Below are 562,434 nucleotides of genomic sequence, written 5' to 3'. Positions count from 1 at the left end.
TTCTGGCTGTATGATGGGGTGGGGGGGGGGGAGTACCCTTTTGTTTGGGTAGCATGGTTTATATGGGATGGTGGGTGGTGAGGGGAGGGGGGAGGGCAGAATTGATATGTGAAAGTGGGATTTTTTCATTAACATTTTCTCTTTCTCCTTACTTTTAGAACGGGTTTAGCGTGGGCGGGCGGGGCGGGCGGGTTAGGGCTTTTAAAATCCAGTAACATTTAATCGGGATAATGTAAATGTAATTCAAACCCCTAGTTTTAGTTTGACTTGTTACCCAACTTAGCAGCTTTGCTTTTCTTACTGAATTTGATGATGACAAATGTGTTAGTGATCAAGTATTTCTTCAGCGGTTACCGTGGCAGCCATACGCTGTACGAGCAAAAAAAAAGGAGAAAAAAAAGAAAGATGGCTGACCCAAAAATTTGTATGCATTTAGATCTTTTTCATGTGTGCTGGCAGTAACCAAGCAGATATGTCCCATTAGAAATTGTGTGCCTATTCCTGAGAAGCACGGGTGCAAGATATTGTCTAGTAAATGTTAAATGTAATTTCTTGCTGATTTTTAAATGTATTTATGCTGTACATTTTTTTTTTTTTTTTTTTTTGTAAAGACAACAATAATTGCGCTGTCTTCCATAGCTACAACTGGCCTTGAGTGCTGGAAATATCACTCTGCTGAATGAGTCTTTTTAAACCCCTTTTACGCCCCGATGGCCTGTTGTTTTAAGCAATCATTAAAACGTGGCAGAGTGAATGCAATGCTGTAATATCTTAAGTAATATGTTGCCATGTTGGAACGGTTGAGGCAGAAACAAGAATTTGCCTCGCATATACCTCATATCACAATAAACCAGGGACAAAAAAGGAGTGAAGGTTTGATGTATGTAGCAGAGATGCTGTTGTATGTAAAACAAACAAATGTCATGTTTTCTGTGTGACTATTTTTAAAACATTTGTGTACATGACATTTCTGTGACCCATTAAGACGTCGTTGCTTAAGGGTTTCTGTAAGTGCGTCATGCCAGCCAGTGTTGAGTTTCTCCAGTTCGACCTTCTCTCTCTCTCCCTCCCCCCCCCCTCTCTCTCTCTCTGCCATATTGTTTCAATATGCTTGTTGTTTACAAAAACATGTACAAAACACTACATCTTACTTTATTGAATTATGACCCCCCCCTCCCCTGTATACATTTTTATTTTACTGTATTTCTTTCCCCCTTTTTTTTTTTTTTTAATCACCGCCAAATTTTGTAGCTGATGATATCTTCCATTTTTATGTTCTTTCAGCTTCTTGTGACACGTTTCACAAGACTGTACTTGTCCAATGAATTAAAACTGATTAGGGAGAAAACAATAAAAAAAAAAAAAAAATGCTGTTATCAAGAACTCTTGCTGTCATCCTTTATGTGGTAAAGTGGTGTTAACGTGCTAATGCAGTTTTATATTTACACTGAAATGAAATGTATCAGTTGTTATCAGAGGGGCTGATAGGATACTGTTAATGTGATTTCCATTCATTATATACTCTGCTTATTAGTCTTTGGTAGCACATAAGAGGCTTACTGAAGATTAATGCAGCTCTGTTTATTTCCACCACTGGGTGGCGATGATGTTCTTCTAGAAGCGAGATGCCGTGTGTTTGTCTTCAGTTTAAAACGACTGCGACAACCAACGCAGTTCAAATGTGCTTTAGTGCTTGTGTAGTAGTTATGGCTTCCTTTTTAAAGGCTGTTCAGCTGTTGATGGCATGTTGGTTCTGGGAAACATGGAATTTAAACATCTTGAGTTTTTGAATGAGTTTCTGATTAAGTTCTGCTCTACAGAGAGTTGTCACCCACTTTGTTTATGACAAGGGCTTAATGGGCCCTGGTGGTTTACATTCACTCCTATAAAATCACATCCCACCTCATAAAACGGTGATCTGCGAGCCGGTGTTTAAGGATGCGGCATGAATACTAAAACTTCACCTTCAAATGAATCTTTCCCTGCTCCAGTTTAGGTAAAAAAAAATATTTTAAATTATTCTTTTTAATGAAAGAATTTGTCAGGGAGGTGAATTTTCTCCCACTTCTAGGTCAATAGCACGTACAGTGCTTCATTTTTTTCTTTCAGTTATTTCTCTAATGATTAACGGAGTAAATGTTAGTAGTTATGTAAAACTATGTGAGCAAGTTAATTAGTCTCTGTTAATTATTCCTGCAACAAGTTTTTTTTTTTCCATTGACTACTCTCAACCCAGAATCTCGAGGGCGTCAAATTTGTTTTGCAAATGTCTCTATATCATTAACCCAACTTTCTATTGTTTGTTTTTCCACCAGCATAAAGTTTATTTTTAGCATCTCGCATTATGTATATTACAGTTCCTGAATGTAAAGCTAACAAATTAAGAACAAACATGCCAAAACACAAAAGAGGGAGAAGAAAACTAATAGAAAAACAGGCATCCTAGAGTGTCCTAGATGAGGGACCCCCACAATAGATGCACATTGACTATAAACCCCTATCTGGGAGGACTGTCTTAAGGAATCCCTTCTGAGCCAATTTTTATCGCTTGCTGTGAAGATTTACTTCCAAAAAATGACATAAAAATTAAAATAATCTGTTTGCTGGGGGCCCCCTAAAACCCTCTCAAGGACCTCTGTGGGGTTACCGGACCCCAGTTTGCAAACCACTGTCCTAGATAAATAATTCAAAGAGAGCAGAGCACATTAAACCCGTCAGCGTTACAGAAAGATAAGCAAGCGATTAAATATTACAAGAAGTCACCACCACCCAACCAGAAAAGCACTTCACGAGCGCCGCCACCTCTGCGTGTCCAAATCCATTTAACCTTTAACTTTGTTACACACATCAGTGATTTTTGATATTTCCCTTCCATTATCTGTATGGGGAATACAATTACTTCCCCTAAATCAAAAAAGAGAAGTGGGTTGTCTTCCTGTCACCACAGAACAAAACCTGCATCTCATGAGTGTTTTTTCTTGCAATCATGAATCCTTCACACACACCGTGTACTTTGGTCCACGCCCAAAAGCTGTGTGATTCAGCTGCCAAACTTAGACCTCTCCGTACATCATCATGATGAGTCAGTATCGATAGCGCTTTGTGCTCACTGTTGACCAGAAAATGAGAAATCGGGCCATAAAAGTTAACGCAAGAATAGTAAGGGTGTGTTCGGGAGGAATGTGACGTGACTTTATCAAGTAATCAAGGAGTTGTGTTTCTCAGATGGAGGCAGTACTCCATATTCCCTGAGCTGAATGTCAAAGAGGTGTTTTTGGCTCAACACAGCCGAGCAGACGCTGAGGTAACCCTGCGGGAGGCCTGCCAAACTGTTAGAACTGAGCTTTCTCCGCTCCTGTTGTCTCTTTCTTCTTCCAGAGGTCGCAGGTCTGTTGACAGAGTGGATGTGAGAGTGACGTGCATGATGTTCTTATCTTCAAAGCTGAGAAGAGTCTACAGATTGGGCTGTGTACACAGAGAGATAGTGAATGGGGAGCAACAGCAATAAAAAAAAGGGAGTGAGTTTTAATGATGCTGTAATATGAGTCATTGGTTGGAGGGGTTGAATACAGAATACAAAGTTCTGTCCTCCGGTCCTCCAGACTGAAATATCTCAACAACGTTTGGATGGACTGCTACAAAATGTACAGATTAATCATAGATCACTGACTGTAGCGCCACCGTGAGGTTCACATTTGTGGGTTGGGTGAAATGTCTCAACAATAATTGGAGGGATGTCCCCTTCAAAATAAATTCTAAAAACTTTTAATAAGTCCAATTTTCCTTGCCCTCGTCAGCTCAATACTATATTTATGTTTATTACTAAATACCTGCAAAACTAATGACCTAAACTTTGCTTTCTGTTTATTGATAATTAGTAAAGGTTAGCTCACTAAGCTAAAATGTGAACATGGTAAACACTCGGCATGTTAGCATTGGCATTGTGTGCATGTTAGTCTGCTGTTACCATTTTGCGAGAAGCCCCTCTGTGCTTTAGTACAGCCTCACAGATCTGTTATCATGGCTATAGACCCTCAGTCCTGTTATTGATATTCATATAATGGGGTATAAAACATGGATAGTACCTACAGAAACAGTTAGAAATGGACTCTTATGATCCACATAGAGCATTTGACCAATATTAGAAAGTTTTTCTTGCTCTTCGGTCCATCATCTCACTGAACATATTTGCTTTAAGTAACAGCTGAGGATGAAGTACTCCATCAACAACAGTAAATAAAAGTTAATCTAAAAGATGACCTTGTACAATTCCCAGAATGCAGTCCTGAAATGAGACACACTCGTGTCTGAAAGGCCTGGCATTAACCCTGGTGGTTGCCAGGCTGAAAATCAACATGAGGTATTAAAAAATGTTGCAATGTCCCCGAGTATTTGCATGAGATAAGGGTGAGGTCAGCAAAGGTATATGTGTTTATACGCATGCTGGACATTTGTCTCTAATAAAGGAGCGTCCCACAGCAAGCCATAAAAGTAGCGCTATGGCAACATGGAGAATGAGAAACGATAGTGAGTGGATTTGCCTGCTTCATATGAATATACTGTTAATAGTTAAAGGGGGCAGTGAAAAATTATCCACCAGTGTTATTATGTTGAGATAAAGTCAGCTCCTTAGTTAAACAATAACACAATCTATCATACATACAGGCTTCAGATTAAAATATTTCATTGATAATTGGTTAAGTTCTCTAATATTAAGTTTGCCTTGTAATTTACTTTGGTTGCTTCTAAGGTTTTGCTCCACTGTACACTATATATATATATATATATATATCCAGATTTTCAAATAGAGCTGCAAAGTAATCTGTCAAAAATATCACAGATTGTTGTAATGAGCTGTATTGTTGTGATAATAAGGAAGTTATTTTTTCAAGTACTTTAAACACTTCCTGATATTATTGTCATTTTAATCTTGAATAGCCTACAGTGTGTTTGAAACACTACACACTGACTAATCAGCTCAGTGAAACAATCAATCATACGGCTGGCAGAATATAGACAAAAAACTTCCTTGATAATCAGTCAGGATTTTTTTTTTTTGATGCTGGCTGACCTACTTCAGAAACGCCCAATGGGCCCCCAGTTTGTACCATTTCAACATTCATAACGTCAGTTTCGGCGCCATTTGATCATCTGATAAACCATCTTTATGGTTCATCTCATCTGTTTGCTTTTGTTCAACATGTACATTGCCCAGTTGTGTCATTTACAATTAAACAAATGTAAAAACTGAGTCGTGTAAGGAAACAGTGACAGTGCACTCACACACATTTCCAAGAAAAGATACTTCCTTGACAAATAACTGATTATGTACTTTTGGTACTGAGGGAGTGGAGCACAGTTTAAATCAAATGTAGGTGCAAACATGGGTCATAAATAACCCGTGTATAACTGTAGCCAATTGTTACTGATGAAAAGCAGATATTAGTCCCAACTCAAGTGTTGAACCAGGATCTTTAACCTCAGCTGTTTCGGTCATTTAAGGTTTAGTGTGTAACATTTAGGAGGATCTACTGGTAGAAATGGAATATAATAGTCACCTGAAAATGAGAATTGTTGTGTTTTCGTTACCTTAGAATTGCTGGCAGCCACCATAGTTTCTCCACCACGCTTTGGAATTGGAGTGTGAGGCGAGGGTGTTGTAACCTGCAACTACACTTCTAGAAGCCACTAAATCCGACACAGTTCCTTTAAAAGCTGGCACATGTGCTTGTGACTGTGCTATTTACTGTTATTGCATTAAAAAAGCCTTTTACACAGGCCACTGCTTTTTCCTCGAACCTCACTTATTTCTGATGTAGTGATCTTATTCACTTCTAAAGATATCATTCTGAATTATTATATTTTGACATATTAGTCTTATTAGTCATATTAGTCTTAGAGCAAAGGACCAGCTACTGATGCTACCATCATTTGGAAAACTTCCACCTGAATATCGTGTCACTTTTTGTTCCTTACCAACTAATGTTATAACCTTAGTGCAGCAGATGGTTTGTTACACAGAACTATCTGGGAAGTTGTCCTTAGAAACTGTTCAGATGGCACTTTCAATAAATACTCGGCAGGTGATTGAATGAACCATCTGTCTGTCACAAGTTAACTTCAAGCAATCAACAAACCGGTGAGACTTCAGGAGAAGAGTAGAAGCATTATATATATATATATATAAAGGTAGTAAAGTAGTCGCACAGTGTAAAAATAAATATTGCACAGGACAAAAATATACAGCAGGTTATTTAAGGGAAATATAGTTTATAACTATAAGGATAGAGCATGATAATTGCACAGTACAGGTTTAATATAATAAGATAAATTATATATGTAAATTGTGATAATAAATAATGTGTATTACAAGATAAAATATTCTGATATAAGACTTTACAGACTGCTGAATGGATGATTAAGAATAAACATCGAAATATTCTAACAAACCGAATATCCTATGAGGTCAGTTTCTTCTAAAATGTCCACAAAAAAAGCACAGTGTCATCAGCATAGAATACAATTATTTCTCTTCACAAAAAAGTTTGTGATTTGGATAAATTGAACTTTTAAGCACCAAAACTCAAGTGGAACAAATAACAAGGGTCTGTCAGCAATTGCATGTTTTCTACCTAAGATTGTCTCAGAGGTTGCATAACCACTGAACATGGTTTTTAAGGAGCTGCATGTTCCTAACAAAGCCAATTTAGCCTTAAATGGTCAAACCCTTTTAGTCCACAATAACAACATGAAGAAAAAGGAATGACATTGTGGAGGGTTTATTATGTTTTTATCCTGAATGAGTTTTTTTACCCTTCTGTTCTCTTTTTTGGACACTAAGAGTCCATCAGAAAGAGAGAAGAAAAAAAGCTCTTACAAGGGATGTTGGTGGCATAGTTAAAAAGAAATTAGCCTACCATACACATGTGTATCTCTAAAGTCAAATAAATAAATTACACCACTGCCAACCACGTCATGTAACTCACTCCACATAACTCAAATTCATTTTAAAGTCAAGGTGACCCCAGTCGCTTGATGGTGTTGTCAGAAGGCCAGAGTTTGATATAAATCTTTTCTAGGGATACCGAAGAGGACAAGGTAATTCAAAGTATATTAGAATTAAATAAAATACGTAGATTAATGTCACAGTGATTGTACTATTTGGATTTTGGGTTGGTCAGGATGTGAAGTCAATTGTCAAAACTATTAATAGAGTAAATATGATAACATCTCAGATATGAGAGGAATTTCTTTGTGTGCACAGCAGAGGAATACTGATATTTTTGTTTCACTTCTGAACATTAAATACAGGTTTTAATAAGTTAATTGTTACCACATTCTTAGGGTACTTTTTTGTCATGCTGTTTCAGTCATGGGATTGCAATGTTGGTGTTACCTGAAGTATCTCAAGTACTGTTGGATGGGAGACCATAAAACCTTGTAGACATTAATGGTGCATGAATCATTGACTACATTTGCTGATCCCCTGAATATCTATCAAGTGGCACCATGAGGTCGAGATTTGAGATTTTATGACATCTATGTTTAAAAGACGTGAGATGAATAGTCACATCTTAAATTAGCTGATGTTAGCAAAATGCTAGATAACGAATTAGTAACACCTAAATAAATTGTTCTGTTTTGCTAACATTAGTGATGGTGAACATATTAAAGTTAGTATTTAACTGTGCTAAAATAGTTACAGCCCCACGTATAGCCAAATTATTATTTTAATTGGAGTGAAAACTGGGACAATTTGGTAGTTATTATGAAACTGTCATCAGATGTCTATAATTTGCTCACAGTGAATTACATAATGCCTTTCAAAGTCTTATGGAAAGATTTATTTTGCTGATACATAATCTTGGTCATGTGACACTAATGTCAGTATTGACATTTTTCCCTGAACAAGGCACATACTTCACTCATGGTGTAAAACAATCAGCTAAAAATAGACTTTTATTGTAGTTCTGTAATGTTGACGGGTAGAGGAGGAGGAGGCTCCACTACAGTAATAATGAGTGACAGGAGAACCGGCCAATCAGAGGAGGGACTTAAGCTTTTAATGCTGTCCGAGGTTTGCTGCTCCCATTCTGAGCCACCTGTAGCAGGCAGCAGCGACTACACCCTGGAGGAGAGCAGCGTCTGCACAGCTACATTCACCGTTACACCGGCTGCACGCAACCGGCTGGTCCTCCGGAGTCTCAACCCGTTGTCCGAAAACTCACACCGAAGACTTTAAAAAACATGTTTGTCAGTTTTCTGTCTGTCGTGTTTCTGCTGGGCGCTGCAGTCAGAGGTGGGTAAAGTTTACTTGTTACACTTGTTAGTTAATTAATTATCAAACTGATCAATAAGTGATGTTTCTACTGATTGATTTTGATTGGAATATGGTTTAAATCCTGGAAATACGTTTAAATGTTACTTTTATTTATTTTTATTTTTTTTACTAGTTTAACTGTACTCTAAACAGATTTAATCCCCATGTAAAGCCTTAAATATGCGCTGACCTGCAGCCAAAACTGTTAAAAGTACAATGGTATTAACAGCAAAATGTACAAAAAGTCTTTTATGAAGAGAAATGGACACTGTGAGTTTTATATTATCATATGTTTATGAAATATTAATACTGATTATGTGTAAGCAGCATTTCTGTTGTAGTTGGTCGAGGCAGAGCAAACTAACATCAATCATTCAGTTCAGAATATGTATTTTATGTCAAATCTGGCACTTAAATATCTTTTATACGAGTACAAAAATAACTGTTTGGCCACTTTAGTAAGTTTTAAGGTACATCTTGAATCATGACTCATGATTATTATAACCTACATCTCAGAGGGGCAACTTGCAAATAATATACCCATAATATAGAAATTAAAAGCCTATCTCAGAATATATATATTTGACTTCACTGGTAAAAAAATCTCCTTGTGCCATATATTATGTGTGTGTACGTATGTGCTCAAAGCATGTTTATTCTATTATAATGAAGTTATTTATAGAAAATGTAATATATGGTATGGTAATATACACAAATGCAGTGATATTTGTGACATTTTGTTTGGTTTATTGCAACATTATAATATATATATATATTATAATATAACATGTCAGGCTTTGTCAGGAATAGAACAATAAAGTACATATACTAGAAAATAAGAACTAAAGACGTATAAAAATGATTCATATGAACAAATAATTACATTTTTTCAGAAGGGAGACAAAGTAAAACCCAAAAAAGACACAATTTTTAGTGTAGTGAGGGAATACTATCTAGCAGCCGTTCTTTTGCCTTATTTAAAGCAGAAAGCGTCTCCTGTTTATTCAAGTTTTTGAAGAAAAAGACTTATTCCTCCTCATTCATGGGGGGGTTCCCCAAATAGTCTTAAACCCTGACTCACTGCTCCTTCGGCGTGACTCAAAGCTCTCCGTGGGTGGACAGATGCCAGCGGAGGAGGCTTCGTTCAAACAACAGCCGGCCCCCTGAAGCGCAGCACACTCCACACACAAAGTTTACCCTGTGTGCGCACAGGCAGACACCCCCCCCCTCGACAGCGTGGTGAAGCTGCCCTGAGGAATGTGGATGAGCTCTCCACTGTACAGACTGGCTAAAGCTTAGCTGTGGTCAAATCCATTTGTCACCCTTTTTTAAAAAAAAAAAAAAAAAAATTATTATTTTTGGCCGTTCTGAAGGGCATCTCTGTGATTCGAGGTCCCCATATGAATGCCTGACAGTCGCTCACTGTCATGTGCCGGAGCCTCGCTGCAAGCCTGTAGGCTGCTTGTGTGATTCCCCTCCTGTCATGTGTGTACTTGTATAGAAAACACTATACACGGAGTTGGAGGGGAGCTTGATGGAGGCTCCAGTTTGGGGGCCATGACTGAGTGTTTCTGAAGTAGCAGTAAAGATGTCCAGATGAAAAGACCTCCTGAAGGGTCGTGATCCTCCTCCTCTGAGTCTGGCGCCACTTTTTTTTATTTATTTTTTTGGTTGTAAGAAACCTTCCAGAGAGAGAGAGAGGAGAGGAGGGGCATTTAATGTGCTCCACTCTCTCTCTCTCTCTCTCTCTCTCTCTCTCTCTCTCTCTCTCTCTCTCTCTCTCAGGCCACATTAAGTTTTATCACGTCTCCTCCACCTGGTCATGTTTTGCGTGCTAGTCATCGATAGGTCATTACCAGAGCATGCGAGGGCCGCTCAGGAGTTAACGGACAGTTGTGGGAAAGTGACTCATGTAAAGCTGCAACAAAGCAGTATTCTCATTACGACTGTATTCTGTGTTAATCAGTTAATCATCTCTGTCCTCCATTTGCTTTATTTGGTCTGACTAAAACCTTGAGATATTAAAATTCACTGCTGTGTATGAAAAATAATAGTAAAGTGATTAATCGACTAATCCTCACACACATTTTCAACCCTTATTTTTAGAGATTATTCTATGTTATCAATGGTAAAAAGTACATAAACAGCTCAGGTTAGCCGTTGTTGTTCGTCCTCTCCTGCCCTCTGTTTAATATTGATCTCCTCTTCCTCATTCGACGCACATGCTCACTGACACGTATTGTTTTTACATGCACACTTGTTGCTGTTTTCTCTGCTGTGTCTTTTCTCCCTCTGTCGCCACGTCCCTGCTGCATCCTGCCGGATTAGACCTGCTTCAGGCCAGTAAATCTCACTTGGTAATTGGAAAGCATGTGCTGGCGGAGCTTTAATTGGATATGATATGTGCAGAGGCCCTGCGAGTTAGCCCCGGTTCCAAGGAGCCATCTGTTACCTCCGAGTTACAGTATGAGAGCTCTGTTTGCTCAGATACAGAGAGCTCGTTTCTGCTTCCTCTCGTTGAGGACGGCGCTTAAATTGGAGTCTGTTTGATGAAGAGGGAGGACCTACAGTATAACACAATCAGCAAGAACAAACACAGATTGAGATTAGATATCTGATCAGTTTCTTGTGTGCTGCTGTGCAACTACTTGTGCAATAGTGGCCTGACTGTGTGTGTGTGTGTGTGTGTGTGTGTCGGCGCCTTGCACATGTGTGTGTCACGTCTGTCTCTTCAGCAGCAGGAAGAGCCTCAGTCCCAGCCAAGATGAAGTGTGTGTGACAGTCCAGATGGAAGTCTTAGCAGGACAAAGAGTTTAAGTTTGCTGCCTTTATTACTCGTCTGTTAATGATACACACCTTTGTTCCTGTTGTGTTAATCGATCAGGTCACATCGCTGACTTCTGCAGGAAATCTATTAAAGGATGATAATGATCTATTAAAGGCGTTACACTCAACGCTTTAATAATCCCGTAAAGCATCCTGATAATTCTCCAGACGATACTAAATGAATAATGAAGGAATATTTACTAGGGTTTAAATGGAGCAGTTGTATCTTTTCGGGAAACACTGCTCAACAACTGCTTATAAACTCAACACAACTAACTACTGTAAACTCATAAAAACAACAGAACTTTATGTTCATTTTCTCTGTAAATGGTACCAAATTGCATAGTTATTTCCAAGGAACATGCTAGAAGAGTATTAAGAAATTACAGACCCATAAAGAATAATGTTACCAGAACACAATAATACTCATTAAAACACACAAATGAGTCAGAGAATCCCACAGAACTCAGTAAATCAACTATGAAGATAACAGCTGGTTTTGATTATTGGTTATAAGACTTCCCTTTATTTCTTTTCTGTTGTAGTCCTCAGACTTAACTGCAACTTTTTACTTGTACTCAACAGGAAAATATTGTACTTCTACTACTTTCATTACACGGATATAGTTAGTAGATAGCTGGTATCTTTGCAGATTAAGATTTAACATACAAAACACTGGATGATTAGTTCATAAAATATGTTTTTCTACACAATAGATTATATAAAGTAGTATGTACCACACATCAATAATGATAATAATACTTTAATCTGATCATATAATAATATAATTGTACTTTTGACACTTAAAGTTCACTGATTACAGTACATTGATAATACTTTATTAACATTTTGAAAGTAGGTTTTTGTTTTTTCTACTCCATTAAATAATCTGAATACAATTATATCAGAAGATTGACATGATTACCTTTGTAGGACTGTTGCATCAGACTGCAGTGAGGTGTACCTGATAAAGTGGCGAGTATAGGGCTTTTATTATTAATTAATCGGACGATTTTTGGGGGGGATTAATTGATGACTTGTACAGTCCTTAAAATGTCAGAAAATGGTGTCGTCCAATTTCTTGTTATGTTGGACCAACAGTCCAAAACCACAAGATTTTTATTATCACATAAGACAAAGAAACACTGAAACTAGTTTTGCTTAAAAAAAAGACTTTCTAACTTTTCATTTAATGATCAACAAGTTGGGAATTTATTGAGTAGTTGTCTATATACATATTGAGTAGCATATCGACACATTGCCCAGCCCTTCGCCTCCTCCCTATGAGGCCTCAGTGTATCCTCCGATCAGGACTGTTGACACGAGACTCTCAGCAGGATGACAGACTGTCAGTTAGTGAAAATAAAGGCTTCCTCTCAGTCCTGCAAGGTCACTCTTGGTGACCCGGAGTCAGCTGTGTGGCTTTGATGTGTGCACCCCCCCGAACGCTGAAGGGAACCCGTGTGTATCTGCTGGTGCACTGTGATGTTTTGTACACAGGGATGGCCACATTTAAATACCAGGAGGTCATAAAGCAGTATGTGAGAAATGTTCACTCTCATTAGCTGGGCCAAAGGGACCCAAAGTGTGACCAGCCATTTGCCGGGGACCTGAAGTGCAGTGTGCCTCCGGCATTTCTGTCTCTAATCAGCTTGTTTCAGATGTTATACTGCATTTCTAAAACACTACACACACACACACACACACACACACACACACACACACACACACACACACACATACCACTATATGTCAGCTCTCCACATGACTCCTCTGCCTCCTGATGAGATGCTGCCTTTTGGCCTCAGGCTCTTCCTGACTGTTGGGTCACAACCTGTCAGTTCGTCTCCTGCTCCACGTGCATTCTTTAATCAGGTCCGTCCTTCTCGCAGTGCCGCTGGACTTGATGAAGAACTATTTCAGGAACGCACTTTCCCCCCCCTAGCCGCAACAATAAACTGGAGCTATTTCATGGCAGCATTGAGAGTCTGCAGCTCTCTTGGCTGCTCTGGATTCTTTCAGTTGTGTCATTAATACAGACAAGGATTTATTCTCCAGGAGTGGCAGCGCAGACAGGAAATTGAGGATGTGAGCTGGGGGAACTGGATCTGACAGCCGGTCCATGAGCAGGTACTTAACAGGAGTGCTATTGTGTCGCATGAATAAAAATCCCCTGAAGTGCAGCGCAGCGCTGGAACACAAGCATCGACGCTAAAGTCTGGCTCCTCTCTCTGTTTCTGCTACTGTTAGTGATTTGAAGTGAGGCGAAGCTTTGACAGCTGGAAGCAGACGTCTCCTTGGCAACAGATGCACTCCCACACTGCACTCGTTTGATTTGTGTGTCGAGGAAAAGAAAGGGCAGAGAGGCGTTGGTGGCGTCAGTGCAGTGATAGTCGGTCAAACCAAGTAGCAGCCGTGCTTCCTGGTGCTGCTGGTAAAGGACTCAGTGGGTAAAGCCGGACCTTCTTATCCACATCCTCCTGAGCGTGTGCTCGCGGGCCGACCTTAGACCCACTTGTCACCCTGCCTGACCCAGTCATCCCTTTTGTGTCTGCAGGGGATTATCCGGCTGTAGGTTAAATCCTCAGAGACAAGGCTCCCTGTTAGCCGTGCGAGGCAGAGTGTGCTCTTAATTACCCCACTGTTTTCAAGTGTATTACACTAACTGCTGTCTGTTTACATTGTCTCATATGGGTTTCATAAACCTTTCCCAGTAAGGGTAACTTCACCAGCCTCCTCACGGAAAGCAGAAGGCGTCAGGCGTCTAACATGCTATGGTCTGTGGTGAAATGGGAGAAGTTTAAAAATACATTGTTGCTGCTTTTGTTATATCAGTATTTTCATTAGGGCGTCATAACTCACCCGTGGAACTTTTTGGCATTTGCGGCTGACATTGCAATGAACTGTAAATGGAAACAGAGAAGCAGCAATGGAGTATGACGGTGGAAGCAACCAACTCTGTGAAAATTAGTGAAAGGAGAACCCCTCTTTGTTTGTGTTAAACCATGCACACTCGCCATCTTCTCTGTGAATTTCCCTTTTGTCCATCACTTCCACAAATAGACAGCGTTCTCACGACGAGAGCGAGAGCACAACCTTCTCTCTTTATCTGAGTTATTTATGAGAGATATTAGAAACACCTCAGCATGCCAGGAACCTCTGTTTAAGGTCTCTCGTAGTAAGTGTTTAAAAACTGAGCCTTTACAAGGTCAGTTCAGTAATGTCGACTTACTGTAAGTTACCTCAATGCTAATCTCATATCAAAGTTTCTTATCACAACCGTCTTGGAAACTTGAGAAATGTCATCACACCCAAAAAAAACCTTCTTGTGTATGTTTTCCATTGGTGATACTGACAGGTGATTGTGTAATTCCTCCAAAGAAAAGCCTTTCGTCATCTCTTTGTGCTCTACTTGTAATGTTCTTAGCTTTAGTAGCAGTAGTAGGTGATAAGGATGACAGTAGTTTACCTTAGGTGTTATAAATTACACAATTGGGATTCATAACTCATTACTGCTGCCACATTTATCTATCGTTCACTGGAAAAATGCTTTGATGTCAAGGTTATCAGATCTGGCATTAATTTAGTTTCGCCACATTAATGACCAACTTTTTCAGTTTCAGTTGGAGTGAAATTCAGATTTTTGTTTTTGTTGTGTGTGTGTGTGTGTGTGTGTGTGTGGTGCTACTGGATTTTATTGAAAAATAGTAATTGGATGAACTGACCCTTAAAGTTCACCTCCATGAACGATGAAGCCCCACAACACAACAGTACCCCGAATAATGAATACAGGGTATCTCACCAAAACAAAATTATTTTATCAGTTGGATTTATGATTTTCTAGGTTCTGTACATTCACAGTGATAAGCTTATCTAGCTAAAGTACCAATAAATGATCCTGACCCTGAACAATGCTGAGATAATGATTTAATAATGAAGGTACAACTGCGTACACACACAAGCAACAGACAAAATGTCAGTGGGCCCAGGTTACATCCAGTGGCACGAGGAGACATTATTGATCGCTCTCTGTAATGATTGTGGACCAATACTTAATGCTGAAATGTGGAAAAAAAATGTATGTTTAGATGTTTTTAATATTCATCATTAAGTAGTGGCTTTGTGGCTTTCTCTTCTTTGGCATTTTGGCAGCATGAGAGCATTAAATTTTTTTTTTAAAAAAAATTTTTTTTTTTTTTTTTTTTTTTTCTTTTTTTTTTATTAAAAAAAAAAAATTAAAAAAAAATTTTTTTTTTTTTTTTTTATATATTTTTAATATTTTTTTTTTTTTTAAAACTATTTTTAAATTTTTTTTTTTTTTTTTTTTTTCCCTAAAATTTTCTTTTCCCTTCCTTTTTTTTTTTTTTTTTTTTTTTTTTTTTTTTTTTTTCTTTTTTTTTTTTTTTTTTTTCCTTTCTTCTTTCTTTCCCCCTTTTTTCCTCCCCCCCCCCCCCCCCCTTCTAAAAAAAAAGGGAGAAAGGGGGGGGGATGAGAAGGGAAATTTGTTTTTTTATATAAAATCTTGTGAGAAAAATTTTTGGAGGGGGGGGGTTTTTTTTTTAAATTGGAAGATATGTTTCCTGGGTTGGGTGGGGTTTTTTTTTGATCTTTTTTTTTTTTCCCCTTTCCCTTCCCCCCTGGGGGTGATGGTTGTTTTCCTTTGTTTTCTTCTTTGGAGGAAAAAGGGGGGCCGCCCTCTGAATCCTCCTCATCGAGCAACCTACAATGATCACCATCTTAGTGTGCTTTTTTTTATTTTTTTTTTTTTTTTTTTTTTTTTTTTTTTTTTTTTTTTTTTTATTTTTTTTTTTTTTTTTATTCTTTTTTTTTTTTTTTTTTTTTTTTTTTTTTTTTTTTTTTTTTTTAAAAAAAAAAAAAAAAAAAAAAAAAAAAAAGTGTGGATTTTCCTTTTTTACACCCCTCTTTTTTTGTTTCAAGAGAATTAAAATAAAAAAATTTTTTTTTTTTTTTTTTATTAAGTAAAAATTTATTAAAAAAAATTTTTTTTTTTGGTTTTTAAATTTTTCCCCCCCTTAAACCTGGGTCAAAATGACCGTGCACATCATCTGTATATTTCATTAACGCTTGCCCCACCTCTCCCTAATAAGCACTAAACACAAGTTTTAGCAGCTGAGGATGATTGTTAGGCTACGCCATTAGTTTAGCAGGTATTTGGTCTTTAAATATCTATCAAATTATTTCATAAATTCAAATTTTGATCAGATGATGGGGGACATCAATATCTGTACCAAATGTCAGTGCAAACCATCCAATAGTTCAACATATTAGCGTGTTAGCATGCTATTATTTGCTAATTAGGACTGAACACAAAGTACAAGTTTTTTTTAATATTGAGCACTGATAACTGAAGATGAAGATGAAGATGTCTCCTCACTTTATGGCAATAGTTCTGGCAGAACAGATTGTATTCAGTCATATAATCCTCCCCCAGCTACAACTCTATCTGATGCCCTCTTTTAAACACTGACCCTGTCCGGTTTTTATGATTTCTTAAGTGTTAAGTCATTGATCGGTATGTCCATCCTGATTAGTTTTAGTGTATTATTAGTCAAGACACAGAGAGCGGCTGTAACACTGTAAACTTTCCAACCTGACAATTATGTGGAGATAAAAGGTGATAAGAAAGTGGTTTCTCCACACTCTCTTCATGACCAGTCCACACCTTCAGAGTTAATGTTACTCTTTTACTTCTTGACAGCTGGTTGTGTGTTGATCATTAGTTTGTGTTAAAAGCTGTATTTTATATACATTTAGGACCTCCACTGCCTTCAGCACACAGATCTACCTGCTGGCTCTGAGCACAGCACCGAGCAAATGTAGTGGAGCACGCACCCGACTAATCTACAGGATGGGAACTGAAACTGGCGTCCTGGTTCTATAAAGCAATAGGAGTCTGAAAAACAGCTCAAATGTGATGATTTTTGATGCAAAGAGATAAAACTGAGATTTTATTAGAATTTAAGGTATGCAGCAATGAGGTGCAAAGGGAAATGTTTAACCTTCAACTCAAAAATACTAAAATGTAAACGCACAGAGAATGTAACAGGGCTAATCAAGACCATGGTCGACTAGATCTCTCCTCTGATTTAAGAGGTTTTTCATTAATCTTGATCTCTGGTCATCCAGCGAGATTAGTCCATTGGCCTTAAATCTTAATCTGGACGAGCCAGTCACAAATTGATATATGTGTTTTACAGCAATGATCTCACGCTACGCTGCTTCACATATAGATCCGGCCCTCCTTAACTCTGCCACTCCTTTACTTTATTTCCATTAAAAACATCATTTTAAACTATATCTATGTCTTTCCCACCTCTCGTCACTTCCTCATCCATCATCGTTGATTGCTTAATGTCTTCTTCCACTCCTGTAATACATTATTTTTGAAGGTGGGAATGGGTGCGTCTGTGTGTGTACATCAAGTGTATCGTACCCATAAAAGTCTGCTGTCACAGGGTGTGTGGAGCCTGTGATTTTTCATCTCTAAATGAGTCTTGGTTACCAAGCGATAAAGACATTAGGTCACACAGGGCCTTGTACACAGAGAAAATAATCAAATCACCCTCAGGATCTGATATTAGTCCTGGTTTTCTCACCACTTCCTTGTGCTTTTGAGATGACTTACTGGAGAAAACTGTTTGTAAAAGGCGTCCACCCGTCTGGCTCTCAGTAGCATGTTCACTTTCTGGCTTCTGGAAAGGAACTCTGAATGTAATCATTCAATGCATACAGATGAGGAACTGAGGTAAACAGGCTAAGCCATTATCAAAGACCTCCTACTGTTTGTACCGCTCCTCAAGCTGCCCTCTGGCTTCCTCTGTTCCCCCATAAACACAAAGCGAAGACTGGGGGCACGCTAAATGGGAACAGGCGTCACGACAGCACAAAGAACAAATAAGAGGCAGAGCTCTTTCCTTTAAGACGGTCAAATGGAGTTGGCGGCAGTTGTGCCTGACACATCTCAGTGTTGTAAACAGCCGTCACCTACGGTAACTCTTATCTGCTGAGTCACTGCTTGTGTCCCTCTTAATCTTTAAATGGTTATTTAAGGCACAACCTTGTTGCCCTCTGTGTTTACAGTTTAAACTACTGTGAGTTTTGTAATATCACAGGACTGAAGAGAAATCAAATAACCGATACAAGGTTTACAATGTGTTCTCTGTCTGCTTGTATTAGTGCAGTCTTATGAGGGGGTCTCAAATCAAAACATGTGCTTTATGATTCTAATGAGACTGATGAAACTGTTAAAATCCCTGCTGTTCAGTCCCATATGTATGGGCTGGTGGTAAGGATTCCTGCTTTTCACCCAGATGGCCCGGGTTTGACTCCCGGTATGTGAATCATTCTTTACTGCATTTTGTTGTCTTGTCACCTGTACTCTGTGCAATGACAGTAAGGCTGAAAATGAACGACTAAAGGTGGCAATATCTTAGTAATACAGTACATAAAAGTACATTATGAGGAATAAATACCCTCTTATGTAATCATTTCCTGTCATAGTTGGGGACAGTGTGCAGGACTTTATGTTTTATGTCGGCATCTGTCTGTCTGTAGACACGTGTTTGTTAAAATTACAGAAATGTCACACTTACAGCAAGCTTCCTGTAGACTGTAGATGATTTAATTAGATTTTGAGTTATTCGTTGCTCTGTGAATATAAACGTGAATACAAGTGCATTAACATGGAAATATTTGCTAATTAATGCATTATTTTCCTTTAGTAATTAGCATGCATAATTAAGCTGGTAAGCTGTGATGTGGCAGTTACACATCTTAAAGCTGCTTTAATCAATATTTGTATATTAACAATGGATCAAATGACTACTTGTATGTTGCTTGTATTGACAAACCCACAGAGAATTATCACCTGTTTCCTCAGCTCTGTGGAGTATTTTAGCATCTTTTAGCGGATTGGTCCTCAGCTTTATGGTTTTGGTTCTCTCTCACTGCTCTTATCAGCATGGTTTCCAGCTGCAGGAAGCGGATGTTTTCAGTGAAAAAGCTGTGATAAACCACCTGTATGCCACCTGCCAAGAACCAAGTGGTTGGACAGACAAAGTTAGCAAATAGCTGGGGAACAGAGTGGAGCATTTAGCAGCTAAAGAGCCCCAAACAGAGAGTGACATTCATCTATTGGACACAAACACGACTTCAAATGAATGCTAATGTTGCTATGTCTGCTTGATGTGTAAATAGGCTCACTACTTTTTTTTTTTTTTTTTTTTTTTTTGTATTTTATTTTATTTTTATTGCCTTTATTTGGCGGGACAGCTGGGGGCGGGTGGGGGAGGGGGGTAGAGGGATGGCACGCAGCGGGGGGCTGCAGGTCGGATTCGAGCCCTGGGCCGCTGCAGCGAGGACTGAGCCTTGGTACATGGGTCGCCAGCTCTACCCACTAAGCTAACCGGGCGCCCCACTATATATCTTTATATCTTATGCTGCCCCCCCAGTGACAAAAAAATCAATTAATGCAGGTTTTATCTAGCATTTTTCTTTATTTATCCAGATTTTTTTGTTTCGTGAGCACATTTATCTGGACAATTGTCCAATGTTTATTTTTCTCACTGCCACAGTATGTGTTCTGATACTACCACTGGGGGGCGCCAAAGTCAGAACATTTCAAATCCTACACATAGCTACTGTAAATTCTTCTTTTACTGGCGGCTTAAATCTCACATTTGGATTGCCTAACATTTTATTGAGATGTGCCCAAGAGAGAGAAGGCGATGAGCTGATTACTTTATGTGCTTTTGTTTTGGCTGTAGGAACGACAACAACAGATCTTACCACGCATAATGTCACCGATGGGGGAATGATCAACGAGACATCCACCACTCCTGAGATTTCTCACAACCACACGACCAGCAGTTTTACAACTTCACTACCCTCTACCACAGAGCACTTCACAGCTTCAGTAGCCACTACAACTGTAGAAAAAGCCACAGCAGAATCTACAACTTCACTACCCTCTACCACAGAGCACTTCACAGCTTCAGTAGCCACTACAACTGTAGAAAATGCCACAGCAGAATCTACAACTTCACTACCATCTACCACAGAGCACTTCACAGCTTCAGTAGCTACTACCACTGTAGAAAATGCCACAATAGAATCTACAGCTTCACTACCATCTACCACAGAGCACTTTACAACTTCAGTAGCCACTACAACTGTAGAAAGTGCCACAGAATCTGCAACTAAGAAACCAACCACCACCCCTGCAGAGACGACCTTCTCTGAGCCGAGCACCGAGCCCACCACCACTACAGTCAACAGCACCGTGGAGAACAGTATATTCACCAGCAGCAGTCCAGCCAGTGGTACAACGCTGTCCACTACAAGCCCAGAGCCAAGCCAACCCACCAACACTAGTGAGACTCCAAAAACAACCACCACACCTGCTCCAGATCACACAATGACCAGCGACAACACAACTACAAGCGCACCGATCACCCAAAGCAATGACACGACTACAAGTACACCAGTCACACATAGCAACGAAACGACTACAAGTACACCAGTAACACATAGCAACGAAACGACTACAAGTACACCGGTCACACAAAGCAACGTCACGACTACAAGTACACCGGTCACACAAAACAATGAAACAACTACAAGTACACCGGTCACACAAAACAACGAAACAACTACAAGTACACCGGTCACACAAAACAACGAAACAACTACAAGTACACCGGTCACACAAAACAACGAAACAACTACAAGTACACCGATCACACAAAGCAATGAAACAACTGCAAGTACACCGGTCACACAAAGCAACGAAACAACTGCAAGTACACCGATCACACAAAGCAACGAAACAACTACAAGTACACCGGTCACACAAAACAACGAAACAACTGCAAGTACACCGATCACACAAAGCAACGAAACAACTACAAGTACACCAGTCACACAAAGCAACGAAACAACTACAAGTACACCAGTCACACAAAACAACGAAACAACTACAAGTACACCGATCACACAAAGCAACGAAACAACTACAAGTACACCAGTCACACAAAGCAACGAAACAACTACAAGTACACCGATCACACAAAGCAACGAAACAACTACAAGTACACCGATCACACAAAGCAACGAAACAACAACAAGTACACCGATCACACAAAGCAACGAAACAACTACAAGTACACCGATCACACAAAGCAACGAAACAACTACAAGTACACCGATCACACAAAGCAACGAAACAACTACAAGTACACCGATCACACAAAGCAACGAAACAACTACAAGTACACCGATCACACAAAGCAATGAAACAACTACAATCACGCCGATCACACAAAGCAACGTCACGACTCCAAGTACACCAGTCACACAAAGCAATGAAACAACTACAATCACACCGACTGCACAGACCAACAACACAACCTTGGTTACAGCCATAACACAGCCGAGCAACATCACAACAACTCCAGCAGCCACACAAACCAACAACGGCACAGCAAATCCAAGTCCAGTAACTCCAGAAACCTCTACAGCTGTACTAACTACAACTACACTAACAAACTCTACTAACACCTCACCTGTGATTCCCGCATCCACCACCACATCCTCGTCCTCCACTATCACCACAAACACAACCCTCACAGCCGGACCCCTACCCTCCTCACCTACCTCCATCTCCACCTCCAGCTCTCTCCCTCCAAACACCTCCCCAGGCAGTAGCACCGTAACCCCCACTGGAAATACCACCACCCTTAGTCCCTCAACAGCAACCTCAGGAGGTAGGACTAACCGCATGATGTGTGCTGATATGTGTTTTTACAAAATAATATGTTGTAACGTGCAGGTGAGAAGGCATTCAGTAAGTACAGTTTTACATTTTATATTGGGATGCTACTTGCAGAACTGTTTTAAGGTCTTTAGAAGCAACTAAAGTCACAATATAAAATATCCTGTGAACCTTTTTCTTTAGACAACTCTACAAGTCTACAGCCATGCACTGTGAGCATGTACTTAGGCACAGCGGTTTCTTTGAGCTCTTATTACTGAAAGTTCCCCACCTTCTAGACAGCCATGGTTTTAGGCTAATACTTTATGGGAACCTTGCAGGCACTTAAAGGTCCAGTGTGTAACATTTAGGAGGATTTATTGGTAGAAATGGACTGTAATATAAGTAAGTATTTTTTCATTAGTGTATAATCACCTGGAAATAAGAATTGTTGTGTTTTTGTGACCTTCTACAGACGGACAAACCAAACACTGGCTCTAGATAGGGCAGTTCATGTTTTTAATCCTAACCCACCGTAGTTTCTCCATGAGGGGATGAGTGAAACAAGGTTCTTGCAATCTGCAACTACACCACTATTACTTATCAGAAGCAAGTTTTGAGTCACTCCAACTTGCTTTGCATACACTTAAACCCATAGTAGCCTGAAGAGCAGGAAATCAATCTAAAATGATTCGTATGCTTTGGAAAATTGTCTGAAGTAATGTTTTTGGAGTTATGGTCTGTAGCAATAACATCTACCACTGTGGTCCTTTTAAGAAATCACCTCATAGAATAATTGAATGCCAGCAAACTGCAGACAATACAAAAGCCTAGCTAGTCTGTAATATGTTAGGACTCTACAGCTTCTCAAAGGCCTAACTTGAGATGAGGGTAAATAATAATAATTTTCCTCTAATAATTTTGCCTTGTACAGCTTTATACAGGATCATGTTCATGTTTACATACAGTAAATAGTCATAGTAACCCTATTAGATGTTGAGAACGGTTGTGTTCTCTATTTAAACATCCTTAAACATATTTTTACATATCTTTTGTTGTTACAGTGACCAGCCACACTGCAGGAACCACCACTTTGACTCATTCAACCACACCAGCTAGTGGCAATACATCAGCCTCCTCCACCGCCACTCCAACCTCCACCACCACCACCATCAGCACTGGTACCACCATCACTGTCACCACCATGCGACCAACAGACACCACCACCAACTCCACCACAGCTGCCCCGCCCATCCCAGTCAAAGGTTTGTACCTTTCTCCAAAGCGCTTGATGTAGTTCTTTGTGGTTACCCATGAGGCTATTGGGTGAGGCAAAAAAGTTGTAATGCAGGTTTTTATCCAACCAAACACTAAAGCAAAGGATTTCATCGATCCTGATCCATCGTAACTGATCAGTAAAAGGAATTTCTTAAATCCTGCACAAAGAAACAGCGCAACTACTATGGAGCTTTATTATGAGTTTCAGCTCACTGTTTTGGTTCACTCTCATAGAGTTGTTTTCAGAGAAGAAACACTGATAAAGCCACTGTACACTATCTGTTCAGACACAGTTGGCGACTGGCTGGTGAACATAATGGAGCAGTAAGAAGCTAACAAAGCCAGACACTTCCTTTAGAAATTTGTAGAGACCAGAAATAGAGCTAAAAGAGAGTGAATATTGGACTTATGTTCATCAGGTGACCAGAAACATGACTCTAAATTAAAGATAATGTTGCCCACATATGCTGAATGTGTAATTAAGCAACTGTTTGCTAACAAGTTTGCCATTATGGACATAAAAGGTGATGATATGTCAGTCTTGTTTCCACTGCCCCCAGGTGGCCAAAAATGTTGGTTATTGCAGGTTTAACAATTTTAGTTCACATTTGTCTTCCATCTCTCAACAGTGTGCCCTGCTGTCCCATGCCCACTTGATAGCATCTGTCTTAATGGCACTTGCCAGTGTCTCTCTGGCAGCTTCCTGCAAGATGACCGCTGTGTACCCGGTAAGAACATAACTTCATTTCATGTCTGGATGAAAAACAAACATCATAACAGGGTGGTGACGGTGAGACTCTCGTCTTGTTTTTCTCTTCTTCACTCAGCCCAAGTGTTCCCAGGCCAGCTTCATCTCACCTCCTTGACATTTCAAAAGGAAATGAGCAACAGGTCCTCTCCAGTATTCCAGGATACAGCGGCTGAGATCTCAGCAGCGGTGGGTTGTGAGCTAGTGAAGCATGTTGAATAGCTTTTCTAAATGCTGCTCTCTTATTAAACCGCCTAATTATTCTCTTTCATAGCTCAAAGATGCCCTCAAAAATCAGCCAGGGTATATTCGGTCTGAGGTCGTGCAACTGGCGTGAGTATTTTCCTCCTTTCTCAGTGAAATATTACGCCACATGTCACAAAAGATAGACTGTTTACCTTTTTTTTGGTGCTTTTCTATAACTCTCCAGACCAGGAAGTGTGCAAGCAACTGTAAATAACGTCTTTGTAAACACCAACGCCACTCAAGAGACTGTTGATAACTCCATTAAAGAGGCCATAGACAACTCAGCTAGCTCAAATACACTGTTGGCTAATGCTACATTTACAGGTAAGCAGTAGTAAGTCTTTGATTGATATGTATGAGCCACAGATTGCAGTGGTTAAAGAAGATATCATATCTGCTCTATCTTAGCTACAAACCTGTGTGAGCAGGACCCATTACCCTGTGATGTCTTCACTACAACTTGCACAAATACAAACGGACGGCCTGTTTGTTCCTGTAAAGAGGGCTACATCTCCATCTTGTACTCAAACACCAGCTGCATAGGTAAAAACGACCATTTAATATTCTTTATTTATCTCCCTTATCGAGAGGCAGACCAGGACATTCTGTTGTATTTACGTTGTGTCTTTCATGTTCAAAATGTGTAATCTTTACAGTGTTCTGCTGCCATGGCACCACAGATTATTAAAGCCTCATGTATAAAGTATAAGAGCTGATGACCTGCAGCGTCTGAGACAAGCTCAAGTGAAATTTTCCCAGCTGATCTGCAGTTAGGAGAACTGTAACAAACCCCTCTTATCCTCAGGGAAATACTTGTGTGAGAGAATGAGGGGAGAAACAACAGGGAGCAAGACTCAGAGACAAGGTCAAGAGCTGTAGCCTTTTCTCTGCGCCGACCCTTGGCCCTTACTTCATTTATCTCTCTAATTTATTTCTTTTTAACGGGGTTGTTTCCCTGGAAACACGTGGAAGAATCACAGCTTTCTCTCTCTGGAGGGTTGTGACCAAGGAGATCAGCTATAGGAAGAGCTAATAAAGAATAAGACTTTCATACAAATGCCGCATACAGTTCGTTTCCCAGGGGGAAAAAAAACATAATGTACAATTATGTGCTTGTAATGGTCACTATGCAGCCTCCATATGAAGAGGCTCTCATTGTGCTCATGTTTTCATTGCATGTGCAACCAGGCGTGCTGTCCTTCTCCATATACTGCGACTCAGGCTGAAACTCTAGCTTGTTATGTTCTCGTTTCCGTCTCTTTGTGTAAAACATTGTGTTTCTCTTTGTAGCGTGTCCGAGCGGGCAGAGGGCAGTGGGAGACACGTGCCATCCGTGAGTACACACATTTTACGTTTTGTTTAGTGTGTTTTTAATGTCAGGTGTGGGGTGTCTGTGTGTTATTAATGTGAAGTTGGCTCCCCCATGTGGATTCAGTGCTGAACTCCATTAATATGCTGCAGGACAGCCCTGAAATACAAATATCCTTGTGTCTGACTGCTTTGTTTTTTTCTCTCAGATGTGCATTTGGATATGCTGGCTTCAACTGCAATGATTGTGAGTAACAACACTATTTCAAAGGCTAAAATGATGAAGCCGTATTGACAGTTATGTGCTGACCCATACAAATCTAAACATGTCTGTATGTGTGTGTGTTTACAGCGGCTCTGTTGGCAGTGGTGGTCATCTCCTGTGTACTAGGGGGAGTTCTTCTCCTCCTGATCCTGGCTTTGCTCATTTACTGCTGCTGGTGAGATCCTCTACCTTACCAGAATCAATACAGGCTTATTTTTTACTCTTTAGCTCTCTGGAAATAAATACATATTTACATTTGACCCGCATTAGTCTGTAAATATGGCTTTGGTTTTAATTTTTGATGAAAAATGATTTTTTTAAAGTTGTTTCAGCATCATTTTAATGCTTTAATTGGAACCTAAATGCCTAACCTAAATCGCAGTTTTCAATCAGATTTAACCCATTTTTAATACTAAGGCTGGCCATGTTCAGTATTTTTCTTATAGTCAGCAAATTCCATGAAAAGACCAAAAAAAATGTGTTAGTACATCTTTTAATACTTTCCAACTGCCCCTGCCCTGACTGTGGCCCCAAGCCCACTGGTTCCTACTAACCTCATCTTTAAAACAGTGTATAATATGTATAATATGTATAATATGTATAATAATATGTATAATATGTATTTGACAATAAAGCTGACTTTGACTTTGACTTTGATATAATATATTATTTCATTTTTAAATGGAATTTCCTAAAACAACTGGGCACTGTAGCTTTTAGCAATCAGGAGTAAATAAGATGTGTTGGGGACAGTTTTCAGCTGCAAATTAATACACATTTGGTGTGTTTGTGAGGTTTTAAGGCAGCAGGATGGTGAATGATGGACTAAAAATAAAGTGCAGTTACTGTGTTCACTGTAATGAAGAAAAATTTGATAATTTATGTGTTTTAATAGTTAAATGGAGCTCTATTGGAGGATTAAGATAGATCAGGTTTTTATATGTTATATTCATGCACACTTTCCATTCCGCATTGTCTGTCCATCAGGATGAGATGCTCAAAGAGCAAGCCAGACTACAGCAGCAGTCCATACTCATCAGGCGATGTAAACCAACCCTGGCCCACTGGCGTCACCCCCATCCCCCGTGCCACCACTAACTGGGATGCAACTCCTTCCATAGAGATGACAGAAGGGGGCAGCACTCGAGGCCTGGTGGACAAAAAGAATTCAACCAACGGACTGGTGAGTTATCACATGATCCTCTGTCGTCGGAACTCCTTACCACTAACCCTCAGACTGAAAATCTTGCGTAGTGTCGATCATCCACTAAATAAGCCTTTAGTTTGTTCACTGTTAACCCTCCATCTTGCATCCAGTTTGCATCTGCTAATTAACCATTAACTCACAGAGTAAGCATGGATTTGGTACTTTGCAGGCGAAGTACAAATTTCGTTTGTTTGGGAAAATTTAGCAGACCAACCAACCAACACAGCGAGCTACAGAACAGACACAGCTAATAAAAATGCATCTCAGTCTAGGTTCAAATCTGACTAAATGAGGTTGTAAATTAGGTAAAAATTCACTGACTAGTTTCATTTTGTATTTGGGTTGTGCTATACACTGAAACACAATGATTTTCTACGAAGTGTAGCTTATTTTTAACCGTAGACATGTTAGTGACATTATTTGACCTGCAAATCAACAAATCCATGCTCACTGGGCAAATGACCGTCTTGTGTCACTTCAGATACAGATTAGATGCTTTAATGATGTTCTTAATTCAGTTCACACCAGTATATTTTAACCCAATCATCCAGAATGTATATATAGTGCTAGCAAGTAGCTCCCTCCCATGCTCCCTGCTTGGCCTGACTCCCAGTGTGTTGCTTTAGGGGTTTCATCCGAAGGAGAAAGGATGGAAAAAGGTAAGGCATGGGTTTGCTTTCAGATTCTGATTTTCCTTGATGCCCCCTGCTGATTATTTAGACAGACCACAGTGAGAATGACGTTTGCTTGGTGTTGCGGGTGATGGGGAGCTTCGTAAGAGATCTCACTGATTATTGTTGGAAAGCTGTGTGCTTTCATCTTCACGCTAAATCTAATCTAGTGAGTGACGGTTCAAAGAAGCTCATTTGATGCTAGTTTGGGACTTGTAATGTTTTAGTTTTCTCACTGCACATTGGTGACTGTGGTTGCTGGTTGGTTGGTTGGTGGGTGTTTGTGTGTGAATGTATCCCTACATCTGAAAGACACTAACACACTGTTTCCACTGACATTTCAGTCGGGATCGTACGATCTCGACCCAGAAGGAATGAAGACCTTCAAGGGTAAAAATCCATCCCGTTACTCCTATCTGGTTCAAGGCCACGAGAACCCCTACTTCCTACCAGGAGACGACAAGAAAAACTGACAATCACCAGGCCAGCTGAAATCCATGCAGGAACCAGGAACATGGGATCAAAAATGAGTCGCTGATTTAAACTCCGGGTCTACTGAGCAGGACCAGGTTATTTATACATGTTTGAACTTACTGGGATTAATGACAAAAGGAAAACAGCCACCAAAGAGATTCCTTCATATGAACAATCTGTTGAAAGTGAGGTTGTGTGCATCATGTCTGTTCTTTGCAAAGAGCTAAATGGTGCTGATTATAACCAGTAGATGTCGCCGTTGCTCACTATAATTCTCTCTTTTTAAAGGTACATTTGACTTTTTTTTAAAAATCATTCTGTAGTCTTTTAAAATGAAGCTTCTTACATTTGCTAATTGCACTAAAGTGTGTGTTAAGTTTACCACCAGTTTTCCTCTCAAATCAAAGCTAAATTGAATGTGGGCTTTTCTAGATATTTTTCTTATGGGTGTGATTATTTTTTAGAAAAAGAAATCTATGACTAAAGGGGCTGGATCCCTGGTTCGGGATATTTTTAAAGGGATTTATATTGTAGCTGAGCGCTCTCAATCTGTTGCAAAATGTGCCTGTTTGTCAAATAGGAAACATGCAAAGCTGGTGATAAAGCCTGTCTCCTGGATGTGCCAATTATCACGTGTATACAATTCTTTTGAAAACTCTTATATATATATATATATTTATCCTCATGTGTCTGAGACAGTGCACTGTTTTTTAAGTGTGTGAAGATCTGTTGGCAGAGAATGTATGTGTGTGTGTTTGTGTGAGTGTGTGCAATGGAAATAAATTAATTTAAACACAACAGTCTTGTTTTTCATCATTGGTGGATGTAGTCAGTATAACAGCCCCGCACAAGCACTTAAAGAGCTTTATTGCCCCATAATTCAGCACAACCTTTTTTACACCTTCTTTGTGCCACTAATCATCATCTGGGTAGAGGAGGAAGGTTTCTCATTGATATCTGAAGAGTTAAAAGTGGCCATAGATCCTTCACAGACTTATTTCAGACTGTATGACTTAGTTCTGCCGGACTAATATGTCTGCCCAGCAGCTGCAGAAACTAAAGGACCCAGGGGAGTTCCTCTACCATTATGTCTAGCTTCATGTCCTTGTTTGTAACAGCTCAAAAACATAATGAACATTGTTTTATTAGCTCGATACATACGACTTTTCCAATGAAAATATATGCTGTTAACGTGATTTTTGAATGTTTGAGAAGTCAATAACAACTGGTTAAATACAATGCCTTTCTGTCATTAGAGTGTTTTAATAGTTTGTTCGTAGGGTCTGACCTCGTTGGTGACCTCAGACTTTGAAATTACTATAATTTATGTATTTTTTCCCCTTCAAAATGGCAGATTTAGCAATTATTATTAATTTAGATCTTTCATATACAACAGTTGAGTCTTTGGGACCTTAAACAATGAGGAAATAAAGTCAGTGCCCAGGATTAAAGGTTTCCTGTGGAATTTTTGACCTCTAGTGCTATTAAGCAGTTTTAATTGTGTTTTATTTATCCGTTAAACACTTAATTAGTCCCACAATTGGTATCATACTATTACACTGATCAACAGGTGGTGATAACACGTCAAAATACACCAGAAAAGTCAGGGAAGAAGAAGACTTCAAGCTGAGCATGGTCTTAATTTTTACATCAATCTTTCATTTCAATGCATTTATTAAAAGGATTACACCGTTTAGGTGAGTAACACTTAATATAAACATAACAGGCCTGTGTCCTTTTATTCACCTCTTTCAGATTGAGGACATCCTTCATAATTGCACGTCTGGATACATGATTTCTTCATCTGTTTATATATCTACCAAAATGTAATAAAACAGTGGCTGTTATTGAATTCAGTATGTTTGAAAATCTGCATATGCAGAGTTCCACATTTCATTTGCTGAATTGCTTTTGCAAACACCACCACTCTCATTTAAACTGAATAATGGTGTTGGCGCAGTTCATTATGCAGATCACAGCAGCACGAGGCTTTTTAAATGAATGACCACATGAATCACAGAGTTAATAAGATTATTCTTACTACTCCATCTCCCTGCCTGCTGTGCAGCACTTTGTCACCCTGAGTGACGAGGTGTTTGAAGGCCTCAGAAATTTTATGTTGGTGTTTGTGTAAAACTTGGCTGGCAGTGTGTTGCTGTGGCATTACACTCCAGGAGGCTGCTCCTCGCAGGTTCTTAAAAGCTGGGATTTGGTTTGCTCAGAGGCTAAATCTGGCTTTGCCAGGCCTTAATCTTGGGCACTGGGTCACTGGAACACACTGTGACTGGCATACAGGATGAATCAGACAAATCAGATGCACATGTGGTGTGTTCATTTGTATTTGCATATAGTAAACTTGTGTGTGTGTGTGTGTGTGTGTGTGTGTGTGTTTTTACTGTGTAGCATCCTGATCTGTAGCTTAATATCACTGCCAGTTGCCAGGCTGGATTTTCACACTCATCTGTGAGTGAAATAACACAAATTAAACAGTCACAGAAAGACAGAATGTGGTGTTTGAGTGCATTCAGAAAGTCTGGCTCAAGCTGCAACGTGTGAGCTATTTAACACCTCTGTGTGAATTAAACTGGTAAAGTTTCAGCATTCTCTAATGCAGGGGTCTCAGACTTAAATTAGCCTGTGGCCATTGCTGGTATTGCCACTTCAACATGTAAGTATTACAAGTATCAAGTATCCTAAAATATTTCCATCACTAACATATACTTAACAAAAAAATGAAAACAGCAGTTTCTGTACATATTTATATAATCATTTTCTATCATCTTTGTTGTTCGCCGGTAGGAGAGGGATGGAGGGCCTTAAATGGCCCCTGGTTCAGCAGGAAGAGACTCCAGCTATACTGTTTTTCTGGTTACTGTGTTCAAATAAATCCCTTTGTGCCTGCAAAGATTTATTGTTGTCTCAGTTTGGTCAGTGTTTAATGCATTTGTGATATAATAATAAATGTAATTTTCCTAATGTCACAGTAATAGTCTTCTGTTGTGACTTGCTAGATATTGATGCATTTTGTCAAAACTATATGACAACTAGACTAAAGCTCACTTATTTTCACACACAGAGCAGCTGCACATTTTAATGATATCATAAATTAGGTAATTGGACGTATCATTTAATGCTGTAAGGGGACAGAAGTTAATTAGATCTGTGGTTTTGGTACAAAGTTGCTGACAGATGTTCTCAAAGTGCAAGAGAAATAAATTATAAAAACATTTTTTCTTTTGTTAAATTTCCTGTCCTACCTTTAGTGGACCTCACAGGCAAATTTAATTCATAAAACCTTTAGATCATGAGCGGTATTTCCAAATTTCGGAGACCATTTGAAGATATCTGAGCAGTAAATTCATACGTATAAACTGTGTGCAGAATTCCCCATTAACTTGAATTATACTGTACATTTGGTTTTCTACTTTGTCTGTAATGAACTGTGTCTGTCAGCCAAGGCAGCGGTTCTAATCTGTGCAGGAATGCATTTTGTACCCATTACCAGCCTGCCAACTCCTGGCTCTGTCTGCTGCAGCACATCCCATCAGCCCACAGGCTCAGCTGACTGATCAATAGACCACTTAGCGGCCGTGAGCTACACACATCCCAGTCATTTGACCCGCTGGAGCTGTGGGAATGGGCACGCAATCCAATAAGCATCGAGCCACTGAGACAAGCGAGCTGGACCGCCAGCTCGAGGAACTTCCTCTCCTCTCTGAGAGGCTGTTCTCGGGATGGGAGGAGCTGCAGATCCAGGACTCCGTAGATCAGGCCTGCTTTACTCCTGCTGAGACTCAATGAGATATTGATTCTGTCTCCCATCTTAATAAAGAAACTGTCCACTAAAGACAATCTGCAATAGTTCCACAACACAATTCTTCATAACAAGTGCAGGGAAAAGTATGTCACAGTTTAAACTTCTGCACACTGCAGTATTTTGAAAAGTAAAATATGTACAGTACAGAACTTTTGGTCAGCTATACTCCTAATTCAGTTGGCCTGCTTTTCGTCATTTAAGACTCTGTTCTTTCAAAATGTTACCAAGTAAACCCGAGCTGTCAATAATCAACTAGTTAATTGCAGTTTGATAATCATTTCAGTCCCTTTTCAAGCAAAAATGCCAAACGTTTGCTCGTACCATCTCCTTAAATGTGTGTATTCTTTCTGCTTTTCTCTGTTTTGTATCATTATAAAATGATACACTGGACCTTGAATACAACCTTAAACCTTCAGATAAAACTTACTGATTACAATAAGTTATCCTTTTTGCTTTGATAAAACAAAACTGATTAGATTCTTAAAAATACATTGTCACAAAGCTTTATATTAAGGCAGTTTTTCTTCCATCCATCCATTTTCTGACGCTGATGCTGGGCTCTCGCTGATTGACTGATTCATTTCAGCTGCTTCCTTCTGGACGGTGGTTCATAGTCCCAAGAGCTTTGTTCCAGCAGTGATCATTCAGATTACTACGCTGTAGTAACATGGCACAGAGTTGTTTTTTTTTTACCTACATTTTGAGCTTATTTATTCTAGTGGGTTTTTTAATTTATTGATCTCTCTTTGTAAGACCTGATTTTTAGAGCCTGGAGCACTTTTATCTTTTATCTTTATCATTTATCATGTTTGGATTATGTTTGTTATTTGTAGTTTTTATGTTTTTGTCAGGATGCCTTGTCTTTTACGGCAAATCGAATCTACCTGTGGGTACAAATAAGCTTCTCCTGGGGGATCCTGGTTGTCCCCAAACCAGAGGAGATATAATCAATCCAACGTGTTCGGGGTCTACCCTGCGGTCTCCTAAACCTACACAGGAATGCATCCAGGAGGTATCCTAAAAAGAGGTCTGAGCAGTACTTAACAAAAAGTTGACATTTTGGAGGTACATATATGAGGACATTTCTCTCAAAGAAAAATTAGCTTCATTCATCAGTAAATCTGTCTAATCCTCCCTGGAAGCACCTGAGTTCAACAACTACTCTTAACACTGAATTTAATAATGAGAGTTTATTTCTAAGTTCATTAGAATAACAAAAATCCTGTCTGAGGATATTACACGGGCGTGATGTTTAGTCCTGGGACATCACGGACAAACAGCAGACAGACTGCAGCATATGAAGCAGTCTGACTCAAAGATTAGAGACTTTTAACTGCAGCAGATGGAGATGATAGTTTGCAAACACTTAAGTTTACAATCCACGATTGCCAACAAAACAATCTAATAAATTCCTGCCAAAAGGGCCAGAAAGGAAGCTGAAGCCACCTGCTCTACTACTCCACTGCTGTGAATGAGAGGAAATACGCCTCTGTTATCCTCTCTGCCATTCTCCTCCTCAGCTTTCTCTCCCTCCCTTCTTCTGCCTCTATTAAGTCACACAGAAGGCTGTAATTCACTTTCGCTAATGCCGCTTTGCAGCAGCCCGTGAAGTACATGAAATTATGAAACATTTCCCAGCAACCTTCTAGATCTCAAGTAACACCTGCCAAAAAAAAAATCCCTCCACAGTCCTCGTAGGTCTTCCACCTCCTTGATGGAGTTATAACCAGAGATAATGGAGGGTAAAACCATTTAAACTCGTTTATTCAACTATTAGACTTAAAATTAGTCATTTTTAAGCATTGCCTGGACATTTAAGCATGACTTTCTATAAGAGGGAAAGAGCATAAATGTCTTGTCAGTTATAATAAACTGTATATTCTCAATAGTTGATGTATAAAAAGTGTTAATTTAGTGTAATAGATGAATGCCAAATATTAACTTAATTATTTTAATATGAAATAATATCAATAAATAGCTGCTATTTGAAACTCCAAATAGCTTACAGCCATGGACAGAGTTTTGTGTCTCTGTGGTGGTTTTGCATCTCTTCATAGTGACTCACTTCATATAAAAGTTCTGCTACTAACAAGCCAACCGCTTATCACCTTGTAAGGCAGGGGTCAGCAAACTTTAGGTCTGTTATCAACGGAGTCATTTTTGGCCCAAAAAACATGTCTGGTGCCTTACAATGCTAATTTCTTGATGCAGATTAAGCATACTGGTAAACCAGGAGCGTTGGTGGTGGAAGCAAACAAATCTGTCCATTTCTTTTTTTGGATCCATAGCTAGCCTATAGGGAGACTTAAGGCTAGTAGCCACTGCTATTGAGGTACAGCAAAATTTAGAGGAAAATGTTAAAAAATGTCTATATATGTGATGTGTAATGGCTACACATTTATACAATTGGCAAAACTCCATGCAAAAATGTGAATTTGGCACATATGATCGCACCATTACGCTGGTAGGGGGAACCGAGGCTGGCTAATCAGATTCGGGGGGGGTTGTTGTTCCTGCTTTGTGAGCCTAACCTCTATTAAGAGAATATCATAATTTAAATGAAGTATGAAACAAGCTAAATGTTTCTAGAAATATGGACCCGAACTTGTTTTTCATCCCTTACCGCTCTCTCTGTAACCTGATTGGCTGCAACCTGATTTGTTATCCTCCCATCTCCCCCACTATTATCTCAGGCGATGGAGAGGAGAGAGCAGTCGGAGGCCTTGGAGGAGTCTGAGTGCCAGCAGATAATGCAGTGAAGGCCAGACAGACAATCATATTGATGACTCTTGGAGGCTGAGAGAATGGTGAGAAAGTCGTGGCGCCAAGTGGACATTAGTCTGAGAGGACATTAAGTCTCTTACTTCCAGACAAACAGCAATGATCTGATATGATTGCAGTTAATATCATACATAGAGGTGATACCTTCTTCTTCTCTCTATTAGGCCGCCCCTACGTGCAGGACGACCTGACCCCTAAAAATCCACAAATACAGTGTGGACAAAATAGCAGGAACACCCTAAGTTTGAAATTGAACTTTTTTTATGGAAAAAAAACACATCAGACAGTAATTATTATTCCAAGCAGAGTATTTTTATGTGTGTTAAAACATGTCTGGAGGGGGATTGGTCACAACAGGTTCCTCAGTTGTTTTTATTTCTGTCCCCGCCTCAAGCCACTTCTCCAGACTCCTGTATTTCTACATTATGGAGCTCTGTGATCACTGCCGCCTGTCCGCCAGACGGATTCACACTTTCCCCACTCAGTCCCACACCCACCTGCTCACCTGTGTCTCATTCTCTAATCGTGATCCATAATCCCAGGAGGCACTTTGCACTTACAGAGATATGATTTGGGTCTTTTCTTCTGACTATACATTTTGTATAAGATGGTACATGTAGTGGAAAGATTCATAGAGAAAAATATTCCTTTGCTATTGTATTATTGCTTCTGGTAATTCCGGTGCACAGTTGAATGCAAAATAAATGTTTTTGTTTGACTAGACAGCAGCACTTTAACTACAGTTATCTTTTAAATTATTTATTCTACATATATATTATTAAGTTTTATCTGGTCTTCCTCTTCTTTGCATTTTTAAATCTTCTAATACATTGCTTTTTCTTATGCAAAGGACTTTAATGGTGCTACATAAATAAACTTGCCCTGCCGCATTTAACACAACGGCTATAAAAAAGATCTTTGTGAAGCTTTTAATCCCCCCTTTTTGCTCAGACTGTGAACACTGGTAATGTTTAGGTCCTGGCGTTTTATTTAACCGCATTTAAATGAAGATTTAATGAAACTTGAATGATCTCTTGGCATTTCTCTTTCTATCTCTTCAATCTCTCCTCAGCTCCTGCATTTTCCAGGACCTTTCCACACCTGTCCACCATTTGCCCTCAAAGAGTTTTCCAACCTCACGCCTATCCCTCATTACACTGATAATAGCCCCACATATGCTTGTTTACTCCAGTCGCTTGTAACACTGTCAATAGAGTCAATTTTCATTTTCATGAAATCCACCGGGCCTGAATGAAAACAGAGAGAAAGATATAAAGATGCTTTGTGTTGGAAGCTTGAAGGTAGTTGATTGTTGAGTCTAATTCCCAGAGTCCCAAAACATCTGTATTTGACGCCCTGGGAAAGAGATTCAATAATCAACTCAGTAATCGGCTCTGATTGTTGAGGCCTGTTTGATTTTTGCAAGTACCATTAGGAACGCTAGAGCGAGTCAGAGAAACCTGATTTTTTTTCACAGATTATCTGTCTCGTGTACTACTGTCAGGATATCTGCAGGGAGCGTATATCTGACTGCAGCACTTAATCTTAACCTTACTTAATATTTATAACTAACAAATGTACACTAAAACGCTGTAGACGGATACATCCATTGAGGCAATTTTAATTATTAAGCTTAAGCTGACATATACTTCCCGACACTTATTGTACACATCATGAGAGAGCAGGTGGAGACTTCTTGCTTGTGGAGAATTCTCTTCCTGTAAGACGGCTGCTGATGCACTAATTAGCCGTCATTGTTAATAAATGTATAGTAATAAAACAGCTTCTCCAACAAGGATGATAAATTACCATCCAAGGTCAGAAAAAAAAATTTCTTTACAGTGTTCATTACATCCTCTAAAAGCCTATTATCTTATCAGTCCTATAGACAATGATGTCTAATAGCAACTGTAGTTTTGTTTTTGTTTTGGCGTTTTGCTCACCATGAGGAAACGTTTGGGCTCATTTTGCCTGTTGCACTTTCTATAGAGAACAAAATGCTTCATGCTCTGTTAAAAAAATAAAAAGGATTTTATACACAGGGGCTGGTACATGACATCCCGACAGCATTGCAGAGAGATGATTCATTGCAGTTTCCCAGTAAAGTATGCGTTCTTTGCTCTGTCCTCATTTTTTTTCCTTTACAAAATGAATGTCCAGAGACTGTGATATAAGCACAATACAGAGTGTGCAGGAAAAAATATTATTGGAATTCTTTTTGTAGCACAAAGTAATTAGATTTCAGTCATTTCTGCTTTGTCGTTGTGCTTACAGGATGAATAAAAGAAGAGATGCCATAGGGACTGAGATGAAACAAAATTAATGAGGCAAACTTATTTCACTGAAGGCCATGTCTGGCTGCTGCTGCACTTTTAATAGTAAGTAAATACTTGGCTTCATCATTCTGTGATGCAGTGTCATTCTGTGGTACAACACATCTGCACTCAGTACACAATAATGGCTCACAGAATCCCCAGCATGTGCCCTATTATCTGACTTCAGCTCCGTCCATGTGGTCCCACTGGAGCTGACCGAACACACACAGACCCAGTTTATGACCTATTTGTGGGGTCAGACGCCAGCTCGGGCCTTCTGCTCCACTCTCACTGTGGACATCAGGCCGGCCTCCCCTGCTCCCCAGAGGAGGAGGTTAGCAGATGCCTCTGAATCAATTTGGCCAGAGACCCGTAACGACCTCTGCTGTAATTAATGGCGATGTTTGGATCGTAGATGCTCGCTCTGTCCGGCTGACATCCAGAGAGCGCCGCTGTCACTGCACTGGCTGTAACGGGTCAGGACTCAGGGGTTTTTTTGTTTAAAAAGTTTCTCTTACAGGGATGTGGATAATAATCTCTAAAAGCTCCAGTAAAGCTTTCTTAGTTTATTTGCTTAAAGGTCCAGTGTGTGACATTTAGTAAGATATATGGGCAGAAATAGAATATAATATTTAGAGGTATGTTTTCATTATTGTTATTGTGTTTTTGTAACCTTATAATGAGCCGTTTCTATCTACAGACACCGCTGGTTGCCTTCCATGGAGTCCTCCACGTCTCTACAGTAGCCCAGAACAGATGTCCTTTTGCATTTCGTGGCCACCATAGTTTCTCCTACACACTTCACACAGTTATCATTCAGAGGTCGTCAATTACAGACACCAACAGTGTTAGTTACAATCTGCAGCTTAAGGAGCGGTGAAGTTGCAGATTGTGATACACTGAACACAGTTCTCCCTTCCAAGTGTGTCAGAGAAACTACAGTGGCCACAAAACATGTGAAAAATTCTCCACAGGAGCGCACCCCCGCCCTCTGTAGATAAAAATAGTTCTTATTCTCATACTAATGAAAACATACATATGAATATTTTATTCAATTTCTGCCAGTAGATCCTCCTTAATGTTACACACTGGACCTTTAAGGTTTGTTTTCATTTTAGCTTCAGGAAACAGGATGCAATTGATGCTTTCATGTAAAAATATATATTTTTAAGCAATAAGAGAATATGGTTAATTTTTCCCAAGGCACTTTTTTACTATTAACTTAACTTTTATCATTCAAATATTTTCTTACACACTTTAAACAATAAGCATCATAACACATGTTCATGTTATATTTATTTACTTTCCTATTTCACCTTTGACTTGACTCTATGTGCACACATATCAGTATGAAGAACAACACATGGATCACCTTGAGTTCACCTTAACTGAATGAAATCTCATGTGTTCACTTCTTTGTATCCTGAAGTCCTTGGCGGTCCTGACACGAAGACAAGGGGGAGCACCCAGGCATGAAGACAGACTGGAAACACCCACAATTACCATGTGAATGAAGGGGTGAGGTCGAGGGGTGTGTGTGCGTGTGTGTGTGTGTGTGTGTGTGTAGAGGGGGGTTAACCCATCATTAAGATGCTGTGTGTCCGCTGTGTGAGCTACATGCAGGCAGACAAAGAGAGCGATCAGCCGCTCCAGAGCTGAGGTGGGCTGCCACAACCTCAGCTTCAGTCCTGCCAGGCTCAGGGAGGAGGGGGAGGGGAACTCTCTCAGAGGCAGCCTATCAGATCCAATTAGCCACCACAACATGCTAGAGTAGAATCAGGCCAAAATAAAAGGGGAAAAGAGAAGATACAGCAGTAACAATATCTACAGCATCTTTTAGTCCCAGGTTGTGCCCCAGCTATCATCACATTTGAGTTACAGAGCTAACAATCTGTTTTTCTGAAAGGTAAAACCCCCTCCAGATCTTTGGAAAACCGGAAAGATCGTTCCAACATTTAACCATTTAGATAAAAAAACCAGTTTTTCAAGCTTCCAACACTTTTCCCTAATCCAAACAAAGACCTTAACCAGAAGAGTATCTGCTTCATCGATCTGCACAAACAAAATTTTAAAGCTGTATACAGAATTTTCTTTCATAATAAATAAAAGCTGTATTGATTGCAAAAGTCAGTATTAATTTTTAGTCCAATATTCACTCTCTTTGTAGCTGTGTTTTGGCCTCCATCAACTCCTGAGATTTATTATCTATCACTTTACCAGCAAGAGCCACGAGCACTTTCACTTTCTAACTATCAGCTAACTTTGTGTGTCTGTTCTTTGGTGCTGGGTAGGCAGTGTACAATGGGTTTATGAGAGCTTGAAAAGATTCAGAGAAAAATAGATTCATGCTGCAGCTGAAAAATGAATAACACAACAGTGCTACAAGGTGGAAAACAGCTAAAAGATGCTAAAACGCCCATAAGGGATGAAGGAATCGGGCGACTTATCCCTACGAGTGAACCCCTGCATATTACACACAGTCATTTGATCCACTGTTAATATAAGAATAATGATTAGTGCACCTTTAATGTTATTTTTATTGTTGTTTACTCTAAGTTGCCAGTTTATTAGGCTTAACTCCTCATTAAAACCAACGCAGTATAATACAGCAGTCCTGCGATAAGTCCTATTCATAAAGGTTATAATGTGAGAGGTGTTGAACTGTGGGGTCGGTTTGGAGGATGTAGTCTGTGCTGCTGTTGGACTAGGGTTAGGGTTAGGGTTTCTGTAATCATCCCAATGATCATAAAGTTGAATCAACACTAGGGATGACGATTAATGATCGGTACATAATAATTAATAGTTTATTTTGAATTCTTGTGCTAAATGTTTAGTAGTTGATACAAAACCTGTTTGTGAAGTTTTTTGATTTTCTTTACTGGCAAAATAAATGTGTTAAACATTTGAAGAGTCAGAACTGTTAACAACAATAGTTTGGTTAGATTTGGTTAAAACTGAGCTATAAATATTAAATCGTCCATCTTTGATCACTACATCTCAGCTTTTTCTTACCCTCAGGTGTGCATAAAATACAGGTTATGACCTTATTTTTAAAATACAAAAATGTATAATTAATGGTCTTATTGGCTGAAATTATATTATAACTATAACTATAACTTCATATGAGTAGGATTGTTGTATTAGACTGCATTACTTAGCTAACTAGGTATACACAATTAGTATATTTTCCTTCATAACACTGTGTTCATATTTTTCTTAGCAAGGAGAGATGTCAGATCAGGCTACATTCTTTGTTGGAAAATTACAACTTGGGAAACAAGTAAGAACATTTATTTATTATTATTTATTTAATTATTGTGCATGTGTTCATTTTTTTCATGCAGTCTTTGTAGCATGGGCACTGGAAGTAGGGGTGCTGAGGGGGGTTCAAGACTTTCCCTTTTCTTGCTGGGATTTATGTGTACACTGGTATTTATCTGCTAAAAGTTCTAATATTTGTGTAAAATGTTGTTGGTAACTCTTTGATAGGCTATAAATTATCTTGGCGGGTCAAATGAATGCATAGATGCATTTAGTATGACGTCATTATATAGACAGACTTTCTCTCAGCACCCCAACTCTGCTTTGTGGATTCTGGAAATATCTTCAGACCTGACTCTCTAGATTTCCAAAAGATAGTCACAGATTTATTTTTCAGAAAATCACCTGCGACTTGATTTTAATAATAACAACACATAAAGCCTCTCATAGGCAAAAAACAAAACAAAAAATCTCAAGCTTTCTGTAGCATTCTTCATCCACTGCTGCTGTGGAAAAGAGAGAGTATCAGGGCTGTAAAGGGAGGAGGGTGGTTAGGGGAGGGGCTGAGGGAGGCAGAGAAAGAGAGGGGAAGAGGCGGACACTCAGCGGCAGCAGGTTTGTGAGAGCAGCAGCCAGAGGAGGAGGAGGAAGAAGGAAGGAGGAGGAGGAGGAATCAGAGCGAGAGAAACAGTGTGGCTGCAGTCAGGAGGGACACAGACACTGTGTGTGTGTGAGAGAGAGGGAGAGAGAGAGAGAGAGAGAGAGGAGATACAGAGAGAAGAGAAGGTGAGAAGATCCTGCTCATTTCTGTCCACATTTGTGTGTCTAACGCCTTTCTGCTTCCAGTGTGAATACGAGGCATCGTGGATGCTCTGCTATCCGGTGTGTGCTTTCCTTTTCTTCCTCCGTCTGCCAGCTGACGACAGGCTGTATGTGGGGAGAGCAGAGCAGCGTAGCACTGCAGAGTGATGCAGAGAGATGGAGGAGAGTGAAAGCGGGAGGAGGGAGGGAGGGAGGGACGGATGGAGGGCCGGTATTATGCTCTACAGATATGAGGAAGTAAGAACAGAGAGACAGAGGAGAGAAATAAACATCTGCCTGTGCTTTGCTGTGAAGCAGTGAGGGAGTGGGTATACAGGGGTTGAGGAGGGGGTGTAGTGACAGTGTGACAGTGTGCAGGAGTGTGTCAGCTGTCAACATCAGTAGTTTCCCTCCATATTGGAGATGATATAAGTTTCTGTCTGACCACACCCTCTGCTCGCTCCTGATATGTGATTATATGACGGTTGGTTTGTGGTTGCATCTGTGTGACGGTGTGAGTCTGGGAAATGTGTGTGTTTGTGTGTGTGTGAAAGGCATGTTGGACGCTGGCCAAACATGCTTAAGTGTTGCCTCCCATTACTGTCAGGACAGTGGATTAGCTGTGTGTGAGCGGCATTCATTCTCTCAGAGTCGAGCCAAGACGCTCGATCGTGTACTGACCAAGATGTTGTCACTCCCAGCTGTGTGAGGACACTTGCATTGATGTATACCACCCAGCAGTGTGTGTTTGTGTGTGTTTGTTGGCCTGTGTTGTGTCAGTACATGCAGAACACATGTGAAAATTGCAGTACAGTACACAAGGCTGCAGCGCTAAATACTCATCCAGCCTTCTGCTCCTGGCATTGCTTAAATTCTTTACTTTCATTGCTTGGTGACTGATACAGACATAAAATCTTCCACCATATTGTAAAAAGCACGTAGCTCAGAATGAGAGTATATGGTCCTGAAGGAGGGACACGAGCAGGGTTGACTCCAGTCATCTGGAAGCCTGTTTAGAACAGCTTGACTGAGCATTTGTTGTTTTAGCATCTCGATGCCAAGGCATTTTTGCAGTAATGTGGACAATACATTTTCATTAAGAGCTCTTATGTTCGAGAGGGTGTTTCTAATGATCCCTATACCCTCACAGGCATCACGATAACCACTCCAGATGGCACATTTTGTGTTGAATCATCTTTTAAACATACACAGAGAGCATATTCTAGCACCACATAAACAATGGAGTCTGCAAGTGGCCAAAGATGACATATGTTTACGTTCAGGTGAAAAAGCCCACTGGCAGCCAGGAAAAGGAAAGAAGGAAGTCATGTAATGGTGTTACTGCTGTTCCGTTCTGGTTTCAAACCAACAGACTACAATCATTCCCCAACCTTAACCACATTTATGATTCTAACCGATGGTCTCCTAACCTTAGCAAGAAGTAATTTAAACCCAAATCACTGTCTTTAGGTGCCTAAACCTAAATAAGCCTTAAAGCTGCAGTAGTCATTTTTGTAAAAAAAATATGTTTTATTATTATTTGCTGAAACGTTCACTAATCCTGACAGTCGTACATGAGACAGATAATCTGTGAAAAAATCTGGTTCGTCTGGCTCCTCCTAACGCTCCTAATGACATAAAGAATCCACCGGGCCTGAACGAAAACAACCAATCAGAGTAAAGATAGGTAGTTGATTGCTGAGTCTCATTCCCAGGTCATCTCTGTGGGACTCCTGGAATGATACTCAACAATCAACTACCTTCAATCTTCCAGCCCAAAGCGTCTTTATATCTCTATCGGCTCTGATTGGTTGTTTTCGTTAAGGCCCGGCAGATTCTTGCAGTAACATTAGGAGAACTAGAACGAACCTCAGAAACCAACTGATTATCTGTCTCATGTACTACTGCCAGAATACAGTGAACATTTGAGCAATAATGACAAAAAGTTATTATATATGTTACCAACTGCAGCTTTAACCAGGGTTTTTATATCATACAATGAATTTACTTGATTTACAGTGATAAGCAACAAAGCAGCTGACAGATGATGTCCTGCTGATAGGTATGTCGAATCAGAAAACGCCTCTAAACGTGTCGTTCTAAAGGCCGTGGACAAACAGAAACAATGGTAAGCAACCAATGATACCAATGTTCATGCTGGAAACTGTGTGAGAGGAATCATTGAGAATAATATTGACTTTGGTCTCCAGATGATTGAACAAAACGATGTATTTCAAAGAGACAAATTTACTGTTTTTCCACCTCTGGGTGTGCATGTGAATGTCCCTTTTTTCTTCAAAAAGTTCTCAGACCCAAGTGACAAAATTAATTGTCAGCCCCCTTCAAATCGTCATATGAGTGTTTTTTGATGTGCCATATCTGGGGTAAAGGTCTGGTTATGGTTAGGCCACTAAAATGGCTTTGTTAAGGTTAGTTAAGGCCTCTTTAACGCTTTAACACTACAGTACTTCTGTCTTAGTTCCTACACATAAACATCTGTCATCTCAGTAAATTAACAATTTCTCTGAGTCATTATTTGCACGTCTGCAAGAGGTCTATAGACAATGTAAATTAAGATCAGTTCTGTTTGTGGTGAGGGCAGTCTCAAGACCTTTTTGATGTCTGTGCATTTAAAAAACTTGTCCTGTCATGTATTTTCACACAAGATTAAAAGTAAAATGGCAGCAGAACCAGGTAGGGATGAAATGATTGGTCAATTAATCCATTACTCCAGGTTGTTGCAATAATAAATCCCTCTCTACTTGGGTGTTTGAGCTTCACTGTGCAGAATTATGTATGTGCAGAGATTAACACTAGAAGGATGTTTTCACATTCATCTTCTGAAAGTGGAAGTGAAAAGTGAAAGTGTTTGCTCACTGAAAATCAGATTTTAAGGGATAGATGCATTTTTTGTAAAAGATTCTAATATGGAAATTATATTGCTTGCATATATTGTTGCAAGCAGACTATCTCCATATATGTCTTAATACATGTCTAGATGAGATGTTTAAACTGTCAATGTTTAGGTTGGTTGAGTTAAGTTTGCATTTGTTGTAAAAAAGCATTACTTTTTTACTGTTTCACCAATTACAATAATTTTAGATCACTATTTTAATGATGTATTTATTACTTTGGTACAGTGTGGGCCTCTCTGCTCGCTTTTTAACTCGTTTTTATGCACATTCAGGTTTTATATCTGACTCAGTATGTGTATATATGTTTTAATCAAATCAAAATTCATTTTTTTATGATTTGAAATTCTTCACATAACTTACAGTTTGAATCAATCTTTTTGAGTTATGGCATCTTCTGATGAAATTATCTTCAACAAATGTACTACAGTTACATTTAGTGGAGTTAGTGGAATTAGCGTTTCGTATTTTCTTACTTAATAAGTTTTTAAATTGATGACTCGTACTTGTATGTACTTGTTCCAACTAATTTTTTAGAGTGACTGATTATAAGTTTATATTTCATTTTAAGTTCTGTATCACTTAAAAATGTCAAACATTCTCTGGCTTCAGATTCTCCAATGTGAGGATTTGCTCATATTTACAGTAGTAATAGTTTATAATCATACATGATAGTAATTTGAAAATCTTTGAAGTTGCTGGTCTGACCGAACAGGATGTTTGAAGACTTAACCTTGAGCTGACATTGTATGAAATGTAAAATAAATCGATTAATTGCAAAAACAGTAAACAGATGAATCAACACTGAAAATAATCGTTTGTTGCAGCTCTAGAACCAATATCATTATTTTAGGATTTTGAGTGTCGGGTTTTATAATCCTGCTCCGTTTCAGCAGTGGCTGCTCTGTAGCATCTTTACGGCTGAGGTCTTACTGGATGAAGCATCAGTGGGACTCAGGGAGACCTGATGAAACTCTTGGCTCTGCGTTGACCACTGTCAGGACCAACCGCTGTCCTCATGAACCTGCTGACGTCACACCACCTCCAGGGCTCGTGACTCAAAGCAGGAGAATAAAGCGCTTCTGCACGAGCTTGTAAGAGTGTGACAAAGAAAAACATGAATCAAGGACTTTGAATAGAAACAGAAGGTGGGGGAAAGAAAAGAGAGAGTAGGATGGAGTAGGAGGAGCAGGATGTCTGTTAGTTGTGTGGTCATGCGAGCTGAGCGCTGTGAGTGCATATGTGAGTCCAAACTGCTTATCTATTTATGAATGAGCGTATAAAGTGTGGATGAAAAACACTGAGAATTATATGCAGTGTTATTTCGGTTTACAAATCTCTTATTTAACACAGGATCATGCTATTAATGCAGCAGCAGCGGTAGTAACGGCTGATCCGTCTGCACTTTAGCTAAATGTGTCGAGATGAACGTTACATGACGAAGGCTGTTATCTGATCAGCTGACTTATGAGATTTTTCTGTGACCTCACAGGGGCTCCATCATGTTTGTGTGATCTGCAGCTAAGCTCTTAACTAGATTTGAACGGAAAATGATTTTTTTTTCTAAGATGAAATGCAAAAAGTGTGATGTCTGAGTCTATTTCTGGATCAGTGATGTTTTGGCGATTTGATGTTTGTAGTAGTGTTTTTGCAGTGATGTGAGATAGCGGGAATGTGGTTGCTTCCTGCCAGTTTTCTGAAAGCGGTAAAGCCAAAGTCACGAATAAGAGAATGAGCTGATACAAATATTGGCAGTACGCAAAAAGTAAACATTTCCAGCACACTCTAATTTGTATGAAAATTACTGTAATAAAAATATCAATAAGGCCTCGCGACCTCCTGTGAAGCTTTGGCGACCCTTTGTGGGGGTCCAGACCCACAGGTTGGGAACCACTGATATAGCCTGTAGTATACTGTGTTGAGTTGAGTGTGCTGAGTTCTTGTCCCCTGTGTTGAATGTAATTAAAGGGATGAAAGCAGTGAGGGCTGCTTCCAGTTTCTCATTCTGCACTGCTTGCCACAATATGTGTGTTTATCTACCAGTTGGCGACCCCTGGAAATTATCTTGACCCCTTTGTGGCTCCCGACCTGCAGGTTGAGAACCACTGGCCTAGTAAACAAAATAAGAATGTACTTGGAAATGACTGCAGATTTTTCAAATATCAAAACACAGAAATGAAATACTTCATCTTCACTTTCTTTTCCAACAAAACTACTACCTCCATCCAGCCCTCTATCAGATCCCCCACAATGCCTCTCTCTGATGACCTCGCCATGTTGATGTAAGAGCAGCTCAGCAGATGATGTCATTCTCCCAGGACAGTTACTGACTGAACTGCTGCAGAGGGAAATGTAATGAACCACACACGTTTGATTGTTTAAAGGCTTCTGAACAAACATCTCCAGTTGAATTATTCAGACACATTCAAACATAATTTGGTTGCAGTTTTGGGCTAATGTTATATTAATTAACTTATTTTTCTCTCCTTATTGGCTTTTGCTTTCTTTAAACTGATTTTGACAACATTAGTGGTGGAAAAAACCATTGGACACTAACTAAAAGTTGAAAGTGTTTTAATTTGGGAGTCAAAGCCAGAGACCGATAGGATGGTCCTCATAAGTCATCATCAGGTCAGGAACTGTCCAGTCCTCACAGTCCTCCACAAAGTCATGCATCAGTACGTCTAACCCTTTTGTTACAATTTAATTATATAGACAAATGTATTCCTAAAACTACGTGAAGCAGTTTGGTCCTTCTCAGTTGTCTCCAGGAAAAAGGGAGAAGTGGGTCCTCCTATCCCTTCACTGGTATTTGTAAAATGTCCCCATAAAGCAACAAAATCAGACTCCTCAATATCCAGCCCATGAATTGTTGACTAATTTGAAGACCTAGAAATTAGAGATGCATTGTGTGCATTCTTAAAGCATATTACTGTGTGCTGTTGTCAGGGATTTAACATTTCTGCCATCTGGCACCATTAAGAGTGTTTTCAGTTTCTGTTTGCCGTGAATGTCTCTCACTGGATTACTGTGATACTGAAGAAAACTTAAAAACAAGATCATCTGTAGGAAAGTTCTGGAGTATGTCAGCACAGTATAATGAGTGTCTTTTTGCTATGATTCTGAAGGACATGGATGAACTTCATACTGTATATTTAAGTTGCTGCAAGTTTCATTTATCATCAAAAAGCAAAACCAAACTGAAATAAAAAAAAATTCCAGCTGCAGCAAACATTCGTTCTGTAAATCAGGTGTCCTTTGTTCTCCTGAATCCAAAGAAATCAAGATAGAGATTTTTATGTTTTATACTTTTTGGTAAATGTCCATGCAGACCTTATGTCCATGCAGCCAGTCACATCTTGCATAAACGTCAGCGGTCGATCAAAGGCAGCGTAGACAGTCACACAGGGCCAATGAACAGCCTGCTACACAAGAACCACATTAGCTTTCACCATTAGTCTCCTTCTTATTCAACTTGCAAACACAAACACTTGTCCTGCACCTTAACTTGTTGAAAAAACATTCACCGAGGGAAAAGTGCATTGCTTATGTGAGTTTGCAGGCTAGAAAGATAATTAGTTGCTCAGCTAGCACATTAAACAGCATGTAAACATCTGCAAATGCCACTTTAGTCTCGTTAGATGTAGGGGCTGCACAATTAATCAAAACCTTATCAAAATCGCAATATGCAAATTGCAGAAGCTGCAGTTTTTTGATAAAGGTAAATGTGTGACAAACAGCATTATAATTAAGTTCTATAGTGCTGCAGAGATGCCCTGGTGTACACATCTCGTTCTTCAGGTGTAAGAAAACATGTTTGTTCGGTACAGGCCCTAAAAAATCATCATGATTTTAAGATTTTTTCCAGTGAAAATTCATTCCCACACTAATCAGCAATCATATCGAATATAATCAAAATAATCACAATATGATGTTTTAACTATATCGTGCAGCTCTAGTTAGATGCTGGTCTGGTTGTTTCTCTCCAGTGCCTTTAAAAACATTCCGTCTGCACAGAACACGTGAGCTAAAGCACAAGTTTGTTTACTTAATCTCTCGTTCACTGCGGTGTAACACCGATTGCGGTCAACCAAAGACTTCTTCATTCTAATAATAAAAAGCTATTAACAATACATATAAAACAAACATGGTATTGAAACTTTTCACTAGAAAAAGTGATGAAGAAATGTGGACAATGTTAAAAAAGACCAGAACTTTAATAACCGTACATTTCTGTGCAGTCCTCCATAGGGATTAAGTCCATTCACACGATGTCTTTAATATAAATCTGCTCTTTGCACATTAAAGAGACATTAAAGTTTTATGTATACACATCTACAAGTTCTGTCAGTCACAAGATGGGTGAGAGGAGATAGGAGGAAACGGCTTTCTTTGCTGAGGATGAAAGGTACACAATGAAGTACTTTATCATGTCCTGAGATGCTGTATTGATAATGATGTTTTGTTCCTCCTCTCTGAGTTAAATATAGTGAGGTTATAGGGAGAAAATCCCAGCTGACACAGTTGAGAATAAAGAGACTGTCTCTTGCGTGTTGATCCCACTGATTCTCCCATCAGAACAAAAAAGAAAAAGAAGTGCTGCCTCTCCTCATCCTTCTTTCTGGCTCTGTAATATCCTCTCTGTTCATTATTCATGAACTCATTGCTGTCTCTGTCTGCCTCTGCTAATCATGCTCTTATTACGTACCATCAAAGCGCATGGATACTTTTAGAAATGCTTTAGGAGGAGTGAGAAAAGTGCAGTCTTGCAGTATAGAAACATTAAAACAAGTAAAATTTAGGCTGACACACTGCAGATTTTCTCATGAATAATAATGATGAAAATGTAATAATATGGAACATTACATCATTTCCAAACAAAAAGGATGTCTTCATCTGCTTATTTTATATTTCTAACAATTAAGCTAAATTACATTTCCCAAATATTAAAATAGGCTCATATGGCCTGTGGTGCCCCTCTTGCCGTTATAGTTGACTCTGATCTTGGCCTAAATAACCATATAAAAGCAGTAATAACCAAACTCAGGTAAGATGTCAAATGCTGACTTGGACAAAACTCATTCACATGTTTTTTGACTACATGGACTGTATATTTAAAAAACGGATGTAGTCTCTGTGACGCCACTCAAAGGTTTCTGAAGAGCCGTTGTGAAGCTCAGAGTGTGGTCGGATCTGGCTGTCGTCGTCTTAGTAGTCGGACTCCACCGGCTCCCGGTTAATAAGAAAATTAGAAAAATATGTGGAGTGTGGGTGGAGCTGAGGCTATCTGTGACGTCACTCAAAGCAGCCATGTTCCTTAATTATGCATAACTGTAACCCCTGATAATTTAAAGGAATTCACCACTTACAGATGTCATGAACGGAGTATTTAGCTAAAGAAACTTAAAACCATTTATTGTACCAGGCTGTAAACATGTTTATTTCTGCTGTTAAGTTGGACATTTTAATATGGGGCTGTATGGTGGGTGACTCTCTAGCCCCAAGAGGCTGTTAGAGGAGCTGCAGATTGTGTTACTTCTGTGTACCTCTGTGTGACAAAAAGACCATCAAAAAGCTTCAGCTTATTCAAAATGCAGGTCATAGCCACCTCAATATGTAACAATTAATTATAAAATGTTTGAAAATGTACATATTGGATTGAGGCTGTTTATTAAAAAATGCAGCAGATTGTTACAAAATACTGGTTTTATTACATAATCTGTTGTTAGAGAACACAAATTAAAATAAAGAATAATTGTCATTTTGTTCAGATTTTATTTGGCACTGATTTTAAGTTGAAGCTTTTGACGGCTGCAGTTTGCTTCCTCTCTGTCCTCATTCAGGAACTCTTCACTTGCTGCACTACATATCGATGTTGATGTTTTTAGGGTAGAGAGTCTAAGAATACAATTCTGTAACATAGCTAACCTAAATCCCATTTTATGTCTCTATAAAACACATACGATGGTTCAGGGTTGTTTTACATTATATTGGCCACTATCATTGAGTGGGTTTAGGGGGTCACCCAGAAAAAAGGAGAAATATTAGGGAGGGAAGGGAAGACATAGGATTGGCCAGTTTGATTGCTTATAGTGATCCTAGTTTGATTATTGATTGACAAAATCCTCTCAAATTGTGAGTCTGTGGACAATGTGAATGGATGATAATATATAATGAGACTAGGAGTCTACAGCCATGCAAACCTGTCACATTCATGTTAACATGATGATGTTTAGTAGGTGTAATGTTTAGTTTTAAATTTAGCAATTGGTAGTCGCAGAGTATTGGACGAACTCTGTGAACTTAAGTGATTACCAAATTATAAAATATTATAACAAGCCTCTGCTACTGTTACTATCTTGATGAGTACAATCCTGTATAAATGTGATTTCATGTATTCATTAATCAAAGCAAACTGAGACATTGTAGCCTTTCATTTAAGAGGTTTAAAATGATATTAGCAGGGTTGGGTTATTTTAAAAATGTTATCCAACAACAAGACTCATTACCTGTTAAAACATGATCAGTAACCTAATCCAAGTATCACAGTATTCAAATATTACATTAAATTAAACTTGATTACCTCAACACCAAATATTCAAACAAAGACAAAAGAAAAGAAATATCAATAATAATGTGTATTAAGACAACAGAACAATGTGACCTTAAAAGAGAAAGATTTTTAGCATCATAAAACGTCCTCTCAGTATTTTTAAAGAAGAACTTCAGGCAGTAGCCTATAGATCATTTTCACAGCTGGAGGGTAGAGCTTGCACGGTGCTGTGATGTTCCCTTTTTTCTGCCTTGATGACAAAATAATGGCTGAACTTACAGCCGGTGAAAGCATTTCTTTCACCAGAGGCCACGATAATGAACTGACAACTGTAAGATGGTTTCACTTGAGACCAGAGTGGCGTTGTGAGACTTGTGAAGACTTATGTGCATGGCAGTGTGTCAATCTGTATTTTAAAATGTATTTTAAATTCGTAATGATTGGATTACCGTTCACTTTTTTCTTAATTATGTAACTGTTTGCCTTTTAGTTTCCATGTTTCCAGAAACTCCTGCCTTTCTCATCTTGTTTGGGATAAACTGGCACTCTATTATCGGCTCTGTCCTCCTCCTCTGACTCCTCTTCCCCTGTTTACTTCGTCTCCATTTATGATCTCAGACCTGCATTTCCTCACCTGGCCTCTAGCTGCCACTGCAGAGTCTGCTGCTCCTATAAACTACCTGCCCATCTGTCTGCACAGCTGTTTCACATTAGCTCCACGATGAACTAGATTCTGTATGAGTTGTTTCCAGCATTGTTTCTGTTCGGACCATCTGCCTGCTGTAGCCCCGTGGTCTTAACCCTGCTGACTGTAAGCCTCACGTTATCTGCTACACACCTGCTTCTCCAGCACATTTATCCATAGCTTGTAATACTGAGCACTGGTTGGCATGCTCTTCTTACAGGTCACAAGCCAGTGCAGTGTTGCATTGATGGGTTGTTTTGTCTCCTGTCTGCAGAGATTGTTTGTTTATTAGGATCCATATTGGCACCTATACGCTGCTAGAAACCAGCTACATATTCATAAATATAATCATATTTTCTTGTATTGAGCAAAACAATCTAATGGGGTAAGTAAATTTTTCTTGGCTGGAATTCCTAAAACTAGCATAAAATTTGCCTTAAATGGGCCTTAAAAAGTTTAAGCAAGTTTTGCTTATTACAAGCAATGAAAACTCAGTTATGTAAGATAGACAGTATTTTGGTCACTTTCTTGGTCACTTGCTGATTTAAGAATTTGTACCTTCAAAGACTAATAATTAGCCAGAAAATATTACAATAAGACACAATTTCAGCATAATAAAAATAAGCGACTTTGTCTTAAATGAAGGCACCAGAACATTCTTATTATTAATTAACATTTTGTATTAAAACAATGAAAACAAAACAGCTGCTTCAATTCCAACACTGGGACAAGACAACTCTGTGAAAGTGGTCTTACTCTTAAAATAAAGAAAATAATCTTGTTCCTCTGCTGTGATATCATGCAAATCATTGTTGTAACTTCTTACTGGTTCAATCTAGCTCAACATTAGCTGTAATATCTTTTTAAGACACAGACAAACAAGACTACTTTTCTAATGCAAAACATGCTTGACAAGATTTCTTTTTAAACCAAAAATAAGACTGATTTACCAGAAACAAGACTTTTTAAAAACTTTTTTTCACAGTGTAACCACATAAACTCAGCATACAGAACAGCTCATCTCGTCAAATTAACAATCAAGTGCAACTCAGTTCCTTAAGAAGTCGTAGCAAGTTTGATTTTGTCATTCGTTTAAACAAATAAGCAGTATTCTTAATAAACATAAATCATTGTCTCAATAACCTTCTGAAATCCTAATTAAGCTCCCTTCACACTGCAAACCTTAGCACTCAGATCTGATTCTTTTTGTTTTGGCTGTTCACATTGCTTTTTTTAAATGTGGCCCATATCTGATTCCAGTGTGAACAGGTCACGATCCTGAAGTGACCTCCATCACAAAAGATCTAGAGTGACATAAAAGTCACATGGTTTCTGATATGACTGTTCACACTGAGGTTGCATTGCAAACAAATAGATCTGAGTCACACATGAGCAAAAGAACATCAGATTTGGATGACTTGTGCCTGCAGTGTGAACGTAGCCTTATTGTGTTTATGAAAAGCTTGTTGATTGTCTCTTTCTGTAGCAACTTTTTGAACAATTATTCACAAACATCTCAAATCTATCATTACAAAACAAAGACAAATCTACATGTTTAACCAACCACACATGGAGTTACAACTAAACAACATGTACACTTATTGCTATAAGCTCTACAGTCTTTGTACAAGGTAATGCACAATATAAATAGATGCATCATTATGGCAGGCATCCATAGGGTGATGAACACTGTAACATAAACAGCACTATACTGACTACATCCCTTACAAATCTTATGTTTATTTTACACATGCAAAGCAGACACGCGCCTACCGACAGACAGGTTAAGCAAATGGGCCTCTGCCTCTTCTCTAAACAGTCTGAATACAATTTCTGTCAATATTTCACTAGAGTAAATGCGTCAGTGGTGTGTGATTATATAATGCAGTTTGTACTGTAGACATAGACAGACTAGGCCATGTTTACCTGCTTATTTATTCTGTATATCCTGACACAACAACATCATTATGAATCCAAACTCCTCCAGCAGAGCTTGAGTGATAAAATAACTGAAAATGTTAAAACTCTTCATTGCAGCTTTGTTTTGTATTGTTTTGGCTTTGTGGTGTTTTGTGCTGTTTCGTCATCGGACCATAGAGTGATATGATGGAGTCTGTGGTTTCTGTTATTGATTTGTGTTTCCAGTGGGAGGAAGTATGCAGAATATTGAGTGGAGTGACAGGGATATTGATCGGTAGAGGCTGCGATAATCCGGCAGTCTGTGCAGCGCTTCAGCCGACTGAATCTTTGAGGCTCTCATAGATCTCTCAGCATGTGACTATATGGAAAGTTACTGTACAGTACTGCCCTGTAATGCAAATTATTTGAACAAAATAAAACAACTGAAATGGATTATATTTAAATTTAGTAAAGTAAGACAAACTCAGTTTTGTAAATTAAAAAATAATCCTGATTAAGAACGTTTTACTAGGTATTTTGTTTTCACAGTACAAATGAAATGACAAAATTAAGTTGGTGTCACTTAAAATTACTAAAGCTACTATTATATTCAATATAATGGAGTTGGTTTTACTTGACATTTTCAGTGTAATCAGTTAAATCTGGTTTTACAGTGTGTAAGTACTACAGAAAATCTGTTAACATCTTGTTTAGTCCATCATGCAGATAATTTTTTCTTTGTTTTTTTTAAGAACATAAAGACATATAAATCACTTTCAAAGAGAGGTGGAAAGTAACCAAGTACAAAAAAAGTTAGAAAAATAGCACTTTTAACTTGTTACTAAAGTATCTGTACTTTTGCTTGAGTAAAAATGGATAATTCCCCTAAAATGCATAAAAACTAAAGTAATGAGCCTGTTTTGAAATTAGTAGAGAGTACAGGTATTTGTGTACAAATATAGAGGGTAATAATAATAAAGAGTTGTCAGAAAAATAAATACTCAAGTAAAGATAGGACAGACAAAACTCCACCTCTTATGTAAGCATTATGTCAAAGCGTCTGTTGACTCACAGAGCTGCTAGCGGCTGCAGACTGCAGATACTAGTTCACTGATCTACTTTGTCCTGTTATGTTCCAAAATACTGATAGAAAGTTCCTGAATAAAGAAAAACTTGGACTGGCATTGCAAATGTAAAGAAAAAGTTAAGAAAACAAATACTTTCTAGGCAGCTGTCGTCTTTAAGGTTTTAAGTCAAATTCAAACTCTTGACTCTCTTACCTTTCTCCTTCAGAAAAACACAAATCTATTTAAGTTTTAAAATTTAAGTTTGAATCTTTTAATCAATTTTGTGAAGACAGTTGCCTTGAAATCATTAGTATTCAGTTGCATGTGAAATGGCTTACAGTCCATCCTACAGTTTAATTAATTTCTAGAGTTGTGTGACGCAGCGTTGTAGTTATTTCTGACAGGTATATGCCAGATTATCCCACTCTCCTGCTCTCATACACACCAACACAGGGCTCAGAGGGCGCGGTGAGAGTCTGTGTGATTAATAGTATGAGCTGTGACTGTTTATCTTACTAGCGCGGCTCTATAATGCAAGCAGACATACGCATACACACCTACACATTCGCAGATGAGGTCGCTGCACTGCAAAATGGGAAATGCAGCCTGGATTTATAGCATGGAGTCTACAAGAAGATGATATATGGCTATAATAACTGTACATAGGTCTCCAGATGTCGTACATGCTCACACAAACACATTGCCCTTCTCTTTTTACCTTTTTGTGAGAAGTGGAAGTTGTTTTTAATCCACCCAGATAGTGAGAGCTCTCAGAAACTGAACCGTCAGCATCTGTATGGAGATTCTAATTTCTCTCTTTCTCCTCCTGCCAGGTTTCCCCTCCCTCACCTCACTGACCCATGAAAGAAGCCATGCCGGTCCTCACAGCAGGAGCGGGTGAGATGAGTTGGCACAGATGCTCAACACATACTGTCCATACTGCTCGACACTCGCCGTGCTCCATCTGTTCATGTTAATCTACATGATGGGTTTTCTCATTCCTCCCCTCTGTAGGGCTACATGAAACGCTGGCCCTGCTGACCTCTCAGCTGCGTCCCGATGCCAATCACAAAGAGGACATGGTCTTCCTCAAAGATGTCTTCAGTGAGAGGAGCTTGGGATACCTCATGAAGGTTGATACTCCTTCAGACTCCATGAGCAACAATCATTATTTACATGTAGATCTAAAACGCAGCTATGTACTGTTACATTCACTCAGGCGTTAGAGAGGTCCAATGGACAGTTGTTTTTGAAGACCGTCATAGGCAGCAACTGTGGGATGATCCAAAGACACTGTAAGAAGAGAAACACTCCAAGGCTTCATAGTATTCCTTCTATATTCATAGTGTTTAAAGATAAAAAAAACACACATCAATCTAGCTGATGGGTTCGTTTTGATGTATTCATTCCTTGTACCGACCATTTTGAGTGGAAATTTTGTCTATTCCTTGTCTGTACCTCCCTTGATAGTCCTCTATCAAGAAGGTACTTTTGTGGCCCCCATTTGTTAATTGCTGTTTTGTTAAGGTGTTTGTTAAGGGAGATATCTCAAAATAGATGATTTCAGTGATATTTGTAGAAAGGAAGAAAACCATTTAGTTCTCGGTGCAGATCGGGATTGTTTGATTTGATAACGTCTTCTGTATTTTTTAATGAACTACTAAAATTAACAAAAAATTACAATAATACATTTCAAGGTTTTTGCAGTCTTAATGGAGCCGTGAGTTCTGAGTGCTTCTTGTTTTTCTGCACAAATTTTTTTTTTTTTTTTTTTTTTTTTTTTTTTTTTTTTTTTTTCCCCAACAAAAAAAGGGAAAGGGAGGAAAAGAAGTAGTATAAAATGGAGGGAAAAAATTAAAAAAAAAAAAAAAAAAATTTTGTTGGGGGTTTTTTTTTTTTTTTTTTTTTTTTTTTTTTTTTTTTTCTTCTACACTTAACCTCTTTTTTCCTTTTCCATTTCTGGGGGTTTTTTTTTTGGGTATTTTCCCCCTTCCCCCTTAGGTGCCCCTGGTCCTTTAACCTGCATTCTTATGAAAGTCTCTCCTCTAATAAACTGTAAATCTTTGTTTGTATTACAGATTCATGAGAAGCTGAGACAGTACGAGAGACAGAGTCCAACACCCGTCCTCCACAGTGCCTCTTCTCTGGCAGAGGATGTAAGTTCATCACACACACACACACACACACACACCCCAAATTACTTTTCCACTTGGGCACAGCAGTCAGTCACAATGAGTTAGCTCCCACAGAGAAGCAACGCAGGTATCAAAAGTGAATTTTAATGTTCTCAAAGTGCTGAATCATCCCGCTCATCTAATGAAACTCCATATCCTGCTGCTCTCTCGCTCTCACCAGTCATCAGTGGGAGAAGCTGCTGACCTCAGCTGCTCGCTACTTATCTTCTGCTACATGCATTTATTCCACAGTAAATGGCACTGGTCATTACTGGTATACACATGCAGAGGTTCACACTGGGCCATGGCTCACGGTTCATGTATGTTTTATGATGGGCAGGTGGCAGAGGAGCTGCAGAGTGGACCGATGAGCACCGAGGAGAAGGAGCTGCTGCACCTGCTGACATCACCACATCTCAAGGTAAACGCACAGGACGAGATGTGGCGCTGGTGTACACTCATGAGGCCGTTTCTCCTATCAGATGTTTTATTTACACCAACATCAGACTGTAACTTCATCTCTGAGGCTGCTCCCTGATTCTGGCAGATGTCAGAGGCCGCTCTCTGCACGCACAACGTCAGCAGTGTAATCTCAGCACGTCTGTTTCCTGTCCCATCAGGCCGTTCTGTCGGTTCACGACACTGTAGCTCAGAAGAACTTTGACCCCGTGCTGCCGCCGCTGCCGGACGACTTCGAGGACGAGCTGGAGGAAGAGTCGGTGAAGATTGTCAGGCTGGTGAAGAACAAGGAGCCTCTGGTGGGTTGTGATGGATGAGAGGAGAGAAGAGAACATAAGAGTCTGCAGGAGAACAGAGACCTTTGCTCTTTTCTGTTAATGATCATATTCTTCTGTCTGTGCTCCAGGGAGCCACCATCAGGCGGGACGACGCCACCGGGGCGGTAATCGTGGCTCGGATAATGAGAGGAGGTGCAGCTGACCGAAGTGGTAAATTATACTTCTCTCTTTGTTCCTCTGGGCTTTCTGTACTTGTAGTTCTCAACCTTAGGGCCCCAACACAGACGAGGGAGTGGAATTAATCTAAAAGGTAATAGGTAGGAAATGAGGACAAAAATTAATTCAACACAAAATTACAGTGTTTCTTGTGAAATAGTGTATCATGTTACCTCTGAAGGGCTTTAAAAATTATTCTAATGAAATGGTCTGCAATTCCATGCAATGCACCTACACCGCTAGATGCCACTAAATCTTACACACTGGGTCATTAAAACCCCCAGAATTCCTACAAATGATAAGGAGAACATGATTTCAGTGCTCTGTAGCTGCAGCTCCACTTACACTGCACACTGTGACGAGGTGTCACAAGCAGATATTGATTTGAATTAAAGGTCCAGTGTGTGACATTTATGAGAATCTATTGTCAGAAATTGAATATAACATTCATAGGTATGTGTCCACTATGTTTCTTCTTCTTGCTTGGAAGGGGAGGGTGTAGAAAGGGATAACTACCCCGCTAGAGGCCACTAAATTCCACACACTGGTCCTTTTAAGAGGTTGCAATCAGAAAAGGTTGGCAACCACTGACCTGTACAGGTGTGCTCATCTGTTTCTTCGTTCAGACCCTTCCACATGTGCAAATCACCACGTTAAATATCAGCGGCTAATGTTAAAGATGACCTTTTGGGACATTTTTGCTATATAGATAAATCAAGAAATAGGAAAGACTGTTCCCTGCATGGACGACAGCCAGCACATTGCAGTAATGTGGCACAGCCCACAGGAAGCCGAGCTACCAGGAGGCTCCTGTTTTTTTTTTTTTGTTTGTTTTTTTTTACAGCAGTGTGACGGTTTCAATGAAACACTCTCACAAAAGAATATGCATATGTGTATGGGATAACAACTCAAAACCTGATACTCTAGTGACAGTGAGATCAAAGCCACAGTGAGAGAGAGATGCAGCAGGAGGAGAGAAATGAGAGGGATGCTTCGGTTGTTGCTGAAATCCAAAGCTCTCCTCGAGTCCCCAGAGAATCAATCGCACCATATAGACTCAGCAAAGATCCTTTCATGGGCGTTACCATGGAAATATCTGCCACATGCAGGTGTGTGTGTGTGTGTGTGTGTGTGTGTGTGTGTGTGTGTGTGTGTGTGTGTGTGTGTGTGTGTGTGTTGGCATTAGTAACATGCATGCTGGGAAAGTAAACCAATCAGTGTATCCATTAATCATTTATGTCTTCCTCCGTTTTCTTGCTGCGTCAAGTGATGGAAAGAGCTCTCGTTAGTGGAGACGGGAGCTGTAGAAGGATTTCAGAATTAGCCTGAGTCTCTTTGTACGTCTGCTGTGAATACATCATATATGTATGATTGCACATAGCGTGTCTGCTATGTGCTGCTCTGTCCTGAGGGAATAAGCGTATTGATCTGACTTCTCTTAGCCTTTTGATTTCAATGTTGTGGCAGCAGCTAAATAGATCACAGCTGAGGACGGAGGCAGCCCGTATCTGTGGATCTGACAACGATACTGATGTTGAGATACGTCTGATAAACCCCAAAGACCCAGATCAGTGAAATCACTTCGTCATTGATGCACTCGAGTCTGCGCATTCATTTACCGTCTCTCCCCCTCGCAGGTTTGGTCCATGTAGGAGATGAACTCAGGGAGGTCAACGGAGTCTCTGTGATCCACAAGAGACCTGATGAGATCAGTCAGCTGCTGGTGAGACGGACAGTTCTGCTGTAATATCTGTGTTCAAAGAAATGCTGGCATACAGTAGATCAACTCACAAAAAATGAAGACTGGTTGCAAGAATATATTTCCAGATGAATCATCATTTTCAGTTCAAGATCAATATTTTAATGTGTATAATTTGCACTTTTTAGTTTAAGGAAAACGGTGTCGCTTACTTGTGGAATCAATGGAAATAAGAGTTAGCAGGATAGATTCTGAGAAGCCCCTTATATCATACTTATGCATTCATGTACAGTATGTATAATATTAGTAATTATAAGTGGAAAAGGAATCTGATCCAACTGCATCAAAGCAGTTTAAATCAGGCCTTTTTTATGCAGGGTGCAAACTTCTGGGGAGCTTGGTTCCACTTAATAAGTCATAAGCTGCCCCGAAAACATGATTTATGAAGTTTGGGGGGCTCAAACTTACAATATTGACAAAATGCTATTTTTGCCATGCATTTATATTTTTCTGTATCATCCCATATCATGTGTTAATTTAGGCTGTTATTGCTGTATGATTCATGCATGCCATTGACTTTGATAAAGAACATTGCCATCAACATCCGAGTGTGGCGGTGCAATACCCTAAACTTCACTCAGTGTGACTCAAAGATCAGAAAAAAAAACTACCTTTCTTAGTCCAACTCAGTCTGTGTCCTGAATCGCCGTTATACCATTAAAAAAGAGAAATGTTATGCCATCACCATTAATGCCTATAAAGTGTCTAAACTCACTGATGTATCTGTCACAGTCAGAAGCTCCTGTTGTATTTTATTTATTATTTATTGCATCAGTTCCATACTATGTTTTATAAAGTAGTATTTTGAATTGCATGACAGTAAAGTCATGTGCATCCGTTCAATCTGTTGAATGCTGAATACTTCATGGTTTTTCTTTTGGATAATGACTGAAATGCTCAGCCCATGTTTTGTTTAATAATAAACAGAGTTCTCTGTATTTGCCTCAGACAGAAGCAGTGGTAAACTAAAAGAGATTTAATCCACCTCGGGGTTCTTTTTAAGTGGTGTTTGTCTTTAATTAGAGGCTACAGTCGCAATCCTCTCTCCCCTGCTTACTCTGTCTATTTGTGATCTAGTCCCAGTCCCAGGGCTCCATCACTCTAAAGATAATCCCTGCCATTAAAGAAGAGGACCGACTGAAGGAGAGCAAGGTGAGGTGAAGTGTGAGTGACTGAGCATGCTCAGTGAAAGGTTCATGCAACTCAGATAAACCGCTTTGTCCATGTTTACAATAATATTTATCTAAATATGTTTTTTTGCTTTTTGTTTGTGATTCTAGGTGTACGTGAGAGCCTTGTTCGACTACATCCCGTTGGAAGACAAAGCGACGCCTTGCCAAGAAGCGGGACTTCCTTTTAAGCGGGGAGACATCCTGCAGATCGTGACCCAGGACGACCCCACGTGGTGGCAGGCCAAGCGTGTGGGAGACAGCAACCTGCGGGCCGGACTCGTCCCCTCCAAACAGTTCCAGGAGAGGTGAGAGCACCCAGGAGGAGACGGGTAGCACATCATGCATCCGCACACTTCACATGAACAACCTGTGGTGTAAACTAATCAGCGCCAGCACTGTACGGCTCACCCACACAGTGCTGATATTTATTTTATCCAGCCATTTGTAATCTGTTAAATCCACATTCATGTGTTCCACTTTGAGGGGTCAACTATCATTAGATGGAGCATCGAAGCAGTGTGGAAAAAAATAAATGAAAACGCAGCCTTGAATAGGCAAATGCTTTTACTGTTGGTGTCATAATCCGTCAGTAAGCAATCTCAGCAGGCGGGGAGACCCCTGCCAAACACTGCGGCGTCTGCTGGATTAATAACCACAGCTTAAACACAGAAAAAGACACAGGTCAGAGGGTAGCCAAGCTCTGAAAAGCCCTAATATGGGGTTTTGCATGTTGAATAAATGTTTAGGATGAAATAACACATTTCTGCTGATGTTGTTGGTTCCTGCTGAGCTCTAACAACAATGATGAATCAGAAAGAATGTCTTTAAATGCAGCATGACACCACACAGTGTTGTGTTCCCGAACAGGCCTACCAGGCACTGAGCCTCTGTTTGAAGCGACTGTTCCTTGATAGAAAGTTAATTAAATGTGTACAAAGAGGTGCAAAATGACTGTGAATGGACACAAAACAACCAAAAGAGACGATTGCAAAGAGACCCAAATTGACCATAAATAGAAACAAAGACACATAAAATGACCATAAAGAGACATGAACCATCCACAGAAAGACTCTAAATGACTGCAAAGTGACACAAAACAATCACAAAGACACATAAACCAACCACATGGTTTGTAGCCTTTCTTTCTCTTTCAGTTTGGGGGGTCTTACTCTTACGTAGGAGAGGGTGGGGGGCCTTTCACATGTCTGTGCCCATTGGCCCGTTGTCTCATAATGTTCATAAGTGTTCTATTTAAATCTTTAGCTCCACCTCTCTGACGTTCCCTCCCCGCCTTTCGCTCGCTGTGTATTTCTGACCTGATGATTCTCTTCCTGCCTCTATCCTCTTTGACTCTTTGTCCTGCCGCACTTTCCTCCAGGCGACTGGCCTACAGGATGAAAATGGGCACGCTCCCGAATCCAAAATCCCCTAAAAAGCCTGTCTGTAAGTTTCTGCTTCCCAGGATTCCACTGCATCTTTCTGCATTGTTTCATGAATACAGTTTACTACCTGCAGCATCTCTCACCATCAGCTCTCCTCTCCACACTAATGTACTCACTGTCATTCAAGGACAATAATATGTCCACTGGATAAATACAGCAATGTTTTCATTGACATTTATTGACCTTTTTTTACTGGTAATTGGCATTCTCAGAGGCATTAGCATTCATTGTCTGTCCTCTCCATGCTGCTATGCTTTAAAGGGGGTGAGGGAGAGATGGAGGGACACAGAGACGGAGGGAGGGATCACAGATATGAATTAATCTCTTTCATGTTTGGTCCATCTGGCCAGTGAGCAGTTCAGCTTAAGCAGATCCAGACAGTGTGTACAAGCTGCGCCCAGTGAGAAACAAAGCCTCAGCAATACATTACACTTCTCACTTTCTCACATGACACTATAGAGGCGGCGTGTAAACGGCCAGGTGAGTGGGTAATGCGAGTGGTGGCTCTTCGTGGCGCGTAAGCTGCGTGCGATCCGATTAGGTCTGAGCCAACGGGGAGACAACAAGAGCTTAGCAATATGGCAGCTAGCCCTGCTACGCCACGCAGCAGCAAGCCCGCGGTGACTCTTATGTCTCGGCCTCCCTCCACGCTCCTCCAGCTCTCTGATTAATTCCCCTAAATCCCAGCAGGGGCTCTTTAAATGTGGACCCCGCCACCACACACACACAGACTCACACACCCTTGGCTCGTCTGTGACGTCATTGACGACCACGAAAAAAAAACTCTTCAAATTTAAAATCTGAAAATCCTCATTTCATAAATGTCCAAATCTCATTCTTTTATCTGCCATCTTACACCAGAACGACCTGTCCTTCTCCGCCTCCGATGCTAATGTTTTACACTCTGTTTCTCCTTGTTGCAAACTATATCAGATGACCAAGGATGTGATAAAGGTGGGTACATCAGCAACAAACAGCATTCCTCTAGAACACACTAGACATCCTCACACAAAAACACACACATTGGAAATGTATATAGAGGTGTGTGTGTGTGTGTGTGTGTGTGTGTGTGTGTGTGTGTGTGTGTGTGTGTGTGTGTGTGTGTGTGTGTGTGTGTGTGTTAGTGGGGTATGCATTTGGGATTTTTACTGCTTCCAGCTTAATTCCTCCCCTCCTGCTGTTGTGCACCAGACCAGAATAGAGATTTTTTTTTGCCTAGTTTGTGTGTACCAGGTGATGTGCAGGCAGTACAGCATCCCTGGAGACTTATGCCCAACCAAGCAGAGGTTGTTAAAGATAACAATAGCTTTTCTTTTGCGTCATCCTCACTCCGTATTATCTTTTGTTCTGTTTCCCCCTTCTCATCTTTACTCTGCTGCATTTTCAGCTGCTGTTTTTAATCTTGTTCTCTTCCGTTTCTGTGCTGTATGACAATTCTTTCTCCAGCCATCATTTCTCTATTTTCTAGTGCACAACGTCACACATTAGATTTGATGAAAGGACAGAATTTAGACGTAGCCATCAACATTTCTTTTTGTTTTCGATTGTGGGTGTGTGGCTTTCTGTATGTGAGGCAGTTTGTACCTCAGCTGTGCGTCTTTGGGGAGTTGAGGCTTGTTTACGTGTGTGTGGGTCACAGAGACTCGACTCACAGCTCGCTCCTTTCCAAATGAAGGAGAGCCACCTTTCTCTTCTCCTCTTCTCTCCTCTCTTCTCCTTTCTCATCTCGTAATGTCAAATCTCTCCATCAAGCCTTCGTTAGAGGCCGTTGCCTTCATTATCTTTCGGCCGCTCCTCCACTCTCGCCTGTCTGCCTGCCTGCTGCCTGTCGCCTGCCCTCCCTCCAGCGCCCATGGCCCGCCCCCCCTCTTTAACTCTTCCACCTGCCCCCTACTCCTTAACTCTTCCAGGTCTCTTACCCTGTGCTTACCCCCTCTTTTCCCTGCTTGCCTCCCTACAGAGGACTGTGACTGTGAGGGCTATTTCAATGGACAGTACATAGGTGAGAGCGTGCACATCTTTCTCCACCACCTTTTCCCTATTTGCTCTTTGCCTGCTGCAGCCTGGCTGTGCGCTGGTTCCCTGGGTGCTTTGGGGTAGGGGTCAAAATGCCTGCTTGTAGATCTAACCTGTCTTGAGCCGGGGGTCGAGGTATAAGGGGAAGGTTTCGAAGGGTCAAGAGATGGGGTCAAAGACAATGCCGGAGGAGGAAGACGGATGATGATGATCTATCTGAGCAAAGGGAAAGTGTGCAGGTGTAGGAAGAAAAACCCCAAACTTGTTTTGTATCAAACGTGAAAGGAAAGAAATGTAAAAAAGATGTGTAGGAAGTATCGTCTCACACTTCTGCAGGTGCTAGTAACAGATCTGCCTCTTTAGAGCCTCCACTGCATAATTAGAGTCAACAGATAGTTCAAAGTGTCGGATATCGCAGTATACAGAAGCAAAACAAACTCAGACTGTATTAGATGTAAAACGAAGCAAAGATGTTGCTGCTGGAGTCTATAATTTCCTAATTATTTCTAAGGATATTTCCTGAAATGTCCTTTTGTGCTACTTATAGGGCAAAGAGAGACAGTCTTCAGTACAATAAATTCCAAATAATTGGTAGGTATACATGGGCTTAAATTGAGTTATTCCTAAAGAGAATATTCCTAATTTGGTACCAAATTATGTTTCTTTCCAGGAAAAAGTCCCATAAATGATTAGGACAGTATAGACCTGTAAAATCTTACAATAACTGCTGTTGGGACTTATTATATATTATTATTTAAATATGTAGACGGGTATTTTATGTTGCACTAACAGGCTTTACTGAATTCAAATTGGGGTGGAGGGAATACTCTCTAGCCTTCCACTGACCTCCCCTCCCTCACCCTTCTTCAGCCCAACCTGACCCCCATTTACTTCCCCACATCCTGTGAGCAGCTGGAATGATGTTGAGTACAAGGAGCGATCTAAACACCCTCTCTCTGTAACACCAAACACATTGAAACAGTATGTGTGCTTCCTATCATGCACTCTGCTTGGAGCTGTAAAAACACCCCTCCCCTCTCCATCCCTCCGCCCGCCCCCTCCACCTTGCAGTGTTTGGATCCTCCTAAACCTCCCTCCCTCCCTCCCTCCCTGCATCTAACTAACTGCCCCTGCCCCTGCTGCTGTGCTGTGGCCAGTGCACTGCTTCCCCAAAACCCCCTCCCTGCCCCCCCCCATGAGGGCCCTGCTGCGTTGGACGCATTGCACACTCAACCAGGCACGTTTGCTGCTCGTTCACCCTGTGTGGAGGTGTGAGGCTGGGTTGTGTGATGCTCTAACGCCAGTTATAGTCTCTCCTAAGTGTAAAGCAGTGGCGCCCTCCTGTGGCCAGGTGTTTTCCTGGGAATTTTATTCAGGTACAGTGCCCGGCTCATTCCCTCAGGTACACACCACTGATGGGGGATACAGACAGTCCTGGCCATGGGAGACCCTGATTTGCAGTCACTCACTGCTATTTGACGTGGTGTTTCTCAGGGCCAGGCTGTCCTGTCTGTCCTGCCTCAGCACTGTAGCCTCGTTCAAAGCAGCATGCCTTGTTTGGACCTTAATGTTGGACAATTATGTGTATTTTAGGTAACTGGAATCTGTTTTGAACTGCTGAAAGAGTCAATTTTTTAAATAAATTCAAACATATTTTTTTTTTTTGGCTTATAATTGAGTCTGCCTCAGTCTCAGGCTTTAAGAGTTTCACCTGATGTATAAAGTGTCAGCTGCATGTAATCAGTTGAAGCATGATTGGCTCTAAGTTCAGCTAATATCTCACACAATCAAGTACTTAAACTTCAGATTAAGTGTGAGCTATTTTCATCCAATATTTACACAGGTTTTTTAATGCATGGTTATCAACGGGTTGGTCTTGAATTTATTCAATGTTTGCTCACTGCACTTGTCTAATAACTGTCTTTAAATGCAAAACTATATCTGCATCATGAAAGTGAACTCATGTTATGTAATCTTGTGTAAATAATTTTATGGTTCATGATATCTGACCCAAGACCTACTTTCTTTCTGCTCCTTTTTCCCTCCCATCTCCGGCCTCGCTGTAGCTGGTTTACGGAGGAGTTTCCGGCTCAGTCGTAAAGACAGGCAAGGATCCTCCGGAGAAGGTTCTGATCCTGGAGACCCCGACTACCTGACTTATGAAGAGGTGACCCGCTACCAGCAGAGGCCCCATGAGAGGCCCCGTCTGGTGGTCCTGATCGGTGAGACTGACCCACTGAAAGCCACAAACGTTCTCCTGTGATGCTAGTGACACCTAGTGGATAAAAGCATGTGTTGCAACATACAGATGACCCATTTCTATGTCACCACGATGATGCATGTGAAGTTTACCATTGTTTATTTCTCTCCTTTAAAAACACAATCGCAAAGGTTCTCTTGGAGCACGAATCAATGAACTCAAACAGCGGGTGATTGCTGAAAACCCACATCGTTTTGCAGTGGCTGTACCACGTGAGTTACCCATTTAAACACTCTGTATTTATCAATGCCCTGATATTACATACACAGATAAGTAAATTCCTCTTTTGTGTTCCCACAGATACCACAAGACCCAAGAAACCTCATGAGAAGGAAGGTGTGGAGTACCACTTTGTCACCAAACAGCAATTTGATGCAGACGCTTTAAACAACAAGTACGTTTATGCTGATGCTGCATTGCTTTTGTACATATATGATTCTCCAGCTGAACTTAAAGTCTTGTTGTCTCCCCCCCCAGGTTCATAGAGCACGGGGAATATAAGGAGAACCAGTATGGCACAAGTATAGAAGCTATCCGCTCTGTACAGGCCAAGAATAAGATGTGTATAGTGGACGTGCAGCCTGAGGTAAGGGGATCATAACATGTCATGAACTACAGATCCTGCAAACAGCAGCAGTTTGCTGAGTGCCTTAGTGGATGAGGGCACGCAGTCACTTCAGATCTGCTCACTGTGTGCAGTGTCTGATGCATCACTGCTGGCTTTCCCCTATCATGTCGGATTTCTGACCTCCATTTGCTCTGTTGCATGTAAAACCTCCACCACTCCAGGCTCTAAAGAGACTGCGGACAGCGGAGTTCAAGCCCTATGTAATATTTGTCAAACCTCGTGTTCCCGAGAGCAGACGTCGCCGCAGCGCTGCCACCTCACCAGGAGGGGGAGAGCATGGCCGGGTTACAGTAAGTCCTGAGTTTTCTCTTGGCAGTATAATAGCTGTGTCCCAATTCAGAGGTTTAGATGGCATCTTTAGCCCAAACTACAGTACAGACAAAGGCTAAATTCACACTGCAACTTTGTTTGGCTGTTCACGTTTTTTTTAAATGTGGCCCATATCTGATTCCAGTGTGAACAGTTCACGATGCTGTGATGCTCCAGTGTGACTGTCATGAAAAAAAATCGGATTTGGGCCACTTGTGTCTGTAATGTGAACAGCCAAAATGATGTATTTAAAAGGTGAACAGAGATTATTTTAAAGTTGTCCATTAAAACAGGTATCACAACTTATTACTCAAAGGCTGTGATTTGCAGGGCGCCTTGGCAGCTCCCCCGGTAGAGCCTGTGCCCCGTTGCAATAAGGCTGACTCCTTATTGCAGCGGCCTGGGTTTGTTTCCAACCTGCTGCCCTTTGCTGCATGTCTTCCCACCTGTCTGTGTCCCCACTTTCCTGTCTCTCTTCAGCTGCTATAAAACCCCCAAAAAGAATCTTTAAAAAAAACAGTGATTTGCTACTTCAATTTCATTGAAGATCCCTCAGAGGTTCCTGCGTCTGTATCGGTACACAGCTAGGGCTAAACCTGGTGAGTAAGGTGGTCAGTGTGATCCTGTCTCTCTCTTTCGGTATAAATTATTTCATTTTGCTTTCTGCAACAGGACGAAGACCTCCAGGAGATGCGTCAGTCTGCCATTCAGATTGATCAGCAGTATGGACACCTGGTGGACCGGGTCTTGATCAAGGAGGACTCGGCCAGTGCCTGTGCAGAACTGCGAGGCATCTTGGAGAGGCTGGAGCGGGAGTCCTTCTGGGTGCCTGTCAGCTGGGTGCGGACCTAAGCTTACCCCCACCCATCATCCTCCAGAAGAACTTTACAGCCAACCCACCCAAATCCTGCACCAGTCCTCTCCTACTGAGCTGATCCCCCTTCCCCCACAAAGGCCTGCTGGCCAGCCTGGGGGTCTGCTGAACTCCCTCTATGAGACTGCTGCAGGGCTGGTCAGACAGCCATAAACTGAGGCACCAAAGGGAGAGGATGATGTCAGAGGAATACCTCTTTATCTGGGGTGTTGCAGCAGATCGACAGCTCTCTTGGCCCGAGGCCGTTTAAATGCCCAAAAATCACAGTCTTACGGTCACTTCCTCATATTTATTCAGGTTTGGTTTTAATTTATTTATTGACTTCAAAAGACGAGAGACAGATGAAAGTTTTTAGTTTTAAGAAGCGTTTTATTCCTCACGCTGTCACTCTTTCTAGCTGCATTGTTCACTAGAGTGTGTCAGGTTTGGGATCCGACTCAGAGGATTGCTCAGTCAGTCAGCTTTATTGTGACTCTTGTTGGAGTACCTTTAGTAGCATGTTTATTTTTGTTTTGTTTTACAGTTTTATTTAACTCGATGCCAATCGCAGAATGCTTCCTGTTAATTCTTCCTGCTCATGCATCCTGTACAGTATAAGAACCAATCATACTTCAACGGGAGAAATTGATATATATAGTTAAGTGAATGCCATTTGAAACTGTTCTTTTTGCTAAACCATGAATCTAATTTCAACACATGGACAGAAACGAAACAAACCTATATCCAAATGGAATGTGAGACCTTTATTTTTTACAAAACTGTTTGTTTTTAGGAAACGCATGACAAGTGATTATTTAACCTCAGATGTGAATACTGTAAATGTAACTCCTCGTGTGCCAACGAAAGATATCGTAGCACTTCAATGCAACCTGTTTACCGTCGATCCCTGGGAACCCAGATCTGTTTGTGTGTAGAATTATGCTGTGCACAGAGTATGTGTGGATGGATGTCACAGTGTATGTTTACATACACCAACTGAGATGCTCCTTTTATGTGCAGTTATGGGTTTTGTACAGTTTCCTTGCACATATCTGTATTTTTGACTGCAAAGGAAGAGGTGTGTACTAGATGTCTGTTTTTTCTGATAATCAGGGTTTTGCTTTATTGATGTCTCGTGGGTTGGAGATATCCCAATATGCACAGATTTCACATTAGGATTGAAACAATGAGTCGATAAATTGAAACTGAATCAGCAACTATCAGCAAATATTTTTATAATTGATTTATATTTTATTCATTAAGCAGAAAAAGCTGGTTACAGCTTTTCAATTATGATGGTTTTGTTCTTTTGTTTGTCTTGTGATGGTAAACTGGAAGTTTTGGATAAAACAAGCAATTTGAAGACATGCTTATGGGTTTTAAGAAGATTGTAACAGACATTTCACACTATTTCCTGACATTTGTAGATATAAACGGGTTTCTAAGGTAACAAAGACAACTATTCTTATGATATTCCATTTCTGCCAATAGATCCTCCTAAATGTTACACACTGGGCCTTTAAAGAAAGACATCGGCCAAATCAGAGAGGTGACACGGGACTGAACACTATATGCTGGAAAATAAAGTACAAATATATTTAGAACAACGTTACTATCTAATGTTCCTACATTTTGACTCTACGATACTAACTGGCTTGTCGTTTGCAAATCACCATCAGCCAATGCCACAGCCAGCTGGCCAAACTCATTTTAGCTTAGATTACAGTTAGTTGGCCACCCCCTACATTGCTTCGCTCTTGGCTAGTATAAAACAATTATTTTACATATCAACACGGTTTGTCGTAATAAATAATGGATCAAGTGAGCTGGTGAAGTAATTTGGCAGGCTAGCCAGTTGTATTTTGCTACATAAAACATTAGCAAGCAAGCTAAAATTAAACGGCAAGCCCGCCAATCTACCACCCAGATCAATCCCAGGAGTCTGGGTAAATTTGCTAATATTCCACTCAATATTCCCCCTAATTACAATACTTTTGCATATTGGCAATACAATTAATTGGGGTAAAAACATGAATTGCTTCACATTCTTGCATAATGCAAAGGACGTGTTCACATTTTTAGAAATCTGTCTTAGAAAATACCCAGATGCCCCACATGTACAGTGAAAGAGTTCTTGGTCATCCTTTTCTCTCTAACACAGTAATAAAAGTGATGGGGGGGGACGACTAGCTAGTTTAATATAGGGTTTTAATTACATTTAAAAAGGACCAGTGTGTAGGATTTAGTGGCATCCAGCGGTTGCATCCAACTCACCTCACCCTCCCAAGTGTAGAAACAGGCTCCATTTTTATTTTCAGGTGATTATTCATTGATATAAACATACTGATGATTATTATATTCAATTTCTGCAAATAGAGCCTCGTAAATGTTACACTGGACCTTTAAGAGAAGTCATTACCCTCCATCACTTTTACTGAAATTGCTTTCGGAGAGGAGAAGTGATTACAGAGTCCAAGACTCCATCAAGGTACATATCGGCATGTGTGTATTATATGACTTGACCAATGTGAAAACAATGACACGAAACTATTGAGCTCTATGGCTTGACAACATTTCGGATAAACTATCACTCCTACACAGGTATTTTCTTGCGCGTGTGTGTGTGGTGAAACTTAAGCAGCTTCCAGATCCCTTCTGTTCTTTTTTTTTTTTTTTAAATAAACATGCAATGTTCTCTTCATGTGTTGTATGAACCAAGAAACCCTGAATGTTGAGTTTGTAACGTGACATGTACAAAGTGCCATAATAAAGCTAGCTGAATTAAGTGTTGGTGATATTTCATTAGAATAATGCTTTTAAAAAAACACTGTTAGGTTTTGCTTTAAGATGTTTATTCCTTGTATAAAAGCCTGCCGTTTGCACTGACACCGTAATGTCAAAATATTAATGCGTGTGTTTACCTCTCAGCTCCTGGCTTCAGTCCAGTTCATTTAAGTGCATCTAAAACATTGCCAGGAGGCCTCGGTTTGAGTCCACAAGAGCACTCCACACGTCACGTCTCTGTTCTATCAGGGATGTTTTCCAGGTGGTAGACACTGCGGAGAGATTGTTGTCACAGTGATAAATAATGTGAAAACAAATCGAAGTCCTGGAAAGAATTTAAATGCACTTCAGAGGAACCAGAGGGCCTCAAGTTCAAACTATTTGATTTCCTCGCTTTGGAGATGGAAGAGACTAGTTCTCAGTAGCTACTTCAGAAGTCACATAAGAAATTTTTGGCCAAATACACACAAATACAAACTTTTAGATTGTAATGGGGATGAAGGCCTACCATCAATGTCAGTTTTTGTTTTACATATTGTTGAATTAATGTTATGTAGTAATGCTTTAACATGTAAGTCGATTTTTATCAGATCACAATCAGAAACACTTTATTGATCCCTGGGAGGAAATTAGTTTGTTACAGTTGTTCTACTCACTCAAAGTTGAATAGAAATAATACTTATATTGAAATATATAGTATAGAAATGTATGTATAGGTAGATGCATATAACACAGTAAGTAAAAATAAAAATAAAACAAATAAAAATATAATAGTCTAAGAGATATAATAAGATAAGAACAGCCTATATACAAAGTACATGTTAATGTAAACATATTCCATAGTATGTGCTGACAGAAATATTAAGGAATTTTAAGATTGTGGTGATGCAGAAGTTATAGATAATCACAAAGAATAAATTATTATTAATGTTGTAGCTGATCAGGATTAAGCTAATTTAACTACTTTATATACTTTGAGGCAGTTTCATGTAAAACAATATACTACAATATACAGATATTGTGTTTTATAATTGTATGTGATATCTTTGGGTTTTGGAGCATTGGTTGGACAAAACAAGACATTTATTCAGCTCATCCTCACTGAAATGCTCAGACCTGCATTACAAAAAACATTTTGGTTTCTAACGTTAGTCCGTGTATCAAATGACCGGGATCATTGCAGATTCCAGTCGTTTGTTTTGAAATTTACTTCTGGATCACAGATTGTCTTTCAGATAAGGCTAAATATTGTTTTAGATTTAATATGAAGAAACCAATCGAATAAACATGCTCCGTGTATATAGCTGGTTTTCATGATTAAAACTGTTCCCTGTGGAGTCTGAAAACTTACTTCCTTTCTATGACTTTCCTGCTGTAAACACCTTTTTGGACTTTGCACTAATTCTTCATTACCGCCCTTATTCAGTTTCTGTAATTGAAAAAAGATAGGAAGCCCATTATTCTGCCTGGGTAGCGCAGGTTTTTTGGTAAGTTTTTGTCAGAGTTCATCATCAACTCTTTTTCTCTCTCTCATATGCAATTACCTCTGCGAGCATCCTGTGACTCCTGAGACTGCCACTGACAGAGCCAATTAAACTGGGTAACAATCATTCTAATTAGTGTAGCTGCTCCACGGAGAAAATGGAACTATGTTAGTGTGAAGGTGTGCTGAAGCTGCACACAGATCCACTGACATTAACTATGGACAAACAGAATTGGCTGTGATTCACAAGCTCGGTGATCAATATGTAGGCCACAGACTCCGTATACCTGCCAAACAGAAACCACCACACATCTGTTCTAAAGGAAATCATCTGTGAGAATGAATACAGACACTGCAAAAGGCTTGAATCCATTAAAAAAAGCAATTATTAAATGTTAATGAAAAGATTCATTCTGCCTCTTCACCAGTTTCAGCACAAATGTCGAAGAATCTGTCGTTTTAAGACACTTGAAGGCAGCGCTGGAGTCAATATATATGATTAATTACAGAGTTATATAAGCTTTTCTCTTCAGTTTCACCTGAAAGGAATAGTTCATAACATTTTTGGAAAAAGTCAATCAACACCTCTAAACGGCTTTATGGATCAGCGCTGGTTAGCTGAATGACCGACTGATGTAACCCGTCTCACCCATCCATAAAACAGAAATATAACAAGACTAAAGGTCTACAACCATGCTAACAGCTCTGTAGGGTAAGGGACCGCGACCCTTTAACCTTTAGCTCAGCATGCTAACATCCTCGCAGTAACAATGCTAGCAGGGCTGGTGCTTAGCAGATATTTTTACCATGTTTATCTAACGACGGTATCTTAGTTTTTCTAGTTTTTCGGGGGAATTATGTGCTGAAACAGTTTCTTCACTAACAGCCAGGTGCAGTGATTGTGCACAACGTCCTGAGGTCTTCACGTCCATCACATTGACATTGCCTGTACAGAGACTAAAACCTGTTGTCACCAATCACATCCAGCATCAGAAACACTGCACAGGTGACTGGTGTAGTTTATCTAGCTCGCTCCTTATCTAGCTCCACTTCAGGGTCATTATGAATCAACAGCTTAATTACTGGCCCACAGACTATAGGGTGAGACAGCTACATGGTAACTGTAGGCAGTTTGAGTGAAGTATTAGTAAAAATTGGACGACTATTTCATCTGTTCGCCATCCAAGGAAAAACATTCAGGTCTCAAAACACAACTGAAACCCCAAATACCCCAAAAAATAAGGATTTAGAGCTTTTAGTCTGTAGCCTGTTGTTACTTTTGACAGAGACGAGTTAGCTGTTTGGCTCTGCCTCTAATCTTTAAGTGGAACTAACATGACTACAGCTTTTTAGAACATAAACATGAGACATATATCAAATCTGCTCATCACACAGAGAGAAATAAAATGAACCTAAACTATTAAAATATTTCTTTAAAAACTCACTCACCTCCGCTGACCCTATGTGATTTACAGCTCAATGAAAGAAATGAAAATAAATCCTTATCTTTTCATAGGTCAAATGCATATATACAATTATATTTCCATTTGGGCTTTGGCTTAAAGAGGCTAAACTAATGCAGATCAGTTATGTGAAAAGGAAAGACTCAATCTTGATTTTAGTTTATGTATGTTTTTAGTAAACAGAAATCAGCCTTTTTGCTGTCCTTGCGCGCACTCAGAACGTCTATTAGATTTCACAAAGCAGTTCAAACGGACTTAAGATTTCCTCAAGGGCAAACCGAGACAAGAGAGGACAAATACAGAAAATATGTGAGGCAGAGAGTGGAACCATTCAGGGAATTCAAATTAGTCTTTGTTTATTTTTACTTTATGATTAATGATATTTTCTAATCGTTTCAAATAAGCCTTGGATTCTCTCTGTTTGCCTATAATGAGTTTTTTTTTTTAGAAGATTTTTTAACATTGTAAACCTAATTAACTGAGGGCAGAATGTAATTAAATGAAGGTTTGAGATGTCAAAAAACTTTATATTTAATAGACGGACTAAAGCAGTCATAGAGTGTGTTCTGAGGCATTGATAGTCGAAAAATAATAAAAAAAGGATGAACATGAACCTTGTCTGAGGCGAGCCCTTGAACTCATTTGGGCCTCGGAGGCAGCTATAATGATGATGATGTATTGCGCTATGATTGAATCAGAATTCAATTACAGGTATATGGTGCTTGGCACAGCAGCACCTCTGTATGAGCCAGACTGGATGTAATTCAGGTTTAAGGGCCCAGCTGAAGATATAGTGGAATTTAGAGAACGGCTCATCGGAGGGCTTTTTTTCCCCCCCGGAGATGGATGAGACAACCTTCAGATTAAAAGAAGGTGAATGTCTCGCTTATTTTCCTGTTTGAATTATGGGGTCGCGACACAAATCGCTCGGAAATAAGTGTTTGTTAACTAGCATCAGATTAGAGGAAACATAATATTTTAATTTCTAAGTGAATTAACAAAAGTTGACCTCTATAAATGGTTGCAGGAAAATAATCCAATGATTGTCTCCAAACAGTGTCTACTTGCTGTATCTGACATTTATTCACTGGTAGTAAAAAATAAAGTCTTCTCTTACCCATGATGTTTTCTCCGTGCGGATGTTTGACTTGTGTAAACAGAGCTCATTTGTCTTAAATTAAGACATTATCCATTTGCTTCTTTTATGTGTTTGATGTTTGTGATCAGATGCTGACAGGTGTTGCCAGTGAGTCGATTAGTCAGCTGCAGTGTGAGTCAGTCCGGGGACTGCTGTCTTTTAGAGAAACCTCAGGAGCTGCTGCAGATGTTGTCATTATATTACAAAGTTTTTAATCTATATATTTTTTAAAACTTCCTTTGGAAGTGTCACCAGTGTAACACAGTGGCTCCAAACCATTTTCCTTAAGGGACCCCCTTTTCTATCATTAAGTGAAACAGATGACTGACTACGTGACCATATTTCATATTATATTCGATGCAAAACAACATCAGCACACAACAATAAATTAACCCAAGTAGTGAACACAATAACTGCAGGAAGTTTGTGTAAAACAAGTGATTTGGATGAATCGTGAGCAGATTATTTTCTGTGGAATATCGACCAGAGACAAGTTTTCTTGATATTTTAGGGACATTTTATACAATTCTCTGTCTGTATTATGTATTTATATCATTTCTAACAATCATACATACTTAATAGGCTTCCTCTTTTTGACTAATTCAGTGTTTTTTTCCTCCCACTTGGCCATTATTCCTCCATACTTTTTCTAATGCAGGACAAGGCAAACTATAGCTTGTGTTCCGGTCTTCAAAGTTTTCTAATTTATAAATAATAAAATATGAATAATAACAGTAGGCTATAATTTGGTTTTCTTCACAGAAATGAATGAAATGCTGAGATATAGGCTTACTGTGTATATTTTTAAGGTTTTCTTTCACCCCTTGAAATCAAGAAAGCCTCGCAACCCCCTGAAAAGCTTTGGCGAACCCTACTGGGTGTCCCGACCCCCAGGTTGGGAACCACTAGTGTAACACATAAACATAGAAAATAATGAAACAACATGTGCACCTGACCAGCTCTTTAGTGCCTTTCAGTAAACAACAAAAGGTCATGTTCCAATTAGGGGATATATAACAATAATAATTTATCATATCAAGCCAAATTGGCAATTATTTTAAAAAAAAAAGATTTATAATAATTGGTTACCTCACTAAGTCATTTATCTATGTAAATTGTTTATGGTGTGTGCACCTGCATAAGGGATATGCTTCCTGTCTTGCACATAATTTTCATCTTTGGACATATGTCTCTGTGGGGTGGGAGGAAACATTTGTATCAGTTTCAGCGTAACTGCAGTGATATTTGAAGAAGACATGGACTTTTTGTCACGGCCGAACAACGAGAGAAAAGCAAACAATCATCTGTGTAAGCGAGGAGTCATTAGTTCCTGCAACTCAAAAAGCCAAACCAGCTTCAATCTGAGGAAGTATACAATGATAATGAAGGAGGGTATTTTCCTGTTTCACTGTGACAAGGTCGCTGTGCACAAAGCCAGCTCCATAAAGAAATCGATTTCCCCAGTTTGGTGTACCATAATATCACTGGCCTGCAGTCCTGGAGGCATCATTACAGAAACTTCCTAAATCTGAAATCTTCTGTCAGTTTAGGATGACATTTAGATTTTTGGGGATTACAGAAACATGTATCCTAACTGCTTTAGGAAAATCTTAATTTAGCCATTATAGAACCGTCCTAATTAAATAATTTACTAAATTAGGAATCCTAAATTAGGATGGCATAGACCCTGTCCTAAATTCAAAATAACTGCCAAAAGCACAGATACATTTTGGGTTTGATCAACATGCTACATCCTTATCCTGGGCCAATAATTGGGAGGAAAACTTCACAAAATCCACCGACACAATAAATGCCTCTAACTCATTTCTAACATTGACACTGTAACTGAACACCTGTCTTGGGTTGTCCATTATAGAAAGCTAGCTAGTGACGTGAGACAGCATGACCTACATAAACAAACAAGACCATCAGCCAGAAGATTGGCACCTTTAGAGTGAGAACACTGAAGGAATCCTAACCGGGAGAAGATGACTGCAATGACGACAGTGGTGGAGACAACAACTCCCATGATCCCACGCTGCTTCACAACGTCGTCAAACTTTGTCTTTTGTTATTGTTTTGATCTGAGAGACCCCCTAGAGGCAGCAATGACATGGCAAACGTTTCATTCTGATGTGTTAATGTTTGCTAACTGCTAAACCCAGAAAGATTCATATTGAAAATCTCGGGATAGCACAAAGCATTTGTTATTTTCTTTCACATGAATATTATTAAAAATGTACAATGAAATATCAGACAGAATCATGTTAGGATTACATTACTCATTGGAAGCATATGCATATGCAAACTGCCAGTGATTTATGAATTCTTTTGTAGACAATGAAGGTCTGAAGTTTTGGTTGTGAATTATTATTTTATTTTTTAATTATTGTATTTAATATATATGCAGCGCTGTGGTTGGCTTATATGCATTTATGGTGCCTAAGCCTCTCCAAGCTGCGTATATTTGTATGCATGACGTTCATTCATTCATGCCTCTGGTAACAACCTCAAAGACCAACTCCTGTCTTCAATGTATTGGAAGTGTGTTTGACTTGCTGCATAGCTGTGCAGCTTCAATATGAAGGTAGGTTTGGGATGGACTGCGAGAAAGGTCTTATCACTCACCAACACATCTAATAACTTAGCTCTAGCAAATCCCTGCAGCCAGGCTCCAACATCTTGTTAAGAACCTTCATATAAGAGGGGAGGATGTCTTAGCTGCCTGTGGTTTGGGTTGTGCTTTACTCACATATGGGGGAATGTTGAATGTGAAACACAGACAAGGTTTGGTGGTTGCTACATCTATTTGTCCAATAAATTAACTTTCTTTCATGATTACAAAGGTTTATGGCCTCTTCATAATTCCATCATATATGTAGAATAGACATTACTGAGGTCAATTCCAGTGAGCTTCTATATCACCACTAGATGGCACAAGCAGAACACGAGGCAGCCCAGTGTGGGAGAGATATTTTTGGCAGGAGATGGTGTTAAAGATGTTTTCAACCTAAAATTGTTTCGTGATGATAATGTTAACATCCTAATTCTAACTGCCTTCAGGCACTGAGAACCATGTCACACTCGACTTTGTTTGCTCACTTGTGCTTTGAGATATGAGATGAAATAAAAAGCTGGTAAAAACATATTTCTCAGGAGTGATGCTGATAAAGGCCACGCGTTACTGAATCAGAACTCAACATCTGGTCATGATAACGCGCGGCAGCGGTCTGCTTCCCCACTATCAAGCGATCTAATCTAATCTGTGTTGCCTCTTAGGTACTGTACAGCATGAAGGCCACACAGTAATCTCCCCAGATGACTTTTTTCATAATGTAACTTGTAGCAAGTAGATTCCTCAGTGACGGATGAGCTGGAGAACAAATGATTGCAATAGTGGAGGCTCTTCTGTTAAGGTTTCCCTCGTGTCCTTGGTTTCATTGCTCTGGCCTAGATCTCCCACCACAAGGTAATGTTATCTATCATAATAGAAGAGCAAACACACACCCAGACATGAACACACACTCATTCCCTAACCTGTTCCACCATTATGACTGTGATTGCTTTGGGATATGTGGTTTCTTTTATTATTCATTTATCAATTTTAATTTAAATCAAAACTTAAATATCACATTTTTTTTTATTTGCACTGGAAAGATTGAGATTAGATTCAGTTTCTGGAGAAAGTTTTATATATTATCTTTATATATCAGCAGATGCAAGATGTGTGAGGAGAAAAATATTTATGATTACAGTAAATATGATATTTCAGAAATTATCCTCACCACACGTTTTTTAAGTTAAATTACATCTCACAATGTTTTTCTATTAGTTATCATTTATGTAAGATAATGTAACAGACACATATTCAGTAATTTTAGTAATGCCAGCAGCGTGGCTCGAGCCAGGCATGTCAATGTCGGTCTGTCAGTTGTTTATCTATTTAGTTCTGACTGAATTACTGTATCTCAACTGTTCGTTGCAACTGTTATATGGGTTGCTATGGAAAAACAACTTGGTACAGACATTCAAGGTTTCCTTTTGGATGATTTTTATAACTTTGGTGATCATATAACTTTTAATCTAAAACCACATTCAGGTCCAAATTTTGTCTTTGCTTTATCACCAATTCCCCTCAAAACTAATTACATTACACGTTGTGTTTGATTCTAATTAGCAAATTTGACCATACTAACACATCCTGCTAAATATCAGAATGTTAGCATTGTAATCTTGTTAGAATGGTATTAGTCTTTTATTGCGGCCCATGGAGCTGCCCCCTGCTGGCCATTTCATAGAATACTGGTTTAAGACACTTTCGCGTTCACAGACTTGGGAATACTCTGTCAATTATATACATATAGTCAATGCTTTAGACAGGGTTGTCAAACTTATTTTAGTTCTTGGGCAACATACAGCCCAATATGATCTCAAGCCATTGCATAACAGCAAATAACAACACCTCCAAATGTTTCCCTTTCTTTGAGTGTAAAGAAGTACACATTGAGAATGTACAAAACAGAAGAACAGATTAAATGCAATTTCAACAACATGTCTCCACAATGTTTTTCCACATTCAGGCAGTCACAGCTTACAGATCTCGATCGGATTTATGAAGGCACCAAATGTTTGTCAGATTGAAATTAGTAATGTGGAATAGTCTTCCACAGTCACTCAGATTTGCTGAATCCGTGGACTGTTTTAAGCGGCTCCTCAAAGCCCACCTCTATAGGCAATCCTTTTTATAGATCTCCTTCTTGTTTGTTTACTTATCTCTGTTTTATTTTTTCCCTCTTGTTTTATCTTCCATATGTTTGTATTTATATGCTACCTATGTATGTATATGATTGGGTAGGGTTAGGTATGTACACATTTATATGGATATATATACCCATAGGTGTATGTATGTGTGTGTGTGTGTGTGTGTGTCTATATTTATTTGTTTTTTTGTGAAGCACTCTGTGTGTTTTTAAAAAGTGCTATATAAATGAAGCTTTAATTACTTACTTACATTTGCATTGCGTTTTATGGAAAACTGGATTTTTTGGTATTCTTACACAAAGTCATCAAGTGTGCTGAAATGGACATGTGTCATTATATTCATTCATATAGTTATTTCTGTTAGTTCAGAGAGGCTGACGGTTCATGTATGTATCTAAGATAACCTTCAACGTTCTTTTTTAGTTCCTTAGTTTTTATATTAGGTATTTTTCTCATTTCTTTGCTGAATTGCAATCGATTACAGTTGCAGCAGTAATTTGTTTGCCAGTGATAACAAAAAGAAAGCTTTTCTGAATCTCTTAAATCCTGACATTAGTTCAGAGCAGTGGTACAAATTCTTCAGTACTTCCACCTACGTACCTTATACTCCCCCCTTCAGAGGCAAATATTGTACTTTTTAACTCTACTGCTTACTATTGCTGAAACTTTTCAGATTAACATTTTAAATACAAACCGATTATAAGCTTATAAAATGAATTGACTCGTTAAAGATTAAAGGACACCTACTAAGTAGTTCCAGTGAAACTGCGCTGAAATAAATGGAATGAAAACAAAATATAGCTAATTATCTTATTGCATCAGTGGCTCATCCTCTGAACACCACAGGATGGTGACTGTAACACACAAACCCCTACACTGTCCCTCTGAGCTCACTCATACGTTGTAGAAGCGATCCTCCCACATCCCGTCTGCATTTCAACTTGCTAGTTTTTACATAGAGAGCTACTGTCTACTGTTAACCGTTTGTCGACCATACGCAGTGTTATTGACTTTGAATCTTGCTAGCATAATGTTAGCTCTCTGTCACATAGCTCAACCGAAGCGCTCTATGAGCAGAGGGAACTAGAAAGATGAACATATAAATAATGATCTTATTTTTTGTTTCTTTGGCAAGGGACCATGGTATAATGGATAATGCCCTTCAAAGTCACCCATTATCGGAAACTAATGGACTTTGCAAAGGCAACCGTCCCCACATCATCCATTATGTCCTGATAATGGACACCTTGTTGGGCATTATCCCTTACTTATTTCATTCACACTTTCTATGTAAGACTTTGAATGCATGACCTTGTTTTTACATTAATGTAATGGTACTTTTACTTCAGAAAGGATCCAAATACTTCTTCCACCACTGGTTCAGTGTACAGCCTTGAAACAAAAAAAACAACAACTATGAGGTTGAAAATGAAGTTTGGGACAAAGTCAGCTATAATACCATGACATGTTTGTCAAGTCAACCTGAGGAATCATGTAGACAAAGTTGATTTTAAATCCGTCTGTGGGTTCAACGCAAACGCCACAAGCTTGTATTTCTTAATCGGACCAACCAGATTTCATAAAACATACTTATGAGCCAAGTTTAAGTGGAAATCTGAAGGTACGCTTCTATTGTGCACATGAACACAGCCCAACACACACTTCGCTTTATGACTTCAGTTTCAAAGTCTTCCTGTAAATCTCTTTAAGGGAATTTGTACGGGGCTTTAGCTCATCAGGCTGTGACGACTTGAGGCATGTGGGATGTTGCAGCCTTGTTTCAGTAATTATCACGGCACGCATAGACTCGCTGATACGCCTGCAAAACTGTCCTGAAGGATCTCAGGAATGTTGACACACGACAGGCGGTCAGGTGGATGCCTGCGTCGTTTCATTAGCCGAATGGATTATTAGCCAAGTTAACTATTCGGAATGCCACTGATTTCCCTGGGGCTTGTTAGGAGGACATGAAAAGAGCCCACTTATGAGTCTGTGGCTTGTGATTAAATTAGTAATCAACTGGCTTAGGCAATAAACAGTCAACAGGTAATTAAATATGATTTAGCCTAAGGTAATAACCAGTGAGTGTATATGTTATATTGGCTTGTGTATATTTAAAGCACCTGTTGGGAGAATAAACATAACTGTAAACAATTTTCTAATTTAATTTAGTAAATAGACTCATTCAGTGCTCAGACAGATCATATTCAGTAAGTTAAGGTCAACAGCTCTCCACCTTTGGTGTCTGTTTTGCGTTAAATATTCAATTATGTTGCCAATTTCGCTTTTATGGCATCAAATTTGTCCTGACATTAATAATAGATGTGAAGGTTAACTGCACTGTCCTCGGTGGGGCCTGGCTGAGCTGAAGGTTTCCAGAAATCAGGTTTGAAATAGCCACTGTGAGACTATACTGGGGGATGGAGAATGAAATGGAAAATACTAGGTGGGCTCGGGGGCATGCCCCCAGAGAAGATTTATTATTATTACACAGATGGAAATTGGACTAGAATGCAACACAACATAAGTCACAAGCCAAATCTGACTTTCTCAGTTTATCGAAATCTCTTTCACTGTCAAACTAATTGGAGCACAACTGCAGCATCTTTCAGGTTTGCCATAAATTACCTTCACACTCATTACTCAAGTTCATCCAAACAATAAGCCATAATGTAAAAGTTACACATGGCATGACTGTGAAAAATTAGTCAATAAAATATATAGTAGAACAAATTAAACAAAGCTTAATAGAGACATATGACTGTTACGACCAGAACCCACAACATAAAAATGCAAGATAAATAAGATTCAATTAAATATTTCAATTAAATTTTACTTGTATAGAGCCAATTGACAACAAAGGTTATCTCAGGACACTCTTCTTCAAATAGAGCTGGTACATACTGGTATGTTTAGAAAATGTATTTAATTTTAAATTAAACTTAAAGGTTAAGAGTTCAAGGTAAGACGTCTTGCACATGTGTGACACACAACCTGTATTCAAACTGAGTGGTCCTTATCTTGCCATCATGGCACCTGTCAGTGGGCGGGATATATTAGGCAGCAAGTAAACATTTTGTCCTCAAGTTGATGTGTTAGAAGCAGGAAAAATGGGCAGTGTGAGGATCTGAGCGACTTTGACAAGGTACAAGTTGTGATGGCTAGACGACTGGGTCAAAGCATCTCCAAAACTGCAGCTCTTGTGGGGTGTTCCCAGTCTGCAGTGGTCAGTATCTATCAAAAGTGCTCCAAGGAAGGAAAAGTGGTGAACCAGTCATGGGTGGCCACAGCTCACTGATGAGAGTGAAGGCTGGCCCACGTGGTCCGATCCAACAGACGAGCTACTGTAGCTCAAACTGCTGAAACAGTTAATGCTGGTTCTGACAGAAAGGTGTCAACAGGGCACTGAAGGTTGTTGCGTATGGCCCCAGAAGAAATACTATAACAGGACGTGACCTCAGTGTCCTCAATGATAGCTTCGAGCTGGGGTGAAAGAGGTTTTATATATTTCTCTCTAATATGTTCTGTACTTCTACTACTCTTCAATCAGCTCTCCAGTGGCTTTCTGATTGTCAGTTTAGGACTGTCTCTTTGTTCAAACTCTAATTATCTCTCATTTTCTCTTTAATCTGCTCACTCTGCACAAACTGCCTTTTCTCCCTCTCTGACATGAATGAGGCGTGTGATGTCTGATTAACTGCGAACACTGAGAAGATTAAATTAAACTGGCTTTAAATCCAGCTTGATGATGTGTTCTTTTACTGAAGAAAACACTGTGTATTCATGAAATGATTTCGATATTCTAACTGTAAGACTGAGGCTGACTGAAACCTTTTTGTAGAAACTCATAATGTTAATATAATTTTTGTGATTATCATAATGAACTTAATGTAATTTAAAACTCATAATAATAATAATAACAGGCCAAAACCAGAATGCCCTCCAAGAACAAACTGTTATGTATGTTTTTCATTTGTATTTGCCTTACGGTGACTTTTAAAGAATCCAAATCCTGTCTATGTTCATTAGGATGTTGCACCCAACTGGATTCTCTAATATTTCCAGTTAGTCAGTTAGTTATTTTTAATGAATGAGTTCTGATATGGGATGGGGATCGAGACCTATAAGGACCTGGTTCCAAATTTCTCAAAACCCCCAAATCAATAAGGTTGGAACTTATAGATACTGCTATGGAGACTAGCAGGTCCTATAACGGTATGTCTCGAGTAGGGCTGAACCAATTCCTAAATTATTTCTAAAAATCATCTATGCAAATTCTGTGCCTCAAGGCTTTGTTTAATCCATGTAACTACATACAGCGCACTGTATTTCGCATAGACACACATACATGTCTGATAAAGTTTTAGAATTTAATTGAATTGCCTGCCAACTGCAAATAATTAATAATTGTACTGCTGTGAAACTTTATGCACCCAGAGCCAAGGGTTATGGAGCAACAGCAGTGGTACAGGGTACAGAGTGGGAGGGGCAGAGACACCATTAAACCCTAAAAAGTCAGCATAGCAAAATGATTTTGAAGCCGTTATTTTACAGTGTAAAAGTTACAGTGGGCCTTTAAATGCCAGATAAAATTGCTGAGGAGCAGTCTTGGAGCAGATAATGTGCAGTTGTCGTCTAGCTTTGGTTGCAGCTGCACAATCCATTGCAGAGTTATGTTAAAACAGCCACAAATCTGTTCAGGCAGGAATTAATTAATTTAGATGTGCCAGACGGTTTGTTACACAGAACCATTTGGGAGGTTGTTGTTTGACACAGTTTGGAAAAGGGCAGGCACTTCGACCTAACAAAAAGTACAACATACTCTTACCGAAGACAGCCGGGAGAAAACCAAGAACATCCTTTCAATCGAGGAAACTATTCTTTGCTCTTCTTTCAAATGAAGAAATATTCTCCTGTCCTGATATAACTGAACCTAGCAGCAGCTACGCTAACCTCTTTAACAGCTGCCGTTGTTGTTTTTGAGCAAACAGTTACTTCGCACACACATCGTACACTCACCTAAACCATGTCCGTAACTCATGCCAAATTGCCAAAATTTCACAGGTCAAGCTTCTCGAAAGGGAATCTTGGCTGGTTTTCTTGGTCTTCTATGATATTAAACCACTTTAAGACATTTCAATCATGTCAGCTGGACATTTTTCTGGCATTTTGTGAACCAAACGATTTAATTAATGAAATGAGACAATAAATGAGAAATGAATTGATACATAAATAAATGAATATCGCATGTTGACAGACTTACAGACTGATATGGATCTTCTTCTTGGTCAGGCTGGTGACTCCATGAGTATCAGTGGAGGTAGATGGTGGTCTACATCCTTCCAAGGTCACTGAGAGAAACAAGGACGTCAGGAATGACTAAGTGAGGAAGCAAACAGTCCAACAAACATAAACATCCAGGTCAGCCCACAGTAGCACCACTGCTGCCAGATAACCTCGCCTGCTCAATCAGTCTGTGTTTGCACTGCTGCTGGGACACCCAGACACTTCTCCAACACGAGTTCAGGTGTTTGCGTTTGTGTGAAATCACAATCTTTTCATTTAACTTTCTGTTTCTATGGTAAGCACTAGGGAAGGGGGGAGTAAAATGAAAAGAGGTTTTAGGCTAAGCCTTCCTGAGCGTTTAGTTTCAGTCTTTTTTATTTGTCAGACACCACCTCTTCATCTTCATCACGCAGACACTAAATGACTTGTGAGAGAGGAAAAAGGACAAGAGGAGAGATAAAACCACCCCCTCCTTTTGAGGGCAGGAGATGATGTTTTTTTTTTTTTTCCAAAAGAGCAATCAGAAGCAGAAATGTAAGTTTCAAACAAAGCTTTAACATCCAACAGAATCGATCTTTTTAGGAACAAAGTGTAGTTCTACAATTTCTCTACAAGAGATGTACAATTGCAGACAGTTATACCCTTAAAAACAGTCAACAGCAGCAACAGTATCTAAGGTCCAGTGTGTACCAGTTAGGAGGGTCTATTGGCAGAAATGGAATATAATACTCATAACGTAATGTGTTCATTAGTGTATAATCACCTGGAAATAAGAATTGGTATGTTTTTGTTCGCCTTATGTATAGTATACCATTTTTCCACAGTAGCCCAGAATGGACAAATCAAACACTGGTTATGGATTGGGTTGTTTGTGCAGTTGTTGCATGTTTCACGGCCACTGTAGTTTCTCCTACACACTAGGAAGCTCAGGGTGAAGCGAGGTAGTTGCAACTTAATAAAGTGAAAGGTTACACATGAGTAATGACAGGGTGGATAAGGCAGAGCTAAAATATCGGTGCATTTGACACTGAAAAATTTAATTAAAAGAGCAACCTGATAGATTTTTCTTACACAAACTTGCTGGGCTATGACATTAGTTACACACTCCAGCTCCCCTTTTCTCAATGTTTTTCTTTTCTTACTTTTGCACATGAAATTGATTCATGCATCACTTAAACACTCCGAAGTATTTGTTCTTATTGTTTATACAATGCTCTTTTAAGTACTTGTGCCTCTGCTGTGTGTGAGTTTCCTATCTACCAAGGCAACCTCTATGTGTACAAGGAGCTGCTGATGCACTATGGCTGACCTGCAGGCAATTTCCTCTGCCTAAATATCTGCTAAATGAACTGAGACTGAACTGAGGCTGAACCCAGCCTGCAGCAGCTTCCAGATAAGAGTCTTTGACAATGTGTAGAATATTAATATAAATAAACTAAAACCAGGAATCATGTTCTACAATAGTTAACTCGAAAACTGTAACTGCTGCTATGCTCTGAAGTTGAATTAAACTGAGAGTCCCTATGAGGACAAGCCCTCCGCCCACTGTACTGTACATTAAATAACTACTACAATCAAAAGCATTATTAGACTGAATTAAAGGAACAAATGTGTAGCCATGAGAAAGGACAGATATAGCACTCTCTGAGCTCTCAGTGCTCACTGCTACTGCTGTTGGATTTACTTAAGAGCAGCTATGGCTAATAAAACCCGACCGGCAAGCTAAATCATGTTTCAAGCGGATTTTTCTGCTGCTATGGCGTGACTCCTCCATTGTCCAACTCCTGTAATCATTTGAGGTTGAATGGGAGAACACTTCAACCAATATTAAGAGCATGTAGCACAGATGTCAGAGGAAAATTGCACCTTGCCAAGCTACTGTACATTTGATCCAGTGTGGCTTGCTACTCTTTAGTTCTTTCTGCAGGAGTGGACGGGTGCTTTGTATCAGCTCTGCATTCTTTCCAGCTCCCACTTATAAAAATTGAGGATGTCCCCTAAGTCATAGGGTTCATAGGTTATTGTCCAAACCTCCCAGGAAATGACACATGGACTGAGGACGACTATAAGGTTGCGCACTCCTCGGTGCACAAGACTTCCATTCAGTGCATTTTATTACATTCAATTTGGGGGGTACTTATTTATATCTCTTACTGCACTGTAGCTTTTTATTTTTCTGTTCAGTCTGTTTTATTCAATTTGAGCTTATTTATATCTTCCTCTTGCAATTTCTTTTCATTCTATTTAGCCACGAGCACTGCTCCAGGAAGGTCTGTCTGTCAGTACAACACTTTTTGTACGGACTGAAATATCTATTGGATGGATTGCCATGACATATGGCTTGTCCTCTAGTTCCACCAGCAGGTTGACATGAGGTCAAACTTTTTAATTTGTCCACTACTTTGGTTTATGACCAATTTCCTGCAAAACCGATGACATTCCCATCAGCCTCAGTTGCACATTGTGTTTTGTCCTAATTAGCAAATGTTGGCATGCTTATAAGATGGTGATCATGGTAAATTTGACCTGCCGCACGTCAGCATGTTAGCATGCTGACATTAGTATTTAGATCAAGGCATAGCTGTGCTAGTACAGCCCATCGACATATAATCTCCTCTTCCTCCTACAGTACCAAAATGAAGCCAAAATATCCTGAATACTTGCAGCAATCTTGCACTTGAAGCAAGAGCATGTGCAGTAGTGATTGGGTTTTGCATGATGATACTGAGATCCTGAAAGACATAAAACCCACTTTTTAAATCAAATGACTAATTATCAGGAAAAATAACCCTTGAACATACATCAGCGTGATAAGAACTACCTAAATTGACAGAAACCATATTTTGGAAAACTGTATTTCATGTGTGCTTTGATTTTTTAGTCTTGGCCCACGTCCCATACTTCAGCCAGCCACCAGGGGGTGAGCATATGTTTTGGCTTCACTTTTGGTGAGCAGCCATGTCATTCGTCTTTATGTACATCGATGGAACAGCCTCGCAGAGCAGCTAGCATGGCTGTAGATAAAATTTTAGCAAGCACGGCGTTATTATGTTATGTAAAGTTTGGCTACAAAGTTTGTCTCCGTCATGCAATTCAATCCAGAATCTGCACAAGGTATTTTATTTTGTAAACTGAGCGGATCCTCTATACCATTTCTGTGTCTGACTTCCTTGCAGTGCAATTTGCTCTGTGTTGCTTGGCACAGGTGGGTCGCGTCAACAATAGACCAGCCGTGTATTTTCTGCGGACCAGAGAGATGCTTCTAGGATACAATGCAACGCCTCGGGTACAATCACACTCATTGTCTAGACCAGGGGTCACCAGCTTTTTGAAACTGAGACGTACTTCATGGGTACTGAGTCACACGAAGGGCTACCAGTTTGATACACTCTTCTGAAATAACAAATTTGCTCAGTTTGCCTTTAGTTATATATTATTATTAATGATTATTGATACTCATCTATGTGAAGACACTGATAATTATCAACAATGACTTAACAAGGTGGGAAACAGATAATATCAATATTCAATTTTCATTTTTATAACAGGCCTACGGTCTACTCATGTGGTCGTTGGGGGCCACCTGGTGCCTGCGGGCACCGTGTTGGTGACCCCTGGTCTAAACCTTCCGGCTGCGCCCATGCCCAGAGCTGATCGTGCCCGTACCCGGTGGAATTTTGGGGTTAGTCTTGTTATATTGCCTTGTGTTTTTCTTTTCTATCATGTCTTATGTAAAGCAGTTTGCATTGCCTTCTTGTTGAAAGGTGCAATACAAACTGTGCTTGCTTAGCCTTACCACAACAGGACGCCACCATTGCAAAACAACTTTTTAATTTAATTGTTTCACATTAAAAACACACACTGTATGCTGCATCACAAAATGAGAAAACGCTGTCCTGCGATAACAATTGAAGCCAAAGTAGAGAGAAGAAACAGCCAGTGTCGTTGCCACCGACAGAAGAGAGTGAGACACAGTTGTCTCACACCCCTGCAGGTCAGCTGAGGATTGTGTTCGTCTGAAGCCACAACATGAGATAGTACACAGAGACAGCAGGTTGAGCCACAGATGGGAAATCATAATTCAAACAGTCTCACAAAGCACTTGAATTCATTCCTACCTGTAATGTACATTAGCATGATGACAGAGACCATGCTAGGATGATCACGGACTAGAATTAGAAAACACTAAATCTCCCACATGGTCTCACAAAAGCTTTTGGTGTAAAGCCACATATATGTAACTGTAACTGCTTCTGAGGACACTGAAGATTCAGCTAAACCTGTTTTGGAAAGGATGCCTACCTCATAGCAAAGTGTGTCCTTCATTTTTAGCATGACATTCAACTACCCCAAAATGCTACAGCCTGTTACAGAACACTCTCACCTGCTGAGAGCTGCAGATTGAGTAACATCATGAAAAAAAATCTGACAATATGTTGTCACTTCTGGACCTGGAGTTGATGTTTTACCAAAGGTTTTTTAAATTAGATCTGCTTCAGGCATGTCTGCGTGGTACCCGTTTTTATGAGAAAAAAAACACAGATATTTACACCATAACACAGCAGACACTGTCCCCTAAAAAAAAATGTTGGCTGAACCCCCCACATGGTGCTTTTGTAATGATTTTTTTAATCATGATTTTTTTTTTTTATTGTCAAGACTGGGGATATTTTTGGTGAAGGACAAATTGATGCCCTGATATGACCCTGAAATTCGCTTAATGAAGTAATGGTTTAACAACACCCTGGGCATATTCATTTGCTGCAGTGTTTTGTACACGGCTTGCTGTCTGGCAGGCAAATAAATTCAGATTCTACCTCACTTAGCTGGGTGCAGTGGTGAGGTGCAGCAGCCAGAAGCCGGTCATTTATTCACATAAATTAACAGTAAGAGTATGACATCCCTTTAAAGATGTCTCCAGCAAACAGCTTAGCACCCCAGGAGTCATGTGGCAAACATGCCTTTTAGTAAACTGATTAAACTGAGACTGACAGTTGGAAAAAAAATAAGAAGCAAAATGCGGGCTGCAAAATGTTGAGATTTCACTCGATTTTCTGTAAACAAAGCAAAATGTTCAGCCCCCCCCCCACCCAGTAATTCTCACACATCACCAACCCCTTCCCCTGCAAGATAATTAACAAACAAATGATAAAGAATAGAATAGATTTTCAAAGAATTGGTCATATCTGAACTATGATTTTAAACAACCATAAGTTCAATCTGTACATTCGAAGTTCGATATCTCACCTGGGCCCTTGTCACAGGCCTGTCCTGCAGATAGAGAGACAAATGGCACACATGTACAGTAAAGCAACACTGCAGTCCAGCGTATGCATCAGCAAAGAGAGCAAGATAGATCAACGCATGCAGTTTGGACAGTTCAAAACCAATTCTGTACAGTTCATTTGGCAGTGACCGACGTATGAATGTGTTTGTTACATAGATATGCTGCACAGGGATGAGCCCCCTTTGTGGGTAGTCGCCCCACCCAGTCTCTGATTTTCTGTGTGCGTGTATGTGGAGGTCTGGCTCAGCAGAGGCCACCCTCCCACCACAGTACAGTGCAGGGTGACAGAGAGGGCCGATAAGTCCAGCCGACAGCTCCTTAATCCCCATTAGTGCCTCAGACAGGGCGGTGTGACAGAGCGCAGCGCTGTCCTTTGACCAGCCCCTGTTTTTGTCCTCATCTCCTCCCCTCCCCTGTTAAGGTCCTGCAGGATGCCCTAACAGTGGATGTAGTGCCACCCAGTGGAGTCAGCCTCTGGACGGGTGTGGCTCTCAGGGGAAGGGGGGAGGGCCTCAGCAGGCAATCTCCTCCAGGGTGCCCAGCGTTGTCTGCAGGGGGACTGTCACAGTGTGGCTGATGGACTCTGAGTGGTTTGCCACTGGGTCACAGGAACTCTAGGAAAAAAGATAGGGAGAGTCGGCGAGGCTGGCAAAGCAAAATTCCTTTGGGCATCTATGTGAAATACGTGTTTCTGGTGACGTGGTGACTATATGTGAAGCCTATTGCCAGGCTACTTTGGCTGGTCCTTTAAAACTGAACTCTTTATTTTGGTCCTGGAAAATAGTGTGCAAGGGGTTAGGTTACGTCAAGGTTGACAACAGTCACAATGTATATCAAACAATGCCGGGTCCTTATCCAGCAGGGCATCGCCACCGAATTGACAGCTGCTTCATTCAAGCTTCGCCATCAGAGGCTTATTCACTGCAGCTCGACCACCAGCTGTCTAATAATGTCCAGTAATATTCTGGTGTGCACAGTGACCATTATAACCTGACACATGCACTGACTGCTCTACAGATACTTTTATGCAAATGGGGTTTGCTGCTGCAGCCCACTCCGCCACCTCAACCTTCTCAATGCACGGTGGCTTATGGTATTGTTGATTTAACTAAGATTTGATGTTCATGCACGTGTTTGTTCAGGGGGGATTAGTTGCTCCCAGCAGAGTCCTTACTGCTGATTCTTTGAGAGCTCCCTCAAAGAGCAGAGCTTTGTCTGCCAAATTGGCATCTCTACTGTCAGCCCGAACACAGTCTTAAATTTGCTAGTGTGCTCTTTCTACATGCTTGCATTGAGGAGTAGGGATTTAACAAGGTTTGATATGCATGATCAGAGTGAGGGAAATTACGCTGAATTTACACGCTCCACTTACTCCACTGCCCTGAAAGTGAAAGGTTAAAGGCCACTCTTACCACATCCTCTCCATGACTCTCCTCCTCATCCTCTCTGCTCAGTAAATCCAGTAGTCTGTCTTTCACCACCTGCAGATCGGGAAATAAAAGTCAGAGAGACTTGTAATTATTGACTGTACGGGAACATATAACTCAAAAGTAATTAGGTGGCAAATGTGGCAACAAAATACACCACTATTATTTCAGCATGAAACCTGTGAACTGCTTATGACAGCGACATCGTGGTTTTCTTTTCCCCCATTACTCCATTATGGCCATAAAAAAAAAAAAAAAGAATCTCTTGAAAATTACTTTTCCTGTGCATTTCCAAAACCCTAAGGGAGGCGAAGACTATTATGTGCTTGTCAGAACCCTGTGCATGAGAAGCTCTGAAGAAGGGCACACAGTAGAGCAAAGGTAATGGAAAAGTACCATCACACATTCAGTCGGCTCTGAAGTAAATACAGCTCTTATCTACTTTTTGTATCAGTGACATTGTTTCTGTTGTCAGCTTTTCATGGCCAATGCTCTAACTCTTCACTGAAAAACCCAAAACAAAAGCTGTTTAAGTTTACTGCACCAGCCACAACCGTGAGAGCCTGTAGAGGAGTGATGTGTGGGTGTAATTAGATGTTTTGACGGGTATATGGGAATAAAAGTGTGAAAACAGGAACTTACCTCATAAGCATAATCAAACAGCTCTAGGATGGTGAGGATGCTGGCTCCAATGAACAGACCCATCTGACCACCAATATCACCTGTACAAATCACAAAAACAGAAGTACAATGACAGAACAGCAGAAAATGTTAAATAGTAAATGGACTGTACTTATATAGTGCCTTTCTAGTCTTTCGACCACTCAATGCGCTGTACACTACATGCCACACTCACCCCATTCACACACATCCATACACTGATGGCAGGGGCTACCATGCAAGGTGCCAACTGCCCGCTAGAACGGAAACTAAGCATTCACACACAGTCATACACCGATGCACAGCATCGGGAGCAATTTGGGGTTCAGTAACTTGCTCAAGGACACTTCAACATGCAGCGAGAGGAGCCGGGGATCGAACCGCCAACCTTCCACTCTACCTCTGAGCCACAGCCACCTACAGAAAGAGGTCTGAACCCAGTCCTGACCCATGTCTTTAACACCTGAATCCAACTGCTAATCACAAATTTAAGACCCAAACATGAACCAGGTCATATTTTTTCTTTATTTATCGATTACTGATGATTAGCCTTGTTTCAGTTCACTTCACATCAAATGTGCTTTATTGGCATGAATGTCACAACACTGTTGCCAAAGCATTAAAAAGCAATGAAACAAAATAAATACCTTTTTTTAAATTAGAACAAGAAAAGAGTAGCATGTGTGTGTGTTTGCATTATATTGTTGTGTTTATGTATATGTATTTGTGTGAGTGATTTTGTATGTGTGTGTGTATATGTGTGTTTTTCTTTTCATTGGGTGTTATGTAGAAAGAGAGATATTTCTTAATAAAGTACTTTTGAAAATAGCAAAAGACCAAAGCTTTAAGCAACGAAACAGACTCTAAACATGATCATTTGTTTGCAAGGTTGAGTCATGTAATAACCACCTCATTTGTGTATTTTTTCTTACCTATCACATAAAATGTCTCAAGCATTGGATTTCAAATAGGATGAATCACATTTGGCAGTTTTAGTAACTAACATCTGCCTCACTCCCACGAGATTTCCATTTATTTAAACTGGTCAATATTAAAACAAGTGACAGCAACAAACTAAAGAAAAGTGACCTCTTTATGTTCAATTGAAGCTTTTGGTGAGACTAATTGCTGCTCTTTTCCCTCTGCTACTAAAATCACAACATTTCACAGTGCTGACATTTTGTTGATGGCTTGTCACAAACTGTAATGGCACCATCAGTAAGTCTGTTGACCATCCAGACAGGCATCTTTGAATAATCTTTTCTAAATCTGGTGCCATGAGGCACAGTGAACCATTTCCCATGAATCAAGACATAATTTCAAAAGTAGCTTGGTAAAGACTAACGTCCTTTGGATTCAGGTTTTGAAAATAATGGTAACACTGAGTAAAAACCTACCAAGCAAACCTGCCACCTCGTAAGCCTTCTTTTGCTCGATGGTTTCATAGTTCAACGCCTCAAAGAACACGTCCAACACCAAGATGTTGTCTCTGCGAAAGGAAAAACAGGGCATTTGTTCTTATGAGTCCCACATCAGGCAATCTCTTGGCAAGCAACACAATCAGCAACAGCCCATGCATCTCCTGCAGAGCCGGGCAATCAGGGAAACAAAACCACTGTGTGGGAGGGGAACACACTTGTTGCACAGCCAGACAGAGACTCTAGTTCTTTAAAACCTTATTTTAAAGTGCTATAGGAAACAATGTGGGCAGTTAAGAGGCTCAGTAGTGTAATGGCAATTTTTAAGAACCTATACAACCCTTTGACCTGGTCATTGTAAAACGATACGCAACTGTTAAAGAAGCTATTTTATGCATATAACCTTTAGCCCTGTTTCTAACTACACTCTATGTCCAAGTAAACAGCGGGATGTTGAGACTTCACTAAAAAGCCAAGGACATGATCATTTCACCACACTATCTGTCTGTTTACTGCCTCAGGAATGTGTAACTGTGTGCTCCAACAGGGATAAAACCATACTGCTTCTTCCAATCGGGGCTCTTTCGGACTTTCACATACGAGAGTGTGTGATGGTTGTGTTGAGACCATTCATGGATGACTTGAATAAAACCTTACAGAAAGACTCATACTCATACTTTGTATGCTTTATTAAACAAATTGCCACCACAGTAGTTAGAGCTGTTGTCTTGATTCTACAACAATCATCAACTCTGTGGTGAGTTTGCATGTTTTTCCCTTTTTAATGTGAGTTTCCTCTGGATGCTCCGCTTTCCTCCTCATTAGGTATATTAGAGCCTATGAATATGCGTTGGTGTAAATGTGAATGCTTAAGTGTTGCCCACCTGGTGCACTGATAATGAGTGAATATGGTAGAAATCCCTCAAAAAGTTTCCTTATTTTTTGCCTACAGCACATGACAAACCATATAAAGAATTGGTGCATATCACTTTAGAAGTGCTCCCAACTGCTCACTCCTACCTACAACCTGAACATGTACCAATGAAGATTAAATCATGCATATAAACATTTCAGGAATATGGCCCATTGATTGGTTAAACGGGCATGATTTAAGCACATGTAATTAAAGTTGTGTTTATGTTAATTCTATGCCATTAGCACGAATCTTACTTACCATTGTGACATTACTAGTAGCACCAGAACATCATGTGCTGGTTTAGAACTTTGTAATTGCGACCATTAAACAGATTAGACTCATTTGCAGTCTCTTGCATTGCCTGCTGGTGAACAGACAGCACAGAACAGCACAGACACCATGACAAGAAGCTCTGGCTACTTACGTGATGTACTTCTCTGACTTGTTGAACTTCTTCTGCAGGTAGCGGGCCGAGGTCTTGCTGGGGATTTTGACCATGGACAGCTCTTTGTTGTAGCGGGTCATGTTGCACGGTGTCCTGCACATGCAGTTACTGCTCTCCACGGCCGACAGTTTAGCTTCACGCAGGAGGGGTGATGGAGAGGGGAGGAGCATACAATCAGGGAGTAAAATGGAACGAAATGTGGGAGGATGGGTTGAGGATGATGAACACAAGGGGGAAAATTGTCTTTTAGACACAAAGTGAGATTTTTACTTTACATTTCAATCACTCTGAAGGCAGAAAATATCCCAAATAGATTCCCAGATTCACAAATATCTTGCCCCTGCTTTGGGTAGGAAGTTCCTGATGTGGTTATAAATATTCTGCTGACAGTATGCCAGTTGGTTTAACCCTTCACCCCTGCGGCAAATCATATTCAACTGGAAAACCAGAACTTCTGCCCAGAATAAGCTGTAATAATAAAATGCAATCAAAAGACCAGGAGGAGATCATCTGCAGAAAATCAACTCACTCTTGAGGCCGCAAAATGAAGCTCAGTGCAAGTTCAGGAAGACTGCCTTCTTCATTCACAATTCTCTCTCACTCTCCTTCTTCAATCAGCTGACTATGGGCTGACTATATCTGTTCTCCTCTCCGTTATAATAAGCAATTAAACATTATGATACAATAAGGTCACTGTAAAGTCACGATAAGCTGCTAAACACATTTAAGTCTTTATAAAAATGTTGAATTAGTCTCCAATGATATGAAATTGTGCAACAATTCTGATAATACATTTTTTTTTTAGAAAAAATGCCAAATGTTCCCTTCATCACAGCCTCTCAAATATGAGCATTTTTTGCTTTTCTCAATTTTTGTATTTTATTTCTATTTCAACAGACATCATCTTAGAATCTTAGAAAGAGTGCAATTTTCTTTTACTATTTTCTGACATTTTATATACAATGACCATTTAGTGTGACGAAAAAATATTATATATACATATATACAATATTTGCAGGGCTTAAAATGATAGCAGTAGCTCAAAGAGTTAAATCATTTTAAATCAGTTCTTTATAATGCTATTTTCTCACCTTCTTTTTCTTTTTCTTGTATCTCAGCAACACTATGGTGAACTAAAACCATACTAGTTTGAACCCACCACAGCCAATTACTTCTGAGTCACCACATCTTTATAGTGTCTTAGTGCCAGCTGCATGTCAGTGCCTTTTCACCGCTGATACACATTAAAGTTCATTGTGCTCAAACTAAAGTTGAAAGGCAGAGAAAAATGCATGTAGCATTCTTTATCTGAATAAAAGCGGTCACACATACAGTACATACAAACTCGGGTATATAATAACACACAGTTGCCCAAATGACTCCATTCATACTGCGTCTTCAGTTGCGTGGATCTTTACTCCATAAAAGCCTTAACAACAGAACAAGTCAATGTCATTGTCAAAGTCACAGAGGAGCGAATGTAAAGCACCAAACACAAACACGCCCTGAAGCAGCATCCGTGAAACAGCCTTTACCCTGACAGAAACAAAGTCTTCATGTAGAAACGCCAGCCTCTATTCAAGGCTCTGCCTTGGCAGTTTGACTCAGAGAAAGAAAAAAAAAAACTAAAATGCACTGGATGATTTCGTGTTAAGCCCACAGCCTCCTACATAACACCAACTCTCTCGCAGTGATGGTAATGTTAAGCGACACAAGCCTTTCAAATATAGCTCCATCAAAAGCTTCTCCGGCACCGAGGCGGCTCACTCTCTTCACAAATCACTTTCTTTAAGCTGAAGACTGAATTTTCTGAAGTTGCAAAGTTTAAATAGATCTCATTTAATTTCAGCAGAGATTACCAGATCCTTTCTCACAACCAAAAACTTCTCTCTTTGGACTTCAAAATCTGTTTTGGATTTAAAATCTCACCGCGCACTCTCTGAATGGAAAGGAAAGAAGTTATCAGGCTTATTTCTCACTTAGACAGCTCTCTGTGGCACAACCCGCAACCCACAGATCACGAGGCAGCAATCCCCCACGGTGCGCTAATAGCCAGTGAGGCCACACAGTCACGTAATTGCAAGAGGAAATTCAATATGACTTCTCAGTGGTCTCTTATTTTTATTCAAATGAGACGTTATTGGATACACAGGAGCAAGGCCTCGTGCATTCAAATGATTGATTTCTTTCTCTGAGCCTCTCACCTTTGTCCACCGTTCTCATTCCCTTTCTCTCTCTCTCACACACACACATTTAAATCTAAAAGACCAAATTACCATAATACATTTCTTCTTGATAACTTTTTCAAAATAATAACTATGTGTTTAAACCACCTGATAAAGAAAGTATAAATAAATATATTTCTGACAGGAAGACAACTGATATAACCACTTATTTTGGACACTTTTGGCAGGTTGAGTCTTAAATAAGTGTGTTTTCTGTCTGGGTGTGTAATTATAAGCCATCTCAGTTTCCTCAAAAGCAAGCGGCTAGATAAGCACATTGTTAACAGACGCACACATATGCGGCCGTTTCCTATCAAAAAAAAAAAAAATTCAGTGGCGTCCCCAAAACTTGAGTGACACAGTTATGTAGAGAGAAAAACCCAATCAAACTTTGCCGTGCGAAATCCTCTCTGGTGGGTATAGCAAATTGGCACTGAGTTTAAAACGAGAATTCATTTGCATTCAATGATCCAAGCTGAGTGAGTGTGTACGTGTGTGTGTTGGGACTGTGAAAGCCTTACTGTTCCAAAAATGAAGCCAATTACAGGAAAGAGAGAGAGCTGTCTGGAATAAGCACCAAAACCTCCGACGCTCCCGCTGCATCATGCAGTGTAACGTGTTGTTTCGAGTGCATGCTAATGACACATTGGTGAGTTACACTGAATGCTCTGATGGTGTAGGAGCCCGCGGCCTTGATGCTGATTGCCAGAAAGTTTTGTTGCCCTTGGCTTTTTTTTTTTTTTTTGCTGTGGCTTTTCAGAAATAATTCTCCTCGGGGTGGAGGCTGAGCAGAGAGACTGGTGTGGGAGGAGAGAAAGCTTTTTCTAAGTTCATACATTACTTAACATGCTTTCAAATTAACTTATTATATCTGTATGTATATGTATGTGCTTTAACAGACTGTTTGCTTTTATTTATTAAAATGGAAATCATAGAATTAATACTACTACTAGTTAATCATATCAAGTTTGCTATAATTTTTTAATTACTATGCAATCATTGTTAAATGGGATTAGCTTTAGGGTCAGTAAGCCCAAATCACACAGAAAAACAACACATTTTCTCACTTACCTCATGGAATCTGGTCATACAGACCTCCTCCCCAATACAATGGAAGTAAATGTAAGTTCTTTTAGTAGAGATCTGCTGTTTTGATTGCATAAATACATTTTAAAAAAAAACAAAAGAAGGTCCAAAAATACTTGAGGATTATTAAAGCTGGATTTGATTTATAGTTCAGGTTTCATCCGTTCATGATCGGGCTGTATCATGATCTAATTATTTTCCTCTCTGTGTTCACAGTCTTTCATTTATTTTGTGATACAGAGCAACGGAGGGATACACACAGACTCACTGAACTGGAGTCACATCCAGGTAACGTATAACATTATTTAGGCTTGTCTCATTACTGAACAGGAGACAACCGCTGTGCAATCGTTGTGTTTATGTTCAAAGATTCACAGAAAGCGGTGATCGCGGTGAACAGAAGGTCTGCAGGATAATGGCTTTGTTAGATGTGTGTTACTGAAAAAGAAGAAGACTGCTGAGAATCTGTCTTCACCTCCTTTAATGTTTTCTTCACTCTTAACCTCCACCGGCATCAAAAACTGGGAGAAAACACAAGCGTGCGAATCACAGTTCTTGCAGCACTCATGTGGCATCTCTGTAGCCCCAATGTGTGATACATCATTGTGAGGACCACAGGTTAAAGGGTTAGTTCAGATTTTTTTTAAGTGGGGTTCAGGTACTGTACTTATCCATAGTCAGTGTATTACAGCCAGTAAAAGGGAGTCGGCACAGCCCCAGTTTAGCAGAAGTGGATAAAAATACTGGAATGGAAGCTAAGAGATGTACTGCTGTGGTCGGGGGTAGCAAAAATATTAGTTCAGATCTGAACTAACGCGTTCAAACACCAAACTGACACAATAACACAAAAAAAATTAACCGATCGAGGCAGCAGAATACCAGCAACCCCTGTGTTTTGCAAGGTAAAATTACTGTTTTTGTCAAAGGAGTCTAGCGGCTTTAGAGAGAGCGATGTAAGAGCAGTTTCCCACTGGAAAGGGCCACCTGCTAAAGTGGTGAAAATATTCTAAATATAGTGTACACTTACACTTAGGTGTAAAAAAATGTGTTTTTCCGCTGCCCCCGTCCACAGCAGTACATCTCTTAGCTTCCATATTGCATTCGACCGCCATGATAAAGGTAGTACACTCCCTGTCATTTTTAAATGCCGGCTGGGATAGGTTCAGCAGGAAGAAGATGAGAAAACATCTCTTTATGAGCCTGCTGCTTTAAAAAACTTGACTTTTAAACTCTCCACAAAAGTAATTTAGATAAAATCCCTTAAAAAAGCCACTCATCTGACTTTCATGAGACTCTCTCCAGTGTACCGCTATGGCAAAAGGTAAAATATTACACTGAGACATTAAGTCTGTTTCATAAAAAGTCAAAACAAAGAAAATCAAATCAATAATTTAAAACAGCTGGACGGGCCAACAGTTAATAAAACTGACAAACTTAATATAAAATCTTGAATTTGAAGGACTGGATAACGGCTGCCAAAAACCGCTTAACTGGCGGTATAATTTAGCTCAATGCAGGAAATATGAGCCATTATCTATCTGACCATCCATCCATTAAATTGAACTCTAACACTGCAGTCTCTGTCTGCTCTGATGTTGGTTACAGACTTGATGAGCCCTTCACACACGAGAGGAAATATTGAGATGAATCCCGTTCTCTTGATAAATCAAAAAGTAGTGACACATTGACTTTCCACCATAAAGTGCTGTAGTGTAATTAGCAGACCAGTTGTGTGCCTGCAGAATTTACATTTACGGAGTTATTCCTTGACGATGCAATTTCCCTTTTAAATGAGGTCCAATGACAGAGAGAGAGGGCGTATGGTGCAACGGCGACTATCACCCGGTGCTGAAGTAGATATCTTTTCCTACTTCAGTGTTTTGGCATTCACGATGACGTACAGGAGCTGCTCTTCAGTTGAGCCGTCTGAAGCTTAAAATTCTCTCCTGTGTTGCTCATCTTTAAAGCAGGTTTAGCATTAAAGCTCTGTATCAACAGGAAAAAAAGTTAAGCCTAATCCTTGCTGAGGAAAATAATGATATGTAAACCAGAAAATACAGCATGTGTGTGTCTTCTTGACTCACGTTCGGGAGGTTGTGGGTATGTGCAGACTTACCAAGGGCGGGCTCAGCGCAGTCTTTGTACTGCTCAGGTGTGCAGTAAGAAGCATCACCTGGGAAGTTTTAATGAAACACATTAGAGGAAGAATTTAGTCAATGGAAGTGTTTTTGGAACACAGTTGGATGAGTCTAGAAACAATATGTGAGGCGCAGCACCCTTTTCCTGCCAGACATATAATCCCAGGGCTTTTTTAAATGCCAACACCTAATCCAGTATTGACTTGTCATATCAATATGAGGCCTCTCAATGCAGTTTAATCTCCCATGAAATACTGCAACCTTGCTGAAAACTTTTTTTGTTTTGTTTTAACGGTGCTTACCAGGCATGTGCACCATCCTGCAGTTGCAGTTCTCCACAATGTAGCGTGTTTCACAGTCAATCCTGCAGGCAGTTACGCTGTAGACCTGGAAAAAGCCCGACTCCAGAGCCTTTGACTCGCACTCTCCCCACGGGGGAGGCAGGTAGGTCAGCTGCAGGTGAGGAAGGAGGTGCGGGGTTAGTTGGAAGATCAAATACACACACAGTGTTCACCATACAAAATGTAATACTTTATAAGACCTTTTTAATACTACATAGACTGCAGTTTAATATCTTCTTCATGGTCATACCGAGGAAAACCAATAGGGACGACAGGGCTTAAAATTATTATCTCATCTTTTAAATGATTCCTAGTTAACAGCCTGTTGCATACACAATCCACTGTTGCACCAATCTCACATATAAATGCAGATTGTCTCCCAACAGCCCACAACTTACAAACTACTATTACTGGGTATGGAAAGCAAAAAACACTTAGAAGAGGGAACTGAATTCAATACTTTTTCAGACTTTACAAGACATAATTCCTGCAAACACACATATACAGAGAAAATCCATGTATTAAGCCCAAAATGTGGACAGATCCTGACAGCAGCTCCCCAAAACGCGTGCCTCAGTCTTTGAAACCCAGCCAGTACAGAGAAGCCGAAGAGCCTCACAACAAACCAGGCGGTGCGGAAAACAATTCAACAGATAGCCAGACTCTGTAGTAGAAATCCCACAACACCCGGCGACGGGAGCACAAAAACTCCAAATGTTCTCCTCCTGCTCCTGCAGCTCTGAGGGCTGGGACAGCAGATGAGGAACGAGGGACACCGGGCCGAGCAGTGTGGAGGCCCATCTGCTCCACAACACATGCAGTGCGCTCTAGCCGCGCTCTCGGTATCCATCACCCACCACCCTCTGTTCCCTGGTTCCCCTCATTGTCATCACAATGCATCCCAAGTGAGGCCGCTTTCTTTGCCAAGAGAGCAATTTTTTTTTGGATGAGGCAAAACACAACATCCTGCCAGGTGAAATCTGGCCACAGTTTGCTTGTTAGTACTGACAGAATTTGAAAGCCTGCCCCTCCTATCAGGCGATGTTGTCTCACTGCTTCTAGGGAGTTTGAGGCTTTGGGTCTGCAGATACAATCACTTCCCCAACTCAGTAAACTCAAACACAATCCAAACAGCTATCTAGCATGCTGAATATTTCAATGTCCAAATGCCTCTGGCCATTTATGTCTTCTTTCTATAATGTCTCCTGTGATAATTAAATATACCCTCCCTGATATACCATCAGCAAGCACAAACAATTAATACCAACATCCAGCTGCTGATAATTTTATTAGAGGACTTAAGAAAGGTGCTTTTCAGCAATCCTTAACCTTTAAAATCACCTTCATACCTCAGCTAATCTTCACTTTGGCCTAATTAGAGTCAGATGTGGCTGATTTGAGATCTGATTATTTCTCTGTAATCAGATAATCCAAGGTGCTCAATATCACTTTTCACTGTGTTGAGACCTGCTGACCTGATTATGGTATATCTAATAAGAGCCAAGGCCTGTGCACCACCCACTGTGTTATTAATCAATGTTCCATTCCCCAGTTATACCAGAGCAATGCTTTAATTAGGCTTTACAATTCTGTCAGCAGGGACATTGTTAAAAAAAGTTGGGTGTGAGAACAGGTTGGGTTTTAATAAGGTCATTGCAATAGCACTGGTTGGGTGATCTGAAGAGGAAACTGTACTGTGCTGGTTTGAGCTGGACCTCAACATCAAATCAGCATATAGAAGCAAGTCACAAATTTCCAAAAAGTGTCCTCTGCTGTGGGTTTTTTCTCTTTCTTTTGGCAGCAGAGGAGCTAAACTGAAATAAAAAGACCCTAAGCTTGCATCAAGAGACAGCAATGTTTTTTTTTTTTTTTTATCCCTTGGGAAGAATGACTTTCTTAACCAAGGGACCACCATGCCCTTTTTGCTTCAGTCAAAAGCCAACAGAAGGGTGATTTCTATGTTTGGAGAGCTTAAATTTTAAATTGCCTGCCTCCATATGAGGACTCACTCTGCGTTCTTTGTGCCTTTAGCTAACTTGACTAGGCGGCTTTGATCTAGGCCCAATTTTATTAGCCAAAATGAGTTCATTTAAACCCTTTGTCAAAGTCATTTTCACAGGCGGACTGATTGGTATCCATTATAAAGATCCACTAATCACCAGGGTTTTTTTCAACATACTCCACAAGGCCCCATCCCAAATCTTCGCCCCAGATACTCTACCCAATCATCATTACCGTGATTGTTCTTGGACATATTTGAAAGTGCCCTCTGGGTTTCTACAGAAGATGAAGCTTGACGAGACAGGTGGGAACTTCTCACAGCAGGAGGGTTTCTCCCCTTCCGATACAAAGTGCAGTTCTGCATTAATTAGCTGGAGCTAAATTTGCTGAGTTTCCCACTGTGCAGGGCTTGTGAAGAGGGGCAGTGTTTTCACAGCAGGCAGGCAGAGAAGGGCCTGTCTCCGCCCTGCCAGTCACAAGAACTGGGACGGATGAGAAGAGAGAAACCCTGGAGGCTTATTACCCAGGAGGCCTAACCATCTCTGGATAGATCTACTCCTCCCCTTCCTGCCTACCTGCTGAGGTGACTCTCTGTATGGCAACACCACACTGAGTTGTGATGTAGTGAGGCGATGTTTCAACTCAGTTCTGCTGAAGAGAAGTTCTTAAAATTCAAACTGAACTCCTTTTTTTAATCATCTTTTATTCACTCTCATAAAGTACATATGCATGCAAGTGAAAAACCAGGGAGAACATGTTTACATGCACTATAAAACTGTTTACTGTAAATCCCTCATCTGAAAACCATTGTTTTATTTGAACTATATCAGTGATGATAGACGAGCACCAAATGCAATTGAACTTTGTACGCAGTCAAGTGTTTGGTGGTTTAGACTTCAGATGGAATTATTTTAAATGCAAGGATGCATAGCTGCGAGTAATGATCCTTCTTTTCATCCTCCCGCCCTCCTGTCACAGAAAACGTTCTGACGTTCTGAAGTCTTGTCACGCACATACTTGTAAAAAGTCAATTAGCAACCCAGTGATACATTCACAAGGCCAAGAAATTCAGCTTTCTTCAAGAGAAATCTAGCTGGGGAAATCATGTTTTTCTACTCCCCTACTGTGTTTATGAAAAACTGGTTTCTCCTTTGCATGATGTTTGAGAAATCAGCTTGCTGGAATGTAACCTGATTACTTTCAGTTGCTATAATCTATACTCTACCTTGGATCAAATGTTTAGTTGTATGAAAAACTTGTAGTGATTAAATCAACAGACTCTGTAGTTCTCCTCATCCCTACGAAGCTTTTATGCAACTTCCAGCTCATTGTTTTACTGTGTGCAACTTTAGTGTTTTGGCTCAATGCTCTCATAGTTTTGTTTTTGGCTGCAGCAGGCAGTGAAAAATCTCAGAAAACCCACTGTACACTACCTACTCAGCATCAAACAGCAGACACACAAAGTTATAAACTAGCAGGTGAACACAGCAGAGCATTTAGTTGGGAATAAAGTGTTCACATTTGTCAGGTGGCCAGAAATGACTCTGCTGGATTAGTAAATAGGCTGTAACTGTTTGCTAACGAGATCCTCGTATCAATTTTAAAGTTGTTTATATGTATTAACAGCTTGTTTCCGCTGCCCCCAAGTGGACAAACAATCCGTTATTGCAGGTTTAAATGCCAAAGGAAAAGAACATTTTTAAAAGCTTAACTCTGAGGCAGAAAAAGAGAAACAGAAAGAGACAAAAACATTGACAATGAAAGACAGAACTAATAACCTTTGGTAAAATGGATTCCTAGTCGTAATATAAAGACATGCAGCTTGGCATTGTAGAAACACCCTCTCTGAGGATTGTTCAACTTAAGCCAAAAGGAGGAAAAAAGAGAAGAAGTGAAAAACAACCTTGTGGGGAACAAGCCTCTGGTGACAGAGAAATGGTTATTTACATCAAATACCTTTGGCTCTGTATATAGACCTGCAGCCTTTAATATTGGCCTTGTGTGATGGAACAAAGCTTCAGTATGATTGAGTGTGGCTGAGTTCAAGTGAGGCATCTCTCTACCAGCAAGGTCAAAGCCACTGGAAGTTATCATTTGTCAGTCAACAATTACCAAGAGAACGCAGAGGCCAATTGGGTATCCTGAGGGTATTGGGACACACAAGCAGCCACAAACCCACTCACACACATGAATGCACGCAATCCCATCATGCCTTTTATGGCAAGTAATTTATCACAGAGGTTTTTTTTTATTTTTTTATCTCTGAGCGATAAGCTGAACATGCGGATTAGACGTGAAAAACAGCACAAGGAAGATAAATGATTAAAAAAAGCTATTAACTGTGTATGAGTGGGAGTCAGGGACACCTACCCTCTGCTCCTGTGTGGCCACAAAAGTCTGGAAGCCAGGGGCCACGCCAAAGCCCAGCTCGTGAACGAAGGGGGGCTCTGCCTGGCTGTGGATCTGCACCCGCACACCTGCCTCGAAGGCTGTGTCCTCTGGAAGGGAAGACAGATGGATAGACCCAGTTAGCTGATTCATTCAGTCAATAAACAATGAAAAATATGCAGGAAAGGAAAGACACTTAAATGTCTTTGGCTTTTTTACTGGTTCAGATAAACTGCTCAGGAATAGAGGAGCAAAAAAAAGAAGCTTTTTACATTCAACAGATGTTGCTGCAGAGAGACAAAAAGCAAATTTCCTGTTTGAAACAACCTTTCAGCGAATGAATTTGGAGCTCTCGTCTCAAAGCAACAGGCTTTTAAGATTGTCTTTATTATAACACCTTCTCAGAGAAGAGCTGTCCCATTTGTCTTTACATCAAGCACAGGTAGTGAAGAAGGCTCCATAGATGAAAAGGACCTTCATCCTGTCATTCAGAGCAGTTATATGCACACACAAAAACACACACACACACACACACACACACACACACACACACACACACACACACGGACAAGGGCGAAGAGAGCCATAACATTTATGGGAAAAGAGAGCACGGTCTTTGTAGAAATCAATAAAGTTCTCTCTCCATGTCCTCACATTCAGTGGCGTGCTCCCGGACATTCAATCAAGGCTTTCCCCCTGCCAGTCGATCAGCAAGACAACCTCGAGGTGCTCTGCAACCAAGGCGTCGAAGCCTTTCAGCACAGCCAGCCTCACAAATTGACACACACATACACACACACACACACACACACACAGCACCACCCCACTATGATACACTCATCAATCAAGCATCTGCAGTGACTGATATGGCGACAGCTTGGATGCATGCACACTAAGGAATAGATGAGGGATCAAACATGTTCTGGTTTTTTTGGCTGCCTCTGTCTATGAGAGTACAGTAAGTGTGTGAGTTAAAGAGTATGAAAGAAACACTGGCTGTTGGAGGGAGATAATCAGAGTCTTGGTGCATAAATGTGAATTCTGTGTTTGAGCATTTGAATGTGCATGTGTAAGAAAATGATGAGAGATTGCTAACTGTGTTCATATATGTGTGTGTTTTCAGTGTCCTGTAAAATTAAGTTTCACGTCCTGTGTTATATATGTGTCATTGTCACTGTCCAGCTGTGTGACTTTTTAATGTGTTTGCTGTACTCAGCTCAAACTGAGTTACACACGTGCAGGGAAAGGCAGCAGCAGCAGCACAACAATCGGAACTAAAAACTAATTAAACAACTATTCTGCTGCTATAACAGACTCCACTCCTCTGGTTTCAGGCTTTCCAGCAGATCTTGCACTGTGGCTGCAGGGTCTTCCTCCCATGTAGCCACAAGAACAAAGCTCTTGTGACTGAACGTGATGTTGGGCGTTATGCCTGGCTCGCAGTCTGCGTTCTCGTTCTTCCCAAATCTGTCCACATACCTTTGTCCATATAGGGTTGTCTAGTCTACTGGTTCCCCACTTGGGCATCAGGACCCCCAAACTATATATACAGTAGGCCTATATCTCAGCATTTTATTAAGGAAAAAAAAAAAAGTTTGGTTTATTATTTAAGCTCTAAAAAAAGTAACAGGAAGACCTGAACACAAGTTATTTAACAGAACACTCTCTGCTAAACAGCCTCATCCTGTATTAGAAAAGTATGCATTGAAAATAACAAAAGAGCTAATATAACGATTGCAAAGCATCAGGGGGAGTAAAAATCTGAATTTGTCAAAAGAGAAGCCTATTAAGTATGTATGATGTTAAAGATAAAAAAAAACATAATACAAGCAGAGAATTGTATAAAAAGTTCCCTAAAAATATGAGGAAAACTCATCTGCGATGCAATATTCACAGGAAATAATCGCTCTTCCTGCAGTTATTACATTCGCTGTTTGGGTTCATTATACAGTTTATCAGTTGAACTTCTGAACTGTTATTGTTATGCTTGAATATGATATGAAATAAAATGAATAAAATATGTCACTTACTCAGGGGTAGTAGTTTACTCAATGATAGGAAAGCGGTCCCTTAAGGAAGAATGTTGGGAACCACTGGTCTAGTTCACTGGGACCAAATCAGGCTACATCTCATCGGGTGTTTTCAGGCTGAATTCAGGTCATAGAACAACATAAATTTGCCAATTTGCTCCTACTTTGGCAAAGGAGACTAAAGCAGGTCAAGTAGTCCAAACAAAAACAAAACCTGACAAAATTGGGTTCAATCACACTTGATCACACTATGATTAACTATGTCATTTCTTCATGGACCTTGCTCTTTGCATGGGGCGATCATCAACTGTTGCCACGAATCTGAAAGCACACAATAGTCTAAAATATCTTTCAGGGTTCCCACTCTTTTAAAAAAATCCTTTTCCAGGACATTTTCCAGGAGGTTGTCTTGACAATACAGGACAGCACTTACAATGGTGGTCAGTGTTAATGGGACACTTAGCTTGCTTTTTTGGCGTGCTTGGCTGTTCACCACAGCCGACACAGCTTAAATCACATGGATTTATTTTATTCTACAGAAAATTCATCGTCTCGCCTATAAGCCTATTAAAAGAAGAGATAGAAAGTATAAGGGTTTGTTGCACGTACAGCATTTCCCAAATAGATTTAACGGCAACAGTTCTCTGCAACTGGCATGAATAGCTTTACTACAATACAATAAAACATTTCCAGGACAACACTGATTATTTCCAGGATATTTGGTCATTTTAATCAATCCTGGTGTTTCCATGACTGGAAAACTAGTCTCTAATCTTTCCCAGATTTTCCAGGACGCATGGGAACCCTGATCTTTGTATCCAGCAGCATTAAATAATTCCTTGATTAGAACTAAGGGTCTAGACTGAACCATAAAAAACTGCCCTCAACCAAAAGTGCATAAAAGTATCGTTTGTCATTTGATGACTTAATTCCACTGACCATAAATTGTCACAGATTTTAGTTGCTAGTGTTAATGTGGCATATAAAAGGAAAACACATGATATTAAACTATATGTCTTTATAATAGTTGTTGGACTAATGGTCCATTAGCAGTCCTAGCACTGCTAAATCTTACATAATTAGGCACAGTTGTCTAAAAACGAGGAAAAACACATAAAAGAGCCATACTGTTACACTGGGTGACTTATTCCTATATTACAATGAGCACTTAACAGAGTAAACAAGAAACTGCCTCCCTGAGCCTGCACGGTGCATCTGCACAACATGAAAATATAGGCACTAACTACATTAGCTCTGTATTGAGATAAAGGAATATGTCTGTGTGACTCTTCAGTGTGTTTTTAATGGTATTTGTATTAAAAGTTCTATAGTAAAGAGGTATAACTTGTCAGGCAGTGACAGCATATACAGTAGCAGCACAAGGTCATTGTTGGTTTTGATATTGTGAAAGAATGTGTTGAAAGTCATGAAAAGAAACTGTGTCATTTGCTAAACCCTGTTATATCAATTTGTTCAGCTGTTGTGTGTATTCGACCAAAGTGCTTGCTGTAACATAAACATCCACATGCTGCATTGGATGAATATATATGGACTTTGCAGTGGATACTGGGTAATATAATTCAGAGAACATGACTTCAAGCAGAAACATGTCATTTCTCAGCCAATCTGGGCTGAATTTGAAAAGCTTTTTTGCTTTCATCAAAACAGCTGACATTCAAGATGAACCAAGGCGTCACAATGATGATGTGAAAATCTACTTTTAAACACATGCATTTTGAAAATGTCATGGATTGTTTTTCATATTCAGAACAACATGACATAACACAGGAAGAGGCATCTAAACCCTGCTAGGGGGGCGAAGAGTCCACCCGGCTTCTAGACTAAACAGACCCCAAGCTGGGCTGGATCAAAATTATTTTCAGCATTATCTGACTGGGTAAGATCTAGTTCTATTGCCGTGAGTCAGTGTGTCAATACCTGAGTGGATCTGTTACTGGGTTCATTCACAGGGTGCGTCAAAGTCATCAGGAAAGTGTTTTTTGCATTACTTTATATTGAGTATGCTGGAAACAAAGTACTTTGTACAGTGTGTCGTTCAAACACGTTGGAAGTGTTAATAGCTCTTCTGCTATCAACACTTCCGACAGGGCGAAAAGCCAGCTGTCATAGAGAGGGGCGAGACACGATAATCATTTAAAAATGTTCAGACAATCTTTCCAGGTTACAGTGTTGCACTCAATTGCACAAACGGAAAGTGATGGAAGTAGTCTTGTAAAGAATTAATAAAGAGAGCTTGAAGGAGACGTTTAAACGCTGCTTACTTTGTCAGCGTGTGAAGCAAATGTCGGATTGTCGGTTTTGGGAAAGTTAGAAGAAGAAGGTGATTAGAAGATTTACTTTATTAATCCCCAAAGGGAATCTTTTTTACACACACGTAGGCCCGAAATACAATCACAGGGTTTATGCACATACACATAAATGTGGAGTGATGGGCGCGATGTGCAGTTAGGGATTCAGTGCCTTGCTGAGCGGTGCCCAGAAGGTGAACTGGCATCAGCTAACACTCTGCACCTTCAGGTTCCCAAGCCAAGTCCCTTTGCTTCCCCCATTGTTGTCCCCAAATAGAGGACATATCAGATATTAAACTGATAAGAACAGATACTAGACTTCATCTTAGCCGAAATGCCAAAAGTGAGTTTCAGGAAATGTCAGGAAGCTATTACAGGTTTTAGACACTGTTCAATCATCCAACAAGCTCTTCAGTTGGGACATCCTGACCCTTTAAGATGTGTACTCGCTACTCGACCATGACTGCTCGTTATTTCATCTTGTTCATGCCAGTGTTGTTGTCGTCTGTCTGTCTGGATCTAATCCATGCATTTCAGACTGGTTGTGACAGTTCTCAGATTTATTACGGATTGGGCTTCCTCCTTTCTTCCCATTAAAGTGAATTTCTGCATGACAGTAGGTTTTTTATGGGTGTATTTTGGATTAGGTCCAATTCTTTTTACTTTGGTCACGACACAAAGGGTCACTGGGCATCTAAAATAAATAAAACAGGTGAAATTCCTACTGGGACTGTAACTACCAATTATTTTCTAGACAAATCAATTAATCTTTTGGTCCATAAAATGTCAGAAAATAGCAAAAACTACACATCACACTTTCCTGAAGCCCAATGTGACATCTTCAACTGTCTTGTTTTGTCTGACAATAAGTCAAAAACCTTACTATAATCGTTTCAGCTCTAATTTCCATCCAAATTTACTGCATTACACTCAGACTTGCAGCAGATGACCAAACAGATGCTATTGCAAACGTGTTCAGCGTACAAAGCCAACAGTGATGGCACAAACATAGAGAACACTGAATAAACTGGTCATCCTACAGTATAGATAAATCCTGTGTGGTTGTAAAATGACAATAATCTCTTACTGAGAGAGGAAATTAGACATTTGCACACTGCACTGACAGTCTGCAGACACAGAGTTAAAGTGTGTTTGTTGTTAAAGTGTGTTTTTTGTGAGAGATCAGAGCAAACAGGGCTCGCTCTGTTTATTTGTTCAGTTCAGCTGTCCGTCTCAATAAATGATGAAGAGGATCACGGCTAACAACCTTGCTTGTACCGGACCATGGTTTCAGCAGAACCAAAGATAGCTCTGTAGATTTGTAGTTACTATGTATTTCATCACCACTATCACACTCATTTAGCTTCGAGTGACTCACCAGAGTAAAAGAGAGGCCGACTAAATTACGACGCTATCTGTGGCTACAATCATAAGTTAGATCTCGCTGCTTTCTGTGACTGTGCATAAATTCAGGCGGTGGTCTGATTTCATCTCCTTTCTCCTTCAGCATATCCAGTGATTCTCACTGTGGGAAAGAGAGAGAGGGGAGAGGATCGACTGGGGTAAATGAAAAAATTGATCCGTGCATGCACGATGAGTGTTGATGTATGCATGTTTAAACAACAAATAATGATTGTTGCAAAGTGCGAGTTAATGTACGGGTTTGTTTTTGAAGACACCTCTGCATCCTCCTCTCCATCTCCACAGTCATACAACAACTAGAGGCATGTTCGTCAGCAACACCACACCTCCCTCCTTTCTTTTCATGTCACATTTCAATTTCTGTCACTTTCAGAATCAGGCATGTCAGGCTTGGTCTATAGTGTGTGTTAAATGTGAAAGTGTGAGTGTTGAACATATGGCGACTGCGAGCTGAAGCACAATTTCATGTCAAAGGGAATTTAACAAGCATGTCCTTAATATGTGTTCATGTAATTATAACATAATTAAACATCTAAGCACTGACTTACATACAATTTTACACTTACTGAATGATTTGAGGTTTGTTTTGTTCTCTCTGGTTATTTTCGGTTTCATTTTCCTATATCATTTCATGGCTCTAAGATAGAAAAATAGCTGTAAATATCAGCATTTTAGTATTGTCATGGTGAGCATGTTTGCGTGTTTAGCTCACGGGACCACTGTAGACTTCTATTCTTGTGCATTATTAGGGTTGTTACTCAAAAAAGTAATGCATAACACATTGCTCATTGCTTTTTAAAAAAGTAATGCCTTACCTTGCTTCATTTCTCTCTGTAAAAAGTAATTTGTTACGGAGCCCCTAAAGGGACATGGGGGGGAAAAAAAATTAAACGTTTCTCGTGCTCACAAGATGCTATCTCGTGCTCATAAGATACAAGCGCAGCCTTAAGCCAGACACTCATTTGTCCTCCTTTTGAGAAAATAACAAAAAAGGTCCACCTTTTGACACACTACCTTGTTAGTTTAATACTTACTAGTGCAGTGCCCGTAGGAAGTATGTATCGCTATAGAAAAGTGGGAGTTTAAGTAGCTTTTTCATGGATGGCCAAATGAGGTTGTGTTTGAAGGTACAGCAGCTAGCTACAGACGAACATCTACAGATTGCGATTCCAGTTTGTTGTCCTCGCGTATCCGGATCTCCTCAGACCGGAACAGACTCGGTCCGGACCCGTTCAGTCTCAGTAATCCACAACTGCCGGCAAAATCCGCTGCAGGTATAAAGCCGCTCGCGCTGCTGCAGGTAAAGATCAGCGTGTTTCTTAAGGTGTGTCGTGGGGGTGGGCTCTGCAGTGATTGGCTCTGCAGTGATTGGCTCTGCAGTGATTGGCTCTGGTGCGCATGTGGCTATGGTGTTATAATAATATTTCATTTTCTTTTTTGTAATGGTAAAAAGAGCAAGAGAGACAGAGAAATCCCCACAGACTCCCTGCAATGATGCTAACTGGCCTGTCATTGAACACAATGTTGCTCAGCTTCTTCACTGGGACAGGAGGGGCACAGTGATGGGGAGACAGGAGGGGTACAGTGATGGGGAGACTGGGGTGCTGCTGACTCACCTGTTGTTAAGTCTGCTAAAAGGGGCAGGGACAATGATTTAATATGAATATCTTGCTAAACGTTTCCCTGAACTGATAAAATGGTGATTAAATGTAGGCTAACACTAGTCTGTAGCTGGCTATCTTATTTCACTATGGACATTAAGCCAACAGGTTAATACCACTCACAGACTAGAGGCTCCTTTCTTGGTGAAACACTGGGTTACAGACTGACATCCTTTCCTTTGTCTTTCCACTCTCTCTTTTCTCTCTTTCCTTTTTTGAAAACCAGATTTTGATTGACTAGTTAACATTGTGATCACTGTAGTTCTGGCGCATCTACTGACTGCAATAAACACCGTCACTGATAAGTGCGCTAAAGCAGAACCAAACCATTTCATGCAGATACAGGGGGGTGGTCGGGCAATATGCATGTTTACTTTTTGATCGATGGGGATATTTAACTTTTACTGCCAAAAACAAGTAAAAACAAAGAGATCATTAATTTTATTATTATATTTGAAATATATATATACTGAATGATGATGGTTTAATAATTTTATATTAGTTTTTACCTATTTTTTGGGGCCCCTGTCAGTCATGGGCCCTTGGAATTGTCCTAACTTTTCCCCCTGGAGCCCCTGCTCATAATACACTGCCTTTCTCCACTTTTAGCTTATTGTTTGGTACATTGTTCCACTTTAAATGTAGTACTTCAAATATTGACTACAAACCTTGATTAGGCACTTTCCATATACACCAATCTCAGCTTAATTCTTAAGCCGAGGCTGCAACAGAGAAACTGTCACATCGTGCCAAGCTAAGACATTGTGTTTGCACAAAATGTTATTGTTCTAATAAATTTACTTTGTGCAACCATAGAGACAAATCACATTTTGCAGCAAGACTGAAAATGAAAGAAAATGTCCTCTCAACAGCAGCAAATGAGAGCTGCTTCCAGAGAAAGCTTTTGTCCCTCATCTGCATGCAGCTGAAGTTCACCAACATCAGCATGAATTAAAAATACATCATTTTAGGATAATACTAAATATTAAACAGCTACTGTGTGCAGTCATTTGTCCTCACCAATGAGAGAAATTGTCTGCTGCACTAAAAGAAAAACACACCGACCAAACACTACAAAGGGAAGCGACATAAGTAGAAAACATAGAAGGTTCAAGGATTTTCCTGCTCGCACCTTGCACACAACCTGTTCTTGAACAAACATCCAACCTCAGAGTGCTTTTTACCATTGTTTGATTTAATAACAGCAGTCACAAATAGCACAGACGCATGGCGAGATTTTAGCACTACACTCAAATGCTTGTCAGACTTTACTCGCCTGTTTGCCAAATAAAATGGGAGCCAAGATCTGAGATGATGGATTGACGGAAAACAGAAAAACAGAAGGAGGCTGGTGGGGAGATACAGAGCAAAGTGAGCAAAAGGGAGACTCGATGTAACATGTCTCTCATTTTCAGAGAGTTCAATAACTCAATAAGTTCTTGCATATTTCTCACAATCTGTATCACTGCATCAATGATTCTGTTAAAAATACACAGAAAGTGGGTGAGTGCAATGTAACTGGTTGCTTGGGAACTCAGATTTTCGGTCAAGTTAAGTTCCTGTACTTGGGTTCTGATTTGATCTAAAATAAAACTCTGTGACGTGTAGGATTTTTTAAAAAAGATGTTAGTGTGCATATAAGAAGAACTTCCTCACACTGTCACAGGCTGTGATGTGTTTGAAGGGCTTTTCTCCGCACTGCAAACATTTTTGTAGCTGTACTGCTGAAGAGAAATGTGGTGGGTGCAGATTACTTTGATCAAGACTGCTTGACAAATCTGAGATCAGAAAGGCCTGTCCAACGTCGAAATTCGAGATGACTTTTTAAAAAAAGGTCAAGGTGTAGCTGGAGTTTTCCCCCAAAGATGAAAGATTTGAAAGTGTGTGCAAAGATGAAAAAAAAATAATTTACATTACAAAAACTGTTTGTCAGCGTGCACGTCCTGGGAGCTACTTTTAATTAATTTCAAGTTACTACTCGAGCATTTCTGAAATAAGCAATCCCAAAAACAAAAAGCTTGTGTTTGGGATTGAAGCCCAGGGAGGGCAACATGTTTTCACAGAGATGCAGACATCCGTTAAACCTTCTTTGTCTCATCTGGCTTCCATATAATAAGAAATTGAAGGAAACACACTTGTGGGCAAACAATCCTCTGATTTAGAATCTTAATCAGCTAAATTGATTTCCTGGTGACCTTCGTGTGGATATTTAAAATTTACACACAAAAAACAGTATGGAAGTAACATCATTGGGCAGTTTGGTCAGCAGCACAGTGAGGAGAAAGATGGGTATCTAGGCAACAGGCCATCTGTTTTCTCCCACCACTCAAACTTATATCCGTCTTGATAATTTTTCACAACATGAAACATGCTGTTTCTTAATGTTTGTCAATCACAATACAGTGAAGAGGAATATCGTGGCAGCTCCCTGGACAGAGCTGTGTCCTAATAGCACCCAAGAGACTGACTGCTGGCCTCTGGATGACTGACAATAAGAAAAGAGGGGAGATGGTGTTGGGGCTGGATGGAAAAAAAGGTAATTGGTGGGAGGAGATGAGGGAAGAGTCCCTGCAGTATGTGCCCATCATGCCTACACAGTGCAGGGACCTGGCTCCGCCAAGGAGACACAGCACTCCCTACTGAGGCTGACTCAGCTCATCGGGGCTAATTAAACCACGCAGGGATAAACAAGGGCACTGGAAACTGGAGCCTGCCGGGAGACGGAGCTCCACATGCTGTCAGGGTGGTGGCTTTAGTACAGCCTGCTCAAACGGAAATAAAACCAACAGGAGTTCAGGACCGGGGGCTGGGGGACCTGCTGTGCATAGAAGAACATGAGGAGGATTGATAGGAGGCTGACTTTTTGATGATGGATCTTCCTTAAGTTGGGTCCAGAGTAAATAATGTCCATCTGCTGCACCGCTCGTAGCTTGGCTAGCTGCTATGGGAACTCCCCTGTCTGCCCTTCCACTGGTTCAGACGTGAGCCGGCCATTCAATGAGCTTCACTGTGGAACCACTCAGGCAGCAAGCCTCCCTGAAAAGACTAAATCTGCACCACTAAAGAGATCTCTCACACGCACATCAGTATTGAGGATAACATAAAGCTGCCCGACTTTAGAATGAAGATCATCAAACAGGCTCCACTTAAAAGGGTTTTGAATATGTATTATGATCACTGAGAAGTTTACAGGAAAATATGATCACAGCCAGTCAGAACTGGAGGTGCAGCGACTGACAATGTCTCACTGAGAGTGAATACTATGGCAGAATAATCCTGTTGTTCATTCAACAGCGTAACAAGAAGTGCTTCAACTGAACTGAAAAGGGTGCAAACAAATCAGCCTTTTAGTGATTGTGTGAGCAAATCCTTCAGGAGGTAGGACACTGCCAGGAGTACAGTCATAAAGAACAGTACATAACAATTGTTAACCATAGCAATAACCATATTAATTCACCTGATATACATGTATAATATCCAAAACAATGTAGTTGTTTGAGGGAAATTAGCTGAAAAAAACAAAGCTGATAAAGATCATCTGATACATCTTTAAATATAACACGTTTCTGGAGCTTTATTTGATTTAAAATGTAATAAGAGTTTCTGGGTGTGAAACTGTCCCTGAAGTGATTTCATAAGGAGGACAATTCATTTCTGTGTTAATTATGGCTAAATTAAATAAAGTGTATGAAATAATACTTGTGTCCCTGAGCCTTTGTGTGGGAAACAATTGGGGAAATACAATTTTAAATATTTTATTTGATTTTCATCATTGTCTCATATTCGGCTATATTTCATTACATGCCAGTATACTAAAGACAAAAAGAAAGATAGAGATGAGAAAGAGGAGCACACTGTGGAAGGCTATGGTTGCCAGTGACGTGTTGCAGCCTCTGTAAAATGCATTATATTTGACATTACATGATAAGCGAGAGCTTGAAGCTCATTTAGAACCAAGATGTTTGCGGGAATGACAAAAGTAGGCTCAGTGGGGTACAAACGTTATGCTAGTCTGGATGTACACAGCTGTTCAAGACAGGAAGGACTGACTGGTGGATAACTGCGCTGGCTCTGTATGGGTCCACTCAGCGTACCTGAAGCAATCCACCAACACCAAGTTTGGTGGTAAAAGTCATTAAATGTAACAAAATGTTACTGATGGAGGAATTATATAACAAAATCAAAAACACAAGTAGAGAAGAAGAAAGAGAGGAGACAGAGACGTGATATTCTTAACTTCATGAACAGAAATTTGAATCACTTTTGTTGCTCATCCTGATTTCTAGGCTGGAACTGAAATACAGAAAACAAAGAATAGGCCTAATCATCAAAACAATTTTTGAAAAGGAAACAAGAAGAATATATATACTTTATTAATCCCCTATTGGGGAAATTCTTCTTTTCGCTCTTTTTATTCTTACACACACACACACACACACACACACACACACACAGACTGAAATACACACTTCATGCACTTGTGGACATGCAAACAGCGAGAGAGATGGTGGAGTGATGGACTCGCCACGTTAGCGGCACCCATGAGCAGTTTCTTGGGGTTAGGTTGCCTTGCTCAAGGGCACCTGGGCAGTGCAGAGGAGGAGAAACTGGCACCTCTCCAGCTACCAGTGCACACTCCCACAAGGCAACGTCTATTCTATTTGTCAGTCACCTGGCAACTGATCTCATGACTTAAACCACATGTTGAAAACACAACCTCATGAGTTCCATTTGAAGGCAGCACAAGATAAGAGCAAAGAAGAGAAGGAGGCATTTATTTTAGAGTGGCTCCTTCCTGAGAGAAGGAGAAAGGTTTGGCGAAGGGTGGTGGTATTTGGGATTTGAAGAGCAACATGTCCTAACTCTGATCTGTTCAAAGTCAGACAGGACAGGTGAGCAGGTGGTCGTGCCTACCTGTGTCCCCCCACACTGGCAGGTACTCGTCCTGCTGGATGTCCAGCATGATCTCCAGGCCGTTTCCCGTCCCTCCCTTCATGGTGGTCCGGAGCGTCTTGCCCTCTTCTTCAGCGTTGAACATGTAGCACTTCCCGTACCTGGTGAACACCTGAAAGGAGACAGAGACAGAGAGGACTGATAAGTGATGACTCAGTAACCTTGATGCACAGACAGACACACTGTGAAAACACTTGCTAATTGTCCATCGATGGAGCCAATTTATTACTATGAAATGAAATGTACCTGTATGATGAGTAGTATGAATAAGTGTTGTATCACTTTCAAACAAAATAGCACTCCAACAGCCAAACACTTTACTCCATTGCACTCCTTCTGTTTACAGGCATCGTCCCTACATGCCTTCGCTATGCATTCTACATATTGTTACTTTTAGGATAACACACTCTGAAATCATCATCATTTTGCATGTAATATACATTTTATAAGACTGTTTTTCTGGAATTGAAATTCAAAATTCTTATTATTTTTATTTCCTGTATGTTCTAACAATATCACAAATGTCTGTCAGTATACACAAGGTTACAACTTGGTGACATCAAAAAGTTTACTAATAATAGAAAACTGTAGGTGACAGGTGTTACTGTGAAGTGTATCTCTATGAAAAACGGTTTGGCAATGAAGGCTGCAAGAGAGGCCCTCTCCTTCACTCTCACATTATCTACCTTTCTTTCTGCCGGAGCCTTTAGCTTTTGAATTGTGCACAGCTCTTATTAGGTAAAGCCAGGCAACTGTAAAGACTGCAGAAAGGAGCAACAGGTCAAAAATACCAGAGGCAATTGTAATGTAGTGTAATGTAATGTAATTGCTTAAAAGCAGAGAGCACCTTACCATTACCAGCCAACAAAAATCAACAGGACTTCAGCAAACATTATAGAAACTCTTTATCCTCTCCATGTAGTGTCTCTGTGTGAACAATACAACACAGTCCTATTAAAGGTACTGTGTGCAGAGAACGATTTCTTCCTCCACTAATGTCTCTTTGTACCACCACCACTTCACCGAGAGCCACCAAATAGCTTTGAGGCATTTATGAATAATAGATTGAGTAAAAATTGCAGGGCTGCTTTTTTGAGTAGTATATGTGTATGTGTATGTGTGTGTGTGTGTGTGTGTGTGTGTGTGTGTGTGTGTGTGTGTGTGTGTGTGTGTGTGTGTGTGTATGTGTGTGTGTGTGTGTTTGTGTGTGTGTTTGTGTGTGTGTTTGTGTGCAAATGAGACTGCAGATGTGAGGTCTCCATTCATGAATAGTAATCACCATAACTACCATCCACTTCGATCCCACAATGACTGATTGAAAGGAAGTGACTGATGGAAATGGTTTAATAAACCAACATCAGCAATGCCTTCTATCAGCAAAATTATAATTCAAACATCAATATGATGTTCTCAAGTGACTTACAGATTGAAATATAGCCCGACTTTACGATAAACTAACAGCATCTGTATTGGGATATTTTTTCTGAGTGAGGAAAATTGCATATTGATGCAAATGTGGAAATGGAAACGTATGCAGAATCAGCATACGAGTGGATAAGCCAGACCTGGCACACACTGTGATTGGATAACTTAAAATTCTGAAGGAAGAAATGTGCCAACAAGTGGACATGTCCCCAAGCTCTGCCTCATCCTGCTATCTCAAGCTGTACAACAAAAAGCAGGAGACGAACCCTTTTTTGCGAGTCCATACAGTAAGCTTCTCCAAACTTCTTACAGAATAAGTAACGTTAGCCAAGTTAGCAAGGATACCCAAAAGTATCCCTTGCATGTCGAAGCAACTCCTCAGAATATAAAACATTGCTTCAATATTTGTTAAAAAGCCAGCTAGCTCCACTCGCGTGATTTGCATATCAAGATCAGATCACAGTGCAGGCAGAATCAATCAAAAAGGACCCTAATTAATCTCATTTGTCATTATCCACATGACTTCCAGATGCAGTGAGTAGTTTCCTCCATCTCCCAGAATGACTTTCAACAACTTCCAAACAATCATGCAGCCTTCATGCAATGTCAGAGTTAATATAATTACTACATTTTAATACAGATTGAGTCAATATTAACTTGGTGACTTGGAAACTCAGGAAGCTTTGATTTATCCACAGAAACAATATAGCAATGTACAAAATAGAAAACAAATATCATGTCAGACAATGTCTATTATTAAAGATAATTAAATACAAATTCAGGGGATATAGTGCTATATCCACCTTTATACTCAAATAACCAACTTGTGACTTGATCAGTTCTAATTCAAAACGTTAAGTTAAAATTCCCTTCCATCCCACAGGATTTTATCACAGTTACAGACTTACACCCAGCTGTTTGTCTTGTAGATGGAAACAAAAATGCTGATTGTGGTAATTATGTGTTAATAAAGATCAAGAGGCACTCCAGTCGACAAGAAAAGGATTTGTGCCTTTTACTAAAAACTACCATCTTTAATTGCAAGCAGAAATATTATTAATCTCTGCACGAAATCTCCTCCCATGATTGTTCAGGACTGGTTAAAGATGCTGAGACTCTACAGAAAGAAATACTTTGTCCTCACTTTCGAGGAACTGAAACCTGCCTGATGTTTACCACTGATGTTATATATTGCTGAAAAAGACAACAACAAAATGGAAGGCAAAGTGCACCGCCGGTAGCTGTGTTTTCAGTGCTGGATTGGATGGATTTTTCATTTCATGCTCCTCCTCCTTTATTGACACTGGCCTTCTCATGGATGGTTTACTGACATGATTGATCGACTACCTAATACCATACTGCCACAGAGGTGGCGCAGATCGGAAGAATATGAAGTACCACATTACAGGTTCATTCACCTATGCTAAACAGAGGTGCTCCCGACAGATATGTATCTGCACAAAATAAATGACACGTTAGGAGTGCCGGAGCGTTGTGAAGAGGGCAGCAGATAAATATTCATGGCACCATCACTCCTCGTTTGCAGGTACAAGATGTGGTGGGGGTTTTTATTTTTTCATTTTTTTTTATTTATTCTGCACTCACACACACTCCTCAGCACAGAGGAGACACCGCACAGGTCTCATATGGTGTGGTGTGACCTAAAGTCTGATAACAACTTTACTGCACAGAATCCAGTTTCATTAGCAGACAACAGTGTGTTGACGTGGACCACATAACCTTGACTTAATCCTGAATGAAATCTAATGATGCCTCAGATGAACTTCATTTACGCAGCTGTCCAAACCCTCCAGAGATTGAAGTGTTCCATTTAACCCTCCCTGGCTAATTGGTTGAAGATTATAGCATTAAGCGTAATTATCCAACAATCATTTGCTGTTCCATTATATTTGCGTGCGTGTGTGATGAAAGCACTGCTTGGACTCTACCACTGATAGCTTTTTTCTTTCTTTTCTAAGCAATTGGCTCCCAAGTGTCTACTGTCAACATCTCTCTCGCCCCCAGATTTCTTATATAGGGAAGAATAGCTTTCATGGGGACACTACTAGCCCCTCTTTCACGTCTTTTGTCAAGAGTGATGATGTTTGACAGACAGGACCAGGGCCGGGTCAACATCCCATTAGACCTCAGCCAGACACAAAGGCTCCTCTTCAGTCACTGGATGACAAAGACACTAACAAGACCTTGACAGTGGGGTTGTGTTATTTTGCGAATGCTCATGGCTGACCCTGCCTCTGTCTCTCCCTCTTTCTCACTTCTCTCCTGATCTGCCGCCTCAGGTAGAGCTGTCAGATGGGAGAAGGTAATGAGTTCTCAAACCTGTCCAGAAATGTAGAATAGCGGAGGAAACACTGCCCTGACTGAAAAAAGCATAATGGTAAAAAGACTTATCAGTTCTCATTTAACGAGTAAATTGCACCAGTGAAAAGGCAAATAGATAATATCGACTATCACCGTCTGCATGAGGATGTGTGTCCCAGTTGTCATCTCAGTCGGTGAAGGAGAAGATTGTCATTAATAAACAAGGCTATGATAACCTATGCTTGGGTGGCACTTGATCAATGCCAGCGAGTCAATACAGATTTCCACCAGTTATTTGATTACTTGGTGTCCACGTAACCTCCCTAAGGTGTTCTCTCAGCTTTTATTAAAGCTACAGAGCTTTTTAGCATCTTTCAGCTCATTGTTTTGTTATTTACGGCCTGTTACTTCCCTGTTTTGGTTTACTACCACACTTACAAGGTTTCCAGCAGCAGGCAACAGTTTAATGTGAAAAAACTCAAACACAGTTAGCAACTAGCTGGTAAATTTAGCAGCTAAAGAGACAGATATTTCCCTTAGAAGCTGGTGATCAAAACCAAGACCAAAACAGAGTTAAAAGGAGAGTGAATATTGGACTTGCCTTCCTCAGGTGGCAAGAGATATGACTCCAAAGAAATGCCAATTTTGCTCTGTGTCGGTTAGATGTGTAAATAGACAACTGCTTGCTTTTACTTTAGCATTAATCTATAATGTGCTAATTTATCCATGTTTTCATTAACCTTGCAAGGCAGCTGGACTCACAAGATCATGAAATCATGTGAGAAACCATCTGGCTAGGCTTCAGTCAATGCATTTGTGGCCAATGCGCTGGGCGGCTGTGGCTCAGAGGCAGAGCGGGTCGTCCACTAATTGGAAGGCTGTTGGTTCGATCGCCGGCTCTTCCCGCCACATGTCGAAGTATCCTTGAGCAAGATACTGAACCCCAAATTGCTGCTTGTGAATGTGTATGAATGAGTTAGTTTCTGTTCGATGGGCTTTGCCATCGCTGAGTGAATGTGTGTGGAAGGGCGAATGTGGCATGTAGTGTAAAAGCGCTTTGAGTGGTCGGAAGACTAGAAAGGTGCTATACAAGTACAGGTCCATTTACCATTTACCATTTACTTGACCAATCAGTGTCCTATGAGGAAGTACCGGCTGTTACAGGGGTGGACGCTAGGTGTTACATTTTTAACACTGTATTGTATAAAATGTCAAAGAAGTTAAACTCGGTTACTCGCATTAGTTTACCCTTTTCCAAGCCAGAGGCCTGAGAGCCGACCTGCAAGCAAGAGCACGCGGAGGTCTGCTGCCAATTAAAATTACTTTTGACTGACAAAACACATCTCATTAGTATTCACAGCTGCAAGTGTAAAGCGCAGAGCTGCAAACATGGCATGACCTCGTCTGTTTGTCGTGTACCACCTCCCACTGAGTAGAAGTCAAAAACGATATGGCCATTAGCGTATATTCCTGTCATAATGAAAGGTCAGTTGTTTGCACCGACCACCCACAAATCCGATTATAAAACATGCCCCTGGTAATAAAAAACTGTAAATATATGTGTGCATGAATGGAGAAAAGTTTTAATTGCTGTTCCTCTGAATGTCTGACTTTGAAGTACTAACTAAGCTCTTCATCTTGGACTCTCACAGACCCCTACCATTCTGAATGCATCTTGCTTTCTTGCATACAATCCTATTTTGTTATCAGTGCTTTGCAAACGGCTTGCTGACGTGATGCCAAAAGACTGGCAGCTTATTGCTCCAGAAAGGGGATGCTATCTTTTCTTTATTTTGTGCTCCCATTCCCACTGGCCCCTTATTTATCTCCTTCTGTCCAATTTAGTGTCCAAGCCATCAAAATACCCTGAAGTGCACCACCATATTTATAAATCCAACTTTTAATGTTACTGACACAGCAAAGCCCTATCTAGCACAAGGAAGAGCTTTGCCATATTTGCAAATGGCTCCTGTTCAAACATCTTTTTCATTATTTGCGCTGATTCAGTGATGCAGACAGACCATCTTCTGTTTAAATCAATAAACAGAAAGACCAGATTATGAGTACATTGCATTTGTAATATTACAGCCCGTTTGAGATTGGATCTAGTTTCCTGAAGAGCTTGTTCATCAGGTACTGCATGCTGACCTTGCTATAACTTTCTGTCAGTTGTGTTGTACTTGCACTATTATAACGTAGCCATTCTTTTGCACAAAAATACAGGGAATGTTCCTGGGATCTGTATTTATTTTTTGTTGGATGATATTACACTGTCACACCTTTTATATTTTTCCATTATAGAGTAAGAAGGTAATAAGACATTTCTCTCACTCATCCCATTTGCTCTGCTGGCAGGCAGGACATGAAGTGAAAAGAACGGAAGAGTAAATTTAAATGTTAAACTTAACTGTCTGCCAACGGGTTTTATCAGTTCTTATGAAGTGGCTCCAAGTTTCAAGGTTACACCGCTTTCGTATGAGCTGTCTATTGTGATCTTGTGTTATTGTTTGACAAATCAATATCCATTAAGAGAGAATTTAGCAGACGTTTTATGATAAAACCAAAGCAGAAAGAGAGAAAGCGAACAGAGAGGGTCTTTTATCCTCAAGGCTTACTGAAAGAAGAGGAGAGGAGTAAAGTTTATGAAAAAAGTCTTTGGGTTGCAAGGTGTGCACTTTCCCCGCTGCCGAGAAGTGGTTGTACTGCTGTGGGGATAAATAATGCAGAGGGCTGCTGCGTTAGCGACAGGGTTGGCACCGAGTTTAGGAAAGGAGGGGTTTAAGCACACACACACACATACAGCTGCCTCACTCATCATTATGGCTTTATGCATGCCACTCCACTACCTGCATGCCAAGCTAGCTTCCTGTGAAACTTAAATATTCTCACATCCCAAAAATAATTAAACATATTCCGCCATTTATGTGACGTGTTGGGAGTTTTATGGAACGCATTTATCATTGCACCTTAATGTAAGTTTACCATGCCAGTCAATAATATTTTATTTTACAAGACAGCACATCCGGCGATAGGACACAAAGGATTGCAGTCACTGCTGCCAGCGCGGTATTTATGCTCTCGCAGAGGAGGGAAAAGGGAGGGTGAAAGATGAGGATAAAAACTGCGAAGAGAGCGAGAGAGGTAAAAATGAGAGGAGGGAAATAGAGAAAGTGAGAAAATAGTCGGGAATCAAAAGAAAAACACCCCTATTGAAGGAAAAAGTGAATTAAATCCCTGTGGCTCAACTCTGACCAAGGTTATTGTCTTCAGCAGATTGTGTGTTGAATAATTATTTGGTGTAATGAAGTTAACATGAGGGTGGTTGTAGAAACATATAAGCTTTCACCACTGGGAGAACCTGATCGATTACCACACTGATTTTCGATGGGCAGCTGTTGTGTTCAGGTGTGTCTTCTACTATGATTTCCAATCAAATTCACCAGCATCTGAGACTCCTCCTCATCAAACTCTTTTTATCTTTAGTCCTTTAAAGTTCACATTAAATGGAAATCATAGTGCAATTTACTTCCACATATTTACGCATTTCCTGTTAAAACAGGGAGCTCGGGAGGGACTTGTAGAGCTGTCCCCCAGTCAAGCAGCTATAGTGGACTGACCCTGATTGTCGTGCTTTTGTATAGTAAGGCCCCATAGAAAACCAGGCTTTTGCTAACTTGCCAACAGATCAATCTGCATGGCTTAAAGTTTAAGATTGATTGACGGGGAAATGTCTTAATATTACTGGTTGAAATTGGTTAGTTTATACTAATGTAAGCATATTTTTTTAACGGGAAGAAAAATTTATTGAAAATTAAGAAATTGATTTTTTTTGGCATACATTGTTAAATGTATCTGAAAGTATAATCTTAAAGGGTTAAAAAGGCATTTCATTTGGGCTTTAAATATCCTTTCTAATATAAAAAGTCTAAACCGAATATCCACCAAGCTCAAGGATCAGCTTTTGTTTCATGTCAGACCCATTACGAAGCTGCAGGTGGAGGGTCCAGTTAACAAGAGAGCATGGACCCGGCTGGATCAGGATGGACAGGATCTAACAACAGCGTTGCAGTGTAATCCATCATCATATACTGAGGCTCCTGGCTGGCCAAAAAAGGTCATACTATCAACTTCAATTTAGTTTTAAAAAGGGACTGTTCAACATTTTTGGAAATGTGATTATTTTCTTTTTTTCAAATGAGAATATTGATAAAAATCATATGTGTGTAGAGCTGGATTCAGGATGTGGTTAGTCTGGTTTAACATAAAGACTGGAGGCAGGAAGAAATGTCTAGCTTGGCTCTCTGGGTGAAAATACCTCCTAAAATGGTGTTATTGTTATGATATGTCTTCCAGTGTTATTGACCAGGGTGTGTGGAAATAACTGGTGGGTCAGCACTAAGGTCAGACATGGGGACAGGTCTGAGTTGTCATTAGCAGGAATACACCAATCCAAAATGTTCTGTCCCGATACCAATTCTGGAACCTCAATTCTGGGTACCTGCCAGATACCAAGTACCAGTGCAATGATCTGTATAAATCACCGTGTAGAGTGAATTGCGATAATTTTAACGTAAGGTCACGTGACGCCCAGGGTGTTGGTGGCGTTTGAACAACTTGGTTGGCCAAGGAAAACACATTTTATACATGACATTTACAATCACGTCACGTCATGGCCGATACACCTGATCCACTTAATAACATCAATACTGATCCTTGATGGTGGCTTATAAGTAGAGATGTACCAATTCAATATCCAGGATCAGTATTGATGTTTTTAAGTGAACACAAACCGGGGGAGATGCCAGGAGAGCAGCAGTGGGGATGCTGAGTTGTGCCTCACTGAAATGATCCCAAAATGGTAAAACTGTGATTTGTTGTTTTGGACTCTGCAACAATTTGGAACTATGCCATCCACCCTTTTCACCATCAAATAAAAACTGAACTGCCTATATAAAGAAAATAGCAGGTGGCCAGAAAAGGCCCTACCAGCCAGATAGTCCATTCCTACAGCTACGAGTGAGTCAAGCCTCTCCCCCCAGGCCAGGGAAGCAAAAAATCACTCATGAGGGACAAACAGGAACATCAAACTTGCAACACGCTTGGCTAAGCTCTCAGGCTGTGGGCAACGTAAGTGGAAGATAAGGTAAATTTCCAACAGGAGCTCATGTACATGATAGGTAGAAATGCAAAAACAACTATTTTCAGTCTAAGGGGAAGTTATGTGTTGGATTTCTTAACAAACTGTTTATCCATCTGCTAAGGACTTCTGTGCTGCAACATGCATCTATAGCTCATGTTGCCAGACAAGTGGTTGAGCACAAGTTTTGGTTTTGGTCTTGGTAACACAGTGGTACCATACCTGGCAACCTCATTGTGACAAGAAGACTTCAGGATGATGTAAAAGTCATTGCTTCTGTTGTTCACCAAGAATAGTTCCAACTCATAACTCCTACTAATTCTACTGATGTACAGATTTAACAAATGAGACAAATCATGTTTATTGGACACCTACAAATTTAGAGGCATTTTAAGGTGTATTTTGTTTACTTTGATATTAATCCTCTCATCTCACTCACAGTAAAAAAGCTAATATGCATATTTCCCAAAATGTGCTCTAAAGCCAAAAGCCATCTCTAGCCTTAAAATTGTCCCTTTGGTTTTAAAAAGAATGTGTCAATCTTCTGTCTGTTCAGTATTCTATAGCAGAAAGGTCTGCTCAATAAGCTCCATAGCTTCAAAGGTAGTATGTCTCTATTGAAGAAGAGAAAAGGTGCATTAAAATGTATTTATCTTACAACTCTGTGCCCTGTGCCACTAATTATAGAGTGTACTACTCAAGGTCCTCAGGTTCAGCCGGTAACTCAGAAAGACATCAAATAAAAGAGAAGCTACTTTGGGTCGAACATCTTGTACCCCCTGAATAATAATTGTATTACTCTCCTTCCCTTCAACCACACTTTCTTCCTGCAGGTGCAGACAAATTTTAATATTAAAATGAGCTCTCTCTCGCTCTCTGTCTCTCCCAGCATGTCAGTCATGTCAGTGTGCAGAAAGCGTCCAGATATAGCTATGAACTACCAGCTGTCACCCCGAACTCATCAATCACATCACACACCCAGTCATTATTTTTAATAAGTCACCTCTCGCTGATGGCCAGTGGGGCTCTATCTTACCTGTCACACTCTGGCTGTCTCTGCTGGGGCTGAGTAATGGGCAAATAGTGGGGGACCTGTGGCAGCTCCTAATCATAGACAGGAACCAACTCATCTGACTGGATGACATGTCTTGTCTTCCTCACAATGGCATGTGGAGAGGATGTCAGTTCTGTGAGGCTGCTAAGATGTGCTTAATGCACTGCCAAGATTATAGCCATTTTCATCCGTGGCCTTCTTGCCAATAGGCTTTCTTGAAGAGAGACCTTCTGACATTTTTAAGGAATTTCAAGAAGAACCATCCAAGAGGACTTTGATGCCCAGAGTAAAGGACTGCTCTCCTGGTTTGTGACTTTTCTTCACATCAGTTCTTATCTTCGACAAACTCTGTTGATAAGCCCTGGTAACACGGTGGAGCTTCCTCAACCCTGCTATGATCAATACCAGCAGCAAAGCCTCATTATCCCTTAAAATCCAATGATGGTTGCAGTGGAGTTTCCAAATGGAGACGAAAAGATCGAAAACAAAATACCCATTAAGTCTTTCAATTTGGTAACAGTGGCTCTGGTCCCATCTGGCTCAAGTCACATGTGCTCTACAACCAGAGACACAATGTTTTGTCCAAATGCGGATCTGTTTTTACATCCAGTGCCAATGCCAGAAGTTAAGAGTGCAAAAAGCAAAAGGGTGTAGAGGGCAGACTGTTGGACTGGTGTGAGGCAAGTCTGACTTTTTTTTTACTGAACTTTGTGTCCAGGCACAGGACTGTAATTAACACATTTTAGCCATGCTAGCAGTGGCTCCATAGATAACAATGGTCCACCTAGGACCCAGGCAGTCAACTCGAGCTGCGTTGTTATACACACATGACATGCCTCACTCCATAATCACTAACCAAGTGCACCCTCCCAATCTGGTGGTCTATCTAAATTGCACAATTTCCCAGCTCTCCCTCTTCTCTGGCAATGCCGAGTTGTCTGACTAAACTTTGGTAATTAGCGAATGTTAACAAGCTTACGTGCTAAACTAAGATGGCGGACATGGTAAAGACTATACCTGCAAAACTGTAGCATGTTAACATATATACGCTGTCATGACAGATGGAATGTGTTTTCTGTTCCCCAGCTGCACATACATCCTTGGTTGTTTGTAAAAGAGAAACCAGTACATACTTGAGTTTGCCCCCAAAACCAATAAGTGCATCCATGACAGCCATAGACCTTGCACAATGGAGGTAGCAATTTGTAAAGTTGAACTTAAATCATGCACTGATATATTTTCTTATTGCTTTTCCTGTGGAAATTCTGTCCTATCTTATCTTATTCATGGTAGAACAGAGATACAGCAGATGTGTGCAAAATTGTGTGTGTGTGTGTGTGTCCTGAAGGTGTGAAAAAGAGTCATGTAAGAAGCCTCAGCAGCCTCTCTATGAAAAAAGATCTTGACATGGTGGTGTTTTTACAGGAAAGTAAACAATTAAATAACAGTCGACCAAAGGAGGATAAAATGAGAGGCCAGGAGAGGCAGTAACTCTTCCAGTATCCATACGTTTTCATCCTTGTGTAATTCCACCTCATCAATTTGCAATTTTAGCTTAGTTTCTCTGAAGATGAGGAAGAAGAACCCTGGGATGATAACGCAATGTAATGTACTGACCTGACAGCAGCTTGCAGCCATGCTGGAGCAGGATTTCGTATCTGCTGTGCAGCAGAGCCACTGGTCCGTGAAATAACACAGACAGAAATGAAATAACCACTGATCAGTGAGATCGCTAATGATTTTGGAGCTACAATTTGGAAGATTATGTACGACAGTAATCAAGGGAAAGAAGACAAGAGACGGTGCGTGTGCATCACCAAATTTGTTTTCACTGTCAGTCAAGAAAACAAAGTACAGAAATAACAAATGGGCCAAAAAAGCTGGAAGAAAAAGCAGAATCAAATTAGGTTTCAATAACTTCTTTGGCCTTTTTGTTTCAGTCATATTAAAAAAAGCAGGAAGAGGAGGGTAAAAATTGTGAAGGGTTGGGCTGATCAGAGAGCCGGGAGTGAGAAGATTCCCAGAAGATCATGTTCAACGCCTGCTGTTTTGTGAAACTATAATTACCACAACATTAGCAAAAATAATAATCAACTGCACAGCAACACCATCTACTAGCGAGTTAGCAACCAAGCAATTGGCCTTTTCCCCACAAATAATCAACATGTGAATTAACATAAATATAAAGCTGCATGGAGCCACAAGGGATGCTTACAGTGAGGTGGTTTTCTGTCAGCCCTGTTGTCCAACACCATAAAAATCAACTGAACCACATGAGGTTCTGTTTGACTGCATTATGTACAGTATTTTACTCCAGGACAATCACATAAAGGTTGCAAGGTATTATTCCACCATCATAAGATCCAAAATGGTACCTTCTGTAACACAGAGTTAATCACATCTTTTGCTTTATTTTGAGATGTGTTGCCACAGCAGCACAGACAGAATCTCAACTATATACCCCTGGAAATGAGCTCACCAACTATACAGCAAACCCACACATTTTATACACACCATGAAAACAGTAAGAACCAGTACTGAATGCACATGACCTGACTGTGAATCTCTGAATCTCTTATGTCCTACTCCTGAAGATACCACTCAACTCAGACAACTTGGACTGTACTTCAATTCACAGCCATCCCCAGAAGCAACATATCAAAGAGCAGGACGCTGTGTTATGATCAGACTTGAAGTTGTACTTCAAGTGGAGCTTCACAGGGATGGGTCAGAAAAACTGTCCTTTAGCCATGTTTTGTCAGAAAAATATGTCTGACATATTGATTGGCAGTGAAGAAGTGGATCATGATGCAGGGATGGTTCGATAAGTTTCTATGCACTCAAGCTGACATAGCCTGATTTCTAAAAGTTTTCTGGCCTGGTTCCAGTCCGCTGAACCAGCACAACCTCCATTGACTCAAATGGGTCTGGTGTTGTGCTTATTATCAGCTCTTTCCCCCAGCTGCCAAGAAAACCACCATTACAGATTTTAAGAATATCAACACAGCTTTACAAATTGTTGTAAGTTGACCTACAAAACTGACTTATCGTTTATGCAAATGATAAATTATCAGTTTAAGGGTCAGGTTATGTCCGAGCATCAGAGCAACTGTAGTTCGTAAGAAGCGTTGCCTGCCTACGTCAGAAATCAAGTGTTTGTAGTTGTTCCACAAGTTAGTGTAGTTGTATCATAATCTGCTCCTCAGTTCTCCTTGGTCCCTGTCTCCAGCCCTTGCTCAGTTCTCCCAGGCCATGTTCTTCCCTGCCTTTCTCATCACCTGACTGCCCCACCCATCCACACACCTGTTCCCATTTCTCATCAGCCCTGCGATAACCTAAGCTTCGTGCTCATCTCCCCACCTGCACCCCATTCCCCAATCAGCCTTCATTACATACACTAGTTCACTTTGTTCTTTGCCAGTTCCTTATGTTATACTGCTGTGTGCTTCGTGTCTTTGCCTGCCTTACCTGCATTTTTATTGGACTTTGAATTCCTGCCAGTTCCATACTGGATTTGTTTGCTTATGTTGGACCCTTGCCTGCCTCACCTTCTTAGAACCACTGAATTGCATCTGCTGCGCCTGTCGTCTGCATTTGGGTCCTATTCTGTGTTCCTGTTGCCCTATGCTCACCATGACAACTGGCCAATCATGGCAAAAAGAGGGTGTTAATGTCGAACTGCCGGTAGGTTACAGAAATGGTCAGACGCAGCTCCCTAGTAATACAATGTTGGAAAGGTGGTTAGGGTTCCTGAAGCTATTCAACCAACAAGCACTTTTGATGGAGTATACTGGCCGCTTAAACCTAACTTAATTTAGCAAACGTAATCTCTGCAGAGCTATGTCTCCAGCTTTACAGTGGTTGAGTCTTTCATACTAAAACGACAGATTTTAGGTTAGAGTTTAATTTTAAGGCAAGGCTACTGTCTGCTGGGTAAGCCCTGGAATTACAAGTGATATATTACAAGTGATATCCTGCATTCACTGTCACATAGTAATGGTTGATATTTTTTGTAGAAGATCAAAGCAGAAGGGCACTCAGAAGCTGTCTGTGAGGTTGGTGCTCTTACTAATGCCTGAAAATCGTAAAAGTGGGTGTGTGCATGTGGAGCATAACCAGCCCTTGTTGTCTATTGCGGGCAGGTTTGTGCAAGAGGACCATATGATTTGCATAGTAGTGAAATCAACTAACAATACAGCAATGGGTTCCATCTGCTGTACAGATAATATTACAGCAGCAGTGAGATGACAAGTGACATGGACAGCTAAATGTAATTGGGGAGCCATCTGCAGAAATGAATGTAGCTGATCTTGCATTTCCAATATGTCAAAACTGTGCAATGTCTCCCTCTATTACGATCCATCACACGGGAGTTCTCACAATGGAAGCCTTGGCTGCCTGTGAATTCATGGACGGCGCAGACAAAAAAAAAGTCAGATAATGTCTGCATTGTCTCATTCAGCTGCATGAAATTGGATAAAGTGATGGGAAATAGATGAACAGTAACGCTGGGAATCACTAGGAACAGATATGCCAAATATATAAAAAGACATTTCCCACAGTTTGTCATAGTCATACACGGGGGACAGAGAGAGTGGGGGGGAGGGATACTGACTTGAAATCAGATTAAATTATTGTCAATTGCTCTGTGTGTGTGTGTGTGTGTGTGTGTGTGTGTGTGTGTGTTTTTTCTGTATCCGTATCCAGCCATAGAGAAGTAAGCAGAGTGTATTGGCAGTAAAAGCCTTAAATTCCCTAAAAACATCCAATGAACAGATTATCAGTCATCTTGAGAAGCATTGTTAAATTTGTCTGCAGAAGTGTGTGGGTGTGTGCGTGGGTGTGGGTGTGTACATGCGGTAGGTGTTTATTGGCAGTCTGAGAAAATGGTTTCAAAGGCATCTAATGAGTAGATTAAGATTGATCTTGTTCTGAGTTAGAATTGGGAAAAGATGCTTTAAGATCCATTTTACTGCTGAAGGGACAGAAGCCTGATCCTGAAGGGCTATTTTCTTACTAATCCATTATTCAGCCTGCCAATGCCTTCGTGTCTCAAGTCACTGTGAAACTTTTGTGTATTAAAACGGACCACAGTCTCTCCCTAAGCTTAACCAAGTACTGCCAGTGTCATAAAACATAACCATGAAAAAATTGAATAATGCTGTTAACACTAAAAGTGGACATCATAAAAAATAAACAAAATGTTGTTTCACATTTTACTTTATTTCCTCGTTATGTTAATTGAAAACATTGCCATTGTGTTTCTTCCAAACATATTTGCTGTTGCAAATTATTTGCATATAAGTGCCATTTCTAAATGACAGGGTTGCACATGTATACCTATAACAACACATATGTTTGCAAGCTATATTAGCTAACAAATTAATAGAAGTGGGTGTTGAGAATAGCTCTGAATAATAACCAAAGGTGAAGGCATTAAATAACATGTTTTTTTTACAATATGGTGAGGCAGAGCTTGTGCTTTCAGGTGTGGCTAAGCCTCACAAAAGACTTTAGTGTGCAGTAAAATGTAAGCAGTGCATTAAAAAGATTAGCTCCATCTAAAAGCATGTACTGCAGCACTCTTTAAGAATGCAGCATTTTTGATAGTTAAACCATTAATACGCGCAATGCCCCAGAACCGGTTTCTCAGGTTGATCAGTTTCATAGACATTAAAGATTTAAGCTAAATATTTGTTCTGAGGAACTCTGTCTTTAAGGAGTAACTACATCCAGGTCAAAACTCCTGCTTGCACTCCCATCTGGTTCTTCATGTTCTATCTGTCTGCACCGTATACTATAAAACACTTAATGTAATGTGGCTGTGATGTGAAGGTCTGGAACTAGGCTCAACTTCATCCATGTCAAGAAACAAATATTGAGGAAGATATCCAGAGAGATAATTAACCACTGCAATGTGAAGCAGCTACATCTGGCCTGACCTGTTCACGCCAGGATGAAATATGTTGGCTCAGTCCACTCCAGTGTGATTTATTAGACTTTGCTGCAACAATAATGGCTGCAAAACAAGTTCAAACAACAGTTAAAACCAAATAGATTATGATGGCTATGTTCTTATGCCTGCCTGTACCTTCACAGCCTCATCCTTGAACAAGGTTTGGTCTTTAGAGCTTTTGGTAACACTGATCTGTCATGTAGTTACATCAGGAATACATCAATGTATCCAAACCTCTCCCCTGACATTATCAGCTGTTGGACAGAAAAGGACAAGCTTGCGCATTCCTTCGTTTTATGAAAAAAAAAAAAACATCCTATCAGTCCCAGAAAATGTCAACAACAGGGCAAGTACTCCCCTGGCTTCCACCTCCCACACAGAGGAAACTGACAAATGTCAGGCTTTCAATCACAAGCTGCTGGCCTTTCCAAAAGCTGTGAAAGTCAGAAACACACGTTTCACCTCCAGAAATAGGATAAAAAAGGGGGAAATGGAGACAATCACGGGTACAAACCGTCTATCACCTTTAGTACATCACCTTCACTAAATTAAGGAGTCATCACGCAACATTACCTCACTCAAATAAAGGACAAACACTGAATTTGAATGAAATCTCTGTGATTACACCCCACCCTCATACACACACACACACACACAAATGTATTGATTCTGATGGTTGAACTCGAGTCAATAGCTGAGTCCACGCCGCAGCAGCAGAAAGTCATAAGGCTTCTCCCCAAAAGACACGTGAACGCTCAGAGGTGGAGAGCAAGCCCATCTGTTCATGTACACGTCCATCTGTTCCCCAGATCCATCCTTTCCGCCGACATTAACATCTACACCGGCCTGTTCCTATGACTGGTTAACTGGGTTTTATATTATACACTATAATTAAGCTCTAATTAACTAACTGAAGCCGTCTGTTGACAAATTCTGAAACAGTGGAAACCTGAAATTGTGGTTTCTCTGTGCTTTTTAGTTTGAGATAGCATGGTTATGTGGTCAAGTCATAGATCATTTTAGTCTTTTTGTGCCAAATTCTGCATTTGTTAGTTACTATGCACTAACTTGGAGCTTTCAAGACACTTTGAATAGATGCTGATGCTGTGCATTGACCTAAATTGGGAGCAAGAAACTGTAAATAACTTGCTACAGGGAAAGTGGGATGATAAATGCAAGGTCTGGCATCCGGAGATTTATTGAGCTAAGAGGTTTTTCATTCAGTATGATCCCATTAAATGTGGATGAGCTGATATTTCTACTAGAAACTATTTAAAACTGATTGCGCAAGTATATGTTGCTAAATAAGAATTTAATTACAGTTAAGACTGCAACTAATGAGTATTTTCACCATCAAATAAAGTTAATATTATTTTTTAAAACCAACTGATAAATTGGTAAGTCTATAAATTGTCAGAAAATAGTGAAACATTTCCATAATAGTTTCTTTAAATTGCTTATTTTTTGACCAGCCAAGAAGATATTCAGTTGAAAGTTAAATTAATCAGGTAAACTGAAACTTCTCCTATCCTAGATCCAGCAAATGTTCCGTCCTTTTATTTGTTTAATTACAAAAACAATTAGTTATTTATCATAACGGTTGGTGATTAATTTTATCAATTAATTAATTGACCAATCAGTCACTTCACTAACTGGCATGAAAAAAAAAATGCTAAGAGGCTCAAAATATTCTATTATTCTCTCATAATACACTATACTATAGTATGTTATAACATATTATTACATAATACAGGCCTACTTTTATATTATCATCATATTAATACAGACATAGTTACATTATTACTTCTCATATTCTATCCTTTTATGCTGTTACAGTAATTTGTATCACAATACTTTCACATATAAATACTATATTACAGCATCTACAATAGATGTAGGATAATATCTCATGTGCTCCATCATACTACACTATATGTAGTGTCTAGTATACTGTACTTTGCTGACTTGCTACTACTAATCACACCATATGCCACTTTGCTTAGAGATGGTAACACACTATTAAATAGTCTTTGTTTTTATTTCTATTCTATTTACTTCCTATTGTGATTTATCAATTTATTTTTCTCCATCTGCACTTACCTCTCTGCCATTGTACTGCCTCAACATTAATCGATCATATCTTAAAGGTAAAAGAATGTGGACAATCAAAATATTGCATGTCAGATAAGGGTCTGTGAATAACACGGTGTGGTATCAAAGAGACTTTATGAGAAAAGACATCAAATCAACGTATAAATCGCATTACAGTCACTGAAACTGCAGGCGACTCATTAGTCCTCTTGCCATCTCCAGGAGCAGCATTTTTTAAATGCTATAAAGCATGACATAACCGAGACATTTTTGATGTGGATTGTGAATCGGTGCAGCATTTGTCATCTGTATGGGGTAACACTCAACATATCTGCCCTCCGGTGAGCCTTTATCATCAGCAGCAGGTGTGCCAGTGGGATTCCTCTCACTAACATTCATTATGCCTCTGCAAAGCTCAAGCAAGGCAAGAAAAATAGTTGCCCGTAGCAAATAATAGGATGCATTCCCACAGGGGGAATAATAACAATAAATAAGTAAAAAAACCTGACAGCTACTGGCTGATATTGACATATATATTGTTGCCCCATGCATGTGGGCATGGCAACGCCTCGGTGTGATGAATAATGATCTTTATTGGAAATGAGAATGATTAATGAGCTCCCCATCACTCACACAGAGACTGTATGCAGCACGACTGTGGTTGCCTGCGTACATTAAGTGTGAAATTTAAAGAGTACATGCTGCTGTGTGGGATGGGGGCGCTCTATGAATATTTAGTATTGTGTGTCTGTGCGTGTCTAGTCTAGTCAATGTGGCAATTATCTGATATTACAAATGGAAGAACAAGCGTCCGAGCCTTCCGAGTGAGAAATGAAACACTGTAGGATACAAGATTTTGTCTCAGAGTAGTCTCTCATTTGTAATAAATACACTTAAATAAGTTGATAACGTCACTGGACAAATCGTTCTCACAAACAGTCTCAGTTCAGATTGTTCCTTTGCCACAACATGAGCCACATATATATCAGGTTTTAGAGATAATGTCAGCTCGTTATTCTTTCTTTTGTATTTGTATGCTATCTCTACTTGTTTAATTCATTGCTCTCTGTCTGTCTCACAGTCTTATCATCACTCATTAAAATGGCCCTCATTTACTGACCAAACCTGTAATGACACACACACACACACACACACACACACAAACACACACCACAGTCCATTCCATTAATCACTTTATCTCTCAGATGCTGGCTCATAACTAACACCAATTACCTGATTGTATGAGAAAGGAAACAAGGGTGGGTGTTGTAGGTGTTGTCGAATATGAGGTATTGACAGACAGCGTGTCCCTCGCTTATTAAATGATCACATTTTACTGCACAGAAGATCCATCACACATTTTCCATCAAATTTATGAGCCGTTTTTAGAAGGCATTAAATTCAGAGCAAAAATCTGCTAATACATCATTTGAACCTTTAAGAAGAGGGACAGGAGGATACTAATGAGACCAGAACCTACACAGAAAAATAATAATGAGGTCAAACTGTTGGTTAACGATAGAGGATAAAGTGGATTAAGCTATAAAAAGGTATTTAATATTAAAGTTGATATGTATGTTTTTTCAAAGTCCTCCAAATAAATTATAGGATACACTGTCTGTTCATGCCGTCTAGAACGACACACACCAGCGTTTGCTGATCATTAAAATCATTTTCCTGCACTTTTCTGTGGAAGAATAAATCTGTTTTATTATCTGACAACACTATAATTAATGATTAGGTACAAACAAAAGGAAAGATAATAGTTTGAGTTAAAATTACTACTAAGACTAAGACTTGACTATGCTAGATGGATTAATCACAATTTTTTCTTCAATGGACACGGTGGGTCTTTCTCAATCTGTGTAAAATAGTTATTGTATTTAATGTTATTTGAAACACTAAATTCAGTTCTGAGAACATTTATTTATTTATTTTTCTCATTAAGGTTACGGGACCTTTACCTTCATGGTTACAATAATAACTTAGTTAAGGTCGGTTCCTCCCTCTGGTGGCTCACTAATAACCCTATGTTCTGAACTGTTAGAATTACTACAACCACTAGAGGCCTTCGTCACTTTAACATAAGCATCATAAATGCTTAAAATAAAATCTGATTCTGATTCTGATAAAAATAATGTTATTTTGGGGGATTTGTTGAAATGATTGATGCTGTTCGTCTTGAGAGTAAAGTCGTTTTTTTATAGGATTAGACTGTGAGTGAGTTTATAGCAAACACTAAATGTTAAAGGCTAAAATATTTACAACATAAGCACGAAGGAGTACCTTCTTGACCCTAAAAATACAAAACAATCCGAAACAATTCCAACTCAAGTTCAGCTTAATATCACACCTGTCTGCCACACGTCTTCTTTAGCAGGTGGAGGTTACAAGTCCTGAAATTATAATATATTTCCGCGCAAACCGAGAAATCAAGTATATTTGTGGAAGTGCAATCCACTCGCGTGTGAACGTCGACTTGTAAAAGGGAAGAAAAAGTAAAATAATAATAATAAAAAGACTATCTATAGATGTGCAGCGTTAATTGTTATAATTTTTAACTGTCCATCATGAAACTAATATTTAATAGTATGTCAATAACATGTTCCTGGAAATTACTATAATTACATTAAGTACTGATAATGTATAAAAACACCTTGCCAGCAACACCTTCAACCTCCTGGGTGGAGCGCCATAAATAAATAAAAAAGAAGTCATTTGGCTTCTTCTGTGTCGTCATTCTCAGCTCTCAGTCGCTCTCACACTCTGCTGTAACTGCACAAAGACAGAGTGCTTGATGAGGCATTTCAGCCTGAGCAAGAGAGCCAGCGTGTCCCACGGTGCAGAGTGAGGATGGGAGGTACACTGAAAGCCTTTTCACAACCTTTTTCAAAAAGCTCTCCTCTGGTTGGTTTTATGCATAAGGAGAGCACTCCTCGTGAATGTTCATCTTTTTCTAATGCGGACCAGCGGGAAGCCGCACCGAAGTGAAATCCTGAAGTGATAAGAACCTCTGATCCACTTCTCACTTCCACTGCTTGTAACCCATTGCAGAGCGTCCTTCAATTTGTCCAGTTACCTCCGTGGGGAACCACTCTAACAGCCTGCTATCAACCTCTGAGAGTCTTAAAAGGAAACTATTAAACCACCTTGTATGTTTTATGGGAACATGGGTCTTATAAGCAGGTATAACGCTCCCTCAAATTATGGCACAAAGCAGACTTTCATGTTTTCAAATGCCATTAAAGATACACTAAATCTGATTTGCATATTTCTCATTCTTGAAAAGTGATCCTAAAGTTTTTGAGATCATCTAGGGGCTTAACTAACCCGACCTTTAACCTCATATCCTTTTTATTTAACCCTTCCTATTTAGAACTACGGGCCATGTGCATGTATGTGTATGTATTTTGTTTATTTGTGCATTTACACTGACTAATTTCTGTGTATTATCATTCTCTGTCATTACTTTTTTCTGTTTCTGAATTTTTTATCATTATTATTATTGTTAATATTGTTGTTGTTGTTGTTGTTGTTGTTGTCAGTGCCTAGAGATTCCAAGTCTCAGACCTCTACACAGACAATAAAAGACAGAAAGGTGCTGTTTGAAGTTAAAAAGTTAAAAGAGTTACATAAAAGAGCTCCTCACAGGGGCTCCAAAGTTTGGGAAACATTTTCTCTCAAATGTAACTGCACAGAGCTCATGTTTACTGATCTGTCTGTTTTCTGATGCTTTATATTAAAAGATAACAAAGAGATGAGAAGCAATAGATCAAACATCGGTGAGTCCATCTTTCACGGCTCTCCAGGAGACGGTTTAGATTTCCTTTCTAAATTTCTTTTTGTCAACTGCTGTGAGGAGAAAGGTGACTGTGTGGAGGTGATCCACATTTTCATTTATGGAAAAATGAATGTACAAGGTCTCAATTAATTGGGACAGAATGATTCTCTGGTCCGCAGCCGCACTCTGATTGATGAATCTTTACCCCGCCTCACACGGCTTTATCACTTTCATCGGGGGAAATATTTGCCTGCTATGTTGAAATGAGACTGTCACATTACACAATCTATTGGATTTACCACCTGTTGCTAGTTTCATCATGTCAAATATTCCCTGGCACAGAAGAGACACTTCCACCACATACCTCTAGAACTCTAAGTATCAGTGACACTATAGTTATGACTTTGTTTTTGTTTTGTTGTTATTATTATATTTTAATCAAGGAGAAAATAATAATTCATTCACCTTGCGTATTCAAGTCTTTTACTTTAATTTAGATTCTTGTTTATACATCAGACTTTAGTCCACACAATAGTGGTGTAAAAAAGGTAGCCTTCAATAATGAGTTTGATTGAGATAATTATTGAGATAATGCAAAACTAAATTGTGGATCACTAAGCACATAGGAAACTCAAAACAAGTTTCGTTTGTGTTTTTTTATATAAATTATTTTTTTAGCGTTTGGTTGTTACACAAGATTTGCTGAATCCGTGGACTGTTTTAAGCGGCTCCTCAAAGCGCACCTCTATAGGTAATCCTTTTTATAGATCTGCTTGTTTGTTTACTTATCTCTGTCGTCTCTCTTTTAATTTATTCTTTCCCTCTTGTTTTATCTTTCATATGTTTTTTTATTTATATGCTACCTATGTATGATGTGATTGGATATGGTTATGTATGTATATATATGTATATATGCATATATACAGTATATATACCCATGTGTGTATGTATGTGTGTGTGTGTGTGTGTTTATATTTTTAATTGTTTGTTTGTGAAGCACTGTGTTTTAAAAAGTGATGTATAAATAAACCTTTACTTACACTTGTCTTTTGTCATGGCCAAACCCTTCCTATTCCTTTTAGAATTAGTTTCTGGTTTTTATCAAATTTAATGGATTTAAATCTGGTTTCCAGGAGAGGCTCGCTCCTATACTGCCATGCTTGCGTAGGTGGAAGTGCATGAACAATCTTACAGTTTTACAATTTGGACCCAGACTTCAACTCACTGAGAGGATACATGGTCAGATTGTCGAGCTTTTGATCCTACAACAACACTTTTTGGACAATTTTCACTGCAATAGTCGATAATTACTTACACTGGAAAGTAAATTGCAGTATTAAGTAGTATTAGTGGTAGATGAGCGGGGGTGTTGATGGACTGTTCTATATTTAAATCGCAACTCCAACTCTACAACGACTAAACCTACGCAGGGGGACACTCAGTCAATCAATCCTCCATTGATTTCTTCCTCTCAGAAAGAAAGTACTTTGGGATTTTAAGGCGAGGAGAAAAACAAATGGCATGAGTGTAATTCACCAGCACAAAGAGAAGAATGAACGACAAGAGGAAAGTCAAGAGAGGCACTTTAAAAGCCCAATTTAGAGGACATCAGACTTCGGAATAACCATGTGCTGACGGTCAGTAGCTCCAGATTAGGTTCCCTCCCCATGTGTGTTTCAGCTGTGATGATGGTCAGGATGTTTAACATATAGAGTAATGAAGCAGACAGAGAGACAGATGCAGACAGGTGGACGGACAGTAGGAGCTTGCGGTAAATAGAGGGAGAAGGACAGTGTCACGGTAAATAATGAGCTCGGGGAGGTTTTCACATCCCAGATCCTTCTTGTGTTTAGAGAGGTCAGTCACCCACTGGGCTGCAGGCTAATTGACTTTTAATTAGCGTCTGATCAAATACACGTGCAGGCATGCCGATGCACACACAAACACTGCCTTGATGCTGGGAGATGGGTAATGAGAGGTTATCACAAAATGTCCTTCACCATCAAATATGTGACTTACTGTACTGTATGCCCACAGCAATTAGCCTAACTGTATCTGAAGAGGATTTTGCTCAAAAATTAGGCATCCAGATACGCTCTGAACACAGCCTGATCTTTAAACCGTTATATAAAATAAATTATCTGGTACTTTTTTTCTGTAAATGACCGTGCATTGTGTTCAGCGCTCCCTGACGGTCTCCTCGGACTGTGAACAGATTGAATGGCAAAAGCATTATCATACTTGAGAATGTAGTTTATAGAGGATATAAATGTTAAAATAGAATTGACCTCTTGAATATAATATAGTTATTCTTAGGAATTTCAAAGCCTCTGCCAGTAAAATACCATTATTTTTCTTTTAAGTTTTAATTTAAGCAATTTGTGAATCTTTGAAAGTCCTCTTAAGTGAGTGCTGACAGGTCTGCTGTGCATATTCTCTGAGAATCGTTCGAAGTACACTTTTTATTGTGTAACTCTATGTTTTTGTCATTTAGTTCAAAGTGCTGGATGCCAAACAGGCAGCTATAGTGTAATTGTTAAAGCCAAATACTGTTCCACTCATCTATAAAATCACTGTGTAGACAACCATTATTTAACCATTACCATTATTCTACCCCCTGCAATAACGGTAAACTTGCTTCCCCATAAATGTAGATGATTTGACTCGAGGAGCTCCCTAATCGAACCTGATTACATAAATCAACTTTTTTTAAGCTCTGAAGTGAAGTAATTTTAACCCAAACTACCATGTTTTCCAAACTTCCAAGAAAAAAGTACTTATTCTCGAATCCTAATCTTTCCCTACTGAAGGGAGCGTCAGACACAAATGCTTATAAATGTGTTGCTCTGGAGGGCAAGGACAAACAATGTACTTTGCTGTTGAATTTGGAGGATTTGTTTGAAGGTTCTGCACCTGTAAAATGTTAGATTATATAACTGTGCTGTGGTGAAACACATCAGTGCTGGTGTTAATATTGACATTGAGTTGTTCGTGGGTTGAAAACGGTTCATGTTCAAACTCAGGTTGAGTCTGTAGAACCGCTGTGCTCATTTGTATACTGATCAAGACACATAATTGACAGGAGTTTATGCTTGTTTTGCTAAACCTCTACTTTCTATTTTCTGTTTTGGCACAGTGGTCAGCCCTGACTACCAGCTCGGTGTTCCTGCTACGCTGCTGCTGTGAGTCTGTCACTCCAGTCAGTGTTCAGATGCATATTTTTAATTTGCAGAGAGGGAGGGAGCTAGCAGAATGGGGGGTGTAGTTACACTTTAATATAAACAATTACAGGAAAAAGGAAGTCGATAAAAATGGAGGCACCAAACTGAGCTAATTTTGTATTTTCTCCTAAGTATGGGTAGGAAACTAAAACATTAAAAACATTTTTCTTACTCCGACTTGCTGCTTCCCTCCACCATTCACTCCTCCGCCCTCAGTTTCTACTTCTTGTCACTCTGCTATCTCTTTATTCACCCTTTTATCTCTCTGTCCTCCCCTCTCATTTCTAGCACAGGTAGTGTGAACAGCGGGGGTCTGAATAATGAAAATGTGAGGACTGTCGTGACTTTCTGATCACAGTGAAAAGCCCTCCCCTCCTACATGTACGTTCACCAGCAGATCCCCATCATCTCCGGTCTGAGCTCAGTGCCCTGTCACGACTTCTGAAGCCTGCGCATGGCTTTAGTCAGACAAAAAGAAATGGAGAGACGGAGAAAGGGAGAAAAATGGAGAGGAGGTAACAAGAGAGTGAAATACAGCCGAGAGAAGATAAACATCTTTTGAAATTAGGCACACAATCCAGCCTGTAATAGACATAACATGGCTCACACTAAAATCAGCCGTCTGTGAAAATACTCCCATAACAAAACCAGACGTTAAAGGAAATAAGACGGGAGTTAAAGCTCTCGTCTGTGTCTCCCGCAGAACTAAATGAGGGCTCGGTGGGGTGGTTTACACCGGAAGATGATATTGTCTATTCTCTGTCTCTGCCAGGTTTCTGTGTGGGCGTAGATGGATCGTCTGAGTCTGATGCGGTCTGATTGTACTCTCCTATGAGGTGAATGTCAATAGGCATAGTGGTCTCCCAGCGTGAGTGGTGCACCTTGGGTTGCAGTGTCATTGACATTTAACTCTGACAGGGATAAAAACCTCTCTGTGGGGCGATTGATAATACAGGCCAAATGCAATGACTCAGCTGCGCTCTACTTCGCCGTGGCAATAAATGGGGGGAAATCACGGCGGTCTCCTCCCTTGATTGGGCTCATTGTCCAGCGAGCACATCCAGTGACAGGATATTGAGGTGGCACAGCGGCCAATGTAAGGTAACACGCAGTTCCAGATTAATATCTACTGCGCCACCAAGTCACTATGACCCTCAATGAATTAATGTGCCGTACACAGAACTGTGGTGCTCATAAAGAGTCTGAGTGAATATCTTTTAAAATGTGAAAAACACTTCCCCCGCGGGGTGGATCCTCTCCTGCTGGAAGACTCTGATAACCTAAAAGATCAAGATCAAACACTTTCCACCATAACAGAGGTCATCCTCTGGAGACGTCTCTCATCTGGATAGTCTACAACAGTTACTGTGTGCAAACAGCAACAGAGCTCAAAAGTGGGATGAGCTATTTTGGGTGTCGTCTTGTTCGTGTTCTGCATAGACAATGTTATGTGACAGCTGGAGCATGAAACTCTCCCGCTTGAATTATTTGTACAACATAAAACACGTGAACAACTGTGTTACAAAATAGCTGGCTGACTGATAAAAAGAAAAACAACTGAAAGACTATACTGTATACATAAAAACCTAAGGACAGAGGTCAGCCACATCCTGAAGTTCTTTTTGTGCCTCCGACTAGCTTCTTCTCCATGATGAAGCTAATCTGTATCACGGTATTTAGAGCCATCCTTCACACCAACATTTTATAGAAAGAATTGTTAGTGGAATCTTTTGCCCTGGGTTTTGATGTTCTCCTAAAGAGGTGCTAGAATTAAACAACAATCAAACAGCATTTGAGTAGTTGTTTGAAGTTTCAGGTCCATCAAATTCTGTAGATCATCTAAATGCTTTAATTACATCTATTTTCTTTTAAAGAATTAAATTGCTGTAGCCATCACTATAATCACCATGAATGATAATGATAAAAATGAATACCAGTACCACTTATACAACTACCTTTTCACAGTTTGGTTCCCAAATTTCTTCCAAAGAAAGTGCAAAGACTTTTGGAGAAATATTATCAAAAAAAATGCATACTCAGCAGACCTGTTCAGGTACCCTGGAGTGATTGCACATTCGGTGGAGAAATACACCTTTTGTCAATCTCCACATCCATGTGCTAAAGCGATTTTCTGGTTTCAAACTGTCTGCTATTCTACAAGGTGAGCTGGGGATTGAGATTGAGGATGAGATGAACTCAGGAGGAGGAAGTGAGACAGAAACAGCCTTTTTTTTCCTTGAAGTGTCTCAATGTGAGGTCTTCTTAAGAGGAAGTTAAAAATCATCCAGGGGAGTTGTCAAAATGACTTTGCAGTCTGGAAATGTGCAATATTCAACGTGCAACATGAATAAGCTTAACATGGGCTAATGCAGGGTAAACACAGGTACAGCCTGGTGTGTGGTGTGAAGTCGCTCTGAATCCCCGCCAGCGATAAAATGGCAGCCTCATATCTTTCAGATAGCCGCCATGGCTCCCAGTGGAATGAATCCTTTGAATGGCCCATTAAATCATTAAAACAACCTCCCATTCAGAGACCCCTGCTGCATAAGTTATTAACTACACACACTCTCACACAACACAAAACCTCTCTCACAGGAACACTCGAAACCCGTAACAAAAAAAAAGAAAAGATAAAAGGAGAAGTGCTCCAAAGTTACCAAACACACTAAAAATTTTACATGAAATTCAAAATTCACGTTAAATCATATTGCCTCTTTCTTGCAGCATTTCTTTGAACAACCGATAATGAAGCTATCTTTTGATTTCACAGACGCAGAAGTCAGACTGCAGGCAGCTGACAGAAAAGCACCGGAGTCATGAGACATCTGCATTTTGACGGCTGTTGTTTTTAAGTTATTTAACACATTATTGCTGGTGTTACAGGATGTGTCATTGCTCTTGATATGATGACATTTTTCCCTTCCACCCTGTCAAATCGAAAGAAAATGCAGAGCTATTTTTACAGGTAGCAAACAAAGCAATGTTTCTGTGTCTATACTGGATCAACCTCAGGCTTGTGCCATGCATTCCTGCATTGCAGATGGATGGTCAAAGCCAAAGCTGCTGAATTTTGTGGTCTTGCTTTGTCCTCTAGCCTCACATCTGTTCATTTTATCCCTGAGCTTACGGCATTTCGGTTAAGATTGAGTGCTAACGCTTTACAGCGGCAGTGGAGGCTGTATATACTTTTTGTTGCCACTACACTAGCCTCAATAAATGTGGTAATTCCTTGTATATAATCCAAAGAGGACTCTAAACTGCATCGTAGATTTCCAGAAGTGAAGTGCCACAACACTGCATAACTGTTTTTTAGCAGAACTTGCGGTTTTATGCAGTTTGATCATTTCCAAGTCATAAGATGCAGTTTGTATATTTTTCCAACAGACGGAAATGTAACTTAATGCCTAAATCTTATTCTCCAGGTTGCTTTTTTGTGTTTGGCACACGCTTCTCCTCCGCCACCACTTCCCTCCTCACGCTTCCTGTCACTTGTGCGCTGTACAACCACACAAAAATAAAATATAAATAAAATATGCCCCTTCTCTCCTCAAATGTCTCTGGGTGTGTGTGCCTATTTCTCCAGTGTCTGGGTGTCTGAGCCTATTCTGTATCTACAATTCAGCCTGCCTCATTGCATAGCCAAGCAGTCACAAATTGTTCTTCAAATTGTGGGTGACAGCAGAATGTTGGCTGGAGGCGACTGGCAACAGTCTGAAGCAAGCTTGAGTTTTACATGCTTCTAACATTAGGATACATGAGGGACAAAAATGAACTGGGCATGGAGAGAGAGAGAGAGAGAGAGAGAGAGAGAGAGAGAGAGAGAGAGACTAAATCATTCAATGGATTTAAATTGGGCTTTGGGATAAAAAAATGAAGCTTCCATGGAGTCCTTAACGTTAATCTCTTTCCCAAAGCGAGAGACAAGACGTGAAAAAGGGTTAAAAAAAATATTTGTTTTATGAATTTCGTGTTAAGTAAAGCGAAGCAATCCACTGCAATTAAAAGATGTGTTTTTATGTTTGTAAAAGATTAACATGTTTTCACAGTATTAATGTCGATATTGTAGAGATAATATCAGCATGTCAGCAGTGTTGACTTCCACATGCAGAATATGATCAAATCACCAATATTGCCTCTTTTAAGAGATCTGCAGCATTTATTATTCCATGTGTTTCCATGCTAAACCCAGAGGGTTCGACTGACAGTTTGAACTGCAGCACTGAGGACACAGTATCAGCTCAGTCCTTCTTGTAACGACAAAACTCTTAGTTTGATACCCCTGCTGCTCGGGGCGACTGTCAATGCTGTCATCCACTCCTCAACTGTCCTCTTCACTACCTGCTCCATCTCTCCTCTTCTCTTTGTTTTGAGAGATTTAAATAAGGCAGTTTGTTGGGTTTTGGAGCTCAGTCATATTTGACATTTGAGAAAGCAAAACATTTCGGAATCAGAAACATCAGACGATGAAAAGCTGTGAAAGCGGAGAGGAGCTCAGTGTCAGGGTTACCTCGGCAAGCATGTAAACAGCCATGTGCATCCATCCATCGGGTTATATATAGAACAACTAATTACAATAACTGAATCACAGGTTCATAATGTCAAATCTACACTGAACATGTTAGCTAACTTCTAGCTAAGCACTGACAAGTGGTCGACTCATCAGATTTTAGTGTCTTGTTATGTACATATTTATGTATTTCTTGTGTTTTGGAAAGTGAAGCGCTTTGCTTGCATTTTATCTATTTCCATGTGTTTTCTTAAAGCAGATATAATTAATGTTATATGTTAAAAAACAATGTATTAACTGAAAATGTATCAAACAATGTGACAGTTAACAGGATTGCACGTAGTAATGAACGAGAATCATCACCTGAATGTGCAGCTCCCCTCAGCTTTATGGAGCTTTATAGTAACTTTCAGCTCATTATTTAGCTGTTCAGCCAACTTTACTGTTTTAACCACAGCAGGCAGCTGTTTCCGGGGGAAGCATAGGCACAATTAGCAAATAGTTGCTAAAGAGTTTCCCTCAGGAGTTGGTAGAGACCAAAAACTGAACTAAAAGAGAGTTAATACTGGACTTATATTCACCAGCTCGCCAAAGTTAGTTGGTTTAAGGTTTAACTTGCTGAAACCAGATGTAAGTTGTACTGTATATACATAAAAGACTACCACAAGCTAGAGTCTCTCCAGGATCTTGTGAATTCAAAGATGTTTTGTAATTCATACTGCCCAAAATGACAGCTTCTTGCAGGGTTTTTTTTCACATCTTCTACTGCTGAAGAATGTATTTTGCTTAATTAAGTGCCAGTCAAAATGAATTTGGGAATCTCTTAGGATCTTAGTAAGGCCCTGTTAGAGTGTATTTCTGTCAGTAGCAACTAGCCTGTGCAATTAGGTAGCCATGACGTTGAATGCACTCCTGTAACAGTTCTTTTCCTCACTATTAACTCTGTGGTAACCATAGTGCCTACTACCATGCTGGTAACCAAATGGTGGCTTTTATCAAATAGATCAGATTGAGATTTGCATGAAATAACAACTTCTAGAGAAATAAAGTCCTTTCCAACCTCCAAGCTTGATTTTTATTTGACTTTGCCTCGTAAAAGTGGTTCAGATTTGGATGATTTTCATCAGGAAAATGGTGGTAATTGGTCAAATTGGCAAGTATTCTTTTGGTTTGACCATTTCTTTTGCAGGCACCAGAGAATACTTGCCACTCTGCAGTGAAACGTCATGTTTCTTGGACAAGGTAAAGTATGGCATAGAAATAATTGAATTCTTCCAGTCTCGACTGCAGCACTGACAAAGAATATCTTACAGCAGTCTAACCTTGCTCACTGAGATGTAGAGTTCACCTTCACTCACTTTCATGCTGATTTTGCTCTTCGTCCTTCATTTTTTATGTTCCAGTGTTCCTAGCTCCCCCCAAGACTCACTTTAGCCTTATCTTGCCCTTCCCTTCCACATCTGTCTGGGCCCGTGTTCCTCCATGTCATCTCAATATTTGTTCCAGCAACTGGAAAAACAGTCTCAGTGTGAGACATGGCATGTTGATAGAAGCTTGTCTCATTTAAATGAAGGGAAAAATGTGGATGACAAGCGAGTGATGATGTCTCAGTGGCGAGGGAGGAACGCATGAAGACTGATGGAAAAGTGATTGAAAAGACATATTAATACCTGAGTGAATTCTGAATCAGAAACCCTGGCAGAGAGATGAAAGAAAGTAGAGCTAAATATAGAGCCAAGGATGAGAGAAATCCTGTAAAAATAAGAAAGGGGGAGAAAGTTGAGAGTTGCAGTGCATAAATAAATGCTTGACTCATGCAGCATGAAACAGTGTTTAGGCCATTCAATTCAGTCCTCATTAAGTATATAATTGATTTTCTCTGAAGCACAAAGTCATGGGCTGACCTGTTCATTAACTACACAGAACCACTTTAACCTCTGCAATCTGCATGTGGATTAAACATTAAAGGTGATGGCGAGTCAATCGTCTGTGTTTTGAATACACGGTGAGGGTACAGATACAGGCTGTGGAGGGCAATGGGCTGTATTTCTCTGTTCATTCGAGCCTGAGGTGTTACCGAACAAACCGAATCCACCAATTCCCTTGTCTCTGAGTGACAGCTGATGAAAATAAACGAATATCGATGAAAGAGGAAAGAAACAAGACCTTTAATACCATTTTCACCCTGACAGCCTCTCAGTGTTCCCTATCATCAGAAAAAGACACTAAGACATTAACACTTGAAATGAGTCATAAACGTTCATTACTTCCATGCTAGTTGAAGGTCGGCTGATATTACACAGATAATTTTCAACAAAAGTAGGAGAGAAAAACATCTGTATTTTTGGGGGTATTCAATGCTGGTTATTATTTGAAGGAATCGATACAGAAACTATAATTTTTTGAAACCTTGGTTTGAGAAAGCTTTTGTCTCAAAAACATACTTTTTACATACCAATTTTTAACTGGTTTATTAGCAAGAAGATTGGCTATTTCAATGCCTGCCACCAGGTCTGATTTGGTCTGATTCACACTAATTAGATGGAAAAAGGTGGTGGAAACACTGCTGCTTCTGTCCATACAAAGCCATACAAGACTTGCCAAATAAAATCAATGGCAAGATTATGGTTTAAATCAGGAGCTGTCAGTGGATGAAAGAGTAGAGGTTGAAAATGGCTAAAACTCTTAATTGATTATAATAGTTAGCAATTCATTATTCTTCAATTGACTGATTGATTAATGCCACCCTCCTCTTCCAAGCGCAAAGGAGAAACTATGGTGGACGCAAAATGCACAACAATGTGATTGCCCCTATCAAGAGTCAACGTTTGGTTTGTCCCTTCTAGGCTAATGTAGAAACATAGCCGTTGAACAAGGCGACCTGTGGTGTCAGTAGATAAGAACAGCTCATTCTAGGGTAACTACAGTAACTAGGTTGTGTTTATTTAAATGTTACCAAATCTTAATATTGGCATAATTGTAGCAAGCCATTAAGCAGTCTTAAGAATATTTTTTTATGAGTCACTTTTAATGGTTTTGGATGACATTCAACAGCCATAATGGTAATAACAGGTGGTTTGACAAAGGACATATTGAATTTTTATTTAGTGTGGAGGATTTGTTGCTAAAAAACACTCTGTACTTAATTTTTACACTGTAATTATGAACAATTATAGCTAATACATTTTGAAATTTGAAAAAAAAAAAATTTAACTCAAAAAGGGGATTTAGTGTTTTCAACTGTGATTTGCAATAAACTGAAATATAAAGCATTTGTGCTAGGGGCTTGCTCGCTGGTACCCAAATATCCAAGTCTCTCAAATGTCCTTCTCTTACCTTTCTCATATCTCCAATATGAAAGTGCGGCTGCATTCAAACAGTCAAATCTTTTATAGCACTTATTCTCTTCACAGCCTTTCATCTTCCCTTTATCTGTCCAATTTAATTAGAAGTCTGTCGTCTCTCGTGCTCCTTTCGGCCTCGCCTCTTTCATCTCTTGTCCAACACAGATCAATTGTTCATGGCGCACATCCCCCGGTCCCTGTTGATGCTGTCAGCCTTTCTAAGAAGCACAGAGGACCAGTGAGCCACCGCAAAGTTCACACATCCCAAAACACCACAAGACCTTGTAAAAACTCAACCGATCGATCAGTCGCCCCATTTTGTCTTTTTAAAACGCTCTGCTCTCATGTTTTTTTTTTTGTTTTTTTTTTTTTTTACCTTTGGCGGCATTTTAGTTCAGGTGCACTTTAGGAGAGAAGAAACAAAAAAGCTGCACTAAAAGTCACCATGTTGCCTGTGGCTTTTTGTTTCACTGATGAATAATTTCTAAATCATATGGAGTAGCTCTCTGCAGAGGAAGTATAATGCTCTAATCCTCTGGCATAGAGGTGGAGGATCAGTCGGAGGGTGAGGGAGCCAATCAGGGTGACAATAGGCGATGGCGAAGGATGTAGGGAATGGAGAGAGAGAGAGAGAGAGACAAGAGAGAACAAAAAAAAGAGTAAGCAGGAGATTAATGGAAAGAGGAAAATTCTAATCATTAATGCACCATGTGTAAAATGTGAATGTGGCTCTCATACTGTTCCTCCCCCCGAGCTAATTGAATCCATTTGTTGAATTTGTATTGTTAAATGTGATTTGAATCTGTGTGATTCATGACCGGTCGAATCCCACAGGTGATTAACTAGTACGAGCCCTAGCAGGTCAGAGTGAGAAAATGTCGGTTTAAAGCACGAGATGGATAATTAATCAGGGTACATTCATGGTATCACAGCAGTCTGCACTACAGCACAGGGTCTAACAACGCAGCCACGGTGGTAACATAGTATAATTGCAATAATCCTTACGTCGATTCCCTGAATTACTGTAATGTGATTTTATGCAGACCGCTGCGTTTCGTCATACTGTATTTGGGAAATCAACTTGCAGATGGATTTTCGAAGTAGAGAGCTTTTGCACATGCAGAGCTCACAATTAAATGCCTCTTTCCCTGGCGAGATTACATTATAAACAGCCTACTCTTTTCCGTCCAACACCCACAGCGAGCAAAGCAAAGCGCTTCTATCTATCCATCGATTGTCTCTATCTGTGCTGGAGCCAGCCGCTGAGCCGGGGCTCCAGCTGGAGGGGACGTTGCTAAGAATTAACAGCGGGAGCAGAAAGCACAGGCAGCAGCAGCAACCAAAGGAGTAAGTGACCCTGAGAGGAGTGGAGAGAATCGGGTGCGTGTATTGTATGTGTGTGCGTGTGAGGGAGGAGAGCTGGCTGTTATTAGTCCTGCTGGATTAGCATCTGACACCCAGCACCTTCAGATCCTCCGTCAAAAAAGGAGGCCTCCAGCTGAAGCAGAAATGGCTGTGACAAAAGGTCCAGCCGTCATCGACATCAACACACAGACACACACACACACACACACACACACATACACGTGCACACAGAGCGAATGGAAAGGGATGACAGGACAACCCGGGGGCCCAGTGAGCCTTTCACTACCACTATGACAGCAGTGTGTGTCTGTGTGTGGAGTTTAGGTGTGTGCTTTTGTCAGCCGGCGAGGAGAGCTCAGCTGCCCAGAACACAGGATGAAAAACTAATGATGTCTCATTCAGACTAAGCCCTAATCCCCGATGACATTTCTGAGTGGAATTGTTTTTGTAGTCCGGCTTTAATGAAAGTGTTGAAGGGGGGAGGATTTATTTTTTCTGATGGGGTCCAATTACAACCACAAGGACACAACAAGCAAGACTAAAACAAAGGTCAGACCTCATCAGTGACATTGTGGAGGTTCATTGTAAGTGGTGACTAAAGCAGTGGGTCGGACACTGGACCTTCTCGTACATCCAACACAGCTCAGTTACTGGTAAACAGAAAATGACTCTGCCCACCATAGCCTCGTAAATTACCACAGGGCTGAATCAATACCTCCATGACACATTCTTGACACATAAAATTAACATTACAGGGGCAACATTCATTGCAGTAGTAGGCTGCAGTAGTATTCAAGCTGGGTAATGCATCAATGTCTAGATATTCTTTTACCATTGGGTAAATTTCACATCCTGATGTTGACTTTTCTTCACCAAAATACCATCATGTTGAATTAATATATCCTGTATATACTGTGCATGTATTGTTATTAAGGGATTTGTGAATTGATTTGCATGTATTATTTATTTGCACTTTATTTATATTAGTTGTTTTTCAGTTTGTTTGTTTGTTGCTACCTATATACTCTAATGTTTTCATCATATTCATAATAAGTGTCAATACTGTAGGTCTTGGCAATATCTGAATAAACTTGTCATAAAATGTGATCTGATCTTCATCTAAGTCAAGGGTATTGACAAATAAAATGTGTCTAAAATAATAACACAACATTTTTTTGATCTTTCATGTCTATATTGAGAACAACCAAAAAAAAACTCATAGTGCTTGTGGAAAAAGTATGTGAACCCTTGAGTTAATTACCTTTTTTTAATTGGAGTCAGGTTTTAGCACACCTGGAGTCTCATTAAGATAATAAGTTTGGAGGTATGGACTACAGCTACTTTGACCCCTCAAAACTTTTGGAGTTTGTGCTGCACAAGAAGAACATGCTTATGTGAGCCATGCCTTGCCAAAAAGAGCTTTCAGAGGATCTACGATCAAGAATTGTCGATTTACATAAAGCTGGCAAGGGTTACAAAGTTGTTTGAAAGACTTTAGAAATTCACCAGTCTACAGTTAGGCAAACAATCTACAAATGGAGACACTTTGGGACTGTTGCTACTCTACCAAGAAGTGGGCGCCCAGTCAAAATGAAACCAAGAGCACAACAAAGACTCATCAATGAGGTAAAGAAACAACCCCGAATGACAGCCAAAGGTTTGAAGACATCATTGGAACTTGCTAACATCTCTGTTCATGAGTCTACAATACAGTGTTTTACATATTGTAGACTCATGAACAAGCAGGGTATCCACGGCAGGACACCACGAAGGAAGTCACTGCTTACTAAAAAGAACATTGCTGCACGCCTGAAGTTTGCAAAAGAGCACATTGACACTCCACAGCAGTATTGGCGAAATGTTTTGTGGACTGATGAAACTAAGATTTAACTATTTGGAAAAAATCCGCCTTTTGGAGTGGCCAAGTCAGAGCCCAGACCTCAACCCAATAGGGATGCTATGGATTGACTATAAGAGGGCCATACACATGAGACGTCCAAAGAATATGACAGAGCTAAAGCAGTTCTGCCAGGAAGAATGGGCTAAAGTTCCTCAACGATGTGCAGGTCTGATCCACAGCTACAGGAAGCGCCAGGTTGAGGTTATTGCTGCCGAGGGGGGGTCAACCAGTTATTAATTCTAAGGGTTCACTTTTTCCATTGCGATTTTGAATGTTGAATGAGTGTTCAATAAAGACATGAAAGATCAGAATTTTTTTGTGTTATTATTTTTAGACACATTATGTTTGTCAATACCCTTGACTTAGATGAAGATCAGATCACATTTTATGACAAATTTATTCAGAAAACAATGAAATTCCAAAAGGTTCACATACTTTTTCTTGCCACTGTATATACAGTATATAAAGAAATGATTACACAAGTACAGTCAGTCTGTAAACTGTAATGAATGTTTTGAACGATCATTCATTATATTATGAATTATGGCCAAACCTACAAAAATAAGATTAAAATTGTAATGATCTGAAATTATCCTTAAGTCAGTGAATCCCAACCTTTTTCCTAAACTGACGACTCCTGACTAGTGATGGGTCGGTCACGAACGATCCAGCTCTAAGAGCCGGCTCCTGATTGGGAGCCAGATCCGGATTTTTCTTTCACCGTTTTTTTTTTCTGTTAAAGCTGTGCGATTGGTCAAGATGTGTGGCAGCGTCTGTGTATCTACACTCAGCAGGAGGTGGGAGGGAGGGGTTACAGACACACACGGCACAGTGAGCACGTGAACAGGTGGGAGGGAGATGTGAGAGAGCGAGAGAACTTGGCGCTACGGAGACTACACACTGGAAAGGTGAGGAAAACCAGTGACAGTAAACATAAAGTTTGGACGTGTGTGTGTATGTGTATGTGTATATGTATATATGTTTGTATATATATGTGTGTGTGTGTGATAGACAGTTCAAAGGCAGAGTGTAGACTGTGCAACTTAAACATTTCATATCAAGCAGCTTTTTGTCTAATTGAGATGGGTCTTTGGTTTTGTATTTTATAATTTATTTTTGTAGCACTCCATGTTGAGTATATTAATAAATCCATATAAATAATAAACATTTGATATAATGCATGTATTTACATTAACAATCATACATACAGGCGTCTTTCTTTCAGTTTTGATGTTCTTTCTTGGCCATTGTTCTCATAGGCTCTGGTAATATATTTTGTCTTCCGATCTTCAAAATTTAGATCTTACATAATAATCTGAAGTCTAAAAATAACATTTTGATTTTGTTTTCTTCACAGAAATGAACAAAATGCTGAGATATACATGGTCTATAGTGTATCATGGCCTCATGCACCCTGTGAAGCTTTGGCGACCCCTAGTCGGCAATGACTGCTTTAAGTCCTACAGCTTGTAAAAACCTTTTAAAAACCAACCCATTGTCCACCTCATCACTAACTGACTGGGGAGCACAACATGGCTTTTTGTTTTATTTGTAGCAGGCAAAAAATAAATGTTTAAAGTGAACATATGCTTTTACCACACGATACCATACACATAATATCCAGTTACTGTTATCAATCCAGAAACTACATTAAGCTCTCAATTTCACTGCTTCCATTTAAAAACACAGAGAGCGGTCTTAAAAAGGAAATCTAAAATTTTTGAAAAATAACATCTAGTTAGATCAAATGACTGTTGGCAGAATATCAAAAGTACATTTTGGGTGGCTAATGAATAATGAGTTTTCTAAAGACCTTTTCACACACAAAAACTCTGTTTTTGAGTACAGAACCATCTGTGTTTTTAAATATTGATTCCAGAAGCCAGATTTTTTCCTGTGTGGTTATGAAGAAATTTGGAAAGAGACTTCTCTCATATTAAGAGTCATTCACTCCCCGCAGCCTCAAACCAACAGAATCTTCTTTGAACCTCCGAGACTAGAGATTGTAGCTTCTGGGCTATTGCTTTTCTCTTTCCACTCCAGAGGTGTGAATGCTGAAATGAAAACGTCTATGCACTCACCAACTCCCAGCCCCCCAAATATAAAGGTTTTCAATACAAAGTTTCAAGCACACCTACACACTAACATGGGAGCCCATGTGAGTAATGATATTGATAATTTCTAACTCTTTGCTTGACTGCAAATACAAAACACTAATAACATAAACAGAAGTCGAGAAAACCAAAACCTGCTGGCAAAGCAAAAAATAAAAAAAAAGTATTCAGGAATGAGAGAGTATTAGATAGAGGCAGCATCTCTGAAAGGGCTTTGAGGACTTCTACTTAATGCACAAATGAGAAAATATGTGGCAGGGTTAATTACTCTTTTTCTTGTGCAAGAACGAGAGTAAGAATTTAGGGGGAGGAAATGACTCTGTTATTAAAAAGTTGTGAAAATAATACTCTTATGCTCTATATTCCTGCATACTCATGACTACTGCCCTCCTTAGACCAACATAAATTATTTGTGGGACTCTGTGACCACTGGTTTTACTGCCAGTGTCTTCTCAGTGGGAAAAACAGAGCCCTTTTTCATCCAGAAAACAACCGGGCACACAGCCTGAAACAGTAGGAAAAAATGCTGGCAGCAGCAAAATAAAATCATGATCTCCAGTGTTACAGTAACGGTTGCTCATTTGACAAACTTGGCTTTGGGAATGCTTTTGTCTTTTGTATTGCTATTAGCATCAAACCCTGTGTAAAGAAACACTACTCTTTGGTCTTTGCAGGCTACTGATTACCTGCTTTTAACTTACAGATTCTACAACCACAGGCTGGGCTGGGCTGCAAATTTAAAACAAATCTTTAGTCTCTTCTGGCTCTATATTGGGGGTTTTCAAACGTGATGCTAAGATACTGCATCAGGTAAAGGGGACAAGTGCAAAGTAGTTTGGCCTGCTGATTTGGTCCACCTATCAACATGGTCAGCAGTTTGAGCTGCAACAGTGGTTGTGACACACCGCTCAAGCAAGCAAGCAAATGAATGTACTTTAAAAGCTTTAGTGCTCCAGCAATTTGTGTCAAAATTGTACTCCTTCGCTGAGTCATGACTCGGACATATTTTTAGATTCATTGTGACGATCCAAGGATATCATAATCTCTGATCCATAAATCTACTTAGAAATCATACAAACAAAGAAGGTCCTTTCCAGAACTTGCTTGAGAATCGCTAAGTTGTTACGTTTTATTCAATATCAAAGTACTGCAGTGATAACTGTCTGTACGTCCCTGGCTCCACCGTAAACAGGACCTGGCAACTTCGGATGTCACAGGAACCAAGTGGATGCCAAAATTCAGTTTTTCAGCAGTTCTGTAGGTAACGAGGGTGCAATTCTTCCAGCCCTGACGGGGCAGCATACGCCAACAAGTACACTACTACTACTACACTTAATGCCACAGGAAGAACGCCAACAAGCATGGAAGAACAACTCCTTGAAGCGCTGCATCAACAGCTTTGCCTTGACTTGTCTAAAAGAACTTACTTACATATTAATTCTAAATGGTGTCCTGAGAATCAGGTCAGGACATTTTGTAAATTTGCCCCTTCACATATGTAGCACACAACAGGAGACTGTTTGTGTCAGACGTGTTCTCATATGTTGGAAATACTCTGTCTGGTTTAGGCGAGGGGACTCATCTGTAATGATGACCGTTTCTGCTTTGATATCAACACAAACCGAGTCTCAAAAAGAGCACAATCCACAACTGTGAGGGACACAGAGGACACTGCGACTGCAGTCTGCCTGGAGAGACAACTTTGAAAAACTCTACTGCTCTATATTGTATTACCAGTATGCAAACATCCATGCTAAACAGGCTTCTCATTTTTAGGTGGAGCCGACGCTGGCAGCGGATGATTTAAGTTATAACTTATGAATGTTAATGCCATAAGTTACTTGCCAAAAAGCTCCAAATGACTCACGTCTGCTCTTCGCCAAGGATTATTTGTGATCTGAGAGAGGCTGTGACTGTATCGCAAGTGGACAGTGTATTTTTGTAGTTCAACAAGGCCACTAGAGTGGTGAATCTTCTTCACTGAAACAATCTCTCCAAGTTTAAAGTTCAATTAAATCATATGAATAATTCACGCCTTAATAGTTCTGCAGTCCAGAATTTGGATCAGGTAGCTTCTGAAAAATAAAGTGTGAAAAACAAAGTAGGCTGCACCCATTACACATATTTTCTTATCTTGTGCTGCTCATTTCATTTTCAGGTTGGAAACAATTAACTGGCTGCCACTGAAAACTGTTTCAGCCTACTCAGCCAACAAAAAAATACAAATCTCTGTTGAGTCTTTAAGTTATTTATAACTTTTTTTTAGCAAATGTTGAAAGCTGAATACTGATGAGCAATAATCCTGGATTCAGATTCAATAAAATGCTATTGAACCCCAACCCTTCACAGTTTCAGTCCTCGTAATACCCAGCTTATAGAATTTCAAGCCAAGGCTGAATGTTTCACACAAAGTAATTAAAGCGCTCAAAACGCAACCCTGTGAGCAGCTGTTTGTTCTAATGTTTTAGTCGTAGTTGTGAGCCGAAGGTGATCCAGGACATCCAGCTGAATACTGATGGTGGTAGTCTACATTATCGATCTCTGGCGATACTGTACACATGAGGCACAACTTAAACCATACAAATTCTGTCCAAATCGTCTCTTTTTTTTTTTTTGCAGCAGAGGAAGTTAAAAGACTGCAAAGAAAGCTCTGCGATATACATCAGAGGAAAAAGAAAGCTACATGATTCTAGCTGGCAGGCAGCAAAAAAAAGAGAAAAAGAATGGAAACACATGAAGGCTGAGTTCCTGCCTCATTCACAGGGCACAGGAGGTGGTCTGTTCACAGGTTTCACATCTTTTTCCGCAGTAAAAAACCTTCTGAATAAATTCACATTGCACTTGCATGTGTGAGAAAATGCGTTTACTCAATCATTTTGAAACTCATTATTGATTTCAGCTGCAGCAGGTGAGGTGTAAGAAAGCAACAATCCAACCTGCCATAGAATCAATGGAACAGCAAACATGCAAAGTTCTCCTCCACTGGGTGAAATGAGGTCCTGAAAGACCCAGAAACAGTCTTATCCTGATTTGAACTGCTACATGCTGAATTTTGACAGAGCAGCCTGCAGCGACTCGGCAGCTCAACATTCGTTGCTGTTTCGTTGTGTATTTGTTTTCTTTTTTCTTTTGTGCTCCAGTTCAGTCTTTTTATTTTGAAGCTGTCAATAGTTCAGCTCTTGCCTAAATCATTTGTCAGATGCAGCTATTACTGACGCACAAAGACAAACTCTGAGATGCACTGACTGATGTCAACAGACACTCTTAGACTTAAACTTAGACTAAGACAGACTTTATTTGTCATTTGGATTTGCATCAAAATGAAATTACATTACAATGGCACATAGCACAACAGGAATAAAGGGGAGGCAGTATGTACAGTCTAAAAATAGATATGCAGATATAAAAGAGAGAGAAAAAACCTTTTATATAAAAAAAACTTATAATTATAATATTATTTCTTTTAAACATCCCCCTTGACCTATTTTTATCACTCTTTTATTTACACTCAGTTGCCAGTTCATTAGGTACATCTAGTTACACCTAATTATAACTTATAACTTCATTATTCTGTTGAGTTTGTTTCAGAGAAGTGTTGATTCAGCTTTATGGTCATTTTGGAGGCTGCACTTTGTGGTGCTGTTGGACTGTTTTGCATTCCACAGAGAGGTGGTTTTGTTATTTAGTCTGCACTCATTGATATAAATGGGGTGAACAAAATAATAGAATCATCTGTCGGTATATAATGTAGTGCAATCTCCCCAAAAACTGAACAATATAACCTTCTTGAAGGTATGATTTATTGCAGGACTGTGGCATTAGTTTCAGCCCAGAATCCCTAATAAAGCTGATTGTATTTCTACCCTCCCTCCTCCATACTTTTAATACACCTGACAAAATTTAACAGGTGAGCAGTATAAAGATACTGATAATTATGCCCATGTGTTAGAGGTCTTACCTGGTCCAAAATTGGTTGGAAATGGACCAATGTGAGAGAACCAACCTGAACAGAGCCAGTTGAAAGAGAGAGAATGTCAGTAGAGCTCAATCACTTGATTGATGTGATCGACAGAAAATTAGTCAGCTTCTACAGAATTTTTCAAGGACAAACTGTAACCCATGTCATGATTGTAGCTCCTGAAATGTGAGAATTTGCTGCTTTGTCTTAAATTCTGGTAAATTGAACATTTTTTTTTTTTATCTCTGGATCAGACAGAAAAGATAAAGACATCACCTTGGAGTCTGGGGAATTGCCCAGGTCTGGTCTGGATTACTGGGAACCAAAAGGACCCATAATCATGTGTATAGTGGGAATGTTTAGCCCTGAATGAAGTATCTCAGGCACGTCTTTATCTTCTTATAAATCCCCCCTCACCATCACATTCTCACTTAAACATTAGTTTTCTGACTGGTGGAGCCTGCTGGGGGGGGTGCACAGCCTCGGTATAATTGCTGTATGAGAAGCTAAATGTGTGGGGAGAACGGAACTTTGAACCGGCATCTGAAGGCTGCATCTCAGGCATTTGTGTATTGCGTATTTAGACCAGCTGCCATCATCTTATAAAATTCATTGTTTCAGCCCGGAGTGATCTTGATCTCGCTTTGTCTCTTGTTGTTGTTGAGCAGTCATTGTGGAAATGTGGGTCACTGCTACAGCTTTCAACCTGACCTTCTAAAGACGCTGCAGAAAACAAACTAATCTTACAGATTTATTTGTCATACAGTTCATACTGTAGCAGTTTTATTCCTACTACTTTAAATTTCTTCAATATCTTGTCTTTATATTATACAGATTATTTCCTGGACAACATCATTTCTAGATGCCAGTGTTGGAACTACAACCAGAGAGAGACCTTGATTTCCAACCTGCATTTAACATTCCTGTGCAGAGATGACATGGGTGACAGAAACTGTTGGTTTGAATAGAACCAGCCAGAAGCGTGCCATGGACATGGAAATGTCGCAGCGTGGGGGAGGATTACCCGAGGAGAATCTCCTGACACGGATGAGGCCGTGTGAAATCTGTAAAGCCTTGATTAGGAGGGATTGACTCTTCCTCTAAGTGGAGATTAAAAAGTAGACTTTTCTAAAAACGGTACAAAAAATAGGGTACTTTTAAACAAAGGGAGAGTTTCAGGGAAAAAGAAGTCAACTTTGTTAAATCAGCAGCTCCACTGCTCCGACGGGGATAAGAGAGAACGTTGGCTTGAGAAAATAAGTCCAGCAGCAGGGGATGGATTCTGACTGGAGCTGGAACAGTGGGGCACACAGAGTCTAATCTTTACTTTTACAAAATGCAGCACTACTCCTCACCAAACCCCGCTACGTTCAGGTCCAGAGGAACTGAGACAACTCAGCTCTTCTCCCATATGTTAAGAAGAGAGATGAAATACCGTTACTTCCATCAGGAGGCGAATACACCTATGACTTTTACTGTTGTTGCAATTATAAATGCATCTGGAAATGAAATTGCTGATGTGTTGACCTCAATCAAATCAATAAACAAACCAAACCAAATTCAATTAAATCAAAGAGAAACAATCTAATTGGCTGCTTATTACATTAATAAACACATCTATCAATTTTCACTAAACATAGAAATAATGTGATTTTTACTTCATATTATCACTACATGGAGACATAAGTGAGTGCACTCTAGGCACTCTATTAACAGTTTCACATGGTTTGACATATTTGTATGTGACATGTAATTATGTTGGTATGTTTTCTGTAAGATTATTAAAGTGCTGGAGAGCCATTACATTACGCCGTGGCAGCATTGCGTGGCCTGATATTTTTGTATTTGGTGACAAAGAGTGAGACTGTGCTGAGCGTTAGCTTGTAACATTTTAATGAAGCCAGTGAAGACATGCGAGCTCTGAGAGGAGTTCAGTGGCTTGTGGCTGATGTGAGCACCATGTCAATCTTTAATTCAATTATCTCATGCAGTTTTTAACACGACAGATCTTTCAGAGTGATCGCTTATTTTCTGGTGCCAACCGAGGCAGGGTGAGGGTTTGCTTTTTAAATAAAGAATGTTATATGACGTCTCAACATCAGCAAGGTTTGAGCTTGTTCTTTCTTTATTAGGTGCTTGTATACCATTAGTTTGCTTTCTGTTGTTTCACCTCATTTATGTGTGTGCACACATATACAGAGCAAATGCTTCGAAAAACCAGAAGGGCCGCAAGCAAGCGAGGAGCAAGAATAAACATTTTTAAGCTGTTTTCATAATAAAATAGAATTTAGTGCTACTACAGAGCAGACAATTATATATACGAGAATATAAAAGAGAATATGAGCATAAAAATCAGGGCTGTAGCTTTTAAGACGTACTGAGATCACAATCCAAACAGCCTCCAGCACAACCGACTCCCCCAAATAAATTACATTATATTTATTCATTTGTTATAATTTCTGTAAATCGTATTTCCCTTACATGGTGGTCTTAGCTGTCAAAAATGTATCTACACAGGAAATGGGACGTATGAAAGGTAACAACCACAAAACTAATCTTGTAACCGTAGAATTTAAACTCCACCACTGGTCGTTAAAACCCTGACATTTCCAGAAATAAATACTCAAAACATGACCTTACTGTCTTCAAAGGCAGCTACGGACCTGAGAAAAATGAATTATCTCCCACAGTTGCAAAAGGGTGAAAAGGTGAGAAGAAAGTGTCCGTAGAACTGACAGTGTTAGGATTCATGAAAATTGTAAAGCTGATACCATGTTGCTGAAAATCGAGGTATTGTGGGATCGTGGAAATTGCGGTTAACTGTCACGCTGCACACATGCCTACCTGAGATGCTCCGTGAGGAACACAGTTGTCCGTTAAAACTCCAGGCCTGTTTGATGCTTCACCTGAGTCTCTGATTTGCATAATCCCTGCCTGAGGAGTGAGGGCGATAAGCTTTTAGGTTGAGGTTGTGAGCTGGTGGCAGTCAGCAGTTCTGTCCCAGAGGAATACCGGTCGTGTTCTGTGGGCAAACATAAAAGCCCGGACAGGACCGATAATGGCTTAACAGACCTGCCGGGGCCAACCTTTGCACGCACACTCACTTAAACAAGAGAGGAGGAAAAACAGCTAGGACAATCTGAGCCAAAGTGTATAAAAAATCCACGCCTAGTTTCAGAGTGCTGATTCGTAAGTCTGGGAGAAATCAGGCTTATCGGCCCTACCGTTCACTCAGCGTTTTGCAGACACAAACAACTCCCTTCAAAAGGAAGCAAAACTTTAAAGGAGATGATAATTTCTCCATCAAATATCTGTGCCTCTGTTTCCCTCCTGCTGTTCCTTTGCCTGATAAGATGTGATGAGAGGCAGGGGATTGTAGTCTCTCTCCTTCTGGTCTAAGGATGACTTCAGCCAGCTTATCCTCCTCTGGCTCGTCCAGGAGCAGCAGCCCCTGACCTCTGCTGTCAACCGGGGGCTGTGCTGCCAACTGAGGAGGCGGGTAATAAGGTCGATAGAGTACAGAGACTCTCATACATACTGGAACACCCCAGGAATGTCCAATGAACACCAAGCAGACGCATTCTCAAGCCGTGGCAAACACCAAACAAAACCAACAAGGAATAACATTCAGATTTCATTTTTATCTTGTTGGAGTGTTTGTTCTGTCTGTCAGCGTAATGCTATTTGATGTCAAGATGTGAAGAGGTCCAATAAACAATAAATATTCATTTCTGAAAAAAAAACCACAGACGAACTAGCGAACTTTTGAGACTTTGATTTTGACACTCGATATCAAAACTTCATCTTATTACATTTAAAAGTTGTATTACAAGATTGTAAAAACTTATGTTTACACACTATGTGGCCAAAAGTATGTGGACATCCTTTTATTATCATCTCTTATTATTGGGCTCGGCTGCTTCAGTCACACCCATTGCAGGTACAATGAGGACACAAATTTGCACTGGAATCAGCCATTCTGAGGAGCTCAGTGGTGCCACTGTCATAGGATGCCATCTTTCCAATAAGTCTATTTGTCAAATTTCTGCCCTTCCAGATTTGCCCCTGTCAACTGCAAGGGCTAGCTGTTGTTGTGATGTGGAAACACCTAGGAGCAACAGCAGCTCAGCCATGAAGCCATGGAATGGGATTGCCGAGTCCTGAAGCACACAGCGTGTAAAAATAATTTGTCCTTGGTTGCAACGCTCGCTACCAAGTTCCAAACCGCCTCAAGAAGCAACATCAGCACAAAAACTGCTCCTCAGGAGCTTCATGACATGGATTTCCATGACCATGCAGCCGCCAGACAAGCTTAAGATCACCATAAGCAATGCCAACCAGTGGTCTCTGAAGCAGTGAAAACTTGTTTTCTGGAGTTATAAATCAAAATTCAGTATCAGGCTGTCTGATGGATAAATCTGGGTTTAGCAGATACCAGGAGAATATGAACTCTGGTGTAGGAGGAATAATGGTCTGAGGCTGTTTGCCATGGTTTGGACTCCAAATTAAGGACAATTTTCACATTTTAGGAAACGCCCTTTCCTGTTTCAACATGACAATGCGGAACCTAACTACAACAGATGGGTTGTTACACAGAACCATCTGGGAAGTCGTTGGAAACTGTTTGGAAAAGGGCAGCGTAATTCATGGCACCATCTGTTTATCACTGTCTACCTATGGGCCAACTTCAACCAATCAGAACAAGAACATCTTTTCCATCAAGAAAAGCCTGCAGTGCCATTCTTTGCTCTTCTTTTAATAGAAAATAATATTCTCCAGTTCTGATGTATGTGAAGCCTCTATGCTAACCTTTTTAGCAGCAGTCATTGTTGTTTTAAAGCAAACAGTCACTTCTCCCACACATTGTCACACAGACTTAAACCACACAGGTAGCTATCGGTGGTTATATATGATTTTGGATATTTGCCACACTGTGATATATATAAATATAGCAGAAACGTTTTATTATACTCAAGGCTGCCCAATCCTAACCTACAGTACGACAGGTTAGTGTACATTTCTTTAGAGGTTTCCTCTGCCTTCAGCCAATATACCGAGACCCCTGAGAGTTTTCCTTCAGAAATACAGCACGTCCAAATAAAGGAGAGAAGAATGAGTTGCTACTGACATGGAGAAAAAGAGAATTAAGAAACTCCTCAGAGAAAATGGATGGTTCAAATTACATAGACAGGCAGGTCTATTAATATGGAGAAAGAGTATTTCTTCCGACACCGTGTCCCCACCTAACATGCTCGATCTGATGCAGCAAGTCAAATTCGCACACGCTCAGGATACACAGACATCCCTGGAGGTTGGCAGTTGCCATGCTGCTATGTGGGTACATGTCGGGGCGTACTGTAAACACACAGCAAATCACTGTATGAAGCCTTTGATGTTTCTGCTGCAGTGGTGCTCAATGTGACCTCAATCCACATCCTTCATTGTAAGTGAGGGGAATACTGGAGCACTCATTATCCCCCCCCCCAGCCTCCGCCTCTTCTATCCAAAACTACTCACACAATTCAAGTGTAAAAGTGCGAGCATCGTGAATGTATGTATCGGCACCTGTGCATGCACCATCACATGCGTCTGTCTTCAAAGTAAGCCCATGGCTCAGCGTCTAGCCAGGAGTTATTTTTTCTACTATTCTGTTTTTTTCACATCAAGCGCTTTCAATCGGATGACAAGTAGTGTCAAGGCAGTTCCAACTCAGTTGACTATCAACTCTCTTAGTGAAAGGATCTCTTTCTCACTCCCCCCCCCCTTACTTTGTAATATAGACTCCACTCTGAAACTATGACAGCTGCAAAAAAGGAGAAAAATAAATAAATCACTCCCTCTCACAGATTCGTAGCTGCAGCGCTCATGATAAGGTGACCCGAACTATGATTTATTTCATATTTGCTAGCTGTCATTGCTATCATTGACATGCACATCCTTCTTTCCACATCACCTGGTTTAATACACGGAAAAGTCACACTCAAACAAATGCACGCCGCACAGGCTCCGGGTGTCTTCTCCGCCCGCTGACGGATTGACTGATCATTTTTTACAAACATCTGCTTCGATCTGCTTGAATAATAAAAGGCTAAAATGAAATCATTGTACCGCAGGGTATGAATAAATAAAACGTCAGGAAAACGAGAGGGGGGAAAATAAAGCCAGAGTGGGTGAAGGTGATGGGGGGGGCAGTGAGGGAAGAGATGATAATGATGAGCCCTGAGACTGGCGACTATTTTAAGACTTTCTAAAAGTGAAACGACAGCTTCAGCAGACCGGAATATGATTGGTTTTACATGAGCACATACAGAGTTCAAATCGCTGGTCTACTGAACACTGGACGGTGCCAGCAGCATCGAGCATTCAGTTGATTATAGACAGCGTTCAGGCTGCAAAAAATAAATATATTGTTTTCCTTATTAGTTAATACGCTGATTATTGTCTTAAGCCGTATATTGCTGTGGTTGCATCAAGTTGCTTGTCTTTCCCAACCATCAGTCCAGAACCCAAAGATATTCAGTTCCATAGCCCATAAGAAAACAGTAAAGCCATACGTCCTCCTTGAGCATATAGTTTTTTGGCATTTTAGATTGAAACAAACAACTTTACCAAATAATCCATTATCAAAATAGTTAGATAAGTTAGTTAGATAAGATGTAGTTAAATATGTGGATTATAATAAACAACTAATCACTTCTGCTCCTGAGTGTACTCGGATCAGTATATTGGTTCTTTTCTCACAGTGGAACTTAAATTCAGGCATGCTACATGGCCAAAAGTAGTGTGGACAGCCAAACATTATTATTTTTTTATTTTATTTGTTATTGTAAGGACAACACAGATTTAAAAGTAATTGCACCAGGGTGCACACAGCTAATTTGCATCTGTTGTCCCTGGGCAGGTAAACACCTGACGCATGACTGTAAATACATAAAACAGGAAAATGCATAAAAGTCCTTCAGTGTGAGATAATGAATAAAATCAATATGATAATAAATACAGTAAATACAAAAGCAATCATTGGTGGCGACCTTTTAGTGCTGACTGCAGCCAGAGCTAGTTTTACCGGCACCACCGCTGCAGAGAAAGGTCAGGCATTACAACCGTGTGATTGCTGCTACAACTGGTTTCAGGCTTTCCCACCAGATTTTGGACTCTGACTGCCCGTATTTGCTCCCATTCAGCCACTGATGTTGGGTTGATGTTCCAGTTGTTCCAAAGGGGTTGGATGAGGTTTCATCATAGTGAAACAGGAAAGGGTCTTCCTCAGATTGCTGCCATACAGTTGCACACAGCACACAGATATATGAAATATCATTGTATGCTGCAACAAAAACAACAAAGGGGTCACAATCCAAAAGTCATTGAAAATGATCGAGGTGTCCACACACTCTTGGCTGTATAGATTTGAAGGGATTGGTAGTACAGTGTATGAATACACTGATCAGCCAGGCGTGAAGATTTGAGCTATTTTGACAAGGGCCAAATTGTGATGGCTAGACGACTGGGTCAGAACATCTCCAAAACTGCAGCTCTTGTGGGGCATTCCCAGTCTGCAGTGGTCAGTACCTATCAAAAGTGGTCCAAGGAAGGAAAAGAACCGGAGACAGGGTCATGGGTGACCAAGGCTCATTGATGCACGAGGGGAGCGAAGGCTGGCCCATGTGGTCCGATCCAACAGACGAGCTACTGTACCTCAAACTGCTAAAACAGTTAATGCTGGTTCTGATAGAAAGGTGTCAGAACACACAGTGAATCACAGGTTGTTTGTTTGGGGCTGCATAACATTTTACCACCAGCATCCCCAGTTGGTCATCCTGTTATGGCTGATCGGTGTGTATATGACAGTAGCTTCTGTTGTCCCATAAAGGCATGCTCTGCACATCTAAAATATCTGGCCTCGTTTCTCCAGTGGACGTCACACTTTATGTAATGTGTTCTGACAGGAGCGTCACACCCTCTGGATTCACACACTATACACAACTGAGAGGCACACCATACTCCCCGATATATATATACACACACACACACACACACACACACACACACACACACACACACACACACAGATACAAATATTCCTACCACCAGCAGCAGATCCGACAATCAGAACATCCCAGCCCACCAGGAGGTAAAAGCTGAGTGACGACAGACTGAGAATGACAAACAAGCTATAAAACAGTAAAATAAAAAGAGAGGAGATCTGTTACAGATCCTTCACCGCCGACAGAGGCTCTTGAATTTAAAGCTGTGAACTGAGACAGAGGATTCTGCAGCAATACAAAATGTTTAAGTGGGGTTGTTTGGTCGAGCTGCCTGAGTCCATGTTGGTTAAAGCTAGAAATAAACACAATGTTACTTTGCTGTTTGCTTACTTACATCTCTCTGAGCAGAGAAGTGTGCCACTGACATAGCATGCAACAACTTTAAGTCGCTGTGGGAGTTGAAGGATTTTCCATTGGTGGGACTGCCAGCTCCTGTGTCCAGTCTCTGCCATCTGACTGCCCAGAAAATGTTATTTTTAAGTAGTGTTTTGAGGAGGCAGTCTTTGTTACTTGCTGTCAAGGTGCGGAGCAGGACTCTGCTTGACCTGCTTCTAAACCTGACGAAGGGAAACCACTCCAGTCTAGAGTAAATACTGAGCTAATCACAATAAAGGTACTGCTGAGAGACCAGACCAGAGCAACAGCCAATAACGCCACCCTCCTCGCTGGTTGAGCAGATTTGAATCTGTTGGAATTTAAATGATGTAATAAACTAGTTTTAGTGTGCGCCCGAACACATATCGCACCGACCAAATTACTAGTACCGACATTGTCATCCCCAGAAAAAACACTGATATACAGTATGGGAGGGTGTCACTGAGGAACGAGAGATCAAATTTACACATTTGCTATTTGGTACAGACACACAGTCATAACAAATATTAAGGATATACAGTATATATTAATGTCTGTTTTTCCAGTTCTACTTTAAATACAGTTGCCTACTGATACTAGAGAGGAAAGCTAAATGTCAACAACAGTGTTGGATAAGTACAAATAGATAAGATCATTTTTAGTGTTGACATCAGGTATCTGTGGAGGGTGCAGGGAGAGTTTGTGAATTAAACTTGTGAACACAAACCTCAATAGGTTAACACGAGCCATACTGAGGAAAATCCATCTGATTTTAATGCCACATAAACAAAGCAACTCTCTTCCCACTTTAACAGCCAGGTGCAGAATGAAACTCCTATAAAACCCGCCTGCGCAGCTTTTCTGGGCTGTTACGTAAAACACTGATAAATCACCAATATGGCAGCATGAGTAATAAACTCATCAGCAACTGCTTCTTATTTACTGGGGGGTCTTATTTCCATCCCATAATTAAATTTTTATGCTCTCTGTGTGTGTGTGTGCGCGGCTGTAGCACTGAGCTGCACGGTCTCAGTAAACATTTATAGCCAAGTTGAGTGCAAAGGTCTTTTCATGGCAACCGACATGGTTTTACACTCAAATCAACATTACGGCAGTCGACATGAGGTACTTTAAGTCCACATGAATCCACATTTGAACATGCTGGAGACTAATGCGAGTTTATTAGTGGCTCATCTGTGTTCTTTTTTACTCCATGACGCCCGTCTCAATCGCTTTCGTTGGTGTTGGTGTGGAGGTCAAGGCTGAGTCAGATCCTGTGCTCTTATGTGTGCGCTAATGCCAAAAACATCAGCAGGAGTTGGTTTTGTGAAGCAGTGGGCAAGTTAAGTGGAGATATCTAAGTCACAAGGGTGTTGGTGAGTTCTGGCCTGTGGCCTGAGAAGCAGCCAGACATCCAAGTCTGAAACCCCCGGAGACGAGGACTGTCTGTCCGGCCAGGCTGCCGCAGACACGGTCCACGGTCTGCTTGGCTGCCACACCAGAGCTCGGTCCCCTCGGTGGAAGTTACTGACAGCTGAGGCTTATCTGTGACTGAAAACAACTGATTAGCCTTTTTTAGAAGCTTATTGGCTTCTGTAGTTGTTGGTAAAGCTCAAAATCCTGGAACATGATAGAGTATTGAGATAAAAAGATAAACACGCATCCAAGCAGCTGAAATTAATTGTTGGCATTTAAAGGTTCAGCGATGGAACTGACTGAAAGCTGATCCAAGGGTCTGCGGGGAAAGTGGAAAGATTTCCCACCACAGGGGAAATCACATTGGGAAGGTTTCTGGAATGGACTTTGCTGGGGGCTGGGAACTATAACACACTTAAGCAATTTTTAGTTCCAACCAAAATTCAGCAGCAGTGGGTACAAGAACTATGGCACCATGAGCTCAGCCGACGAGAGCTGCATTCACAAGTCTCTCCCACATAGGCTACTCACTCTACTGATTTCCCCTCTTCCCTAGTTCACTGTGCAACTCATTTCTCACATTTTCACACTTGTGCTTTTTCTTCACTCTGCTCCCTTGTTTTCATTGCTCCTCTGACCTTTTATTGCAGTTCTGCAAACGCAGCACTTGTTTTATCATCTGTGATCTAGACGTTTCATTATTAATCCATTAGGACAAGGACAATGTAACCTTGAGCAACATGTGAGATGCTACCAGTAGCAGCTATTTTGGATAATTTAAAAAATGCAAGCAGAGGGAACAAAAGAGGGCACCCACCACCCTCTGCACAACACCTTCACAGGGCAGAGGAGTGTGTTCAGTGGAAGACTGCTGTCCCAGTCCAGTTCCACCGAAAGACTCAAAAACAATTTTGTCCCCCTGGCCATCAGACTGTACTGCAGCTCTCAGTAAAAGCAGGAAGGACAATAGATAATAGACAATGGACAATTTATACCTCCATTTGCACATCCATTTGCACTGTTTTACTTCCATTGGCACTCCACTCCATTTGCACTGTTTACTGTCTGCACTGTTTACTGTAGCTACTGTTAATTTTACATATTATATATATATATATAATACTTTATATTTTATCTTTTTTTTTTATTCTATTCTTAAGGTGAGGGTTTTTAATTTTAGTTTAATGTATATTTAATGTATGTTTTGTATTTTGTATGCTACTGGATACTGGAATTTCCCTCGGGATAAATAAAGTATCTATCTATCTATCTATCTATCTATCTATCTATCTATCTATCTATCTATCTATCTATCTATCTATCTATCTAATTGCAACATGCTTTTTAGACTTTTCAGAGGGCTGAAAATAAAAAAGTAATGGTATTGCTCAATGGCTTTTCTTCCTACTTGGCTGGAACAAAGCACTGCAAGCCCAGCTGTGACTAAGACAAAGGTCAGTGCTCTGCGGGTCAGGACTCGGTGGCTGGTCAGGGTAGAAAGGGCCACAGTGGCAGCAATAGTCACTTTATAGAGTACCTGTAGCTTGAGCTGCCGCTTTATCACACTCCAAACAGATCATCAAAAATGAAAGGCATTTGGTTTAAATGGGTTTATAATGCATACGATTCAAAATTACCGCTGTGTGAAGGTCTTGGGGGTTTCCCAGATAATCCGGGAAAATCCGGAAATAATAAACAAAACTGACAGCCAAAGCAGATATATCATGCCTGATTTGAAGCAGCTCAGTAAAAATAACAGCAGCATAAAAGTGATACAAAGGCTCTGAAGTTAAAATGAGTTTTTAGAAATATGAAAAGAAGTTCTCAGCTGCAGAGATAAAGCAGAAAACTTCTAAAGCCACTTAACTTCTTAGAGGCAGAGAAATAAATCAAACATTGCACCTTGTCCCTGAAGATCTGCACTAAAGGAGGGAGACTATGTACCATTATTAAGACCAAATGTATGACAGTTAATATGATCTGTGATAAACACCTTTATGGAATTAAAAAAGACCAAAACCAGTTTTAATGAGCATTGCTAAATCTGTATGTAATTTCCTTTTATTGATGTGTTTATTAGCGTTTCATTTGATTGTGAACAGAGCACCTTTGTAAATAAGAAGGTCTCAGTAGGTTTGCCTGTTTTAAATAAAACTTAATGAATGTATCCTCCATGAATAAATGTAGCTTGTTCCATCTAATCAATGCAATTTGTTAGAAAAGCCTCACAGGCCCCTGACAGTTCGATCATTGCAGCACATGAATGCAAGTCATGACTTTTATTGGGAAACAAGGGCAGAAGCCAATCATTATGACAGTTATAGACTTGTAGGTTGTGTTTACAAGAAAATCTGAAAAAATATCCTGAGTGGTATGAAAATGTGCTTTAGCCTAACATTCATACTGTTGTTTATTAGCTTTGCAGTGACATGATACGCACTGCAAATTACCACAGGACCCCCTGATAAATCCTAAAGATAGGATCACATCGGACACAATGCTGCATGCATAGCAATGACTGTTGCTGTTTGGGTGCAGTCTATTGACTCAACCTTGAAGCAGCTTGTGTGCTTTCTGTAAATAAGGAGGTAAATGCGTGTCCATGATATTCTGAGCATGTCCTGCTGAATGGCCCGAACAAAAACTGGTCAGCGTGATTATTCGAGGCCCCTCGGGAGTTCTTTATTTGTCTGCCTAGGTGAATTGCCAGTTATGATACACAGTGCGTGATATTATGATGCTTCAAACAGACGATGATTATAGAAGCCAGGAAGAATTGCTTGCCTGCAAATGCTGTGCAGTGTGGTTAAGGATGTATTTAATCTCTGGCAAGATTTATGCATCTTATTTATAAGCTTTTAAACATGATGTATGGTTCCCGCTGTGTGCAAGCCAATCTTAAGGTTTGGCTAATTAGAAGTGCGTTTTCGTAATGGCAGGTGGCTGAATAGGAAACCTGCTGCTGGGTGACTCGTCTCCCCTCCCAGGATGACACACTGGGAATGGATCATAAAGGGTAAGCATAATGGCTGCTATTTTCCCGGCTGAATAAAACGAGTTATCTGGGCCATTCAGTTTCATACTGCTTCCTTGTGGCTGAGAGGTTGCACGGGTCCGTTGAACAGATGAGTAAAAGCTCTGCATCTGCAACAGTGGATATAAGTTACAGCAGTAATCAACACGGAGAGGGGGGTTGTTTACCGTGATGAACGTCTCAACACATGCCACAGAGTCGGTATGACTTCCATGTGTCTTGTTAATGAGGGTGGGGAGACAAGAAGGCAGGCCTACTCTAAGAGTTATGGAGATGGATTTACTAGCTCATCTACATTAATGGCTATAAAAAAATAACACCCACCGAAAAATGATTACCTTCCTACACATGTCACTGCGGAGAATGAACACTGCAGGTACAAATACAGAGATCATTTTGAACACATTCAATATCTATTCCTGTGTCAAGCTCTTTCCCAAATTTAAATAATCTTTGGATTGTTGTCATCAAATGCAATATGTACATTTGTATGTGAGTGTATAGACTGAAATGGGTGATGCACCATATCACCCTCTTATAGTTATGTGACACTCGTCTGTTGCTAGAAGGAGTTATTGGGGGCATTACATCACATGTTTAATATCTAGAGAAGGTGAATGTGTACACACACCCATTGCTACATCCATAAGCTGGTGTGTGACAAACTACCACATGTGGGAGTGCACACACTCGCACTAAGGCGCTGCATTAATCATAGTAAAATTATGGTCTCATTTTTCAAACTAAATTCATGAAGAACACTGATTAATGTGCATTTGCGTAAAAACAACCTCTTTACTTACTTGTGACAGTGACTCATGAGATATTAAAATGCAACCATTCAACATAGAGCACATAGGCAACAAGCAGACCAGACAGTCAGCTGGTGTATTATGACACAAAGAGAACAAGAGAAGAGGCTAAAAATTAGATAATCACTACTAGGCTTAGTAGTATTTAACTTATATTATTTCAAATATTAGTATTATTAAATTATATATTTAAATATGTGTAAGTTACTGCACATAAAATCCAGAGCGGGACAGAATAACCTGACATGACACTACAAGAGTCCAATTAATGAACATGGGGACATGGGGGCTCTTCTTGTTTTTCCTTTTTTTAAACCATGTGTTGACTAATACAAAGCTAAGCTATTTTGAGAATTGTGCAGCACTAACTCATTACATGACACGCAGTGTATACTATATTCTTTCACATGTGCAAAAGTTTCTCTTTTCCATTTCCCGTAGAGTCTGATTCAAACCAAGCTGAATTATTTAGCACAGCACTCTCCCAGTCACATCACAAAGCATACCTAATAAATGGGCTAGGTCCTCAGGCATTTATGCACTGCTCAACCAGTGTAAGTATTAAGGAGGAGAGCACCTTGTCAGCTACTGACATCTGCCAAATTTATTAACAATGACTAAATGAATAAGGAAAAAAATATTTAGCAGTTCAGTACAAAATTCTCTTTGTCTAATGGCATCTAAAAGATTGGAATATGTTAGGATACGGTGCCCTTGAGTTCAAAACAGAGCAGAACCTTTGAGTTTTCACTAAAACATCTGATAGATGATATTCTGCAGTTCAAAATGAGGGCAACTGATGATGCCAAGAGAAGACAGAAATTAAAAATTCTGCAGACTCATCTGTAGACAATCAAGTACAGTGAACAGTGAAATAAAGCTACAGTGTACTAGAAACCTTATGACTGTAATACCCATTAAAAAAAATAAATTGCTGGATAGATATAATGTGGAAAACAAAATATCCTTAGAGGGGCAAACATTGTCAAGTGTTGACCGAGGATGGAATCCAAAATGTTTTTATCTGGACAAAAAAAGCCTTTATGCTCTGTACTGTAGCCACTTTAGGACTCAGCTTGTCAAACTCACCTGGTTCGACTGTTATTAGTCTAAAGACTCAGTCAGATGCATATTTGCTCTGCCTCTCCACTTCCATTGAAGCCCATTTGTCTGACGACTTCAGCTCTGTCACATGGGATTAAAATCTGATCTGCCAGTTTTAACTAAGAGAAACAACGTTGTCTTGATGAATATTGTGTTGGACGAAGGAGGACACATTGTTTCCATGCCTCCCAACACTCATCTTTGGTTGAATAATACACTACCGGACTACAAACTGCAGGATGGCTAAGTAATGTTTCATATGTTATTGTACAATGCTAATATTTAGGACTTAAGCATGCCATTTTTGTTTAAGCTGACAGGAAATTGTTTTAGATATACGTTTGCATGCACACTTGAAAAAGTAGACCTGTAGGCAGGGCAACATGAAACTCACCAATGTCATTAAGATTCATTCTTCTTCAAAATGATTATACAAGATCTGTGTAATTGAGTAACGTTTTTTAATATTATTATTTTATTAAATTAAACAATCTATCACCCAGTGTTTCCATTAATTCATCCATCCTATTTTACAGATACAAATAAGGACAGGTAGAAACACCTTGCTATATAACACCATCATCCTCCAAGATGACCATAAAGTTTAAGCAACACCTCTCTAAAACTGTTTCAACAAAAACTGAACATTAGGGTAGGATTTACTGAAATACTATTGCATTACGCCACATCAGTTTTAGCTTGGTGTGCATAATAAACTGGCAACAGTCTGGCACAACAAATAAAAACAGAAATGTCAGTTTTTGTACGGTTTAACAACAAACAAGACAACGTGTTAATTAGTGAGCTTTGCAGATGGTGGTTGGTGGATTTTCTTTACTTTAGACAGCTGTTTCTCCCAGTTGTTGTTCTAAGCTAAGCAAATCGGCTGCTGGATTCATAATTAAGTGACAGATATGAGAATAGTTTTAAAGAAGTCGTATTTCCCAAAATGTTAATCTATTCCATTAAGGTTAGGGAAAGACTGTTGCTATGGTAAATAAAAAGGTAAACTATAATTGCAGGTCTGTGTTGGGAGCTGAACTCTGATCTCCTGCATAAACAGACATGCTACCCGCCCACCAACGTGACCTCAACACCCTCACTTTCCGCCTCGCTACATGAGGGCATATTACTTACTGTATTGGCACTGCAAGTTGGCATTGGACGTACATCGTGAGGCGAAGAATCATCCAGTATGGACCTAATTCTTAGCGATAGTGGGCCGCTAAAAAGATGGACAGCATTCTACACAAATGTGAAAATGCATCAATGCATCAATGCATCCAGCCTTCCACCCACACGCACACATCTCTCTGTATCTCCCTTCTTCCCACTCCCACACGAGTTGGATCAGCTCAGCCCCAACAGGAGGCAGAGAGATCTGACAGTTCTCTCTCTGATCACTCGGCTGTGGTCCTGAGAGGCTCGGGTGAGGACAGCGGCTTAGGACACCAATACCGCCCCGTATTGCAGCTCCACAGGCCTGCTGGGTGTTTGAAGAGATGCCCTGCCCCGCAGCTCCACAGGCATGATAGAAAGGCCGGGGGGATACTGTGATGTTTGGACATGACTGACAAAATATCACCATCATACATTCACAGCTCAGAAACATGCGGACCATTTGTGATGCTAACTCAAGCTGACAGACGGAGGGAAAGAGACAGAGGTGACATATGAGACAGAAAAGCTGAGCACAGAAATGAGGGCAAAGGGTTGAGAGGTCATCCTCGACAGGGTGGGGACAGGAACCAAAAACATGCTGCTACCTGCCCGGCTATAAAGCAACAGAAATTAAGGGATTTACTTTCCTGAACGCTGCGACTTTCAGAGAAATATGACACCAGACAACCGACGACACCTTCAATTAGTGCGCCTGCTTTGATCACGTCATTAAGGATGGGAGGGGAAGTGACTAACAGTTGGCACAGCTTTCTGACATCCACTTTAATGGTACGCACATTTAAGGTATTTTTCATCTGCTTCATCACCGGCTGGATTTAAGTGTCATTTATGCTCCGCTAATTATCAGGCAGAAAATAATTTTTAATACAGCCCACGTCACTGCTGGTACAATGACACACACATTTAATCAAAATTCAATTTGTCAGTAGCTGATGAACACACATAACAGAAATAAATGAGTGGTTTGTTGTTGCCAGGCTCAATACACAAGTGGACACCAGATTCCAACAGAAACGAAGCACACTTTTTGTTCATTATTAGCATTTTCTTATTTCCCATCTCAATTTTTAAAAATAATTACTTTGCAATAAGTGCTTGTTGCCGAACCCATCACAGCAACAGCTATCTCATCTGAAATAAAAATGAAGTAGTAGGCTTTGAAAAGTGAGAAAAGATTGCCAAAATGCCTTTTTTTCCCCTTAATTCTAATGGGGGAAAACACAGGTGTTTCCAAAATATGAATAATAAAATATTCAGACCAAAACCGTGAAAGGGAAAAACTTTCCTGTACTTTTAGGTGTGAAACAAGTGAGACAAAAGACAGGATTTTAACTCCGGTACCATTATTAAAACATCATTATGCGTAGTCTTTCTTTAAATTATCTTTTGTTATATAGTCCGACAGTATCAGCTCTCACTGCACGAGTATAATCAGTGTAAAATGCAATCACGACCTCAGCAAATGATGGGATGTCAAAGCCGCTTTGAGCTGTCGTCTGCTAAAGGAGCTGTGAAATCAAGCCAATGTGTAATCATTCTGTGTTTTATTAGCTCTGCTGTAGAATTTATGCACACGATCCTTTTAATCCTTCGACCAGGAACATTTATTTCAAAGACAGAGGAAGAAAAATGTGAGGGAAGGTGTGATCTGGAATAAACAGCACAATCACTGCATCGCATATACTTAAAACCATGTCTTATCATTAACCATTAATACCCCCGCCTCTAACTTGCTTCAAGTCAAACCCTGAGACAGGAGCTGATAACCACAATCACTTCTTTGACAAATGGCAGATGGGTGACGTGCGGCAGAATATTTTGTGATAGTGAGCTCGTGAGAAAATGGCCTATCTCTCAGGAGGAGAGCACTCATACACAAACAACCTGAACCACCACGGGCAGGTGCATTACTCACCGCGACATTGTGTGTTTCCACTGGCAACATCACGGACTATAGCAAAGTGGAGGAGACAAAACATGAAGCCGGTGAGGTTCTCAAGTTGCCTGCTGGCGATGGTAAAATGGCAGAGGGGGATTTTCATTTTGCATGCTTGACTTTGAAAAGGAAAATCTTTCCTCTGGTCATCAATGATTGCAGAGAAACTTTTGATATGGCCAGGTTAAGCCAATAGAGGCTTTGGTCAGTCCCGTGTCCTCCCTCCAGGACTCATCTCGGCGCAGTTGCACATCCTGCCCGACCTCTGCTCCGACGCGTTCTCTATTCTCTGTCTCTTAGTGTGTTTGGTTAAAACGTTTAAAAAGCTGTCATCATCAGTAAGAATGGCTCCAGTGTGTCCTTTCCCTGTCCTCTGTCCAAGTGAGTCCCCTAGGGTCCAGAAGCACCTGTCTTTCAGAAGAACAGCTAGACCTGCTGTCAGGACAGCCGCTCTAACTGCAAATCACAATGCCTCGGGGGAAGTGAAGAGGTGACGAGGACGAAGGATGGAAATGATGAGTGAAGGAAGGGGATACTGGTGTACTAGGTCCTTATGCTACGGGAATCAAGGCATGCTAGTGATTACTAATGACGCCAATTGGGTTTACACTGGCTTCTGATAATGACTCACACTGTGGAGTTTTTCTTGGTTAAGTGAAGCTTTAGAAACAGCAGGTGAGCGTTTCTGACATTTTGTGCTAACTTGCTGCGTAAAACAAACCAAATACAATGTGTTTACATACCCTGACAATTATCTAATCCATTACATGTACGGTACACAGGATGCAGTACACGTGAGCAACTGACGGGGACATGTGGGTTACTTTTAATAGGTGTTGCAAAGTAAGCCACTAATCCTAAAGCCCCTAAAGTAGTGATTTCAAATCTTAGATATTTCTAGATTCATTTACCAAGTAGTAAAAAAGCTCTACCCAGCACCAAAAAGGAAAAAGATAAAGTTAGCCATTAGCTGGTGAACATAGTGGAGTCTTTAGGAACTAAAGAGCCACATATTTCCCTTGTTCAGTCGGCTGAGACCAAAAGCAGAGCTAACAGAAGATGAATACTGGATTTACACTCCAAATGGACTCCAAATGAATGCTAATGTTGCTCTGTAACTGCTGGTCAATATACAGTGGCTTAGATGCGTCAATCGACGGAGCAAATTTGATACAATTAGATTTTTCAGGAGCTTTGACCCATTCCTCACCAGGAAGTAGTACTTTTGTGTGATGTGTCGATGGGCAACCACCCACAACAATATGTGTAAAGACGCTGCTGGTGTGTGGACTTAAACAGAAAACAAAAGGCATCGGTTGCTGTTTCCCTTTAATGTACATTTAATTTGGTTAGGGATGCAGGCCTGATTGGTTCCAATTGCTCAGCTCATTTAAGTATGTATGCATGTTGCTGCAATTTAAGATTTTAGATTTTTATGCTGAAGAGGATAAATCCAGCAGCCGTGTTACCAGTTAATAACGTGGTTCTGTGTTAGGAGATAACTCAGAAGCCACTGTACGCTTTAGTTCTGCTGCTGATGAAGATTTAATGCTGTTCAAAGAAAAAAAAAAAGCCTGAATGCCATCTGTTGAGGACAGTAATTTGCTGCTCTGGCAGTAGATAGAGCTTGTGTGAAGAGTACAATGCTGAGTGCTGCTAACATATGGAATATGTAGCATGCAGGAGAGAATGATTACAGTCTGACAACACTGAGACGTTGTCATGGACATCAACAACAGCCTGCAGCTGCCTGTGAATTTGTTACACATTTGGATGCACCTCCGGATTTAACATTATTTGCACATACTTGTACACTATATGGGCTCCTATGTTATACTGTGTTCAGCCTTCAGCATGAATGTATTCCATAACTAATGGTGGGCCTGACTGTATCATGTGTATGTGTCTGGAAAAGTGAGGCAGAGAGTGAAAACTACACAAACACTTTCATCTTGCCAAGTCTGACACCAATCTCTGCCAGTCTAGCAAGCTTCCCCAGCCTTATTTCTGTGCATACAGTATCTACTTTTACCTGCTTGTTTGTTTTTCTTGCACACTGTACCCTTCTATATTTACACGTCTGCATAAATCTGTCTCAGAGATGTGTGTGGCTGGGTGGGTTGCAGTGCAGGTTTAATTTAAGTAACCTGTTACTTTCATTGTTTAATAAGAGGAAGTGCAGATTTATTTCTTCATTCTGAGAAGGAAAAACCCCCAAAACCGTGAAATACTGTCTAAAGATTGTCTAAAGTCTGTTTCTTTGTAGCAGCGTCCCACACATGTCCTGACCCACACAAACTGCATGGCACAGCAGGAGATGTGCTAATGGGTGTCCATATTTTCTTTGCTGGTGAAGGATAGACTATAGGGGTTTGAGTAATGAGCCAGTGCCACCTGTGCCCATGATGCCAGAGGGACGTGGACTATAATGCTGATGAGCTTCTGAGGGCCAATGTGCCACTGAGCGCCGTTGCTCAACCTCTTCACATCTCCATCCATCTTGGTAATGCTATTCGCAGAAGAACTTTGCATCTCCCACTTCACTCGTTTGAGTCAAACGCTTTGCCCGGACACAGAAAAGAAAACAGCATTTTTGTGGAAGAGAGTCCAGGGTCTCATTTACGAAGGAGGGGAGTGTGGGAGCACATTTACAGTACTGCAATGCTAATTTGGGCTTTCTCAAAGTCTTTTAGTCTGGGGTTGGGAACATGCATATTTGTGAGGAAGGACTGGAAAAAAGCTTTCTAATTGCTGTGCTAAGGGAGCAGCAATTAACTTTCAGAGACTGCTGCGACTGGAAATTTCAGCATTAAACAGTGAATGCACCAAATTCTAATTCATACTGATGGATGTCAATTTACAAGAATTAAGAGGTGGTAAGAGGTACTTAATGTGCATGTACACACTCTGCTACGTAAAAATAAAAAATACAGTCTCATTTTCATACTATTGATAATGATAGAACTGATGGATACCACTGACCACTTTTGATAGGTAGACCGCTACCTATGACTGCAGACCGGGAACACCCCACAAGAGCTGCAGTTTAGGAAATGCTCTGACCCAGTCGTCTAGCCATCACAATCTGGCCCTTGTCAAAGTCACTCAAATCCTCATGCTGCCCATTTTTCCTGCTTCTAACACATCAACTCTGAGGACAAAATGTTTACTTGATGCCTAATATATCCCACCCACTGACAGGAGCCATGATAACCAGATAATCATTGTTATTCACTTCACCTGTCAGTGCTCATAATGTTCTGCCTGATTGATGCAGTCCATAAGAAAAGCATTATTCTTTAAAATTTTGCTAAAGGTTTGCTAAAAGCTACAGTGTTAAACTACTGAGACTTAAAAAAAAAAAAAAAGCCTCTGTATGAGCATCAGAAAAAACTTAGAGGCAACTTAAGGAGGCTTAGAGTACCACAGACAGAGAAGGGAAGTCAGAAATGATCATACATAACAGCAATCTTTTAAACCCACTAACATCTCTTCTAAACTACAACAAACAAATTAAATAATCACTTAACCTTAGATATTACATATGGTTAGACTAATCTTGAAAGGACTGGGTTCATGTGTGCCTTTAGAACTAAAAGGCACACATGAACCCAGCTGATAAAAACTGGGGATTTGTCTGATCCTCTGAATGCTTGTGTCACTCCCATTCTAGCAATTTAGCACCATGAAGATAAAGTTTAAAAAAACCCAGATAACATGGATTTAAAAACTGCCAATGCTTGAAAAACCCAGAGATAAAGACAATTTACATGTTTTGGTTACCTCAAAAAGGATCTCTGCTCTGTTCGTTTGCATATCCATATACCAACTGCAGTATCAATATCGACAGACTGACAAAGTCCGACAAAAACTAACACGTAATATCCTAATTCTATTTTTTTGTCTTGCAAAGGTGGACAAGGAGTACAAGGTGGTTTCTAATTAAGTCTGTTTGACAATTTGTAGAGATCTACTGAACATTCTATCTGCCACCCACTCTAGATATAAACAATGGGAATTATTTGCATGTTTATATATTTATATATACGACAGCATATGGTGAGAAGGTAAAGCTGAATTAAAGAGTGCTGTCAAGTAGACAGGATGAATTGCTGCGAATTGCTTCTTGCGTTTCCATTATTCATAAAGGTATTCACGTCTGAAGGAGAGGCACAAACAACGCAGAGACATTCAGCGTGTTACATTATTGACGGAGCCTCAAGATCTCAAAGAGGTTTTTTTGATATTGTTCAGGTTAAATCTGGAAATCTGCTCTGTTCTTTGCCTCTTGATGCCCACTCCTTTTCCAGGTTGTTTACCCTTTTCCCTTTCAACTTACAAAACCACCTCCACCTCTTATGCTCTCAGTCTCCCCCCAGAATAAGACGGACTCCTCTCAGTGCAGCAAGGGATAAAATATTTAAAGTTTGCAGAAATCCCAAGACGATAAAGTGGAAAGGGAAAACGCATTCTGATTCATTGAAGTGATGATTAAATACACAAATACAGCTCTTGTGACTTCACAACACAAACTGTAATACACTTCATTTCTCAAGCTGCTACAGCTGACGGAGCCAAATGGCGAGGTGATAATCCAATACTGAACTACTGACATGTGGAAAAGCTATAAAATATAGATGAAGTCAGACATCAATAGCATCCAGTACTAGTAACAACTAACTTTCGTACAGGTCAGGAAGGGTCATCAGGAATGCACTGCAGGTCCTTGTGGAAGAACAAGACTCAAGGTGTATGTGGAACATGTATGTGCAGGGTAGTGGCGTTAATCTCTCCCATCTAAAATGATCCGAGATGTATCTAGATACATGGGCTACGATACATTTCAGGGACAACGCATTTTAATATGGAACAATTGGTGCAATTCAGTGCGAAACGACGCAATCTGATTCAGTTCCTAACATTTGTTTAATGTAGGAGATGCCAATTCTACAAAGGTGACATTGCTTCCATTTAAATACATATATACATATTTTATAAAATACCAGGGAATCCCAAGTATTTTTTTTCTTGATGGCACTGGTAAAAAATGAAAGACAAATGTATCATTTCAGGATTATATGTCATTGTGTCTATTGCGTTTCCAATACTAGACTAATAATAGACTTGCCATGACTACCTACCTACTACGACCTCTCCTAGTTTTAGCTGAGATGTGGCTGGAAAGTGTATAATATCCGAGACTTACATGTTCTTGCTTATGCTAGCTGTATTAGCTTCCATTTGTCGTGCTATCGCTGTACTTAATTGCTGTCCAACAGATCTTACAAATGGACAGACTTTTTGGTTGTTGGGCATGTTTGTTTACGTAGTGACCTCGCAAGCCACGCTGCGCTAACAATATTTTTGTCGCTTTTAGCAGCAAAGGTTCAGTGAACCGAACTTTAGAATCAGACCATTGACATGTTCATGGTACATTTAGATCGATCCAGGGGTCCATAGTTATAGTTGACTCTATCTATGAAATTGATTTAGGACCCGTATCGGTAAATCTGCCACACAGTTTTACTGCCGCTGTTACCTTTTAAAGAAATAATTCCCTAAATGTCAATGCAGTGTTTCAGATGAGACAAAACAGATGTTTAAGACTTAATTGCAATGCTTTGATTAGGGAAGCATGACTGATTTAAAAGCCGTCTCTTTTCACTTGAGTGAAATTCTGTAGGCTATGACTTTGGGCATTTTCAGTGGTGTAACTGGAAAACTGGGCATGCTTGTCATTACAGAAATAGATCTTAAGACTGACGTTTATTGCAACTTCCAAAATATCTGCTGCCTTCCCATTGGCTAAAGAGCAAAATAAACAAACCTTCATTTTTGTTGTTTTTTGCTGATCCGATCTGTGACTCAAAACCGTGATACGATCATAACTGTGAGTTTTGTGATCCATTGCACCCGTAGTGCTGTGTTTACAGAGTGTATGGGCGCGGTAGTTTGTGTTGGCTAGAGCAGTATCAGTGGAACGAGGTTTCATCAAAGATGCAGAATCTTAAAACAGACTTTGGGAGAATACGCTTGCTTATGTTGATTCCTCCTCTAGAGTCTTGAAGAGATTCAAACTAGAACAAACATTTACTTGCCATTTTAAGTTTGTTTACGTTTGCTTCTGCTGTGGTCCTTCACCTGATTTAAACAGGTTTGCTTGGAGGAGGCTGATCTACAGCAAAAGCTGTGAGCCAGCAACCTTGTGCTGCTCACCCGCAGATCAATTTGACTGAAGGAGCTGGAGATTAAGTGCTTGCTGAAAGGCACAAAGGCAGCAGTAATTGAAAGGGGAGTGTGTGTCATGGTTGCAAACTTGTTTCTCTCACCTTGAGACTCCTTCCTGATTTGGAGCTGGAAAAGAAAACTAGTGGTGCGTAAAGGAACTGTTTTCAAAAGATAGCACCAAAACCCATAAATATTTCTGCCAGCAGGCACATTTCCTAGGTGAAGTAGCAGCATTGCATGCAAGAATCTGATAAAACCAAGAAAAATAAGATGAAATGGCTGTTTCAGCACAATTATGATCCATAAGTCTTTGATCAAATCTAAAGCTGTTATAATGCATGCCATTAATGCATATTAGGGAACCGAGCATGATAAGAGGGTACAGCTAGGTGAGATTCAAACAGCATGGTTAATATCTATAACACGGCTGAATCTGCAATATTTGCCCAGGGCCTGGGAACTTGTGGTCTTCTGATGCCAAGCTGCAGTTTGACCAGAACATCCTCAGAGCCCGGCTAATGCCTGCGGACTTCAACCTACGCACCACCACGCTACATATTGCCTGACACAAAGAGGGATGCAGCCTTAGGAAGGTCGAAAAAACATGCAGACTAAATTGGTCATGTGCCATGTGAGCAATAATAACCACAGGGGAAAGCAGTATCCTGACAGTCTCATATCTAGGGTGTGAAAACAGAAGTTTAGAAAGCGAGTAGGATGTGATGAATTGGAAAGATGTTTTTGGCTTGTTGCCAACATTTTAGAAAATGGAATAAAACTTTTGCCAAATGCCAAATGAAATCCTGTGTATGCGTCTCTCAATACTTTTGCAATTAACCTTCTATAAAAGACTGTAAAAACAAAAAAAGAGAAGTGTGAAGTGTGAAGAGTAAGAGTAAGAGATCATGTGCTGCAGAAGTCAGTTATACCATTTTCTTCACACTCTAATTGCATGTGTGTGTGTCTGTGGGCTGATTGCTGCCCTGTCACATGATAAGGGACACCTATGAAGAGAGCCAGACAGAGCCAGTATCACACACTGGGAAGCCCATTTTAGTGTCAGTGCCGTGCCTGCTGATGATTGATCCGCCAAACAAGTCCTGTGGACACAGCAGGCTCTGTTCCCTGTCCCTGTGCTTTTCCTTCAAGCACATGTTTTTATGTGATGGTTCAGTGCTTCTCACACACAGCCAGTTCAAGCACATTTCGACCAGATTTAACAAAAGCTCAGGTTCATAAAGATGGCTGGAGCTCGCCAAGTTTGATTAAAATCCCCTGAGAACAGTTCAAGTATAAGCCATTGCCTACTGTTGTCCATAACTGAGGGCTGTAATAAATATGCTATATATATGTGTACTATAATCATTTTTTTTTTAATCAGGCAACAGCTGTTTAGTTAAGTTGACAGGATGTGCTATTTAGGTTTGATTTACAGTTGTGGTCTTTCAGGTTTTTCTGCACATGTATAGCAATTAAAAAGTCGAAAGTCTGATCTTGTATGCACTGAGCTGCCTAATCATTATACCTTTCGCTGAACTGGCACAAGCTTTCACACTACCATCAGTCATGATCAATTTGATACCTGTCTGAAGGGCTTTATAATGAAGGAGTATGGCAGTAAGGCTCATCTGAGACATGGATAAAATGTTTCACATTCATGTCAACTTCCAAGTGCACGTGTAAACTTTATTATGTCCGACTTTGTGCTTACAAATACAAAACTGCCTGAAAACCAAACAAATATGGATGCCTTAAATCAGCTAAAGACCGTTGTTTAATCTAAATAAATCTAACTTTAGTTTTTGTTTGCATGAAACTCACTTCCAGCTCAGATTGCTAAAGCACACAATAAAGCAAGCTTTAAAAAACAAGTGAAGTAAGACCTAATACCTGTATGCCTTTGTGCATTGTCTCTTATTTTGTAGAGGAATAACAATATATTTATTAATATGTTGTTACATTTAACTTTGTATATATATATTTAGTGCTTATGAATTTAAATTAAAATAATATATTTAAGTATATATGAAAAGAATATGTACAGTAATATGCTTGCGAGGAAAATATATCATTGGTTACATTTTAATGACAATGTCATGTTTTAGTGTTTTGTGTGGACCCCAGGAAGAGTAGCTGATGTTCTGCATCAGATAATGGGGATACTAATAAAATCAAAATGAAATCCATTCCATATCATATGAACCATGGCATTAACCCAAACACAATGCGTGCTGGGAAGTGTGCTAATAAGCTAACAATGTTTCTAAACTATTTAATTTCGTGAGCTACGTAAACGATCAGTTGGATCTTTAATGAACTCATCATTTAAATTACAATTAAACTGAATAATAAATGTGATAATTAGACAATCTAATTTCACCTGGCTTGAAGCTGACAAACACATCTAATTACACTTGATGAGTTAATTTAATTAAAATTATTGTGAAATTTCACATTGTAGGGGGTGAGCAAGTTGTCAGAAGCTGACATGTACACACAACACACGAGGAAGTAAGCAGGTCCCAGTCAATAAATACCTTTTTATGTTGAGGTGATGGTGGTGTGTGGGGAGAGCTCAAAGGAGAAAACGGCATTTTATTTTACGCTAAGAAAAACATTATCTGCACCTAGTTTAACAGGTAGACCGGTGCAATGAAATGCAATCAAACACAAAAGGACTGCAATAAATCTTACCTTTGTAAAGCTTAAAACATTTACTTTTTGTTGACTTTGTGTCAGAGAGTTGTTGATGCAACTCTAGGGTAATTTTGGGACAGTTTTATTATTGTATTGCATTATGCTAACGTTTTTTTCTTATATTGTGTCCATTCCTATGTATGTCCTTCCCCTCTCTCTCCAACACACACATAAATACAAACACACACTCAATACAGGGACAATACTGTACGTGGGTGTCTGTTGCCCAAAGGTCCTGAGAGCGAATATAGATTTGAATCGTGGGTGTAGTAGTATGCATATGTTTAGTGCTAGATGTGTTTGTGTGCGTGTGAGGGAGATGAGCTCCGAGGGATAACAGTGAATGGTGAGACATAAGGTCAAACAAACCATACATATGTGCATTTAAAATGCTGCAATCACTGCCTCTGTCATCTGTCATTAATTTTTCTTGTTACAACAGCAACTGTTAATAACAATGTTTTTTCTTAACAACATGACACACGTAGAGAGCATGTGAGAGCTCATCTGCTGTAACTTATGCATTTCCTTCGTAAGGTGCGGTGGAGATTGGATACAGCTTCAACTAATGGAATTCATGGAAGAGAACAGCATCCATTAGCTTTGTATTTCAAACACTAACCTTTAACAAGTCCTGTGGTTTATGCATCTACGTGACCTTATGAATACTAACCATGTGTAATCTTTTCATCTGCATTCAAGGCTTGCAATACACCAGGAGATTAAGGTGACTATTTGCTATAGCCTGTGGCTGGCTGTCAAACTGCTATTGGATGCTGGCTGCATCCAGTGGCTGTGGCATATCAATGACCAGTGCCATGGCCGTTCATAATAAGACACAGCCCTGTTATGGTTTTTAATATAAGCTGGAAGTTGGAGCCACTTGTTCTGAAGGGGGAAATTGGATTTTGGGTGTAGAGCATGGGAAGCACAGGGCCACCTGTGTTAATAAGATTGCTGTAGATGGAGCTGCTTCCAGCTGACTCCCACTCCTGTTTATTTCAAGCCAGATCAATAGCTTATGGTCTTGCTTTACACAATCCTACTGAAAAGGTCAATGACAAAAGAGAGGAAAAGAGACCTGCGTTATTACCTGGATGTGCTTAAAACTCAATCAGCAGCCCCTCCAGGCTCAGTGGTGATTGACCAGGCTCTGTCAGTCTCCTCATTGTGTTCATATGGTTGATGTGGAAAGTAAGAGTGGGTCAACAGGTGATTCAGATTTTTCAGTTTTACCAAAGTGCTGTCAATTAAACTGCAAATAATTAGAGCTGAGGAATGAAAATAGAAGGTGGACCTTAAGTTCGATGAGATGTGTGCGTCTGCTGATTGAACCATGCAGGGAAGATCTATGATGCGCATTCACCTTCCTTTTTTCAGCTCTGAAACAGTTGAGTTATATCGCAAAGTCACCATATCATAAAGCAGGGATTCCAGTTAAAACAACATCCATCCTCAAATAATAAGATGTGCATCTGGGTGACACAAGAGAGCAGTTAAAGCCAACATCAGTGCTCATCCCTTTGTGCTGTTAACCCACAGTGTCAATAGAAGGATGTTAAACGTGCAGAACTGGAAAAGAAAAGGGTGTGTAATTCAAGGAAAAAAAATTAAAATGGAATAAATGTGATCTGAAACTATCGCTTAAAGGATTACACGTAAACATCACACATTTTGTGACTGTGAATTCAACAGTAGAGAAAAGGGATTAGTTTCTTAATCTGCACCCTTTACTCTGAGGGTCCTTTCATTTATAACTTTTTCCATTAAATGCCAAACTATTATTAAATACTTACCTGCACAGATGACTGTAGTTAAATCAGCATTGTTTGGCCATTTGCAGGCAGCAGAAACAAGCCTTTTATATTTATATGGCACACTAAGTTGCATATTTACACATCCAGCAGACACAGAGCATCGGCGTTCATCATATCTTTGGCCTCCTGATGAATGTAAATGCACTATTCACTCCCCTTTTCACTTCACAAACGTCTGTCTCTTTAGCTGCTCTACCCTTTTCATCAGCTAGTCATTGGGGAGACTGACCAAAAACAGTAAAGTTGCGGGCCATAAAACCAAAACCATGAATTGAAAGATACTAAAACGCTTCATAGAATTGTAGGAAACAGAATTGCAGAATTGGGTAATAATTCTTTTTGGGTTCATCACTACAACCCCTATCACATTTGATCCATTAATAATATAAAACATATATAATACAGTAGCTTTAATAAAAAAGCCTAAACATTAATAACACTAAATATGACACAGTTTGTCCCCATATAAATCACAATTCAGCAAAACAAGCAAATCTGCTCATGCCAAATATGTTAAGAGTGTGGTGCAGCATTGCTGTGGCTCTGCAGTTATGAGATTTCCCAGAAGATAGAGTTGATACATTACAGTGGCCAGGCAAAGAGGTTCACCCTTTTTCACACCCTTCCTAGAGTGTGATTAGGTGGTGCTCTCCAACTTGTAGCACTGTTTAATTTGTCATTGCAGGAGCAGCTATCTAGTCCTCGATGGAGCTTGGAAAAGGTGGAGATGTGTATCTGTTCCACAGAGACAGGCTCAGCTAGCTGTGGTTTGATAAGGTATAACACATTTTATTGGGGATGATTGGAATGGTTTCTGCTTATCCCCATGCTTTGAAGTTGGGACTAGCTGTGGGGTGGCCGAGAGTTTATCAGTCTTGGAGATGTGGGAGCAAAATAGACCACCATAAACTACAGCACGAAGCTAATAGATTTATTGATTAGCCAGCCTTCTACTGGTTCCCATTCACTGTGATACAGTAGTTTCAGTACATGAAGTCCTCCTGCTGCAGGGGGTTGGGCAGAATTATAGTACCCATTTGTATTCCCAACCAGATGCTTTTCCTCTATACCATCTCTCACTCCCAACCTCTGGCTGTACCTTTCTCCTCCTTTCCCCAGTTTTCTGCTTTGTAGTTCAAAGCATCCTATGTACTCTAAAGCCTGTAATACCCAACCTCTATCAACACTGAATATCTCACTTATTCTCATGCAGGTATTAAAATGCAAACACACATGAGACAAGGACTGTTTATTTTTTAAGTCTATGTAAGGGTGTTCCCTATCGCCCCGTTTAATTTGGTTGTTGCATCCTCTTTGGTCTTGGAGTGACAGTGCTCTAAATGCAGTGATAATGAATAGGCCTCAGGGAGTCTTTGCTGACTTGCAGCAGCAGGCTAATGAGATTAGCAAAACCACTGAGGGCCGGTTAACGGCATGAGGCCCCCTATGAGGTAGAACAAGATGAGGAAGCAGGCAGAACTGGGGCATCAATGTGGCTCTGATCTGCAAAGTAAAGCTGACAATATTGAACACCCAGTCCATGTGACGGCCAAAATATACTACTACAGAAACACATTTAAAGTTTATATATATCATTACTGGTCTCAGTGAGTTTGTGATCAAAATTCAGGAGACTGTACTGTGTTATTGTGTTTTTAGTGCTGCTGCAGCAATTTTGTCCTTCATGGTCTCACCCCCTTTGGATTTACTGATATTTCAGAGTGATTGTACAGATTGGTTGTTTAAAGTTTGCACAGTAGCTGCTCTCAGAGGGCAATTTTCCCTCCATCATCAGCAGCTTGATCCATTCTAACAAAATCTTCTGATATTCCAGAAATTCCTTCAACTTGGGTGAACTGTTACTACACTCAAATCCACACACACAGCTCACAATCCTGCTCCTTGAATACATTACTGTGACATTAAAACTGACCTTTAAACATTGAGGTAACAAAGCAGGCACATAAACAAACCTGGACAATCATTCTAACACTATGAAAATGTCTTTACAAGGCATAGTTAAAATTAAGCACTTCATTTGCACGGCATTGGCCCGACGCACCTTGCACTGATTCTGACAGAGGGCAAAGAGACAAAGCACCAACAAAGCAAGAATCATCCAACTGATCAACAACTGCTGACCATGAACTCATAAAAGACTAATAAAAAACATGTTTTTTTTTATATACTCCTTTTTCCTGAAAAGAACAGACTGTTTTTATGCTTGGTTAAGTGCCATATTGGCGGCATTATCATGCTGCCTTGAAAAGGCAATCATGAGTTTGTGCTTGCAATATTGGGGAGTTCAATGCATGATAGGCTGGATATTCAAGAGGTCAAATGCATTATAAAACTTTTGGTTGACAAAAGACAGCAAATGGTAAAAAGAGTTTGTTTTGTTCAATTTAGTGCTATGAGGCAAACAAGAGAATGGGCACACAGATAATAGTATACGACACAGGAAACTGCTGTTTTCAATGCTACAACCTTTAAACTTAAATATATTTTACATTATGAAATTCAATAATTGTGGTCCATTAGAATGATCCTCCTCCACATCACCTTGTAAGAGTAATAGTATTAAATTTAGATTAAAATTCTGGTGGCGACAGCTGTGGTTACTTGTAGTAATGGCAGGAGCAATTTAATAACGCAGGATCCAGAGTTTTGTGAAAATAACGTGTGAATTGACCACTGGGGCAGAAAATAGTTCTGAGTAGCTATTCTATAAGAGCTGCAACAAAAGAAGGAAAACTCATGTATCTATTGATAGCACATCCAAACAAACTGTTTATCATGTCAAGAAAGAAAACTAAAAAAGGGAATATCTTACTCATGATCTAACGCTGTATCCTGTATTAAAAAAGTACTCCATCAGTTTAGCATAGCATTACGCAATAACACTGTCAGACTCACTATGGGCAGTTAAAATCAGGATAAAACAGAGCAAGAGATAGTTTGTTTTATTCCATACATTCTTCTTCCTTGTCAAAACCTGGCCCCTACATTACCCATAATGCAGCTTGATTTCCAACAATTTGATTGGAGATTCAGGTGTGTTATACCAGTAGCAGCATTTAGTCACCCTCAAGCAGAGAGGATTTAAAAACATTTTCTTAAATTTAGTCTTCACTCCCAACTGATGCTGACTCAAGTGACATAATTTGAGGTGATTTATCAGACTTTACGCAGCTCCCTCTGAAGCCACAACATGTTTTCCTTTTCTAACACCTGTTTCACTTTAAGTACTTGACCAGGCAATTTTTCACATCACACCCAGTATACACTATGTAAGCCTTTGTCTTGCAAGAAACGCGGACCCCGCCACTCATAATGAAGACAACAACAATGCAACTACAGTAAACTGCAATTTTCTGAAAAAAGTAGGGTTTGATGAACATTAATTAATACCTTAACTGTGGGCAAAATCTCCACATCAGTTAACAAGTGACAATCACAATGCACAACCTTTGCACACAGGTATTCATCTTCCATTTCTCTTTTCTCTCTCCATCAGTCACTGACACTGAGGCCAGAGTGCCATAGGGCAATAAGAACACAAAGAAAAAGTTTCAAAGACAGTTTGAGCACATTACTGCACAGAAAACATCTGCCATGGTTTAGGCAAGCCAGGGGAGCACACAAGGAGGAGCGGGCACGCAAATCCCCAAACCCACAACCACCCACACAGAAAAGAAGACAGATATGAGAATGATCAGACACAGCGGCAGTATACTCTTCTTGGGGGGTTGCACAGAAGTGTAAAATAAAATAGATTTTGAGGCTATGCTTAGCCACAAACCCATGGAGCCATCTCATTATTTGACCAAGGCTACTGTTCATGCCATTTTCCTCATAGTTTTTTTACTCTGCGAAAGCTTATCTTTGCTGTATAAGCATTCATTTAACAAGAGCTCTGGTGGTAATTTAATAACTGCCCTGTGCAGTAACACATATGCTAATCTGTTTGTGGGATGACCAAGAAAGCTTTAACAGGAAGTTACAACAGCTAGTATACTGTGTTTTACAGCCTTGTAACTTAGCCATTACAGCAGGTAAGTCACAAGAGAATCCCCACTAAAACATAATGAAATGAAGCAATGTGTTGTCTCAGCATGATGCAACGGATTTGCAACTCTTAAATGGTTGCAGTTTTAGATTGGGATAATTGACGGTAAAGACAACATGTAAGGAGATCAAAGTACAAGAGGAGATACTGGAGTGCTTTTCACGCAGACAGCTGGCATACAACAGAAGAGGTTTGACTTACAGAAGAGAAGTTGTGAACGCCACATGGCTCTCCTCTGTATTTGCACGAGAGGAGCATGTCATCCAGTTGGTGGCTCAGTCTATCCATAAACTCCAGGTTGGTCCCCTCAAAGTTTCTCGGCGGCAGAAAGAGCCTGAAGTCTGACAGCTTACTGAACCAAGCCTGACGGTCCTCTTGAAGCAAGTCCAGAACCATGGGCCTCACTGTCCGGTTAGCCAGCAGCAAGCCCAGCCAGTGGCCAGCAAAATACAGGTCGCTCTTGGTGAGCTTGTAGAGGCGGATAGGGTTGTTGTTGCAGATAGTGACTGCAGGGAAAGCCAGTTCTTTGGCCCACTCTGTGTGGATCCGTGTGTATGTGGGGAAGGAAAGCCAGTGGAGTAGGCGGTTGGATGACCAGGATAAAAGCAGCCCCAGGGAGGTGCAGAGGGCCAATAGCCAAAAGGCCCTACGGCCCACAGAGCCACCGGGGATGCAAACATGCCTCAGGCCATGCAGGCGTGTCCTTGACAACAGAGTGGAAGTGACCCGAGCCAGAGTTGGCTTTGTAGGACGTCGCTGACGGCCTTTTCTGATCATGGCCGGGGATCCCCGCCGGAGACAGCGCCCCTCTAGGGCCATAGCTGCCCACAGCGCTCCTACAGCCGCGGGAAAGGCTTCATTTCCCAGCCAGGCCTCAGGGGCTGGGGCCCACATGTAGCTCCAGGATAAATCCACTACTGTAATCCACACCTGGATATGTGTTTGGCCTTACAATTACAAATGACCCATGCAGTATTGATTGAGTATTAAATTACCGTATGCACACGTAGAAGTACCCTCAAGTAAATGTTTTGAAGTCGTCTGCTCCTGGCGGTGCAGGAGCTCTGATGAACTCAGCAGCAGCTACTTGTTGGTCATCTCTCCTGGTCTTTCGATCTGAGAGCGCTCTCTAATCAACCAACTCAGCATGGGGAGGAAAAAAATCAGCTAGGCAAATGTGCTCCAAGCAAGGTGGCTTCTACATGAGTGACTCCAGCATCCACCGCAGTTAGTGTGACAGTGAACAAGAGAGGATGAGACACAGAGAGCGAACGCAAGAGGAAGAGGGAGGGGAAGGGAGAGGGAGAGAGGAGGTTAGAATACAAAATACCAAGGGCTAAGCAGAGAGGACAAAAAACAAATGAAAGAAGGGAAGGTAATTAAAATAATGAGACAACAGCGCAGGGAATTGGTTGGTGTGGTGCAGTCTGTTAGCGTGGAGCTTGCCTCGTTCCAGCGCTGTGGTTTCTCTTCTTCTGAGTTACATGTGTGCGTTTTTTTGGCTTCACTGGCTTGCAGAAGCGTTCGCCAGCCAGAGGCAGCAATCAGTTCCTTGTCACTATTAAGTACAAGCTTTAATTGAATTCACAAAAGTCTCCCGTGCTCATTTGTTGTCTGTCCCACTTTGCGGTCTCACTTTTGATGCCTTGACTTCCTCGTGATGTCACTGGTCTGTTTCTTGTCTCTCCCCCCACTTGGCTTTGACCAGTGTTATTAGATCCTGCGGGTAACCACGGGGTAGCTTCATCTTGTAGTGGACCTGCTTCTCAGCACCACAGCCACAGTGAGAAACATGCTACAACACACTTTCACATGGAGAAGGAGGCACTCATGCGCATACACGGACATACACTCACAGCAGTTTTCTGCGGGAAACCAGACCAGAGATAATCTGTTCTGTCACACTCTGATCTCAACATCTCTCCCCCGTTTCTCTGTCTCCTGTTATTCTCTCTTCTTCTTCTTCTTCTTCCCTAGTTTTTTCTCCTTCACTCAAAGACAGCATCTCTAATCTCAATATTCCTCTCATGTCCCTGCTCCTCCTTCTAAAAATACTCTCCCCAAATCAAATCCATCAACTTGCCCTCACGCTCCTCCTCCCCCTCTTCGCGTGTGTCAGTCAAGCCCCGTAAGCTCGACCTCCTGTCAGGCTCCCTCTCTTCCTCCTCCTCCTCTTCTTCTTCTTCTTTTCCACTTTGTGCACGCACTCCCTCACTTCTCTCCCCCGTCAGGCAAGGCTTCTTTGAGCGCTCTCCTGCCTCAGTGTCCTTGTCAGCTTCATCCAGCTTGCTCCCTCTCCCTGCTCCGAATGACTTCTCTCCCCTCAGTGATCTCTCTCCGTTTTTTCCCTCCTCCCTCTCTCGTTGTCTCTCGCGTTTTGTTCCTCTGTTTTGCTCCGGTTTTCAGGCAGCTTGTCCTCCCGTTGCACCTCTCCTCCTCCTCCTGCGCCACAGCTCTGTCCGCGCAGCCGGTGAGCCCGTCACTGATGAGAGCGCCTGTCTCTCTCTGCGCTAACTCGTGCTGTCCTTCGCCCCCCTCTGTTTGTCTGCTGCTGCTGCCGAGCCACACGGCTACAGTGCAATGAGAGACTGCTGTTTGCATGAATGTGAGGGTTTGTGTGTAGCGGAGGAGAACAGCTAGACGCGGGCTCTCCACTAGACTTTCAGCTCTAGAGCCCAAATGTTTATCACTGTATCACAATGTGAATACAAAGTAGGTAGTGGGGGATTACACATTCTCAATGAATGCTCCTCTTTGTTTATGAAAATGTTGTTTTTATAGTATTTTAAGTTTGGCACTTTGATATATGTTTAATCTTATTAGAAAAGTATCAGTTCTAGTCAAACTTTAGTTATTTGAATTTTGCTACTTTTAGTCAACAAAATACATTTTAGTCGGTTCAATTTTTTTTTATCATGTTTGCCAAACATTTTTAATTTTCTTTTAAGGAAAAATGACAATTGTCTTCTCAGGATTTTGATGCTTGTTTTCATCTTTGATATGTACAGTTACCATGATTACAGGTGTTATTGGGAGGTCAGATTTTATTTGTTGTTTATTTGTAATTATAATACATTGTGTCGTTGTTCTCATTTTCAAAGTTACTTTTTCTTTAGTTTTTATTTAATTTTAAAGGTACTAAACAAAAATACAATATATATAATACATTAAAACATATTCATGAAATATATAAAAACACTTCATATATGAAAATGTCTGGCATATTCTGTTTTGTGATTTAAAGTATTTTTATATTTTTGAGAACAATTTTTTTATTTTATTGCCTTTAATTGATAGAGACAGCTGAAGGAAGACAGGAAAGGGGGGCAGAGAGAGGGGATGACACGCAGCAAAGGGCTCGAACCCTTGGCCGCTGTGGCAAGGACTCAGCCTCGGTACATGTGACGCCAGCTCTACCAACTGAGCTAACTGGGCACGCCACATTTACATTTTTGATGTGTTGATATACTTTGGAATTAGCCTTTGATTAGAGCCTAATCAAAAAATTAGTGAAGCCGATATTTGCAGTTGAGTGAAAGTGCTGCCATTACATAATGTATCCACTAGGGGGCACTGAAAGATGTATGTAAAAAGGAAAAAAAAGTTTGGGCTGAATTTTTCACATCCCTTCAGCATATGTATGTTGTTAACACTAACTTTAATTATTTATTTAAGAAATAGAAAAAACAAATAAATAAATTCAACAAAATGTAGAAAAAACTGGAAAATTACACAAAGGAAGATCGGCAAACTTGCAGCGTGTCCTTAGTGGTTCTATATAAACACCCACACAACATCAGCTCTTAAGTCTGTCCAAGGACGATATTCTTTTACCTTATTTACTATTTAAACCCATTTTTTGTACTATTTCCCTACTGTAATAGCAAAGCATTGGTTCATACTTGGTCTGCCAATATCAGCCAATGGACAATCTCTGTCCAATACAGCTAATAGGATTTATAAATAGGATTTATAAGTAGAAGTAAACATAAAGCTCCTGAGCCAACTCAGTCTAAGTGCTCTTGCTAACTCAATGCTGTAATGTGCGGTTTCATACAATTCAAGGCTGTACTCATTAGCATTCATCAGCGCTCTTCATCACACACAGAGAAAATACTCTTCTCTGTAATTGGCACAAGAGGGGAATTTTTTATTTCATTTTCATTTTGTAAACGTCTTAATCGAACTTGCCTAAGCTGCTCTCAGCTTTTGCAGAAAAAAGAAAATAGAAATCCAAACCCAGACTATAGCTCCTGCTTTGTATTTGTCACAGCCTGCAATGTGCAGTAGCTCTGAATAATTATCACAACAATCAGATCATTTCTGCACTTGTATGCCATGAGCCACCGATACTAACCAGGGTATTATAAAATGGTTTTATAACAACACAGAACAAGACGAATATCTAATTTGCTGCAAGATGAACTAAATGTACGAGCTTGACATTATTTTGACTTGAACACTGGCTGCTTTTCATTGTTTGGCTGCATGTTCAATAACACTGCTTGACAGCTCCCTGTGATCTCATCTTTGAATATGTGAGGAAAAGATCATTTCAATTCGGGAGCAATAAGGCCCATACATGAGCTTAAAGAAATCTTTCACTGTCAAACAAAATCTACATAGAAACCACAAACTGCATATAGACACACGCCTGCGAATTCTTAGCATACACAACGAAAAACATCGTTCCAAAATGGCAGAACCAGGACTATGAAAATGTTGAAAGAGTAAAGCACATCCGTGTACAATGCCTAACTGGTCAAAGAACGAGAATGCAAAAATGTTAATTGCATGCACGTACACTTGTTTCCTCTAACACATACTGTTGTTGTTACAGTGGCCCGCGCACACACACACACACACACACACACACACACACACACACACACACACACACACACACACACAGCCTACAGCTACAGTCAGAGGCACCCTTCCAGAGCCTGGATCCATGGGCTGAATAATTAGCTTGGAGCCATAAAGAGGGTTTCTCAGTCCAGCTATGCAGTCGGTGTAAAGAACAGCTCAAAGGCTCAACATATCCAATTTGCAATTCTAAAACATAAGGGAAATCACTGATTAATTAGGGATATAGCCAACCCAAGCGTCAGATACAATTACACAGCACTCTGTGGCTGCAATGCCATGCCTTGCATTTCCTATAAAATATTCCTGTATGCTTTCATCAACAACATTGTCTCAGATCAAAGGACATGCAGTGTAAACTGGTCGTGAGAGAGCAGCCTGTAAATATAAACCACAATTAAACATTCATAGGTTCATGTTAATGAGGCCTAGAAAATTGCCGGATGGCTTGATAGCACAACAGTGGGTGTGCTAAGTCCGGCACAGGGAAGGCAACAGTTGCGGATGATTCATAAGAATGCAAGCTTCATGCTGGCCTTGTCCGTGTACGCTCAGGTGAGGCCTTGACACAAGTAGATGAAAGATGAAGGGGGTGAATAAAAACAGTGTCCACCATCTTGTGGCAGGCTGCCATTCATCAAAACCCCTGCTTGATTTAAAATGACAGTGATGGCAGGAAAAGCAATCAATGGCTTTTCTCTGCTTTATGAGTTTTCTATTCTGACTGGAGTAACATTTGTCAACAGGGGGAAAAAAGCTTACAGTGGGTGAGTAGCTTCACCTTCCACCGTCTCCCTGTAGTCATTGGTTTTTGATGAATAGAAATGATAAATCCCTGGGTATCCACTGATTAAGTCAAAAGATTGATGGTCTCATGGTAGCTGCTCATTTAATTGTAATTACATCTAATAACTGTTGTCAGGGATCAAAGAATAATGTTGAAATGGTTTCCTTTGTGATAATGCAGTGGAGGTTTCGCTGGAGCCTGTCTATCATCTTTGCATCACTGTCACTGATAATAACATGTTGCAACGCGGACCCAGGAGCAAACATAAACGTCACATCCCTTGGATGTTCACAGAAAAAAGATCTACACAGAAACACATATAAATCAGTTTACAGCCAACTGGAAAAGTCGAGGAAGGTCTAATTTTATGCTATGCTACAACCTTTTCTCTCATTGGCAATAAAAATTTGATTAAGTGATTAATACATAAAAATAATAGTAAAATGCTTTGAAATCTTACATATGGAACCTTTAAATCAATAGCTGGCTTATGAATGTAAAACATCTCTTTGAGCTGACAATGTTTCCCTGCTACATATGTCCCTGTAGAAGAAAGTGTGTTGAGTTTTAAGGCAGTTCATAATCAAAGCCACTTTCAGACATGCACCCCCATATGTCAATATGACCGTCTCATGTCTGGAATAAGCTCCCTAGTCACTTCTATTTAAAAGTCTTGACGGCAATCTTGCTAGGTCACATCTTGTAACATTTCTATATCACATTCAAAACGCTGAAGTCTGAATCGAATGCTGTCAGGTTAACCTTGTGCTGCTGCAGCCTTTATATTGAACATGCACAGAGGGAGAAACATGCAGAGGGAGCGACGGAGATTAAATGCACATCTTGTACCGCCTTCTAAGATCATTGTAATAAATGTAATATTTAAATCCTTGTCTCTAATGTACAAAATCAGTTTAATAAACTCTGTAACACTGTGAAACACTGTGAAAGAGCCATTCTTCAGGGTTAAGTACACTGATCTTCTCATATCAGATTAGTCTTTTCCAAAAGAGGTGAAAAACAATCTTACGATACTAATGTGACAAACAACACAATATTAAACTGGAAAACATATGTATGAAATATATTCAAAAAATAAAACAATTTTAAAAATATATATATTTTAGGAACAGAATACAGCATCTTTCTTTAATAAAATCTTTCCAAACTAGATGGCTTTCAGTTTTAGGTAGCCATGCACATTGCAGTCTACACAATATCCTGTGATAACAGTCTGTTTTTAGGGGGCTTTTATTGCCTTTAGTGACAGCTGAAGAGTGTCAAGACAGGCAGGAGAGAGAGAGGGGATGACACGCAGCAACGGGCAACAGGTCGGAGTCGAAGCCATGGCTGGTGCAGCGAGGATCAGCCTTGGTTCGTGGGGCGCCAACTCTACCAGGTGAGCTACCAGGGCACCACAGTCTATTTTTGAGATAAGTCCATTGCCTGTTTTAGGTTCTTGTCTAGGAGTACAAACATGTCCACATGCTCCTCTGTCAGTAGGCACAACTGGAAGCTGCAATGCACATATATTTTTTCACAAAATATGCAAAGATATTAAAATACTGATTAGTTCAGCTTTAAGTACAAAATAAATAAACAATGGAGAGAAGCATCCCACTCTGAAATTGTCTTATTTTGCCAAATGAAAAGAGTCCAACTTTACTGTTTTAAGTTTTCCTTTCTGTAAAGATTGATTCATTCATATTTTGCCTTAAATCCTTTGATGTAAAGCAAAATTAGTGTTGTTTCCATAAACGTGAGGCATCAGTGGGCTGTTCACTGACTGTCTCTCCCTGTTTAAACCGGCAATCTGCATCATATACCTCTGCAGCTTAAAGCTAGAAAACCCGACAAAATCAAACGAAAAGTAATTCTATCATAGATCAAATATTACAGAAGCTGCCCTTTGTACTTACCTGTGAACTCATTTCGACTGTGAAGTTCTGAATACTCTGACTCACAGGAAGAAACACAGTGGAGTTCATTCTACCACTTCTACCTTTTACCTGACGGCAGCTCTGTCAATTCTGTCGGGGCAGGAGGTGACATGACTCAAAGGAAATTCAAAAAAAAAAAACTCTCTGCAGTTAAAACTGAACATGCAGTCATGATGGAAACACTCTCAGCTGTGCTGTAATTCAGCTTCAGGCAGGGAGGGAACAATCCCTGGTAGACAAAACCACAAGGGCCCTTTCATTGAATTACTTATTTTAATAACAGCAAGTGAATAAAGATTATTTCAGGTTGACCTGTACAGCAGGTATCTGACCTCAGCAGGTCTCTGAACACTGCTCCACCTGCAAGGTAAGGGTCAAGTTTAGATTAAATCCTATTAAATTACATAAAGCTTTAATGATGTCTGTGGGGATATGGGGCGGACAGAAGTGATATGACTAAGGAATTGAACATGAGTGTTGAGGGTAATGCAGAAAGCATAATTACATCTTGAAAATACAAATGAAACAATATCAGAATTTTTACCATGAGTCTCTTCCTCAACAATTAGAGTGAAATAATTGAGGATAAGCAGCCTATCGAAACTAACGAATAGCAGATTCACTTCATTTTCTGCTTAATCAATCGAGGTGAAAGTGAATTGACACCAACCCTGCTGGCTTGAGGACACAAAGCTGCAGCTGCTGATGATGCACTGTTATCACAACAAACTGGGTTAAATCTTATATTGACATGTTTTGAATTAATATATGATTAAAATCCATCTCCATAGAGCACAGCTCAATAAAAGTTGGCTCACCTGCTCCGGTTCACTATGGTAATGGTCATATCATATTTCAGCTGCTGCACAATCATTTCTATTGGTTTCAATCAAGCGGCAAGCTGGCAAATGAAGCCAGCACAAAGTAAAAGAAATTGCAATGCCTCGAATGGCCACTTGAGGCTGGCTACAGAAGTCTCCATAAATCCCCAGATTAAAAAGTCCAACTTTACAGCACAAATAAACATGTTTACAGCCTTTTACAAAAAACGTTTTCGGTCTCTATAGCTAATTTCCTCGTCTCTGACAACTGTACACTAGGGGAATTTTTCCATAACTCACCTGTTTAAGTTATATTAAGCCTTATAGTTATGCATAACTAAGGGGCTGCTTCGAGTGACAGTGAGTCACAGGCGGCTGTTCTCTCAAACTAAGCTTCCTTTCATGTATTTGCCCAGTTTCGGATTAACCGGGAACTAACGGAGTCAAGACTTCAAGACTTAGCATTGCACTCATAAGATTGTCAGACTCACGATAGACAGTTTAAAGAAAAGATCAAAATCAATGCAGCAGAAGCAGATATCATCTTTTTTTTTTTATCTCCTCAAAAAACCTTGTCAAAAACCTGGCACCTATATTACCCACAACGCAACAGGGCAGTCTGATATTTGGGTGTGTTATGCTAGTGTGTATGTGTAGTTCAAGCAGAGATTAGGAGCGGGCTACAGAGGTCTGGTAAGCTCTATCTTCAACCACGACCGACACTGACTCATGGGAAATCACTCATCACTACACACCACTTTCCCCTTTAAATGGAATATAATGGCACGTTTTTTGCAAGTTTCGTACCGTCGTTTCTCCTACACACTTCACAGCCCGTTCTTCAGTTTGTCCCCATAGTTATTTATGTTAATGGGATGCTAACTTAGCAAAAGTTTCTCTTTTGAGGTCAAAAGGAGCAGAAAAAGCAAATGTGACAGAGAGATCTATAATGCTGTCTCTGTAAATAATAGTATAGAGAATGGTCTAAACCTGCTATATGAAAAGTGTCCTGAGGTAACTTCTCCTATGATTTGGCGCTCTGTAAATAAAATTGAATTGGAAAAGTTGAATTGAATAGAAATGCTGTAGATCTGTTCCAATAGTTCCTCCCTTCATGCTTTTGATGCTGATATTTTATGGTTGACTAGGCGTATGTTAATGCTGCTCCACTGTTTCTATCAAACTGCCACCACCACCACACCTGGCTCGCAATTAGACAGAGCAGGAAGCCTTTTACAGTTTCAAGAACAACTAGTCATAACAGAAAGGTGGAGGTGCTTTAACATATGTGTGTGAACATGCTGTGTGAATGAAGGCCTGGTGGATACTTGCAGGGCTGAATGGATCCTAAAAATGCATGCTCAAATAAGTGTATCTTTGTTTTGATAACAAAGAAATGGTAGGTTGTTTATCCAGCTGGATTCCCATCTCTATGATTATAACATCAGCCCTGGTTAAACTAATAATCTCCCCCAGCTGACACTACCTAAACACTCTCTGACAGTTTGGCAGCATCCCAGCCACATTCAGCACACACACTCCTGCCCTTTACAGCTCCCCTCGGCCATCCGCTCACTTTGCAAACCCTGGTCACGATTCAGTCAGCAGACCAGCCTTTGAAAACCAGTTCCACGCAATCTACTTTTAAAATAGGAAACAGAGACGCCTGAGAGCAGCAGCTCGGCCGCTTCAACGCTAAACATAATACTGTTGAACCATGTCTTAATATGGTAGCTGTAGGTCAGTGCATAACCAGTGAGGCAGAAGCAATGATGCGTGACATTAAGTACAGGAAGGTGTACATCCCCTGAATTAATCGAAAGAATGAGGGAATGGTTATGGAAGTGTAATGTCTGCTGGGTAATATGCCATTAAACTGCTTTAATTGCTATATTTGTGCAAAATCAATATGCTTTCAGCTTTATCTTTGCCTCAGACGCAGACTAAAATGTTGATTTTAATGTGTTTAAATTATTCACCAAAAAGTCAACTCTGCGAAAGACTTTAGTTTGTTGTTGAAAATATTTTAAAATCTTATGAGATGGGAGAAAATGAGAAGCAACCAAACGACAAAGTAAGCTGCATGAGAGTTCTTTATGTTTGTGAATTAACTGGATAAACGATGTTAGCAGTTCCATCCCGGTCAATCATTTGCATATCAACACATCCATCAGTTATGTGTGACTTTTTTTAATCAGTTGCTTAAACGAAGATTAGAAACATGTTCAAAGTGAAAGCCGCTCTTTGCATCAACAAACGCTGATAGCTTTGGACGGGTTCCTGTGGAAAAACAGTGCCATCTCCCTGTTGTGTGCCATAAAGAAAAATCGAAACAGGCTCAAAATACTAAAACATTTTGACAACCAACAAACAAAATTAGTGAAAGAAAGTGCTGTGATACTATCAGATTATCAAGTTGTTAAAGGTTACATCTTGGGAAATTGAATGTTCACTGGCATATTAGGTCCGTTTTTGGTTTAGGATCTTGTTGGATACCTTTCCCTCAGCCACTTGGTTTTACTTTGCTTCTCTGCCATTTTGTACTGGGAAGGTAGTATATATATTGTACCAAAACTGGTACAGCTTGGTTGCTAAAAATAGCCTTTTTAGTCGAGGGGAATGAGTCAACCAGTATATTTGCAGTTTGAAAAAACAATGCGCTAAAAGATGCATAGAACTGCAGAGCTGGATGACGGATAGAGTTCATTGATTCAGTGTTAATGCTGATATATATTCATTTATTTTAGAGCTGAAATTATCTGATAGCTGATTGACAGAAAATGTCACTGCAACTGTTTCATCGTTTATGACACGATGATTTACTATGATTTTCATTGTCTTATGTGATAGTAAACTGAATATAATTGTATTTTGGGCTTTTGGTCAGACAAAACAAGCACTTTAAGACATCACTTAAGGTTTTAGAGAAATGTGATGAACATTTTCTTACCATTTTCAATAATCGCTGGTTAGTCTTTAAATAAACTTTAATGCAGTAACATTCTAGCCTGGTGTTTAAGCCAATAGCTCAGTGCAGGTTTAACTTTTGTTTATAGTATTCATATAGCTCTCTTTGCAGACATCTTAAAATGTACAAATGAAAAAATATAAATAAATAATATCCATTTTAAACTTGAAACTAATGACACAATTGTGAGGCCAGGTATGAGAAACAAACAAACAAACAAACAAGTTGCAAACTTTTTCTTCATTGCTTATTTCTTTTTTGGCAACTAACTGGATTCATGAGCTTACAGGTGCAGCATGTCAGCTTTAACAAGCATCACAACTCCCACCATGTTCAAAGCTCCTTGTCTGTGTTAGACTGTGACTCAGTACTTATCAGCCCCTTACCAACTTTAACAGTTGGTCGATCCTGTTGGCTCAGACGGCTGACTGCTCATGTGAGACATCACTCTACTGTCGACTACACCGTGAAGATTCAGCTCATGCAGCATCTGAGGGTTGTCAGGGTGGCCATTTCGTGCTAACGGACAAAAAAGAATTCCTCTGTGTATAGAGGAATTTGTTTGGTAAAAAAGAAACACAAATTTGTAGCTAAATTCATTTTTGACTGTCAGGAAATCGTAAACTACATCACAACCAACTGCCAACACACTGGTGTACAGAATATGAAGGCATTTTGGGTGCAACATTTCCTGTAAATGTCTTTTTTGTGGTTAAATACAATCAGCATCCAGATGCTAAAGTGTTACTATTGCTCTAATGATACCTACAGGTGCAGTTGTGCTTTGCATAGTCCTGTTGTCATTTCTCTTATTAAAGCACTTATCCTGACGTTTCCAAGGTAACAGCAGCTCCAGCTGGACCAATATTCATGGGTGTGGTATCAGTGGGGCTAATGACAAACCTGAATGAACTGTTCTCTGATTTACGTTTCACTTTGTCTTTACCGAGAATCAAAGCCAATTATATTTAAAATGAACCTGTCCCGATCTACTTTCTAAATAATGAAAAAAAGGATAAAGAAACTCTCAGCGAGGGAACAGAAAGCTCAGAGCCGAGACTGCCACAACAGCTCCAGCTAATGATGCTATTAGTGCTTCGGAGCAGCACAATCAATCAGAGAAGTGATTAGCATGAGCATGTACAGAGAGCTGGGCCATTAGTCAGATGTGCTGTGTATAACCTTCAAGACTCTACTCAACCACCGTGCCAACGCCTGCGCACTGAAAAACAGTGTCTCAGTGTATAGCGAGTGAAAAGATACAAATGGCCCTTATAATATGTAAAACAGCATTATTATGTTGTGTGTGGGATTGTGTGTTCATGGCAGTCTGTTCAGAAAGGAGTAAACATTCAGTAAAGGAGTGGATAAAGTAAGCCATGTGTTAAATCTGTTGCAAAAATTGGCATTGAATCAAATATATCTGATTTGAGCAGTAAAGGTAGTTTTTCAACTGTATCACAGACGGATTAATTAGAGTCTCCACTGTCGGGTATATATGCTTTCTGCTGTATAATAAAGAAACTTACAAGAGGACATAACACAGAAACAGAAACACAGTGAGCCGACGCTGAGCCAGGCCAGACGATGGTGCTGAGGTGAAGCAAGTGAGACACCACAGAGGGCATAAGCTGCCGTTAAAATGTAACCATGGAAAATCATCCACAAGTATTCCCGTGCCCTATTTCCAACTCGATGTTTGGGTTTTAGGCCTCCACAGTAACACAGTTTGTAAAGAACCCCTATTTGAGGCAGACGCTATCTGGATTTAAAATAAAGAGTCCAAAGGGAACAGTGTCAGGCAGATGTAGCAGAAGTGTCTGACATTTTAAAATCTGAGGGTAAATGTCAGTGAACACTCAATTTTGATCAAACGGGGAATTTCAGAATATGCAAAGGAGTCATAAAACATTGATTACTTCATTCCTAATACAGTTTTAATGAAGCAGGAATTGTGAGACTCGGAGAGATGAAATATGTCAAAGTCATTTGGCCATTTCATGGATTTCATGTGAATCCTGAGTTCATCCTTCAGCCATTCACATTTGTAGCTGCGGTCTACTTTTAGAGCCACAGGTGTTTCCACAGAGCGACAAAACACAGACAGACAGTGAGGAGGAGAGAATATGAAACTGGCTTTGTATTTTATTCCCACTTCAGCACAAGTGTACAAAAGAATGTGTCTGAATACAAGAATGGTGAGAAGCAAAAACCTCGTCTGAGCAATAATCCTTGACTGAGGAAAAAAAAACATTTAAAAGGAAAACTTGAAGAGCTGTCCATATGACAAAAAAATGCCTGTTTTGCTGAATTTCTTGTTATTTTCTCTATCATCTTGCACCTTGGTCAGTGTTGTCAATCAGCAGTGTCAGTTGATTCTATTAGATTATAAAGGTCAGTTTTCACAGAGCGTGTTAACTGACATCACTTCACTGAACTGGCACCCTAAAAATCTCACTGGCCCACTGGGCGACACTGTAACATTTAGATTTCACATTTGATTGCTCCCTCATTTACATGAAAAACTTTTGTGCTGAAAAATGCATTCAAATTATTGCTTATTCCAAATCCAAAATAGTAATGTCACAACTACAGAAGAAAAATTATTTGGAAAATTACTTCTGAAATTTTGAAGAGGATTATCGTGGAACTTCTGTACTTACCAAAATTCTGTTTTGTCATTTCTCCCACGGATGATTGAAAAAGATTAAAATCACTACAACAATATGTGCAGTTAACACATCAATCCCTGAATGTCCCTACCTTTTACAGTGTCAGTCCCATATGATTGAGGATTTTAGTAACACTTAAAGTAGTTTTGATGATCCTTCGCCACCCTCCAATGCACTTGAATTCGCCGCACTAGTTCTAATTTTTAGCAAAAAAAAACAAAACTCTCCCTCTTTCTCTTTTCAAACCACAACTTAGTAACCAGCAGGACATTGCCACACAAGAAGCATTTTGAATCAAAGTGCACAGCAGCAGCGTAGCTGGAGTTTGAAATCCTTGCTGTACACTCTCAACACCATCAACCACACCGCCCTCAGCAAGCCCCACACAAGATTTCTACGACTTTGATCTTAAACTGAAAATAAATGTTTAAACGTATGAATAAAGTCACTACGGTCTGGATGGTAAAGTTGGACAGGCAGGCAAGTCAACATTTTCCTTTCAAAACCTCACTAATACCCAAAAGTGAATTTCTCCTCAAACCTCAACTAGCTTCCATTTTTAAAGTAAAAACATATGGCATTAGTATTTTCCCAGTTGGACTAAAATACAGTATTTATTCCCCCAGAACATCTGTCTGACGCAGTAGAATCTTGCAGCTTCCTAATCTCTAGCCTGGGCTGCAGTGATAGTATACATCATTATATCTCCCTCACACTTATGATGAGTGGTTGCTTAAGGAGGAAGGAGAGAAGGATGAGAACAGGAGAGCGGTGGAAGACATTCACCGGGAGGCCTGTGTCCAGCTGTTTCCCCATGGAAATGTTGACCCTTCTGGGAATCTACTTCAAGCTGGGTGCAGGGAGAAGATTGCCATGGCACAGCACTATAAGTGGTCCCATGAATTAAAGATGAGCTCAAGTTATTCTTTTGGCTTGAACTGACTGTAACAGATTTCAAATAAAATGTTAATTGGAAATTAGCATTTAATTTGAAATCCCATAACCATTACATCCTTTCATTTGCAGGATCATACGTGACACATCTATGGGCAGGTTTCAGGACCTGACAGAGCGGCATTTTAGTACTAACAATTAACTGTGCCTCTCTCTAAAACAGCTTTATTATTTCTATTCTGGGCAATGGTCACTAAATAAAATGAGGACCCTTTAAAGTGCAGGATGTGGGGAGCCCTGGTGGCTCTAGTCGATCCGGTTTCAACCTGCGGCCCTTTACTGCACGTCACCCCCCCCCCCCCTTCTCTCCCCACTGTCCTGTTACTCTTCAGCTGTCACTATCAATTAAAGTCCCAAAAAAAGGTGCAGGATGGTTAGGGTGTGCAGGGGGAAACATATCACAAACAACACATGGAAGAAATTAACATGGGTCAACAGAATTTGATAAACTAGGGATACGTGCCATTTATTCAAACCACAGGTAATCTCCAATCAACAGACAAGGCACCATGGCAATCTCAGGCAATCTTGCTTTACCTCAAGAGCTTTTGTAGTAAAATCCATTATTGTCAATTCCCCCGAGCTGTGGGAAGATGAGCAAGACCGTGTTTAAAATATTTTTTGACATTTCACTATATTTTGGATACTTGGATACTGAAAGTAGGGAGAGACAAGAAAGGCAGGGGGGAGAGAGAGGATGGCATGCAGCAAAGGGCCCTGAGGTTGGATTCAAACCTGTGCCGCTGCGGTAGGGACTCAGCCCTGATACGTGGTCTACCAGGTTAGCCGCTAGAGTGCCACACAACCATACATGTTTTGAGGGCAAATACAATATAAGGTCATTGGTACTTAGGCAATAAACGCCTCTGTCACTCTTAAAAGATGTCAAACGGTGAACGGCAAAAATCTACCTCATGGTACCACAATCCCATTTTAATTCAAGCCCTGATGATCTAGTCACATGACGAGGGCTCTCGTGACAGAGGCTGCTGCTGTGATCTAACAGACTGAATGGATCACTACACCAGTGATGGAGCTACTGTACCTCTGACCTTTCAAGAGAAAATGGAAGCCTTCTGAAGAAAGATTTCGATGCTTTGATGTCGTTCCTCCAGAGCATAAAGACAGATGTTCTTACACCAGCTGATTCATGGTACTCACAAGAACAAGACTAAAGGCCTTTGCACAGTCTGTATTTTTCACCCGAAATTGTCACACATTTAAAAATAAACTCGCATTGTGTCGATCCCGTTCACACGCCGACTCTGAAACTTTCGTCTGTCATTAAAGTTTTCAGAACATTTTTGGCACCAGTCAAGAGAAACAGAAGATGAGGACAGCACATAGACAGAGAGGGACAGCACAGCTTCTTGTAGCCGTGGTGCCAAATGCAAGAAGCAGGCAAAGAGTGGCGACAGCCTGCGGAGGAACCTCCAGTGGAGCGAAGCAAGGGAGGAAGAGAGAGAAGGAGTGAGAGCACAAATTCTCTTTGTTCTTGACACATTAGACCCAATATATTTAATTTTCTACTTTCAAATGAGAAGAGCCCACAATCATCTACATGTCTTCCATCCAAAGGTTGTTGAGATATTTCAGTGTGGACTGAAGTGGTGGACAGACCGAACAGCATATGACATCATCCCTAAAGCCATTCTGCTAGCATGCCTAAAAAAATGGATATCCAGCTAATCCTAGCCCAGCAGATGAATTAACACTGCACAAAATGATCTGGATGGCAACTTAAAAGATGTTGGGCCTAGTTCAGCTAGGTAATTGATCAGGGGCCAGTCACTGGATGTTTTAATAATTTTCCCTTTCAGTGAGTCGCCTGTGAATACCGCACACTACATCACCCTGTATGCTACTCTGACCCAAGCAGAAGAGGGAAAAGTGAGGAGTACTACCCTAGCCTAGAACCTGCTCCTTTACACTTACAGAAAAATGAAGAGCTCTTTCAGGTGCAGGGCTGCGCACACTGAACAGGGGAAAAAGAGAAGAAAACCTGAAAGAAAAATATGGCTGTGCACTCCATGTAGTGCCTGGCCAGATTATTTGTAATGCTGACAGCAAAGGCACCTTGAGGCAGTAAGAGTCTTTTGCTTGAGCTCAAGTTTTAAGAGCCCAAGATACTATACAGCCACCTTCAATGTTGTGAACAGGCTTGTCTTTATGGCCAGAGCATGTATTGGATATGTACATTTTGTTGCAGGAGCCAGTGAAAAACTGCGTTTAAGTCAAGAGAATCCTACTAGCAATGAGTATCACATTGATCTAAGTCTCTGTTCACACACTTTATTCTCGCTGTATTTTCCCCTTCTTCCTTACGATCGTTATCATACTGCCTCAGTGGTGAAACATCTTTCAACCATCAGCAGTTGCATCCTCAGCAACAAGGTCATGCTCACAATTCGGCACAGAGAAAATACCGAACAAACATCAGCAGACACACATTCAGGCATTTACCAAAAACCCCTTCTGATGTGGGCTTTTTGGGTGAGTGACAGTGTGCAAACATCGGTCATTATCTCCTCAGGGTGTAAAAAGAGGTAGAACAAGCAGCTGATGAAAACAGCACCGAGTTCTCAAGCTAACAATCAAGTTTCACATATAGAAGGAGTAGGCGCAGTGAGAGATTGGTTATATAAAATGTTGTTTCTCTGTGATTTCCTTGTCCCTTTATTTGCCACACCAGCTTTCTTCTTGGTTGTCCCTCACATGTTGCTTGGCGTCTTAACATGAACAGTAGATGTAGTTTAAATTAAAGGTCAGTCATGTGTGCAAGGGGCAAAGCAGTACCTGCATTAGATCTACACCACATAATACCACATAATACCTGCTGTATATATATAGATCAGTAGAGAGTGACAGCAAAAGTAATATTGTAACTAATTATTATGTAACTAATATTATTACTGACATTTCTGAGTAATTAGTTACACTACTAGTTACTGGTAAAAGTAATATCATTACTAGTAATAAGTTACTACCCAACACTGTATATAATAATATATATGATATATAATAATAATAATAAGAAGAAGAAAGAAAATAATAAATAATTAAACAATTTTAATAATAAGTACCAATAAATATCTTTTTATTTTTGTATAATATTTTATTTTATTTGATCGATAATAGTTTTTTCTAATATAATCTCCATTATCTCTATATTTCATTAATTGTGTCCTTCCATTGTCTCAGTTGTGGTGACTCTGGTTTCACCCAGTGTTTTGTTAGCTGCTTAAGCGCTGCTATTTCTAAAATTCTAAAGAGATACTTATTATATTGTTGCTTAAATAACACAGTCTGACATTTTTAAATTGAAAATAGAAACAGCAAATACCTGGCCGTGAAAGGAAAAATGTCAACTGTCTATTTCATTTCTAGTGACCTTTTACCCAAACTATTTGTGTTCTGCAGTATGTAATTACAACATGGCTTGGGCAAATACTGCTATGCAAATTTTGCTGCATAATCTCAGACAAATACACAGCTGTGACACAAATGTCTTGGTAGTCTAGCTGTAGATGTTTCATTAAGCTGATGATTCTGACATCAAATACCATGTAGAACTGGAGGCTGCAGGTACATTCATGCATGTATTAAAAACTAAAATCTCATGTTAAAACATCAGCACTGAATGAAGTGAATTTTACAACACAGCAGTGTGGGTACTCACCCATATCCATTTCACCAAAGTGTTCTTCTAAAGTTGTAATCTCTGCCATTTAAAAACCTCTACCAGGTATTTCAGACATGTTTGAGGTAGCCACAACTCTTCACCTTGCTTCTTGTCGAGCCGGTTTCACTTCTATTTGTCTGATCTACATTTTAAGGCAACAAGAAACCATGAATAACACTATTAAAGTTACTGCATTCATTTGATTTTAACTCCCTCCATCCCATGACTATGAAGTAGTTGTGGATATGCGTTGCTCCAAGGAGTGAGTGATGATGAAATAATGATCTCTGAAGAGACCAGTTCTTCAGGGTTACAAATAACTACATTGACAGTACTGAGTACAGAGCGCTGCAGGTCCTTCAACAGATCTTAGGCTTTGGAGCTCTTTTGAAGGATCTTTAATAGATAGGCAACATTGCTGTAACTCAACTTGCAGTAAACAACAGAAATTAGGCATTGGGGTATAGAGAGAAGTTTCAGCTGTTGCAAGTGACAAACAGCTCTGCAGGTTAGCAGTGGTGATGGTTTTGTCTTTGCAGCAGAATACTGATGGAAAGTTGAAACTAAGGCAGATGTGCTTGTTTTTATGAATGTCTGTAGGATGTGTAGCTCCGCATGCATGTAGACAATATAACACATGTTGTGTGAGGACTTTGTGTGTTGAAAAATAGAAATCTAATTTTCTGTTTCTCTCTGTTGCAGTTCATAAATACTCTTTATCAAACGCACCCATGAGTCAAATGAGTCTTTGGAGAAATGATTAGTATTAGGCAAGTTGTTGTTATTGTTTGCTGGCAGTTAATGATGTCTATATTTCACTCTGTCTGAAGGCTGAGATCAGAGAATGCACTCTGTATGTGCCATACCACAAGCCAATAGAGGCAGTCAACATGCATATGATTTCCTTTTCCACAAATGCACAAACATCCCTTTATAATAAAAACTATGACAATATTTCATTCATACAGCTGATTCTTGGCATCTCTTGGCTCCAGGATTCTTTCAGCGCATAATAATTGAAGCCAACTGTCATCGTACCCAACTTTGATGATGACTTTCTGTTTATCTATAGTATCTATTGATTTGTTGGTTTGTTTTCCTCCAGTCCTTCCAGAGAATAACTATATTGTCTGAGCCCTCCCAGGAAAGTAGCATCTGGACTAAGAAACGCTGCAGAAACATAATAGATGGCCCAAAAGTTGATTGCTGTAATCATTTAACCACACTCATTGTTTACAGTGGAGACTCTGCCAAGCTTGGCCTCAGTTGATGCTGACTTATCAGTAAGCAACCTCATCAATAAATGACCTTGATGCTGGCACCATATTAAAAAGTGTTCTCAATGGACTATAAACTCTCAAGATAAGAAATGAGCAGAGGAAAAGGGGGGACTATTTTAGAGAGGCACGCAGTTATTAGGCTGAACCAGATTAATTGAGGTGGGGTAGTCACTGTCACTGCAGTAGAGAGTCCTTAGCAGCACTCCTGGCAGTGGCACAACATAAAACAAAATGACCAAAGAACTGGAAGCTCCACTCAGGCACTTTCATCACTGTCCAACACACCACATGTTAAAAAAATCCCCTCCAAGTTAATCTGAGCACACATGCTGGGATTTTAGAAGAATTTTCTTTTGTATGCAACTTTGGCGTCACTGTTTTTTCAGCTTTAATTACAGACCAAACAATAATTATGACTAAAAGCTAAATAGGATGACATACAGTATGTGAAACCACACTGTGTAAATAAATGCAGGCTTTAAGTTAATCAGTCTCACTGTTGTGCTCTTTGCCAGCTTGCTGGGGCCTTGCAGAGCTCAAGTGTGGGCGTGTTTCTTAGTACCCTAAGGGGGTCTTCACCATACTCATCAACACACCGAGCACAAAAACATCCCCCGAAATCTACAGCGACGACGATCAAAGCAAAGCAAACAGAATACCATTTTATTGCTTTTTACTACTTCTTCATAAATTCTTTCTGATGGTATTCTCTCTCTCTCAGACTGCAGTGACCCTCAAATCGGCTGCATTTTTCTCAGTTCACCCAGATAAATCATGGACCAACAAAACAGAAGGACACTGAGTGCAAACCAAGCAAGGAGCTTGCAAAGAAAAAAAAAAAACTTCTATAAACTTTATGCCACTTACTGGAACTCCATTTATAGACATACAGACACATCAAATCACTTTCTTCTGATGATTAAGACCAAAACAAGCACTTAACGTAAGAATACTGCTCAAACAAAGGTGCAAACAAAATGACCACATGTAGGAGCAGTTGATATGCATAGATTGGTTATCAGGATCAGATTAATGTCAGCTGGACTGCGGATATCTTGTGATCTAACAGTCTGTGTTTAGACCGACTGATGTTGCCTGCTGTTTCCACCCACAGTGACAGAATTCACAGCAGCAAAAGGTTTTCTCACCTATAACATGCAGCAGGGATGTGCTGAGATGTCTGTTTCAATCAATGTCATGCTGTTTGGGAAAGATGGAGGTTGATAATAGCATTTCTTAGAACATAATATCATATCAACATCAAAACATGGAAGTAGAATATATAAGTTGCCTTGTTCTCTTACATTTCAAATGTTATTTATTTCATTTTTATTTCATTTTTGTGTTGCTGGGGTTTTTTGCAAGCTGCAAAGTCTCCTATTATGCTCCAAGAGTAAAATAATTTTAAAGGTTTATTAATGTACACCAAAGTAATTTCCACTACTTTCTTTAGGTAGCACTAGACTCCATTTGTGTTTTCATTTAAAACATTATTTTGCAAATGGAGAGAGATCAGGAGGAACAAGGAGAGCTCAGCAAGAAAGCAAAAATATATATATTTCAAAAGTGATAAATGTATGCTCTTTCAACTTCAAAAGACAGGATTTTTGACTTGCTCTAATTTTATTTGTAAATTTCCCGAGAGATGATCTCTGTTCTCAAAAACTTTCAGACTGACTACTTTTAAATCAGCTGGCGCACAGACCCACATGCATGCCAGAAATAACACAGATAATGTGTGTGAAAAAGCCTTTCGCTGTCGTTGCCAAGTCTGACAAAATGTAAATGATGAGTACTTCCATTGGCTAAATTTGAATGAAGTGCAGGGAGAAAAAGCTTTTAGTAATCCAATAACCACCTGCAGAGCCACATAGTTTAAAACTGCTCACACTCCATCCTCATATTTTTAATTATCTCTAAAGGCCACATTCTCAAGAACGCACAGATTTCTTGAGAATCCCATGAACCCATTCTAATGGCCACAATATATTCAAAAATACCCACACAGAATGGTCCCCACATTGTAAGTTCCATACGAGTGCAGAACTTTCCTCCATCTCTCTGTGAGGACAGAGGAGATAATGTTCTCTTTGATCCTCTGAAAGCTGTTTTCTTTAATGCTGTCGTCATTGTCTGACCCAGACCTCGGCTTCGCCCGTAGGAAACACGTCCATCTCAGATCATCTTTCAGGTCTGATGTCACTTTTCATCTCCTGAGCCTGGGATGTCTTCAGTGTACTTCTGGCAGAGGGGGCACCTGCTAATGTGGGCCAGCCAGTGGGTAAAAAGGAGTGCTAATGAGTGGGCCTGTAAGCCACAGAGACACACACTGGTCCTCATTAACTCTGCTTTTGTTAGCCTCCACTTCTCATTAGCGCCCTTCATTATCATAAAATACTCTTTGAGGGAGTGTTTGACACAGTGACCCCTATATGAATACAGCCCTGGATCATATTATAAGAACAATGTGAATGTTACGGGATGAGGTTGGATACAGACTTCACAACATAGCCCCATTTGATGTTTTATGTGTCCAGACAGGGATCTGTTATCTGTACCGAACCCAGCCCAGTGATCTGTTACAGAGGCAGGACAAAGAAAATACGATCCACCTGTTGCCTTGGTATTCATGATGGTGTCTGTGTTTCAAATGGTAATCAGAGCTCATTTCCTGAATTCAAAAGGATGTATCCATTGTGATGACATTGACACCTGCTGGCTGAAAGCAACACAAGCTTTTGGACTGGCATGAGCAAATTTTGTACTCATAGAGATGTAGATTCAAGGTCCAGCGTGTAACATTTAGGAGGCTCTGTTGGCAGAAATGGAATACCATAGTCAAAGGTATGTTGCCATTAGTGTATAATCTCCTGAAAATAAGAAACAACCATTCTTTGTTTTTGTTAGCTTAGAATGAGACTTAGCGAGCACAGCCTCACTATAGAGGGTCGCCATAAACAGAACTGACTACCAGAGGAGGAGAGACACTGCTCTCAGTGTAACAGAGGACAGGTAGAGACAGAGCTACACTTCCTCACCTCATGCCCCAAATACCAGGCATATATTTTCCTTATATTGTAAAAAATACACAAAAAAATGTGAAACCGTGACAGACAAAGGGAAACAGTCATATTTACTTCCAAATGTAAAATTATTGCTGCAACATTTGTCAACTCCTGTAAGGACCTGAGGACAACCAGTGTAACCTGAGAAACACAGCTCTCTATTATTAATGTTGTCAGTCAGCCTGGTTTGTAAAAATGTAAAGAATTGAGTGACTATATTGTGCGATTATAACCTGGTTATATATGTATATGATGCTATTTTATGCTATGCTACACACACAACTATAACAACTTCGCACACACTTCCTCAATCTTTGACAAACACACAGAGTTTTATGATATTTTCTTGATGTGATAATGATGTGAATGATGAATGATGAACTTTTTTCTTTTTATTCAAAATTGAATGAGTCGTTTTTGTCTACAGATGCACTGAGAGAGCAACCAGCATGTTTCTACAGAAGCCCAGAATGGACAAACCAAACACTGGCTCTAGACAAGGCCTCCCAGCCACCAAAGTTTCTCCTACACACTTGGAAGGCTGAGGTGTATCAAAATGGGCGCAATCTGTAACTTCACCACTAGATGCCACTAAATCCCACACACTGGTCCTGAAAAGGCTTTAATATTAAGGCCTGGACACACCAACCCCATTATCGGCCGTCGGCCGTTGTCGGACAGTCAGGTAAAGTCGGTGACTCGAGTCGGTTCGGTGTGTCCCGTGCCGTCGTCAGTCGGAGTCGGCATTCATTTTGGCCAATTCAACATGTAGAATCGGCCAGTGGCCATCGGCCTCAATGACCAATCTGATTGGTGGAGTGCTAGAACTTGACTAGCGAATCAGTGAGTGCACAAGAAAACCGGAAGTGATGATGGTAAACATACTACGCCAACGCCAGTATCTTGTTATTATTAGCCATTTTCCGTTCAGCGAGTAATGACAATAATGATCCTTCTTTACTACTATCAACACTCTCTAATGAAAACAATGACTGACGACAACGTGCTCTGTGTTTACTAGGTCTAGAGTGATCCGTCATTTCCGGTTTTCTTTTTTTTTGGGTGACAACACAGATTAGCGCCGCCTGCTGTTATGGGGACGTATTATGCCTCGCGCACGCACAGAACGTACGCTCCAGTCGTCGTCGGTTTGGTGTGTTCGGAGGCACTTTTTTGACCGACTCGGGAAGACGGGAGCCGACTGATCAGTCTGACTGCTTTTCTGCCGATGGTCTGCCGTCGGGTTGGTGTGTCCTGGCCTTTACTCAGCAAGAGTTTTCTTGTAAAGAGGATTGTCTGTGCACTCTGGTGGACAAACTATCTAATGGCAACACTGTTCCTGAATTACATCAAACATATCTTTGGTATTTCTGTACAGACTTTCTAGTTTCTTATCAGCCAACATATAAGCTGGTACCAGTACATCTGTGTTCAGCCCAGCTGAATCATTGGTCCAGTGTGGATAAAGGGGAAGACAGAAGGAATAGTCCCTCTTATTATTATTTTTTGCTCTGTGCTTTTACAGAGCTTTGGACGAAAAGTTTTCCTGGAACACAATTTAAGACACATGAACAAACATGGTTCTGTTTATATCACTGTGTGTCCCTCAGGCGTAACAAACATGAGTTCATTTCCTACCTCGTAAAACATTTGCAAAGCCTATTGTTATGTTTGGAGACTTGGATCGGTTACATTGCTTGAGGTCCTCTGCTTCTTGTCTTTTATTGGTACATTGCTCCATTTTACAATATATCAACAATGCCAAATGTTGATATGTATTATATAGCTTTTTTAACCATTATTTACTTCAGTTTTTATTATATGACTGTTCTCGTCCCTTTCTTTTAAAAAAGACTTTTTCAGTTCATGAAATGGCCAAAAACATAACCTTTGATATGTGGAACTAACAACAACTTCCTTAGTAAATTTGCATTGCTACCATTTGCACCTTATTCAGTGCCACTAGAGACACCCTTCACATTAAAGTTTTCTTTTGTACAAAACAAGAGAAGAGACTTGGAGTGGTGTGTTTTCGAGGGGAAACACTGGGCACTTCTCATTTCTTTAATTTGGGCTTCCTCGTCTCGTCTGTCCTCCTGCCTGTGACCTGGAAATCGATCTCAGCGCGCCATGTTGAAGGACATCTCAACTCCTAAAATGCACTTCGAGGAGAGAGGAGGCCCGCTGGAAGAGCTATGAGCGAGGATACATAGGTGTACTGTTTGCGGAGGTCTTTTCTATACCCATAACATATAAAAGATGCGTGAAACATACAAACCATGGTGGGAGTACTCTACAGATGTATACAAATGTAAGTTGTATTAGTTAGGATGATCAAACTTTCTGCCCTTCTCTAAATACTCTCTATTGTTGTAACTGCAATCCTTAATGGCATTTCACCTTGATACAGAGAGTTAAAGTTAAAAAAACTAAAATACAGATACACACAATAGCCGGTGAATAAACAGTATTATAAGTCTGTGTATATCTGATCCACCAACCAGCATTATAAGCTTATTTTGAGAGAAAGAATTCAATTTAATGAATAATTTAATAATTTATGAAACAGTTTGTCTCCCATTTCTACGGTCTTCTCCCACTTACAGAGGCTGTACCAAGTTGAGGCGACAAAACTTTTATCTTCATGGATTATATTAATACCAAATTGACAAGAAGACAGTCGACATATGGTGCCCTTTATCTTGTGTTTCTAGACTTTTCCAGACACCTGAGGTATGATATCATATGTCTTAAAGGGAGTTTGGTGGAATATTTTACAAAACAAAATTAAAAATGAATATTTTTATACATAATAGTGCAATATAAACTGAGCTTTATAGTTAAATAGCAGCTCTATTGGTCATGATTAAAATTTACCTTTTTTTGGGCCTTTTTTCCCTTGTGCTTTGCAGCTATATACCCATTAATGATTGTCTCTTGACATTACGTTATCAGAGTTAGACAGACATTTGATAACTCTTCTGCATTTACTTACAAATGTCTGAGAAGGTTTTGATAGTCAATAGTTTCATCACTTTTCTAAATCAGTGCTAGATGGTGGTATACTGTAGCTCATTTGCAGCTCTATATTCTTCATCTGAGCCTCTACCAGAGTAGATTTGTATGAGTCACTCTTGAAAAACATCCTTATTTATCTTACACCTGCCCTTCAAGTAGCCCCTCAGTGCATCCTCTTTTTGAAACAAGTTAACATTTTTTCTGTCTGTCAGATTATCAAAAGGAAAATAAAGTAAAATTTCAAACTGATTTAAATAAAAGAGAGAAAAACACAAGGACAAGCAGGTCTTCAGGGAGAGAAATCCACTTTTAAATACAAGGATGTTGTTCTGATGGGAAAAACAGTGGGTAATTGTGGCTGTAATAATTACTGAGGAGGGAGTGAAAAATGGCTTGTGTATGCACTGCGGACGGGATTAAAATCGCCCCACCTCCTCTAGATAAATATATTCAATCCAAATGGGGCTTTAAAAAGGTTCAATTTTCAGCTTTTCAGTTTAATCTTCAGTAAGTGCTCATGATATTGACTGCAATAATGCCCTCTTAGATGTTCCAAAGCCCTCTAGTGGCTGTAGGCATTTTAACAAAGAGCAAAGATGGAAGTCAGGTGAGGAGACATCAGTCAATCATCATTCCTACTTAACCAATGTTCATTACTGTAACCATGACAACAAAGGTCCCGTAACCTCAACAAAGTGGTAATTTTGACCCAAACCAAGATGTTTCCCTATACCTACTGTCCTCATATAATAAAGCAGATGTATGTTTGAACATTGATTTGTAAGGCACAGACATACATCCTGCCCATACGGGAGAAATCTCTTTTATGTGTTGTTCTGAAGGTCAGTTAAAGTTATTTTGTCATTCAAAAATGGTTAAAATTTTTTAAATGTACCTATCATTGGGAGTGTCTTACTTTATTCCACACTGACATTCAGTCTATTTATTCTGTTTTAATACCTGCATACTTCTCTCACATAAATTCCTGCAGTAATATAAATTCTGTCCATTCTTTGTGAATGTTATATACAGCCAGGGATTCATTCAGAGTGTCCTTCACAGAGCTGAATGAACCTTGTGACCCGTGGAACATCATCTATTCAACTGAGCATATACTGCACCTCAGTTTAGTGTGCTTCATCTCCTCTGGGGAAATGTAATGTGTTCTGTGAACCTGGGCTCCACTGATATTCATTCCTGTCGACGTTACTTTGCATATTAAAGTGACAGGTGTTGGATGTTCAGCTCTAATTATAAAAAGTAATTACGGCGCTGTTGTGGAAAAGCCACATAGAAGATCATATATGTAGTAGTAGTAGTGTTGAAGATAATCTTTGCTTTACTTATGGCTCCTCACACAACATGCTAATCCCTCCGGTCCTGGGAGGATTTGTGCGTCTGTAGGAAAGATTATGGCTTCAATGGTAATAGAGAACCGGTGAAACAGAAGAGCAAAAAGAGATTTTTTTTCACTCTGGGACCAAGGTAATGACTTAATTAAAAGGGAGTAAAAGCAAAGCCACTGTGAGGAAGGCTGTGTCCAGAAGTGCCAGAGCCTTCCTCAGTTTCCAGATCTGGCAAAGTAGGTTTTTCTACAAGGCCAGGAGCTTCTCGGGACTTTAAAGCGGAAACTGATGTAAGGTGAAGAAATACAGATGCCTGCTAAGTGCCCTGGAAAACATATTTTATCATCAAACTTCGCCGAAGGGAAACAAGGTCGTCAGAGGCAGGGACTCCATCGGCAGAAAACTGACAATGGTGCAGAATTAATGTGGCAAAAGAAGAGAATATGGCAGTCTCTTTGTATATGCACACATACACACACTTGAAAGAGCTTATGTAGCCATACCTCTCTTGCATTTCAAGTCAATACTGTGAGATTAATAGTGGAAGAAAAATGGTTTAGTCATCAAAGTAAGGTGGCCTCGTTTTCTAAGAGTGCACCCCACAGAATGCTGAATTACTTTCACAAGCAGCGGTTCAGCTGCTTTGATCTCATCGTAACAGGCAGAAGAATTGAGACTCTGCATTTAATCATCTTTTTTTTTAATGAAAGAGGAAGAAAATTTGATAGGGTGTGCCAGTCACCCCCAAGGGGGAACTCAATTGATTGAGAGAATGTAATCCATGGTTACATTTACGAGTGTGAAAGGAGAGCAATGCAGTGTGGGTGGCAGTGTGTGCTATACCTTGTGAAAATTGCAGCTTCACAAAGAGAAGGTGAAATAGCAATATCATCTAAAGAAAAGAAAATCTTGCAGCTGGTTTGTGTACGTGTACAATAAAATAGCAGAAATGCTTCTGTGTTCGTAAAGAGATGTTTGTCTCAAACTCTGCATGCTCTCTAAACCAGATTATTTACACTTCTATACACCCAACATGGGACTGAGGACTCAGAAGAACATGATTAGTAAGGCTGATTATTTATTTAAAAGCACTAATGCTCACAAGGAGGGTTCAACAATTAAGCTGGAAATCTGTTGAGAGACGTTCAAAGGGTACAGATAAACGATGTCTCATACAGACTGACTGACAGAAGCTAAAGTCATAGAAACGTCTTACTTCTGGATTCTGAACCATTTTACTACCAGTTACATTTTTGAGCACCCAACACATAATTTTCTCTAACGGCAGCCTCTTCATGCCCTCTTTTTTATGCATTTCATCAAAAAGATAAGAAACTACTGAAAGTACTGAGAAGAAAGTGGAAATACTACAGTTTAAGGTAAACTAAATTACAGGTAGAAGTCCCGTATTTAAAACTTTACACAAGCAAGAGTACATAACGTACTTTAAAAAAGTATTAATTCAAAAAATACCCCTTTCACACTGTCATATTGATACTGTATGTATATTATAATATTGCTTTGTTATTACTGATGTCTTTAATGTGTACACAGCATTTAAATGTCACAGCTTCAAATTTGAATTGCACAATGTACTGTTGGGTAATTTGATCTATGTTTCATGTGTTGTATGTAATATCATATAATATTTGCGAAGTAGCTAGTAGTATAGCTGTCAAATAAATGTAGTGGGGTAAAAGGTAATTATATGTATGTATGTATATGTTCAGTTGAGGGGTAGAAGTGTAAGACAGCATTAAAGGTAAATACTAATAATAAAAAAAGCATTCCACATATGCCATTAAGGCTCTGAATAACTGCCAGATATAAGGACAAACAAGGAAACTTGATAATTAACTGCTAATTTACATGTCTTGATCGTATATTTAGAACTGTCAAAGCTTTAAAATGTGCAACAGAAACATCACTGAGCAGAACCAGTGCGGACGCAGCTTGATGATTCACATGTGGCCGTCATGCTGCCTGCATTGTGCAGCCAGTGTAGACTTTACTTAACCGTCACCACAAGACTGAACCATATGTTACTGCAATCTGTTATTGGCCCACAGTAAACAGTATGCCAAGTTCGGGAAAAACCTGCTCCCCTGCAAACTTTTTCCCAAAAATATAACATTAAAATCTGTCAGTTATACAAAGAGGTACTGCTGTTGTTTACAATCTATTGCAATTCTACTCCAATAGTCCAATTTTTTTGTGGAGTAATTAGAAGCTTTACAGATATAATTCAAGCAAAGCAAACAAAGGTACAAAAAATCAGCAAAATAGCTGCAGTGAAAAGATTAGAATGGAAAATATTACTTTGCTCTGGGCATTTAATACATGAGGCAATAACACTGAGCTTGTGTTTTAAAGCTTCTTGTCAAAATCGGGACAGTGTGAGGTGTTCTGTATTCATGTGTCAGTCAAAAACAAAAGAACAGACAACAAATGGCAGTAGGTGGGAGACACAGAGAATGAAATGCGAACACACAAACAGGATTGCTTTTAAAACACGACACCAGCTCCGGTTTAATATTTAAACCATATTTTTTAATCTTTTCCCATCATACTGATGGACAAAGACCAAAATGCTCTTTTCTTGTTTAGAAGCTTATGGGTTGCAGCTTCCCACAACAATAACAGTCTAAAAACACTACAAAACTTACCCCCGAGAGCACTCAAATGTCAGTTTTTCAACACAGTGAAATGAGACATATCTGTAAGTGTCTTTGTATTGCTGTGGGTGCTTTCTGAATTGATTTTGTCTATACATATAAAATGCGCTGCGGCTCTGAACCCCCAAATTTCACCTTAAGCTCTTCAGAGAAATGAGAGTATGCCGAGGTCTTACAATATTTCACAACGGCCGCAGTGAAAAATAAAGTCATTTTTAAATCTGAAAAACACAAACAAACTAAAGAAAAACTGCACAGACCATTTCAGAGAATCCGCATTGGATGCCACCTGAGGAAGACAGCCAAGCTTGAAAGGTGTTGCAATTCTGAGTAGCTTTCTGTCCAAGCCCTTTTGTGTTTGCTTTACCTTTAGAGCACATAAACCAGATTTTTTTCACTTCTTTGTGTCAAACAGCTCCCCTCTGGGCTATATGTTTCAGAAACATACTGTGGAATACAGGTAGTCACACACGATTCTATGGTTAAAATAGTTTAGTTTGAACAAAGCGACGATGCAAATGCTTGAATAGCGCCTGAGTGGATGTAATGCCTCTGACAGAAACGAATGAGCTGAGACTCACTGAGGATGTCTGGAGAATAACTGGAAAGAAAAAGCCAGCTGGCTGACAGCCTCAGGACCTCTTGGTGGGGTGGACAAACTGCTTACCAAGACTTTAGCCCAAATCAATCAATCCAAGGGAAAAAGGCAGAAAGATGTGGTCCAGTCTTCAAACATGGAGGGCGTGATATTTTAATCAGTTGAAAGCTTAATGATCCAGGAGCGTAGTGATGAAGAAGAGGGACCACGTTTCAAGTACTTATATCTCCTACAGCGAGGTCGTAAAAGATGGCGGCTAGTGAATTATTTAATAGGAGAGAACAATTGTCTCTACTCATTGTATTTTCTGACATTTCTCTTTGTGATATGCTCAACAGTTTTCAGGGCTCTAACAGTTATTTAGATGAAACAGTCTGACAGGTTTAGAAAAGCATCATTTTATGGTTAAGCTGATTACAACTACTAGATGTATGCAGCCTGTGATAAGGGGTCACAAGCAGACGCATTTTATTTTTAAGTATGTGCCTGATGATATTTTATATTTTATCTTGTTGGCAACAAGACCGTGGCCATTAAAACCCAAAAGCAAAAATCCACTGGTTCTACTTTCAGAATTGTCTGTGTTGCCAAAGCCTGATATGTTTTTCTTCCTCTCTGTGTTATAGGGCTTGTCCAAAAACTATTAAAAACACATCAGTGAGCCACATTGTAGCACTGCGTGACATGTTCCTTTCGAGTCAATCCCACGTCACTTGAGCATTAAATGTGTATTCAACTGTCACTGAATTTACTCCTGTTTGAGTAACATTTTAGCAAATTAGTCTTTTTTTAAAATGAAACTATATGGAGCGAAGCCTACGAGCTAGTTCAGGCAGTCAACTCAAGCTGCTATACACACATGACATGCCTTATTCCATAATCACTAACCAAGCCTTCCAATCTGGCGGTCTATTTAAGCTGCAAAATTTCCCAGCTCTCCCTCTGCTTTGTCAATGCCGCTGTTGCCTCGCAAACTATTGCTGCCTGCTGTGCTGTAAGCCCCACACCACCCCAGCATCCACCTGTAGGCTCTGGCTTGGGGTTAAGGTATTTGCACATCACTCCCCAATATCTCTATGTCAACATATCTGCGGGGAGTGATGGGGTCACAGCCTAGACGCCAAAATCTAAATATGTTATACTGCTTTAATAAACATTTCAAACGTGAGTTGTCGACTGAACTGTGACCAGTTTGGTGACCTGAAAATGTACATCTTCAGTGGTTAGTTAGATAGTTTCCAATAGGGTAGGGAAGTCAAAAAGTATTAATAGGCAGACTTACAGATTGCTAGTTTTGGTCTTTTCACAGAATTTGTTGACAATAAGTAAAATATAAAATATAACCAGCCCAAAAGGTTGTGAACCATTGTCCTACAGTATGCACTGACACATTGTACAGTGTAAATGTAAGGCCTGGAGGGAAATCAGGCTGAATAAGAGAGCAAGAGAGGAAAGACGATACATTCAGCCATGATTTGGTCTCTGAAGTCTTAATCTTCTCTGGATCGTTATCCACGCTAGTATATTAATGAAGGAAGCAGCAGCTCACAGGGGAACGGTCCTTCCCACTGCCTGTCGTGCTGCTAACGCCTGAACCCATGAGGTCTGATTATATGCATGAGCACCAACACCCACGCCGTTCCTTATCACCTTTTAACTGAAATCTTGAAGAAGTTTTCCCCATTAGCGTGTCTGGGAGTGCAGGATTAACCAACTGAAGAGAGGATCGCGTTACGCTCATGACTTGAGGCTTGACCGTGCAGTAGGAAGCCCACTTGGAGGCTGCGGTGCGTTGCTCTGGAAGACAAATAACAGCGACACGCTCCGGTAGCTCTGCTCCCATACGGTCAGCTCTGCACGCGTGTGGCTCGGCTCGTATAACTGTAACAGATGGCGAGGTCAGCAAAGAACGACACAGTTTTCCAGACTACAGAGTTTTTCTTTCTATTGAAGCTTTCTATGACCTACTGTGTTTATCGGATCCATTAGAGATAGCATATGAGCCAAACAAAATAAGACAAAACATTTATAAAATACATTTTACATGTCATTTTCAAAAAGCAGGCAGCCTGAGACTGCTCTTTTGAGAATCAGTGCTCTTAGAGAAGATATGGAAGGGACCAAAATAACCTACAAATTGAATATATTATTCAGTGGTGACCTTAATGTATTAAATTCAGACAAATGTACCTCGTATTGATAACATCTGCATTACCCCTTTTTCAGGCCATTCCCCTCCATTAAGTTGTTTTACTATCCTTTGTGCATGATACAAAAATCTCTTTTCTTCCCCCTGGAACTGGAGCTTTAGCAACCTCCTCTGCTGAAAGCATAATCTTATGGGTCTGATGTAAGGCATTACTGAAAGTAATTGCTTGTTGTTTGTGTGGTGGTTTGCATTTCTCGCCTTTATTACAGCCAAAAAAAATAAGCCTCTCATTTCATCAGGCATTGTCTTCACCTGAGAGATTTAGAGGCCTGGAGGGAAAGCCAGAGATCTTGAAAATGCATAGCAGTGAGCAGGAAAGAGCTAAAGAGCTAATTACTGTAACAACTGTTGGGACTGCCAGTCAGAGTGGCACTTTTCTGCTCAGTTTGAGCCATTTTCAAGTGAAGGGGCTCGGGGCGCTCGGCATTAAAAAGCCCTCATTTGCTGCGCCTGGAGATAATAATGGAGCAGCATATGCGTACATTTAAAGTGCGTTTAGAGAAATCACGATTATAATTTCTGACATTAATACTGCAATCACATTGTACACTGTACATTGTAATATTCTTATTTATTCTATTCTTGCATTTAACAAATGTATCCCATTTCTCACCATCATTTATTGATCGATTGATTGATTGATGTTATATATTATAGTATACATATTTTTACATTTTATTTTCTATTTCTCTCTCTCTCTCTCTATATATATATATATATATATATATATATATATATATGTTATTATTATTATTATTATTATTATTATTATATTATTTCTGTACTGTAACCATAACGTAACCCAATTTCTCCCTGAGAATCAATAAAGTATTTCTGATTCTTATTCTGAAATCAGGCATACAGTAGCTTTGAGCAAAGTCACAAATTACAATGCTAACTTGACAATGACAAGAAGGCACTAAAACCTTGACTCAGTAGCCACAGAGATCAGCCTTTGCACTTCTTGTCCCATTACACACACAGTCAACTAGCTATTAAGCAGAAGCGATCAATATATGTAATAATATGGCATATACTGCTGTATGTCTACTTTATGTTTGATATAACAGAATGGCTTTATATTTTATAAAACTCATCCAATTTAATATTTGCTCCTTTACATCCCCACTGACAGTTGTGTTTTTCCCTACCCGAGCAAAGGGTTATTCACAGACAGTAACTGAGGTTTTATGAATTTCAAAGGTCCCTGAGATACAAAGGTATCAAGAGCAGCTGCTGTAAATGAACCAAGCTAGATAATATCTAAAGAGAAACTGTCACAGTAATTAAAGGTCCAGTGTGTAACATTTAAGAGGACATATTGGCAGAAATGGAATATAATATTCATAGGTATGTTGTCATTACTGTACAATCACCTGGAAATAAGAACTGTTGTGTTATTGTCACCTTGCAGCTGTGTTTCTACGGTAGCCCAGAATGGACAAAAAACCAAACACTTGCTCTAGATAGGGCCACTGTAGTTTAGTTCTGCTTGGTTGAATAAAGGAGTTTCAGTAGTTGCAATCTTCAATCTCACCACTAGATGCCGCTAAATCCTACACACTGGTCCTTTAAGTTGTTGCAAGTGTGTATAATGTAATTAATTTAAAATATAATTCCCAGAGAAGAAGAATTCCAAAAACGATAATGGATAATGCTTCTGTGTTTTGTCCATACAAAGCCCAGAAACTGCTAACTGCACACACATACACATACATATATACACACGCACTATACTAAATGATTGCATTTGTGCAGTAACATTTCCTCTGAAAGGTGATCTAGCTGGCAGAAGAGTTCCTGTTTTACTCCCCTGGAGTCCTTTGTTCACACTGCAGAGATATGACATTGTCTGGAGCTGATGGATGAGTCTCTCTGCTCTCTTCATTAAGACGCTTGGCTCCTCCAGCGGCTACTCAAATCACTGGGGTTACCTCTCTTCAGTATTTCTCTGCTAACAGCCCTGAAGTGAAAATTATTGTTTTATTATTTTGATACATCTGCTGCAGAATGTTTCTGTCAATATTGTCCTTTGCAGTGTTTGAGCAGGATCACCATCCCTTCAGGTTAGGATGGTATAAGGTTGGCTCTTTTTTACATAACCAAAGCTAATTATGCCCGAGTACTGTTTTGATTATTTCACTCTGGGATATGCAACATGAATCTAAAAACATGGTAATGTTCTCTGATATACTTCAGCCAACTGAAGTTGTCCTGAGTTTCTCTCTGTCTTCATACCCAATGAGATGCATCTTTTTGCAATTTAGTATAAGGAGGCACCTATTTTACTGACTCAGTCATTGATTCGGTAAAATGTACAATCAGGAAAATGTAAAAAAGCCCAAAGAAAAAAGCCCAGTCCATTTTAGTACTGGGTGATATACTGGATAAACTGCTATATCGGTATTTCCCGTGTGATATAAATGACACCATACCAGTGCATAGCTGAAACAACTGCTTTATCTCTTCTATAGGCACCAATAATGTTTTTGGTGCAAAGAGCAATATGGTAGGGACAAGTTGTGACGCTTGCATTGAGACGGGAGCCCTATTAACTGCGTACCCTTCTTACTAACAGTTATAACTTTATAGCACAACAATAACCCACAACTAACTCTCTTTAACAGATCCCCATGGCACGCAACAATTTCTGACAATTTGTTTCTTACTTGTGCAATAAAACATCTGAGAAAACTCATATCTTGTATAATTTTTTGGGGCCAAGAAATCCCTAGTATTCATAGTCTTTTAAAATGGCATTTTAAAAACCGATACTCCATGTGCTCCTGACAGTTAAGTAAGCTGCTATAGACATATATAAAAGGCACAGTCATGCAAAAGAACAACAAAAAAATTAAGATTAACATTAACCTTTCCACAATGAACCCTATTAAAAATGTAAGTGCACAAAAAAGAACTTTTTCTCAGTATTTGGTGTATAGGATCCTCACATGCAAGAACCCAGTATCCAGTACATGCAACACCACATTTTCTATGACTTGCCACTATTAAACCCAAATAATATAATACAATGTCCTTCATAGAGCTAAGGGCACTCACATTGGACTCTCTGATGATTATTGTCATGCCTTTTGGCTGGCTGCACCACTTCAATCTTCTATATCTATAATCTATATGCTAGATCTTCAGCCTCAGCAAACCCCTGTATCCAATCCTCTCACTCCTGCACTTCATACCACTCAGCGTTCTAAGAAGCCATATTTTAACAGCATTACCAGAAGCCACGATCGTATGGCTCAATTGAAATGATGATGTCCTTTCATTTCACGGGAGGTGAATGAGGGGGTGTAGGGAGGATGAAACGAGGAACTCAACAGAGCAGCACAGACACCCCACCACCAACTAGCATTTTTTGGCAGTGTTATTTGCAGAACAATGCAGACATACCAGCACACAGGTTTAAAGGGGAACTTGGCAACTATTTCAACTTAATAAACCCGTTTAGAAATCAGAAGTTATCTCAGGACACTTTTCAAATAGAGCAGGTCTAGACCAAACTCTTAATAACATTATTTACAGAGACCCAACAGTACCACCATGAGCAAGCACTTGGCGACAAGGGCAAGGAAAAACTGCCTGTTAAAAGGCAGAAACCTAGGACAGGTGGGTGGTCGTCTGTCTCGACCAGTTGGGGTGAGAGAGAGAGAGAGAGAGACAGACAGAGACAGAGAGAGAGACAGACAGACAGACAGACAGAAATACAGACAGACAGGTGCACAGCAACAGTATTGGCAATGGCAATCTAGCAGGACCATGGCAGGAGGCTCCACCAGGATCCATGAGAACCTGCGAGACGAGAAAGCACAAGAACTCCGGGGAAGAAGTGAAGTTATTACCATGTGTACCACCTGCCCGCTGTTTTACCACACTGGTCGCTCGGTCCTTTCTGTGTGCTCACAGCATTTGTGTCTGTTTGTAGGGCAGCTGCTCCATGTGTCCCGTATGTGCGGCATAGTTTGTGCGTGGTAAGTGTCCTCCCTTTCTTGCCACTGTAGCTGATGCCGTCTGAGGGCTAATGTTAGTGTGGTCACAGGTAAATGCCAGCAGTGGCCGGTCTTCTCTCCCCCCCCCTCCTCCGGTGCGACTGAGTGGGTGTCCCTAAACAGGTATGTGTGTTAGTATAGTAATCAACCGCAGTATTTACGGTTAAACGTAGTGACGCTAATGGTATGTATTCTATCATTAGGTGTAACGTGCGACCAGCTGATTGGGGTCGCTGCTGCTTTGTCCTATTTAAACGCTGCTGCTTTGCTTTGCCTAGTCTCGACGCTGCTGGTCTGAGACGGTCTCCACGTCGCTTGGCTGTGGGGCTGCTCTTGCTCCGCTCTCTTTGGCTTCATCTGGCGGTCATCGCGGCCTGGCGTCTGCGGCCCACGCCGTGCCCCAGAGCAGCTCTGTCAGACTCACGCCTGTGAGTTTTAACTGGGCCTGGCCTTCATGTGTGCGTGTGTGAATGAGTATTGGGTTATTTGAGTAATTTTGTTATTTTGGATTGATTACTTATTTAATTTTGTTTTGTTGACTTTACCTTATTCTCCCTTTCTTAAAGTGGGCAGTTATTGATATTGGTTAAGATTATTTGCCCTTTTGTTTTGTGATTGGCCCATTAATTTGTTTATTTCTCTTTTTAGTTGCTGGAGACTGGTGGTGGCAGGCGCTGGTGCTCAGGTGGTGGTATCCCCTTCTGTCGGCTGTGTCCGGGGAAGCGGGTTACACTTCATTGAGTGTGTGTCACGTATGTCGGGTGTTTTTGAGTTGATTTCTTATTTTGGGTGAGTCCCCCCCCCCCTTGCAATAAGCCCTTGTCCACACACTCGGCTCCAGCCCCATCCTTTTTGTTTGATTTCCCTGTTTAGATTTGCTTTTGTATGAATGAAACTGAAATCTTTTTAACTAACTATTTAACAATAAAATTGTATATTTTACTATAAATACCTGAACCACGTCTCAAGCCTTACTGAGTAAACTTATCTGTGTGCTTTCCAAATTAATTCTCTGGGTGAAATTCCCAGAGTGGCGTTGTCGGTTCCTTTCCCTAATTTGGTTGTTGGTCAAATTATTAGGTTTATTTTCACTTTATCCTCGCCACAACACATGCATTAATGGGACATGAATGAGTGCAGAAAGAGAGAGGAAGAGAGGAGCTCAGTGCACAATGGGAAATCCCCCGATAGTCCAGGCCTATAGCAGCATAACTAAGGGATGGTTCAGGACTCACCTGATCCGGCCCTAACTATAAGCTTTATCAAAGAGGAATGTCTTAAGCCTACTCTTAAATGTGGAGAGGGTGTCTGCCTCCCAAACCACAACTGGAAGCTGATATTACCCACCTCGGTAGACATTGCTCCACAAGAAAAAGTTGCCCGGCAACAAATGCACATCAGCAGCGGTAGAAAGGGGGAGGAGGGCGCCGCAAGTGAGTTTTTTTATGACCGTATTTTGAAATATACGTCCCAGAGCTGTAGGGAGAGCTCGTATCGACACCATGGCCACACTGATTTAATTAAAGACTTATTTCATGTCGTCTTCCTTGAGAGTCACCCGTTTAGTTCCTCTGAACAAGATGAAACTCTCCATGATTGATCCTCAGTTTTGAAGGCTAACGTTAGTTAAACTGAAGAAGTGAATCAAGTTAACGAGAACTTCCGGTTCATACAAAGCGAAAAAATTAAAAATCAAAATCAAAATTGTTCATTTCCTATTTTTGATCTGAGCAATAAATCGAAAGTACAAAAAATTAACCGTTATTTGTTTTTTGGTATCAGATTCATAAACGAATAAGGAGATAACAAACCGTTTTTTCATTTTTCATGAATATGAAAAGAACGAATGATACACAGATTTTTTTGGCCAACCAGTGTGTGAAATATTGTGCGACAGTCTAGATTTAAGTAGCTATAACACAAGAACAAGCTGTGACTTATTTATTTGCTCTGTGATTTAAGGGCTGTTTAAAGACTTTTTTCTCTTGAAGATAAAGGACTTTTTGTTTGTATCAATTAGCTCATCTTCACAGTCCACATACTTTTAGACGTTTGAATAGGCAGAGGCAGAGCAAATTGCATTCAAATGCCACAAATGCTTGAGATGCAATATGTGTTAATTGTGTAATTAAAAGTGAGTGTTAAGAGTGGTAGTTCTGTAAAAATTAACCTTTGTAGATCCTATAAATAGACATAATTAGGCACATTGTTGACACCTCCTTTCTTTTTGACATTTCATTGGAGTCAAAGCTGTTATTTAAGGGGTTCCAGAGCCCCACGAACACCTGTATTTTGCACACTGATTCTAACCCAATTTGACAATGATCCTGCTTGATGTTTGTAGTTATTGCTATAACTTTAAAGAGAATTGACTGACTGATTGATTGATTGAGTGATTGAATTACATTTCCCCCAGGGATATTAAGAGAATAGTTATGAAGAGAAGCAGAGATATTCAGAGCTTCTTCTTCTTCTTCAAAAAAGAAAAGAGTCAGAGCCAGCCACAGCTTCTACCAGCAGCAGTGAAAAGGCTCAGTCAAGTCAGCAGCCTAGGTACAGCAGTAGCGATGAAGAGCAGTCAGCTCCTCCTGCACAGGATGGTAAGTCATGCTTTAGTTTATCTTTTGCTTACAGATACACTTTTTAATAAGGTCCTATCTTTAAGCATTTTGGTTGGTTTTGTTGCCTGGATTGCTGTGTTTTTATGTAACCACAAGATGGAGCCTCAATTAGTAAAGCAAACATAGGTAACAATACAGGTGAAACAGATGATGAGCTGATGACTGATAAATGTTATTCTATAGGATGAGTTAAGAGCAGTTGAATTTTGCTACTCTAATCTAACTTGTGAAGAGACGAGGACTTTAATCCACTACAAGGAAATGGCTCTTAAATAATGTGTACCCTATCCTGAACATAATTACTGATTAAACATAGACATGTTAAAATAACCAGAGATACTGGAGGACTGTGATAGGTGGAAATGGAATAAAATATTTTTTTACCAGCATAGACACCTTTATTTGACAGTTACGAGACAGGAAATCATGGGAGAGAGGGGGGATGTGACATGCAGCAAAGGACCGGGATTCGAACCGCGGTTGGCTGCGTACGTATACACATTAAACTTCGCTATGCCATGGCCACCCCACACTAGCATTGTGTCCCATCTTGGCCACCCCAGTAAAAATGTCCTGGATACGCCACTGGACATACAACTATAAATCAACCTTAATTCGTCAACGAACCTGATCACCAGCTTGGACCTCAACATAAATATAATACTTCATAACACTGCTTTCATACATTATAAAACAGGCATTTGGCATGTTTCCTTTGTTTTGTATTCTCATTGCATTGTAGTGTGGTATTGCATGAGTAATTCACTAATAAATGTCTCCATTGTTTGATAGTCTTAAATACTGACCCATTCTCCATCAACTACAGGTGTTTTATCATGTTACAGCTCTCTTAAAAGTCTACACTGTAACATTTAGGAGGATATATTGGCAGAAATGAAATAAATTATGCCTAATTATGTTTTCATTAATGTATAATCACGTTTCACGTGCAATCATATGTTTTTTTTGCCTTCAAATTAGCCTTTTATATCTACAGATGCCTTTCATTGAGTCCGCCATGTTTAACCACCATGTTCCCAAAGTAGCCCAGAATGGAAAAAGAACAAACACTGGCTCTAGATAGGGCCGCTGTAGTTTCAACTTCTTGAGTAAAGGGATTCACGATTTTTCAGAATTTTGCAGTCAGCGTAGTTTCTACTTTGTGCACGGCTACACGGCTGTGAGCCATTAAATCCTACCCACTGGACCTTTAAAGTTCAGTGAGGACATCTGGCTTCAAGACCCATCACTATCAGCAAATACGACTATACTTTATGGTTCAATAATTCACTGCGGCAAATGATTCCTGACTTCAGTAATATATACACTTATGACAAAAAGTGTGCAAAGATAAGGTTGTAGACTAAGTACTACTATTCGGTGTGCTTTTGAGGAATGATGTGCTGTTGTGTGTGAGGTGGGGAGCGGATCCTGCCAGATATGGGCTTATTGACTGTCACCGTGGTTGATGTCAAGGACAGATAACACTTGCTAAGCCCTGAGATTGCTGCTTCCACAGGGAGGGAGCCCTCTGCCTCCATGGCCATCAATCTAACCAGTTCTGCCCAAATGTGTATGTCAGGTGTGTGTCGGAGAGCTCTGAGTTTTAGGTTTTACCGTTGGCATCCATAGACCCCTCAGAGAGAGGGGAGTGGCACAAATGAATGTTTTGGCTCGCTTGCTAAGGGCTGGTAAACTGAAAAAATAAAAATACCTAAATATGTATATATAAATTGAAAGAATCATTTTCATGGGCAAATAAGTTATTTTTTTTCTGAAAAATTTATTTCACCCACACGAATTTCAATGCCACTGTCTGTATAGAATCAGATACTTAAAGCAACAATCCAGACCAATTTAGTTAAGCGAGTAATGAATCACAAACTTATTTTTGAAAAGGGAATGACATTCAATTTGAACTACTTAATTCTGTTACTGAATAAAAGAACATGTTTCTATGCTTTCCATCAGCATCTAATGGAGAGTAATGAGAACAGAAATGACAGTGTACTCTACAAGGTGTATGTTTGTTAGCCACAATCAATTTCTTAACCTGGCATGGGGTAAAATATTACCAGAGAATGGCTGAGCAAGATTGTTGTTGGAGATTTACCTTAACGTATTTAATGCCTAATCGGCCAAATAAAGTGCCCAATTTAGGAGGACAATTTGACAATTTAATTTGACAGTTTAATTTAGCATAACAATTTGTTGGGTAGTTGGGAAAACAAATGCTAGATGTCACCAGGCCTGAACGAGATTAGCATTTAAAAAGGTTGAGCTGTGTGATTCTTCGGACACTGAGGTTAGTGACGCTGCTGATCCCAAACTCTGCCCAGGGCCCCTTTTACCTTAACCCCTTTGTCGTGCATGTCATTAAAGACTGTGAGTGCTGACTGGTCGAGGTTTAACACATAGTCTGCCAGGTAGTCTGAACTCTTGAGGAAGAGGAGATTCAGCTGCACTGATACACAACCACCAACCCAACACAAATTCTGCATGAAATTCAGGGGAAAATAAATTGATATGGCTGTCAAGTAACTCTATCTCTCTATCTCTACAGTCCTGTGCCTCAAGCCTGTGTGTGTTACTGTGTGTGACCTACTACGCTTCCCAATGGCACACCTGCTGCAACTGTAAAAAGCACTGCAGACATTGACATTATTTTTGCAGTCTTTAAAATGTGCAGCGGTATCATAAAATATGCCGGTGGTAACACAAACCTCATGACTAATTTATGAAGGCAAACTGTAAAGCTACAGGCATCAGCAGCCAGCACAGGACAAGTGACGCTAGAATTAGCAGCTAATGCTACTTGTAACTGGCCCCAATACGGAAGCCATGTGCTGTTTCATTTAGAGGGACATGTGTTATTGAAAATACTGAATTCAGATGGATGGCGCTGACTCAGAGACTGAGGTAAACCCAGTCAGCAGCATTTGAGTGAAATATTAATTCTTCTTGCAGGCTTGCTAAAAAGTTATCCAGCATTTCTCTGCCCTTGTTTACTAGTGCTACTGTGGTAGAGGACACACTTTTATGATTCAATATTTGAAATAAAAATTGAGGAAAAATAATTTATTTTAGTCACACTTTATTATAAAAATTAAAAAGTTAAACTATGAAATCCAAATTGTGACTAAAGTTAATTGCATCAAATCAGCGTTGAATTGCAGCTTTTCATTACAAAGTTATTTATATGAATTGAATCATCTGAGAATGAGAGATACACAACCCTATAGTCACATATTCTTGTTTATTTGGAACTGTTGCCTGACCAACAAGAACAACCAGTCTTATCATTCAAAATTTTGCATGCTGCGAACTCATTTGGCCTAATCTTCGTTGTGTATTTTCAGCCTCAGAGTAGACTTGAATGCTGTGTAATTTTGTGTCTATGTTACACGCATACACACACACACACACACACACACACACACACACACACAAGATAATATCTTGGTTTTTAATCACAGACCAAAGTGAGACATTAAGCAGTCAGCGAAAGGCGATGGGTGATAAAACTACACATTCATCGCGCAGCAAACGGTCACAGTCAAACCCAATTAATTTCCGGAATGTGTTGTGTAGTTTGCAATACTGCTCATTTAGTGGGTGGGGAGCAACCGAGACAAGTGAGGCACGCAGGAGTAATATTCGTAAGTCACTGTGCTAAATGGGGGTGGTCTGATATCTGTGTCACAGAGACTCCAGCTGACAGTGGTGACAGAAGAAAGCTAATGACTGTAGCGATAATGGTGCAATTAATAATCAACTATTCTAAACAACAATTAAAACACTAAACTTCATCAATAGCAGTAAACAGTGAAGTCATCAACACTGAATGAAAAATAATAAACTCTAACACTGCTACACACCAGAGGGTGGCCATATCATGGAAACGAGGCAGCATTAGTTAAAAAAAGGTTTTCAGGATAGCAACCTAGTTTTTAAAGAACCGTATCATAAAAAGGAAAAACAACACATAAAAGAATTTCTTGACTGACTTCCCAAGCAATCAAGCTATAAATAATGTATAAGGAAGCAATGCCAGCTGAAATAAATGAAAGACGTAGAGTGAAAGATAGATGAGCCAGTGTTGGGGATGTGTCTAGACAGCGAGTAAACAGATCAGAAACAGAGACATACACGCTGGCCTAACTATGATTGGTTTCCATACGTTTCCAACATTTTATGACTGACAGTTCCTATGCGTAGAAAAAGTCAGACCACCATCCTAAGAGCAGGTTACAGAAAACAAAAGGCAGTGCAGAGGAGAGGGGATGGCGCGGCATACTAAAGCATATCCGATAGGGTTGGATGCAAGTGTAGTGTTTGGAGCAGATGCTAATTCGAAACACCTCACATTTAAAAACTATACATTAGTACAGGTGTGGGGAAGTTAGTATCAAATAACCTAAAAAGCTTAAAACCTGATAGATAGAAAACAGAGCTCAGAGTTCTATAAAAGGGGCTGATTCAGTGACAGAAAACCAGCAGCCTGCTCCACCAGCTGAAAGGTTTGAGTGTAAAGTCAACACTAACCACTCACGAATAACTTAACTAACTAATGAGAACTTTGTCACAGAGAGTGATGTTCCACCTATTCCAACATTCAGATAAATTGGAAGAGAAATCCACGACTAACTAGTGACAGACATTCAGAGTCAGTGTTCGTCTGTTACCTCATTAATTTCATACTTCTCTTCTGTTGGACTTTAATGTTTTCAAAGTAAGAATGCTGTACCACACATAAATAAAGTCAGAAATAACAACTTGAAGAAAAGTCTGGAAAACTTCCATGTGTAAAAGATTCAAGAGAGATTCACAAGAGTCAACAGCTAACGGTTACCTGTCTCTGTAACAATGGCACCAGTGGCAATTCCTGTCTCAAATGAATGCAGCATGAAGTCACGTATAAAGAGGGTGTAGTCCACCTGTCACAAGAAATGTGCTTGAAAAGAAAATATCTTCTACGTCTCTTCTGTCATTGCCATCTTTCAAATCTTTCTACCGTGACAGCTAAACCTACACATGGCTGGTGGAATAGCCTGCAGAAAGCTGTCCAAGGTTCTGATTCAGAGGTAAACGCAAGAACAGAGAGCTGTCCAAGGTTCTGATTCTGACACATCTGGCACTGTGGGTGCTGCAGCAGCTATCCAAGGTTGGAGAGGGTTTCACAAACATGGCAGACTGGTCATATTAAGTCTGCATGAAGTGGGAATGAGTGCTATTTGCTTTAGTATATTTCCTGTAAAAACAGGCAGCTATGGAGGGACTAGCCAATAGCGCTGTGTGTTACATCCCCCCGGTCAAGCAGCTGTGGCGAAACCATTAGCTGACTCTGTTGGGACTGGGAGCTACCAGTGAACAGCACGATAAGACCGGGTGAACGGCTTGATATTATTGGTTGAAATTGTTCATGCTTACGTAGCACACATCACATTTTGTTTTACAGGAAGACAACTTTATTGCATTTGATATAAAAATACAAAGAAATTGAGTTTTGGTAAATTTTGTTAAAAAGGGGTACAATATTTCACCACGACTTTAAGCAAGATTTTGCCTTAAAAGTATGTGTTCTGGGATATGCTTAAGCCCCCTGTGACCGTTCAGTTAGACAGATGTACAAAAACAACAAACTTTAAGCTTTTAAAGGGTTCAACAAAATACTTTTTAAGACCTTTTACCACACAAAATGTAATTTAATACCTATTTCACAATTATACTGCATGGAAAACCAGTAGGGATGATAGAGTCTAGAATTATTTATTATTATATAAAAACAAATTTCAGTGCTTCCCAGCAGTATGTATCAATAATTCTTGATGATATTAATTAAATGATTGGGGCCTGAACCCGGATAAGTGGCATAAAATAGTTAACCAATTAAAAATAATGAATTCATTTAAGCTCATTTAAGTTTTTGCTAAAACTGACACTTGCCTTTTATGAGTCAATTACCTTGCTAGCTGCTGTAGCTAGCAGGAGTGACAGTTCTTGCTACAAGTCTCATGGTGTTGACTGAAACTCCACAAACAGAGTTTCCTGCAGCACAACCCATAATAAAGATAACAATCCCAGTGTGTGGAAATGGAATTTAAGACTTTTTAGTAGCTCCTAATTTTCAATAAACTGAATTCATTGTTTTTTAAAGACTTTCAAGAGGCCCGCAGATACGCTGTATTAATAACACCTTGGTAACAGTATTGTAGAATGAGCAGGAAATGTTTTACATTATTTTTTGAAAATGCTTCATCCTCTGAATTTTGCAGGTATAACATCCTTGAAACTGTAGCTTCCTCAACACAGTTCTGCTGAAGGGAGCAGTGCTGCACAGACAGAACCAGTTTCTCAGCCACTTCCTAGTTTAGTTTAAATTCAACCTTAATCTACAGAGAATAGATAGACAATTACTCCTGCATAAGATCCAAAACTAGACAGCTATGGGAGCTGATGAAGTAAGACCTATTTGTTAGATCTAAGCCATGGTCTATTTATGTAAACCAAGCTCCTGGTGAGATGCAGACCGGGCTGTCACTCAATAGCTGTGGTACTGATTGTTAAAGCTACATTTAAAACAGTATAAAGAGTGTAAACATGTATGTAGAAGGTTGGAGTGCAATCCCCACTGTTATTCCTGATCTGCCTTTCAGCAGCTCTTGTTGTCGTCGTTGCATTTTCTCGTTGGATCCTATTATAATAAACCAGAGGTTCAAATTCTGCATAGAGAAAATGTTTAAACGGGTAAAGGGAGTGGGAATTGCTTTCCATCAGTGCTTATTTCCAGTCGACATTACGGAACCAACTGCCAGTTAACTCACCACACCAATGAGCTGTAATATAATATGACACTTTCTAACTCTAAGGAGTAGTCAGAAGATTATTTCGGTTTAAGGTTTGAGCCTAAAGACACGTGCAAATCCATATCGCAGAGCATAAAAATATTACATTTTAAATCAGCCTGTATTTAAATGACCTGCAGTTAATGCTCAAGAGCCTACAAACTGAGCTGTAGTAGATCTGCTGGGAACGTGAGCTATAATTACTTTACAGCATTCAGAGAGCTGGATTAATTATTATAGAACACATGTAGTTGAAAAAAATAAAAACAGGGATACTGTATATAGCCAACTGGGTGGGAAGGGTTTCTGATAAGGAGTTAGCAGCTCACTTTGTTACTAAGATGACATTAATTGTTCCATTTAGTTTACACTTGTTGAAATGGTACCTAAAGTCTGTTCTGAGTATCATAAAATCCACATTAATTGTAAATTATGTAAAATGGAATCCCATTTTTTTGGTGAGATAATTAAACTTAATGATGCACAGTTACATTTCCTGTAATCACTGCATCAAATAATTGTTGTGAGGGATGGAAATACTTTGGTCACGATTTTTAAAAGATTTTCCTTTTTTTCATGGTGTTGTTGGTGACACTGAAAATGCCCCTACATCATCTAATTGCAACAAGTGGTCTGATGGAGGGGATATGCCAAAGCCTACTCAACAGCTGTTGTGATGCCAATAGCAGTTAGGAGAGGCTCTGAAGCAGTGTCAGAGATTGCGTTTTGAACCACAGTCATAATGATTAAGTGGCCAGATGATCACTGTGTTGGTGGCGATTAAGCTTTTCAGTCCCAGACCGAAAACCCTTTTTGAAGTACTTCCATTTTTCAGCCTCTGGACGTCTCTCATTAGAATCAAAGATGGATGTGTTGCACGTTTTCCTTTTTCAGAATAACAACGGCTATTTGAAAATGAATACTTCTTTGTTGAGAATAGCTGCATTCAAGATGAATGATGAATTATACATGTTTAATTTAGGTTCGCCTAGAACAACTTGTTACAAAATGCATTTGATCAGAATTCTGAAGGTGTTAAATATGAGAGCTCATTATAGAAGAATAATCCGACTAATCAGGGATGTCTGAGCTTTTTGGTGAAACTGACATGAGCTATGGACTAACAACAGCCTCATAACCAATAAATAAAACTGGTGAGAACTGATCAAGTAAAACAACATAGATTTATTCTAACATTTACTCAGGTTTTACTCAGATCAAACCACGAGGGTCTACTCCTAGAATGTGAATTATTGACAAAAATCATCATAATCAATGAAAGACAGGCTTGTAATCAGTGAACCCTGTGGGATGCAACCGAACTTTGGGCAACATGTCGATTGGATTTCCAGGAAGGCATACACAAAAGACCACGGCTATTGTTATGTTGTTTGCATGCAAGCCTCAATAAAACAGTGGGCGAGATGTTGAAGTACTGAGGGATAACAGTGGAAAGGGAAATCAAGGGATTAAAAGAACCGTATGATTACATATGCTGAATTACTGAGAAAGATCTCTGTGTTGTAGTGGATTTATTCTGACCATACTCCACGTATATTCTCAGAAATTTTGAGTTTTAATGACACACACTTGAAAGCACTGCGCCGACTTCCATTTTCTCCCCAAGTAGACGAGGTTGTGCTGAATGTCTCACCGGTTCTGGTACTTCTTTCTTCTTTGAGCGAGTCTCCTGTGATCTGAGATTTGTCGCTCAAAAGAAAGCCGGATTGCAGCTGTCATCTGTACTTGTCATCCTGCTTGAGAGGTGTCAAGGTGACAGCGAGATTCACAGTCACATTCGCTGTTGAGCGGTGCGTACACTGTATTAGCAGCTCTGCACTTAAAGCTGCTGCGCATCAAATCAACATAAACGTACTTTTCAACACACTTGTTGCTTCTCAAAACTGAACTCCCAGTGGAAGAGTAGCACTTAAAATATACTCTTATTGTTGTGGTCTGTGGTTGTTTATATGCCCTGCGTTGACTCAACAGCCTCAAAATTGTTTCTCTTTAAAGCTGTATTAAGAGAGGTTTCTGCAAGAAGCACAGGGCAGACAGACATGAAATCCTTCCTCACCTTTATGGCCTTAAATACAGTGTTTGTCAACATGGTACAACAGCTAGCAAAATCTCTGATCCCTGGGGGTTGGCTGCCTGTGTGTCTGCCTACATGCTTCAGTGATTACCTGTCTGCCAACCAGACACGCAGCCTGTCGATTGGATTTAATTACTTCTTCCTGTCGCCATTTTTCAATATCTGACAACAATCTGTTCATTTCATAATGCTTTCATACATTATAATTGACTTCTCATCAACACAGCCCCGTTATAAGTCATGCTCCTTTTTATTTTAAATGATGAAATTGCAATGCACCAGGCAACGACAAGAAACTGGCTGTACAGCTCCAGCCTCCATTGACTATTCAGTCCATAAAGGCCAAGACAGGGTGAGGCAGTAGCAGAACCAGGCCAGGTTTCATTTCACACATCACTGACCAATTCACAGTGATACTAAACAAAAGATAACCATGACAAACACGGCAGAGGTCGGAGAAGTGCTACATTCCCGGGCTCACACGGCCTTAAAATATAGAACTGCTTGTGGAAACAGCAACAGAGAACAGCAATACTCACACAGCAGAAGGAGCGGAGTTAACACAGAGATGGATGTCTACATTTCTAAGACTGCATGAAATGTTCACCAGAGCATACAAAGGCACACTTTGTCTATAAATGTTGTGTAATTGCCAAACATGCTTGATAACTCTGTGTTTAGCTGTGATGCAAGGGTTGTGGGAGAGCATCTTCCTTTTTTTTACATTTATGCTGCAGTGTCAGTTTCTAATACACTCAAAATGTTTCAGTGTAAAGAAGTACAAATGACCTATAAGTGGTGAGACAAGATGAAGGTCTTTGTGAAAATAATCTATATTAAATCAATATAAATATAATTAAATACTTTTAGTAAGACTGAACCTCATCAACTCACTGGAGACAGGAAATGTGTGTAATTTTAATATTGAACTAACTCATGATTATAAGTATGTTACTTTTTCTCTGAGCAAATATATTTTTAATACTGAGCAAAAAATGGAAGTTTCAGCTGAGCAAACTCCACCCGATGAATGAATCTCCACTTACGTGATTTACATCGTGATATGATCAAAAGCTCCAGAACAGTTATAAAAAAAAGACCTCGTTTGGCTGTTTCCTGAGGTCAAGAATGATCTTTGAACCTCACACAATAGAGTGCTTTTTTAGCAGTGGGAAGAATGTCAAGCATGTAAAGAATGTCAAATGTAACACACCAGTGAGAAAGATTGCTGCTTCATGCGTAGCTCCAGAGGCTTGATGTAGAATAATCAGACCCACTTATACCCACCAGAACACACCCAGCAAGCTGCCTCAGAGATCGAGGACAGAGGATGAATATGAAATGCTGAGGTCTGTAAATCAAAGAGGTTGGCCAGAATGAGATTGGAAACCATTCATTGTCGAGAGGAATCCCATTTGCATTCAGCAGTACACAAACACAGACGCACAAATGTGATGGACATGCACACGCCTGCATGTGAGCAGTGGAGGAACATGAGGGAGGCAGTGACAGGGCTGCAGGTCATTGGGGATCCTCAGGGACTGATACTGTTCAAACACAAAGACACACGAGGAGGGACGTGGGGAGGGGTCGTCTTTATCACGCTTCGCTCACGGAGCATTCAGCACAACTTTGTAACCCCCACTCGAGATGGAGGAATTCCATTTCGGGCGCGTTAGTGACAAACACTCTCATACATGTTTAAGTACCATACTTTGGGAATGCATACGAAGTCATTAACACAAGCCCCTTTTTCAAAGCTTTTCGTGACAGATGCTTACCCCCCGTCCTCAGATGAGCATCTAGTCACCACTTATCTGACACCAGCTAACTTACCACGCTGAGATCTCAGTCTAATCCTCAAAGCACTTCAAAGCCGAGGGCGAGCGTGTGGTCTGCACCACAATCCTTTATACATGTCTCATTTACACTGGTTTTAAAGCAAAAAACACTTGAGTTTAATATTTGTTCTGTTATTTGGTTTCAAAAGGCTGTAGTTGCTTTGATGTATGATACACTAGGAAAAAGCTACAGAAGTTTAGAAAATCTGTTACATGATAAAGCAGATATCCAGTTGAACCCAAGTTGAGATGCCTGTTGGGCTAAATATAAAACATATTATTTCTGGAAATTACATTTTAAAATATGGGTGTCCTATCATATTCAAGGACTACATATAGAGTATACATCAGATGTTCTCTTTGAAAGGAGCGAGTACTGCATCTGAAGGCTCCAGACTCACTTATTTCCCAACTGTCTTGAAAAACTTATTTCAACCTTCGCAAAACTGTTTAAAATTCTGAATATTATGGTTTTGTCATCTATAGTGGTTATTATAAAATACACAATTCAAATTATTAGAAACAAATAATTGTATTTATATTTTAATGTTTCCTTTCATTTAAAAATAATTCTTGGCATTCATAGTTTAAATTATGTATTATAAGTGGTTTAGAATTCTCCTTTAAACTGTATTTATTTATAGAGGATTGTTTTATAGGCTGTTTGAAGCCTTGAAGTTGCTTGTATAACAGTAAGTAAGAGTGACTGTATTCCAACACATCATTTTATGTTAGATAGATTTTAGATTTTCTTTGCTTCTGCACATCTCCAACTGTACTGCATAATATATGTGTGTGTCGTCCCCAGTACACATGACGGTCTGAAGGACTTTATGTGGCTGCTATCAGGTTTACTGACAAGAAGGCAGGCTGAAACTATTAAGAAAACAACAATATCATTTACAGGAAGTCAAAGGTCGAGATGTTTTAACAGCAGTGTATATGGTTGAGAGTGATCAATTGTGAATTTATAGTTTTAACATGGACTGAGCCACATTTTTAAATTACTGCCAGTCTAACTACTATAAGTGTCAGTGTAATAGTTTTGTCTGTTATATTAGATCATTCTAATAATATAATTCTACTTTATAACATTATGAAGAGTTGGACGAAGGTCCTGCTCTAAATGAGAAGTGGCCTGAGATAAATGAAACTGAATTTAATTGAATATATAAATCAAACAAAAATCGAATACCTTTTATTAGGACTCCAATTCACTCTTATGCTCATCAGTATAGATATTATGTATGTATGGGTAAACTGACAACTTGATCATTTTTATTTTAGGATGTAGATTTCTCTGGCAATTTTTGTTTTTTACTCATGTTATGTTTGTTATTCAACTAATATTGCTGTAGTAGAGTGAAGAAAGCCAGTAAAAGGACCATAGACCCAGAATTGTCTCCTGACCCTTCATTTGCTCCACCACAACACAATGCAGATCTACGAGTGTTGCATACCAGTTACACTAAGCTAGTGAGTTTCTATCCCTCCATCAACAGTCCATTTGAGTTATTCAGCCATAAGCCCAGGGGTAAAACCTACCTTACTGCTGCTCATACTGGGGTTTTCTATTTCTCACATTACACGTTTTCCCAACAAGCCTCTCCTGACATCTTTACTGCAGCGATGGATCGGAAAGTCTAATCTGTCAAGAGGCCAAGAGCTATGGGCGAGTCACAGCATGTCATGTGAAAAGATGGTGGGATCAAAAACACAGTCGCAAAAGACAGAAAATCTTTCCATTCCCAATTTCAAGAGGTTGACAGGAGAGTGAGTGAGTATGTGAGAAAACAGACTGAAGGACTGCCTATTACCAGAGCCATTATTCAACTGAAGCCTTTGGAAATACCCTAACAGCTGAAACAGCTGATCAATACAGATTTTTTCTGAAAAAACATAATTGAAAAGAAGCCTCTAGGTTATCATATTAACTGCATTTTATTTACAGGTATATAACTGCATGCAGTAGCTGATTTTGTGTGATTGATATATTATTGTTATGCAAATCTGACTAATGTTTACTTTTTGTCTTTGTGTTTAAAAATTCAAAATATACAGTATCTGCGAACCTTGTTTTCTCCAAAGCATCTCTAACCTTCAAAAAGGCTTTATTCAAATACTGGTTGCAAAAGGAGAGGTAGTCCTCTTATATTCAGGCCACAGATTATGTCTGTAGCTGTTTACATGCCAACAATCCTAATTATAGTGTAGCTGTCATATTAACATTTCATCCACTTAAACAGAGAATTGTGAAAGCAGCACAGTCTCCTGTGTAAAGACATTTTAAGCCATTTGATTTTAAATGCACAGCCGGAATAAAAGACATATGTCTTTCTGTTTAATTGTTCGCTGCATTTCTATTCTTTTTTTTTGTTCTAATGGAATATTTTAAACAGTTCCTTGGTGCAAATAATCTCTCTGTGGTGGTCTTTGTTTAACTAGCAATCATTTCGCCAAATTACACATTGCCATCTGTTGCCTGGATCCAATACATACTTTAGTGTGATCAGCCATTCACCACACATAAACCTATCAGGATAAAAAGTCTTCGAATGAACACATTTTAAAGTGGCAACACAAAGACCTTCTGTCTATGTAGCCTGTGAGCAGAAATGGAAGCAAGCCAGTTCAGTTGATCATATATGCAGGTTCCTGTTCATTTCAGTTAACCCTTTTTGAATTATACAGCCTACAGTGCCATAATTTTTGAAAACTGGCCGAAAAAATGTTCACCTGACCAAAACCAGAAGAAACCGTGTAAACTTGGCAGACCTCCAAAACACTTCCACAGAACTTTAGGAGGGTGAATTGGGAGAAAAGATTGAGCTCTCTGCTCTGGATGTGCCTCATTGAATCAACAAAACAGCTCGAAATCACAAATAAATGACATAAAACAGACTGGGATTCTTTCTGCATTCTCCTCAGTTAGATTCTGCAGCTTTTCACAATTCATCCTCTGTCCGTAGTATTCAGATTTGGTCGCACCCCAGCTGCGTGGTATGATTGATACCTGGCCCTGCAGCGGTGACTGAACCCATGTTAAGTTACAGCCATGTCACAGCAGGACATACATGTGTGCTGTGTAGTAGCTCTGACATCTGGCAAGGGAAAAAAATCCAGCTAACGCAACACAGTGCCACGGTTTGGGTATTCATGCTGGCTAACATGATGGCCACTGACCTGACAGTGGATGAAAGCCTTGGGGCTGCAGTCAAGTAAACACCCCCGCTCGCCCTCATTATGTAGAGCTGTCAGTGTAGACTTCAGCTCACTAACACAGTACTGCAGAGCAAACACAGAGTAAACTATTTGTCCTCGGACCTGACCCCAAAAAGACCCCATAAAAAACACAACCTCCTGATCTTCTAATTTCTCCTTGGACCATCTAATTAATTTCGAGTTAAAACTTTATTCAAATATGCACCCGTCTGCGTAGCGAACTGTTATATCCTACACTAGCAATGTTCAAATAAAAGCTTTCACCCAAATGTCAAACCCCAATCTTCTGAGAGATTTAACTATACAAGATCTAATGTAGCTTTGACTGGGGAGCTAATTAAATCTTTAAAGCTTTATATTACATTGAAAAGATTTCAACCACTACTGAGAGGGAAAATAGACCCCGTTAAAATTAAACACTAGCCTCGTGGTTAGATGGTATATCTGTTTCATATTCTGACTCGAGGTATGAAAATAATGAATATAATCCAACAAATGCTCAAAACTAAAATTGCATTAGTTTAGCTCTCAGATACAATACATCCAAACTGTGAAGAAAACACAAATAATAAAAATGGATATGAATGAGAAATTATTAAGAGTGGTTATGCAGTGGAAAATGTATTGTCTGAATTTCAAAACTTCTTACTTTTACTAACAAACTGGTAGTGGGTGGAAATCTGTTTCTCAAATGTAAGTCTTAACAATAGCTTGTAATATTTTATATAATTATAACTCATAAGGAGAAGATATGCAATCAACATCATTACTGGGTCATATAATGACAATAGAGTTATCTCCATCCGTGGATAAAGACGGTGAGATGTGGTTGAAAGCTCACAGGTTGTCATTACTATGTATGAGCCTATCAGAGGGACAGAGTGGCACGACCATGATGGACGATGAATGAAACCCCCAAACCCAGTTTAACTTCTGTCTGCGTCTACATGAACTGAAAGCAATGTCAAGTTCAGCGTACAGTCGGTGAGGTAAAGGAAGAGGTCACCGGGACTGGCTGCAACCATCCAGTCAAGGGAACGATGCCACAGGGGAAGTGGTGCATCAACCATGGAAACGTAGTCGCATTCTGAGAGGTTCGGGTGAGGAAATCAAGACATTCAGAATGTGTTGTAACTATTATTTTCATTTCTATCACAATCTTTCAGCGAACTGGCATCTTCATATTGCCTTTTCTTCCCCTGTGAAAACACCCAAAGGTATTTGATTTCCTATCACAAAATGCAAAGAAAAGCTGCAAATCTTCACAATTGAGAAGCTGAAACGAGTAAACTTTTGGCAATGAAAAAACAATTAACAAAATTAAGTTAAATTGAATACCTCTCTATTGATTCATTGACTAATTATTTCAGCTCAGAGAGAGTTAACAATATAACTAGCAAAATCAATTACAATCAAGATAACGCAACTGAGATTTTAGACAGTATTTATTAGTATGCATTGTGATATTTATACAATAAATCCTTATTCTCTTCTAATTTAAATAAGTAGACGTTGACTAAAATTGTTTGTGAGGAGAAATCTCATTTGCATCCAAGAAAGCAAGCATCTTCCCCCTCACGTGTCTGCCCCCATGACAAGTCTTCTTCAAAGTGTCACGCATGAAGGAACTAAATCTTTTCCAAATGCTCAATTTCACTCATTGTGAAAGAATTCAAAGGTTGACACTCACTGAGAAGAAGCTTGATGCCCGCTGTGCTCACACATCATACTAATTTACAAACGCACTCAGTATTTTTCAGCTGCCACTTACACAATGGCAGGGTACTGCGGTACAGCGGATCACCTGTTGATTCATTTTGTGATTGTGTCATAATCCAGGCAGGAACTGTAAGTAGGCAATTAGATTAGAGTTCTGATTTTAGAGAGATATATCAAAGTAGAAGTGGACTGTGTTTTTTTTTTTTTTTCCATTCCGAGAAGAATGAGTTTAAGATTTTAAGACTTTAACACAGGATTTCTTTGCTTACTGAACATCAGCATGCTGGTGGGGATTGACAGTCTCACTGTGTCTCATAGCTCTTTTTTGTGATTGCACATCGAACATAATTTTATAAGTACAACTCCAGTGGCAGCGAGTATACAGATCTGCTCACACGGCAGTATTCGGCAGCACTTCCATTTAGTGAAAGTTCGATTTCATTTCTAGTGTATTTGAGTTTCCCTCATGGATGGCTTTTTCATTAGAGCCACAGAGCTTTATGCTGATTGGTAGATAGAACATAAACTGTACAAACCATGGATCATCTCTCTGCTTCAGATTTATGAGGTCTTACACTGGGGGTAGGGCAGATATACCGTACAGTATATAACAGGTTGGCTTTATCTTTGGCAGTAAATTACTGTGGGACAGAAATAGGCAGTGGGGGTTGAATTGGGACTGTAACTGTGCATGTGTGTGTGTGAGTGCACAAAAACTGCTTTTGTCAAAGTAATCAATGGTATACTCTTGGCCTTTAACACAGCTCTGTGCCTGCACGTCCTTTTTCAATGTTTGTTAACTGAGTAGCACTGTGCTTCAGTGGTTTGAGTCACAGGTTCAATCTTTTGCCTCCTTTGTTGCTTCACTTTGACTTTCCACAGTTTGAGAACTTTCCCTGTTCACTTTGTACAATTATGTTTATCAAATAGCACTTTCATCTTTGAAATAAGCCTCACTGGGTCTACTGCTCCTCCAACACACTTTTATCTGATTTATTTGTTGTTTGAGTTCCATCCAAATAATTTCACTCATTTTCTTTTGAACCATGCGCACCCCGAGGAGCTTTCTGAAGACATGGTAGCAACCCTGGCTTTTTCACTCCAGTTCTTTTCCACATTAGAAAGACAGCAAGTTTTTAACCGGTGTGTTTGCATGTTGGGACATAAAGCGGGTCTTCTTAATTCAATTGTAGGGTGAAAACTTGGATTTCGGTAAAGGCTTATGGTTAATTATGAAGTCCAATGAAATGCTATCATTACTTCCTTACAGGTTATATGGATTGGGATTTGGACCTTAATATCGCAGCAAACAAGTATTTCCTATTTAAATATACAGTGGAGTGATGGTGTCTTGAGTAGAAACTGACCTTCAGCTATCTGTGCTATCTGCTTTGTTTAAACAGCCGATATGGATGCGCGTGCATGTGAATCCCTGCGTGTGAGGAGAGTAAAATGGCCATTTGTTCCACTTCTACCTCAATGAATAAGGGATTTATTTCAATCAAACAAAAAAAGGGGTAAATAATCAAATAAAACTGCATGGAAAGGAAAGGACAATTTACTGAAAGACTATTATTGAAAAGTTCTTTACTGATTCTATGACAAACTCTATTTTAGCTTCCACCCAATGCATGCTGGGAAAGGCTCCAGTTCTCCTCTGACCTTGAGTACAAATAAAATATTTTATAAAAAAAAATAAATGCACATTGGAGTCAACTTTTCCCACATACTGTAGCAACTCCTGCAATGTGCTACGTCTCTGTGACAGATTTACTCGTTCCATATCAACCCACAGGTACTTAGTGTTCACAGGATTACAAGTTGTAAACACAAAATCAGCTTGGGAGTTATTTATAGAGGCTTGTATCCCGACTTGAGATAAATGGGAGCAGTGGGATTTATCAGCAAAACTGTGCAGGTTGACATTCAGACTTCGGCTCTGGTGAGCTGAGCAGCTCTGCATGCGAGGCAGAGTTTCCCTCAGAGGTGCTCCTAATGTAAAGCACTTTGAGCTGCAATTCTCTCATGTCTGACACATTAGTAGCAATTCTGGATAACACTTCATTTTAGACCTTATTTAACCTATCTGAACTTAAACTTTATATAGACAACTCATGTCAAATTTACACTGAAGCACCTAAAGAATAAGGATGAAATTAGTCTTATTGTATTCGTTATACACTATATTAGGCCCTGGCTATTAATTAATTGTTGATTTTGTTTTGTTTTTATTTGTGGACAATAGGAAAAAATCTCCAGCCTTATTGTGTTGTACATTAAACACACACAGGCCAATTTAAGGACCAAATGAACAGACGCTCAGAATCTTCGCATCGCATAGAATAAAAAGAAACCAACAATTTTTCACTGAGATGGTCTTCCTTTTCAACAGTTTATACATTTAAACACAAAAAACATACACTTTCTTATTTCATGAAGGTCTGCACATCCAGTCAGACTCATTCTGAGGCTGCAGATATGAACTGCAAACTGAGGACTTTGAAAAACATGAAAAAAGAACATGACAACTTTGACCAAACCCTCAGGACATAATGGGAGTGATACCTTCATATGGAAGATGTGTACATGTTTCACACAGAGCACACAACGCACGACCCATATACACAAGTACAGTACGACCTCAGGGCTTCATAAACTAGATTTATTAAATCTGAGCATGGCAGCATGTGTGTTGATGTGTAGTGTAACCATGCTTCAAATGGATGGCTAATGGAAAGGCCTTTCATGACACAGTCATCACTTCTGCCTGGCGCTTCACCGGCTCTGTAGGACAAAGTGTTCTGGACATTTTGAGGCGAAAATAAACACGGGGGAAAATAAACCCTCCAAAAAAGCACGCTAACACACAATGAGTAACACCATTTTCAAAGAGCCATCAAAGCCGATCAATGTCAAACCTATGCATGACTGGCCTCCCCCTACTGGTGTTGTAGAGCTTCTAGTCTAAAAGGCTAACAGTGACTGACAACACCCCCTGATTATTTCATCATTGAGTAAGGTGTGCTGAATATAGCACTGACTTCATAAGCAGCAGTCTTTCAGCAAGCCAGTAGACTCATCTCCCACTTGTAGCCAAGACATATCTGCTAATGCTGTCGACACAAAAATCAGCGAGTTTCGAAACAAAGACAATCTTCTGAAATGTTTCCACGGTGCGTCTCTCTTTATTGGTTTGCTTAAGTCTTTGCACTGTCACACAATGAAAAAAATAGGTTATTATAACTGAACTGAAAGCAAAAAACACCCAAAAACTTATTAATCATTCGCTTCACTGTTGAATAAACAAAGTGAAATTACCATGCTCAAACTGTCAAGCTGCGCTGGTGTCTGCAGAGCTGCACATTCGTTTTAATGAATTAACGAGCCAAGAAAGAAGATGTTCCATTCAGACAGCACAAAAGTGAGTCATGTATATTTGATGAGTGACTCAGCGTTGGGAGTTTGATGTTGGGGACTGGTGGGTGTTATCAGTTGGAGCGCCAATGCAAATGCACAGCAGGAATAGACACTCGGGAGGTTGGCTCTCACAGGGACTTCAGGAGGATCCATGCAAGGATTATGGGTATTTTGGCTTAATTTTTGTTGCAACATGTATGGCATGTTTCCTAATAATATCACTTTCTGGCATCTGAAAGAGAGTCCTGCTCTGAATCTTTCATTGTCCTCCGCCCTGTTGCCTAACGAGCCTTCACACATTGTCAAAGCTACTTTAACACCTACTTCGAGGTGTGAAATACCACATGGAACTTCAGGATAAACATCAGCTGTCCACCCTAGTACATCAGTAAAAAAATGTTAAGTAAGGTTGTTGGTGCAACAGATTTTGGCCTGTTCTCAGGTTTTTAAATGCATCGCTAAATGCAAATGCCAGTACACCCACTGCAACAGGAGATCTGTCTCCATACAGAGGGAGGAGTAGTTTGCAAATAAGGGAAATAATTCAGACCGTGAAATCCATCACAAAAGCCCTACCAGTTGTAGCTGTGCTTTTATCCCGGGCCCACTTTCACACCGACAAAATACAGAAAAAGAGAAAATGTGAGTGAGAAAATGCTAGTGACATGTATTTTAAATGCTATACTTTGTAGTTTTCTGTATTAAAAAAAACGGGTAATGGTTTTTCTGTATATGCCAAACTTGATAACAGCACCATTCTAGCATGAAAGGTGATACATTCTGGCGTTTGCATTTGATACACAGTCATTACTTTCCCTGAAAGGCACATACATACTGTGCAGGTACTTATGGACATTGTCTATGTTTTGCAGATACAGAAAACTGCACTTACCATACAGATTAATGTAATGTCTTTTGTTGATGAAATTGAAGCTTTACAATGTAGAAAATAAGCAGCAACAGCACTTTTGGTAGATCCTTGTGCAATAAGGCAGCAGATTCAGAGGATGGATTTCTATCAAAGTCACCTAGAAATGAGTCATCTCGGTGTCATATCAGACAATGCAGCATTGTGTGGAAAAAACGGAAAGGAGACGTGCCAAGCCCACTTGTGTCCAGATAATAACAGGATGTTGTTAACAAAGTGGAGGCGATGGAGCATTTCTGGGCTGTGAATGACACTGATCAAAGCCCGGTGTTGAGCTTATTTTGGTTCACAAACCTGCTATATGCCCTGTGACAACACACCAGTATCATTACTAACTGCAGTCTCTTAGTTATGATTGGCAACTCTGCAATATCTTAATTATCAAGTTTCAAATTTCATGTGGAAGCAGCTTCTTCTCTTTTCTTTGTCTAAATGTCTCTATGGCTCACAGAGTCAGTAACTGGTGACTGGGCTTCATCTCTGCCTGGTGTCTCTGACAAGGAGGAGACATTTTGCCAATGTGTATTCTCATTCAACAGCAAAATAACATTCTAATTGACTTTGCATTTTGATTTAATTTCTACCAATGTACCAAATTAGATTTTTTTTTCTCTCTGGATGCTGCTGTGACTTATTACTGATTATAATACTTTACCCAGCAGCCAGTTGTTCAGAAACTATCTAAAGAAAACAAAATATCCTGGCGTCGGAAAACAAGAACAGCCTGCCAACTCAGTAACTTGCTGTAGACTATTTCAAGCTCCTATGAGCCTCTGTTCACGTCTCCCAGTCCAGCCGAAACCATCCTAAATTCATTTAAAATATGACAGTTTGTTACTGATGCATAACTCCTTAAATATGCGTTTAAACAATGTTTTGAAAGCAGATTTAGGTCATCAAACTACAATCGATAACCATGGCTTTTTATAGATCCACTGCACAAGTTTGAGCGTGCCACCGTACTGACACAGAGGCTGGTTTCAGGACTCTGCAAAGGTCTGACGATCTATCAGTCAATACTTTCACAGCGCACTACTGTAGGTGATAAAGCAGCAGAAGTTAACAGACATTACTTTAACAGTCAATACTGCAGGTTGAATAACACAACAGGGAAATTCAGGCTTTAAAAGAATGACTGGGTGTTGCGCTCGCACTGTGCATTGATGTTCTCTGCTGTTTTAATGTCTTTAGCTGGTGCAGATGGTTGCACTAAGTTGCACTAATTCCTCTAAAGTATGTTAGGTTCGTTTCACTTTGATTACACATTCTGTCGTCAGTGCACATTTAAATACACATAAAAAGGAGTCTAATGTAATAAAGACAACAATGACAGTTTCAATTTATACGTACAATTTAGACTCCTGTGATTTGTATCATAATATGTGATTCACAGCTAATTTCAGGCAAAATGATTACCAACTGGTTACTCATACTCATACTCATGTGTCACTCAAAAGTGCCATGCGATCATACAATGTGAGTAGCAGGATTATATCCAGTGCAGACAGCAGCAGGCTATAGCAAAGCATTATATATTATACATGTGTGTGCTTTTGTATACTGCTGCACCTAATTGGGAGGCTAGGATTTGGTATTTTTCACAGTGTCTCCAATAGAAACCAAACCCTCTCATTTCCTATCTTCATCCAAAAACTAAAGCTTGTTTGGGTGCAACAAACCCCATATACTGTCTGCCTTTTCTCTCCCCAAAAACTAGAGCCAGAAACAATGTTATGTTTCATTGCAATGCGGGAAGGCCAGAGTCCAACCAACCACATAATGTAATACTTATGTTATGGGTAGAAGTTATGTTTTGGTACTACTTTCTATGTTCTACATACCAAGACAGAAGAACCATACAAACACCTTTCTGGGAATTTTGTTTATTTTATTTCAGGCAGAAGTGTCCGTGGGGACGGCATTTAATGTTTCTCTGAGAAACTGTTTTAAAAACACTGTTTATATTTGACAAGGTTCTCTTTACATTCCCAAACCTGTTATTCAGTCAGGAACTAAAGAAAGAAAAAGAGTTTATGACATTCCCTAGCCCTGTAAACTGCAGATGTGTAAGGTTTCCACAGACTTTGTCCTTACTGAGTAGTCACCTCATGATTATTACATATTAATACATACATTCTATAATTGTATTGCTCAATTTCAGTGGTAAAATATGACCCACTCTGATTTCTGGAGAGCGTTCAATCAAGTCTATATCATTTTAGCTGTATGCAAATATAGATGTGTCACAATCAGAACATGCAGGTGGTGCAGAGGAAAAACTGTATACGTCTCAACAAACATCATTTTCTCTTTCTATGCTTTTCCTGGACTTTTGTTCACCCCAGGATCGTTTGTCTTAAATACATTTTGCTTTTGCAGCTGTTTTATTCTTAAGAGGTAGTTATTCAAAAAAAGCCTTCTGTTTTGTATGGATTACAGAGTTGTCACACTGTATGTGTGGTCGGACATGCAAATGTAACACCAATTAGTCAAGTTGTCTGCATGTGAAATAGAATTTGAGCTAAGAATAAACAGTTTGTTTCATTTCATTCTCTAATTGTTAAAGCCCGCTGTCAGTCCTCTCTCCACTGGGCTTAATGGGGAGTTAATCACTTTGTTGACTCCACCATAACACAGAGAGGAACTTCATATTAAACGGAACACTGAGCAACTATCAGAGCATGAACCATTGTGTACACATCCTGCAGCGAGGACCATCAGATCTCCATGCAGTAAGGAAATCTGTCTATGGCTATAAAGAAACAGACTGTTTTCTCAAGAAAAATGTCTTATTAATGAGTTCACGTTCAATACTAATCAATGCAAAGCTAAGGGCATAAGCTGTTTTGAGGGCTTGTACAACAAGTGGGGGACAAATCAGGATTAATCGAGGCTTTTGCTCTCATTAAGGAGTCATTTAACCTTTGCTTTTGACCTTCTTAAACCAGAAAATATAACACAGGGGAAAACAACAAAAATCCCCAGCAGTAGCTGCCCTGTGAGGCTCATTACACACAAAAGAAGAAGCATTTTGAATGAATAAAAAAGGTAGAGAGAACTACAGAGATTCTTAGATGCTACCACTAGTGGAGTAACAATGCAAGGTTTGCCTGGGGTGATGCCAAAGACAAGGAAAAAGAGAATGTTGCTGAATCAGAATGGTTTGCTCTCTGTACAGTGGCCATTTTAGGACAACTCAGATTCAGCTTGTCAGCCTCTCATTTGTTTAATCTTTGCAAATACCCAAGTGTAGCAACAAGTTGCAATTTTGTGGAGGGTTAAACGGACTATTTCTTGGTTGGGCACAGCACCTGGCAACCTTGCACTGATGACAAGATTTGACTTGTTAAGTACAGAGGTAACAGAGGGGGCCAGCAATTGTATCACAATCATGAATTATGTACAATCCACGTTCTGTTCTACCAAAATATCAGCCATTCAGCATTCCTTTTTATTTAAAAAGAATGAAATAAATTGGGTTTGGAGAAGCACACAAGGTCAGTAACCGCTGAACTGCTGAAACCGCCATGTGTCTGTTGAAAGACAAATAATTAATGAAGGTATCCACACTGCCAGCTGTGTGTAAAGTTTTGGATTTTGGAGAGGTCTGAGGTCCTTGATCCTCTGTGAATGAGTTCTCTTTCTAACTCTATCTGCGCTCACTCATTTTAAATGCCGATACAGTCAATAGCACAGCTGTTGTTATTCACCTGTATTTGCTGACAATGTTGGGATTATGAGATAAGGATTTGCAACAGTAAGCTGTCAGTTACTCCTCTGAGACTGATTCTGAGATACCTGACAAATTCTGTCCAGGTCAGTATTTTTCTTTATTTCTATGGACATTTTTTGAAGTGTGAAGTGAGTCGGAATGCTTTGGCAAAATGGGATTAATGTTTCAGTCATCTATTTTACTTTGTTATGAAGGACATACTAAAAATGTGTTGTTTCCATTTTCAGCATCAGTTTACAAGATTTAAGTGTGTGCGCCAGTTTTGCAGGGGCTGGGACGTGTGAGGGTCGCACTAATGGGCCATTATTTCTTATGTGTCAAAATGACACAATGCGTGAAGAGACAGGGTGAAGGTGTGAATCCTCGGCACACTCGTTTTCTGTGATTATGCCGAGACATGTGTGCGGTTTCCCCATGAATAAACAATGTCAAATCTGTCCTTACTTTTAAGTGACAGACATAAACACAGCGACACGGTGTAAAAATACTTTTTTGCATTTGGCAGGTGGGTCGTGGTAGGGTGAGACACATTTAAGGGCTACTACTGCAATGATCTTTAGAGGTATTGGACTATTTGCTACTATATATCAAAGTGCTGGTTGCAAACCTCCTGTATTTCAAAGCAAATCTCCAAGAACCTTCCCGTTTGCTTGTTTCCCAGATGGAACTCCTGTAACTAGCGTGCCCCTCAAACTGTATTAGTAATAATTGCCATAGGAGTTTGTCTGACATCACCCAAGTTGTCAGATTGTTAATGACACACAATCTACATGTAATTCACATGCTACATGCAATTCAACCCGTGAGTGCAACCAGGCAACCCACAACCTGATTTAAGGGGCGTGTACCCAGCTAGAGTAGCATTACAGCTGTTGTCAAAATGTCAGGGCAGGCCAAAAAAAATTAAATTCACCTGTAAATTTAAGCAGAGTTGGACAGAACAGTTTCCATTTACAGGATCAGCTGGAAGCCACACATGCATAATGATGGACACGGAAAGCAGTGAGAGAGAGAGATGAGGAACGTGGATGAGGAAAAAAAGAGGGAGATGGAGAATATGTAGCCAAGTATAAAAATGTTAACTTTAGACTGGAGATACAGTACATGAGTCAGGTCTATTAGTTTGTAACAAGATAGGAAAACATAAAAAATATGATTATAATATACAATTTGAATTTCTAAATGATCTGCAAGACTTTAAAACTCCCAAAACCTTTCATATAGCCTTAGGATAAAGCAGAGGCTGTGCGAGGAGCAGCAAGATTAAGTGTTGTTGATTTTAGTTTTCCAACCTGTCGGTATGGTCTATTAAAGCATACAAATAAAAGATGGCTTCAGAATATCCTGAATAGGTTTTGTCATTTCAGTGATTGACTACCTTTTGTTATCATGAACCAGACTTTGTTCATCCAGCTTTACGTTATCACCCCGGCACTGCCCGTAAAGTCTGTTCACTCAATCACACAATCACCAGATCCTTGTGAAGATATTGTTGAACTGATGTAAAGGATAGTTCACAAATTACAGAAACACTCAAATATATGTTGTCTGACTCAACATTTTAGAAGAGTCGCCACTTTATTAGAGTGCAGCCAAGATAAGTGGAGGGGGAGAGAAAACCACATTGGACTACAAATAGATCTGAATGGAATAAACAACGTTATCTAACTGCGCGGATACAGCCTGATTTTACATTATAAATACCTCTCTTAAGGATATGAAAACATCAAATTATCTCAATCACTGAATATCAATATTGTGCATTATTTCACTGAAAAACAACTGGGAAAGAAACTAAATATAATATATAATCTTGTATATGGAAATATGAACACTTTTCAGTCTGAAAAACAGGCATAGAACAAATCTAAACAAACTACAGAACATATTGTATGTGCCAGCACTACACGGAGTATATAAGTTAACATAAAATATGAGAGTCACGATGTTGCCCACCTTTTTATTTCTCCCCTCATTTAGTTAAATGCCGCCCTGTGCAGTAAACTGAGACCATCCAACACAGGCTCTTAAATCATAAAACTAGTACCAACAAGGCCCAATGTGCTCCATCTGCCCAGCTGAAAGCACTTAACGCATGAGTCCAAAATGTGGCTTTCATCCAATTTGAGGAATAAAGACAACGAGAGATTAAATATATGTATGAACACCTTATAGAAACGGATTTGTTTCTAGCTGGTGACTGACAACCCTCACAACACAAGATCTCTGTTAATTTAATTTGTGATGCGTTTTATACTACAAATGGATAGAGGAAAGTGTCAGTGATCCTAAAATGTAAGAATCATGTCCATGGCACACTCTGAGTCATATTACTGTCAATAACATATTGATAGTGCAACATGAAACAAGTTTATATTAATGGATTTTGTTACACCTATTATTACACTTTGTCTTACTTCTTCTTTTTGGTTGATAATGATGCTCTGAGTTTTATTTTGCATGAGGCTTTGGGGGTTTTAAACAAGAAGTACAATGCCACCTTGGGGCCAATTAACCAGCTTTAGGCTACAACTTGAGCTCTGTTCTTTTTAGCCTATATTTCTTTACATTGGATAAATTAGAAACATTAAAAGTGAAAACTAAATTTGCTATTAGCAATGGATATACAGAAAACTATCACTGGTTTACTTTGATGCTGAACAAAACTTAAAAACGTGATGGTTCTTCTTCTTTTCAGGTTCTGGAATATAAGGAGCAATGATAGGAAAGGGTAATGATGAATCTGAAAATACATTATACATCATGCATCATGCATGTGAATTAAGGTTTGTGAGGCACATTGTGGCAATCAGGCACTAATGTTTTTAGAACACTGGCATGCACCTGTCTCTTTAATCTCATGCGGTAGCTTTGCCTCACATCCTATGCTCACGTCTCTTCCTCCTGTCACAATTTGAAAATCTCTGTGATAGATGATAAAACCTGCCTGCATAGTTTAAATGCCAACCCGACAAGCTGTTTGTACAAACTTACACACTGCGCATCGTCCAACAGGGAGTTTGCTGAAGTTCTATTCATTGTAATTCTGCTGTCTGATATATATTTAAATATGGCGCTCCCTGTCCCTGAAGTATTTATCTCTGACATTTAGTTTCCATGTAGTCTTTGCAGGAAACACAAGGGGATTAGTAATGAACATTTAAACACCCCTGGACTGACTGTTTTTACACAGTACAAGGGTGAACAGTCAATTCTTGGGCCATGTCGTACATTCATTATAGACCTGTACTTATTATGTTTCTCTAGTTTATTTGTGGCAGAGCACGAGGACGGGAAGGCTCGCAGGGAAATGGCTTGGCCAGCTAGATCACTATATACGAGTTTCTCTAGCTGTTGGTTGAAGATTACGACCCTGCTCAATCATTATACAACAACAGAAACAGTGTTGTTATATGTATTAGTTCACTTCATTCAAATTTGTCTAGCATTATTTGACAGGAAATTACTATGTCTTCACTGTCAACAATCTGGCATCTGAAACATGTAAGAAAACACACGTAGCTCAAGACCAATCAAAATGTTTGTGATCTCCACTTGGTTACTTCAACAGCTCTGTAGCCCTGGTGCTTGGTAACATTTAGTTTAATATCAGCTCCAGCAGTACCTTTGCTGCAGCTCCAGAGCCTCCGCCTGTTGCCTCGGCAACACCTACCCCAGGGATCTGAAGCTACAGGAAGACAGCTGTATCTCTCACCTGGGTCACACAGTTCAGACAAGAGGTGTTAATGAGAAACACATTTCCAAATAAGTCAGTTCTCCATTCTAATGCAAACACGCCTAATAAAAGACTCTGTGTGCGTATGCAGTTCCTTTAAAAATCATCTAGCTGGAAAATCAGCTTAAAACCTAGAAATATCTTACAGCCATTAAAACAAGATCATTATTACACAGCCTAACAAAACAAGGCATCATAAAACATTTATTCCACCATTCTGGTTTCCAATGATTCTTTGTGCTAAATGTACTTTGTGGCTCTAAAAATCAAGAGTAAAATCAAAGAGCACTTCTCAAAACAATAATTTTGCAACAGGCTCACTATTATCTCTTAATCTCTGAAGATCTGAATTGTATACATAGTTTTTGTTTTTTTAAATGCCTTCATCCGTTGGGTTTTAATTGCAATGCGCAACTTTCCAGCACTCCAATTACAGAACAGATAAAAGGGCATGTTTGAGCAAACAGCTAACTGTAATGCAAATGGTATTGACACGAACAACCCGAAAGGTGCAATCAAACCGTGAGAGTAAGACGAGCATTTTAAAACTGTGCTTAATTGACCATTTCAGTGCAGAACGCAATACAGATGTATAAAATATATATACTGAAGCTTAGTAAACCTGAAAAGTTCCAGAAATGCACACAAGGAAGTGCACTCATTTATGTGTACAGTATATCAAACCATGCTGATTCTGTGTTTTGCGTGCAGGCACTCTGTCAGTCAGTGCACGGTGAGATTGTGAACACTGCAAGCATGAAAGTGACTCCTGCTAAAGCTGTGTCAGAATTTGAATGTAAAAGAGGCAGTGCCTGGTCTATCAGACAGGCAATGGACCAGTGTTTTGATGTGGCGCTCTCTAATGATGGCACTAAAAAACACAAAAAAAAAAAAAAAAAAAAAAAAAAAAAGAGGAAAGGGGACACGACCGGGCAGAAGAAAAGGACACAAACATTTCAGATTGATCTGGTCTGTGCTCTCTTTTTTTTTGGTAAATTTTTTTCCCCCCTTTTTTCAAAACAAAAAAAAAAAAAGAACCTGATGGCAATTATCAGCAGACCACACACAAAACAAATAAAGTATAGTTGAAAGAATCTCATCAAACATCGTTTACTCAAACTGCTGAGCCGGCCTCAAAAAAAATTAACACTAATAAACAGTTTCTAATTTCTGACCGATTACAGAGTTGTTTTGTAAATTTTTAATTCTAAAATTACAACATGTTAAAACTTTTTTTTTTTCACCTAAAAAAAGTTTTTTTTTTTTTTAAAGTAACTTAATTAAAGATATTTGAAGTTGGAAATATGGCTTTGATTTCAGCAAACGCTCAACAAAATCATTTGTTTTTCAGATAATAATGGCCCTATAACTAGGACTGTATAGCCAGAAATGTATTATTAAGTGCCCACCCACACCTCCACCCAGGTAGAAACTTTACCAGACACCATTGGACTCTTTGCTTGGGCAACATCTGCTGGTGCCCCATGAACCAAGGCTAAGTCCTTTCTGCAGCAGCCATGGGTCCAACCTGTGGCCCTTTATCCCCTCTCTCTCCCCTTTTCCTGTCCATCTTAACCTGTCCTATCCAATAAAGGTAAGACGCCCCCAAAACGTAATTAACAGAAGATCGACTATGCTTGAGGGGACTCAAACCCACACATTTTGAGCCGAAGACACAACCTCAGTGATAGCCCTGCCAATCAGTTCGCAATATGCATGTATCTTGAGGGACAAAGGGTAATAATTAACAAGAAGCATTAAGTATCTAATGAGGAGTAGGACTATAAAACGACCTGGTCTGAACCTGATATTATATCTTTCTTCTAGAGGAAACGCCTCCAGTTCTGCAGGGTTTGCACAGAGTGGCACTTGACTTTCCCATAAAGTTTAGATTTTGTTTAGATCTGCATTTGGAGGCGGTAGCGGATTTAGTTTGGCTTAATCTTGCTGTTCATAAACAACCCCTAAATTTGTTTACCAGTGTGTCAGGGGGGTATCGTCATCTTGGAATGTGGGAACATCAAAAGGGAACAATGTTTGTACCTCAGGTGCAATTCTTTCTGTCTGTAAAACGAATGTTACATCACCACGCAGAGCAGCCATTAGATAAAATGACGAGACTCTGCATGTCGTTACAGACCCACCACCACGTTATACGCTGTAGTTTGATACTGTGGATTAAAGAAATACTTTTTGATCCTTCAAATGCAAAACCTTCCAAAACAAAACTGAGAAAAACAACTCATTATGCTATGTTACCTTTTTCCAATACTCAGTATCAGGTTTTGTGCTACTTATACCAGATTAATGCCATTATGTGTTCGCCTCAAACACAGGTCTCTGAATGTCTGCCCAGCCATGATCCCACCATTAAGAAGCTAATGGAATGGAGTTTTCATTGTGACCGTTTCAGACAGTAGATGCAGGCAGATGGCAATTACTGGGGACAATATATTGTGGTGTTTAGAAACTGTGCTCCCGACACACTGCCATTAAGGATGGAGTTTGTCTGTGGCTTATGTTTTAAGGACTTTTGTGGCCGTTTTTCTGATGTAACGGATACAACCACAATCCAGCCTGTAGGATATTGGTTTACTGCTTATGGAGCTTTAATATGTTTTCATGTCAAGTATTTGGTTATAAAATAATGTCTGAGCTGATGATGGCGTGGGATGAAGCGTCAGTGACAGAGAAAAGTGTTGTGTCTCTTTGTGTTGCACCAGTGAAGCATAAACTCAGTTTGAATGACTGAAATCTCCCGCTGTTTTTGTGATTTTCCCCGCCCACAGCAGGCAGGGATATAAAATCAATAAAAAAACAACACTGTTTCCCTCCTCTGTCTCCTGGTGAAACTTACTTTAAAACGATTTTTGTCTAGTAAATGTCCGTTATCAGTCAGCCTGGTGAAGTCCGTTTGGCCAGCTGCTGTCCTTTCCGCTCAGCTGCTGACAGAACAGTTGGTTCTGATGACAGAGACGGCTGTACGGAGGTTAGAGCCTGTGTGGGTTTAAAGATCAGTAGTGCTTACACATTGCTCATGTCTCGCTTTTAAAATTGGATTCACAAAGTATTAGGGTTCATCATCTGTGAACCATGTATGCGTGTATAAAATGCTGTACCAATCTGTCGAGTAGATGTGGAGATATTTCATCAGATAAGTGAAAAGTTTGACCTGGCACGATACGACACATCCTCTGGGCGCCATTGAGCTATGCTGCTAATATAGCTAAAAAGTCATAATTAATCAGTTATTAATTAACCAGTTATTTTACAATTATTCTAAAATTATTATTAGACATCATTTGACATAGACGCATGCTGCTGATTGGCACTCAGCTTATGATTTAATGATTCAAAAAGTCAAGTATTTATTCACCATTTGAGCTCTGTTTTAGCCTATCTGCATCGATGTTACGGTGCACCTCTTAATATTAATATTAATAACCCCTTGCACAGAATGAGTACAGTCATCACAAATTCATCAAGGGGACCTAACAAACCGAGCTTTTGTTCCCTCTAGCCTCTTGGTGCTGACATTTCCTCTCTGAGGGAGAGCTAAACCAGGTCAGCTCACAGCAACTGCCTGAAAATACAGGACACCGCTGGGATCCAGAGAGACGTTCTCTACCTAATGGGTGAAGGGAGTGAGCAGTGTCTCTACCCGACGAACAAACCAGGAGACATTTCCAACCGACGAACTGTTATCTATCAGCAGATGTATTCTTCAGCCGTGGAGCCAGTAAACAGTGCAACAGATAATGGCCTGACGTCGGTAAAGGGTGTTACACTTTGGTCGTTTAGCACTTTTAGAAGGTGAAAAGAAAAACGTGAGAAATGGTGATGTGCACTTACAGCACAGTACGTGTAATATAACAGAAAAATAAATCTCTCCTCCTCCTGCAGAATATATTCAGACAAACACACAAACAAGAACAGCGTCAAAAGCTCCAACTCAGCCTTGTGTTTGCCACTTTTTAATATTAGGATCTATCAATCTGTGCCAGTCCGCTCCCTGTTGAGAAGCCTGTTCATATTTTTACCCTTATAAAAAGCCTTTTTGCCTTTTCCGGTTGCATTTAACAATTTGGTGACTCAGTAGAGTGTCAATCAACGTGTGAACAGTCTACTCAACACTGATGATTATATTTAAAAGCTAAAGGTCAAGCTGATGGCAACTTTTGGATCTATTGTAATAATAATTTAAGAGCTGTGTAGTGATTATTTTTTTTGTTGTTATTCACTTTAAAAAATATGAAATAATAAAGCATGAGGAACAGTGTGCTGTTTGTGACCTCTTGTTTTAACAATCACAAGGTCAGTCAGCTCAGGAAGGGTTTCCAAAATACTCAACGGCAAATCATATGGCTCGATAGTCAAAGTGCTCCAATTAAAAATCAGACCATTCAGCGAGATTTAAAAGGAAAACAACAACTTTTTTGGTCCAGTGGTCGCCTTACTTGCACAGTGGGACACTTAACAATTACAACTTGATTCTTTTATTTTTCATATTCCTGCTATGTACTTATTTTACTTTGTAAACAACACAAGCTACCATAAGATCCTTGTTTTACCTCTGTGATACAGAATATTTTGAATTTGTTGTTGACTTTTAAAAATGTAGATATTGTGCAGAAGAAAAAAAAAAGAAATAGTTTTCTATGATCGTGCATACTGACAAGAAGTTTAAACCTGCCAATCATCACAAGACCATAAAATATAAGTAAACTGATCGCACAGACATCTGGTCAGGATCTGTGAGACAGCTCAGCAGATTACTCTTTTTGGTTGATTGTGTTTTTGCTCTGCAGTACGGAGTCAGAGCAGGATGTTTCAGAGTGAAAATACACATGCTTCCACAAATTATGCAGAGTTAGTTCCAAGATTGTGTTCCTTATAATTCTTACTTTACTGCATGCTGTTGTCATTATAAACATGACATCATTTTTTATTGTATTGAGAAAAATTGTTTTTTTGCTCTCCAACCCAAGGAGATTTGTTCCCCACAAGAGTTTAATTATTTAAATTGATGACATGGTGTGTCTATATAAAAATTCCTCGTAGTCTTTATTCTGATTCCACTAAAATGAAGAGGCAAACCAAAGTAAACCCAAACTGCGTTCTCACTGTTGTTGCAGTTTCAAAGGACTAATTATACTTTTTAGGGGGAATCAAAGTTCAGACTTTAGGCCTGACCACAATGCACCACTATATATTAGACAGTTCACTCCCAAATCAAAAAAAGATATTTGTCCTTTTACCTGTAGGGTTTTTATCTATCTGATCGATCAGCGTTTCTCAACTGTTCTCAGTTTGGGACCCACATTTTCTGATGGTGACCTTTTTTAACGTAAAATAAAAATCACAACACAACTTACATTCAGGGGGGGTGCTGTTAGATCTGAATGCCTTGCATACTTCTACACACAATAAAACATAAACACACATTGCCAAGACTGGCATTACCCGCACACGGTGCAGTCACACGGCTAATATACACAGATATACAATGTCATCTTTTTTTTAAAAACAAGTTCTCTGTTGCAATCAGAGCATGTTGCTGTAATAAGAGTATGAACTGCGTTTCTTATGAATATGAATAACATTAACATCATAACTGTATAAGGCCTACAAAACGTCTGTTTTCACAGACATTTGTGGAAGTCAGACGTCGGATACGTTTTTTAAATTGTGTTTTTTGGTTTTTACCACACATTCAGAACCACAGTCCAAAGTCCACGGGCCAAAAGTGGGTCACGACCCATCAGTTGCAATAGCGTGATCTAGATTGTTTTAGTGGCCACAGAGACGTCTGCAGTGGTAACAAACCTAAGTATTGGACAAACAGACCTGATGGTGGTGCTAGATGAAAGGTTAGGGGATCAGCGTTTTCACAGTTCAGCGATTTATTTGATGAAATGTCAACCACATGATGCTAGAGGAAAAGTGGTAGAATACCTCCCATGGGAAACATAAATGTCTGTGTCTTATTTGGTGTGAATCAATTAGGTAGATGTAAAGATATTGCCCTGAAGGAAGCAAAAAGTTTAACCTGCTAGTGGCACAAAGAATCACCAAAGTCATTACAATCAATCTTGTAGGGAACTTCAATATCAGTGGCAAATGTCATAGGTATATATACAGCATTCCTAAAGATATTTCACTCTAAATGTCAACCTGGTGGTGGCTAAAGAGGAAAAGTCAGCAACATTAGTATGATTCTTTCTCTTCTTATCATTCTACCCTGAATATCTGTACATAACTTATAAATTAATAGTTGTAAAGACCAAAGCGGGCTGACCAGCTGACCAATATTGCCATCCCATCCCATGCTGCTAAAATATCTTAAAATGCATCAAACCATAAGAACCTGTTTTTTATTCACTGCCTGAGTTGAGCTTAGTGGTTGGAAATGCAATACTGTAAATAATTTAACTTGCCACAGTTCAAACTGTAACACTGCATTGGCATATAATAAGCTTCAATCTGGGTCACCTTGTTCTTAACAAGGGTACATATATGTAAGCAACTATAGGTCCAACCTGTGTTATCTATCAGTTTCTGAACACTTTTATGACTGCAGATGAGACAAAATATACTTGGATGTTACGAGAAAAATCAAGGCAAATGATGCAGGTACTACAGTGATTTTCACTCTGTGACAGACACCAGTGGATGGTTCATCACTCATGGAAATCGCCTCCTGTTCCCAATGTGCAGCCAGCTCATCAAACACTCGAGCCAGTGATGTTCTCACTTTAGAAACAGACATCTCACCCTATCTCTCGCTCTTTCTCCCCTTTCCCTTCTCCCGCTCACATACCGACACGTACAAAATGCTACAAATGACTCCTACCTAGAGAGAGGAAAGCTGGAAAGACGACAATCCAAACACTAATGAAAAACAAATCTCCACTGAATCCCATCTGAAAGGAATTCCAGCCAAATCATTCATTTCTGACTGCAAATCCCCTTTTGGCATTTCACCATCCCATTGTTTCCAGCCATACCTGTGCACTCACAAATCCTGCTTTAATGCCAAAATACTAGCAGGGCGTTACCAGCATGACAACAGATTTTCTGGATATTTCAGGCCAAAAAGCTGTTAAACAAGGTTTTCAAAGAGTAATAAAAAAAGACATTATTAGAGTTTGACTTTGGTGTTTGGTTTCAACATCTATCAAGGTTCAAAATAATAATTATTGAGTCAGTTCCGATTGTAGTTCATAAGCAGACCTTTAGAGAGCTGCTTTCATATTATTCTTCCAGCCCCGCAGTCACTGGGGGTGAGGGTTGAAACAGACTGGGAATGTGACAGTCATACTAAGTAGCAGGTAAAAGCCGTAGGGCCAAGCAGGTGCAGCTATTGGAAACATGCATCATAATAACGGAGCCACTGTTTTCCCGCAGCGCTATAACAATCACACTACCAGGAGAGACTGAGATAGTGTGGGTAAATCACAGAGATCGGTCCTTTCCATTGAGTCTTTTTAAGTAAATTCTGCCCCCACAATCTAAAACCAGCAACTACGAGTCTGGCTCCAGCAGCGCAGGGTGTAATTTTGGAGAACAGATCAAGGAAGTGAGCGGTTAATTAATTGTTAGGTTAAATGAATGTGCTGGATTCAAGCTGAGTAATGTGGAGGCTCTGACCTGATAGTTGTTTTCTGTCAAGGCCAGGACAGTGGTACATTTAGAAAAGAGCAGTACCATAAAAACAGTGGTTGTTTAGCTTACAGGTCCAGTGTGTGACATTTAGGAGGATCTTTTGGCTGAAATGGAATCTAATGTTCATAGGCATGTTTCCATTAGTGAATAATCACCTGACTATAGGAATCAGTGTGTTTTTGTTACCTGAGAATGAGTTGTTTTTATCTACAGACGCTACTGGTTGCCTGCTTTCCTGTTTCAGAAGTATGATCTGCTTGCTTTTTAATACGATGTTGATTCTTCTTGCTTCCTCCATATAATATATACTAATATAATATATTTAATATATACTATTTCCATTGCCTGTTGACTTGATAATTTAATAAAATATACATTTCCACAGTACCCATTTCATTCATATATATACATATGTGTGTATTTTTGGCTTTGTTGGATAGGAAAGCTGAAGATAGACAGGAAACGAGGGGAGAGTGGGGATGACGTGCAGCAAAGGGCCACAGGTCGGATTGCAATCCACGGCTGCTACAGCAAGGAGTCAGTCTTGGTACATGGGGCTCCAGCTCTACGAGGTGATCGTGATGCCACTTAGTTTCTATTTTTAACAAAAACACTCTTCATTCAGCAAATTATTTAATTTACTTTCTCCTATTTTGCACCCTGGTCATGTAATTACTTTCAAAACACTTCACCTTAATGTTTTTGTCTCCCTGGGTGAGTTCAAAGCCAAAAAAAAAAACCTCAACGTCCTTTTCAACTGTCCCGATTTAGTTGTATATCTGTTGAGCATTCACAGCATTCTTATGGATGTGTATGTTTGTGTATGAAATTTGATGTTATATTTTATGGTTAACGCATACAGTATGTAGTTGGAATTTAACATGGCAAGTCAACACTTACTGTGAATGTCCATTAATTCCAAATTGTCAACACCATCAAACCTCTCAAATTGAAAATATTTGGCTGATACACAATTTCACACTAGACATTTCATTGATGCAGATTTATGAAATATTAATAGATTAACAGAATGAAATAATATGAATGTACAGCAGTGTGATTCGGGGTTATCCTTCAGGGAGGAGTAAATGGTGAGAATTCTCTCATTATCTGATCGCCTCCCTCTCTATCGCTACTCTCCATCAGTGTTGTTCAAAAGCTTCCTCTCTTTGAAAACTGGGTTTCTGTGTCTCTTTTTGAAGAGAGGAAAAACACATCCAGCACTGGGTTTCCTTTTGAAGAGGTCTGTTTCATACCGATGTAGCCACTGTACAAGTTCAGCTTATTCTCTTCTTACTTGTTGGACTGATTGTGCAACTTTCCCTTCCTGATGAAAAAGTTTAGATGTTAAAGGAGATGGTCTGTCAGTTAGATAGCCAATAGTTACTTCATACAAGTAGATGAGAGGTATATGTGGTAAAAAAAAAAAAAAAAAACTTATTCATTCGTCTTCTCTTTATTTGCATCCCTCTTATTTCTGGTAAGTACAGAGCGTATGAAGTAAAAGGAAAACGTGGTATTTACTTGGATTCGCCTCATCAGTGTATACGCAGTGAAACACTTGTACAAATACTACCAATGCATTTAGAAATGTGTTGCTGGCGAGTAAACAGAGAGGTGTCTGTCTATGAATAATGCAGCAATAGATGGAGGATATGCATGGCATACTAGACTTACATTTTTAAAAGCGAAAGGGACTAGGCATTATTCATGATGACGCCTGACAAGAAGGTACTTTGTTGTCTGTGACTTTGCTTCCTGGTAAAACTTGAGGCAACTAATTCCTTGAATACAATTACTCATGTACTGTAATTAACATAGGGCTTTCATAGAGTGCAAATGTTTATCACTCCTAGAGAGGCCTAAGCAATGACTTGGCAAATGAGTTGCATTCGCATCCCACACAGCTTTAAGCAAGGAAGAAAACATTAGCAACCATCTACTATCTCGCTGTCTACAGCCTCTCTCATTATCTGGGTTTAGTAATGTTTGGTCTCACAGCGTGTGCAGTTATATACGGTTGCATAAGACCAAGGGGGTAACTAAAACATTGGACTTTAAAACTGACATGAAAATGTTCAATTTGAAACCCAAGTACAGTAACTATTGCTGCAAGAAAAAATATCTGTTTTGCTCACAACCTACCCTCCTCCACATTATTTTTCTATTAGCATTGTAATATTTGCAAAGTATTACCCTCGCCAGTAAACAAAGTCAAAGATATTTTTCTCAAACAAATCGAAGGCACTGAAGTTTCTTGTCAAGAGAGGTGCATAAAAACTCAAGTAATGAGAAAAGTAATTGCTAATCAAGTACAGAACATTAAAAACAGGCAGTATGCTGATAGACTTAGTGTTATTATTCCACTGGGTAAAGTCAAGTCAGAAGAAGATTTAAAAAATAATAATTTAATACACAACAATTGGGAAATCTCACAGCAGCTACTTCATCTCAATGTAACATGCTGGGGGTCTTCCATGCTGTCATCATGCTGTATAGCAAACACAGTTTATGACTGCAGAGGTGGGATCCAAATAGGTGATGATCTAATACGTGTTTTTCTTTTTTCTCTCTCTCGGGGAAGATGAGTGTTTTGACCCTGTTTGATATGCACAATCGACAAAGGCTCCGACAAGAACGAGTTGACAAGTGATTGTGAATTGCCACCAAATGAGAGCATCACAGCCAATCAGAGAGCTATTTTCTTGTCTATATTTTATGTGTCAATCAAACCGTCAAAGATTGGGTCTTCGCTGAATGGCCGAGAAGTGCCCATTTTCAGCCATTTCAGCTGTTATTCTTACCATGGTAACTGAGGAAAATGACTTCATGGCTGTAGGACTACGTGGAAGACTAGATGAAGGACATAAAGTCGTCTGGATGAACTGCATTCATCAGGATGGATTCCCCTGAAACCCTGTTCATATATTCATGTTCCCTGGCAACCTTGTACCCAAGTACCTGCTAAACTGATGACATTCCCATCAGCCTCAGCTGGACTTTGTGTGCAGTGCTAATTAGCAAATGCTAGCACGCTAAGAACAAAAAATACAAAAATAACAACCAGTTTCATACACGTATAAATAATCCATGCCTAAATCTTCAGAAAAAAATTGTGCTATATTTCTTACATCTCTTTGGCTCATTTTTCAACACAAACACAACATAGATCATACAATCTGTTGATCTTTCAGCTTACACCATCCTCACTCAAACTGATGTAATGCTGCCTCAAACAACACTTAAAACACAATAAAACCTTCTGATATCAGTTGCCGAAAAAGCCTTTAACAGACTTTTCTGTGTTCCCCTGGAAGTTTTTGGCTTTGTTTCTATGTCTATATACAGACCGTATCATGTAATTAATACCAACACCTTCCCCGATACGAGAGTCAATCCACACTAAACGCAAAAATATACATTAATCAACCACCTGAACCCGACCTGACCATTTGCATAATGGCAGCACAATTGTCAGGACTGAGCACCGCTTGACCTGGGCTATTAAGGTGAAGATCCCGCTAGCTGTCCACTCCCTATCATTCAAAATGGAGACTTAAATTGCAACTTATTATCACACATATATTTTGAGAATAACTATGTTATAGCACATGCAGTGTTTTGGCCTTGTAATGATTTCTCTTTCACAGTTGTCCAGCCTTAGAAAATGACGACATGGCTCAGTCACAGGTGGCCTGGAGGGAACAAAGTGTTTGTTTCTGGAATTTAATAACCTCTCACTGCTGCTGAAGGACAGATTTCACTTACAAATTTCATCTACTTCAGTCACACTATAAAAAAAGTCAACAATCTCAGCATGATGGCTCCTTTACATAGCTTATCCTCTTTATCTCATTTAGCCCCGAAATTCTGTAAGCATGAATCATTAAACCAAATATTGTCTGTAATTTAACAAAAAATCCCAAACAGTGCAACTGAAAAAACAAAACCAGCTCTGAAATGCTTGGCCATTGTTTTGAGGAGCGTATGTTTGCAGAGTCACAAACAAATAGTTGAGAAGGAATTTAAATTTGTATTTCTATGCAGTAATTCAGCCAGCGAAGCAGCCTTTTGGAGAACAAAGAACAAAGACATCATGCGGTGCACATGCATAGTGCTATCAGCCAGCTACGAATTATGCATTCGCTCTTTCTGGACTGAGAGAATTCCCTAATTTCATCGTGTATTTTCATAGATCACCGTCATTTCCTCGTCAGCCATGGCCTTGGATTAAGACAGCATTGCCTGTCAGCAGCCAAACCTCATCTGGCAGAGGTTTAACCCCTCTGGTGCAGAGCAGTACAAGAAAATGTGTTGCCGGCTGTCTGGGCACAGAAGAGGAGTCACATACAAATGAAAATGTGCATGTAATTTAACACACAACTGGAGACACTTGTCACTGGCACAAACATCCTCAGTATGCCAGCAACATCTCTGTTAACTACTCATTTCTCTTGAGTGTGAACTTTGCACCAGAAATTATGCTTTTTCCGTTAGCTTGATGTTTCACCATCACTGAAATGACAGCTGGCATAATGGAAAACCGACTTACAGCGCCACTAATGACAGGGTTTCTCTCCAGAGTGTTTAGACAGATGTAGGTGATGTATTGTCTTTCACTGCGTACTTGCAAATAGTTTATTGGAGGGATTCAGAGGCTTTACAGCGATAAGACATTGCATCAGATTGATGGATTCTGTAGGCAAACACAACACTGTGGTGGATTCAGCTTCCAACATGTCTTGTATAAGGCATTGTTCTCAACCTTCTACTATTTCACACCGGTCTTCCGCAGCAGGCTAAACGAAACTCCTGACAGCTCAGCTTTCCTTTCATTTTTTATGCATATTGTCAGTGGAAAGTACAGCAGTAAACCAAATCTATTTTTTTTGCATATGTTGGTTACACTGAATTACATTCAGGTTTCTCTTTTTTAAAACAACAGAACAACTATATAGCAGGTAGGCACAGCTGATTACCAAATTTCAACAAGGAAACCATGTCCCCAAGAGATTTTACATACTACTACTACTGTTTTTTTTTTTTTGCCCCTGATCCTGTCATTTAAAATACAGTTTCTGCCGATCCTTGTATTATAAAGATGTACAGAGCATACTTAAAGGTCATTAAAGTTATTAAAATCAATCCATGTATGTATATTCTTGACAGTTGAATAGCTCTTCATTGCATTAAGAAAAAAATTGCCTGCATCCAACAATGTCTTAATGTTTTTTTTTATATATATAAAATAACAAAATATTAAATAACAAACCCTCTATAAAAGTTGTGAGTAAAGTTGTCATCGGCTCTCCATTGCTGTCTTGCTCAGCTCAGCGGAGGGCAGGAGAGACAGACAGCAGAGAACTGGAGAGTTGACGATGGTTACGCTGCGCATGAAAGCTTCACGAGTAAAAACATCTGTGCGACAGCTGACATCTTTGAGACATCCCTAGTAATTTGTTATGCCAAACTTGACAGACAGATTTGGATCATGTTTACAGGCATGTAAAAGTGGATGATAGGCTTGAAAAGATTTTGACACTGCGTTTGGAGTTTTCATCCATACCATTTTGTTCAATATAAAGTTATTGAAAAAGGAAAATAAAAGCTCTCCAAGCTAACAAGCTTGCTAATGGCCATTTGGCAAACATGTTAGCTCATTAGCTCAGCTCAGTCGTTAGAGAGACAATAAATATACACAGAGCATTTCGAAAGAGGCGTTTCTACCGTTGACTGTTGCCTAGTCTGGAACACTTTTTACTCCAACAGAGGAGATTCAATAAAACTGAATGGTGCAACACGGCTAACAAGCTACAATAGCGTCCTCTTTGGCTCTCTTTCCCCTCAAAGGTCAGCACTGTCAATTGTGAAACTGCCAAGTGAATGAATTGATTTCACTGCAAAATTTTGGCGTTTTAATCCTAGTGTGTCCAGACCTTTAGAATAAATAAAACTCCCCGGTTTGTCCTTCAATCACTGTAAAACATGACCTTTTGTGGATAATTGCTTAAGTGACAAAAGCGCAGTCATGGTATTAATGGATACAATTCACGATTAACACTAGACAGTTCAACAAGGTTGTAATGAATGAATCAACCAACACATTAATGATTAATTATCACTTAAACAATACAAAAAGCATGCCTTTCAAACATGACTGGGCTGTTTTTTATCACTACAACACAAATAAATTAGGCAATTGAATTACATTATTACATACATTGTGTTTATATAGTCATTTAGCATTGCTGTTCCTGTTCTGTCAATCATTACTCATTAAAAGGCAGACATAGTTCTGTTTTCTATAAAACACTGATTTCCCTGAGACCAAACATGCAGAGAAAGGTAAAATAAAGGCTAACCAATTCCTGTATCAGTGTAAAGGGTTGTAGCCTACAAATGCTTATATCAATAGAGCTACAAAAAGGGCTGTCATGGTATTCTGACAAATGACTTAGTTCAACAGCTAGCCTGGCTCTGTCCAGAGTGAAAAGTACACCTACCAACCCCTGTAAAACTCACTAATCAACACCATACATACAGCACACTAACGGAAATGTAAAAGTGACAATTCATGGTTTTAGAGGGAATTACGTGCTGTAACTGTAAAGTCAAGGTGAAGTGCATATTCTATGGTCCTTTTTAGAGATCAAACTCTACAAACGAAATGACAAGACTCTTTTGGACTGAATGATATTTTTTCCTTACATTGAAAATTTCACTTGACTGACAGAACTAACCATCAGAACGAATTAAAGTGCTGTACGGGTGAGCATGTGTGAGATGAACACAATGAGCATTGATGAAAACACACAACAAGATTAGTACTTGTTATATCAGATTTACTGCTCATTCCGTTGAACAAGACAAAGTAAACCAATAAAAGCGTAAAATGGTCTTTTTGCAGAGATACTCGTGACTATAACCGAAGGTACAGTAAAACGTTATTGCACATATTCCCTCACCTTCACAGATGCAGGACAAATAACTAAATATTACACTCATATAACCAGGACATTTATGCCCTAGGATGTGGAACACACACTGTGCTTTACACATCCGTGCAGAAGGAATATCACCTTGGGTGCAATGTACCAACAAGCCTGAGAACAACACCTCATATGACAGCTTGGGAATTAGATACTGTGGATAAATGTGTGTCATGTCTGCTCCTCATCACTGAAATCTCTCTTGTGTTTTCTCCAGCGCAGCCAGTCAACACCCAGGAGGCACGAGAAAGGTATGGATGGATGAATATATTCATATTAGGTTTTGAACACACTGTACATCAACACACACACACACACACACACACACACACACACACACACACACACACACACAAAAAGGTCTTGGCAAAAACTGTAGAACAGGTGCTCTGCCCAGGGGCAGCACTTCCTTCTAAATCCTCAGTGTGACTGTTGAGCTTCTGCTGCCAAAACATCAACCTGGTTTAACCTGAAAAACAAAATTTAAAGGGCTTTTCCTTAGTTTCTGTCTTATATATAATGTTTCAGCGTCAACTTTAAGCCTTAATATAATTTAAATAGACGAGTTATAAAAAAGATTCACCCCCGTACAGTTAGTTAGGGGAAACTAGCTTTAGAAACAGACTGCAAACATGTTTTTTTTTTGGCATTTTAAAATGGAGCCTTAAGAAGATCACCCACTACTGTGGCCAGCCTCAAGTGGCAAGGAACTGCAGTTTTTGTTACTTCCATGTTGGCTTCATTTGCCAGCCACAGAGGTTGCTGCTTGGATAAAATACCAACACTCCCCACGGTGCCCTGAGCACACAGTCTGGGCAGAGTCACCTAATAAGACAGCAAATGTAGCTCCATGACTAACCAGCTAACAACAAAGTTAGCTGCTAAAAAAAACAGCTAACAACCAGTAGATAAGGCAATATTTTCCTATGTTTAATATATTAAACTCTGTAAATCACTGAAAGTTGAAGCAGGGCAGCTGGAGGACATAACAATAATATTTTCTCCATAAATTACAATCCAGTTTCCCCAGAATCAGTGATATACTTAGTGTGCTTTTGTGCAGTAATCAATGAGGCCCAGCTGCATGAAGGGCCAATACAAGAAAAATAAGGATGAATCACAGAGCTACTCTCGTGAAGTCTCATACTAAGAATACAGAAGTGGAAATGAGCATAATAGGTCGTCGCTAACAAACAGTGAAAGGATTACCAAGTATGTAACCTTCACTAGCCTCTACAAATACGTGTACCCGAGCACAAGCATCAACAAACATGGACACATTTCTATTCCTGGGGCTCCTCATCTATCCATTCTAATGATGTCATCAGTGTAACATGCAGCCCCACAGGGCCGAGTCACTCACTGCTATTCGTCCGCTCCCCCGCTCAGCCTCAATCATCACCCTCTCTGCGGGATTCCACTACAAGCTACACTTTACCAAACAACTTCTCTCAAATGGCACGTTGGCACCAAAAGGCGGAGCTGTGATGCTTTTAGTGGAAGTGGAAAGCGCATAAAGCCTCTGGGCATGGGTGGGCAGGGCTACTGTTGGAACACAGGACCAATCTAATCATACCATTTAGTTCAAACGCCAACTCACACCCCTCTTGAGAGATAGGATGGCAATGGCTGGAGTATTAGATGCATTTGTTCTTCTTCTTGTGCTGCTCTTCCCTCATTCAGGGCTGTCCCCTGTGGCTCTCTTAATCTACTAGAGAGAATGCAAGCAATTGGCAGAGCCCCCGACACCTCGGCATGGATAGAGAAAGAGTGGGATATAGAGTTAGGTCTGGAAATTAAAGAGTGGGAGGACAGGAGAGAGAGGAAAACTCATATCGGGTCACTGCGGGAGTATGTATTGAATGGCTGCAATCCCAATGTGCGTCACTTCATTAGAGAGCTGATGGCTTTTGGAAGCGGCTGAGTTGGAACTGAACCACTAGCGGTCCATGAGGAGCTGGGTTTTTACACAACACTCTATGATCCTTTGAACTGTTTTTGACACACCACCCAGTATGCAAAGTATACATTAGGAGCAAACACCCCGCTGTGTGGTCTGAATGCACTCCTCACATATTTTGCAATCATGTAAATAACAGCCAGAGTATCAGCAATTGCAGCATACTAATTCAGGAATAATTGTTTTCTGGTTCCTGCTCGCAATATGTGAGTGCATATTCAAAAGTCTGGGGGCCAAAATATTGGCTTCTTTCCTTTCATTCTGCCAAGGCTAAGAATCTCCATGATTTCTAGACTTTATTTGCTGTAACACCACAGGGAATGAGAAACAATGGACTGGAAGTTTATTTCAGAGAAACAATTTATTGATTTTTTTTTGGCACAGTGGCCGAGTTGGATAACAGTGTGATACCTGTGTTTGTTTGTGTGCATGTTAGTATGTGAGAAAAAGAGAAATATGGTACGTGTTTGTGTATTTAAGGGTGTGTACGTGCTTTCCCTTGTTTGCATTTAAATAGTACAAGAAATAATACAGCTCTGCCCAGCCTCCTGCTGCTAGAATCATTTCAAAATCAGCATCCACCATAGCTCATGGTCGTATCTCCTACCAGCATCCCAGCCTCCCCAGTCAAAGGGCCCGCTATCTATAGAGACACTCCTCTGGACTCACTCCAGACTTCAGGACAAATGTGCACCCTGTAAACTAACTCTCCATGATGCCTAAACACACACGCTGGATACTGCCTTCCCTTCCAAAATTCAGCTTTTTTTTTCCTCCTCAGAGAAACATAACAACAGTGTGAAGTTGTTTTTTTTAAGCGGCATCCAGACGCAGCCAAATGCTACCAAATGATTCGACACAGCCCTTCATTTGGCGCTAGCTGTTTTGGTCATGGCAGATAAGGGAGATTTTAGGGGGGCAGGAGGGTGTTTCATCAGTTTCAGGGGGAACACAGACAAAGCTTTAATTACTGGACTGATTAATCTTATTAAGGTGATTTGATTGTTCTGCACGCTGTAACGTACCAGCAGAGCACTCATGCTTGGACAAATTCTGCTGGCAGAGCAAATGAATTTCACATTGGAAATGAAATCTTGATTCTGAAACCCCTTCATCACTTATCAGAGGAAGAGGATGAAAACAATAATTGAGACACAGATGGGCCACAAATTGCTCATTACTATCTTATTAGCCTCAGGCACAAAGCTGAAGTAACCACAGTCCCACCTGATGAAAGTTAAATACGCTGACAGACTGAATTGAGACAATTGAAGGAGTTTAGTTTGAAATTCATAAAACACTCTGATGGAAAATTGCTGGAGGGTGTGAAATAGCAGGTATGTCAGTCAGTGTGTGTATAGTTTTGCTATTAGCTTGTTAGGCTAGGCAAAACGGTGCTATGAACTAAATAAACTAATGTCAACATGCCAACATGCTTTACAATGACAATGCTAATACGTTGACGCTGAACAGGTATATCGTGTGTGTGATGTGCTAACCGGCACTAAACACAAAGTCATTACAATACATCCGCTGGGGACCATGAATATCTGTAGAAGATGTCATGGTAATAGTTAGACAGACGGATATTGCAACAATGCAACACTGAGAAGGAAACCACACTGCAGTACAAAATACACAGACACTGTCCACTGTTAGAAAGATCCTAGTGTGGAAGATTTAGTGGCATCCAGCTGAATTCCGCTCACCTTCCAAGCGTGTAGGAGAAACTACAGCAGCAGAGAAACTTGCAAAAAGAGCGAAAGGCCCTAACTAGAGCCAGTGTTTGGTTTCTCCGTTATGGGCTACTGCAGAAATATGGCAACCAGCAGCACCTGCCTCAAAACACAACAATTCATTCATTCAATCTATTTTGAGACAAACTAGGTAAATAAGTAGGTCATTTCACAATCTGTTACGTTATATACATTGGGTATTAGTGTTGGGTTCCAGTAGTTCTTTCCATTTTGGCTCCAGTTCTCATTTGGCAAAATCTCCAGTGTCATGCATTGTGCAGATATTAGTTCATGAACCAAGGTATTGGGCAAATTGAAATAATGACCTGATGGTAGCACTAGATAATAAAATTGTGTAGAACCTAATACAAATTATTATTAAAGTTAAACATAATTACATTTGATAAAAGATTCAAAACTGGATTTGGGTTCAATAAAATGCCGTTGAACAAACTCTATTCAGATAGAATAAGTGTTGAGCCATTGTTCACGGCTCTAAATAGTCAAACCAGTTAAATTCTCTGCGGTATGAAGAATTATTTATACCCACTGTGGGCTGCACAGCTGATGCTTCCACTACATTCTGTATTCTGTGCCTGAGATCGAATTTTTCTTCTCTTTCACCACGTTGGTTTACCATGCTGTTATTTATTTTTTTCACATTTCAAACACTTGTGTTTCTATAATGCGAAAAAGGTGTGTTTTACAGATGGCGAGGTAAAGCAAAGCTAAACGCTTTTCAGCCAGAGACTGACAGAGTGAGAGAGAGGGAGCAAAGGAGCACATACGAGTACTCTGTTTCTCCTTGGTTGTCTTGAGTCTTGAGAAAACAATAGACAGAAATTAGGGCGATTTTATGAAAACACAAATTCCAAGGGCAGCTCGACATCTAACAGATAGTCTGCAACGCATGAGCAGACACCGTAATAAAGATAAGAGAGATTTCTTCTAATAGTAGCGCCGAGTAACACTTTATTTTTCATCTTTACCTGGATCCCCATTAGCTGCTGCCAACATGGCCGCAGATCTTTCTGGGGTAAACACACAAGATAAACAATTCCTCTGACAAGAAAGCAAACACAAAGAAACCAATCCGTGAAAAGAGACTTCTTTTCAGAACTATGACCGAAAAAAAATAACACTTGCCAATGCACAAGAGGTTCTCTGTGTGCTGTAGCGTTCCCATCAATAGCAAAGTCGAGCTGGCTGTCTGTAACTTGGAACTGAACTTGAACAATTATGAGAATCTAGGGCAGGTTAGAGAACAGTTTTGAGAACTGTCACATCATCTGTTTTGCAGATCACCGCAGGGATCATCTCTTCTCTTTCTCTCCTCTTTACAATAATAAAACCCTATTACCGACGAGTGCCTGCAGAAGAGAAGACTTATTCGAACTACTGAAATTACTTTTTTTTTGAATAGATGCTTTGTCATTAGCTGACTTTGCAGTGTGTTTAAATGTACACACCTCCAAATGTCTGACCTAGAAAGTCTAGAGCTTTCCCTTTGCAGCTCCTAACCTCTTCCAGACACGAGCAAGAAAACGTGATCTTTCTTCAGCTGTCACTCTGTGTTGTTGCCTACCCTTTTCTTATTCTTTAGGTATAGAAGCAGTACCAAAGCAAAACCGAGGGTCAGGATGGTCATTCTTGAGGTGGAAGAATAACAAAAAATAAATTGTGTTTGCACAGGAAAATGGGCAGTTGAGACAAAAACAAGGTTGACTCTGGTCCCCATTGAGTGCAAAGGCCAAACCAAATTTTTACACATCTTCAGCTAGTGCTCCCCAGCGCACCATAAATATCACAACATCACCTGATGGGTTGCATTTTTTGTTTGTCCATATAGCTTTTTTTTTTATGGTTTACATCCTTTGTTGACATCACGTTTTCTTTCTCTACTGCTTTTTTTCCCTCAAGATTAAACAACAGCCTATATTTGTTTGCATTTAGGCAAAGTGGCACCAAGTAGGTGGAATTAGCTAGTAGCTTTTCCTGTTTGCAGTGGATGTGCAGACAACTATCACTGGATTACTTTGACAGTTGATTGATTCTCAGGCGAGTTCTAGGAGTATTTTTTCTATGATGTCTAAGCGGATTTGTGAATGTTCATCATGATGGACACTAAAGATAGTTCAAGTCACACTGAATCTAAAAATCAATAAAATCAAGTCATGAATCAGACGGTGTTTTGAAAGCTCAATTCACACAGTAATTCACATTTACCGTTCATAATGCTAAGTTTGGAACTAAAGTCCCATTTCCAAAAACTGAACACGCTCATTTCTTCCATTTAAAAAAAAAAAAAAAAAAGTTACGTTGTTAAGTTAGTTTGCAAAATGCTGTGAGTTGGACTTGGGTAGAGGAAGTTTGCAGCTGGTGGCTGGTGTTCGTACTCTTTGTGAATTATTTCTTGTGATCATCATTCACTTAATCAGTGGTGCGACGCTGTAATAGCTCTGCCAGAAAAAGAAAGTGAACCTTAAGTTCTGTCTAGAATTGTTTCCTTAGTACTCCTTTTTTTCTGTTTTAATTGAGTTTTAACTCAACAGTGCGTGACTGTTGTTATCTTTCCCACAGGACTTAAAGACACTCCCGTCCTCGTTCAAACGGATACTTTCAGTCCATCTCTCATCAAAAACATGAGCCTGTCAATGATCGGCGCTCTTTTAGCATGTTCACACACAACCCTGGAGAAGGAGCACAATCTTTAAACAAACTGCAGCAAGTGGGCATTAAGGGTTTAAAAGCACCTTAATTGCCACCATGAGCAGTGTGTCATAGCCATTGCAGCAGCTCCAACTGCTGACCGTGTTGGTAAGCAGCCAAATCAGCAGGCCATTCTACAATAAATTACTTCTTCTTGTTTTCTGAACGCCAGCATGCACCTATCTCTTTCACATCACACAGTATCCCTCCCTCTTCACCCCCCATCAACTCTTCTGTGCCTGCGAAGGGAGGCTCGCCCCGCAGTTTGAAAGCCTCTGGTTTGAGGTATGAAGACAGGGTTTTCTCCTCCTCATACCCACTTTGAAACCCTGCATGAAACAGTGCATGTAGTATAAATACTGGACAGATTTGTGTGCACTGTGCAACAGTAGACTAATTCCATTCCTGACCCTAAGTCCCAATCTGTTTCTACTATTGTATTGCCTTACACCACCTTTCCACTACCACTCTGATTTGAATGCTAAATAGTAGGTTGGGTATTTTCAACACCAGTCCAACATGAATTTCCCTATGAATACCATGCTAGAGGAGATCAGAGTTCTCTAGAAAACCAACACTATTATTTCGGTATTCCTTTCGGTCTTTTTGCAGTTCAGAAAAATCAACAGAGTGGCAAGTCTGCTTTAATGAAACAATCGATTTCACATTAGGACTTGGTATTTAGCTTGGTAAAAGTTCTAATCAAATGACAAACAACCAGCAGATAATTCATAGCTCTTGGACTATCTCAGTAAAACTTTTAACCATATTATATTTAGAACTTAATCAGGATCTCTAGTTTTTCAACCTGTCTGTCTGTTGAGCTAATACAACACAGACTGTTGTAGTGCAGAGGAACATAGTTTTTCTGTCTTTTCTGTTGGTAAACTACTTTACTTTGAGGCTGGTTCTATCAAGTAAACATTTTGTTAATTAATTTATAAGTACAATCATATAATATATTTATAAGGAACTCAGATTAGAGTCAGACACGTAGTTGAGGAGGTTTGTACAATCAAAACAATTTAACATGAAAAGATCGTCTCTGGTTTTGGTTCTCTGTTTGAATATAAGAGGAACACTGGATGTTTTAAAAGCCTAACTTTGCTGAGTAAACTTCTCTTTCTACAAAATCCCCACGAGAAGCCACAATGCATCAGTGTTTAATGTTCTCTTAACACAAACACCTGTCCAAACACTTAGCAGCTAACTTCAGCTCATCCAGGAGGAACTGCAGAAAACGCACCTGTCTAATGCCGACCTTAAATTAACTTTGCAGCTAAGAATGTCAGTGCAGCTCTCTCTCTGACTGTTACCAGCACTCAAGTGCTCACAGCAATGACCACACAACCTCAAACTCCCACAGCGCCTCCTACAGGAAACCTTGAGGCATGCAGTATATGGGTCTTTTCCAAATCCACACATCAGATGAAGAAAGGATAAGCAAAACTAGGACTGAACAAAGTAGAGAGAGTATACAGAGTAAGATTCAGTTGTTGGATATTGTGATGGCTGCAGTTACATGTGGTTGGTATTTTATGAGCTAATACCAGCATTTTTAGACTGAACCTGTTTACATTTAGTCCAAAAAATAAATACATAAATATATGTAAATGCAGGTTTCAGCATTTCTCCCCAATAACTTTTACCCTGGTAGCGTGGAGAGGACTTTGAAACAGCATTTAAACCTTCATGCTTAGAAATAACATTTACAGAAAATAATTCATCTTAAATAAGTGAAAATTATTTATTACTGAAAAATATATTCAAGACACTGTCCAAAGCAGCTCCAAGGAACTGTCATTTTATGTTGATTCTGGCAGCCGCTGCGGACAAAAACAGCTGTTTTTCCACCACTGTTTCCACTCATTTTGAGGATAATCTGATCCATTGGCAGACAGAATAAGTATATAGAAAGAGCCAGTCTTCTTGCGGATAGTCTTGTTTGTTTATGTAGGTCATGTATTGGCATTAGTATTAAATGGACAATGTTTATAACCAAATAAAAGTTAGTATAAAGTTAAAACTTCTTCTTCATACAAATAAATACTTCTAGTAAGAACATTGCTGTGGAACTGTAATGTATTGACAGGTTTAAGTAACATCTGCTCAGAATACAGAGTACTGTGAAACATGTTTAACGAGTGTTTAGCAGTGTGTAGTACTAGTTTGCCATCTGGGCTTTTCTCCAGAAATGATTTAATTAGCAGGGTTTTTTCTTTGGAAGTATTGATCCTACGACTAGATAAACTATTATACTGCCTGAGTTGTGAGAGAATTTTGAAAAAAGTTTTGCCATTTTAAAAATGGAAGAAAACAAGTCTGAGAGCATGTTTTGGATTCACTTGAGGCATCGGCATGCAAGGAATAAAAATCTTCAGGAATTCGAGGCAACACAGAGTGAGTAATTGATATTTTGAGGGGGGGATCCTTTTGGTTAGTTAGCCTGCGACAATGACACCAAGCCAACTTTACTTCACTTCTTGTCTGGAGTTCATACGTGAAAACGGCTCAGATCAGCTAAGAATTGGATCAGGTCTTTTGCATCATTAATCTGTTTTCTCAATCGGTGACTAGAGAGAGTTAATCGATTGAGAAGCCAACCGCAGGGGATGGCAGGCAAACGCCACAACATGTGACATCACATCATTTTGCCTCGATTTTTTTACAGTGGAAAAGCGCCCCACAGCAGTTAGGCCAAAGAGATAGGACGCAGTAGAAGCGCTGTCAAAAATGCAGGGCTACTCAGGATCCCTCAATTCACTGCCCAATATTACAATACCACACAGGAGAAAGTTACGTTGATCCGCCTCACTCGCTTTGGAACCACCAGCGGTCTTGTCGTAGAAAACGCAGACTGGTACACTAATAATCTGTATTCACCACCGCTGTAACCCTGGCGACTTTCAGGCTAATAAAGTAATTTCGCATGCTGCTGTATAATGATGATGCTGCTTAAAAACTACTTCAACTACTTTCTCTGTAGCATAGTTTGATTTTTTTGTTTTTTACAGACAGGCTGAGAACAGCCTTTTGCTCTCCAGTGGTCGGATCCATTAGAGAAAATGACCTTTAGCAGGTTATGAGAAGCACTGGTACAAGTACTCATTGTTATAATTATCTCTGGCTCTGACTGTGAACATGAACAGTGATTAGACTGAGCAACACAGCCTTGAACTCTGCTTAGGGTTTCGTGCAAATTAGCAACCTCTAAACCCTCCAACTTCCTGCCTGGGACACGCTGAATAGTGAGAGAGAGACTATTTTTAATGCCAGAACGCTGCCTCGGCTCTGGTATAAAATAAGTTTTCCTGAAGCCAATTTAAGCTGCTGTCAGAGTTTACTTTTTTCGGGGGGACTTTGCACAAGCACACCCTGTTATTACAAACTAAACTAAACACAGACGGTTTTTAAAAAATTACCCGGGAAAAAAAAAAGGCGGAAGTCAACAGCAGGTCAGCTCTTGAGGCAAACTGAAGGCCCTGAACCAATTTCAGTTCACAAACGGTGTCTGTTAAAACATCGTGCAAGCTGGGAAATAAGAGCAATCACTTCAAACATTTCTGTCTCAGCCCCTCCTGTGCTGATGATACCCGCCATCACGTAGAGGCAGCTGCATGATGTGTCGCCAAACTAATGTCCTGAACGTGATGCAGTCATACCTGCTGGCTGCCAGAGTACAACTGACAGATCTGCCTCGCAATGAATAAACAAGCAGCATTGATTTGATGTCCCTGCCTTGCAACACAGCTCAACTAATCCCAGGTACCTGTGTGGTTTTGAAGTGCAACATTACCAATTATTTTCATGCAGTTAACCGAGTCAAGGCCCTGTCAGGTCTTGTTATCCCGCTGCTGTGCTTTGACCAAGATGTCTCGTGTTCCTCGTACCTGACAATCACTGTCAGAGCCGGTTTCAGGAGCATAGCCTCAGTACGGCCGATGTCAGCGAACACAGGGGGGGCATGGAGGCAACTGACAGGTGTTAATGGGGGGATATCTACCCTGACAGGTACACACGCAGACAGACACATACAAAACTGCCAACACTCCCACAACCACATGTGCGCCACAGTTGACTTTGAACCATATTCACCCCTAAGCTGTGTCAATGAGAGGGATCACAGGGGAGGATTGACAAAAGCAAATGTTTACTTTCCGTCTCCCGAATAAAGAGCTGCTTAATCTGATGAAACCCTAAGACATACAGATGCATACACACACACACACAAACACACACAAATAGAAAATTTCCCTCCTCTCTTCTAGCAGCTACTGTTTCATGACTATGCTATACCATCTAGTGGAACACTCCGGTAGAGCAGGAAGTGGAGCAGAGGAGCTCAGTGCAGCTCCGGGTGAGATCTCATTATTGATCAGAAACGTCACACTGACATCAAGCTGAGATTGTGTATCTCTGTGAAAAGCTTCTCCCCACACTGTGCTCTCTCTTAGCGGAGAGGTTAAGGTGGGCGAAAAGAAGTCCGACTGTGGACCTGCCACTGGATGAAAGAGTCCAATAATGGGCCGTGAGCAAATCTCTACGGGGGTTTGACTGAGATGAAATATTGTTCTGTAAAACACACCATTTAAACAACAAAAATGTGTGAATGAGTCAATACCTGTACAGCAAAGGTTGAAGCCACAGTGAGGCAGTCTGACAGTGTGATTTCTGCCAGCTAAGGCCACCAGGGGGAGCAGTGATCAGATGAGACATGCTGTCCATCCTATCAGTAGGTTCAAGTGGAAATAAAAGACCATGCTACATAGATTTATCCTTGCAGTGAAAATGAGGTGGATGCTGTGTTTAAGGTGCGTGAGGGTTCAGACAGCAAATGTACGGTCCTGTCGCAGGAAACCACCGGCTGCCTCGATAGTGAAACCCATATTAAAGGATTGTATCTGCCAGTAGAGACAGCCACAATCCTACAGTCACACTTACTCTTTCTGTTTGTGTCGCTGCGTCTGAGGTGTGCTGGGCATAAACCACCACCAGGGTAAGAGCCGCACGGCTGCACAGCTTAAAAAATAAAATGAAAACCGAACTGAAATCGTGAAATCAGTCCAAGGATTAAAATTGCAGGAACATCAGTAACAATCCTCTCTTCAGATACTGTCAGGCTGCAGGAAAGGCCATTCGCTTAATATTCCTCCTGACCTACTCCCTCTCTCTATCTCTCTCACATTTTTCACTTTTATATCAATCTTCACTTTTCACTTCTCTATCAGTGGACAGATTGCATGTCTCACAGAGGTCTATTCTTTTGGAGCAGCCACAATTTGTAACAGCTGCCTGGCTAGTGGACCATGTACGCTTCAATGAAATATCCAAGCCAGTGAGGTCACGTTGGGATTATGTTTTCTTTCATGTTCTTGTTTTCTGTCTCTCACAAAAGATGACATGATTGTTTCCTGTTGTCATAGTAGATTACATCTTTTTGATTTTCACGTGTCCTAAAACGTAAAAACTCATTCATTTTCTCGCTACATGAATAAACCAGTGACTTGTAACCTTGTGGCCTGATCACAGCTAAAAAGCAATGTCTAGCTAGTCAGTGCAGTGTGTCTCTATAAGCTTGTTTCACTGAATGAGTAGTAAGGTCTTAGATTGCTCTGGGCTAACTGTCCAGTTAAGTCCAGTTCAGTCTGGTCTGGTGCTAAATCTCTGAGCGACCTCAACTGTGCGAGGAAAGATCTGCTGCTGGAAGAGAGCATCCCACACAGCCCGACAGCCAGGGGAGGTAGGCAGTGAGTAATACTTAAAAACAGAACACTTACCTAAGACAGCCAGCCAAAAAGAGCCGGAGGGTAGGTGGTGGAGCCCAGAGGAGAGCCAGGATCAGTGGGGAGGTATCGGGGAAGGTGACCCAGCAGCAGGGAGGGCAATGAAGGCAGTTCACCCAGCAGGGAAAAAGAGAGACAGAAACAGAGAGAATTATTTAGATATTTATATATGTGCAACAGCCAAATTAAAAACAGAAAACATTAATAACAAGATTTTAAATTCAGATTCTCTGCTTTTGAAAAAATGTTTAAGAAGGACTACCTCAGTTGGCCAGACAAAAGAAGACATTCATTTTTCACAATTTGTTGATGTTTTATGGACAAAATGAGTAAAAGAACCTAGAACCTAAAAGAAAAATCAATACCTTATTCAATAATAAAACAATCATTAGCTGCAGCCCTATAAATCTTGTTAAAAATATGCCAACAAAGAAAAGCATCCCATTAGCCCCTGACTGAAACCTTGTAGATTTACTTCTACTGTAAAAGTTATTCTTATTATATATATATATATATATATATATATATATAATATATATAATGAATATAAACACAAAATACAAATAGTCTCCTACACAGCAGATTCTTTTTCCCCTTGATCATAGTTCTTGCAATGTCTTCAACACATACCCCCACTTTACAACTGAAAAATGGGCTTCAATTTGTTGGTGCTCATGTGTGATTCCTACGTATGTGCCTCGGTAGATGTGCAATTAATGTCTCGACTGGTGTTATGGTTTTCTGTTTTGGTTGCGTCGTTCATTGTATGTTGGAGCACCGCAACAGAAATACGCTATAGTATAGTTTAATTCCCAATGTTAGATGAGTAATTCTGTATTTTTAACCATCAATTAAATCCAATGAATGTTCATTGATCAACTAAGCAAGGTGAAGATTTCATCTTGAACAGCAGCGTAATTGTTACAGGCATACCATCAACAAATGAACAATATTTATACATATTAGGTAAAATGCCACCGATCATACACACATCATTACTCCCGCTAAGCTTATTTGCTCAGTTTAACAACAGGTAAAGTGTAGAAACAGTGACAGTAACACCAATAGCACACACACAACATGAAACGAATGCCCATATGTCCATTGCTGCAGGACATGTTGAAAGGTTTCCCTACACATCTGCCCCCCAGGACGCTTTATTTTGACAGTATGTAATTACCAAGGGAGTGAAATCAAGGGGAACACAGAAAACGTGTCCTGAAAGATCAAAGACAGAATCCATTTTCCAGTGAATTATTTAGTGTACAAAGCACCACTCAGGTTGGGCCTTTCATTGTGAAATATTTGCTTTCATTTCACCAACACAAAAAAGCAAATTTGCAGAGTGTTAGAAAGAGAGGAGAAAAACCTTGAAGTGAAGCCGAAGTTTAAGAATTAACGTTAAGTTTTATAGATGCACTCAATATAAAATTCAAGAATCAGGGACTGAGGAATTAATCTGTATTACTATTGCTCAGCCACATTAACCACTTTTACAGGAGAAAGCTTTTAAGCAGCTGAAGCTTTTGTTTAAGATCACAAGTTAACACACCTGAGCTCTCTCACATTTATAGAATTATAGTTAACAGAGAAAGACCTGGAGTCAAATGGTTAATGCTCCTTAATTTATGCAAGACAGAAGCAGCCTTGGAAAAAAAGAGAAGATGTAGTAAGACAGCAGGTAACAAAAGTGGTAAAATGGTAACTTCTCAAACTAACTCTTGTGATGACCCCTCCCCCCTCAAGCAGAGGGTGTGGCCATGGGATGAGCTACACCTGGTTTCTCCTGATTGCTGGGCTTTATAAGTGGTTGATCAGTGGTCAGTCGCTCTCGCTCCTTCCAGTCAGCAGGTTCTTGGTTTGTTGCTGTCTTTGGTGTTTGGAGATATGCATTACCTTTTTCCACACACACTTCACCCATGTCCACACACACGCGCACACACACACACGCACACACTACACTTCTGACCACACTGACGTACATATACATATTATAATTTGTGATTGTGAATATTGTTTAATTAAACTTATTTTTGTTTAAAACCTTTAAATTCTCTGTGCCGTCTCCCTCCTTTGTCATAATCCTAGAGCAGGTTCATGACACTCTTCGCAATGTTTGTTCAAAATCAACCAGCTTCCACTGACAGAAAATGTAGTGAAAACAACAGAAAATCTGAGAAAGTGAAAGGATTCAAGACAAAAGAGAAACGGCACACATAATTCCAGAATCATTATAAGGACATATGTAACGAGGAGATCATTTACAATGAAACGCACACTATTGTTTTTTTCTATTTAGATTTATGCATGCAGTTTAAGTATCTCTCACCAGAACAAGAAGAAGCTCCTCTTTGATCTCATTTCAGGGCGTTTGTTCAAGTCTCTACAAAGGTAGCATGCTCTGCCCTACCTCTAATATCTAACTTTACATTACCTCCAACTTGATGTAAACTCTGTTGCGTAAAAGCACGGACCTAGCTGCGGTGAGTTGTCCTCGCGTACCACCACCTGATTGTGACTGATTGAGCCATATGCCTCGACTTTCCACGACCTTGTGAGACACTGCCACATGCTGCTCTGATTAATTACCACGAAGCAAACAGAGCTGTTTGTTGGCTGGTACAGAAATTGCAATACAGGAATGAAACAGTAAAAGCAGTCTTGCTATTACATAGTTTGGGGAGTTGGATATTGTTTCCCATCTCTTGCTTTATTTCTCTGTTGTGAACTCTCTGATGTCCCCACAAAACTACAGCCATGCTTACAGCTCTGTGAGTCTATACTTAGACACAGGGGTGCTTTGAGCTATATGCAAATATTAAAATGGTAAATGGACTGCACTTATGAACACTTTTCTAGTCTTCCGACCACTCAAAGTGTTTTGCTTTTCACTACATGTCACATACACCCATTCACACACTTTCATACACTGATGGTGGAGGCTGCAGTACAATCAGAATCTAACTAATCCCATTCACAAACACTCACACGCACAGCGACAGGAGCAATTTGAGGTTCAGTGTCTTCCCCAACGCCACATGCAGAGGGAGGTGCCAGGGATCGAACCGCCTACCTCTACCTCCTGAGCCACAGACAAACCGGCTGCATTCTAGCATGCTAACATAGTTACAATGGCAACACTAACATGTTGATGTATTTCTATGCATTGGCTATGAAGTACAGTATAATGTTACTTTAGCATATTAGCATTCTAACATTTGCTAATTCAAAGGCACACCTAGAGACACTGCCACCCCTAGAAAAAGTTTTAAAAGTACTTAAATGCTTAAAAACACATTGGCTGAGATATCTTAATCACATTTGTAGAATCAGCCTCCTTACATCTCTCATTAAATACATGTCCTTTGCTGTGTGATTTAGCATTGTTGCTTTTTTTTTATTTACTGTTATATTCCATTAAAGTGTTATAGTTTCTCCTGACATTAGCAACACACTGCAGGAAACTGAACTGAAGTACAAGTAAGTCCTCCTCACACACAGGGCCACACCTGCAGCAGACATTCTTTAACAGTGTTGAAGAATGGTGATATATATAATATATATATATATATATAAAACACTTTTAAAAAAGGGCTTAAAACTTTCTTGTTCAGGCAGGCATTCCTAAGTTGTCCTTAGATTTTTTTTGTTTTTCTTAATGTATTTCATCACTTGAATTATTATTGGTTGCTGATTTTAATGTGTTATTGCCCTTAGTGTTTTTTGTTATTTTGTTTCTTGGTTTCTGTAGCACTTTGAGATTCTTTTATGAAAAGTGCTTTACAAATAAAATGTATTATTATTATTATTATTATATAGGCTCTGAAGTAGTAATAGCACCTTGTAGTCGCAGTTACAGTGGGCCACTTAAAGGAGGACATCTGAAAACAGATCTGCTTTTAAATCTCTGTTTGGAGCCAACAGAGTATGATTTAACAACAAGATTATTGGGTCGTGTTGTTCCCAAGGTAACAGTCCCCACTTCCCCTCCTGTGTGCTGAGTGCCTGCGCCATTTGGCAAAACGGACTTGGCTGGAGGAGAGGAGAAGATGAAATGCCCAAACAGAAATACTTGTCCAATACTTGCGGAGATGTAGGGGTTCAGGTAATCCCTTAAGTGGGAGCAGGACTTTGCAGGGTGTCTGACTTACACTCCTGATAAAACCTACTAATTCGCCGGAGCGAACAGCTGGACAGGAAAGCTGCTGTGCTTTTGAAGCAGAGACTGCATGAAATTGAAAAGAGATCGGTGCATGGGGAGTAACATAGACAGTCAAAGCAAAATGATACCTGATCAAAAAATGATTAACAACAAAATTAAATGAAAGTGAGAGGATGACAGTTGAGAAAACTCTCTAAATACAAAATTAAACAGTGTATCTCTCACATGCTTGCTCTGCAGCATCACTGTGGAGAGGAAGAGTGATTACAGATGAGAGGGATTGGCTCTCCTTGTCTCTGTTTTAATTGCCTCCCCAACTTTAATAGGATCCATCTATCACTCTCTACAGCCAGGACGCAGCCTGTGGAAATTCTCACGCCTCTGAGGAAAGTATTTAATACGTCTCACAGCGCAACATCCATCCACTGTTCAAATCCACCTGTCCCTCAACCCCCCCCCCACACACACCACACACACACGTCTGACCCGACTGCTGTCACACACTCTGAGGATCATCTCCTCCTGCATTTCAACCGTTTCCCTTCAGACGTGAGCAAAGGGATGTTGAAGAGAAGGAAAGGGCTGACTTTTAAGAGTCAGCATCTTCACTTCTCTAGAGGTCGATGAGATTCTCTGTTACAGCCACCACCACCCTGCTACCAATCTATCACACACTGCAGCCAATTTCTCTGTAACAATACAGCGTTTTATCACATATATTAAATGTGTACAAGACCATTAAACAACCTCTGCAGACAGTGGATGTAATACATCTGATGTGTGTGGCTGTAAACCCTGCTGCCATTTTTGATCAAAAAGACAGAGAGACAGATAGATTGCAGTGATTTTGCTTTGTTTTTACGAACGATGCTACTACACAATGTTCTTTTCTTTCTTTTATAGAAGTTACACACTCACACTAACACACTGCAATTGTGAACTCCAGCTGTACTTGCATGATGAAGTCTTGACATTTTCCACACTGTCTGCCAAGATCATATATCATGTATGTATTTTGTTCCAACTCTTATGAAATACATTTTCAATGCCAAGACTGTTTTTATGGCTGCACTATTCCCTCAAATGTAAATATTTTAGATGTCTTTTACATTGTTTTATACACACACATAAAAAGGATAAGCCAGACATTTTTTGGTGTCTTTGGAAACTTTGGATTCTGCCCTGAATTTAAAATAATTTTAAAAACAATGTTTTGCTGAGCTCTAATGATCCACCGACAGGTCAGACAGGTTTAACAGATTGAAAAGATATTTGAGGAACAATTTCCGTGTTATACTGTTGGAATATAAGACTGTATTATTAGTATATTGTTTTGGGCTCTTGAGTTACAGACTCAAATACTTCATACAGGTATGGTCCTCATTAATTAAATTACACAGCTTGCCCTGCAAATGGAAGTTCACACTAAATTACAGAAAAGGTTTCCAGTCCCTGTAAGTATCTATTGAGAGTTTGTGTGGTGTCATGTCTCAGTTTGAGTAACTGTCCCTCTGTGGGTTTATGTCTGTCCCTGGATTGCTGTCTTACATTGATCCTGTGGGAGAAGGGATTTAAAGTCATGCAGCATTGTCACCAGTGAGTGTTAATACCTATTTACCTCCACTTGTGTGGAACAAATCCCTCTGTACATTCCTGGTCCATTAAGGTGTATCACAGACTTGTGCACAGAACAACAGTGGCTTGTCACAACAGACCGAGCAACGAGGAACTAACAGGCTATCAAAGCCAGGACAAAGAACGAGCGACGACACTGCGAAAAGCCCAATTTATTAAACAAGAAGCTTCACGATACAGCTGAAAAAAACACCTACAACTCAGAACATTCTAACAGCATCAGACTGAGGGATGGCAGCATTTAAAGAACATTTACAGGGTGCAGCAAGCTTTACCAAAACTTCGGCCAAACCTCTAGTTGTAGAAACATCTCTTTGATAAGAAATGTATTACTTGTATGCAATTCAGCACTTTGGCAGCACTTTATTCTTGTATGCAATTCAGCACTTTATCAGCACTTATTCTCCTGTATTCCCATGAACTGGGAAGGTCAATCTGGGACCACCATTGTTTTTCCTGAGCATGTTAAATTCACTGCACAAGTCAACGCAAGTCAGACTTATCATGGACTGCATGTTGCCCACTATTCATGTTTAGATGATGCTTTGTAAAGTGTTTTAGAGCGGTGGTTCCCAAGCTAAGTAAAGCATTTCATGAATAGCCAAGAGACATTAACTTTAGTTTTGTAGATGGGAGTACTTTCTACTGTTTCTAATCTCAGTTCTGACTCCTGGCGTTCCCTGAATGAGAACAATGGACAGTGCAGTTTGTTTCTCCGTGACAGGTGATGTAAATGATTTCACAAGCTGCTTCTGAGACTTTCCATCATCCCCATATGCAAACAAAGCTTTGTTTATGTTACAGAACCAGCCACACATGACAGGATGAAGGCTTTAATGCTCTCTGAAGGACAACTGGCATCAATCTAACTCACATCAATGTCAAGTGGCCCTTTGACAAACCCAGCTGCCACCCCACCTTCATCTCAATCAATTCATGTAGTGACAGATTTTATTTCCTCCAATGCAAATGTTGGATGTTACCTTCAGCACAATAGGAAATGAAGCTTGACGATGATGTGCACTCTGACCATCCAGCGTGATGACAGTAACCACACACTTTAAATCACCCTCTGGACAAATTGACTGCAGACTTCCACATTTGAGGGACAAAAGCAATGACTGCCACAGTACATAAACCATAGACGCAGGCAGACTGAAGTGTCGAAAGAGACTAAATGTGCTTTCAATCTGCGTCGTAACAATATTACTCACTAATCCCTTTCCAGAGGTGCACTTTAGGTGACACAGTCATTTACCCAAGGAGAGGATTGACAGCATAACATCACTAATCACACAGCTTATCACCAACAATTGAATAAAACCTTCCTCTCTGCATTCGTTGAAATATCACCATCCACCCACCCAGTTCTCACACACATATGCACGCGCACTCACACACGCACATTAAACTAACACCGTAAAATGAGAAAAGTCCCTTTTCCCTTTATGGAGACTACTGAAACCTCCGCTCCACCGATCCCATAGATGAAAAGGTTTAAGTGAAAACAGTTCCACTTCTTTTCTCCTGCTTGCTATTCAGAGTCCTTACTTAAACACATTCACTGGGAATTACACTTATACGTTTAATCCGTTGTGAGAAAAGCTTCTCATCTATTGGTGTGAAAGGCAAAAGTTTTATATTCTTTAATTGACTGACAGACAATCATACAATAGCTAAGTAGAGAAAAAAGTTGGTGCAGAGAATCCAGCAAGGACAGTCCTTCCAAAGTCAAATCAACACATAACGTGCCTCCTGTCTCCCCACAGCTCCACACAAAGGTCTGATCACACACACTGCCGCATCCACGGCTGAGAGCATTTTATTGTTCCATATTTGTGTTCACACACTGAACTGCAAACGAATCAAGGCTTCCAGGCAAAGTCAAATGAGTCACCTTCTTAAAAAACACAGAACTGATTGTGTGAGAAATTCCACAGAAAAAAAATGTTTTGAAGCAGGTGACACTTCCCTATATACTGTATGTGGAGAATTCTACCATTTATGAAAACATTTTGGGGGTTTAAATGGGAGTTAGACACCCTCTCCTACTGTGGAAATGCAGATCATACATCATACAGAAGATTTTGAGGTAGTCTGACCCAAGTTGGAAAAAAAGTATACACCCTGCAAATGGTGAAAGATGGGTTTGAATGTCCACATCGTTCTCCATAGTGTTGGAAAGCAAACAGCGGGATGCTTCCAAATTGTCCCAATGGCCGGCTATACAACTGCAACTAAAAAGCATATTTCCCCCCCCCGATGCAATTATATAATAAAGATTTTGGTGCTATGACAAGAAAACTATTATTTTTATGAATTCTTAAAACATGCATGCACTATCCATCTCAATGTAAACTTAGAGTCTGTTAGGGAAACCGAACCAGTCCAGCATACGAAGTACAACCCAGTAAGTCCAGTCAGAGTAACAGATTATAATTTTTAAAGGTTTATCAGGCACCACAACACTGCACAGTGGTTTGTGATATTCACAGAAATAAATTGTGTAATAGTAGAAATAAAGCGTTCACCTTACAAAGTACCTGAAATTTACCAGGAATGTATGCTTACATGTATGTGATTGTTCCACACAGGGCCTTGTTGGATGACGTTGCATTGTAACGAATGTCGAGCCAACCGTGTGTTGGCACCCTCGCTGCTTCCACTGACTACATTAAAATAAATGCTCACCATACTGAAGCAAATTAGGAGGAAATAAAACATATTTGGGGTGCTGGAGGAGCAACTTTCATTGGAATGAATAGACACCATCTTGGAATCAGTGTCAAGCTCTTATAATATATTCATGAATGCTACTAAGCCATGTGCAGATCCATGTACGCTGACATCCCCACAACACTTTGGTTGATTTTCACATGTGCGTAGGAGCTTGGGAAAGGCCTAAAGAGTTATTTTTCCAAATCTGTAATTTTAGTGGACGATATTCACTATGGCAGTAAAGGATTTTTAGCCAATGCATAGAAATAGACTTGATTCAAAGTATGCCCCTGGTTAATTTTGTTATGTTTTACCTTTCAGACTGCAGGCAAACATATCCATATTTGCTGTATTTCACTTTGTATTTTGTGCTTATTTGCTGTAGTTTTCTTAGAAGATCCCCTTGTTCTGGCAACTCTTTTTGTGTGCAACCAATCTCCAAATATGCCCGAGGTTCTTTCTCAATAAGTCTTATACATAAAGGTCACTCGAAAAACTGAACTGCCAATAATTAAATGTAGGCAATCAAAGCTATTTGCTTAAGGCCAGGAGAGAACTGTGGTCACGATGCAGTCATATAAGGTTAGACCACATGTATGTTTAAGAAGAGTAAAATGTATAATTTGACTGTGCAAACACAGATCTCCATTCTTAAAGTCCAACACTTGGTACACCCATCTGTGGTACTGACTGTGAAAATAAAGTCGGCAAATTTAAGCTGTTTGTACAAATGATCAATGCTGTCATTTTTTCTCTTGAGAGGACAGTCTGCTGTCTTTATAGCTATTACGTGATGACAGAGCCAATTAAAAAAAAACAGTTCTGTATTGAACGAATTGTACAAATTATTTCCCCTTGAGACCCCTATAGTAGTGAACCCTGATGATGATGCTGACTCTCACCCAGAGCAGTAGATCAGTGTGTGCCAGTGGGAGGATGTTAAGAGGATCCTCTCACCTCTAGAGACACACACACACACACACACACACACACACACACACACACACACACACACACACACACACACACACACAGTAGCAGTGTGTAGCAAGTTGGGAGCCGCTTTAATCTGTTACTGCCTCCTCTCTGGACTACTCTGTCAGCACAGGAGGGGGCGAAAGAGCAGGATTACGACTCAGAGCCTCTCAATTTATTAGAGCCCTGCTGACTCCTGATACTAGACTCCAGTATTCCAGTTCACCCTGATGCAAATCATGTTTCCCAACGAGAAAAGAAGCAGGAGCCGGCTGCTGGGAAAAGCGGAGCTGATGATGCACAGCACTCAAAAAAATGAGAGATGACATGAGAAGAATGTCATGTAGAGAGGACAGATGTAAGAGGGAGGGCGATTACATGAAAGGAGAAAAGATGCAAAGAAACAGAGAGTGCAAATAGGACAAGATAAAATAAAAAAAAAGAAACAATGGCTGACCAGACAGGTTAGTTTATATTTGTTTATGTAATTGAGATATTGCTGCAGTTGTTAGCAGATGTTGCTTCATCATTTCTAGCAGGGGCCATTAAGGCTGCGATGATTTTCAGGCCATTTGGATGTCACAGTACTGCTTTATAGCTCACTTCGCAGCTGCTTTTCTGCTTAAGTTATTTCCCTGCGTGCTCACTCTGACACACTGTGGAGAGAAAGTTGCGTGAAGCGCAAAACACCTTGAGCTGCTCGTCTGAATTATGGTGTTTGCAAAAGCTGACTCTGATCCATCAGCATGAATGAAGGTCCCTCTATCAGCCAGCGGTGAAGTCAACCTGTGAAATTTCATTAAAACGACAACTTATAGCAGCCGCATCACAACAGGAAAAGAGCATTTATCTAAAAAGGGTACACGGTGAGGAGTTGTTGGATTATGAAAAGACTATTTGCAGATTTATGTGTTTAATAAACACAGCCGATGTTTGCTTTTCCAATATCTACAGCTCCACACCTGGTCCGCTTGCTTGCACGTCAACAAAACATCAGCAGTGTGTGTAATCTCTTTGTAGCAGAGAACAAACTTCTTGAAAACAACCACATATTAATATCATCCTGGGGTGCATCTAAGCCACCTGAGGTGACATGTTAAATGTTTTTAACACAAATCCCATCAATTACTAGGTTATTTGCACACACTTGCTTTGTGGTCTGATGCTGGTTATATTTCTAAACTCAAAATTCAGAAATGATGTTACCAGCCCAGATGGGGAGGGAATAAAAATTACTCCCATCGAGCTCCATCAACACTAATCTCAGCAAATCGACTATGTACAGTATCTACTCTGAGCCTAAACTAATGCATAAACTATACATGTTATTTGTTGAGATTTGCAAAAGTCCTTAAACACTTCAAAATCCCAACTATTTATCAATAATCTCCACACCTATTACAAGAATGTCCAACAAGTGTTCACATTTACCAATCTCATTTAAAAGTCAACGCTCAGGTAATTACAGTGTTCATGTTTTCATGTGTTTCAAAAACAGCTTGAGTCAACTCTATTTTTTGATTTAGCAAGCATTTTTTTCAGCAGCACACATGTCTAATTTACAGTAGGTTACTGAACAGACACTACTTTGTCTTGGCTTTGGCTTAAAGTGTGCAATTGATGTCATTATACCGCCCAGACAGTACTCTTCCTGTAGTGACTGCAGCACACACCACAAGAAAACTGGATGGTTATCCTGCACGCCTGCACCCAGGCAATGAATGATAAGTTCACTTTTAATTATATTAAATGGATATTTTATAACTTAAATTTATGGGGCCATTCAATTTTAGCACTTTGTTCTTAGCAGCTCTTACTTCCATGACCTTTATTTTCTGATCAAATTGAAAGTAACATTTTTGACTATATATTTCTTAACAATAATTAAGGTTAATATCAAGGTGGTAATGCAAACAGACACTATACAGGTTGGCATCGTTATTTTACAACACTAACAGTCATAAAATGCATCTACTTGAAAAATTCAAGGTCATCGGCTCATGGCTGTTGACGTCAGTAAAGTCAAGGAGCTCCAGATCTGGCTGTCAGAAAGCAACAACCTTGAAAAACTTTTTAGAACACCAAAGGAAACGAAACAGAGCTGCTTGACAGCCGGAATTCATTGATGAGGACTCTTGAGAAGTCATGTCAGCCTGCAGAAAACCAGTGACAGATATCCATCTTCCTGTCAGTAAGTGGTTGGGTGCTAGAACTGACATGCAAACCCAGTGCCTTAATATCAGATCCAGGGTGTCTTTTGAACATGTAAGAGTGAAACACCAAGAGAAATCAGATCACGTCCAGACTTGGTGTTGGATGAAAAGCAGAGCGGGACAGATGGAGTTAGTGGTATAGCCTAATCACATCAGTTACAGTGCATCAGCGAGCCGACTTGTATTTAACGTTTTATCACTGCCTCTGTTCACAGGCTCGAAAAAGCATCTGAGGCAAGCAAACATCCTGTCTGAAGAAAAGTGCATTTAATGAAAATGAATTAACCAAAAATGGCTCTATTGTAAAGTGGTGCCTTAAAGGCACAATCTGAATTAAATTTAAAACTGCTTTTAAATTACCAAATTACCCAAGCAGCCTCTATTGAATTAGCAAATGATATTAGTATTACAGTGTAACCCACAAAATAATCTTCTCATCAGGCAAAGAGTGCAGACACTCAAAGTACAGATCAGTAAAGAGACAGGAAACAGGTTCAGTTTTGTGAGAACTCTTCTTTTAGGACACTCTTTAGCGATAAAGTAGGTGCTCTGAGCTCCCAGTTCCCAGGTGTTCCACGCCAGCATGGCTAAGCTAAAACACCAACAGCAGCTACATTTAGCAGCAGTTTACTTTACTGTCCATCAGGAAACTTTGTAAGGACATATGAGGGAAAAGCATGCAACATTTTCTCCATAAAATATGCTCCAGTTTCACTAAAACCTTTCTGCAGAAACTGTTGCACCTTTAATGGCAGAAACCCGTTTGGGCTTCCGTTGCAGTGGAAGAGAAACCTTTATTTACACAAGATTATATAGTGTTCCCAAAAGCAATGATGGTTGTAATCTTCAAACACTCTGAAGGTAAACCTCTGCCCAAGCTCAGCTGATGGGAGCAGTAGATGGTACTATTCTGGACCATAACTGTTTCGAGGCTGAATTGCCTCAACCCTGTAATCCCTGTAATATGATTCTGGTTCTGTCATGCCTGTTATGTAATGGTACTTTTTTTTAACCCAGTTTATATAGAATTTTATTTCAAATTCAAACACATTTGGGTTTCAGTGGTATCAAATAAACAATAGTCAGTCTCAATATAGCTCTGTATTGTACCACTGTATTCTGGAACAACAAACTAGTGGTGTCAGCACAAAAAAAGTCTGAAGCCAAAACCATATATCACATCTCTCTGGCTTGCTGATCTTGTTTTTGTGTAGTTTTTTGTGGGTGTTGGAAAGCAATCCTGAAAACTCAATCAAACTCAGGATTTTTGCTATGCTTTTCCCCAGTGCACTCCGTCTCTCTCCTTGACTAAATCTGAGTCTCAACATGGGTGACTAAGTGGGAAACAGAATACACGTGGCTGTACAATAAGAAAATCATATTGGTTGACTGATTTTTTTTAATCCTCACACACTTGCCTTAGACAATAAATGGACACCCATTATTGCCGGCAAAGTTGAGAAAGAAAGAAAGAAAAGGCAGAAAAATGGCAGCAGCAGCAGCAGCAGCAAGTCATTTATTGTATCACCTCTGTAGCAAGTGTTCCTTTACCTAACAGCGAGGCGTCCCTTAATGGTAACTACAGTAACACAGTCCACAGGCTCTAATGAGGCATACCAAGGTTACACCAACTTAAGCTTTGTGCTATCTTAACTTTTTCTTCTCGAGGCAACATGGCACCGCTCTGAAAGGTGTGATTTTTCCAGAAGTCATAGAGTGGAGACTACAGGCGAGGGTGAAAATTAGACAATATGTACACAGCATGAAGCAACACAGTACAGTACACTACAGTACATCGGCCAGAGTCTGAATGCTTCATATTACACACCAGTCTGCTCTCTTTCTAAACTACCGCTTTCTAAAGCTTTAAACTGATATGAAGCAGGAGAGTTCACGCCTACACTAGACGGCTGCAGCTTTTTTAGGAGATTATTGTGTCACCAAATAATGATCACCAAAATTGTCTCAATGCAGCAAACCTCTCCATGAATTATTGCAATAATTAATATTTGATCAAGTCAAAAACAGCTGTAACAACATGGACTGTGCCTGTGTCTGACAAATACACCAATACTGATGGAGTAAGTACTATTTGTATTACATGGGACTGCAAGAAAATGAGTTTTAGGAACCATACAACAGTTGCGAGGTAAATCTTGTCAAATAAACATGTATTCAGAGGTTTACAGTCATTTCTGTTTCCACTGCTACACTGATGTATAAAACTGAACCTTAAATAGAGGGTAAAGGGTTGGATCATTACTTTCTAATACTAGAAAAAAAACTACAATAATATACTTCCACTCTTTCCGTCAGAGTCAGCTTCCTTCAACTGTTTGACTTTACACCGCATGAAGATTGAAGAAAGATGACAAACAAAGATATTTCAGGATGAAAAAGAGTACTGGTCATCTTGCCACCTGGGCCCCCTGGTCTAGAAATGACTGGGCATGGTGTCACAAAGACACAAAAGATGAGGCTTACATTCTGTATTGTGTGCTCCTGGATACGACCAGTCGGCTAATGCACTGCTTAGGACACACCAGCACAGAGCAGCAGGAGCTGAATTACCAGGCTGGAGCTCGGCTGCCAGACCATTATATATTTCTGTCAGAGTTTCCAAGGCTTTTTTCTCAGAAAATCATACTTCTACACAGAACAGCCAGAGGGCAAAGAATAAGGATGCAGGGAGGAAGACTACAGAGAAGGTCCAGCTCAACAACTGATCTGAGAAGTCTGACATGAGACGTGTCACAGGTTTACAATTTAATATTGCTCCAATTGTTCACTATAAATACAATTACTTAGGGGCATTTAGGTTTTTAACTTAATCAACAGAGACACTTTTTGCATTACAGGTAAGTGTACACTGTGCTTGTGATTTTGATACTTTAAATTATTGCTTTTCACATTTTCAGCCCTTATTATTTGCATAACTCTGACCACTGCAGTGCTTTTGCAGTCCATTTTTATTTGTCCATTTGCTACTTTATATTTGTCATTTTGTCTACCTATAAAATTTGCTTCATCTTGAGTCTGAACACACTTTACTTACAAGGCTACTACTCTTGAAAGACATCTTGAACCTCTAAGTGAATCTATCACCATGAACTGAAAGAAAGAGCGTAGTCCAGTGGTCTAAGATGAATCATGCTGAATCGTGCAAGTCCTTGAATTCATTCTGGCTAAAGAGAAGCGTCTTACTCCACTCATGTTTCTCGTCTCTCTCCACTGTCCAAAAAAAGGAAAAATTGTCCTAAAAAATAATTACACTTCCACTGATGATTACTAGTATGAGATATTAACCTTGGATGCTGATGTTTAAGGCCCCCTTATGTGTCTCTGCACTATCCTGTATGACAGTTTTAGTACTTCTTGCATTGGCACTGTGGGTTGTCATTAATGTAATTTCCCATTAAAAACTTGCATATTGTCACCAAATGATGTTTTTCAGCTGCAGTCTTACAGCTCATCAAATAATCACCCTATCACGTGTCGTCAGAGCACATTACTGCAGCTCCTGCTGACCCCGGTTTGAACTCCACCACCATGCTGGATATGCACAACACCCGCTAGGTCCAATTTGCACTGCTGAATTATGGGACTTGCTAAGCTTAAGCAATCAGTGACCAACGCTGCTCGGCATATGCTGATCTTTTTATTCAGGTGTCGAGAAATAAAGTAAAAACAAGACAAATCTGACCAAATAAAAGTGTGTGGTTTAAAATACATCTGACTGTGGCTCTGTGAACAACCTCTCTAATCTGTATAGCACAAAGAACCGTTTTGTTACCTCACATTACAGATGAACATCTTCTCTGTATACAGACTTTTTTGTTTTCCATGAGTACAGGGGTGATATGTGTTTCACTGCAAACAAGGCTAATGGGTTCTATTCATCTGCTTGCAACTCACAGGCTTTTTTACAGTGTGAGAACAGGTGGACAAAATTTCAAAAACCTGAAAAATGTTATGTTCTTACAAAACAATACAGATGAGAAACCCAATCAGAACCAGCCTGTCTGAACAATAGGCCAGCTGATGGACTGGTCCTGTCCAGCTCTCACATCATGGGTCAGTCAGTCAGTCATCATTACAAGCAGGCCTGGAACCTTCCCAGGTACTCGGGGAGTTTGGAGGCCTGCCGTCACTGCAGGACAGCAGAGTCTGGCAGGGCTACATTCAATCCACCCACCCACAATGTTCCTCCCAGGCGGAGCGGCGACACGCAGGGATCTGCCTGCAATCTGTTGACTTGTTGGCAGGGATCAGTGGAAAACCCAATCACTCCCTGCTGTACCATCATGCATCAGTAACTGTCAATGAGAAATCCAGGAACACACTGAACCCGTGCAGTGCTATTGATGAGTTTAGTTCCAGAATGTGGCACCTGGAAGGCACACACCTAGTTTTCTAAAAATAAACATATTTTAGTGATATAGTGAAAGAACTAAGTCCATAGTTGGACATGTTTAACTATTAAATATTAAATTTGTATTCCTTTTTTATGAAGGTTTAAAGTAGAAATTTGGAGGACTGCAACTAAAAATAACTATGTAAATATATATATATATATATATATATAAATTAATATGTAAATTGTTTGATTACCTTAAGTCAATAAAAGGTCAGATAACCCCAACATTTCTTTACAATTTATAATGAGATAAAACAGAGAAACCAGCTACTGTTCAGAGCTTTTGCTTGATCAAATAATTGAGTCTCTAAATAGTCAAATGATGATCCCAAGCATTGTCCTGCCTGTGTGCTCTCTACCTTTATATGCACTGCCATTATGGTCCACATTAAACCTAAATATTGTAATATTGTATTCTTTCATCTAAATGTTCGAGGAAATAATTAAGCCAGGTATCTCCAACACCATTGTGTTGTGCAGAATAAACTACAAACGAATTAATATGTTTCCATTATTCATACAGAGCATATTCTCTGCATCAGCATCTAATTTCCCCCACACAACATGTATGAATATATTTCAGACATAAAAAGAGTGATCATGTAGAAAAAGGTGCTTTCACATGCATTACTGTATTTATGCATTTTTATTGCATTTTCTTTTGTTTTATTGTCACCCTATTTTAAAAACAGCTCTGCTTGCACTCTCTAGTGATTATGAATCTACTATATTAGTAAACTAAGCATTCTGGGTTTGGACCATGCCGGTTACATGACAAAATATTTAAAGTCAGATGGCAGCATGCACTCTCAGCGCTTAACAACTGGTGTCAGACACAAGAGAAAATGTCCTCTAAAGAAGGCCGACAGTGATATTCAGAATGTTTCATGCATTTAAACCATTTAGTCATTCCTACATGTTAGACTTCCTGTATCTGCACACATTGCATGTGGAATACACTAATGATTTTATGTACAGTAGGACGTATGCATCACTGCTAATTTAAATTCCCAAATACTCACATGCAGGCTATAACATATGTGCTCAGACACACAGTAGAACAGAGAAACACACTCACACAGACCTCATGCCCAAAGCAAAAAAGCTCCATCTGCTTCTGATTCTGTCTATCGTTTCCACTTTCCCTCCACAGTAACCAGTGTCCCTTAACAATGTCCATTAATTGAACCTTTCTAGTTCCATTACATGAATGAAGAATATGGGAATATTTTACAGGAATGTGCATCCAGGCCTTGAGTGAATAACCACCTCCCGCTGCTTATGTCTGAATCTAACACTCAAAAATAGAATGGGAGGCTCATTTAACACGATTACATCCTCTGAAAAGGAAATTACTGACAAAAGTGCTAAAAGTTGAATGGGCTATCAGTCATGAAATCAATGAAGTAGAGAACACAGAGTGCAACTTTTACAGTGAGAACCGCCGGCAACTTTTAATGTTGCAGCTAAAATGGGAGAGTCAAAGTAAATCACATTTTACTGGTTCTTTCTATGTGATATGGCAGCAAAAAAAGTAAAAGTAAAAATCAAAGGGAAAAAATATAATTTGGGAAAAGTATCTCATAACGTGGAGCTCATGTGGAGGATACAACCTCAGAAATACTTTCACAAAAGCAGCCTCTAATTAACTGTTAAACAAAGAGACAGTTCACCTGGTTATTTAAAGTACAGCATTTGTATGTACTGATGATTAAATTATTATCATTATCATCATTACAATCATTAGAGTGACCGGTCCACCCACACACAACGTAGATATAATATATATTTTGAATAGACAGACGGGTTCAGTTGTACATAGAGGAGGGAGGTGAAAAGGTGACACACAGACTCATGAACAAGTGCAAGAAAATGAGGCCTGCCCAGAGAGGAACAAATTACGCGGAGGATGAAGGAGGAAATGGAAAAATTCAATGGAGAGAATAAGAATTACAAGAGAGAGACAGCTTTAAATGAAGGAGAGTGAGAGTGAAGAGGACACATAGATGAACAGAGGAATATGGATGACATGAGAAGGGTTGTGTTTAATATAATGTAATATTCAGACAATTTGGTAATCTGGTCTTTTATTCTCATTTGCGACTCAATTGTGGGCTCAATTGCCACTCAGTTGTTTATTGTGAATTTCCGACCTTGTGCTGCATGCTGTTCATGATGACACTGTGTGGATTTGTACACTGTCCCAGAAAAAAGACACTTGGTTGTTTTGGACAATGTGTTATAATCAGCAGCTCGACACCCTGATATTTTAAGAATCTTTACACAGTACAGTATGAAAGTCACGCTGAATGTTTTTTCATCAAGAAAATACAGCTGCACCATTAGCTGTAAACATCAAATTAATAACTTTGCTAATCAGATATTTCCCTAAGCAGAAATTATTTTCTGGGGGGGGGCATTAGGACACAGAAATTTACATGGTTACTATTTGATTGACTCAACCCCAAGCTCATCGCACTCTGATCATTTTAGTCGAATATCACTCAGCCCTCATCCAGACTCAAAGACAGGAGAGGCGACAGGAGGCCAGTCATTTTGAATTGAACTTGAATGGACTTAATGGAGCTGACCACCAAGACTGACAGGTCCACAACATGGGCCAGGCTTTATTACTAACGTCCAGGGTCCCAGAAGCCCTAGTGTGTCCGTTGCGTTTTGGTAATTTTATCACTTGCAAAATTGTCTGGGAACATTAGATTAGATTAGATTAAGTAAAATTTTGATTATACTTTATTCATCCCACAACGGGGGAAATTCCCTCGTCACAGCAGCAAGTAAGTAATTGGAGTGAAAAAAATAAATACAGATAAAAGACAGACATGTCTTTTTTTTCCACGCATGCCAAAATTGCAATATCTGCATTATTATTACAAAATGATGTAATGTTGTGGCCCTGTCTTCAGCCCTGTGTTTAAATCTGATTCTAACAAAATTATCGTGTTAGTTACACTGTGCTCACATTGGGCTTTTTCCTAAATAAACTTGTGTTTCATCAAAGTAGTACAAACTAACTAACATACAGAGACTCTGGGTTTTTGTGTAAAATATAAGGAAGCTGCTTTAACAGCAGACTTTAGATTTAGACTATTTTATGGTCTGCTTTAACAGCAGACTATAGATGGTCAACTTTTGCCCTTGGGCCCATAAACAGGTTAATCCAGCCATGAACACAGGGAAAAGAAAAAGTTTCATCTTTAAGCAAATGTCCTCTGGCACACATGATCACCACCAGCAGCACTTATTTTAATTCCCACAGGAAATGAAAGAACACAGTTGTTTTCTACTCCACTCCACTATGTGAAGGAGCTTTTGCATAATGGAGTAAAAACTCCCAATTTTCTTCAAAACAACTTAAACCACATACCAGAGACTTGAATAAGACAAACAACGCCTGGAACTAAATCACTAGGGGAATGAATGACTTCTTAGTACACCAGTATATTCGGACAACAGAAAATAACTTCCCAGTTAGGACTAAGTGCGTAAATTACGTGTCTCAACAGAAGCACGGCCAAAATCAGTCATGGGAAGAAAGACAGAGAGCCTGCTACATTGAATATTCAAGCTTTAGCCGGAAACGGTGCTTCTTTTATTTTTCATCTCCTGAGTAGGGTCTGTGGCTCGTGAATATTTCCTCTTTTTTAACTCCAACCTGCTCCTTGTGGTCTCTGTGTTTATGTAGCATTTTATATGCTGTATTCTCGCTTATGCTGGTGTCAAATCTGTTTTCTATGGTTACAGTAACTCTTATTGTAACAGGGAAGCCAGAGAGCAATCTTTAAGCCTTCTTCAGAACTCTCATGTATACTCTACTTTTTAAACATAAAGCTCTGCAAATATAGGGCATACACACACCGATCAGCCATAACATTATGACCACTGACAGGTGAAGTGAATAACTGATTATCTGGTTATCATGGCTACTGTCAGTGGGCGGGATATATTAGGCAGCAAGTGAACATTTTGTCCTCAAAGTTGATGTGTTAGAAGCAGGAAAAATGGGCAGTGTGAGGATCTGAGCGACTTTGACAAGGTACAAGTTGTGATGGCTAGACGACTGGGTCAAAGCATCTCCAAAACTGCAGCTCTTGTGGGGTGTTCCCAGTCTGCAGTGGTCAGTATCTATCAAAAGTGCTCCAAGGAAGGAAAAGTGGTGAACCAGTCATGGGTGGCCACAGCTCACTGATGAGAGCGAAGGCTGGCCCACGTGGTCCGATCCAACAGACGAGCTACTGTAGCTCAAACTGCTGAAACAGTTAATGCTGGTTCTGATAGAAAGGTGTCAGAACACACAGTGCATCACAGTTTGTTTCCGTATGGGGCTGCATAATGTGTTATGGCTGATCGGTAAAAGTGATACACAAGCAGCATTACTGTTGTAGCACAAAAGCAAAGAATCCTCTCCAGGGTTATTACCACGATAGAAGCCTCTCATACATTACACTGAGCCATTGACATAAAAGCCTTTCTTCCACTGTATAGAGCTGGTGGAAGCACAGGAAGTAAGGTATGGCAGAAACAGTGTAAAAAAAAAATAGTTCCTTTAAAAAGACTATCTGCCGTACTTCTCTATTGTAAAAGACGCTTGTACACAACGTGGACAACGTGGTGCACTGTGCTTATCTAAAGCAGCCTCATAAAGCCTCGACATGTGCTTTATCCTGATCGCACAGAGCGAGTCTTATAACAATGCTGAGAAAAACCACAGGCAGCAGCTTTCTAATCAAAAAATACGTCCGTGGAGGAGTTGTTCTGTGTGTGTAGGAGCTTTTGGCAGCATGAGACCAGTTTTCTGTCAAGTTCACATTGGGCAATCTTGAATGTCTCTTTTTGAAAAAAGGTTCTCGAATCAAGAAATTATTTAAAATACAGAAAGAACAAGGAGCTGGTGGGGGATTGCTTAGTCACCTCTAGACATCAGAACAGCTGTCTAAAGGTGTAACATTGGTTTAAATATTGTGACAGTGGAAATACAAAAGTTTTGCAAAGAACTGCAAAGCTCTGAGAGGATTGGTTTTTTTCTTTCCAACAGCAGCTGTGAAATTATTTTGTTCTGGCAAATCCTAAACAGAGGTTTTTCAGACTAGTGATATATCAATGGCAATGAAACCTAACATGAAACCCTTAGCTTTAGCCCCATTCGGCCTGGATTTATTTGTCTAGAGGAGGTGATTTTAATACCGTTGGGAGCGCATATGTGGGTAATATTTCACCCCCACCCCAGTAATAATTAACACCGCAATTACCTACTGTTTTTCAGCAAACTCTCAGGTCCCACTGGAATTTCTTTTTTGTAATATAATATCTTGTAAAAGCTCATTAAATGGGCTGCTGTAACTGATATTCTCTTTTGAGCGTTTGCTTACATTTTGACCAATTGGCACTATTACTTTGATACTGAAGAGATTAACATTCTATGGTAACAAAACAAATCCTATTCTAATGAAAACATACCAATGAATGTTGTATTTTTTTTTTATTTCTGCCAAGAGATCCTCCTAAACGTTACACACTGGATCTTTAAGACACAGCAGGGACTGGAGCACTCGGATTGATGTGTAATCAATCCGAGTGCTCCAGTCTCTGTTTTTCCCTTGGAAGTCAAAACAGGTTTTTTCCTGTATTTTCCAGCTCATTAAGATGCAACAACAGTATTTGCTCAATAGCCCGTTGTACATTTAATATGGATCAAGGAGCCGTTCAACTTAGCTTAGCAAGAGTGGCAGCGGAGGGAAAAGGCTGGCCTGGAAATATTCAGAACCACTAAAACTCAGTAATTTCCATGATGTTTACTGTTTGTTCAATCCATACATCCAACTTGTGGATTTAGAGAAAGTTACTTTCTTTGACAGTTTATCTGTCCTCTCAGCACAGGTGACTGTGACTGCCTGATGGATTCACATTAAGAAAGTAAGTTTTAAACTAACTCTCTCCTCCCCTGGAACTGTCCAAGGGACCTGAGACGTTGCATTTATCTCCTCACAAACACTTGCCTGATCAAGGAATGTGCTCCATTTTAAACCTAAATTAAATAAATGATCTTATTTTCAATCAAAGGTGAACTCATCTGTAACCATGCTGTGAGGCTGGTTGAATTAAGTAAATCTTATAAAGTGTCCTTTGTGGAGTACAAAGCACCTTCCCAACTCACATTACTTCTGCAGCTGTGGGTGGTAATTAGTTGGGCTTGGAAAAAAGTTTAAAAAAAAATCTTACTGCATCTTATATTAAATTCCGTTCAGTGGGGTTTAAAGTCTGGAGGCCATATTAATTACAGTCTAATATCCCACCCAAGGTTTGTGGCCTGGACTGACAAACATGTTTATTTTTTTAAATATTTGTTTTGCTTTGTAGGTACACAGGTTTGCAAATTGACTTTCTGATTGATGATGCTGATAATGAACAATGACACAATGACTGCATCAATGAATAAAAGACAAACTTGAAGAAACAGACGTGACTCTGTGTCCCTACTCTGTATTCAGGGGTTCCACAGACCCTCTGAACCAAACAAACCGGCATGTTTCTTTTCTGGCCTACGCTGTAAGACATGATTACAAAGGCTATGAAACCTTTTTTTTCTCTGTCTCCCAACACCTCATTATCGTTTCAAAACAACATTAAAGATAGAAAGACACAATGAGAGACGAAACAGTAAAGATCATTGTATTGGAAAGCATGAACATCTGTGTTTCTGTTTGTGCAGCTGTAGTATCATCATGTTGCTGTGCGCCATCAGGATTAATATTCTGATCTTTCTTTCTGACATGTCACATTGAGATTGCTTTGCAGCTTGGCTCATCAGCTGTTTCACTCATAAACAACTGTCTGATCCTTTCTATCTGATTATTGTATCTGAAATTAAAGCAGGTGTCAGTCCGCGTCTGGAATAGTAAAACGTCTGCATAACGCCTACCGTTCTTTCACAGATGCACAATAATAAACAGTTTGGTCCTCCGTGAGGCAGAATTGAGGATATTTATCAGATAGTCTGATAGAATAGGTGGATGCCAGGAAATTATTCTATTCTGCTACGTTTTAACTCAAAATACAGCAAATCAGTGCTCTGGTTATTGTATTTACATATGGAGATCCTGTCATCTGTTGATCTTGTTAGTGTTAATCATAATAATCAAACACAAGTAGCACTACAGTATAAAGAATCATAAAACATGGAGCCATGGATGACAACCATTTTTACAAAGTAACGTGCACACACACACACACACACACACACACACACACCTATACACGCACACACACACACGCACACACACAGCTTGATTACAAATGGGAAACAGGTGCCGTAGAGCACTTGAATTATGCTTTCACAGATACAAACAAATCATGTCATCATTCTTCCACATCTCATTTTAAAATCAAACAAATAATGAAAGCAGCATATCTGTGTTATATTCCAATTATGACTCCTTTATTGTTTGTGCATCCTTCCACACTCGGGCTACTCTGTGTTTGTTGAATGCCTGAACGATTAATATGGATAAATCCGTAAATCCCCCATGGTAATACAGTCATATTTGTTTGCTGCTCATCTCTCTAATTTGCTTGTTTACATTAGACATCTTCCGTGCTTGAATCGGGCCAATATGCACTTCTGACGCATTACATTTCTCTCAAACTGAGTATTGTTACCTTTTTTCATTCAGTACTGTCCTCGTTTAGACTATTACATTGTGTTCATTGTATGCCTTTATTAGATAATGACAGTAGAGAGACAACAGTGACTATTAATGGGTAGTAATGGTGCTCTTATTGTAAATGTCAAGCAAAATAGGTGTAATATCCCTTTTCTCAAACAAGGTGTGAAAAGAAGGCAAAACTGTGCAGCAGATCTTTAAGGTTTATTTTGTTGTCTAGTTCAGTTGAGGAAAACAAACCTGTGACATCACAACTGCTCACAAGGTTAATTAGTGAACCACTGTAGCTGCAAGCTAATGGCTGAAATGCTAGCCAGCCGGTAAACATAGTAGGGCTAGTCGAGGAGGTGCACAAGCTTGCTGTGCTAATCTCTGGTGTGAACAGTGCTTTATCCAGCAGCAGACCACATTTTGAACTTCACACAGCAGCTGCACATTTATTTCAGGTGCTTGCCGTCACCCAAGAGAAAAATAACTTCACCGTAAAACCAGATAAGTTCATTTAATTGAAACAAATTGTTGTAACTAATTACATCAACATTTGTAAGTAAAACTAAATTTTTTTTTTAAAGTTTTTTTTGGCTTTTATTGCCTTTATTTGATAGGACAGCTGAAGACAGACAGGAAGGGGGGGCAGAGAGAGAGAGGGGATGACACGCAGCAAAGTCGGACTCGAACCCTGGGCCGCTGCAGCAAGGACTCAGCCTCGGTACATGGGTCGCCAGCTCTACCCACTGAGCCAACCGGGCACCCCAAAACTAACTACATTTTGTAAGTTAAAAAAACATTCTTGATCAAGTAGCTATAGTAATTTTAAGTGACAATTACTTATTTTCTTTGTACTGTGAAAACAAAATATTACTCAGGAATGTTTCTGTAAGTTAGTGCCACTTAAAAAAAAGCTGCTAAATCAAAAGAGTTTGTCGGTAATTTCTGATAGAATCAGTTTCAACATTTTTTTTGTTAAATGAACTGGTTTTACAGTGCAAAGGAAGTCTTACAAGAGGGACTATGCATTTTCTTGCTTCTTACAGTAGGGGTAGACACCCCAACTTTCTGCTGATATGCTCCCCACAATTAGTTTGGAGCATGCATACGACAGGTGGCCAATTCTTGAAAACACAACTAGACTCAGGCTGTATATCAAAACATGACCAAATAAAGTCTGTTTGACTCTTGTGGATTAGATCACAGTTCCCTGTCTATCTAGGATGGTTTCTGTCACTGTCAGTGTCATCACCAATCCTGCCTCTGAAAACCTCACATCTAGAGTGTTTTTTTCCACCAATAGGAGCCTTCTTGGAATGTTCTGCTGGAGCCTCCGACCAATCCCATCATCCTCCGAGGGCCCCGTTTCTCTGTAGCCCTGCTGGATCACATTAACATCACACTCATTGGAGCTGACAGGCTGGCAGAGCCGGGAGAAAACCAGCAGAGAGCGGAGGGATTTTATAAAGTGTGAGGACCCTGACGCACCTTCAGTCCCGTGATGGACACAAAGATGCATCCAGCACTGCTGACATTTCTACCAGTTCTCTTCCACTTAGTTCGCCTTCCTACCTAAAAACGCCTGCTGTGCTTCTTTGTGGTTTAGTGAAGTTTGTTATTCTGTCAGTGGCCAAAAATACAGGCATTTACTTTAAAAGTTCACAGTCATGACCTCTTCCTGCTCTCTACAAATAATGGTTTTCGGTCTGGTTCTGCAGCAAAAGACGATGGTTGTGTGGGCATGGAAGAAAACGTCACAGCGGGTCTTGAATTGCTCTTCCAGGCGGACAGCTGCTTTATACAGTGTGAAAACCTCATCAGGTTTCCATTAACCTCATGGCCCTTCTGTATGCACTGGGGTGAGATGGAGGAGACAGAGAGGGCACCAAGGATCAAACATGGAGCAGTCTAAAGATGATCACAACTATTGGAGAGCTATTAGTAAGATTACTGTCATTATAATACAATTAACAGGAAGCATGATGACTAATTGGTCTTCACAGCATGCCATTTGGACCACAGGAAGCGTAGCTGAGTTCTGCACCAGCTAATGGGGATCCTAAAAAAATCCTAAAACCCTCCATTTCAGCACGACATGTTTCATCAGCACAGTTTTAAAGTAAAAACGAACTCACACCCACCATTCTATAGCCAACTGATCATCACCTGCCTGCACAACTGGCCCCCATCCCTCTTTTCAGTCATCTGTATTTACCTGGCCAACAGCAGAGCACTGTTTGTGGCCTTTGTGTGCACTTCTAGTTTTCCCTGCCTATCTGCTAATAAGCCTTGTTTCTTTTTGGTTGTCGCCTTCCTGCATCAACGACAAAGAAAACTGCCTTTTAACCACAACTGCTCTGCCTCCGTGTACTGCTTTTGGGTCCACACACATATATATATATCCTATATTTGTATATATGTATGTATACACCAACACAATAACCAGACTGTCAGCACATGAAGACACTTGTCAAGGGTTTAAAAGGATCAAATGTAATTGTCTTGATTTTCCAGCTCATAATTAAGACATCTGCTGATAGTGTTTGATAACGGATTCCCTCTTATCCCACACTGTGTGCCCTGAGCGTGTGGCGCGCCTACAGCCACAGAAAACGTGCAACCATTCGCGTGCACACTGCACACTTGACTGCACTTTGAGTTCAGTGTCTTGATTCATGAAAACAGGGCCCAGAGAAAAGATACAATGTCAGATATTATCTTAGACTCTTTATATAAATTGTTGTTGATATTCTAGGGGGGGGGGGGAATATATACAACGCATTTTGTTTTGTTTTTTAACAACTGTCGAAACTTCCCTCTGTTCCTTTGTCAGAGGTTTGTTCTCTTTGCTGCAGTAAAATGTATTTGTAAATGTTAGGTGCAGTAGACTTCAGGCTATGAAAAGGAGTTCATGGCTACATTGTGGAAATCACAACTACAGCATGTTTTACTGTGCCACATTTTTATTTTCATCCAATGTCATTCTGTGATGACAAATCTAGTCCTCAGTCACAATGCTGTACACATTGCACATAGATTCTCTTTCTCTGTTTCTGTCAGTTTGTTCTCCCACACAGAGAAAATAACTTCCACTCTCTCATCTTCTTTGGGTCCATATGGTGATGAAGTGCAGTGAGACACGCTCTGCGGCTGTGGGAGGTTGTCACAGCTCATCCGGTTTCTAAGCTAATTTTAATAACGTCGTACTATTTTCCACAACTAAATTCTTTTAAGTGCAGCGAGTTAAAAGCACCACATAAATGTGGCTGTCAGTGCGCTGGCATTGCCTCTCATATGTGTCACCTCAACAGTGACAATATTTCAACTCAACCTACATCAGCAGTCTGAAAGCCGATAACAGAAGTGTGTGAGGCCAGGACACATATTTCAGGCCATGAAGAGTGGTGCCACTTTCGACCTTACACTAACAGACAAAGTGCACCATTTCGTCTGGAATCAGCTTCCAATGGAGGATTGTCATGTCATTGTTATAAAACAAGTAGGCATGAAGGCAACCAATTATTCTCATTTTAATCAAACAGGAAACACAGTGTGTTGGTGTGTGCTATACGCATCCATGTGAACTCACTGAAATTGAGAAGAACAAAGGATGAGAATAAGGAAAGCCACATTGAGTCAAATTAAGTATTTATGTCCAGTGTCATCTCTGCAAGGATTTGAAGCAGGCACATTTGCATAACAAGCACATTGTGTTGCCAGAATAATGATTACAATAACAAGAATTAGTAAAGATCACATACAATTCCTTTTCATGTTTCACATAAAATCTATTCCCTCTTATTACTGAAACAGGTATTCTGTGTTAAAGCTGAATAGTTTAGGTTAATTACGCAACGGTGTCATGTCTTTAGACACACTCAAAAATGCATGAAAATTTAAATTGAAAATGTCTCGCTGTGTTAGATGCATATCACTTTATTTTGCCTGTCTGAGCTTAAATTGGTTTGCAAGAAATGTGTAGTGTGTTAAGTAGATTGACACCTTCTGCTAATACTGAGTAAGCAATAGAGCATCTGCAGTGAAACCCCAGAGCTGAAGACAGTCTGTGAAAATGGGCATGGAGCTTTTCTTTTCTCAAAGTAATGAATTTTACCAGAAGACATTGGAGCTCCAGACAGCCCCTATCAAAGGCACTTTTTTGTTCATTTTCATTGTCGCCCAGAGAGACAAATGGAGGGGAAAGTGACAGGAGGAAACAAGGCAGAGAGATGCAGACAGATGCATCCAGAGACGGTAATGATTGCTGTTAACTGTGTGCCAAAGTGACTGCCAAGAGGGATTTCACTGGCCTTCATTATTATGAGAAAATGAGTTTCAGCTCTCGCAGTTATCATATTTGGATGAAAATATTTGACCTTTCTTTTCTTTGAGCACAAAGATCTTTCTATGCCGTCCATTGAAATGTTAAGATTATATGTGCACAATTATCAAAAACATGGAATACTCTGCATTAAGCATTAAGCACTCCTCCTCCTCCACACTGCTCCTTTCTTGCAGTAGAGCACATGCAAATAAATTAAGCTTCTTCCACCAAGCTAAACAAAAGCAAAACATGTCAACATGCTATAAATGACAAATTCAGGCTCTTTTTGTCATTCAGTTGCTGTAAAAGTGGCACACAATGATTATCTTTCCGGCTAACTAAAGAAAAAGATGCATAACTTCATACTCACTGACAGATTTATTGAATGCTTTATTGCAGTCTCTCTTGAGAGAACTGCACCCTTAATGGCATTGTTACCGAGATGAAGACGTTTTAATCTTATGCCCGTATGTCCCATAATAACTAATGGAAAACAAAACGCATTGCCACAGAGGATATTGCAGTTTGTTATGTAGCTACAGGCAGGCATGGTGGTAGGCAGATACACCAGGATATACTCTAGATCAACAGACAGGCAGGAGGCCCATCAGAGAAGAAAGACAGACATTATAGATGCGAAAAACTGACAGAAGCTGATGAAAAGTTCCTCTTCAGCCAAGAATAATAGCCACATTGTGTCCGACTTCATGCTGTGAGGAATATCACCTTTAGTTGAAGCTAATTACCCCCTCCTGACTTCACTACCGAGCCAACACCAGTTAAACAGTCAGCCTGGACAGCCGGAGCCAAACAAGGCAAGGAACAAAATATAAATGATCTATTACTTATGTAAAGGACAGACAGTTGGTGGTGTTTCAGAAAGTGCTGCCAATTTTTATAGTTTGGAACTCAAAAGTAAAGGTCAAATCCAGTCAGATGTAGAGAGGCGTCACACGTTGATGTTTAAGTGAAAAACAGTCACATTTATTTTATACAGCCTATTTTAAATAGCATCTATCTCTTAGTGTAATGAAAAGTGTGGTCTGGCTTCTACTGTGGAGGCATAGTGAAGTTCATTCTTTTCTCCATCCATTGGGTGTTTTGTGACTTGAGTGAAAAGCAACAAAAACAAAACAGGTATTTCTTGTATAAAAACATTTATAGTCATCACACTGCCAGTTTATTCCACCATGTAAAAGCAGAGGGCACTGCATTTTAAACATGCATAACGGGCAATGTGAGCTGTCCCAGATCACGTAACTGTGGAATGAGAGTGGAAAATAAAACCTTCAGACAGCATGCATGCCCTGGTGCCGAGCAGTCTTTCTCCACTACCCCTGACTGAAGGCGGATTACTGAGGAAACATCATATAAATGTAAGTTTTGCTTGGCTACTTCTGAAGACATTATGACATTTTCATGGTGGCTTTAAAGCTCATAATGTGCAGTAAAGTTTAATGATAAATCGTTACTTTGCTTGCTATTTGATTTGATTTGTCTCGTAACAATATGCATTGATTAATCAGTTAAAGAAGAAAATATTATCCATCTTATAGCACATGCCAACTTTCTTGCAGCAACGCTACGTGTTGCCAATTGAAACTTTAGTCTTCATTTAGAATTTAACTGCCATTCATGTATCAGCGAACTCCTTGACGACCAGAATAATTACACCAGAAATAACAATGAGTGCATTTGTTTATTAAGTACTTAACAGAAGATATTTCTAGATGTGAAATAGTTTTGATGTATTAAACTACTTTTAGATAAAGGAGGTACTATGTTTTGTTCAACTTAGGTGCTACCAGAGAATGTCTAAAAAGGGGAGAAGTTCCACTCTCGGTACACTTCCGGCTTCTGAACTGTTGCAGTTCCACTCTAGTTCCATATGAGGGCGCTCACAGGATGAGTGCAGAATGAATGGCGGTCTATGGAGCTATACCCCTCAAAATCCACTTTTCTCAGGATATAATTTTTTGTCTAGTAATTTGAATTTGTTGTTGCAAAAAAGTTGCATTCGAAAGGGGATGCAAAGAAATTACACATTGCTGGGCGTTTTGCTTAAACTTTAGCAGTTCCAATGAGAAGTAGCTTGTCCCAGCACTACATACAGTTTTCGAAATACTATGCACCAACACTGTATTTTTTAGATGGACCACTAATCACCAAAGCAAGAAGTGTAAAAACCAGAGCAAATGTGATCCTTTCCAGTGATAATCTTCACATCCATATTTGGTGTGTCCATTGCTTACATTTATTTGATTTTATCCGACCAACTTGCAATCATCACTATACAAAATCTTTGAGAATCTAGAGCCTGTCTAACATAAGTGTTTATAAGAGAAGATGTATTCTTAAATAAAATACTTGGAAAGGTCATGGTCTGACATATTTTGCATTATGTGAGTGCAATGCAGGTGGCACCAGACAAAAACTCCTATTAAATCATCAAATAGTGGGACATTGAGGGGACAAGGTCTCAGCCTGCACGCTCTGCAGCACTCAGTGGGAAAACAGCTATTGCAATAATTCAAATAGATTTACCAAAAACAGTCATGACCTGGAACACTACAGAGTGGGTGGTGCACGATCCCTAAAGAAAAATGAATGATTGAAAAAACAAAAAGGTTTCACCCTTGAAACTGAAACATTGTTGCAGTAGCTCGAGCAGGATGAAATTTCTATCACCAAGAGTTTACCACCAATAGGCTTTACAAGAATGCAAAAGAGAAAGATGACAAGAAATTGGTCAAGAGCTGTTAAATGAAAAAGACCTTGCTAAATAATAAAATGGCCTTCATGTCAACCTGCCGTCTTCTTGAAAGAAAAAAGCTTACTGTGAGCATAAATCAAATGAACCCATCTCCTTCAGTACAGGACCCAAGCATGCAAAGCTTCACCCATCCTCTCTGTTTGCCTTGCAATACGATAACAGAAGCTATTGCATGGAGGGGGTCAGATGGTTAGGTGAGATGCACACAAGGACTGAATAAGATAACTGTATACACCGAGCCTTCCTATTTTCTGCTGCTCACTGGAGATGGCACATTTGCCAAGAAGAGCTTTCTTCACAACCCTCACAACAAAAAAACAAACGGCAAAATCCTCTCACACGGCGGCACTGCCAGAGAGAAAATGAATCTCGGCGAGCCTTTTCCTCCTGCATTCAGGGGCCATTAGAGCTGGATTTACAGTCAGGAATTAGCAGCACAGATATCTTGACAGGCTAGAGGCACCGGCATAGGGAGTGAGCTGCTGATTCCACAGTGTGACTGATGCCCAACAGTCACTCGAGTCCACCCCGATCCCCCAGAGTCTCATCTCAACATGCTCTGCCTGCTGAGAGCAAGTGATGCACAGGGACTGCTCAGGAGGCCAGCCTCACAACGGTGTGTACTACAGCTCTGCCATGTTTGCAGTCCATGCAGGGGGTAAGAAACTGCACCTCCTACAATAAATCCCCACAGGTGCGGTTGTGTATGTGTAATGCGGGGTTGGTTTAAACCGAGATATCAAAGCACACAAAATCTGAGAGGTTTAACATAATCTACCAGATTTAGCATTAGAGACACAGAGAGAAAGAGAGACGAGGAAGAAAAAAAGGATGAACAGAGAAACAGGCAGTTAGTGGTTAGGGAAAGTAATTTCATCAAGGCTTAGGAAAAAAGTTTAAATTAGGTTTTTGCCAGTTGGCAGCTGCAAGCATTTTGGCAAATTAAATTAATTTAATATAAATATGGACGTGCACCACACCGAACTTCAATTGGTACCTGTTCCTGATTAGTCCAAACCATGACACTGACAAGCTCCCAGGCAGTCAGTGCTGCTGTCTGTTTAAGGTTGGACAGATTGATACCAGCATAAATACGATCAGTACTAAAACATTGTGTCTCTTTTTATTTGTCTCAGGTTCTGGGAACATCAGCACAAACACAACTGTGCACACTTTGTGTGCAATCACTTCATCACTTCAGAGAAATTACATAACAAACGTTACCAGTAAAAACGTGTGTATTAACATGCATGGGATTAATATAGTAGGCTCAAGTAAAAATAAATGCTTAGCAAATCCTTTGGTGGTCAGATGTATTCTGAAGTGGCTTATTAATGATGATAATGACACATATCTCTCCTCTACATGATACTACATTAGCTGTTTTAGTAACACTTGTAATGGATTCATTCAAACAGGTAGTACGCATTTCAAACCTGAATGAAAAATAAAATAAAATCCTACATCTGTAAAAAAAAACAAAAGAATAAAAACAAACAACAACACCGCTAACATTAAGTGAATGTGTATAACACTTGTGCAGTTGTTGGCATGAGGCTCCATTCCCAACTACAGACAAAACAACTCCTTGGCAATTATTAAGTGACAGACACTAAAATATACAAATAAAGTCAAGTTAAACACTGAAATCCAAACGTGTACTCCTAAATATGAATGCATTTAAATATAATCCAATTCCCAAACAATTTCCTTTTTGGATAAGTTATATCTATCTATAATGTGTGTAATAGTGTAGTCAGTTTTGGGCTAACTTTCTATTTTTCAGCACAGAAAAACGAAATGTTATTTCAGCTTTACAAACCAAATTCCATTTATATCAGGACAACATCATCCTAAATCTGACAATAAGAAAGAACAGTCATATGTCAGAAAGAAATAAAAATGGGAACTCAGTGAACGCACTGGAACTGAGATGTAATTTTGTCCACAGTCACGTTTGCACTAAAACTTTATTTTAACCGCATCATTGACATCAACCGACTGTGAAACATCCCCCAGTAGTTTCACAAACACAAAAGAAAAAGGCTGTCAGAAAGAAACACTCTGCACAGATATCGCTTAACCCAATGGTCAGCAGTGGAACTTTAAAAAGCCAAACACTACATTTCAGTGGGTTGAAAAATGATGATTGAAGTTACATCAGATGCGTTGCCAAAGATTGCTAACAGAGCTGGGAGGACCTGTGCTATCTTGTTGGCTACAGTGTAAGGTTGGAATTAGGAGGTTGTGTGTGTGTGTGTGTGTGTGTGTGTGTGTGTGTGTGTGTGTGTGTGTGTGTGTGTGTGTGGACTGCAGAGTTAAGATATTCAGCATCAAAGTGTTGACATCCCAGCCAACTCTGGCTATGTAGAGAAATCCATATTACAGTTCAACAAGGCCCAGTCCCCACGGTATTTTTAAAGAAAAAACTAGTTTTAAGGGAGGCCAAACTGAGGTAAAACCTTTAGAGATGTCTGCCTTCTCTCGAATATAATGGAACCAGATGCCACTCAGTTTGTGAGTGGCACCTTAAAATACATTTGAAAAACTCAACAGTAATGTCTCTTTCAAGAAATCCTGACCCAGTTCCTCAAGATAACCCACAGAGCTTGCTGTGAGCAGTATCATGTAGGAACTAACGCTGGATAAAAGACATGCAAATGCTTCATTTCATTTAATGTTTATTTGACAGGGACAGATACAATATACATAGAGAATTGCATTTAGATTATCCAATGCAATGTATCACAGCATTCACTGCTACAGCTAATTTCCAATGCCCCTCCCTAGAAGGACCTTTAAAATAAGACATAAAACATGTTGACTGACAGCAAACTTAAACGATGTGGTACCTCTCATATTTCAGTCAAGCTGCCCTCCCAGAACTGTACTCCAAATGTAGGAGCTGAAAGATGTGGAGTATTATGCCACAACAACCAATCTGTGGTCAAGCAGGACACCAAGCTGTACATGAGTCTCCCTGTACATTTGATAAATTATGACTTCCAGTTAAAGAGTCGCTGTCAGCAAAGGGCATATTTTCCATTTGACCACATGGAAGATAATATGGCTCATGGTCTAAAATAGTGTTTCTCTAGCTGGTGTCTGAAAGAAGAGGGCCAGACGTGCATCACTGCTGATAATGGATCAAACGCTGTAAAACTAAATCAATGGACCAGGCGTCAGTGTTTTGCCCACAGGCTGCATCTTGAGATTGGTCTCTCGCTCTCTCTCTCTCTCTTTTTCCCTCTCTCTCTTTCTCCCCTCTCTCTCTCTCTCTCTCTCTCTCTCTCTCTCTCTCTAAATTTTTCAGTGAAAAATGCATTAACAAAATGTACCTTATACAATTAATATTTTAGTTCATGTTTTAGCTTTGTTTTTTTGTTTTTTGTTTATCAGAAAATGCTGTGAAAGATGAAGAAAGAGTAAACAGTAGTAGTAGTAGTAGTAAAGTAGACTGCACTGAGTGAGGTGCAACAAGAGTTAAATCTGCCAGAGCATTGGTTGATTACAAAGTGTCCAATAAGATGGGGCTCAAGGCAGAGATTGATTGGTAGGGTGTTGGAGCAGAGCAAGGCCTTGTCTCAGGTTCTGTCTGAAGACAGGAAGGCACGTCTCCTGGTCTCCACTTGACAGGACACAGAGGTCCTCGAATCAATCAACGTTGCCCTGAGTCCTCTCCAGGAGTTTACAGATGCCCTCTCTGGTGAAGTATATGTAAGCGTGTGGTACCTGAAGCCAGTCCTACATCTCCTGGCTGAAAATGACAAGGACACAGACCTTACCAAGGCAATAAAGTCAAGAGCCCTTGGCTACATGGAGGATAAATACAGCTACCCAGCCGCACCTTCTGGACATCATTTCGTGCCTTGATCCAAGATTCAAGATTAACTGCATACCCTGAATGCAGAGAGATGTCCCAGACATCAAAGCAAGAGTGGAGATCGAAATGGAACAGGCAAGGTGCCTGGTCTTGTTTTAATGTGCAGTTTGGCAAACACAAGACGCCACATGCGATATGTTATCGTATTTTCATTACACTGATTGGCATTTTAAACATTTACATAAAATACCCTGTTGTTCAAAATTGCATCACATTGCAAAACTTTACAGCTCTTATCTCTGTGTTTTGCAGGAGAAGAGGGGCTCACGTCAGAACTACAGACGCAATGCTTCAAAGTGCACCTGAGGCAGAGACATCCACTGTGAAGAAGGGAAAGCGGTAATTGGGCAGCTTCTTTAAGAGCCATGAAAGCTGAGCTGAACATCTACCTGATGACTCATGCCATCAATGGAGAGGAAGATCCCCTGGCCCCAGAGGATGGTGCACAATGTTAACTTTACAACTCTGAGCGAACTGGCTTGCAAACCCCTGTGCATACCAGCCACGAGTTCGCCGTCAGAGAGAGCGTTAAGTGCCGGGTCAGTGTAAGCACGTGTGAGCGTTCATGTCTGAAACCAACAAAGGCTTACGTGCAGGTTTTTGAGAAACATTCTGGAAAGACCACAATGAGTGTTAAGAAGAAGTAGAGCTTTCAGGGAAGCAAGTTTTGTGTGAGGCTTCTATTGTTTGGAGTCATTTTAAGACTTTATTTGTTCTTCACTTTATCCTATAGTGGTAGACGTTGTAAGAAGGAAATTCTCAGAAGTGAAACGCTGCTTAAATAAAAAAAAAATTCAGTTTAATATATAGATTTAATATTTAGATAACATTGATATTTCTAATTCTATTATATTTAGTGATCTATTTCTGTGGTCCGTCACATTCAATGCTGAATCTCAGTAAATTATGTTTTATTAATTACATACTGTGCAATGTTCTATGTGATATTCAAAAAATATAATAAAGGCATGTTGAAAGAAATTCATATATCTATCTGTCTCCATCACGTTTTAAACCTATTAAACGGGTAATTTTGAACTGAAGCTTGACTTTAAACAATGAAATTGTAAATTAAATCATAATATCATAATATATTTTACCATAATCATTTAGCCCTAGTAGTCACTCTGCAGAGTATATTCATTTGTACTTACAGTATCACAGCAACTTGGTTGTATCATTGCTAACTATATAAACACTGTGCTCATGATGTGTCCACCTGCTGTAGATGTACATGTTGACCAACAGTACCAGATTTATCTGTCTTTATCTCGATGAACTATACTGTATTGAGAACAAAGGTAAGAGTTAGGCTGAAACTTTATTATTTATGTATTAACTGATGTATTGACTATTGTCTTGATGAACTGATTAGTCCATAAAAGTGAATCAAATTAAGTATTCCTAAACCTAAAGAGATTTAAGAAAACAAGTTTTAATTTTGGACACTTGAGTCCAATTGAAATTTTACCCTGAATATACAATCCTTGCGCGAGTATTTTTGCTTGACAAATTGCTGAAAGAAATGATTGATTATCAAAATTACAGTGAAATACCAGACATTACTTAGAAATGAGTTCTTCCACAGGTGGTTTGTGTGCAGCTCTATTTGGAATACTGTATGTAAGAGGCTTTAACTGTCTATGGATTTGTGTATGGAGCAAATATCCATCTAATTAAATACCCACTAAACTGAAGTCAACCCATGCTGAGAAAGAGAGATTTCAAAAAGAAAGAGAGAGATTATCATAATACAGGCGTGAATTTTGCGAGCCATTAATGAGAAAGGCTGGAGGACTACTAATGACCCTGACAACTAGTGCAATTATCCAAAGATTAATTCACTATTAAAATTTCCACGGCTATGTTTGCATGCATATGCATGCATGCATGCACTAATAGGAGATCATGGCTCCCTTTACTACTGCATTATTAATCATCATGTGACAAAGATAAGTAGCAGCATCATGCTGAGGAGGATAGCTGTGCTTTATAATGATCAGTCAAATGTGTCACTGGGGCTCTCAGTAATAGCTGCAGCCGCCAGCCGAGGTTCAAAAAAGTCTGGCAGCAGCCGCCAAAATGACACACTCACTCTCAGCTTTCTGCTTGTGCTCTTTTTTTTCAATATCCCATTTACTGGAGTTGTATAACCATTTGATGCAATAATCTTCTCTGTTCTGATCTGAGTCATACACCCTGTCAAAACTTGAAACAGCTCTCAAAGAAGCTGTTGGCAGTCACTTCCCTGCCACTACGAGGGACCTGAGTTTGCCAGTAAAGGTCTGAGCTGTCTGCTTGTGCAACACAAGCTGGAGGCTTTTTATGTCAGTTATTGTTTTCACAGTCATTTCAGATTGTTTCTAAGATGAAAACAACATAAAAGTTTACTTTGTACTGAGTAAAAAATTGTGTAATTCTCTATTATTTAATATGAACAGTTTTAAAATAAATGTCCTTCATTAGGTTTAAATATTATTTACCACTGCTGCACTTGCTGCTGTTAGTCATCGGTTTCTACTTCTTTATTCTAAACAACTAATTAATGGCAATTATGTCCTTAATTACAGTCTAAGTCCAGATATGTGGGTACTTATTTTTCATTCTCCAAAGTCTACATGCCTGTTCAGACCTTATTAAAATCAAATTAGTCTAATTGCTGTTTAATATGTCTTATGGAAAGCCATACACACATTAGCACTGACTGCAATCAAAGGAAATCAAGAACGTCATGTTCACAAGGTTTCTTTAAGCTACATCTTTGTAAGTTTTCTGTTGTGCTTCCTTGAACGTCATTCCAAGTTAATATGTAAGCCAACAAACTCTTGTGGCAGGTTGTTGAAAAAGTCCTACTGTATGCAAACCTTGTCAGTCGCTGTTGGTCAGGTGGGAACATAAACAACATGGATAGAACCAAGTGAACCAAATCAAAAAAATATATTTCAGTGTGTGTGCAGTGTAAAACTAGCAGAAGGATGCTGATAAAAAAGACAGAACTGTCACAAGTGCGCTGTGACAAGATGCTGTGAACATGAAATCAAATGGGAAAAAAATGAAAATGAAAATGTGACAGAAGACTGGGAGGAAATCTAATCCACCACATGCAGTGACTCTGAGTCAGAGTCTGGATGGGCTCAATTGCACTGTGCTGGGTACCACAATGAAGTGATGTATGAGTAAAACAATTACTATAACTCTATATATACACTGGCATTCAGTATGCTTTCTTATTAGCATGCTAATAGGCTATAGGGACAGCCATGACAGAAAATTGGTCATACAGTTTTCAGTCATCAACTGAAATGCTGATTAAGATACCTCCACTAGTTATCGAGAAATTTAACAGAAGTTTTAGACCAACAGACGAGAGACAAAAAAACTGACATGGAAAAGAAGTTGGTCAACATTGTCAACATTGGACGTTGAAGAAAATGTGCTTGGACGCATTCCAACTTTTCATCTGCACCACATTTTTGGTTCAGAATGAAATGTCTCGACAACAGTTGGACGGATTGCCATCAAATTTGGTACAGGCACTTTTAATTACTTTGGTATTTTGGTTAAAAAAGAGTCTCGATACCCAATTTGATATCAGACAGGGATTCAATATCACTACATGAAAAAATTATATTGCCACAAGTATTTCTTGACACTTCGATGTTCCCAACATCATGCTTGAGATAGGTTACCAAAGAGCTTTACTCTTACGCCACCTTTTTTAAACACTGACATAGCTATGGACTCTTGATCTTGTTTTATATACATCTCAGTCTTTTCTGTAGATGTCATGTTGTCAACATACTTCTAGTTAGTAGCATATGAACTGGGAAAGGTATTTGATGCCAGCATGGCTTTTGAACATCTATTCCAGTACCACAGTACACAAACACAAACATGCGCGCACAGGACCTCATTCGCACGTTTGCAAATGCAAATCTGTCAGTTAACACTCGCTGGGTGACATCAAACAGACACATTCTGCCAAAGGGAAGCGCTTTCATCAAAGTAGTGACCTTTCAACACCCTGTGCCCCCACCTTCACCCACACCCAGCCTGTATACTCACCTACACACATACACAGGGACCCTGACATTCATGCACCCACCACAAGCACAGAAACACACGATGCTGCATGTGTGTGATGTATGAACAGGAAGAGATAATTATCTTCCTGACATGGCCGCGGAAAAGGCAATTAAAGCTTGAGGGTTTGGAGAAGTAGTCAGATATGTTCATGTGCTGCAACCACTGAGAGAAGACACTGCTGGAGGAGTGTAGCTGCCGTATCTCAACACAGCAGGAGACAGACAAGTGGAGGAGAGTCAACTTTCTTAAGTGGAAAACCTGAAAAGACCCTCTAATTGGCCTCCGTCTGCTCCATATTTGGCCTACCTGTTTAGGGCAAACACGCCAGTCTCATCTCTATTCACCTTTTTATTGAATGCTCTCCTGCATTCAATGCACATCTTGACGGATTGCCAGGAAGCAGCAGGAGGCAGAACGCAGTGCTTCACAGTGCGAGGACGTTTTTCACAGAACTTCACTCCGCTCCCCGATTTTAGTTTTTTTGTCAGTCATCACTCTCTCCATCTCAACTCCTCTGCTTCTCCCTTTGATGCTGAAAAGTCGACTAACATTTCCTTTTTTGCAATTGTCTTCTTTACCAGAGAGATGTTTCAGTGCACTCTTGCATTCATAGATGGATTTCAAAGAGCAAAACAGTAAAGCAGGGGTTGGCGTGGGATCAGACAGATGAGAGAAGACCTAAATAAAAACAACTGATAAGAGGTATAATATACTCACAAGCTCACACACATGCAGTATGCAGCCTACGGTCACGGCTTTTGTTCTTCTGTTGTCCTGGTTTTCACACACGACAACCATAAAGTGACACTAATGAGTCACTGGAATACTTAAGCCTCAGATCACCGCCACAGACTCAATTTCTAATTTTGCAGTATACAGAGATTATAGTTGACATTTCAAAAGACTTGAAAATTATTTATTTCCTGATTATGTACGTATGTCTTCTTTCTGGCAGTCCTCACGCCAGCTTCCTGTGTGTCTTCACATCAGCATTTATACAAATGAATCATTAATGTTCAGGGTAAATGGAGACATGCTACAGGGGCACCTTCTGGCGTCTACATTTCCACCATCCCTGCTATATGTACTTGTCTCAAAAAGTTACACAACCACTTTAATGTTAATTTGGGTTTCATTAGCTGAACACTCAGGGCACCCAGGAGCTCGGGACCCAAGGCATAATGTCATCTTAACAATATTAATGTCTCACTTGCTACTGAACCTAAACCTACACTGTAAAACCAGATACGTTAATTTAACTCAAATTCAATTGACTCAATAAACTCAATTGTTGAAACTGATTTTAAGCAAAACTAACTAAATTTTGCAAGTCAAAAAAACCATTCTTGATCAAAAATAGCTTTAGTAATTTTAACTGACACTGACTTAATTTAGTAAATTTTACTTACTTTACTGTGAAATTAAAATAAAATGTACTTAAGAATGAAAGTTTTTTAACTTAATAGTTGGTGTTCCTTAAAAGTTTTTAATGTAATCCGTTTCAACATTTTGAGTTAATATAACATTAATCCCATTAACTTCCTCTCAAAGCAAACCTTTTTTGTGTTTATTTGTGTCGAACTTTGGTTAGGCAGCATCCTCACTGCAATCGGCTGTTGTTTTTTTTTAACCTGATTTAAGTCTTGCTGGCAGGTTATTGGGCTTGTTCTTAAGCACTGCATTATTATAGGGGCTCATACACACTTAACGGTACCCTGAGGAGTTTTTAGTCTCTAGTACAGTCATGGAGCAAGTGTTTTTGCACCATGGACATTACTGAATTACATTACTGCTGTAAATTACACTATATGATTATAGTAGCCCTGAATCACTTGTATGCTGGTGATAATAATGTTATAAAGAGTTCGGTCTAGACCTGCTCTATTTGAGTGTCCTGAGATAACTTCTGTTATGAATTGGCGCTATACAAATAAAATTGAATTGGAAAAAAATTGAATAACATTTATCTTAATGACAGCTCAAAGTAAAAAAAACTGTCAGAACTGAACCTCAACTGTAATTTTCAGGATATTGTTGCATCAACTATGGGATCGAAAACATTTGCATGATGTAATTGCTCCCAAGCTGAGTAACCGACAGTCCAGCCTGTGAATATTAACACCACTATTTAAAAACAAATGCACACAGCGTGCACTCTCCTGCTGCCATAACAAGCCGACCACTTTCTGGCCTTCACTTTGAGTGCCAGCACCAACAATAATCAGTGATTCCCTCTTATCTACAGCCCTGGCCTACAATTAACAGGCACTGTGGTTGAAAAAAAGTCCACATCTGGATGCAGCTCACAAGCAAAGAGTAACCTTAAAAGAACTGTGTTTTTCAGAACTGTATTAGAATAAAAACCTGTAATGGCAGAATTTCATTTCTATGAAGAAGGCATGCCACATCACCAGCATATTAAATATTTTATTTCTCAGTACTTGATCAAGTCAAGTCTAATCTGTACTTACTGTGTCTAGGCAACAGAGAATCGTAAAAAGACAGTCTAAATTTATGTAAATGAAAAACTCTAGAATGAATTTGGAATTAATGGAAATTTTGATGGTTATCTACTACTGCAAATCATTGCTAAAGGTCAGCTTAATTAATGTAGAGAACTAGACCATTTATAAATATCGCTTTAATATTCTCAGAATTTAGACAGTCTCCGCAATTGTGAGCGAGTTATCAGTTATTTTACTTTCCTTGTGATCACTTCAGCCCTTTAACCCCTGAATATCATCATTTTATTTTAGATAAAGTTTCTCTCCATTGGTCCCATGTGTTATTAAGAGTCCAAACACCAACACTGTCTTAGAGTTTTTGCAAAATAGTGAATGCCTGTGCCATAAGGTGTGAAGTACAATCTAAAAACAAAATATTGTCAAAAAAAAACTCCTAACTCAAGACAGAAAAAGACAAACAACCTTTGTTTTTAACACAGTCATTTAGCGCTGATGAACAAAACAGATGGATTAAAATATTTTGCTCCATATCTGTCATTTACATCACACCTACACCTAATATTTTCCCTGCTCAGAAACCTCACATAAAGTAGCTTGTCTGAGGAAGGCAACCTCAACATGGTGAGACCTTCCATCAAAAATGACCACTTTGAGAGAGAAATAACAGGCTGAGAGGGCTTTCTCATACATGCGTCACAATATGGTGTTTGTTTTGATTTCCTGAATGGAGGAAATTATCCCGTCAATGCAAATCATAGCTTTCATGATGCAAATTTGATGGAAAAGGACCACTTATGTGTGACTTTATACTAATAATGGAATCCAATGTTTTACCATGTATAGTGAGGGAGCTAACCCTGCAGAAACATATTTCTCTTCATTGGGAGCAAGGTTGAGAATAATGTGAGAGAAGACTCTCACTCTACTGCATGGCAGCAAGAAGAAGTCATAATAATGAGAAGCAATGGAATACTTGTGAAATTTACCTCACTCTGAATTTATATGCTTTGAATTCCTCTCTGAAATTTCCAGACAGCTATTTTAAGTGGTGCAATGTCAAAACTTGATTTTAAGAATGTTTTAGGGCTAACAACTTTACATAGAAAATTCAACTGCCAACTTTGGTGTCTTGAACGCTAAATTTTCTAAATTTGTGAACCCTTAAAATGTTTTTGGGAAATTGCAGAACTTTGAAATGAAGACTTTACCCAGAGCTTAAAACAACATTAAATATCTACATGTGGTAGTATATATTAACTAATATTATCTTATTACTGAATTAAGTAAAGTTCTTTTAAAAGTACGTTAAAGAGTTTCTTACCACATACTTCACTAAAATGCAAAACTGCAACTCCTGCCTTCATCCATGTTCTTCCTAATATGAACCTCATTTATTCTTGGAAAGAAAAACAGTAGCAGCAGAAAAAAATCAGAGTACAGCTACTCCAGCTGTGAAGGGAATCAATGTGTGGGTGCAATTCACTTCACAGTGCAGAGAGAATAAGATCTTGTTTAGAAGCTGCATTAAGTAAAGACACTGCTTTGAAATAGTAGACAGAGAAACTAGGACAGGATCAAAAGATCGAGTGACTTGCATCTATATCCTGCAGAAAGGCTGAGGAATAAGAATTTTATTGTTCCAGGAGCGCTAAATGCAGTGATGGGGCTCCACAATCAACTAGGAATTACAATGAATTTGTATTACTGTAGGTGGCAAAGCTCAAGGTATGATTCATAAAAGTGGTGGAGATTTTCCTCTATGTCACCGAGAGAGCGATTCCAGGTAGACTCATTCAGCTCTGCACAGTATGTCATCAGTCAAAACATTAATCTCTCAAATGAGCTGGAATTAGCATTTGAATTAGCCAAGAAGTAATGACTGATGGAGAATAAAGGAACAGATGGAGAGGGAGGATTTAGAGGAACCAGATAGGATCTTAGAAAAAAAAAAGAAAATGATGAAAAACTGCAACAGAGATCTGAAAATTAAACCGATTAAAGCATAAGTGTTACTGCTTCCCAGTTATGTAATTAATTCTAAACGCACATTCATATTTGAATGTCCTGTGCATTTTTCAGAGTTCCAGGGGGGTTTGTGGCTTTATTGGTTTGTATGTATCTATTTGTATGTGTATCTAAGTTTCTTTTCACCTTTTTCTTTGAATAACAGAGGTGAAGAGTGCAATCTTTTGTTTCTATTCACAAAGTCCGCTGTCATCTACTGAGAGCAAACAAAACACTGCTGCTGACTTTTATCTGTCATCAGTCTGTCCGTCTCTGCTGTACTTTCTCTAACCATCAATTGTCTGCATCTTCCTCTGTCGGCCAACGAAGGTTTGAAGAAAAAACTTCACAAGCCTTTGAGTAATGCTATTTCTCTGCACTCTCTCACTATCAGCTTCTCAAAAGGGATGAAAAACAACAACTGAAGCTAGCGTGGCTATATGAATCCACAGTACTTTAATTTGGTTACAAAGTTACTACAATAAGGAGCAAATTAAGCTTTTTTAAGTGTGGCCCCTACATCTGATTCACTCTAATTTTTCTTCTGTTACATAACTGTTGTTTAAACGTGTTGTTATTATTACGTTTTTTGTCATAACACAATGCAGCATCCGCTATATCATCCTGCCTTTAAAACGGCCATTTTTCTGTTTATCTTTGTTATATTACAAACTGGAATGCACACTTGAGATGTTTGCCATAGTCCATCATTAAATGCATTCTTTTGTGCTTACGTTACTCAATATGAAAAGCTATCATTTAGATGAAAAGTTGATTTTGAGGGGTGGCTGTGGCTCAGAGGGTTGTCCTCTAATCAGAAGGTCGTTCGTTCAATCCCCGGCTCCTGCCGCCACATGTCGAAGTATCCTTGAACAAGATACTGAACCCCGAATTGCTCCCAATGCTGTGCATCGGTGTGTGAATGTGTATGAATGAGTTAGTTTCTGTTTGATGGACTTTGCCATCGCTGAGTGAATGTGTGTGAAAGGATGAATGTGGCATGTAGTGTAAAAGCGCTTTGAGTGGTCGGAAGACTAGAAAGGCGCTATACAAGTACAGGTCCATTTACCATTTACCATGTTCCGATACCATCTTTTCCTTCCCGATACAGATTACAGAAACCTGAACTTTGTACCAGTCCAATAAGTGAGTTAAAATATATATCAGCCCCTCCAGGATATCGATGGCTTTTTGTGGGATTGTTGCAGCCTAAAATGTCTGATTTCATGGCAGCATTTCTACAAAAACTGCGACCCATGTGGTGTTTTCAGAGGTTGCAATGAAATTGTGGGAAAACGTAAAAACTATTATTAATTTTCATTTGTTTTTGTTTGTTCATTTGTTTGTTGTATAATTCACTTGAAACTGAAGGCATGTTGTTCCAGTGACGGGCTCCTACACTAATCTACCTGGTCAATTGCTCATGGTTGCAATGATTCATACTAAGTCCTTATATTTAGACAGTCATAAAGTTTTTCCATTATTGTTGTCAGTTCGACCTCTGTTAAAAGTGCTCATACTTTAATAGTAAAAGTTCTTGTCTTTGGTTCAAGTTATACTGATATAAGTGTATTTTGTATTTCTGTGTAATCAAGTGTAAAGTAGCCTTTTAAAACATGCATGAAAGAAATATTATGAAAGCTTTCCAATACTGACTTTGTTAATTGGTACTGATATATTAATCGTGTTCTGTAGGACCAGCGCTTTTCTGTACCTACAGGGGGTTGATAGAGTTATTGATCAATACCAATGACTCAACAATCACTTCACCAAGTAGCTTACAAAACTCAATTTGTGGCCCATATTCTGCTATGGAACAAAAATGTCTCTCTACTGCAGCAACTTTTAAAAGCTCAGTGGAAAGGAACAGTGCTACAAGCGACTGGCTTCAAAAGACATTTTGTTCTGAAGCCAACAAAGCAAGTCATGGACCAAGCAGCAGCTCGAAGGACTGCAGCCTTAATTTACCCAGCTCCAGATTCCCTGCCTTATCTGGTAAAGAGAGTGATTAGAGGTCTTGAGGCCAAAAATGAGTCTTTGTTGCCACTGCTGGGAATTTTAAAGGGAATGGATAGATTCCTCCTGTGAGATATAAAGAGAATTCATAAGTACAGTATAAGGTATGAAGAAGAGATAATGCTAAAAACAAAGATTTACTGTGAAGGCAGTACATTGGCAAAGCAATTCAAAACCAGTAAAGAAAATTCTAATATTTTACAACTTAATGAAATAGAAAAACCACATAGTGCAGCTTTTTGAAGTGCTGGAAGTCAGAGGGAACGCTGATCTGGACATCAATATTACTACCTGAAGGTGGAACTGAACTCAACTGTCCAGGTACGAAATTGTTAGCTTCCACCCTTCACTGAGAACATCTAACAGTGGGTGTCTGCAGGTAAAAGAGGAAAAATGTTCCCAGCTTCTGTTCATATGTGATACTATTTGTGGCATGTCTGTATTTACTGGATAGTAAGATACAGAAAGGAAACATGAGGGAGAAAAGGGGGGGTATTACATGCATCAAATAAATCAAAACATCTCTCTGTATGTGAGACACGTAGGGCAACTTGAGTCAAAGTACAATTTCCCTGCATACAGTCTCATCTACTGCTCATTTCTCTATTTAATACACGGTTTCTGTCTGAACGACCTTTGTGGACTGTAACAGTTACCACAGCAGTTTATATAGATGCTGCTGGGTAATTTGTCCAGTAAGAGGCTTCAAGAAACAATCACTGAACAACAAGCCATACACATAATTGGGCTGTTTTGCTTTTTAGTTCTGTTTGTGTTCATTACTTTGGGAGTGCAGAAACAGAAACGTGTGGCTGCTCACTGCAGAGCCAATGGCTGGAGTTTGAACTAGTCCAGCTTAGCAGATATCTCAGTACAGAGTGTGGACTGGTAGCTGGAGAGGTTTCAGTTCACCTCACCTTTCATGAGCAAGGCATCTAACTGCTCAGGGCACGTGAATATGAGGCAGCACAATCACACCAACACCTCCTCCCAACAACTGCATGTCTATGGTTCCTATGTGTGTGAATTTTCAGCCATTGTATGTGGAAAAAGAAATAATGGAGAGAAAAAATGTTATTTAATTAATTTCCCCTATGAGGATTAATTAAGTAATTCTTATTATTCGTCAGCTTTCACTGTTTACTTCATCCTTTACACTATAAAATCTCATATTGAATTAACTTCTATTATTAACTTGGTGTAATTACTTAAGTTGGTCAATTTCAAGAATAATTGTTTTATTATCACTTTCAGAACTTAAAATGGTGACTAAATGTCTAAAGGATCATTTACTTAATTCACCAAATCAGATTAATGAGAAATGTTGTTAGCTTGTTCACATATACGCCCCAGCATGCATTTAACTATGTTTAAAATGTTCCAGAAATCCCTTGTTTCTGATATGAGAAAGTTACATGATGGATGTGTGTGCTTATACATACATCTCAGATGAGTCAGATGGTCTTCTCTCTGATCACAATTACAACTGTGCAAACCATGAGAAAGATAAGTATGCAAGTCAGACACATCCTGCACCCTTCCTGTTTAAGGCACTTAAGTCATACTGAGGAACAAGTTGGATGAAATTACATTAAATCACCTAACTCAAGTTGAAATTTAAAGTTTTTTTCAACTTTTCTTTTATAGTTTATAGGTTTCAGCTAATCTTTCAGGTCTGTCCCCAATATAATGCTTTGCCACCAGTACATCGACTGCTCTAGTTTTGTTTTGTTTGAGGGTTTTTCTGTTTTTTTTATTTTTTTCATTTTATAAATAAAACCTTCTGCATGTCTGACTGAAGGTTCATCATTTAGCAAACACAGAGTGTCCCTCCTTTCGTACATAGTTAAAGAGCACACAGCTGCCTAGTGTAATTTATAATACAGTTGGGTGTATCTGTCAGACCTGCTGTGAAGTTTTTGTGTCTGTTTTTTTGTTTTTCTGGGAAGGAGGACTCAACATTACACAACAACCCCTCCACCCAACAATCCGCTTAACATTCATGTACCGTACCAACAGTGCGGCAAAGCTTAATGTTAATGCTTCAATAAGCTACGTATGGTGGCATGGCTGTAACTTCTAGTGAAATATGACATTTTATGATATGGTTGGCTGCTACCTCTCCCGGAGGGAAAACTGCAAATGGCAAAAAAAAAATAGATATGGAGATAGGGCTGAGCACTGCAAGAGATAAGAGTGAAGCTCCACCACCTCTCATTTACTGTACACACACACACACACACACACACACAAATCAAAAGAGGCATCTTTATTGAGTCCGAGTGGCCAGTTTTTTGCCAAGCGGTAAGCTGCCATCTGTCTTGGCTGCTGATGATGCTGCCATCACTCTCCCACATTGAGAGATCTGTCTGATACAGTCATGTTAATAAAGGTGAGCAAATTAACCGGGCTGGGTTTGATCTCTGTTCCTCACCGTTTCCCTTAAGAATTTTCCGACTGATAAGAGCTCACTGCAGGCAGCCTGTGAACCCAACAGAAAGAAACAGGTGTGTGTGTGTGTGTGTGTGTGTGTGTGTGTGTGTGTGTGTGTGTGTGTGTGTGTGTGTGTGTGTGTGTGTGATGTGAGTGAGTAGTGATAAACATACAAGCTTAGATTCAAAACATATTTCCTATTATTTTTGTCAGGAGTAAAATAATATAGCCTTTTAAATTAAAGATAAGATTAAAAACAAGATGTTTCAGCTTTCCAAAACCACATTGTGGCATTCTACAAAAATACAAGCTATATAGTAATAGTAGAAAATAGTCACTTTGTGTTTCCCAAGCCTAAAAACACTGCAACATTACACTGGTGGTCATTTTGGGAATCTTTTAGTTAGCTCAGTTTCACTATGTCTCTTCTGAAGTGCTCTTCTCTGTTATGATAAAAGAATCAGTAATCAGAGGCAGACGTCGCCTTAGAGACTGAACACTGAAATAAATCTCACAGGATTAAACTCAACTATCACATCACGATGGAGACACACGAGTGCAAAAAACAGCTTAAATCTCAGCAAACATCCCTGGAACTTATACTGCTAACCCCTCTGGCAAATACTGCACTGTTGTTCTCAGCTCAATGAAGACAAGATATCAGGGCTTCCCTCACTCAACAAACATTTACTAACTGTCATTCATTTTTGTGCAATAAAAAACACCCAACACAAAACCCTGATTAGTTTTTACCTAATTACTGTGGCTGTCTTGTAACTACATAGTGCCCACTGCCCACCCAGTATACTGAATTTACAAACCCAAGATGATTAAATTGCAGTTCACTTAAAACAATCACAAAATATATAACATTGCACTTTATTAAGGTCAAAGGTTTTCCTGTGATCTTACAACTGTTACTTCTTATTTCTCTGAAAATCCTTAAAAATAGTGTTTACATAACCACACAGACACAAATTCTCAGTATTCAGCCCTTCATTTTATAAAATTGGAAATTTCACAAGATCCACCATATATTGCAATTATGTGTGGTAAACATGTTTCTGATGCCAATGCAGATTGCTGAATATGGAGACTATATAGAGAAAGTTGTGGAAAGGTTAACCATTTTCCCCCTCATCATTAGCCCTAGAAAATCAAATCAAGTTTATTTGTATAGCCCTTTACAATAGCCGAAAGGTACCCAAAGTGCTTTACAACAAAGCCATAAAACAATACATAACACATATATAACAAATACAAATACAATTAAAAGCGCTATAGTGCTGCAGCGCTGCAGGGTATTAAAAGCCTTCCAGAAATGCATAGAAAGGAGCAGACAGAAAGAGTACACCTAAGAGACAGTACTGCCCTAGTCAGAATTGAATGCTAATCTAAAAAAGTGGGTCTTAAGCTTCGATTTAAAAAGGCTGAGATCAGTAGTGGTGCAAATGTCAGGGGGCAGTTTGTTCCACAGTCTGGGAGCAGCGACGCCAAAAGAACGATCGCCGCACTGTTTAAGTCTCGACCTAGGGACCTCTAACAGAAGCTGACCCGAAGAGCGCAGGGCTCTGCCACAATTGCGAAAAGCAGTGGACAGTCATTCCCATTATTTATTACATAAACCCTCAGTCAGATTAAAACCTCTTTTTCAAGACGTACCAGTCGAAAATAAGCACTTACAAACAAAATAAGAAGGCAAAGACAACTATTACAGGAGACAGAACACCATAAATTATATCAAGTTATAATAGATATCTTTTTTTTAATCATCCAAATTCAGGAAATCAAGAAAATCTGAGGAAAATGTTTTGAATTGTCTGCATTTAACAATGCAACTGAACTTGGATTATAAAGGGCAGGACAACCTCAAAAGCCTACCGCAGGAATTTAAGGAAGAACAATAGACAACAGTATCATCAGCATAAAACTGATGTAATTTGGTAAGATGTCACATTTACCTACAGTACTTGGCACAGCATTTGATATCTGTGAGTAAGGAGAGTATACAACAAATCTCTTGTTGCAGTGGTGTCACAACAATCAAAGTTCTAAATTCTTAGCACAAATATTAATCAATTCTTAACACACGCAGCATGCAGCCATTTCACACACAGGCCAAAACTAAAAAGCAATCTTCCAAAATGTTTTCAGATTGTCTGCAACTTTTACAATTCTCTTATGGATCAGACCTGACAACTGCCTCCACTTCTGACTTTAACAGCTGTAAATAAATTATCTTCACTGGGTTATCAGACTGTGTCTAACTCACATGTACACACTCAGCAAATGGGCTGTGTGGCTGAGTCCTTGTAGGAGAGTGTGTGCCTGTTTCCACCTTAGTGAGGCCATGAACTTATCCCATCATGTTATACTTCAGTGGTGTTAATAAGTTCCAGATCACACCAACTCCCTCTTAACAGTCCCTACGGGCACAAACCTCAAAAAGACACACAGACGAGTGAGGATGGTGATGGAGAGACAGAGGAGAGGTTTTATGAATTTGTGAGGGAGAATGTTCAGATTATTCAGAAGTTGCAGATAAACAATGGTATCTGATTGAAGGTTGTCAGAAAATGCCCGGTAGTGCCAAAGTAATGAACAAAGTTATTGGTAGAGACACGATCCATGCACAAAAAAATAAACACAACCACAGGCTGTTCCTGCACCATCACAGCTGACTAACAAGAAACACGAAGGATGTGGAGCTGTAACATGAAGCTAGAGCTCTGAATGTGCTTGAGTTGTTGTATTACATTACATCTCACTTAGTCTTTATTAAAGCATTCTGTGTTGAACTGTTTGATTCAGTTTTGGAGCATTTTAACAGAGAAATGCTCCCTTAACAACTCTTATGTATGGTTTGAGATTTTTTCTTTGTTTTCACGCACTGCCTGTTTAGACTTGTAGGTGCTATCAGTGGGTACTGTAAATCAAATCCCTTTATAAAAAGATATTATTATAAATTTAGAAGTTATTCATTTATTATAAGTGACAATAAATTCAAAATAAACTAAACAATATGAAACGTCTTGTAGTTTTCAAGCCATTAGTAAGAAACCTTACAGATTTAAGGCAATTGCCTTCTCAGTTAAAGCTACACTGATCAATATTTCTCAAGCGGACAAAGGATCAAATGACTATGTGTAATGTGAAATCCAATGCTCATAGTGAATTATCACCTAACTTTTCTGTTTTGGTCCATAAATCTCATTTCCAGCAGCAGCAGGCAGCTGTTTTCTGCAGATTTTTGCTGAGCACCAAACAACAGACTGACAAAGCTAATAAGTATTTTATGAACTTATTGGTCCATTTAGAAGCTTAAGAGACACATCAGTTCCTCAGTAGTTTGTGAACACCAAAAACAAAGGAGAGTGAATATTGGAGTTACTTTCATTAAGGTGGACAGAAACACAACTCTAAATGAATACTAATGTTGTTCCATGTCTGCTTTTAACTGGTTTCTAACACTTTTATGTTTGCTCACGTTTATCTTTATCAACTTAATAAGGTGATAACATTTAAATGTGGTTCTAGCTTGTATTGCTGACCCTTTAATAGTACAAAATCTGTTATTACAGCTTTAAAAAATAGTTAAATAAATTATATAACTGCTATGTAGAACTGTGTCATTCAAAAAAATGGATATAACTGTCAATGACTCAGGATTTGTATCATGGTGTTACAGCTAATTATGTCTAAATGAATTACTTTTCCAACTGCAGTTATTTGACAGAGCAACAACGATTTCCCCAGTCAAGAGCCAACAAACTCCAAACATGTCTTGGGGCTGCATTGTATTCTGGACTGATGAGAACACTATTGGGAAGATATTAGTATCTCCGGCTGTTTTCATGATGGATTTCTCTCTGTTTGATTACAGAACGTCGATATAAAATGGTTTGTCTAGAAAGATCCCCCTATCCCTTGATGCACTGGCACTAACATCAAAACCTGACATTTACTGTTGATGTTTTAGATCAATAAACGCTGCTCTGCTGCTGCATTTTAACTGCTGGAAATATCCAATATCCAATATATAAGTGGAACAGGTCTATATTTGCCCCATTATATATGAAGCAATAAGAAGAATACACTAAGAAACAACATGGACAGAAATGTCAGATACATCACTATTAACTGTTTCATAAAAGTGTTTAAGTTTTTGATTTTTCAATTTCTGCAACATAAATCGCCCACTCACTAGGTCAGTGGTAATAGCAATAATGACAATAGATCTATTGAGGCAACATGAAAGTGACCAAATTAAATCTCTTCTCTTTCTAGCAAAATTCTGCCATCCTTCTCCTCATCTCTGCTCTCTGAAAATGTGTAGCTTCCCTGCTGACCTCACCCAGACTAACTCAGATCCATGTCAGGGACACAGAAGAAAGAAAATGTCCAGAGTTGTTCTCTAAAATCATCCATTACAAGCTCTAAGGCCTTGATCGCTATCACACACACACACACACACACACACACACACACACGGAGGGCACAGTCGCTAACCTCTGATCCACTCATTGTCCTTCTCCACACCCTGGATCAACAACAGACCAAAGGGATAAAAACAAGAGCAGCACAACGGCTGAACTGCATACGATGGAAAATGAAAATCTGTCACACAGAAAAGAACACACAAACCCTGGACACACAGTTGCAGAGCAGCTACAAACAAAAAATAAAAAAACAAACAAATAAAAAGCCATCACTGCTGTCTTTTTCAATTCTTGTCCACGGGCTAAAGAAGCAGTATGAATATTCTTTTTAAACTAAGCTGATGTATAATGTCTGATATATGCCTGAAAAGGTGGCTTGAGAGTCATTGAGTTTGACATTTGCTAAATTCGTCCTCTGAGTCGTGTCATCCTGAGGACTACAAACCCATACTGTTTTAATGACGGCTCAATTAAATCATTTTGATGGGAAATAATATATTTCCTGAAGCCTCAGTAAAGATTTAGCTTTTTGTTTTTTTGGTCAAAAGGGTTTTTCTAGTCTTCTCATTTTTAGATTCAAAGCAAGCAGACTAGTTGTCTTAACCAGGAGACCAAAAGATACAATCTTAATTTTACAAACTTAGATCAATTAATGAAATGAATGACTGAGCCTGCATTCTTCCTGTTTAATATCTCATTTGTATTCTGTCTTCTGTTTCTATTATTTTGCTAATTTGCCAGTGTAATAAAGGATAAAGTGGGCGGCACAAAATCATTATTATCGATTGGACACTGCCAGCCTACCATCTATAAATAAATGTTAAACATACTGGACCCTTTCTGCTCGCTCACTGTAAGTAGGTGAAACATCAGCAATATGTAAAGCACAAACAAAAAAAGCAGACCTGGCATCCACATTCATTCATTTACTAACAATTCCGCAAATGGAAAAAATCTAGCTGTGTCGCTTCAGATTAACAAATGTGAATAAGTTAAACCAAACTTTTATCATTTTCGAGACCCACCAAACACTAGTTTACCTCCAGTGGTTTAACTTAGTATCAAGTCAAGACATTTAATTACTCTTTTAAACGCAGATGTTTGTTGAGTGTAACCTGATTTCTATGCCAAAACGATCACAGATGTAACTAAACTTCATACCATGAAACATTTTGCCCCTAAAATAACTCTCAATAAGTCAATAAGTCTCCTTACAATCTATTTCAGTATCCATAATCTGCCATTTACATGATCTTACATTAAAAATACTCACAGTAAATAAAGATGTGTTATGAATGAAGAGTCCCTTTGAGTGCATTTTAACAGTGGATGACATGCTGCATGACAAATACACATGCAACGTCTGCTCAGCTCTCCTAAACATAAGGCCTGTTAATGTAGCAGACATGGCATATCATTACTTCCTCTTTTCTTCCCCACAGCACAGCCTGCCAGCCCCTCCCCCTCCACAACCCCCTCCCCGACTATCACCAACCCCTCTCAGCCTCCACAACCTCCCATCTGCTCACCAGTTCACTCAGGGATGAACAGACAGAGGAGCAACCAGGGAGGAGATTCAAACACCCAGCAAATATGCTCTGCATACACAGCAACAGACCCTCAACTGCTGCAGGACTGAACGCATGCATTTATACCGTCTAATGAACTCCCCTGCACTGCTTAATGCTGCGCAAGTCAAACAGACGCAGCGCGTTATCCAATCAGACGGGATAAAAAGGTCTGTGTGTCGATACAGGGCTGCAAGTCTTCCAGCTTGGAAAAAACATTTAATGGGATGCATCAAACTCTTGCAGATCACCAAACAGTACAACGAAACTCTTTCTTTCAGTCTGTGATGTTCTGTGTTGCTGTTTACATATTTTTGGATCCATTTTCACTTCTCGTCCCGTCTCTCCAGTCTACTTTCATAGTTGTCACTCTGCAGTTAAATAGAGATGTCATCCCTCACTGGAGAGATCAATCCAGAAACATTAACACATACTTCACGCTAGAAGGAAATGGACAGCACACTTTCTGCAGCTGCACTCACTGTCAGAAAGATTTAGGTGTCTTGAATTACGATACTGATATATCTTGATATAATTACTTTTTCTTTCTTTCTGAGGTTTCTTCCTTTTTCCCAATTAAAGCATTTTTGGGGACTTTGTTCTAATCCAAATCAAGGGTCTAATGAAGAGAGTGGTGTATTCTGTCGAGACTATAGAGCCCCATTTTATAATTTGTGATATTGGACTATATAAATAAAATTAACTTGATAAGCAAAAGATAGAATGACAGAAAGCGATAAATAGTAGAAAGGTGTTTTGATTTGACGGTGGACAGCGAGGGTCACATTAGCTGGTACACACATTTGGCATTTATAACAGTGGGGGTTAATTCTGGACGCTCTGATTTGAATAAGTGAAATGCAACTCCTGAAGCGCATGTGACATGATCCACTAGAGTGACAATGTATCACGTCATTGGATTTGCTGCCACTCTGATTGTACAGTCGTGTTACAGAATTGAGGTCCGTCCCTCTCAAACAGTCTTTGGCCAGGTACATACACAGGCTTCAGAAGGCAATTTAACCGAACAACAACAACAGGTTTAATGTTGGCTTTTCACCGAGTCACTAACACAATTTAGGTTATTTAGTGACAGCTGATATGACCTGCTGCCTGCAATGTTTGTGAAACGGTGAGAGCAACCGACAGCGGCAGATGGAAATGAGAAGCTGCTACGGGGATGTTTTGGACACTGCTCTTTGCTAATTAGAAACAGAGAGGACAAATAACAGATTGGTTAGTGTCCAAACTTAGCAAATCTGTGTATTTTGCCGTCCTCTGTGTCTGAACTTATATTTACACTTGTCTATGCAGCAGAATGTCACACTGTGGGCTGTCTTAGAAGATAATAGTGCTGCAACACTATCAGGATGAAGTGGACTAAACACACTATATACAATATATACAGGAAAGAAAAGATTGGAACGTCATTGACTTTATTTGAGCAAATACAATCCTTATACACTGATCCTTGGGATCTCTACAAGACATAAAGGGATTCCACAGTATAAACAGTAAGAAAAATCTCTGGTGGTAAACATTGACATATTGCCCAGCTCTGCATGTTTTGTCTATAAATGTTAAATTCATAAATACAGTAGTTCTTCCAAAACTGACAGCGTGCACATGAATATATGGAATGAAACTTGAATATATGGGATCAAGTCGCTGTGCCATCTTGTGTTTTTTTCGACACTTGCCAATATTATTCATAAAGATGTTACTGCAAGAAGTGTGGACTGAGTCTGCACGAACTCTAACAGAAGCAGACCTAAATAATGAAGAGCTAATTAACACCCTGGTGAGTGAGGGCCAATATTCATGCTGTTACTATACTGTAGCTTCAAACACAATGCATAGGAAGCAGCAAAAGGGTTACTGTGGTTAAAGCAGGAAAGTCAGTAAATCAGTTATTGATGTATGAACAAATGTGTGGGATTCTTACAATATCTGCTGTCCACAATGGCTTTATATTGTATAAAAAGCTTCTCATTCAGTTCTTGAAGTCCCTGCAGCATCTGAAGGCATGGACGGATATGTTAATTTGTTGTTGTTATTGCACAACCGTTCGCTTTGAGTGTAAAACACACTGCAATGGAAACGCTGTTGTGTAACATTATTTACTGAACTATGCAACCATGTATGAGGTGAGATACATTAGAATTGTTACTAAAAATAACGCAAGCCAGTTTTACCAAATCAGTCCTTATTTTCATACACTATTTAATAATCGCCACATATGATTCATATGCAACCGAGCCCTTTTGAAGATTGCACTGCTGAAAAGACATGGACCTAATTAGAAGGTGCTCATGGAGACACCCATACAGTCTGTGCGCCTATAAGACCACCTTGCGCTTGGCAAATCAGGGTGCAATGCATGTTTTTGCCTAAACGGTCCGACTCATTATATATTCCAATCCGATACTTGCGTTTTGTTTAGATCATACAGTGCACACCTAAAGTACCTTAAAGTTACTAAAATCAATCAAATGTATATACCTGACATATAAATAGCTCTAAATTGCACTAAGAAACAAAATGCCTGCATCAAAGCTGTTCAAGCTGTTTTATTTTAATAAAGTATAAAAGAACAAACCCTCTGTAATCTTTTTGCCTTGTCACTGTCTGGAGGGAGTTCCTCTCTCCAGTGTTTGGTGCTTCAGAGCAGTCTTTGCCTGAGTTACCTGAATAAATTGTTGTGTCTACATCTTTTGCGTAGTTCAAATTAATTCATTACTCTCGTTCATTACACTTTTCGTTTGTGTACCTTTGGCACTTGTCGTGTGTGGCTGTGTCGGATCTCTACCGCTCTCTCCTCCGAGCACAGGCAGCCCAAACTTTGCAGCGGGGCTGCTGATACTGTCTCACACACACAGAGCTCAGAGAGGAGGAAAGAAACAGAGAGAGAGTTGACGATGGCTGCACCGCGCATGAAAGCTTTGTGAGTAAAAACAGCTGTATCACAGCTGACGTAAAACAAAAGATCGGATCGGGTCAATGAAGCTCAACCTTCAGCCGATCAGTGATTGATTGCCACCGATACCGATCGGTGAGATCAGGATAGGGGCATCCCTAGGCAAGAGCGCTGAATAATGGGTCAATGGGGAAAAGACATTACTTTAGCTGTTTTTGTACATATTAAATTGATCTAAGTAAGAAAAAAACGAAACACAAGAAAAAAACAAAACAATCAAGACTGGACTTAAATTCAGGTCTCGTGGTTGCTATAAGATGAATAGATATTTTTGTTATTGTAACAATGTGTGTGTTCCAGGTACAAAGACAATACCTTTTTTGGATACTTCATTTTGAAAACGGAATCATGACCTCCTACGAAACTATTTTTTCATTGAGTAAAAAAAGGTTTCAAATATGAAACTTTCTAAACATAAGCAGCCATACAAGAGCATCAGTTTTTTATACTTAGAGCCACAGACACTTTAAAGTCTATAACAAAGACGTATTGAGGTTCAATACCAAGCTGTGATTATAAATTGATCTCTTACGATTTAAACATTGCACAATGCCTTTTGTGCTCTGGGTGCTTGGTCAGCAGTCAAATGTGGGACACAACACTCCTTCACCTAGATGATACAGTGCACTTACACAACAGGAAACTCAATTGCCCTTCAAATGACCTGTACACACTAAAGACCAAAGTTCTGTCGCAGAGGGTAAAGTAGCGAAGATGATCCACTGAAAGGCTGAATGAGGAGGAGGAGGAAGAAGCTAGGAAAAAGAGTCAAAGAGAGCTAAAGTTTAAGTGATGTCAAGAGAGAGGAGAAGATGCAGTCTCTTATGAATGAAGAGGAAATGAGACAGAGAAAGAGAAGTACTGTAGGGAGACAGACAGAGAGATGGAGAAGAGGGGGGTTGTGGGTATTGCAGTGCCAGCTGATGATGGATTTGCACAGGCTCTAGTCAGTTGGTAATGGGAGCGTGTGAGCCTTTAGAGCATGACTCAGTTCTGAAGGGTCATGCTGAGGCTACGCATGAACAACAGGACACCTGGAGCCAAAGGGGTAAGACCGATATTCATCACCACGCCGTTATACATGTTTTCTTTTCCAGGCAGCTAAGAGAAAAAAAATCAGAATCAAGAATTTGAAGATATACATACATAAACTGAAACAAAGATTGTTCCTGCAAAAGATCAATTAGGTTCTATCCAGAGCCTATTCTATTAGGCTCTGGCGGATTCGATTAAAAAAACATTAGAATCATGCTGGTATTAAACCCTTCTGATGATCAAACAATATCCCAGTAAAGTCAAACAAAGAGCAGGCAGATTCAGGGAGATAAAAAAAAGGGAAGGAAACGAAAACCGAAGAGAATGATGCCACAGAAATGAAGGATGACACTGACAAACGGGCAGAAGCTTTGTTTCATGGAGGAAGACCTGACTCCTCTCTTTGGTGGCCACTGTGCTTGCTAGGTCAGTTAAAAATAGTACAAGTCTCTACAATTGAGGCTAATCTTTGCAGATGGGATGTTTGCAGCACGGCAGTGGTAGCAGCAGGGATGAATGTAGTCTCAGGACACTGCAACAGAGTGTGTAAACCCCTCCGACACACACACACACACACACACACACACACACACACACACACACACACACACTTTCTCAGAAATGTCAACTCCAAATGGTTTTGCTTTGAATTGCTCTGTCTTGATTTCTCAGTCAGTTATTTTGCACTTTGATTCATATCTCTGTACGTTCATGCGGAGGTAAATGGAGTTGCTAAGCAACTTCACTCCACACAGACACTTTCCTGCATGGTTTTCTACCCCTTCCAAAAATATACTCCCTCTGTGTATCCCCTTTTCCCTGCTCTCAAGACAATCACACATACTATTTAATATTGAGTAGCAACCTCATTCAGTAGTGTTTTGGGCTGAATACAGAGAATATGAGACCATAGTATCTACCAAGATAATACAGATGGAAACCTAGTGTCATGTACTGAATACTATTACTATGAATGAATTATGCGTGAAAGAAAGAAGTCCTTTCAAACCACATTAATGTGTCCGTCAATGCTAGGAAACAATAAGATTACAATAGGAAAAATGCTGACTGAACTGTTGGAAATGGGAAACTAACTAACAACTAACGGGTCTCCCGGGTTAAAGTCTGATGTGTTGACCTCTCCGTCAGAAAACTGTACATTCTTTTTCAATACTCTCTCAGGTGCCACAGAAATTTCTCTTGATTCCCCCCCCCCGTAACATTTCGTTCTCTTAATGTAACGAAGGGAATAACAGTGCTGCTACAATTTTCTGAGCCTCGGTCTTCCTCTGGGAGCCTCTCAGCATGAAATACCCTACACCCTGAGATGGAAAAAATAAATCTTTAATGTGATGCTATAGAACCACTCACACACACGGTAAGCTTGTTGAAACTCCTGTAAATTCATACAGCTGCCTTCCCTTATAGCCTTGCCAGGGGGCTCTATGTAGACGCCTCGAAGCCTGTACATTTACACTATGTTAATGATGTGGACAGCGAGTGAGGCCGTATCGCCACTCAGTAGCAGAATAATGATAAGAGTGCGCTTATCTGCAAAACTGTGCCAGTAATTATGAGCTATTGGTAGGTATGTCAGAGATTTAGACTGACAACGACACTCCCCGAGGGCTGCGCACCAGAATGTTTGAGCTAATTTCTAATTAGCAACCTCGACTGACTGCAAAATAACAGCCGATTTGGCCCGGTGTCCTCGTAATGAATTCAATTACCAATGCAACGCAGAGAGGAATTAAAACCACATACAGCCAACCCTCTGTGCTGCAACCGTGTCCCTGAGGAAGGTGGAGGAGCGAGATTACCGCATTAAAAAAGGCTTAGCCACACAAAACACACGCATATCCACATTAACTCTCACATATTTAAATACCTTAATGATTTTACAGTAATGATATCTCTGATGGTCTTTGTGATTAGCCCCTAATTGTTGCTTTGACAGTTTTAGCATGTGACCGCATTGTCTCTTTTCTCTGTCATTTACTTGATAGGCTTAATTACCATGTCTCTCTGGAGAAAAAGATCAGGATTACTTTGAGATTTCTATACAGACAAAATCAAAAGAGAAGTGTATGTGTGAGCTTGATTGTATGCTGGCATGTATATTTAAAAGGTGTCAAGTGCAGTGTTTTCACCTCAATAAAAGATTACCACGCTAATTTTGAGACATTACTATAATTACTGCATGCAAACAAGAGCACTGCCAAGCAGACTGGCAGTATCTGCACTGCATGTTAGATGATGTGACTGTAGTTGGGATTTGGCAGCAAGGTTGTTGAAGTGTTTAATGGCACCAAACAAAGCTGAAACTTTCTCAGTGTCAGATGGTGGATGGCTGAAAAAAACAAAAAAACAAACTCTGCCCCGACATGTTTATCCTCTTTGGCAAAGGCAAAGAGAAAACTGTTAACTGATGAAGTTACAAAACAGAAACTAACACTTTTTGGAAAATTCTGTTTATTACAACTCATACAGCAGGGGGGGGTTTGCCCATTATTTTTCCTAATTATGATACATGCTGATACCCCTTGGCAAATATGGAAAGAAATACTTTCATAACTGTAAGTGGCCTTTCTCTGAAATGTTGTTAATAAACCCTTGCTAAAAATACTACAAGTTGCTCTGTAAACTGTGATTTGTTTTCTTTTGTCATAATAGGTTTTTCTAACCTGTTGGTCACAATAACAGTAAATATAATGGACAGAGCTTCTGGGTCTGAAAAGTGAAGCCAATGTGGAAGTGTCTTAAAAACCTGCATTCTATGTAAAGGCCAGCAGGGAGAGTTCCACTGGCTGCAACAACACACCGATACTATTCACTGTAATGGAGAATGAGCTGAGTTCTCACTTAATTTATGGCCTCTTTAAACTGTTTCCTAATGAGTTTATGGTCTTAATCACTAGTTTCACATCTTCTTCAATACATTGTGATGTTCATTTTGTAAATGCTGATCAAATACGTAAGTAAGATTCTGTTACTGTGTTGCCTATTTCTCACCTAAAATCGTTTCAGAAACATATTTTACTGAACTGTTTAGCTGTAATACGAGGTTGTGTGTGACAAGGCGAGCTGCCATTGTTTCCTGCTACGGACGAAAACTGCGCAGCCAATGAACGCAGATCAACTAGCTTGTTCTGCTCCTTCAATTTTTTTTAATTTTTTCTTTTTTTTGTCAGATGTCACACAGGTGTTGTACTTGCAAAGCTTTCATACAGCAACAAAAGTGCAGCCATCCTTAACTCTCCAACTCTCTGCTGTCTCTCCTCCACTACGCTGAGCTGCAGCGCATTCAAATTAAATCAAGCCTAAGACACCATGTACTTCTGACTGAATAACTACATCATGTCTTAATATTCTACATATCTTGTGCATCATTATACATTAATTTCTTTGTGCTCATCCTGACCTATTTGGTATGTCTAGGAGCCCTGTTGGCACAATTAAATGGTTCCAAAGGTGGCCGTGGAAGGTATAAATAGATTTAATATGATACACGTGGGATCTTACATCCTAAAGTGCACTGCACAAGTATGCAAGTATGTAATGTTTATGGTTTAAACACTTCTTGCTTTAGTGAAATCAAATAGATGTCAGCTTTCATAATGGATGGTATATATATTGATATAGATATATCTCACTAATTCAGTCTCTGACCAACTGTAAAATGTGGTCATAGTCTCCCCTTCTGTTGCTGCGTTATGGTGTTGAATAATGGCCAAAAATGTCCAGCACATTATGATGTCCAGTGAAGCTGACCTTTGACCTTTTGGATAAAACATGTCATCACTTCATTGTCATAATTCCTGCATCAATTCTTGAGTTATGGCCAAATATGTGTTTTGTGAGGATATGAATATAATTCCCTCAAGGCATTCTTCAGAAAGACGGACAAGCAGATGGATGGACAACCCGAAAACATAATGCCTCCAGCCACGGCTGTTGCCAGCACAGACTCATGAAAATAGGATGGTTGCAGACCTTGTTGGTGTTGCTGTAATTTAATCTGGCTGATTCATAACTATACCTGTAACATGACAAACCTCAGCACAGGTCAGAGGACACTGAACATCAACTCAGGTAGAAACATTTTTATCATAATGATAACTGTCTAGCTGGTATACATTTTTATTTTTTAGGCAATATGACTAAAGCATACACCTGCAGGTGAGTCAAGTAAGAAGGCAGAGACCATAATCAAACCTGAAAAAAACACAAAGTAATCAAACAACAATGGTGATAAGGGGTAAAAAAAACCATGAAAAACATGTTAGTACATGGCACTGCACACTGTAAACTTAAAAATTGAAGCTTCAGAACGCATTCCTTCACTTTTCTCAATTTTATGCAAATCTTCCACTATATAAATGGTTTTCAGCCTGCTTGGCGGCGAAAAACAGCAATCATCACTCCATGCCCCGTGGGCACAAGTGTGTAATGAGAACAGATCTACAGCAATAACACAAAAATCTGTGCCTGAACACACACAGAGAGTTCTACATGCAGGTTTTTTAGAAGCATTTTTTGTTGTGTTTGTATTCGTCTTCTATTTCTCTCTGTGCCAAATGAGGCCATACAACGTGTGTGGGGCTGGGGGATGTGGAGGAAGAGTGAAGGGGGAGAGGCAGGAGGCAGGAGGATGCTGGAAGAAAACACAGTTTGTCCTCAAAGGGAGTGACAATCTGAATTTCAGATTCACTGTAAAGAGAGGGTGGCATTTGATGGGTCGTTGTTGTTGATGTCATTTGTCATTTTCCTGAAGTTATGTTGTATGACCAAGGTCAAACAAGCTTGACTCATCCTGAACCTGGTTAAAATTCCTCTCCGCGCTCCTGTTTACTCAGTGCCTTTCAGCAAAGCAAACAGAGAGCAGTATCATGGGAACAGTAGTATTCATGGCTTCTCAGAGCTGTAGGTGACTGGAGTTGTGGGATGACAGATAAAAGGGAGGGAGAAAGGAAAAATGGAGGTAGAGGAAATTATGTTCCACAACACCACCATGAAAATCCCACGGGACAGCGGCCCAGGAGACGAGCGCAAGATTGAGAAAACGCCCCCGTGCCACCCACTGCTTCAGGCTGAGATAAACGAAGGAGGGAGAAGGAGGAGGAGGACAAAGATGAAGGTTGGAGCAAGATGAAAGATGAAAGCCAAGGCACACACCTCACAGGAAGCTGTGCTATCAGATCAAAAAGTAAGTTAATTTACACCTCAGTACAGATGGAAGATGATGAATTACGGATGGAGCTCCGCGTTGACAGTATAAACCTAGATCTGCTCAGTGTTGGTTTGCTGGAACAAAGTGGTTGAAGCAATGCATCTAATGTTAGCAGCAGAGCATGTCCTGTGCCAGAGCAGCTTAAATTCAAGCCTGGGGCACTGCAGCTCCACTGGTTTTCTGTCCAACCAGCTAGCTGAATGCGCTCTGGGTCTGAATCATTCACCGTAGAGAGCAAAGAGACCAGGACAAGCAGGGCTGCAGACCTTGAGGCACAGACTGGAGGCTAAGAGACTTTATATGTGATAAGTTGAGAACAACAGTCTCCTGGGCACGCTCATCAAGCAGTTTTGTTAGGATCTCAGCGGGCTACCGAGTGACACTCCAAACATAAAGACTGGGATGAATCCAAGGCTGTATACTGAAAACTACACGACTCACCAGCAGCAAGATACAGCACATGTCAGTCAACACCCTACTGACAGAGAGAGGCAGAGGTTCTTTACTGTGCAGGTCTTTGGTGACAAAACAGCCCAGACTGTTGATGCCTTTAGAGGCTCCTCCAAGTGACGATAAGCTCCACAAAGCCTGGGATAAACAAGGTTACATCACAGATGCATTCAAAAAGCACTGCTGGGGATTTCGTAAGTAAACCCCGATTGAATGATTGAATATTTCATGCCACTACTTGAGGCTCACAAATGATACTTTTAATTAATACATTCAAACTGTCTCATTTCAAAAACCCCGGGGGGTGACAGGTGTAATGCTGTTTGATCTGACATCATCGACAGCACTGGGAGAGGAGCCACATAAATATTCAATCCGACTATAACGCTGCAAAATGCTCAACATGAACACAACAAAAGAGCCTGCAACATAAACAACAACCCAGGCTGTTTATTGCTGCTTTCCAAAAAGACCAAGAACAAGGGAGCATTTTCTCGCAACGTTTGACATTGTCTTCCAAAATTAGGACTGCCCCTGAAAAACTCGATGATTCGAGTCATCAGTCAAGAAGACCCAGACTCAAATCGTATTTTGTCAGTTGAATCTCACTGCACTTTTGTTCTTTAGCTGCATCATTGTGCACAGAGCGGCAGAATGACAGGCGGGTCGGGTACAGCCCTATTCAAAACACACGACTGTCACAACAATATATAAGTGTTCCTTGATCTGCTACCTCTATGATTAAGATTTATTTAGGCAGCTGAAATGACTTCAAGTTAAGGGACGTTGGTGGTCATGTTTAAAAGAAACCACAGGTAACTGTTGCTAGGTGATGGGATTCAAATATTCACTGCAGTCAAAGTCAAAAGGTTTTGTTTGTGACACCAATACTGTCATATTCTGGTGAGGATAGTCTCAAGAAAGGCCAAGGTACAGTTAATGGATTTCTTACTATTAGAAGTGAAGTATCTTTAGTATTGAAAAGTCTGACCGTGAATTTCCGGGGTCACTTTAACATTACACTTAATTAGACGAGTGTAAATAACACTAGTTGTTGTTTAACGCGCAGTATCACATTAGTTTAAGGATTTGCTTGCCTATTTACCTCAAGTAGTTATTTAGGCTCTGTCTTGTAAACTAACGTTAATAAGTAATATATTCATACTGTGTCCACTGCAGTGTCAGTATAAAAATAAAGCACATCACAGCATTAGTAGTAACAAATATGTCCCAGTTTGTCCCCCAGTGGCTACAATGAGCAGTGTGTGTTCAGAATGAGACACAGCAATGTTAAAAGCACCCACAAAATCTCCTTTAACCTCCACACTCTTCTTCACTGCTCTAAACCTACATCATCCTCTCTGCTCTACTTGCCTTCGTTTCGGGGTTTTCAAAATAATGCCGCAGGTCAAACAAACTTTATGAATGTGATTATGCAAAGTAAAATACACAATGCATGCTAAATAATATTCTAAGATCGCTATGAGAGACATCACCAAGATCTGATTCAACAAATATGAATTAAGAAGACATGATGGATTTGTTTTCGAGCATAATGTCTTCCAGAGCCATTCATCTGCCAGGTCAAGTAAAAACATCATCAAGTTTGTTGCAAGACATTGAAATTCAGACCACATACACACACTCCAATAGCTGTATCTTTCCCAGACAACTTTATGTCCCACTTCATTTTGGTGCTCAAAAGTGTGCATATTTCTCCAGAGCTGATGATAGAAGTCATAAATGACTTAACGGTTCTTCCTGTCTCTGACCACATGTCCAATTTCTACATTTTCCTCTGCAGAATAACTCTATCAACTGATGGCTATTTTCTGTGATCACATTAGAAGCACTTCCTGTCAATCACAACCCAGTGAGGCCAAAAGAAAAAAACCAAAAGCAAAGCACACGAAGCAGAAAATAAACCTTACACAGTTATGACTTAATTTTCCCACTTTCTTTATTACAAGTAGTAACTGGATATTTCATGTAACTTATAAAATATTTAAAAGGAAAAACCAACTAGGATTAAGGAATTGCAATTTTCTCGCAATATTCTAGCAGCTGAAAAACGACCTCCATAAACACAGAAAATGAGTACAAAAAACTAAAACTCAAATTACACAGGCATGTTCAACAGATCTTTAGTGCTCTGTACTGAATAGATTTCACAGATTGATTAGCAGGATTACTGATTAAATCAGAATCATAAAAATCACAAGTTAACACTGCAGCTGCTCATGGAATAAAATAAGCTCATTTCTGGCATAAAAAAACCTCCACAGCGGTACCATGTGTGCAATACCTTTTCCTGATGAAAATTATTTGCATACATATACTGATTTATTATCCACATAGTGTTCCCTTCCATAAAAATATAACATGTCAGTTTGATATGGGAGCATAATGACACCCAAAACCACCCATACATTACAATTAAAAATTAATTAGCTCATTAGTTCTCTTTCATCGGCTGCAGGGTACACAGAGTTTGGACAAATGAAAGAAAACAATCACTGACTGTGACCAAGAAGCTTTAAATCTTTGCTGTCTTGCACATAATGGTGTCCTACAGTGAAAGATAGATATAAATTAGGGTGGGAGTGACAGAGATTGTAGCTGGAAAAAGTAAAAGAAGGAGAGAGAGAGAGAGAGAGAGAGAGAGAGAGAGAGAGAGAGAGAGAAAGATATGACAGCGGTGTCGGGGCTCGTAACTCAAGTACTGCAGCAGTCATTATTCACAACTAATTTCAAAAGTTATGTTATTACTTTTCTTATTACCTCCTTGGAGCAATAATTTGTCACACTACTTGTTAAATAACTTCATTTTTAAAACCCAAAACTGGTACTTGCCTTCTCTCGTACCCTCACTCACAGCAGCCAATCAATAAAGATTTCTAATGTTCTTCCTTCATTTTGCTCACTACAATAAATGTGGAAGGAATATTTCGACCTGGAGAAACCTGTCTGCCATAGAACAGATCAGTGGATGAAGGCGGGACGTGGTTCTTGGATATTTGGCTCAGCTGTTATTATTAAAGAAAGTATTTAGAGACACAAAGACAAAAATAAACTTGAGCTTTTTTGGCCCTTATGACAACTTTCTCAAGAATTTAATCAATTGGGTCATGGTTGACAAACTTCTTTGTGACTGCTGTTCAGAAATGAAATTATTAGCATGTATAATGAAATGTGAAAATACCATAAATTCTCAAATAGCAGCCTACAGTCAACTACAGAACAACCCAGGCCTTTATTTTGTAATCTTTATAAATATATTTTACCATATTCTAGTAGAAAGCTATGACTGTTGTCTTGATTTATGAATTCAAATGTACTTTTCAAAATCCATGCAAATCCGTCCAACACAAAGGTCAAGTCACTCTGCTTTTCTGAGATTCGTTAAAAAGAAAAAACATTTTTTATTAAATCTAATCTTTTCAGCATTTTCACCTGTCAATGGAGTGTATCACTGCACAGATGTTTCACATTAAAGGCCTCTGAGTGTTGGGGCGCCCCATGTGCCGAGGCTGTCCCTGCTGCAGTGGCCGTGGGTTTGAGTCTGGTGTTGGCCCCTCTCTCTCTTCCAATTCCCTGTCTTTCTTCATAATTCATATTTCCTCTATAACTCCTCCTCTTATTTATACACTTGTAATGTGAGACAACTGCACAAAGTGTTGAGTTTCATCAACAGAAGCTTAAAAATTATGAAAGAAATTAAACGGTTGAATGAAAAGTGTAATTGTTTAATTGTTTGTGAAGGATTTGGTGGCATCCACTCTCCCTTTCCAAGCGCTACATAGAACACACAAAAAAAGCCAGCGGCCCTAGAGCCAGTGTTTGGTTTGTCCCTTCTGAGCTACTGTAGAAACATGGCGGTTCAACTGGAGGACTTAGGCTCATTCTAAAGTATGTCCAAATGTCCAAAACAACACAATGATAACACACACACACATTTATATTCCATTTCGCCAACAGATCCTCCTAATAAAGGACCTAACCACATGTGTCTTTACAATGCACCTGTCAGTGTTTTATTTCCTCTCTATACCAGCCTATATTTGTCCATGCTTGATATTACTTGAAAACCAGGTTTTATTTTTGAATTAATAGGGTGGAAAAAAACATTGTGTACTGTTAATCTATTTTATAGCCAGTGTCAGCTAAAGAGTAAGAACAAGGAAAATGCCATATTTCAAAATTGGCATTTAATTGCATTCTAATATTTTTAGATGCTTTTAATATGCACATAAGACCACAAATTACACACTTACACAGCAGCCACAAAATAACCTTTCCAAGCCATTTAACAATTGCGTAACTGAAACTGAAAGAGCAATTTGTTCCATTACTTTGACAGTTCTGTTTGATCGTGCACAGTTCCCCCTTCATGCCCACGACTTAATTCTCACCTCTTTGTGCTCAGATGAAATTAGAGTTTTGTCAGTACTTTTATGGGCCCAATCAGGCAGACACTAAATGAGAAGGAGAAGTATGGGAGGGCTCCTGTGGTTTCCAGCTGTGCCTGTATTAGCACAAAACTGGGCTAGAGTCTCTCTACATCCACTGCATCCGAGCAGCCTAAGCCTTTAAAACTGCAGTACCAGCAGCAGAAGCAGAAGGATCCCCGGGGTACCTGACACCCGCAGTCAGCAGCAAACAAGTGTTATTAAGGATCTAGCAAATCAACTTTTATGGTATCAACGCAGAGTGCTTATTGGTTATTGATATATCACACCTGCAGAGAGGATATCATCTTTATTAATGGATCCAAAGATCAATCTTGCCAATGACAGAGGGAAAGATGAGTGTGTGTGTGTGTGTGTGTGTGTGTGTGTTGCGTGGTATGTTTGTGCTGTGTGTGTGTTTCAGCAGAAATCCCCTCTGCATCAAAGAAACACTGATTTTGAAGCCATGCTAAACCTCAGATGCCAATTTGGTAGTGAAGGCAGTGCGACATGAAGCTGTGATCAACAGTGTAACACTCAGACGTATAGAACAGAATAAGGACACGGCGATCAAGCTGCTGTACATATTATATTCATCTTTTCGTTTTTTTGTATAGGCTTCGAGGAGTTTAATTTTATTTTTTAAGTTTTTAATTGTTTTAAATAATCATGATGTCAATTATTGACCAAAATAATCATGATTATTGATTACTGTATATTGTGTGTATTTGGTTACATGCATATGGGATTTTTACAAAGCAATGATCCAATATGACACCAAAATGTTCACTATAAAAACATGACCATTATAGTGACACCTCTCTGATATTTATATAATAATAAGGATTCACTGTGTCTGACTGACTGTTCATGGAGTTTTGTCCACCTGTATGTTCTTATTCCGATATGGATGCATACAAACATCAGTCTACCTGCCATCAGTCACACTGGCTACCAGGTGGTTCCTTTACCAACTGAAATATGAGCTCATCACATGGCTATGATCACTTATAAATCAAACTGGGGACAGAGCAACAGAGGTACATAAAGGAAAGAGACGGACAGGCAAAAAAGAGAGGAAGGAGAAAGCCAGAGATGGAATAAATAAAAGATGAGTGGGCGACAGATGAGGAAGAAACATGTAGAAACAGAAGGTACAGGAACAGCTAAATAACTTGGGAGGACAATGAAAAGGGGGAGTGTGAAAAATCACCGATATGGTGAAAGCCGAAGTGAGCATATGTTGCCCAGAGAACCACAAACAGTATCGATCCGATGGATGGAAATGAGGAGAAGTACTGAGGCAGACTGGAGAAGCTGAACTGATATGAGTGATTACATATTTCAAAGCTGTCTTTATCTCATAAGTTATACATGAATTTTGATATTGCCTAATGACACGTCTTATCAGAAAGAGATGTGCAGGAAAACACATTTCAGCTACGGACATAAACATCCAAATATACTATGTATGAATCCATAAGCATGCATTTATTAAAGGCTGAAGCAGTCACTCCGCCTCCTGGCTCTCATTTTCAATGCACTTTTGTGTTATTAAATTCCTTGTGTCAGCTCATTTCCTCCATGGCTGCCCACCTCTCCAGGAAATACTCTGTGCCACCTTTAATCTGCACTTCCTGCCACTCACAGGAAGTTCATTTATCTCGAAGTGGGAGAGGAAGACAGCATGCATGATAAGACTCTGGCGCTGGGGCCAGCGCAGGAGTGCCTGAGAGGAGAAGAGAGGAGGCAAAGAAAACCTCTTAAAAAACTGTCGTCATGGAGACAAAACACCTTGGACATGCTGAGATGCAGTGGTTCCTCCCAAAGAAGCAGTAAAAACAAAAGCCCTCTAACTGAGCAGACACTAACCATTAACACCCCGTGCTGAATTAGAAACAGTGAAGAACAAGAGGTGTCACCCAGCGCTGCACCGAGCCAAGCTGAGATGACAGCAGTGAAATAAAAAAGTCATCTCTTTTCCATCTCCAAAAATAATGTTGTAAACAGTCACTGGTCCAGAGAGACAACTAATCTCAACACAGCAAACTGCAACACAACTCACACCTGAGCTTCTCCAGTGTCCTCACCTCCACTCTGCACAGCTCACTTCAGTATTCATCAAGTGTAAGTAAGTGTGCATTCAGTCAAGCCAAGCATGGATTAACAGAGTGGAGGCCAAGGGGCGCAGAGGAATATTCTCATGCTTTCAGAATGCCTGTGAATCGAAAACACCTGTAGCCGGACACACATCTCTATTTTAAGACCTCACAATATCAAAGACATCATAGAGTAGGTGGAATGAAACGGGCCAGGGATTTTAGACACAGGTGCCAACATGATACCTGAGTTTCAGTACTGACAACAAAAACAACACATTTTTTGAAACCTAATTTTAAAGAATCGAAAAATACTGTATAGAAATAGTACATTTTACATGTATGTTTAACAAAATAAACCAAACTTCTCAAATGCATCAGTGTTTATATCTTTACACAAAGTAGCTGTACAAGAACGGTCTTAAAGAACCAGTGAGTAGGATTTGTTGGCATCTAGCAGTTAAGTTTCAGGTTATACAGAGTATACAGTATTTGACGACCTGGGAATGAGAACAAGCTGTGAAGCGTGGGGGAGAAACTACAGTGGCAAAAGGCTCTATCCACAGCTGGTGTTTGGTTTGTCCGTTCTGTAGAAACATGGCTGTTCTTTAAACCCTTAAAATATCTAAATTCATTCAGGAAATATACAAATAATTTTGTGAATAAGAGAAGAATAAGACTAAGAGTAAAGTTCACACATATTTGAGCTTTCCTTGAATCAATGAATTCTAGCCAACCAATCACATTATACCATTTGTTCAACTAATATTCTCTCCAGTATTCTCATCCATTTGAGGACAAAAGCAGATCTCTTACAAGAGCTTATTTAAGACCAAAGCTTTTTTTTTAATATTACTGTGACGCTAGAGATATAGTTTTCCATTGAGACAAAATGACAACTCAAACAAAGAACTCAGCACCTAAAAACACCCATTAGCATAAAGCACCTCATTCAAATCAGGATGGAGCGGCCAGTCCTGACATATCATCCAGCTCACAACAATTAAACAATTGGTAGAAAAGAATCAGCCCACAATACTAGTGAGCAGTAGTAGTAGTAGTACTAGGACTGAAACTAACATTAAATCATCAACCTGCCAATAAATTACTTGGTCTATAAAGTTTCTCAGAACCCAAGGATGGGTCTAAAGATCGCTTGTTTTGTCTGACCAACAGACCAAAACCAGAAAGTATTGAATTTAAAATTTTACAACTACAGAAAACTGCAGAAATTCATCCCATTTAAGAAGGTTTTTGCTAAATAAATGATCTGAAATTGTCAGAATATAGAGTCAGAACTGTTGGCTATTTAAAACCGAAAAATTCAACAACCCAACTCCACTTTGTGTAGTGGTGTGTTGTTTCTTGACATCAGTTCTACCTTCTATCTTTCTGGATACATCCAACACTATTCTGCAGTCACACAAGAAACAAATACTTCTACTACTAGAGTAGTAGTAGAGGATTCTGACGGTATTAAACTTGTATTTCTTCATGTTAAACTATACCCCTTCCACTTTATTTTTCTGAAGGTTGTCAAAGGTCATTGTGGAAAAAAAACATTCAATACTTTTATTGACTTGTATTGTAATACTATATGGCCTTTTAAAACGCATTTTAAAGCACACAAACATTCTTCACTGACAGCTGTAATTTGTTCCTTCTCCATCGATTTTCTGTCACTCAGCTTTACAGTAAACAGCACAACATGACCTCTGTCAACCTGAATTCTGCAAAGTTTGCTGTTATATGTCTTACATACACACTATGACCACTAAACGTATTTGTGTTGCATGAAAACTAACCAACACAGAGAGTGAAGAATAAAAAATGAAGCCGCTGTTGTACATTTGCATTGGAACTAACACATGAGCGTACAACAAGCAAATTTGGAGCCTCTTATGTAATCAGACCTGAATATTTCAGAGTCATTTTCTTGGTTTCCAAGTACACATGCTGTTGAATTCTCAGCCACTTGGTATCAACCCTTTCCTTTCACTGCCTTCCCCTCTGTCCATGTTTTCTAGCCACAGACCTGCTCATATAGTAATACCCCACAGCCTTTTTTTCATGCCCTGCACTGTGAATGATTTAACATATGCCCAGTCATGTCCCAGAGCAGGGAAGAGGAAAGGAGGAAAATGCAAGTTTCATTACATTTGTACTGGGCTGTAGGCAAGTAATTACACTCCGGCAACAGCAGATTTTACTTCGCCCCTTGGAAAGCCGGGTTAAATGACCGCAGCTCTGCACCTACTCAGCAAAAAAGCCTTTATTGTGGAGGGCCTAAGGCGGCACAATAGGAAAGTCTTTGACTGAAAGTATATTTTAAAGGCTTTTATTGTAAAGTAAGTAAAAGTCACTTTAGTGTGATAAGAGAGGAAGTGGCCGAGAAAGTCAAACAGTGTTGCTGTCTGAGGGAAGACAGTGAGATGTCTCTTTGCTCTTGCACAAGGTCAACATGAGGTCAAACGTCTTAGGAAGGTACATTGGTCCAGATCTTTCCCACGGGACATAATGCTAACAGGCAGAGTGTCGCTGAACGACTGTACTGTGCTGAATGGAGCTGAAAGGTTAAAGGTCAGAACCAGCCATGTCCAGAAATCATATAATGGAGAAGATCTGAAAAGCAGAAAGCCATTCAGGTCCATTCTCCCTCAAGCTTTCATATGAGATTCAGGCAAGCTCTCATATAGATGTGATTATAGACACATACAGCAGAAAGGAAATGTTAATAATTCCAACTGAAACAAATCTGTTTGAGTCATTTATCAAATAAAAACATCCCCTTCTTCCAGCTTCACATTGAGGATTTTCTGCTTTCCTTTGTTCTTTGTTCTTTGTTCTTTGTTCTTGGTTTCTTTGTGATTGTAAACTAAACCCTTTGGGTTTTGGAGTGCTGGTTGTAAAAAAACAAATTGGAAAACATCAACTTGGGCTTTAGGAAAGTGTGATATACTGTATATTTATTTTACTACTTTTTGGCATTTTATAACAATTAACAATGAAATCAACAAAGAAATCAGCAGATTATTCAATAATAAAGATAATCACTAGGTGCAGCCTCAGTTTTTACAGGTGCATTTATAAAGGCGTAACGGCAAGAATGTATATATTTGGTATTGCCAAGGGGTTGGGACCCCCAATGCGTTCACAGAAAAAAAGAGGTTGTGAAATTATTAACTAAGTTCTTGTTCTTGTAGAAACAAAAACTTTTTTTTTTTCTGATCCATAAAATTATGACTTGTGCAATATTACATAGTTTTATCTCTTCAAGCCTCTAAAAAATATTTAAATCAAACAATGTGAAAAGACAAACTCTCACTCTTTGCTTACTCGTGCTCACAGCTCAAACAGATCTATAACCTTTAATGAGGGGTTGTGAGTTGACTTTCTAACAGTTTCTTGCATTTTTGCAATTTATGAAGAACCTTGAAAAAGTGATGTAGCCCCCTATTTTATCTGTACCTACATTGAATCCTCCCCATGTGACTTTCCCATGATTCATTTTTATGATAGCGAATGACTCTACTGCTTTATTACACGGAGACCTCAGGGGATTGCAATGCCTGGTTGGTATTCTGTGAGAATATATAAACCAGTAATCTGCAAAGTAGAAATTATTCTATAAATTGCATTATTTGATATAACTGACACCTTAGAGAACTTGGTCTTACTCTTCTGGGTAAAAATGTATTGAGGCTTCAGTGAAACAGCAAGAGGTAAAAAAAAACTAGAGGAAGAAGAGGCTCAAATTTGTTAAAACAGCATGACAACATCTGCTGAGGAACATTTTTTCAATAGGCTCGATACAAACCTCTTGGCACTGCATTATTTAATCTGGTCTGTAAATTTGAGTTAAAGACAGACTTCAACAACAATCGAAGGGCATTAGTGTTCCACAGAGAGCTGGGTAATGAAATATTTGACAAGCTCCACACTAACATTTTAGCCACAGCCACACAAATTACAAGAGGAAGGTGTTAATTAATTTGCCCGGGTATTTTAGAGGGAAAATAATTTGACCCATATCACCAGCGGCCCCATATCTTACTAATGAACTTTAAAACACAAGGTCTCGGCCAGACGTGGAAGACTGTGATGAGAAATAGTTGGTATTTGGGACTGTAATTTTTATTGGGGTAGGCGGAAGGGGAAAAAAATCCTACGCATGCACTTTGAATAGGTTTTAAATCACTGATCAGCAAATGTGATATTAAAATCATCCATCATCTCCTGAAGAATAAAGTCCTGTCAAAATGTGAATTTGTTTATCCCATTTAAATGTACCACACAACACACAGGGGTGCCCTAATATTAATAATCAGATGCCAATAGGACTTCATTTGAACAAAGAGAGGTGGAACACACATTATTATTACTAGAAAAGAACACAAAACAAATGCTTGGTCCACCACTGACCTTGGTTACTGCTGCTTTGATAACTTTTAGTCTACGCCTTTCAGCCACCTGTTATAGGCTTTGAAGATGGAATAAAAATAATATCATCCACACAATCAGGATAATAAGTGTCGCTGTTACATATCCACCAAGATCTTCTGGCCATCTTCAAAGTGTCTTTGTAGCTTGTAACACACTGAGTAAATCTAAGTGTGACAGGGTCAGAAATACTCCGGTGCATGTTCATTTGAGTGCTTTTATTGGATTATTTATGAGATACTGTTTTTATGCATGATTATTTTAGTGTTGTGTTTAATTTGCATGCTTTTATAAGTGCTCTTTCTTTTATTACTTTTAGCATGAGTTTTATTTGTTTGATTACGGAATATTTTGAACTGCATTGAACTGTGAACTGTGACCTGGGAAGTCACGCCCCAAAACAGCGTAGTCAAGATGAGCGGCAGGTGTGCGGGGGTGGCGCACAAAGGGACTTGTAATACGGGCAGGCGGAGAAAAAGCGTGTGGGTGAACAGAATGGTTGACACCTCTGGTGACAGCAACGACCGAACTATAGAGCAGACCCCGGACGACAAGCATTGGAGTCGCCAGTAACCGCCAACGCCGTTTTACTCTGGCCTGGGTCAGCAGACAGACATCTGCTGCCCGGGAAGACCCGACGGCGGAGGGCCTAGACGCTGGTGCGGAGTGAGAAGACCAAAAGTTGCTGGGCGACCGTGGACTGTACACGAGGGACGCAGTATTTTATGGACAATTACAGACCGTTAAGGCATCACTGCAACAGTGGTGTTCCTTTTTATTTTTTCGTACTGTTTTAGGTGGCACCATCTTTTTCTATCCTTTTAAATTAATTTTATTCTTCTGATGGCCTTTTAACTCTGTTCCCCCCGATTTAAAAGAACCTGTGTGTTTTTAGGAGTCCTAGGCTCCATATTAATCCTAGGTGGGGTTGTCGGCTTTTAATTTAGATGATTTTACTGATTTTAAACAGGCCCTGGAATTAGAGAATGGGCCCGGACACATAAGGACTTAAACTCAGAGTAGACTCAAGGTTGGCACTTCACACCAGTGCATCAACTTGTGTTCTTGTTGCTCATTGCTACATGCTTTTCCTGGTCTACACATTCTCTGGTTTTACACTCAACATTATTACTGATGTTTTTTCTGCCGCTGCCCCAGACTAAACTCGTATCAGCCTTTGATAATCATCTGTGATGTGAAAAACATCAGATTTCGACACAGTCAGGTAAAGTTAAAGTGCATCCTGTTGATAGTTGAGTCATAAAATGATGCCTGATGAATGCACCATGGAGCGTCTCTCCTGCTAGGCTGCTAACAGCAGTGTCGGCAAAAAAGTGGATCACACTGGACACACCTTCCTTTTGGTTTAAAAGTATTTTAGCCAACTTCATTGAGAGTCATTACCTGAGCGTTTGAGCAGCCAACAGACACGTGTCGCGTTGCTGTGCCTCGTGCTGTCCAGCACCACGCTCCCCTCCATTTCCTTCTCTACTTCCAACACAGTTAGTTTTGTGGTTCTTTCAAGTTTACAGCCTGTGGAGCTGTTGCTCCTGCATTGTTCTGTGTACAATAGCAAGGCTAAAAATAAAGGGAAATGATTCAACTGACGTAGTTGAGTATCATGTAAATTATAAAATGAATCCTAACAGTAGTGAGCAGGCCTGTGATCGTGATGTTTTTATAGTTTTCAGTGGTGATCCAGAATGAAGATCTGCAGAATTTCCTGGATCCTGAATCACCTTTCCAGGACATTTTCCAGGGGCAATACAGGGCAGCACTTGTTCACAAACAGTCATATAATTTGCCAGCAGGCCTAGTCTTTACACATTTGTCCCAATTTGTTCACGATGAGGTGTCTCAAGTTACAGGTGGTCAGCGTTTATGGAACTACTCAATTTCCACTGTTCTCACAACAGCCAATTTTTCTGAATCGTCTCAGGTGATTTGACTACAGTTTTTCCCTGAACCAGGTTTATGTAGGTGATCTGAGTGACGGTCTGAAATACAATTTAAAATTTTGCAAGACATCATAGATTATTTCCAGGATAATTGGTTTCCATGACTGGAAAACAAGTCTCTAAATATAAATTTTTTCAAGGACCAGAACCTTAAAAATAGTTTTTTTTTGTTGTTTTTGTGCAAAAATGACCCCACAATACATTAAAACAACCTACAATTACAAGTAAGCTGAAAGAAATATTAAGTAGACGGCACCACTAACTTTGATTACAACTGCAAACAACAAGGCTGTCACACACATGCACAAGGGGGTGGAGATACGTTAACATTCGTTTTACAAGCAGCATCTGTATTTGTTTAAAATCTGTGGCGATTTCATGTCGGCCTGAGTGTGGTTTAGTTACTCTTGAAAAATCTGAAAGGGCGTTGAGTTAAAAAAAAACTTGTTTACCTTTGATGTCACCACTTGATCAGTGTGAAGTTGAATTATTCAAGAACTAAAATCATGTTTTAGACAGAAAACTTTCTTTGGTTGGAAGAAATATTCTGTTTTGATTTTATTGCACAATCAGAGGCAAGAAAACGGACTTGGTGTGCTCGATCTCTGATCATTCACACAGAAGCTAATGAGGATGAGTGACTCAGAAATTAGTTATCCAGCTTTCTGACGGTAAGGGAGGATTTGTAGGCTGTAAAAAAAATTGAGCAGAACAGTGAGCAGTGTGACTGCTCTGAGGAAAGAAATATTTTAAATTGGAAAAACAGTAAAGAATAATATGCAGATGTATTACTTTTTTCAGCCCAACTCCGACACACATGGAAAATGTTTTCATGTCTGAGGTGAGGCAAAGTACAGGAGTGAAGGCAAACATATTGGAGTTATGCAGATGTAGTGAACAGAGGTCAGATGGCTGGTGAGAGACTAATTATGGCAGAGTGATTTGGACTAATAGGATCTGAGCCTCTGCACTGAGGTCAACTCCTTTGAGGACAGAATGATGATCAGTTTGGAGACCACACGATACATCTCCCTGCAGGCAAACCCCAGCCTCTAATAATACCATTACGCAAATGCTTCTCATTTTGTATCCCTCAGTCATCCCTCACTCATCACTTCTCTTCTAGCTTTTCCAAGGCTCGCTCTCTCTCTCTCTCTCTCTCTCTCTCTCTCTCTCTCTCTCTCTCTCTCTCTCTCTCTCTCTCTCTCCTCCTTTCTCTCATTCTCCTCTTTGTGTTGCCTCTCACGCCAGTGGCTGTTGAATTATTGATGGGATGTTGAGCTGGTGAGATTTCTCCTGCTGCGGACTTGTTTGTTGGTCTGGGTTTGTGTTGCTTTCTCTTTCTGTTGTCACGCTGTGTCTGTGTGTGAGCGTGGATGTAAGTATGCATTTGCGTTTGGCAAATCAAATCTGCTGGTGCATCACCGCAACACTTTTTAATCAGCGTGTGTGCTTGTTCTCAACCGCCACTGCATTTTAAGGAGCAGAAATGTATGCAAAATATGCACACGAATGTAAGCTCTCCATGTGCTCACAATCATGTGCACATTTTCCTGTATGTGAGTCATTCAAGTCATAAAGGAGGAAGAGAACAACATCATGAATATAAAAGGCTTTGTTTTCCTGTATTATATCAGTGAGCGAGCAATTAAAGACAAGGGTTTGAGCCAGAGCACTATGATAATTACTGATTATGATAATTATGATAATGACCCCAGTAAAAACATCAAATGTCCCATCACAAGCCAGAATCAAAGCTATTAGCAGGCTTTTCATTGTTAGATTTTTTTAGAAGTTTTTATGCTCTATCAACATTCTTGTTAGTGAGTAAGCTAAGGCTTGTGAAACTATTATTTAGTGGATCTGCATTGCAAACTTTGGATGAGCAAATCTTTTCTGGTTCGGTACGTTACATCCCTGCACCGGTCAAAAACAAACTCCAGGTCAAAATTCAAGCATCGTGTTACACTCAATACTATCTGACGAAGTTTTGTTCTGGGCGATGACTTACTGACACGTTTTCCCCTCTGGGCTTATCGTAGCTGAATTTACTGTTGTTGTTCAGTAACACAAACCTGTGACTCCACTCCACCGGAGTCGACTTGGCTGCTGCTGATTGTAAGCTCTCGTACCTATTCAATGCCCTCGACATTTCCTGTACATGTCTAACTCCTGCCTGTATGCCGAAGAATGTTGAATATGGCTCACCATGCACCATTCATGTACCAGAGCCAGAAAGCAAACTCCTGTACCTTGCCTACTCGTCCTGTAGATATTATTCCTAAACACCTGTTGAGTTTGTGACAGAGACTCACTGCTGCAGTGTGGATGATTAGAGACTACGTTCAGTTCCTGTTGTAGGACATTCAGAGCTAAACAGCAGCTTAGTCAGTGTGTGAAACTGTAACATAAACTGTCTGCATAGCATCCAAAGACTGAGACCTGTGAAAAAAATCTGATATCTGAATTCTTCAAGTTTTGATTGTAAGATGTGACTTACCAGCAGTATATTCCTTATGTTCTATATTTGTGCATATAGTAATATAAAATAAAAGAGAACAAAATATACAAATGTACAAGTGGAATGCAAAACCTGAAGGGCTTTTAAAAGGAATCCAGCATTTAATTAAAGGAAGCTGCACGTGCTTGGCACAAAAAGAAGAGAATACAATTTATAAACAGAAAATACTGAAAACTAAAAAGCCAAGGAAGAAAATTAAATAAAAAAGTATTTCTTCATTACCATAAAGAGACAACTTAATATAAATTCACTTTTGAATGCTATGATTGGGATAAGGAGAAAGTAATTTTAAGCAGCACAGTCATGAAGCTATTATCTGGTTTACCACAGATGAATTTTCAAGTTGTTTGAAGTTGACTTCAAGCAAAATGCTGCTTCAAATATTTGTCAGTGGCTCAGTTAAACCCAGATGAAACACAAGGTTGAACTGTTTTGATCATATTTTATGTAATTTTTTTTTTTAGATTACCTAAAAATTCTCATTTGTTTACACCAATAGTAAACTTGTTATATGCCTACTATTATATGTCGATTCTCATACCAATTTAATATAATTTTATTGCACCGTATGAGTGTACAAGCACTACTGGGCCCATCTGACCCCCTCCCGGACAATCCTAGTTCAAACACTAAGTACTAATTTACAGAATTGCATGAAAGTAATGGCACAGTCTACAGATCCCAGTCTCCACAGAGGCAGGCTTCAGTAAAGTCCAAACTCCCTGGGAAACACTATATTTAACTAGGCCGAGAAAATCAGCTCTAATGTTGTTTCTTTAGTTGCATTACAGCATGCTACATTTCCCTCATTTAGAAAAACTCTAAATCCCCACTGTGATTAAATGCTTTTCCCTGGATAATTATAAACACCACACGGTGCAGAATATATCCACGTCTTGCCATCAAAGCACTTTGACTCTTTAATAAGGAGTTTATGCTCAAAGTATATGTGCTCAAAGAACACCCCACACAAAGCAAGTTAATGTATTCAGTTAGCTGAGCAGCCCTCTCACACAAGAGATTTCCTTCTACCGACTCGTTGCTCAGCCAATCAGCGAACCCACCTGCGTTGTCAGACAAACATCCAGAGCTCCCGCTGAACCAAAACTGCACTGTTGTTTTTACAGCTACGGCACTTGACATGAATATGCAAAAAAAAAAGAATGGCCTAAGCTATTTAAAAAAATGTATATCCAGAGATGTTTTTTCTTCTTTTCTAAAAGATGCTTAAGGGAACTTCAGCTTGAAAGAGACCTTGAAATATGACGAAACTCCAGGGAGCCTTTCTCCCTTCAGCAAACCACCAACAAATTAATTACTCTACGCTCTCTCAGTGAAGACAAAGGTAGAGCCTTTAGTAGCTGAAAGATGATGGGCCCTATCTTTGGCTGCTGAAAAGAGTTATTAGTCTGGAGTCTGAGAAGCCATATTGAGCTGCTTGAAGCAATTTACACATTACACATGATTCTTCAAACCCACAGACAAAGCCAACAGACAGAGAAGCTAACAAAGAGCCATATGTGCTGGGTCCAAACCTGTTTCCACCAGCTTCAGGAAGACACAACACTTTCATCTTGTGTCCCTCCCTTCCTCTTTTGCCCATTAGCAATGCCAACGCCAACTAAAGATGTTTTATGTTAGTAATATGTTGCTTACAGATGTCCTGTCACGTAACTGTGCCGCAGATCATAGCCTGCAGAAAGCTAGGCCAGCAAATAGCCAAGAATGATCCTTTAACGTTTCATGGTGTTCTGTATAATGTCTATGGACGGAAGAGTGTCACTGCAGACATGATCCAGAATAGAGTTAGATCAATATATTGGCTGGTATTAGCTTATTACAGATATTTGTATAGGTCGGAGGATAAATTACAAGATAGTGGAGTACATGGATCTCAAATAAGTCTGAGATAATTTATAAACAAGTAGATTTTTCAATTGTAAAATGTCCCACTCAAATATATAGATCCAAGTAGAGATTGTTTGTTTCATATTGTGTGTTCTTTGGCTCAGAACTTGCTTCTCAGGCTGGGTCACGGGGAAACAATGCAACTCTGCCATTTCCAGACGGAACTCAAAGTTATCAATAAGCCAGTTTTAAGACTTTTCTTTTATCTGTGGAAAGAGCTGCACAAATCCGGTGACCAACCTCTGTCCATGATCGACCAACAAACAACACTTGCAAATCATCAGGTCGATCAGCTGGAATGCAGAAGGAACCAGACCCTCCGTAGTGATTTCAGCAAAGTCTCAATTTCTATTATCAGGACACCCTCACCGACAGATACTCCAATACCTGGTGATAGCTCTGTCCCATAAACAAGCAAAACACCTGTCTTGAAATGTGCGATATATCCAGCGTTTGAAAAAGCAAATACAGTCTCTTTGCTTTGCTGCGTTTGTGAGCGCTCATGGGAAAACAGAAAGTAACGTCAACAGCAGAAGGGGTGGGGTGGGGTGGGGGGGGTCAACAGAGATTCCCATCGGTTAATTTCACTGGGTGGCACTAAACCGTCATTAGCCGCATTACAGAGACTTGTGTCTTGTGTTCGCCTGCACTGGTTTTACCATTAAGCTGATTATGCGTAAGGCTTTTGGAGACACGTTTATTAATGCCAATAAGGCTGTTCGGATTAGGAAGGAATCCAAATCATCTGCTCCGTTCTGCTCTGTTTGCTATTCTGGGACAGAGACAGATAGAGCATAATAGTGAAATCTCTCTCTCCGTCTGCCTGACTCTCAGTTTCATGTATCAGAAGACTGAGGTATTCCACACACATGTGCCTCTACAGCGTCTGTTGCTTCTACACAGCCCTGCTCTTCGCAAACAGCCAACAGAAAACCACTCGACTCCACTCTACATTCAGAAAGAGTGGGTGACGTGTGAAAGATGCTTCATTGATCTGTTTTCGAGATAGGTATGAAATTAGAATAATGTGATGCTCTTTTGACCCTGCAGGGAAACTGTATTTTTATCTTGCTTTCTGCCACAGACAGGTCAGAGACCAGGGCCCGTTACAGCAGCGCAGGAGCTGGTAGGACTCACTCAGAAACCCCCGAGTTGAGAGGATGTTTGCCCTTGGATTCTTTTGGTCCTGGGTTAATGTAGTGTATTTAAAGAAATCTGTCCACCAGATTGAGTAGAACAGTTTGTGTGTAAAATACAGCAATATACCATTAAAGAAAAGGTTACAATCTATATAACCTTATTTATATATATAAAATGAATCCAGTTTTAAAGGCATCTTTTCTGTGCCGTGCTGTTATCAGCTGCTCCAACAATAAACTGAGAGTAAATGTAAAGTAAAAGCCACAAGGTTCTGCACTATGAAATTCATTTTGCTTTCCTAAATCTTCATTAAATCCTCAGGTTTCAATTGGATTCCGAGTTGCCAACAATAGGACTGGCCAGGGGCCGCTAACAACCACGCCGCCACTCTTACTAGCTTGGCAAAGAGTCATGGAGTTCAATGATTTATGTCAAAGGTTATCAAGTCATTCCTGCTGGATTTAATTAGCTCCTCCACCACACACAGTGATTCTAGCAGCTTTCAAATTATTCTCGACATCTTCTTATTGTTAGGTTACTCTCATTGAGATTCATATGAAAGTGTTCTGGGTTAGATCACTCATCCCTCTCTACAATGCACAGTATATTACAATATATACAGAACAGTATCGTACAATAGGGCTGGGCGATTAGTCAAATTAGATTTTCAGCTACAATTTTGACTTCCAACGAGAGAAAACAACATAACTGAGATAAATGATTAATGTGCCTCACTCCTATCGCACCCCTTTACTTTACAGTGGTGCACCTTCACTCTCCCCGCCTAAACTCACTCTCAGCCAGGCTGTGGCATGTCTAATTTAGCTCGAGCCAGGAAGAGAGCCTTTGTTCGAGGTGATTAGTGCGGGGTTGTGGGTGTGTAACCGCTGTGAAATGATCAGAAAATAGCGTTTATTTCTCTGATTCACCAGCTGTTTCGCTACCACTGCTCCCTCTCCCGCTTCACATGGCACAAAAGTGCATTTACACAAATGCACTTTTGTCCCAAAACCCCGTACAAATAAGTTCAAAGACAGCCAAAGGATCCAGCTTGCAGCCCGTGTATTGACCCTCTGATGACTGTGTGTGTGCGTGGTGTTAGAGAAAAAGTTAGAGGAAACCAGGACACAAAGCCCATGAGGCCGCCGTACATATTGCGTATATATTTTTTTTCAGTTGAATTATATTTAAAGTTCAAGGAAATCCATTGTAAATGAGTAATAGCTTTAAATAATTGTGATCTCAATACTGACCAAAGTAATTGTGATTAGGATTTTTGCCATAATCTAGCAGCCCTATTGTACAATATACTGTCGTCTATGATTCATTACAAAATCTTTGTGTAACTACAAAACAGGCCTCCAACATGGGATGACAATAGAAACAAAAAAGCAGTCATATTAATCATATATCACTTCAATATGAAAAATATATGCATAAGTGAGATTCAAGTTCATCTCTGTACTGAAAAGAGAAAGAGACAAAATGCACAAATACCCTCTTCCCCTCAACAGTTGCCACAACAGACAGAAATGCATTTCAGCCTCGGGCATGTGTTTTGAAATTTACAGTGCAAGATCATCCGAGGGTGAAGTTTCTAACTACTGGGTCTGTCAACAAACATCAACAGATTACTTTGGAGGTTTCTGAGCAGCCAACGTTTAGACATCCAACTGTAATTATTGAACAAAGACAAAAGGTACAACAGCAGCCAGCTCAGCTTTTGTCAGTGGCGTGTTCCTGAGCTGTGTAACCTGTGTGCACCGCCTAGGACCGTACACAAAGAGTACATAAATGTGTGCTTTTCTCTGCAAGCTGTGAACCTGGGGGAAAACTGGAAAAGGTGAAAAGAGGCAGAGTGTTACATCAGCATCGACACTTGAAACTATTTTGGAACCTATTTTTCCAATTTCCTGTAAATACGTATTCAGCCACTCACATTGGATATTGCTTCTCTGTCATTATGTAGAAATCTACCTCAGAAAGTCTCTCATTCCTCCCCTAAACCTCCACTTTCATGGCCCGCACATGCTGTGAAATCACAAAACACCTGCAGGCATTTGTATACACACCCACAAAATAAAAATCACTCCATCTTCTGCTCACACACAAGCTACAACCCTTCAGGCTAATAATCAGGTGTCCCTTGTAGCCCACCCCAGTCTAATATGCCACCTCAATTTGTGAGAGTGAACCCTGTTTACCTGCCCTTTTATTGAGTTTACAGCAGCTCTGCAGCTCGGTTGGATGAGCTTGCAAAGGCTGGCCGAGCAGTTTCAGAGGTATTCTGTCATCAATTTAAGTGTTGGACATTTTGACCTGTTGGTAAAGCGAGACAAAAGTAAAAAAATCACAAGAGTACAGATGCAACTAATGATGATTCTTGCTGGATGTGTGCATGTACTTCTATACCACCAGTAAGAAGCTATGATATTCACTCAGTTACCAGTTCATTACTGTAGGTATGATGTATGCTGTAATAAAGGCATTTAATGCAATAGTAAGCATATTCATTGTTGTTAAACACAAAAACTAGAGTCTACAGCAATGCTAGCAGCTGTGTGAGGTTATAGTGGTGCTTTGAGATAAATACTAAAGTCAACATGCCAAAATGTTCACAGTGACAGTGCTAACATGCTGATGCTAAGTAGACAAGATATAATGCTAATGAGCAATTAACAAAAGGTACTGCTGAGACTGAGACAGGTAATTGACAAAATGCTGAACTTATGTTAGTACAAGACGAAAAAGGGGAGTTATCCTAATGTAATATCCTAACTAGCTGATGAAAGTCAGGACAACTATTACAGTAGATACAGTGAATGTAAATGTGTTACTTGCACCCCTGCAGATCTACAATCCCATTCACATTGTATACACTACAGACTGGGAAGGTCCCAGTTTAACTTGTGCCTCCAACAAGTCCATATGATGGCGAAAGCATCTCGTTTATATGAGTCCATACTTCACTCAGGAAGACAGCGTCAAATTATGCAGTAACTCTGTCACCACTTGAAAATAACGGCTCCTTTGAATACTTTAAATCAAGAAGTGAATTACACTCTAACCCTTGCTCTGACTCAGTCTCCCACACCGTCTCTCTATCAGCACGGGTCAAGCAATAAGACCCTTGCAGAGTTAATCTGTCCTCCATGATTAAACTAAAAAAACTTATTTCCCTTCTCACACACAGATACACCATGCTGCCGGCACATAACCCTGAGACACAATGGTTATTAAAAAAAATAGGCAGAGTACAGGCTAATTGCACAATATAATAAATGTTGTTTCCATTAAATTCATCAGACTGAGACTGACTCCTTCATAAGGGTGGTGCCTTTTAAAATAGTCTGGGCTCCATCAGATACAGTTGCCAGTCTTTTTCCAGCAGAAAGATATTTCTTTAGATATTGCTTTTTCACAACATAAAAATATAAGGCACAAGCAAAGGACAGAAACTGACTATGAGCAAATGAAGACACATGCTGTCCTTAGCTGAACTGGATGGTTAAACTAAAGTTCTTAAACCAAAATACTGATACATTTTACACACATTGAAAAACACACTGCGTGTAAATGTGAGTACAAACCATACTGTCAAATATAGTCTGATCAAACAGTGCACTAATTAGAGACCAAATATCAAATCGTATATTATATGACAGACAAAACTAGCTATACTATTGGCCAAAATATGTGAACACGCAATTGCTGAACAACCCATTCTAAAACTACTACAGGCAATGATCTGCTGCTGCAACAGCCTCCACTCTTCTGGGAAGGTTTTCCAAAAGACTGGGGTTGAGGTCAGGACTGCAGGCTAGGCTAGTTCTTCCACACAAAACTGAGAATAATTTCTGTATGAACCTCAGTTTGGGGTATCATGTCGAAACAGGAAAGGGCCTTTGCCACAACTGTCGCCACAAAGATGGAAGAGCACTGTTTTGCCTAAAACAGTCTGTTGCAAACATTTTTTGGTTTTTGGAAGCCAGGAAAATATCATGCCTCATGCACCTTCCACAAAATCTGCAGGCCAAAACTACACTGAGGTACACACTTAGTTTTGCCCCTATAGCAGGGGTCTGCAACCCGCGGCTCCGGAGCCGCATGCGGCTCTTTCATCCCTCTGATGCAGCTCCCTGTGGCTTTTGAAAATAATTAATGAGCATTTAATTAAAACGTATTTTATTTTAATTAGTTCGTTTTTAATTCTAAATTTGAAGATTATGGTGGTCTTGTAACATCTAAATAATGTATTATTTTTGTAATTTGTAACACAAAAACGTGTTAAAAGTTTTTGTCGCTCTTAATATGCATCACAACCGGCAATGTGCGACACCCGAATTCTGCAAATTCAAGTACATATGATAGTTTTGTAGCCGCTCAGGAAATAGTCAGGCACGGGAAGCCGTTCACAGATGGAGAATATATAAAAGAATCTTTCATTAAGATTTCAGAACATCTATCGGACTTTAAAAACAAGAGTGAAATTGTGCAGAAAATCAGGGATATGCCCCTCTCTGCAAAGACTGTCAAAGACAGAACCATAAAAATGGCAGAAGACATCACCAGACAGCAAATTAAAGACATCAATTCAGCTGTGGCCTACTCAATTGCCTGCGATGAATCTAAAGACAAAGATGATATTGAACAAATAGGGCTGTTCTGCCGGTATGTAAACTCTGCTGGGCCACAGGAAGAAATGACTCAGTTGATACCACTAAAAGGCCAAACACGGGGGGGAGGACATCTGTGAGGCTGTCTTGAATTGTTTAAGAGCCAAAGGAATAAACAGGTGTCAGTGGCTACTGATGGGGCACCAAGTATGACAGGAGCGTAGAAGGGCTTTGTGGCTTTACTGCAGAAGTCGCTGGACAGAAAGCTGCTGACTTTTCACTGCACCCTGCACCCTGCGTGCTCAAACATTTCCTCCGGAATGCGCAGAAGTAATGAATGTTGTCATTCAGATTGTCAATAAAATAATGGCAAAAGGTTTAAATCAGCGTCAGTTCCGTTCGTTACTGGACGAGCTAGAAAGCACATATTCTGATCTCCTGCTGCACAACAAAGTCCGGTGGCTGTCCAGAGGGGAGGTGCTGAAACGCTTTGCCGCGTGTCTGGAAGAAGTGAAAACTTTCCTGGGCAGCAAAGGGCCCACATTTCCTGAGCTGAAACAGGCAGAGTGGCTGGAAAAGCTACACTTCATGTTAGACATGACAACGCATTTGAACACGCTGAACACAGCTCTTCAGGGGAAAGGACGCACAGCCCTGCACATGTTGGAGGAGGTTTTGGCATTCGAGCGCAAGTTGACAGTGCTTGCCAGAGATTTACAGAAAGGTACACTGTCACACTTCCCCAATTGGAGAGAGTTCAAAGAAGGTCACATGATAAATTCGGAGTCTTTACATTCTGCAATCATCGCAATGCAAATATCGTTTGGGAAACGATTCTGTGAGTTCAGAGAGGAAAAAACCACATTATCCTTCCCTGTCACTCCCCTAAGCCTCGATCCATCCCTGCTGAATACGACTGCATTGGCAGGTGTGAGTCAACCTGATTTTGAGATGGAACTGGCCGAAGTTTAAACGCTTGACAGCAGACCTTGAAGATGTTGCCCATCAGAAGGCCGTTCTTGCTCAAATTCACAAATGGCGTGATATTGAAAACCTCCCCAAACCGGACAAACTTGTGTTCAAAACTTGTTCTAGTCGATCTTTGGATCCACATATGTATGTGAGCAGGTGTTCTCCAACATGAACTTTATTGAAAAGCAAACATCGCGCACGCCTCACAGATGACAGCTTACGATCCTGTGTACAGATGAAGGTGACGGCATACAGCCCTGATGTGCAGACGCTGTGCGCTGAGGTTCAGGAGCAGAAATCACATTAACCAAGTATGATAAATATTTTAATTGCCTATTATTTTGCATATATTCATATTTTTTCATTGTTTAGTGAAATAGTCCTTTTATTATTCAGGTTGACAGGTGACTACACGCGCCAGTAAAAGGATGACGGCACACACGGTGGATAATTTAAGTTCAGCGTTTTTTCATAAATACAAGAAGGACTCAAATAGACATTGAGTATTTTACTTGAAAGTAACCTTCAACCCAACGTCTTTTTTTCGGAGTTCAAAATGTTTTTGTTGTATGCAGAAATGTAATTTTGTTTTCTCTGCAGTCGTTCATTGATTTCATAAATGCAACACATTATAGTTTGTTTATACATAGCATAAAGGCAAAAAACTTTATATGCAGTGTTATTTCATTTTAAATGTCAAAAGGGTTTTGTGGCACCAGTGTTTTCTTTACTGTGGGAAACGGGTCCAAATGGCTCTTTGAGTGGTAAAGTGCCGACCCCTGCCCTATAGTGTAGGTAAATCAATTAATTGAACGAATAATCTATAGATGAACTGAAAAGGAAAACACATTTTTCTTCTTCCACACATGGCCATCCCTCCCTTTTACACTTTTTTCTCTTTATCCCTCACACATTCATTCTCTCTGTCTCTCTGTCACTCACACTCTCTCTTTCTCTCTCTCTCTCTCTCACACACACACACACACACACACACACACACACTGTAGAAGCTGTCTGCTCGTCTCCTCCTGTCCTCATTAGTAGGCAAGACCCCCATTCTTGTTTGCACACTCCACTGTTCTGACTAAATGAGAAAATTAATGAGCTGGGGTGAGCTAGAGGGAACACCACAACCTTCAGTGTCCCCCCCCCACCCACCTCACCCCCCAACTCCTTAGTCCACCCCTGTTTTACTCTCTCACCTCCCTGCTCATCTCCTGTTCCAGGCTCCCACATCCTTGTTTAATTTCACGCCGCTGCTTGCTGATACCTGTCTCGGCTCTGTAGACAGGCCTTTAGTAAACAAAGACCGTGTTGTAAGACTTGACCCCTGTCTCTTCTATCACTCTCATCAGTCTACACTCGACACAGCCAATTGAGAGGGAATACCAATGATCGCAGTGGATCTGCGAAGTGCTTTTAATAAAACAGTGAAAGAAGCCTACAGGCAAGAAGTGCACACAAAAGGAAAGTCTTAAAAAAGTAAAATTCCTCGAATGCAACTTTGTAAAAGGGCTGATTTACATAAATACTCTAACACAATGCAAGCACATGGGAGCTGAGTCACCCATATATCTACACATTGTTTACACACTTTATGAGAGAAATAAAGAGGAAAAAAATAAGGAGCCACTTGCATGGCAGAGAAGATTAATAATGGATCTGTCCCGTTTAAGTGGATGCTTTGAAAACACATGGGTGCAGGCGCACAAGAACAAACACACCTAGACAATGACAAAAACATTTGTAAGCGAGCTCAAGGGATGTGGGTGACTGATAGAGTGGATAAAGTCCTGTTTGTACTGTCTGCTGCCTCAGCTGAACTAGATCCTTGATTCATTACCTGTCCAGAGTGTGACAGAGAAAAACACTGTGCATTTTTTTAAGCAAGCGGTTGTTTTTCTTCTTCTTCTTTTTTTCTGCCCCTCTGTATATTTATCTGTCTCGGTGGAATACAAAGACCATGCCACTGCAGTAAATTCAGATTATCAGTTGATTGTTAAAACCCCACTCCCCTTAGTTACTGTTGCTAAGTCGGCAAGCTTCCAAATCGAGCGCTGCACATATGCAGATGTACCACTCAATCCTTAGCAATGTTTAAACAATGTGTCTCTGATTTCAGACAAATAGACAGATGCTAACTTCTCAATTAGTCAGTGACCGTCAATTTTGTCAGCTGAAATGCCAACTCTGCTGGCAGATTAGTATCTATTTAACATTATTTGGTGAGTTAGTTTAAGACCTGCTATGATGGCTACGTACATGATATCATGTAAATTCAGCACTGTGTAATAATGAAGAAAGAGACTGTGGATAAAGCTAACAGGTCCCAAGTTGGTGAACAGTCAGCTAATTGTAGTTTTGTGAGGGAAAGAAAATGTATATAAAACTAATTAAAACAATCAATCATGCCATTCAGATGTTTACTAGAAATGTACATAATGAGTTACTTGGAAAACCAAGTAACCAAAGGTAAGATTTATGCTTTATGTTTTATGGTATTTTCATGTTTTCATGTTTAACTTTTATATGAGAAATTAATTTGAGGACAAATGGAAGAGTTTGGCAAATTCTTGTAAACTTCTGGTAAACTTCCCTCAATTCAGTAGAAAGCAGCACAGAGTAGGCTGATTTATGCCTTATTCTGATTCTAACATACCCAGTAACCATACATAACAATGTGATATATATATATATGGTAACTCTAGGCAGAGGAAGTAATGCTATGATGTTACTGTCAAAAGCTAGTCATCCAGGCTATTAGCTAATGCTAGCACAAACTAACACTGTTTGATACATTTCTTATAAATCTGCTCAGTATCACTCAGTATCAGCCCCTTGCACATTGCTTTGGTATGTTAAGAAATCAACATCATTTGTCCCAGTGGCCATCTGCCATACTCCAACAAAAACATCCCCTGCAGCCCAGAAGGACTTCCCCCCCATGGACATAGACATGATTATAAAAGAGACATCTGTAAAATTGAAAAAAAAACTGTTAACAAGACATCTGGCAAAATCCTTATTCTACCAATGTAAGGTTAATGGACTGAGTGGGACTGAGTTGGGGGGGGGCCGGGTAGAAAAGCACTAATGCACATATGCAGTGGATCACACGACACAGAGGCAAACCATGGAGCGAGAAAACTTTTTTTGCTTATGAGCCAGCTAAGCAATTTTCATTCATATCAACCATGTGTGAGTCGCGAACCAAATTTTTATGAATATATCCTTGTTTCAAATCTATAGTCCGACAGGCCTGCCATGCCTAGTTACAGCAGCTAAGCACAGCAATTGGGCTTAAGCACAAACCAACAATAGAAGAATGTTTCATTAGTCTCACTGTACAAATAAAGCCCTAAATCCCTCCTACCTCACTTAGTTGAAAACTCCAGTCTGGTGCCTTGTTGTTGTTGTTGTATTTTTTTTTTTTGTTGTTGTTGGGAATTTAAAAGCTTTGAACCCTCTACTGCTCTGTGGTTATTCACATATGAGATTTCATAAATAAGAGCAAAGAGGAAAAAGCCAGAAGCAGCGCCATTAGAGAGCTCCTGTGGTATTTTTTTTATGTTGGCTCTAATAGCTGAATGGGTCCGGGGGGAGGCATTGCACCGACACCAGCGAGAACTCCCAGGGATTTTAATCAGCTTTTAAAATAAATAAACAATGATTGCATCCCCTGCTCTGTCTTCCCATACAATGAAAATGGCCTTCATGAATCAGATCAAATGATATATTAGCTGAGATGAGAGCGTAATACATTTTGAATGCAGGGGAATGATCATGGGGGGGTTGGGGGGGTATTTATCACAGATAAGATGGAAGAAGAAAACAAACTAACTGCAATAGAGGGGCAGTGGGGCAGAACACGGCACCAAAGCAAACTCAAATAAACTACATGAAATCGACCGTTCGGCTTACACATGATGATTCCTTTGCTCTGTAGTAGGAACTCATTAACAACAGAACCTGAATCCATATTCTAGCTCTGTGTTAAGACATGGCCTCAGGGAGGGAACTTGAGGATGCTCACAGTCTGTAAATAATAGATGCAGTTTAGGGAGTTAGAGTCTGACACACAGAGAGTGGATGTGTCAGGAAGTGAAAGGAGGAAAAATGAAAAGGTGGTTTGATCAATCACGGAGGGCTGAAAGGAGCTATCTCCGTTTTGGGGGCTGTTTCGTACCCTTCCTTGGAACTACTTTTATTTTCTAAAAAAACTGAACATAAAAAGCATCTCGCATTTGTTTATCCAAAACCCTCATGAGGGAATGTCGCTTGAAACAACAGAGGGCTGAAATTATTGGAAAACACCCTCCACACTGGATCAAAGCTGGTACACAAACTTTTCAAAAGCTCTCCACGGGAGATGGAGATGTGTCTTTCTTTTGTTTAAATGTATGATTCTTGAACAATTATTAAAATCCCAAATGAATTCCAACAAAAGTAATTGACTTGTTTACATTGTGAGCCATTTACAATATTGTACTGCCACATTAGTACTTCATTTTGATGGTAAGTCTGATGAATCTGTAAATTGTTTGGTTGGTTCTCCCCAGTCAGAAGTTTGATCTCACATTACCAGACATAATTCCAGTTGATTGGAGCCCAAAGCTTTTTTCTTTTTCTCCTTTTGAGGTTTATACCTTGTTTTCTTTGATCTTAACCCCAATAAAAAAATCACTTGATTGCATGTCCTATGTAATTTCTTCAGTTTAGCAGCCCAAGTACACTAAAAGGGAAGCAGTGTTTCGAGACAAAGTCGCATTGACTCGCTTAGTAACTGAGGCGGCTGCTTGAGTTTAGATAATGTTACACATTTAAGATATATGGCTTCCTTTATTCAGTAAAGAAGAGGTTTGTAGAAAAACATAATATTTTTTTAAAAAACAACAGTTTATTGGGGTTTTTTTGGTGGTATTCTGGTATCACTTTAGTGTTGTTTAAAGAGGAGCAAAGGTGACTTTTCAGGCAGATATTTGAAGCAACCTGAACAAAACAAACTGACGGGTCAAAAGTGGTGGGGTGGGTGCAGGGAGGGGAATCAAATTAGTGGGTGACAGGGCAATACCCAGGACAAGGGTTGAGGGATGCCAGACTCTGCTGCTCGCTGCAGTCAACCTGCAGGCCGGGATCGATTCTCAGAGTGAAGCAAATAGAAGAGGAGAATGAGATGGGGAAGCCATCCAGTCGGCCCCTATATCCCTCACTCTATCAATACCATTTGTCACCTGTCATGGCCTTGCCCCCGCCGACCCTCTGTCTTGTCCTGAAGACGTTATTCATTCCGACGTTTCCATACTGGCAGACAAACCTGGCTGCAGCATCTGCTTCTCAACCTTGAGACAAATCACCTGAGAGAGTCTGACTGATGGATGGTTTCCTGAAAACTGTGAAGACCAGGATCTCCCAAATCTCGACAACAGCTCAGCGTCAATTAATCATAATTATCATAAATATTAAGCGGCGGCATGTTTTGGAAAAAAATTGAAAAAAGCAACCAGGACAAGACTATCTTAGTTTGTATTCACCCTGAAAAGTCTGAGAACACATCTTCATTACTTGCTGCCCACTCTCTCAGCACTTCTGCAGTATAATGTTGAGTATAGTGTGTGAAGCAAAGCTTTTTAACCCGTGAAAAATTGCCAGCTCCAGGTGAGCATCACATATATGCTCATACAAGTATAATGCTGTTCTGTATTCAGCTCATTTAAGCAGAATGCATAGTTAATGTGCAGGCATAGCAGTCTTATTCATGTAGTAATGAGAGCGGTACAGGCAATCACACTGAATTCCAGCGTTTCAAAGATGTATTCATACATTTCATCTGATATATGAAAGCAAGAAGAGACACAGAGAGCCTGGAATGATGAAATGGGTGAGGAGAGGTAAGTGCCATGGAAGCTAGGATGAGAAATTGGGAGGGTAATGAAACAGATAAGAAAGGAGGTATTGTTGTAAAAATGATGAAAGAGACGAGAAAATATCAAGAGATCTACCAGGACAAATGCTTTAGATTCTCCTACCATGACTAAAGTCTCCTCTGAGTTGGGCCAGTTCTTTATGCAAGATGACAAAGTCTTTTTTAAACTTTAGTTGGAACCTACAGCAGTGCTTTCCCTAAAATAGTACAGGCCCTGTCAGGCCAAGTTTTTCTTCAATGCTAAAAATAACGTTAAAAATCCATTCTTTGTAAAGTCGATGCGTTCGAGTGCATCTGTGCGCCACTGTTCTGACACGTGAGTCAACCTCTGTGTCGTTGTCTGGGAGACTCTTGGATGCGAGTGCCACTGCGATCACACTGATAGATATTACGTTTCTTTTGTTTTTGCAAAGCTATTACATCGGCGCACTGATAAGAGTCAAATTGGAAGCATTTTGTAAAGCAGCTTTTCTAAAGAAATGAATGTAAACTCGAAATCCTACACCCTGAACCTTCAGGTCTCCAACATAACGAATAATCAAAGATGATGAAAAACAGAGAATATGAAACAGAAATATGAACTGCCTACGCAGTAACATTATTACTAGGTTGACGAGCATTGGTAACTGATTCTACACCAGGGGCCATATTCACAAAACATTTTTATCTAAAAGTAGCTCCTAACTGGATGAGTTAGGAAGAACTCGTGAAAATAAGGAGCGTGCTTGTCTCAACTTGAACTCTCAAGTTTTTATCACATAGCACTTTTGCGCTAAATCCAGCTTCTACATTTGAGAGATGCTAGAAACATATGACTACCGAGTCACAAAGAGCTACTCACAGTCAGACAGTCCCTACAGGTATGTCTCGTTGCATAAGCGTTTTGGAAAAAATACAACAATAATGAACATAGGCAGGTGAAGCAACCTCTGCAACAACAGATCAAAACAATCCAATAACACAGGCTATGACGATAAGCTGCATGCAGTTGCAAAACTGCAGTTTTTGAGTCATTTGTGAACTTGAAATATCTCAGCCATCTGTCAGAATTATAGGTCAAGGTCTTTGGGCCATATATGTATGTATATTAAAGGAAGTGTGTTAAAGCTTTGTCTCACTTGCTGAACAAACACTGAATAATCACACTCCACCAACCTCAGTGACGATTAACGTCCCATTTACACCTGATATTAAGATCCAGCTGAAATTAAATATGCATTATTTTTGTCTGCTGCAACATATAGTGTATATCTGCTCAATATAGCCAATAAGATCTCATATAAAGCAGTGTGCAGCCTGCTACACAAGAGCCACAGACTTTAAACAACATAAGCTTTCTAAAAAGTCTCCTTCTTATCTAACTTACAAACATGAACAACACAGGTTGTGTTCTTTACCTCGGCTTTCACTTACCGGGGAAAAGTGCACTGCTAACATAAATTTGCAGGCTAAATAGCTAATTAGCTGCTCAGATACGGCACATTAAAGAGCATATAAGCATCTGCAAATGTCCCTTCAGTCTGGTAGATGCTGGTGTGGTCCTGTGATCTGCTCTTCAGGCATTTATACCTGCCTTAATGGGCATTTTTCAGATACAGACTGCATTTTAATACCAGGTATAAATGGGGTCTAAAATAAATGTTCAGTGGGTGTCCCCTCCACTGTATTCTGCAAGAGTAGAAGCGCTCATTTGCGAAAACATATTTCCATTTTTGCTGAATCATGTTTCTTTATTGTGCACTCCACAGAATATCAATCAAACTGGTGTTGGGTTGTTTTCATTAAGAATTGTGGTTTACTTGTTTTGCAAGCGAACTCTCACCCCCCCCAAAAAAAGGACAGAGACATTACTGCATGTTCAGTTTCACTTTAAGATCATCGGGTACTGGCGTCAGGAAAACAACAGCTAATAAATACCAGGTGTGCCAGCTGATTGTCAACAACTCCAGTTCCCTCTTAGCTTTGAAAACAATATTCAAAGGTTTATGGGAAGTGGGATGTCTCAGTATTTTACATTGCTCATTTATAAACAATTTTTTTTCCTTCTCAAACTTGAATTTTCAATATATTGTTAATTGTACTGTTTTATAATGTTAACCCTATCCCTTTATTTTGTCAAGACCAATCTGCATGTAGTGTGTTTAAGTATGTAGTGGTAGTAGTTCAGTATGTTAGAGTTTTTCCCCTTTGAGGACAATTAACTGTATCGGTCATGTGAGGAATTAAATCTAACCTGTATTCTGTAAAAATCTTCAGTGAATTAGTTCAAGCACCATAAATAGCAGCTTATTATAAAAAGAGAGCTGCAGCCAATAATAAATTAACACAAATCTGACCGTGTTATAATACCAAATGAAGAGCAGACAGGGAGCTGTGTGGTGATTAACTCCTGATACACTCTAGCGCTTACTTTCTTCTGACATTTATCTTGTGGTAGCCTTTATTTGTATGTGCATAAAAAATATGATCTTTTCTTTGCATGTCTTAAATGTCATTTAATTTCCTTTTCTTTAGGAGTTTGTTTAATACTCAATATACAGTATATGTTTACATAAATAAAAAATATTACGATCAACAGAAGTCAGGGTTTAATTGTGGTCTGGTCTGTTATAACTGAAGCAGTGCTACCTCTGAAAGGTGTCTTTTGAGCTCTTTTGAGAACATGGAAGGCTGCCCCCATCACTGACTGCAGGATGAGTTGCTATCTCAGTAAATCAGATGCTAATTTGAGCACAAATTGAATGAAAGTGCAGTGCAAATTTGCTCCACGTTTTCAGGGACATAAATCAGGATCTTGGTAAAACCTTTTATAATTTGTGCGTAGGTGGAACCACTACCGCATTTACAACAGTCAGTAATGCATTTGCTAGGAAATGTGTTTTAACAAAAACATGTAGATTATTAAAATTCTTTAATCAGTCAAACACAGAATCATACCGTGAACTTTATTTCTCATTCCCACCAACTATAAGAGGTAGGGATGTTCGTTTTAATCAATAAATATGTCTATTCTGATCAATGCATATCCTGTGGTTTTTTTCTTATAAATACAGTGACAAAAAGGAAGTGAAATGCACGAGCCCTGTGTCTGTCGGCAGTAGAAGAAGCATAATACATAATGTACCTTTTGCCTCATTCACCCTTCATCACATCTTTTCCTTTATCATCTCTTTGCCAATATGCCAGATTATGAATTCAGACTACTAACTGTCTATCACAGCTCATTTCTTTATGTGATAGGTTTAAAGGTTATGGACATTATGGTGAACCTGATTATAGCTCTAGATGACAACACGATTTACCTTTCAATCTGCAAATTTGGTTACGCTGTTTGACATCTTACTCAAAAAACTTTGGATTCAACACAAAAATGGAGAGCAGATTATGTTACAGAGCTCGACATATCAGGTATTTTATTATTCCAATTTTAAGCAGGTCCTTAGGCAGTTATCTGTAATAGATTACACTGTTAACACAGTGGCCATGACCGCACTGACGTACAATACCTCAAACCAAACACATAATTATAGATGCACAGCCCACACACTCTCCATCCCTCTCTCTGTTTCCTGTTGTTTTCTCTCGTCGTCGCTCACTGTTTCAGGCCTCCAGCCCACCAGAGCTGAGAGTGATTGGATCAGACATCAGCATGCCTGCTTCTCACAGCAAAGACGCAGCCAAACACAAAGAGGCACAATGCACGGATAATCACGCACGTAGCCACGCTCATACACAAGCTATAAAACACGCACTTAGCACACATATACACACACACTGCTGCATAATGAAAAAGGCATAAATATCCAGTGGATTTAGAGGCTTTTTATCCGCTTGGCATGACCCCTGGGTAAATCAGCATTTCAGATTTAAAGGGGAGCATTGCCCAATTCAAAAATGTATTATTATCCATTTTATTTGTACATCCAAAGATAGCCCAGTCAGTGATGGTGAGCATCAAAGCACAGAACAGAAACGGTCACAGTGTGAAACCCCAGAGGTGCTTATTTACTGAATTAGAGACTGGCTTCAGGTTGTCATGTTATGTTTGAGTGTTCAGTAGCGTCAGTGATAATAGAAACACAGTAGAGTTGCTGATTTTGTATTTCCTTATTCTGTGTCAGAATGGCTGGAATTCCCTTGTTTGCTCATTAATTATTTGCTATATAATAAACACTCAATGGGTCACTGCATAGTGAGTGGACACTACATTTTTGCACTGAATATCTGGCAAACAAATAGGCATTGTATTGTAGGATTTGTAGCACACAATAGTGCACATGCTATGGAAACTACATATATTAACTACATATACAGTATTTAGTGCAGAAATTTTATAATTCAAACTCAAATAAAATGGTAGAAAGTAAATATAGTAAATTGGCTGAGTCAAAAGGTCCACACTGTGAAATTACAAGTCTGGCCCTCAACTTCTCACTGTCATCATGCCAAGTCTGCAAGGGCATTGGGAAGTGAGGGGATAAAATGTGCTTTAAGACGGGACTTCAGAGCTCAATCATTACTATGGATATGACCCAAGAAGGCCAGTTGAGATTTCTGAACAGAATTCATATTGGCAATTTGTGTGCAATATCAGGCTTCACAACATGGACAGAAACTAGATTCTTTCCAATATATGTGGTAAAATGATGCTATATCTAAACTACAGTTTAAATTATTTGTCAATTAATTGTTTAGTCTAAAATAAATAGCAACTATTCCGATAATCAATTAATCGTTTAAGTTACTTTCCAACAAAAACACCAAACTTTCTTTGGTCCCAGCGTCTTAAATGTGAGGATTTTATGTTTATCTCGGTTTTAAATCATCGTAAACTGAATGTCTTTTGGTTTTAAACTGTAGGTCAAACAATACCATCAATTTGAAGACATCCCCTTGTGCTCTGAGAAACTCTGGAACATTTTGTCACTTTTTGTGATAGAAACAAACAATGAATGAGTCAATCTAAAACATAAACGGAAGTTAGTTGCTCACCTGATCTAAACGGTGTCTAACTTCCATTAAAATATGCACTTGTACTCCCTAGAAAACCGCAACATCCTGGAAAAAGTGTATCTTCAGTGATGATTCATCCAGCACTCGTGGGTGTAACCAAGTCCAAATAATAAAGTTTGACATTTCTCAAAATTTTCACTTCACTGCTTGTAATTTAAAATTATACTCCCGGGCCACCCTAGTGGTGCTCCATGTGCCCTGGCTGAGGTCTTGCTGCTGGGTTCTTGGGGGGTCTTCAGCTGTATTATCTACCCCCCAAAGGAAATTAACTCCAATTTGTAGTAATAGTTCTGTCAAACAGTTGCTCCAGTGCTCCTTTATCTTACAGTTTCTATATTCATTCACTTTTTACGTAAGAACCTATAATGGTAGATGTCTCCATGTTGTTGTTGCTTAGTAAAGTCTGAATCTGCAGCTGACTCTCTGTAGGTCTGCAGAAAGTACACTTCAGGCCCATGCAGACTTGATGAATTGTGAGTTTGGACAGCCCTCAGCACTCCAGACGTCTCCAAGTGTGAGGAGGTCTAGTAGATATTTAGATTCAGCCAGGGAGCGATTTTGGACACAGCTGATGTGTCATGGTTTTCTCTCAAGCTACTTATGGATGGCAGCAGTGAATTATTTTACACTAGAGACAAATAGAGAGGCATATTCTAAACTTTTCAGGAGATTCTCCTATACGTCTAACTTGTCTTCCACCTAAACTAGATAACAGAGATTAGACAGGAGTATATGAGGTCATAAAAATTAATGTAATAGATGCAGTTGCACAATAAAGGACTTCCACAGCCTTTAAAAGTTTTTCACCAAGACGTAGGCGTGAGACAAACAGAGTGGGTGAGAAAAATGCAAGATAAGTCAGTCATTTCCTTTTGAGTCTGTGCTCGGATGTTTTCATCATTCCTTACACCGTATCTTTACTGACATTTTCAATCAATACGTTTTCACCCAACTGCTTTCAGTGGTGATAACCACTTTGACAGCACAGCAAGTTAGAAAATATGGAAATTTGTGCTTTATAAAACTTGCAGCCAGTACACACGCTTTCAGATAATATATCATCTCATCTGTCTTCTTTTTTTGTTTTTTTTAGTGAGGTGTGAAAAAGAAATACCTTTCAGGAAATTAGCTTGCTTCTACCTGCTGTAATGTGCCAGTGAATAAGCTATTTTATTTCTGTAGGTTATGCATTATGCAATTTTCTATAGAAGTGGTGCTGTGGTTTGGCTGCAGCCTCTCCCAGACACACACACACACACACACACACACACACACACAACACACACACACGCACAGTACTTTACAAAATGTAAACACTAAGGAGTCACCACTCCATGTCCACTCCTGTCTCAAAAAAGGCACAACTGTAACACAATTATTTAAATAGCTCGAACCAAATGGCAGTAGCTAATTTCATGTATTGTAATTTACATAACTTCAGGGGCATTATTAATCCTAAATCTACAAAATACTTTACAAGAAATGCTTCTACACACAAGACAGCCACAAAGTGGACTATGTTGTCTGCCTGTTATCCTAGTTTCCTTTTTTATTTATTTCCATAGGTGGAAATGTTCAATCAGAGCATATAAACAATTTTACACTACATTGTTCCACCACGTCACGTTCCACAAAAGAGCCTTCATTTTTAGACATTTTATCCTGCAAATGCAGTTTAAATTGATTGGAGTATCAATAATTTATGCTTTGAGATGTCCCCCCCCCAGCCTCGCTGTCACGCTAAAAAGAGATTCTGCCATTCTACTGCATCTTGCACCAAAACAGCCTTCCATATGCACAGTGCACAAGTATAATTACTAGAATGGTATCACTGATTAAAAGCTATGGGTGGATGCTTGCATACTCCTCCAAGTCACCATTTAGTAGTGTGATTAATTCACTCAGAGGAGTGGATTTTTTTCTATGACCAGAACGCACTAAGAGCAAACAGGCAGGCACAGTCAGAGAAAGCAAGGTGAATAAAAAATAAGAAATAAAAAGAGGAATAAAAGCAAAAGGGACGTGCATATGACTTATTGCTCCGTATAACATCCAGCTAGGGCCTGGGAGAGTGGCCAGTGGTGTATCTCTTCAGTGTGCTCATTATTATCTTGCTGCAGCCTCTCTATCTGTATTATTTATCGGTCTGCCCAGGCTCTCTGCTGTCTCAAGCCCTGGGTGGGTGTTGTGCCGCGGGTGCTAATTGGCAAATGGTCTGATCGTAATCTTGCCTCTGATCCCCCTTTTCCGTCAGCGAGTCAGTGCTGCTTCCTAAAGCCGATGAGATAACTGTTTGAGCAACTCATGCGACCAGGATCGATCCACGCTCGCATCGCTGTGTCGCAACAGGTCAGCTAACGTTTATTCACATTTCCGCTGATTTTCACGGATGAGGCGGTGTCGAGATGAAACTGCTACAGTGAGCTGAGCATCCTGCTGCGTGCTGGATATGTTACATGGCGAGAGGCTGTGCCTGTTTAAACACCACTGCAACAGTCTACTGGACCACAACACCACTGGATACATCAGACAGACTGGATTCCACTTACAGGCAGCAGTAAGAGAAACACTGTGTAAAGCATAAGGCTGGCATTTTTCTTATTGTCAACAAATCCCATGAAAAGACCACCTTCTGAATTTCCGACCCTGTCAGTGGCAACCAAGCCCATTTGTTGCTGCTGGAAATGGAAATCTTTAAAAACACTACCTGACTCAGATTTTTGTCAGACGGATTGGATTTGGCTGTTCAATACACAGATATGACTACTCGTTCTGTTTTGGGATTTTTTTTCTTCAGCAGTTCCTGCATCTGTGATGTAAAAGCATAACATTTCCACACAGTAAGAGAAAGTGAAAGTGTGCCTCCTGCTTATAGTTCAGTTATAAAATCCCAGATGTGTCATGGAGCGTCTCTCCTGCCTGGCTGCAGCAGCGCTGTCAGTCGAAAGCTCAATGGACGGCAGTAGAGGAGGCTATACCACCGTGGTTCAAAAGAGGTTTAGCTGACTTCACTGACAATCACCACCAGAGCAAAGAGCGTCAGAGCAGCCACTACCCTGCTGGCCTGTGTCACTCTTCTAGGCTTCCATCACAGTCAGTTTTGTGGTTTGTGGTTATTTTATAAATCGGTTTATAAAGTTTACGGCTTACCATGCTGTCGCTGTGTGTACATTGCTAAAAACCAAAAGTTCAGAGACTCAGTGCTAAAAAAAGCGACTCTGGGTCTGATTATTTGAATCATAGAAAGGTGAAAAACAGGTGACAACACATAGTTCCTGTTGTCATTTTTTGCCTTTCTCATGAGATAGTATAGAGTCATGAGGCAGACATGGGTAGACAGGGGGGTTACATGCAACATAGATAGATGGATGGATGGATAGATGGATGGATAGATGGATGGATAGATGGATAGATGGATGGATGGATGGATAGATAGATAGATAGATAGATAGATAGATAGATAGATAGATAGGTAGGTAGGTAGGTAGGTAGGTAGGTAGATAGGTAGGTAGATTTTATTAATCCCTGAAGGGAAATTGTGACGTCATAGCAGTCAGGTACATTTAAATACAATAAAAATACAATAGAATAAAATACTGAGGTAGAAAAGATAAAAAAGATAAATAGGTAGATAAGGTGCAAAGAAGTTGTAGTTGCAAGATGATGGTAATAGTACTGATGATATGATGGTAATGTTATTGTTAACAACACTAAATAAGATATACATACAATAAATAATATATTATGAATAGAAATATGTAAATAGAAATGTGAAAAAAAGATAAGAATATTGTATAAATATGATATATAATATCAACATTGTTTATATTAGCACATATCACATGTAATATGAAGTATATGTTCCAGTATTGTGGAGTGGAGTGTTAGGGTGATCCATGGCCGAGTTGAAAGCATGAACACAGCCGTTACGTTAGCATTAGACTTCTTTTTTAAAGGCTTCAGGACAACACACATTAGTGCCGTATGACGCATGTCAAGACACCCACACGTATGGTTTTCTATATATATAAGCCCACACACTACACTATTATATTATCAACTCTCCAGAAAAGCAGCAATTTGATCAGATTTGGACCATGGATTGGCACATCTTGGCTTCTGCACCTCTACTACTTTTTTCTGTATACAGTGTGCACTAAAGGCAATTTTTAGCAAGTGTAACTCAAACAGGAATGAACAGAGCATTTGTTGGAGACTATTTTCAGCCATGGATTTGGAGCTCTGGTGAGTCTGGTGGTATTTATGATCTATTTGATATTGACACAAAATAAACTACAGTGCCCGTGTGTGGCCTACTACAATTGTGTGTCTCACTCATGTATTGACAAGAGTGGAGCTCCAGTGAAATAAGCTTAATTAAGAGAATTATTGGTGGGCAGCAGTTTTTTGACACATTTACAGGAGTTGTACCACTAACTAGCATCAGAAGCTTTCAAGAAATTATCCTTATTTCACATCCACTGCAACACTGGCAAGTAGCATATTTATTCTTTGCGAAAAAGCACAACAACAGTACACTCCACCAGTGCTCGCATAAATTGCCACCCACTGGGACTGCACAGAGAGCATGGCGACATAAGTTAAATGTTCCCAAAATTCTGCCTTCCAGCTGAGAAGTGATAATAAACTTGAAAGCAGATAAATCTGTTGAACTGTACATGTAGTTACTCTTTCTGTCTCATTTAAAAGTGAAGTGGTGAATAAGCAACTCTCTTACTCCACCAGTCAGAAACAGACTGAATGTACATGCTGTCAAAGTATTCACCATATAACCTTATCGACATGAAAATAAATACTGAACAATGGTGTAGTTCAGACTTCTTTTCTCCACAAAAGCATGGTCAAGCTGACCTCAGAGTGTAGTTAACTGACATCTTGTTGAAGAGCAGTGGAGTGGAGGCGACTCAGCTCCTCCTAATTGCGTGCAATGATCAGTGGGAATGTGAGAGAACATCACAAGGAGGCGGATGTGATCTTGAGCACTAAAAATTAATTGCCATCAACTTTTTTTTTTTGGCACTTTTGATGCAGATTTCCAAAAATAGGTCTGTGTGGTCTGCACTCAAAGATCAGGACAGAGTTATTAATCTTTAAAAGGGAAGACAAGAGGGACAGACTGCTTTTGGTAATAGACCATCATCACTTGTCATGTAGTTTTCCCTGGAAGATTGCTTTGGGGAAGGCAAGTTATTTTTGACATTACATTAGCGACCTAGATAAACACCTCAGGATCCTTTTCTGTGTTGAAGCATGGACATCCCTGTAACTTGTAATACAAATATGTTGACTTGTAAGGAACAAGAATTGGACAATTTGCCCCTCCTCCACACAAGACTTCGTCTAAAAACCGGTCGATAATTGATTCAAGTCATTTTGACCGGTAGAGACTAAATGCGACCTACCACATCAGTCCCTTCAGAGGGCGTATTTTTCTCATATAATCTCTAAATATTCATAGATCACTCTCAATAAAGCTTCAAAGCCCCAAAAATGGTAGTCCGGACAGCCCTACCATGTTTTTATCTGCTCACAGCTAACTAGCCCTATTTGCAGTGGTAAACAAGTGTTACTTACAAGACCAAGGAGCATATCATTAATATGATCATTAATATAACAATATATATTAATAATATGGGTTTGTGGGGTTAGAGGTCATGTTAAATAAAGCCCCATTGTGCAGTGTTTCCCTGCTGTGTTGAAGCTGGTCCTGGATGCTATCAGAGTTTAGGCTGACATTAGTGGCTCTGTCCTGCTCTATATTGAATTTGTGGTAGTTTACAGTCCACAAGCCCAGCCAACAGTACTCAAGACAGTGTTACGTTTGCCAAACTCATCACTTAGTCCTCATTCTAACACCCTTTTCACTTGTAAGGTTCAAAGGAAAATATGTTTCCAAATACATACAAGTATGTAAGATAAGAAGCCAAACAGAGTTAAGTTAGACCTATAAATAATAATATTACCTTACGTTTTCCCTTATCATGCTATATAGGATGCTAAATTTTACCCGGGATCTGTTAGTCTTAGTCTCAGTTTTTTATCATAATATCATGTATGTAGCCAAAAAGTGCATATTAAAGCTTAAAACAAGTCAGCTGGAAACTAAACTAAAGGATGAACCAATTGATGGAGCAAGAGTAAGGTTAATTAGCTAGCTTGCAAGCAACCGTCAGGTGTCTCTTAAACTGATTAAATCCAGTCGCCGGCCAGAAGTGGCTTTTGTCTACTTCTGCCTAAAATCAAGGACCTATTGTTCAAAAAATGACTAGGAATGTCAATGCTAAGTCTTTCTTAATCAGGGCTAAGCTAATGATCTGTAGCTGATTAAGTCAAGCAACCACACAGAACAACAAGGATGTGTTTGTACAAACATAATAATACTTGTGCGATGGATATAAAATCCCATTATTCTGACAGATATATAGCATAAATCTCCAAGTTAAATATAATGCAACTTGAAGCTTTCTTTAAATGTGAAGACATCAGAGGATTTTGCACTGGTAATCTCATACAATATTTAAGGTCTTGAGTCTGTCAGAAGTTTCAAGTATAGATTGTCTGCATGACAACAATTTACAATACTGCAGCAATTATGGTTCTTTTTAATTTCCAGTGTCAATCTGGGTTTTGTTTTTTGTTTAGTCTTCACTCGCATCTCCACAGTGAAATATACTCTCACACTAATACAACATCTATGTGAAGGACAAGCTCTGTCATGGGTACACAAGAATAATTCATCACATTTTCTCTCTGCTGTCACTGAAGACTAACCAGTGATCCTTCATGTGCATTGATCTGCATGGAAAACATACACACACGAGCACACACACGCACACACACACACACACAAACTCACATGTATGATGAGACTGCCACAGCTGTTCAAACACACAGAATATCATTGCAGGTATGGACAGAGCTGCTTTCACTTAGGATGCAATGACACTCCAGATAACAACTGAACCACCACATGTACAAAGACATTCTCAGTACTCGAGGGGAGAGATGAAAACATGTTGATACAAGTAATGGCATCATATGTCTCTTTTGTTTACCCTTTTCTTTGCTTAATAAAGAACTGACACATACAATGAGATTTCTGAGCAGGTTCATGAACTTCTTCTTATGAATAAGAAACTGATGAGCAGCAGTCAGTCTTTTTTTTATCTTTAAAAAACAACTATTTATATAAATGGTTTGTAGCAGTCTCAGAGTTCACCAACACAACACAGAGAGATCAGATGGAATAGTTGTTTGTGACAACCTGCAAGTTGTGAGTAAAACCAAAAAAATCTTTAGCTGCAAATGCTGATAATTTTCATTATAGATGGATTAAGCTATTGTCTTTTAATCAAACCAATTACTCAATTATTTACTACTTTAATACAGTATGTACATGAATAAATCCATAATTTAAATGTGTAACAATGGTTTTCTATTTATCTTTTGCCCTCACTGTGTATAAAGGTGCACAGCTAAGCAGCAAGTCCAATAAAGGTTGCTTTTGTCTTTTTTCTTCCTAGAGAAATTGTGACGCTATGAAACAATATTTGGTATGATCATTATTACAAGTATAAATATATATATATAATAAAAATGAATTTGTACAGTAACAAGGAAAGTGGATTCATAAAAGTATAGACTGGCAAACGGGTTCCTCATACCAGGAAGAAAAGAGCCTACTTCGAATACTCTGAAAACACTGCCATACCTGGAATACTCAATGACAATAACTGTTATAGGGAGAAAATATCACCTCTTTGCAGGTTAACACAGGAGAGGCAACATCCCCCGAAGTTTAAGACACTTAATCAGACTGGAAGTTATAAATCTCTATTTCCTTCTCACATCATTAAGCTACAACAGCAAAGGACAAACAGTGGAAAGCCAGCAGGGCTAAACACAGTACAAGCTCAATTACCCACCCATGCAAGGCTTTCCACTTATCAACAACACCATAAAATTCACAGCTGTTCCCAAAGAAACACATTACTAAAACTCTAATTTCCTGGTGGTAAGTAAATTAAATTCTCCTCAACTTATCCTATCTCTTATATCAGTTTGTTACACCCTCCATTTCAAGTAAATTAAGACCCCTCTGCTTTCTCAACATGGGAAAATTGAAATATCATATCAAAAATCCAACACACCAGACAACCACTGAAACCTTAAATACGTTTAATAGCAAGAAACTCAAACTGTGCCAGTTCAGCCATTTGCTTCATATTATATCAGCACTACTTTCACAGTTTGATCTGAGTTTTGTGCGGTGCGCTGGACAAATGAACTGAGAATGACTTGTCAATCATAAGGTAGCAACGCCCAAAAGCGTTTGCTGCTTTATTGTCTATTTGTGACCTGCTCCATCATTTTGAGTCACTTTGACCCAGAAACACATTTTGAGTTTTCTTCATGGCTGAAAAGAGGAAATCTCAGCTTTATAGCGATACCAAAATTATTTTTCTACTCCAAAAATTGTATGAGACACGCTCTTCCAAAGGTCGACTGTCACCAAACCTTGTTTTTGAGAAAAAGGGCTCTAAAGATAGCAATCAACATTCCGCCACATTCCAAATGAATTGAAAAACATTTATAGACAGTTTATATTCAAATAAATAAACTTTACTGCTTTAGTGCTTTACATAATTATAATCAGAGACATTGTATGCTACCATCGGGTCAGCCACGAGTGGAATATCTTCCTCCTGGCCTCCGTCACACTCACGTTCTTCGCCATCACGATCGGAGCCGGCCGGTGTCGGTAGCGCGAAATCCGAGTCAGACTCAGAGGTCGAGCCGCCGCTGTCACTCTCACTCTCAGCTGCCGGTGCGGTGAAAAAGTCCGTAATAAGGTCGATCCAGTTGTCGTAGTATGTCTTACAGGAATTGAATTTAAAAGTCGAGCAATTTTGTCGTCGCGAAAATTCATTTTGTCTAGGCTGTCAATCTATCAATCTGTCAATCTGTCCCTGTGTCCGTGTCAATCTAAACTGACAGTTGACACAAACACGCTAGCCGGTGTTTTGAACTCTCACACCTGTTTCGTTTTATTTATGCTAGCTATATTTATCCTTTGTATTTTACATAAATTTTTACATGGTATGAAAGCTGAGACTTTATTTAATTAGAAACATGTAAAAACTGAAAATAGCCCAAAATTTTATTTTCTTGTACAAACGTGTTTCTACACAAACGGGCCTCTGCGACATCCAACTCATTTTGATGGAACGTGTCACATTTTACTCTAAATGGGACCATCATTTACTAAATGAACATCATGCTGTATGGAAGAATACTTGAAACTAGCGATGGAGACCATTAACTCATTGGGAAACTGTTTACTGAGCTAATAAATATAGTGAGTAGCTGGTTAAATTTCCCATAAGACTGCATGGTATCATTTCTTATTCCAGCCAATGTAACGTAACAGGCTGCCCCCTGCTGGCCGTTACATAGAATGCAGGTTTAAGACACTTCCACGCTGGCTTCACTTCCCAGACCCGGAAGCTCTGTCCATTATATATACTGACAATGGGTGATATGGCCCCCTTATCTACTGTTATTTGATACCAGCTAACTTTTGAAGATCCAGTGTGTAGGATTTATTGGCATAGCACAGTTGCAGGTCGCAACACCCTCGCTTCACCCTCCTCTTCCAAGCACGAAGGAGAAACTACAGTGGCCGTGGAATGCATGGAAAACACAAACACCGCTATTAAGAGCTAGTGTTTGGTTTGTGCCTTCTGGACCACTGTACAAACATGGCGGTTGAAGGCAACCCGTGGCGTCTATAGACACATAGGCCCATTCTAAGGTCACAAAAACATAACCATTCCTATATTGGCGCTATACAAAATAAATTGAATTGAATATTCAAGTGATTATACACTAATGAAAACATAGTTAGGAATATTATATTCCATTTCTACCATTAGACCCTCCTAAATGTTACACACTGGAAGGTTCCTGAGAATAACAGTTCTGCTGTTGCTGAATTTAAACACGCCTGGTCTAATACACACATACCAGCATAACTGCAGCAAAACTATATTTGTAAAAATAATGGTGGTCCAAACTGCAGCAACTTCCCTTCCCTGTACATGGTTCAGGTTGTACTACAGTTGGCTGGGTTTTGGGTTCAGGTGCATTAATTCCACTGAGTGTATAAAAACCACACTACAGTCTTTATGGCTAAACAGATGTCTGTAGTTAGAAGGAAAAACAAGATATTTATAAGGTTAGACATTCGTTCATACACAGCAGACACAAAAATTACAAAGCTCTTTCACCAAAGACATTTCAGTCTTGGCTCATCCTGCCAGCCACTTAATTTGATTTAATAAAATTTCCGCTTTTCTCCCAGAGGGACCAGCAGTTAAAAGCATTCCCATGTACTCGTCCTTGAGACCAACCAATGCCGTCATGGCTTTTAACTCTGGCTGCCCTCTCCACATGTCTGTTACTGCACTGGCCCCAGCCTTCAGTTATTCTCCAGGACAAGCTACTACCACTGCCTTTACCCCCTGGATATACTGACTGCCTACACTCTTTACTCTCTGTCCCTGTCAGGCAAATGAAGGCTGCTTGCGGCAACTTCTCACAACCCCCAAACTAGCTTTGCTCTGGCTTGATGGTGCTGCAGTAGATGCTGTTTTAAGAAGCAAATCTATAGCATTTCTTGACAAGGTGGGTTCAAAGAGTCGAGACATAAGCTTATTAGAAAACCCAACACGTAGCCTGATGATGGGGCTACAGGAAGATGACCATTACCACGTAACAAAGTGACTGGTTCAGTTTGACATATTATACTAATATCTCTAAATTAATTTTAAAATAATATCACCTTTAACCAGCTGGCAGTCTATGATGTTCCTGGCATCTTTCCATGTACACTGGACATTGGACTGCATCCAAGGCCAAAGAAACGGCAATCACGCCAGTTTCCCCCAAGACATTAGTTAGCAAGCCTTTAATTAGCACCAACAAAATGTCCTTACTAATTGAAAGGAAATATTATTAAAAGTTGAAAGCCGTCTAGAGACCATGCGTCTACCATGCTGATTGCATTGTATTAAAAATTTACTTCCAGGCATCTCAGCAATGACTCATTTGGTGCAACTTGAGTTCAAATGTTGCTCTTCTTTGCCCAAAAAACTAATCTCCTACCTATACTTCCAATTCCAATATTTAGAATGATCTATTTTGCCATCCAGATCATTGAAGGGAAAGGGCTTTTCATATTGTATTACATGCAGTGCGTCTTACCTGGAATAAAGATCTCCTCCACTAACATTGGTGGGATTTATTACACTCAATTAAATTCAAAAAGCTTCCTGGAAAATAAGCAGAGCTGAGCAGCAGCAAAGGCCACATATTCACTGAGTGAGGCAATTATTTTTAAACCGTCATCTTGTAACTAAATTGACAAGGAGATGAAATACATCAGTTTCTTTGATTTAGCTCAGCAGGTGATCGATTACCTTGTATGTAGCAGTTATTAATAAGAGCAGTGTATCGCAATGTTGGAAAAAATATAAAGTAGAAATAAACGTGCCAGTTAGTCATAACCATATCTTGACTTTTAGTCACTAGTATGGGTCAAGTTTCAAAAATACTGGATTCCTACCTTTCCTTTTCTGCAACTGAGTCTTCTATAAGCCCCACCTGTCTGATAAATGGACATTCATTTCAAACTCCACATGCAGGCTTTGCATTACAAATTTGAAGTCTCTAAACGTAGGCTGAGAAAATCCTGGTAACGGCACCAAATATATTTTCTCAATCTTGACAAAGCTTCTCCAGAACCAGAGGCTGAGTAGTACTCCCTATCAAGATTAAATTGATTTTCATGTGCAAAAAAAACAGTGTTTTCCCTTAAAATATAATAAAATTCAAGCACCAAAACTGCTCATAGGGTAAACAAACTTACCAACCAATGCTGAAATTTATCAGCATTTTGCTGGTGGCTAATGTTAACTTTTCACCTGTATCTGCTCCACATAATGACCAAGGAGGATTCTCTTTACGGCATCTAAACATTTAAAAAACACATGAAAAATCCTGTATCACACACACTGTTTTAGCAATCCTCTCACTCCCTGAGCTCTTAACGACCTTCTCTATTCTCTCAGCTCATAACCACCTATTGTGCTAATCCACACTGCTGCTACAGTTGAATAAATACATGCTAAATGATGGTGCCTGTGGGCTACACCTGCATCTATGCAAACAGAAGTGCACATGTGTGTCACAGAGAGAATTTAAGACCCTAACTTACAGTCAGCCTTGTGTTTCTTGAGGGAAAAAATAAGTAATCTTACTCAATCTCCGAGAGGAGTAAGAGGAGCGCAGCCTGATGAGATAATTGTCTGTATGGGTGTATTGGCAGAGGGGGAGAGGTGGACGGAAAGGTTGATAGGTTTATTACCACTGCCTGAGTCACTCAGAATAGCCCTATGAGCAACAGCAGGGAGCTCATACAGACATTTTTCTCCCCCCCCGAGCCCCATCTCACTCACATTGCATTTGGTCACTTGTATATCTTGACAACCTCTCCCTGGTGCTCTGCCTTCTTCTCTTCCCCTTCAACCCTCCACACCTCTTCCCCTGTTCTCTGCCATCTATCTGCCACATCTATTCCCTCTATGTTGATGGCCTCACCTAGTTCCACTGTGATCCATACTGTAATGTCACCCTATCACTCTTGCCATCTCGCCTTCACGCGTTCTCTCTCACTGTCTGGGTGTCAGAGTCACGCTGTCATCTATAATGACAGTCGCTCATTTTGTATTTTTTCTGCAAGTTTTGGCACCCTAGAGACATAAAGAGCAGACGTGGACTTACCCGACACTGTGGAAAAACATCTTTTTAATATCCAGGCTCTCTAATTGTCTGAATGTGCATGTCTTTAATTTTATCTCTCTGTTGCTTAAAGCTGGTTGATCCGTTCGACTAGAATCTATTTGGGGTGAGCAAGAAAGGCACTTAGGGAATAATTATTATCGCTATTTGCATGACAATGCAACAGCCTTCAGCATTCCCTTCACATAGAGCAGTCTAAGATGAGATTAATTCTAGGTTTCTGTTCTATTGATTGTCTCTGATAAAGACAAACCATCCAAAGAAAGGGTATCAATCAGCCGTACTCTCTGCTGTCTGGTGGGTCTGTCTAATTCACAAGAAAAAAGGCACAAACAAAAACAAAACTGAAAAGATTTCCTTCATCTATCATCTTCGATATAGATCTTTTTCTCTTCAAAATCCTTGTGTGTGTCAACATGAATCTGTAGGCTAAATATAGACAGAACTATACAGTGTCAGAGATATAACAATATATTCCATGAGATGACAGAAAGTTGTCAGTTGGTGCCGTTTCTAGCAAGGTAACTCTCCCTTTAATATGTATAGATGTTTTAAGCCATCAAAGGTAGCGTTGCATATCAATGAGCAACACTGGTTTGTAGCAGATCTGCAGGATTTCTGCATCAGTGTGATGACATTCCTTCTTTTGTCAGCTATTCAGTTCAATGGATTAGCTTCAAATGGAGCATCTGCAAGGTTTCCCAAAGTGTTTTATAGAAGGTGTTAGCCTAGTCTGAAATACAGACCACCTCTGCTAATAAAATAACATTAACTTTCAGTGCAAACAAGCAAAAGCACTAAATTACACATTAAGATATAAAATTACATCAACTGTGGTAGAAAACTTTACTTCTCCTTTAAGCAAAAAAGTCATTAAATGTCAGCTGGACTCATCTCCAGCCCTCCGTGACCCTGTAAAGGATAAACGGGTATAGGTAATTGACGGCTGCTGGATATAAGCGGATACACCTAATAGATGGTTGGGTAGATATAACCAGATATATCTAACAGATGGATGGATATAAGCCGATATAAGCCAGCTGGATATAAGACAACCAGATGGATGTCTGGATAGCAACAGGTATAGCTAATGGATGGACGGCTGGATATAAGCAACTATAGCTAATGGATGGATGGCTTGTTGCTGGATGCATGCTTATAAAGGAGACAACACAGTTCCAATGAAGCTGAACAATATTTTTAAAAAGTGCATAGTGCAGGGTCTCAGGCTCTCTGTAGGTGAATAGATTTGATTATGGTAAGAGTATTAATGGCTCAGAAGGACTGTGGTGCATCCAAGGAGAGAAGAAGAGCCTGTGTCTGGCAGGAAGAGTTGTAAGAACAATGGTGTAAATGTAAACCAGAGGAGAGCTAATACCCACTTGAGCTTTATTAATGCTCTCAGCCTTGAGCCTGGAAAATATGGATGTGTCTGATGCTCCCTGAGTCCACAGACCCCTGACCTCAAGCGTCTTTGTAAACCACTACCGCAGCTTTAGGGCTCGCGGGTGAAGGTTCAATGAAGAGGAAATACTTTGTCGGAAAAAAGGGGGTGAAGAATTATGCTATGAGGGTGAAAAAGAGTAAATAAATTGAAGTTTATAGTACAATGAGAGAGGCGATTACAACAGAGAGTAGTGCCGACAGGGGCAATAATTGAGCATAGCTTTAGTTCAGGCAGGCCACAAAGTCAAGCTCAGCTCACAGTCCCAGCTACATCAGCTGATTCCCTTCTGAGCATCCAATAGGCAAATCACATACAGAGCACCATATTTAAGCTGTGGTAGCCTGCCTACCCTTGCTGCTTCCTCTGCAGGGCAACGTGGAATGCCCCTCCAACCCAGATCCTTCTTTTATCTGATTTTATCAGTATAATTTCAATTGGCATTTATGCCTGCTGTGGGGGTCTTTGCTGTAGCTCTCCTGGCCTTAAGCTTTCCATATATGCACATGGAAGGTCAGGGAGGTGTGCTCTCCCAGAACAGAGCCATGCTGCCAAATGTAACAAACCGCATCTCGAAATAAAGTTTACTTTTGACAAAGTGGTCCTGACCGAATAACAGTTATTTATTCTAAAGCCAATTATGTTTTTTTTTTTTTTTTTTTTAATTATTAATTTGTTGCTGAAAACACACAATGTTTGAAATATTTTGGTGCACACAAGAACTAATATATTTCTTCCAAGGTTACTGTAACACTATGTGCTGTTAAATGCAGTGAATTTCTTCTGTTATAATTTGGGGAAAAAAATGTTGATGTTCAAAAGACTTTTGCATTCATATTCTTCAGCCATGGTGGCAACAAAAAGTCTAATTTCTTCCCCATTTTGGAGAAGAACTCTTGAGGGAGCCTCTATTCAACTATTCATCAAAAATGTTGCAATTTTCTCGCATAAATCATAAAAACATCACCTTGAGCTCTGAGAAATGTGATGCACATTTGGATTTGAGTAACTAACAATGAAAATAATCAGTTGAAGCCACACTGTTGTTTGTTTTGTGTTGTTTAAACAATGTAGACAAAAATAATGATAAAAAAACTAATTATGTGCTTTACGTTCCCACAAAGACCCACAAATGATGTAGGGTCAAAATGAGCTGTAATTGCCAGACCAAGAAAGCATGCCACCCACATAAACCCTACGTATTTAACAGATAATGCAAGAAAAATCACACAACTACCCACATGGTATGACTGACAGTTAATTTATAGGAGGTGACAGTGACGGGTAGGCATAATGCAGCAATAGCCATGTTTTTTATTTATGTAGACGTCTTCAGCAAAGACAAAAAACACAGAATCTGAACGCATCTGATTCGATCATTTGCTTTGCAGCGTTTTTTGTTTTTTTTTACTTTTTCTATGTGAAGTTTTCAATATTTCGCACTATTCATCAATTGTCAGAATTGCATATGCCTTGAATCCATTGTCATTGTTTTACATTTATTCCATGTGAAAAATGTTCTTGTTGTGTCCCTTAGAGGATTGTGTCCCATATTCTCTCTTCCTCTGCTTTGTTTCCCAGTGTAAAAGTACGGAGTTGAATCAGAATATGTAATGATGTGCATCATTTAGGCACAGACATTCCTTCTACACTTTTTTGCATGCCATGCAGTGCAACAAATATAGTTGTTTTTTTTACTTAGACTAACAAATATTCTAGCTTAGGATTAATCATGACAGTGAGGGTCTGCTACACAAGTCAGTTTTATTGAATCACAGGTGAGATACATAATGCAGTGCTGTTGGGATATTTTCTTATCTTAATGCCTGTTCTGTTTCAAATGATGTGACTCTGTGTTTATTTGGTTATTAGTCATCAAACTGATTTAAAATAGGCATAGGAGAGGTCATACAGAAGATAGCAGACCAGCGAAGATAAAGTGAAAGGATGGTGAAACGCCAGACTGTGTCTCAGTTCATGAGGAGAAAAGTCCTTTACTGTTGACCTTGTAGAGAGACAGCGAGAGAGCTGAGCCAGCATCTCAAGCAATGTTCCCCTCCAATGTTGAGGATTGCTGCTATGTATTCAGGGCACAAACACATGGTTAATATGAAGGCCATTTGAATGGCAAGGTTTTTACACCGGGTCAATGAAAAGGACTGTGAACTGCACATTCTGTCATGGTTTTAATTGAGTGGAACTACTAAGAGGGAGCACTGGAAAATCAATATGTACATACTGTAGCTGAGGAAGAAGCAAAGGAGAGCAACATGCATAGCTTAAAACAGCCAGAGGACACACACACACACACACACACACCCACACCCACACATAAGTTCCAATATGTACTACTGAAATTAAAATGAAATGTTGATTGCATTATTTCCTTGTAATTAAGTTGCAATCATCATCCATCATATTCCACACCCATTTGTCATTTTGTTCAAGAGAATGAAAAGCCAATTTTCAACTGATTAATGCACTGGTGTGGATTCTTTGTTTGGTATTATGGTAAAACAGCAAAACATTAAATGAGAGATAAATATTTGCATCCGGAACATAATGTGAAGTTTAGCAGACTCTGGGAAATAAAAAGAAAGGATAAAAGTAATAGAAAGAGCATTTCAACATTTAATTGGGCTTTGGCCAAAAGGTCAATAAGGGAGATCTTTTCACACACATCTCACTTTAGTACTTTATAAGTGCATTTCTTCTATTTCTAGGTCTAATTATCAGAACTGCCATTTCATTTCACTTCATTAATTCTGAGTTGTACATGTTAGCGGATTTCTCTTTGAGAGAGGTTTTTTTTTTTTTTTGCTCTAACCAATGAGAGGCCACTGATGTATCCGTCCCATTTTCAGTTGAAAAGGTTCTTCACTTTGATCAAAGCATGATGTTCAGTACAGCGCATCAACTTCCAACAACTTGTATTTTCAATACCACCTACTAGGTTCATTGGTCTAACAGCAGAGTTCAAGTCTTCCATCTATCACTTTACTGCACCAACAGTGTCTAGACTACTGGAAGATCCAGTTCCACTTTTGGATCCAGATTGTTATGCACTTCTAATCGATCTTTCTATATTGAATTGAGTTAAGAAAATCAGGTTGGTTGCAAGTTGGCCAAAAAGGTTGGCTATTAAATCTTTTCTCTATCTTTGTTATTGTGCTTGTATCTAAATAACTGTGATTGTGATCCTGCAAATGAGATAAATATAATATCAGGCTTGCAGGAAGAATTCTTGGCAGCAGTTAGAGCTTAAAAGTCCTATTCAGGCTGATAGTGAATGCTGTGTAGTGTTGCAGGTGTGCAAATTCATAATTCTGATCATCTGTTAATGTAATTTTAAATATCTTATACTGCAGTGAACTTCCTGAGAAGAGTTACGTTCTACTGTAGCCCATTTTGGAGATCAAATTATAAAATGAAACCAGAGTATTTAATGGCTAAAGCTTTTGTGGGAGCATGTTTGGTCAACTGGGGAGAAGAATCCATATTTTAGCTGTTGGCGTTTTAGTCTTTAACTACCGCCAAACCAGAACCACTAATGAGCTGTGAATAATAACCGGAGCTTGCCAGTTACATGTGCTTCCAGCATTTGGAAAATAGAAAGAGTTGTCAAGGGGGGGAGGGTGTACCAAGGATACTACGGATTGCAAAACTCTAAACTAAACTATGGTCTAGGTAATAGACTGATTTCCCCCTCCATAGTTTCAGAACGAACTGAAAAGCAAGTGGTAAAGCAAGAGTGAACAGCAGTGGAAACATCAGCTGCCACCCATGGCATTCGTTACCATGTTGATTTAGATCATTATGATAGGCTTCGTAATAACCAACGAGAATTTAAAAATGCACTCTTTTGGCTCTGATGTAGCCACCTCTGTCTGTGGTCCCCACTCTTCAGTCTCGCTTAATATCCCACCCCCAGCCCAACTTGATAGGTTACGTGTTACAAGTAATAGCCTATCAACACTGAAGGCCACTGTGCCACAAACAGGTGAAGAGACTTGATCAGCTCCAGTGAGCAAGCGGAGGGCAGCAGATATTGCAGTAGTTGCAATACACATGACAATCTTATGAGCTATTTCTATGATTACAAGCATGTCCAGTTTCGTAGTTACACCACTGAAAATGCCCCAAGTCATCGCCTATAGTATTTCACTCAATGGAGGCGGACGCTGCTCTTCTGTAACCCAATCATTGCACTTCAGAGTAAAACACAGCACTCATCTGTCTTGTCTATCTTTTCACTGCATTGAAAGAAAGCTGTGAAAAAAGTGTCCCTGCATTCTAAACCTTACTAAAGTACAAGTATGTAAGTATTATAGCAAAGCACTTAGTAGTGATCGTGCAGTAAAATGGTCCCTGTCAGTGTTTTACTAATAAATATATGACGTTTTTGGATTAATTTTACTGCCACATTAGTGTGTATACTGCATTTTACTGCTGTGGAGGTTTTACGGTTTAGCTAATTTTTTTATAGACTGTTGTGTAGTTTTGGCCTTGGTGCCTGACATTTTGGCTGCAATTCCCCAATAAAGTTTTATTTACCAAAAGCCAAAGTGGCCTTGCCCTAAATGATTTGATTCTAGACCTGTTATTCTCAACCAGTCCTGCACAATAACACAGAAAGTGCACCTGCAAGGCGCTGCTGAAACAGGCCAGACAACGTTCAGACAGCTTTGAGCAGGATGAGACTGATGGTCAAAGAATCAGTCATATCTACGTCGTAGTAGAACCAGACTGTTGAATATGAATTTATTTCTCCTCCTGCTCATACTTTACTCAACTCTAAGTATTCGCTGTAGGTTGCCAGAGTCAGTCCATCGTGTAGCTTAATTATCTTTTCCTCTTGTTTGGATTTACGAGTAAGTACCCTTTGACACTGCAGTGCAATTTAATGAGCTTTAGCTACATGTGCACCAGGAGTCTTGTTTAGAGAAGACATCGGGGACCTTATGTAAATGTAGCCTCGAGGTGTAATTGATGTACGGAGTGTGTTTTCTGAAATATGAAGTATTAACATAGATACTCCAGCGAACAGAGAACTGCATACAGCTCATGGAAAACACAGTGAGAACTTGGATTTTATTTCAAGTTATGAGTGGTCAGTCCAAATGACAATATTCAGCATGTTCAAAGCTGCAGTCTCAACAAGAAAGAATCAATTCTTGATTTTAATTAGACTTAAAAAAGATCTCCCAGTTCTCTTGACAGCAAGGCCTCATTAACTGTTTTCTATTAGATTTTAAAGACATTTTTCTTCCGTTTTATTGTCACTTTACAGTTCTATGATTTGTAGACTTGGCTTTTCAGTGAGGAGACTCTTGCCTGGTAAAATTTAACGAAATTGCATGGCATTCATTTTTGTCGTAGAAATCGAACGTTGTGAAATGCTTTCTGCTTTAATTTGTGGATCTGTACATTATGATTCGTCATGCAGCCATCCTGGCAGCTGTTGCTGTCTAGTGTCTTGTAAGCCCATATGGGCTGGAAACTCACAGCAAACATAAATAAATCAATCAATATATCTATGCAGAAGTAGGCCTGTGAAAACTGCACAAATGTACCTTTTGGAGCAATTGGTTTATGTACGATTTAAAGTATGTTTTGCTTAATAAACACACTCATTCTCACTGAGGCTTGTACAGTCATACTGATGGCTGCAATGCCAGTAAGTAAGTTGTGTAACAATAACAAATTATGAAAAATGTGCTGTGGTAATGTATTTACAGATTATTCTCCACTACATGTTTTGTTTTGTGTTTTTGTGTACATTTTGTTTTCTTACACACACACAGTTGCTGGGACTGTTCACTTAGGGATGACATCATCACATCAACACTGTGAGAGAATATGTTCTCCAGCCAGATAATTTATTTTGCCAATAAATAATAAATTACCTCCACAAAACCTTTCTACTGGATCTAATTAGCTTTATTATCTGCTCTATTTTGAAATGTGGCGTGCCCTTAATTTCTTAACAGAAGATGGTTAATGGTACAATTGCTTATGTGCTGAAACAGAATATTAAAAATCATCGCCTGCTCACATAAACAAGCTGGGTTTTTTTTTAAATCGAAGTAATGACTGAAGAATTAAACATTTGAATGCAATCCAAAAAAGCCCACATTTTAACTATAATGTAAATACAAATATACAGTATAATTTATGATGATTTCAACATGTGCTTAAAGTCAAAATGTTATCTTTGCCTTCTGTAGTTTGTAGACAAAGAAAAGGATTCCAGCATCTTGCCAAGGCTTTTCATACCAACTTGTGTTGCATTAGTTGTGCTCATTTCTGACTGGCCATGTTAATCTTATCTCTGCTCAGATGAAGTATGTTTGCTGTACAGAACACCAATTACTTCAGGTCGTCCCAAACATGCATCTACCATCATTTATATGCAAAAGCAGACTCAAGAAGGAAAATATTAACAGAAACTGAATATAATGTCCTACACTAATTCATGTCTGCACACTATAAAAGCATAAAAAACGAGAAGCACTCTAGTCTTTTTTTTTTTTTCATTCTTACCACACACTGCGTTCTCTGCGGTGGGCTCTTGGATGGTTTGACAGAGAATTGGTGCAAATTAGTTTCTCATCAAACCTGATGAGCTTTACTGAGACTTTGCTTATGACCCATGAGAAAGAGGGGGAGGGAAAACCATACAAAACACAGGAAACTCATACCTGAGACAAGCACATACACTTTGGGATTGTGTGTTAACAGCTGTATGATTCTGTTCAAGGAAAAATACTTGTGTTATATATTTGTGTGGGGGAATGTGTGCAGGTAGGTTTATGTTTCTCTTTGGGTCATTCAGGTAAAGTAAATAATTTAAACAGGAACAAGTAACTGCACACTGTTACTGATGCAGTGACTATTTATTTACCAGTGCTGCCCATTCAAAGTATATATAATGGACAGAGCTTCTGGGTCTGTGAATTGAAGCGAATGCTGAAGTGGCTCAAACCTGCATTTTGTGTAAAGGCCAGCAGTGGGCAGCTCCACTGGCTGCAATAAAAAACGTTACCATGCAGTCTTATGGAGAGAGTTGCAAAAAATTTAGCTATAATACAAGATTGTGTGTGACCAGGAGAGCTACCATTGTTTCCTGCTACAGGCAAGTCGAAACTGTGCAGCCAATGAGAGCAGCTCAACTCACCATACGTCACCTCTACTGGCGACGACTATAATAAGGCTCAACCTGAGGTAACAAAAACACAACTATTCCAATTTTCAGTTGATTATACACCAATGATCTATGAATATTATATTCATTTTCTGTCAAAAGAGCCTCCTAAATGTTACACACTGGACACTGGTCCAATTCATTTAATACTGATGTGATAGTGGATTAAACAGAAGCAGTAACACATCAGTGGCAGCCATCTTTACAGCCTGTTTACAAAAATGCCTCAACAGCCGATACGGTCGCACTCCTCTGTGCAGTCATCGTATAAAAACTACCACATATTCGATAAACGGTTGTGACTGGCTCAAACAGATCCAGGACTGGTGGAAATCTCTCTGAGTGGAAGGGTGCATCTGCCAGAGCAGTTTAAACATGAGCTTGCAGCTTTGTCTGCTTCCTAGGCTACAGAATTGTAGTATAAAAGTATAAAATGTCTGTTACCATCTTTAAAAACAACCACAAGGGACGCAGTTCATCACTTAAAGAGGCAAGTGACTAGCAAAGAACATTAATGTTTCACACAGGCCACAAAAAAACCTTGCTATACAAACTAACAAAAATATTACACTTCAAATGAGAAGAACCTAAAAAACTCAGATTGTTTTATCAGACTATGTAGCTGTTAGACTTCAACTCTGCACAACCCTGCTGATACACTGGATATACACATAAAATAGTTTGCTTTAACTAATTAAAAACACATTATGAAGCCTGCTATTAATGTTTTTACTCTCTTACTTTTAGTGTTTGTTGTAATTATCTATTTAGTTTTATTAAGTATTAATTTATTTCCAAAATTAGAAACAAAATCATATCATGTTAGCCAGTTTACATGCAGTACACTTAATCACACAAGAGACTACAACTACCCAATAGCAATGCGATGAAATACTATATTGCTATATGTGCTACTGAGACCAATTTTTTTCATAGCACATGTGACATATGTCACACTGAGCAGCCCTGGTAATATCAATATCTGGGAGCTTTGGACTGATGGACCGATACAACAAGGAATTTGTTTTGAATTGACAGTTTAATAGAGAAATAAAAACAAGCTAATTGCAGCCTTCCTTATGTGACACGCTTCGTAGTATGCTACACAGTGCTTTTTTTGCCAGCTGAACTTCCAAAATACTCGCGCACTGTACCTCTCCCTTTCCCTGTTTGTCACACAAACAACCACAAACTTTAACCAACTCTCCATCTTCTCCACTTCTCCTGCCCTTATCATGCAATCAGCCAGGCGTGAGACGGCACCACTTTGGGTGTCAGCGGCCTTTTTCCAGCACGCTGTAACATTAACGCACACGTCCAAACTGAGCTCACCCTGCTCTACTCCTCCATCCTTGCCCGCCTGCCTGCTTGCCTGCCAGTGGTCCTCACGCTGAGTAAATGTCCATGTAGATTTCAGAACAAACACTGCCTCTGCTGCTCGCCTGCTGTCAGTACATATTCATAACAAGTCAAGTTGCTACAACCGCCGACCTTCCCGCATCACGGCTGATGCTGACAATGAGCTGGCACATTCGCTTCACAGGGATGCACTCATCTCGTCAGGAACACCAGCCGGTCTCACCGCCAGCAGTACGGGAAGTGTTGTAGCATGACATGATAGAGACAGTTACTAATGGTACAAGTAACCCTACGGTGCCGCATGTGGTATCTCAGGATGGCGTTTGGATCCAGATCCGTGGACATCCAAGCAACCGCACCTTGAATAATGAATGGGGAGGGAAAATGAGACAGCAACTGCCAAAGCAGAACGGAGTGAGAATGCTGAGGAGAGAAAGTAAAGAAGGCAGGACTGACAGAAACTTAGCAAGATATTATCAGGCTGAGAAAGACTGAATAGGCTGTAGAGGTAAAATGAAAGAAAATACAAGGTGAGAACAGAGTAAAGTCAGACAACTTAACACATTTATTTGCAGTCCTGTACTGCTGACCGTTTCTGTGTAATTTGCAGAAACAAGCCTGTTTTGGCAGGTTTTCTTATGTTACTGATATACTGACGCAACTGATTAGAACGTCTTCTTTAAAATAAAACTTGTAGTTAAGATGCAGAGTTGAAGGAAAGGATTAGGCTGAAGCACTCCAAGGATACTACAAGCGCACTGCTTACCGATTTATTGGGAGGTCAGAAATTCAGATTTATGCGAGACAGCATATCAAACAACATCTGAGATCGGTTATCAAAGGCTTTTGTGATTTTCGCCAGGATGCTCAGTCAACACTAGAGCATTTCATCAGGCAGATGCTTCAAATTCAGTGTCATCACCACCCAAACTATTTCTCCTCTAAGTGAGGAAATGGGGACATACTGTGTGTTTTCAAACTGCTGTGTTGTTTATCTCTGGTGTCCCCATGGTAACAAGGTTTACGTAGCTGGGCCGTGCTTTTTCTACAGGCTGTTCACCTGGAGGTAAGGTCTGGGGAGCTTGTAGCACAGAGAAGAGGACTGAGCAGACGGAGGATGGAGTAAAACATTCAGCTGTTTCTAATTATGCAAACAAACATTAACCAAACTGTTGTTCATGCAGGCTTTGCTTTATTTCCTCCACAGTGCAGCTGCCAAACCAACGAGGAAAGCAGTGAAGGCAGCTGGAAGTGAGACATTACTAGGTCTCAGCAGACACAATTTAAATATTTAAAGTATTCAAGTTTTGGGGTCAGTCCCTCACAACACAAAGAGAAAGCGGCAGAGTAAAAAGCAGATCTTTCAAGACTAATTTCTGACAGACAGACCAGAATGCAACACAGCCACAAGATAGTGTTTTAAATCTGGGTTTAATTTATTTTACAAGCCGGTTACATTTACACGCCCACATGCACACTTTTGATTGATCACAACAATTTTACTTTTCCTCTCTGTGGCTTGTCACAAGGCTTAACTGGATGTGTGGTATGACTAATTAAAGTAGAAGTAGACAAGCCAGATTTAGGCAAAGTAAGATCTCCAAAAAGTGAATTACATCACTTAGGCTAATGACAGGGTCTTAAAGGTCCAGTGTGTAACATTTAGGACGATCTACTGGCAGAAATGGAATTTAATAAACATAACTGTGGTTTCACTAATGAAAACATTAGTGGCCAGACAGTTTAATCTAAAAACAACATTCTAGTTCAACAGTGTCTGAATATTAGTGTGATTCGATCAGTAAAGTTTAAACTGGATACAATCCTTGACAGAGGATAGAAAGCTGAATTATAAAATATGCGATGGCAATGACCAACGGGTCACTCAGAAGATAACATCAGGGCTGTCCTTGTCGCTGCTTACTTTGCCTCTTTATTTAGGACCTGGTTGAGACTATTGACAAAAAAGTCAGAGAGGCATCATTACTCAACCAGTTCCAACTACAGAACTGTGGAAATATTGCAGGAAACAACAACATAACATTCACTAGGGACAGGATCACAGGAGCACAGGAGTAAAGAAAATCTTTCAGAAAGAAAGACTGAATTGTGCATCAGTGATGTGTAACTAAGGAACATTTTCAGTTTTGTGTTTCTTGAACCAAACATGTCAAAATGAAAACTTTACAGAGTTGCAACCTGCAACTACACCACGACATGCCACCAAATCCTACACACTGGTCCTTTAAATAAATGTCTTGGTTTTTTTTAAATGTAAAGTTGTTGTTGTTTTTGCCTGTTTACAAAACCATCACATACAGATCATTATTCCCATTCATTTGTATTTGTGTCTATGGCTGACTCTACACCAACTCCAGAGGAAATATCTGGTTCTTTAGCTGCTAAATACTCCAGTATGTTCCACAGCTAGTCGCTAAACTGTGAGAGTGAACCCAAATAGTACATTTTTGGGCCATGAAAAGCAAAACAAGCTAAAAGATGCTTAAATGTAGGGCTGAAGGGAATGTTGGGAGATAACGTTTAACTAGCAACAAAATTGGCCTAAGTTAACTGTAAATGATCAAATTGACTGCAGATTCAAAATAAAAAAACACATGTATTACAGTTTAAGCCTGTTATTATTCAACAATGACCTAACATACAGTGAAAAGAAAGACTGTGGTCAAACAAAGAAATAGCAGAGAAAGAGAATCAATCCAACTTTGGCCTCATGGGGCCAATGTCTGTGTTTTAAAGTCATGCTGTCCTGCACACAAGTGTCATTTTGACAAAAAGAGCGCACATTGTCCTGACACCGATGTGAGATTCTTTCCAGCAGGACAGCAGCCGTACCTGGAGACGTTGCTGGCAGGTGAAGCTGTTGAAGGCATATCTTGACATTTAAAGTTTTTGTCTGGTATTTCAGCAGACCGAGAGGTCATATTGTGGAGGTGTATTCAAATGTTCAGTTTCAACAATGTGGAGCATCCTAACGCTTCACAGAATTTGAGGTTTGACTGATTAATGCTAGCTCGTACATTTTAATTGAGCAGAAGCATGTGCAAGAAGACCTTACCTCAGGGCCGGCCCAAGGCATAAGCCAACTAAGCAGCTGCTTAGGGCCCTGTGACCACTAGGGGGCCCCCAAGAGCAATTAACTTAAAAAAGAAAAAAATATTTTTTCCATGTGTGAGTGATGATGATTCATATATTATCAAATGTACATTCTTGTACAAAAAAAACCCAACAACAATATGATGTTAACAGAGTGTAGTTTCCTACTGACTCTCTGCTCGAAGTGTCAGAGCTCCATTAGTAACGTGTGAAGAGCTCCCAACCGTACAGTGCCGTGCGCACTGAGCATCCAGGAGCTAGGAGCAGGTGAAAGATGTCACAAAAAAGGACCTAACGTTACCTTCAGGGGCAGAAAAAAGAAAAAGGAAGAAAAAGGAAGAGGAGAAAAAACGACAAGATAAAGGCATGTCTTGGTAATGTAACATTTGGTGTCAAGGAGATTTTGAAAAGTTCCCTGAAATTAGGAAAGTCCCTAATTATTGTTGATATTTAGTTCCAAATATGTTAGCCTATAATAGCAAATTTGCTAGCTAACATTAGTTCAAAACGTCTTACTACTTATGGGTCGGTTAGATAGCTTACTATTCAAGCTAACGTTGTTGTGTTTGTGTAATACTTTGAATAAGTTCATTCTCAGTGTATATATATATTATTCTGGGTCGCTTTTGGCATCAAAACAACGTTTTTGATAACAACGTTTGATAGCAAATGTTTAATAACTAACATTAATTACAAACGCGGTGACGTTTGCTGGCAATATGGTTTTGCATTAATGAATTCATTTAGTTAACTTATAGTTTGAGGTATGTTGTTTGCAATTGTTTGCCGCAGAGCACAGTAATTTATGTGAGTAAATAAACATATTCCTTTTACATCAACTCCCTATTGTGCTCATACGTTATATGAAACTTCCCCAGGAGCACTGTTAAAGTATTTAGGAGGAGGCACTGACTCAGCCCAGGGGCAATCCACCTCCTCAGGAGCAGCCAAGGCTGATGAATCAGGTTATCAAAAACTGTCACCATATATATTTAATTTCTAGTCAAATTATCTCACTAAGATATACTAATATAAGATATAATCATATGACAAGGGACATGTTTTTTATCTCAGGTCCATCTCTATGCTCTGCCCCATCCAGTGTGCCCACTGTCCTCTCTGCAACCTCAGCTGTACCTGGTAAGTTAACAATAAAATGGCCTTTAATTGCTCAGTGCACTGCAGAACATACTGAGATGAATATTTTTTTAATATAAGATATAATCATATGACAAGGGACATGATTTAAGACAAATCCATATTATTTCAAAACTTCTCAAGCAATTTTCAGTTGTTCCACTGGTAGTTTGTTTTCTTATTACAAGCTATAGCTGTACTTTTTTATTTAGAAAATAAGCTGCATCATTTTCAAGTTCTCACATTTAGTTTCACAAGTGTATTCGTAATGACAGAGTAGAATAAGTAGAATACGTTTATAATAGGTGTGTGAATGATCAATAATCATTATTATTGGCAGTAATGGAGGGCCCCAAAATCAAATTTTGCTTAGGGCCCCATGGAGGCTTGGGCCAGCCCTGCCTTACCTACAAGTGCTTAGTGAAGATGACAAAAGACACTAAACATACATATCAAAGCAACATATCACGGTATCCATTTAAGCCGTTGTCGCTTTCCATTAGAGCCGCCAAATCTCTTTACCCCAGCAAACACACACGAGGCCCAGAGCACACAGCTCTCAGGTGAGTCTGGACACTGAGATCAAACGAGCTCCTGGGCAGCTTACGGAGATTAAACCGAGAAAGACAGGTGGACAAAAAGTCTGTCAGCCTGTTTAAGGAGGGCATGTGGTTTTTCAACACCAGCCGGTCAGGTTTGAGCATCTAACATTCAGCTCAGACACTATGTGGTAAAATGTGGAAAGGGAAAGAAGACATGAAAGGTAATAGAAAAACAGAGCAGGACACAGAGAGTGCAGGAGGCACAGTATCACTGCAGACAGCATGACATCAAATGTTTGACCACTGTGTGATAAAAACCACCGAGCTGTCGGCAAGCTACAGAAGAATTATTAAAGGAGTTATCATCTGCATTTATACAGCAGAAAAGCTGACTGTAAACCACATGCTCATGTTTTACCTGCAAGACTCAGGTTTTAAAGCCTTGATTCATACACTACTCACAAAAAGTTAGGGATATTCGGCTTTCGGATGAAATTTCAGAATGTACATAAAATGCACTATAACCTTTTCAGGTGATCTTAATTTACTACTACTTAAATGCCCTACTTTCATGATATAATATCACTGTAGCATCAACTTTTTACATTTTCCATAAATTTCACCTGAAAGTGGAATATCCCTAACTTTTTGTGAGTAGTGTAATTTGGGATGTGATAAAATATTACCTTTCCACACAATCAAAAAGGTCAAAAGTATGCATCCTGGTCATTCACTTCGTCCACAGTACGTCCACTAAAAGTGCTTGTTTTTGCCCACTGACCTACTCCATCCCTACTGAGATATTTTTTGTTTAACCAGAAACAGTCAACACAATCACTCACCACCAGACTCCACAAACAGTAGTTTTACTTTGCATATCATCGTAACATCGTAGCTTCATTCAAAGTGGACAGAAGCTAAATAATTCAGACATAGATGAGAAAAACAGCTTTTTTAGTCGCTCCTCCTCAAACAAAGCACTGACGGGCTCGGATAGCAAGGTAAAGGAAGTGTAACGCAATGTTCTGCTCTATTTAGGTTTTAAATCTCATAGTAACTTTTAAGCTCAGTTTCTGGTCTCTACTAACTCCTGAGGGAAATATCTGGCTCTTTAACTGCAAAATGCTCCGCTATCACTGTCTGCCATTTAATGCTGAGCAGGTAGTGTACAGTGGGGTTTTTCACTCTAAGCAGCTGCCTGCTGTGGCCAAATACGATGTCATTAGGGGTTCAAGAGTGAACCAAAACATTAAAGTTTAAGCCAGACTGCATAAAAATATAGATGCATTAGCCTTTATTAGATTTCAGCCTGCATTTAGTATTTAGATGCGTAAGTCAGTGCATAAGCTACTGTTACATAACTGTTTGCTTCTTTTCAACGTGGTTTAAGTCATTTTCTGTGTGCGTGTTGTCTTCAGATACATATCAGAATCTGTAAATGAAGCTGTAAAAAAAGGCAAACATGAATAACTGAATGATCTATATTGATTCTGAGGTCATTTTCACAGGGTTTTTTCCCACCATTATAATCTGTAAATACAACACCCAAGCCTAATGAATGTAAAATAAATTACTTTTCCCACATCTGACAGTTGTAGGTGGTCCCCAGTGGACTTCTCCAGCAAGTTTTGTCTTTAAGCTTTTAGGGTGCTCTAGCTTTTCCAACCTTTGTACACAGATACAGTAATAATAATGGTCAAAAATATTTGATTTTGTATTGAAAAAACATTTCTTGGGGGAGGACCTGCAAACCCCCCCACCAAACATGTGCAGCTAAGTCTTCCACAAACCTAGGAATAATGCTGAGATGTGCGTGAATTTGGGTGGGAGCGTCAAATGCCCACACAACAGCACCGCTGCTGAGAAAAACATTGTTTTGATAGCTTATTGAGGAACCTGACAGTGCCAAAAACCACTAACACTCTGCACCTGCAAGGAGATCCAAATGTTATGGCAATTTCCAGCAGACAAGCAATGGCACACACCATTGTCTAACAACAACCAAAACCATTTTATGAATTTCTCACCAAAACATCAATTCTGTATGATTAGCTTCAGTTTAGCCTATAATTGTGGATTTTCTTTCTTCATTCAGCACCTTCAAAATAAGTGCTCAGTTAAACCCATTATGGTTTCAACAGAAAAATGTATAGTTACAGTGTGGGGGTGCAAGTGCAACCTAGCGCTCAGAGAGACCATTTCTAAATGTATTCATGCTTCAATTCGTCCGGTTTAGCCGCCTTAGAGTAAATCACTGTACTCTCATCATTTCCCAGGACATTGCTCTGTGGCTGACTTTACAGTCTACAGACGTGAGTAAACAAAAAGAGGAGTTCCTAAGCAGATCAATAACATTATCATCATCACGCAAGGCATGAATGTTTCTTGAAACTAACAGTGCAAACAGTTCACAATTTTCACTCTGCTGCATCCCAACAGATCAAGACAATTCAAGTTAACTAGCCGGTTGACCTTTGATTTTATAACCATTAGTCAGTATCTGCTGAAAGCAACTGATAGCTAGTGCATCAAGCAGCTGCAACACACGCACCGAACAAACTAAGACTGACTGCATGTGACAGCACATTACAACACAAACCCAGACACACATGAAAATATAAACATACCCTCTAGCACATTCAAATACACACTCATGAACACACTTTCCATCTCCTTCTTCTCTGGTGGCCATGATGAAGTAGGTCTCCAGACAGCCTGCCGAGGTAATGGGCCATACTCCTCTCCACATTATCTCTTCCAGTTTTGTCTTCTCTCTGTGCTAGTGTGAATGCAAGCCTACATCCAGACTCAAAACATTACTTCATGTCCTGACTTCTCCTCTCCTCAGTCACTGGCACAGCCCTCTATCTCTGCCACAAACATCTCACTTTCTGTCTTGCTTTAAAGACCACTAGGTGCTTAACTAAGCCAGCAAATAAAATATATATATATATATACACATGTATATGAATTACAGGATCGGGATATGGGCTGATCCAGGCATTTTTTGATGGATTGGTATTGACTACATAAAGCCCTCTTAATTTCCGAAGCAATGTTCAATCACACGGTGCTCTGTTAACTGCACAGTGAGGTAAGTGCAGAAAATAATTTAACACATTGCAGCTGAAGGGCTGTTTGATGTCTATTTCTGCGGCTTCAAGGTGAACCACACCTCTAAAGTGTTGCACTTGATTGAAACTTCAGTTAAACTTTAATATCTTGTTCACACTGAACATAAAAGAAGTCTGTATAAAAAATGCATAGTTGCTCCTGCTACAACAGATCCATAAAAACACTTCTTCATCTGACATACTACATGCCAATTTATAGTTATTTAGCTGTGAAACATATATAAATTATGTACGTACACATATAAACATTTAACATTACAGAAGTGTGTTTGTTGTTAAATGAATGCATGTTTATATTTCTCGAAGTAATGTATCAAAAAAAGTCAACATAGGTTACCACTATACCAGCTAAACCAAAAAAAGATCGGAATCGGCCAGGCAATATGGCTCATAGAGGATTGGCAATCAGTATTAGCAGCAAAAAAACATGATTCATTCCTAGATTCAAGTTCTGAAAATGGATGAAGGGCTAGTTTCTGCTGGACAGGAAACAAAACGCATTACTCTGTCAACATGTCAGCCAAATTAATCATTTCATTAATCACAAGACTGATAATTTCCAGTACAGCCCAAAACGAGTATCAGTTGTTGGAAGGTTGAGGAAAACCCTTCAGGGAAATTACTGCTCCTTTAAGCCTCACCACAACACACACTATATCATCAGCCTACCATAATCCACCACTGCAGACAGCTGCACCGTCTACCATATAAGCACTATCCACACTGAGCTGTCTGTCCGTGGCTACACTCCAGCTTTTCTTCCAAGCTGGTTCAATAGCACAGGTTGCCGCTGCCTCTCCGGGGTGTTTTAGAGAGGCGGGCTTGTGGGTGGCAGCGGTGGTTTCCATGCCCTTTAAGACACTCAGACATCATGCCTGCTGGGAATGTAAAATGCCATGGTAATGCCACATTAGTGATTAATACAGTACATCCACTATAACCTAATGTGATGCATTGGGCTTTCAAATGTTGAGAAATGAATCCAAAAGTGATAAAATGCAGTTAGCGAGATGGAGCAGCTAGAGGAAGAGGGGGGAGGACAGATTAGAAAGCACACAATCCTCCCCGATAGGCGAGTGACAGTACGCCTGTGCTTCTCCGCTGGCGAGAGCGAGGAGAATCTAGCCATGCAATAATCTGCCACTGAAGTGCTAAGGCCACAGGTTGTGTAATGGCTAATTGTTGTTGCTGTACACAGCCAGCACTATTACGTTTGCAGTGCTGTTCCAACAAGGCTCTGGTCAGAGGACTAGACGAGTGGCTAATTAGTGTCTGTGTGATACAGAGCTCAAGGTCTGGCTCCTATCAGGTTTCGCATTAAGGCTGAGAGTGTGATAGGGTCTTCCCTGTTCTGCAGTGCTCCAGGGGTATATATATATATTTATATATATATATATATATAACTGAAGCATGCAGTGAGTAGAGGCCAGGCACGCTGAGCTGATGCACTCTGGCAGACACTGATGTGGCTTGTCAGAGTGATCAATCAGCAATTAATCATGGTTGTAATCACACACAGTAAAACAAACACAGGCCAGGGGAAGGCCACTCATTCAATGTGCAGGAAACATGATGAAGTGAAGTGATAAGGCACCAAGATCCTGACAAATCTCATCTCATGATCAATTTAGTTAATAGATAATGATAGATGACTATGATTGTCACACTCATTAATATTAATTATATATATTTGGCCTTTGAGATTTCAAAGTGTATTCATTTTCTATGATGTTAGCATGAGCTTGGTGTTTATTTCAGGTGAGGTGGCCCACATCTGCTATAAACACTGAGAGACATTATCAATATGTCATGATACTGTAAATGTAGGGCTGGGTAACACTTTTTGACTTCCAGTGTAAGTACGAGATATGCTCGGCCTGCCAGATCTGCTCGGAGTTCTGCTTTTATAGATGATGTAACACATGAACACATTACGATTGGCTGCACTGCCCGATGCGTACATCCTACTCCATCAGCACTGCGACTCTCAACAGAGACGCAAAGAAAGCAAGATGGTTCAATCCTCACCTACTTCCATCATCAGTTCTGGAAAAAATCTATGCCTTTAATACAGAATATTAATTATTTTTTTATAATTAACACATCGTTCCGAGGTGTAAACTTCCATTTTGTTATACAGCCTTGTGTGGTATCATTATTGTTATGAAATAATTATTCTGCCAGTTTTTGGAGTGTATTTTCTTTAGGTAAAGTTGTTGTGTGGCTGCTTGTGTTTAGACAACATTTACCATTTGAGAAGTTTCGCCTATTCTTTTAAATGAATAAAAACGCTACATTTCTCAAATTGAGGTATTGATACTGAAACTCGTGGGAAATCAGCACTAGTGTCGAAACAATTCAAACGATACCCATACATCAGAGAAAGTTTTTAGGAGTGTAAAACAAAAACACTGATACTGGATTTTTGAGGCTGGGTCGATACAGATAATTTGTCTTTGGTGGACAAACAGTAACAGTGTCACTGTTTCTAAACTACCACAAACACACCACTGGTATTTCTGTGGTGCAATTTCTTAAACATCAATAACTCAGTTTGTTAGTTTTTAGCAACAGTTTGCTTGGGATCATTAATTTGCACATCAGGATTTGGTCAAATGATAACGCAATATGATCAGGTCCTGACCGAGTGAAAGAAAGATTTTTCCCTTCAGCACCACTGTTTGTAAAGATTTATCACTGATCCGCAAGCACACGTTCCTAACTGGGATGGAGCTGTACTCTGGCCACTCAGCATCCTTGCAGAGAGGCTGGATTGAAAGAATCTTTAAACAGGGTGAAATCAGTCTTTTGTATTGTTCACCAGCTCTGCTTTGGAATGGAGGAATGCTGCATTTGGCTTGAGATCTGCCCTCCTTTTTGGCATCCTTGAGAAAACAAGTGTACCAAAGTGCTTATTTCGGCAGAATCATGTCAGGTGGGTTGCAGACGTGCTCACATATGAAAATAAATTAAGAAGATGAGCCGTCTGCACATTTGAAAAATGCTAAAAACTATCCGGGATGACACATAATACATGCATAGGTGGAAATGTGCACACTGATGCTGTTTCCCTTTTGTGCAGCACTCTGCTCCAGTTCCATCAGTCACATCACACTGACTCCCGTGTCCCCACAATCCTCCCTATGGTCATTCATCACAATGTCAGTCAAACGCTGACTCGGGTCCCTGGAGTGTCATGGTAATGTTGTCCCTCTGTGTATGTGTATTCACTCACATATGCGTATATTTTGGTGTGTCTGTGTACGCGTCTGTGTGCATTCACGCATGTGTTCTTCTATTTTTGGGGGTCTGGGTTTTTTGGTTTTTTTTCTTTCCTCTCTGAAGGCGCCGGAGATATGAAGGTGTGTCGCTGCAGTGACAGGGAGAGCAGAGATGGAGCGAGTCGACGGAGAGGAGTGGGGAGAAGTCAGGAGGAGCTCAGCAGCAGCAACAGGCAGAGGGCAAAGAGGATGACAGTGCCTTCTAGTAGCCTCTCTGTCAACATGATTATGTTTGAACTCAGCTTGAGGTCAAAGGCGTGTCACAAAACATGCAAGACGGTTACTAAGGGGAGTTAAATAGAGACTCATTGCGCTGCATGGTGAGGCAGTGACAGGGCCAAGCTAGCTTTGCATTAACCCCATGAAGATTTAACCGAATTAAATTATGAAAATCTCATGTTCTCCTGGCTGACACGAGCGGGATACTGCTCATTTTGCTGCAGCTCACTGCAATATGAATCAGACCTGCAAGGGAAGCGTCCATCTGAAGGCATGAATACAAAATCACTAGGCCAACGCGCGACCCGCCATTGCTGGTTTTCCAATTTGTGTCTCTCTTAAGACTGGGCGATTTATCAAATGTTATTTTCAATAATGATTTTGGCTTCCAACGATTATGAAAACAAGATAACCGAGATGAAGAGATTATTATACTTTACAGCGGTGTGTTTTTGCCTCTCCCCGCCCAACTTGACTCTCATCCAGCCTGTGTGCAGTTCAGTTCAGTTCGAGCCAAGATGACGGAAAGAGAGCCTTTGGCCGTATTCACACCAAATCAGCCGTTGTGGAGATTGCAGTGGTGCGGGTGTGTAACAGCTGTGAAATGATCAAAACAACGTTTATTTCTCTGATTCACTGTGGTGCTGGGAGATATACCGGATGAAGCTGTATACCGGTTTTAATTTCCCATATGATTTGAATTTTTCATGTACTGCCGTAACAACGCATAGCTGAAACAACTGCTACAGGATAACTCATTTGTCTCTTACTTATACTCAGAAACTATAGTGTTTATACAACTATTTTAAAATATTTTGTTTTGAATAGGGAGGAATGTTGCTGGTGTACCTTTTTTAATTTTAAGTTCTGTTTTTACTAAGTTGCAGTTTTCACAATAAAAACTGCATTCTGATTCTTTCATATATTGTATATTATATTTTATATAAGAAAACCCTATAGTAATAACAGCTTTCAGTATACACATGATGGCATTAAAATGTTTTTATATTCTATGTACTCTTGGCAATAGAATAAGCCACTATAAACCGATATAAAGGCCCAGTCATGCAAAAAAACAAACTGGTGTACTGTGAAACTGCCAGAAAATAACGTGATACAAATCGCTACCACAGCTCCCTCTCCACGGAGAGTTCAACAAATGCACAATGTCAACAAGTAGTTGTGTTAAATAATTTTGATAACTGTGATTATGAGTTTGGCATAAGTATTTCTCAGAATGAAACAGAGCAGTTACAGACCTAGAAGCTTTAATTTCCTAGATTACCACACAGGAGTTTACTCTCGACAAAATGAAGAGCTCATCACAGCAGATCAGAGCCCAGGGGCAGCTCCACAGTGCTGTTTGCATTGTGCATGCATCGCTGGTCAGTTTTGAGGTCAACAAACAAGTGACATCTCGTTAATACAAATCTGTATCAGCAAGCTTTAAATAGAAAGCCAGGCTGCTAGTTAGGCAACTGTCCATTACATGACCCTGTGCTATAATACATACTGTATGTAAGCTGTAGCTTTGTTTTAGAAATGTGTTTCCTACGGTACTAAGAAATCATTGCTTTGCAAAACAATTACCACACAAAACAGTCAGGTAATGTGAGCAAGCTTGTTAGTTGACGAAGACTTATCAATTGAAATTACAAACACAATTGGTGGCAGATTACAGCAGGTTAAAATGAAACTTTTGGCTGTTTTCTGGTCAATGTGCTCTCTCCAAACTAGCATCTGTACTCAGAGACTGACTGTGAGAGAAAGGATACTCCCAATGCCAATTCTGGTACCTTCGTTGAGAGTATCTGCCAATACACAGCGCTGATCCAATACCAGTGCTCTAATGTTCCAAATTCAAAACCTTTATTATACTTCAATGCATGGAACTCCTTGGGATGATTTTTATGCAAGGGCCCAGGATTTCTGGGGCACTAAAAACAAAGTCGACACCCCATCGTGAACGAAAAGCCGAAGCGATTTAGATTCAATAAGGGATTTGACAAGATATGGATTTAATAAAACGCCATCCAACCCCAACTCTTGTCATAGTTACATCATTATTATGAGGCAATGCAGTGCAGTCTTTTCTAAATCAATCTGCACTTAAACTGCATTACCAGGCAATAATAATGCAACACCAACAAAACAAATGCAGACATAGTTCAGTGTGATGGATTAAACAACACAAGAGTCTGCCAACAGTCTTTAAGAGTAGAAGAGCAAAATAAATACATCCAAAAAGAGTACAGCATGCACTTAAAAATGGCCTGCAGAAATGTTAAGTATAATTAGTTGAAGTGAGGTAAACATTGCAATCACCGGTCCTTAAAATATCCTTCATATCTTTCACTTGTCCAAGTCTTTTAAGATCTATTTTGTCATTGAAGAGGAGAAAGAAATTATTTTCTCAACAGAGAAACTATGTTCCTATGTTCATACAACTATGTGCTATTAAAGCTTCAGTATTTCCTTTTTCTAGCATCCACATACTGCATGCAGTGTGCTCTTCACCTACTCACTGATGGACCTAATTAACAATCAGTCTGAGGGACTCTAAGTAGCCTATGCAACAAGTGGGTGTTCAGAATTACTGTTTTAGCGTCAAAACCAACTTGTGCCAGAACTTGTTCACTTTGATCTGCCAAAAACTAGAGAATAAACATAAAGGCCTTAAATGATCAGCATTTCGGTTTTATCAGTGCAACAAAATAGACTACAAGCACAGCATTGACATAGAACAAGCAAAAACGGGCCGCTACACTCACCAGCAAGCCAAATTAGGGAGAAATTAACAAATAATGGCGCATTTTGTTTTTGTGCTCTATCTGACAATCCAGCAGGTACACAAACATCCTTTGAATGTTCAGATTTATTGTAAAAAAAGTGAGAAAAGTCTTTGGTTGGAAAAATAAAGAAAGTGGCAGGGGGATTTGGGGGAATTTAGTTTTCACTATGGCCCGAGACAAAACAATTACTTTCCTTCAGTGACTTAAATACTGGCGACCTGTTGCAGTAATCTATGTGCCAGTAAGCACAATGCTATTATGTGAAGGCTGAGGACAACAACCAGGCAACAGCAGAGAATATATTTGCAGAACAAAGCTGAGAGTCAACCTGTGCAGCCAAACATGAGAGTCCCAAGGAGAAAACCCAGCAGGAGACTCCCAGTGTAGCAGCGTGGGAGGGAAAGAGCAGCTATCAGCATACATCAAGTCAGTTTACTAGCAGAAAAAAATAAATCATCCATCTCTGGAAACTCTCAAGACTGAGAACACGCAACCCGAACACCTCACAAGGAGAGTCCTCTGAGGGCTGGGAGGCTGCAGAAAGGCTCTGACCCAAACTGATCCCAGAACAGAGCTGACATTTAAAAGAAAGCAAGAGCAGACTCACGGCTTTGAAGTCACTGTGGCTGCACTCCTGGCCTTGGTAGCGGCAGTAGAGCATCATCTCTTTGAGGTCATGGCCAACCCTCTCCATGAACTCCTTCATGCTGAACGCCTTGGGCCTGTAAGCGGTGAAGTTGGCTTTTTCCTGCAGGAAAGCCAGCACATCAGGCTCGGCCAGTTGCGGCTGGGGGATTGTCAGGTGCACATCAAGCAGGGCCAGCAGCTCTCCAGCATGGTACAGATCGTTGCGCGTGAGGCGGCTGAAGCGGTAAGCGTTGAGGTTACAAATGGTCACAGCGGGGAAAACCAGGCTGCTTGACACCACGGCGTCCACGCTTGTCACGTGAGGGTAGGAGAGGAAATAGGCCAGGCGCTCTGCACTCTCCAGGGCTAACAGTCCCAGGCAGGCCAGCAGAGCTGCAGCCCAGAGCAAGCGGCGTACACTGGGTTGACCGTAAGGGAAGATGAAGCGCAGGCCATGCAGTGTGCTGGTATGAGCAAAGGCCTGCCAGGAGGTGGGGTGCAGGCTGGAGCTCTCTTGGCTCCCCTGGCTGCCACAGCTCTCCTTTAGATCCATCATCAGCCCTCCAGCCCTTCAGCCAGGGAGACCCTGGTGTACCAACACCTGCATAGACAGAGAGGGAACGTCAATAGAAGACTAAGATTCACAGCCCATAATCAAATTGAGTATACTGACAAAGCAAGAGAGGAGCCGGAGAGAGAAAGAGAGAAGAAAATGAGAGGAAAATAGATGTGCTAAAGACAGAGGAAAAAGTAGGAGGCAAAATCAGAGGCCTGAAGCAACGCTGATAGAAAACATGAAAGAACAGAGAAAAACAGCAAAGACAAGAAACGACAGACAAAGAAGAGGAAGTATACATAAGGAGGCAAAGATCTCCACAACCCAAATAACTACTACAGAGAGTAAGAGACAGAGGAGAAAGATGCTCCCTCAGGGCATCCCTTTCCTCTCCACCTCCACTCTCAATGACTCCCTTGAGCTGAGAGTTACTGTGGCTGCCAGCCTGCCTGTGGCTCCTATTACACCACCAACACACACACTCACACTCTACCCAAATCCCAAACTGCCCCGACCCCCCGCCTCCCTCCCTTCCCTCCCCACCATCTTCTGTCGCCCTCTGTGACTGCTCGATTTCATTGACACAAATCCCAGAGGTACAGTAAGTCCTCTGTGACACCCGGAGCGAGAGGTGAGAGTCACTTAAACCGCAAGCCAATCAAAGCTGCCTCTGTGTATTTAACGTCCCGGCTCATCTCCATTCAAAAACACATACACACACTCACGCGGTAACTCTCTTAGGCATGAGTGTGCACGCACATCGACACACACACACACACACAGACACACACGTCCAAGCTTCTCAGGATCTCCCGTGCCCCCAACTAATGACAAGCCTAAGCACCTCTCTCGTTCAGCCTAACGAGAAGACATCCAGCCAGCGCGAGTGTGTGTGAGTCTGAGAGCGCACGTGTGTGTTTGTACGTGTGTGTGTGTGTGAGAGAGACAGAGAGAGAGAGGGAGAGAGCCGTTGATTATCAGAGCCGCTGGTTAGTCTCGCATGCCGTTCCAAACTCCTCCCGTTTTCCTTTGGCTGGATACATCCGCTTTCCCTTCTCTTCCCAGCTCATCTGTGGCGGCAGCGAACAACAGCGGAGCCGGGAGAGACGGGAGGCGCACACACCAACACACATGCTCGCACAGAGAGAGAGAGAGATGGAGAGAGAGAGGGGAGAGAGAGGGAGGGGGGAGAAAGAGAGGGAGGTAGAGGAGGGAAGACGATGCTCTACTCCCTTTCTCTCTCCACAGTAAAGTCTCTTATTGAATATGTTTCCTCCCTCCTCTTCCCTCCACCTCCTCCTCCTCCTACTCCTCCAACACCGCCACCTTCACTCTCATTTGTCTCTCAGCTTTTCATATTTCCACATCTCGTCACCACAAACAGAGTGATGGATGGATGCAAAATGGGAGGCTGTCGGAGAGACAGATAGTAGAGGGGAAAACAGTGGTGGTTGCTTGGTCGGGGAGGGGAGTGTATGTCATGGGAAGTGAAGCAGAAGTGGAGATGGAGGAGGTTGAAGGGAGGGATGAGGACAAAAATAAGACAGGAAAACTAAAATAAGAGCAAGCAAGCAAAGAAGTGTGGTCACACAGTGCACAGCAATGTCACACAGAGGAAAGTAATTCAGTCCCACAACGTCACATGCACAGGAGAGGGATACAAATTTAAAGGGAATAGTAAGCAATTTGATGGATTTTATCTTTGTGTAGCAGTGTGTTTATCAATCACGAGAGAGAAAACTGTCAGTACGAGGAGAGAGGAGGAGGAAGGCAGTGAGAGGAAAATAAAAGAGGGGTGTGACAGTGTTAAAAGGTGGTAAAAGAGAAGAGAAAACAGCTTCAGCGTGTGTTTGGACTGAATGGAAATAGGTAGTTAAAGCAGAATTTAAAAAAAAGAAAAGTTAAAAGCTTGAATAGGATTATGGTGGAGAGAAATAAAACTGAACGCTACTGGATTTATTCGGCTGGTACCAACACTTGTATTTGAGGGTTTTTATATATCATTTTTAAAACTAGATCTTTGGTATTTTTGTTACTTATTTTCCAATAAAGACCACGGTACAATATATCTGTGACACGGTAAAAATGTAGCCGATCCAACTCCAGGGAGAAAGTGACAGTAGAAGTCGTTAGAGTCTTCATCTGAACGTACAATCAATGGGGCGAGCCGTGGTGCTGAGAGGATGAAGGGCTGAATTACAAACAAAGCCATCCTGCACACAATCGTTACATTTGCTGTATTATATCAAGATTAGGGATAGGCTAATTATTTGCCTGGCCAATTATTGGTATTCTTTGAATCTATTTGCCGATAAAAGAAATGTATTAAAAAATGTGCTGCTTTGGCTCTGATTCAGCCGCTTCTCTCAGTCTGTAGTCACTACTCTGCAGTCCCACTCAGTGTCCTGCCAACAGCACTATCTGTTTGCTTACACCTTCATCAGATAGAGTAGAGTAATAATTCAATATTAAAGGTGATGTTAAAAGGTTATTTCTTGCAGCGTTTGATTAAACATACACTTAAAGTACTCAGGTCTTTTACTTAAGGAAAGGTGGCAATACCACAAGGTAAAAATACTCTGTTAAAAGACCTGTAATCACAATAGTACAAATGTATTTGCATCAAAATATACTTAAGGTACAAAAAGTAAAAGTTCAAAATGGCCCATTTCAAAAAAATATATATTATATTTGAGGATTATAATTATTGCTGCATCCATGTGTTTATCACTTGTATTACTTTATACTGCTGGCTGAGTAGCTCAGTCTAATAATATGTCATAATTTATTGGTTGTGGGGAGTGGAAGTATTATGTAGCATAAAATGGAGATACTCAAGTAAAGTACAAATAGCTCAACATTGGTCAGCTCACAACGCAATTTAAAAATGCACGTTCACTTTTGGAAACATTTCAATTCAATTCAAAACCTCATTTCCTAAAGGACAATCAGGCAATTACTTTATACCACTAATTAAGTGATTAAAAAGAAATGGGCAGCAAACATGAAACAGCCCGTCATAAAAATATATCTCCATAGCTTTAGAATTTGTAGAGTGGACAGTTTAATTAAGTCATGTTACATGGACTGATGTGAACTGAATAAATAATAAGTGGTGGAACATAACAAACTAGTAACTAACTCAAGTTATGTACTACTTTAAATACAAATTCAAGGTATTTTGTACTATTTTTGGCACCTTTTAGTTACTAGTTACTCTTCAGATTAGAATTTCCCATATCCTCCCTGTCCAAGGAAAACTATAGCTGCAAGGATTAGACGATTAATCCATCTACAGAAAAATAATCGCCAACTATTTTGATAATTAATTAATTAAATATGGACATTTCCTGCTTTTCTCTGTTCTTCATCATGTTAAACTTAATATCTTTAGGTGTTGGACTGACAAAACAAGATATCACTTTGGACTGGGATGGACATTGTCTCTATTACAACAAATCCTGTTCTCCAAATGTAAGAAACATGTTTGTTTGATAAAGACCCCAACAAATGTCACACATTTCTTTCAGTGAAAATTAAACTTGTGATTGCAATGATCATTCACTAAAGCAATAATCACGATAGCATGCGGCTCTACTAAGTTCTGTATTTTACAATGGTGGTATTTGAATTATTATAATGTATTTTATCAATAATACAGGTTGAAACATGAAACACAAACTCATCATTTATATATATATATAAATATATATATATATATATATATATATTCTGAATAATGAGTACTTTTACTGTCAAATACTTCTTCCACCACCAGATTTACCAGTAGTCATCCATTGTAAGACCAAGCTTTAGTTAATAATTAGTTAATGTTTACTTTCTGAACACCTGCAGCCTGTTGCATCAGCTGTGTGCAAGTTCAAACTTTGCCTTATCATGTAAATTATTACTAAGTTGTGATATATACATGACTAAAATAACAAGTTACAAGTTACAACTTGTAAATGTTCACAGAATTAAACTCACTGATGGTGAAACAGCAGTTTTCTGCCACACAGCATTCATGACACCTTAATGAGTAGAGACCTTATTTATTGATATGATATTTAAATATCGATCTACCTTACCTTCTACCACTTGGCTCATTCCAGCCAGAGAAGCCAAATCACACGGTTGCCATGGCGACGGAACTCAATCTTTGACCATTGATTGGCTGCTTGCCTTAATCAACACTTTACATGCAAACTAATTAAGTTATGCCCCAAGTAATGGCGGTACAACCAATTGTAGTAGGTGATTCAGTTACAAGTGTCGACTTTACACCCTCACTAAAGAGAGAACTTACACATAACCGGTGCAACCCAGGCCTGTTTCTAACTTTAACTTACAATATTAAGATAGGCAGCTCGGTAACCTTAGCACATGAATCCTTAAATTGGCTAAATGCTGTCCAGTATTTTAAAACAGCGGTATTTTAATTATTATAACGTGTTTTATCAGGGTAATAATTAATTTCTGCTTCATACACACCGAAATATTAACCTTAGGTTGTAGCTAGTTTAGTTATTTTTGCTTAACTTTTTGTTAATTAACTCACCTGTTGCTGTTTAAGACCGTCATGGAGTCGGTTGGTTCTGCTGCCAAACTTGTTATTTTAATCTTCTTCATCGTCTTTCAAATAAATTAAGCCTTTAGTCGTGTCCCATTTCTGTATATTTAATGGGAGCCATTGGAAACGAAACAGACAATCTTTCATGAGCTTGTATCCGACAGCTTCCACCTGCTGGTAATGTTCCCAAACTAGTAAACCAATCAACATGGCGGCCTAAAACATGGTTATTGTTGTTGTTTGGTGCAAGGAGAATATGTGGTCAATATCAAATGTAAATGGAAGTATATAAAACCTCCCTAACTTGCTTTAAAAAATAAATTTAAAATGTATTTATTGTACTTAAGGGTTTTGGTTATAATAAAAATCCGTCTATTAATGAATTATATGAAGTAATGTCTTAGTCTATCATTTTAAGTTATAGGCTGTTCCTTATTGTTCTTGTTGTTGTTCCAATTCCTCAAGGTAACATTTGTCATATTGTCAATTCCCAGATGTTTAACTGTTTAAATGTTTATTTTTATTTATTTATTTTTCATTTTCTTTGCTTTTCTACTATTATGTTATGTGTATATAGTACATACCAACACTGAAGGCTTGTGTATATGTATATATTTTTACTGTTGGGTATGCAACCTGTTGTTCCCTTATTGAGTTTGTAATCTACATCTGTTCAATAAAGAGGGAAAGAATAAAAGTAAACCAGATTAATACTGATAGGGCCGAATTAACCTCACCATAAAACTGAATTACGGTGATGATGAAGCAAGGACATTTAACTTCTATCTATTTATTTAATGAATAATAGTGTAAAGCAGATATGTGGCTATGTATTTATTGCTGCAGCTGAATATAACCTTTCATAAAGCCTTCATTGTTTTTTTACAGTCAATGAACCTGTAACAGACCAAACAAATATGTAAAACCATCCCATTAACAACATTTGGTGGCCAATAAAATCACAATTGAACCAAATGTGCTTTGCAAGTTTCATTATTTTTTTGAATCTGTATTCATACGTAGCCGTTACTGTCAGTATTCTTCTACAAATGATGTGTTCAGTGTGAATCTTGCAGTGTCTGCCCATCACTTTGCACTTTCGATTTGCAACAACAGAGAAACTCTAATTAAAAGGTAAAGAATAGTAGCAGTGTATTTCATTTTTATTTTTCTGTCAAACACAAACTCATTTGCACACACACTCAAGCCTACACCCACACACACTGTCAGTCGATCACACAGTCTTTCACCCAAGTGAATTTTGCTGTGGTCTCAGACAGCTGCAGGGTTTGCTGGTTTCTTAACAACTTAATTAAGCAAATCTCCCCTTTTTCCACCGAGGTAATGAGCGTAGTTTTACAGGGATTAAACAGTCTCCAGTGTTGAAAATAAGGCTTTATACATTGGCAATCTTATCTGCCTTTATCTGTCCAGCCAATTTTCCATCCACAAGATTAATAAAGGCAGAAGACATGTTAGCCTTCCCTCGTTCTTCTTTTAATTTGCAAGCTATTTATGCTAAAACACTTAGTGTAAATATGAGTAAAGCCATACATTTTCCTTCTTGACTTGGATTAACATTGATAGCAGATAATCATGCATACAGCAAAGCAAATGTACAAGCAGATAAGGGACAAATTAAAGGAAAACTGTCTCAGTAAGCCCACCATGGGCTGCTAGAGCTGAGTCTGCTGAAGGTTATGAACACCATTCTTACATAAGACAGTCCTTCATTTTGTTTTTTTGATGAACGCGTTGCTCAGAAAGCTCCCATTGGTGGTCAGCTGAGTGATTGTGAAGGCCACAGGCAATTATTCATATAGTTTTCATACTCATCAAACGGTTCAATGGCCCTCCTCCTGCCCCCCTTATGGAAGCATCTGCATTGTGTATGTTTTTCCACTCAATTTAGTCAGGGTTTCCTTTCATGTGTCACCCATCTGTGTACAAGCGGTGCATTGAATGTAAATACATGCACCATATATTATATGTACAGTTCAGAATGCATGTAGGACAATACTGTGAAATGCTAGATTGAAGATTCAGTGTAAGAAAACATTTCCACTATGTTTTATTCATGTTTCTTTTGACTTGGTGAGGTTGAAAGTTCATTCTTGACATTGGAAACATCAGTTGACAAAACAATCTCACCTCAAGGTCCATTTAATGGTTCAGTTATATAACATCATCTTTACCAGCAAATGGAGTTTGCCACCATGGACTTAAAGATCCTATAGATTTCTTTTTTTTTTTTTGCTCAGTTCAGTTATGTCGAGATATTGTTGTTACTGAGGTTAGGAAAGAACTCACCTTTAAAACCAACATGGACAAGAAGTCTTAATAGCGCATTTGACCAACAGCAGTCGAAAAAACACCTCAAGGTCCATGCTCCGGTGCTCTCAATCATGTCACATGAGCTTTAACACATGATCGTGTTATGATTGAAAGCTCCAGAACAGCTACTAAACTGACCCTGAGAGTGAGGATGATTGTTTAGTTAACCAGTCTCCTTGTTTGTGTGTTTTTCGAGAAATCCCATTGTTAAATGTTCACTTTTGGATCCATTTCTCAAATATTTTATTAGTGCCAGAACTTAATAAGGTAATATTACACTACACCAGTTATAAGTGTAAAACATTCCTTGTTTATTAGTGTCAGTCTCTATTAATGGGCCCGTTGCTTTTCTTTCTTTACTTCTTTTTTATTCTCTAACTTATGTGAAGTGTCTTTGAGTTCCTAGAGAAGATAAAATGCATCATTATCATCATAACTATTATTTTGTACCAAACTAAAAGCAAGTTCAAGTCTTTCTCTTGAGAAGTTAGATTGCCATTTTTCTCCCATTGTGAGTCATCAACTATACTGGAGGCTGAACTTGTTAAAAAAGATGGTCGCTGGATATTTCAGGCTTTTCAATCCAAATCTCTGAGAGTTAACAGCACTTTACATCAGAGATGAGAAAGTTCTCTTTCCTCTTGGGACTCTAAACCCGAATAAACCACAGATAAGAATCTTTAAAAAAATAAAATCTTTTTTGAATTTCTTTGGATCAGTAGGAACTTCTCAAACTATATGCATGACGAGACCGCAGGAGTAATTACACTTTCCGACCATCTTAATGGATTATGAAAAATAATAAGCTCTTACCAGGAGATAATTAGGATGTGTAAGTGCCAGAGTTGCTCAGACTGGGCACGGCTGATTATTACCTCTGGCGAGAAGCGACTGACATTGAGGGGAGAATTATTTCAGAGTGTGAGCACTAGCTGCAGACTTGCTGGAACCAAGCCCCTCTTTTGTGGTCTTAATTGGTAGATGTGCAGATAAGGGAGGGAGGAACCCCCTCTGCACACACACACACACACACACACACACACACACACACACACACACACACACACACACACACACACACACACACACACACACACACACGCACACACATAAAGATAGAGTTTCAAAGAGCCTCATTCTGGTTAAATTAAGTTCCCCCCCAATTAAAAGTCTTATCATCAGGTCTCTTAACTGGGTGTTGGATGTCTGTGCGCTCTTATAAGCTCATGAACTTGACTAATGATGTCCACTAGGACCTGGACTGCCAACAAGGGTGTTAAATGCTACCCCCTGCTGGTATTAAGGCTGATGCAACATACTGTTGTTCACATACTAATATACTGCATTGGTTCCCAACTTTTCTGGCTCGTCAGCCATTAAAATAAACCTATGTTTACTTGTAACCCCTCATCACAGGGTAATGCTGTGAGCAGATTAATTAAAGAGGGATTTTGAAGGATTTTAAGAGTCCTGAAGAGCAGAAAGTATCAGTTACTTCTCCTGAAAAGAGCAAGACAATTACCATAGGTAAATATTTTCCTTATCTTCGCTTTAATTATCAAATGCAGTGAATCCCAACATTACTCTGATGCTGTGAGATGTTAAACGGAACAGGGCAGCAGGGAAACATATTTCTGTTACAAAGAAAATCAGGTTTATTCTTTCAGAAGTTCATCCAATCTTTACATTTTGCTTGTGACTTCCTGGATATTTCTGTTTCTAGGTCTCTAAATAACTTATTTTCATCTCTCTCCCCCTCTCACATTTGCTTGTTTGTTTAAGGCCAACGCTTGTTTTATTGCTATTAAGTTATTCATCTCAAAAGTAGCCAAGGTTACGCCGGGGTGTCAGAAAATACCTCATTACTTCTGCATTACTTTCCATTCATCCGTTCTCTGCTACCCATTCTTCAGGTAGCCTTTACGTGAGAGGTTCGGACTATCAACAGTAAGCAGGATACTGTTCTTGGAAAGACATGTCGCTGCTCAACTGTTTTAATGTCATTTCCCACTGCTTTGTCTGTCCCACAGTCTGCAACGTGAGATACCACTAGAGGCGGGTGAGAAATTTGGGAGAACTGTGTCTTTAAGAGTGTTACCAGTGATGGACTCAGTTCCTTTTTATAAACCTTCTCCAGTTTTTGACGCAGCAGGGCAATGACAAGGCTGTGATTCCAACACATTTCATCCCAAATGGATGCAAACAGCATCAAATTTAAGCTTTACCCACAGTCACTGAATTCAAAATCGAATGTGCAGAAGTACAGGGTACAAAATAGAAAATATGTCACAGTGCAAATACGTACAGACTCCACTGTAAACTGTACGTATGTCAGCCAAACAAACTAGAGCAAAAATCATTTGGGATGACTGAAAATGCACCTCATTTCATCATCCCTCATTCCTTCTCTTTTGAACATAAACCAGGCGATTTAAGCAGCTGCATTATACACAAAATGACAAAGAAGCAGAGGATTAACCTGAATCTGTTACAGTGAGGTAGGGTAGTGGAGGAGTCTGGATCAGGATGCTCAGATCATATTGGGTAAACCTCCATAAGAGCCTGTTAGTCACAGTGCGACTCCACCCTGATGCTCTGGCTCTCTGGCAGGGCTGAGTAAACACTTTTTGTCAAGGAAACCACATGGGACTCTGAAACTACTTCCCTGCAATCCCTGCCCTGGAAAACCCTCTGATACACCTTCTCTAATGCATGGTAAACAAGCCCGGGTCACAGTTTATCCACTCCGCTCTGGGGCTCTGGAGAAACAGACCCCCCCCGACTGAAAAAATGGAGGGCAAGGACAGGAACGGACAGGAAAACGCGGCAGACAAAGACGCCTCGACTTTCATTTTGCATAATTAGCAAATCAGTGCTGTGAAGATGAGTCCTCCGTTTCAAGGTCACTGAAGCAAAGTGCAACAATGGATAAGAATAAAAGAACAGACAGGGGATCACATCCTTCATACACATACACATACACACAATCTCAGACTAATTATAGTCTTTACAATATGAGACGTGAAGCTGAAATCAAACAGTGCTGATTTTTTGGAGCTTTGTAATTAATTAATGAGCATGTGTGAGCTTCCAGTGACTCCTTCTTATAACACCTCAATCGGCGGCGATGCATGGAAATGAACTCAAGACTATTCTCTGTTGTATTTAGGAACCAGACAGCGAACACAGTTGACTTACAAGGAAGAAAAAGAAACATTACAATGTACAGACATTTTCAGTTTTTTAGTGATCAGAGAATAATGACTTCAAAGAGGTGATGTCAGGCAAACAAAAGGTAGCATCTTTAACTGTTAGTCAGTCGTGAAATGACTCAGTAGAGACAGTCTGTACAGGAGGTTTGTTGATGTACAGTTACATCAAAGGCTGTAGGTGTCCTCAGGTAACTCTCCCAGGAGTTCATCCAGGTCATCATCTGCACAACAGACACAGACACAGGAAACAATGTGTCATTCGTATCACATCCAACTGGCACGGCAGTAAAATAAGAACTATATCTGCCTGGACTTTAACCATTCAGCTGTTTGCATAAATTTGACAGGACTTGTTGAGTTTCAGAGGTTCCTGTTGTGATTTTTTTAAACATCTCTTTGGATTTTAGGCATTTAATTCAGAGCTATTTTTTCCAGTTTATTTTGTTTTCTGCCCCAATAAGTAAATTTCTCCTGCTGGTGATCTATAAAGACTTATTTATTCCGATCTGCTGATGGCAGTAAATAAAACATCTGAGGATCATCAAAGTGATTACAATTCATCCTAATGACAATCCACTTTCTAATGGTGGTTGGTCCATGGAGCCATTTCACTATGGTGGCTATAAATGCAGAACTTGGCTTGTCTTAATATGCTTCCTATCATTTTTAGATGAATATGTATGAGTTGGCTGCTGATCTAAGCACTGACTAAGCACGACATTTCAAATACAAATTCAGTCTGTGTTACCTTGTATTGTGACTCATCGTGTGCAGCTATTTTTTAGACAGTTTACTGGCTCAATAATAAAAAGAGAAAAAAAACCCAGATTAATCAAAATGAAAATATTGTTTAGAGGCCTCTTTGTGTTGCCACAGTTAGATTGGGTTTTGGGTCAGTGAGTCAAATGTTAATGTCTCAAAACTTCACCAGAGTGTTGCCGTTTTATTCCGCAAAAACTTAATTTTACTTGAGTCTGACACTTGGCAAACCCAAGATGTGACTAGAATTCATCTCTCCCTCCTCACAAGTTTTATTACATACAAGGGCCCCCACCTGAATCCCAGCCTGGGTCCTGCAGTGCTGCCTTCCCAGCAGGCTCTTGGGGACCTCTGCTGGTGCTGGCTTTAGTGTCTATTGGGGCTCGGGGGTCTTCGCCTCCCTCTGTGCATTTTCCCTCGTCATCCTCCTCGTCAAACACCAGGTGCATCTGAGACACGGGTTCCCGGAGGACACTTGGAGACTGAGCCGGTGACGGCAGCAACGGCTCCTGGATAGCGCGAAAAAAAAGAGATGTTTTGAGGGGACAGTTGACAGGTTGACAGATTTAATATTTGTTGGAATGCAACTGTGCTATTCTCGTTTTCAGCTGACAGTCGTGGTGCTCACCAGGACGAGCGGGGGGAGCCGAGCGGAGGACAGACTGACTCCATCAGGGGCGTAGATCCTCAGCAGGTTGTTGGGCGTCACGTTTAGGTAATGGTTACGATGGGAGGGCGAAAACACACCCACCTGTCCACAGAGGGAGTAGAGACGGAGGAGAAACAACGTGCTTGGGTAAATATTTAGTTTAAAATAGTAAACTGCAGTTACCATTATGTGTGACATTGAAGTTGAATGAGTCTTACTTGTTTGAGCAGCAGTACAGCTCCAACCTTCAGCTCCTCCACTCGGTCTTCTAGGAGGCGCCGGTGCACTGTTCCCTGAATCTCCCCTTCAGGGAAAAACATTACAAACAGAACAAGGAGAGTAATTAACAGAATGTCATTTAACAGGGAATGGTTGGAAAGATGTTATTTGGTTCTCTAAGTTACAAGTGACGGACCTTTTTAACTAATTTGAATGAAATATCCTAACACCTCTATAACAATACAGGTTAATGGGGGAGAAACATACACTGCTGTCTTTGTGAGGACCAACTTCACTTTGAAACCATCGTAGGGAGGACATTTCTGTGTTGTAAGGATATTATGGCTGGTCCTCACTACTTCCAAAATTGTTTGAAGGCTGAGACTTGTTTTAGGGTTTGGGCTGGGCGGTCTACATCTGGTAAGGGTTTGGGAATTTGTTGTAATCGTTAAGGTTAGGGTTAGGTGCTAGGGAACGTCGACAGGGGTCCACACAAGTATGTAGCCCTTTGTGCTGCACAATTAATCGAAATATGATCGAAATCGCAATATGGCCAAGTGCAATATCCGAATCCCTAGTCAACAAATCTTGTTCTCCAGATGTAAGATAACAGGTTTGTTCGGTACAGACCCTAACAAATGTCACATTATCATGATTTTAATAGGATTTTTCTGTGAAAATTGTGATGCCAAAATGATCGCAATCATTTTTTTTTTAATCAATAAGGTTTTTTTTGCACTTGAGAAGCCATTCATTTGGTGATTCCTTTTCCTGCCGACTGATTAATCGACCGATCTTTTCATCTCTAACATACAGGACATGCTCGCTGACAGGAGCTTCTTTCTGCTGGAGAAAAATCAGCAAACCATTCAGCAGGTGGGAGGCACATTACTGACAGAACAATCCCTCGTGGTGTCAGAAGCACTTAACACCATCCCACTGCTGATGCCAATCTACAGCAATTGAATCACTAATAAGCACTTAAGGCCGGTGTTGAGTACAACATCCACTCCTGAGTGTTAATAATCAGTGCGCCTCATGTGGCTGCTCTCTGGGGGCCATGGCAACCGGCTCGGCTTAGAGGTAGATCAGACAAAAGGGTGAAGGGCTTAAGACCGATGCAGGAGGAAGGAGGGAGGCCTTCCTTCTGTAGGCGTAGCACAGATGTAAGCTGGACTGAGTGTATATACTGTATGTACATGTAGGGGAGACCGGGGCTTGTTGTCACACGGGTAAGTTGTCACATTGCAATTATCTTCTCCACCAAGGGGCGCAACTAAAAGGTGGAATACTAGTTTTCTTCCTTTACATGGTCAGGTGTCATGTCCTGTCTGAGAAGAGGATAGCACATTGTGAGCTGAGACGAGCACCAAGTAACCATTGTGCACAACCCAAAGTAAAAAAGATCAACTTTATATATTTCAAAATAAGCTTCGTTCAAATAAAAATCCTAACAGTGATACATGTTGGGGTTAGTTGTCACACACATATTTTGATGAAAATGCACTGCATATATTGACTTGCAATTTTTTAACACTATTATTATAGTGCATTGTTATATTATGCACTATTATAATAATATTATGCAATATAACAATAATATAATATATAATACAATATTATGCAAAGGATGGGCCCATGAAGAATGCACCCCTGGTAGATCAGTCTACGTATGCCAGAACTGCGATGCGAATGATGAGTCTGACTAGTGAGGACATTTGTTTGTCAGGTTTTGTTTGAGTTTTTATGAATGGATCTTCCAGTTGTTGTTGGAACTATGTCCACATTTCAGGACTGGTTTAAGTTTGATAATGAACCAATGCTTTCGTTTTTTGTAATTCAATTTAATCTGGAATTTTGAGTTTGAGGAAAGGTAAAACAGGCATTTGAGTCCGAGAGCCATAGCCTACGTGCCAGCAGTTCCAAAGGACTTTAATCCAGTGCATGTTGCATAATATTTTATGTTAACGTTTGTTCAATAGCTTTTTCAAGCTCAGTGATAAACATTTTCTGTGCCTGATTTCAATGTTCACTTTCAAGTAAAAAAGAACAACAATAATTTTGTCCTTGTTTTATTAGTTGCAAAATCCAGTGTGACATCTTACCCCATATAGTGAGACAACTTACCAGATGGTGGGGCAACATGTCACATGCTCACACTCTATTTGATTGCTTATAACTCTGCACTGACACAAGATATGGAAATGACATGACCACAAAATATATATCTGAGACTTTGGTCTTTCATCTGGTACACATTTTTATTTTTATATGATGTATTGATACCAAGAAATATATAAGAGTGTAAAAAGTTTGACAACAAGCCCCGGTCTCCCCTATATCTGTGTGTGTAATCAAGCGTCTTACTGTGGCTGAACTCGTACCACGTGGAGCGCAATCAGGCGAGTTGAGTCAGCGAGCAAATGTCAAATGTGAAGCTCACACCTCTTTTATTCACCATCACTTAACAGTTTATTTGGAGCGTGTTTTTTTTAAAACTAGCTTTAAGATATTATAGAGTGCAAGTGTGGGTGCATCTGCTACCTGTTGGGTCTTTGAACACAACCTTGGCATCAGTGTTTGTGTGGATGATGCTCTTCAGGAGTACAGCCATGTTGGGCACTTTGTTTTTGGCCAGCTGTTTGAGTGCAGCCTGAAGAGGGGAGGGAAAACAAACATCAGATTACTGTTATCATTTCACAAGAACTCAGGTGCATCCATCTCCAACCCATAATACTGTCGTGTGTATAAACATTTTCAGAGCTGTGATGGTTGATTGTCAGAAACTTTGGCAACTCATTGTGATTCAATCAATTCATCTCTTCAGTAATATCTCAAGCACAGGTGTCCAACATTCACTGGTTCTAAAATGTAAGGATTTCAAGCTTTTCTTTGTCATATTTGGTAGTAAACTGGATATGTGGGGATGTTAAGACTGTTGGTCAGATGAAATGGGACATTTTTAGAATTTTCTGACATTTTATAGACATTATTATTCTGGAAAATAATCCTCAAATTAAAAATGAATCATAAAAGAATCCCTTAACCATTTTACTTGATCACATTAATTTGTCAATAACGCTGCAAGAAAATCAGTTAAATCCCCATAAGTTGTTGTAAAGTTGTTTGTATATATGCTAGCCATGAAATTCATCCTCAGTAACAATGTTTGCCTTCTTGAGACACATATACAAGTTTCATCATTTCTATAAGTTTGTACTTACAATAGTTTTACATGTGTTTAGATAATCATTTAAATTAGTCAAATTCCAAAAACATATTTTCTGGCCCCATCGGGTAGTAGTATTGAGAATGACACTGTGGCAGACAGCAACACAAACCGCTATAAACGGTTTCAATTTAAAAAGGTTATAGGTTTCAAACATTAATATAGCAGCAAACAACTATTAGCTATGTAAAGATACAGTGGAGTCACAGTGAGCTTTGGCAGCCTCTGTTTGCTTTGTTTGTGTCCGGTCTGGGGCTTTATTTTGACCAAACCAGAGTTGGAATAGTGGACAGACTACCAAAGACAGTTCAGGTGAGTTTAATTTGGTTTCTGTCCATTTTGAATGAAGTTACTATTATGACAACATGTGAGGTAAAATTATTAAAATTATGTATGGAGTCTGGTGGCGAGAATAACAATCTGAGCAGTCAGTGGCAACAACAAGCACTTTTAGTGGAGATACATTAACGGGGGTCGCATTTGTTCCCAAGGATTATGGCATCCATAGCAGCCCGTTTCATGGCTGTTTTCGAATCTAACATGTTGAATAAAAGAGGTTATTTTGATCAAACCAGCGTTGGTGATTATTGGTAAGACCAACAAAGACGGTTTTGGTGAGTTTTATTTTGTTTCAGTCCAGTTAGAAGTATGTTTTATGATTATCTGCTGGGTAAAAGGACTCATTCTGTCAATGGAGTCTGGTCGGCTGTAGTGCCAGTTACTTTGGTCTGATACATACATACAAACAGTAGTGAGCAGTGTTTACTGTTGGGATCATTCTCTCTCTCTCTCTCTCTCTCTCTCTCTCTCTGCTACATTAGATGTAACATGTCATTGTTCAGTCAACAGAAGAGGGGGGGGCTGTGTGGTAATTTGTTTGTTCACCCAAACACAGACTTTTGGGACGCCGGGGTTCATGTAAACAGCATAACCTGAATGAGCTCAGCCTGCGTCCTGCCAGAGACTCTGTGCGCGTAAACGGAGGCCGTGTCAACAGCCACGACGAAAACCAACATGTTTAAGTGCTCACACGACCACTGCCATTCAAAAACACTTGTAAGTTATTCCACAGAGGTCGGCCCACAGAGAGAGCAGAATAACAGCGGAGTCTTCATTAGAGTGATTGATGAGGGATCATACTGTTTATAATTACAAAACACCTCTGGTACAGCTCCTTCATTTGTCCCGATTATGCCAATAGACCTCCAGCAGTGACTCGGTATGTTATAATGGAGGATAAATAAAAAAGAATACTGCTTGACCCAAATAAAATGCTCCTATTGCAATGCTTGAATGGAGTTAGATTTAGAACTGCATTTCATTGTCCCATCCTGTACAATGACAATAAAGCTGAACCTTGAAATTAACTTGGGAAACCGATTCCTTTCCTCCACTGCATTTATGTTTGTTACTGAACATCGTGTGTAACGGCCGTGGGGGGGGGATCACCTTTCGAAGCACCATGACAACACTGTAGGAGCGCAGGAAGCACGAGGGGTTCCTCTCGTCCAATCCCATCTCTGCCTTCATCGCTGCCCAGGCGCCGCCACTGAAGTCGTCCTCCTCCGTCTGTGAGCTGGAACCCTTCAAATCAAAGCAAAACAGTTTAGACCCTCACAAACACAACAGTAGCTGCGTCGCTGACGAGCTTTACTTAAAACACTCGACCTTTCGGTGACATCACACTGTGCACACCTGTCTGGAAAAATATCAGGTTTAGATTTTCTATCCTCTCCGTCTCTTAAATTACAGTGCTCAGATTGTCACTGTGGTTCGGACGCAGCAGGCTGCGGCACTTTAATGTCTGGTTTTGAAGGTGCAATAATCAGTCACGTCAGAAATATCATAGCGCGTTGTAATTACTAAATAAACAGACAGAGAGCTCTTTTTTTACGAGCGGTCGCTGAGAAGTCTAAACAAAAGTCATGTTGGAAACAATTCAGTCTGACAACCGCAGACGGGAAAATTAGTAGTTGTTGCTCCTCCTGTTTCACATACAAAACATGAGGCAATGTGAACTTGCATCAATCAAGTTTATAAGCTCGCTTATACTGTTCAGTGTTGCAGAAACATGGAGCCTATCCCAACATGCACCGGGTGCGAGGCAGAGGCGGGGGGTCACTGTGTCGCTGCTATTCCTCCGTTCTTCATGGGCACTTGTACCCATTGATGAACATGATGACAATATTTGTTTTCAGGAAGAAGAAAAAAAAAAGAAAGACCTTTCAAACTTGAAGAACTGATTTCCCAGGAGGACCTGAAGGCAACACTGAGTGTAGTTCAGTGTAGAGCTGATGAAGTGAGACCAGGGAAAACACCAGGGTTCTGTTGGAGGTGCTGACAGGAGAGCAGGACGGGGATTTGGAGGTCGCAGCGGAGTGGAGAGAGTCAGAGGAGGAAGGTTATAGCTAGATGAGCCAGAAGCCCGGCGTGCAGTGCTGAGCTCTCCCAGGCTCCGATCAGGTCGCGTCTGAATCCCTCCACAGGTCCGGGGTCGCAGTGTTTTGGCTGAAGAAGCAGGCTCTTGTTCTCATTGATGAACATGATGATGTTGTTTGTTTCAGAAAAAAAAAAAAGCTTTCAAACTTGAAAAATTGATTCCCCAGGAGGACCTGAAGGCAGCACTGAGTGTAGTTCAAGGTAGAGCTGACCAGCAGCGGCTATCAGGAGAATTATGTGGAAATGTCTCGAACACAGAGCATTTGGGACATGGTGCAGGTGCACAAACCGAAAGTTATCACTTGAGGAATGGTTACATATTGGGCTGTAACTAATCATTATAGTATTATTGCAGACTATTTTCTATATGAATTGATTAATCGTTTGGTCTGTAAAATGTCAGAAACTAATGAAAAATGTCCATCTCAGTTTCTTTAGGTCCAGCGTGATTTTTTTAAATGTCTTAAACCCAAAGATATTCAGTTTAATATGAGATAAATCACAGAAAAGCATTTTATTTTTGCATGAAAACTTACTTTAATGATTAATCAATTATCAAAATAGTTGGTTACTTTTTTCTGTCAATCGACTAAACGATTAGTGGACCAATCGCTGCGGTTAGAATTTCATTACAGCAAAAATGATTACTCGATTGACAGAAAAACTATTCTGATAATCGATTAAACGTTAGTTTGTCATGCAGAAACTACAATAATTCACTGGTTTCTGGTTATTGACTGGTTTCTTTTTATTTATATAATATTAAACTGACTATTTGGGTTTTGGGAAAATGTGACCAGCATTGTTCCACCATTGTGGGAAACTTTATAGACCAAACAATTTATTGATGGAAGAATAACCAACGGATGAAAGAATAATTAAAATAATTGTTAGTTGCAGCTGTACATAAATGTCTGGGTTAATATTTTTTCCTAAGATGACAAAAATCTATATCAAGTTAAAACAAGCTTTCATGTGTTATGTGCAGATCAATGTCTCTGCGTTGTTATTACCTGGCTGGGTAACCGGGCCATAACACCGTGAGCAGGAGTCAGAGGAGCAGAAACCACTATTTCGTCCAGGCTCCGACCCTGCAGCTGAGAGAGAAGAATTAAATTATCACACGGCACCGTGGTGGAAAAAAGGGAACACATAACCGACAGTCATTTCATTAGAACTGGCAAAACCTCAGAGCGGCAGCACGGTGAGTCTGAAAGGGATTACGAGGGTGAGATTACATGTGATCTGAATGCTCTGAATGCTCTGGTACTTTCAGCTGGACACATCCGGACAGATGTTAGGAATTTGAGATGATTGGCGGAGGAAAAGGACCAGCGTTGGATGAGACTAACCTGCTCAGGCAGGAGTCCGGCGGGGCCGGGGAAGCGTCGGGTCCTGGGCCGGAGAGGCTCAGAACGAGGCCTCTTCTTAGGAAACTTATTGGAGGCAGATACCAACTGGACCAGGCGGTTGGTGAGGACCGGTGTGTGAAGGGGATTAGATCTCAGAGCGGAGGAGCCCACAGACGGGGAGGAGGAGGAGGAGGAAGGCGCTGAGGAGATTGTCTCAAAGAGGCCACGACCCTGAGGGGAGGGTCCAGGGGTTCCCCATGGTCTCCCTGGCTGCTGGGGCCTGTTGAGTGTCCTGGAAATGGGGCGGGGGGTAGAAGTCGTTGCAGTAAAACCAGGGAAAACACTTGGACTCTGTGGAGGGGCTGACATGAAAGAAGGGCGGGGATTTGGAGAACGCAGCGGAGCGGAGAAAGTCCGAGGCGGTAGGTTACAGCTAGATGAGCCAGAAGCCTGGCGTGCAGTGCTGAGCTCTCCCAGGCTCCGATCAGGTCGTGTCTGAATCCCTCCACAGGTAGGGGGTCGCAGCGTTTTGGCCGAAGATGCAGGGTCGACAGCATGCGCAGGTGCGGTTGGAGGAGGGGCTTGTTCCATCTGGCGGTCGCACTCCTCCAGGTCTGCAAGGTCAACATCCCAATCATCAAAATCATCCTGAGCCACGCAGGGCTTCGGTGGCCCTTCTGCGTTAGCATGACTCTGTTGTGATGCCAAACTACGCGGACAGTTATTCGCCGTGGGAGGCCGGGGGGAGGAGGAGGAGGAGGAGGAGGAGGAGAGCTGCCTCAAACCCAGAGCAACAGTTTGCCCAGCAGCAGTGTGCGTGCTGCTCCTTGATGGTGTGCCATTACACAGGGCAGCTGATCTCGCTCCAGTTTGCTGAAGGCAATTTTTCTCCGGCTCTCTGTGAGCAACAGAGGAGGCCCGCAGAGCACAAGATGACACAGCAGCTGCCACATCGACTGGTCCAGACGCTGAGCGGACAGCCCAGTCTGTTCCCAGCAGGTCCTGGGAAACACACACACACACACACACACAACACACACAGATATAAACACAGTGTGAGAGAGGGGGAACAGAAGGAGGATCATTATGGTACACAATGTGAGCAGCACGCACTGACAGTTAAGTAACAGTTGATATCAGGTGTGTTTGAGTCTGCTGGGAGTCACCTCATCATCAAAGTCCTCGCCAATGCTGAACAGGCCACTTAATTTACAGGTCTGTAACAGAGGACACAACACACTGAGGAAAAGTCCTCCAGCTTTAGAAGATGAACACGGCCTAATTAAAACTAGAAAAAACGTGTCATTAACTTATGTGTTACCTGTGTTATGTTAGCATGTTAGCTTAGCTCAGATTGTTTTTTTGTCACTTACCATCGCAGTCAAAGTCGCATTTAACCCGTTTGGACAGCAGACTTCCAGAGACACTCAGTAACAACGTGTCAATGTCATTTTTTTCTGGGTTTTGTTTTGACGATAGCTTTACTTTGAGAAGAAAACGCTGCTATCTGGCGAGCTACAGGACAACTTTTTAGTGGGTTGTGTTGCTGCTCGATTCCCTAACGCGCCGCCACGTTCAAACACGACGTAATGACGTAAGAAATGTTTTTTTTTTTTTTTTTACAAAGAGTGTCGAAGCAGAGCGAGATGATTCACTCCTACTCATATCCGAAACCGTATTTCAGGTCGCTTCTTTGTGTTTTGTTTGATTTTAGCTAAACGACGTTTTCTGGATTCTTGTGTTGAATTAGAAATGATTGTAACACACATACTTGGAATTAATAGTTCAGATTGACTGGCTGTTTATCAAGAACATTTACTAAAACTGTAAAAGAAAGGAAAAGGAGAAGACAGACAGTCAACCACCCAATGTTGTGACGAAGATAACCAAACCAAAAACTACACTTAAATAATAAAAACAATAAAAATCACACCACACTTGTGTGTGCACCACAAACCACATCACCATCAAAAGTGTGTGGACTACCAGCATGCACCAACCACCCCTGCAACTGGATGCCACCACCAGCAAAGAGGTAGAATTAAACCACTATACAATGTAAAATCAAACCTAAAATGAACAAAATAACAACAATAAAATTCAACAAAATTGATGCCTTACATACCGCCACACCGGCAACCTACAATAAAAGTTATAGCACTGTATAATGATTAAAAAGTACAATATCGCACCCCATACATTACCAAACAACACAAATGCTAAGATGAATACAAAGCATAACATGTTAGTGCCCTGTGGTTTAGTGGTGACTCCTTTCTATCGATTAATTGATCCTATTTCTTCACTAACCTCAGGACAGTATTGTGATGTTTTTTTCCCCAAAAAAGAACAGTGGGTCCTCAGTTTGCAAGACATTGAGGTTAGTTCCAGGCACTCTTATTGCCCCGGCATACACAGTTTATGAGAGGTCAGTGCTGCTTTTGTACTGCACACCTAAACTCCCCTGAGAGGATAGATGTAGGAGCAAGAGCTACTATCTTCTCTGAATCGTTTGCTTTTGAATTAGCTTGGCCTGGTTTACATCTGATTTCTAGGTCAATCTTTGCAGAGTTTGAGGCCCGCTTTTGTTCAGCTGCTCAGGTGCAGAGCTAGAGAAATATTCATGGGGTTGGCAGGAGGGTGGCATGGAGATTTTTACATAATTGGGGCACATTAGTAAATGATTTAATAAAAATATATCTAAATGTGAGATTAGAAATCAAGAAATAGACATTTGTCCAAATACTAATCTTTTTAGAACTTAAACCTATCACGTATAGTCTAAAATGTGGTTGTTAAATTAATTTGACATTTTTAAACTGAAGGACAGAGGATCTTCAAATTATGTTCCAACAATGTTAGATAAATGAGCTAATATTGTTTTCCTACCTCAGATCAAACTGCCTCTCCCTTGCTAACTGTCAACTATCTAACTCCTACTTTTGATTCCTTGCTGCTTGTCCAAGTTTTATATATTAACTGTAAATACACTATATTAAATATTTTAATAGCCTACAACATATTTCAAAAGTTCTGTGGGCCTGTGGATTGGACTGTAGTCTATCTTGACATTTCTTGGCTCTTTGGGGACATAAATATCAGATCAATACTGCCATTTGGTGGCCATTTTGGGTAGTGCAAGTGTCAGCTTGCATTCTGATCTATTAATAACCAGTGCTGAAGTTGTGTTTGAACAACAATCTTGTGGCTGTGTCCACAAGTGAAGGGCATTTAATTTGGAGGTTTCCTTGTAGTATTTTACATAAAAGGGAAGAAATACTTAAATTAACTTCAATATTAAATATGAAAGTTTTTACTTGACCTCTGCTTGGATCCCTGTGGACCACTGCAGTTCCAACGAAGGGTGAGTAAAAGCTGTAGGCGGACATTTATCTGAACAGTACTGCCCAGTGCTTCAGAGGCAAGACGTTGTTGCTTTAGAGAGTTTATTGTACGGATGTCCAGCTCAGATTGGGCCAGAATATGACATAAAATTCTACTTCTTGGCTCAACTTGTCAAAAGGTAACTTTCTGGTGGGCTCACTTTAAGGTGCCATGTCAAAGGACACATTTCCGTTCTCTTCTACCTCACTGCGCTCTCTGAGACTGGAGCAGGAGTTGCAGGAGTGGGAGGATGCTCGCCGAGCGTTGGCTCAAAGGAGATCCATGACCAGGCCCCCGCTGCCCCGGGCCCCCAGGCCTCCTCCCAGACAGCAGCGACTCCAGGAGGTCAGGGCCCCTCCACCACCGGTCCGGTGCAGAGACACGGCCATCCACAACACCTTCATGTGGGGGGATATGAAAGGAGTGTATGCGGTGCTGAAGGACCCTGCGATGGTCAACGCCCTGATGGAGACGGTGCATGAGGAGATGGTGTGGACTCCAGAGATGGGTATGAGTTCAAGACCTCTTTCTGATAACCTCACATCAATCCTATTCAACAGCCTTACTGTTCCTCCGTCAGGCATGTGGACGCTGAGCTCCAAGGTGAAGCAAACTTCAGCGTTACGTCTGGCTGCCAGCAGAGGACACACAGGATGCGTGGAGGAGCTGCTGTTTCGTGGGGCTGAGGTGAACGATGACCCCGGAGGAAGCACGGCCCTCCATGATGCCTGTATAGGCGGCCATGCTGTGTGTGTCCAGCTGCTGCTCTCTCATGGAGCAGAGCCTGATCTGCTGGCAGCAGACGGCAGCGCTCCTCTTCACCTCTGCACATCTGCCCAGTCATTCCAGTGAGTGATAACTAACCATTCGTACTATGTATTACCATCAGTAAGCAGTTCTCCATTAGCCCCAGTTTCACCACTTGGATAACTGAAGTTGAGTTTCATCTTAATCTCCTCTTACAGTGCAAAAATGTTCATCTTTAAAGTAATTTCCTCCCAGTGTAGTAATAAAGGACTTATTATAAAAACCTAATTTTCTTATAATAAGGAAAATGGCTTCCCAAGAATATTGAGACTTTGAGAGAAAAGATATAATTTCCTTCAAGAACTTACCAAATTACCACCATAGCAGTAACCTGCTTGTACTCTATTTGAATGTTAGAGAGAAAATACTTTTACAATGCAGATATTGACTCTGTAGCATAGTGTAAATTTGTGCCTTTTTGTTCCAGATGTGCTGAGCTTCTGTTAGAGGGCGGTGCAGAGGTCAATGTTAGGATGAAGGAGTCCAGGCTCACACCTTTGCACGTGGCCGCTCGGCGAGGCCTGGTGGAGCACGTGGAGCTCTTCCTCAGCCACGGAGCAGACGTGCTGGCCACAAATCGAGAGGGGGAGACCCCTCTGAACGCTGCGTGCTGCGGTGCCGAGAGGCCCTCTGAGGCCGGCCGCTATTTACGTGTGATTGAAAAGCTGCTGGGCGGAGGAGCTGACCCCAGAACTGCCGGCAGGAAGCAGCACACCCCCCTGCACAATGCCTGTGCAAACTGCAGCCCCCGGATTGTAGACCTCCTCCTGCAGCATGGAGCCAAGGCAGATGTGGCCAACTGTGCAGGATACACACCAATGGACTGTCTGTTGCAGGTAGCTCATGAGCGGGTTGGTTAGTTAGAGTGAAACAGCAAACATTAGAATCATAAAGACTGATTGATCTGGTAGTAGATATTTTTTTGTGGAACTCAGGCACTTTCTGCTTGTTCTTTAAGGTGGTTGAAGATTACCCAGACCAGGAACCAGAAGCAATAGCACGGTCACTTCTGAACCATGGAGCTAAACCTGTTTGCCCAAAGGTTAGATAAAGCAACCACGCTTAGAGAATGTGATTCTGATACATGCAGAATGTGTTGTTTTCTTGTAAATGGTAAAATAATTTATAGGTTTTTTTTATAATAAGTTGAATTTCTTTATTGTGTCTTACCTCAGCCTGAACCCAACCAATTATCATAAGCTATGACTAAACATAGCCTAACCTGACCCCAACCGTGGAGACGGGAGGGAAACACCATTAGAGGGGAAATAGATTTCAACGCATCGCCTGCACTGAGGTTATTAGAGATAAAAGGTTTTGGTCGTGTACTTTTCGTCAGGCATTAAATTCACAATGTGAAATAAGAACATCTTTATATGGAAGCTACAGGCTGTAGCAACCAATCATAAGAGGAGCCAACTGAGGCCACATCGACACACACAATAGTTAATTACACCACATATGTAGAAATCTGAAGAAACGTATGAAGAAAGGTTCAAAATGTACAAAGAAAAAAAGAAACAAATGTTAAATATATTTTGTGATATATTTTTATTAACAGGAAATGTTCAAACAGGGAACACCTAGTCCAAGTCTCATATCCAAACTGGAAATATCTAAGTGACCTTAATAAAGGAAAAAAATGTAATGTTTGAATGAACCAGTAACTGAAATATTAAGAAAATTGTCTTAATGTTCCACAAAATACAAGTTAATATTACAAGGGGAAACCTTTAAGTAAACAGTCTAATGTTACGTGACATCCGGGCCGAAATTGTTTGAGGTATTATAATGTAAATAATCTAATAATACAATATGAGGCCAAGAAATGATTTGAATACCAAACATGAAAAGAAATATAAATAATCAACTCAGACATAGAAGCATTAAACCCTAAAATCTGTCCTCTTTTCTCTTCTAATGTAGTTTGAGATTAATATAGACGTTGGACTGTATGAATGGGACAGATGTGCCACTGTTCTTTCCTCTCTCCAGATGTTTAAGCAGTGTGTCCTCTCTGCTGCCACTCTGGAGGTGATGCTGAACACGTACACATCCGTCCCTCCCTGCGAGTGGATGGACTCTCTGTCCACTGAGATACATGAGGTGAGCTGTCTGCAGTGTTAAACCCCCTTTTCTTCTCTTCTTGTGTAGTGTCCAGTGCTCTATAGTGTTTCTCTGTTTGTCCCCCCCTTCCTCCCTCCCTGCCTCAGGAGCACCGGCCTTTCTTCGACTTGGTGCGTCAGCGGAGCGGTCAGCCTCGTTCTCTGCAGCATCTCTGTCGATGTGCTTTACGCCTGCACCTCGGAGCCCGGTGTTACTCAGCAGTCATTGAACTGGACATTCCCAGCTCTGTGAGGGATTACCTGCTGCTGTGTAATGATGGGACGCTCCAGTGACTTCATATTGTAGATTTATTTTTAACAATATGGAAACAAGACTTGTTTTAGATTATAACCTATTTATGTTTTTTTTTTTTTTTAACTAACACTTCACTTCAACTAAATTCTTTTATTTGGTAAAGTGAAATGATTAAGAAGGCTTCCAGATGTTTCTGTATAAATACAAATAAACACAACTTTACCTCCCATTGGATTATTATTTATTTACCTTAAATGTATTTATACTTTATTTATGTTGTTTGTCGGTACTACTGGTTTAAACCTTATGACATTACTGTAACAGTGCAAAAAAAGATAAGCTTACAGTAATTATGTGCGTTGCTTCTTTGGATTACAGGGTATATGAGATATATAGGAGCAATATGCTGCATTACGCAAAACAGTGGTAGTAATGTTAGTTACTTGTTACATACCTGGTTAATATTTTAAATACAAAACACGCAATCATTTTATAACATATTACCCATTATTACTAATTAAATAAATGTTGCTCACACAATAATAATAATCCAGTATTCTAATAATACAACACAGAACCTACCTGCATAACAAGTAATTGAATTTGGACTTTTTGTAGGCTACAGATACTTATATAATATAAGTGATTATAAGACTTTTACTTGTAATTGAATGTTTTTATGTTGTGATATTGCTACTACTGCCCCCTGGCATGCTCTATCTAGGTCTAGGGTACCCTTCTATTTTGACAGAAATAGCCAAACATTGAAAATAGATCTTTTTTTTTGTCCTCACCACGCGGCCCACTTTTGGGTCATGCCCCACAAGTTGGGAAAACATACTCCAGGTCTAAGATGCCCTTCCAGTGGAGAAAACGTAATAAAGTGCCCTCTAGGGGTCTGGTTCTCCATTGGTCTCACCTTGGGACCCACATTTACTGATGGTCACTGAAGTCACAGCCTACTTTTATAGAATCCATTTATTTTTCAGATAGGCTAGTAAACACACATATATGTCATCATGACCTTTTTAAAAACATAAAATATACAAATATATTCATCCCATATAAAATAAACCCACATAAATTGCTGATTTACAATTCAGAAGCATATGTGTACGCACACAGAGCAGACATATGGCTCGTAAATACACATATACATTATCTTTTTTTTTTTTACATAATATATTCACATATTTTCTTCCTGGATATCAGGACACATTAACAATAAATGGACATCATAACTGTGTGCTGCTGATTCTTATGAATATGGATCAAATTAACACCATAATTGCATAACTCTGTTACACAGAGGATAAGTAAGGCCTACAGAACGGTTAGGGTTCGGCTGTTTTCACTAAACAGACATATTTCTGTCAAAATAATCCGATATCAGATAGCTAAACTTTAAATTAAAAAAATGTTGTTCTCACACTACGAGACCCACTGTTTGGTCATCCCCCACCAGTTGAAAGCATGCTCTAGGGTGCAAAGGACTAGGGTGCCCGTCCAATGGATAAAAATGTGGTAAAGTGCCCTCCAGGGTAGTAGTTAACCAAACTGGGGGTCTGGACCACCACAATAGCTTCATGGGGGGACCGCAAGGCCTTCTTGATTTTAAAGCATGCTAGAAAACTCAAATAAATACACAGTAGGCCTACATTTCAGCATTTAGTTGGTTCACTTCTGCCAAGAAAAGTAAAGTTAATTACATAATGGAACAATAGCCAGGCGTCAGGGACAAAGAAAACACTGAAAATAAGCCTCGTAAGTTTGTTAAAAATAATAAAATAATACATAATAAAATCACTTGTTTTACTCAACCTTCACTATTTAGGTTCATTGTACAGTTTTAAATATAATATGAAATATATATAATATATGTCACTGTGTCAAGGGTCAAGCAGTTTAATGAATGATAAATAAGGGGGTCCTTTAGGGAAAAAGGTTAGGAAGCACCGCTGTAGGGTGCCAATTCTACACCAACAAAGCTGTTTCACCATGAACGCATCACGCCTTTGTGACTGCTGTAAACTGTGCGTGCAGACAGAAACACCAAAACACATTTCTCAATAGTCTTAAATGGATCCTGAACTCACCAGCACTACCACAAACATGGAGCAGGAAGAGGGGAGGGGAGGGGGGAGGGGAGGGAGAGAGAAACAGGGCGTGACCCACTTTCAAAACAAGCGCCCCCGCTGAACCCGTGGTGGCGTGATGACGTCACGCGGCGACGTCGCCTCTCTGTTGTTTATTATGTGGTTGTTAAGCAGCAGCTGCTAACTAGCACTGAGCCCCTCGTCTTCAAACATGCTCTGAGTCTCACAGCTGGCAGGTAAGATCGTCGGAGATGTTTTGTTTTTTGTTTTGGGTTTTGTTTGGTTTTTTTTGTAGTGGGAGGCTCGTGAAGGCGTTTTCAGAGGAAGGAGGAAGAGGAAGGAAGAGGTCGTGTGAGTTTAAAAAAGTGTTGGAGGCAGAAAACAAACCGAGTCGTACACATCCGAAGGTCGGGGTTTTTTTTTTTTCTAGCTAGCAAGGCAGGAGGGGCTTAGCCTCGCAAGCTAACTTAACTCGCCGACAGCAGCGACACAACAGCGGTATAAAGTTAGCAGCAGCAGCGGGAGGTGAAGCTACGCCACAGCTAATGTGTCGTTTACAGACACACCAAAAAAAAAAAAAAAAAAAAAAAAAAGTTGAGTCTATAAAGGCTGTGAACAGCTGGGTTATTGGGACATAGCTTCACAGCTACAAGACACAGCTGTTGATCAGCACGGTCTTTATGTTCAGTTAACATTCACCCTACACCAACGCTGGATGGCTTTTTCCACATGGTGATAGCTCGGAAAAACACTTGCTCTCTTTTTCTATGTAGCTATCGAGCCTTGTTAAACACTGTCCTCCTTATAGTGTGTTTGTAAGTGAGGGGTTGTGTCCTGGGTAAAGTAGCTTTGTCCTGATGTGCAGGGGGGTCAGTCTGATTGATCTGAACTTAATCACTGTTGTCAGTCTGTGACCAATTTATTGCATTTCCTTCCATAAAACCAAAACAGTAATCCTAGTGGTGTACTGTCATCCTGTAGGCCATGAGTGGGTTGTGTGGGTCAGATCTTCTTATGACTGGAAAAGATTTATTTATTCCTCTACAATTTCCAAAAACAATCCATATTTTCTTTTCTTTATGAAAGTGAAGCCTAAATCACAGATTCATTTTCCATCTCACTGATTTAAATCATCACATATTTGCATCCTGATTTATCCCTCTCGCAGTATATCTTCACATTCCTAGTTATGTGTATATGTAATATGTGATTAATCAACGAACTGATTTACAGAAAATCGATTGATTCCCATTTTTGCAACAGCCCTGCTTACAATGGCCATACAACTAGAGATAATAGACACAGCGGTATACAGTAATGCAATCTCTGATCATGGTATACAACATTATATCTCCCAACCCTACCATGTTGTTAGCTGATATATCTTTCTTAAAGTTGCTGCATTGTGGTTCGGATTGTGAACCCCCTTTGAGGCAAATTCATGATTTTGGGCTATGTCAACAAACTTTACTGGACTAATTTTTGTGCCATGTTGTCTTCAGGTTTGGAGGACAGAGATGGCAGTGTGTGCACTGACCATGTTGGATGGGATGGAGGAGGAGGTAACGGCAGCAGGTGGTGTGTTCCTCCTGGCCCTGGCCCTCATCGTGGCTTGGCTCTCGACCCATGTGGCCGACCGGGGAGACCATATACTGGGCACCATCCTCACTGTGGGCGCTCACGCCTCTCTGATCGGACTGGGAGGTCATGACAGCTACAGCGGAGGGTCTCCCAGCGCCGACGCTCCCGAACAGCAGACCCCTCCGCCGTCGCAGGAGAACAAGCCGGATGACGGCGAGACTGAGAGAGGAGAGGGTGAGGGGACGGGGGAGGGAGCCGAAGGGGTCAGGACAGATCTGCTGCTGGACATACAGAGTAAGCAACCGCAGGTTGGAATACATACTTCAGATGAGGAGGAGGATGACGTTGAGGAGGAGGAGGAGGATGAGGATGACGAAGAGCTGGAGGAGGAAGATAAAAAGATTATAAAGCAGATCCCGGTGTTGTCCAGCGCCATCTCTCCCACCACTACGACCACTAGCATCTCTGTCCGCCTCAAGTTTTTAAACGACACAGAGGAGGTAGCTGTTGTAGAACCACAGGATACAGTAGGAGGACTGAAGAGGTCGGTAGAACACACACCCAAACAGACTCCCAGCATAGATACTCAAATGAATCCATTTACATTTTGGGAAATATGTTTATTTTGCTGTCTTCCAGAGGTTTGGTGGTGAAGATCGATACCACTCTCATGTCTGTACGGTAAATATGAAGCTAGAGCCAGTAGTCAGTTAGCTTGGCTTGACATAAAGACTGGGAACGGGGGGGCAGCTTGTAGGGGTCTATTAATTAACAACTGATGGCTTGTTAAAGTTAAAAAACAAAAACCCCCAAATGTTTTATTAAACACATTGTTTTATGAGAGGTTTCGTGTGGGACTGTTTCTTGGCCTGGAGGCTTGTTGTCGCTGTGAGGTTGCCAAAACAGCAGCGGGGGACCCCTCTTGTAAAACCACATGCTGTTTCTGCACTTTGGTTTTTGTCAAATCTAACAAACAAGATGTCACATGTTAAATTAGTGAGCTTTAAAGGTACAACCCCCCCCGCGCTTCCAGTCTTTGTGCTTAGCTAACTGGCTGTAGCTTCATATTTATCGTACGGAGTGGCGGTAACTGTATTACCCAAAGTGCTCTACTATTCCCTCAATAAATCTTTCAATGCCTCTTCTTCTTTCTCTTCTCTGCTCTCCTCTTCCCCAGTAAATACTTCTCAGGTCGGGAGCATCAAATAAAGCTGATCTACCAAGGCCAGTTGCTGCAGGATCCCAAGAGGACTCTGTTATCTCTAAACATCACACACAACAGCGTGATCCACTGCCACATCTCCCAGGCCCTGCACGAGGCTCCCCCAGAGGAAGGGGTTCAGCCTGGGCCCGGTGCAGGAGTCGGGTCTGGGGTCTCTGGAGGATTCAGGGCTGCCGGTGTGGCCATCAGCACCAGCAGCCTGGTGGTGCCTGTGTTTGTGGTGATACTGGCCGTGGTGTGGTACTTCCGCATCAACTACAGGCAGTTTTTCACCGCCCCTGCGACCATCTCCCTCGTGGGAGTCACTGTGTTCTTCAGCTTTCTGATATTCGGGATGCACAGCCGCTGAGAACGCAGAGCAGGGGAGCACATGCTCACAGCTGAATGTTTCGAGGTAGAATAAAAATAACTACAGCAGTGGGTGGCGTCTGGAGACAAAGACTTATCAAAACGGGGCTCAGTGCAGATGCCACAGCTGATTGGATTTCTGGAGAGTGTGTGTGAGAGTGTGTGTGGGTGGCTAGGTGAGCCTGTTTGTGCATGTACAAACATAAAAAAAATAAAAAAAACCAGATGAGTGAGTGTACAGTACGTAAGGTAAATAGCGAAGGAAGTTCAGCTAAAATTGAACCACAATCTAGCTTCTCTTCAAACATGACTCAGTGGTTCACACCATGTTTAAACTGTCTCTCGTCTGCTTTTATTATTTGCTAAAGATTGGTGATGCTTTCCTTTGTGTCATTGTTTATGAGGCCATTGTTTCCGTGTTTAAAACAAATGTAATCTTAACCGATAGATGCAAGAATCTAAACTCTTTTGGGACCACTCACTATTGTGCTGTGTGTGCCGGTTTAACTCTTTACCCTTATGTTATTTGAATGATTCAAGTTCTGTATAAGCAAATATGAACTGTACAGCTGCCTCCACGCCAGGCTGAGAATTTCAGATTTTTTTTTGTTGCTTAACTGTTGCTATGTAGAAACAGGCTAATTTAAATAATCACTAGTCATGAAAATAGACACTTTTTGAGAAGATATTGTAAATATATTGTGTATTTTCTGTAAATAAAATGATAGAATGATGAACCTGCATCTGGCACTTAAAAGATTTGGAGGGGGACACAACCCTCCTGATTATGCTGGACTGCTCTGGCTTCAGTGATGTCTCAAATTAAAGCATTTCAAACCAAACCTGTTTCAGCGTGTTTGTAGTCTAAAGATGTGAGCCGCTGGGTGGGGTGTGTGTTTATTTATATACAAACACCAGTATGCATGGCAGTGAAGAAAAATATATCACATTATGTTCGTATACAGTCATTCACACATGCACAGATTTGTGCTTGCGCATGAAAAAATATTGGAAACTCACAACGTCGCATTCTTTGTTATTGCACTCGTACTGCACACAGATACACAAAGAGCCACGAGAGAACATCAGCTGTTAGCTTCATCCACGAAAGGTGGCTTAAGACTCTAATCATATCTACCAAGTATCTCAATAACAGTTCATTTATCTTTAGTGCACATCACAAGACTTTACTGGAAAAGACTTAAAAGGGCACACTCAAAGTTACTACAGACCTCAACAGAAACAGATATGAAAGTGTTAATCGTACTGGGAATTAAATCAGGCTTTGACAGATTGTCACATTCATGACATTTGAGACGTACAACCGAATGAATGCCCTTCACTTTAGGGACCGTATGAAAGTGATTGAGATGGGGAGAGGGGTTTGAGTCTTACAAGACTTCCTTCCACCCTTCCTCCAATACCTGGAAATAAAATATTGGAAATATTCAAGCCATTCCTTATTTCTGAAAAAAAAATTTAAATCATTTGATGCCTTAATACAGAGACATTCCTTTATGACTCATGCCACACATATTTACTACAATAAATCTCACAAGGAAAGAATGGAATAAAATATAATCTGGGAGGAGAAAAAGACCCTTCCCTGCCTTCTTAAAAAAAATGTCGACGTGTTCTCCGACTACGTCAGAAGGAAAATAAATTTGTTGTTACGAATGGCCGGCTGTCATAAAGATGGGCGAGATGCAACATCACTTAAATATCAACATCATGTAGAACATTTTCAGCCTGTGTCTCCTGAAGGGCAAGTGCCAGTGTTGCATTTAATTGTTGTCACAGAAATAGCCGAAAAGAAAAAGAGATCGAACCCTGACTCTTTTCATACAGTCCCCAAGTTTTAAAGTAATTCTGATACATACAAACAAAATACATCATTGTTGTACTCAAGTATGCACGTTTGACTATACAATAATATCTGCAACAGTAAAGAGTTAGGTATGTAAAGCCAATTTATAAGAAAAACAAATCTTCTCTAAGATATCGACTGTGAAAAGTTGCCAGTACAAGATTAGTGAAATAGTGCATCTGACCTCTAAAGCATGTAATATATCTTACAACCTTTACATTAGACATTGTTGCTTATAGGCTTAGAAGATGCTGACTTATCACTCACGATCGTAAATGACCAGCAAGGAACTGCAGCACTGATCTACTTAATGTACGATATGATCTAGAAGCAGAAACTGAGTGAAAATACAAGAAGACGAGAAGTTTGATACTGAGGAAAGAAAGTTACGTTAGATTCATGATTACTTTTCCATCTCACACATATCATATATACATGTACTGTACATGTGCCCCGAAAGCCTACTGGCTCATCAAATATCAAAATCTGCATTTATACACACACATATAATAATATACATACAGCATCACTTTATAGGTAGTGACAAATAAAAACTTAAATATATTGTTAATGTAAACAAAAAAAGTTAAATATTTAAAATGGCACACATACTTTCACAAAAATGTCACATTCTAGGATGCATAGTTTTATGAAAATATAAATGGTCACACACACACACACACCCTCTAACCACACATACACACACACACTACACGAAAAAGTGACGTTCACACTGAATGCGAGTCAGCATACAGAGGCACTCACACAACTGTGCAATACGATGCTAGAATTAAAAAGCCACTGATGAGTACTCCGGTGTACGTGAGTCAAGTGTCCACATGTCAAATTCAAAACAGAGTTAAATGAACACAGAGTCTAAAGGAGGGACCGGTCACAGGACAGTGTCAGCGACAGAGTACCTGGAGGTTTCAGAAAGCCTAATTCAAGACTTCTCCTGCCTAAACTTTGAATTAAGTAGTTGTGTTGTAGTTGATGTTAAGGGACAAACTCACCTCGGTTTGCATTTAACTTCCAGAAAAGGGTGGAGAAAAAAAACTCCTAACCTGCCTTTTTGACAGCAGATATTTTGAGTTGTAATTGCAGGATGAGAATGGCTGTGTAAACCCTGTCAGTGAACAAACATGCAGTGGCAGGGCCCTGAAATCAGGGAAGCTAAATGGAGTGCAGCCCTGGCTTCTGTGAAAAGGATATGGTGTGAATTCTCCACTTAAGTTGAACAGCAGAGACCGACTGCAGTAATGGTGTCAAACTGCTGCTCAAACTTCATGGTCAAAAGTAAGTGGACACCCTGGTCCTTTGTGTATTTATAGTCTGGTAGCACAATGGTAACACAATGATATTTAAGCTAATAATGTGCTTCTAACTTTGTGTCAGCAGTAAGGGGAAAGGCACTTTCCTGTTTCAACATGACAATTCCCCATTCCACAAAGCCAGATCCAAGAAGAGATGGTTTGGTTTTGGAAGAACGAGACTGGCCTACCCAGAGCCCTGATGTCCCATTCAACACCTTTGGGATGAACTGGAACGCCGACTGGGAGTCAGGCCTTATGACCCAACATCAGTGGCCGACCATATGAATGATTTTGTGGCTGAATGGGAGCAAACCCCTCCATAACTACTAGAATAAGCAGAAGGTAAGCTCAGTTTTAGCACAGCATTTTTCCAGTAAGTGCGAACACTGAACTCTGTGACCGACCACAGTTTTTAGATTGCTGTGTTCATAATACAGAGAGAGAAATGTTCATTAAATTGCCTGATTTGTCAAGGCCGAAATCCAAACTACTAAGTCAAGTTTCATCCCATCCTATTTAGGCCTGTAAATGTAGGTATGAAAGGAGGGATTTCATAGATGAGGCAAGAGCTGGTCTGACAGACTGCTAGTTTAAGTCATCATAGATACTGGAAATAGAAGGTGCGGAGAGTTTGGGCCTCTTTTTTTTGGTCGATAAGCTGATATTACTCTGAGAGCTGCTGCTGCTGCTGCCGCCGCCTCCGGTCAAGCTTCCTCCTCCTCCACTGTTCAAACCAAGAGACGGCCTCTTCTTTTTCTTGGGCCTCCTAGAATCTGAGTGGTTGGTGCCTGCGACAGGGGGCAGAAAATGTATCTATCAACTGTCTTTACGTTTTATGAACAAATGAATGTGAATAACCAGTGTAATGCATTTTACTTCCTTACTGGCTTTAGATGAGGCAGAGTCAGCGGGTGAAATATCAGGTGAGTCCTCCCACTGCAGGCGGCTCATCAGGGTCTGTCCATCAGGAATGTCAAAGCTGTCGCTCTCCACCACGGTGTCTGCATCAGGCAGCGACGGCCTATTACACGAAACCCAGACACAGAGAACAAAACTCAGACTGACCACACAGATATAAAAATGTCTATATAATGTTATTTGTATACTAACTTTAATCTCTGGCCTAAGTTGCTACAACTGGTCTCTACTGTGAAACACACACGATGAGAACATCTGTGTGTTTAAAAGCAGTGCTGCGTGTGGTTTGATTAAAATGAAAATGTAAAAAGAAAATGTCTCAGTGCTTGCACTACCACTTATGTGAATTCAGTTTCTCTGGTAGCACCCAAAAGGATTTCAGGAGATTTAATTTAGGCAAAGAGCAAGACTGTGTTTTAGGATTTGGACTTGATCCCTTATGTGAGGAATACAAAGAGGAACTAGATACTCATTTACATATTATGTTCTGTTCTTGTCTGACACTACGTTTGCAAATCCAACTTTGACATAAATATGTAAAAAGAAATCAATAGAACCGTCTCCATTCATTGCCCTTTTTTCAGTTGTTCCCAGTGGATGTTCGCTTGAGTGGGTTTCGGGCCAATATAATAGCCTTGTGGTCTCTCCTTGAGCCAATGCCACTACTACGTGGACATCGGGTTAAGGAGGTCACGCACAGTATATGGCATGCACTTTAAACCAAAATTTTATAACCTTCTTTCATGAAAGAAAGTCACAGAGAACTCAGATCCCCATCAGCTGCAGTGTACCCGTCTGTTAACACTTCTGTTAGAAGACAGTCACAACTCTATTATTCCCAACACTGCCCAGCAGCATCGTTCTGCTCCTATTTCTGGAAAAGTAAACCCGATCAGAAAGCAGTGAAGTGTATCAGCAAACACCTGCACCGTGAGGATCACAACACTCATTCAAACATGACTTTTGTTAAGTAGACTTTGTGGGTGGGTGGGTGGGGGGGGTAAGGAAGGGGACAGGGCACACTCACGCGGACGGCCCCAGGAGGAACACCCTGACGGCCCTCCTCTGCTCGTCCGTGTGCTGGGGACATCTCTGAGACCTGGTGGGACACAAGGTGGCATTATACATCCCTGACTGATGGTCACAGTCACAGGGAGGGAAGGAGTTGGGGACGGACGGCTGCGGACACAATCAATGACCAATCAGATGGGGCAGAGCAGCAATGAGGTGTTAAAGGTTAGGAAGTGTTAGAGGTTGGTCAATGACAGGGTCCTGTACGGTCTAATTCAGAATATTTCTGTGTGCAATTATTGTTGTATCAGATAGAATTTGGAGTTTCCTTTTGGGGAGAAAAACAAGTCAATTCCTGGTCCAGAACTTCTTTTTTTAAACGATGAAATGCAATGAGTTGCCACCTGTGTACCCTGAGTTAGTCCCAACATACATGATCAATTTCATAAATACATGGATCAAACTGATATGTCATCCATGTATTTATCATGTTTCCAGATTCATTTTCAGACAGTGAAAGCGATTTAGTTTGCATGACAAAGTATCACAGAAGGGCCGAATAACACTGACCTCAGAATCTGGATTAAACATGGCGACACCATCACAAAGCCCAGTGTTACATTACCTCAAAGTATCCTGCATTATCCCAGTTTTAACACCATGAACGCAGTTAATTGCTCCCAGAGTGGATAACGTTTCATCACTAGTTTATCTCTGTGCCAGTGGATTATACAGTAATTACCTGGTACACATCTTCTTGGTGTGCTCAGAGATCACCCCGCATTGCTGTAGAAATAAAAAATACTTTGTTCAATTAACACAGGGAAGCAGTACAAAGGGACTGTTTGTTCTGGGAAATAGATTTGTATCCATGCAAGCTGCTCACCGTTGTTAAAAGGGATCGGACTTCATCAGGGCCTAAAGTTTCATAACTGATGCCAGTATTATAGTTGTACTGAAATGAAAAACAGACCAAGACACATTATCAGTACTTTGTACTAGAAGAACTTTGTAGACTTGCAGACGACACAAACAAAGAGGGGTATGTCACCTTGTAAGGCTCTGAACTGACGCTGCTCCCAAGCTCACCTGGACGAAAAAAACATAACTGTTGATCCTCTTTATTTATACCACATGCAACATAGAAACCACATTTAAAAATTGGACTGTAAAATATCTTTATTAAAAGAAAAATAGTCCCTGGGCAGAAGAAGTCACTCCTGCAAGAGCTTACGCCATCCGTAAGACCACAACTTGTTGTTTTTACACTTTTTTTTCGCAGGTTAATGTCGAACTATTCCTTTTACTCAACAAAACAACATTTTTTTTGCAACACTCTCCCAACCTTTTTTCTGCATTGTGCTAACATTTGGGCCCTGGATCAGTAAATCTAAGAAAGGTGAACCCTTGGCGTGTGTAATCTCTCTACACAACACTGTGGTTGACATTAGACAGCAGGTGTCCATATATACTTCCTGTGACTGTGAGCACAGAACGTCCTGATCTGCAGCACGAGACTGCTGAACAGACCAGAGCACAAAACATCCAGCAGCATGTGCAGCCCAGAAATCAGTTCAAACATTTACCCCGCATTCAGAAACAGCTGATAGACTCACCATTTTTATGTTTTATAGATTTGGATCTTCTTGGGGAATTTTGATTCTGCACAAATAAAATCACTCTTAGATTAGATTGACTTCATTAAACATATTAAAACATGTAAAATGTACTAAAAGGGAAAACATATGCAAAAATACCTTATCTGACTTTCTCTTCCTGGCTGCAACATGGAAATAAGAAGTTTGTTTATTATGTGGAAGAAGGGAGGTTTCCTTAATTATGCTCTTGGCACAGTGGAAATTAAAGTTAAACCAGTTTTACATGCTTACCTTTTTTCTCCGCCCCATACGACCAGTCGTTATCATTCAGGTCATCATTGTCTTCCTGATCACTCTCTGATTTGCTCATGTTATTATTGCTGGCTAGCCTGTTAAAAGGGTAGAACAAAAAACAATCAAACAATCAGATCAGATGCTCATGGTACCTAAAGTGGAAGCCACAGATTAACACAACAGTCCTGAAAGACTTTAACTGACCGACCTGCGGTTGGCAATGCGACTGCTGTTGCGGCCCATTCCCAGACATTTCTCCAAGTGCGGGGCGAAGCGAGAGGCCGCTATCAATCTTTTGCAGTTCGGGCACTCACACTCTTTGTTTTTCCACTGATTGTACACTTGGCCAAATATGTCCACTCCTGGCTGATCCACAATTTCTGAAAGAGTAACAAAGAAAACAGTGTAAAGAAACACACCAAAGAAAACCAAGAAAAACATAAATAACTGAAAGTCACGGCACCAACCGAACTCCTTCATGCTCTCTTGGTCCGTTTCATCCAAGAAGAAATAGCCCTGTTTCACAGCACGATGCACCTCAAAACACAGGCCCAAACAGGCATCTTCCACCAGCTCCGAGTAGATGTCATGGACCAAGGCCTACAACACAAAAGATGAACCAAATACAAACATGAGAACAGATGAAAGACATAACATCTGTCTGTGTGTGACGGTTAAAGGAAGAATTAAATATTTTACACACATACACTCACCTCCAGCTTGGTGTTGTCTGGGCCTGACAGGGGCATATCCTCCATTTTCATTTGAAAATCTGTATGGGAAATCTTGATAGCAGGGTAATGAGATGCTGACCTGCAGGTTTTGAACATAAAAACAAACCAACTCATGATCATGAGAACATCAGCATGATGAACATGACAAATCCAATCTGTCATCAAAGATCCAGTTTATTGCAAAATACTTACTTTTAAAACAGTTATCAACACTTGTTGCAGATATGTCTTCATTCTGTTGAAAAGAAGAAAATATATAAATGAATAAGAGTCAGATGTTGGGTTTTAATGTTTTGTTTTTCTTAAATTAATTGCAGGAAACATCCATCCAACTCCACATACCTCACCACCATACACTCATATCGTCATTAATATTTTATTAGACAGCAGATGCATCACATGTTGTTGTTGCAGTAGTAAGCAGAAGCTGTGATCTGGCCCATAATATCCGGCCCAAACCCGAACTGTGTGAGCCCGAACCACTGAAGCAGTTTAGGGGCCCGACCCCGATTTTCCACTTAAAATAAATGAATATATATATTTTTTTAGATGTATTTAATAACAAATTTACTCATTTAATTACAGTTATTATTAAGAAATAATTATTATTTTGTTTAATTTTTTTAATAGCCCGACCCGAGCCCGACCTAGGGAAGCCTTTTTTGGGGCCTGAACCCGGCGGGTCGTGTCGGGTCCAATCGGGTTCGGGTAGCGAATCGACGACGATCACCATTCAATGATGTCAATGCGTCAGGTGTGGGTAACAGAGGTAGCTACAGTCTTTTATTGACACTGCAAACACTGTAAACACTGTAAACAGGGCTTCATTTCTAAATATAAAAACACCCGTTAACACAACGTCCCCAACGGCCAACGGCAGCTCACGTTAGTAGGAGAAGAAGACCAGAGCGGCAATAAATGACACTTAACGTCAACTAACATTACTTTCCACCATGTGTTAGCGACTCTACTTGGTAGTTTGTTTGAGATGAAGGGGAGGGGAAGATGTGACACAACGTACAAACGTTACATTTGTTTTTATTAAATCCAATTTTAAAAAGAAAAACCCCACAAACTGTTTCCTCTTACCCTGTCATACCGACAAACTCAGCCTGAACCAGGCAGTTTCTGTGAGGGAGGCGACATGACCGTCAGTCCGCATTGAAATCCGTTAACAAGAAGCCCGGTGTTCAGCCACATCCATCCTCTTATCTCCTGTAAATAGAAAACACAGACAAAAATCCTCGTTTTAAAATGGTTTGTTGTCGCAGGTGTCGATTAAATTAACGTTGCAAAACCCGCTTGACACCGCGGAGGCCAACAGCGTAGAACCAAACAGAAACAGAAAACGGACTTCCGGTTTTAACCTTCAAAATAAAAGCCCTGCCTGGAGTGGAGGAAGAAGTACTGAGATGTTTAATAAGTAAAAAGTAGAAATAGGAAAAAAACCGTGTTATGTGTTATAAGTAAAGGTCTTACTTTCAAGATAAAATTACAAAAGTCAGCAAAATGTATTTCGATTAAAGTAGCAAAAGTACTTATTGGGTTATAGGCATAATGTGAGTGTTTGAATATTTTGAAGTATTAATACACAGCAGGTGGGTGTGGTGCTAATCTTTATTTCTTTATATACAGCTGGCTAGTTTAGTCGTTAACTATCATATTATATAAATCTGTGATTCCCAGCTTTTTTCCCTTTTTACCCTTTTTCTATCATTTATTAAACAATCTACGTTTACATTTCTTCACACAAGTGAAGCAAATGCTGAGATATAGACCTACAGTGTTTATATATATATACATATATACATTGCTTTGTAGCTTTGCAGACAACATGGGCAAAATACAGAGTTTTATTACACCCCTTAATATCAGGGGCCTCGTGACACCCCATGAAGCTTTGGCGTATGTTTAGTTTGTGAAAATATTTATCTGAAAGTAAGTAGTAACTCCAGCTTTAAGATAAATGAAGAAGTACAATATTTTCTTCTGAAATGTAGTGGAATACAAGCATTAAGCAACATAAAATGGAAACTCTCAAGTTTAATTGTACTTAAGTATAGTACTTGAGTAAATTTAATTAGTCGCTTTACACAACTGATCATTACCAGAAGTGGAATATAACTAAGTTAATTTACTGAGCTACACTAGTTATTTTGCAGATGGATTTTACACACACACACACACAACACATGATCAGTGTATAAAAGATTATATATTGTAATAGAGTAAACTGCTGTGTACAAGGTAGTTAAAATGAGCTCCACCTGGACCAGCTACAACATTAAATCATCAGTAATCACATTAAAGCGTTAGTAATAATAATATAACGTTATTATATATTATCTTATTATTCTGTTATTACTCACAGGATTAAAAAGGCCTGTTCTGTCCCCCACATGTAAGTGAGGAACATTTCTCAATATGATGCAGTCCAATGCAACTGCACACTACTTTTACATAAATATATGTAATATATATATGTATATATATATATATATATATATATATATATATATATATATATATATATATATAGTTGATAAGAGGCCACACTTGTTGCACTGGGTTTGCTTAAAGATGTTAATATGATTTCATCCTTACTGTTACCCAAACCATTTGTTACAAAAGCATCCTACACACACACACACACACACACACACACACACACACACACACACAGCTCCAGCTATATTTAGCCAATTACTGTCGGAGACCAGCCAATAAAAGCCGTGGTTGCTAGGAGACTTGTGCGACGTAGCTGTGGGGGGGGGTGTTATTATTTTATTTTGAAGGTACACTGTGCGTGCTTCCCGTATTTCTGACAGGCTTGACGCAGGCGGACTTTTCCCATCCACCTAAGACATCAATAAATGAACGTGAGATTGCTCCTTGTTATCTGGGATCACTTGGTTGTGCCTGGACGGTCGAATGAGGTCATCGGTACCAATAATGCGCACTATATGGCCAAAAGTATGTGGACAGCGCACATCACATGCATGTGTGATTGTAAACACCTCGTTTTAACAACAATGGGGGGTTTAATCTGTTACTACAACCGCCTCCACCTTCCTGTGAAGGCTTCCCACCCGGACTTTGGTACCCGGCTGCTCCCGCCACAGGAGCATTAGTGAGGTCACATTGATGTTAGGTGAGTGGCATGGCTCCAGCAGTGTTGCAGTTAATCCTAAATGTTGTGGGATGGGGTTGAGATCAAGTTCTTCTGCACCAAACTATGAGAAACATTTATTTATAGAGCTGGCTTTGTGCACGAAGCCATTGTCATGTTTCCAGAATACCAGGAGCTCCTGTGTATCAACTAGTTTGTGCTTATTATTTCTTATTTCCTGATCTTAAGGCCTTGTAGTAGGATCCTTTCATTAAAAACTAGTTAAAACTTTATTATTTTGGTTTAATGCCTATATGTTGCATATTCCTTAACTCTGTGTTTCCCTGCCTGGGGGCAGGACTCCCAGAGTGGCAATGAGACGCTCTAATTAAAACCATATTTCTCCTTTATTTCCCTGACTTTTCTCTCTTTAGTTCCCCCCTTTAGTAAACAATTTGAGACAGGATTACTATTTGATTTAAGATGGTCATGATGCTTAGTTTTATGGGGACACAACCCCACCCCCCAAAAAAAGTTTGAAAACCAGTGAGTTAATGTGTTTAATTAAATTGTTGTACAGTAAATTTGGAGTATTGCGGTAAAGCAAACTGTGCATGTTGCACAGAGAGTTTGAGGAATGGGAGGTTATTAGTAGCTCATTTCCTGTGTTGTAGCAGGTTACTGTGGTCGTACAAGCTTTTGGCTTTTATTACAGAATATTTGATTATTTAATCATTTTTTAAAATTAAAATAGTGAAAAATTCCCAGTATGATTTCCCTCAGTGCAAGTTGACAAATCAATTTGTTGTTCTGTCCACCTAACAGTCTAAGACCAAAAGCTAATCAGTCTTTAATCAAGACAATCGGATCATTTCAGGTGCTGGAACTAGTGAATTTTGCTAAATAAATCACTTATATGATTATTAGATCTAAATTGTTTCCAATGAATTCATTAATTGATAAATCCAAAGCGTGGTATTGTGGAACTTACCATTAAAAACAGCCCCAGACCAGAAGTACAGCAGCAGCAGCCTTTGGGCCACATATACAGTGCTCTGACATTAGTGTCATTAGTTCAGCTCATAGGAGGTTACAACACAACACACACTTCTAACTGTTAAAGATCATTTTTTTTATTTGCCGAAAGACTTTAACTACAAGGACATAAGAACACCCTCAGCTATAGAAAACATCAAATTCTGTCAAATGGTCAGCAGTACAAACTTGTAAAGCTTTGCTGTCTTAGATATCTCTATAAACCAACATAAGGGAGAGAAGAAACAACTAAAACAGGTGAATTAAACCAAAAACTCTCCCCCATGAGTGAAAAACTCACTGGCCTCAGAAGTCACAGATGAGGGTTTGCAAACTTAAAGCACTAACAAAACAATAAGCACTCAATACAAAAACAGTATTTACAGAAAAATTACAAGATTTTAACCCCAATTCCTCTGGCAACTCAGTTCCCCCAAATCCCTTTTACAAACTCTCAGTGATCAATATCAGCAATCAGATTCCTTTTCCCTCCCCAAATCATTTAAATAGTTCACGCTGGTTTTGTTTCAGACAGTGATGAGATTCATAATGATCAAAATCAGTCCATTACTAACAGATTATTAATAGTTGCCATGTACTCATATGTCTGTGGACCCGAAGTGACAGTCATGAATGAAAAGTCCTGTCATTGGTCCGTGTTCTGGCAACCAATGACACGACAGCGTCGAGCAGAAAAATTACTAAAGACCTTTGGAGGAAAAAAAAAAAGATTTAACAATATCTACATTCATGGTGTTGGTAAGATGTCCCCATACAGGCACAAACATGCACACTGCAGTCACATCATGGTATGCAACAAAAACAGTAAAAACAGCACACATTAAAGCAAAGAAACACACTCACACCCCTCATATATACACAGTTCTGTGCATGCATGCACACAAACTCACACAGAGGGACAGATTTACGTTAAGTGCACACTTTTTTGGGATAAGCATCGGACTAAAACCCATGTGGATTACAGTCAATACCATTAGAATTTCAAAATGAACTTGAAAATGTTTGATGGAAACGCCATTCAGTTCAACATCCAACAAATGATTCCAGATGGATCCGAACACAACAATTAAAAACAAACCTATTAACAATTAAACTGCGAACGAAATGTAAAACGACAGTTCAGAGGAGAAACATACACCGACTGTGTGACATATCCTTTAAAAACACAGAGTCAGATTGAGCTCAAAGTGTGGGAAACCAGTGTTATCCCTTCAACGACAAACTGCTCTGGTCACACAGTAAACACTGTTTATTACTGCCAGGCCAGAACAAACTGCTGAGTCAGACAGAATTGTTTCAGACTGATGGATTTCTGTGTACAAGACATGTCAGTTAAGCTTGATGAATGACAGACACATGGCAATGGATACTGCAGTGCCTATAACACTTATTCACCCCCGTGGACCTTTTTTTATTTCACAACTCTGAAGCAGAGTGGATGTAATCAGGGGTTTTTTTTTTTTTATATACAAATCAACAGGCTCTAAACGGATCTAAATTAAGTCCAAATATTAAACAAAAATAACTGATTACATAAGTATTGAATGGTGCTTTTTTATACGTTACATAAGTTGAATGGAGATCACGTGTATAATTAAAAGAGTGACTTGTAAATACACATTTCCGGAAGCTCCTACAGCTTGTTATTCAACTGTCTAATAAAAAAAAATACATTGTGAAGACAAAGGAACACTATGAATCAAAAAGTTTACTGGAAACTACCACTCAGAGGGAAGAATACAAGAACATTTTCAAGGCACAGGATAGCCTTCAGAGTACAGTTATGTCAATCAGTAGGAAGAAATGTAAAGAATATGGCACAGCTGTAAATCTGCTTAGAGCAGGCTGTGTTGGTACAAAAAGAACATTACTGAGGGTTGGACTACCAAGTAGAGAATTTGAGTTGAAAACTGCTGCTCACTTTACAGTCCACAGATTGGCAGATTTGCAAAGACAAATGGCGGGAAATGCAGCGCCCATGTGCGCAAAGCTGATAAAGACTGATCCACGTTAGACTGCAGGCTGTAACTGCTGCCAAAGATGCTTGCAGTGTGAAACGTATGTAATCACTTTGGGTTTCTGCGCTTACAGATTGGTCTTACTCGTGACATTACAGGAAACGTTTGGAAAAGGTCAATGTCAGTTTCAGTTCTGCTTCAGTTTTACACGCAGACGTCGCAGCTGGATGTGGTTGGGTTTACTCTCAAGCAAATGAGTCATTTTGACCTAAATGTTGCAAAATTTCTTTAAAGATACATGTTCCGTTAACGAGTATCAAGACCTCATTACATCCACTTTGGTACAACATCGTAAAACAATAAAACATGAAAAAAGTCCAAGAGGGGGTGAATACTTTATGTAGACACTGTTATCTTTTAAATGAGAACATGGGTAAGTAACAAGTTCTGAAATTTTCCAGCAACAAAAAGACATTCATAATGGCTTGATTTTTTTCCTGAAAAAATACCACCTCTTTAAGAACCAAATGATAAAATCTACATCATAAATTGAGAATAGAGAACAACGCAACAAGGTTCTGGAAAAAAAAAATTCATGGAAACATTCTGAAGAGTGCAATTTTTCAGTACCCTGCACACACACCCCCCCCACCCCCCTCCCTAAAGTGATCCACCATACTATGTTCTTTGGCTCTATGAAGCCACCTGTTTTCAACTAATTACCAGAATAATAAAATAAACATTGGAGAGTTCATTCATCTCCCTCAACATTAAAACTCTAACCATAAACCATTGAACCTGTAAGTCAAAATTTAAACTAGCGGCAGAAATGTTCATCACCAAACCAGTGGGATGCTGTTTTTGGCATAACGTCAGCGGCCCGTGCTGTCAGATGACCATCACACCAGGGAGGGAATGAAACTGATTTTGGACATAAGGGCAGGTTCCCTCCTTGAGAATCACCAACGCAGCAACATAAAATGGGTGAGTGTGAAGTGGATGAGGCAATGCAGGGGCTCCCTCTGGTGGTGGGAGGAGAGCAGGGTTGGCACAGTGGCAGAGCTCCCTTGACTCTTGGCTCAGCTCAGCGCTGCTCAGTTCGTCTCACGACGACGACGACGGCCAGTTTCAGTCCGAATCAGAGTCCGACGACCCCTGTGAATTTGATTCGCTGCTGCTTTCTTCCGACTTGTTCTCCTTGTCCTCTGCCTCATCGTCATCTTCTTCATCGTCGTCGTCATCTTCATCCGCCTCCTTCTTTAAACAACAACGATAAACAATATATATTTAGCACAGTCACCTTCTTATTGTTTTTTCTGTGTACTGGAAAAAGACGGACGCCACTCACATCATCATCATCGTCATCATCCTCGCTGGATGACTCTGCCTCAGAGGAAGCCTTCCGCTCGTCCTCTTCTTCATCGTCGTCCTCTTCCTCCTCCTCCGTGTCCTGTGGGAAGAGAGATTTTCAGGTATGGCCGACAACAAAACATCAGCAAAAATACTGAGTCTGATTAATGAGAGAAGAACGAGAGCGTGCACTTACAGATTTCTTGGCCTTTGCCTTGGGGCCTCCTGGTTTTGCCGTAGTTCTTCGTTTCTGAAACGTCAAGGGATTAAACCGTTTTAAAATGTGCCAACGTAACATGTTAGAAAGATTAAAACATTTCAGAGCAACCGTATGCTTTCTAATTCAGTTTGTGACAGCACAATGCTAACCAGAGGAATGAAATAACTGACTTACTTGTGAGTTATACTCTTTATAAGTGTTTCTCTCTTGTGAAGACAAGCTCTGTGGAAGGATGGAGATGCATGTTAGATAAGTGTCCAAGATGTTTTGATCCCCCGTCCCCCCCCAGTCAAACAACAAAACAACCACTTCTTACAGCGAGCCACTGTTCCAGCTGGACTTTGTACTGTCGCTGCTTCTCCTCAGCGATCTTCTTGTAGTTGTCCTTGTTCTTTAGTGGTAACCTTTGCCAGCGGCTGCCGATCTCAGTCATCCGCTCCTTCATCGGGAGGTGATTCAGCTCTCCGTTGGACAGCATCTCTTGAGAGAACTTCTGATATCCGTTTCTAGAGAGTCAAAAGGAAGCACAAGTCACCACCGAGGTGTCCACAGAATAAGCACCCAACAGGTTGCACAGACGAGCTGGACGTGACAAACTTACGATGGTGGTTTCTTGGGTTCACCCTCAAACTTCATCTTCTTCCCTGAGGCAATGGTAGCAGCAGGAGAGCGCATCTCACACAGGTCTCTCTGTTGAGGAGAGTTAAGTCAACTATTAGCTCTCCCCGGTACTGTATACAGACGCTGTGGTCTTATACTGGACACTGTCAGTGAATTGCCACAAACCTCGTATCTTTTCTGGTCCTCTGCTGCCTTTTTGATCCACATAATTTTCTCCTTTTTCTCCATGGTGCTCCAGGTTGCTTCCATTGCTTTCTGTGCCTTTTGCCGGTCATTCTGCAAAAGCACACGCTCACATTAAATGCATTTGTGGCGACTGGCGAATAATGACACAAATTAATTAATTCCGGGTTTTTAACTTTGAGGAATTAATACATGTGATCAACCTTTTCAGGACATATTTTAATACATGCACTTTTATTATCACCTGTTCAATCCGTGTTTATGATGTTATGGAGCTAAAACTAAATTACCAGTTTGAATTGAGAGGAGAGATGCGTACCTTAAATCTGGCCAGGTAGTCTCCTATGACACTCTGCTGCCAGATGTCCTGTGCAGTCTTGGGTGGGTCCGGCAGACGACTACGATCCTCCTTCTCCTTCTTCTCTGACTCTGCCTTCAGGACTGTTTCTAAGCGTTTATACTTCTCCTAAATGACCAAGACAACAAGATAATTAGAAAATCTCACATATCAGTATGATTCTGTGACCTGACATCTCCTCAGCAGTATATGTTACATTGCATTGACAGGTTACCTTCTTCTTATCTGGCAGCTCATTCCACATACGGGCCAGGAGTCTTGTGAGCTCGCTGTCAGAAAGGTCCGGCCGCTCCTGTTGCAGTTTAGGACGTTTCTCCTCAGAGAAGATGAACATTGCTGAAATCGGCCTTTTGGGTTTCTCCGGATTGGCCTGCAAGTTACAGAGCAAGGAAATATCAGAAAACAATAGCACAGCATCTGAGTAACTTATTAAATGCCCGTAGAATATTGAACTTTTACTGTTTAATAGTAAGATGAATTAAACATATAGGAAATGGGACTTGAGCTTAACACACTAGAGTTTCACAATAATTCTAATTAATTATGCTGTGATCAACCAGAGTGATCGGTGCACAATGCATGCTGGTTAGACTTGTTTCTGACTCATGAGATTGAGACAGCTGCTGTTTTTTTAGGGCTAGGCACCGCAGTTACTCTACACCATCTGCAAGACCCAGGGCATAACAGGAAACACCTGCCTGTTGCCTGATCAAATATACTGGCTCTAAGTCTTGACCACAAGCACCACGTTTTCTGAGTAATTGTATTATTTAATGCAAGATTTCAGGGTATTAGCCTCATGCAATGAAGGTTTAATCTATTAAACATATTTTGTGTGGATGATAATAATAACAATACCGTTTATTTATATATCTGAATGTGGTCTGAAAGCGTAGAGGTAGAGGTAGAGATGGGTCTAGTGGGATGTAAACATTTCAGGGAACTTTTGTTTATTCTTTGAAGGCTGCTGGAAACTTAACTGACCTAACTGCAGCTTTTTCCACCACCTCCTCCTCCTGCTGCTGCTGCTGCTGCTGCTGCTGCTTGATCTTATCCACTTTTCCCAGTGAGGTCACAGTTCATGGGCCTAATGTGAAGTTTTATACTTGGTCTTACCTTTGCTTTAGTGTTCTTCTTTTTGGAGGCAGGACTGTTGGCTCCGGCGCCCCTCCTAAAACCTATCTTCTCCTCAGACAAGACCCGCTGCTGCTCCTCCTCTGACAAACTCTACAGATCCATATGGAATAGCAGAAGAAAACATACATAAGAAATTCTTGCAGCAAAGCACGCAAATGAGAACTGCAATAGCTCTGACATATAGTATATGTACAGTATATGTAGAAGTAGAAACCAAAGACTTACGCTGAGAAATCTGTTCATCTCAATTTCATACTCCTTTTTCCTCTGAAACAAAACCAAATAATTTTTTTTAGACAAAATTGTCAAAAAAATAAATATATTTTTTTTATTACACACTTGCTGATTCTGAACTCACCTGTTCACAGCGTTTCTGGTAGCCATCCTTCTCAGCCTGTTTCAGCAGCTTCCACCGTTGGCTACACATCACCATGCGCTCTGTGCTGGGTACGTCCTTCATGTTTGACATCAACTCCGCACAGAACATCGAGTAACCATTTCTGAAAGCATATGCACATTATACATTATATTTTTACAAATTCAACTCAACCAGCATCCTGCAGATGTGTCAGCGGGGGATTTGCAGCTGTGACTCACGGAGGTGGTTTGTCGGGTCTGCCGTCAGATTTGTCTTTCAGGTGCCTCTCGGCCTTGGTCAGGGTGGACTTTACGATATCATTTTGGGTCATGTTTAACTCTGGGTGCTGCTGGATGTACTCCCGCATTGTCCCCTAGAATATTGCAAACAAAAACATAGTTAACACTGAAGAAAGAAGGAAGGCATGTCATCATCACCCTTCGTAATTCTAACAGCCAAGTCTTACCTCATACAGTTTCCGCTGCTCCAGAGACTTGCCGATCCACTTGAGTCTCTTCTTGTCAGACAGCTGTGTCCACTGTTTGCCAAGACTGTCCTTAATGTCTTTAGTGGTGGCCTGGTGGCAGACAGAGAAAATTAACATCTGCGGTATCATGCAGTCACGGTTTAAGAGTACGTGGTGTAGTAGGTGCTTTAACTTACATCTGGGTGTGTCTTGAGGAAGGCCTTCTTTTCATGGTTGTACCACAGCTGTTGGGGGGTCTTGGGCTTCTCTGGTACATTTGAACCTTTCTTGGTCATGCTTTCCACAAGGTCTGGGTGTTCCTCTCTGCATTTACACATAACCCAACATTTAAGCACAATTAGCATCCTTAAATATACTGCAGGCGCAGGCCTTATATCCCCAGGGTTAATAATACTTAATTGTGAAAGGTAGTAATCTCACCTGAACTTCATCATGCTTATAACAAATGATTCTTTGTCTCTTAAGAAGTCGTCAACATATTTTTTCTGTGGACATGAAAAGAAAACAATGTTTTTGTTGGAATTTCAGACACTGTATCAAGTAGTGTCAAATGTATCAGCAGTGGCCTCTGTTTCTGACTAACCTTCTTCTTGTCGGGGAGCTCTCTGTACTTCTTGGAGAGGATTTTAGTTAGGTCTAGGTTGCTCATCTCAGGGTGCAACTTTGCGTACTTGGCCCTCTTTTCCATGAAGAAGCGAAAGTACGGCGTCAGTGGCTTCTTGGGGAAATCTGGATGTTTCTGTGTATCGTGGGGGGAAAAGCAGAGTGAATAAACTTGAGACTTAAGCTCCACTCAGACGACTAGTTTTTCATTATTTGTGTGATTTTAACTCACCTTTATTTTCTTGCCCTTGTAAGGATTTTTGATGTAGTCTTGGGCATCGACTATCAGCTCTGTTAGGGTCCGGAATTTACGAATCTGTGGATAAGGCAGATATAAAAAAAAAACATGCAAATTCAATTAAGTGTAAAAAAGACAATAAACAACAATCAATATCAATATTGCTAAACGTGGCTCACCTCTTTAGAGACCTCCTGCCACTTCTGCTTACACATCTCTGCTGTGTAGGAATTGAAGGCCACCTTCTGCCAGTCGAGGTGGGACTCGGACGTTTTGTATTTCGTCAGATCTTTCTGGGGCAGGGCCACTTTCATGGCCTCCAGCAGTTTTAATAGGTCATCCTGCGCCCACACTGTGATAACACAAAAAACAATAAATTAAAAAAAAAAAAACACTTTTGCAGCTGTCATTAATAAAATAAAGTCCCTTTACATACTGACTTTTTAATTGTGTGTGTAATAAACTGTTTTCTGTGGCTAAATAGTAAGTATAATCTTAGAAGATCACTATAATTGCTACAGGGACATGTCAAATACATTAATCAAATGCATCATTATATCATTAAGTTTTCATAATAGCAGATTTATTGTAATTGTGTGTGTCTTAAAAAGAATAATCAATATATTGTTTCTATGGATTAATTGTGGAATAAGAAGTTAACAAAGCTGTTAAAAAATCCCACCTTGGACTTGGGTGGTTGCCTCCATTTCCCCATTCATTTGTGAGTGTACTGTCTTGTATCTACAAAAAGAATTTTAAAAAATCAAGTTAACAAACAGTAACATTAACTTTAATAGAGAAAAAACATTGAAATCCGTAGGTTCATACTTCGCTCCTACACTCATAGTAGTTTATATAGTATAATAGTTGTTTATTAAATCACAGAATTTAATGATAATGTTATTTTAATGTGCAAATGATTCATACGATTTCTCAAAACAGTTATTTTGTCTTTGATATAAAAAGTAAAACTCCGATGTAACCAAGTCGTGGAATTTAAATTTGCCTCGACATAATGGTTTATGTTCATTACACCGCCCCTTAAACGTTTACGCTACATGGTGAGACATAGGCTATTGCTTGTGACGGCTTCAAATCTCAAATAACACTGCGGAGGGCTTCAACTAGCACAACTAGAGCGACAACAGGAGTCTCGGTCGAGCAAATTCTGCCAGCCGGAATCTGGCGTATTATTACAATCCTTATTCCACAACAAAAGTATCGTGGACACACAGGAGCGACCATTTTCTCTCTCTCTCGGTCCGCCCGGTAATGGAGGATTTTCTGTCGGAGGTTGGGGAGGATACACGGAAGGAGGAAGCGAATGGAAGTGGACGGACAGGCAGCTGTAGGCGACCAGCTGACCACGGACTGGGGATCTGCTTTCGGTCTCCGACAAGGGGGAATGGTGGCTTGGAAGTACTGCAGCCAAATGCGCCACTCGGCAGAGGCGCCTCATCACCGATGGACGCGGATCTAGCTCCGCCATGCAACCCTATAATCTTCCCTTCAAGTGTTTACTCAGGCTGGAGCGAGGAAATCGATATAAGATTCGCTTACAGTTAATAAATGTGTTCCAAGAGTATTTCCCACACCGCTTTATTCGGGTTTTTGGCGTTAAATATGGCGATTTAAGAGCAAAACCCAGAGCATTCTTCAGCGAGGCGTAGCCGAGCTGTGCTCCAATGATGGCGGCTGCTCGTTGTTCATCGTGTCCTTGGTGGCCGCAGCTCACTGTGGAGTCCACGGTGTGACCTGGCTACAGTAAAAACTATCATTATCAGTATTTTTGGGACTAAAAAGCTACCTTAACGCACACCTGGAGCCGTTATAACATCAAATATATCTTTAATTTCAGTATAATAATATTACAACATATGGATGATAACAAATTGGGAGCTCAAGCATTAAGTTACATGCCCAAGGGCAACTTGGCACGACAGATGAAAAATTTAAAAAGGCACTTTTCTCTTAATATATTTTAAAATGTTACCATTTAATACAAAACTTTGCGTTTAGCTAGCCGCATTTAATAATCTCCGGTTTGGTAGACCTCTACATAATTTTACTATTTACAACAAAACGTTTTAAAAAAACACTTATAACGGCAAAAATGTAGCTACCGTTAAACGTTTAAAATTCGTTACAATAGACTTAACGGAGTTCCGTAAAATTACATTTAAACAAATTGGGTAAACGTCCGAGATAAATGTCGTGGTGGTGGGTTGGAAGGACTTGCGGAGGCGCAGGAAGAAAGAAGAAAATGGAAAATGTTTTTTAACGGTTAAACGTTAAAGCCTCGACCTCACTTTACCGAAGAGTTCGTCTCAACGGAAACGTTAGCTGTTAACGGTTTGTGCTACAGTGTCGCGGATAAACTGTAGTTAAATTGTTTAGCTGGGGGAAAGAGAGAGAAAAAAAAAAAAAGCTCAAAGGAAACATGTTAACATCCGAGGAAGAGCAGCTTCACTGGCGCGACAAACAGCTCCAGGTCCGCCATGCTTCAGCTCTGCTCTACGAGGAAACCTACCGTGACAAGGTCCAATGGCGCACTGCAAACACAGAAAAACGGAGCTTAAAACTAAAGCCAGGGCGTTGCAGACTCCCTTCCCTCGGTCCAAAAGCGCATAAACGAGATCAAGAAGGCGGGTTCTCCGAGCTCGATCGTCGGTTGTTCTGGGCTAGTCAGTGAGAGAGAGAGGGGGAGAGAGAGGGCGAGTCTCTGCACGGTGAGATATTAAACCGAGATCCCTGATGGCTAACCGAGAGAGGCGGCTGGCTGTTCCGCCAACAGCCGCATGGAGGTCTCGGCGCGGAAACCACCGTTAATTCCCCCACGCAAATACCCCGGCTACAAGCACGAACAGTCGAGTTTCGATAACGGGAATTAGCATAAAACAGTCGCTTGGTGTACATTTTAAGCCGCTATCGCATTTACCTCCGGGTCTTACGTCCAGTTTCTTCCCCGCTGTAGAGGACAAGAAATTCGGCTATGGCCGACCTCGTCTGTACCCTGCCACAGCGGTTGGTTTATTTCGCTACCACAAAGAGGCTTGACGACCGCGGCGCTTTAACAACAAAATAAACATTAAACGGTAGATTTTGCGCGGTTTTAAAAACAACACAAAAAAACCCCCAACCTTATTCGGGGTTGTTTATCGCACACTCTCGCCGTTTTATGAAACCGAGCGGTTGTTTTGTTGGCTTACCTGTCTCTCGGCGTGAGCCTCGGTGTCGTTGTGGAGGAAGAAGGGGAGGGTTGAACGATAGCCAGCACTGCGCCGTCGGTCCTGGGCTCCAGTCCCCGCAGAGATGGTCCTTCCCCCCCGCCTCCATCTCACTCGCTGTCTCCCTCCACTCAGCGCGTAGCAGCTCCTCTCTCTCCATCCAACCATTTCGCCACGCCGGAACATCCACATTTTTTCCGACCTTGCGCCGTTGTTTCTGAACCCTAACCGAGAGCCATTATTTTGTTGCTCCCGCAGCCCGACGCTGTCAGATCTCCGGCCCGAAGTTTGAACCACGAATATTTCTAAACATGGCAGTGGAAAGTTTCATGAAAGCCGAAGTTGTGCCACTTGTTATCTAATATAAATACAATCAGCTTATCTCACATACTCCCATAACTTAGTATAATTAACATTTTTTTTTTTTTCATTTAAAAAATAAAAGTTTTTAATTTTCACTCATCAATGTCAGACTTCCACTTTAGAGAGATCTAAAATGGTCTTCTAAGCAAGCCTCCATGCATTTTCACATTGCTCGATTTCTCTTTTAGCAAATAGTAAGAGGCTGTTTGACAGCTTCATTTTGGCCCTGCATGTTTTTTTCTTTTCAACTCCACCTTGTGTGTTTGTGGGCGGAACCCGCGGCCGTCCAATCCAGTCAGTCCGATTCGAGGAAAACAAATGACTTTCAGGCCTTGTTAAAGTGTGCTGCGTTCCGTGGCTGTGGGAAATTTTGCCTTCATTGCGGGCACAAACATTGGATGTGGATGTGTTAATTTGACCGTGTTTAAAATAAAATGAAATAAATCATGAGAGGATATATATGAGACGTAATGTAACCATAGATTGGGAATTAATGCAAGCAGTTTTAAAAGCTCAGCTCATGATCTTGAAATGTTATTTCATCCAGTTTATTTTGACATACCGTGTTTATTGCGGATCATTTTTATTTAATTTCTTCATATTCATCAGTTTTTATTGTCAAATGTCCTGTTTCCTTATTTATTTATTTATTCCACTCTGTCTTTCCGTTCAATCATATAGGCTATCTGACTTTTTGATGAAAGTAGCGTTATGAACTGAAATAAGATATAAATGGCAACTGTTTGAAGGAGTTTCATTATGTTGTGTATTGACAAGTAATTACTTATTTATTTATTAAAACTCTGGTTCTCCATGACAGATTTGGACGTGGTATTGGTATCCGTGTAAAGGTTATTAAACCTTCCCATACTGTTTTTTTAATACTTAATCAGATCTGATTTAAATAAAGTAATTCAAACGTGAACATGTCTGAGCTAATTTTGCCAGCTGCCCCACTAGAAAACGACATGCTGCTTAATTTTGTACTTTACTGGACAACATTGAAGGCATCATTCAGCTGAGTGGCACGCAATTGAACAGCCCTCTCTTGTTACTTATAGGATGAAATGATAAAAACGATGTGAGTGATGTGAAATATTGTATTTTCTAATGCATTAATAAAGACAGGCACTTTATAGGCTGTTTTTATTTTTAATAAAATGAAAATCCATAGCATGTACAGTGTTTCAGGCACACAAACACATGGTAGGCAACACAAAAAGGCATAATAGGATGCATTTACAATTAAGCTTTTCCCTGATTATATCATAAGTACGACATCCGGCTCAAATAATTATATTTCATCATACACTATCCACCCATCACTTTTTATCACATTATATAATCATAAAAGCAATAATCAATCGGATATAAGTGCGTTACACAGCTTTCTATACACATTCTAAACAGGAACAGAAGAGACCAAATTCTTCAGGAAAACCATACACAATATGTCAAATGGGGAACACTTAGGTAATTGAAAACACATTTTGAAAATAAACAAAGGAAGGCTACTGTATGGGGCTAAAGGCTGGTGTGATAGTCCCATGAAAATGCATTATTTGTGCATGTGTAAAGAAGTGAATAGATCAAATGTGTTTAACTTAAATAGGGAACATTAAGTTAGGTGCAGTCATGTTATTACAACATGAGCAGATCTACAATGTGGCACCACTGGTATTCTAAAGCTATACTGTAGTTATGCACTAAAGAAAAAAACGTATAAATGGATTTACTTCACGTCTGAAGGGAAAATACTTCTGATTTAAATACATCAAATGTTTCTCCATCATAAAATCACTAAACAGTCTGATTTAAGAAACAAAAAAAGGGAAGCATTGTCAATAAACCCCAAACTAAAAGATGAAGAAACACAGATTCAGCTATTGGAATAATGTATGAATTCTAGAAATGAGAGGTAATTTCCTTTAAAGACAAATAATAATAACAGAACAGAATAGTTTGAAACTGTATGTTTACAACAATACATATTTTTAAAGATTAATGGCAGTCATGAAATTAGTTCATTTGAAAGTTTGTGAATGAAACATGAATGATATGGTGTTGTTTATGGGAGTGGGCACTCATCGTACACATCCTTCCCAGGTTCCTCCTCAAATGTCACTTTGGCATCATCTGCGTCCAGCTGCAACACACACACACACACACACACACACACACACACATCCAGTTACAACAGAGAAACCCAAGTAACACAATAATGTGTGCCTGACCTTAGAGGTTAATGCAACAGATACAGAGAGGTACTTACACATTTCATCTCCATGGGAGTGAAGAGCGTGCCGGTCATGACCATGCGCAGAGGAATGGTGAGAATGAGAACAAAAGGCAGTGCCAGGGAGAAGGGACTGATCTTCACCATCCACAAGAGAGCCAGGCACACGAGCTGGATCAGAGTGAATAGATGCATACGCAGGGTCTTCACCTACACAAATGAACAGAGGACAGGGTTAACAGGGAACACAGAGCCAAAGACTAACGTGGAAACAGAATGCTAATTCAGGCTAAGATAATTTACGGGGAGATTGTTATAGGCAATAAGAAAAAACAACGCATGTACAATTTAACGTGATAGTCTTTTGCATGGAAGGATTTCTGAAAGGGTCTACTGGACCCAGGAGTCCAAGGGTTCACAGGACCCCTGGGCCAGAGCCTCAGTTTGAAGTGACTGTTAACATTACTTGTTGGAAAGTTAGTTCAATTACTTTGAAAAAATGTGTGAAACAACCACAAATAGATGTGAAACAACCACAAATAGATGTGAAACAACCACAAAGAGATACAAAATGACCACAAAACAACCACAAAGAGTCACAAAATGACCACAAAAAGATGCAAAACAACCACAAAGAGACACAAAATGACCACAAAAAGATGCAAAACAACCACAAAGAGACACAAAATGACGACCAAAAGATGTAAAATGACCACAAACAGATTCAAAGTCACCACAAAGAGACACAAAATGATCATATTTCAGTCTATACCCAGTACAGCTATATGACTTCAGACACAAGGGTGTATAATATATTAATAATCAGAGCAAAGTCCTGTATTTCAGGAGGTTGCATACCCTGGTGGCATAGGCCTCAGAGGGATGGTATTTCTTTGGTGTAATCAACAGAAGCATCCTGTCCCACATCTGGATTCCACTCAGAGAGGTAATACCCATGTAGAGGAAGATGCCGAACAAGGCTGTCATAGGAATCATCTTCAGAATAGGTTCCATGAAAATAGAAACACCTGAAAATCACAGAAAGTGAATGATTATTAAGAAAAAAATGAAAATTGTATGCGACCCTGCTGTGTCTGTATCAGCACTGTAGATGGCAGCACCTACCAACCATGATGGCCACAAGAATGCCACTGATCCTCTGCTCTATCACCTTCTCAATCTCTGGTTTCGGGCCCTTGGTCATGACAGTGAGAGCGTTGGCGTGGGTGACAGATCGCACAGTAGCAGCGCTCAGCCATGGCACCCCGAAAATAGAGGCAATGCCTCCCATGGTGACCAGGATGAGCAGATCCCAGTGAAAACCAGATCCTTTCACCATCTTCCTCTCAGGTTTGCTCACAATCAGCCTGTCAATCCACAGAGAATATCAGAAGAAACTCTGGATGGGATTACATGGAGTAATATTGAAGGCTAATATACAACTATAGTGTCACTCACGTAGTAATCTGGGACTCCAGGAAGATGAGGATGAAGACGAGCAGTGCTGGTACACAGCAGGCGCCCATCATCCAATAGGGAAAAGGTTTTTTTATTCCCATGGGGCTGATGAACCAGCCCCTGGCTTTGGGGTTGGTCACCTCAACACCTTTTGGCACAACCAGTTTCTACAAGGGGACAGAAAGATCTTTAATCAGCTCATTTATAACAACAACAAAAAAATCACAGAACTGAGCATAGTTTCAGTTTGGCCATATTTGTATTTAAACTTGTGATCCAAAATGCTACAAGGAATGCCTCGATCCACTGTCACCTTAAACTACTAACCTTCAAGTCTAAGTTTATTTGTCATTTGTCATTAACTATAAAATAAAATAAAAATCAAAGCTGAAACTGTGTTTTGTTTCTTCAGGACTGTACAAATGGCCAAAACATCAGACAAAAGCTACAAGCATCTGTATGTGTCCATCATAAAGCTAAATGTAAATGGTCTGTTTGTTAAAATAAAAATGCAAATAACTGAACTGAATAAAACTTAGATATTTTATTGAAACAAAACTCTTGGGGCCAGAGTGAAAATTCTTGAATTTAATGGCTCAAATTTACTGCATTTGTCGTTGACCACACTAAATCCACCACACCCAGTGTGCGAACTATACAGTGGCTTTCGGGGGGGTTAACTTACAGCACGCTGACTAAAAACAGAGAAATTAAAAGTGGCAATTTACAGTACAGACTGAGTGGGACTAAGAAAGATGATTGTGATGTGAAGTTTATGAAATTGCAATCAAAGATGCATGCATATATCCTTATGAAAGTGAATTAGTGAGGAATCACCCTAATGCATGAATTATACATCAATAATATCCTAATTTTACGTATGATCCATGATGATGAACATACAGAGAAATGCAGGGCAAAAATGGAAGTATTTAAGACACCCCCCAATATTTCACAAACCATGTTTTTGGGGGAGCTCATATCTAAATAAGGGGAACCAGGCCCCCCTATAGTTCCTTAATACTAACATGTGAGATAACTAGATAAATAGATTTTTTTTCTTTTAGAGACTTAACTCAAAAAACTTATCTCACCACGACAAAACACTTACCTGAGTGTAAGCGTCCTCAATGCTGATATCCACTGCAATCATGAAGAAAATAGCAATGGGGACACCGAAATCTCCAATCAAACGACGAAGCTAGTGAGACAGAGAGCAAAAGATACATCATAGTCAAAATCACAGAACCTACTTAATTGGTTTTTCCATTTAGAGCCTTTTCAAAACTACACAATCTACAGACACAGGAAGTTGATCTTACCGGGCCAGGGAAGTAATGACCATTCTTGAAATGGCGGAGGAAGTATGCAATGAAGAAGCAACCAAACATCAGGCACATGGACAGCAGGGCAGTGTTGGGGTAGGGCCTTTCAACCTCAAGCTCATGAATGGTTACGTTGCCATCTGGATGGTACTCAATGTGCTCCTTGACGAGCGGGTGGAAGGGGTTTTCCATTGAGTCGTTCAGATGATCGTAGTTCAGAATCAGAGGGTGGGTTTTGAAGATCTGAGATGAGAAGTCAGAGGAAGCAAAATAAGAAACAACAAATGCGGGCGATTGCAGCGATGACTAAAAGGGAAAAAAGTGTCTGAAATGTGGTATGAAATGAATGAAGAGAGGAGGTGAGGAAACCTTGATGAGCTTATTGAAGGTCTCATAGATGAAGATGAGAGAGATGAGGATGGAGAAGATTTCCTGAGTGAAGCGGGAGATGAATCTGACCAGGAAGCTGCCTTCCACGGCCACAATGATGATCACGATCACTACCAGCCACATCCCCACCCAGATACGACCCACAATGTACTCAATGCCCTGGGACTTGCAGAACTAGTATGGAATGAATGTAGAAAAGTAGATGTTAACGAAGAAAAACTAGAGATTTATTTCAGGAGTTTTAACATTTGACAACTCATACAATACGTACAGCGAAAAAAGCTTCCTCAAACACCAGCAGTGGTCCGGAGAATCCGATGACAAGGACAGGCTGGGCGGCGATGAGACAGAAGATGACACCCTGAATGCTGGTAGAGATCATGAGCTCTGACACGCCCATCATTTTATCAGTTTTGTCAGCTAGAGTTAGATAAAAGAGAAAATAATTAATAATATCAAAGGTCAATAAACTGAGAGAATAGACACTCTCTATCTTGAGCTCTCTTTTACCCAGAAGGCCTCCAAAAGTGATGGCCGGAGACAGGGCGGCGAAGTAGATGAAGATGACGGCAGCGAGGACCTGAGGGTTCAGTGCGTCTGTGTAGTCGCTGATGTAGTGACGGAAACGGCGCTTCAAGTCCTTCACCATCCCGCCAAAAGGATAGCCTGTACGGGCCAGAGGGTCCTCCCGCGGCTCCTCTGGAGGTTTCTCAACTAGACAAACAAAGACATTAAATCACTAAATCTGCCTTTCCTTTTAATGCTAAAAAAAATGCAATAATTTACTTCAGCAATCCAGCTGATGGTTTGTTAACCTATAGTAAATCGGGTTCACAACAATTACAATAATTGCTCACCAATAATTTCTCAAACTTCAATCCTTCATAATGGAGTGGGTATCTAAGCATCTAATATCTAAGCTAATGGGCAGATGACTGTGGCTGCATATTTAATGGACAGGTATGAGAGGTATAAATCTTATCTAACACTCCAACATAAAGTAAATACACATATTTCTTAAAAAAATTACTTTTGCTTTAAAACAGACATATAAATCTATGATAAGAACCACATGTCAGCATTATATAGTAGGGATAGCGTAAACACACAAAAGCCTTGACGAATAACATTTAAGCTGTAAGTCTTGGCTGCTTTGTACTGTAAACTGACCTTTGACCCTGTCACCAAAGGCCAGACGGCTGTCGTTGGGACGGACTCTTTCACGCAGCATCTTCTTCTGGAAATTAATAACTGGCTCAAGCATTCCTTTATCTTGGATTTCAGTGGGAGGAATCACAATGCTGCAGTCCATGAAGTCAGCGATGGCGTTGGTCAGATCTGTGTTGGTCTGGGCCAAGAACGCCTCCAGACAGAACACCTGTCGGAGCGGAAACACAGAAAAGTTCAATTCACCTGCGCCAAACAAAGTAGGTTGGTGAGATTGTGTGGTCTCATTGCCGCATCTCTCTCACCCAGTCGGCCATCAGAGCACCCATGGCGCGGCCACATTGACTGTAGTCTATTTCGCTCTGGCTGGGGCCCACCAACACAAAGACAAAGCGAATAGGGACGGGACTCTCCAGGGCAGACTCAATCACCACAGAGTCAGTCAACCTCACAAAAGCCACAACTGGTTTCTCCAGGAGGTCCAGGGCACCTATAGAAAAAACACTCTTTTAGCCATGTCTGCTCCAGAATACAAAAACCTGGAGACACATAACTGCATCTGAATGACGTGAACATACCTGAGAGGACAACTGAGGCCTCCATGTTGTCAGAGCTGTCTCTCTGCAAAAACAAAATGTAAGCTCTGTTATGTGAATACACAATTTTGATTATCACTCAAAGGATGAAAATGGACAAACTGTGTAAAAAAGACCCAAAATGTATACCTTCTTGGTTACAGAAAAAGTCTGCATCTCAATGTCTCCAGAGGGAGTCACCACAGGTCCTTCAGTCTGACTGGAAGGGGAAATAAAATGAGCATAAGGTACATGCTGCACACATTTTTATGGCATTATGATTTTATAGAAATCAATGGTGGGTGCTGTGTGTTACCTGCGTCTCATGAGGAGAGCTCTCAGCAGGCCTTCACGATCACTTGCGCGGATCTCACCCTTGTTCAGTAGCTCATCGGCCACCTTCTCGGCCACAGCAGACAGACTGCTGGCGTTCATGTCGAAGATCACAGCCCCTGAGTGCATTTGAGTTGCTTTTAATTGAACATATTCATCAAACACAATTTCTGTTTAATTTAAGAAAACCAAAGTCACCTGTGCTCATGGTCTTGCGCAGCTGGATCAGGCTCTTAAAGGTGAGGTAAGAGACATGAGAAGGACTCCATATTCCTGTAGCAGGATTAAGGTTCTCCTCGTAGCCCACCCAGCGGCCAGTCTCCTGCCAGGTGTTGCCCTGGAGCTCATTCAGCTCCACATAGGCCTGTGACAATGCAGCGTGGTTAATAAATATACCAGCAGATAATGTTGGTTTCTATTAATGAACTTTTATATCTGATGAATGCCGACTAACTTGAGCATCCCCCCTGGTGGTGGCATTGGTGTTCAGGTTCAGGTAAGCTGAAATAAAGTGACAGAAAAGTGATTTGTGCACAGACATAAAAAGTCAAATCACCAACAGCTGCATGGCCTGTGAGGGGGACCTACCTTCTGAAACACTGGGGATGGCGACGGCCTTCATAGGTGGCTCATTCTCGCCCTCCTCCTCCTGCCTCCCCTGCTCCAGGTCATAGATGCCGCTTAGGCGAGGTGGAGTCCTGGTGGTGTGGAGAAACAGAAACAGGGATGAACAAATGCTTCATCTCCTAATGTCTCACCAGAACTTGCACACATCATGTCAGAGGTTGGTCTTGGTGCCTGTGAAGTGATTCAACACAGCCAGGGAGAGTAAATTATTATTATTATTATTATTATTTTTAATGCACTCCCATAATCGTGTCTGTAAGTTAAACTGGCTTTGAAGCCTGTAATTGTAGTTAGCAAATGCCTTAAATTTTTCAGTCTGCGATCAGTGCTATTCTCTCCTTGGCCACAGGAGGGCGATATTGCTCAACCTATTTCTTATCATTGACTGCTTGTACAGTTTGGTTTTGTGCCTTGAGATAAGACTCTCAGGCATATGTATCATGAGCTTAATAAAAAATAAAAGCTTCCTTCAAGGATTGGCTAAGCCTTCCCCAGCTGTGGCCCTAAAGCTGCTACATTGTGTGAAAGTTATTTCTGACTTATCACTAGCTGAAAATACCCTGTAGTCTGTAAATCAGAAATTTTTCTGAAAGCAAATGAATGGAAAAGCTAAATCACCTTGTCCATGTGCATACTTCAAGGTAAGTATTCCTGATTTTATTTAAATTTTGGTAAATACTTAATAATACTTAACAATTGTATAGTTAACAGATGGATTGAATGCTTTATAAGCTTAAGCATAGGAATGTGACTTGACTTCAGCATAACCCTAAACTTAAACCTGCATTCATTTCTTTTTTGACAACTTGAGGGCAGTGCAAACAAGCTGCTGACATAACATTATCCAGTTACTTTATTATACACGGAGCAACATTAGCTTGCCCTGGAATTTGTATTTCTGGTCACCTGATGAATGTATTCGCTCTCCCTTTAGGTCAGGTATCTGCTATCTACCACAAGCTGTTTATACAGCTGGCCCGGTAACAAACAGTGGTGATTATCAGAACATTTTTACTTAAAATAGCTGCCTGCTCCAGCTAGAATACATCAAAACTTTAAAAACAAGGAGCCAAGAGTGGCTAAAATGCTCCATAGAGCTGGTAGGGACAGCAGATTTGGTCATAATTCTCTAAAGTAATCTGATACATTGTAAAAACAAATTCTTAGAGCAGTTTAACTCCTATAACTTAAACCTATATATATATTGTTTCATTTGATTGGAGGGATTTGTTGGGGTGGTACACATCTTGGGAGCACTGCCTGAAATGCTCAATTCAGGGCAAGAAAGACCCAATACCTTTATCTTATCAGACACAGGATGCAGAATTCCTGCACATATTTACAGTACATATACAGAGTGGTGTAGGCATGCAAACTTAACCTGCACAGCAGTGGTGAAACAGAGAGGCCTAAATGAGAGAATGGACTCACAGTCTCACTGGAGAGGGGAAAGCTGAGTCATTGTCTTCATACGACATGTCACTGCCCTAGACGAGAGGGAAAGTTGAGAAGGAATTAATTGAAGAAAGTTGGATGAAAATGAAACGATAAAAGGAAAATAGGTTTTACTGGAGATTTATTGAACATATAAAACTCCACATTCTCCACCCAGAGCAAATTTTTCAGAATCATCTGAGCACACTACTGTGGAGTTATGACAATATATCTTGCGGCAGTTGTAATGCTAAATGTACTGAATCTAAATGTGGAAGATGTTACACTGTTGAGAAGTTAAAGAAAAAAAGACCCACCTCCTCAAAACTGAGATTGTTTTCCATTGATATTTTTCAGGTGTTGAATCTTTGAATTCTCAGCTACTTTTATGCATTCCCTAAGACAGAAAATGAGTGGATGAGCATGAAAAACACATATATAACACTATTATTATATAGTTAGAAATTACCAAAGCATTAAAACATTAAACTTTTGTTAATTATTTTTGCTGGTGATTATTGAGTCGAGGGTTTTCACTTTGACAGGTGCACCTACAGCATCCAAAGCACAGAATCTGCTATAAATATATATTATATTCTTATAGTAATCATTGCAAACGTACCATTATTCTGTAGCAAACTTGGCAGGGTGTTTTAACTATTAAGGAACATGTTTGTTACTTTACAGAAACCAATAAGACCTGCTTTTAGGCAGCTTTGGTGAAGATACCGCCATCTACCATCAGACAGCTGCTCTGAGTCTGCCTGCAGATCTACGGCTCGGGACAGATAGTCAATTAGCCGTTGAGAATGTGAACTGCGTTGTAGTTTAAATAGAAGACGTACATAGCCTTATCTCTGGGTTACACCCTTCTTCAACCAGACTTCTCTGTTCTCCTCAGTAACAGTACAGTGAAATGCTTTAAATGCCGCTACTGTAATATCAAGTAATACAAAAATAATAATACATTCAGACAGAAATACTGAAAAATCACCACAATCTTATAATGTAACATTGTGTGATATTTTTTTGTGGATTTAACAAACAACTGAACAAACCTTGCTCTTTTTTTTGTACAATTGCAATTAAATATTTTTTCTTAGTGGATGAAGGGCCAGTTTTACAGCTTCATTTCATACATGTACAAAACTGATAAGAAATGTTTGATAGTAATGACTGAAAGAAACAAATCTACAAATATGGCCAGTACATCTGAGCGTGTTATGGTGCCACATATTAACAAGACATTGCCATTTAGTGGTAAGAATATAAAGACATTTTTAAAAAAGGCAAAATAAGTAGGTGAAATATTTCTAAAACTGCTACAGCTGATGAAAATCCTCAATGGCTTTCACTAACTGAAGATAATAATTCAACTTGACCTTGACCACAAATGAGTATAAAATCTTTGAATTGAATTTGACAGGAAATATGCACAACAAACATCTTTGTTTGAAAAGGTTAATATTATTTTCCTAGAACATTATTTCAGCTCATGAAAAGAATTTAGACTGAACTACCGCCCTTATCTTGCGAACATGGCAGAGACATAACAGGTTAGAATAAGCTCCTCTCCTATCAGGGAACCTTCAGATATCCATCCTGTTTGACCTCTACACTCTAGTCCAGCAGTACCACAAAGTATGTCTGACCCCTGTCCAGAGAAGGCCACACCCTTACCTGCATGCAGGTACTCCCACCTGGTCTCCGGCACTGGAAACAGGACAACCTCTGTCAGCCTAGACGAGCCTGGTGATAAAGTGAGCCAGGACAAACCAAAAGATGAGTACAGAGAAAGAACGACAGGAGCGGGAACACCCATTTGAAACTACGTCGTCCCACAGAAGTGATGTACCCCACAACCCCCCTGGTTGCTGAGCAACCTGGCGGGGGGGTAATGGAGATAAGGCCTGCGTAACAGAGAAGCATCCCTATCGGTCAGGGACACCTTGCGGCAGGGATATCCCAACCCTAGTTTGCCCGCTCCGCCCTCCCAAGCTTGAACCAGGTCTGAGTTTGGTCCGGGGGCAGTAAGAGGAACCTGTCTTGTTTGGACCAGCAAGCCTAAAGTCGTCCTAACTGAGGGGCACACAGGGGGTAAAGAGGGTAGGAAAGGGGGCAACATATAGTATCAGAAGGAACACATCTTGGTACGTCATCTTGTTTACGTACTGGGGACTCCCTTGCGATGGGGGGGTAGTTCCTCTACACTTGATTATCTTGAGGAAAGTGATGAGATAAACATATTAAACCCAGATTTTTCATTGCAGCCTTCAAGCTCACTTAGTTTGTCTTTAGTATGTGTGAAGCGGTAGCGACAGGGTTAGAAATCTTCTGCAGCTGACTGGAAGTGGATGCTAGGGGTCCAACCCAGTCTGATAACAGACACTGACACAAGGATGCAACACAGACTGCGGAGAGAGGAAAATATCAGAGGTTGACACTGATTATTATCACAAAAAACAAGCTAAACTAAATAAAAAACATCATTGTCTATGGTGACAGTTTCTGCAGAGGCGCTGCAAGAATGGACAAATTATTCATTGGAGTCATGACTGAGTTCAGTGAAATTCAAATTGCTTTTAATTCATCTCTCAAGGGGAAATTCAAAGTGAAACAGAAAAGTTGAGGATTTGTTAAGCTGCTCAAGGGATCTTTATGTTTGCCAATCATTTTAGAACTGAGGTAAACAACACCTTTCTCCAGAGGCTGTGATTCTTACAGACAAAAGCTTCAATTCTGTCTATGAAATCAAACACAACTGCCCTGATAATTGATTTCAGCCTCCAGTTTCAACAAGGCCATATGACCCAGTGATGTGTCAGGAATTAGGCTACATAGATGCTTTACTAGGTAACTTCACAAGAAGAAGTCTATTGTGCAGTGATCAATGGTAACATGCTGGTATTCAAGAAGTACGTCTTCTGTGGTCATCATCTTATTTGAGCATGCTAGCATTTGCTAATTAACACTAAACACAAAGTACAGCTGAGGCTAATGCAGGTATCTGGTTGCAAAGTATTCGACAAACATTTTTAAAAGTTACAGTCTGGGGGACAATGTCTGTACCAATGTCAACCTCAGGGTCCACATACTGGAGTGCACCACCATGATAAGACTTACCACACAGAGAAAAAAAACATACATGCACCACATAGTGAGGGACATTGGGCCCCAGCTAAAAACACTTGTGGCACAAGTCTGTTATCACCAGTTTTGGAAGCTATCTGCTGTGTCCATGTGCCTCAACATACAATATACAGACACTCCTAGTCTTCATATAGACATGTTCATACACAGACATCTTTGTAATTTTTAGTCTTTACATTATTTGGGGAATTTTATGGTATGTGAAGCAGGCAAATTGAGATGCTTAACAGAGTGCAACATTTGAATAGTGTGTGAAATAACAAACCATTTAACGTGTAGGGTATGGTCTATCCAGTTTAAGAGGATAGAGCATAAGGCAGCTAACAGCGTAAGGCATGTGGATGAAATGTGATACAAATTAGGAAAACGGCAAAAGGATGTAAGATCTGTTTCACTCATTCATTGCACTTTTCATGTTTTATTGCCATACAACATTGAGTCAGAGTAGATTTAACGTGGCTTTTTTCACATCAACACAAAAAAACATAAAAAAAACCATAGATGTGAAAAAAGATACACAATACATGCAAAAGTATGCACCCCCTTTATTAGGACACCCCTAAATCATCACTGGAAATCATCTGTGTGTAGTAAAGTCCTTTCCACTGATTGTAGTATAAATGCACCTGTAACTGAACCAACTTGAATACTTATTATAGGCACAATTTCAAACCTCTAACTGGAGGTCTAACTAAGGCAGCACAGATGGCCTCTATCAGCATCACAACAAGCAGGCTGCCTTGAGTTATCACTAAGGGCCAGAGCCAGCAGCAAAGACCCACCTAGTCACAGTGTATTACACTGAACTGTCCATTAACAAGTAGAAAATACAGTGTGGCTCATTGTGACTTTACGTTAAGAAAACACAGTTTAACCAGTATTCCAATCATTCAATCCAGAATACTTATAAATGCTCATTTTTATTTGTAATCAAATGTATAATGACTCTCATTTTCTATATTCCTAAATGTTTGTGCTCAGTGGTCTCTGGGCTCCTCATCAAATAATGATACACAACATTACCTTTAGCTCATTTACTATATTTACTTATTATAACTTACAACAACTTTCAGGGTTAATAATATTTGTAGCATGTCACAAACATGGAACAGTATATTCACTGAACATTTATTTATCATGATAAAAATCTATTTATAGCAGTACAAATTGTGAAAACACCCTCTTGGTTTGTAGCATTTCATTCCACTTCCACATTCATGTCTTTATTTGAATTATCTGTGTATCTGACTTCAGTGTGACACTGTCTTATTTTCTTGCTAGGGGATGCCAGAGGCCAAATACTAAAGATGGCAGTCTTTGTTGGGTTTGGCGCCCCGCAGTGGAACAAATGTGTCAAAACTACTGGATGACTGAATGATTAGTCTCATGCTCTGCTTCACAAATGATCCTCATGACAAACGTTGAAATCATGATTTTTCACAAATGCAACCTCTATCTAGTCAAGTATTTTTGTTGTTTCCTAATGTGTTAAAGTAAAGATTTATACCTTAAATCTTAAAAACAACTACAGCATTAAAGTATGAAATAAATCTTAATTTGTATTGTGATGTAATTTCTGCGTAGGTGCAACTCAAGCATAAATACAGCACTGTTGTTCAGGTTCAGCATTCATCAGCTCAAGCAACTGTTGCCATGCAGGCTGTTAACATAAGAAAACCTGTTTGACTCGTTCGGTAAAATGATTGGTAGTTGCTGCCCAACATTTCCAAGAGACTCGTTCTGATAACCACCCAGGGATGACTCTCACAGGAACAAGCCTCTAAGGCTGCACAGCATCACCGCACCCAGTTAGGAATGTGTACATAATAGGCGTGTGTTGTTTAACACTCAGACCTCACTGGATAAAGATAGGCTAATTATAGAGCATTTACAAAAGATTGTTGCATAATAACCATTTTATATCCATATATAACCATGCACACTGTCCTCCCAGTACGCTGACACTGAGAAAAGACAGTGACATCATGAAAAAGTGACAAACACAAGCATTTAAACAACCATTATCTTTATTCAAAGTCTACAGTTTGGAAATCTGAGTAAACAAAGTGAGATGATTTGTGTAAAATGAGCTGACATCAAAGTAGTGTGAGCTGATGGACCAGTGGGTGGTGGTCCTCAGAAGCACTTCTGATGATCGCTCTAGTACCTGACCAGTTTTAATTACAGGAGAGCTTATCTTTTAAACAAAACAAAATAAAAATAAAAATACCCTGACAGCAGAGCAACAGATTCATATTGGACTTTTGGCAGAGCTGAGCTGCTGCAAACAATTGCATCATTTTAAAGTTTAAAACTATTCCAATTTGATATGTATAAAAAAAGAAAAACTAAATTTTTGCATTCACCAATCACAAATTATATGACATTGCATCGCTATCCACCACCCATACAGTAATCAGAGTGTTTGAAAAAGCTTCTAAAAGAGCGGTGCAGAGGCAGAAACAAAGAGTCTCCCTTTATGCTGAAAAAATGTGACTGCTTTGCGCTGCCTTTGCATTGAAAGAAAATTGTTAATTGCATGCGAGATCAATAAACAAATACTTGGTAAAACAATAATTAGGCAGCTAGAGAATGCCAGGCAATGAGGCCGTAGGAAAATAATATTGAGCTCCCTTCCAACACTTCTGCAACCTCTTCTCCCAATCTCAGTTCCCATAAGGAGGGCACAGCCAGGAATGGATTCATCATACCATAACCTTTAACCTTTTAGGTTACAGTAATCATTAACAGCCTGGAGCACCACAATGAGAACAAGAGAGGGGAGCCAGAGGGCAGAGTTGCATCAAACAAAGCAGCTAGTGGTCATAGTGCATCTCTGTTGGGTTTGTATAAAGCAAGGTCCTCACCCCGGCCTGCTGCTGAAGCACAGCAGGGCCGGGCGGGACCAGAGGTGGCATTGGCAGTATACAGTCGCACTGTCCTGTCTTGTCTTGCTGCTGATGTTAAAGCAGAACGGAGGAGGAAGGTTTACATGATGACGCACGGCGCACGGCTCTTGGTGATCTTCTGCACAGGTTTCCCGTCGTGTGCGAGCTGGACTGCATTCAAGACCTGCGACAGAGGGGAAAGAGAAAAGCACAAATCAGAGGCTGTGGTGGATAAAGAAACAGAAAATGAAAACACTAAAGCAAAGTAACGGAAAATGAATTAACGCGCTTCAGGAAATGCATGAGCCACATCCCACCACTGCCTCCCTTTTCTGTGCGTCTTAACAATGAGACTATCTACACTTCAATGACAGACGTCTGCAGGGCGAAACCCTTTGGAGTAGGAGGAAGAACTGCACCAATCAGAGGCTCTGATTTACATTTAATGGAGCAGCTGGTTGAGAGTGTTTGTTACTTACATCATCCTCATATGGGAAACCACCCATCTCAAGCTTGGAAAAGACCAGCTGCCCGTTGAGTTCAATCTCAAAGCTGCCTATGGAAGACAAAAAAGAAGAGAAAGAACATGAACTTTACCCCTCTTTGGTGGATAGACACAGTCACATTCATCAGTTCAGCTCGGATAGGAATTACCTTGCCTTCCCACGAAGCCTGACAAAACCGCATCGGGAAACTCAGCCTTAACAACGCGGGCGAGCTCCTGATAGCGGGGTCCGTAACCTCATCCGCCGCTACATGGAGGAGGAAGAGGGAGGGAGGGAGGGAGGAAGAAAAGGCGTTACATTAGCTTACAATCAGTGCAGCAAAGTCAATAGGCTTAGCTTAGCTAAGCAGTTAGCTGAGAGGTTACACAATGAAACCCAGGATCCTAAAAGATGTATTTACCAGTATTCCACTTTAACTGTCACCCCCATTGTTGTTGCTGCTGTTGTTGTTGTTGCTGTTGTTGTTGTTGTTGTTGTTGTCCGACTGTCAGCTGTCGGCGGTGCGGAGCTCGGTGTGCTGCGGAGCGCTCGTTGCTTATCGCTTAGTAGCGGAAAGGGGCGGAGCTTAAACTCGGAGACTTCCGTGAAGACAGCTGACAGACCGAAACCAAAGAGTAAAGGGCGAGGAAGAATAAAACCTTATCACATGGGAAACTGATTGTTTAAATAGGGCCTACAGCCACTGGTGGAATGTAACTAAGTACTTACTCAAGTAACGTTTTGGTGGGTAACGAGGGGGGTACTTTTACTTTGATACTTTAAGTACAGCCTATATTTGTATACTGGCAAGATTAATTATTCCTGAAAATATATTTTAATTCATTTAAACTTTATGTTTGTTTGTTTCTAAGAGCAGAAATAATGGGTCTCCATATATATATTATTTTGAAAGGCATCACTGCAAACCATGAGTTTTATTCTCTTATTCTAACTTTACACATTTCAGCATAATGAGTAGGATGAAAACATTTGGACCACACAGGAGTGGTGGAATAAGTAGTAGCCTAGTAAACACGCTCCATTACAAAGTAATCCAGTATTCAAAATAAAACATTAAAACTAAATGTATTAAAAGCAAAATCTACTCAAAGTATCAAAAGTAAAAGTACTCATTGTGCAGCAGAGGAATGGCTTCTCCTGAGTTATATTATTATTATTATTGGATTATTATTGATCCGTAACATGAAAGCAACATTTTAATGTTGAGGTAAAGCAAGTTTAAAATACTTTTTTTATACTGTTGGGTTAGTTGATCATATTTTATGAAATGATCATCAACTATTATAGCTCTTAAATAAATGTAGTGGCTATATTTCTTCCTGAAATGAATTGGAGTATAAAGAAACTGAAACTGAAAACGCTAAAGCAAAGTAAAATCAAAATAGTAAAATGCTTCAGTAAAGGATGAGTCACATCCTACCACTGCCTGCCTTTCTGTGTGTCTTAACAATGACCTCTGTTGTGAGGCTATCTACACTTCAATGATTGATCCCTGTGGGCGAAACCCATGCAACCCATGGGAACTCAATTTGTTCTGTGATAAACTTTATGGCATTTCAGGAACTTATCTAAACATGGTCATCATGTGACCGAAGTAGCATTAAAGTGTAAATTGCATTATCCAAAATTTGCCACACACCCTAAAGGACCACAAAGGTCCCAGGTTCAATTCATGTCAATTGATGGTTGGTGATTTAATTGCAAATTATGATGGAATTATAATTCCAGGAATATAATCTTCGACAGGTCCTTGCATTATTTCCTTCGTCAGGACAACGGTGTCAAAATGTAGTTTTAATACTCTCATTATTTCTGATTATATTGTGCTCGCATGGTGCTTATCCCTAAGTAAAGTTGTGTTTAATCAAATCACCGCAAATGAGACACACAAAACCTGTTCCCAGATAGTTTTAATACAGCATCAGAGTAGTTGCAGCCTGTTGTCTCTGTAATTTAGAGGTGACAAGGTAAATATACATTGTACATACAGGGGGAAGCTGGGAGCTGGGATGGGGATTATGATGAACCCAACAGGAAATATTTGCCCTGGGGCTCCCCCTAATAGTTTAAAAGACCTATGACCCTCATATGTCCCTGAAAACTATGTACAATTCAATGATAAAACTATGTAATTATTTAGGAATCAGACCGGAGGAATCGTTGTCACTCAATTTAAAATAACATATAAGACACTTGTTTCAACCTCTTACATGAAGGGCTAATGCTAACTGAAATGTGTAACATGTCGCAACTGTCAGAGTTGTCATTAATAGTAAAGATAATTCAGATTCTATATAGTACTAAAATACACAAAAAGTGCAATATTTCCATTGAACTTCACACCTCTACTGGGTGCCACAAAAGCTCAGTCATTATTCACCAAAACCAGCCTTTTAAGTCCAGTATTTGGATTTTCCTTCCTTGTTTTGTGCTTATTTCTGTCGGAATTCAATGTCCAGTATAAATGCTTCACACACTCTTCTGTTTCTCTCCAGAGTGGACTTTCGACCCGCTGCTGAGAGGTGTGGTTCTTACTGTCTACACTGCATGTGTCTGATTACTCATTAAAGACAACCTTCAGACTCATAAACACATAAAACACAAACTTCTGCCATCACTCGTTGTTCAGAAAGAACACGGAAAACACGGATTCCACATGTGAATAAATGTTTTAAAATCTAGCTGCTTATAGATGAGAATGTGAGATGGCAACCAGCGAGCTGTCAGCATGTAAGTTTTGATTCTTGATGTCTCATAACAACCACGTTATATCCAGGATCATGTATTTATTTTTAATTTGAAAGGTGTTGTTATGGAAATGCAAACAGCTTCCTACTTTGTAATAATTATATAATCAGTTTAAATGTCTTCTTAGTATCTTATCTCTAAGAGTACATACTACATACCATACTACATATCTTTGTACATATCGTTATTTTTTTGCATTGTTTTTGCATTGATTAGCTAACTTGTAGTTTTATGTCATTTTGGGGGTAGATTCTGAGGATTGTGACAAAAATATTTATTTTAATGTTAAAATATTTTATTATCAGTTTATCTTAATTCTTTTTGGGCACTTTTGCTTAAAAAACAATTTAACCAATCAATTATCAAAATTGTTGCTGCTTAATTTTCTGTCAAATTTATTTAAACTCAAAGATATTTAATTTACTATAACAAAAGACAAAGATTATTATTACTATATTCATATGTAGGAAGCTGAAACCAGGGAGGTTTTGTCAATTTGGCTTTCAAAAATAAATGAAACAATCACAATTGTTGTTATTTTTCTTTGATATTGTCCTCCTCAAATGTGAACTGATGCATTTGAATGAAAGAAATGTGATTTTAGTCAATGTAGCTTTAATATTAACCCGTCTCAGCCTTATTTCCGTCTTTTACCCTCTGTGTGTGTATGTCATTGTCTTTGTCAGGGGACGGCTGCTGTATAGCACAGTTAAAGATTATCCTTCTTGGTGGCAGAAACTCTGGAAAGAGTTCTGTGGGGAACTTAATCTTGGGCAAAGAGGAGTTTGTCACCAAAGAGAGGACCTCTTGCTCCCGCAGGCTGGGTGTGGTGGCCGGACGGTGGCTCACAGTGGTGGACACCCCCGGCTGGTGGTGCGACTTCAGTGCTCAGGACACATCTGAGCTGGTGAAGAGGGAGATTGTAAGCAGCGTCTCTCTGTGCTCACCGGGCCCACATGTATTCCTGATTACAATCAAGGCCAGCTCAGCCTTCTCAGAGAAGCGTCGCAGGGCTGTGGAGGAGCACGTGGCCCTGCTGGGTGAGAGTGTGTGGAGTCACTGCATGGTGGTCTTCATCTCTGCTGACAGGTCTAAACACACAGAAGAAAAAAAGCTCGTACAGATGGGGGGAGAGGCCCTCTGCTGGCTCACTGAGAAATGCAGTCAGAGGTGTCACACTGTTATCTTGAGTGATGATGCTGAAGTCACAGAGCTGCTGGAGAAGATACAGAAACTTGTCACAGAAAATGGAAACAGAGTGTTTGAAATGCAGGAAAACATTTTACAGGCGACTGCAGAGGAGAAAAGGAGAGTGGAGGAGAGGGCTCAGCAGAGGTTTATAAGAATGAAGAAACACAGATCTCTCATGAGAGGTGAGTTCATCGTAAACTTTTGCTTATTTTGGCTGTTAAAAGTTCCAGTGTGTAGGACTTAATGGCATCTAGTTGTGAAGTTACAGATCACAAAGGAAACTGGTGACCACAAAAAAACATGAAAAACACGAAATACACACAGAACACGAAATACACGAATTACCCTATCTTGGGCCAGTATTTAGTTTGTCCCTTTTAAGCTACTGTACTGAAACATTTAGCATGGTGGACTCAATGCAAGTCAACCAAAGGCATCTGTACATATAAAAGGCTGATTCAAAAACATAACAATTCTTATATTTAGGCGATTATACACTAATAGAAACATAGTTATGCATATTATATTCCATTTCCTTAAATACAAATGTGAGGTACTTCTAGTCTACTACATTTACGTTATTATTATTTTTTATAATTACAATTATTTGGCAGCTTTAGATACAAGTTACTTTACAAATTAAGATTTTTGCACAAAACATATCAGTCTTTATGCTAAGCTATGCTAACTTGCTGCTGGCTCCACCTTCATGTTAGACAAATATGTATGAGAGTGGTATCGATCTGCTCATTTAACTCAGCGAACAACAGCAAATTAACAGCGGATATGTGTATTTTCCAGAATATTGAACTATTTCTCTAACCTAGAGGAAAATGTCCTGAATAGATCATTTTCACAGCAGCCATTTTGACATGAAATAGTAGGGTAAACACAGGTGTTACCAGTGATACTAATTAAGGTTGACTCTGTTAGAGCGGAGCCTTAATTAGTATCATCGGCAACACCTGTGTTTACCCTACTATTTCATGTCATAATGGTTGCTGTGAAAAAGGTTGATGGAAGTCTGTATAACATCTAAGCTACAAAAAAAAAAAAGTATCCTCTACATTTCCACTTTCACTCTTTCAGAGAGGCTGCAGCTCATCCCTAATATCCGGATTGTGCTGGTGGGAGCAAAGGGTTCTGGAAAAACTTCCACACTGAACACAATCCTGAGCAGAGAGAGCAGCCAGCAACTGAGCAGAACAGCCCAGTGTCGGGTTGGAAAAGGTGTGGTGTTTGGGAGACAGGTGACTGTGGTGGACACGCCGGGCTGGTGGAGGAACTACTTCTGTGACGAGAGTCCCATCTTCGACCGGAGGGAGATAGCGTTCAGTTCCTCTCTCTGCCCTCCGGGGCCTCACGTCTTCCTGCTGGTGATCCGTGTGGACAGAGCCTTCACTGACACATACAGGAGGGCAGCGCAGGAGCACCTCCAGCTGATCAGTGAACACATCTGGAGTCGCGTCATTGTGCTGTTTAGTTTTGGGGACTGGCTGGGAGGCACGACTACTGAGCAGTGCATCGAGAGTGAGGGAGAGCCTCTGCAGTGGCTTGTTGAGAGGTGCGGCAACAGGTATCATGTTCTGAACAATAAAACTAAAGGGGATGGATTCCAAGTCAGAGAACTAATTGGGAAGATTGAGGAAATGTTGGCTGGCTGCAACAACGTCCAACACTATGAAATAGAGAGGACGGTGATGGAACAGATGGAGGGGAAGATGAGGAGAGAGAAGGAGGGAGCCATAGAGAGACTGATGAAGAAGGAGAAACAAAGGCAGATGGCGAGGTTTCAGCTGGGTGAGTTAGATGCATTTTAAAGTGACAAACAATGTCAGGGTGATCTTATTTCACTTATTTGATAAACACTATTTAATTTAGCTGATTTTTGGACACAAGTCAACCAGAAGGAGTTTGTTTGCCATGTTTCTAACAGATTTGAAAAACGTCTTTTCAACAGAGAAGCTCAACCCTCTTCCAAATCTGAGAATAGTGCTGGTTGGTGGCAGGAAAACAGGCAAGAGCTCATGTGGAAACACCATCTTGAGCAGAGAGTGCTTCCACACGGAAACACAAACAACCTCCTGCTCTGACAAACGAGCCAACGTCAGCGGCAAGACGGTGGCAGTGCTGGACACGCCAGGATGCTTCTCTCTGACCTCTGACCTCCTTGTTGCATCCTGTGCTCTCCTCCTGGTTGTCAATGTGAGCTCCTCATTCAAAGACACCCACAGGGAGGCCATGGAGAAACAGCTGGAGGCAGGAGGAGGCCGCATGTGGAGCAGAGCTGTGGTCCTTTTCAGCCACGGGGACTGGCTGGGCGACACGAGCATCGAGCAGCGCATTGAGAGTGAAGGTGAACCGCTGCAGAGCCTGGTTGAGAAGTGTGGGAACAGATATCACGTCCTGGACAATAAACACCGGGGGAACGGAGCTCAGGTTAAAGAGCTAATCGAACTGATAGAGGTGATGCTGGTTGAAGAAAGGCTGACTGTTCTTCACAGAGGTGATCACATGTGGAAAAGGGTTTCTTCAAAAGCAGTGACACTGTGTAAAAGAGATTTAAAGGTGCTTACGAGCTGCAGACTTCAGCTGTCCCATGACTGTAAGTAAACCTAATGCAATGATGTTTTGTCTCTTCAGGTTCAGACAGTTTGTTCTGAACTGCTTTTTTCATGTGATTTACTGGACAACATTAGTTCAATGCGCCTCTAAAGATTACTTGAACAAACAATAAGTTCTTAGTTGAGTTCCATTGATAATGGGTTTACCAGGAAACATACTTCATTTTGTGGATTCACAGCCAAAAAGGTTTGGCAACCCGTGACTGAGTGACAGAACAACTGATAAACTGTGCAATGAACCCAAGTAGTGAACACAATAACTGCAGGAAGTTTGTTTAAAATGAGCTATTTGGATGAATATTGAGCAGATTATTTCCTGTTAATATTGATTAGAGATGAGTTTTCTTGATATTTTTACTAACTTTTTATACTATTCGCTGTCTGTATTATGTATTTTTTAACAATCGTATACAACTGGGCTTTAAATGCGTACTTTTCCAACACAGGTTCTGTGACTACAACTTGTGATCATGTCTTCAAAAAAATATGCTAAATAATAATCTAAAAATAACAATTTAATTTAGTTTTCGTCACAGAAATGAACCCCTTTAAAATCAAGGCCCTTTCGAGCCCCCCTTGAAGCTCTGGCGACCCCTAGTGGGGACCCCCACCTCCATGTTGGGAACCACTGTTTTAGAGAATCTGCATTTATCCCTTTATATTTTATTTTCAGTAAAACAAAGCTCAATCAAAATAAGTTTAGATACAAGGCAAACACCAAAGGACAAACTCATTGTTCCACTGATATTTTGAAGGAAATCTGATAATGATATAGAACATCCATTAAACATTGGTGACATTGGTCCCTAAAATTTGGATTTAAAGTTTTAAAGTTTAGAGTTTCGACCAAAATATTTATCAAGGCAAGATATTTTACAGTAAAACAACAAATGAAGGTGTTTTATCAGAAATTTCAGTATTAATAAATGTGACAGTGTGACATAAATAAGAATATGACTCCATAATAGCAAAGTTAAATACAATAAATTGTTATGGTTTGCAGATTTAGGACCCAGAAGCAGACTGAGACACATGCGATAAATAATAAAAGCCTATTTATTGAGATGGAGATGGAGGAAGCTGATATGTTGTTGGGGAAGGCGGAGGGCGGTGAGCTGTGACTGAGGGAGACTGACTGAAGGAATGAGCCTGACAGCAAACGATCACGGTAGCTGGCTGAACAATCTGGCGATGAGTGGGTGAAGAACCAGTGCAGATATACTGCGCTTGATAGGAGGGTGACGAGAGAGACAGAGAGAACACACAAGGGAAGCAGGGGAAGGGAAAAAAACACAGATCCTGCAGTCACACAACACAAATGGAACAAAAATGTTTAAAAACTTTATTATTATTTATTATTAGCCATTTTCTAAATTAATACCATTAAGGATGAAACTATAAAAAGGCAGCCTATTAAACATTTACCAATGTTGCTAACACTGCAAAGATGTGCACTGCTATATCTATGATGCAACCATACTGTTTATTATCAGTTACTAATTTAAACATGTAAGAGAGAAGTATATAAACCAAAGCGCAAGCAACACGTACAGTATATCTAAAATAAGTCATATCAGGTGTAACATGGGGAGGGATCAAATAAAAGCTGGTTTAAGGCGTAAACAGTGAGGCAACAGTATCTGTAGCAGAGAGATAAGAAAATAATTTATATGTTAGGACTGGTGGAGACGGTTGGAATTTTTATGGCTCACATGAACTCACTCTTTATTTCCTTTACAGTGACTCACTCAGCCAATTCCACTGCTCAGACACCACTAAACTGCTCGGAGGGCCCAGATAATGGAGGTCAGATAGTGGCACTGCCGGCAGGAAGAACAGGAGGACAGACTGGTCTCATCCTGGACAGAGACAGCGTCATGTCCTGTTTAGCCTCCATGCTCTCTGATAAACAAGGACTGAGGTGGACTATAAATCTGCCTGTCCAGTGTCCTACTGATGATCTTCACCTGAGACTGAATGGTGAAAGCCAAGTGCATCTGTTCTCATCCAGACATCCAGCAAAGCTTCTGGCTTTACCTCAAACGCAATGCAAGATTCTTGCAGAGGAAAACAGCATCAGGGTGAATTCCCTCTGCCATCCTGCTCTGAGGGAGCAGACTCTCAGGAGGCTCAGTGAGTCCGGAGGTCTGCAGGCGCTGATCGACCAGTGGGACCACAGCAGCCTGGAAGAGCTGGAAGCCTTCATTGACTCGTACTTTGAGATGGTTTGGGAGCAAACAATGGGGTCGTTTCGGGCATCCGAACCTGAGTGTCCAACCACAGAGCTGGATGCTGTTGTCGAGGAGGCAGTGCTCTCGTCCATTGACAGGAAACTTTCAAAGCTGGAGCTCCTTGAGGAGATCCGGAGGGATCTGGCCGAGCTGAGGAAGAGTCTGGAGCACAGCTGGGAGGCGATACAGGAACTCAGAGAAAAAAGTTGATGTAGATAGTAATACTTGTTGATTCAGGATAATAAAAGATGGAGTAAATTAATTTATATCGATTTTTTTCCTGACTAGTTAAATGTCAAGAAGTAAAAAATAAATAGTAAAAACATCACTTTCTTTGACTGATGGAACCACAAGTTTGTCATAATATTTCTCCACAAGGGGGAGCAATTGTATAAGAGTAAGTTCTTCATATTATGTCGCCACTGAAACATCACCACAGTGTATACATTCTCAAGTAAAAGTAATTCAAAATGTAAGTAAAAGTACGGAAGTATTAGCAATTTTAGAATATGTTATTGAATTATATTTATCGATGCACTGATGTGTTTGTCACTTTAATGTTGCAGCTGGTCAAGGTGGGACTCATTTTAAGTACTTTATATGCTGGTTGGTAGCTGGTGAATTTACCCCAATAAAAAGTTTTATCTTAACCTATAATAATACATCATAATCTATTGATTATATCTGTTAATTATATTTTATATTATTAATCTGCAAAATAAGAAATAAATCCGATATTTGTATTTAAAGACTACTCAAGCAAAGTACCTCAAAATTGTACTTAAGTATGGTACTTGATAATATAATTATTTTCCACCAGTACACTTTGTTTGTTTTTTGGGGTTTTTTCTTCCATATTCACAATATGCGCTACAGTGAGAGGCCAAAGTTTTGTGGACAGCCCTGAACATTAGATTTTGGTAGAGATTTCTTTCATTTTTTTGTGTGTGACCCAAATGTCAGGTAATTCTTGAGCCTGTACTTTGTGGTCTTCTGGTTTTGTACTGCATTATGTTGTAAGCATAATGAGTGTTTCTAATATTTTTGCTTCAATAAATATTAGAAACACCTTTTCATATAATGCAGTACAACTCTGAACACAACAGTTGTCACAGTTTCAACAACAATTCAAATATGCATGATATGATGAGGAGATACTATATGACTATATGGCCAAAGGTATGTAGACACCTTAGCATTACCTCTGAGCATTACATCTTGAATTTCTCCCACGGGGGATCAATAAAGGAACATCTTATCTTATCTTATTACACCCATATGTGATTATTAAATCACAGGCATCTGTCTGCTGCTGTAACAGCCTCCTCTCTTTCCACAAGTTTTTGGTATTTGGGTGCAGGGATTCGCTCCCATTAAGCCACAAGAGTGTTAGTGTGATAGGGACTGGCTCACAGACAGCATTCTCATTCATCCTAAAGGTGTTGGATGAGGTTGAGGTCAGGGCTCTGTGCAGGCCACACAAGTCTTGCAGTATTTATTGCAGTCAACTCAACAAACACCTATCTGACCTCTGAGAGGAGGAGGAAGAGGGAAGAAGTTAAAAAGTATAGCCAGAGGTTATGATCTTATGGATATCATGGTGTGTTTAACGATGTCACAAGTTGCAGTCACACACTTTTCACCTCATATTAGAAGCACAGTAGGTGTGTCCAAATACTTTTGGCCATACTATAATACTCAAACAGCTCACAGCTTTAGGAGTAAATATCTGTATTATGTTAGAAGAGGGAAGATACAGGATCTAAATAGAAATGAAAAAACACATTTTTATTCCACATCTGTTTGGCCCCAAGACAAGTTAAACCTTTTTTAGGAAGAAGATACAACTGAAAGCCGAAGGAAGGGATTGTTTCTCTGATAAGTCACTCACCTTCACAAATATTAAAGCCTTGAAAGGTTGAAATGAATCGTTTTCATCTGTGCAGAAGAGTCCATATATGTGTCTGTCCCAGTTTACAATCCAGAATACCATTTTCTTTGTTCAGAAAACAGAAGATCTGTACGGCTTCTATTCAAATCCTTTTTTTCCAGAATCAAAGGACTTTCAAGTGAGTCACACAGAGACAGATACTACTGCAGCATACAGAGGCTGATAGGACTGGCAGAGTAAACACTGTGGAAAACCTCTGCTGTCAAGGCCGTTTTTTACCAAATAAAAAAGTATGGTAACTGCGGAAGGCAGATGGCCATTTTATGATGTTGATGAAGTTGTTTGATGTAGTTTTCCTAATCCGGAGGTGTGTATACATAAGAAACAATATGAAAGCATCATTTTTCTATGTTCACTTTTATCTCTGCTCAGGTCTGTTTGAGCGTTGGTGGCTCCGCATGGCAGCGAGAGATAACCGCTTGAAAAATTTAAACCTCAAAAACCAGATACCATGAAAGGCGATGTCACACACAATCTGCCTACGTTGTGATGCTTTATATGTTTCACTCAGGAGTTTAGGAGTTGGCAGTTTTGTTGAGCTGCTCCCTGTAGGCACAGAGATATGCAAGCCCTGTTTTTTTGCCAAGAAAAGAAAAACATAATGAAAAGTTGGGACTAAAATAAATAGGATGAGTCACAATTATGACATAGAAATGCAGAGTTAACCTTTCTAAGTCAAAGTAATAATGTATTTATTCATAATTAAAAGATATATCAAAATATTTAACTGATCTGTGCACATTTATAAACTACATAGGGCCCTCAGAAATTCCACAAAGACATAAAAAGTAGTGTCCATGGCACATTTTCCCACCATACAATGCTCTGCGTTTTACAGATAAATGACAGTTGTGCGTTCTCAAACACCAAGTTTCTACAGATAAATTCCTCTGACAGTATGTCTAGCAGTTAAACTCACATTCACCATCTTAGTTCAGCCTGCTAACACCTGCTAATTAGCTTAAGTCTAATGGAAAAACAGTTCAAGTCTAGCAAAAGATCAAAAAAAAATGATTCTAATAGATGATGTAATTTGGGAACATGAATGTCTGTGCAATTAGTTATACAATTAAATGTGTGTCCATCTAATGGGATGGAGCTTCTACGGAGAGGTAATCATATTACACTCAACTTTTCTTGCCCCATGTTGTAGACAGATAACCCTTCAGCCCAAAAGCTGCCAAAATGTTGAGACAACTGTGATAAAAAGACAAGAGAAATCTCCACTGTGGGGATACAGGAGAGGGACGGAGACATTTTGAGGATGGACTTACAGGAAGCATAATAGCAAAGGAGTGATTTGTAGGCAATCATGGTCTATTTATCTCTGTCAGTCTTCATCTAGGGGCTTTCTCTCTTTGCATTACACCTCTTTGAATACCCTTACTCCTTCAATCCCCTCTCCCTGCTGTCTTATCATCTATCTTCCTCTCTTGTCAACATGTCATTCCTCCACACCATTCTCCTGCTGCTCATTTTCTCTCGACCCATTCTCTTCTCTATCTCCCCTCATGTCTTTTCTCTCTGCCATCCCATTCTCTCTGCAGTTCTCCCCTCCTTCTCTCGAATGAAGTCGTGAGCGCTCTGCCCTCCCTCCCACCCTCGCTCATTAAAGGAGTTCTGCAGCCTGCGGAGGAAGCTCAAGAGAAATGGATCTCCTCTCTCTCTCTCTCCATCGTCGAGGCTGTTTGGGAGACAATTTTGAGCCCACATCCATCTCCATTAGCGTGACAGCGCAGCGACCGGGACGACCCCCCACTCGCTGCCTTGTATCACGTTTCACTGCCTCCTATTTTTCCAGGTGGAAAAGAAAGCCAGGACAGATAGTTGGGCAGAGGCTGGGAACAAGGATGGAGAAAGAGGAAGAGAGGGATGATTTAGACCTGGTGTAAAGAAAGCATCCATCCTCCCCTTCCCTCCATGCTCTGATACGATGACATCCCCTGGGGGGTGATGTCTGGGACACGGTACAGTGTAGACCAGTGCACCTCAGTGGGAGGACTGAACTTTTCTACCCTTTCCAGCTCATAAAGAGAGTCTGCATCATGACCTCACAGTGATACAGGTTTTTTTTAAGACCTAAAACAGAGAAGGTACAGGCCAGTAACAGCTGTATCAGGTGAACAGGACAGGTCATGGATGTGTGATTAGTTTAGTCCTAATCAGGCTAAGGCTCTAGGTCAAAGCTGTGATAATCAACAGAGAAGGAGAGGCTTCGGTGCATTGAGGGTATTCATGGGATTATTCTGAAGAATAAGACATTCTTCCGCTTTAGGCTCCATATACCAACATTTTCCAACCAGAGCTTTGTTTGTTTGGCACATCTCCAAATCAAGTCTCATTTACGTTCAAGTAAAAATCTCAAGCAATTCAAAACAAATCCTAGTCAACTCTCAAAAACAGAGGTGTTTCCAGGTCACAGTGGGTCTTTTGGGTCTCAAGGCAAGTCAAGTTCTTGAGGGCTTGAATGTTTTTGTTTTCAAGTCAGAAATCTTAAGAGTGAAGTCTCAAGTAAGTCAAGTTCTAAGACAAAATTGTGCTTTAGGCTAACTACTTCTCATGTCATCCACAACACCCTTTTGACACTGGAATTGAGGGGATGTTTCTTTTTTCATTTTTCACAAAATGTCTTATGCCGTGCCACAAATGAATTCAAGAAGAGACTCTCCAGAAGTGTGCTATTATCCTATTTTGTACAAGTCATTGCATTTCGCCCCTCTCTACAACGGCAGGCTTTTACTTCATCTTCAAATTCGACCATTCAGAAAAGGTAGAAACATTTTGAATTTCAGAAGACACTCTGTAACATCTAGATGGCAGCCCATGTTTAAATCCTAAGTTTTGTGACTTAAGTTTAACTCAATCTTTCAGCCAATCTTTACTTCAAAACATCAATGATGCAAGATGCTGCACAAAGCCCACATGTTGCCAGTTGTATTGGGATGGATTTAAATCAAGTTAAGTCTTCATGAGTCAGTCTCACAGCAGCCAATTCCATGTCAAGTCCTTGTTTTAGTGAAGTTCATGTCTCAAGTCTTCAGCTCAGATTCCAAACTATTATCAATCAAGGAAACACAAGGCATTAATGGCAGTTTCTGGGCCCATTACAACGTCACATTTAGCCTGTTGGGAACAATTTCACTGGAATGGTTGAGGAGTAGTCTGAATACGTCCAGGCTTTAAGTGTGGAGGTGATGGAGGACTGTGTGTCAGAAATAAATGAGGTACATTTGGCTTTGTTGCCACCTGGATTGGGCCAGAACAACGACACACACACAGACACACACACACACACACGCACACACACATCCAGCCTCTTCCGTCTTCTCTAATCCACGTCTGTCATTGAGCCCTGTCAGGATATGCCGGGTCAGGGAAAACCTCAAGGGCAAAGTTCAGGAAACAATTAAGGGAAATAACTGCACACCAGTGGACCGAATTCCAGTTCCATTTGGAATATGTGTCTGTTTCTCAGAAGGTCCCAACTCGTTAAATCATTAACCCCACGACTGGAGACCACAAAAGAGGAAAAGCAACATGGTTGTATGTCAAAAATTAAAAAAACACCATCTGCTTTGCAAGTGGCTATTACAAGAGCTATTACAGAGAGGGATGAGTGGAGAGCCCTCTGTAAATCAATGGAGGCTTACTGGGTTTGTGGTTTGACCCTGAAGTCGATTTCACCTTCAGACATTTAGCTCCCAATGATGGCCAACGAGGCAGAATGCTTTCACAGCATTTTATCACTTCGATATGTCATAAGCACTTAAATAAGATATATATCATAGAGAATCTAAACATCTGTGCTCTTGGAGGTTGGAGTATAACAGCAAATCATGAACGGTGTGACAACAGGGTTTGGGCTAAAAAAAACCAACGTTTTGATGTGATGATTTTTGAAGTTTCAGTGTGTTTAGAGGAGCTTTTTCCAACCTGGAGATCACCCTAAAGGGGTCACAAGATCAATTAATATCAGATTTTAAGCCATTCTAGCAATGTACGCCATGTAAATCTGAGAAGGTAGTAACTTGACTCCCTGTATAGTCCTAGTCTTGTTGTAAAGATCCAGTATGTAACATTTAAGAGGATCTATTGGCATCAATGGAATATAATAGTATGTTTTCACTGGTGTATAATTACCTGAAAATAACAATTATTATGTTTTTGTTACCTTAGAACGAGCCGTTTTTACGGCAGACGCCTTGGGTCGCCTTCCTCGGAGGCTGCCATGATTCTTTTTTGCACGTTTTGCGGCCACCGTAGTTTCTGAGTGGGTGAAGCGAGGGAGTTGCAATCCGCAACTACACTGCTAGATGCCACTTAATCCTAGACACTGGACTTTGATTGTCTATAAGGAGTGTTACTAAACCTGGATGCTCTGGTTAAGTAGTCGATAGATTATTTCGGAGAAGAGTTTTTCACGTCTTTGCTCTTTTCTTGTGTAATACTGAACAATTTTACCTCTTAATGACCTCAAATCTACTCAAATGAAACATCTCCAGAGGACAAATCACTTAATGGTTGAACCACATTCAAACATAACTCAACCAAGAACTGCACATCTCACAGTGTGACAAAGAGTCTAGAACTACCATGTTTATATGCTAAAATGTGCATGTATTCATTTGCTGTGCTACATTAACATACTAATAGAGGTTATTTTATACAAAGCAGCATCCATGAGTTTAGTCTGGCATTGATAAAATCATTAATGGTATATTTGGATGCCTGACTGTAATCATCCGTAGCTATATGATACTGCAGCCGTTCTTCCCCGAGGAAGAAAATGTATGGTTGAGCGGAGAAGCCTGAGCTCTGTGGCTTGAATGACAACATCATAAAGGCGTGTAAAGAGGTTATTGGGATGCATGTTGTGTAAAAAGAGATATATGATGGTGCTTACTGGAAAACAAGATAATGGAAAAAACAAGAACAGGAAAGAAAAGCGGACGAATACAGGCTTTATGTTCAGAGGTGAAAATTCAGAGTGAACTGACACATGCAGTACTTGGACTCATATATAAGCAAGCACACACAGACTGCAACGGTTTATTTGTTGAGGATTTCCAGGACATTAGCAGCCAGCCATGTTCGCTGGTTGAGTGAACATGACCGACCCACACGAGGCTGCTGCCATTGATCACTGCCAATGAGACGGAAAGCATGATGGGGCGGAAACACAACATGACTACACACCTAACAAACATGACACACAAATGCACATCTTAACTCGACATGTTGCATGCAGAAATAAAATCCAATCAAGATGAGGAAAAGCCTAAACTGCACACGTGAATTCACATGTACAAAAAAGTGATTAAGCATCGGAATTAAAGCCTTCATTTCTCAATATTATTTAGTAGTATTGAGCTGTTTGTGGAAGTCCAGAGCTCAGGACGATCACATTCTGGAAGTAAAGGATGCTTGGAGGAAGGTAGAGGAAGAGGATCAGGTTATCTATGATTGCTATTCAATACCATCCAACAAGCTAATCGTATTACTCCCCTTTCAGTGCCCTGCCGTCAATACTCATCTTCAGGTTGCTCTCAGTCAACAGCTCACTTTTTACTACCTTTTTCTCCTCCTCTTTGCTCTTAACACCTCTTTTCATTTGTTTCGATTTCTCTCTTCGTCTCATGCGTCCCTCTCTTGTCTCTATCCACATGATGTTTGCCTTCCTCCAGGTGCTTTAAGAAGTCAAAACAGCGGTGGCCTTTATGATCCAAAGGAATCCTAAAAAAACAATGTCCTGCCTTATTCACATAAATTAAACTCCCTTTGATCCCAGGACTTTGTGCCTGCATGAGACAAAATGTGTGCAAGGCAAGTGAAATGTTAATGTCTCAGCCTACAGGGGTAGATGTTCTATTTCTTCTATTTGAGCAAACAGTGAGAATATAATTGCAATTCTCAAACTTGAATATATTTGAATCACATTTTGTGCGTTGTAACAATAGCTTTTCTGATTGATGCTGAGGAAACCACATTTATCTACTGAGGTGCCTGATGCACTCAAAGAGCAGCAATGTCTCCATAGATGTCAAGGTTTAAAATCACACAGCATCAATATTCCATCACCATCACCTTGAGTGAGGCGGCTCATCCATCTGACTGATTATAGTGGTTAGCTGAAGCGTCACCATGAAAAAGACAGAGAAAGGAGGTAAAAAAAAGGAGATAATAACTACTTCTCTCTATTACAGTGGATCGTAAATGTTCTTATCTGAGGCAGTGCTTCACTTCACTTCGGGAGACGAGTGAGTGACGAATAAAGAAACTGTTTTATTACTTACCAGCAAAAGGATGCTCTCAAAACCACTTAATAATCCTTATCTTTATTGTCACTTTCAAGAGGAACAAAATGATCAACGCAGACAATTAGACAATAAAATCTAACAACTATAAAGAACCACTCTAGGATGATAAAAGGAAATCGTCAAAAAGTTAATAAGATACAACAGATGATGAAAAACATAAAAAAGGCGAAAACAATAAAAGCGTCCTTTGGTCTCCTGAACAGTATCAGTGAAGTGATCTACCATTACAGTGTTCCAGAAACCTAGTAAATTAGTAAAAGTCTAATCAAGCTTGATTTTTGTTATCTTATCTAAAGCAAGGTAAAAAGTCATCTCTTTTAGACACTGGAAAATTCCACACAACGTTCCCCTCAAAACCTTTTAAATGATTTCCTTACTCAATTAAATTATTGGCAGAGGACAGTGGATGATCTGTGCATATGATCCTTTCTGCTTACTGTAAATGGGAATCTGCATCTCGCTACAGTGCAGCAGAGTAATGTCTGTGTGATCCCCAACGCTGAAAAAAATAGTACCCTCCTGACTATTATGGTTAAGTCTACTACAGATTGGATTATCTGAACCCTTTATGATGCATTCTGTTTTATCCTCCCAGGTTTGGAGAGATCTATATCTTTCCGCTGCTACCCCAATTCAATCAGAGTAAATGCTCAAAGCTCCTCAACAGGAGCTTGACTTTCCTCAATATCTTGGTCAGCCTGGATAATCCACAGACCTCACTGTCAACAGTTGTTTTCACAGGGACTATTTCTTTATAAGAAAGTAGTTCCAACTGATCACGACATTGTTTCTGGAAAGACCAAACCTGAACTGAATTGATCCATCCAGAACCTGAAAGTGAGATAATTGTACTGTACCAATTCAAATCAATCTGTACCAGTTATTCACAATCTGCTTATTTCTTTCTAGTCTACAACAAAGACACATGTTCCAAATTCCTGACGTTGCAGTGGAAACATCTAAATAGTCTCCTGGGAGAGATTTTCCACTTGTACCAAGAAAAATAATTTAAAAACTAAACACAAGATTAAATGAGTTGTTAAGATGGACTTTATCGGCAGGGAGTGTGTCAGTAAAATGCTCTGTATAGGCTACAAGGTTCCTGAGCATCAGCTGTGTAAATACAACCTGTCTTGGTTGTTCTTCTTCTGCACCTTTCAGCTTCTTGTTCCTGGGTACATCAGGGTCATCTGCTCTGAGGGGTCACATGTTTTACAACCTGCTGCTTTCGTGCTGCTTGCAATCCCCAAACCGTGACAGCGGGGGATCTGAGGGTGAGTCTGAAGGTGAGCACGCTCCGACCACCAGCCAAGTGGAGACAGAAACAGGAAGAGGACTGACTGCTTTTTTATGGGTGTCCGGGAATGCGACAGTACACCTGCTCAAAGATACCATCTTCTGTATGTCTCTGTCTGGTTTTGTTAGGACTCAAAAGATTGGTGTTTAGTGTCTGTGTGTGTTGGGTCAGCAGTGTGACAAGGCTGAAGCTGGACTCAGATGCTTAACTGCACCTCTGTTACATCCTGTGGCTGTCTGGGACACAGAGGGAGAGCAGAACACGAGCCTCTGCACACAGAAAAATAAGGATATCATATACCCAAAGATACATTTGTCAGAAAAGTAACCTGAAAGGTACGAAAATGGGCCTTAAGGTGATAACTGTTGACCTTTGTTTAATTTTAAAGATACAAATAAGGCAGAAAGGGGTTCATAATTGTACTTTTAACAAAAATGTTACAGCAAATCAGTGATCACAAAATCTTGACTTAAATAGAGTAAGTATTAAATGTTGTTTAATTGTTGATCTCCACAGGGACTTGGTTTTTTTTTTACTTTATTTTATGCCGTTGTCCTCCTGTATGGAGCTCCTGCACAGTTGGGAAACCAATTTTTACCCCAGCAGACTGCTGTGCCCGTGGCAAGTGCTGAAGCTCAGTGAACCTCCCCATAATAAATAAAGGATGAAAAAAATGTAAGTTAAGGATATGTTTTTATCACATAAAGGTGTAAAATGGCATGTTGCTCCAGCTGTACCTCATTAGCAATTCTGTGCCTTTCCAATTTTTTTACCAGGACATAAAGGTCCATTTTTGTCACTAGGGGTACATAAATGTTCTTTTAGAGTTACAGAAAAGCAGGTACAAAAATCTACCATGTTCAAAGGTACAGTGCTAGCTGGAGAGACAAAGCATTTGTACCATTTTAGGTCCATTCCTGTACCTTGATTTCTTAGTGTGTTGGGTCTACAGAGAATCCACCTACTTCGTCAGGAAATATGGGCTTTCTGACGAGATATGACCATCCTGCATATGTGGATCAGGGGCATAAGCACCACTATGATGGAGGTGCTTTTGCAGGACCTGTAATTTAAATATTAGCGGTAATACTTTACAACTGATGAACAACAACCTGAGTAGCTACCCAGGAAGAAGTGAGGAGAATAACTGTTAATAAATGAATAGCCAGTTGCAAGTTGTGGTCACTCATTCGCTCTTACTTGGTGATGCTACCTAAACAACAGCATTCATTTTAGTCTAAATCTTATTGTCAAGAAGTTGCAATCTCACCTCATACCAGATCTCTGCAAGTTGTTTTTTCTGCAGGAAAGTTTTTTTAAGGAAAAAACACTTTACGTTGGCTGCAAAATATGCTGTTTGCTCCAAACCACCCTTTTGTCTCAAGCATAAATACATCTCTGGAAATCTGGTGTGCAGTTGTGCCGGAGTAAATCAACCTTTCTCTTTATTTTATTGCAAATTAGTGTTCTGATTGAAAAAATAACCCTAACCCTTACAATAAAACATTCAACACATAAATAGAGATATATAGTACATCATCAAAACCAGATTTGTAATGAGCTAGCCCAGTCCCATATCACTAATTTCACTAAGTCAAGCTGGAAAATAAGTCATGGGCTTAATAATGGTCACATATGGGCCACAAGGGGGTTTATGGTTGTACTGGGAATGTATGACGCAAGGCATCAAGATTAAGAGTCTACACGTGCTTTATGAGTACTTAGGCAGATCAGTACTCTGAGCTAAATGCTAATGTCAGTAGTTAGCGTTAGGGGTTAGTACCAGAGCGCTGTATGGGCGTATGGACACAAGTGGTTTGTATTTTGAATGATTTAATTTACTTGTGCTGATCAAATGAAGCTGCATTTGAAACATCCATTCTGAGGAAAAATTGCAGTGCATGCAGAGGTAAAGCTTATCTAATAGGCTAGGCTATGAAAATGCTATGTAAATGTAGCTTTCATTTCCTGCGGGCATTCTGGATGCGGCACAACCTTGCCAAGTTTAACATGCTGGCACTGGAATGTTTTTTTTTTTTGCAAATGCACCTATGTCATAATAACATCTACCCTCATGGTGGAGCTACAGGGGATCATCAAAGTCAGTAGTATTCATTCTTGCTGTATATATTCTTAATTCAGACTCAAGCCGGGGCTACTTGGTGCTTTTTGCATTTAGTAGCATTCTTAGCATATACTATGGATTTGTGTAATTTATGTAAACTGTTATACTTTCTGACTTTCTGTCTCCAACTTGGCGTCCCACGTGAGCTGTTGGCTGCAGGTCAGCTCTCCTGCTCCTTCACTATGGAATGTACATTGGAAGTTGAAAACAATGCTTTGAACATCCAAGAACAACAGATGAGAGGGAAACAGCATGACGAAAAGTCCTGAATTTTGACTCCCAGCTTTGATTTTGTGCAGAGCAATGTTTCCAATAAATTGCCCTTGAACTCACAAAGAAAAAATCTGGCTTTGTAAAAAATGTAGAGTAAACATGATTCATTGAAGCACATTACCCAGGGGGACAGCTTCTTCCATAAACAGAGAAACACACCATCCTTATGAAAATAACATAAGGAGAAATTAGGGTTCAGCCTGCTCAGTGGATCCAAACGCAGTGGAAGTCTGTAATCACTCACCTACTGTAATTAGCAGGGAAGTTGATAACTAATTCACTTAGCACTTATTAGAGTAAAAGAAGCTCAGACATGTGTTTTGTAACAACTCAAAACTTTACGCAACTGCTGGAAGACTAAATATATCAGCCGGAAATTTGTTGTTCATTGTAGGGAAGCCACAGGAAGGAGAAACCACTAACACTGGCAAAATATTTAAAACCATTGATTACAGCTTGAGCCCGTCTGGGGTAAAAAATAAACCAGGGATTTGGAGATGAAAAAGTTCACAATGCTCAGTTGGCATTTACTATATCTGCTTTACATAAATATATGTGATATATAGGGACATTTTTGTAGGAAAAGCTCTCTGTAATAATTCTGTAACAAGACCAGTTAAATGACTCTGATGGGATCATCTGCTTAAAAATCCATTTTTATTCTTCTCTTTGAACCTCTGATATTTGAGCTTAACATTCTGGACGTGGGCAATCTTTCAGAGTTTTAAGTTAACCAAGGAGGAGAAAACCCCAACCATGAATATGACAGTGTAAAGACAGCCTGCCAGGAGAAAAGTGTACATTCCCCTACAGCTCTGGCTCAGCTCCAGCGGTCCGCGTACTTTTTGTGGTTTATATTTGCAAACGATTTGTGAAGGGTGAATGCATCTCCTCCTCTGTTTTAAACGGGAACTATAATTCATGTTTTTAGATGTGTAACCAGTCACAGGTGATTTTCTATCCTCTACTTGGCAGACTCTTCAAAACATGTGGTGTCCACCCTCTCGACTCAATACGCCTCTCCCAGCGGTTCCCCTCAACGCATGCTGGGCCATAACTTTATACAGTGGCCATCTGACCCTTATATCAGCCCCGATCTGTCACCACAACTGCACAAAGGCAAGAAATCACTGTACTGTCGTAACATCATACCCGGTTCAAGCTGTCTTTAAACTGCAAAAGGAGAATCGTTGTGTCTTGACTGGACTTATCTGTGTCTAAACAGTACAACATCTGTATTTTATGTCCAGCAAGATGCATTAAAGAGAAGAACTACAGTACATTCCTCCAGTTTGAATACTTGACTTCTTTAGATCTCTAGCCACGTTTTTAAGTGGTGTTAACCTGGACGTTATTTGTCTTACTTCTCCAATCAGGATGTGAACGAGCAAGAGGTGATTGATTATGTGGATCATTTCTGCTCTTTACATGCATGACCAAAAATCCTTCTACCACGTTTGAGTTCCACCAGACCAGAGAAACCCAGTCTGATCAGGATAAATACCTGACTCTCAACTTAAATTTGCGGCCGCTTGCACCTAAATTGGAGGAAAAGAGTATATGAATTGAACTCAAGGATTAGAGGGAATATGTATATAAAGGCCTACAATTTCTACACTGTTCATCCACCATGGATGTGAAAACCTTCAAAGACCCTTAAAGCTGAGAGTAATTACTTTAAGTCTTTGTTTGTTTCAAATGCAACATGCTGCGGTACCCTGCCTAAACAATGTGTCCAAATCCTTGTGCTATCTGCAGGCATTTTCACGTCTAACAAAACAATGTATTGGCCAAAAAAAATACACAGTTTTATTGTACAGGTTAAGAATCTGAATGACAATCAGAAAAACTTTATTGTCCATCAGAAAGAGATGGAAATTAGTCGTTCACAAGTAGCCTAAACACCCATTGACACATTTTAAATGTACTGCACTATAAAGTATAAATAAGCACACATAGACTAGACAATGAAACGTTGTGACAAGTGACAAACTGCAGGAATTAAGACGGAGCAAAAGAGGAAGTTGTGATGTTATTATAGCACAACAAAGTGAATTGGGAGGAGGTCCAGTTGCAGTGTTTATTACTGTCACCATGACGATGAAGGTTCCTCCACTTATTCATATAGTTTTGTTGATAAGCGTGTCAGAACAAAGCGCTTCTATGGTTCATAAAATGTAACTTGTTGAGTAAAATACAAAGTAAAACAAAACAGTTAACCCGACAGTAAATCAACAGAATGTTGTATTAGCAACACAAAAAGACAGATAGTATAATGCTAGCTTGGTAAGCAGTAAACAAAAAAACCCCAAAACAAAACGACTGGTGGCACAATAGACACATATAGAAAATGTTAAAGAGCCAGTGTATAGGATTTAGTGGCATCTATAGTTTCATATTGCACTTAAGCACGAAGGAGAAACTATTGTGGCCTTGAAACTTGACAAATGCCAGTGTTTGGTTTGTCTGTTCTGGCTTACTGTAGAAACATGGCGGTTCAACATGCGTCTGTAGATAAAAGGCTCATTGTAAGATAACAAGAACATAACAATTCTTATTTTATTATACACAAATACATTTCTGCCAATAGATGAATAAATAAATGTTACAAACTGGGCCTTTAAATGAAGATTAAAGTTTTTAGACCTTTTTTAGACTTAATGTTGTTGCATATATTTTACCCTTCATGCTACACACATAGAAAAAGATAATTACATTTTTATTACAAAACAAAACAAATAAATACATAATAAAACAATATATAAATACATACACTCATACACTCAGGAAATAATTCTGCAGTATAATTTGAATTTGGGTCTACGGGGAACGTAAACAGCAGCAACAAGATAGAGATGATAATATGGTTTCATCTTCACATAAAAAAAGTTTGATATTTGAGAGACATTGTCCATCCACTGTGACTGCATTAGAGCAACAAGCATCATGGATGTAAACACAGAGTTACGTTCATCAGATGATCATCACATATAAGACATTTCAGTACAAAATAACAGTTTCAGGGAACTTCATGTGGTGCTGCCCTTGAGTTGCCCACTGTGGCCGGGTGGCAAGTTATCTTCATCAAGATTGTATTTTATTAGTGACCTTGCAGACTGACATGACATTTCCTTTTGCTGACCAGTCATATGGCTGGAAATGTGATACACTCAGAGAAAAATACATGTATCCTACCAAAGACTCTGTCAGCACATATCCATATATCCATAACACTACTAATAGAGCTCACATTCAGAGGACATTTTTCTATTTCTGGCTGTTGGATACATTTCAGCCTAGATTTGTACTACATCTCTGTTACACTGTTGTTGGAATCAAACAATATCAACAACATGGCTGGAGAGTGTTTGTATTAATTATTATCATTTATTGATAGACGTGTCAGAGCTGCAGCTCATCATCGACTACTGGTGTGCAGGTAGTTGACACTGGCTTTACCCAGACTGTGGTGATTAGGGACACTAAATACTGCATTCAAAGGACTTGACATGTGAATACAATATCAAAGAAGACTGTATTGATGGAGAAGAGTGCTGTCAGAGTCATCAGAATGGGGGTTAGTCAGAGGTGCTGCAGGGGTGATCTCAAAGGAGGATGTAGGAAGTGGGAAAATTGATGTGTTCCAAGATCAATACTGGAGAGCATTCGGATCTCAACAGTGTAACTAAATCACCTTGTGGCTGCTGCTGCTGCTGCAGCTTCTTCAGGGGCACTGGCCTCTGCGCCCCCCTGAGCTGATGATCAGTGTGGAGAAGGTGGAAGTGGCAGGGTCAGGAGGATTTTACAGGGAGGAGATTGGGGGAAAAGGTTGGACGCAGATAAAACTGTCCACTTTTTTGGTGACTACAGCTGCTTCATCGTCACATTGTCTTGGATCAATATCCATCAGCACTGATTTTCCTTACGCATAAAGGCTAAGTACCTCAATGTGCATCAAACACAATTACAATGTTTAGACGTGCATTAGTGGTTTTGGAGTGGTCGCACCAAATTTAGTATCATCTTGATCATAAAAAATAAAAAAGTACCTGAAATGCAGCAGGCAGAGCTTAATGGATTTGTGTGATTCGAACCCTTAATGAACCTTAACATGTTCAGCAGATTTCCAGAAAAACAGTACAATACTGTGTACAGTGTGTCATGAAACATACAATTACTAGAATTAATAGAATAGAATACCATTCAAACATCTCTAAAAAGAAGAAAATTAAAATAAATGTCTTGTTTTAAAAAGGATGAAGGATAATATTTCTCACTTTTGAGAGCACCATTAATTCACAGTACAGTTCTGGAACACATGTTTCAAAGGAGGCAGCTTTTGAATGCACAGTGCTAAATTGTGTTGTAGTATGAAAGTGTCATGTGAAACCTGAGATCAGTGAAAATGAAGCCTTTTCACAGCGCACATCCCTCTGTGAAGTGATTCCTCTTTGGGGGAAGAACAACCTCATCCTTCATTGTTAAGCTCAAGATCATTACACAGAATGTGTGAGCTGCTGCTGATCTCAGCTCAGCTGAGTCGCCCTCTTGTGGTACACAATGATAATGTTCCTTGTAATGCATTGACTGGACTTGGATGTTGCTTAGTAATTAGTAATTAGACACACATGCATTTGTTTTGCAACATAACATCACAAAGTTGTTTTAAAAAGCAAGATTTTGTACAACAGATTCATCAGATATGGAGAGTAAAAAAGTAGAAAAATAGAAACACCTGTTATCCCTGCAGTCCTTGAGGTTTATTTAGTTATTTGTGTGTTGACCCAGTTCTGAGGACAAGTTTTAAGCCTGTACTGTTGTGGTCTTGTCTTGGAGCGCATTTTATGGAAAGGTGTTTCTAATATTTTCAGAGCCCCATTTGCATATGTGGAGTAGAAAAGAATATTAGGAACACACGTCAAGATAATGCAACGCAGCACAACAACAGCACAAACTATAGCCTCTGGCAAAGTGTCAACAGCAATTCATTTAGATTATGTCATAGAGATATAGCCAAAAGTATGTGGACACTTTCTGTGCCATAACAGCCTCCTCTCTCAGGGTCTTAAAGAGCATTAGGGTGGTCCAACACAGTCGACGTCCCAGTTCATCACAAAGGTGTCAGATGGGGTTGAGGTCTGTGCAGTCTGATCCGGTTCTTCCACAGCAAGCATGGACCTGGCTTTGTGTATATGAGGGGGCTCTCATATTGAAACAGGGTTTTCCCCAAAATGTTGCCCCAAATTGTTTTTTTACAGTGAGCTGTTGCATTCAGATTCCCCTTAAACTGGGAGGAATGGGACACACCCAACACCTGAAACACAGCTCCAGACCAAAAAGTGGCATAAAAGTGCTTGAACAGGGGTGTCTATATACTTTTGGCCACATTATATGTCACTAACTGGAGAGATGTGTAGGGGGTGTAATGTGTCAGAAAATAATGCTGTTACAATAAATGTAAATCATTTTTATGTCACTTTTGAATTGAATCAGACCTCACGTGAGATTAAAGCGAGAGAGAGAGAGAGAGAGAGAGAGAGAGAGAGAGAGAGAGAGAGAGAGAGAGAGGAGCAGGTTGTATAGTCTTACTGCAGAAGTATCAGGGGTAATAAACTGGAGGGTGGACGTGCCCCCTCTCTCTTCTCCTCTCCTCTCGCCTCCTCCTCCGCAGTGCACTTGCAGCTGAGCAGCACTCCGGACAGGACGGTCTTCTCCTCCTCCTCTTCCTCCTCCTCTTCTTCTTCTTCATCTCTGTGTGTGTTGGTGGTGCTGAGGGGTGCACCGACAGTCGCATCTGACTCCAGCCCAGAGGTCCCGGAAAGACGCGTGATGGTGCGGACTCATTGATAAAATCCGTGCCGCTGGAATTAAAATGAGCACTCCCGCTGAGCGGCTCTCCTCCTCCTCCTCCTCCTCCTCCTCCTCCTCCTCCACATAGCGCTGCCTTCTCTGCACAAGATCTGTTTTATGTGACTCCAGCAGGCGACGCAGGATGACTACTACCTTATCGCTGGTGATTTTGTGCGCTTTGGTGAGTAGTCTGTACAGAAACTACTGTGTGTTGCTGTAATATTCTCAGAATGCTGCTTTATTACTCTGCAGAAGAGTTTGTAGTGCCCCTATTGCACTTTGTGATATTATTTTTTAAGCTCTCCTCTCAGTGATGTTTTTATGTGATGCTTGTAATATCCCCATTGGAGCTTAATTTGTGTGAAGATTTTATAGAGACCTTTCTCTATGATATTGCTAATTTACAATCCTGCTGGGACTTCTGTAGTGAGTTTTTCTTGACTTCAGAGCTTTTTATAATCCATTTTGTGATGCCTGTGACATTTCTCTGATATTATGAGCAGGGTTTAAATAGATACTGTGTCACTGCTGTGGTGTTTCCCTCAAAAAAAAAATATATAGATAATATTATACCCAGGTTATACTATATCCCCTCTAGCTACACACATACACATGCCCCTACACACACACACACACACACACACACACAGACACACACAGACACACACACAGACACACACACACACAGCTCCCTCTTGGTTTTAAGTTAGGCAGCCCTGCTCGGATTAGTTTCTGGAGAATTGAGATTTCTGTTTCACATTTGGCTGCATCCAGACATTTAGGAGCAGTCTACTGATATCCGCCTTGGCCCAGACTTTAATAGCATTACTGAGTGGAAGTAATTTCTAATTTTTAGTTAATTTGGGTTTTAAAATAAGAGGAGATAAAGATGCTGCAGCTTATGTAAAGTAAATTGATTCATTAAATTCTTATCCAACATGAGCTATAAATCTTTTGTGCTATTTTGACACAAAACATGAGGCTCTTCTGATAATGTGAAAAAGTTGATTATGGAGGACAGTCGTGATAAAGCACAGAGCAGAGGGTACATCCTCCCAGCGCTCTGGTATGTCCACAACAGCTGGTCTAATTGGGCTGTGCAGCTCAGTCATCATGTGAGCAGTCCTGGACGTGAGGGGACACTGTTATGACAGCTGGTTTAAAGGGTGGCGACGGTCGGTGCACTTTGGTAGAATTAAATTTAGAAATAAACTCTCAAATTGACCATGAAATTGGGGAGAGTACAAACCAAGCATATCACAGCTGGGTCAGCGTACGTTTCTTTTTGTGAGTGCGTGTACGGATGTATGTTCCTGCTGCTGGTGAACAAATTTTCCCACTGATTTTTGCCTGTAATCTGTGTTTGAGCTGAGTGATATTCCAGGGAGATGTCACAGGAAAGGGGGCTGGTGCAGCAGTCAGGGATATGAATCTTTCCTCTGCAGATACAGGAGGGAACCCTCTTGAGGTTTTGGGCTGCATTCAAAGTTCATTTTTGCAGACATAAACATACCTTTAACCGTGATAATATACACAAATAAGAGCTGAGATTTGTGCAGAAACGTAGAGATAACAGGTTGTAAAGTCAGGAGAAATGGAAAGCACATCAAGAGCCAAAAGTAGAATGACATATTGAGCAAGAGGATCGAGAGCGAGAGAGAGAGAGAGAGAGAGAGAGAAGCTGCTGGCTGCTCAGTACATCTGTTTCTGAATGAAAGCAGGGACAGCAGAGAGAGGAGAGAGGGGAGGGGAGAGACGAATGAGAGAGAGAAAGACAGGAAAGATTTAATTGATGTCTCAGCAAATGTGAATTAAGTGGAAATAATAAGAGCCACAAGACATGAAAGTGTTTCAGTATAATGATTTTATTTGTTATAAAATGTCTGGATATGAATTCCTCTTATTTAACACTGTTGTATACACACCAGTGGAACAAGCCTCAGTTCTTTCGCCAGTGGAGCTGCATGGCATTTATATCAGAGAGGACTGAGGAAATGCAACAAGAGAAGGAGGGAGAACAAGAAGGTGATAACTGGAGTAGATTAATCAGACTGGATGAGGGAGAAGTACTTCAAACTTAAACCAAACCATGTATGGAAATACCTGGAAACAGAACAATAGCTGCATGCTGCAGGTATTTAAGGAAATAAAATGTCTACCACTCTCCTGGTGGAGCTGGTGCCTCATGTGCTGGGGCTGAGTCCTTGCTGCAGGCAATGGGTTTGGGTCTAACCTGAGGCCCTTTGCTGCGTGTCATCCCCTGTCTCTCCCCTTTCCTGTCTTATCATGAGCTGTCCTAACCAATGAAGGCATAAAAAAGCTTCAATATATATAAATATATTTTAAAATGTGATTGCTATGCAAATTAGGAAGATGCAAATGAAAAGAGTTTTCCTATCAAATTTGCAACAACAGCCTCTGCAGTGAGAGTGAAGTTTGCTTTGCAGAAGAAAAGTGTGTATGTGTACTATTTATTGCCTGGGAACCAAAATCTTTACATTTTGGGGATCTCCCTTTTCGTAACCCCCCCATTGACGATAAACCATTAAATTGTACTATTAAGACATGGTTTTTGGTTACAGTTTGGGTAAGTCAACACAATGTCCTCCTAAATGACAAAAAACAGTGTCTCTGTCTTTGTGAGAACCAATTTGAGTTTTGCCTTGAGGACATTTTTGGACTGCTGCATTATTCCCATAAAAAGTCCTCGCAAGTATAGGAGTAGAAGTACGTGTTTGTGTGTGTGCCAGTGCAGATCGGAAGCAGAGGTTGACGTTCACAGCTCGTCTCACCTTTAGACAGTAATTAGGACGGGCATGTGTATAATGTTGTGCACACATGATTTTATGGTAACTGCCTCGGCTGGAGCGTGTCATAAGTTTACTATTAGAGCTGATGTGCCTTCAGGGGAGCTATTAAGGCAGTTTAGACGACTGCCTTGTTCAAAGTGTGTCTAATATAGGTGGAGACAACATGATTTATGATGAATCCTGATAGCGGTTGGATTTAAGGAACAGGTTGGACACCTGGCAGCAATTTTCATCAATTTGTTTTGCTGTGTATGTTTAACAGTGGCCCTGTGTGTGCTGTGTGTGTTTGTATATGTGTGAAAGTTTGCTCTCTCTGTGTGCTGCTCTGATGTTCTGTACCACTGTCCCGGTGTGCCAGGTGGTGTTAGTGTCGGCATCTAAGACGGAGCGAGCGGTGCAGGTCCCCTGTGACTCCGGCCAGTACACCAGAAGTGGAGAATGCTGCCAGGAGTGTCCGCCTGGAGAGGGAGTGGTGAAGGAATGCGGCGCTAAGCAGACAGTTTGTGCCCAGTGTTCGGACAGTGAGTAGAGATTTTTAATTGTATATTTGTACATGCAAATCAAATAAAAAGAAAACATTGTTACCACTGTATAATAACTATTTTTACAACCACAGACTGAATGAAATATTGCACATACCCTTTAATGACTTATTGCAGACTTGATGGCTTATTAGAAAGAGATAGTCTGGCTTCACCAGACTAATACACATCCTCTCAGTTAATTTTTCATTTCCATCAATGGGCGCAGACCAAAATGCCTCATGATGCAATTTAATGCAACCATCAGAGCAACAAAATGTATGATGTAGCATCATCGTATAAAACCCGTCCCATATTAGATAAAAGATTGTGATCAGCCCGACCAGATCCAGGACTGGTGGAAATATGTCTGAAAGGAAGGTTGGCCAGACACATCTGCCAGAGCAAATAAAACATGAGCTCACAGATTTGAGACACCAAATTGAAGAATGGACCATACACCAGCCAAATGGGATTTTTATTGTTATTTAATTTAATTCAGTACATTTTATTCACAAGTTACCTCTAAAGTTTGTTTTGCAAATTGTCAGTTCAAACAAATTATTTTTTCTCCTAAATGTTAGCGTGAGCTCAATTTGAGTATAAAACATCTGTAGTTTTATTCAGTAAAATATTGGAACTAAGTTTATTTACTTTACAAATAAGTAAAATCATCTCACTTGATTTTTGCAGGTAAATAAAGTAATAAGGTGCTTTATTAGACAGTGTCAACAAAACATTGTCTCATTTCTTATGTACCATAAGTTTTATAAGTTGTTCAAATGAACTCAACCGCAATATATCTTTCCACAAACGTTCATCGTTGGTACAATGTGCTTCCAATCTGCTCACAATCAGGTCAAAATGTTTTATTTATGTCATTCATTTGGCTGGACTGACCCTTTAATAGATTAAATTAACTTTTAACACCAGAATGCCAAAACTTGACTTTGAGGAAACTCTATTTCCTGAAACATAATAGGGATAAAATTAAATCTGGAGACAATCAAACACAGTATATAGACATTAAAACTGATGTACAGCTGCAGAACTGCGTGTCATCATCAGCATTACACACACTCAAACCCGATTAATGCAATGTCTGCATTTCTGCACTTACATCATCTTTATTTATACAGCCGCTTCATTTTCTGTGCCTTTAATGGTAGCTCGGGCCCTGAACTCCAAACAAAAAGAACGTCAAAGCCAAAACAAACTCCTATTGTCCAATTTCCTCATTTGTATGAAGTGTCGGCTTTGCCTTTATCAAGTGTCCCAAAAAATAAGACAGGAATTCATATGTTTGATGCTTGTAAGTGGGTCCAAATGTGTTGCAGCTCGACTCAGGCTGTGAACCATTAGCACTCGCTCTACAGACCAGAGCTGGGAGAGGTGCCAACACCGTAACATCACGGAGAACAAGAGCCAATGCTGCAAACAAATGCGTTCTTCTTGATTCAGGGTCTCTCTGCGTCACATTCCTGCAGCTCTTTTTGCCCTTTAAGATGTCGGTGTATGTCAGAGCGCTAAGTAAACGTCAAAGTATAGGTCAGGAGCATCGCAGCATAGATGAGGAGGAGCCGAAGAATTGTGACGAGATAGATGCAATGGCACTCTGCAGTGGTACGTTTCCTTACCTTTTAAATGTACATGCACACGTTAATTGTGGCAGTTTGAGACTTTGTGTCCGACAATCCCAAATTAGCCCTGTTTGGACGTTTACAGTGCCCCGAACATGGTTTGACTGCATTAATCCATTCAGACACATGTAAGCACTAGCAAATGGTGCATGTAAACAGAGTATTCCAACACCGAAAACCTTCTCTTGTGCAAAACAGAACACAGTGATATCCACTGGATGACATTTTGAGGGAAATAATTAAATTCTGAAAGAGTTGCAGACTGGCAGGAATGTTTTTTGTCCAAAGAAAATTGATACTCTTGAACTTGTGAACTTCTTTGCACAACAGATGCTAATCTCTGTGTTGTGTTACGTTATTAAGAATCTCAACTCTGGCTGGTTTTGCCCCTTTTAAGTCTTTATTCTTCGCCTGGAGGAACTACAGAGCTGCAACAATGGGTGCAGGGGCACAGCGTCAGTTCTCTGCATCTAGAGCGCAACAGTGCCACAGGCTAAAAGAAAAAGGCATAAAGCACTGCAAATCAATTTCACATAAACCAACTCTGTCAAACAAAGTCAATGTTAGAAAAGGTAGTGGCGTGGAATTGACAAAAATGTGTTTGTGTGCAAAAATAAAAGAGAAATAAAGTGGACTTCTCTTTGCTTTTGTATTAGTGTCATTAAAAACCCAGTCACACAGTATACGGAGAGTGAGTAAGAAGGGTAATTAATAGTCATCATCCAACGTTGCAGATGACAGACTGGAGCAGGAAATTAGCTGAGTGGAGGTGCCTGGAGTCTGTAGAGGAACATGTTGCAGCCCCACGAGCGCCTGGACTTTATCTTTAGTTTGACGTCAGGAGGAATTTGTCTTGCACGTCATATTCCTTTTCATATTGCTGCCGTAAACAGCGGCAAGCGATGCATAGATGGTAAACCGCAGCTCCATTTTCCTATAATGTGGGCTGGCCCTCAGGACTGTGCTTCTGATGAGGTTTTTTTTTTTTCGTTCACCCCCTCATCCCCCACCCCTCCACACCAGCGAATCCCACCAACTCTTGTCGTGTCTCCTCTTTCTCCATCCTGTACTCGCTTTTCTCACCCAGCATCCCCCTCCTCCTCCTCCCTGTTACTATGACTCATCGTCTGTATTAGCGAATAAAATGGTATTAGAGAACCAGGCACCAAAGGGCACGATCTGCTCATTCATCATGCATACTGTTACATCAGTGCATCTTTACTCATTTGATCCAGCTAATTAAACCATATTGAAAAGCCTATTGTGCCTCTAACAGTGAACAATTATCTTGCTCTGCAGTACAGGAACGGTATTCACCGCTGATAAACACTCAACAATTAAGCCCAAATACCCAGGAGGTTGCACTTAATTTCTGGTGCGAATGCATTTTCATTGGTTTCAATATTGTTTCAGCAGATGAAATCTTAATGTACCTGAAGCCCACAGAGGCACATACACCAAAATAAGTCGGAGTAGGAGTCAAAGGCTGAAACACTGACCTTCCCTGAAAAACTAAACCTATAAATACATTTGCTAAAGTGCAGAAATTAATAATTAAAGAGAAAAATTCAACACATCTATTTCCTGTTTCATGGTGAATCTTTATTTACAATGACCCCCCCCTTAATTCCCCACTTCCTGTCAGTATAACCCCCTCTCCCCCTTCTTCATGGCCTCCCTATCCCAGTTCGGGACGAGTGCCAGCGTCAGCAGTGCTGAAATATTTAGCAGTCTCCTCCACTTTTCTCTGCTGTCATGGGAGACAAGACAACCGGACCAGCCTCACTTAGTGAACCATTCACAAAAACTTGCCCTGCAAACTGACTGAAGATCTGAGAGAAAAAAGGCACGAGTCAATGTAGCGTTTAAGAAGAGCCCCGCTGGCCGACTGGAACGGGGATCACTGGGGATTTAAAGGAGGAAGGAAAGTAGAATCACAGCCTCGTCTGGTGAAGGCTGAAACAGAGCAACAAGAAACGCTTCCAACACTGGATCATGAGGGATGAGGAAAGGGGAAATGAAGATTGTCATCTGGCAGGTCCACTGTGGCTGTGGAGAAAGCTTCTTCTCTACATGGCACCCCAACAAGGCAAAGAACAAAAGCTTAGCACTTGATACAAGAGTGACTGTTGATTGTTAAAATAGAACTTTCCCCCTTCGGTCTCTTAATAACAGCTTTGGTAATATCCTAAAACACCTGTTTCAAATCAGGAGGGAAGCTAAGTGGACCAATGAAGTGGGGTGATAATTATACACGTGCATGTTCAAAAAGACAAATAGAGCCATCACGCAGCTTTCCAAATGTTGGTAATCTATCCACAGTCAGCAACGGGTTAGTAAGAAAATGGTGTCTCCACTGAAACGTGGCCCATGACACGCTGTGAGAAAGTGCCGTGGGCTGTCCTCGCTAAAAGCTTACACCTAAAGTGCTGATTGTGGAGATCATCGGGTAGTTTCATGGCCGTTGAGAGCTACATTATTGATGACACTAATGGGACTGAAGCACATCACTGTTTGGAGAGGGGTGGTCGTCATGGGCTGAAGTGGCACATTTTAAGTGCATCATCCCCCCGTACACAGACACATCTCTCTTTACCAATAGCCGTTTTTACTGCCAACATGAAAAGTGATTGCTGGGATGTGCTGATCGTCGCTCAATTGGGGACAATTAGAAAAAAGGATCATATTTTATTAAAGACACTTTCCACCTGATTCTTGATGGCCTTTCGCTTTCTTTCTTTTTTTAGCTCCCAGATTTAAGAGCTGACACATAGATTAGACACACACGCACAAAGCATACACTCCTCTCCGGTGCCTGTTGAACACTCGGTGCATATGGTCGTGTTTAGATGTGTTTACACACAAGGGCTGGAAAGGGGCTCAAGCATGCAAGTTAAAATTAGCAAGGAAGCCTGCGCACTGTGGGATAATTGAAATGAATGAGCAGAGCAGTCCCGGTTGAGCCTGACTGCAAAGAAAACAAAAGCTTCAAGCTCACAAATTCAAATAATCGTTTACCTCTGAGGTCTGTTATATGTCCAGGCCTGGGTTGTTCAGTCAGTGTCACTCTCTCTTTTACCACTCCTGCCTCTAGACAGTAATAAGAGCAAGGGGTGATGACAGATAGAGAAAAGAAAAAACACTGAATCTGACGGTGTATGTGTATATCCAAGGAGGAAACTAAACTCACTTATATCCCCGACTGCCTCATTTCCCCTGACCCTTCCCCTTCCAGTCGTACATCCTCACTTCCTCAACACTTTGGTCTCTAAATCATGTTTTTGAGACTCCAGAGACTCAGGTTGGACTCACCAGACCACCCTCGAAGACTGAGATTCAATCGAGCGACCAGTCCTGCTTATTGAGCTTGTTGATCCGTCTTTCTGCCTCCTCCCTACCTGTCTCTAAATCATTACCTCCGTCTGCTCCACTCAGTCTGCCAGTATAATGTGACAACCTTCATCTACGGCTTCTTAGCTGTGCTGCTGTTTACAAGGTGTTTAGAGCTTCAGTCTGTGCCAGTGTTTACTTGCCAGAGAAGCTTACAGTGCAAAGCAAGTGCTGGGACATTGCTGCAGGGCTTTTCACACTAACAATATGCTGTTGCTCAACACGACACCCACTAAGCAGTTCTCATGAAAAGCACACACACACACAGACATATGCATATGCAGATAGGAGTTGCGCAAAAGTCCTACACATCCATGTGGCTTTATTTAGAGTTACACCCAATTCCAATGATTTATTTCATTGTAAGACAAAGAGCAATTAACCACCAAGACAAGTTTAAACCAATGTTAACGTGCTGAATGCTTCATTTTGTGAAATCAAGAGTGAAACAGGCAGTCTCTGGTGTCAATTTAAGAATTTACAAAGCTGTTTTGATCTACATTCTTGACTCATAATCTCATTTTGTGAAGTGTTTGTGCTGGATGGATGGATGATAAACTTCCTGCTGCACTCTGCCACCCCTGTAATGTTTTCAGTATGCAGCAGGGAGCAAAACGTCACACATTGTGTCGTTTCTGTCTGAACTGCAGCTCTTGCAAGGTGACCGCTCTCATGTTTAAACACGCCATGAAAAAAGTAAAATGGGATTTGGAGAATAGTGCCTCAGTGGCGAATCTGAGCTGTACATTTTTTCAGCCTCTTGACTCCACACCCATTTGATTCAACCACTAAAACATACTTGTACACTCACAGACCCCCCTCTCTTACTGCATGCATAATTCAGCAGACATCCAATTATATCTGAAAATAATTCTATATGAACATGCAATATTAATAGATTACTTTGTGCCCATAGGAACTATCAATGAAAGAATAAGCTAATTTGAGGTCATCACTTCCTCGGCGATGAACTCTCCCAAATCTTCCTGATGCAAACATTCCAGGAGAGTAAATCTGAAGTGTTTGAAGTAATTGAAAAGCAGCAGGCAATTAGTCAGCTCCGCTTTTACCCCATTCTGTTCAACGTTGTTCTCCACAACTCAGCTGTGGTCTGCTATCTCTTATTTAACACTCTAAACTTAGATAGTGACAAGGATAAACATTACACCTGCTAATCATCAGCACCCTTGTATTGTCATTGTGAGCATGTTAGCATGCTAACTAAAATGACAGACATAAGCATAACCAATCATAAGCAAAACACTGTTTCAGGTTGTTATTGGTCCTAATTAATTTTTTATTTTTATTTTATAGAATTACTAATTATTATTATACTATTAGCAGATTAGCAATGTAAAATATAATTTTTACAAATGTTTATCTATTGTATGAATGGTTTTAACAACAGTAGAATTTTTGAGGCATCATATAGAGGCATCAGTATTAAATGAACCAGTTAAAAACTAATAGTAAGTTTAAGCAATGAATAAATCTTTATAAATTATATTATGATGATCCAAGATTAAATGTATGTTTATAGATGAGTTTAGCTCAAGCTACTTGAATGAAAAATGTATTCAAGCATCCGATAAATTTCCCTCATTGGCAGAATGACTCGTTAAATCCCTCTAAAGCCGTTAAATATACCCAAGTGATAGCTTGATCACTTTTAAATGCAGGTTTTTATCATCTCTGGATCAATCTAAGCACGTCAATGCACCTGCTCTTCACTCTGTGTGTATAACTGAGATTAAAGCAGTTTACTCAGCGCAGCACAAACACATTGGGATCGATATCGTAATGAGCACAGCAGGCTTTTGACTCGCTCCCCAACAAGAGCACCTTTCTTGTCCCGGAGCACAAATCACTAAGAGCCCAGTGGATCAATGTGTCCTCCCTTCTAATGAATGTGCAGTAAACATGATTAATGTCATTAGACTCACTGTTTATCCCCCTGTTTATCTCCTCGTATTTCCTGCTTTCTCCATCTTCTAACCTCCTTTACTCTTTGCCCCTTCTCTCATTTCCTCCCTCTCACTTTTCTGTCTCGCCTTCGACCTGTCCTCTCCTCTGCAGGTGAGACCTTCTCAGAGAACTACAGTCTCACAGAGAAATGCAGTCCCTGCACTCAGTGTACCGGTCTGATGCGGATGGAGACACCCTGCACCGACTCCAACGATGCCATCTGCGTCTGCAACTACAACTATTTCTTCGACAGGAAATCAGACCATTGTGAGCCATGTACGGTGTGTCCGGCAGGCCAGGGTGTGTATGCACACTGCGAACACGATCACGACACGGTGTGTGAGGAGTGCGTGGACGATACCTTCTCTGACCGGGAAAGCTCCCTCGACCCCTGCTTGCCCTGCACCATCTGTGATGAGGGCATTGAGATAGAGATGTCTGTGTGCACACCAACCAGTGACTCTGTCTGTCACAGTAAGTCTGCCACATGTTCAGGTTGCTTTCACACCTTTAGTTCAGCTAAATCAGATCATCAGATCAAAGAAAAGAAAGGGTTATTGTTGTCTTTTAGTTTTGGACCATTTGATTTTCCATTTACCATTTTGATAACGTCCTCGGAGGCGAAGACCTTCCTTTTCCAGCTTTCTTGGTGTGGTTTGGTCCATAGCTGTTCAAGTGACAGCACAGCGACAATTACAGACCACATACTGCACAGTGGTTGCCAGGAATTTCAAAGCTGTGTTGGAGCCATCATATATGTCTCAGTCACAGTCAGAGGTCGCGGCTGGTCAGGTTTTCAAATGGCAGGATGTTGAAAGCTTTAGCATTCAAAGGTCAAAGACTACTGCGGTGTCAACACAGTGAATAATCTGCTCTCCCGCAAAGCAGAAGGCAACAGGCGAGGAACAGAGTCGGGCTCCTTGTATTCAAGAGCAGTGGTAGCTTGTAACCAAGGAAGCTGTAAATTCTCTCAAGCCGGATGAGGCATGAAATTGACCTCTTCAGGGGGCAACACGGCTCAAATCTGGAAGGTAAAATGTCTTAGGTGGCATTGCTCTCAGTTTTGTTTACAAAAATCTGCTATCTTTCTTCAAATCAATATCAGATAAGCGAGGACTGTAAAATAACTTAGTCTTCATTGTCTGTTCTTAGGAAATGCTCTGTTCCTTCCGTGTAGGGTTTTAAATGCAAACTTTGACCAAAGAGGCACTTACATTGTGGAGTGATTAAATGTTTTAAAGAAAGCACTTAACAGCAGAGGCACTTGCTAATGCAGTGCCTTTTATTGATCTCCTGTGTGCATCATCGTTTTTAAATGAACATTCAAATGATGGCTTTTTTATATGAATGTTGGGATTTAGACTTGAGCTGCAATATTTCTCTCTCGAAGGCTGACTTGATTGCGACTTCATGGCCTCAGATGCTGGCAGGAATTTGGATCCACCAAGTTAATGAACTTCAAAAATCTGTCAACACCCTGTTGTAATACAGTGGATATGGTAACCCTGCATGGAGGGTGTACATTTCTCTTTTAATAGACTGCAATAGCACTGGGAGGCAGTGGAGCATTCAACTGGGGAAAGGTAAGAGCAGGAAAGGTAGATGAGGTTGAAGAAGGGCTAATAACATAGGCTATAACCAAAGGTGCTACATTTTGATTTGTATCCCCAATAAATCATCACCACAGTAATTTTGAGCACAAACAAGACTATTCGAACAGTGGCCTCTGCTTGGCTTTGCTCTGCATTTTTAAATTGTGTGCCACCAGGTCAAATTTTGCAAGAAATCTGCTGGATTTACCCGCGAGATGGCACGGAACAGGACAAAGGCAATGTTCTTCTACCTAGCTGTGTGGCTCTAATGATGGTAGTGTCAGTCTGTTAGTTAGTACACCAGTTTGGTCCACACTGAAATGTCTCAACATTTATTGGATGAATAGCCAGGGCATTTTGTTTGGACATTCATGGTCCAGAGGATGACTTCCTCTGACACTGGCGATCCTCTCACTTTTCCTTTAATAGCCACCATGAGGTTGACATTTGTGAGTTAAATGTCTTGACAACTATTGGATGGATTGCGCACATTCCTGGCATGCACATAATGAAATATAATACATTTGGTGATCCCAACTTTTCATCAAGCACCAAGATGAGTATTTTTTCCAATAATTTGGTTTATGACCAAAATAATAACATTCTGATCAGCCTCCGCTATACTCTCTGGTTTGTGCCAAGAAAAGAAAAAGTTAAATAAGATGGTGAATCAATACACCTGCTAAACATTAGCATGTTAGCAGTGTCACTGTGAGGATATTAGCATGCTGATGTTAGCATTTAGCTCATAGAACTGCTGTGCCTATTTACAGCCTCACAGCTGCTTGCATGGCTGTAGACTCTTAGCATTGTTTACAATTTTATATGATTGAGCAGAATGGAAAAATGTTTTTATTTTTATTCAAATTTGAGCAGGAAGAAATGTTTATTGCACTAAGCAATGTCCACATCTGTGCCAGCTCATGCTAAAATCAAAGTTCAGCCTTGTGGATTTTTGTTTATCATGCAGAGTTAAACAAGGACATGATGAAAAAACAACTGCAGTCTTCAAATTTCCCTAATCAAGCAACAAGTCTGAAGTTTGAAAAAGATTGCAGTCCTGGAAACAAGTGTGCATAGCAAATTCCACATGCTGAGATGCTAGTTTTCCATATTCCACGTATATCTGACCAAGACTTAACGCCTTATCGTGACAGCCATCAGAACAAACTGCACCCTATGCCCCCTAAAACACCCAGAACATCTACTGTATTCTACCCATATCTGATGTACAGTAGGTCACAATACAGCCTTTTCCTGACCATTTAGCGCCCACCCATGCTGATGGTCTGACCTTTGACCTGCCTTGTCCTGAGCAATAGTTATGTAGCAGTGGAGATGGCACGATAAGTGACCTTGTGGGACGTCCGTTTGAAAGGAGAGCCCTGTCATATAGCACCAATGGGCCTAAGGGTAGTGGTTGTAGTCACATGTGGTGGTTATGATGTTTCCAGGCCCTGCATGGTGGTCTTTGATGACTTTGCATACAGATATGTTTTTTGCAGCAAACAGGAAGCTGCCTCGCAGGAATTCTCATCCTGTTTTTATGTGAGGAAATCATTTTTAATTCCTATCCTGCTGTCATTCGCTCTCTCAGGCACGTGGTAAACAAAGATATGATTGGGGGTATTTTCAAATCCCTAAATCCCTAGTTCATATCCAGCTGTCACTAAGTGTCAATTACATGATACAATGACAGAGACAGAAAGAGGGTGAGAAAGAAATAGAGATGAAAACAGACAGAGAGAGCTGCAGCATATGTGCTGTGCTGGTATTCTATGCTGATGGGTCGATATGAGTCCTGGGATTTCTTCTGCTCATGCTCAGGTTTCGCTGAATGACCTCTATGAGCACCCACACTCGACTGCAGGACACACACACACACACACACACACACACACACACACACACACACACACACGCACTAGCTTAGTCCTCTTCAGCTTCAGACACACAAACACTCCTTATGAGCATCCAAAATCAATACAGCTGATAGCAGGCTAACACGGCACATGCATGCATGTCCCCCTGCCAAGTGCGCTTTACTTCGACATTTTTCATTAAACTCCGGACACCGCACATGTGTGAACTTCTATGATCTGAAATTGAAAACACCTCCTGCATCTTTTATTGAAGGTCTCTGTCCGCTTGGCCTCGGTAGAGCTTTTCCAAAAAGGTGCTGTTCAATCTCCAGTTGGGAAGATTTGCATTAAACGTGAAGTGTTGAGCGTCTGTTGGAGTGTTTGTCCTCGAGAACGAGGAGAGGGAAAGATTAAAAAAACAGATAGAGACAGACTTCTTTTCTCTTTATTACTTCAGTCATCACTCTCTCTCCTCCTCTCCCCAGTCCTCTCTTCATTTGCTCTCTCTATCTCTTCCCACAGTAGCCCTCGAGTGGCTGAGCTAGCGGAGTGGTGGAAGGTGGCCAGTGTGCATTCAGTGCCTTCACCGCTGCAGTATAATTACTCCTGCTAATCAGAGCACTTTACAGCAGCTTCTCTGTTCATCTGCACCCCCTCCTCACTCCCTCCTAACACTCTGCCTCTCTGTCTGCCCTCCCCTCCGCTCTCCCTATTAACCCTCCCTAACAGAAGACAGAGCGCTCACTTGGATAATTTGTAGTACGTGTGTGTTTGATGGATGTGTGCAGGCCAGGCGACCAACACAGAGGAAGATTGAGATAGAGGCTGAGCTGAGACAGAGGGAGAGTGTTTGGCGGCTGATAAAGGGGTCATTGTACATGTGCTTCGCCTGATAGTTGCTCATCTCCACCCTGAACTGGCAGCAGTCAAGACATCAACCTCCGCACAAGACCCTGGGGTTAACTTCACCATAAAGACCTCAATGGCTCATAAAAATTAAATCTTTTTTTCTCCCCCTCTCGTCCACACCCCACTAATAAACACATCTCCCTGCACACACAGCCCCACGCTCATAAAATCCCGGGCTAGTTTTATTTTGTTTCATGAGTGTTTTAAACCCACTGAAGCCAAAATGAAATTGTTAAAGCTCCACCGCCGCCTTTAAGCTCCTATTCTGTTCCAACTGAGGTATGCAGCCTCTGGAGCCCCAGGTTTATCCTTTGGTCTACAGCCAGACGTGTTTTCTGCATTAGCCCAGAGAAATAGAGTGAAAGTGGGGGAGTTACAATAAAGATGTAGTACACTGTGCTTAAGCTGCAGCCGCGTGTGTCGAGTCAGTGTTATGTGAAGCAGACTCCCAGGAGAGCTGTCATTTTGGCTCAGAATGAGAAAGACAATTTACAGTGAGTCCTGAGGTGCAACTGATGCATGTATACATCTGCATGGAGAGAACATTCACTGCACCAAAGCAAGACACTCACAGTAGTGCAGGATGACTGATAGCTCAGATTGGTAAAGGAAAGGCTGTAAGGATTGTAGCTTCTTTGACGAAGTGTATATAAGGCCTATACCGTCTGCACACTTTCACTCATTTTCACGCCTTCCATTCACAATTTATTGTATTTGCGAGCTCGTGTTGCATTGCTAATACCATTAGCCAGCCCTGCATTAGCTGGATGATGTATGGCAGGGCTGAGGTAACCTGACTACATCCCAGGAAAGGTCAAGAAATGCTTGTAATCCAGACACCCGTGTTCCACTCCTCCGAACGCTCCCTCCTTTTAGACTGATGCAAATCAATAACACCGCTTTAAATAGACCTCTGCATTATATCTGTGTTTCTAAGTATGGCACGCACATGTGCTGTATTTTTGTGTCCATGAAAGATATTTTCTACCATTTCAGTAAACCAATCCCCCCTGCGGGAGGCAGGAATGCCCCGTCATCACCATGCAGACAGACATACCAACGCACACTCGTAACGACCAACAGAAGTTTTTCTAGTGTGTCCACATAACTTGCCCATCAAGGTCCCATCGGACTGTTAGAGGGAGTAACCGTTTGTAAATTATGCAACAGATCAATGTGGAGAAACTTGACTATCTGCCATGTCAGTGAAAAGAGAATATGTGTGGGCAGCATTTGGGGGTGATGGTCCACTGAATTTCTTTTTTTTTTTCTTATAGTCATCAAACCACATCACTAGTCCCTGATTGGTTCGATGAGTCCTTCATTTAAATGAATATACTACATTTTTGGGAGAATTCAGGTTGGCCAACAGTTATATGATAACGGGAGATTCATTCTCGGTTTGCGTCCGAGGTGAATATCATCATGTACAAGAATGAGATGACAGCTTTTAAATGTAATGATAACTGGTTTTGGTAGTGGTTTAGGGTTTATTTATTCAGGTTTTGAGATCTCTGTCGCCCAAATTGATGCTGTCACCCCGATAGAATGGAGGCGAAGGAAAAATGTTTTTGCAAAAACAATGTCCACCATGACTCTGTATAATCCACAGAACACACTACTTCTACTTCAGTTTTACTGTAAATAGTATTTCTTCAGTTTGAAGTAGCTCCAATGAAAACTGTGACAGATAGTGAGGTCTGTGGATTATGCAGAGTAACCAGGACATGAAGAGACACACTGCTGTTGAATTATTAAGGTTTGCAAACTACAGTGAATTGGGTGAATTAGGGGCAAAAAGAGGTGGATATCTCAAATGCTGGATGAATAAAATGTGAAATATCTGTGTTGCTGGCCTAGATCAGTGGAGATAAATGAGAAAACTTGAACATATGTAAGTTTTTAAACTTTCACTAATTAATGTATGTACAGTAAATGTGTATCTACTTTTTTAAATACGCTGTTGGACTACATTGAAAAAAATGAATACATGTAGTAGGTGTGTGAGTTCTTGGTGAGTATTAAAAATATGATTCAGTGAAAGCTGAATCAAGTTCCAATACTTGGCAACCAGTTAGCAATCGGATTTACTCACTGTAATCGCTGTATTGGGTTTGTCCATCATACTTTAGGGTTATATCCCCTCAAAAACAGAACAATTGTAAAGTAGGACGACCCCTAAAGTATATTGGATAGAGCGTCCCAGTCTTTGGCCTTGAAGGAAGCCTCAGGGGTCTCCATGGGTTAATCCTGTGAGCGCCAGTATGAAGCTAATGAGGAGCAGCCTGAGGTTCTGCTGGGAATTACAGGCTCAGATCTGAACCAGGCTGCACATTCTCCGTCCCCACCAGGCTGCTGAGCTCAGAGGAGTTTTCGTTTTGGCTGGACAGGCCCTCTCCTCGGCCTGCTGTACCGTACCCTGAGGGAGGGAATAATTTGCAGGCAACTCTCTAAGCTTTTCTACCATCTGACAGAATCACTACAGTATTACTTACAGTGCTTTTCCAAACAGAAGCATAATGTGACAGGGCTGTAGGGGACATCTGAAGAATAAACAGTGTTTTCAGGACATGTCGTGCCCATCAGAGTGGACATGGTGCCGCTGCAAGATGGGGAACCACAGCTGATCATTAATGGAGCTTACAAAGAAAGAGGAAATAGGACAATTTATGAAAATGACTCTTCCTTCAAGGCTTTGCTATGATAGAAACCAGACCCATCCAGTAGCACAGAGCCTTCCTGCCTCTCTGGCCTCAGCAAAGGCTACACTCAAAGTGATGACCTCCCTAAAGCCCCAGACTTTGTTCTACATAGATCCATATGGCCTTAATGTCATGCAATGTGGAGAGATCATAAGGATGGGGACGTGGTGAGAAGAGACCTGGCGTGCAGGGCCCAGGCCTGGTGTATGGTGGGCTGGTTGGTGACAGATATTTGCCCCCCCCCCCCAGTTGAGAAACATTCCTTTTCTTTCTGCACACAGCAACTCAGCCAGAACCCATCTGTCTAGCAGAAACAGCTGCCGCATGTGTGCAGTGTATCAGACATCTGGTTGGGGACTTTGTGACTACATCCCAGCAAAAAAGCTTTCAGAGATAAGATATAAAAGTGTCTCGTCATAATTTTAGCAAAATGGCTCTGTGGATGGCAATGTTGATCTGTTGGTTCACAACCATGTTAATATATTATTCACAACTGGCATTTGGTAAATATATTGATGTTTTTTCTCTTAGTTGTATATAAGTTTGTTTCGTTTCTCATACATGCTCCATTCTCTCCATTTTCCTCCTGTACAGATCCTCTCCTCCCAACATATTTTGCTCCCACCTCCGATATGGGTCTGTCTCCACCATCCTTCACCAATTACTTTCTCCCTGATGCCTCCGACAGCCAGTTGCCAGGAGGAGAGACGACCACATCCAGTGCTGGATCTCCTCGCTTCCTCGGCCATGGGCTCAACGAAAACCTCATCCCTATCTACTGCTCCATCCTGGCCGCTGTGGTTGTCGGCCTGGTCGCATACATTGTTTTTAAGAGGTCAGTTAGTAGAAAAGAATTAGATAAAAAGCTGCTTTGTGGTTAAATACATTAGCACAACCTCTGTCACACTGTAGACAAAGTAGGTGAACAGTGATGGAAATGGACGTCTGGTGTTGGAGACAGTGACAGATGTTGCCTCGGGCTAAAAAATGGCAGTAGGTGGCTGGTGAAATATTCAGGCCTGCTATAGTTAAAGAGGTTTTGACCCAGTTCAAGAGAATCACTCAAATGTACCACGATGAGCTTTTTCTAAAAAAAAAAAAGAGGTCACAACACTTAATGCATTACAGAGGTCACACACAAACAAACACATAAGTGAGGACACACAACCACACATGCAAGCACTCATAGAGACAGATTCAAGCCTGCACTAAAACACATTTGAAGCAAGTAAACAAGCTCATTAGAGGCATTGATTGTATGAAAAGTGCCGACCAGGGGAAATTCAAGTGCCAGATTTATCAGTCACGCACACATCTGGCTAGTACTCCTCGTGTACTTATCTTCATGCATAAATAGACTGCAAATTATGTGAATACCTTCAACGCGCAATATTTTATAAGTAAACACTTAGAGGTGTTAACTGTACTGTACCACTCACTACCTCATGAATATTTTAATCACATACTCTTGAGTGTTTCATCTTCTAAACAAGTTTTTCCATGCTTTCCAAATGGTTTATGAGTATCTTATTATAGTTCCTATTCTATTCTTAGGCACATATGTAGTTATAATCATCTACTATTGATTTCATTCAGCTACTAAAACAGTGGGTCCATTATTTAAGATACTTGCGTGACCACCTACTAACCAGTACTTGCTACATTAGCTCCACCTAGACTTTATAATGCTCACACATTATAAAGAATCTTGTCAAATATAAATACTTAATATGCTCTCAATGGCTAAAGACATGATATTGTGTGATGATCGAATTTTATAGTCCTAGCATGATATCAGAAGGCTGTTTGTCTTCTTTGCTAACATACTTGTTTGTATTTTTCAAACAGCGTGTTTTTACTACTAATGTCAAGATGAAATGCTTTTAAGATGAAGACAAACTGTTAACTGATGTGTTTGACAAAGGTGCTGATGCTATCTTTTGTAATGTTGTCTGGAATTGCTGGAGTTTAAATGAAATGATTGTCCATGGTGATAAAAATGGCTTATTCTAAGGTAGTAAAAACACAACAATTCCTATGTTCAGGTGATTGAACAATGAATATCAATATTATATTCCATTTCTGCTAATAGATCCTCCTAAATGTTACACACTGGACCTTTAAAATGCTGGCAGTTATTGCTTTATACTGTTGTGAAATCCATCTATCTAAAACTCACATAACATATCACATAACTGTATAATATTGAGTGGATCTTTCTTTGACATGCCACTTCTCCACAGGTGGAATAGCTGCAAACAGAACAAGCAGGCAGCTAATAACCGTGCGGCTACAAACAACCAGATGGTGACACCGGAGGGAGAGAAGCTGCACAGCGACAGTGGCATCTCAGTGGACAGTCAGAGTCTGCAGGAACAGCAGCAGCAGCAGCAGCAGCAGCAGCAGCAGCAGCAGCAGCAGCAGCAGGCTCAGGCTGAAGTCCAGGCTCAGCCATCACACTCTCTCACACAGGAACAGATAGGTAGGCCTAAAACTCACTCTTTATGATGGAACCAAGGCAGTAATCTGGGCTCCAATATTGTTGTAGTGTATTGTGGTTGTACGGTTGTATTGCGTTAGCTTTGTTTTAAAAATTCTGCAGATTTCAAGCAGATTGGAAAACATCAGTTTTGTCTGATGCAATGCATTTGCCATATTTTGATATACACTCAGTGGCCACTTTGTAGGAGCACCTGTACAGTCTAATACAATCTAATATAACTGTTCTGGCATAATAACTATCATGTCACAGACTGATATAGAGGTTGTAATTAAATTATATGCTTTAGCATGGAGCTAATTGTTAGTAATGGTGTTGTACTGGATTACATTATATAAAGAGGTGTTTCTGATATTCTGTCCCCCTCATTCATGTATGTGTGAAGGGCAAAAACTGACCATTATTAACCTTGTATATATAGATGTTATGGCAGGGCTGTTGAATTACATTAGATTGTACAGGTGTACCTAATGAAAAGGCCACTGAGTGGATATTGATAAAGGAAAATGTTAAAATCAATATTGTGATATGGATTTCAGTCATATTGCCCAGTCCAAGCATCAATTGACCAGACACCCTGAGGTGTGTAAACATATTTACATCTAATATGTACAATAATTATAATCATACAGCACTCATCCAAGACTGAATACATTCCTATCTCACACCGTGGTATTCTAGCTGCCAGAGAAAGTCACTGTTGATTACATCAAGGTATTCTGCTTAGATCTTTAACATGTGTAGGGGTTTTCCGGCATTGTGCAAGCCTTTCCCTCAGAGCAAAGACACATTCCTGGGGAATAAGATCAAAAACAATATATCATCCAGGAGCAGGACACCTAGCTGCCAAGAGCACATAGGTGAAGCCAAGTCTTATATGCACTCATGATATATTCGACTCCAGGAATGTATGTGAACGCATAATAAACATTCAACAGATTTTGCTTGAATGCTTTATGTATTGAAGTGGCTGTATGCTTCCTAATCACAAATGTTTAGGTATATAATCAAAATGAGGCTAAAATATCCAGTGCTGACAGACGTTTGACGCAGAAATAATATGGTATAAGAATTGTAATGTGTAAGGAAAGTATGTAACTGCATATGTTTGATCTATATTTGCCTTTACTACCCTTACTACTCCTCTATATCTATATTGGTCTCTCTTTAACTCGTGAAGTATTTTAGGTGTATGTCTGTAGGACAGATTTTGCCACGCAGACTTGCAAGCCAGACAAAATCTAAAAGGTTTCATGAGATTAACTCAGTAGATCATGTCTGGCTTGGAGGGATAAAACCAACATTATGCACTTTACTGATCTATTATAAAGCAATTTACCATGCGCTTAATTTACTTCTTTCAGTGCAGTGCATTGAGAGAGGGAGAAACAATGTTTTGTTTTATTGTTTTTTACAGTTAATTGCTTCATGAAAATGGATTAAGAAAACTAAAAAAATATGTATTATGCACAATTTCCCAATCAGACTTTTTTTTAAAATGTTTTTTATTGTCAACAAATCCCATGAAAACACCAAAACCAACAATGTGTTCATAACTGGTCACAAATATATAGTTTAATTTTTAAAAAGGTTAGCTATTTACATAAAACAGCAGAGTATTGTAGTTTTTAGCAAACATTAACCAAATCGGAGCAGATAATGCATTTGTTGGGGGACTATTTTCAGCCGCAGACTAATACACAGTTGTTGCTCTAATGAGTTTTTATGGCAGCAGGAAAGCGCATGTGGGATTGATTGTTTTTAGACAACAATGAAGGTCTATAGCACCGAGAAATAAGCGATATCAGGTTTTGGTAATTTTATAGGATTTGTAGACAATTAGAAACATAAAAAACATCAACAGCATCATCCTTTATACTGTAGCAACTTCAACAAAAAGTAAAGAAATTGAATTACAGACATATTAGCATCCCTTTGAATGTGCTGTCCACTCTCTCCATCCAATTATATATTCTTTAAATCTTTTAGTAATCAACGTATGTGATGCAACACTGGGCACTTATACAAATAAATGAGGTGCATAGTTGGGAATCTGTGCAGAGTGGCTGCAAAAAGAGGATAACCTTTAAACAGCTTGAAGAATAAAAGCAAGTGCTGCGGGAAAGAGATGTGACCTCTGTAGAGCAGTCTGCCTTCCCTCAATACTCAAATAGCACTTACATTAAAGAGATGAAACCTGCATTCTCACTCGATCTATACTCATAAACCAGAGAGGCTTTTTACCTGAAGAAGAAGTCTCAAGTTCAGTCATGATCTTGTTATTCCTTCAGTCATTCATGCTTCGCTCCCTGACTTTCTTGCTAAGAAGCTAATATGTTTCCTTCCTATTTTTATTGTGAATTATAGTAAGGCCTAAAAAATGGTTATACAGCGATAATAATGTGCTAACAAGCCAAACAACACTCAAATCCTCCCTCAAACAATCCCCACCACTGTGCCTTCTTTGGGATACCCATTACATTCTAATGAGGCTTGGGAAAAGCTTATTTTGTTTTTGTGTTTCGTTTGAGTCCCCCTTTCCATTCTTCCACTCAACAAATGCAAAGTCTGCTGCATGTCGAAGAAAAGAAGGAATTTCTTTTGGAGGAACAGCTCGGGATTGGTTCATTGAGAAGATGACTGCCCCGTTAACCCTTTTCGCGTATTTAACTGATTGGCTCATTAGCAGGTGTTATGAGATGAGATCCAGGCCTGGTCTTACTGCCTTTCAAAATCTGATCCAGCATCAGCGTTTAGCACCTGCTAATTGGCATTATTACCGTCTGTGGGCGCGGAAGCCATTAAAGAGGCAGCAAATGCTCTCGTGCTGGGGGTCGTTGGTTCTTTACTAACCAAGTGGGTGTGTTAAAATACATGAGAGGGTGAGAATATGCACAATAAATCCATGATAATCTCAGGGGGTTTCCTTTTTCCAACGAACCATGTTTTACTGCCGGCTAAAATAATGGGAACACCTCCAGCTGAAACAAGTCAAATAAGCCTTTTAAAAAGCAAAATAGAGCAATGAAAATGTCTTTTGTTTTCAGTGACAACATTCAGAAAGGGTATACCCTGCATGAGTCACTGCTGAGGGGTGAGAGCTCCTATATGAAGGGTGCTCGGCCTCATTTCTGTCTACTCATCTCCATTAAAAAGAACCGTCTATCTGTGCAGCACCCCACCCTGCCCCCCACAATCTCTTCTGCTGCCTGCTTCCCCCCTCTGAATTGTGCATATTGAATGTGTTTAAAATTTAAACAAGCCCTCTAAGCCCTCACTCACATCACCCATCCATGCATCCTTGTCCTGTGTTTGACCTCCCTAGTCCCTAGTCTACACAAAATGGAGTCAAGGCAAATGTCAGTCAGAAAAAAAACTATTGAAATTCATACAGCAGCATGCGTACAGTCCTGAATATAAGTAACACAGATTGATATTTATCAGAATACAGTAAAATATTTAGTTCTTCATCTGAAAACCTCATTGAAAACCCTGAGGGAGGTCCTTATTATAACACTACAATCAGCAACTGTCAAGGGGTTGCAGTCTAGTTTTGCTGAATGTTTGTGATTCTTGAGAGACCCTGACGGACCTGCTGGAACTCAATTCTACAGTACATTCTTCAGTGTGTAACATCATCCAGTGGAAAGTTAAAATAATAATGTTGTAGCTTAAATGCATAACGGAATTACAAATGCAAATGCAAATTCAATAAGAGGAGGGATGACTCATAATTTGGTGTCATTCTCTCACATTAGAGAGTCATGATAAAACTTCTCAGGGTGGAAATATTCCCACCATTGTTGGATGACAACAACATTACTCAGACAGTGTCAGTTTCCCTTGTTCATTTACACCAAAGATTCACAATATGACTTAACAGTTGCAGGAAAAAGTTCCATCTTAGCTCGACTCAATATGGCTGATGGCATTACCTGCTTTCAACAGCCAGTCAGCTTGAAGTAAATTCAGCTGGTCAAAATGGTTTTAGATGGTGGAAAGAGAGATCACTTCATCACTTTGTTTGAGGAATAGCTTTAAATCACCTTCAATTTTATACTCAAATAAAGACCCTTTGGATAGGCCTTTGAAGCACCCATAGACAGCTCCAAATTCTTTACCCTCTCGTTTTCAATTTTTCACATTTCATCAATACTAGAAATGCGACTGTAACAACATTCATGTTCACCTCGGACCTTTCTCCACGTCGTCCATTAATTCCCTTGTATGTTACCCGTGGAGAGGCGTGTTAGTGTTGATCTGCTGTGGCAGGGTAAGATTATTCCGGCTATCTACTACTAAACTACTGAAGTTCAGGATCTGTTTACAACAAAAACCAGAAGTCCTTAAAAATTTGACTTAAAATCTTCACTCATAAATTCTGCTTGCAATGTGCTTCATCAGGGTTGAGTGGATGTGATTTGATCAGATTTGACTGTCATCAGAGTCTGAGTTAAATGTTGTTTAATGCCAATTGGTGCAGGGAAGTATGTGAAATCACTGTTAGATAGATAGCTAGATAGACCTTTTTGTGTCTGTGCCCAGGGGTCCGTTGACTCATTATCTGCCCATGGAATTTGGGGTTTAAACGGAAAAGTAATAAAATAAGTTCTGCACTTCCTACAGGGAGTGATAAGTAAAGTAGAAATATGAGAAACAAGTAATATATTTTTCAAATTAGTAAAACAATCCCAATGTCTCTTAAATTTTCCCCGGGAGTTCTTGTGATTGCCATGAAGCCATCTCAAATTGAATCCCAATCAGCAAACTTGAAAGCTTTATTGAGGCTTAGGGTCTAATCAGGATTGCCTGAATGTGCTGATTAAAAAAGAAAGAAGAAGAAGTCGGTAAGAAAGCTTTGCTGCGATTCAATTCACATTTCGGGACAGCGAAAGACAGCTTGCACTCATTCTTGGAATGAGGTCAATAAAACATTGAACAGCCATGTAGCCATTATTATCAACGTTTCAAAAGGAGATGCAATGCCAGTTCAGAAACAGCTGAAGTGGAAGTACAGGTGGAAGCCACTGTGTATATGCCTGGGTTACAGATGGCTTTGCACTGGCAAGCATCTCTGCTCTTTGTCACTGATGCTGCCTGTAGAGTGTCTGTTTAAACAGGAAGGAAGAGAGTGGAGAGCTATGGACTGTGGCTGTCCCTGGACAGAATCAATTTGGATAGAAACAGCGAGCAGATTGGCGGAGTATGGCAATTCAAGTGTATTTTCGAACAGTAAAGTATGTGAAAAAGATGTTTTTAGGAATGGAAAAGGAATGAAAACAGAGGGAGGGTATGACGTTATAAGTGAACAAAAGAATCCCCCTCTTCTGAAGCTTTAAAATAAACCCTCTTGTACTACACTTCCCTGGCACAAGGATGCATTTATAAAGACGAGAATACACCCACCGGACTCGGGGGTCCTCTCAGGAACGCCTCTGCATTCCCGAGGCGTTTCCATGGCTTCCCTCAATTGACAACAGGTTAAGAGGTTTGTGGGAAAAGAGAGCATTTGTCTCCCATCCTCATCCGGCTAATGACTCCAGTTTAACAGGTTCGGATGAGTGAGTGACACCACAGGGCCCCCTGCAGGGAAAAGTGTGATTACCATGGGCTTTGGGCATGAGTTTTTCCCATGCAGAAGGACTTAAAGAATGTTTTTATGTTTTTTGGTGGATTGAAAGTTATTTGTGGGCTAAATGAAACGTTCGCCTATTAATCAGAAACTAATCAAAGTGCACTCAAACGACCTCCCTCTCACTAAATAAGGAGCTGCTCAGTGGGAAACACAAAAGACTGTGTTGGTACAAATGAGAATATGCATAATTGTGTGAATGAACCACCGCTGATATCACCACAAATCAGAGCCTGACATATTTCTTTTCACTATCTCTCTCAGTGGTGAGGGTGGATGGCGGTCCCCAGCTCGACACGCCTCCCCCTGAAGTCTGAGGCAGAGGAGGAGGAAGAAGAGGAGGCATCACAGCTGAAGGCAGGGAGAGTAGAGTGGGGACTTGAACCGTGGACCAAGAAGAAAGCAGGGGGGCCACATGGGAATGTAAAACTGACTCAGATTCATATGTGAAGTGGCCACAGAGCAAAGACTTGACTTGTATGGACCTCCCAGCACCTTTGGGCCACAGTTTGACTCTTCATCCCCGCATATAGAGTCCAACTCTATCAGTGTGCCTGGACACGACCTCTATGGCAATATCAACCACTATTTGTACCAATGTCACTGCAGATACATAATCCTAGATATATGCCAGTGCATCTCATATTAACTGACTATTCCAGTATCTAATATTGACATAATTCTCACTAACTGCCAACTTAGTATCCTCTGCCCCTTTCTAAGCTTTCCATTTTCCCTCTAATTCCACAATCACTAGCCATTAAACGTATGTGCCTGAAAGGTAAATAGGCAGCGAGGTTCTCCATTATCTCCACTTTCTTTTTCCTCGCGCATCAAAGAGACCTTTCTACTCTCACATCTTCCTCTGTGGCGTCCCACTCTCGGTAATCCTTTGTCTCTCTCTGTAGGATTCACTCTATTAGACCCCCGCCGTCATCAGCGATACAAAAAGCAGCTGGGGAGCCGTGAGTCACTCCCAACTTCATCTGAAGTTTCTTGTTCTTTTATCATTTAATCACAGAAACATTTCATGGCATGTTGTCTTATAAAATGTGCGTCATTGTTTGAGACTAGCTGCACCGACTGATGCAAGTGACTCATATTTGGGAAGAAAGGTCAATTGCTGTGTAGCCCGTTCGGTAATCAACTATTTTTCTTCCTGTACTCTGCAGTCTCCATCCCCTCGCTCACATAGACCCCTTCACAGCGCCTCCAGGGATTGTGTTTCAGTAATTTCATGCTTATAATGTAACACACCCAAATGTTTGTCTCCTGTTTGTGGTGCATTACTTTCATTTTGTGGCTTGAGTTACATGGCTGATTCAGCAGGGTGCCTCCACGGTCCTCTATGGAGCCTGGATGTGCAACATGAGAGAAACATCTTTAGACTGTGGAGCTCTGCTGACTCACTGTGATGAGCTGACATGTCTTAGGGGAAGCGAAGCCTTCTGATGAGCAAAAAAGGAGCTGTGGCGTCATCAGTGACCCAGTATACTGAGCTGCTCATTAAACAGATGCTTAAATGAATTTTGTACAGAACAAATTTGTGGAAAGGAATCCCATCTGTCATTCTTTACACTTGCTGAGTGGAAAATTGGGATACCCCTCAGAGGCAAGGTTTTTTCACTATCCTCAGCTGACTGACACCGCCATCCTCCACACACTCTCACAGTCTTGCATGCAGCTCTGTCTGCGTGATAGAGCCTGATGAACAGGGTTGAGGCGCTAATGTACAAGCGTTGGCGCTCACGTCAACACTGGGCCCATTAGAGAGATGTCCTGACAGGCAGGTAGTAATTACCTCAGGGTATTAGCTTCATTTACCCTCTACTCCGCTTGGCTCAGCCACTTCTCATCGGGATTAATGCTGCGGACGACAGAGGGGCGACATGGCTTTCTTTGAATCCTCAACATGACATTACAGACCCCTTATCAAAGTCCGAGGCCACTGACATTTACTATATCGCCATGGTGATATAAAAGCACTTAGCAGCAAGGCTGGGTGGCACCTCTTTATCACACAGGACCACTTTTATGTTTGTCCCCTGCTGCTTGCAGTAACTGTAAAAGCAGTCGACATAGATATCTTGAAAAAGAAGTATATCGGAGCTGAGCTTGACTGCACTGCTTTAGTATTCATTCCTACAGGGGCACGTACTTTCTCAGGGTCCCTCTTGTTGTGGTATGACTAAAAAGTATCAAGAGATCTGTAGAGGATTTCTGTAAACAATCTGTAGATGTATGATAGAGTAGGTAGGTAGACAGGTACAGATATAAAGCAGCTGTTCTGTTGAAAAAAGAAAATGTAGAAAGATACGGGTTGATATGCATATTAACTAATTCCAACATGATTCAGACACTGGGGGATTTAAAAGAAATAGTTAGACAGTTTGGGAAAATACATTTATCACTTCTTGCAGAGACTTAGATGAGAAGATCAATACCACACTCATGTCTGTACAGTAGATATAATGCTACTGCCAGCAGCACGACACAACACATTGGGGTTTTTACAGGTTGGACTATAATCCCTGGACAAGTGGTATCAATCTTCTTGTGTAACTCCTGCAAATAAAGCCAAGAAGTGTAAAACCTATTACTTTACTGGAGAAATAAGATGTGTTTACTTGTTAGCAGAGACTGTTGAGTTTAGTGCGCAAAAGATAGATAAGAAATGTCAGGCAGACAGAGAAAGTGAGTCATTATATCCTGTGTGATGCTGCGTGGATCGGTCACATGGTCACCAACATCGCAAGACAATTAAACTTTCTGGTATCATCACTTGTGATTCATCCTGTATCATGGCAGCGTTATGAATGGAAACAAATAAAATGCTGCTGTATTTTTGCTCACAGCTCCTCAGTTGATGTGGGCATGCGATGTGGACATGTGACCACACACACACACACACACACACACACACACACACACACACAGAGCAACAGTGTATGATTCACTCCTCTATTGAGAGAGCCGGCATGAATCATCCTGATCCTAGCTGTGGCAGTGACATTAAAGCAGACGCTGCTACAGTATGAGTGACCAGAGTGTTGATTTAAAGGAAAAAAAAAAACATAGTCCTCGACTCTGTCTCCCCCTGAGGCCCAATCAGCCCTCCAGCAGTGCACTCATCTACCCTGAACCGACTTATTCTCTTTCTCCCTAGAAGCTTGTGATGTGAGACACACAATGTAAGAATGTACAACCCGAATATAACAGAAATATGCAAGACACATTCAAGGATAAGGTTTAAATTTCCCCTCATTCTGTTTGTCGTAAATTGTTTTTGTCTTTACATTTTCCTGTTGGTTTATATTATAAATAGTATTACACTTTTGAAATCAGTATTTTTTCTAACTGATATGTTATTTTGTAGCACTTATTAGATGTTATATGAATGCACTCAAAGAGTGTACCACAGTTCAAGTGCCTGTATACAGTGTCAGGTGTCTTTAAGTTCAGATGTTTGACTCTATTTTTTTGCAGTTTTTCCACTTATTTTATGATTTTATGTGCATTTCTTTTATATTTTGAGAGCTAATGAAGGTTTTTAGTAAACAGAAGTCAGAGCTATCGATGAACCTTGGAGACTCAAGCAAACTGTATAAACCTGGCACTAAAATAGAGAGACTTACAGTACAAATAGGTTACCAATGAACCTACACTGTGTGTTAACATGCTATAAATACTGGCAACTAGTAGGGTCATGTAGCATTACAAAAACATATACATGTCACCTAAGACTTCTCCTCCAAACTCACATATGCTATTAGTTGATAGAGATCAGCTTTACTGTGCAGAGGTTTTGCATGTACAGTAAGTTTCATTGTGTACCTCCATTTCAGAGGCGACGGGACATGTAATATGCCGTAACATGAAATCTATAGGGGGGTTCACTGTGATTCTCTGTGATATTATTACAAACTTGATACAGATAGGTCAGGACCTGCTCCCGAAAATGCTGAATGTCACCTGTACTTACCTACTAATGTAAAATGCATTGTGTAAATGTGAATTTCTTAGAGTTGATACAAGATACAAAAATACACTATAAAATGTAAAAAAAAAAAAAAAAAAAAAAATGTGTGCAAATGAAATGAGCATCTATAATACAATAAACAGGGATGTCATTGCATTGTGTGTCTTTGTAGCTAAACTGGCTATGTTTACATTTACGGACATATCTGACGTTTAATGTGTTCAAGGAATAGCTCCCCATTTTGGGAAACATGTTTAAGATTATGGAAATGGGGACACACATACCAACACCTCTAATTAACACATTATAGCTTTATTTTTAATGCCTACAAAAACTAAAGAGTAAAATCAACTATTTGCTGTTTTACAGGCATCTTGTGCCAGACTATTTCTTGGCCAGGACCAATGACTTCCTGGAGTCTCTGCTTGTTATCTGGCAATTTAAAGGTGATGAAAAGATAATAAATAATCTGACATATAATCCCCCTCTCCCCGTACAACCACATGTTGTTTTTGTATGGATTAAACAAACAATAATTTTGGGGGCTGATTTTGTTTCCTTTGGGCAGAACCAGGCTAGCTGATTCCAGTCTCTATGCTAAGCTAAGATAACAAGCAGCTGGCAGTAGCTTTATATCTACTAAACAGACATAAGAGTGGTATTGATCTTCTCATCAAACTCTCAGCAAGAAGGCGAATAAGAACATTTCTGAAAATGTCGAACTAAAAAAGTCCTTTATTTTCATACTGGATTTAGGATTGAAAAGCATGTTGACATCATGAAAGGGTTGGAGAAACCTCAGTGAGTTTGTACTCCGATATAGAAACATTGGAAATTATTCAAATTATTCCCAAAGTTGACCGTATGGACCTCAAAATCTCCTGAGGAAATGTCCACAATACATTACACAGACTTGCTGTTATATAGGATTATGAAGTGCACAGTATCCCCCCCCTTTTTACAAAACACCCAAGAGCATTTGTGAAAATGACCTCAAGCAAATGAAAATAAAATGCTGAAACCATAAAGTATGGAGTGGCAGACTGGCAGCCAAACCACAGTCAAAAAGCAGGACCATATGTTTGTGTCCATTGGACCTGGAGTGTGGTTCCCAGCAGTCTTATCACCACTCAAACATTCTGGAGTGCAACAGGGTTTTCTTCCTGCTACGTGTCAGAGATGAATCCTCAGTGATAAATCCTCCACAGAAACCAAAAGGACATAAGAGGAGGACGTGAGATGAGGCAAGTCACCAAATGCAGTACAGATGTCTGTAGTTGCTGCAATTCTGTTTCTGCAAAAACAACACAGTCTTAACAACGGTATTTACAGTTTTTACTCGACCAATTTCAGAAAGAAAGTGCGCCTGGAAAAGCAAAACAAAAATATCAGTGTGAAATGTTTCTGTACAGTTTCTTTCCCTCCTTGAGTGGTTTCTATATCAAGCCCTGAATGCGGAAAACTTGACTGAGATGGGGTTGACAGATAGACTGCAGAATTTTAATTTGATCAGCAGGGAGCACGTATATGGAGACACTAATCAAACTACGTTTTTCCCTCTGTCAAGATTAATCAAGACTGTGAGTCAGCTGAAATGGCAGAAAAAAAAGAAGTCTTAAGATAAAAGCGAACAGACATGCCCACTGTAGGAAAAGCAAAGACATATTAAAATACGCTCGGGCGATAAAACTCAAACACGACTACGTCACCGGCTCATAAAGATACACGCACAGTCACCTTCAGCTATAAGACGATTAATGTCTGTGTTGCCGTTCTGTCGCTCACAGACACTTTTATTAGCAATTTAAAATCAATAAATTATTTCTACATTCAGTCCAAGATATTATTAGAGTTACTTCTAACTAATCAAAATATTGCTAAGAGAGTTGATAGCCTCTGTCAGCGCCAGCAGCACGGAAATTTACACGGCCCAACATTGTGTCTGTTGTTTTACAGCCTGTAGACAGAAAAACAGGAAGCCATGTTTTAAAGAAACCTTCTGAGTGTCAAATACTAAGCCCCAGCATAGGTTTCAATGGTGGCACGGAAAAAATTTTTCTGCTTTTTTTGGCTCTTCGTAGAGGACAGCAGCTGTACCCAGCTTACATCAAAGCAAAAAAAAAAAAAAAAATAGACTGTCCTCTCCATAAAACCAACATCAATAATCCGTGTTCTGGTTGTGCAAAAACGGAAGTAGCATAATGTTGCAATAACAAAACCTCTGATAAGAGGACGGGTTGACGAACTTAAGTAGAAGCTGCTGTTCACATCCCATCTCCTTAATTTAAAAAATGGTTACACAACTTTATTATCGTTGAGAACATTTTTTGGCTAGCTTGCCTTCATCAGGGTGGTGATCAGTCATGTGACCCATTGATTAAACAACCCCCACAATTTACAAAATACCACACTTTTACCCCTAGGCAACACAAACATTTGCGTAATAAATAAATGACCATGAATACTAAACAAATAAGAATAAGAATAAATAAGAATATAATTCTTCATCTTAACCACCAAAGAAATTTAATATATTTTTACCAGAACAAAGCAACTTCTGTATAAAGTTTTGACCATGTTTACAAATAGCAACTGACAAATCCTACTCATTATGCCTGTAACCAAGTTGTTTTTGGGCCTAACCAAACCAAACTAACCACATCGGTGGCAATCATACCAGTAATTGGTCATATTTTGGAAGTCAATAATAAATGAGTTATTTTGTCAATTGGTTGTTGCAAAAACATACAAACCACAAATGTAAATGTATCAAAAAATGTTCATAGAAACAAATAAATCCAGTGGCAATAAATGGCCAAATGAAATAGCTAATTAGCAAACTTTTTCTGTTGAGACATGGAAGTAACATGCAATGTTGTGGATTATGCTGCAAAAGTGGTTTGAGAAATATTTATGGACATTTCACCTTTTTCTTTCTTTTTATTTACTCTTTGCTGCCATTGAAATTCATTGAAATGCTGCAGATTCAAACTAGCTAGGGCTGCCATTCCCTGGAGAAAGCTTTTTGTTTGCCTAAAAGACATATTTACTACTCAAAAACAGAGTATTGGTGTAGAATTTCTTCAACAACCAACTTCATTTTAGTCTCAATAATAATGTTCCTATAGTACCTGAATGCATGTTAACTTATCCTTCATTTTGTCCTTTAAAACAACTGAAGTGACAACAGGGAGGAGGGAGAAATAGTTATGTCCAGTGAGACAGGAAGCAGGATTTATGAGAAATATGGCTCTCATTTTTAAAACATAAAACACTACATGTCGCACCTCTAACGCAGAGTTCCCCAGTACATCCAGAACAGGTTGGAGTGAAATCAAAATGCTAAAACATTGACAAACATCTGTTCTGACATATCTTGGACAGCGGCTGCATCATCTGCACACAATGTGAGCTGACGTCCTAAAGGAGGATATTTTTAGAAAATGGCATCTTTCCACATTGCGGAAGAAGGAGTGAATCTTTGAAGGTCTTTCAATCTGTTCCAAATGGTTGAACTCATTGTTGTGATGTCGAAACACCTGATAAATAAATATGCAAGGCACAGAGGAATAAAACACGCACAGAACAAACTGGAAACACACGGCCATTTCTACCATGATCTTTATTGTGTTTTCGTGTTTTTATTTCTGTTTTATCAGTGTTTCAGGTCCCTGCAGGGTGAGAAATCAGTGTGGGAGAGCTCGCTGCAGGCCTGGATACCAGCTCCGGATCATGTGTGGGGCACACGAGGAAACCATCCGGCACAGCAGCAGTTAACACATGAGCAAATCAAACAATCCACCTCTGGCTTCTCCCATCTGCTTGCATCCCATGGAGAAAGAGGGGGACCACCCTGTCCCAACTCACAGTTTTATATATAAAGACAGAGGAATAAGAGCCCAGAGAGATAGAACTGGAGCTGGAAAATGAGAAGCAATAGACTGGAGAGTGATGGCAGCCAGCTGTGGGAACCCCATCCTGTAACACCTCACTCTGCTGGATAACCGGCTTACTAAGTCAAACACACCCCACCACAAAACCTCATCAGTCAGACTTATTTTAATTTATCATGTTGCACTTGTTGCTGTGGGACTTCTAGGGCACGTCAGCTGGAAACAAAGTTAAAAAGAAGTTTGAGTGTTTTGTCTCTGTCTAGAAATATGACCCTCTAGGTATCACAAAGTAACACATATATCTTGTGCTCTGTACAAATCCATAAATCAAATCCACATGTATACAGAGCCCTGCTACTATTTACACCTTAGAAATAGAAAAGGTAAACATATAGTTAACTTCACTGTATAAAGTTATACTATTTTACTGACAGGTAATCAAGACAAATTACTTCTTCTTCTTCTTGTCTTAATTGAACTCTATTTCTACCAAAAAAACTCAAATATGTGTTTGTTCAGCACTGATTCAGCATCACTGTTGATTCCCATGCATGGATCTGGTTTGCTTATTTCCTGCTCTGCTTTGATGTATTGTGGACAACATAGTTGACTAATGAAACATTAGAGTGGGACTCAGTGGGATTCAGTTTGCCCACACCCATAACCAGACTGTTCTTGCATGAAGATAGAGGTGAAAAGGGCAGGGTTAGATTTTATTTATCTCTGTTAAACCTCTGAGGGAGAAAAATTTAAATGGAACTATCACTGTTATGTATGCACCCTCCACTTTGTGCCCAGTACAATTTATTTTTTTAAATAGTAGAGTACATTGTAACACAGTAAACAAGGCAGAAAGTGACACAGAAACTGTGTCATTTCAATGGGAAGATAAACAGAACTCACAGTGTAGGTACACTATGTAAGAAATAACAAAAAGCATACTTTGCAGCGAAGGGTACCAATGTAGACAGCTACCTTTAGAATGATGGCACTTTTTTTCTGCCTTGTGTAACAATCTATTCAACTTAACAAAAAAAATGTTCGTACTGGGGATAAAGTAGACGCTGCGACTGTGACTCAGGAGGTAGAACAGGTTTTCTATTAATCACAAGGTTGGTGGTTCGTTCTCCAGCTCCATTTGTTTTAACATGTCGAAGCATTCTTGAGCAAGAAACTGAACCCCAAATTTCTCTTGATGGGAAGGCCAGCATTTTATTTGCTAAGGCAGAATCCTACACGTGTCCAGTTTTTCAAACCTGCACCCGCCTTCACCCACAGATCTCAGAACTGTAACCAACCTGTTACCTGGTGTAATATGTAGAAACATGAATTAAAATCATGATTAACCATTTGGCTAAATCAATCACCAACTTTTGAACTCACTACGCTGCTCCTGCATCCAGCTCGACACAGATGTCAGTTAAGCCCTGTGTCAGTTTGCTAAATCCATCTCCACACACTGTTTTAACGGCCTGATGTCCAGCATGCAAACTTAAGCGCCGCAACCGTTCTTCTGCTGCAGCTGTATGTTTCCTCAGAGAGAATGTGCGAGCTTGCGGCTTTCACAATAATAGACTGCTGCTGATTAAATATATTTCATTTTCGTTCTGATTTCTCCAGAAAAAACAACACACTTTTGTCACCCATATTCTTGAATTCATATAAATAGATTTTTTTACCTGTTACACAATGTTTATGTGGGTTATCTGCCCGGTGCAGGACTCTGTGCTAAGGTACAAAAGGTGCAGTCCATTTATGCAGAGGAATATAAAACCAGCAAATACTTTAATACAGCAGAGGGAAGAAGAGCATCAGGGTTTTATTCTTCTCAACTGAATCTCTTAAATGTTAAAATAGAAGCTTTATAAAAGCTGGAAGCTATCACTAGTTTACATTTTGAACATGGTTTAATTATAAGTAATATTATTTTTATATCAGGTGAAATCAAGTGTACTCCTCTATAATAAAATATTAAATGTCAGTTAATATAAAAGGGTCTCTCACAGAGTTAATTAAAAAAAAAAATTAACCAGGCACATTACTGACTCTTAATTTGCAGGCTATTGTAATACAGTGGCTACATTCTGTGTCTTTCCCTTTTCTTATCAGGCATTGGGTATCTAAACAAAATTTCAAACAATTCTAAAAATAGTGACCAAACCCGTACCCAATCTGAGCCTCAAGCTTTATGCAAACATCTCTGCACCAGCAGCTTCAACGTTTTTCATTTGACTCACTTCAGTGGAGCCGGTCCTTTCACTGCTTTACTGGTTTCTTAATATTGGATTTACAACATTACTATTGGGCTTATTATAATAATCCCATTTTTGCATTTTGTATTTCTATTGTAACTGTTACAACATTGAATACATTGTTCTCCTTTTCCTTTTAGTTGGGGCTGAGTTGGGAATTGATGCTGCTGTGAGCCTATAAAGCTCATTGAGACTTTTAATATAATATTAAACAATACAAATAAACTTTACTTGACTTAATGTATGTACCCGACAGATGATGCAACTACCCTATAAGTCTTTCTTTGTTATGGAGCAGCATTCACTCAAACCACAATAACAGCACTACACCACATGTTTATCTGTGACACCCACTGGATGCAGAATGGAACATGAAACCACTGGTTTTTATAAAGATCTGCAAACCACTTATTGCCAACAATAAAATGTATGCATAATTCTTTTTTCCCTCTAGCTTCTCAGATATGAGTTTGTGCCACATTGAAGCACCTGGTTTTATGTGCTCAAAACTTATTTTTGAACATAAAGCAGTCAGAAATGCTCAGACAACATGCAGACTGTGTTTATCTTTGAGAGACACACCTTCTCCTCAGTTTGATTACAAGACAAGGCCTGATTTCTCCTCTCTAATCATGTTGGCTTTTCATCCTGGTGGAACTTTGTATATGACAAACGCATAAACAGCTCACACACATGCACATACAAACATATATTTAAGCATTTGCATGGACAAATTAAGCCTTTCTCCTACATACAGATGGCTGTATCGACCACACTTGACAGTATGGTTGATGGGCGATGATGAGTAAACTACCTCGGGGTATTGAGCCTGATCACAGGCATCACACCAGTTTTTTGACATTCTTGATGATATATAGAAAAACAGGGCGAGGTAAAATGATCTTACATCATTACATTGAACTGAGCTCCATAGAACATTGTTGATATCGGTTACATGAAGCAAAACACTGAAAGTAGTCTAACTCATGCTTTCAAAACAAGCACTGACTGGGGGCTGAACAGAATCTGACTTTCAAGCGGGGCAAATTTAACAATCAGGTTTTCCTAATTACTTTGCCATTCTCACCTTGTAATGGACTCTCTTTCTGTCAACAACAATACGTTTAGAGATGTTGTGTTTTTCCTGCATTGACCCTATGCTTCTGCTGCTGGTGCAGCTGCAGTGCCCAGATGCTTCCAGCAGTATGCCACATGAATACTGAATATCCAATGCATGCATAAAAAAAGGTTAGGTAGGATCCCCTGTGTGTTTACTCAGAGCCTTTTCTCCGGGGCCGGAGATGCTGGGTACCCACAGCACGTCTTGCTGCATCTACACCAAGCTGGCTGTGTGATGGGTGACAGTAAGCAGACAGCTCGATCTGCTCCACAACACACTGCAGTCCAGCGAATGAACCTGGAAATCAGTTTTATGATAACGCATTATCTCCTGCATGTGTTAGGGCTGAGACTATTACACTGAGACAATAAAGTAAGGCTGTGTCACGGTGAAAGGAATTATTTCCATTTCTCTCTGCTTTTCTCTGAATAAACTCTCGTTGGGTGAAGTCATCATTTATAAAGGCAGAGAATAGGAGATGGCTTACAGGGACTCGCCTCCCTCAGCCAATTTTTAATACCTGAAAAGCCAAGCATAAGGATAATACAGTAGCTTTGCTTTTAAAATGACAAAAGCAAACAATGAAAAATCCATGATTTTAAAAGGCCAGCTTTCTATAAAAGAATGCCATTGTTGGATAATAAAAGGAATTAATAAACCTTAATGTTATTTTGGATCAGGAAAAAAGAGCATGCCTTTTCTATTTGTCTCAGTTGTAACATCGCTCCAATGCAAACACTTTCCTGTTTCCCTTGGCCTTCCTCTGCTTTCCAGTAAAGGAACCACAGAGGGGAACATGAAACCACGAGATGCCTCTTCAGTGAGACTTTGGTGTTCATCAACATGCCTCTTTTAGTCCGTTTTAACTGTCCATTTGATTCCTTATTTATCACTCATACCTTTTCTCATATGTCTCAATCCTCAACCTTCATTCATCCAATTCATTATTATTTAGTGAATTGCTAAATATATTCAGACGTGGTGTTGTGTTAGTGAAATAGTTATAGTATAGTATAGTATTGGTCTGTCCACCACTTTGTCCAAACTGAAATATCTTAACAACTATTGAATGAATTGCCATGAAATTGGATATACACATTCATGTTCCCTTCAGGATGAAACTTTCCTTTAACCTTTTATCTAGCGCCACCATCAGTGCCACACTTTACTGTATGACTAAGTACTAATACTAATTCTCCCAGCTCTAGCCCTCCTGTTCAGAGCTGTGGGAGACTATAGAGCACAGGCGATTCATACAAACTGACCTGCATGTCTTTGCCTGGTGGAAAAGAAACCCATGGAGACAGCAGGCAGCTCAGTGGCCTTTACAGTGTTAACAGAAATCCAATTTTCTACCTGTTACTTCACCTATTAACACAGCTGTCTGGCTGAAACCTGTGTGGACTTGCAGTAACAGAGCAGGACCGTACAGACACATATCACTGACTCGAAAACACAAACAGTAACAAACCTTACACTTACTCCCAAACAGTTGTTGACAGTCAGTTAAAAACATAGAGAAGAGACTTTTTAATGAGTGAAAACAATATTTGTGTAAGTAAGGAAAATTACAGTATTATCGGCATATTGAGGACAGCTGGACATTTTACATGCAAAACGGAGGTCATTAATGTCTTAATGAAATAGTAATGGACCCAGTATAGTGCTGTGTGATACTCCGATATTACGTGCATGAGCTTATGCCAAAAGATATGCAAAACTTCAGCAGCATTAGTGCTTATCTGAGCACATTTTAACTTTTTAATGTGTGATTATTGAATTATTTATTGAAGGTTTTATTGCATGTTTGCTTTTACATTAATCTTATTGCATGTGTCTATTTCTTGGTTTTTATTGTTTGGATTGTGCTGTGTTTTCCCTTTTTCGCATGTGCATGTGAGAATCAGTGATAAGGACTCGCAGCTCTGTTAACTCCATCCCCACTAGCAGGATAGGTCGGGACCTGAGTTATCTGTGTTTAGAAGATAGTGACAGAAAATGAATAAGATAGAGCGGCAGCAGGTAGAAGAGGGAGAAGAGAAACCCAGAGATAGGGAGGCATGGATGGACAGAATGAGGTAAAGGAAGGAAAGGAGACACTCAGCATGCACAATGTATGGCAAGCAGCCACATCCCCTGACTCGAGTTCAATGCCTGGTTATAAATGTGAATTTGTAAGAGAAGAATGTGATTGTCATTGTCACAAAGCTTTACATACAATATGGCTTCAGAAAAAAAGTTTTCATTATTAGAAGTGTGTACATGTTGACTGATTGGAGAGGAAACCATACTAAACTCGTTGAGTAAATTATTTCTTGCGAGATCTTCAGATTTTCAGTCCCATAACAACACCTGACAACAAGGTACTTAACATCTTAGTAGCTACAAAAGAATGAGAAAGGAACAAATCAGGAACTAACTGCTAATTAATAAAAATCTAACAAGTATCTGAGTAACTCTGCATCACATACTATATACTAGAAAATAATGCTAAAATACTTGAGAACAGACATATAGATAATATATTAGCTATCCCATCCCTAATGATTATCTCTTATTGGTCCACTTTCTCAGACTCTGAGTGCCATCAGAATTAACAGAAAGCTTTTAAGAAGAAATAAAGTCAATACATTGCTTGCTTGCAGTTTTCTCAGCTGTCATAACAGGAGTGCCCTTTAAAGTGATTAATCACTACTATTATTTTCCTTCCCTCCCTTTTCAGTAACAGCTTTTCAGTTTTAAGCATAAGCCATAAAACTTTTGTATTACAAGCGGTTTAAGGAATTTGTTTCTTTGGTCTCACGAATTTCTGTAATCCCTTATTTTGTATATCTGTAAAATTTGCACATAACCAAGAACGCATGGCAGAACATTTAACAGAGTAAAAAACAAGAACTAAGCAATTGCAGAAAAAGTTTGTTGCTCTGAAATACATGAAAATCAAAATAGATTGTAAAATACAGAATGCAATTAGTCAATAGTTTTGCAATTGAGAAACATTATACATTTCATACATAGCCTACTGTTGCATGTATATCAATGAATATATATCAATGAATAATAACCACTTGAGAGGAACACTGGGTTAATTGATTTGGAGCTGCTGTTACTTCTTACCATCACTTAGGTCATATATTAGAGCTCATTACCTGGCATTATGAGCTGACTTTCAGGAAAAACAAAAATCCCAGACATGCATTTTAGCTGACCATTCCGAGCACATCTAATAGATCTGACACGTCTAATGGATAATTACTTCTCCTGTGAAAAACCACACACCAACCGCAGTAGCTTTTATTGTTCTGAAAGGCCATACTGAAACAATGCTGGATTTCACGAAACACTTGGCACATCAACATATTGCCATAAAAAAGCTTTATTTTCCCACTAGAATCCTCTGCTGACCAATCCCTGATTGCTGAGTCTTCTAAATGAGAGATGAAGTGGTGATTAAAACAAAGAGTGGCAGCAGGATCCATTAAAGTGAAAGTAGACAATACAAAGATGAGATAAAAAACGGTCTCATTACTTTGTGGAAGTTTCTTTACTAAAAGGGAAACACCTCCACACTCGTCACCCTTGTGTATTTGCAGGAAATGAGAGATTTCACTCAGAGGACACCCACATACTGTAGAGGAACTCCAGAGCACAGGCATGAATGCGCAGTCATCAATCAAAGCTCTGCAACTTCATCAACACCTTGAGGATGTGGGTGTGTTAAGAAGCAATGGGACTGCACAGCCCTAGCCTCTCCCTCACCGAAACCTACTCAGTCACACATAGGACTTCTTGCATTTGACAGTATTTATAACCTGTTACTTGGCCAAAAGAATTAAGTGCCTTTGTCTGTTCACCACATGCTGCATGGCAGAGGGTCTAGGTTTTGAGAGATCAGGTAACAATAAGCGGTGTTTGGCGGCAGGGTAATGAATGGTTCAAGGTATTGAGTAAAGAAGACAATACAGAGCGTGAGTACAGCAGGCTGAAAAGTTGACACAAAGTGTGTCATGTTAACTCCCAGATGAGGTCATCAATCAGCACCACAGTCCGAGGGGTCTGACAGCTGCTAATTTATGGGGAGGGACAAAGGGATAGTCTGAAAGAGAATATGACTGAGCTGCAAGTAAAACTGAGCAGAAGGGAGACGAGAGGATAGTTTAATCTACTTCTTTTGCTTTTATTTGTTCTCTTCTTCAGCCCCATCTGTCCCATTTTCTCTTTCCTCCACTGTTGCCTCTTCGAACTCACAGCATCACACTGAAGCCTTTCCTTTGGAGGGCTTATCAACACATCTGTCTGGAAAAGTTAGTGTTCCCATCCATTTTTGCACCATGTTTTCCTAAAGTGTCACTGGATCCCTGAACAGCTCTGCAAGCTCGCCGTCTCCCTTCAGGCCTCCTGGAGTAAAAAACCAGGGTGTGAAACTAAAGACCCCTGACTGACCACCGCCTCACATTAACCTGCAGAAACTCCCTGAACCACCCGGTCTGATCAGAAAAAGCTTGTGTTATTACAGCATAAGAACTAATGAAGAAGGGACATGGTGTGATGGATTTCACTGTAGCATACTGGTTTTGCATGAACAGGTTGATCTATAAATGGAGTCAGTGAACATCTGTTAAGTCACAATTCCTTGTTAAAGTTTGCCACTCATTCTGGGCCCTCTTAAACATGAACTCTCCTTTACAGATTGAAAGCTAATGGTTTCCAAATGAAATGATGTCATCACATTTATTTGTAACTGTACTGGTAAACTGTGAAGCATTGATTAACTTTTATTTTGTAACACATTAATGATGCTGGTTGCCATATCACAAAACTATCTCACCGCAGTGTGTGCAACCCAGTGTCTGCGGTATCCTTGGAAAAGCTGTTTTCCATCTAGAAACCGCTCCTCAGACACTGGATGAATATATTACTTCGCTATTGACACGTTCACGCCAAACGTCATCTGAAAACGACTATGAATAGACCCAGTGTTTTTCTACCCGAAAGAAAAACAGAAAATTTGCAAGCTAAGAAGGCACATCCAGCAAATCTGAACTTAAGGAGCGCTAACAGACGGCCAGACAATCATTTTCTACTGAGCTGAGAGATTGGGCAAATTTGCAGATGCAGCTGTGCTTGTCGTGAGTCAGCCCACGTGGATCCACTCACCATCTTTATGGAAGTGCTTGTTCTAAATTGTATTATATTAGACTCCAGTGTTCCTCCCCTCCCTTCCTCTCTGGTCTCACACTCCTTCTCTCCAAGCAGCACTCAACTGATACTGAACAGCCGGAGCAGAGAAACTGTCTCTTTGGCTAGCATTTCAGGACACACACTTCACACACAGCAACTTCTTGTCTTTGATGATTGCACAGGAGCAGGGCTACTGGACAAACCTTGTGTCTGTATCTAATTAATGGATGTGAGAGGTTATATGGACAATGTAGAAGCTCTCCTTTGTAACAGTAAATATGCTGAAATACCCAGAGGTCCTGTTCACAGCCCAACACAGTTACACAGTTAAGTTGCGCTTACAGAGTCATTAAAACTGCATTATTGCACTAAGTGCTGTGAGAAGAGTAACAAAATGAGCACTTGTTAGCACTAGTGTTATTGACATAGGGTCTGAAACCTACAACAAAATCATGTGCAACAGACATCTATGTCAAACAAGGTTGTAATGGTCATATTGAACCAATTCTGAGTGAAATCATTCAGTATCAGCATAGTCATAAAATAATGACATTAGAAGTGTCATGGATAAAGTCAAGTAAAGACACGCTTTGTATTTTGATTTAGATTTTCTTCAACTCCAGTTAAAATGCTTTAAAACTGGGTGCCCGATTAGCTCTGTTGGTAGAGGTGGTGTCCCATGTACCGAGGCTGAGTCCTTGCTGCAGCAGCCCAGAGTTCGAATCTGACCTGCGGCCCTTTACTGCGTGTCATCCCCTCTCTCTCTGCCCCCCTCTCCTGTCTGTCTTCAGCTGTCACTTTCATATAAAGGCAATAAAAGCCCCCCCAAAAAAAAAAAAAAAAACTCCTTTAATTTATGTATTTCAAGTGACTTAAGGTCCTTCTACCTGTGATTTTAGGGTGCACAAGCAGAGTAGGGATTTCTGGTAGGCTACATCTTCGCCGACTTCCAAGGTGCATGGAGATAGAAAACAGCCTTAAACAAAAATCAAGCAACACTTGTAGTACATAAAATTACTTTATAGTTGGACCACCTTTTTCTGTCTTCTGGCCTTCATCAAGTCATCGTCAGGGATTTTGGGCTGTCTTACATGAAAGTTGTCAATTATGAAGAAGATGTGGTAACATCTTTTCATCATTCCAAAGTCCTAAATTGCCCTGAGATGGCTCTGGTGTAGAGTTAGCCTGCATCAAAATTCTGAAGTGTTTTAGGACTAAATTCTCAAAATGTGACTGTTTATAAACCAAATAATCAGAAAACAGCATTAAATGACACA

The 562,434-nt window shown here is 40.0% G+C and overlaps 12 protein-coding genes and 1 pseudogene across 27 annotated transcripts; 6 read left to right on the top strand and 7 right to left on the bottom strand.

Annotated features, from left to right (window-relative positions):
• The first annotated feature begins 8,104 nt into the window (after window positions 1-8,104).
• si:ch211-198m17.1 (uncharacterized) lies at window positions 8,105-28,912 on the top strand. 2 transcript variants are annotated; one of them, XM_051387880.1, is made up of 14 exons: window positions 8,105-8,299; window positions 19,933-21,930; window positions 22,982-23,182; window positions 23,825-23,923; window positions 24,023-24,132; window positions 24,218-24,276; window positions 24,374-24,513; window positions 24,598-24,732; window positions 25,480-25,522; window positions 25,707-25,744; window positions 25,850-25,937; window positions 26,750-26,945; window positions 27,596-27,628; window positions 27,985-28,912. In XM_051387880.1, exons 1-14 carry the CDS (start codon window positions 8,248-8,250, stop codon window positions 28,111-28,113), a joined length of 3,321 nt encoding a protein of 1,106 aa, XP_051243840.1. In that variant the 5' UTR covers window positions 8,105-8,247; the 3' UTR covers window positions 28,114-28,912. The 2 variants fall into 2 exon arrangements, with proteins under 2 accessions (XP_051243840.1, XP_051243841.1); XM_051387881.1 differs by lacking the exon at window positions 27,596-27,628.
• A 12,001-nt stretch (window positions 28,913-40,913) lies between these two features.
• LOC127356264 (MAGUK p55 subfamily member 3-like) lies at window positions 40,914-70,557 on the top strand. Of its 4 annotated transcripts, none has more exons than XM_051387888.1 (20): window positions 40,914-41,074; window positions 55,039-55,102; window positions 55,220-55,338; window positions 56,284-56,361; window positions 56,720-56,800; window positions 57,000-57,137; window positions 57,245-57,326; window positions 58,970-59,055; window positions 60,169-60,243; window positions 60,372-60,568; window positions 61,642-61,706; window positions 62,639-62,659; window positions 63,666-63,707; window positions 65,032-65,097; window positions 65,788-65,943; window positions 66,113-66,193; window positions 66,282-66,375; window positions 66,459-66,567; window positions 66,771-66,899; window positions 67,591-70,557. In XM_051387888.1, the coding sequence occupies exons 2-20, from the start codon at window positions 55,066-55,068 to the stop codon at window positions 67,768-67,770; spliced, it is 1,836 nt and encodes a 611-aa protein (XP_051243848.1). In that variant the 5' UTR covers window positions 40,914-41,074; window positions 55,039-55,065; the 3' UTR covers window positions 67,771-70,557. The 4 variants fall into 4 exon arrangements, with proteins under 4 accessions (XP_051243848.1, XP_051243850.1, XP_051243851.1 ...); XM_051387889.1 differs by lacking the exon at window positions 40,914-41,074 and adding an exon at window positions 51,315-51,365; XM_051387890.1 differs by lacking the exon at window positions 65,032-65,097 and having other exon boundaries at window positions 40,915-41,074.
• Window positions 70,558-88,500: 17,943 nt separating this feature from the next.
• asic2 (acid-sensing (proton-gated) ion channel 2) lies at window positions 88,501-427,524 on the bottom strand. 3 transcript variants are annotated; one of them, XM_051388343.1, is made up of 11 exons: window positions 427,507-427,524; window positions 422,373-422,993; window positions 117,355-117,505; window positions 105,001-105,128; window positions 100,591-100,741; window positions 100,267-100,323; window positions 94,819-94,972; window positions 93,458-93,549; window positions 92,043-92,122; window positions 91,386-91,454; window positions 88,501-90,587 (listed from the first exon to the last, which is right to left on the bottom strand). In XM_051388343.1, the coding sequence occupies exons 2-11, from the start codon at window positions 422,946-422,948 to the stop codon at window positions 90,486-90,488; spliced, it is 1,560 nt and encodes a 519-aa protein (XP_051244303.1). In that variant the 5' UTR covers window positions 422,949-422,993; window positions 427,507-427,524; the 3' UTR covers window positions 88,501-90,485. The 3 variants fall into 3 exon arrangements, with proteins under 3 accessions (XP_051244303.1, XP_051244302.1, XP_051244300.1); XM_051388342.1 differs by lacking the exon at window positions 427,507-427,524 and adding an exon at window positions 423,793-424,178; XM_051388340.1 differs by lacking the exons at window positions 422,373-422,993; window positions 427,507-427,524 and adding an exon at window positions 192,464-194,863.
• LOC127357217 (uncharacterized) lies at window positions 109,605-109,705 on the bottom strand (annotated as a pseudogene).
• Window positions 427,525-431,483: 3,959 nt separating the features above from the next.
• hrob (homologous recombination factor with OB-fold) lies at window positions 431,484-443,279 on the bottom strand. The gene is made up of 10 exons (XM_051388339.1): window positions 443,085-443,279; window positions 442,878-442,928; window positions 441,712-442,713; window positions 441,373-441,456; window positions 439,370-439,504; window positions 437,236-437,344; window positions 434,691-434,776; window positions 434,452-434,574; window positions 434,119-434,332; window positions 431,484-433,285 (listed from the first exon to the last, which is right to left on the bottom strand). Exons 1-10 carry the CDS (start codon window positions 443,085-443,087, stop codon window positions 433,230-433,232), a joined length of 1,863 nt encoding a protein of 620 aa, XP_051244299.1. The 5' UTR covers window positions 443,088-443,279; the 3' UTR covers window positions 431,484-433,229.
• A 1,609-nt stretch (window positions 443,280-444,888) lies between these two features.
• Window positions 444,889-448,492, top strand: asb16 (ankyrin repeat and SOCS box containing 16). Of its 3 annotated transcripts, none has more exons than XM_051388347.1 (7): window positions 444,889-445,075; window positions 445,262-445,603; window positions 445,676-445,943; window positions 446,330-446,738; window positions 446,861-446,944; window positions 447,898-448,008; window positions 448,119-448,492. In XM_051388347.1, exons 2-7 carry the CDS (start codon window positions 445,267-445,269, stop codon window positions 448,299-448,301), a joined length of 1,392 nt encoding a protein of 463 aa, XP_051244307.1. In that variant the 5' UTR covers window positions 444,889-445,075; window positions 445,262-445,266; the 3' UTR covers window positions 448,302-448,492. The 3 variants fall into 3 exon arrangements, with proteins under 3 accessions (XP_051244307.1, XP_051244304.1, XP_051244305.1); XM_051388344.1 differs by having other exon boundaries at window positions 448,116-448,492; XM_051388345.1 differs by lacking the exon at window positions 444,889-445,075 and having other exon boundaries at window positions 445,082-445,603; window positions 448,116-448,492.
• Window positions 448,493-450,445: 1,953 nt separating this feature from the next.
• tmub2 (transmembrane and ubiquitin-like domain containing 2) lies at window positions 450,446-454,352 on the top strand. The gene is made up of 3 exons (XM_051388357.1): window positions 450,446-450,595; window positions 451,862-452,484; window positions 453,118-454,352. Exons 2-3 carry the CDS (start codon window positions 451,877-451,879, stop codon window positions 453,509-453,511), a joined length of 1,002 nt encoding a protein of 333 aa, XP_051244317.1. The 5' UTR covers window positions 450,446-450,595; window positions 451,862-451,876; the 3' UTR covers window positions 453,512-454,352.
• Window positions 454,353-454,391: 39 nt separating this feature from the next.
• On the bottom strand, window positions 454,392-462,593 carry atxn7l3a (ataxin 7 like 3a). Of its 4 annotated transcripts, none has more exons than XM_051388351.1 (14): window positions 462,335-462,593; window positions 461,438-461,480; window positions 461,225-461,324; window positions 460,979-461,111; window positions 460,720-460,891; window positions 460,509-460,606; window positions 460,377-460,399; window positions 460,236-460,281; window positions 459,671-459,708; window positions 459,506-459,574; window positions 459,362-459,423; window positions 458,636-458,707; window positions 457,575-457,711; window positions 454,392-457,478 (listed from the first exon to the last, which is right to left on the bottom strand). In XM_051388351.1, exons 3-14 carry the CDS (start codon window positions 461,273-461,275, stop codon window positions 457,276-457,278), a joined length of 1,104 nt encoding a protein of 367 aa, XP_051244311.1. In that variant the 5' UTR covers window positions 461,276-461,324; window positions 461,438-461,480; window positions 462,335-462,593; the 3' UTR covers window positions 454,392-457,275. The 4 variants fall into 4 exon arrangements, with proteins under 4 accessions (XP_051244311.1, XP_051244312.1, XP_051244313.1 ...); XM_051388352.1 differs by having other exon boundaries at window positions 459,362-459,405; XM_051388353.1 differs by lacking the exon at window positions 458,636-458,707.
• A 2,869-nt stretch (window positions 462,594-465,462) lies between these two features.
• ubtf (upstream binding transcription factor) lies at window positions 465,463-476,947 on the bottom strand. 4 transcript variants are annotated; one of them, XM_051388338.1, is made up of 21 exons: window positions 475,454-476,947; window positions 473,606-473,664; window positions 473,103-473,275; window positions 472,918-473,001; window positions 472,666-472,821; window positions 472,503-472,567; window positions 472,259-472,385; window positions 472,062-472,172; window positions 471,835-471,968; window positions 471,596-471,737; window positions 471,463-471,504; window positions 471,217-471,327; window positions 470,315-470,470; window positions 470,062-470,208; window positions 469,725-469,835; window positions 469,540-469,628; window positions 469,255-469,444; window positions 469,113-469,160; window positions 468,915-468,968; window positions 468,717-468,818; window positions 465,463-468,622 (listed from the first exon to the last, which is right to left on the bottom strand). In XM_051388338.1, exons 2-21 carry the CDS (start codon window positions 473,640-473,642, stop codon window positions 468,497-468,499), a joined length of 2,205 nt encoding a protein of 734 aa, XP_051244298.1. In that variant the 5' UTR covers window positions 473,643-473,664; window positions 475,454-476,947; the 3' UTR covers window positions 465,463-468,496. The 4 variants fall into 4 exon arrangements, with proteins under 4 accessions (XP_051244298.1, XP_051244294.1, XP_051244297.1 ...); XM_051388334.1 differs by having other exon boundaries at window positions 465,463-468,625; window positions 475,454-476,946; XM_051388337.1 differs by having other exon boundaries at window positions 465,463-468,625; window positions 475,862-476,946.
• Window positions 476,948-477,645: 698 nt separating this feature from the next.
• slc4a1a (solute carrier family 4 member 1a (Diego blood group)) lies at window positions 477,646-487,905 on the bottom strand. 2 transcript variants are annotated; one of them, XM_051388332.1, is made up of 21 exons: window positions 487,739-487,905; window positions 486,376-486,455; window positions 486,056-486,111; window positions 484,586-484,695; window positions 484,452-484,498; window positions 484,196-484,361; window positions 483,981-484,116; window positions 483,815-483,884; window positions 483,668-483,710; window positions 483,395-483,579; window positions 483,093-483,300; window positions 482,433-482,636; window positions 482,194-482,342; window positions 481,902-482,096; window positions 481,530-481,775; window positions 481,319-481,408; window positions 480,208-480,374; window positions 479,875-480,116; window positions 479,608-479,777; window positions 478,786-478,959; window positions 477,646-478,659 (listed from the first exon to the last, which is right to left on the bottom strand). In XM_051388332.1, exons 2-21 carry the CDS (start codon window positions 486,400-486,402, stop codon window positions 478,582-478,584), a joined length of 2,763 nt encoding a protein of 920 aa, XP_051244292.1. In that variant the 5' UTR covers window positions 486,403-486,455; window positions 487,739-487,905; the 3' UTR covers window positions 477,646-478,581. The 2 variants fall into 2 exon arrangements, with proteins under 2 accessions (XP_051244292.1, XP_051244291.1); XM_051388331.1 differs by having other exon boundaries at window positions 482,194-482,636.
• Window positions 487,906-491,217: 3,312 nt separating this feature from the next.
• On the bottom strand, window positions 491,218-493,168 carry LOC127356543 (migration and invasion enhancer 1-like). The gene is made up of 4 exons (XM_051388359.1): window positions 493,003-493,168; window positions 492,751-492,848; window positions 492,576-492,652; window positions 491,218-492,280 (listed from the first exon to the last, which is right to left on the bottom strand). Exons 1-4 carry the CDS (start codon window positions 493,029-493,031, stop codon window positions 492,197-492,199), a joined length of 288 nt encoding a protein of 95 aa, XP_051244319.1. The 5' UTR covers window positions 493,032-493,168; the 3' UTR covers window positions 491,218-492,196.
• Window positions 493,169-493,250: 82 nt separating this feature from the next.
• si:ch211-214j24.15 (GTPase IMAP family member 8) lies at window positions 493,251-501,896 on the top strand. Its single transcript, XM_051388333.1, has 5 exons — window positions 493,251-495,332; window positions 496,037-496,723; window positions 497,631-498,341; window positions 498,502-499,146; window positions 500,906-501,896. Exons 1-5 carry the CDS (start codon window positions 495,308-495,310, stop codon window positions 501,604-501,606), a joined length of 2,769 nt encoding a protein of 922 aa, XP_051244293.1. The 5' UTR covers window positions 493,251-495,307; the 3' UTR covers window positions 501,607-501,896.
• Window positions 501,897-518,965: 17,069 nt separating this feature from the next.
• ngfra (nerve growth factor receptor a (TNFR superfamily, member 16)) lies at window positions 518,966-548,867 on the top strand. Its single transcript, XM_051388355.1, has 6 exons — window positions 518,966-519,390; window positions 522,378-522,540; window positions 529,647-530,009; window positions 537,195-537,435; window positions 538,844-539,082; window positions 544,997-548,867. Exons 1-6 carry the CDS (start codon window positions 519,352-519,354, stop codon window positions 545,047-545,049), a joined length of 1,098 nt encoding a protein of 365 aa, XP_051244315.1. The 5' UTR covers window positions 518,966-519,351; the 3' UTR covers window positions 545,050-548,867.
• Window positions 548,868-562,434: the final 13,567 nt, after the last annotated feature.

The sequence above is a fragment of the Dicentrarchus labrax genome, unplaced genomic scaffold (assembly GCF_905237075.1).
Source record: "Dicentrarchus labrax unplaced genomic scaffold, dlabrax2021, whole genome shotgun sequence".
Classification (NCBI taxonomy): Eukaryota; Metazoa; Chordata; class Actinopteri; family Moronidae; genus Dicentrarchus; species Dicentrarchus labrax.
Note: the sequence above shows the minus strand (reverse complement) of the source record. Positions and strands in the feature narration are given on the sequence as shown.

Coding starts and splice junctions, on each gene's coding strand:
- slc4a1a (XM_051388331.1), bottom strand. CDS start 486,402: ATGGAAAACAATCTCAGTTTTGAGGAG. Junction 483,885..483,980: donor GCTCTCCTCATGAGACGCAG/GTAACACACAGC, acceptor TTCCCCTTCCAG/TCAGACTGAAGGACCTGTGG. Junction 483,580..483,667: donor GGCCTCAGTTGTCCTCTCAG/GTATGTTCACGT, acceptor TTTTTTCTATAG/GTGCCCTGGACCTCCTGGAG.
- tmub2 (XM_051388357.1), top strand. CDS start 451,877: ATGGCAGTGTGTGCACTGACCATGTTGGATGGGATGGAGGAGGAGGTA. Junction 452,485..453,117: donor ACAGTAGGAGGACTGAAGAG/GTCGGTAGAACA, acceptor CCTCTTCCCCAG/TAAATACTTCTCAGGTCGGG.
- asb16 (XM_051388344.1), top strand. CDS start 445,267: ATGTCAAAGGACACATTTCCGTTCTCTTCTACCTCACTGCGCTCTCTG. Junction 445,944..446,329: donor ACATCTGCCCAGTCATTCCA/GTGAGTGATAAC, acceptor TTTTTGTTCCAG/ATGTGCTGAGCTTCTGTTAG. Junction 446,945..447,897: donor CTAAACCTGTTTGCCCAAAG/GTTAGATAAAGC, acceptor TCCTCTCTCCAG/ATGTTTAAGCAGTGTGTCCT.
- ngfra (XM_051388355.1), top strand. CDS start 519,352: ATGACTACTACCTTATCGCTGGTGATTTTGTGCGCTTTG. Junction 519,391..522,377: donor TGGTGATTTTGTGCGCTTTG/GTGAGTAGTCTG, acceptor CCGGTGTGCCAG/GTGGTGTTAGTGTCGGCATC. Junction 537,436..538,843: donor GCATACATTGTTTTTAAGAG/GTCAGTTAGTAG, acceptor ACTTCTCCACAG/GTGGAATAGCTGCAAACAGA.
- si:ch211-214j24.15 (XM_051388333.1), top strand. CDS start 495,308: ATGGCAACCAGCGAGCTGTCAGCAT. Junction 495,333..496,036: donor AACCAGCGAGCTGTCAGCAT/GTAAGTTTTGAT, acceptor TGTCTTTGTCAG/GGGACGGCTGCTGTATAGCA. Junction 499,147..500,905: donor ACTTCAGCTGTCCCATGACT/GTAAGTAAACCT, acceptor TTTCCTTTACAG/TGACTCACTCAGCCAATTCC.
- asic2 (XM_051388340.1), bottom strand. CDS start 193,156: ATGTGGGCCCCAGCCCCTGAGGCCTGGCTGGGAAATGAAGCCTTTCCC. Junction 105,129..117,354: donor GCCAGTGTGGGGGGACACAG/GTAGGCACGACC, acceptor CTTCCCTTCCAG/AGGACACAGCCTTCGAGGCA. Junction 100,742..105,000: donor TGGCCACACAGGAGCAGAGG/GTAGGTGTCCCT, acceptor CCTCACCTGCAG/CTGACCTACCTGCCTCCCCC.
- LOC127356264 (XM_051387888.1), top strand. CDS start 55,066: ATGAAAGAAGCCATGCCGGTCCTCACAGCAGGAGCGG. Junction 56,801..56,999: donor TGACATCACCACATCTCAAG/GTAAACGCACAG, acceptor CTGTCCCATCAG/GCCGTTCTGTCGGTTCACGA. Junction 65,098..65,787: donor TTCCTGGGAATTTTATTCAG/GTACAGTGCCCG, acceptor GCCTCGCTGTAG/CTGGTTTACGGAGGAGTTTC.
- atxn7l3a (XM_051388351.1), bottom strand. CDS start 461,275: ATGAAAATGGAGGATATGCCCCTGTCAGGCCCAGACAACACCAAGCTG. Junction 457,712..458,635: donor TTCCTCCTGGGGCCGTCCGC/GTGAGTGTGCCC, acceptor TTCGTGTAATAG/GCCGTCGCTGCCTGATGCAG. Junction 457,479..457,574: donor CTCTGCCTCATCTAAAGCCA/GTAAGGAAGTAA, acceptor CCCCTGTCGCAG/GCACCAACCACTCAGATTCT.
- hrob (XM_051388339.1), bottom strand. Junction 437,345..439,369: donor TTGTCATGGTGCTTCGAAAG/GTGATCCCCCCC, acceptor TCCCCTCTTCAG/GCTGCACTCAAACAGCTGGC. Junction 433,286..434,118: donor GGACCCAGGCTGGGATTCAG/GTGGGGGCCCTT, acceptor TCTGTTGTGCAG/ATGATGACCTGGATGAACTC.
- si:ch211-198m17.1 (XM_051387880.1), top strand. CDS start 8,248: ATGTTTGTCAGTTTTCTGTCTGTCGTGTTTCTGCTGGGCGCTGCAGTC. Junction 23,924..24,022: donor AGATGACCGCTGTGTACCCG/GTAAGAACATAA, acceptor TTCTTCACTCAG/CCCAAGTGTTCCCAGGCCAG. Junction 27,629..27,984: donor AGGAGAAAGGATGGAAAAAG/GTAAGGCATGGG, acceptor CTGACATTTCAG/TCGGGATCGTACGATCTCGA.
- ubtf (XM_051388334.1), bottom strand. CDS start 473,642: ATGAATGGGGAAATGGAGGCAACCACCCAAGTCCAAG. Junction 472,173..472,258: donor TCCTCAAGACACACCCAGAT/GTAAGTTAAAGC, acceptor GTCTGCCACCAG/GCCACCACTAAAGACATTAA. Junction 470,471..471,216: donor AGAAGAACACTAAAGCAAAG/GTAAGACCAAGT, acceptor TGTAACTTGCAG/GCCAATCCGGAGAAACCCAA.